At 45.3% G+C, this 473,307-nt stretch overlaps 8 protein-coding genes, 2 long non-coding RNA genes and 1 pseudogene across 19 annotated transcripts; 4 read left to right on the forward strand and 7 right to left on the reverse strand.

The window, feature by feature from the left end:
- Nucleotides 1–10,463: 10,463 nt before the first annotated feature.
- Nucleotides 10,464–25,109, reverse strand: LOC311604963 (uncharacterized protein). Its single transcript, XM_084795233.1, has 4 exons — nucleotides 24,969–25,109; nucleotides 13,476–13,602; nucleotides 13,211–13,274; nucleotides 10,464–12,689 (listed from the first exon to the last, which is right to left on the reverse strand). Exons 1-4 carry the CDS (start codon nucleotides 24,969–24,971, stop codon nucleotides 10,853–10,855), a joined length of 2,031 nt encoding a protein of 676 aa, XP_084651359.1. The 5' UTR covers nucleotides 24,972–25,109; the 3' UTR covers nucleotides 10,464–10,852.
- Nucleotides 25,110–30,937: 5,828 nt separating this feature from the next.
- Nucleotides 30,938–80,379, reverse strand: LOC311604962 (zinc finger protein 431-like). 4 transcript variants are annotated; one of them, XM_084795231.1, is made up of 4 exons: nucleotides 80,222–80,334; nucleotides 34,268–34,394; nucleotides 33,783–33,843; nucleotides 30,938–32,851 (listed from the first exon to the last, which is right to left on the reverse strand). In XM_084795231.1, exons 1-4 carry the CDS (start codon nucleotides 80,222–80,224, stop codon nucleotides 31,483–31,485), a joined length of 1,560 nt encoding a protein of 519 aa, XP_084651357.1. In that variant the 5' UTR covers nucleotides 80,225–80,334; the 3' UTR covers nucleotides 30,938–31,482. The 4 variants fall into 4 exon arrangements, with proteins under 4 accessions (XP_084651357.1, XP_084651356.1, XP_084651355.1 ...); XM_084795230.1 differs by lacking the exon at nucleotides 80,222–80,334 and adding an exon at nucleotides 39,936–40,032; XM_084795229.1 differs by lacking the exons at nucleotides 30,938–32,851; nucleotides 33,783–33,843; nucleotides 34,268–34,394 and adding exons at nucleotides 66,169–70,011; nucleotides 70,723–70,783; nucleotides 70,972–71,098 and having other exon boundaries at nucleotides 80,222–80,371.
- Nucleotides 80,380–89,013: 8,634 nt separating this feature from the next.
- Nucleotides 89,014–132,056, reverse strand: LOC311604965 (uncharacterized protein). 4 transcript variants are annotated; one of them, XM_084795240.1, is made up of 5 exons: nucleotides 108,446–108,514; nucleotides 93,068–93,226; nucleotides 91,965–92,091; nucleotides 91,716–91,776; nucleotides 89,015–90,986 (listed from the first exon to the last, which is right to left on the reverse strand). In XM_084795240.1, the coding sequence occupies exons 2-5, from the start codon at nucleotides 93,068–93,070 to the stop codon at nucleotides 89,522–89,524; spliced, it is 1,656 nt and encodes a 551-aa protein (XP_084651366.1). In that variant the 5' UTR covers nucleotides 93,071–93,226; nucleotides 108,446–108,514; the 3' UTR covers nucleotides 89,015–89,521. The 4 variants fall into 4 exon arrangements, with proteins under 4 accessions (XP_084651363.1, XP_084651366.1, XP_084651364.1 ...); XM_084795237.1 differs by lacking the exons at nucleotides 93,068–93,226; nucleotides 108,446–108,514 and adding an exon at nucleotides 104,925–104,988 and having other exon boundaries at nucleotides 89,014–90,986; XM_084795238.1 differs by lacking the exons at nucleotides 93,068–93,226; nucleotides 108,446–108,514 and adding an exon at nucleotides 132,019–132,056.
- Nucleotides 132,027–357,969, reverse strand: LOC311604974 (zinc finger protein 560-like). Its single transcript, XM_084795253.1, has 7 exons — nucleotides 357,909–357,969; nucleotides 356,848–356,974; nucleotides 260,777–260,850; nucleotides 158,708–158,887; nucleotides 134,219–134,345; nucleotides 133,971–134,031; nucleotides 132,027–132,198 (listed from the first exon to the last, which is right to left on the reverse strand). Exons 1-7 carry the CDS (start codon nucleotides 357,966–357,968, stop codon nucleotides 132,099–132,101), a joined length of 729 nt encoding a protein of 242 aa, XP_084651379.1. The 5' UTR covers nucleotide 357,969; the 3' UTR covers nucleotides 132,027–132,098.
- On the reverse strand, nucleotides 184,990–194,484 carry LOC311604979. Its single transcript, XR_014781766.1, has 3 exons — nucleotides 194,300–194,484; nucleotides 190,283–190,363; nucleotides 184,990–185,439 (listed from the first exon to the last, which is right to left on the reverse strand). It is a non-coding gene; the product is annotated as an uncharacterized lncRNA (long non-coding RNA).
- On the reverse strand, nucleotides 199,748–213,487 carry LOC311604978. The gene is made up of 3 exons (XR_014781765.1): nucleotides 213,300–213,487; nucleotides 203,891–203,958; nucleotides 199,748–199,869 (listed from the first exon to the last, which is right to left on the reverse strand). It is a non-coding gene; the product is annotated as an uncharacterized lncRNA (long non-coding RNA).
- Nucleotides 218,465–271,745, reverse strand: LOC311604975 (zinc finger protein 431-like; the record flags this gene model as incomplete). Its single annotated transcript, XM_084795254.1, has 7 exons — nucleotides 271,651–271,745; nucleotides 240,843–240,910; nucleotides 236,698–236,824; nucleotides 236,450–236,510; nucleotides 234,500–234,746; nucleotides 218,717–218,843; nucleotides 218,465–218,529 (listed from the first exon to the last, which is right to left on the reverse strand). The coding sequence occupies exons 5-7, from the start codon at nucleotides 234,503–234,505 to the stop codon at nucleotides 218,465–218,467; spliced, it is 198 nt and encodes a 65-aa protein (XP_084651380.1). The 5' UTR covers nucleotides 234,506–234,746; nucleotides 236,450–236,510; nucleotides 236,698–236,824; nucleotides 240,843–240,910; nucleotides 271,651–271,745.
- LOC311604972 (uncharacterized protein) lies at nucleotides 311,996–326,285 on the forward strand. Its single transcript, XM_084795247.1, has 6 exons — nucleotides 311,996–312,026; nucleotides 316,022–316,102; nucleotides 322,930–323,086; nucleotides 323,910–324,036; nucleotides 324,223–324,283; nucleotides 324,993–326,285. The coding sequence occupies exons 3-6, from the start codon at nucleotides 323,084–323,086 to the stop codon at nucleotides 325,966–325,968; spliced, it is 1,167 nt and encodes a 388-aa protein (XP_084651373.1). The 5' UTR covers nucleotides 311,996–312,026; nucleotides 316,022–316,102; nucleotides 322,930–323,083; the 3' UTR covers nucleotides 325,969–326,285.
- Nucleotides 357,970–368,596: 10,627 nt separating the features above from the next.
- LOC311605903 (methyl-CpG-binding protein 2-like) lies at nucleotides 368,597–370,007 on the forward strand (annotated as a pseudogene). Its single transcript has one exon. The product of its transcript is annotated as a methyl-CpG-binding protein 2-like (transcript).
- A 10,985-nt stretch (nucleotides 370,008–380,992) lies between these two features.
- On the forward strand, nucleotides 380,993–421,681 carry LOC311604967 (uncharacterized protein). Of its 2 annotated transcripts, none has more exons than XM_084795242.1 (4): nucleotides 380,993–381,094; nucleotides 396,200–396,326; nucleotides 419,413–419,470; nucleotides 420,029–421,681. In XM_084795242.1, exons 1-4 carry the CDS (start codon nucleotides 381,092–381,094, stop codon nucleotides 421,500–421,502), a joined length of 1,662 nt encoding a protein of 553 aa, XP_084651368.1. In that variant the 5' UTR covers nucleotides 380,993–381,091; the 3' UTR covers nucleotides 421,503–421,681. The 2 variants fall into 2 exon arrangements, with proteins under 2 accessions (XP_084651368.1, XP_084651367.1); XM_084795241.1 differs by lacking the exons at nucleotides 380,993–381,094; nucleotides 396,200–396,326 and adding exons at nucleotides 401,210–401,344; nucleotides 419,083–419,209.
- Nucleotides 421,682–430,499: 8,818 nt separating this feature from the next.
- Nucleotides 430,500–463,278, forward strand: LOC311604960 (uncharacterized protein). Of its 2 annotated transcripts, XM_084795213.1 has the most exons (5): nucleotides 430,500–430,648; nucleotides 435,777–436,116; nucleotides 459,444–459,570; nucleotides 459,762–459,822; nucleotides 461,379–463,278. In XM_084795213.1, exons 2-5 carry the CDS (start codon nucleotides 435,943–435,945, stop codon nucleotides 463,090–463,092), a joined length of 2,076 nt encoding a protein of 691 aa, XP_084651339.1. In that variant the 5' UTR covers nucleotides 430,500–430,648; nucleotides 435,777–435,942; the 3' UTR covers nucleotides 463,093–463,278. The 2 variants fall into 2 exon arrangements, with proteins under 2 accessions (XP_084651339.1, XP_084651340.1); XM_084795214.1 differs by lacking the exon at nucleotides 435,777–436,116.
- The last annotated feature ends 10,029 nt before the right edge of the window (nucleotides 463,279–473,307 follow it).

The raw sequence follows: 473,307 nt of genomic DNA on the forward strand, positions 1-473,307 counted from the left end.
AGAGATCCTTTATAATGTGTTTTACCTTATTGAAATACATGTCACACAACAGATCTATCTGCAGTGAGAGATGAATACCCCTCCCCGATAACAGAATTCACCAAAATAGATGAATCAAAAACAGCCAGTTCCACCTATGGTCCTGGGGAAAAGAACTATTAATAGATCAATGAATCATACATATCTGGATCGTGAAGCCCTTCTGTACCATTAGCTTAGCCATCAATAAAATGAGTATTTGCCTGTGGAATGGCAGAAGGTTGGACAAGTCTTTTGCCCATCCCACACTTGGGATCAAAACAAAAACATGTTTAAATCCACTACACTTAAGATCAGATTGATGATCAAGCTCCTTGCCCAATGCTTCAGGGATCTTCAGGCAGCGGAGGGTCCTGTCTAAGAGAAGCTACAGCAAGGGCGCTGAGGGAATTGTCATTCAGACAGAAGTTGGTTGTGCTGTTTTTACTTTTGATTTTACTTCAGCAAGAAAAACATTCTGTGTGTGTGTGTGTGTGTGTGTGTGTGTGTGTGTGTGTAGGGGGGCACTCTTTTACTAATTTTAAAGTTTGATTGTCCAGTTTTGATCCTTCAAGAATTCGTTATCTCTTTTTCATGACTAATGACCTCATTATATTCCCTATTTGAAAAACAGTCAGAATGAATGACCAAGTGACCCAAAATTGAATCGAGATATTTCACCTTAGTTCATCTTCCTTTTCAATATTCTCTTTGGACTCTCTTCCATTCTTTTTTATCTAAAGGCTTTCTTCTGGAAACCAGGGATTATAATCACAAATCCCTTGCAAGAACTCTAATAGATGTAATCTTAACTCTTATGTCTTTCTTTCTTTCAAAAATGATGCACAGACTAGGCGTAAGGCAAAGCCTTCCCCGTCTTTCCCGCTCACTGCTCTCACCTTCTGGAAGGGTCCGCGCTCTCTTACCTCATTCCTGACTTCCAGTCCCTATTCCAGTCCCTGTCACTGCTCCAGACACAAGGGGACCTGGGAGAATGGCACCAATGAAAGAGCTGCACTGACGTCTGTGCAATAGTTAACAAAGCCTGAGTAACTTTATACTCTGAGATCAAAGAAATGTCACCTGAATAACAGTCTCATGAATTCAAGTTGTGTACAATGACAAGAAGAAGCACATATGTGGCAAAGAACGCTTCCACATGGATGCATATAAAGCAAAGTTTGGATTTTTACTTGTATAAGAAAAGCAATCAATAATGGGTCATCTCACCCACTCGTATCTGCTACACCTGAAAGGACCTCAAAAACGTATTCCAAGAACAGTTTTGTGATTTGAAGAAACTGAGGTCACAGGACTCTTCTCTTGTTTGCTGGGAGTGTTCTCACAAGCATTCAGAATTCTCATATGACTCAATTCCAGGACTGTGTTCTAGCAATAAGCAGAAACTATTTTTATTTTCTAAAACAATAACATATGCATGAAGAAGATATATTTTACAATATGGAGGTGTGCGCGCGCGTGCGTGTGTGTGTGTGTGTGTGTGTGTGTGTGTGTGTGTGTGTACAATAATTGCATATCTGGTATGCAGGGAAGCCAGAAGAGTGCATAAGAACTTCTGTGCCTGTAATTAAAAGCAGGTCTCAGCCATTGGGAGTGAGTGTCAGGAAACACAATTGGGCACCTGACAGGAGCAGTACTACTAAGTCAGGTTACAAGAACCCAAATATGGGGCTGGAGAGATGGCTCAGTGGTTAAGAACACTGCCTGATCTTCCAAAGGTCCTGAGTTCAATCCCCAGCAACCACACGGTGGCTCATAACCATCTGTAATGAGATCTGATGCCCTCTGCTGGCCTACAGTGCATGTGCAGGCAGACATCGTGTACATAATAGTAAATAAATAAATTTTAAAAAGAGAACCCAAATATGACATTATAATGCAGAAGATAAAGATGTCCCATAACTCATTCTGTCTTCTATCACTTGCAGGTGATGAAAGCTTCTGGTACATGGTCATTGAAGGATTGAATGGATATCTATTCCTTTGTAAATGTACGCTGCATATTGTTTCTCAATGTCTGTTACAGTATTTTGTATCTGTTCCGCCTACAAAGTAAATAACTGACACAGGGAGACTGAAACGTACTTTAAAGCTGCCAGCACTTCACCGGGCAGAGTCTGAACTGATTCTAATCTACTCCTAAACTAAACAAACTACTCTAAACCTTATAACACACATATATTCCAAGCACTTGCCACTATGACCCCTGGGCCAGTCCTCGTCAAGTCCCCACCGTCCTCCTCCAACCATCAAAAACCTTTTCCCTCTCTAACCGTCCAACTTTTTCCCCCCTCCAGGAAGTCCCGCCTTCCACTTCTTGTCCTTCTGCCCAGCTGATTGGCTAAACAGCACTTTATTGATGGTTGATACATTCACTCTGCATTCTTCCACAAATGTCATTTTAACACATTTCTCTTGATGAGCCTGACAGCAGATTTAGTTGAGTAGAGATGGGTCTAGATGTAGCCAACATTTGTTATTTTGTGGGTTCCTCTTTCTTGCATCCTTCTCCATGCCCTTTTATTCCACAATTCCAACACCCTAACACCAGATAGAAGAGGAAAAAAAAAGGATGGGGGTGGAAGGGTCATCATTATCCTTAGACTACTTCCTGCTGATTATGGGCATCGAGTTCCTTGGGGCAAGTTGATCTTCACCATCAGGAAATCCAATGTCTTCTTTTCTCATTTCTTCGCACATGACTACTTAACGAACCACAAAAGACAGCATCCAGCCACTAATCAGCAACCCAAACCACTCTTAGGGCCTTAGCAATTATATACCCTCTAAAAAGTCCCCCAGAATTCCAGATGTCACACGACTGCAGAAACTGTCTGCCTCTGTAAAAATCACGCCTCTTCTAGAGTACAAGGCAAATCGTAGTCACCTACTATGAAGCAGCCCCATATTGCACACCTGGGATTAAAACCAAAAAAATTTCCACAATATTTCTAGGTGTCTCAAAGAAACCAAAATAACAAAATTCTCACTACATTTTCCCCTTTCTGTTTTAAGCCATTAATTATGCTGTGTGCTTATAAAAAAAAAAAAGAAAATCCCAACCATTCGATTTTATGAATAAAGACTCAGGAGCCAGATGCTGGGGTGAAAACCTATTCAGAGAGGCAGAGAAAGCCCCCAGCTGACCTTCCTATTTAGATCACATCCCAGAGGGGGGGGAAAAAAAAGAGTTCATACAGAAGGAAAACCAAAACCACTAAAAGCCAAAGAACTTGCTAGCTCAGAGCTCAAAAGCCCCTACTTCTTATCACGAGTCTTAAATACCCTTCAACCCAAAGTCCCTTCTACTTTTTTTGTTTTTTTTAAGACAGGGTTTCTCTGTGTAGCCTTGGCTGTCCCAGACTCACTTTGTAGACCAGGCCGGCCTCAAACTCATGGTAATCAACCTGCCTCTGCCTCCCAAGAGTTATGATTAGCTGCTTCTACCTTTTAATCCCTGTCAGCTCATTTCTTGCTCTGCCTTTTGATCTAGGGTTAACTTTATTAACTCCTGTGCATAAAAAGCTCTTGGATTAGACATGTATCCTTGGGCTTGCTGTACCACACAACCATCTATTTACAATAAACAGACAATTCTTGGATTTAAGGTGTATGTTAGGGCTCAGTCACACCAAACAAGAAATAGGGTTTTACAGTTCACAATGTCAGGATTCACAGTGGGATCCAATATCCTGCAACAGCTGTGTGGAGTGGGAAATTAGAAACAGAGACATTTTCAAGGAAATAAGTGCTTTCTGGATCAGTGGCCAATGTTTTCAGAAGACCTCTTCTGCTCAGTTCTAATCTCTATTAGTTTTGATGGTCTCAACAGCTTTTCATTTCTGGTGGAAATATAAACAAACCTGCATCCCCAACACAAAACTTTCATGGACTTCAATTCTTATGTTAACACGTTTTTATAGTATATAGGCTGATTAAATTCTACAACCCAGTGTCTCTCTGCTGCTGTTGTGCTTTTCTTATTAACATTCAGAACATTTAAAGTTAATAGCACTATTTAGTCTATGTCTGGTGCTCTTTGTTCCTTTTTGTTCTGTTTTGTTCCTTTTTCTTTCCTGGTACAATTAGATATTTATATTTATTTATATTTATATTTATACAACTGCTTGTCCTGTAGGATTGTGTGGAATACCTATAATGTGCTTAATATTATAATATACAAAGAATTGATCCATCTTACTGGAAACACATGTGGAGGTATTATCAGTCTTTGTTTGTGCAGGTATCCCCATAATAACCATTATTTCCAGTAAATGTGTAACTACAGCATCAGCATTTTCAGAAACCAAAGAAGTTGTCCATTGAAACCCTGATTATGTATCAATGGTATTTTGTACAAACTTTAGTTTTCCAAATTCTGAAAGATAAAAAACATCCATCTGCCAGGTTTATTTATTTTGGTACACTTAGGATTACTTCTAGCAGGCAATGGAGTTTGGTTATATAAAGAACAAGTCAGACATTTTCCTATAATTTCATTGGCTTGTTGTCAGGTGACAGAATTAATTTTTCTTTAAGCCTTTACTCATAAAATGCTGTTTTTCATGAAAACTTGAAACAACACATTTCCTATTAGTCACTGGTCAATTTTTTAATTTCCTTATGACAATGGACCTGGCAAGCTGGTATGACACCAAATATGGGTGATATATAATGAATAGTTTCTATATTGGACTGCCTGTTGCAATAATAAGGTTAATTCTGAATTATTGGGAATAAATTCAACAGTTTCTACAAGCAAAACACCTGTTTCTGCACATTGAGAGTCAGTAATTATATTAGAAGAGTCAGGAAAATCTAATAATGCCATAAGGAATGTATGCAGCCCTGATTTTTAAGTGAAATATATGGGCATTGAATTCCTTTGCTCATTTTCTCTCACGTACAGCCTGTCATTCCCAACTTACTTGCATCTGAATAGATTGTATATGCTTCTGGAATTGGCATTCTCTTTACAATACATGGGAGAATCCAATGAGTTCTTTTAGGATATTTGTTATTAATTTCTCCCAAATAGTTGCTACAAGGTCTTTGCCAATCTTATTGAGTGCCATAAATGATATAATATTGGCATTAGTAAAGGCTACTGTGATTTTTCACTGGATCCATTCCTGACAATTGATATAGTCTTACTCTGCGTTTTCTGATTTTCTATTTAAGTCTTTAATTTTTTCTTGTGTGTGTGTGTGTGTGTGTGTGTGTGTGTGTGTGTGTGTACTAAGAAAATCCATTACATAATACTATCTTCCCTTTGCATAATGAACCCACAGAGAGAATGAAATGAAGGCGAAATAAATAAAATCCAATCAACTATGGGATCTATGCAGTCCACATACACATTTTTGCCGCCTCGTGTAAGAGGATACTAAAAACGTGATCTCTGAAATAAATTACTACGATAAGCTATGACTTAGGTGATAAAGAACGTAAAGGAATTCCAGCCTGGAAGAGATCCATTGGCTGAACTACTCTATTCACTGCTCCATCCCCGCCCCCCCCCTTTTTTTTAAAATAACAAATACAGGAGAATTCCATTGGGGTGGTAGACATATAAAGATATGCTGAGCCTCCAGCTGCTCTTGTACCCTCTGCTCAAGTGCCTGTTATTTTTCCTTCATTATGGGCCACTAATCTACTGAAACAGGCTTGTTAGTCAACCATATTAAGGGGTAGGGACATTGGCACTTCAGCAGAGCCACCACACCCCTTATAAATTTGGAAACTCAATCCCTGGGATATACTGTGTTTAGATAACTGGCACAGCCTGGGTCTGCTTTTTATAACATATATCAACATGTTTCCTAGAAGCACCTACCAGTTCACCCCAAATTTCTCATGGGATGTCTCTGGAATTGCAGGGATATTAATCTGCATACCCTACTGTTGTAAAAGATCGCTTCCCCATGAACTTACAGGTATGTCAGCCACATAAGGTTTTAACTTTCCTATTCTAGCCACACGTTTATCTCCTTGCACACCATGTTTTATCTGAAGTAACTTTCCAATTCCTAGAAACTGTGCATAATCTTTTCAAGTGGCCATTCTGAATTCCAAGACTTTTGTGAAATGAGTTACATGAGCTCTTGCTATGACCAGACCTTCTATTTCAATACCACTTGCTTGCAGTTTCAGTTTTAGCCTCTGATGGTTAACATTGGTTTTCCAGAACACACATTTCCCAGTACGTCCAACCCCTCCTGTTCTTTCTACTGGAGCAGCTTTGCCTTTGCTGTAGGTAGGCAGTAGCAGCTGAGCAACAGGATCACCTGCATTAACTTGCATCTCTTTTTTTCCACAGGCCATAATTTTATTTCCATTCTGGAAGCCTCTATCTATAACTCATGGAGGCACAATGAATACTTGGAAAGTCGATCCACTCCTTCCCAAGATCACGTCTACTGTCCTTGTAGGCGAAGGACCCTAAACTCCAATAGATATTTTATAACATTGAGTTTTGGGGGATAAAGTAAGATGTTTATCTATTGCCAAGTCTACAGCAACACTGCCTTCAGTAGTGCGCATTAGATCTGCAATAATTAGCCAGGCTTTTCTGCCTGCTTCTGATTTTCTGGCTGGCAAGAGGCAAGAGGCAAGCCTGGCCCCTAAAGCTGTTTACCAATGATAAGAAATTGCTTTGGTTACCTCTCTTGGACCTACACTCATTAGTCCCATAGCAATCCATGCCACAATGCCTGCACACCCCTGGACGCCTAGGCAGTTTTCCTGGTTTATCTTCAGAAAACAACGTTTCCTTTAGAGATGACTTGGTCACTTTTCCAGTGCAAAGTACCATATTTCTTACAGTTAACACTCTGGGCCTTTAAGATCTGAGACCCTTAGGGGCTTGATCACAATGTCTTTGTATGATCATATTTCCTACAATTGAAGCACACGGCATTTTGATATCAGAGACCTCTAGCTGTAGCTTGACCTATGATATTAGCACAGTATACATTGGAACCAATTTCAATTGTATCATTTATACACTTACCCATGTGAGCTACCCACACATTTAATGCTCTAATAACTCTTTTATATTTAGTACTCATTTACATTTGCATTTTTGTATGTCAAGGTTTTATTTATCAGGGTCTGATATGGCTTTTTTCACAGCTGTGATGAATCTTTGTTTAAAAAAAAAAATCAGTGAAGGTTTCTTCAGAGCCTTGTATAATCTTAGTAAAGGAGTTATTTACAAAGGCTCAACTTTGTCCCAAGCTCTTAAAGCTGCTAAGGGACACTGTTCTATAGTAGAGCCATCACATTGAATCTGTTGAAGAAAAAGAAAAACAAGCAAAACACAACCAGGAAATCTCCTTTGGGAGGAAACCAGGAATTATCCCAGTAGTGGCAGTCACAGTACATATTTTTTGCTGGCATTGGGAAACAAAATATCTATTCCTTCTTCCTCTACAGCATTTGAAATCAAAATTTCCATTGTGCCTAGCCCTACATCTTGGTGCAACTTGTAGGTGTTTGCTACTTTGTGGGTTTACTTGTAAAATTAATGTATCTACTTTCTATAGCAATCGTAACCCTCTTCCCCTCCTCCCCCTTTCTAGCCCCTGTTCCTCAGATAAGGGGAGCCTCACGCCAACCCACCCAAGCTGATCAAGTTGCATCAGGATTAAGCACATCTGCTTACCCTGTGGCCTGCCCAGGTAGCCCCACCAGGGGAAAGTGATAAACAAACAAATGAACAAAAACAAAACCAAAACAGGTTGCTTGTTCCCTACCTCCACTAGAAGACCTGCCTAGTTAGAGGGTGTTCTCTCCAGTCTCCATAACCACTGCTAGAAGGAGTCTCAGTTACAGCCACCCCCATGTCCTTCTAGAAGCCTGTCCTGTTCTAGGCCTCCAGCTTTTCACAGAAGTGCCCCTACCCCTGGTTTGCCTTTCCTCTGCAGTCCCTTTGCCCTTGTTCTCCCCAGTTGCGGGTTCTCCTTTCTTCCACCCCTCTCCACCTCTTCTTCTTCCACCCTTCCTTCTTCTACCATTTAAGCCGCTTAACACTAGATATTAGGGGGGAAAAAAAGGATAAAGGGCAAAAAGGGCAACAGTGTCATTAAACCACTTCCTACTGACTAGGGGCATCGAGTTATCTGGGACAATTTTGATCTTCACCATCAGGATATAGAATTTCTTCATTTTCTTCTTATTTCTTTGTGCATGACTACTTAACAAACCCTAGTCAACATCCAACACTAGTCAGCAACATACAACACCTCTTAGGCCCTAGCATTTATACACCCTCTGAAAAGTCCCCAGAATCCCAAACATCACACAACTGCAGAAACTATCTGCCCCTGGCAAGAACAAACCTCTGCTAGAATATGAGACAATGCATAGTCACCTGCTGTGAAGCAGCCTCGTATCGCCACATCTGGCATTAAAACAAAAACGTATTTGTGTTTTCTAAAGGAACTAACATTGCATAATTCTCAGTAAACCCCTTAAAAATATTAGAAAAAGATCGCTAATAGAAGATATGGTTGTTTGGTTTGGGATGGTTTTTTGTTGTTTTGGGGTTGTTTGGTGTTTTGGGTTTTTTTTTTTTTTGAGACAGGATCTCTCTACATAGCTATGTCATCCTGGAACTCACTCTATGGCCTATAATTCAGAGAAATACACCTGCCTGTCTCCCAAGTGCTGTGAGTACAGGTATGCGCCATTTACCCAGGTGAGATTTTTTTTTAATGACCTATCTTTGAGTCATAGAATGAAAGGATAATATAAGATCTGAACAGGAACACTCATTCTTTTGACAAAAGAAACATTTCTTGGAATACTGCAATGTATTAATTAGTACTGGTAAATAATTTCGTATAGTTTCAATATTTGATTATTTTCTTTCCTTAATTTCGTGCTTAATAATTTTTATTTATTCTGGTTTTGCAAGATAGGGTTTCTCTGTGTAATAGCCCTGGCTGTTCTGGAACTCTTTTTGTAGCCCAGGCTGGCCTTGAACTTACAAGAGACCCTGCTGCCTCTGCTTCTGAAGTTCTGGGATTAAAGGTGTGCACTAGCACACCCAGCATCTTTAATACTTTATACCTGTGTGTATGTATCTGAGCTATAGTTTCCATGTGCCAGTCAAGTCCCTATTTCCTCTAGGTGTGTTCTTGAGATCAAACCCAAGTACTCAAGTTTTGGAGCAAGTGCTGTCAACTACTAAGGGAACTGGTTTGCCCTTATTTTAAAAAAATGTGTAGGTACGTGCTGTTGTGTATGTGTGCATATGTCATAGTCCAAGTGTAGAAATCAGAGAAAACCATCTATGTGTAATCTAGGTCTCCCAGAGAATTCAGGTCATCAGTCTTAGTAGCAACCACTTTCGCCCACTGAGACAATTCCCTGACATTCATTTGTGTTTCAGAGAAAGTGTTCAGAAAAAGTATATATTCCTTAGAATAAACTAACAGAATTATAAATTTTGTTTTTATTTCCTCAGATGAGGGAATGAGATGAGAGCCATACCCAAGATTTAGGCACACATGGCTTAGGCTGAGCCCAGAGCATTTCTGTCTGACTATCCCTAGGCCTAGGCCTGGAAGTTTCTAGCCTTCGTACAATCTAATTTTTTTTTTTGGTTTTTCGAGACAGGGTCTCTCTGTGTAACCTTGACTGTCCTGGATTCGCTTTGTAGACCAGGCTGGCCTCGAACTCACAGCGATCCGCCTGCCTCTGCCTCCTGAGTGCTGGGATTAAAGGCATGTGCCACCACGCCCGGCTACAATCTAATCTTTTAAGAGCTCATACCTTGAAGGTTTCAGCTTCCAGCCTCCTGTTTGCTAATCTAGGCCTAGAATCTTTTCAGACTCCAAGACTTACTGCTGAATAAACTCACCCTTTCCAGTTCTTTCTAAGTTCTGGGTGGCTGGCTCAATTTGCTGTTCTGGCTCAAAACTCCTCACCAAGCTGACTGATTCAGACTGGCTTCTCTCAGCTTCTCAATGAATTACTCTGCTACAAAACAACAACAACAAAAATTCCTCTGAACTCCATGAATAGAACTGAACTCAACCAAATTGCACCAAAGTGTACTGCAGTATTGCATGAACTCTACTGTATTCCTCTACAGTACTCTCCTCCTCTGTACTAAAATGTCTTCACGGACTCTTTGCTCTTCTCCTGCATTGCTCTTAGGTAGCTTCTCTTTCCTGTTTGTTTTGTAGGAGTTGGGTGTATCCTATCTCTTACTTATTCTGTCAAATCTTTCTGTGATTCATCACTTCGTCTGTCCCTCAATTAGACTTCATTGTTTGGGATTAAACATGTATCTGTATTCCAGCTGGTTCACACAGACCTATGTCTTTGATGTGATCCCTTGCAGAGCAGCCATGTTGATGGATTAAAATTCCTCTACACATAACCCATAAAAATGGATGACAGTATAATTATAATTTTCATTTACAAATGTTTTATTACTCAAGATATTCTGTGCTCTTCTACACTTGGATGGCAATTTGTATACAATCTGAAAAATAGAAAACATTTTAAGGATGAAGTGGTTCTACTAATCTTACATATGAGGACCAGTGACATGGTTTAATGGGGGAAAATGGGCTAGGTGTGTAAGGCTTTATTGCATTTATTAGATTCATCCATCTCTCTCCATTAGAAATTCTTTCATGCCCTTGAGAAAGACTGTAAAATGCAGAGGCACTTTCACATTGATTACATTTGCAGGGCTTCTGTCCAGCAGCACATCATTGATGTCTTTAAAGATTACACTGACATGCCAACGCTTTAATGCATCAAGATTACACTGATGTGCCGAAGCTTTACTGCATCAATTACATTTGTAATGTTTCTCTGCAGTATGACAGTTTTTGTGATTATGAAGACTACTCCAATACGCAAAGGCTTTACCACATTGATTACATTCATACGGCTTCTCTCCAGTATGACTTCTTTCATGTATACAAAGATTACTGCGACATGCAAAGGCTTTACCACACTGAGTACATTCATACGGTCTCTCTCCACTATGAGTTCTTTTGTGTATTTGAAGATAACTATGACTTGTAAAGAGTTTCCCACATTGACTACACTCATAGAGTTTCTTTCCAGTATGCTTTCTTTCATGTATTTGAAGATGACTGCGACGTACAAAGGCTTTATTGCACTGACTGCATTCATAAGATTTTTTAACAGTATTAGAGTTTTCAATAGTATGACGTTTTTCATGATTTCGAAGACTGCTACGACTTGCAAAGGCTTTACCACATTGTTTACACTCATAGGGTTTCTCTCCACTATGGCTTCTTTCATGTATTTGAAGATGACAGCGACGTGCAAAGGCTTTACCACATTGAATACATCCATAAGGTTTCTCTCCAGTGTGAGTTCTTTCATGAATTTGAAGACTACTACGTAGCAGAAATGCTTTTCCACATCGATTACACTCATGGGGTTTGTCTCCAGCATGACTTCTTTCATGTACATGAAGATTACTGCGACATGAAAAGGCTTTACCACACTGAGTGCATTCATATGCTTTCTCTCCAGTATGAGTTTTTTCATGTATATAAAGATTACTGCGATATGTGAAGGCTTTACCACATAGAGTACACTCATATGGTTTCTCAAGGGTATGATATTCTTCATGATTTCGAAGACTTCTACGACGTGCAAAGGCTTTACCACATTGATTACATACATAGGGTTTCTTCCCAGTATGAATTATTTCATGCCTGTGAAGATCACTGCTATATGCAAAGGCTTTTCCACAGTGATTACATTCATACGGTTTCTCTCCAGTATGAATTCTTTCATGCATTTGAAGACTACTACGACGTGCAAAGACTTTATCACAGTGACTACATCCATAAGGTTTCTCTCCAGTGTGAGTTCTTTCATGTATCTGAAGATGACTGCGGCATGCAAATGCTTTACCGCATTCATTGCAATCATAGGGTTTCTCTCCTGTGTGAGTTCTTTTGTGTATTTGAAGATTACTGCGACAAGCAAATGCTTTACCACATTCACTACAATCATAGGGTTTCTCTCCTGTATGAGTTCTTTTGTGTATTTGAAGAGAAATGCGACCTACAAAGGCTTTACCACAGAGATTACATTCATAGGGTTTTCCTCTAATATGATATTTTTCATGTTTTCGAAGAGTATTGAAATTTGCAAAGGTTTTATTGCATTGATTACACTCATAGGGTTTCTCCGTAGTATGACTTCTTTCATGTTTGTGAAGAATACTGCGACATGCAAATGCTTTACCACATTTAAAGCAATCATAGGGTTTCTCTCCTGTATGAGTTCTTTTGTGTATTTGAAGATTACCGCGATATGCAAATGTTTTACCACATTCATTGCAATCATGGGGTCTATCTCCCGTATGAACTCTTTTGTGTATTTGAAGAGAACTGTGACTTGCAAAGGCTTTACCACAGTGATTACATGCATAGGGCTTTTCTCTATTATGATTTTTTTCCTGTTTTTGAAGACTACTGAAATTTGCAATGGCTTTACTGCGTTGACTACACTCATAGGTTTTCTCTTCAGTAGGGACTCTTTCACATATTTGAAAAGAAACGCTACTTGCAAACGTACAATGCTTCTTTCTGTATCCCCTATGCTCACAATGCTTGTATCCACAGTGACAGACATTATACCTATTAAAGGAGAAATAACAAACATGTTTTCACAGTGCATTCACACAGGTTAACTTTTTGTTCCCTACGGACATGAGCTATAGGGATTAGGAATTTTCCACAACAACTTTGTTGCCTCCCATGAACTGTTCTTCTCACTAAACTGTAGAAAATCACTATAAGTATATGAGTAACACTAGCTTTACTATGAACTATATGTTTATAAAAGGCCATGTACATATATTGATCCCCTAATCAATGTGTATACTTTTCATGATGCTTGAATAGTGTGAAACTAAATGGACGGACAGTTGTCTTGGGGCTAAGGACTAAAACGATATCATGTGTTAAGATGTTTCCTTGTCTTGTTTCTTAGAGGAATGTGTTACAAACATAGGTCAGCTACTTGAAATTGAAGCACATGGTTTTGTGAGAATTTAATAATCATCAAGATACATAAAGCTGTGCTTTTCTTTAAAACTTCAAGGGACATTAAAACATTTTCACTGATGCATTTGTAACACCTTGCTCATGAAATTTACCTTCCAAGTCTTCTTCTAGCACCTTCACGGTGTTCTTGAATATACTGGTCTTGCAATTTGTAGCCTAAAATGTAGCATCAGAAAATTTATGATATATTATTAGATATCTGAAAATTTTAAGTTAGTACCAATGGTGAATCTGAGAATCACATCTGATTATTCACCATATTCTTCCTCTTTCACAACTGAAGTCAAAGAAGTGCACCAATAACCAAGAAATACTCGTCCACTTGTTTAGAGAGTGAAGGACATCTAACACTCTTACCTATCACAGTGAGGTTCCAGTAGGTTTCCAGCATCACATCTTTGTAGAGATTCTTCTGAGAAGGATCCAGCAAAGCCCACTCTTCCCGAGAGAAGTTCACATGTACATCCTCATAGGTCACTGCAGCCTAAAATATCCCATACATAGAAATGGTCAGACTTACTGCCTCATAAACGTACATTTCATTGAGAATATATTTAAATAAATCTGGGTGCTACACACGTTTATTTCATATCACAGAACTTCAAATGCAGTCACCAAGACATTTTAGAAGGAAAAAGAAAAGGAGAAACATGCCTCTCATTTCTGGGCCCATTGGCATTGCAAGAGAAATGACAACTAACAGATAATATAGAGAAAGACTCAAACAGATCAACAGTATTGAGGATATATTAGCAAGATTGCATCAAAATCCCTAACTTCAAAAAAAGGACGGACAAAATGGATGTTTTGTTGCACACCTTTAAACCCAGACCTCAGGAGACAGAGACAGGTGAATTTCTGTGATTTCTAGCCCAGGCTAGTTAATCTATGTAATGATTTCCATGACAGAGCTACATCATGAGACCCAGTCTAAAAACAAACAAAAACAAAAATGAAACAAACAAACAGAAAACACAAAAAGGATAGAAAGCACTCAGGGACTCACTCAAAATTCATCCAAAGAGTTAAATATTCACTCTAGTTCAGTATTAGTCTATCCAAAAATTTGCAGTGCCCATTTTAAACCATAGGAAGAATATAATATTCCTTCAAATGAATGCATTTTAATAAGTTACCGACAGATCAAATAGTTATCAAAAATGGTAGAAAACAAATAAATGGTAGAAAAATCAAAACTAAAACCAAAACCCCAAACATAAGGAAGAAGTGGGAAGGATTGTAAGCTTTGTCCCAGGTAAAAGCAGTCTTGGTGGGCTTTGCTCCTTGGAAACACCATGGATAGACTGAATGGAAGTGGGGGGGGGGTGGCCTCCAGTTGGGCTATTGTGTTTCTAATTGAACATCAATGGAGGCAGGGATCCTGACCCAGACTGGCCATTACAAGCCCGAGGGAGATGCAGGCGTAGGAGAGAGAAGAAGGCTATATCTTTTGGAGCAGGATTGCACGTGGATTTGGGAAGAGACCAGCTTACAAGCCCGACCAGCTGTAAGGCCAGAGACACCTGGGGATCCGTGCCGTGGAACAGACCCCAGAAGGTTTACTCTTGTTTCCCTTTAACCCTTTTTCCTTCTTGTATAGGACTGTTGGATTGTATAATAAAGTCCAATTGTTAAGAAACAGAGCCAACAGGAAGAAAGATGGGTCAACAGTTAAGATCACATGTTGCATGTGCAGAGGACCTGAATATATCCTAAACACTTATTTGGAGGCCCAAACCATTCATAACTCCAGATCAAGAGACTCCAACTCTCTCCTCTGTCTTCAGTGAACACCAAGCACACAAGTGGTACACATCCATATATATATATGTATGCTTGTGTATGAAAAATAAACATGCTCATTTTTTTTTTTTTTGAGACAGGGTTTCTCTGTGTAGCCTTGACTATCCTGGACTCGCTCTGTAGACCAGGCTGGCCTTGAACTCACAGCGATCCACCTGCCTGTGCCTCCCTAGTGCTGGGATTAAAGGCGTGCGTCACCACGCCCGGCGGGCATGCTCATTTTTTTAAATAAAAAAATATACAAAGGTAAGGAGAGTGTTCAAGATTTTCAATGCAGTGATTCTGATCACTCAGTATTTATGTCATGAATGCATGTCATCCTGGCGAAAAATTAATACCCCCTGGTAAAGTTCAAAAGTCAAGATGTGAGTAAAGCTCAGCATAAAAGTAAATGCTTGACATGTACAAAAATCTCATGCCAACAGCCAAAAATATAAGGGGAAAAAAAAAGGCTAGAAACATAGCATAACAGGGAAAAGCAGTTCCTTTTTTCCCTATATTATGGTTTTTAGGGATCAAGACTGTAATGGTGATAATAGTATGGGGTGCATGAGAAAGAAGTGGGTTGCTCAGTTTGAACCACAAGAAAACACACAAAGAAGACCAAGTGTGGTGAAGGTATAAACACTGAAAGTCCAGCTGCAGAGACTAACTTCCTCCAGAAGGGATCCTCCTCATAAAGGTTCCATACACACCCCCAATGAAAGCCACAGAAGTGAGACAAGTGTTCAAAGATATCATCCTACCTGGGACATTTTCCACTCAACCCATCCCATTTCTGTACTGGTTATGATAGGCTCTCAGTGAACCCATAATATGGGTTCTAAGATCTCCATATTATGTTACAGTCTCAACACTGTTCCAACGTTTATTTATTATGTATACATTGTTTTGCCTGCATGTACACATGCATGCCAGAAGAGGGCACCAGATCTCATTATAGATAGTTGTAAGCCACCATGTGGTTGCTGGGAATTGAACTCAGGACCTCGGGAAGAGCAGGTATAACCTCTAAGCCATCTATCTCTCCAGCCCTTAAGGCAAGATCTTGACTGTGGCATCATGTTAAAAAAAAAAAAATTCTTCCCAACACATGGCACAGAATACACATTTTCTTTTAAATAAAGTAAGAAAAGATTGGACTAAACAAGACAGAAAGCTCGCTGGGAAAAAGCCAAGTCCTACAGCTCTTTGTCAGACACCTGGGATTTCCATTTCAAAGGACTTACATGGCTCTTTCTCTCTGCAGCTTCTCATCTTTGCTCATGGTTTCATAAAACAGGGCAAATGCCATGTGACTTCCTGGCTACTGTAAGCACACGACATAAATCAAGTGGCAACACCTATATCCTTCCTGGTGTCACTGAGCCATAAGGAGATCACTCCATTAATACCAAGAAGGAGACGTCAGACTACCATGCTGTGTGTTTGCTTCACCTGATGTCTTTACTGGCTGCCCCAGCCTGAGGAGAAGTTCTCTTAGCCATGTGCCTCCAACCAATAGCCCCGTGCCAGAGGAAGCTCCTAATGCTCCACAATGCTTAGACTTCAAAGAGTCCCGTGAGTTTGCATCAGCCTAGAGAGCCAGCCTGGGGAAAGCGCACATCCCACAGGAACTAAAAGAACAGACTGCTGGATGGTAGACAAGCTGCGGCCAGTGAGTAGCTATGAAGGCTGGAGGCTGCAGATAAAAGGCTACATCTTGATGCCTGACCTGATGCCCCTGTTGGTAATCTATATGCCTGCTTTTCCCTAAGACATTCACGACTGCTCTGTCTCACCTGTGATGTCCTTGTGTCTGCACAAGCACGCCCTAAGAACCGGTAATTTTATTTTGATTTTCTCAGTTGCTCTGACATAAAAAGCTATGGAAAAGGAACATTCTAACATTGTTTCCTTCTCAATTATTTTAGATGTTTTCCGTATTCTCTAACCCATAGTCCTTCATGTGGGAGTGAGTACTTAATCCCAGATTGCATTGGTCAGGGTGGGGGTGAGGGGGTGGGAGTGGGAGAGAGAAAAGGGATCTCAGAGTCCCAATCCCCCCACAGGCTCTACCTGAGGACTGTCATGTAGTCCTTGGGGAAATTACAGGCCCAGTAGACTCTGTTCCGCAGGCACCTGGGATTCCTCCCTAGGTAAATGAGGTATCTCACAATTTCATATAACAGCTCATCATCAAAAACAGGAGAGGGCAGACACTCCAGCAAGGCAGGAACCTCGAAGAAGAACCTGATGAGAGGGCATTGGAAGAGTCTGCTTACCGTGCATTAGTCTGAGCACTCCAGTGTTGCCTAGGAGTGCATGAATCTGCTGTATCCAGCCCACGCAGCAAGCGCTTACGTGCTGGGACTGCAGAGGTCCTCCATCCTCAGGACTCACCCTTCCCAACCCTAATTACCGAGTCTCTCTATGCAGAAAGAGTTGCTTTGCATATAGAGATCGCTGAATTTGTTCCTGATTGCTTAGAATTAACTTTGTTCTTTATGCAATTGCAACAGGCCATCAGAAGACTAGACAGACAACACAAAAAAATACAGCTAGCTTTCCTGGGATTTGGCCAACATGCTAATTTTCATAGGGTACCCAAAAGATATCTTTGCTTCTAGACAAGTAATTTTAAGAGCATAACTGCCCCATTCTCAAAATGTGGGATGGATCTTTTGGTCCTCTGGTGTGTTATAGTTGTTCGTTATTGTCTAGGGTGGTTGGTTGTTATTGGGTATGGTCAGGGAGGAAACAAAACACAGCTTAACTCAGGGATCTCTCTCCTTTATGTTCCTTTTCTCTTATCTAATAAAGGGGGGGAAGGGAATAATATTACATTTTTAAAAATTTAATACAATGTATTAATGTATATTGGTAGAAATTTAAGGTTGTTTTGCTTAATTATTGTATCTTGATAGAAATATAAGGTTATTTTGACTATTGTTTGATATACTATATGCTGGGGACGGGCTATATAGCCAATGTTCAGCCATCTTGTCGGAGCCTAGGCCCCTATTTCTCCAGCAGTCTGCCATTTACCAGCTGACCCTGTCGTGGTTTGGCAGTTAGACTAAAGATAAGATTTAGACGGAGCCACCCTACTGTAGTTTAACAGTTAGATTAGATAAAGATAGCAAAATATTCAGTGTGGCAGGACGTTGTGACCTGCTTGGAATTCCTCACATCTTGAGATAGCCTAGTGTTGGGTTGCCATAGCAATATGCTTCCCTGCCCCTTGCCTTATAAAACTCTGTGAAATTTCTCAATAAACAGGGTTTGATCAGAATGCAGACTTGCCCCCTTCTTCGTGTCTTGTGCTCTGTCCCTATACAGGAAAAATTTCCTCCCGAGCGTTAGTCGAACCCCAGCAGGCCAGGGCAACTATACATAAGCAGCTTATTTAAAATGTGATGTAAAGTTCTAGTTTTATGGTTCACATAATCATTTCTATTATGTATAGAGAAAGAAAATTTTATAAAGTATTGTACCTATGTAATTCTTAAAACTGCAATGTTAATTTCTAGTTTCTTTTGAAAGTTGCTATCACAACTGTTTAGGATCATTAGAAATGTATATTAGCAGCTGACAATCAAACTCATGGTCTTGTTAGATACCAGTTAACTTAATTACAAAATATGTTTCCTAGGTTGACATTAAACAAATAGCTAGAAACAAACAATTCAGATAAGATAGACGGTCTTCAAAAATCTCTGAGATCTATAGAATATAGCACTTAAATTTTTAGTAATTTAAGGGTTTTATTGACATGAAATGGGTCTGTTCCTGGCAGCACCCCATTCTACTTCAAAGAGCATCAAAACCTTCATATGAGGCAAGCTAGCCACTGGGGTGGGGGTGGGGAGCTGGGGAAGGATGCCCTTCGGTGCAGGAAAGTCAACTACTGGGCTTTGCAAGGACAAGGTAGGCAAGTCATTTTTAATTCCTGCTGCACAGAAAAGTCTGTCAGATATTCTGAGCCAGAAGGCTGAAGATGATGCTCCAACATTATAGAGAAAATTTGGGAGATTGTCCAGGCCTCCAAATATCTCTCTCATTTCTATACTTTTGGAAGCTCTTTGCCTGTACTTGCTACATATTTAGGTAATATTTTTCCTTCTTAGGTCTCTGATGGGCTTGAAGACTAGACAGTTATAGTCTCACAATTAAACTTAAATTGCTTAAGATGACAGAAATTGATATATGGAAAATTAACCAAAGATACCAAAGATATAAACATAAATCTTAGCTGATAATTTTTGTAATTGTTATTCCTACATACTGTTTGCTACTGTAAGATAAAGAGCCTTTTGTCATACTAAAAGGGGGAAAATGATGGCATAAAGTCAATGTGTAATTCAAATGCTGATTTCTGTATCCCTCATACCTAGTTGCAAGCCTTGTTCTGAGAATCGCCTGCCTCAATGTCCTATAAAATCTGCTCCCCAATTGTACCTTGAATGCCAATAAAGCAGCTTAGCGTCAGTCGCTGAGCAGGGTCGGGCTTCCTGCCAGCCAGGGGAGAAGAAATTAGAGGAGGAAGCAGGAGATCCAGCCACAGGCAGAGGTGCAGGAGAGATGAAGAAGATTCAGCTGGAGGAAAGAACTAAAAAGCAAGAAATTTGGGGATTTTGGCAAAGATGGGGTCAGGATCACATAGCCGGTTAAGGACAGACTTAAAACTGCTCAAGATTGTGTTGTAAAGCTCTCTAAACAAATATAAAAGAGTCTCAATCATTTGTGCGATAGCCATGTTGAGAGAGAGAGAGAGTAGCAGTAACAAACACAGTTATAGAAAAATGACATCAACAACAACAACCAATGAGAGCGATCAGCAGACAGGCTAACGATGAGAATAAAACAGCAGCAGGACACGCCCAGTCAGTTGTGGGTCTCCACCCTGCACCTTGTGCTCTTCTTCCTGCGCTAAGATGCTGCAGCTCTGGGAGTAACAGTGACTCACGCGGTGGCGTGTTTCCTCAAAGGAAGGATGCATAGGCCTACCAGCACTTGTGTTTGCTAACGTCTCTAGTGATGAATGATGTAAGTCACCATTTCCCACAGAGCAAGAACAGCAACAACCTCTGTGTCTCCGGTTCGGCCTCACTTCAGCGCAGAAGGGACTTGGCTTCTCTTCATCTTCCACTTCTCCACTACCCACTTGCTCACTTCCTTTTCTCCCATCACTCCCCGGCCGACTTACTCACTTCCTGCCTTTGGGGACATGGGTGCAGTCCTGAGGTGTTGTCTCTGCTGTACCTGTTCTATCCCAGGCAAAGCCATCTTTAAAGGGGGACTATAGCCTGAGTTATTTCATGCTCCACTTGTATTTAGACTGAAGAATTTAACAGAGATTAATGGATTATAAATTTAGGGAAGACGGTCAAGGAAATGTTTAAACAAAATATTAGAAGTTTATCTATCCCCCAAGGGAGCTGAAACCCTCCCTAACTAACAGTCACTAAAAGTTTACTGATTTTACTGGTCAGTGTTGGCTCACATCTTCAATTCCAGCACTTGGGATCTCTGTGAGTTTGAGGCCAGACTAATCTACAGAGTGAGTTCCAAGAAAGCTAAGGCTACAGAGAAACCCTGTCTTGAAAAACCAGAACGGGGGAGGGTGAGGGGGTGAGGGTGGAGACTGGTCAAGAGATGGCCTAGCTATATGCCTAACATTCCAGTGAAGAAAGGTCACTGTACCCAGCAAGAAACTATCATAGCCAGGCGTGGTGGCGCACTCCTTTAATCCCAGCACTTAGGAGGCAGAGGCAGGAGGATCGCTGTTAGTTCGAGGCCAGCCTGGTCTATAAAGCGAGTCCAGGACAGCCAAGGCTACACAGAGAAACCCTGTCTCAAAAAACCAAAAAAATAAAAAATGAAAAAAAAAAAAAAAAGAAACTATCATATGAAGCAGAGAGACACACCTTAAATCATACTACTGCAATAGATGTAGTAATTGTTTTTTGTACTAGGGAACTGATACAGGATAATTAAATTAATTAATAGTACACAGGTACTCCCTTCCCACTGCAGTTTATTATTCCAACATAAGACAGGAAGCCAACATATTATTGAATGGTTTTTTTTTTTCAAAAGAGGGAAAAAGAAATATTTCCAAAAAAAAATCAAATGTGGGTCTCTTCCATTGAGTACAATTAAGGTCATTTTGTGAACAAGGAATTAAAATCTTTTTTCCTCTCCCCACCCAGTAATACCTTTGTCTACTCTAAGATCTCTGTTCTCCTTAGAGCAGTGCCTCTCTTCCCACTTCCTCCTTCATTTCCTATGCAGCAGTTCTTTTCAGAATACACAAATGAGTAAGATTGAAGACAGCCCATTACCAAAAAAAACAAAAAACAAAAAAAAACCAAAACCCAAACAAACAAAAAACCAAGGGAATATAGTCTCTTGATCAAAGTAAAGTTTGCCTTCTCCCGACACAACAGTTGGAGTGCTGGTCTCTTTCTTGGTCACCCTGAACTTACTTCTGACGTGCCCAAACAGAAAACAACCTTTAGGATAATTAACACCTGCCTCCTGCCACACAGGCTACTGCACACGAGGTGCAATCTGCCTGATCCACCTGCTCCACACCAGGGATTCCTGGGAAAGCAATGCAGCTCACATACTCAGATACATAGCAGTACAGGAGACTCACATGTTGGTCCTGGAGGAGAGAACCCTGGGGGGGGGGGGAACCCACCATCCTGCTGTTCACACGTCTTCCCAACGCAAGGCCAGCCCAGAGATCCTCTTTGGTAAGGGCCACCCAGCTACATAGGCCTCCCCTGCACTGTGGTCAGATATCCAGTGACTCACATTATACATTTTCCCAGCTCTGCCTTCCACCCCATGAACACACAGAGCCACTGTACTGCAAACTTGCACTGGAGTAGAAATTCTGTCAGTCTCCCAGAGGACTTCACATTTCTCCCTCAGTGTAGGGTCTCTAGCATGCACTAGAGCACGATGCCCAGTGCAGCCATTCCTTTACTGAACTAGGAAGTCCTGAAGCCAACCTGAGGTCAAATACAAGTAGGAACAATTAAAGCAAAAGGGAGCCATTAACTTGAAAGCAAGGAGGAGTACATAAAGGGACAGAAGAAGCCGGGTGTGGTGGCGCACGCCTTTAATCCCAGCACTCGGGAGGCAGAGGCGGGCGGATCGCTGTGGGTTCGAGGCCAGCCTGGTCTACAAAGTGAGTCCAGGACAGCCAAGGCTAACACAGAGAGACCCTGTCTCAAAAAACAAAACAAAACAAAAAATAAAATAAAAATAAAAATAAAGGGACAGAAGAAAGGGAAGGCCACAGGAAGTAACTGTGCTCTCAACAGATGACTTTAAAGCAGTGAAACAGGCCTCGTGATCCTGTGTGCTCAAGGGATTAACAATTCGCGTTGGAGCACACCAAGAATAACTCAAACCTTTTCCCCAGCCAGAAAACCAACAGGTCAGTTAGGCAGAGCCACACCAGTTTGTCCAACTCTTCTGTTCTGTGAACAGAACTGTAGGGAACTGTGGTGTAACTACAGTAGTTTGGCTTCTAGAAGGACATTCACTGTTTAGCCACATTCTTGTTTGCTCTGGTCTGTGGACCCTAAAAACAATATTTATCAGGACACTCATCGATCACCTAAAATTGATTACTTGATTACTATCTGATAATCCCAACTACAGGAAAAACTGGAAAACTTTCAACCTCGTTCCTGCCACCTCCCTTTCTCTGCTCTGATTACAAGACCTTACAAGTGGACAATGGACTCTGATTCAAAACTCACCATTAAAACCCTGGGCTCCCACAGGACACGCATTCCCTTGTCTCTTTTTCCTTTTTCACTGACTGGAATACTTGCATTCCCACCACTAAGTGGCAGAGGCAGTTTTAGGTGTTCAAAACGATTTTCAATGACACAGTGCAACTAAAGCCTTGCAAACCATGCTGAACAGTTTTGTGTCACCTTGACACAGGATGATGTCATCTGACAGGAGGGAACCTCAACTCAGAAAATGTCTCTACAAGATTAGGCTATAGGCAAGGCTGTAAGGCTTTTTTTTTTTTTTTTTTTTAAATTAGTGATTAATGGGGAGGAACTAGCCCACTATGAGTGGTGCCATCCCTGGGCTGGTGGCTCTGGGTTCTATAAGAAAGGCCTAGAGGGGGCTGGAGAGATGGCTCAGAGGTTAAGAGCACTATCTGCTCTTTCAGAGGTCCTGAGTTCAATTCCCAGCAACCACATGGTGGCTCACAACCATCTACAATGTGATCTGATACCACGTTTGGCCTGCAGGTGTACATGCAGGCAGAGCACTGTATACATAATAATTAATAAATAAATATTAAAAAAAAAGAAAAGAAAGGCCTAGAGAGCACTTCTCTAAGACCCTAGGGAGCAAACCAGTAAGCAGCACTCCTCCATGGCCTCGGCATCAGCTCCTGCCTCCAGGTCCCTGCCCTGTTTTAGTTCCTATCATGACTTCCATGCTGAACAGTGCTGTGAAAAGTGTAAGCCAAATAAATAAACCCTTTCCTCCCCAACACATTACTCTAAAAATGAATAAACGAATAACCACTTGAGGAAAACTGAATGAACTTCTTAATAACCGAGAAACATTGGAAAACAGAAGCAAGTAGAGATTAGAGCAGTGTTCTATATACAAAATGAAAATTTAAAATTGATACCAAACTAGTTTGAATGACATGACCTACATATTTGAGTGCCTGGTCATCAGGGCATGGCGCTGCTTAGGAGGTGTGGCCTTGTTGGAGGAAGGGTGGCCTTAGAGGAAGTGTGTGACTGGGGGCATAATTTGAATTTCACAGACCAAAGCCAGGCCCATTAACTTTCTCTGTTCACGCTGCCTGTCAATCTAGATGTGTAACTCTCAGCTACCTCTCCAGCTATGGAAACTCTTATTAATGAAAACACTTCATTGGGACTAGCTCACAGTCTGAGTTTCAGTCTGTGACCATCACAGGAGGAAGCATGGCAGCGTCCAGGCAGACATGGTGCTGGTGAGGGAGCTGGGCATTCTATATCACCATCCCCAAGCAGGAGAAGAGGGCAACTGTTGTTTTTAAATAAAATCTCAAATGTCTGATTTTACCAATAAAGACTCAGGGGCCAGATGCTGGGTTTGTAAAAGTCCCCTTTCCTTCTCTACGCGGTCATAAAAACCCTTCAAACTAAATGCCCCTCCTTTCTACTTCCTGTGTGTCTCTCTATTTGGCCTACAGACGTCCTGTCACTCTCTATGGCTTTTTCCCTGTGTTCATTCCCTGTCAACTGGCTGCTTCCTTGGACGCTGCTTGACCTATACTTAGTTGTACTTAATCCTGTTTACAAAAAGCTCCTGGATTAAAGCTGTGTGCTAAGGCTGAGACAAAAACGGGGTTTTCCAATACACAATCTGGGGGCTCACAGTGTGATCAAATATCCTATAATACAGGACTGTGTCACACTGGCCAGATTGAGCATACATAGGACCCAGAAGCCAGGCCCCACAACGACACACTTCATCCAACAAGGCCACGCCTACTTCAAGAAGGCCACACCTCCTAATAGTCCTACTCCCTACAAATCGAGCATTCAAATACATGACTCTATAGGGGACAAACCTATTCAAACCACCACCAAAGTCAGACGTAAAGCTTGGCTTTCGAAGATTAAAAATAGCCAAAAATAACAAAGTCTATTGACTTTAAAACAGAATGAGTTCTTTCCTGGTAGAAGGAATGTCCAGCGCAGAACTCCTAGAAGACACTAGAAGAACCAGGGCTCTGCCAGCCAGCAAATCTGCCTTCCCTGACAATGAAAGCTGCGCATGCGCGCGCCCTGCAGGACAAGAACAGCGTCCAGGCAGCAGCTCCCGCTCCCCGCGCTCTGCGCAGCGGCACCGAGGAGAACTAAGTCCCTGGGGGCCCCGCTTCCGCCCGGGAGCTGCGGGGGACAAACCGCGTCACTTCGGGCGCTGCAGTCGCCGCCGCCGGCTCCCGCACCCCGGGACGAGCCCCACGCGCGCTCCCGCGGCTCCTCCCCGCGTGGGGACGGCGGCCCCGCTCACCATGGCGCGGATCCCGAGCTCGCCCCGCTCTCCTCACAGCTCCCGGCCGCGGGTCACGGCGTGGCACACGGGACCCGAATGGCTCGGCCGACACGCACGTGACTCTGCGGCCTGGCGGACCGGAAGTGCCCGCCTCCATTCTGACTGACAGTCCTTTTCGAGGCCCTGATTGGCTAGTGAGGCCTGAGTGACAGGAGCAGCTCCCTTAGGGACAGAGTCACAGCACAGCGGTTCCCAGCCCTGGCTTCCTCCCCCTCAGGCACAGAGCTGTCCGGACCTGCGCAGTTGGGCATCGCGGTAGAACTTGCGCCTGGGCTGCAAAGTCGTCCTGCACTTTTCCTGCGCTCAGCAGGCGCTTCTCCTTGGTCTAGATATTTGCAGATCATTAAACAAGGCGCAGTGGAGCGATCCTTCTGCCTCGCAGCGGAAAGAGCCCCGAGTCTATGCAGGGCACATTTTAAACCACGTGATTGGCGTTCACCAGGCGTCAGCACCTAGGCACTGCTCACAGCTCTCTCAGCTGCACACTGTTAGCCAAACAGTACGCTTTCCCAGCCTTCTGCGGTGCCGCTGGTGTACCATGTCACCATCTGGGAGGTGGAGGCAGATTGGATTGGTTTCCAAAAGGTCCGCCTCTAACTAATCAAAAACGCTTAGGAAAATGGAAAATGGAAACAAAGGGATTACTGCACAGAAAGACAGGGCTTAGAAAGGAAGAGTTTGCAGACAAAATCCGCATAAAAAGGAATAAGAAAATATTAATGATACCAAAGCTGATTTTTTTGTTTTTGTTTTTTGTTTTTGTTTTTTTTGTTTTTTGTTTTTTGTTTTCAGAGACAGGGTCTCTCTGTGTAGCCCTGGCTGTCCTGGACTCGCTTTGTAGACCAGGCTGGCCTCGAACTCAGTGATCCGCCTGCCTCTGCCTCCCGAGTGCTGGGATTAAAGGCCTGTGCCACCATGCCCGGCAAAGCTGATTTTAATAACCATAATTGATGTGAAAGACTCCCGAAGGGAGACCCTCACTCAAGCCTCAGGATGGCACGCACCCAACGACACATACTGTCTTGCTGTAAACACATGAGGCAGTTTATTGGCGGAGCTCCGGGTTGACACGTATATCACATAGGAGACAGAGGGGTCGACCCAGAAGCCCAGGGGTTAGGGGTTTATATGGGCAAAGGTCGGGGGGAGCGGGAAGTTTTGGCGCGGCCACACACGATTGGTTGTTTCAAACATTTGAACATCAGCAAATTGCGTAGGCAGACCTAGGATAAGCTCAGACTTAATCACATGGGAACAGTCCTTGGTTCCTGTTTCTCTCGGAACCAGAGGGTGGATGTTTATCTGAGCTAACAAAACATCTGGTTAAACTCAAACCTGGAACATTGTGTGCGGGCCTCAAGGGGGGATTAGGCAAACACCATAAGATCAGATGAGGGGTCTTGGCTCATTACTCACTCGACCATGTCCGGTACCTGTTTCTCTCAAGAATTTGTCCTTGTGTATCCTCCCTATCTTTTATGGCCAGCCGGTCCCTGGAACACTCAATAGACCTTTGTCTCCTAGCTCAGCATTCTTTGTGACTTACCATCTGGGGCCTTGGGCTAGCATACCTGTCGACCTGCACTTATGAGTTAGAGCTCTGCTGTTCTGGTTGCTTTAATGCTAATTAAAAATTTTCCCTTTTAGATGCACTTTTACATATATTACTTTCTAAAAGAAGACAGACTCAAATTGCTATTTTCCCACCTGAGTTACAATCCGAGAGTGCTGGGGCTGTCCTGGAATCCCACCACGCGGGCGGCTGAGGCAGGTGCATCACGAGCTGAAGGCCTGGTGTGACCTACAGATTGAAATGACATTAAAAACTTGGGGAACTTAACCAGACTCTGCCTTAAAAATTCTTTTGTTTTTGTTGTTGTTCGAGGCTCAGTGGACAGAGGCTTGCCAAGCAGGGAAAGGTCGCTGGGATGAGTGCCTGGTATCCTCTCTCCAAAAGGAAAATAGCGCTGCTACAACCATAGGGTAGAACAGAAGGGGGTGGTGCTGTGAGAGAATGGCAAAGGCGTTTGCAACCAAGCCTGGCGGCCTGAGGTCAATACCCGGGAGAGAAGCCACTCCTGTCCTGTGATCTTCGCATGTGTGTTGTGACATGTTTGTTCACACACATTATCAATTGCCCAAACCCACAAGATTTAAAAAGAAAACAAAATGAAAAACAAAAAAAAGCACCAAAACTTTAATTAAAAAAAAAAATCCAGCGAAACAGTCGCACATGTGGTAGCATAAGCAGTGAACAAAATGGAAGTCCTTCGCCACACGGCCAGGATGACAACAGGAAGCAACGCAGTCACAGGTACCTTCCTGCCAAGTTCTCAAGTCATCTCTGCACGGCTGCTTTAGGCTGCCAAGGGAACAAATGAAGAGTTTTTCATGGAAATACCTATCTCCTAGGATTTTTTTTATTTCTTATTTATTTATTTATTTATTTTTGGTTTTTTGAGACAGAGTCTCTCTGTGTAGCCTTGGCTGTCCTGGACTCGCTTTGTAGACCAGGCTGGCCTCGAACTCACAGTAATCCACCTGCCTCTGCCTCCCGAGTGTTGGGATTAAAGGCGTGCGCCACCAGTGCCCGGCCATTTTTTTTTTTAATTAAACAATTAAGTCCACTCTGAGTTGGCAAAGAAAGACAGAAAGCAAAGAAATTTGTAAAAAAAAAAACAAAAACAAAAACAACAAATTCCTAATGCAACGAGGAAGAATCATGAATACAGAGTCTGTGCAGTCACACCCATAGCAGTGCACACCAAGGTCAGCCTCTGTGGCACGTGCTTTGCCTCAGGCCTGCCGAGACAGGGTTTCCCTGTGTAGCCTTGGCTGTCCTGGACTCTCTTTGTAGACCAGGCTGGCCTCGAACTCACATAGATCTACCTGCCTCTGCCTCCCGAGTGCTGGGATTAAAGGCGTGTGCCACCACGCCCGGCTATGGGGGATCTTTCTATGGTCCTCAGCTCTTTTGTGACAGGAGCCATTTATTGTGAGTCCTTCTCTCTTCTGAGGATGTGGGAGCTCACGAGGGGGCTGTTCACCCCACGGCTGGGCAGTGGCTCCCCCAGGGGCTAAGGTGCTGGACGCCTTGTATGAGTCCTCCACACGACTGTCCTGTGACACTCATGGTGCTGAGTACATGATGGCCATCCATGGCTGACCTTCTACTATGCTGTTGTAGAGATAGATGCAGGACAGGTACCACAGGGTTTGGCCACACTTGGCCTTCCATCTGACAGAGCGCATGCAACAGTCCTGAGATTCACCACGCAGTGCCGTCACCATGCTGTGCTGTCTTATAGCCTCCATAGCCTGGCCCTTTAAGTGCCCCCCAGGGCAGGGCACCCCTTCTTCTGGTTGTGTGCAATTGAGCAACTCGGGGATCTTCTTGCCTGGCAGGTCAAGTGAAAGCCTGCTCCTCTCCTGCCCTGATGCTGTGTCCCCAACGCCTGAAGCACTGACTACAGCAAGTCAGGCATGACTCAGTAATGGACCTCCCCCTCCCCCCTTCACTCTGAGGACCTGTCACCTTAGGAGGATGTCCCTGAACTAAGAGGTTTATCCAGTAGAACCAGAGGAAGTTTCTGGTCTGGCAAGGATAGCCATACCTCCAAGTCCCTTATAGCACATGACAGCCTACAGAGTGAAATGAGGTGGTTTTTTTTTTTCTTCCTCCAGTCTTACTCCCTCACAGTCCTTTTGAAGCAGGGTCTCACGTAGCCCAGGCTGACTTTAGCCAACTACGCAGCCAAGGATGACCTTTTTTTTTTTTAAAGATGTATTTATTATTTATTATTTATACAGTTGCCTGCCCACCACAAGAAGGCACCAGATCTCATTACAGATGATTGTGAGCCACCATGTGGTTGCTGGGATTTGAACTCGGGACCTTTGGAAGAACAGATGGTGCTCTTAACCTCTGAGCCGTCTCTCCAGTCTGCCAAGGATGATCTTGAACCCCTGATCCCTCTGCCTATCCCGCCTCTCCCCTCTGCCCATGGGAAGAGGCCTGGGAGTATGGCCCTGTACCACAGCCATCTCCTGTGTGCCTCAGGCAGGTCCTCTGCCTCCTTGATCAACCTGAGGGTGCCCACCAGACTGCATCATTACTCTGTCGCTGCCTGGGCCTCAGTTTCCTCTTCTGCTCTGGGACGTCCTTGTGGCTTTTCAGAGCATCCTTGTGCACTCCTCTACCTCATGAGCCATTGACTTCCTTGGTTTGAATACAGGGACTTACAGCAGGTGCGCCAGGGTGTGTCTCTCTGTCTCCTCCCTCCTCACTGCAGGGACAGGTGGGCAAGGACACACAGTGCATTCTCAGATCCTGCAGATGCAGCTGCTGCAGGCCCAGGGGTGCTGAGGACTCGGCTGAGATGTGCAGTATCCATCCTTCACCTGCACGAGCTGACCTCAGGGACCAGCCTCAGGGACCACCTTGCCCAGCCTGCATGGTCATGAACAGCACTCATCACGCACTGGAGGCCTGCCTGGGATCTTACCAACGATGTCTATGTGACCTCATCTCACCATGGCTCCCTATGCTCTGGTCCTCCGAGTCCCATCACTTCTCTGTTGGCCACGAAAAAAAAAAAAAGCCATCCAGTGTCTTCTTCCTTTAGAGACCCACTTCCTCACCTTACAGCCCCCCCTCACACATACACAAGCACACTCTCTCTCACACACACACAGACACACACACAGAACAATTCGTGTTAGAGTTGGGGCTCCCTGAGCATGAACCTAGTCCTCCAGCAGATACCCTCTCCACAAAGAGTACTTACAGGTGCCACAAAAAATGGTACGGGTGCCAACATTTCTAGAAACGCTTTGCTGATTTTTACCTACACAGGTTCTTCAGGACACACGATGGACAGTGCTTTACAATGCTATCTTCGATCTCTAAACTTACGCTCTGACTCACGATACGCAGTTCTGGAATGTCCTAGAAGGAGTGTGGATCACATCATCAGGCGCCTCTAGTCATGATTTACCACCGTTAATTCAACAGTAATGGCAGACTCAAGAGACTCCAGTTAATTTTGACCATATTAGGTCACGTGAGACTCTTCCAGAACCTTGGTCGGAAGGAACTGAAAGGCAGGTTTGCTTATAATGCTGCCTCTTTTCCTAGGAACTAGCAACCTGAAAGAAGCATAGGAATCTAACGCAAGCTTTCATCAAAATGGTTCTCACTACCCAAGATGCAAGCTCACTTGACAGTTAAGGAGTGCCCTTCATGTGTGAAACTTAGTACCATTCCTCTCCACTCTTGTGAATCACGCTGGATTACGGCCAACCCATATTTGGCACATGGCTGTTAGTCATGTGCCTGGTTTTGAGAGGCTGGAGGACGTTGATGTCATCATGAACACTCATTTTTGCTGCTCACCTATCAGGAGCCGTTAAGGAAGTTGTTACTTTTTTTTTTTTACTTCACACTTATTCTGTTCTCGGCCTCTGCGAGATATTAGAGGCTGACACTGCTTCTGCATACACTGCAAGCTTTTTCAGGCATCCCATATAACCCTCAGGTTCGGTCTTCAGTCGAAAGAACTAATAGACACATAAAACATTATTGGGGAAAAAAGGGGGGGGGGATAATATGGCTTCCTCGGTGTTTTATTTTCTATTTTATATACTTATTTTCTTTTTTGTTTTTTTTTTTTAATTTTAGGGAAGGATGGCCTCACTGATGCAGAACATTTTAGTGCCCATCTGCAAACATTGAAAGTCACAGTCCTTTGGATCTCCACCCCCTTTGCCAAAATCCTGAGATTACTTGCATGCTACGGCATCGTCCGTTCCAACTGCTCTCCTCACGTCTTCTGGATCTCTGCCTGTGGCTCAATCGCCACTACCTCGTTCTCTCTTCTCCCCTTGCCCGCAGGATGTCCATCCCAGCCCCTCCCCGGCTCAGTCACTGGCTGTTAAGTTGCTTTATTGGCACAGCAGGGGACAATTAAGGAACAAAGCTTAGACAGCAGATTCTCAGAACAAGGATTGCAACCAGATATGGAGGTACAGAAATCAGCATTTGGATCTTTACACAGTACACAATAACATTATGCATAACATAAACTGATATGAGCCAAAAAGTCATACACAGCAGCGAGGCCCAGCGGCGCCCACCTAGGACCCCAGGACCCGGGAGGCAAAGGCAGGTGGACCTCTGTGAGTCCAGCCTGATCTACAAAGCAAATCCAGGACAGCCAAGGCTACAAAGAAAAACTGTCTTGAAAAAACAATAAATAAATAATAAATGAGTAAAAAACATGGCAACATAAATGGCATTTTCATTTACATATAGATTTTATTATTTAAATTGTCCTGTTTTCCTGTATTTTTGGATGACAGTGTGTCTACAATTTGAAAAGGAGACAATACTCTACTGATGGATTGGTTCTACTAATCTGACTCAAGCACCAGGGAGAGAACTCAGTGTGGAAAATGAATGAGGTAGGCAAGTCTATACTTCATTTCTTAGATTCCTGGGGGATTTTTTGTCAGTATGAATTTTTTCATGCTTTTGAAGAGTGCTGAGACATGTAAAGGCTTTCCCACACTGACTACACTCAAAGGGTTTCTCTCCAGTGTGAATTCTTTCATGATTCTGAAGATAACTGCTCCGTGCAAAGGCTTTTCCACATTGATGACATTTATAAGGCTTCTCTCCAGTGTGAATTCTTTCATGTAATTGGAGATCACTGCTCTGTGCAAAGGCTTTACCACACTGATTGCACTGATAGGGTTTCTCTCCAGTGTGAGTTCTTTCGTGCTTTTGAAGATTGCTGCGACATGCAAAGGCTTTATCACACTGATTGCATTTATATGGTTTCTCTCCAGTATGAATTCTTTCATGCATTTGAAGATAACTGTTACACGCAAAGTCTTTACCACACTGATTGCATTTATATGGTTTCTCTCCAGCATGAATTCTTTCATGATTTTTAAGATTACTGCGAAAGGCAAAGGCTTTATCACACTGATTGCATTTATATGCTTTTTCTCCAGAGTGAATTTTTTCATGCATTTGAAGATAACGGTTATGCGCAAAGGCTTTACCACATTGGTTACATTTATAGGGCTTTTCTACATTATGAATTCTTTCGTGTATTTGCAGAGTACTGTGACATGTAAAGGCTTTGCCACACTGAGTGCATTCATAGGGTTTCTCTCCAGTTCCTTCATGTATTTGAAGATAACTAGGACATGAAAAGGCTTTACCACATTCATGATATTTATACTTTTCCTCTGTGGTATTAGTTCTACATACTTGAAGACAACTGTGACATCCAAAGACTTTATCAGCTTGATTATATTCATAGAATTTCATTTCCAAGTGACCTCTTGGGTGTAATTCCAAAGTGGCTTCGTCATATTGATTACATTCATAGAGATCCTTCTCCTCGTTGGTTGTCTTGTGGACTTCAAGATACCTGTGATGGGCAAAGCTTTTACTACTTGGCTCACATCTTTCACTTCCTTCTCCCATATGAGTTTTTTCACATTGTTGAAGGGACCTGGAAGAACTCAGAGGTTTACCACACTGGTTGCACTCGTAGCGATTTCTTAGGGTATGCGTCACACTACACGTGCAAAGCGAGCCAGGACAGACAGAAGACTCTCCGCACTCCTTGTACTCACGGGGCCTATTTCCAATGTCAACATTTTGATGAATTCCCACGAAAGCGGGAAAGGCGACGACCTGTAAGCCTGTATCCCATTCACCTCGTCGTCGTCTCGTAGCGGGGATGACTACATATCTTGTAATTGTTCTGGGAAAGCGAGAGGTGCACTGCGTCTTCCCGTACTCAGAAGGACAGTAGAAGTACCGACTAAAGGAAGAAAAACAAATAAGAGATGTTCACATTGCATTCACACAGTTTTTAAACTTCTGTTCTTTATAGACACGTGATACAGGGATGGAAGATTCTCCACCACATCCGGGCGGCGGTGGCGCACGCCTTTAATCCCAGCACTCAGGAGGTAGAGGCAGGAGGATCTCCACGAATTTGAGCCAGCCTGGTCTACAGAGTGATTTCCAGGGCAGCCAAGGCTGCACAGAAATATCCTGTTTTTTAAAAAAAAAAAAAAAAAAAGCTCTCCACCACAACAACCCTCTTGCCTCTCATAAACTGCCCCTCTCAGTAAACTATAGCAAGTCACTACAAGTATATGGGTAAAACTAGCTTTACGCATATGGACGATTTGCTGATAACAGGTCTTGAACATACACTTATTCCCTAGTCAATGTGTTTACCTCTTCTGGTACTTGAATGGTGTAAAACTAAGTGGATGGGCAGTTCACAACATGGTTCTCACGTGGATAAAAGTAAAATCAAAATCCATTAAGGCCTTGTTTCCTTTTCTTGTTTCTGAAAGGAATACTTTATAAACACTGATCCGTTGCCTGACACTGAGGCATTTTGTTTTGTCAGAATTGAATAAACCACAAGCCGGGCGTGATGGCACACGCCTTTAATCCCAGCACTCGGGAGGCAGAGGCTGGCAGATCGCTGTGAGTTCGAGGACAGCCTGGTCTACAAAGCGGGTCCAGGACAGCCAAGGCTAACACAGAGAGACCCTGTCTCGAAAAACCAAAACAAAAAACAAAACAAACAAACAAAAACAACAACAACAAAAAAAGAATTGAATAACCTCACATTGCTGTGCTTGCTTAAACTATTTTTTTTTTCATTAATACTTCTGGGTACATTAAAATTTCTTCAGAGGCACATAGGCATTAAGCTTGCACATGAAAATTACCTTCCATGTCTTCCAGAACCTTGACAGTGCTCTTCAATATTCTGGTCTTCCCATTTGTATCCTAAAACACAGTACCAGAAAATGTATGATAATATTACTGGAAATTATGCAAAACTTAAATTTATTATCTTTGTTGAACTTCAGAACAATGCCTGATTTATTCATCACATTATTTCTTTTTCAGAATCAAAATCAGAGAAGAGCACCATCTCTAAGAAAGGCTTGTCCTAGAGCCGGGCGTGGTGGCGCACGCCTTTAATCCCAGCACTTGGGAGGCAGAGGCAGGTGGATCGCTGTGAGTTCGAGGCCAGCCTGGTCTACAAAGGGAGTCCAGGACAGCCAAGGCTACACAGAGAAACCCTGTCTCAAAAAAAAACCAAAAAAACCCAAAAAAACAAAAACAACAACAACAAAAAAAGAAAGAAAGAAAGAAAGAAAGGCTTGTCTCCTTAAATTAAAGAGTGAAGGAAAATTTACATCATTACCTATCACAGTGAGGTTCCAGTAGGTTTCCAGCATCACATCTTTGTAGAGACTCTTCTGAGAAGGATCCAGCAAAGCCCACTCTTCCCGAGAGAAGTTCACATGCACGTCCTCATAGGTCACTGCAGCCTAAAGAATACCATATATAGTGTACATATGTAAATATTATAAAGTATACATACATGGGTAATAGAAGTGGTGAGACTGGCTGCGCTGTAAATGTACACTTTGTTTAAAACATGTTTACATATCAATTCCATGGGACAGAATTTCAAATGCATTCACCAACTCATTTTCAAAGCACGAACACATTCTGTGCACGGAAATGAGAGGCGTGATTCTCCTTTTCTGCGCACTCTGAATAGGATATGGCATTGCAGGAGAAATACCTACTAATGGGTCCAGCGACGTGCAAACAGAGCCACATAATTGAGGATCCATCATCAAAATCACTAACTTGAAAACAGAGGGAAAAGATGGGTGTGGTGATGCCCATCTTTTTTTTTTTGGGGGGGGGGTTTTCAAGACAGGGTCTCTCTGTGTTAGTGTTGGCCGTCCTGGACTCACTTTGTAGACCAGGCTGGCCTCGAACTCACAGCGATCCGCCTGCCTCTGCCTCCCGAGTGCTGGGATTAAAGGCGTGCGCCATGACGCCCGGCTGACGCCCATCTTTAACCTCAGACCTCAAGAGGCAGAGAGAGGTGAATCTCTATGATTTCCAGGTCAAGCTGGTCATTGCAGTGATAGAGGCTCACTCAGAATTCCTCCAAAGACTTAAATGTTTACTCCAGAAATGCACTTGTCTATCTGAAAACTGGAGTGACCCTGCATAAACTGTGAGGCTAATATACTATCCCTATGAAAAAACGTGCACTTTTAATGAGTTCAAACAGTTCTGAAAAAGATTAGTAACTGATGATCATAAGAATATAAAATATCAGCCGGGTGTGGTGGCGCACGACTTTAATCCCAGCACTCGGGAGGCAGAGGCAGGTGGATCTCTGTGAGTTTGAGGCCAGCCTGGTCTACAAAGTGAGTCCAGGACAGCCAAGGCTACACAGAGAAGCCCTGTCTCGAAAAACCAAAAAAAAAAAAAAAATATATATATATATATATAATATCACCAACAGCAACAAAAACCAATAGGCTATTTAAAGGGGATGCTCCGATGAAGACCACGTGTTGCCTTTGCAGGGGACGTGGACCAATCCACAGCCCTCACTTCAAGGCTCCCAACCATTCCAGACTCCAGGCCAAGAGAATCCAATGCTCTCTGCTGACCTCAGTGAACACCAGGCTTTCTCATGGTTCACCTCCATAAACATAGGCAAAATGGTCGTGCGTATATTTTAAAATTTTAAAGAAAACATATCAAAGGGTAAGGAGAGTGTCATAAATCAGCAATTCAGTAATTCTGGAGCTCAGTATGAATGTCATGTACGAATGCCACTCCTGGTGTAAAAATGTATAACCTCTGACAAAGTTCAAAAGTCAAGATGTGGGTAAAGCTCTCAGCACAGTAACAAATGCTAGACAATGTAGAAAACCCTAATTCCACAAGACAAAAATATAAACAACAAAGCATGAAGCCAAAAAAAATTGCTTCTTAAAGAAAAGCCATTGCTTTTATTTTTGCGGTCCGTTATTTATGAATGGGATCTGTCACAGTGGTGAGGGCGTGGCTGTATGAGAAGGGGGCTGCTCACTTTCAACCACACAGAGAAGATTAAGTGTGATAAGGTTGTTCACACTCAACGCCCAGCCCCAGAGACTAGCTTCCTCCAGAAAGGGTCCTCCTCCTAAAGGCACCATACGCACTCCCAGTGAAGACCACAAACCAGAGACAAGTGCTCAAATACATTACGATACCTGGGAGATTTTTTCATTTGACCCACCACAGTTTCACACAGGTCATGATCGGCTCACACTCAGCCCATCGTGAAATGGGCATTTAAGCCTAACTTCAAAATCCTCCACAGTATGTCACAGTCACAACACTTTTGAAATGTCCAAATTTTCTTCTAACAGCTCCAGGCAGTCTCTTGACTGTGCCATCTTGTAAAAAATCAAAACACAAGTTATATCTTCCCAATACACAGTGGCACTGGGTACACATTTTCTTCGCAAAGAAGGAACAATCGGAACAAGGCGACCCTGAAACCCTGCTGGGTGAACACCACATCCTGCAGCTCTGTGTCACATGCTGCGAGATCCCGGTTCCAAGGGCTTAGATGGCTCTTTCTGTCTGCAATTTCTCACACACCTCCTTCTTTGCCTATTTCCTCTCCCTACGTGCAGCATTCATGGCGAGTGTCTCAAAGCTTGGGTATCCGAACATCAAGCACTCTCAAAATGCAGCCCAGGCTTCATCAGCAGAGATTCATGCAATGAACTCAGTCTTCTCACTGGGGGGGTCAGATTCTACCAAACCTGTGTCTAAAATGGTGCTGAACACACAGAGGAAGAATCCATGACCCTTAAAATTTGAATCTTTCTTCTTTTTTTAAAAAAAATATTTTATTTAATTTTAGTTTATGTGAGTTGGTGTAGGAGTGTCAGATCTTGGAGTTACAGACAGTTGTGAGCTGCCATGTGGGTGCTGGGACTTGAACCCGGGTCCTTTGGAAGAGCAGGCAGTGCTATTAACCACTGAGCTATCTCTCCAGCCCCGAATCTTTCTTCTTTCAAGGAAAAGCAGCACATAGATGACACAACCGCAAGGACTTCCAGCTTTGGATGGGTCCCGTCCCACTGAAACCAAGCAGCAGCAGGTCCTGTATGGAGTTGTTTTCTGGGACGAGGAATCACCTTGTTTTTTCCTCCCACAGCTAAATGCTGTGCTGGGTGGTTCAGCTCCCTCACAGCACATTTTTCTATGTGTCCGAGAAGAGCAGGTGCCGTCTCTTTCATGGCCCTGACCTCCCTGACAATTGCTGCCTCTGTTTCAGTACCTGACTGCTTCTGAATTTACCTACAGCTCCTTTCTCCCCCTCCCCAAAAAACCATATAGGTTTCATTAATTTCTGGCTCTGTTGTTGGTTCTTTTCTCTACAGACCTGCAGGAGTCATGAGTAATAACCATGCCACAGACTGAAGGTTTTTGTCTAGAGATCAGTCCTTTACTCTTTCACGTAGCCTTACTTGATTTCACAGGACATGCGCAGAATAGACAGATAATATGACAAAATATTACACAAACAACCTGTCTCAGTGGCTGGTCTATTACTATGAAGACGTGCTATGACCAAGGCAACGGAATACTTTGGGGATTGGTCACAGTGACAGAGGGCTGGTTACTCCATTGTCATCCTGAAAGGAGGCAGCATGGTGGGCACACGTGGGCTGAGCGTCACCTCCTGACGCACAGGCAGGCAAGCAGAAAGGAGCACTTGGCCTACACTGGTCTTCTGAAACCTCAAAGCCCGCCTAGAGTGGCACACCTAAACAAGACAAAACCTGCTCCCACCAGGGCACACCTCTTAGTTTTACACAGTTAGTACTTACTACTAATTAAGGACCAAGCATTCAGAAACAGGAGTGTGAGGCTGTTGAGCTAATATGAACCATGACAGGAACAGAATCTAAGGAGAAAAGAGCTTAGGAAAAGAGTGAAAGATAGAATGGAAACAGGGAGCGAGAGAAAAAAAGAGAAGCCAAGACAGACAGACAGACAGACAGAAGGAAGAAAATATTGGCTTCCACAACAAAAACTGTGCCGTAAGACAGATGGATGGTCTTGGCGCTCTCTGCCTGAGACCATGGAAATCTTTCCTCTGTTTCTCAGCCAGGAGGGTCTATGTCCCCATCCATTGCTGTGGGCACCATCTTCTCCTACAGCCATGCCAACCTCACAGAAGAGTCTTTTTGTTCTGTTTTTGGAGACAGGGTTTCTCTGTGTAGCCCTGGCTGTCGTGGACTCGCTTTGTAGACCAGGCTGGCCTCGAACTCACAGAGATCCACCTGCCTCTGCCTCCCAGGTACTGGGATTAAAGGTGTGCACCACCACCACCTGGCCACAGAAGAGTCTTATTAAAGAAAAGCCTGTTACACTGTACATTTAACCTCTGAGAAGATGTGTGGGTGGTACTGGGGCTTATGCCCGATGGAAGATGGGCTCCCCTTAGCAGGGAGCTGAGCTAACCGCGAGTAGAAAGCAACCATATGGTCTGCTGACACCTTGGCGATTATGTCAATATTATATTACAACCACCCAGAACTTCAGCTATGGATTCAAAATTGTCCAATAAAGAGTGTAACAATTTATGCTACCAAGAACAGAAAACTGATGAGAAAAGGTAATTATGAATGAAAAATGAGCAATACACAAGACTGGATAAATACTAAACACACACTCGGGAGGCAGAGGCAGGTGGATCACTGTGAGTTCGAGGCCAGCCTGGTCTACAAAGTGAGTCCAGGACAGCCAAGGCTAACACAAAGAAACCTTGTCTCGAAAAAAACCAAAAAAAAAAAAAAAAAAAAACCAACCAACCAAACAAAAAAACCCTAAACACAGTGACATCCTCTGACGTCAAAACTTAAAAATAAAAGTGCAGTAAAGAAAGAAAATATAGAAAGTAAGAGAATAAGAGACAGAAAAAAAGGAAGAAACTATTTCCTTCAAATAGGGCAAGCCAACTCCTCTGGCTGGGTTACACGCTTCCTTAGTATAACCTTTCCTGTCTAAGAAGAGATTCAACAATTGGAGGCCTCCAAACTCACGTTTAATTATGCATCTTCAGCCAGGTGTGGTGGTGCATGCCTTTAATGCTAATGCTTGGGAGGCAGAGGCGGGCAGATCTCTGTGAGTTCGAAGATAGCCTGGTCTACAAAGCTAGTCCAGGACAGCCAGAAGTACACAGAAAACCCATAACCCAAAACCCAAAACTAGCCAAACAAACAAACAAAAATGATGTATCTTTTCTCTGAGTGCACTGTATTATCCCTAGTTTCCCTCCCCACCCAGTTCACTGGGGGAACCGGAAAAACCTGTCTGAACTGTACTGTCCGGCAAAGAATAAAGAGATCAGTAGAACATGAGAGCAAACTTAAAGACAGACAGACAAACAGAAAGAAAGACAGAAACAAAGAAACCCAACACACACACACACACACACACACACACACACACACACACACACACACACATACACACACACATTAAAAGGAAGCAAATGCTGACGAATGAGGCCAGGAAACGCAGGAAGCCTGTCTTACTAACACACTGGACCCCCGCGGCATCCACATGCAAATGTGTCAGTGACACAGACTTTCCACCTGCACAGAATTAACTGCACACGGATCCTGCACCTGAGTGTCCAGTGCCCAGCGCAGAACTCCTAGAAGACACCAGAGAAGCCAGGGCTCTGCGAGGCAGCGAGTCCGCCTTCCCGAGAGCGAGAGCAAAAAGCAGCTGAGGCGCTCACTGCTTGGTGACGATAGCAGCAAGAAAGTTTTCACACTGGGGAGGCGGCTTCCCAGACTCTGCAGATGCGCAGCCCGGGGAGCTACGTCATTCTGAGGTCCCGCTTCCCCCGCCCCCCCCCCCCCGGGAGGTGCAGGGGGCTCCTGGGACCTCACGGGACGCCGCCGCCGGCTCCCGCACCCCGGGACGAGCCCCACGCGCGCTCCCGCGGCTCCTCCCCGCGTGGGGACGGCGGCCCCGCTCACCATGGCGCGGATCCCGAGCTCGCCCCGCTCTCCTCACAGGTCACGGCGCGGCACAGGGACCATCAGAACCTTCTCCGGTACTTTAGGCGAGTAGGGCGGACCGGAAGTGCCCGCCCCATTCTGACTGGCGGGTCCGTCTGGAGGCCCTGATTGGCTAGTGAGGCCTGAGTGACAGGAGCATCTCGGTTTGGGACAGAGTGCGGTGAAATGTCACGGCCCAGTGATTCCCAGCCCTGACCTCCACTCCAGGCACAGAGCTGACCCCAACCTGCGGAGACGGGCATTGCAGTAAAACTTGAGCCTGTGAGTGTACAGATAATCCCAGTAACCTAATTTCCCGCGAGCTCCCTACACCTCCGGGTGGGAAGCGGGACCTCTGAATAACTTAGTTCCCCTGGCTGCGCGACCGCAGAGTCTGGGAAGCAGGATCCGTGGATGTGTGAAATGGCTCACGTCATCCTCTGCAGCCACAGCCAGGTGCCTCCGATGTGTTCTGCCAGATAAAAGTCCGCACCTGCTCCCCCAGCTGTCTCTCTGTTCCCTGTGCTCGACTCTGCTCTCTTACCCTCTCTGCCCTCGTGCGTCTGCTCCCCTTGTGGCTGACTCTCCACACGTTGAAGGTTGAGGCAGGAGCATCACCAGTTGAAGGCTTAGTATGGCTGCAGACCGAGCTGACAAGATACTTGGGCAACTTAACCACCCTGCTGCAAAATAACTTTTGTTTTAAGGTTCAGCGGACAGATGCTGGGCAAGCACGCAGGGGCTCTAGAACAAGTGTCCGGTGTTTTCCACTCCAAAAATAAAAACAGAGCTACTACAACCAATGTACTAAAATAGGCGAATTAGAAGAGAGTGCTGTCGGGAAGCAGAGGCAGGCGGATCGCTGTGAGTTCAAGGCCAGCCTGGTCTACAAAGGGAGTCCTGGACAGCCAAGGCTACACAGAGAAACCCTGTCTTGAAAAACCAAAAAGGAGGAGGGGGGAGGGGTTCTGTAACAGGACCGAACTGATTGGCTGTGTGAGTAAAGTCACTTCAAACCAAGTCTGAGGGCCTGAGGTCAGCACCCAGGAAAGGAGCCATGCCTCCACCTTGACCTCTGACCTTCACACGTGAACTGTAGCATGTGTCTCCATGGCACAAATTCTGAGTTTTAAAAAAGACGATTGAGAAGAATTTGAGAAACAAAACAATGCCAAAAGTCTAGAAAAACAGCTGGGTGTGTGTCGCGAGCACTGAGCACTCCGCACTCAGGATCCCGAAGAGACTCAGTCTGTGACACGTTAGTGATAGTGGAGCAAAGGCGTTTATTAAAACTTACTGGGTGTTCCAGTAAGAAAGCAATGCAAAAACAACACCACACTAAAGCTATGGTGGCCACTACTAGTGCAAACCACCAATACCATTCCATTTGTTACAATCTTCTATAATGTTTCCATAAAACCACAAGCAACCAAACTAATACCAGCATGATCTATATACTTAACACTATCTTAGTCCTAATAGGAGTGGCATCTAACATTTCATAGCATAAGGTATACGACCTGATCGAAGAGTCGTGTCCAGCTCGTCAGATTCGGAGCCGCGACGTCATTTGCTCAACCGCTCGGTGCTAGTCCGAAGTTATGTGGTTTCTGGCTTCCGGTTTCAGATCGTCAGAGGTTCGGTCCGCGTCTGCGTCGGTGGATCTCGTTCACGAACTGGCCGTGTTTAGGCAGTCATGGTGAAGGCGAGATAACTGACTGCTTCTTCTCAGGGTTTTTATACTTAACTTAACCTTATCATTTCTAATTCACACGTTTCTGTTAATCTAGCTTTCTACGTCACTCTTATCACGCTCGTTCAGCATATGGCTGACGTCATTATCTTATCTACTCTGGGCACCTGCTGGTGGCCCTTACAAGTTTATGACAGTGTGTGGGTAAAATTGCCCTGGCCCGCCAGGGTTCGACTAACGCTTGGGAGGAAAATTTTCCTGTATAGAGACAGAACACTAGACATGAGGAAGGAGGCAAGTCTGCATTCTGACCAAAGCCCGTTTATTGAGAATTTTTTACAGAGTCTATATAGGCACAGAGGCATGGGTATTTAGGTAAGCAAGGGTTGCTATGGATACCTAACTCTGGAATGCTCCAGCAGGTAGGTATCTACCTTTACAGCTGCTATAATTGCAGGAGAGAAATTCCAGGAAAGTCGTGAAGGATCTGGTTAGTCAGGAAAAAGCTCCTGGGACTGCTGCTCGCAGGCAGATGGCCTTAAATCTGATCTTATCAGTAGTCCCATCGGAAAAGGGGTCTGGAATGACCAGCCCCCACAATAAGCCATAACAGGTGTCTAACTGCCGACCTACGACAAGGTCAGCTGGTTTCTGGTGAATGGCAGACTTCTGGAGAAATAGGAACCTAGGCTCTGACAAGATGGCTGAACATTGGCCACGTAGCCCGGCCCCAACATCAAATCATAAACCAAACGGAAGTCCTTCGCCACACTGCCAGGAGGAGAGCGGGAAGCAAAGCTGTCACCGTTAACTTCCTGCCAAATTATCTCTGCTTCCTCCTCGGTACCCCACGGCCGTGGACGCCTCTGCAGACTCCTCACCCAGCAGAGCCGCGGTTTTCATCACCACTTACAGGTCAAAGAATAGAGAGGGTTCAGGGAAAAAGCAGGGAGTCAAGAGATTGCTGCGTCCAGATCCAGTCTGTGGTCGGAGACAGCCTGGCCCCCACGGAAGACTCTAAAACAACAGAGCTAATACGGGGTGTGGCTATTTTAAGAAGTTCCTCAGAATCCACAGCCCCAATGTCCCCCTATGCGTGTCACCCCCCCCATTGTCTGGGTCCCACTGTCACCTGTGGTTGCCTAGGGACCCACAAACAATCAGGTGCCTTTCGTGCCCCCCACACCCATGGTGCTTTCCAGCAGGCTGGGTGTGGCTGGCTGTCCTGCAGCGGAACTGGCCCTGCCTGCAGCCAAGCCCCAGGCCATCCGGAGCACCTTCCTCCACAGGTCCCTGTTCTCCCGGCGCCTGTGCACTAAATATCACCGCCATGCACGCTGCTGGTGCAAGCAGCAGCCTCTTATCCTTTTTTGCTTGTTTTTTTGTTTTTGGAGACAAGGTTTCTCTGTGTAGCCCTGGCTGTCCTGGACTCGCTTTGTAGACCAGGCTGGCCTCGAACTCACAGCGATCCACCTGCCTCTGCCTCCTGAGTGCTGGGATTAAAGGCGTGCGCCATCACGCCTGGCACTGCCTCTTGGTTGAGCGGCTCAGTTAGAGTCTTTCTCCCTGCCTCTCTCCACCTTCACACCCCGGTGGCCCCCCGAGTCCTGCCTGGTCCCTGCAGCTTTCGTCCTCCAGCCTCACGGGCTTCCTGTTGCTCCCCCCAACAACCTGCCACAGGGCCTTTGCACAGTTTTATTCCACACTGTTCTTAGGTCTCTGCTCAGGTGTCAGCTCCTCGGTGAGGCCGCCTCAGAAGCAGATTATTAAACATAAGTGACAGACATGGTTAAGAGAGGAGGAAAGCCAGGGGTGGTGTGCAGGCCTTTAATCCCACTGGCAGGTGGATCTCTCTGAGTTCACAGCCAGCCTGCCTGTTCTACAGATCCACGGTCACACTTCAGAGTGCTGATGAAGGCCAGTGAAAGGCACCATCTGACAACTCCACGCCTAGCTTCCTGCTCAGCAGAAATAAAAACGTTCATCCCGGGCGGTGGGGGTGCATGCCTTTAATCTCAGCACTTGGGAGGCAGAGGCAGGAGGATCTCTGTGAGTTCGAGGCCAGCCTGGTCTACAAAGTGAGTCCAGGATGGCCAAGGCTACACAGAGAGACCTTGTCTCGAAAAAAAAAAAAAAAAAAGAAAAGAAAAAAGAAGAAAGAAAGAAAGAGGCTCTGGCACCAACCAGTGTGCAGGGATCATGAGGACACGGAGCTCAGCGAGCAACCCAGACGCAAACCACGCAGTGTGGGCTGTAGGGTGGGAATCCAGACACGGGAGATCTGTGGGTGCTGAGGGTGGGGCCGGGGAGGGATAGGGAGATAGAGAGATGGCTTATGGGTGTAGGGCTTGTGTTGGCATGAAGGAGTGTTCTAGAAGCAGGCAGAGTGATGCTAACACTCCCTGCAGATGCCCTGCATGTCCTCCAGCACAGAGGCTTGTGCTATCAGAACGTGTCTCAGAAAAGCCCCTCAGCCCACTGGGGCCCTTGCACCCTGGAACTTTCTCTTTGCCTGTGTGAGCATCATGACTTCTGTCAGCAGTGATGAGGGTGATTCCGCAAATGCTTGTTCCTGGAGTAGATGGATGAGTGAGTGAGTGAATGGATACATAATTGACATAATGAGTGCACGATGAGTGCATGGATAACTTAATGAAAGAGTGAATTAATGTATAGCTGACATGAATGCTTAATGACCACAAGAATGACATGAGTGAGTGAGTGAATGAATGAATGACATGAGTGAATGAATGACGTGAGTGAGTGGATGAATGACATGAGTGAATGAATGACGTGAGTGAGTGAGTGAATGACATGAGTGAGTGAATGACATGAGTGAGTGAGTGAATGACATGAGTGAGTGAATGAATGACATGAGTGAATGAATGACATGAGTGATGAATGAATGACATGAGTGAGTGAATGACATGAGTGAGTGAGTGAATGACATGAGTGAGTGAATGACATGAGTGAGTGAATGAATGAATGACTTGAGTGAAGGAATGAATGACATGAGTGAGTGAATGAATGACATGAGTGAGTGAATGAATGACATGAGTGAGTGAATGACATGAGTGAGTGAATGAATGACATGAGTGAGTGAGTGAATGACATGAGTGAGTGAATGAATGACATGAGTGAGTGAATGACATGAGTGAGTGAATGAATGACATGAGTGAGTGAGTGAATGACATAAGTGAGTGAATGAATGAATGACATGAGTGAGTGAATGAATGACTTAATGAGTGAATGAATGAATGACTTGAGTGAAGGAATGAATGACATGAGTGAGTGAATGAATGAATGACTTAATGAGTGAAGGAATGAAGTGCTGCATGAACGATAGAGCGAGTGAGCAAATGATCTAATGACAGAAGAAACAAACGCCTGCATGATTTAATTAGCCGACGAGTGCGTGAGTCCACGAGTGAAAGCGAACGAGTTAATGGATCCAGGAACAGATCTGCACTTTAACCAAACACGAAATAAATGTTTCAGTGACGGAGGAAAGGAATGAGCCAGCGAAGGATTTAATGAACAGGTGAAGGAAAGAATGAGTGACTGATAGAGCAAATGAGTGAGTGGGCGTGTGAAGGTCAGAGCTGATGTGTGAATAGATGGGGGTCACAGTGAATGAAGGAAGCAGGAACCAGGGGACCTGCTCTGACCCAGCCCCCCCACTTAGACTCTGGGGCGGTTCTTCTACCCTGGCTAATTCCCAAATAAGACAGAGACCTCTTGGGTTTCTTTTTCTGGACTCGCTTTATAGACCAGGCTGGCCTCGAACTCACAGCGATTCCCAAGTGCTGGGATAAAAGGCGTGCGCCACCATGCCCGGCCCTCTTGGGTTTCTAAAAGCTTCAAAGCACAGGAGCTGGGCAGGTATCCAGCCTCTAAGCTGCCCGGTCACAGGATTCAGCAACTCGATTAACTTTATTTATTTTATTTTACTTATATGAATGTTCTATCTGCATGTACACCTGCACGCCAGAGGAGGGCATTAGTACAGGTGGCTGTGAGCCACCTTGTGGGTGCTGGGAATTGAACTCAGGACCTCTGGAAGAGTAGACAGTGCTCTTAACCGCTGAGCCATCTCTCCAGCCCAGAACTCTATTAACTTTAAATTAGGTAGAACAAAATTTACTTAACAATGGCAGGTGGACTTGAGAAAGTGCTTGCAGGGTAGGCGACCAGATCTCAGGGGGGGCGGGGGGAGGGTGAGGGAGGGTGGGGGTAGGGGGGTGCTGCAGTGGGGAGGGGAGGGAAGTGATTAGGATTAGAATACAGAGCACCAAACAAGCCTTTAACTTCCCTACTGAGGCCTGCAGCGCCTGCAGGTGCTCTGGCATCCCCCTGCCTCCTGGCCTGTCCTGGACATCTCCTTTCTTAAATACCAAGTCCTCTAGCAGGCTCATCAAACAAGATTTATATAGCACAAACTACTTGTTATTAATTAATCAAAAAAAATTTTTTTGGTGCTGGGAATTTAGCTACAATTGTCCTTAAGGTTTTATAAAGAAATGTGCATATTTTGTTATCCAATTTAAATCTGGCTAGACAAGGAGGCATATACATTGCCCCATGGTTTTTAATATAAATATTGGGTAACACAAGCACGATTTTTAACAGACACTGGATTTCTACTACTGCTGTAGTTAGCAAAAAGTTCTGACATGAACTGCAATAAAAAAAACAAGCAGGAGGAGCTGGAGAGATGGCTCATTGGTTAAGAGCACTGACTGCTCCTCCAGAGGTCGTGAGTTCAATTCCCAGCAACCACATGGTGGCTCACAACCATCTATAATGAGATCTGATGCCCTCTTCTGGCCTGCAGGTGTACATGCAGGCAGAGCTCTGTATATGTAATAATAGATAAATGAATCTTTAAACAAACAAACAAACAGGACCAACTACAGTACGATGCCATCACGTCCATCCATCTGGTGTCTGTCAGTTTTTAATGACAGCCTCCTCTGCTTACCAAGAATCCTGGGAGAGCGGGCTCCCTGGTGTTTAGGAGAGAGCCTGATGCCGAGCGTCTCTAACCCTCATCTTCTGCTTAGATGGACTGAGGCAGCGCTAGACAGTTTGGCTATCATCAGAACATCGCTGCTTCCACGTGTGTTGCACACTGCACACTCAATACACCCAATGAAAATGCACACTGCTCCTCTCCCACAGCCTGTTTTACCTGTATTCTTAAGACAGTGCCACCCCATAATAACCAGGGCCAGATAAATCACCCTCTTAGGTTCTATCTGATACTTTCTTCATACCCATCTTCTGAGGAGCTGGTTTAGGGAGCTGTCGTGTGTGCGTGCGTGTGTGTGTGTGTGTGTGTGTGTGTGTGTGTGTGTAAGACCAACTGTCCTGTTTCCTTCTTCCTTGAAAATGAGCCACACATAATGCCCCCCCCAAGAAAACCGGAAATGGATTCCCTCCTTCCCTTCCTGCACTCACCTCAGCTTCTACATCTCCCGGTGTCTACCCGGCTTCCCGTCTGCATGCATTACCTTCAGACTGCTGCTGCTATGTCTCGTCAGGTCCAACCTTTGGCTAGTCAATGAGACTACTTCCAGAACACTCCCTCTGCCTCCTCATACCCTGCATTTGCTGTTCCCTGCCTAGGACTCACTCTTTCCTTACAATGGCTTCCTCTGGAGGATTCTTGCTGCTCCTTCCAGATCTAGTGAGAAATTGTAAAATTATAAAATGTAAGATGCTTGCTTGCTCTGCCCAGAGGCTTCTCCCTGTTCTCGTTACTACTAGCCTCAGAGTTCCACCCTAGTTCCCAGAATAGCTACATGCGAGCTCCCTATATCAGAGGTCCCATATGGTTTCTAGTAACCACCCTAGGGACCCACACCCAAGTCCCCACAAGAAGTCTCCCACTGCCAATGTCCATATGGTTTAAGCTTGATAGGGAACCCCACGTGCTTTGTGGTTTTAACCTTTAAAAACTAGTGTGTAACAGCTACTCGGGGTCCTTCACCTCCCGAGGGCTGAGGGACCCTGGCGCGTCAGCAATAACAATAAACCTTTGCTTTTGCATCAGTGTGTTGTGCCTCGCGTGGTCTCTCACGGCGACCCCCTTCCCGAGTTGGGCGTGAGAGTCCAACACTAGCCAATTCCAAACCTCTGACCATCACCTCCTTTCACAGACTTCCAATTCCACGGCCCTCAACTCTTTGAAGACTGAGCTTGTTTTCGTTGTTTTTCATCAGTGTGCTGTATTGCTTGTGTATATGTGTGTGTGTGTGTGTGTGTGTGTGTGTGTAAAAGAGAATGTTTCCATTCAATGCCCACACTTTAGAGATGAAGAAACCGGCACCCCTGAGGTTCATGACTTGAAATGGCAGGTGAGAAATTGTAAAATTACAAAATGTAAGACGCTTGCTTGCCCTGCCTACCCAGAGGCTTCTCCCAGTTCTCGTTACTGCTAGCCTCAGGAGTTCCACCCTAGTTCCCAGAATAGCTACATGCGAGCTCCCAAATATCAGAGGTCCCATATGGTTTCCAGTAACCGCCCTAGGGACCCACACCCAAGTCCCCACAAGAGGTCTCCCACCGACAGATGTCCTAATGTCCATATGGTCTAACTTGATAAGCAACCCCACCTGCTTTGCAGTTCTAGCCTTTAAAACTAGCCTGTAACAGTCACTGGGGGGTCCTTAGCCTCTCGAGTGCTGAGGGACCCTGGCGCGTCAGCAATGAACCTTTGCTTTTGCATCAGTGCGTTGTGCCTCGTGTGGTCTCTCACGGCGACCCCCTTCCCGAGTTGGGCGTGAAGCTAAGAGCCTGGGCCAGAACACAAACCTCCAGGCGTTTAGCCAGTGATGATCAGCCCACACCAAAAAGCCGCTTTTGGAGTTAATTCTCATCTGTCACTACAGTATAACAACTGCAAGGGTGCGTCATTGCTTTGACATCCAAATCCCCCCTTCCCACATATTTCCTGAAGAACCAACATCCTCTGCTGCTGCCCAAGGCCAGCTCCAGCACCGGCCAACAGGAGAGAAGAACGCTGGATGCGCGGGAGGGAGACCTGAGCAGGCGGTGAGCGGCTGGTTAAGAGAAACCCGCTGTTGGTTGAACAACTAGCAGGAGGATCTAGTTGCTGAGGAGAGGTTGAAGATGGGTGGGGCTGGGGCAGGGGGCGGGGCAGGGGGGCGGGGCAGGGGTGGGGCTGGGGCAGGGGGGCAGTGCAGGGGGGGGAGGAGAGGGAAGAAATACTCGGAGACTCAGGCATATGTGGTACAAGCTGAAGGTCTGAAAGCCCGGGAAAACTTTTTTTCTGGCTCTCTATCTGTCCCCATCTCTGTCTCTCTTGCTGTTTGTCTGACTCCTTGCTCGCTTACTAGCTTCCTGTCTGTCTGTCTGTCTGTCTGTCTCTCTATCTATCTATCTTGCTTGCTTGCTGTTACCTATCTTTTATCTATTGCTGGCTGTTATCAATATTTGTATCTCATTGCTTGTCCCCCCCCATCTCTCTCTGTCTCTGTGTCTCTGTGTCTCTGCCTCTCTCTCTCTCTGTGTCTCTGTCTCTGTCTCTGTCTCTCTCTCTCCCTCTCTCTCTCTCTCTCTCTCTCTCTCTCTCTCTCTCTCTCTCTCTCGTCTGTCACTTGCCTTTTTTAGCCATTCCCCATCTACCCATCTCTCTTGGTGTTCCTCACGTCACTTTAGCTTACTCTCTCACGTCTGTTGTTTGTCCTCTCTCCTTGGGCCAACCCCAGTGTTTTGTTGAAACGAAGTTCAAATTTTTTTCTCATTGCACAAGACATCATGATTTTTTTTCCATCTTTACAGTCACTAGGGCAATCAAAGATCAACAGAGTAACAAGGAAATACCAAAAGTTCTGTCACCTACAACAAAGCATACAACAAAAATGAGTTAATTTCCAAACAGGGGTCAGCATAACCTGCTTGTTATCTTTTAAACAATATCCAGGAAAGTTAATCATAAATTTCCCTGGGGCTAAAGCCATGTGTTTACAAGATGGTCATAGCAACATAGCATGAGCTGAATGTTCTCTAAGGAAAAAAACTTGACCTACTTCTAATACCAGACCAACAAGTGCGCTATCCAAGCCTAGGCTAACTGCCAAGGGGTCCTCTATTGTAAAATATCTGTAAAGCATGACATTACAAGCCCACCTTCTATTGCTCTCAAAGCAGATTCTAAGGGAATGTTTCTACAGGTAACAGTATCTAGCCAGGTACTGTTACGTCAAGGTCTTAACTTTCTTTCATGCAGTTTCTGCTTGAGTGCTCACAGTCAGAGCAAAAAACTCTCTCATTGTCTCAAGCCTTTGGCCAGATGCCCTCTTTCAACATTCTCTGTGAGAAAGAGTTTTCCCTGTATGATTTTTCTTAGGGCTGAGAAATAAAGAGAAAAAACAGTTTTAGGAGAAATAGCAGATTTCTTTTCTTTTCTTTTCTTTTTTTTTTGTTTTTTTGTTTTTTTGAGACAGGGTTTCTCTGTGGAGCCTTGGCTGTCCTGGACTCGCTTTGTAGACCAGGCTGGCCTCGAGCGCCACCACGCCCGGCTGAAATAGCAGATTTCTAGACAACACTACACCTGGACCATACGTAATATTTGTGGGCAGTGGTGATCAGCCGGAGACCTTTGGAACTTTGTCAAGCAAAGCCTCAACAGCTGCTCTGGATGTTTAGAGATCATGCTGGGCAGTCGGAGGTCTCTGGGACTTTGTCAAGCAAAGCGTCTACGATGACGTATCTCATGTCTGTGACAACCCTCCCTTGGCATCCAGAGGTGACTAGAAGGTTCCTCTCCCTCTTTTATGGCCCAGAATAAAGGGTTGGAGATGTGGATCAGGAGGAACTCTGTCTGAAAGGCTTCTGCGCAGGATGGATCACTGATGGGTTGGTTTGTATTTCTGGGAACCTCAAGTGCCCAGCAGGATGTGAGCCTATTTTAGGGTTTTGAAGCACCTCAAACTTCTGGGCAGGGCAACATTCCAGGATGCACAGAGGCAGCTTTGAGAGGCAGGCTTGACCCGCTCTCCTGCACCACAGGACAAATAGAAGCACTTGTCACTGCCACTGACGGAGCAGACTGGACAGGTGCTCTGTGACACGATGCTTGTCCTCTCAGTGATCACTGGCCACCCTGGCAGAGGTCCTTACAGGGTGGGTACAGCTCGCAGCATTAGGAAGCCTTTGGGGGTTGAGGCGTTCAGACCACGCCCCTGGCTCTTGGCTGTAATAACAGACGTGAAATGTAATCCGATCTTTTTGCAGATAGGATCTCGGGAGTTTGATGTATTTTCCCCATGCCATCAGTCAGTTATTTGCTAGGTATTGCTGAAGTATTATCTGATAGAGATGTGTGGTGACTGTGACTCTGTGAGTGCAAAGGCAGCCTTCCTCTAGCTAGAAACAACGTGCTGGGAGGACCCTTTGCTTTGCTGAGGAAGCTGCTACACCTGAAAGTGTGAACTACCTCCTGCTGAGATGAGACAAAGGAACTTGGGCAGAGGGTCTCTCCAGGCTCTGCTCTCTCCCCAGCCCCGCCCCTCACCCCCACCTCTGCCCCGGAGGACTTGTAACAAGTTTCTGTCACAGGAGAGTTTAGCAAGAAGAATGCTTCCTTTATAGCCTGCCCCGAGGGCAAGGTAGGGTGGGGTATACAGGCAGGTGTCCTTTGTCTATATAAACCTTGCATTGTGCTTTAATAAACGGAGGTGTCCTCCGAGATCCTTGACCTGGCCTTCCTGTCTCCTGGCCTTCCTGTCTCCGTGTTCTCTGTTCTTCCCCCATCTGCATCCCTTCTTTCAGGGGAACCCTGATTTGAAGTTGTCCCATGGGACGGGACAGAGATTTCTATTTACTGTCGTGTGACATAAATTTATTGTAAGAAGGTATTATATTAGTTATGGTGGAGTGTGTGTGTGTGTGTGTGTGTGTGTGTGTGTGTGTGTGCGCGTGCGCGCACACACATGTGGGATGGCACTCTTTATGTATATGAGGCAAGCACTTTATCCCACCCTATAACTTATTAATATTTCTGGCCAAAATTAAAGTTGATTGTTTTTTCTTTTTCTTTTTCTTTTTTTTTTTTTTTTTTTTGGTTTTTCGAGACAGGGTTTCTCTGTGTAGCCTTGGCCATCCTGGACTCACTTTGTAGACCAGGCTGGCCTTGAACTCACAGCGATCCGCCTGCCTCTGTCTCCCGAGTGCTGGGATTAAAGGCGTGCGCCACCACACCTGGCCTTTAAAGTTGGTTGTTAAAAAAGTTTGGCTCAAAAAAAAAAACCAAAAAAACAAAACAAAACAAAAAACAAAACAAAAAAAAAACCACCAAAAACAAAAACAAAAAAACTTTGGCTCTGTTAAGAGTTCTTTTCAACTTTCTTCCCTTCCTCTGTCCTTCCCTTCTTTTCACGCTCCCTCTATTCTTTCCTCCTTCCCTTCCTTTCTTTTGACTGGTGATGTGTCGTGGTTTGAAGGAGAAAGCCCCCCTCGTATGTTTCAATATTTGGTTCCCAGTTGGTGGAACTGTTTGGGAAGGGTTAGGAGGTGTGGCCTTGTTGGAGGGGGTGTGTCACGGGGGTGGGGGGCAGGACAGCCATCTGGCTGCCACGGATGGTCACAGATTCACCCTCTGAAACTTCAAGTCCCAATAAACTCTTGCTCTCTTGCTTCTGTGAGGTGCCTTCGTCATCACAGCAACTAAAAAAAAAAGAGTAACTATTGCTTTGTAAACCCAGTTGGCCTCAAACTTGTGACAACCCTCCTGCCTTTGTCTTCAGAGTGCTGGGGTTACAGGTGTGTACCACCATGTCTAGAGGAGAGTTTTCACTTTTACCCAATTATATTTTAGTACATAGTATGAATGTCCCATAAGCTATTTGAGAAGTTGTCTGTTAATTGATAATTAAATATTTTTTCTCATATTTCCTTACTTTAGTTTAGTGTATATTTCTCTTGCAGTCTTTTCATTGAAGTGATGAATTTGAACAGATTTTAAACGTTTCTTTTTTGGGGGGCTGGGGGTGGGAGTAGTGGTTGGAGAGATGGCTCAGTGGTTAAGATCACGTACTGCTTGGGCAGAGGATCCAACTTCAGTTCCCAACATCCCTCTTGCATGGTAGCTCAAAACCTTCTATAACTAACTCCAGCTCCAGGGGATCAGGCCCCCTCTTCTGGCCCCTTGGGGACCTAAACTGACATGGACATACCTTGAGAAATTGTAAAATTATAAAATGTAAGACGCTTGCTTGCCCTGCCCAGAGGCTTCTCCCAGTTCTCGTTACTACTAGCCTCAGAGTTCCACCCTAGTTCCCAGAATAGCTACATGCGAGCTCCCTATATCAGAAGTCCCACATGGTTTCTAGTAACCGCCCTAGGGACCCACACCCAAGTCCCCACAAGAAGTCTCCCACTGCCAATGTCCATATGGTTTAAGCTTGATAAGGAACCCCACGTGCTTTGCGGTTTTTACCCTTAAAAACTAGTCTGTAACAGCTACTCGGGGTCCTTCACCTCCCGAGGGCTGAGGGACCCTGACACGTCAGCAATAACAATAAACCTTTGCTTTTGCATCAGTGTGTTGTGCCTCGAGTGGTCTCTCACGGCGACCCCCTTCCTGAGTTGGGTGTGAGAGTCCAACAACCTTTCTCAGCATTTACACAATTAAAAAAAAATTTTTTTTTTTTGTATCCCAAAACTAAACTGAAAATTCTAAGACGCAATTGGGTTGTCTAAATTCAATATCTGCCAAACAACGCAGGAGAAAATTCCAAACTCTCCAACAAAGGAACGATCTGTTTATTTTGTAAGTAATATGTGATGTTTTAGTAAGGAAACTGAAAAATCTATCTCCTGCTCCCTTGCAGTTCTGGAGACTACTAACACAAGACCTGCAGATGCTCACCGCCTTGCCCTCTCTGTCCCTGTCTCTTCTTGGTTCCCCTCTCATCTTTTCCCTCAGCTCTTTCTCTTAAATCTCTAGCCGCTGCCTTTTTGTTTTCCGTTTTCTTTCTTTTTTGTTTTTTTGTTTTTTGTTTTGGTTTTTTGAGACAGGGTTTCTCTGTGCAACCTTGGCTGTCCTGGACTCGCTTTGTAGACCAGGCTGGCCTCGAACTCACAGCGATCCACCTGCCTCTGCCTCCCGAGTGCTGAGATTAAAGGCGTGCGCCACCACGCCCGGCTCTCTTTTTTTGTTTTTTGTTTTCCGTTTTCTTCGCTAAACTCACTTCTAACTTACTTCTGTATTCCTTTATCCTCGGAGAGCTTTTTAAAACTATGAATGAGATCAGGTTGCCGCATTTAAAACTATTTAGCGGTTCCCATTGCATTTAGAGTGAAATCTCACTCTCTCATCACTGCCTGTGTGAGGTGTCAACGCTCTCTCATTATGCTCAGCCACTTCCTCTCCATCCTTCATCCACTGCCTTCTTTGAGTTCTTGGAATATGTCATACTTTCTTCATATGGAGCCTTTGTAAACAGCCAAACAAACAACAACAACAACAACAACAACAACAACAACAACAACAACAAATGCTGCTTTCTATGTACAGAACCCATCTTCCTTTCTTGGCTAAACTCTTACCATTCTTCAGATTTATTCTCCTCTTACAGAAAAACAATTTTTTTCATTCACTTTAAGTCCTATTGTGGGGGGGCTGGAGAGATGGCTCAGTGGTTAAGAGTGCTGCCGGCTCTTCCAAAGGTCCTGAGTTCAATTCCCAGCAACCACATGGTGGCTTACAGCCATCTACAGTGAGGTCTGGCGCCCTCTTCTGGTGGACAAGCATACATGAAGGTGAAACACTGTATACTTAAATAAATCTTAAAAAAAAAAAAGTCCTATTATGGTATGTCTGGTGCTTTGTATTCGATTGTTAATTATTTTGCTCGTCAAGGCCTGCTTGCTGCCTTTTACGAGCCGACTGTCACATACCTGAAATGACATTTGTGAACTTTACCTCCCAAATTATCCCTGATTGGCTAAAAAAACAGTTGCCTACATACCTGGGTTGGGCAGAAATGAGAGATGGAGCTAAGGTTCCCGGGCTTGGAGGACAGACGATCACAGGAGAGGATGGAGGAGACGGGGACAGGGGAGGAAAGCAGAGTTGCTATGGGTTAGCGTAAATAACCACGTGGCCGGGAGGAGATTGCTCTGAGGATCAGCGACGGAGAGAAACAACCCGGCTGAAAAGCATGTGCAAGTGTTTCTGGGAACGATGGGTGGGAAGCATCCCAGATAGGAATAATTAAAGTGAGAGCCATGGGGGCTGGAGAGATGGCTCAGAGGTTAAGAGCACTGTCTGCTCTTCCTAAAGGTCCCGAGTTCAATTCCCAGCAACCACATGGTGGCTCACAACCATCTACAGTGAGATCTGGTGCCTTCTTCTGGCACACATGTGGGCAGAATACTGTATCAATAAATAATAAATAAATAATGTTTTTTAAAAAAGTGAGAGCCATGAGATGAGGGGTTGGGAGGGGCTTAGTTTTTGCCCAATTTAGTGTATAGGTGTATTTAAAACTCTGACACGTGTTTGTGTTTTTTATTGATATCATTGCAGGTTAAATAAGAACCACTGTCATGATTATATGTAATTAATAATAGATATTAATAACCAGTTTTCTGCAACAAAGTCTAAAGTAAATTACTGTTATTTTTCTCTTGAGAGTTTGGCAGTAACACGGCCACTGTGTTTTTCTGAGTTATGGTGACTAGTTCAATAAAAAGATGTGTATAAATGCTTATTTGACACATGGATGTGTGTATCATCACACGGAACAGGCTATATCCTGAAATAAGAAATAAGGCTGAATGGACCCAGAAAGAGGGCTGAGTGGGACAAAGAATCTGGATTTAAAACACAAAGTTGTGGGCTGCGCACATGGCTCCGTGAGTAAGAGCACTTTGTGTAAGGACTTGAGATCTAATTCTCAGGACCTATGGAAAAGCAGGACTTGCCTGCACATGCTCATAACCCTGGCGTGGTGGGGTGGAGACACAAATCCTAGGAGCTCACCGGCCAGCCAGATACCTGCTGGAGAGCTCCCAGTTCAGTGAGGGGCAGTCTCAGGGCCGCAAGGCAGAGTGACAGGAGTAGACACCTGATAATATGCTGCAGCCTCTGCACGGGCATGTATGGGTCTGCTCCCCATAGACTCATGTGCACATGTACACAGATTACAAACGTGTGAAGACTTATTCTAGGAAAGAGAACCCTAAGTTGCATATTCTAACTTCAAGTTTTGTTTTTTGTTTTTTGTTTTTGGTTTTTCGAGACAGGGTTTCTCTGTGTAGCCCTGGCTGTCCTGGACTCGCTTTGTAGACCAGGCTGGCCTCGAACTCACAGCGATCCGCCTGCCTCTGCCTCCCAAGTGCTGGGATTAAAGGCGTGTGCCACCACGCCCGGCTCCTAACTTCAAGTTTTGATGTGGCTATATTATAATTTTTGTTTGTCTGTTTTCAAGACAGGGTTTCTCTGTGTAGCCTTGGCTGTCCTGGACTTGCTTTGTAGACCAGGCTGGCCATGAAACTCACAGAGATCTGCCTGCCTCTGCCTCCTGAGTGCTGGGATTAAAAGCATGGGCCATCATGCCTGGCTATGATTTTTATTTTCATTTACAACTATACATTTGTTAGCAAAAAGAAAAAAGTTTTCCAAGTTTCATTTAATGGTGTTTGGGTTCTGTCAGTCTCTCCTTATCTTTTTAATTCTGCAAACTTTGTTAAATGAAATAGAATTTTGTCCCATCATAGATTTCATAGTAAGTCACATGTGAAGTGGCCTTATGCCTGGTACTTTATATACGTCATCTCATTTTGTTTTTACAGCAGCCACCTGAGAGAGATGGCGGAACCCTGCTTTTCAGGTAAACTTTTAGGTTCTAGCATACCTGCACACCCATGCCTTCTTGTCTCTCCAGAATAGTACTTGCATCTCAGTGTAGATAACCATGCAGCCTGTGATCCCAGTACTTTTCTTTTTGTAAAAAGTAAATATAAGTTATGAATTAATATTGATTTAATTCTTTTTTTAACTTTGTTTTTTTTAAATTTTATTAATTTATTCATATTACATCTCAATGGTTATCCTCTCCCTTGTATCCTCCCATTCCTCCCTCCCATTTTCCCCTTACTCCCCTCCCCTATGACTGTGACTGAGGGGAACTTCCTCCCCCTGTATATGCTCATAGGGTATCAGGTCTCTTCTTGGTAACCTGCTGTCCTTTCTCTGAGTGCCACCAGGCCTCCCCATCCAGGGGACATGGTCAAATATGAGTCACCAGAGTATGTGTGAAAGTCACACCCCACTCTCCACTCAACTGTGGAGAATGTCCTGTCCATTGGCTAGATCTGGGTAGGGGTTTGAAGTTTACGGCTGGTATTGTCCTTGGCTGGTTTGATTTAATTATTTTTATGGTGGGAGGTTTTTTTTGTTTTTTGGAGACAGGGTCTCTCTGTGTAGCCTTGACTGTCCTGGACTCACTTTGTAGACCAGGCTGGCCTCAAACTCACAGCGATCCGCCGGCCTCTGCCTCCCGAGTGCTGGGATTAAAGGTGTGCGCCACCATGCCTGGCCGAGTTGTTTTTGTTTTTTTTTAACGCTACATTTTAGCGATAGGAATAGGAACATTTTTATTCAGAGTTTTCTTCTGCTAGATATTTGAAAGAATAAAAAATATTTGAAGGGTTAATGGGTCAACCTGGGGGAAATAAGTAGAAGTCACTGTAAAGTGAGTTACTTTAGATAAAGGAATAGTAAAAAGTTACATCGGAAACCTGTTTGCCTTTTTAAATATGATACCTGCCGGGTGGAGGTGGCACACGCCTTTAATTCCAGCACTTGGGAGGCAGAGGCAGGCGGATCGCTGTGAGTTCGAGGCCAGCCTGGTCTACAAAGTGAGTCCAGGACTGCCAAGGCTACACAGAGAAACCCTGTCTCGAAAAACCAAAAAAAAAAAAAAAAATGATACCCAGTAGTTTCAACTAACTAATGAATTGACTAATGAACTAATATGGTGGTGAATTACCTTGGGGTAAGAGAAGCTTCTTGGCACCATGGTAAGTAGAAGAAGAGGGGAGAGAAGCTGAGGCTTCTGGGAGAAAGGAGATGGCAAGTGTAGATGTCCACGTGGGTGTAGAGGTACCCAGATGGGTGTATCAGGACAAAGCCTGGAGATGTGAGAGGAGTGCCCAGGAGCATCCTCCTGGAGAGAGCAGAAGACATTCATGGAATAGAGGAAGTAGAGAGAAGAGGAGTTAAAATCTAGAATTTATAGCTGGCTGTGGTGGCGCACGCCTATAATCCCAGCACTCGGGAGGCAGAGGCAGGTGGGTCTCTGTGAGTTCGAGGCCAGCCTGGTCTACAAAGTGAGTCCGGGGTGGCCAAGGCTACACAGAGAAACCTTGTCTCGAAAAAACAAACAAACAAACAAAAAGAGAGAGAAAAACAAACAAACAAAAAGAGAGAGAAAACAAAAAACCAAAACAAAACAAAAACACAAGAAACAAAATCTAGAGTTTATAATCAAATCTTGTTGGTAGCAGAAAAAAATGCTGATTTGTTATGTTAATAGGCACCACAGGTAGCCACTTGCCAAAAATTTGAGATCCAACAGTCATAATCTAAATAGTTATTTTAAAACATTGATCCAAGCTCCGTGGCCCTGTGTGCTCAAGTACTTAACAATTTTTATTGACACACACTAAGGATTACTCTTACCTTTCTACTCTAGCTTGTTGGCATAATGCTCTTGTGGGCTGTGTACAGTTGGCCCTCGTCCACTCAGATGTTGACTTCTGCACCCCACTCTCTGCATCAATCTGGACATGACACTGTGATGTGTATTATAAATATCTCCTGTTTCAAGTTTGTTTAAACATGTCACCATTTGGGGCTGGAGAGATGGCTCAGAGGTTGAGATCACTGCCTGCTCTTCCAAAGGTCCCGAGTTCACTTCCCAACAACCAACGCGGAGGCTCACAACCATCTATAGTGAGATCTGGTGCCCTCTTCTGGCCTGCAGGTGTACATGCAGGCAGAATACTTACTGAACAAATAATAAATAAATAAATCTTAAAAAAAAAAAAGTCACTATTCGGCCGGGCATGGTGGCTTACGCCTTTAATCCCAGCACTCGGGAGGCAGAGGCAGGTGGATCGCTGTGAGTTCAAGGCCAGCCTGGTCTACAAAGTGAGTCCAGGACAGCCAAGGCTACACAGAGAGACCCTGTCTCAAAAAACCAAAAAACAAAACAAAACAAAACAAAAAACTGAGTAAGTTTTTTTTTTTTCTGGGAATGCCATTAATAAAGGACTGTATGACCTGCCCTGTGTAAAACGTTAGCTGCTGAGTGCTGTATGCTGACACAGAAGCCACAGCTAAACGCCCTGTGCCTCAGTCCTCTCACCAGACTGGAGTGAGCCAACCGGGTTTGCACTTAACCATATGAGAGTTGCCCAACTGGAAATTACATTGGCTCAGGTTAGCCTCCCCATATTGTATGCCCACTAACCTGGCTTGCCTTCATTTTTACGGTATGGATTAATGCATACTGGTAGAGTTCGCTGAAATGCATTCGCCTGCCACATCAGAACCTTCGTTATAATGGAGACCCTTGAAGCTCGCTGACTTAAACTAAGCAGTCTGTGGCCCGGCTACTGCCCAGCCTCTTTCCCCCTGCAGTGCGCACAGTAAACCGTTCCTTCCATTCTGGCCTCAAGGCAAAAGTCATCCTCCACACAGGATAATTCCCCTGTTACTGCAGCTGACAGCCCATTCCACGACTCAAACGGTTCCACTAGAACCGTGTGGTGTTATGAACCCGTAATCTTAGCCTTGAGGAGGTTGACCCAGGAGGACAGGGGCATTGCCCTATCCAGCCACACACTGGGACCAAGACAACATGACTCATCAAGAGAGACCCTGTCTCAAAATATTTTTTCTGGAAGCCTGGAGGTGACGCTGTCCTGAATTTAATGAGCCTCCTCAGTGAGGAACCGTGCCACAGACCCAGAGCTTCATCAAGGAAAAGGTCGTTAGTGAGAACAAGTCTCCAGGTCTGTATGATGTTCAGGAGGATCAGCCCAGGAACACAATTGCTAACTCAGCATACACCTGGGCTCTGCACTCTACAGTTCAGCCCTGCGGTCTCCCTGCACTAAGTAGCTACTTCCCCTTATTCCTCATGGAAACAGGGTCTCTGGCATGGACAGTGGATAACAGAGTGTGCGGTGGAGTTATGCCCCTGCCTCAGAGCAGAAAGGGTGCCCATCCCATCCAGGTCTAACTTAAACCACCCGACTGACATTCACCAGGCACCGGCAATTTCAGTAAGGCACACCTAGGATTGCTCACACCTCTCTCCGCTGCACGGTTGTTCCTTTATACCATGTGGTCATCTTAAGATGGTGAAGTTCGTGTGCGCATCCTCATAGGTCAGTCCATCCTAAAATATCCCATACATATATGTAATAAATATGGTGAGACTTGCTGAGCATCCCTGGCACGTGCCTTTAATCCCAACCCTTGGGAGGCTGAGGCAGGCAGATCTCTATAAGTTCAAGGCCAACACGGTCTACAGGGAGAGAGAGAGAGAGAGAGAGAGAGAGAGAGAGAGAGAGAGAGAGAGAGAGAGAGAGAGAGAGAGAGTTCCAGGAAAGCCGAGGCTTACACAGAGAAACCCTGTCTCAAAATAACCTACCAAAATGGCGAGACTGACTGCATAGCAAATGTACACTCTACTGAGAGCATAGTAACATAATTGTGTGCTTAACACATTTATTTTATAGCACAGAATTTCTAATGCAATCACTAAGCTATTTCACAAGGAAAGAGAAAAGGTGACAGTTCTCATTTCTGGGTCCACTAACTAGGATATGGCATTCTCTGCAGGTCTTCTGTTCTCCCAACCCCCCGGCCCCCCCCCCTATCTCCCGGCCCCTACCCCCCCCCCAGGTCTGATCTCCACCCTCGTTTCTCTCTGTGCTCGCTCTCTCTTACCTTGTTCCTTCTCCTCAACCACTACCTCTGTCTAGTCTATTTCCCCTTCTGAGTGAGATTTAAGCATCCTCCCTTGGGTCCTCCTCGTTACTTACCTTCTTTGGGTCTGTGAGTTGCAGTATGTTTATCCTGTCCTAAATGCTAAAATCCACTTATAAGCGAGTACATACCATGTGTGTGTTTCTGGGTCTGGGTTACTGTGGGCCCTTGTCCGCAGGCAGAGGAGAGGCTCCCTCCCGCTAAGCTTTGTGCTCCGACACAGGTGAGCAGACCCCCCTGCTGATAACAACCCACCAGACCCAAATGTGTTAAAAAGATAGTTCCTTTCAGATCCTAACCCACACAAAAGGTGTCAAAAGCTGGCTCTTTGAAGAAAAACATATCAAAGGTGCCCTGGAGACAAGCCCTGGGAAGTGTCCTGGGAGTGTCTCCTGCTATTCAAGTCCCTTAGTTTAAAAACCCAGAGGCTGGGAGGTTTGGGGCGCACTCCTCATTTCTCCCCCATAGCTCTCTGTCCTTGTCTTTCTTTTATAACTAAGCTTAGTGAATTAAAACCTAGTTCGTTGACCCTTGACTGTCTTTATTTTAATCAAGCGCGGTCTGGCCTTTCACAAGCCAGAGGCTCCCTTCCCCCTCTGGACAGGACGCAGATTTCTATTGTCTCAATCCGGCTGAGGGAAGCAAGGCTGCCCTGCGCTCCCTCCCTGCCCAGAAGGCCTTCTTCATGGCTGATTCTAAGGATGGAGCCTTCTTCAGCTAGCCTCCAGAAGGCTGAAGAAAACTCTGTGACCAGATTCTCAGTCCAGCCTCTTGGAGAAAGGAACCCACAGGCTACCTCACTCAGGATGAACTTTGCTACTTCCATCCACTTGCCTGCAAATTGCTTGATGTCTTTATTTTTAATAAAGCTGAGTGTAAATGCACCACATGTAAATAAAAATCCAGTCTTCAGTTGAGGGACATCTAGGTTGTTTCCAGATTCTGGCTATTATGAGTAAAGGTGCTATGAACATAGCTGAGCAATTGGTATGGTGGAGCATCTTTTTGGGTTGATAGCCAGGAGTGGTGTAGCTGGGTCTGGGGGGCGGAGCTATTTTGGGAGGGTATGAGGGGAACTCTAGCAGAGACTCCAAGTAGCAGGGGCCATGGAGACTGAAGAGGAAGATACCCTCTCACTAGACAAAACTCCTAGTAGAGGGAGGAGGGGAATAGCAACCCACGCATAAAAACTTTGACCCCAAATTTACCCTGCCTAGAAGATGTGCAGGGATAAAGACAGAGCAGATGGAGCAGAGACCGAGGGACTGTCCAACCAATGCCTGGCCCAGCCTGAGACCCACTCCATGGAGGAAAGCCAACCCCTGACGCTATTAAATATACTCTGCTATGCTTGCAGACAGGAGCCTAGCGGAGTTGCCCTCTGAGAAGCTCCACCTAGCAGAAGTTCAAAACACACTGAAAGTCACAACCAGATACTGGGTGATGTGTAGGGAGTCGCATAGCAAAGTGGGAGGAAGGAGGAAAGGACCTGGAGGTGACAGGCGATCCACCGGAACTCCAACAGAGCCAAATAACTAGGACCCAGAGGGGCTTCCTGAGACCGAAGCACCAACCAAGGACCATCCAAAGACTGGACCCAAGTCCTCTACAGAGACGTAGCAGCTGGGCAGCTCTGGCTTCACATGGGTCCTCTAGTAAGGGGAGTGGGGATGTCTCTGGCATGGACTCTGTTGCCAGTGTTTTCATCACCTCCTCCTGGTGAGACTGCCTTGCCAGGCCGCAGAGGAAGAGGACATGCTCAGCCCGGATGCCGTTTAATGAGTTGGGGTGGGTAGGAAGGGGGGAGGGGCTCCCCTTTTCTGAGAAATAGGGGATGGGGGATGGAGAGAGAGAGTGAGTGTTTGATAGGGAGGAAAAGAGGGAGGGGGCTAAGACCATGATATAAAGTGAATAACTGAACAAATGAATTAATAAAAAGGCAACCCTACTAACTACAATAATAATAATAATAATAATAATAATAATAATCATAATCATAATCATAATAATAATAATAAAATAATAATAAAAGAGTGGGTAAGGTGGGCATGACGGTGCACACTTTTAATCCCAGACCGCAGGAGGCAGTGACAGGTGAATCTCTATTGTTTCTAGGCCAACCTGCTGTTTAGAGAGTTCCAGGACAAGGAGAGCTACATAATAAGACCTTGTTTCAAACAAAAACAAAAACAGAAAGCAAAAGATAGGGTCCACTTGAAATTCCTCCGAAGAGTTAAACATTCACTTGAACTCTGTGCTTGTCTCTCAGAAACTGGGGTGACCTCATTTAAACTGTAAGGCTAATATGATATTCCTATGATGTACAGTACTTTTAACAAGTACTGACAAATCAAAGAGTTCTTAAAAACATTAGTAAATGCTGATCCTAAAACAAAGAAAAAAAAAAAGAAAGTCAAATCACAATAAAAATGATGGGTTTATATAAGGATGGGTCAACAGATAAGATCACTTGTTGCTTTTGCGAGGACATGGTTCAATCCCCAGAACTCACTTTGACTCTCACAAACATTTGTCAATTTTCTTTTCTGACTATAGTGAGCTCCAGGCACACATATGCGGTATCTATCTATCTACCTACCTACCCCAGAGCATTCTGGATAGTTTTATGTCAACTTGACACAAGCTAAAATTATCTAAGAGGAAAAAAAAAATCCAAAATTACAAAAATACCTCCAAGGTAGAAGTGGTGGCAAACACTTTAATCACAGCACTCTCGGGGCAGAGGAGGGGGAGAGGTGCTATTGAGAGAGGGAACACAGGAGAGAGACAGCTAGAATTAAGAAGCATTTGACGGATAATATGGAAACCTAATACAGTGTAAATTTCCTAAAAGATCTGAAGGTAATCCTAATGAGTTGACCTTGTATTGGGATACAGAGTCCCAACTGGCTTCCTGTACTGAAGCTGCACTGCATTCAACTGAGTTACGGGCCACCAGAGTGCTACGGAAGCCTCCAAGCAACTGAGGCTTTTATTTTGACAATGGGTTGCTCTCAGCAAACTGACAGTGGAGTCCCACTGCCAAGGACAACACCCACACAAAACATTGGACAGAAAGAAGTTAACCTGGTGCCCACGGTAAGCCTCCGCCTCTAAGTTCTAGTGTCTTTGGTTAAGGAAGATCTTCTGCAGGCTACTGAAAGAGAAACAAAAACAACAATCCAGCCACAAAACGTTACAACCTGTCCTGCTTGCAAGCTACATTAGGGAAATGATGGTACAGAACTTATGGGACCAACCCACCAATGTCTGAATTGACATGGAGTCCACACCGGACACCGCGTGGGTAACCAAGAAGCGGAGGCAAGATAGACCTGTTTTCAAACATGTTATACCATGTTCACTGTGCGCCACGAGGAAGAGGAGAGAATACACTAGAGGGCTTGGGAAACAGCAACATCTTTTATTATTCATACCACATAAGCAGAGCGGCTGATTGATCAGGGCCAACAGACAAGGAGTTGGGAGCCTTGTTTCCTCTGGCGTCTCCAAGGAGGGGCCAAAGCGCTGGGATTAAAGGCACGCACAACCACGCCTGGATGGGGCTCGGATTCTTACTCCGGGGCACTTTTTCTTCTGTTGGGTTGCCTCGCCCAGCCTTGGTGTGATGGTTCTTGCTATTCTGTACTGTTCTGTTTCATTGTTATCACTTAGATGGCTGTGCTGTTCTAATGAGACACAGAAAGGGAGAGATCCAGAGAGAGCAGGTGGGAGCGCCAGGGAGAAAGACCGGAAGCGGAAACTGGAATCTTGACATATTGTGTGAGAAAAACAATCTATTTTCTTTTTTCTTTTAGATTTTTCGAGACAGGGTTTCTCTGTGTAGCCTTGGCTGTCCTGGAGTCGCCTTGTAGACCAGGCTGGCCTTGAACTCACAGCGATCCGCTTGCCTCTGCCTCCTGAGGGCTGGGATTAAAGGCGTGGGCCACCATGCCCAGCCTTGTATTTTTAATAAAAGGAAAAAAAATAATGTGGAAAAGTTCTAGCTTTTGGCAAACATGTAGGGGTTTTCTTAGAGATTGGTGAGGGAGGGCCCACGTCATTGTGCGTGGTGCCGCCCTGAGCAGGCTGAGCAAGCCACGGGGAGCAAGCCAGTAAGCAGCACCTTCCATGGCCTCTGCAGCAGCTCCTGCCTCCAGCTTTTGGCCATGTTGAGTTCCCAGGAGATGCTTGGTAACTGCAGGTGTGGGGAACTGAACACCCTGTGTGAGAGCCATCCTTACGCTTCTGTGTTCTACAACTACTTCTAGCACCATCGTCCACGGCAGCCTCAGTTCTCTAGACTAACAAAATGCACAGAATGAATCTCTGTACGTACAGAAAGGGGATTCATCAGGGTGACTCAGGGCCTGTGGTTCAGCTAATCTAACAACGGCTGGACATGAACAGAGAAGCCCAAGAATCCAATAGTTGGACAGTCCACAAAGCTTGATGACTCAACTGGCCTTCCACACAGGCAGGAGGCATGAAAAAGTAGGGCTCTAATGCCAGTGAAGAAATGGGCATGGGCCCAGCACTCGGGAGGCAGAGGCAGGTGGATCGCTGTGAGTTCGAGGCCAGCCAGGTCTACAAAGCGACTCCAGGACAGCCAAGGCTACACAGAGAGACCCTGTCTCAGAAAAAAAGAATGGGGCTTATTACCAAGAAGAGGAAAAACAGGGAAAGAGTGACCACGTCCTTCTCCCATTCCCTTATTTAGATAGAAGGTATGGTCCGGATTAAAGGTGTCTTCCCACCTCAAGGTCCAGATTAAAGCATCTTCCTATCTCCAAGGTCCTGATTAGGAATGGGTTATCCAACCTCCTATTAGACAAACACTGGCCTCCATTTTGAAAATTTTTTAAATTTCCTGATATAGCCAAGGTTACAACCAAGGACGGCTATCGCAGGGAGGTAGGACATGCAGGAAAGCTAGGCCAGATCTATCTACTCAGCGCATTCAGTGTTGAGCTCACGGCCTATGATTTGTGCAGTAAGCGTGCTTACACCTGTGAACCGTCTCCCAGCTTCTGTTCTTTTCAGGGGTTATTTGCACAACACCCATCATTTCTGCTTTATCTTAAGGTAATATTTGACTTTCCAAGGCCATTTGTCTGTCCTTCTGCAGTTTCTTTTTTTTTTGGTTTTTCGAGACAGGGTCTCTCTGTGTAGCCTTGGCTGTCCTGGACTCACTTTGTAGACCAGGCTGGCCTCGAACTCACAGTGATCCGCCCGCCTCTGACTCCCAAGTGCTGGGATTAAAGGCGTGCGCCACCACGCCCGGCTGTCCTTCTGCAGTTTTAAATAAAATGGAGAGTGTATAATTAGGTATTCCTAAAGGATGACACAGCCTATTAATGTACCCTAATAATTTCTGAAACTTAAAAGTGTTTTTATATTGTCTAGTCCAGGGGACATTCTTTGTCATTTAATACTTGTTTTACTAAGCAGTCATCCAAACATAGTGTGCAGTATCTAGTCTTTTTACCTTTTCAGTGAAAGAACAAGCACATTTTTTGAAGCATTTCCTGAGTGACTTTTATTTCTAGAAGATCTACAAATATTGCTGCTGGAAGGAGTTAAAAGTGGGACATCATCAGATGACAACACTTCTGGACTCATTAGTGAACTTCAGTCTTCTTTCCCTGAGGAGGGAATGTCTGGATCCCAGGAGTTAGTCCTGGTTAGGAAGAGCAATTTGGGAAGAGTTAGATGTAGGGGACTCAGAAAACAATTCCTAGGGTTACTTTTCAGCTCTGGAAAAGAGTAATAGATAAAAAAATGGCAGTTAAAATGGAAAATTAAAGTGACGAGGAAAAAGCAAAGGCTGAAGATTCATTATGCAATGTCTCTCTCTCTCTGCGATGAGGCTGAGGACTGTTCCCCCAACTCCACTGCAGCTCCTGACAGCATGGAAACTTTTTTCATTGCTTCACTTCATCTCTTATGACTATTAAAGAGGTTTCTCATCCTCTGATAAGAGAATTAAGTTCTTGTAGGTCAGGGTACAAGTCTCCAATGCAACAGGCTCTGCAGCACGCCCAGGAGATGGGAGAAGACCCTAGTGAGTAAAACACTCAATCCCAATACACCAGGGCAATGAGGCAGAAACTATACACCCATGCGTTTAAGACTCTTGAGGATCTCAAACAGGCCTGTGCTCAATATGGACCAACTGCTCCTTTTAAGTCATCTCTCCTTGATTCTATTTACAGGGAAGTGTTTCCTCCCTGACTGCTGGATCTGAGCAAAACCTTGTCTTATTGGGGTGAATATTCACTGTGGAAGACTGATTTTTCAGAAAGACGCCAGGACCAACTGTTAGAAACCCTCAAAATAATGTGCCCATAGTTTTTGAAATGTTAGCAGGAGGAGACATCTATAGTGATGCTCAATAGAAATTACATATCCTCCTGAGGCTAATGGACAAATCAATGCTTTAGCTTTACAGGCATAGAATAAGTTCTGAATTCTGGAAAAAGACAACAGACACTTTCTAAAATTAGACAATGGCCCAATGAGCCATTTCAAGATTTTGTTCATCTCCTTTGCAGGCAGCCAATCACCTGGTAGTTGATGGGGACCCAGGAATGGTAACTGTTAAACACCTGGCATACAAGAATGCTAATGCTGGCTGCCATCCATCCTTTTAGAAAAAAAAAAAAGATACTGATTACATCTGCTTCTGTGCTGATATGGCCTTCATATAGTTAGGGCTCTCTCTGGCTACTGCCCTCCAAGGCTGAATGGTGCCTCAGTTATTATTGGCAGCCGTTCAACAAAAGGAAATGTAATGAAAAAAAATGGCAAAGGGTGTTTTAAATGTGGTCACCCTGAACATTTTAAAAGACAATGTCCACAAGGGAGACAGAGTGCTCCTCTGTTCATGGTGACTAGGATTCCGGGGTTACGCTATCACTGTAAATCAAGTATAGGGTAAATGAGTGTAGATCCCTGAGCACTGGTGAAGAATGGCCTTTGCCTCGGGAAGCTGGATGAAGGCTGATGCCAGGCCCCGCCATATCCAGGTGCATCTAGGAACAACTCAGACTTATTTAAGAAGCAGAATGTCAACCCTACAGCCAACACTCCCGTGCATCAAAACCTTCCAGGGCACACTCAGACAGTCCCAGCATGACCTCAGCGCCACATCCAGATTCATATTAACACCAGAGTGGGGGGGGGGTCCAGGCCTTACCTCCTGGCATATTTGGGCCTGTGCCACATTGATAACAGGCAGAACTAGTGTGACCAGGATAGGCTTGCAATTTTTTCCCCAGGAGTTACAGATTGAGATTAGAGTGGTGAGATTAAAGTTACGGCTTCTGCTCCTGCTGGATTCCAAACTTCAGGAAAAGGACAACATATTGTTGTTACCCTGATATTGATTCCAACGTCAGTGTTTAATTGGTTAATGCCTACTCATGAATGGAGCACAGATGTTGCTGGTTCATGGGGGATTTTTGTCAGTATGAATTTTTTCATGGTTTTGAAAAGTACTGAGACGTGCAAAGGCTTTACCACATTGCGTACATTCATATGGTTTCTCCCCAGTATGAATTCTTTCATGGTTATAAAGATTACTGTTGCTTACAAAGGCTTTACCACACTGGTTACATTTATACGGTTTCTCTCCAGTGTGAATTCTTTCATGTATTTGAAGAGTGCGGTTATGTGCGAAGGCTTTACCACACTGACTACATTCGTAAGGTTTTTCTCCAGTGTGACTTCGTCCATGGAGTTGAAGATTACTGCAGTACGCAAAGGTTCTGCCACATTGATTACATTTATAGGGTTTCTCTCCAGTGTGAGTTCGTTCGTGCATTTGAAGACTACTGCAATACGCAAAGGTTTTACCACACTGATTACATTTATAGGGTTTCTCCCCAGTATGAGTTCTTTCATGTATTTGAAGAGCACTGCGACATCTGAAGGCTTTACCGCATTGCTTACATGTGTAAGGTTTCTCTCTAGTATGGCTTCTTTCATGCATCTTAAGATGACTGTTACTTGCAAACACTTTTCCACACTGATTACATTCATAGGGCTTCTCTTCCGTGTGACTTTGTTCATGCATTTGACGGTAACTGTTATGTACGAAAGCTTTACCACATTGTTTACATTCATAGGGCTTCTCTCCAGCATGATGTCTTTCATGTTTGTAAAGACTACTTTTACTTGCAAAGGTTTTACCACACTGATTACATTTATGTGGTTTTTCTCCAGTATGAATTCTTTCATGGAGTTTTAGACTACTGCGATATGCAAAGGCTTTAGCACACTGAGTACACTCATAAGGTTTCTCTCCAGTATGAATTCTTTTATGTATATGAAGAGTGCAGTTACGTGCAAAGGTTTTACCACATTGATTACATTCATAAGGTTTCTCTCCAGTGTGATTTCGTTCATGCATTTGAAGACTTTTGCAATATGCAAAGGCTTTGCCACACTGAGTACATTCGTAGGGGTTCTCTCCAGTGTGAGTTCTTTCATGTACACGAAGAGCGCTGCGACATGTAAAGGTTTTACCACACTGCTCACATTCATAGAGTTTCTCCCCGGTGTGGGTTCTTTCGTGCCTTCGAAGAGTAGTGTTACATGAAAAAGCTTTGCCACATTGATTACATTTATAGGGTCTCTCTCCAGTACGGGCTCTTTCATGAATTTGAAAGTAACCTGGACATGCAAAGGATTTGCCATATTGAGGATATTCATACTTTTTCTCTCTGGTATTAGTTCTCACTACTTGATGGCTCTGACATTCAGTGGCTTTATCTTCTTGATGATATTCACAGAATTTCATTTTCAAATGTGCTCTTTGGTGTAGTCCTAAAGAGGCTTTTTCAGGCTGACTACATTCACACAGATCCTCTTTACTATGTGCTGCCTCATGTATCTGAAGATACCTGTGATGGTTAAAGCTTTTACTACTTGGCTCACATTTTTCACCTCCTTTTCCCACATGAGTTTTTTCATATCTTTGAAGAGAACTGGAAGAACTCAGAGTTTTCCCACACTGACTGCATTCAAAACATTTTCCTGAAGTGTGAGTCATACTGCATGTGCAAAGTGAACCCGGAGACACAGATGAGTTCCGAAGTTCCTTGTGCTCGTAGGGCTTTTCCCCACTGTCAGTCTTCTGATGTGATCCCACAGAAGCTGGGAAACCAATGCCTTGTAAGCTTGTATGCCATCCACCTCGTCGTCTCACAGTGGGGATGACTACGTGTCTCCTAAGGGCTCTGGGAAAGAGAGAGGTGCACTGCTTCCTCCCATAGCCCTGAGGATCACGTGGCACGTTTCTAGAGGGACAGTTGATGTACCTACTAAAGGAAGAAAAAACAAAGAAAAGGTGTTAACATAGTATTCACACGGCTTAATTTTTTACTCTTCATAAGCATATAGTATAGGGACTTAAGTTTCTCCACAGCAACAACTGTCTCAATTCTAGAAACCCGCTCCTCTCACCAAACCACGGCAAGTCACTACAAGTATATGAGTAAGACTAACTTTTCTTGGGCCGGGCATGGTGGCGCACGCCTTTAATCCCAGCACTCGGGAGGCAGAGCCAGGCGGATCACTGTGAGTTCAAGGCCAGCCTGGTCTACAAAGCGAGTCCAGGACAGCCAAGGCTACACAGAGAAACCCTGTTTCAAAAAAACCAAAACAACAACAACAAAAAGGACTAACTTTTCTATGGATGATTTACTTATAACATGTCTTGGACATACACTAATATGCTAATCAACATGTATGCTTTTCATGATACTTGAGTGATATAAAACTAAGTGCATGGAGAGTTCTCATGTGGCTCTGATTAAAATTGTGGTAGCTTTTATAAAGTCCCTGCTTCCTTTTCTTGTTTCTTAAAGGAACACTTTGCTAATCAGCAGCTTGATATTGAAGTATATGGGGTTGTGAACATTTAATAATCCTCATAAAGCTGTGCTTGCTTACACTATCTTTTCATCAAAACTTGAAGTTATATTAACATTTCTTCAGAGGCATACATGTACTGGCTTGCTCATGAAAATTACCTTCCATGTCTTCTAGAACTTTGACAGTGTTCTTCAATATTGTGGTCTTCCCACCTGTAGCCTAAAATATAGTACCAGAAATTGTATATTACTGGAATTGTGCAAAATGTAAACTATTATCTTCAATGAGCCTTAAAACAATGCCTGATATATTCACCACACTCTACCTCTTACACAACCAAAATCACAAATCTCTAAGGAAGAATTGTCTCCTTAAGTTAAAGAGTGAAGGAAAATTCACGTTATTACCTACAGCAGTGAGGTTCCAGTAGGTTTCCAGCATCACATCTTTGTAGAGACTCTTCTGAGAAGGATCCAGCAAAGCCCACTCTTCCCGAGAGAAGTTCATATGGACGTCCTCAAAGGTCACTGCATCCTAAAGGAGACCATATATATGTGTGAGTGTGTGTGTGTGCATCATACATGTGAATTGTATAACTTTCTATATTTACACATATAAATTACACACATATATGGTATATATATATAGAAGTTCTGAGACCAACTGCACTATAAATGTACACTTTATTGAGTCTATTTACCTAGTTCTGTGTGCTCATGCTCAACATATTAATCCCATGTCACAGAACTCCAAATGCAAACAGCAACTCAGTTTCAAAGGAAACAGAGAAGGAGAATCATGCCTCTCATTTCTACGCACGCTGCAACAGGATATGCCACTGCAGGAGAAATGTCTACTGACATACACAAAGAGACATGCAAACAGAGCGGCGTTACTGAGGATATATCAGCAACATTATATCAATATTACTAACTCGGAAAATGGATGGAGAAATGGGTGATGTTCACCTTTAGTCTCAGACCTCAGGAGGCAGAAAGAGGTGACTCTCTGAGATTTCCTGGCCAGCTTCTCCAAACAGTTAAATATTCACTCCAGATATGTCCTGAAGTATCAGAAAACTGGTGTGACCCTGTATTAACTGTAAGGATAATATGATATTCCTATGGAAAATTTATTTTTAATAAGTTATTGACAGGCCAAAGAGTTCTACGAAAGCTATTAAAAGATGATTGTCGTAAGAAAAGAAAAATCAGTACCACCAAGAAAACCAATAGGCTATTTAAAGGTGATGCTCCGATGAAGACCACGTGTTGCCTTTGCAGGGGACGTGGACCAATCCACAGCCCTCACTTCAAGGCTCCCAACCATTCCTGACTCCAGGCCAAGAGAATCCAATGCTCTCTGCTGACCTCAGTGAACACCAGGCTTTCACATGACTCACATCCCCCATAAATATATGCAAAAGACTCATATACATATTTTAAAAATTATAAACACATAAAGGGTATGGAGAATGTTACACATTTGCAATCCAATCAAAGATCAGTATAATATCATGCATGTATGCTACACTGGTGTAAAAAATTATACCATCTACTAAAGTTCGAAAGTCAAGATGTGAGTAAAGCTCAGTACAATAACAAATGCTCAACATGTAAAAACAAAACAAACCAACAAACAAAAACCCAAATTCCATAAGATAAGAATATAAAATATTAGGCTAGAGAAATCATTTCTCAAGAAAAGGCAATTGCCTGCATTTTACCTTTACATTATTTAGGGACAAAAATCTGAAATGTTGGGGAAGGTGTGGCTGCCGGAGAAGGAAGTGGGCTGCTCAGCTTCAGCCACACAAAGATGACAAGTGTAATGAGGGGGTAAGCACCCAACCCCATCCTCAGTGAATAACTCTGCTCCTAAAGGTGCCATCAGCACCCTCAATGAAAGCCACAGACCACAAATGCTCAAATACATCATCATAGGTGAGAGACTTTTCATTCACCTACCCACATTTTCATACAAGTGATGACAGACTCACAATCCATTAATGACTAACGCATTTATCCTAACTTCAAAGATCTCCATATTATGTCACAGTCCCAACACTGTGGAAATGTCCAAAGTTTCATTTAACACCCAAGGCAATCTCTTGACTGTGACATCTTGCAAAATCATAAACCAAATTATATCTCCTTAACACACACTGGCAGAGAACACACATTTCCTTTGCAAAGAAGGGGAAGGCAACCCTGAAAGCTGGCTGGGTAAACACCACATCCTGCAGCTCTGTGTCACACACCTGAGGACTGAGTTTCAAAGGGCTTTATTTCTTCCCGTGACTTCTCAAACACCTCGCTCTTTGCCTACTTTCATCCCCCACATGCTGATACTCAAGGCAGGTGTTTCATAGCTTGGGTATCTTAACATCATGTCTTCTCAAAACACAACCCAGGCGTCATCATCATGGAGTCCATGCAATGAACTCACAGTCTCCTCACTGGGCGACTATGCCAAACCTGTGGCTTAAAAGGTGCTGAACACAGGAAGAACATATGACCCTTAAATTTTGCATCTTTCTTTTTTTTCAAGGAAAAGTAGCACGCAGATGATACAACCACGAGGAATTCCAGCTTTGGATGGGCCCCGTCCCATGGGAACCAAGTAGCAGCAGGTTCTGTAAGGAGTTGCTTTCTGAGACTAGGAATTGCCTTGTCTTTTCCTTCCATAGCTAAATGCTTTGCTTGGAGCATCACTCTTACAACACAGGTTCTATACGTAAAAAGAGCAGGTGCCTTTTCTTTAATGGCTCTAACCTCCCTGATAATTCCGGCTTCTGAGTCAGCACATGAATGCCATCTGAATTTACCTATAGCTCTTCTCATTTGTAAACCACACAGGTTTCATTAATTTCTGTCCCTGTTGTTGCTCTTTTTCTCTGTGGACCTGCAGGAGTCATGAGTCATAACCATGCCACCTGCCCTGTCTAAGAAGAGATTAAAGAATTGGATATATATCACACGAGGGCTCCGCTGCGCAGGCCCTGAGCAGGTGCAGACAGGGAAAAGAAGTCATCCGAATGTCCCACTTCACCACGGGAGGTACAGGCACCTCAGGTGAACTAACTTAATCACAATGGACGCCAAGTCTCCAAACCAGTTATTGCTACCCCTGGAGGAACACCACACGAACTACCCTGGCTCCTCCCCCAGGGGTGGTGTGCAGGCCTTTATTCCCACAGGCAGGTGGATCTCTTGAGAGCTCAAAGCCAGACTGGTCTACAGGATGAGCTCAAGTCAAGTCAGGGTCATTCATGAGGGTCTCAAAAACAAAACAAAACAAAACAACAACAACAAAAAAACCCCAACCAACCAAACAAAAAAACCAAAACCAAAAAGAACAACAACAACAACAACAAAAAACAAAACCAAATACACACACACACACACACACACACACACAAACACACACACACACCCCAAAAACCAAAAAGCTGATGAAGGTCACTGAAAGGCTGTCCTGCCTTCAAGGGGATAAACATGGCATCTCCACAGGATCTGACTACTCCACGCCTAGCCATCTGCTCAAAAGAAATAAAAATGTCCATATCTCTACACATCCTTGGCAACCTTATTCACAGCATCCAGGAGCGGACAGCCCAGTGCCACAGGTTCTCCTTTGGGTCTACACAGAGGAGCATTACTCAGTCCTGAACAAGAATGAAACTCCGGGGCCAGGCAGTGTGCAGGGATCATGAGGACACGGAGCTCAGCGAGCAACCCAGACGCAAACCACGCAGTGTGGGCTGTAGGGTGGGAATCCAGAGACGGGAGATCTGTGGGTGCTGAGGGATAGAGAGATGGCTTATGGGTGTAGGGCTTGTGTTGGCATGAAGGAGTGTTCTAGAAGCAGGCAGAGTGATGCTAACACTCCCTGCAGATGCCCTGCATGTCCTCCAGCACAGAGGCTTGTGCTATCAGAATGTGTCTCAGAAAAGCCCCTCAGGCCACTGGGGCCCTTGCACCCTGGAACTTTGTCTTTGCCTGTGTGAGCATCATGACTTCTGTCAGCAGTGATGAGCATGAGTCCTCAAATGCTTGTTTCCTGAGCAGATGGATGAGTGAGTGAATGAACGAATGACATCGGTGACTGCATAATAAACACACAAACGACTCGAACCAAACAATAAATGTGTGAGTAAGCAACTGACTGAGAAAGGAATTAATTAGTGAAGGGCTTAATAAGTAGTTAAGGAAGGAAGCCATGGTATGAGTGGGTGATTAAATGACAGAACAAATGAATGAATGGGTGTCACAAATGAAGATGACGTTTGTGATGGATGAGCCAGTAGGGCTGCTCTTGACCCAGGACCCCGTTCTCCAGGCCAGCCCAGTGCCCTGGAAGGCACCCACCTGTGCAAAGCGGGGCAGCGCCTGCAGGTGCTCTGGCATCCCACCGTCTCCCGGTCCTTCCTGAACATCTTCTCGCTCAAGTCCATAGTTGTTGCTACTGGGGCCACAGAGCCTTTCACTTCTACCTGGGGAGGCTGGGGTCATGTTGTCTGAAAGATGCAGGGGGAGCCACGGGGAGCCAGAGGTGGATGCTGACTGAGACAGGGTCCCCCTGGATATTCTCCTGTGTCTGTCTCTCACCTTTCTGTGGGAACACTGAGAGGAGAGACGTGGCTCTGCAGCTGGCTTTCTATGCGTGCTGGGGATTCAAACTTAAATAAAGCAAGTGCTTTATTTAAGCAGCCAGCAGCTTCCCAGCTCCCCGAGCACGGTCCTCTCTCCCCACAAGGGGGACCCACTGAAGCCACAAACTTCACTCTCAGGGCAGCGCAGCCCCACACCAAGCACTGTGTCCAGGTGTCATGCCAGGACCTCGTAGACTATAGGAAACCAAGTGACTGCAGCCTCCCTGGACAAGCAGAGGTGGCACCCCAGAAGCCCACACCAGGGACTGGATCCTCGATATTAGACAGTGATGACATCTATACGAAGGTGGCTGGGTGGCTTTGCCTAGGTTCAAATCCTAACATCACATGTACCACGCTACTTGGACGTATAAGATAATCAAAATTTCTGGACCGCAATTCCAAACGTGTAGAGATGATTTTTCTCCTTCTATCAATGTGGGGTCTTGTGAAGTGTAAATGTGATTTAGCCAGAAGAAATAATTAAATAAGAATCATCATTACCATCATTTGTTTGTTTGTTTATTTTTTGAGACAAGGTTTCTCTGTGTAGTACTAACTGTCAAAGAACTAGCTCTGTAGACCAGGCTGGCCTCGAACTCACAGAGATGCGCCTGCCTTTGCCTCCCAAGTTCTGGGAATAAAGGCGTGTGCCACCACTGCCTGACAAAAATTACAATTAAAAACAAGATTACTCTTGTCTTTCTCAATTTTTAAAAAAGATTTATTTATTTATGTTCTGTCTTTCTGTATATCTGCATTACAGAAGAGGGCATCAGATCCTATTACAGATGGTTGTGAGCCACCATGTGGGTGCTGGGAATTGATCTCAGGGCCTCTGGAAGAGCAACCAGTGCTCTTAACCTCTGAGCCATCTCTCCAGCCCCCATCTTTCTCAATTTTTAAAATGTAAATATTTCAATTTTATTTTGAAACATGCCTATGGGGGCACATGCAATGCCCACCGAGTCCAGAGGAGGGCGCCAGAACCCCTGAAGCTGGAGTAACAGGTACACAGTGTGGGTGCTGGGTCTTCAGCTCGAAAGCCCTGTTTGTCCATCATGTCTAGAGTGAGTGACACTGTGGGTCGTCTGTGTTCATGTGCACACAACACACCTCAGGTGCTTACACCGCCAAGGCAGGTCGTCTCTCAGGCCCCAAACCAGGCCTTTATGAAGTTGATGTGGCTCAGTGGTCAGGAGCCTGTGAGGACACAGAATGGCGCTAGCTTCCAGAAGAAACTCCAGTGGGTATAGCGCCTAAAGCTGGAAGGGTGTGGGAGCATGTGGGTGGGGGAAACGGAGAAGAGGGAGCGAGGTGCAAGGCCCTGCCAACAGAAGTGGGGAGGAGAGCTACCAGTAGGTGAATGTTGGGGGACACACACACTACAGCACCTCTGTTTCCCCAGTTAAGAGCCCAACAGTATACAGCCCAGCTTTGTTGAAATGAGGACAAGGGGGAAAATATGGTGACAAGTTAACGCCAGTCTAGAGACCCTGTCTCAAAAAGGTTAGAATCCATGTGCCTTCCAGTTCCTGAGGGGGGGGGGTGGGGGGAGGGAGGCATTCTTTGTCAGGCAGTGAGGGTTCCAGGCTGCTTTGTGTCTCTCTGTATGTTCCCTCAGAAGTCAAGGAAGCCTGTGACTGACAGGACAGTTTGTCTTAGACACTAATCTTGCACAGCTGGCATTACTTGTAAACATATTTGAATCCTGACAACTACAGCACTGTTGCCATTATGTTCTGTTTCTGATAGAGGAATAAAAAGTCTGATTGCTCTCAATAAAATCACCACAGCTTCCGTCTTGTGTGGTGCCTCCAACTTGCCTGGTTTAATTCCTCACAGCCGTACGAGGTGACCTTGGCCCTGTGAGCTCCAGGGCTTACAGGTGGCACCACGCACAGGGACCTGAAAGGTGGGGATTTAAGAGGGGAGAGAAAGGGTCAGAGTCCCGGAACTCCAGGAATCATATGTGCACAACTATAAAAAGGCAGGAGCGTGACTGGAGGGACAAACTAAGGACAGGTGGGGTCGAGGGGGCAATGTTTGTTTGTAGCAGTCGGGACAACTTTATTGCTGGAGGAAGGAGGTTAAACTGGGACACTGGCAGCCGATGACGTTCCTGGAACTCAGTCTTCTCTCCCCGAGAAGGGAGGGAGCCTCTATGTCCCGGAAGTTGGTCCAGGTTAGGAAGAGCAACTTAGGGAGAATTAGACGCATGGGAACCAATGATGCTTTTTGGCTTTGAGAAGAAATAAAGACGGTAGTAGATAAAAATGACACAGTTAAAATTAAAACATTAAAACGATCAGAAAAAAAGCAGAGCACTGGAATAGAGGAATAATTAGAGGCTGAAGATGTGTATTCTTCAGAGAGGCTCACTCGAAACTCCTCCAAGGAGTTAAACGTTCACTCCAGGATGTACTTGTCTGTCAGAAAGCCGGCCTGAGCTTGTATAAACTGTGAGGCTAATATGACATTCCTATGGGGGAGGGGGATGTATTTTAATAAGACACTGACTGAAAGATTGAAAATTTCTCAAAAAGATTAGTAAGGTGAATGTTCAAAGCTCCTTCTAACGCGGAAGCAACCTCGTGACTGCGACATCTTGTAAAATCAAAACACAAATTATATCTTCTCAGAGCACAATGGCAGAGGACACACATTCCCTTGGCAAAGAAGGCAACTTTGAAAGCTGGCTGGGCAAACACCAACTCCTGCAGCTCTGTGTCACACACGTGGGGACTTGGGTTCAAAGGGCTAAGACGGGTCTTTCCCTCTGCAACTTCTCACACTCCTCGCTCTTTGCCTACTCCCACTGCCTACCTGCTGATATTCATGGCAAGTGTCTCAAAGCTTGGCTGTCTCAACGTGCTGGGGTCTCAAAATGAAACCCCAGCTTTCCTTATCATGGATTCATGCAATGAACTCTCCCGGTCTCCTCAGCGGGGACCAGACTCAGCCAGACATATGACTAAAACAGTGCTGAGCAGAGAGAGGAAGATTTCATGAGCCTTAAATTATGCTTATTCTTTCTTTCAAGGAAAAGCAGCACATGGATGAAAAAAACCACAAGGACTTCCAGCTTTGGATGGGCCCCGTCCCACTGGAACCAAGCAGCAGCAGGTCCTGTATGGAGTTGTTTTCTGGGACGAGGAATCACCTTGTTTTTTCCTCCCACAGCTAAATGCTGTGCTGGGTGGTGCAGCTCCCTCACAGCGCATTTTTCTATGTGTCCGAGAAGAGCAGGTGCCATCTCTTTCATGGCCCTGACCTCCCTGATAACTGCTGCCTCTGTTTCGGGACCTGACTGCTTCTGAATGTACCGATAGCTCTTTTTCTTCCCAAACTATACAGGTTTCATTAACGTCTGGCCCCATTGCTGGTCTTTTTCTCCTCGGACCTGCAGGAGTCATGAGCAATAACCATGCCACAGACTGAATGTTTAGTCTAGAGATCAGGCCATTACTCTTTCATTTAGCCTTACTTGAATTCACAAGACATGCACAGAATAGAGAGCTAAAATGTCAAAATCGATTCAACCATTTTAATAAGTTGAAATCTGAAACTCTTATTAAAGTCCAGCCAACATAGAGCATCAGAAATCTGTCTGAGCACAGACCATACACAACTGGGATAAAATGGGGCCAAGTAACATCTTGTGCCTGGAGACTGAGGAGAAGGTGAAACACGTGGATGACAACACAGTGGCTTCCTCAAAACAGTCTGTGTGGTAAGATATATGGGTGGACTGGACTGTCTCACCATGGAAATCTTATCTCTGTTCCTTAGCTGTCAACCTGCCTAGGCCATGCTATAAGCACCATCTCCTCCTACATCATGCTAACCTCGCAGAAGAGTCTTTTTAAATAAAAGGCTGCAACACTGCTCATTTAACCTTTGAGAAGTGTGGGTCCCTCTGCGACTTGTGCCTGATGGAAGATGGGCTCCCCTTAGCAATGGCTGAGCTAACCGTGAGTAGAAACCAACTATATGGTTTGCTGCCAACTTGGCTATTATGTCAATATTATCTTACAAGGATAAAGAATTTGAGCTAATAGATTCAACAAGTGTCCAATAAAAAAGTCCAATTTATTCTACCAACAACAGGAAACTGATGAGAAAAAGTAATCATGAATGAAAAACGGTCAGCGCACAAGATTGGATAAGCACTAAACACAGTGACATCATCTGACTTCAAAACTCTGAATAAAACTCCAAGAAAGTAGAGAGAAAATATAAAGAGGAAGAGAAAAAATAGAGACAGACAAAAGGAAGAAAATTTCCTCCAAACAGAGGGAGCCAATCCTCTGGCTGGGTTACAGGCTTCCTTAATATAATATTTCTTACCCTGTATAAGAAGAGATCAAGCAATTGGGGGCCTCTAAACTCAGGGTTGAGTCTGTGTCTTTTCTCTGAGTGCACGGTGTTTCCTTCCTCAACCAGTTGCTCAGGGAACAGGTCAAGCTTTTCTGCACCCTATTGTCTGGGAAAGAATAAAGAGATCAACAGAACCTGAGAGCAAACTTAGAAACAAAACAAAACAAAAAACACAACGAAAAGGGAGTAACTGTTGACAAATGAGGCCAGGAAACGCAGGAAGCCTGTCTTACTAACACACTGGACCCCCGCGGCATCCACATGCAAATGTGTTAGTGACACAGACTTTCCACCTGCACAGAATTAACTGCACACGGATCCTGCACCTGAGTGTCCAGTGCCCAGCGCAGAACTCCTAGAAGACACCAGAGAAGCCAGGGAGGCTCAGCGCCTTCCCTGAAAACAGTCAAAGAAGCCCAGGCGCTCGCTGCCTGGTGACGTCAGCAACAAGGAAGTTTTCACGCAAGGCGTGGGAAATTAAGTCATTCAGGGGTCACGCTTCCCCGGGGAGGTGAGGGAGCTCCCAGGGCGTAGAGTCCCTCCGCGGGTTCCCGCCCCCCCGGGACGAACCCCACGCGCGCTCCCGCGGCTCCTCCCCGCGTGGGGACGGCGGCCCCGCTCACCATGGCGCGGATCCCGAGCTCGCCCCGCTCTCCTCACAGCTCCCGGCCGCGGGTCACGGCGCGGCACACGGAACCCGAGAGCCTCCAGCAGGCACACGCAGCCGAGCCTGCAGCCTGGAGGACCGGAAGTGCCCGCCTCCATTCTGACCAGCGAGCCCGTTTCGAGGCCCTGATTGGCTAGTGCGACCTGAGTGACAGGAACATCTCTGCAAGCTCAAAAAGGTTCCCAGCGCAGGACCCCATTCCAGTAACAGAGTTGCCCCAAACCTGCAGAGATTGGCGCTCTAGTAAAATTTGCGCCTGCTGTCGGATAGGCGGTTCCTCTAGCCTAATCTCAGGGACCTAGGGGCGGATGACGTCAGCACCTGCCGCCGCTGCCGGGTGCTCCAGATGTGCTAGGTGTGCAAGGACCCGCCAGCCGCTATGGCTCATGCTCTGTTCCCAGTGCTCGGCGCATCCTCTCCCTCAGGGCTCTGCTCCCTGTCTGTCCGCCTGTCTACACGGCCACTTTTCTGCCTCCCTCCTTTTCCCAGGACCTCACTCCCCGTCCTCCCCCCAATAAGCGTCTTATTTTGTTTTTGTTTTGTTTTGTTTTGAGACAGGGTTTCTCTGTGTAGCCTTGGCTGTCCTGGACTCCCTTTTTAGACCAGGCTGGCCTCGAACTCACAGCGACCCCACCTGCCTCTGCCCCCCGAGTGCTGGGATTAAAGGCGTGCGCCACCACGGCCCGGCTCCAATAAGCATCTTTTATACCAGATGCATAATTAAAACTCTGGCGCAATTTCTCCGTGGCACAGCTCGCCTCCGCCTACAGAAAGGTACAGGCCACCCCCACCCCCGCCACTTTACATTTCGTGACAGCGCTTGGACTGCGAAGTCCTCCCGGCATCACTCATGCCGTCAGTAGGCCCAGCACAAGGACCCTTAGCATATGCAGATCATTAAACAATGTAGCGTGACCCACCTGCCTCACCGCGGACAAGGTGCCAGTTCAGATTTAAAACACCGGATTGATAGTCACCTGGCATTAACAATTAAAAAAAAAAAAGGTTCACTTAGATTGCTCACACCTCTCTCAGCTGAACGTTGGTAGCCAAAATATTAACAGGTTCCCAGCCTTCAGTGGTAGCGGTGTAGTCAGGACATCAAAGTTTAAACCAGGTCTATACAAAGAAACCCTGTCTCCACACAACTGTGGAGAACAGGAACTGAGTCTGACATGAACTCTGGTGACCCATATATATAACCACTTCCCCTTGGCGGGGAGGCGAGGCGGCACTCAGAGAAAGGATAAGCAGGCCTCCAGGATGAGACTTGATAGGCTGTGGCCATATGGTGGTGGTGGTGGGGAGGAGGTCCTCTTCTGTCACAGACCTAGGGGAGGGGAATAGGGTGAAAGAGGGAGGGAGGAACAGGAAAATACAAGTGAGGGGATAACAATGGAGATGTAATCCGAATAAATTAAATTTAAAAAAAGACAAAAGAAACCCTGTCTCTAAAAAGAAAAATTAAACACCCAAAGATGAAGTGACCAGGGTGAGGACCTGGGATGAAAAGACAGAGAAAATTTGGGATCAGAATGTCTTGCATAAACTGACGGCTCATGTTAAGCAAGTTTGTTAAGATGTCCAGCTCTGATACACTGTTTACACGTGGAGAATGAGACAGGCAGCAGAAAGCTAATTTAGCAATGTTGGGAGAACAACACAGGACACCTCAGAGTGAGCACACAGCGGCCATGAGACTGCTAACCACAGACTCTCAAGGCTGAAGAGCCTGGTTCCCTTGACTCTGTCAAGATGCTCACTCAAGCACCAGACCAGACCCTGTCAAGTCTGACCTTGGGCAGGACACATAAGTGCTCTTCCCTTGGGACTTTCATCAGGGCATCCGAAAAAGCCTTGGTTAGACATGGCTCCCAGAAGGCTCACCTCCAACCCAAACAAACATGGAAACAAAAGACCCAGTGCATGGAAAGACAGGGCTGAGAGAGAAAGGCAGGTAGAGATTGGAAACTCCATCCCCATAATAGGGAATGGGAACGTGTTAATGACACCAAAAGTTGATTTTTAAAATCCATACTTGAAACACCTTTAACTAAATAATGTTTTTGAAAAATATACAGACTCAAATTGCTAGTTTCCCATATGGATTTAGATCTGGAAGGTCGAGGGAGGAACATCACTAGTTTAAGGCCGGGTATGGCAACAGACTGAATTGACAAAGTACTTGGGCAACTTAACCAGACCCTGCCTCAAATTGACTTTTGTTTGAGGCTCAGCGGACAGATGCTGGGCAAGCACTCAGGGGCTCTAGAACGAGTGTCCAGAACATTCTACCCCCGAAATGAAAACAGAGCTAACACGACCAACGTACTGAAGTCAGTGAATTAGAAGGGAGTGCTGTGCGAGGAGCCAGCTAATGAGTGGCTAAGTGAGTAAAGGCAACCAAGGCTGAGGGCCTGATGCCTATGGGGGAGAAAAGCTTCCTTCAACTTGTCCGACTTCACACTCGTGCTATGGCATGTGTCTTCATACACATCTCCGTGGCACAAATTCAGAATGTTCAAATAGAAAACAACGTGAAAAAAAAAAAGGAGAGAGAAAAGAAAAATAAGTAAATAAATAAAAACAAAGTAAAAGAAAAATCCAGCATAACAGCTAGCTATGTGCTAGTACAACCATGGGCCAAACTAGAACTTCCTTCCCTGCACTGCCAGAATGACAATAGAAAGCAAAACATTCACAGTCAAATGTATACACACACACACACACACACACACACACACACACACACACACATATATAAACTTATTCATATTACATCTCAATGGTTATCCCATCCCTTGTATCCTCCCATTCCTCCCTCCCTCCCATTTTTTCCCCTTATCCCTCCCCTATGACTGTGACTGAAGGGGACAGTCAACTTTCTAAGACTAGTTATCAAGTGAGTAAGAATCAACTCCTTCCTGCACTCCTTTGTGACTGGAGGCATTTATTGTAGGTCCTTCTCACGTCTGAGGATCGGTGTCCTCAAGGAAGGACTGTTCAGCCCACGTCTGTGCAGTGACCCCCCCAACACTAAGGTACTGGATGTCACATCATGTACGAGCTCTTTACATGCCTGTCCCATGCCTATGACACGTGCAGATGCTACTGAGATCTCCACACATAGGTGCCAGGTGTATGACAACCCCCCACGGCCAACTTCCTACCTGCCTGCATGCCTTCCATCAAACAGATCCCACACTTGGTGGTGAAATCCACCACCCAGCAGCAGCAGCAGCAGCATGCTGCACAGTCTTACAGCCTCCATATTCTGGCTTTGTTAAAACCCAGGACCACCTGTTCCTGAGAGCTGTGCAGATTAAGTCACTCAGGAACCTTTCTTGCCTGGTGAGTAAAGTAATGCCCTTTCCCCCCACCCCCTGCTGTGCTTCTAGACCAGGTTTTTGTTTTTGTTTTTTTTAACATCTGGGAACAGAAAGTCGTGAGCAGGAGAGGCAGTCTTTATCACAGGTGCTTTGGCTGCATGTCAGTCTGTTTTCCAGGTCTGTGATGTGACCCTTGGAGGTCACAAGAGGCCCGCGCATTCCCTGGAGCTGGGAGTACTGATCGCTGATGGCCACCATGTGGGTGCTGGGAAGATCAACCAGCACTTCTAACTGTGGATCTATCTCTCCAGCCCTGGTAGAAGTTTTCAAACCAGCCCTCAGAGAAATGTTTTGGCCTAGGTTTGATTCCCAAGTTGCCCCTCAGCATAAAAATACAGGATTATGTGTCTTCATAAAGGGAGAGATGGCTCATTAGGTTCCGAGCACTGCCAAGGGACCCCTGGGAATCCTGTGTGCCAAGTTAAAAAAAAAAAGTGGAAATGTGCATTGGAGGTAAAAACTAGGGCCAGGCAGGGTCAAAGGAGCAACGTTTATTTCTAAAGGTTTTGCAAACTTTTGCTGAAGAGAGGAGTTGACGTGGGACATCAGCAGATGATAAATTTTCTGGAATTCATTAGTGAACTTCAGTCTTCTTTTCCTGAAAAGGGACTCTCTGGTACCCAGAACTTTGTCCACGTTGGTAAGATGAATTCAGGAATAATTAGAGGCAAGAGACCAGAAAACAATTCCTAGTGATGCTTTCCAACTTTGGGAAGAAATACAGACTGTAGTAGTTAAAATGACGCAGTCAAAATCAAAAAATTACAGTGATCAGGAAAAAGCATAACACTGGAGTAGAAGAGAAATTAGAAGCTAAAGATGTATCATCTACCGTCTCTGTGATGAGGTTGAGGATTTTTTTTTTCCTCTCTGTACTGACTTTGTTCCTGCACACGTCTTTAATCCCAGCACTCGGGAGGCAGAGGCAGGTGGATCACTGTGAGTTCAAGGCCAGCCTGGTCTACAGAGTGAGTCCAGGACAGCCAGGGCTACACAGAGAGACCCTGTCTCCAAAAAAAAGAAAAAAATAGCATGGACAATTTCCCCCCCCACCATTTCACATTGTTCTTAGGAGGTTATTAAAGAGGTTTCTCATCTTCCAATAAGAATATGAAGTTCTTTGGAGTCAGCATACAATTCTCTGATGCCACAGGCTCTGCTGTATGCCCAGGACACGGGAGAAGATGCCAGGGAGTAAAACACCCGATCCTCACAGCCTAGGGCACCGAGTGAGAAACTGCACACCCATTTCATTGAAGACTTTTGAGGATCGCAAACAGGCGTGTGCTCAGTATGGCCCAACTGCTCCTTTCACATTGCTTCTCCTTGATTCTGTTTCTGGAGAAGCTTCTGTTCCCTCTGACTGCAGGTTCTTAGCAAAAACTTGTCTTACTGGGGTGAATATTCAGTGTGGAAGACTGATTATTCAGAAAGATGCCAGGACCAAGGTATTAGACACCATCAAAATAATGTACCCACACTTTTTGAAATGTTAGGAGAAGGCATATATAGTGATGTTCAGTCAGAGATTACATATACCCCTGAGGCTTATGGACAAATCAATGCTTTAGCCTTATAGGCATGGCATAAGTTCTGGATTTTGGAAAAAAGACAGAGAAACTTGCTTAAATTAAATGGTGGCAAATCAATATTTTGTTTATTGCCCTTTGACGGAAGTTCATTGACTGGAAGTCAGGAATAGTGATTGTTAAACAACTGGCATATGAGAATGCCAATGCTGGCTGCATGCCAGATTGCCATCCATCCTTTAAAAAAAGAGAAAAAAATATTGATCCCATCCACTTCTGTGTGAATATTAGCCTTCATATACGTATTCTCTGCTCTCTATCCTCCAAGGCAGAATGGTGGCTCAATTATTTGCAGGCACGCAAAACCAACAATAACAACTTAATGAAATTACGATAATGGATGTTTTCAATGTGGAAAGTGGATTGCTCCTTAGGTCATGATGGCTAAATTTTCAGGTCTATGCTCTCACTGTAAACAAGGAAAGTATTGGGCAAATGAGTGTAGATCCCTAAGTGGTGGTGAATAGTGGCTTTTGCCTCAGGGAAACTGGATGAAGGCCAACCACAGGTCCTGCCAAATTTGGGGTGCATGCAAGAACCACCCAGTCTTATCAAAAAAGGTGAGTGTTAACCCAACAGCCCTTCTTAGTGTCCCGCACTCCCATTGCACCGGAGCTTTCTAGAGTAACGTCAGAGCATCCCAGACCTGACCTCAGTACCACATCCAGATTCATACTGGAAATGAGTGCCCACGGCATCCTTGTAGTATATTTAGGCCTTTGTCACAAAGAGTGGATGGACTAATAATAGGCAAAACTAGTGTAATCATGAAGGGTTTGCAGATTCTTCCAGAAATTATCAATTGCAATCATAGTGGTAAGATTAACGTTTTGGCTTCTGTTCTTGCTGGGATCCAACTTTTAGGAAAAGGACAATATATTGCTCAACAGTTATTCATTACAGTGTCAGCATTTAATTAGGTAACGTCTGCTCAGGAACAGGAACAGAATGTTTCAAGAGGGACCCATCATGCCTCTATGAATACTTGGTAAGGAACTTAAGGGACTGCTGGACACTGATGCCTTGTCCCTTCCACTGGCCTCTTCAAGGCACCCAGGCAGAACTCTGAAGAGCAGTAGATTCCCACGAGTTTCAACAAAGTGCAAAAAGTCTTAATTGGAACCTGATGAGGGTGAACCAGGGTCCTTCCATCCTCATGTGCTGCAGGAGCTGGCAGTTAATTTATGGGGAGAGATGTTCCTCAAAGCCCATGAACAGATCTCTTTGTGCCTAATAAACTCTGCTGAAAAGATGATGCTCTCATCTGAAAAAATATGGGCTGAGTGGGCTAAAGGGCCACGCTGCCTAGGCCCACGGGCTGCAGAAAAGGCTGGACACTCAGGGTCCTGTTGACCACCTCCTGCGGGTGGCACCAGGGCCTGTTCAGTCAGTACAGTGTGTGGGGCTTGTGGTCCCAGCATATCCTCAATGCCTGGGAAAAGAGCTTGGGGGGGGGGGGAGGCAGAACAGTTTAAAGGAAGCAGGAGACTCCCAGGAAAGCTTTCATCAAAATGCTTCAGAATTCAACAAATGGTTTTCAATAACAAAAAAAAAGAGCAGGCTCAGGCTCATTTGACAGTTAAACATTCATGTGTCAAATTTAATTATCATGTCTCTACCCTCTTGTGACTCACACTGGATTACTGCAATTCATACATGGAACATGGATGTTACTCATGGCCCTAGTTTTGGGAGGCTGAAACATTTCCACGTCATTGTAGATACTTCATTGTACATTTTTGCTCCTCCCCTATCAGGAGAAGTAGTTAAAGGCGTTCTTACCTTTTGACTCATAGCTTTTCCTGTCTTAGTCCCCTGAAAAATATTAAAAACCACCAATGCTCTTGCATACATTGACAAGCCTTTTCAGGAGTTTTGCCAACGGTTTGATATATCCCACACACCACAGGCATCCTAGTAAACCCTCAGGGTCATACTTTAGTGAAAAAGCTAATGGACAACTTAAACGTTAATAAAAAATAAAGGAAGAGAAGAGCAATGTGGCTTCCTCACAGTTTTATTTCCTCTATTACATATACTTTAATTTTTAAAATTTATACAAGGATGGCCTCGCTGCTGCAGAATGGGTCCCTTTGGAAAAAAACTCAAGGCACACTCCTTTGCAGAAATGTCAGGTCAAGGCAAAGACGCAGATCCAGCAATTTACTGGAGCCCAGGCTATGTTTGCATTTTTTTCCTCAGGGTACTAAAAAGCCTTCGTGGACACCTGAAATTCTGACTCCACCTATGGAAGATGGACAAAGAGCTTCTAAAGTGTCTGTAGAGGCCACACCTGAGGAAAAGAGAGCAAGGTGACGGAGTTGTTGATCCATGAAGAGATTACAGTTCTCACGGAGTCAAGGTATGGACAGTGATAAAACCAGGCACACGGTACAAAAACATATTTTTCCATAAAGGTATATAAAGATATAGTTTAATCACTTAATTGAGTAACAACATCAAATAATAATAATGAATATGAAATAACTCTCTCCTATCTGAAACACCTGAGAAGAAATAAAAAAAAAAGTACATTCTAAGAATACCTCTGTGTTTTAAGGACACTGAGGTCAGGAGAGTCTCGTTCTCTTGGAGTGTTCTCACAAGCACTTGGAACTCTTCACACATGACTCGATTCCAAAAACATGTTCCAATAATGCAGAAAAATTCATTTCATTAAAAAACACACACATCAAGAAAGCCCTTTTCAAAATATGGAGACACACACACACAGACACACACACACAGACACACAGACACACACACACACACACACACACACACACACACACACACACACACACATCCATTAAACCATTAGTGAACCTGGTGCCTAAGGAAGGCAGAAAATTTCATCACACCTCTTGGACCATGACCGAGAGGTATGTCTGAGCCATCTGATGTGGGTGCTGGGAACCAAACAGCAGCACTACTTTTGAGACCACACTCTAGCATCCAAAGATGTCATTATAAACCCAAAGATGAAGATGCCTCATTACTCCTTCTATCTTATATCACCTGAAAGTGATGAAAATCCCTGCTTCATGCTCTTTGAAGGATTGAAAGGATTTCTGTCATTCTGTTAATGGGCTCTGCACGCTGCGTCTCATTGTCAGCATTTACATAGTTCTTTTGATGTAGAACAGTGAAATACAAATATATTAGACATGGATCCAGATCATGTTAAGAGAAAGCTCCATAATGCAATATATGCTTTTGTAAAAGTGATTATTTTTATTTTTCATGCGCGGGTGCTTAGCCTGTATGACCTGTGAGGATGTTGAAGCCTACAGAACTAGAGCTACAGATAGTTCAAACCTTCTGTGTGAGAGCAGGTAATTGAACCCGGGCCTTCAGGAAGAATAGCCAATGCTCTTAATTTCTGAGCCATCTTTTCAGACACTTTGTTGTTGTGTTGTTGAGAGAGGATCTCTCTATACAGCTATGGCCATACTGGAACTCACTAAGTGTACTAGGCTGGCCTCAAACTCAGAGAGATCTACCTGCCTTTGTCTCCAAAGAGTTGGGGTTAAATGTGTGCACCACTTCACCCAGCTGTACTTTAAAAATGACCCATCTCTGAATCAGAGAGTAGAAAGATAACAAAAAATTAAAACAGGAAACATCATTGGTTTGAACAATAATACTTGTTGAAATTGTACAGTGTATCAATTATGACTGATTATGTTGTAATTACATAATCCTATGTTTTTAATATTTTGGTTAATTTCTGTGCTTTGTTAATTTCATCTCTTTAAAAGTTTTAAAGTGTGTATACACCTGTATCATGGTGTGCATGTGCTAAAACTCTCTGGCCCTTATTTTGGTTTCACAATATTTACATTATGTGCTGGTGTGTGGCTACACATACAACCCAGTGTAGGACTCAGAGAAAAACCTGCAGGAGTAATGTGGGTATCCAGGAGAATGAACTCAGACCATCAAGCTTAGCAATAGCAACTTTTATTCCCAGAGACAATTCTCTCACTTACATTTGTGTTTCTGAGAAAGTATGAAGAACAAAATTTAGCCATCAGAATAAGCTAATATAAACCAATAAATAAATAAATAAATAAATAAATAAATAAATAAGAACATAAATATAATTTTCATCTTCAAATAGATTTTAACATTCAAATGATCTGTATTCTTCAGTGCTTGGATGACAATAAGTTTATAATATGAGAAAGAGACAATATTTTAATGATGAAATGGTTCTACTAATCTTACTCTGCACCAGTGAGAGCCAAGTGGGGAAAAGGTATGTGTTACACACAGCTATTTATCATTTACTAGATTCCTGGGGGACTTTTTGTTACTATGAGTTTTTTCATGCTTTTGAAGAATACTGAGACGTGCAAAGGCTCTACCACATTGATTGCATTCATAGGGTTTCTCTCCAGTATGAGTTCTCTCATGGAGTTGAAGACTACCACGTTGTGTAAAGGCTTTACCACACTGAATACATTCATAGGGTTTTTCTCCCGTATGAGTTCTTTCATGTAGTTGAAGACTACTTCGATATGTAAAGGCTTTACCACACTGAATACACTCATAGGGTTTCACTCCAGTATGAATGCTTTCATGCAGTTGGAGAGTGCTGCGATATGCAAAGGCTTTGCCACATTTACTACATTCATAGGGTTTCTCTCCAGTGTGAGTTATTTGATGTCTTTGAAGATGAGTGTGATATGCATAGGCTTTTGCACATTGATTACATGTATAGGGTTTCTCTCCAGTATGAATTCTTTCATGCATCTTAAGATTACTGTTACTTTCAAAGACTTTACCACATTGGTTACACTCATAGTGTTTGTTTTCAGTGTGACTTTTTTCATGCAATTTAAGAAGACTGTTAAATGCAAAGGCTGTGCCACATTGACTACATTTATACAGTTTCTCTCTACTGTGACTTCTTTCATGGATTTGAACACTACGAGAATATGCAAAGGTTTTACCACATTGCTTACATGCATACGGTTTCTCTCCAGTATGAGTTCTTTCATGCCTTTTAAGATTACCTTTAGTTGAAAAGGCTTTACCACATTGACTACATTCATAGGGTTTCTCCCAAGTATCACTTTTTTCATGGGTTGGAAGAGAGATGGGACATGCAAAGGATTTATCACATTGAGGAAATAAATACTTTTCCTCTGTAGTATTAGGTCTACCTACTTGGTAACCACTGTGACATGAGGAGACTTTATTTTCTTGATGATATTCATAGGATTTCATTTCCAAATGAGTTTGTTGGTGTAATTCTAAAGAGGCGTTGGCACACTGATTACGCCCATAGAGATCCTTTTCATTATATGTTGTCTTGTGTACTTGAAGATGACTGTGATGGGTAAATGGATGGCGTTTACCACTTCCTTTTCCCATATGAGTTTTTTCATGTCTTTGAAGAGAACTGGAGGAACTCAGCACTTTCCCACACTGATGACACTCACAACGTTTTCCTACAGACTGAGTCACACTACATGTGCGAAGTGAACCCGGAGACACAGATGAGTTCCGAAGTTCCTTGTGCTCGTAGGGCTTTTCCCCACTGTCAGTCCTCTGATGTGATCCCACGGAAGCTGGGAAACCAGCGCCTTGTAAGCTTGTATGCCATCCACCTCGTCGTCTCACAGTGGGGATGACTACGTGTCTCCTAAGGGCTCTGGGAAAGAGAGAGGTGCACTGCTTCCTCCCATAGCCCTCAGGATCACATGGGATGTCTCCAGAAGGGCAGTTGAAATACCTATTAAAGGAAAAGTAACACATAAAAGATGTTCACACTGCATTCACACAGCTTAACTTGCTATTTTTTTCATAGAAATGTGGTACAGGGAGTCAAGTTTCTCCACAACAACATCCTTGTTGAATCCAGGAAACTGCTCCTCTCACTAAACTACAGCAAGTCACGACAAGTATATGAGTAACACTAACTTCTCTATGGGCGATTTACTTATAACATGTCCTGGATATAAACTAATATGCTAATCAACATGTATGCTTTTCATGACACCAGAGCAGTATAAAGCTAAGTGCATGCAGAGTTCCACAGCATGGTTCTCATGTGGCTATGATTAAAATGTACTAGCTGTTAAGGCCCTGTCTGCTTTTCTTGTTTCTTTCTTTTTGTTTGTGTTTTTGGTTTTTTTGAGACAGGCTTTCTCTGTGTATCCTTGGCTGTCTTGGACTCAGTTTGTAGACCAGGGTGACCTAGAACTCACAGAGATCTTCCTGCCTCTGCCTCCCCAAACACAAGAATTACAGGTGCAGCCTACAGTGCCTGTCTTTTCTTGTTTCTTAAAGGAATACTTTGTAAACACTAATCAGAAGCTTGACAGTGAGGTATATAAGGTTGTGAGCATTTAATAATCCTCACAAAGCTGTGCTTGTTTACACTATTGTTTTCATTAAAACATTGTTGAACGTTAAAATGTCTTCAGAGGCATGCATTTACTGGCTTGCACAAAAATATTACCTTCCATGTCTCCTAGAACTTTGACAATATTCTTCAATATTTTGGTCTTCCCACCTGTAGCCTAAAATATAGTGAGAGAAAATGTATGCTATTGGAAATTTTACAAAGTTTAAATTATTATCTTCAATGAGCAATGCTTGATTTATTCACTACATTTTACCTCTTTCAGAATCAAAATCACTGAAGAGTACCAATATCTAAGGCTTTTTTCCTTTAAGCTAAAAAATGAATAAAAATTCACATCATTACCTACACATGTGAGATTCCAGTAGGTTTCCAGCATCACATCTTTGTAGAGATTCTTCTGAGAAGGATCCAGCAAAGCCCACTCTTCCTGAGAGAAGTTCACATGCACATCCTCATAGGTAACTGCCTTCTAAAGTAAACCATATACATGTACAGATATATAGGGTATATGTAGGTAAACACATGAAGTATACATATGTAGGTAATAGAAGCAGTGAGATTCACTGCATTGTAAGTGTTCTTTATTGAATATATATTTACCTTATTACCTCTGTCAACATATTAGTCCCATTTCACAGAATTTCAAATGCAATCACCAAGTTGTTTTAGAAGGAAAGAGAAAAGGAGAATCACGCCTCTCATTTCTGTGCACACTGGATAGGATATGGCATTGTAGGAGACAAATACATATACACAGAGACACGCAAACAGAGCAGCATTGCTGAGCAGATATCAGTAAAATTACTAACTTTCATCTTCTCCAGGGCATTGCATGCACAATGTGCATATACACACACGTTAAAAAAACCCTATAAACATGAATAAAATTTAAATTCTTAAGAAACACAGGGTCACTCCTGGATGCTTGGTGAAGGGACACAGGTTCCCAACTAATTACAAAGCCTGCATGGGCTACAGAAGGAATTCTGGACATCTTCTCCCACTATGTTAAATTTTTGTTATCATGTTTGCCGCATAGGGGGCATGTCTATAGCATGGTGCTTGTCAAAAGACAACTTTGTGTAGTCTCTCCTCACAACTTTTGTTTTTGTTTTGAGACAGGGTTTCTCTGTGTGTGCCTGGCTGTTCTGGAATCAATCTGTAGACCAGGCTGTCCTCTAACTAACCAGAGATCCACCTGGCTCTACCTCCTGAGTGCTGGGATACAAGGTGTACGCCACTACTGCCTGGGTCTCCTCACAATTTTTAAGTGCGCTTTGGGGATTGAATTCAGGTGGTCCCATGCATAGTATACTGGAAAATACCCTTGCTCACAGAGCCATCTCCTTCGCCCAGCCTATCCAATCTAATGCACCCATTTTTGTTGTTTGGTTTTGCTATTGAGACAATAGCACACTATGTACTGTCACTGGCCTGAAACTCACCATTAGAGCAGGGTAGCCCAGAGCTCAGAGGAATCTGCCTGTCTCTGCCTCCAGAGTGCAGGAAAGAAGGAATGCTGCTAAAAAGTGCTGGTCAGGCTGCCTTAATGATGCTATCTTAGATCTGTCAGCACCAGAGGCAGGCACAGTTACTCAGCTGTCCTGCAGCATGGGAGCAGAGAGCAAGGGGCTATTTCCACACTCAGTGTTCAGAAGAGAGCGAGCACTAAGAATGGTTTAGAGCCTGACATTTAAAGCCCATAGTAACGTGGCACTACAGTTTGGTTTTGATGCTTTTGGACAGACCCCAAGGTCAGAACTCAAGGGCTCACCAATGCCTGCTTGGTCAGAATTTTAGCAAGATAGATGTTGGAAGCCAGAGAGGGAGGAAACTGGGATTCCTAGGGGACATTCATAAGGGTCAGGAAATACCCAGAATCTATCCAAACTTTTTCATCTTCCAGATCCAGAAGCCAGAAAGAATAAGGCTTACTTCTTGGCTGAGGAATAGAAGTGCAGATATAATTTAGGCCGTGGGCTTCAGGTATGGCCTCTGTAACCTTCCCGCCACCTGGATTACCACCCAAACAAGCTTTGGGCCCCTCTATACTTCTCATCATGGTAGCCCATGGACTAAATGAGGAAGCACATGCGTGTTGGCTGGTGTTTGATCATACTTCTAAGAATGCTGAGTTGAGGTTTCTGGTGCTGGCATTATGGTTGTAGGACCCTCTTAGACAGAATGTTTCCACCTTCCCAATTGCACATGGACTTAGAAGTGATAATTATGTAGGGAAGGGAAACTGGCTGTAGGCGCTGTATCACCTACTTGTTAAATGAACTTACTAAGTCTAAATCAAAGAAAAAACGATGTATCTTTTTTTGGCTCAGCCCTAGCACACACTTTTAACCCAAAAGCTTTCTGTATATATGTGTTAGATGAAGTCAACTCTATGTCAAGAGGCAGAGCAAGTAACCAGCAGAAAGGAGGGATATTGAGTTGAGGGTTTTTAGAGCATTGTGGAGAAGGAGAAAGCGCTCGTTCCTTCTGGGATATTGGTGTAGGAAGGTGAGGTAGGTGCTTTCTATGCTAATTTGACTTGGCAAGTTTTCATCCCAGCATCCGGTACCTGGGTCTTCTTTGGTCAATGCTAATGATGGGAATTTTCTTTATAAAACAACATTTTTTGTGCTCCACATTGGGCTATCACCCTTCAGACAGAGAGATCACTCCATCTGAGGAGGAATTGAGAAACCAACAGATTTGGTAAGTCTTCTGGGAATTTCTCAAGGACAGTGTTAAGGTATTAGGACCCTGTATAGTGCTATTCTATATGGGGAGGATGAGGAGGAGGAGCAAGAGAAGAAGAAGAAGGAGGAGGAGGAAGAGGAGGAGGAAGAGAAGGAGGAGGAAGAGGAAGAGAAGAAGAAAAAGAAGAAGAGGAAGGAGTACGGGGAGGAGGAGGAAGAGGAAGAGGAGTGGGCGAGGTGGAGGAAGAGGCAGAAAATGGAAAGCTGAATGGCTTAGCTGCAATTGTCCCACTAATAATTATAAATATTATCATTTGGGTATTTTACACTGTATTCTCCTTTTTCCTTTTCTTTTCTTTCTATCTTTTTTTGTTTTGCTTTTTTTTCTGACAGGCAATCTCTGTGTAGCCGCTGTAGCTGTCTTGGAAGTCACTCTGTAAATCAGGCTGGCTTTCAACTCACAGAGATCCTCCTGTCTTTGCCTCCCAAATTGTAGGATTAAAGGCATCCGCCAACACTGCCCAGCTTTATGCTTTAATCTTAATAGCCTTCAGAGCTTTCTCTTGTCACTCAAAGAAAAAGTGGATAGAAGCCTTAGAAGCAAATTAGAGAGACTTATAAATGAGAATAAAGATACTCAGACACACACCAAGGGATTTAGACAAGCCTTAGAAAAACTTATAAGTGAAAATAAGAAAAATGCTAAGACACACACAGAGGAATTTAGACAAACCTTAGACCTATAAATGAGAATGAAAAATGTTCTCAGACACAGACAGAGGATTTTAGACAAGAGCCTACCATGCCACTGAATAATGAAACTGAAAGGAGGTGGTGTAAGTTTGTTAGAAAACCAACCTTAATTTATCGAGTTACTATACAAGACCCACCAGAGATGACTGGTGACCCCAAGGTTATAATGAACAAATGGCTTCCTATAGACATGTTAGATTTGAGATTTCTTTATAAAGATTTTTTTATTTATTGTATATGAGTACATTGTCTTCATGCACACCAGAAGAGGGCACCAGATCATATTACAGATAGTAATGAGCCACTATGTGGTGGCTGGGATTGGAACTCAGGACCTCTGGAAGAGCAGCCAGTGTTCTTACCCTCTGAGCCATCTCTGCAGCCCCCAATTTGAGGATGTTTAAGGAAGTGTTGTCTCCTAGTGTATGTGTTCACCCTATGTGAAGCAGATTCTAATTTCAAGGGCAACTCTGAACAGGATTATCTCCCAAGACTGGAAAGATCTGGCAACAGCAATATTGTAACCTGGTCCTCAGTTACAATTCCAGTATAGGAGGAAAGAAGAAGTGAAGGCCAAAGATGAGCAAAATCAGGCCAGAACTATTGACTTTTCCCAGGATCAGTTGCTAGTTGAAGGTCGATATACTGATTTACAAAAGCAGGTGGAATTTGATGATTACACCTTGGCACTATGTCTTCTAACAGCTATAAACGTTTGAGTTATGTTTCAAGAATCAGAAGATAAGTCTGGGTCATGTACCAAAATTATACAAGGCCCCAAAGATCCTTCACTGATTTTTTGCAAAGACTGACTTCAGCTGTAAATAAAATAATATCAGTTTCAGAAGTCAGAAAAATCCTAATTGGATCTTTGGCTGTTGAAACTGTAAATTCAGAATACAAAAGTGTGAGTAGACCTTTAAAGGCAAGATCAACACCAATAGAGAAATAGTTTAGAGGTATGCCTGGTATTGGACCTCAGCTTATAAGGGTAATCTGATAAGATCATTTCTAGAAGTATTAGGAAAAATCAAAATGGGAGCTTTTTTATTTGGGTTAAGCAAGGTTGCTTTCAAAAGTATTCTAGGCAAGGCCTTCCTAGACACAATGGTTTTTTTCCCCCTCAAAATAATCCAAGAAGAAAGCTTCAGCCTTCTGGAGTATGCTAAAGGTGTGTTAAACTTTGACATTGGACAAATGATGGAAGATCAACCAGGGATAGCCAACATAACCTTATGCCAGTGGAAAATGCCCTGTAGCCCCTCTCATAGGCCCTGCCATCAAATTCCATTCAGTCTTTCCCTGTCAGCATAGGAGAAACCCATCCACAGAGCAATTAGAAGATTTAGTGCCTGCTGCTAAAAAACAACACTGCTCTGCGTGGAGCAAGGACAGAACAGTTTCAGCGCATAAAGCAGCTCAGGGGAGACCAGAAATTGACAATTTTGGCAAACTGCTATCAGTGACCAGAGACCTAAACTGAAAGTACAAATAAACAGCATTGAAATTCAAGGTTTAGTAGATACAAGAGCAGATGTAATAATAATTTCACCAAGAACTTGGAATCCAAAGTGGCATCTTTGGACGGTAAGTATTCAGCTTCTAGGGATTGGAACTTTATTCACATAAAACAAAATATAAGAAGGGCTATGTGAAAGGGCCAGAAGAAAAAAAATTAAAGCCCTATCTGGGGATGTGACATGTTTCAGCAATTGAAAAGGCTGATTAACATTCCTCCAATCTCAGAAACAAACCATAAAGTACAGAATTCTTCTGTTAAAAAAAAATAAAAGGTATTATCAAGACATTCAGAGAGTGTGCAAGTTGTCCATAAGTAGGACATGACAGGTGCTGGTCGTTTAAAGGTACCAACTGCCCTACCTTTGAAAATAATTAACTAGGCATGAAAAATAAAAACCATAGTATTTTCAAATGACAATTTATGAAAGACACATTTGCCTCATAGGCATGAGATGGAAACTGGGATTTCTTATACCACGTGTCTTAACTCTACTTTAGAACATGGAATAGACTGTGCGCTGCCTAATGGCCCATATGTCATGGATCTCAGCTTTTGAGATTTCTTCTTAAATAAACAGGATATTTTATTTTTTGGTATTAAAAACACATATAAGAGATTTAATATATAAATTCAAAGAGGTACAGTAGTTCAAACTTGTTTTCTAAATAGCTAATAAAAGAATGTGAGGCTAACATAAAATAATTCAGCAGGGTGATGGTGGCCCAGCTGGAGAGCAGAGACAAGCAACTCACTATTAAGTTAGTTGTTTTCTCAATTCTAGAGTTACAACGAATAGGGCACTGTACTATGTGACACACAGCAACTTCCTCTGGGATAATTTTTTGTCTTCTTTGGTTTTTATTTGTTTGTTTTTGTTTTTGTTTTTGTTTATGGAGTGTGTGCGAAAGAGCAGAAAGCAGATATGGAAAGACAGGGAGATGAGTGGGGTTGTGGTGCACATTAGAAAATTTGCAATGACCCAATAATACTTTCTTGAGAGCACAACGGGACTTTCCACTTGGTGCATGTCTCCAGCTAGTTAATTCTTCAGTGGTGCTACTCTCCCCCGGTGCAGCTAATCCTCATACACTCCTTCCCACTCTCCACCTAAGGACCTCCCGTCTCTCAGTCCTGAACCTCACGGTTGCCTTCTTCTCTATCCTCGGGGACACCGGGTCACAAAAAGTCTTTGCTTTCATCTGGACTGTATTACCACAGGGGTTCCAGGACAGCCCACACCTATTGACAAGGCTCTGGCTTCATATCTAGTCTCTTTGTCATTCCTGATAGAAACTTACACACAATGCAGATGGACTTCTCTGCAATCAGTGTTACACGTTAGCAAACTAACATCTCTACTCTTCTAAATTCATTGTGCGGCTGGGGCTACAGAGTCTCACTGTCTAAGGGTCAACTATCCACCCCTCAGATCATCTACTTGGGATTACCTACTACTCCAACCCACAAGTCCAACACCTTGGATAGAAAACACCTAATCCAGTCCCTCATGGTCCCATCTCCCAAACAGGAGATTTTAAAAATCATTCCTAGGAATGCCTGGGTTCTTACACAGGAAGATCCCCTCCTTTTCCCTCCTCGTCACCCTCTATATGACCCAGCCCTTGGACCCTCACATCAGCCCCTTCTCAAGCCCATGACCAACCTCTTTCAGAAGCCCCCAAAGGCCGTTCTTCAGTCAGGTCTACACCTCCCAGACCTAAGCCATTCCTTCACCCTCTGTGCCACCAAGAAGGAGGGATGCGCCCTTGGGATCCTAGGACTCTGACCTTTCTGTGGACCCAAGGTAAACCCGCCAAAGGTATAAGACCTGGTGACGAGCACCTAAATACATGATTTAGCAACTGCCAAGCTTCTTATTCACAATCCCCTCCCCCCAAAAACATTTTGGGTCACTATCTTCTCTTTGCAATTCTTGTCCCACCTATTGATATTTAAAGGCTTATAAGCTTTGTTCCCGTCTTTTGCTCTCCCTCCCTCCCTCCCCTCTCTCTCTCCCTCTCTCTCTCTCTCTCTCTCTCTCTCTCTCTCTCTCTCTCTCTCCAGGCAGCACTAGGTAGCAGGAGTCACCACTCTTACTTTCCAATCATCCAACCCCTCAACCTCTCAACAGTTCTTCCTGGACCAAACAGAAGCCACTCTTTATCTCGCTCTTGCACTGAGACCTTAGAGGAACTATGCCCCATCCCTCACACATACAGGAAGGTTCGTTACTCCAAGCCATCTGTACATTGCACAGACAGCAACTCATTTTTATACCTGCAGCCCACCCCTGAGGAATTGCATTTCCTAAGGGCTACCACTGCGTTTTGTTAAATCTGTCCATCATCAGATGCCCCATTTTCCTACTTGTGGGAAGCCGCACTCACATTCGCCATTACAAGATGGTGCTGACATCCTGTGTCCCATGCTGACAAACAACTAATCTGCGCATGTGCGAAGGGATTTTCCACTCGTTGTGCTCTGCCTCTCCCGTGGCGTCATCTCGCCCGATGAGCAACAGCCAATCAGGGACTGACACATCCTAAGCGGAGGACAGTTTCTTATATAAGGGATGGGTTTCTGCTGTTTGGTCTCTCTGTCTCCATTTTACTTGTTGTAAGCTTATGCTCTCCCTCTCAAGATACATTAAAGCTTTACTGCAGAAGGATCCTGTGTGTGTGTGCAGCGTCGTTCTTGCTGGCGAGACGGTAACGCTAGCCACATCTGGTGCCGAAACCCGGGAAGACCACACCATCGTCAGCACCTTCGGAGAGCCCCTGACTACAGGGAGGATTCAGAACTGCAGGGTTGGTAAGTTCAGAGAGGTATACATATTTCTAAAATTCTTGGACTGATTCTGACTGTAATATTTACTGCCGTAATTGTCAAGAGGGCAGTAAATGAAAGACAGGTCGCCCTAAAAAAAGTTCAGGATAACATGTCAAAAACCGAACGTAGTGAGAGGTTGGGTGCGCGCAGGAAAAAGGATGCCCATAAAAAAAAAAAAAAAGCTCAGGACCCTCCTGTAAAAGGAGTGCAACCCCCCTCAGGACCTAGTTCACCGCCAAGAGAAATATCACAAAGGTTTTATCCTTTAAAGGATCTTGAGGCATTGAATATTGATAGCTCTACAAGCTTTAATACCTCTGACAATGAGACTCCTGATTCGGAGAAAGAAGCCGAATTAGAGGAAGAGACAGTGAGGTATGAGGAAGAGAGATACCACCTAGACGAACGAGAGGGTAATAAAAAACCCTCCCTCAATTTATCTCGCAGGGTGGCACCCACTGCTCCTCCACCCTACGAACTACAGTCTGGATTTTCCTCTGGCCGGAAAAGATTCATAAAAAATTACATAATTTTTTTCCTGTGTTTGAAACAGAGAACGGGGGTCGAGTCCATGCTCCAGTGGAGTTCAATCTAATAAAGGACTTGGCTGAATCTGTTCGCAAATATGGGGTTAATGCAAATTTCACCCTGGTAATGTTAGAAAGAATTGGCACTGGTGCCCTAACTCCTTCTGATTGGCAGATGGTGGCCAAGGCCGCACTTCCAGATATGGGCCAATATATGGAATGGAGAGCCATGTGGTTCGAGGCCGCTCAAACACAGGCTCGGGCCAATGCCCTTGCACTTACCCCTGAACAGAGAGATTAGACCTTTGATTTGTTAACAGGTCAAGGTCAATTTACTACAAATCAGGTAAATTACCATTGGGGAGCTTATGCTCAGATTTCACAGACTACAATTAAAGTCTGAAAAGCACTCTCTAAAAAAGGGGAAGCTAATAGGTGACTCACAAAGATTATTCAGGGCCCTGAGGAGTCGTTCTCCGATTTTGTGGCCAGAATGACAGAAGCTGCAGGGCGCATTTTTGGAGATATTGAACAGGTTGAGACAAGTTTTTCAGTCCCCGGTAAAGCGGGGGACGTTCGGAGACCCTTTAAAAGTGGGAAACTCTTCGTCATGTCTGATCAGGGCGGCTCAAAAAGGGCTGCTGAAAACTAAAGACTTGACTCATGCTAAAAATGGAGTCGCTCACGCAGAAACAGCACGAGGAGGGTAGGAGGAGGAAGAAGGCGGAAGAGGCCGCGCCCAAACGAGATAATCCGCCATCTTGGCGTGCCTCGGAACTGGCACCGCCGCCTTATGCGGACACTTCACCTTTATCAGCACCACAGGGGAACTATCATTCTCTGTGCCCAGAGGTTTGGAAGCAGGCTCTTGCCACCTTCCCAGTGTCTGAGGATGCCAACACCAATGGCCATGACTAATGGAGGAGCATTTGGTAATGCTACTCTCAGCTAGAATACATCTGACCTTTTTGAAACTTCTAACAGGTGGTTCAGCTCAGATGCAAATGAAAATGTCAGGGTTATGCATTACATCTGTGCCATATAACAATTTTACATGAGCTGCTAATTTGTCTAAGAGTCTTTCAGCTTATCTCCAGGGGAACTGGTCCTCAGAGTTTGAACATACCCTAAGAGATCTGCGCCTCGCCATTGTCACTGTGAATTCCACTCCAGTGGACATTACCACCGCTGAAGGCCTTGCCTCCTGGATTCAACAAGCTATGTATCCTCTTAAGGAGTGGGGGGGGGGTATCGGGGCTTTAGCTATGGCCCTTCTGATTATCAGCTTCCTCTGCCTTGTGTTCCTTCAACGCTTGGTCATATCCCGAAACAGAGACCGTGCCCTAATTGCACAAGCCTTCTATGCTATTGAGGCTGGACAGTCCCCTCAGACTTGATTGGCGGCCTTTAAGTCCTGATCCTCGTCACGTTCGGGGTGCAAGGCAAAGCACTGCACAAGAGGTACATTGTTTGCAGTTAATGGCTTCCTGGAGAGCACGTCTGATTACATGTGGGCTGACACCCAAAATCCCACCTCCAGAAAAAGGTGTCGGTCGGGTCCAGAGCTAGGCTGGGGCCGAGCCCCTAGCTGAGTTCTGTTGTACATCAGTGGCCAAACTTCAGGGCGGGTTCCGCACATGATCAAGGTAAATAACCTGGGTTATGGGCAGTCATACATCAGTGCCCTCTGGAGACCAGACCTCTACTCTCACCTGTTTCGTCCTGCTCTTACAAAATAAAACAGGGGGGACTGTGGAGAGTTGCGATGTGCCGTGCCTTAACAAGGCGCAGGTTTCCGCCATCCCGAAGGCGAGCGCTCTCTAAGATAAACAAGTCCTTATGTGGCAAAAGGCTGTGCAAGGGTAACTGGTGATCTGATGACGCGCAGTCCTGCTCTGACGCGGACCTATGAGGAGGACACCTGGCATGAGCTGATTGGCCCTTGAGTTGTACTTAAGCTTGGCCCTTCCCTTCTTCGGGGCCATTCCCACTGAGCTTAATCCTGAGTAAAGATTTCGAGAAGAAGTCTGGTTGTTGGCGTCTTATTTCCACTGGACGGTCCGGCGCCGACAAGTGGTTTTAACTGGCCCAACTAGGCTGTGAACAAAAATTCCCTAGATTATGTGTTATCTCGGTTCAATATAAAAATTTCACTATAGCAGCTAATCTGTCAAAGAGTCTCTTTCAGTTTATTTTACAGAATTGGACAGCGGAGTTTGAACAGACCTTAAGAGAATTGCGGACTGCTATCATTCAAGTCAATTCCACACGGCTGGATCTGTCACTTACTGAGGGATTCTCGTCGTGGATATCCTTAGCCTTCTCCTTCTTTAAAGAATGGGTTGGGGTTGGATTGTTTGGAGCTGTAATCTGCTGTGGATTAGTGTTGACCCTATGGTTGGTCTGTAAACTCAGGGCTCAAACAAAAAGAGACAAGGTGGTTATCACCCAAGCACTTGCTGCTTTAGAGTCTGGGACCTCCCCTGATATATGGTTAACCATGCTTAAGCAATAAGTCGCTGGCTGCTCAGCTCTTGCACCCTCAGAGTCTCATCTCATTGCACGAGGTAGAGTGAGTAAGCTTCAACAGCCCTGGAGAGTTGCATAGCGAAGCATTGCAGTAGAATGGCTCTGCGGCATATATGAGCTAATTCTAGGGAGGCATGTCATCTTGCATGAAGGTTGCGTGCCCCAGTGTCCTTCCCCCAGAAAAAACGGCACAAGGCCAGGCTATGACCTCTCCGGGTGAAGAGCTTAGGGGAGAGTTGTGTATGCAGGCCTGATATTTTGTTTGGGGATTTGACCTCTGTCTCCACTCTCCTTGTTGGGTGTCTTATTGCTTCTTAATAATAAGAAAAGGGGGAGATGTGGGAAGCCGCGCTCACATTCGCCATTACAAGATGGCGCTGACATCCTGTGTCCCATGCTGACAAACAACTAATCTGCGCATGTGCGAAGGGATTTTCCACTCGTTGTGCTCTGCCTCTCCCGTGGCGTCATCTCGCCCGATGAGCAACAGCCAATCAGGGACTGACACATCCTAAGCGGAGGACAGTTTCCTATATAAGGGATGGGTTTCTGCTGTTTGGTCTCTCTGTCTCCATTTTACTTGTTGTAAGCTTATGCTCTCCCTCTCAAGATACATTAAAGCTTTACTGCAGAAGGATCCTGTGTGTGTGTGCAGCGTCGTTCTTGCTGGCGAGACAGTAACGCTAGCCACACCTACTAAACAGGCTAGAGGCTCTTTCCCACGACCTGTCTGGCAACTTAACTTTACCCATATGTCCAAAGTTAAACATCTTAGGTTCCTCCTGGTCTTGATGGACAGCTTCTCAGGGTGTGTGGAAGCACTGCAACCAGCAACTATAGGGCCCTAGACAGTCTCTGACCTTTTCCTGAGAGATGAATCCCCACCTCCCTCCAGTTAGAAAATGGCCCTAAATTCTCCTCCGAGATTGCTCAAACCCTATCGAAAGCCCCTGACTTCTCAAGTTCATACCATCCACAGTCCTTGGTAAAGCTAGAATGAACTAAGAGCTCCTGAAACTGTTTGTAGAACTCTTGTAAGAACTTCACGTCAATCGTGTTAAACTCCTACGGCTGGCGCTCCTCAGGCTAAGGGCTCTCCCCGAGTGACCTCTTTCCATCTCGCCGTTGAGCTCAGGTATGGACAATGGGTTCTGACCTGTGTTTCACCCAAACCTTCGACTTCCCTGATCGCTTACTCTTACTCCCTCCTGCACTCAGCCATATCTCCTCCCTCCTATGGCACCTGCTGCCCACTAGCTACCCGCTCTCAATCACACTCCTGTCCACGCCCAATCACGGCTAAGAATCAGGTCCTTCTCTCCCTCCAGAACAATGTCTCTCACCTCTTGATTCTACATGGAAGGGCTGGCCCAAGGCCATTTCTGTAACCCACACAGCTGCTAAGTCTGAGGGTCTCCCTCACCGGATTCATCTTTCCCTCATCAATCCCTTCACTCCTCTCCCTCAAGATAACTCCCTTCCTACATATCAAACCCCAACAGGGCCCTGCTCTCTTAACTTTCAGAGAACACAAAGATCAACCACCTTCTCCTCAGTTCCAGAAGGGTGAGGCTTCACCCCAGCAGCCACGCTGGACTCTACTGGGTTGCACATAGACTTTTCCTCCTCACCCTCTTGTCTGCTTCTGTCCAGAGTAACTGTGGAGATTTGAACTCAAGACCTGCATCACTTGTAACAAACGGTCTTTCCAAATAGGGCTAGGAAATAGAGCACAGCAGGCTGACAGGAGCTAATTACAATCCCATGTCCCCAATGTCCACATCACCTTCAGTTACTGACTGCACTGCCTACTTCCTCTATGAGAAGGCCTAAGACTTCTGTAAAGAGAGGACAGAGACACACGGAGGGCGCCCACACTGCTCTTAGCAATGCCATCTGTCACATGTCCATCCCCATTCTGATTCCCTCCACTAGGGACCAAATGAGCCCTTTACCATGACATGATGGAGCCATGGGGTCCTAGCTGGGAAATGGGTGCTGCTGATTAGCTCTACTATTTCCTCAACACCTGGTACCTGTAAATCATGATTAAAACCAAGAGAAAATATGTCACCAGTTAACCTAGGCCTGGAGATAGGGGAGGTAGAGGAGTTGATTCAACATCCTCCCAAGTCATAACCTCTTTAACATCTCCTCTCCTGAGTACACACATCCATCACTTTATCTCCTGCCTCAGGTTCTGACAAAAGCCCACAGGCTCCTTGACATCACCTAACCTGGTACTTTGGGGATGCTGGATGCTGTTCCTCCTGGTACCAGCTCACAACTGTGCTTACAGCCTTGAGCAGAACCTTGGCAATATTCTTACCTCACAATTGACCAACAGCACCATGTCCTGTTTCCAAAACTCGCGGCAATTTTTTTTATTGCCTTTTTGGCATAGCAAACTGCTGTAAAGCATCTAGGACACATTTTGTAGGGTACTTACATTTCTTAGACTGCAGTACAACCTTAGTCCTTGAAAACCCATGTCATCACCATCCTTAACACACTACGTTTTCTGTAGAACTCAAGTCTACCAGCTGCTACCTGCTGTTGGCCGGCTGTTTGCTCTCCTCACCAACATCGGGTTGATACATGGAGAACCACACATATTTTTTCCACTTGTGGACTCAATAGCCACCTAACATAATAAAAGGGCAGTTCAAATCTTGCTCCTTCGGCCTGTGACAGCAATATCTGTGGTGTCACCACTGGTACAGTTGACCTAACAACACCACTAATCTTGTATTATCCTTTTTCTTCCCAGTTCATTGAGGACTTCCAACAGTTGTCCCAAACCAGCTCAGCCTACAAGGACAAAATGACATCATGGCCACAGCAGCACTACACGACTGACCTGGAATTGAATCTTCTCATAGGCTCGTACTAACTGTATCTGCTTTATCACTTAGTTCACCATCATACTCCAATGGTAATTTCAAAACATATCTAATCAAACAATTAATTAGCTATAGTTATAGGACAGCCAATTGCTAGCAACTATTTTGACTGTAAAACTCCCCGAACCAGGAGCACCAGTCCTACCTGAGCAACCAGAGAACTCTCCTGAGGATTTAAGACTCATTCACTACCTCCCAATGACCCAGAGTCCAGGACACTGGTGGCTTACAAGAGATGACCAGGTAACTCTCCCAGGAAAATTGGCACATAAACTAATTGGGATGCAGGGGAAACCTGGGGTCTCCATGTCTATGAAAACTCTAGACTCGGCTTTAAAGATAAAGGGCTCCTGTTTAATATTTGTTTAACCAGAAAGATCTTAAAAGTTCAAGGAGAAGAAAGGCCTCTAGGTTCTAAATAAGTGCTCAAGTGCTGCCCCTCCCCCACCCACCCCAGTTTACCCCAGACCCTTAGGGCCATTATCACCCCAGCTGAAGCCACCACAGCAGGAACCACATGCAGCCCACATTTCACCCCAATTCAGGTCCACTGGAGCTTTGAGAGGCAACTTACCATGTCCTGAATCCCTCCAGACCAGACCTCAGGAATACTCGCTGGCTGTGTCTGACACCAGGCCCCTTATGATGAAGGTACTGCCATGTCAGGACACCTCTCACTAACAGCTGAGGTGCTAGTCTGCAGACGGCAGCAGTCAGGGAAAGGCAAAAGCACCTTACAGGAGACACCAGGAAGACTCCCCAGAGCTACTCTCCTTTCTGCTGCAGCCTTCAGGTCCTGGCCACCACCGGGGAGGTTGTTGCACCTGAGAACACCTGGTGAGCTTGTGTGTGGGGTGACTACTTGTGTTCAGCGCTGCTCTGAATGACCCTGATGAATCCTGTGTTTCAGCACCACGGGTCCCTAAAATAATTCACTGCCCCAAGAAAGAAATCTATTCTGAACTTGAGCCATCTATAGAAAGGGTAAAAAGAGAGGTTGTTACAGCCACCCTTTTGTCATTCCTCCTAGGATTAAAGGTAGCAGGAGCCATGGGAACTGGGACTTCAGCTCTCATATTACAAGATGAAAGTTGTAAGTTCTTAACGTCAGGCATAGATGCAGTATAGGACAGCTGGAAGAGTTACCGCTCATTTCCAGGAGGCTCTGACCTTCCTGGCTGAGGTAGTACTAAAAATAGAAGGGGCCTAGACCTCTTATTGCTACAACAAGGAGGGTCATGTGTGGTTTTGGGAAAAGAATGTGGCTTCTACGCTGACCACGCAGGGGTAGTTAAAGACTCTATAATTTCACTCAGAAAGAGGCTCTAAGTCAGGAAACTGGAACGCCAACAATCTCAGAGTTAGTGTGAGGCCATTTACAACTGGTCCCCAGTTGACAATGTGAGTCTGTGGTCTTGCAGGGCCACTTCTGATCTGGTTACTGCTGCTTACATCTGGTCCCTGCATAATCAACAGGTTAACACTGTTGTCAGGAAAAGAATCAACACAGTACAATTGATGGTCCTTAGGGCCCTGTATCAACACTAGACCCATCTAGAGAGACGCGCCTTAGTGTCCAGCCCTGTAAATCCGCCTGAAGTAGTTACAAGAAAAGGGGGATGTGGAAGCCTTGCCACGGCGACTCCATCTTGTCCACAGACTCCGCCTTAGGCCTGTCCCCTTGAAAGTTAAAAAACTATGTCTGGCATGGGGAAGAAAACGTTGTTGTTTCTATGTTAACTGATCCCGAGTAATTAAAAATATCTTACATTGGTTGAAGAAAAACTTGCTACTTGTCTCCTTACTCTTGGTCCCCTGGCTAACCACTCTGCTGTCAGCACCGTCTGGGTCTTTAATTTTCATCTGACTGGATTAACAGTGGGGCCCTGCATCTTAAACTAAAAAAGGATGAGTCCAGGATTTGACTCATTCACAAAGACCAGTGGGGAATGTACCATGGCCCCAGACCTTCTCAGACCTGACTCCATGATGGCAGAACCGTTCAGGCTGTAAATCTCAGCACACACAGCACCAACTGCCAACAATAAAAACAAAGGCTGAGTCGTCACAGTCCACAGTGCTGGGAGAGGTGCTGCTCGTCCTACCCTTGCTCCCTGGCTTTCATACTTCCCCCTGTGGCTTACTGATCTTGTTAGCGGAAGTTCGTCAACCCACAGCATGGCCTTTGCGCCTAAAGCTCGCACTGAAACAGGACCAGGGCTACACTGGGCTGGGATCCCCTTAGCAGTGGCTGAGCTAACCTGGGGTAGAAGGCAACCACGTGGTTCACTGCCATCTTGCCTATTGTGTCTATGTCATATTATGACAATACAGAACTTGACCTACAGATTCAGCCAGAGTCTAATCACGTTTGCCACAACAACGGAAAACTGATGAGAAAGGTAATGATGAGTAAGAAATGATCAACGCAAGACTGAACAAATACTAAACACAGTGACATCCTCTGACTTCAGACTTCAATTATAACTGCAAAAAAGAGTGTACTGTAGCTGGGTGGTGGTGGGCCAGGCCTCGAATCCCGGCCCTGGGAAGGTGGAGGCAGGGGGATTACTGTGAGTTCCAGGCCACCCTAGTTACACAGAAAAACTTAGTAACACAGGTGCCTGGACCCCCGCGGCATCCACATGCAAATGTGTTAGTGACACAGACTTTCCACCTGCACAGAATTAACTGCACACGGATCCTGCACCTGAGTGTCCAGTGCCCAGCCCAGAACTCCTAGAAGACACTAGAGAAGCCAGGGCTCTGCGAGGCAGCGAGTCCGCCTTCCCCTGTCACAGTAAAAAGCAGCAGGGAGACCACTGCACGGTCATGGCACAACAGGGATGTTCCACACAGGGCTCTGCTCCCCAGGCTCTGAGCGACCACAGCCAGAGCACCTAAGTCACCTCGAGGTCAGGCTTCCGCCTGGAGCTGCAGCGCCCTCTGGGGAACAGGAGGAATCACGCGGGCGGCCGATCTCGCCGCTGGTTCACGTGGCCCAGGCACTAAGTTCACACTGGCTCCCGCGGATCTTCCCTGCGTGGGGACAGCGATCCCAGCTCACCATGGCGGGGGTTCGTTGCTCTCCTCAGATCTCCCTGCAGAGGACCATAGCGTGGGAAGAACAACCACGTGCCTGTTTCTCCAACGGTCTTCGCCTGGAGAGCCGGAAGTGCCCTCCTCATTCTGACTGGTGGGTCCGTGTGGACGCCCTGATTGGCTAATGAGGCTTAACTGACAGGAGCTTCTCCCTTAGGGACCAAGTACTCTGAAGGGACAAAACACAGTGATTCAAAGTTCTGGCTTCTACTCCAGGAAAAAACAAAACAAAACAAAACAAAACAAAACAAAACTGTCTCAGACTCGCGGAGTTTCACATTGCTCCTGGGCTGCAACGTCATCCATGCACTGTTCTTACAGTCAGTGTTCACTTCTTGTAGGCATTAGGTGTCGAGTGTACAAATATCAATGTGCAGTGGAGTGATCCCCCTGCCTCAAAGCCAGCCAAACAACCAAAAACAACTTGGTCTATGACACCAAACACCAACAATTATAGCCCCCTATAGGGTAGTGACCAGGGTAAGCACCTGGAATGAGAAAACAGAAATAGAAAGTCTGGCCAGACGTGGTGGCAGACCCCTTTAATCCCAGCATCTAGGGAGGCAGAGGCAGGCAGATGGCTGTGAGTTCGAGGCCAGCCTGGTCTACAAAGCGAGTCCAGGACAGCCAAGGCTACACAGAGAAACCCTGTCTCGAAAGGTCAAAAAGATATATTATATATCATGTTAAGGAAGGTTATTAAGATGCACAGCTCTGATGCACTTTATAGGTGGAGAATGAGACAATTATCAGAAAGATGATTTAGCAATGTTGGCAGAAGAACACAGGACACCTCAGAATGTGCACAGAGCAGCTATGAGACTGCAAACCACAGATTCTCAGGCTGAAGAGCCTGGTTCCTTGACTTCCTCAAGAAGCTTGGTCAAGCATCACACCAGACCTCCCCAAGTCTCCCATAGACAGAAACCAAAAGTAATGTTCCCTTGGTGCTTTTATCAGGGCATTGAGAACGCCTTGGATAAATTTGGTTTCCAAAAGGCTCACTTCCAACCTAAATGTGTTTTTACATATGTCCCTTAACATGTGACAATGGAAACAAAAGTATCAATGCGTGGAAAGAGAGTTGACAAAGAGAGACAAGAAGAGATTAGAGCTGACATCTACCTAATAGAGAATAAAAAATTATTAATGACACCAAATGGGCATAGTAGAAACTCTGTGACCTAAATAACTTCTTCAAAGACGACAGACACTTGTTGCTAATTTCCCTAAAGCTAAGAGTGGTGGTCCAGTCCTGGAATCACCACAAGGAAGGCTGAGGCAGGAGCATGACAAGTTTAAGGCCTGCTATGACTACAGACTGTGTGGACAAAATATTTGGGGGACTTAACCAGACCCTGGCTCAAAATATGTTTTTGTTTCAAGCTCAGTAGGCAGATGCTGGCCAAGAATTACTGTCAGCTATTCTCTACCCCAAAAGGATTAAAGACACTACAGCCAATAGAGTGAAAATGGGTGGATTAGAAGGGAGAGCCATGGGAGGAGCCAGCTAGCTGGCTGAGTGAGTAGAGACACTTGCCTCCAAGTCTGAGGGCCTGAGATCTATAACCTGGAGAGATGCCGCACTTCCAACTAGTCCTCTACACCCACACGTGTGCTGTGGCATATGTCTTTACAAATGTCTCAATGGCACGAATCACAATGTTTAAAAATGTTTAAAGTAAAAACAATAGAAAAAAACAAAACTAGAACAACAACCGCAATAACAAAAACCCAGCAAAAACAGCCTGCTGTGTTAGTACAACCACTGACTAAGATAGAACTCCTTTCATCACACTGTCAGGATGATTATAGGAAGCAAAGCACTGTTAACTTCTGAAGGAGGGAGAAACATGGATTCTGTTTAGATCACAGATGGGGTATGAGAAAAAGACTTGTGAGAGGGCAGGTGATGTTTATCCCCTTAGGAGTCAAACCACGTGTGGGAGAGATTGGTTATTAACCATCTAAAAAACATCCTTGAACACATTCTAAGAAGAAGTATAAAAATGAGCCAAAAACAGGAGGCGGGGCCTTTGGAGACTTGGGACAGTTTTGGCTGTTCATTGCTCCACCTCAGGATGCTCCTAGAGAGAACCACTTGAGGGAAGGCTTCAGGGCTCTGGGCTCTGGATGAGGTTCCGAGTTCTGGTTGCTCCAGGTTCTAGCAGAAGAAACCCTGCTGATTATGCCAGGAGAATCGTTCCTCGGAACTGATATCCTTATGGTTTGATTATTGTATTCTTTAATCTCCTTTTCCTATTGTTGAGGTTAGTCTGCCCTTAAGTGAGGTACTCATGCTTAATAAGTTTGTAATAAAAATATATTTGGTAAGAAAATTGAGCCTACAACGTTCCCACTAAGTTATCAAGTTATTTCCTGGAAATACTTGTCTCCAGTGCTTTTCTGTGATTGGAACACCCTGCTTTACCCTGAATTGGCAAAGAAATGAAAAGAAAGGAATACAGAAAGCAAAAAAAAAAAAAAAAAAAAAAAAGAGTTATAAAATGAGTAATACTCATGGAGGATCTGTCTGATCACACCCTTGGCAGCATGCACCAAGGTCTGTCTCTGTGTTGTGAACTTCGCCTCAGGCCTGGTCAGGCAGTGTCTACACAGCATCTGTAGTGAAGACTGAGTCTCTTCTATGACCATCAGCATTTAAGTGAGTTTCTTTTTATCATAACAGTTTATTGTGGGTCCTTCTCACATCGCTGGATCTGGGAACTCAAGAGAGGGCTGTTTGCCACCCATCTGAGCAGTGACTCCCCAAGGAGCCAAGGTGCTGGGTGTCACGTATGATGAATCCTCCACGGTGATGTCCCGGGCCTGTGACACTTATGCATGATACCGGGATCTCCACCCTGGCAACCACCCATTACAACCCTTGTACTATGAATATGGCAGAGGCCCCGCGGTGCGTGCCCGCACGCCTTCCATCTGACAGACCCGCTCTTGGTGATCACATTCAACACCCAGCAGCAGCAGCATGCTGCACTGTCTCACAGCCGCCATATTCTGGACTTGCAAAACCCAGGACAGGCCACCCTTTCCTGAGGGCTGTGCACGTAAGTCACCCAGGGACTTTCTTGCCTGTCAGGTGAAGTGACACTTTGTTCCCTTTGTCCATGTCTTCTATGCTCCTAGGAGACAGGGAGTGGTATGAGGATGTCCTTTGGTGACCTTTATTACACAAACATGGATATTTACCTACATGTATGTCTGTCGTCATAGACTGTGAAGTGCACTTGCTGGTTAGAATAGGCTGATTGAATCCCCTGGGACTGGAATTACAGGAAGTTGGTGGCCATCATGTGCATGCTGGGATTGAACCCCAATCCTCTGGAGGAACAACTAATGTTTTCGACTGTTGCGACATCTCTACAGCCCTGGTGGAAGATCTCAAATCATCCTGCAGTGAAATGTTGTACCCTAACATTCTCTCTCATGTAGCTCCTGCTAATCAAAATACAACAGTAAGTGTCTGAATCAAGACAGAAGAGATGGTTCATCGGGTTTAGAGCACTGGCTGTTCTTGCTGGAGACCAAGTACCAATTCTTTGCAACCACATGGCAGCTCACAACACTCTGTAATTGCATCTCAGAGGACCTGAGACCCTCTTCAAGCCTTTTCAGGCCACTACATGCATGTGGTCCACCATGTACATGCAGTAAAAGACCTATAAAAATTAAAAATTAAAATCTTTTTAAATTTTTTCTAAAAATATTTTTATTTAGTTTTTAATTTATGTGCATTGGTGTGAGGGTGTCAGATCTTGGAGGTACAGACAGTTGTGAGCTGCCCTGTGGCTGTTGGGAATAATTGAACCCAGGACCTTTGGAAGAGCAGACAGTGTTCTTAACCACTGAGCCAACTCTGCAGACCCCAAAATTAATTATCTTAATAAAGACAGAATCACTTCTATATCTCTGGGGAGAGAAACATCCCAATTCATTACAAGGCCTTCTGAGTGGGAGAAGGAATTCTAGGCCAGGCTTGCCACTTTAAAAAAAAAACCATTGTGGCAGAGCTGGGCGTGTGAGTAGGATGGTGCCTGTGAGGGTCAAAGGCATCTTTGAGGAGTCTCTCCTTACAGATTTTTGGTAGGTTTTGAGGTTTGACTTCAGGATGCCATGTGCACCATGTGCTTGAAAGAACCTTTGCTCACTCAGCCTTGTTGTTGCTCAAGCACATCCAATACAACATACGTTTTTTTGTTTGTTGTTTGGTTGTGTTGTTGAGATAGTCCTACACTGTGTGTTCTTGACGGCCTCAAAATCAGCATTAGACCTGCCCGGCCCAGAACTCACACGAATCTGCGTGACTCTGCCTTCAGTGCGCTGGGATTAAAGGGCTGCTGTATAAAACACTGGGTTGTAAATAAATTAATTTATATGATATTCTGGACACTCTGGAATTCTTAGCCAAAAGTGACCCTGTGAGGGTAGGGTTAGATGCTGGTCCCCACTGCCTTGTTTACTTGTGAGGCAGCAGAAGCTATTTCAAGGTTGACATCTGGATGATGGGAGGATTAGATTTGTGTTTGGAGATCTCCAGCCCCATAGAATTGATCAGGAGTTGGTAAGGCCAAACTCTGGATAAAATGATTAAGGCAGATTTTAGTTAACTCTTGAGATGGGAAAAAGAATCCACTGAGACTGAACTTAGCCTGAATTTGTCGAGGTGACTGACAAGAAGAGTCCCTGGCATTGTGGGCAATGTGAGCCCAGTAAAGGCAGGAAACGCAAATGTGTGAAAAGATGCTTAAAGGATGATGGGCTTGGTGTCCTCAGGAGGATGGCCACCGGCCTCCTGATGGCCATGAACTCATTCTCATTTGATGGCTTCCTCTGTGTGTCCTTGGCTGTCTTAGACTCAGTTTGTAGACCAGGGTGACCTAGAACTCACAGGGATCTGCCTGCCTCTGCCTACTGAGCACAGGAATTACAGGTGCGACCTACAGTGCCTGCCTTTTCTTGTTTCTTTTTTTTCTTTTTCTGAGACTTTGAAACTTGACATTGAGGTATACGCGGCTGTGAGCATTTAATAATCCTCACAAAGCTGTGCTTGTTTATACTATTTTTTCATTAAAACACTGCGGTTACTTTAAAACATCTTCAGAGGCATGCATGCACTGGCTTACACATGAAAATTACCTTCCGTGTCTTCTAGAACTTTGACAATATTCTTCAATATTGTGGTCTTCCCATCTTTAGCCTAAAATATAGAAATTAAATGTATGCTTCTGAAATTTATGCAAAGTTTAAATTATTATCTCCCATAAACAATGCTTAATTTATTCATTACATTCTACGTCTGTCAGAATCAAAATACAGAAGAGTAACCATCTCTAAGGCTATTTTCCATTAAGCTAAAAAAGTGAAGGAAAATTCACATCATTACCTATGCAGGTGAGGTTCCAGTAGGTTTCCAGCATCAGATCTCTGTAGAGGCTCTTCTGGGAAGGATCCAGCAAAGCTCACTCTTCCCGAGAGAAGTTCACATGCATGTCCTCAAAGGTCACAGCTTGTTAACATATACCATAAGCATGTATGGACATATAGGGTATATTTGTGTAAATATATGCATTATACATAGGTAGTAACAGAAGGAGTAAGATTCACCCCATTGTAAATGTACTTTATTGAATATATATTGCCTGTGCTCAACATATTAATTCCATGTCACAGAATTTCAAATGCAATCACCAAGTTGTTTTAGAAGGGAAGAGAAAAGGAGAATCACGCCTCTCATTTCTGTGCACACTGGATAGGATACGGCATTGTAGGAGACAAATACATATACACAGAGACACGCACACAGGGCAGCACTACTGAGCACTATCAGTAAAATTCTATCAAAATTACTAACTTTTATCTTCTTCAAGGCATTGCATGCACAAAATGTGTATACGTACATGTTAAAAACCCTATAAACATAAATAAAATTTAAGTTCTTAAGAAGCACAAGGTCACTCCTGGAGGCCTGGCCCAGGACACAGGACACTCACTACAAGGCCTGCATGGGCTACATAAGGAATTCTGGACCTCTTTTCCCACTCTTCCAAATTTTTGTTATCATGTTTGTTGGGTAGGAGGGCATGGCCATTGCATGGTGCTTGTCAAAAGACAACTCTGTGGAGTCTCTCCTTACAACAATCGCTTTGGCGATTGAATTCAGGTGGTCCCATGCATAGTATACTGGAAAATACCTTTGCTCACAGAGCCATGTCCTTCGCCCAGCCTATCCAATCTAATGCACCCATTTTTGTTGTTTGGTTTTGCTATTGAGACAATAGCACACTATGTACTGTCACTGGCCTGAAAGTCACCATTAGAGCAGGGTAGCCCAGAGCTCAGAGGAATCTGCCTGTCTCTGCCTCCAGAGTGCAGGAAAGAAGGGATGCTGCTAAAAAGTGCTGGTCAGGCTGTCTTAATGATGCTATCCTAGATCTGTCAGCAGCAGAGGCAGGCACAATTACTCAGCTGTCCTGCAGCATGGGAGCAGAGAGCAAGGGGCTATTTCCACACTCAGCATCCAGAAGTGGGTGAGCACTAAGAATGGTTTAGAGCCTGACACTTAAAGCCCATGGTGAGGTGGCGCCATAGTTTGGTTTTGATGCTGCTGGAGAGACCCCAAGGTCAGAACTGAAGGGCTCACCAAATGCCTGCTTGGTCAGCATTTTAGCAAGATAGAGGTTGGAAGCCAGAGTGGGTTGAACCTGGGTTTTCTAGGAGGCATTCATAAGGGCCAGGAAATACCCAGAATCTATCCAAACTTTTTCATCTTCCAGATCCAGAAGCCAGAAAGAATAAGGCCTAGTTCTTGCCCCCCTGGCTGAGGAGTAGAAGTGCAGGTATAATTTAGGCCGTGGGCTTCATGTATGGCCTCTGTAACCTTCCCGCGACCTGGATTACCACCCAAACAAGCTTTGGGCCCCTCTATACTTCTCATCATGGTAGCCCAGGGACTAAATTAGGAAGCACATGCTTGTTGGCTGGTGTTTGATCATACTTCTAAGAATGCTGAGTTGAGGTTTCTGGTGCTGGCATTATGGGTGCAGGACTCTCTTAGACAGAATGTTTCCATCTTCTCAGTTGCACATGGACTTAGACTTAACACCTACTTTTTAAATGACCTTATTAAGACTAAATCAAAATGAAAAAATGATGTTTCATTTTGTTGGCTCAGCCCTAGCACACACCTTTAACCCAAGAACTTTCTGTATACATGGGCTACATGAAGTCAACTCCAGGTCAAGAGGCAGAGCAAGTAACCAGCAGAAAGGAGAGATATTGAGTTGAGGGTATTCAGCGCATTGTGGAGAAGGAGAAAGCGCTCGTTCCTCCTGGGATGATATTGGTGTAGGAAGGTCAGCTAGGTGCTTTCTCTGCCACTCTGACCTGTCAAGTTCTCACCCAGCATCTGGCACCCGAGTCTTCTTTTTTCAATTCTAATGATGGGAATTTTCTTTATAAACCAACATTTTCCTGCTCCACCTTGGGCCATGACCCTTCAGACAGAGAGATCACTCCATCTGAGGAGGAACTGAGAAACCAACAGGTCTAGTAAGTCTTCTTGGAGTTCCTCAAGGACAGTGTTAAGGCCTTAGGACCCTGTATAGTGGTACTCTATATGGGGATGAGGGGAAGGAGAAGGAGGAGGAGGAGGAGGAGGAAGAGGAGAAGATGGAGGAGGAGGAGGAGGCAGAAAATGAAAAGCTAAAGGGCTTAGCTGAAATTGTCCCACTAACAATTATGATTACCATTTGGGTATTTTATAGTGTATTGTCCTTTTCCTTTTTTCCTCTTTCTTTCTTTCTTTCTTTCTTTCTTTCTTTCTTTCTTTCTTTCTTTCCCTCCCGTGTTTCCAGTCAGGCGTTCTCTGTTTATCAGCTCTATCTGTCCTGGAAGTCACTCTGTAATCCCTCAGGCTGGACTTGAACTCACAGAGATCCTCCTGCCTTTGTCTCCCAAATGCTAGGATTAATTGCGTGCACCACCACCGCCCAGCTTCATGCTTTATTCTCCTCCCCCCATGCTTTATTCTTAATAGCCTTCATGGCTTTCTACTGTCACACACACACACACACACACACACACACACACACACACACACACACACAAAAGTGGATAGAAGCCTTAGAAGCAAATTAGAGAGACTTATAAATGAGAATAAAGATACTCAGACACAGACCAAGGGATTTAGACAAGCCTCAGAAAACACTTGTAAGAATAAGAAAAATGCTAAGACACACACACACAGGAATTTAGACAAACCTTAGACCTATAAATGTGAATGAAAAAATTTCTCAGAAGCAGAGGATTTTAGAAAAAAGCCTACCATGTCATTGCATAATGAAACTAAAAGGGGATGGTGGAAGTTTGTTAGAAAACCAACCTAATTAAATCTTGGGCTGTTGAAACTATAGATTCAGACTGCAAAAGGGTGAGCAGACCTTTAAAGGCAAGATCAACACCAATAGAGAAATGGTTTAGAGGTATGGCTGGTATTGGACCTCAAGCTTATAAGGGTAATCTGATAAGATCATTTCTAAAAGTATTAAGAAAAGTCAAAATGGGAGCTCTTTTAATTGGGTTAAGTAAGGTTGCTGGCAAAGGTAGTCTAGGCAAGGCCTTCCTAGACACAGTGGTTTTTTCTCAAAATAATCCAAGAAGAAAGCTTCAGCCTTCTGGAGTACGCTAAAAGTGTGGTAAACTCTGACACTGGACAAATGATTGAAGATCAACCAGGGATAGCAAACATAACCTAATGCCAGTGGAAAATGCCCTGTATTTCCATACATTTCAATAATACTTTCTTGAGAGCACAACGGGACTTTCCATTTGGTGCATGTCTCCAGCTAGTTAATTCTTCAGTGGCACCACTCTCCCCCGGTGCAGCTAATCCTCATACACTCCTTCCCACTCTCCACCTAAGAACCTCCCATCTCTCAGTCCTGAACCTCACGGTTGCCTTCTTCTCTATCCTCAGGGACACCGGGTCACAAAACGTCTTTGCTTTCATCTGGACTGTATTACCACAGGGGTTCCAGGACAGCCCACACCTATTGGACAGGCTCTGGCTTCATATCTAGTCTCTTTGTCATTCCTGATAGAAACTTACACACAATGCAGATGGACTTCTCTGCAATCAGTGTTACATGTTAGCAAACTAACATCTCTATTCTTCTAAATTCATTGTGCGGCTGGGTCTAGAGTCTCACTGTCTAATGGTCAACTATCCACCCCTCAGATCATCTACTTGGGATTACCTACTACTCCAACCCACAGGTCCAACACCTTAAATAGAAAACACCTAATCCAGTCCCTCATGGTCCCATCTCCCAAACAGGAGATTTTTTAAGTCAGTCCTAGCAATGCCTGGGTTCTTACACTGCAAGATCCCATCCTTTTCTCTCCTTGTCACCCTCTCTATGACCCAGCCCTTGGCCCCTCACATCAGCCCCTTCTCAAGCCCATGACCAACCTCTTTCAGAAGCCCCCAAAGGCTGTTCTGTCGATGCCGCTCCCGTCCAGCAGGAAAGACACCAACACCAGGAACTCTTCTTGCAGCAGTTTTTTATTCAGGATCCCTGACTACCGGAGTGACCTCGGGAAAAGCTCCCACAGAACCTTTATAGTGTGCCTGGTCCTATCAGAAACTGCCACGTCGTCACTCCTGGTTGGTGCATTTGGATCACGCTACCTCAAGTTATGTCTTGTTTGAATCACGACACCTTATATCATGCCTTCAGGCATGCACATAAGGGGCTTGCTCACTGCGCATGGGCACACGGTTTACTCACTGCGCATGCGCAAAAGGGGCGCACTGCACATGCGCAAAAGGGGGCGCACTGTGCATGCGCAAAAGGGGGCACATTGCGCTGGGGAAGCAGCAGGGGCACTGCTATCTGTGGCTCTCCACAGTTCCCCCGTATTCATTAAATTTTGAGCAAGTGGCACAGAGAATGCCTGGTAGGTTGTCCCCCCTGCACTGGAGAAATAGGCTGACAAGATGGTTGAACATTGGCCATATAGCCCATCCACAATTTTTTCTTCTTCAACATCTTCTTCTTCTCCTCCCTCTCTTTATTAGAAAAGGAGGTAGATGGATCCATCATATACAGGTGAGCTTGGGTCCCTGAAGGGAGCGGGCATTAACCAGAGGGGGGAAGCATTGACCTGATCCTCCTGGGGCCACATTGGCCTGTCAAGATGTCTTTTTGAGGAGGAGAGGGGGGTCCTGATCTGCTGTCTGTGGGCATCCCCAACATACATCGAACAAGACAGTTTCTGACATCAACCTCTATGCAATCAGGTTTACTTCTCGGGGGACTCAGAGTCGGACAATCGGGTCCTCCCCCTGCGGTACCTCGTCCTACACCCCTTGCAGGTGCCCATGCCTTACGGCAGGCAATATCTGAGTATATGCCATTCTCACCATGCCAAGGAAGGGGAAACAGAAGCACATTAATGTCATGGCCTTGGTCCGCCAAGTGCACGGAGGATCTATACCCGTCACTGACTACTTCTCTATCATGCCAAGCCACCTTTGAGGAGATTGCCCAGCCTCTAGTGCAGAAATAATAATCTGAAAACATAAGTTTCCTTTAAGGGGAAAGCCCATATTTTCTGTATCAGGTGAAATCTCTTGTTAACGAAACATTGGTGGTGAAGTTTCTTGGGAAAATTGCAGTTGTATGTTTTGGAAAACCCAACAAGGTTCCCCACCTATACTCAGGCTGTGTCATGGAGCCCAGAATGTTAGTAAGGCCTTGCAATGTAGTAGAACCACGGCCAATTAGTAGTCCCACTGTGTCTTTTGCTAGAGGGCCAGTGAAATCAGTGGCTACCAACTGAGGCCCCATTTGTGGGGTCAGTAGTGGAGTCTGATGGTGAAACAGAGGTCGAGGCCTGCGCTCCCTCTAGTAGCTCTCTGGGGCGTTGCCATTCTATGGGAGAACGCAGACTCAGCCACTGTTCTGGAGCTCTGGTCTCCTCCATCGCCCCATATATTTGAGGGCCCTGAGGATGAGGGCCCCGTGTCCCGTTTTTTGGCCGTGCTCCCCTAAATCCTGCTGCTAGTGGTTGACCATTAATGTCTTTTATTGACCGACATTCATTAGCCCAATGATTTCCTTTCCTGCATTTGGGACAGAGGCCAGGTGTACGTGGAGGAGGATTTTGACTATTCTGATTAATCCCCCTGGGACACTGGCATCTGAAATGTCCTTATTTGCCACACTTGAAGCAATTTTGAGGACCAGAAATTCCATTTCTATTCCCTCCTTGGGCTGCCTGCATCACGGCTGCAGCCAATCTTGCATTTGATAATGGTCCTCCTATCTCTCTGCAGATCTTTAACCACACATCTAAAGATTTATGTTTGTATGGATTTATAGCTTGTCTACACTCCTTGATACATTGCTCAAAAATAAGTTGTTTTATCAAATGCATTGCAGTATCTGGGTCGCCGAAGATTTTTCTAGCGGCATCAACTAATCTGGCCACAAAGTCGGCAAATATTTCATTGCCTCCTTGAATAATTTTTGTGAAATTTCCAGATACTTCCCCTCGTTTAGGAAGGGCTTTCCATGCTCTTGTGCCAATAAAATTAATTTGCTCAAAAACTTGCGCCGGATATCCTGTCTGTTGGTTAGCAAAACGTCCCTGCCCCATAAGCATATCCTGGTCCCATGCCGGTTGTTCGTTAGCTGCATTGGTAGTTGCCTGCTCAGCTGAGAACTCAATGTAATAAGCTTTCCAGTCTAAATAGGTGCCAGGTGAAAGGCAGGCTCGTGCTAAATTTTGCCAATCTGAGGGTGTCATGCAATATCTCCCTAGGGATTCCAACTGCGCTATAACAAAGGCTGCGGTCGTGCCATAAGCATGAACAGACTCAGCCAGTCTTTGGACAATTTTAAAATCCAAGGGTTCGTGATAACGATTCCCTTGTGCATTTTGAAAAACTGGGTAACAATGAGGGGCATTTTGCAAATGAAATTGCCTCCATACCTCAGGACAGGCAGACCTACCTCCCACTGGTATATTGGGCGGGGGTCTTATTCCGCCTGGAGATTTAGGTGGCTCTAGTTCAGGAGCTGACGGCTGCGTAATCTTGGTCTCCTTCTTTTTTGGTATAATAATGCTATCTAGCTGTTCAGCCAACTCCTCTAATTCTTCGTCCTCGGGGCCAGAATCGTCCCCTTCAAACTGTTCCTCTTTCACTTTCCCCAAAATATAATTCCCCATTTTGTCCGAGTCCCGGAACTTTATTGTCTCAAAGCCTGAGAATTTAACAGTTATGTCCCACTTACTGGGAACTTAATTCCCCATTTTGTCCGAGCCCCGGAACTTTATTGTCTCAAAGCCTGAGAACTTAACAATTATGTCCCACTGACCAGGAACTTACCAGCTAGCTGCCCTGGCTGCCGCAAGTTCTGAGATTCCCCGTACAGGCCACCAAAATGCTGATGCCACTCCCGTCCAGCAGGAAAGACACCAACACCAGGAACTCTTCTTGCAGCAGTTTTTATTCAGGATCCTGGAGTGACCCCGGGAAAAGCTCCCACAGAACCTTTATAGTGTGCCTGTCCTATCAGAAAGTGCCACGTTTTCACTCCTGGTTGGTGCATTCGGATCACACCACCTCACTCTATGTCTTGTTCGAATCACGCCACCTTACATCATGCCTTCAGGCATGCACATAAGGGGCTTACTGACTGTGCATGTGCATATGGTTAACTCACTGCGCATGCGCAAAAGGGGGCGTATTACGCCGGGGAAGCAGCAGGGGTGCTGCTATCTGGGGTCTCCACACTGTTCTTCAGTCTCAGGTCTACACCTCCCAGACCTAAGCCATTCCTTCACCTGCTGTGCATCCAAGAAGGAGGGATGCGCCCTTGGGATCCTAGGACTCTGACCTTTCTGTGGACCCAAGGTAAACCCGCCAAAGATATAAGACCTGGTGACGAGCACCTAAATACATGATTTAGCAACTGCCAAGCTTCTTATTCACAGTCCCCTCCCTCCCCAAAAAACTTTATGTCACCATCTTCTCCTTTCAATACATGTCCCACCTCTTGATATATAAAGGCTTATAAACTGTCCCCCCTCCGTGGCTCTCTCGCTCTCCAGGGAGCAGTAGGTAGCACAAATCACCACTCTTGCTTTCCTATCATGCCAACCCCCCAACATCTCAATAGTTCTTCCTCGACGACCCACAAACCACTCTCCGTCTCACTCTTGCATTGAAACCTTAAAATAATTGTGCCCCATCCCTCACACATACAGGAAGGCTCGCTGCCTCAGAACATCTACACCTTGTACATAGACAGGCCATCTAGACATCGCACACAGACAGTAACTCCTTTTTAAACCTCCAGCCCACCCCGAGGATTTGTGTTTCCTAAGGGCTACGACTGAGTCTTCTTAAATCTGTCAAGTAATAGATGCCCAAGTCAAAATCATAGCCCCCATTTGTCCAAAGTCAAATGGCTTAGGTTCCTTCTGGTCTTGGTGGACACCTTCTCAGGGTGTGTGGAAGCACTGCAACCAGCAACAATAAGGCTCGAGACAGTCTCCGACGTTTTCTCTGCGAGATCAATCCCCATCTCCCTCCAGTTGGAAAATGGCCCTAAATTCTCCTCCCATACTTCTCAGACCCTATGCAAAGCCTTCAATTTCCCTCGACATTTGGAGATTCCATACCATGCACGGCCCTTGGTGAACTTAGAAAGAACTAACAGCTCCTAATCAAAACTCTTTGTAGAACTCTCGTAAGAACTTCATGTCAATCGTGTTAAACTCCTACGGCTGGCGCTCCTCAGGCTAAGGGCTCTCCCCGAGTGACCTCTTTCCATCTCGCCATTGGAGCTCAGGTATGGACAATGGGTTCTGACCTGTGTTTCACCCAAACCTTCGACTTCCCTGATCGCTTACTCTTACTCCCTCCTGCACTCAGCCATATCTCCTCCCTCCTATGGCACCTGCTGCCCACTAGCTACCCGCTCTCAACCACACTCCTGTCCACGCCCAATCACGGCTAAGAATCAGGTCCTTCTCTCCCTCCAGAACAATGTCTCTCACCTCTTGATTCTACATGGAAGGGCTGGCCCAAGGCCATTTCTGTAACCCACACAGCTGCTAAGTCTGAGGGTCTCTCTCACCGGATTCATCTATCCATCATCAATCCCTTCACTCCTCTCCCTCAAGATAACTCCCTTCCTACATATCAAACCCCAACAGGGCCCTGCTCTCTTAACTTTTAGAGAACACAAAGATCAACCACATTCTCCTCAGTTCCACAAGGATGAGGTTTCACCCCAGCAGCCATGCTGGACTCTACTGGGTTGCACATAGACTTTTCCTCCTCACCCTCTTGTCTGCTTCTGTCCAGAGTAACTGTGGATATTTGAACTCAAGACCTGCACCACTTGTAACAAATGGTCTTTCCAAATAGGGCTAGGAAATAGAGCACAGCAGGCTGACAGGAGCTAATTACAGTCCCACGTCCCCAATGTCCACATCACCTTCAGTTACTGACTGCACTGCCTACTTCCTCTATGAGCAGGCCTAAGACTTCTGTAAAGAGAGGACAGAGACACACGGAGGGCGCCCACACTGCTCGACTTCATGGAGCCATGGGGTCCCAGTTGAAGATGATTGGCTAAGATAGAGGGGAGAGGAGCTTGGGACATTCCGGTTCCTGACCATTCCAGGAGAAACCAACATGGCAGGATAGTGTGGTTTTGTTTACGTGGAACCTAGAACATTCATTCAAGCAGAACATCCAGCAAGTATTGATTTGTAAGTAAAAGGCAAAGCCTAAGAACTTGAACTTAAATTAAGCTGAGGATAAAAAGAGACTTCAAAACACAATGGCTGTGGTGATGCTAAGCAGGAAGGCCTAGACATGTCTGGACATGGCTCAAAGTTGGTGTGCCTCAACACTCTCAGTGAGGACGGCCCACATCTCTTGGCAGTCTGTTCCTGGTGATTTCCTTGGCTTCTTCTATTCTCGGGGCTACAAGTTCAGCATGTTCTGCAGCCTCCTCCTTATTTCTATTCCTGTGCTGTTTCTTCAGGCTCTGTGTTGTTATTTGTGTTGCAGGACATGTGGAGTCAGCCAGATGCTGAATCTTGGGCACTTTGTTCCTGGGCTTCTTACCTTCTTCACTAAAGGGCTTTCTGACAGCCCATCAGTGAATTCCATCTTCCTTAGAGCTATGGAGGAGCTTTAGGGTTCTGCAGGCTCTTTGGACCCTAACTGCCAGAGCACAGTAGGATCTGCTGGTCCAGGACTAGCCTTCTCTCCCTCTCTCTGCACCATCATCGTTATCATCATGACCACCACCACCACCACCATCATCATTATTAGTTTTTGTTATTATTTGCAATAACCAAATTGAGAGCGCTCAGATTGGGATTCACTGTGTTGGGTTTGTTTGGTTTTTGTTTCTTTGTTTGAAACGAAATCTCAATCATTCTATTTACCAATGAAGACTCAAGAGCCAGATGCTGGGGTGAAAGCCTGCCAGCTCTGAGAGGCAGAGAAAGCACCCAGTTGACCTTCCTCCTCATCCAGTGTCCCTCCACAAAACTTCCCCTTCTCTACTCCATCTCAAAAACCCATAAAACTGAATGTCCCTCCCTCTTGCTTCCTGTGCAGCTCTCTATCCTGTCCTCCTGACTTCCTCTTACTCCCTATGGTTTCTCCCATGTTCACTCACTGTCAACTGGATGCTTGCTCCACCTGTTAATCTAAGGCTTACTTTATTTATTCCTATTTGGAATATTCATCAGAAAACTAGGATTAAAGGTGTGTGCCAAGGCTGACCACACCACAGCTAGACACAGGGTTTTTTTATTTGTGTTTTGCAGTAAATAACACAATCTCAGAATTCACAGAGTGATCTAATATCCTGCAACATGTCTCTTTCTTGTCTGAATAAAAAGGAAAGATTTTTTTAGCTTTGATACCATAAACAATGAAGAAGCTATTTCTGCCAAGCTTTCCACAATGTCCAGCTTGGTTGTATTTGGCAGTATTAGTATTAGTATTGTGCTTCTCTTGTGTGTCCTAGTGACGTCCCTATTCCTCCTGCGCAAGTTCTGATGGCCATAGTGCTTCCTGGGGCAGTTTGAATGCAGGTGTGCAGGGTACCAAGGCCTCTTCTAGAAAATCAACTAAGACAACCCCAGGTTCTACCAGGAGAGGGTGATGGTTTGGGGAGAGTGGACATTTTCTCACAGTAATGAAGAAGACAAGTATGTGTGCCCACACATTGCAATATACAACCCGTGTTCCATCCTGGAAAGCCAGCTAGAGCCACAGTGAAGCTGTGCAGGAGACAGCACATGCCGAGGCTCACGACATAGAAGCATCAACTCTTCACCTGCTGTAAAACCTGTCCTTCCACCAGGAACTCTACCTTCCCACAGTCTCTAAATTACACCAACAGAATCCTCATGTTCATGAGTCATGTTGCAAGGGAGGCTCCCTGAATGCAAACACACACACACACACACACACACACACACACACACACACACACAGTGTGACTATGTAAAATATTCTCTTGCCTGCAGCTGGACTTTCTGTCTCTGAAGACAGAACCAGACTAATTTAAATCGAGGTTTATAGCTTTTTACAATTCAACATGAAACTTTCCACCATTCTGGGCCACTCCATAGAATGCATGGTGGCACCACAGGCTGGGTGTGCAGCAATCCCCAGTGTTGGGTGACTGTCATGTTTTACATCTGCAGCCCCTTCATAAGAAAGAATGGAAACCCAGCGGTTGAGAGAAGGCAGCTGCAGCACAGGGCAAACATGGACTTGACAGAGTCTCTGGTCAGAGTAGGGCTGAGAAAGCCAGCCCAGCACTGCGAGACCTGCAAGCCCATGGAGACAGAGGCTCTGAGCAAATCTGGGCAGCATGGCCATTCACTCACACAGTTGCTCTGGTGAACGGTCCCCTGAGGACAGACACAAAAAGCAGATGCTCCCAAGAGTCTCTGCCCCAACACACTGGGCTCTGCCTTAAAAGAGATGGATTGCGACTTATCCACACTCTTCACCTAAAAGTTTTGAACTGTTGCCTCCAAAACGAAGGCATTGAAGGCAAGTCCTCAGCTAAAAACACAAGATACCAACCCAAGCTAAAGGATTCATGGTGCACAGAGGTGAGACAGGAGACAAGGTATAGTTAGTGTTGGAGCAGGCACAAGTGGCCCAGGATAGCAAGCTGCCCATTGTGATTCAGTGAGTGAGGTGAGGCCAGGCCTCTGTGACATCACAGGGTTAACCCCTGCTCCAGGAAGAGCAGCAGTCTTAGGCAGAGGACAACTGAGAGTCCACCAAGGAGGGCTGGGATTTCCAGCAGTCCCATGTGCCTGCCTACTTTAGGACTTCTGGGGTGAATCCTGAATAGGCATGCGCCCTAAGAAGAGGAGGTGTTGGCCTGGGCCAACCCCTAACCCTGAGAGGCCTGGGCCCTAAGAAGAGGATGTGTGGGCCTGGGCCTATCCCCAACCCTGAAGAGGCCTGGGCCCTAAGAAGAGGATGTGTGGGCCTGGGCCTATCCCAAATGATGAAGAGGCCTGGGCCCTAAGAAGAGGATGTGTGGGCCTGGGCCTATCCCCAACCCTGAAGAGGCCTGGGCCCTAAGAAGAGGATGTGTGGGCCTGGGCCTATCCCAAATGATGAAGAGGCCTGGGCCCTAAGAAGAGGATGTGTGGGCCTGGGCCTATCCCCAACCCTGAAGAGGCCTGGGCCCTAAGAAGAGGATGTGTGGGCCTGGGCCTATCCCCAACCCTGAAGAGGCCTGGGCCCTAAGAAGAGGATGTGTGGGCCTGGGCCTATCCCCAACCCTGAAGAGGCCTGGGCCCTAAGAAGAGGATGTGTGGGCCTGGGCCTATCCCCAACCCTGAAGAGGCCTGGGCCCTAAGAAGAGGATGTGTGGGCCTGGGCCTATCCCCAACCCTGAAGAGGCCTGGGCCCTGAGAAGAGCATGTGTGGGCCTAGGCCTGTCTCCACCCAGGAAGAGGCCTGGGACATATGAAAAGGAGGCATGGGTTCGGCCTGTCCCCAAGGCTGAAGAGGCCTGGGACCTAAGAAGAGAAGATATGGGGCCCAGGCCTATCCCCAACCCTGAATAGGCCTTGGCTCTAAGAAAATGGGGTATTAGACTGGGCCTTTCCACAACCCTGAAGAGGCCTAGGCGCAATGAACCTGAGGTGCTGGTTTCGGCCTATCACCAACTCTGAGGAGGCGCTATGATGTGGTGTTGGCATTGGCCTATCGGAATGCCTGACTGGGCTGAGGCCTGAGGAAGAATGATGGGCCTGGGACAAACTTGAATCATGATGAGGCTTTGACCAAAGACGTCTTGTGGACCTGGGCCAGTCCACAACTCTGAATAGGCTGGGGCCATAAGAAGTGTGAGCACTGGCCCATTGTGACCCATTAAGTGGCCTAGGCCAGAGGAAAAATAATATACTTGGGGATACTTCTAATTCTGATGAGGCCTGGGCCCAAAGGAAATCATGTGTTGATCTGGCTGTATCCCCAATCCTGAAGCGGCATGTGTCCAAAGAAGTCTGGGTCTACCCCTAATTCTGAAGAGGCGTCGGCCAAAGAAGAGGTGTGGGTCTCGGCCTATTGAAAATCAGGAAAAGGCCTGGACCTTAAGAAAAAGAGAGGTTGGTCTGTGCTAATACATTCCCTAAAGGGGCCTGAAGCAAAGAGTACAAATGTGAGCCTGAGCCATTCTCCTGCAAAAGAAAGGGGCCTCAGACAGTCAAAATGGTGTCTCCTGGAAAGCCTGGCCCTGAAGTGTTGATCTTAAACATCTGCATATGTGTGTGTGTGTGTGTGTGTGTGTGTGTGTGTGTGTGTGTGTGTATCTGTGTGTTTGTGTCTGTATCCATGCCCACTGACTAGACATCGATGCCTTGGAGTCCTTCTGTCCTTGCCAGAACCTACGGAGAAGGATCCCAGATCGCAAGAGCTTTTCTACGCAACTCTTAGAAGTCCTGAAATTTATCATCTTTCATTATCTTTCTGGTACACGGCTTGTCCTAGCTCTGTATGTAATTTTCAATAAATGAAGTCTCACTGGCTAACAGGATTATTCTGAAATGCTTAATTTCTCAGTGATCTCTTCCCTCTCTGACTAAGTCCTTAGGAACAGGCTGAGATGGTCACACACAACCAGCAAGTGGAGGAGGCTCCATGTGGAGACCAAGATCTGTGCTCAGAGCTCGGCCTCCAGAGCAGTGTGTCTCTGTCCATGGCTGGTATCTTTGCCCTTTGTTACAGTCTTAGAAATCAAACCAGATCAAATGACCCAAGTCCCCACAGAAGACAAGGATGTATCCTGAAGTCAAAGGTGCCCGAGAGAAACCTTCAAACACAAGGACCCTGACATGAGACACTGGCCTTTGAGTTGCTGGTCAGAGGAGCACAAAAGACCCCCAAACCTTAGAGATTGTCGCTGCCACCTTTGGTCACTTCTGTGATCTCACCAGCAAAGCCCTATTACTGAATACACCAAGGGCATGGGACATGGGATTCAGAGATGGGGGCTGGATGGGGCACTGAATCCTCCTCCGTGAGGACCAACTTTCCTAACCCTGCCAGATGCCATAGAGTCTACCAAGGGTGAGAACCGATCTTGCTCCTGTCAACCACAAAATAGTGTACTGTAGCTGGGCGGTGGTGGCCCAGGCCTTGAATCCTGGCCCTGGGAAGGTAGAGGCAGGGGGATTACTGTGAGTTCCAGGCCACCCTAGTTACACAGAAAGACTTAGTAACACAGGTGCCTGGACCCCTGCGGCATCCACATGCAAATGTGTTAGTGACACAGACTTTCCACCTGCACAGAATTAACTGCACACGGATCCTGCACCTGAGTGTCCAGTGCCCAGCGCAGAACTCCTAGAAGACACTGGAGAAGCCAGGGCTCTGCGAGGCAGCGAGTCCGCCTTCCCCTGTCACAGTAAAAAGCAGCAGGGAGACCACTGCACGGTCATGTCACAACAGGGATGTTCCACACAGGGCTCTGCTCCCCAGGCTCTGAGAGACCACAGCCAGAGCACCTAAGTCACCTCGAGGTCAGGCTTCCGCCTGGAGCTGCAGCGCCCTCTGGGGAACAGGAGGAATCACGCGGGCGGCCAAGTCTTGGCACTAAGTTCACACTGGCTCTAGTGGATCCTCCCTGCCTGGGGACAGCGATCCCAGCTCACCATGGCGGGGGTTCGTTGCTCTCCTCACATCTCCCTGCAGAGGACCACAGCGTGGGAAGGACACCATGTGCCTGTTTCTCCAACGGTCTTCGCCTGGAGGACCGGAAGTGCCCTTCCCATTCTGACTGGTGGGTCCATGTGGACGCCCTGATTGCCTAATGAGGCTTAACTGACAGGAGCTTCTCCCTTAGGGACCAAGTACTCTGAAGGGACAAAACACAATGATTAGAAGTTCTGGCTTCCACTCCAGGGAAAACAAAACAAAACAAAACAAAACAAAACAAAACAAAACAAAACTGTCTCACACTCGCGGAGTTTCGCATTGTTCCTGAACTGTAAAGTCATCCATGCACTGTTCTTGCACTCAGTGTTCACTTCTTGTAGGCATTAGGTGTCTAGTGTACAAAGATCAATGTGCAGTGAATTGATGCCCCTGCCTCAAAGCCAGCCAAACAACAAAAACAACTTGGTCTATGACACCAAACACCAACAATTATAGCCACTTTAGGGTAGTGACCAGGGTAAGCACTTGGAATGAGAAGACAGAAATAGAAAGTCTGGCCAGACGTGGTGCCAGACCCCTTTAATCCCAGCATCTGGGAGGCGGAGGCAGGCAGATGGCTGTGAGTTCGAGGCCAGCCTGGTCTACAAAGCGAGTCCAGGACAGCCAAGGCTACACAGAGCAACCCTGTCTCAAAAGGTCAAAAGGGTATATATATATATATATATATATATATATATATATATATATATATATATATATATATAATGTTAAGAAATGTTATTAAGATGCACAGCTCTGATGCACTTTTTGGTGGAGAATGAGACAGTTATCAGAAAGATAATTTAGCAATGTTAGCAGAAGAACACAGGACACCTCAGAATGAGCACAGAGTAGCCATGAGACTGCAAACCACAGACTCTCAGGGTGAAGAGCCTGGTTCCTTGACTTCCTCAAGAAGCTTGGTCAAGCATCACACCAGACCTCCCCAAGTCTCCCATAGACAGAAACCAAAAGTAATCTTCCCTTGGTGCTTTTATCAGGGCATTGAGAATGCCTTGGATAAATTTGGTTTCCAAAAGGCTCACTTCCAACCTAAATGTGTTTTTACATATGTCCCTTAACATGTGACAATGGAAACAAAAGTATCAATGCGTGGAAAGAGAGTTGACAAAGAGAGACCAGAAGAGATTAGAGCTGAAATCTACCTAATTAGAGAACAAGAAATTATTAATGACACCAAATGGGCATAGTAGAAACACTGTGACCTAAATAACTTCTTCAAAGAAGACAGACACTTGTTGCTAATTTCCCTAAAGGTAAGAGTGGTGGTCCAGTCCTGGAATCACCACAAGGAAGGCTGAGGCAGGAGCATGACAAGTTTAAGGCCTGCTATGACTACAGACTGTGTAGGCAAAATATTTGGGGGACGTAAACAGACCCTGGCTCAAAATATGTTTTTGTTTCAAGCTCAGTAGGCAGATGCTGGCCAACAATTACTGCCAGCTATTCTCTACCCCCAAAAGGATTAAAAAAACTACAGCCAATAGAGTGAAAATGGGTGGATTAGAAGGGAGAGCCATGGGAGGAGCCAGCTAGCTGGCTGAGTGAGTAGAGACACTTGCCTCCAAGTCTGAGGGCCTGAGATCTATAACCTGGAGAGATGCTGCACCTCCCACAGGTCCTCTACACCCACACATGTGTTGTGGCATATGTCTTTACAAATGTCTCAATGGCACGAATCACGATGTTTAAAAATGTTTAAACTAAAAACAATAGAAAAAAACAAAACTAGAACAACAACCGCAATAACAAAAACCCAGCAACAACAGCCTGCTGTGTTAGTACAACCACTGACTAAAATAGAACTCCTTTCACCACACTGTCAGGATGATTATAGGAAGCAAAGCACTGTTAACTTCTGAAGGAGAGAGAAACATGGATTCTGTTTAGATCACAGGTGGGGTATGAGAAAAAGACTTGTGAGAGGGCAGGAGATGTTTATCCCCTTAGAAGTCGAATCACCATGTGGGGAAAGATTGGTTATTAACCATCTAAAAAACATCCTTGAACAAATTCTGAGAGGAAGTATAAAAATGAGCCAAAAACAGGAGGCGGGGCCTTTGGAGACTTGGGACAGTTTTGGCTGTTCATTGCTCCACCTCAAGATGCCCTAGAGAGAACCGTGCGAGGGAAGGCTTCAGGGCTCTGGGCTCTGGTTGAGGTTCCGAGTTCTGGTTGCTCAAAGTTCCAGCAGAAAAACCCTGTTGATTATGCCAGGAGAATTGTTCCTTGCAACTGATATCCTTTCTGTGTCATTATTGTATTCTTTAATCTTATTTTCCTATTGTTGAGGTTAGTCTGCTCTTAAGTGAGGTACTCATGCTTAATAAGTTCGTAATAAAAATATATTTGCTAAGAAAATTGAGTCTACAAACTTCCCACTATGTTATCAAATAATCAAGTTATTTCCTGGAAATACTTATCTCCAGTGCATTTCTGTGGTTTGAACACCCAGCTCTACCCTGAATTGGCAAAGAAATGAAAACCAAAAAGAAAAAAAAAAGGAGGAGTAATACAATGAGTAATACTCATAGAGGATCTGTCTGATCACACCCTTAGCAGCATGCACCAAGGTCTGTCTCTGTGGTGTGAACTTTGCCTCAGGCCTGCTCAGGCGGTGACTACACAGCATCTGTAGTGAAGACTGAGTCTCTTCTATGACCATCAGCATTTAAGTGAGTTTCTTTTTACCATAACAGTTTATTGTGGGTCCTTCTCACATCGCTGGATCTGGGAACTGAAGAGACGGCTGTTTGCCACCCATCTGAGCAGTGACTCCCCAAGGAGCCAAGGTGCTGGGTGTCACGTATGATGAATCCTCCACGGTGCTGTCCTGGGCCTGTGACACTTATGCATGATACCGGGATCTCCACCCTGGCAACCACCCATTACAGCCCTTGTACTATGAATATGGCAGAGGCCCCGGGGTGCGTGCCCTCCCGCCTTCCATCTGACAGACCCGCTCTTGGTGATCACATTCAACACCCAGCAGCAGCAGCATGCTGTACTGTCTCACAGCCGCCATATTCTGGACTTGCAAAACCCAGGACAGGCCACCTTTTCCTGAGGGCTGTGCACGTAAGTCACCCGGGGACTTTCTTGCCTGTCAGGTGAAGTGACACTTCGTTCCCTTTGTCCATGTCTTCTGTGCTCCTAGGCGACAGGGAGTGGTATGAGGATGTCTTTTGGTGACCTTTATTACACACACATGGATATTTTACCTGCATGTATGTCTGTCGTCATAGACTGTGAAGTGCACTTTCTGGTTAGAATAGGCTGATTGAATCCCCTGGGACTGGAATTACAGGAAGTTGGTGGCCATCAAGTGGGTGCTGGGAATTGAACCCCAATCCTCTGGAGGAACAACTAATGTTTTCGACTGTTGCGACATCTCTTCAGCCCTGGTGGAAGAACTCAAATCAGCCTGCAGTGAAATGTTGTATCCTAACATTCCCTCTCATGTAGCTCCTGGGAATCAAAATACAACAGTAAGTGTCTGAATCAAGACAGAAGAGATGGTTCATCGGGTTTAGAGCACTGGCTGTTCTTGTTGGAGACCAAGTATCAATTCTTTGCAACAACATGGCAGCTCACAACACTCTGTAATTGCATCTCAGAGGACCTGAGACCCTCTTCAAGCCTTTTCAGGCCACTACATGCATGTGGTCCACCATGTCCATGCAGTAAAAGACCTATAAAAATTAAAAATTAAGATCTTTAAAAAAAATTTCTAAAAATATTTTTATTTAGTTTTTAATTTATGTGCATTGGTGTGAGGGTGTCAGATCTTGGAGGTACAGACAGTTGTGAGCTGCCCTATGGGTGTTGGGATTTGAACCCGGGACCTTTGGAAGAGCAGACAGTGTTCTTAACCACTGAACCAACTCTGCAGCCCCCAAAATTAATTATCTTAATAAAGACAGAATCACTTCTATATCTCTGGGGAGAGAAACATCCCAATTCATTACAAGGCCTCCTGAGTGGGAGATGGAATTCTAGGCCAGGCTTGCCACTTTAAAAAAAAAAACCATTGTGGCAGAGCTGGGCGTGTGAGTAGGATGGTGCCTGTGAGGGTCAAAGGCATCTTTGAGGAGTCTCTCCTTACAGATTTTTGGTGGGTTTTGAGGTTTGACTTCAGGATGCCATGTGCACCATGTGCCTGAAAGAACCTTTGTTCACTCAGCCTTGTTGTTGCTCAAGCACATCCAATACAACACACGTTTTTATTGTTTGTTGTTTGGTTGTGTTGTTGAGATAGTCCTACACTGTGTGTTCTCGACGGCCTCAAAATCAGCATTAGACCTGCCCAGCCCAGAACTCACACGAATCTGCGTGACTCTGCCTTCAGTGTGCTGGGATTAAAGGGCTGCTGTTTAAAACACTGGGTTGTACATAAATTAATTTATATGATATTCTGGACACTCTGGAATTCTTAACCAAAAGTGACCCTTGTGAGGGTAGGGTTAGATGCTGGTCCCCACTGCCTTGTTTACTTGGGAGGCAGCAGAAGCTATTTCAAGGTTGACATCTGGAAGATGGGAGGATTAGATTTGTGTTTGGAGAACTCCAGCCCCATACAATTGATCAGGAGTTGGTAAGGCCAAACTCTGGATAAAATGATTTAGGCAGATTTTAGTTAACTCTTGAGATGGGAAAAAGAATCCACTGAGACTGAACTTAGCCTGAATTTGTCGAGGTGACTGACGAGAAGAGTCCCTGGCATTGTGGGCAATGTGAGCCCAGTAAAGGCAGGAAACAGAACTGTGTGAAAAGATGCTTAAAGGATGATGGGCTTGGTGTCCTCAGGAGGATGGCCCACCGGCATCCTGATGGCTACGAACTCATTCTCATCTGATGGCTTCCTCTGTGTGTCCTTGGCTGTCTTAGACTCAGATTGTAGACCAGGGTGACCTAGAACTCACAGGGGTCTGCCTGCCTCTGCCTCCCTGAGCACAGGAATTACAGGTGCGACCTACAGCATTTGCCTTTTCTTCTTTCTTTTTTTTTTCTTTTTTCGAGACCTTGAAGCATGACATTGAGGTATACGCGGCTGTGAGCATTTAATAATACTCACAATGCTGTGCTTGTTTATACTATTTTTTCATTAAAACACTGCAGTTATGTTAAAACATTTTCAGAGGCATGCATGCACTGGCTTACACATGAAAATTACCTTCCGTGTCTTCTAGAACTTTGACAATATTCTTCAATATTCTGGTCTTCCCATCTGTAGCCTAAAATATAGTAAGATAAATGTATGCTTCTGAAATTTATGCAAAGTTTAAATTATTATCTTCCATAAACAATACTTAATTTATTCATTACATTCTACCTCTTTCAGAATCAAAATACAGAAGAGTAACCATCTCTAAGACTATTTTCCATTAAGCTAAAAAAGTGAAGGAAAATTTACATCATTACCTATAGAAGTGAGGTTCCAGTAGGTTTCCAGCATCAGATCTCTGTAGAGACTCTTCTGAGAAGGATCCAGCAAAGCCCACTCTTTCCTAGAGAAGTTCACATGCACGTCCTCATAGGTCACTGCATCCTAGCATATACCATAAGCATGTATGCATATATAGGGTATATTTGTGTAAATATATGAATTATACATAGGTAGGTAACAGAAGGAGTAAGATTCACCCCATTGTAAATGTACTTTATTGAATATATATTTACCTAATTGCCTGTGCTCAACATATTAATTCCATGTCACAGAATTTCAAATGCAATCACCAAGTTGTTTTAGAAGGGAAGAGAAAAGGAGAATCACGCCTCTCATTTCTGTGCACACTGGATAGGATACGGCATTGCAGGAGACAAATACATGTACACAGAGACACGCAAACAGGGCAGCACTACTGAGCACTATCAGTAAAATTCTATCAAAAGGGGGCTGGAGAGATGGCTCAGTGGTTAAGAGCACCACCTGCTCTTCCAAAAGCCCTGAGTTCAATTCCCAGCAACCACATGGTGGCTCATAACCATCTGTAATGTGATTGGTGCCCTCTTCTGGCTTACAGGAGTACATGCAAGCAGAGCACTATATACATAATAATAAATAAATAAATCTTTTTAAAAATTCTATCAAAATTACTAACTTTTATCTTCTTTAAGGCATTGCATGCACAAAATGTACATACATACATGTAAAAAAAAACCCTATAAAAATAAATAAAATTTAAGTTCTTAAGAAGCACAAGGTCACTCCTGGAGGCCTGGTCCAGGACACAGGACACTCATTACAAGGCCTGCATGGGCTACATTAGGGTCCCTCATGTCAAACTCAGGCCGTCAAGCGTGCATGCCAAGCCCTCTTCCCACTTAGGCATCTCACCAGCGCCGTTTGGTACAACTCTGACCTGAAACCATCCTACTGGCTCTGGCAGGTCACCCAGAAAAGCAAACAAACTAACAAACCAAACCAACTAAGCAAACAAACAAAAAGCAAGCCTGCCCCTATCGCGCAGTAGCAGGAGGAGCACTTGCTTGGTTTGTTGCTTGGCTCCTGTTCAGTCCCTTTTGGAGGTAGGGCGGGGCCAGGCCTGTCTTCCAGGCCACACTGTAGAGGGATTTTAATTTCTCATATGGCTTTTCTAACAGGAGACCCCACACAACGACCTTCTAGGTCTGTGGAATCCGGCTGGAATACAAACACTCCTTAGTCCAGGAGACAGAGGCAAGCCGACCTGAGTTCAAGGCCAGCCTGGCATAGTGCAAGTTTCAAACAAAGAAAAGCTTTGGTCCAGGAGTGGTAGTACGTGGCTGTAATCCCAAACAATGGAGGGGAATTTAGTTTGTAGAAGGAAGCACCCATGATTGAAAGGGATGTCTAATTGAGTGGCAGAAAACGTGGTGAATCAGAGAAGGGTGTGACAGAATAGGAAAAAAAAGGGAAGCTACTTAAGTGTGTAATGCAGAAAGAGAGGAGGTGGTTTTGCTGGGAGAATTTTACAGAGAGAAGTTTAATGAGAAAACACAATAGAACGAGCCAGAAAACGTGGAGTCAGAACATAGAGAAAATCTGGAGTTAGTTTCAGGCCAAGCAGAGCCTGAATGGCTGAGGTGAACCAGCTGGCCCAGAGCTCACTAAGAACAAGAAAGGCTGAGCTTATTAAGCAGTAAGTCTCAGAGGCTGGACATGTTCTAGGCCTAGTTTAGATTGTATGGAGCTAGAAGCTTCCAAAACTAAGCGCAGGTCAGCAAACAGGCAATAAGTCTGAGACAACTGTATCAGGTGAATAAAAGTCTCTTCTCTACCCCACCCATGCCAGCGAAGCGAACTGCACCCGGGCAGGGAAAACAGTTCCCCCAGGTGAATGTTCCCTCCGCTCCGTGTCTACGTTAAGCAGTCCTGGAAAAGGGAAATATAACCCTGGACTGAGCCCAAAGGAAAATTCAAAGTTCTACCTTCCCTTCTCATTCATAACATAGGTCTCTTTTCAACCAGTGATACATAAAACCACCATGCTCTGAGAAAAGTAAAAGCTCTGGCCTGGGCAAGGGATTGCCTCTAGACAACACAGCCAGGACAGAAGAGATGTTCCTTCTGCCCACAGGGACCAAGGAGAAGTTAAGCATTTAAAAAAATATATTTTATTAATTTATTCATATTCCATCTCAATTGTTATCCCATCCCTTGTATCCTCCCATTCCTCCCTCCCTCCTGTTTTCCCCTTGCTCCCCTCCCCTATATTTTACTATATTCTTTTTAGAAAGGGAACTGTTTAAAGACAGTGGCCAAAAAGGTTTCCTTTGCCACCTGACTGTCACCAGATATTAGAAAAGAGATTAAAGATTTAAAAAATATATATATTAAACACAAGACAAAATGGGTTCTAACTCAAACTTTGTGGCCCTAGAAATGCCCTGTAACATCAATTACTAAATGACTGGACCCTGTAGCCACAGGATAGCCCACAGGTCTAACGTGACTACAGCAAGTTTAATGGAAGAAAACAAACAAGATAACTCGGGCACAAGATGCTACACTCACAGTACCACATGACATGATTGAGGCCAACCTTTGAGAAGCAGCAGCACACTGCCTGTCTAATGCCTGTGTGACCTGGTACCGGGCCCTGCTCCTGGCCCATCCTCCAGTCTGGTGAGAGAAACTCACCTCCAACAACATGGCTTCTCTCTTGTCTGATGTTACAAGTGCTAGCCCATGATTGTCAGGTGATGCAACATAAAGTGAGATACACGGGAAGCTGCAGCAGTTGCTTTCACTGAAACAATCTGTCCCAAGCCAGGGACCTCAGGCCAGAGAGCAGGACTCAGTAATCTGACCCAAACTCTAGGGTGAGAAAAGTAAAGTTCACCATCACCAAATAAATGGACAGCCACTGTGCTTTTATTCATGACTAGGCATGTCCACAGAGTGATCTACAGAAAAAGGGCTTCTCAGCACTAGGTCAAAGGACACTAAAAAAAATCTAGGCCCTCCTAAAGACTATATGGTTTCCCCTACAAATTGTTGTCATCCATTGCTGGAATTCTGACCTGGCTGCCACACAAAGGACCCTGAAAGGACTAGGCTTTTGATATTCTGATGACATACAAGGACCCTTCCTGCCTGACCCTCCGTGGTAAAAAAGAAACGCACACCTAAAATCCACAGGTTGATGGTGGACACCTAAGGAGATGATCATTCTCCCAAAGACAACGGACACGACTGTTGGTACCTAACCTTCACCAGGCTGCTCCTCTGGGCTCCACAAAACTGCCTGATTTCACAGACCAAGGTATGTTATAACTAGACAGGACAGCCTGGCATGGATGTCTCAGAAAGCTGGCAGATGTGGTTCAAGTGAATCTAAAACAGGGAGCCCTTACCCAGGGAAGGTTCTAAATGAGAACGCAAGATTCCCTAAGAACTCTGGGAAAACTGACTTCACCAAGATCTGGCCTCATTAGGGAGGATAAAAGTACTTGCTAGTTTTCAGACATACCTTTTCCAGGTCAGTAACAGCGTTCTCCCAACTGAATTAAAACTACTGAAATAGTAGCTTAAAAACTCCAGAAACTGGTCCCCTGATCTGGCCTCCCCCTAGCAATGGGTCCAACAATGAATGACCTTGCTTTCATAGCCAAATTTCCTCAATTAATAGCTAAAGCTTTAGACATAGATTGAAAACACCACTGAGCATATAGATCCCACAGTTTGAACATGTAAAAAGAACAGGACACCGAGAAAACAAAACAAAACAACAACAAACAAACAAACAAACAAAAAACCAAAAGGACTTTAACATCCCTCATTAGAGTCTACCAAGGACTGGATAAGCCTCCTTCCCTTGTTTTGCTTTGGCAGCTGCGCCTTACATAGGGAGGGATGCACACCCTAGGAGACCATGTTTATAAAACCTTCTCCACTGTCTCACAGGCTGAGAGAGGAGAGCTGGCAGAACTCTCCAATGAGTCCTTTCTCACGACACTACAGGCACTCCAGTCCTGCATGAAGACTACTCATTGGACTATCTGACTGAGCCAGGTGACATCCACTCCTGTCCAGTGCTGGTCAAGTGAGTGGGCAAAGGGACAGTGTCAGTCACCTGCACAGAGCCCTAGAAGGTGGTTCTCTCCACTGCTGTGGCAGAGCAGCAACCCTGATGCCTTTCACCTTTCAATACAGATGCCCACTATAAATGTCTGGTTCAATAACAGAAAGGTCTGACATGGCAGTTTATCTATTGAGGTAGAAATAGACCCTTTACAATTTTATGCATGCCCTGCAGCCTAGCCCCCTGGTTTCCGGAAACAGGATAGTTTTCCACTAAAATAATGGGGTTTGTCACCCTGAGGCTTCCTGAAAATTTCCTTTAAAACGATTCTGGCCTTAGGGAAATGGGAAAACTTGGAGAATCACACTCTGTGAAAAGAAGGAACCTTGGGGATAGGGTTAAATATTATTAGCCAAAATTAGGCCACGATTGCTGGTCCCCTGCCCCACCCCTTCTGACTATATGCGGATAGGAACGAACCAGACTTTCAGCCCATTGACTGACAAAGCTCACTGTGTCTAGGCGCAGTCCAAATGAATGGCTTGCCCTATGGGTCAATTCAGCTGGAGAACAGCAATATTACTGTTTTTTTTTTTAATTTTGGAGTGGAAACAGTCTTTAGTTTTCATAATTTTATAGGATCCCAAAATCAGTACGTCTCTAGTGTGTGTGTGTGTGTGTGTGTGTGTGTGTGTGTGTGTGTGTGTGTGTGTGTGTGTGTGTGTGTTTAACAAAACTGTCTGAGCGGGATGTCATTTCTGTCCTTGCATTCACATGATGGATTTGTTTTCCTTTTCTTTTTTTCTTCTTTTTTAGTGATGTGGATCGACTCATTGTCTCACACTTGCTAGGATCCTAGGGAAGTATTCTACCACCCTGCTGTACCCCCAGTTTAAAGTGCAAGTTGTCTGGGACTCTTCTTGAGTGGGCTAGGAAGGATACAGAAATAGCATGGGCCAAATAGCACATGGAAGCCTGTATTTGGAGAGCATAGTGCCCTCTAGTGTACATTTTGAGAATGGACCTGGGAGCAGGTCAGAGGCCCATGTGGGCGCTCTGTAAATATTTGCTGAATGAGTTGATATGTACATTCACAAGGCCTTTGGTGTGCCCTGAAGAAGGGAATCATCAACACATAGTTGAGTGGTGAAACTTGCCCAGTGTGTGCAAAACCCTGGGTTCTGTCCCCACCCCTGTAATCTCAGCAATTGCGAGGTGACACAGAAGAGTCCCAAGCTCATGTCAACCTGATTGTCTCTAAGAGAAAAAGTGGATCTTGTGGCTAGGGTGTTGGAGAGAGGCCGTTACAGTTAGAAATTGGCTTCCTTTCTAGTTTCCAAAGGAATTAAGAGAAAGAAGGAGATGGGGACCCTGTCAACCGAGCAACAGAAAACCCAGTCACCAGTGTGTACTCATAAAAGCCCCCAAATATTTAGAAGCAAGAGATACAGCGCAGAGGCAGAGAACTTGCCTAGCACATGTGAGACACTGCGTTCAAGTCTCAGGATCTCAAGACAGACCGACAGACACACAGACATCTCATCCACAAAAACTGGAAAGAAAAAGAAACATTTTAAACATCTAGGTGGCTGTAGGATGAGATGATGCCCCAACTCCCGTGGCTCCCTCGGATGCCCTCAAAAGGTGAGAGCCTACGGGACGACCAGGGACGCCAATGACAAGCAGACACGTTGTAGTGGGCTGCCCTCATGGATAGGCAGTGTTGAGAATAGAGAAGTTATTGGGGAGTGTGGACACCATCTGCATTGTTTATGTTATGAGATTGATAATTTTTCTTAGTTATAAATCTGTTGTTCTTATGTTTTCATTCAGAATATGTACTGGGTAACATGGAAGATGCTTTGAAATTTTCCTGGTGTGGGTGACACTGGGGACAACACCATAATGTTTCAGTAGTTTGGGAGGTGACTGACCGGTGACTGGGGGGTCATTAGATCCTCTTTGATCCTGTCCCACCTTAGAGAATTTCCATTGTAAACTAAAGCATGTTTGTATGACCCACTTTTCCTTTTGAAAAACACCTCTTTAGTATTCTTGAAAAACAAAAAACTACAGGGAAGAAATGTTGGTTGATTTGAAGCTCTGATTTTAGGCCATTATCTTGGGCCTAAAAGACCAAGATGGCTAAAAGATGGAGGATAGGATAAGAAGGCCATTTTCTTATTTATATGTGGGGGATTATAAAATATTCTTTCTAAATCACTGATCCACATGATTGTCATGCTGACCTAGTAGAAGGGTGAGTCCACGTTTCTATGTTTACTGGAAAGTAGGAGAGGTTTTCCAAATGTCAGCAAAGATAGTTTTTATCAAAGGGTCTTTGGAGAGTTGAGGTGGAAACACTTTTTAAAAACAATCTTTCAATTTTTTTTTTAGCAATAGGGATGACAGCAAAGTTGAGAACCCTCTCCATTACAGCATTCCCCCCACCCCCGACAACCTGGTCCAAGAATCTTCATGGTCACACTGTTGCCACCAGAGATCTACAGCAGAGTTCACTCTTGGTGTGCATCTTCTATGGGCTTTGACAGAGCTACAATGTGCTCACCAGAAGGACAGGCCTGAAAATATTCAAGGTTTGATCATTTATTTCTTACTCTGGAAGACTTGTTTTTGGCTGGATTCAGACTCAGAAGAACAAAGAAGCTCTTTTGGGGTTCAAGAATACCCTGAACTGATCACTCAGACACCAGACTTAGAATGATGAAAGTTTATTGAACACTGACCAGTCAGGGACACAGTGGACTCAGCAGCCAAACTGTGACCCCCAGCCATTTCTTTGGTTGTTGTTGTTGTTGTTTTGGTTTTTTCAAGACAGGGTTTCTCTATGTAGCCTTGGCTGTCCGAGAGTCATTTTGTAGACCAGGCTGGGCTCAAATTCACAACGGACCGCCTTTCTTTGCCTCCCTCCAGAGTGCTGGGATTAAAGGCCTGGGCCACCAAGCCTGCCACACTGAGCCATTTCTAAGGCAGGCTTTTTCTAAGAAAAACTGTAACCAGGTTGCAACCAGATAAGCAGGTGTGGGAAGCAAGGGGAGGTCAGCGTTGCGCCATGTTGACTAGCTAAACAAAGCAGTTGAAGATGATTGGCTCAGATAGAGGGGAGAGGAGCTTGGGACATTCCGGTTCCTGACCATTCCAGGAGAAACGACCATGGCAGGATAGTGTGGTTTTGTTTAAGTGGAACCTAGAACATTCATTCAAGCAGAACATCCAGCAAGTATTGACTTGTAAGTAAAAGGCAAAGCTAAGAACTTGAACTTAATTTAAGCTGAGGATAAAAATGGAGACTTCAAAACACAATGGCTATGGTGATGCTAAGCAGGAAGGCCTAGACATGTCTGGACATGGCTCAAAGTTGGTGTGCCTCAGCGCGCTCAGTGAAGATGGCCCACATCTCTTGGCAGTCTGTTCCTGGTGATTTCCTTGGCTTCTTCCATTCTCGTGGCTACAAGTTCAGCATGTTCTGCAGCCTCCTCCTTATTTCTATTCCTGTGCTGTTTCTTCAGGCTCTGTGTTGTTATTTGTGTTGCAGGACATGTGGAGTCATCAGATGCTGAATCTTGGGCACTTTGTTCCTGGGCTTCTTACCTTCTTCACTAAAGGGCTTTCTGACAGCCCATCAGCGAATTACATCTTCCTAGGAGCTATGGAAGAGCTTAGGGTTCTGGACGCTCTTTGGACCCTAACTGCCAGAGCACAGTAGGATCTGCAGGTCCGGGAGAAGACTTCTCTCCCTCTCTCTGCACCATCATCGTTATCATCATGACCACCAACACCACCATCATCATCATTATTAGTTTTTGTTATTATTTGCAATAACCAAATTGAGAGTACTCAGCTTAGGATTCACTGTGTTGGGTTTGTTTGGTTTTTGTTTCTTTGTTTGAGACAAAATCTCAATCATTCTATTTACCAATGAAGACTCAGGAGCCAGATGCTGGCGTGAAAGGCTGCCAGCTCTGAGAGGCAGAGAAAGCACCCAGTTGACCTTCCTCCACATCCAGGGTCACACCCCCAAAACTTCCCCTTCTCTACTCCATCTCTAAAACCCATAAACCTGAATGTCCCTCCCTTTTGCTTCCTGTGCAGCTCTCTATCCTGTCCTCCTGACTTCCTCTTACTCCCTATGGTTTCTCCCATGTTCACTCACTGTCAACTGGATGCTTGCTCCACCTGTTAATCTAAGGCTTACGTTATTTAATCCTGTTGGAATAGTCATCAGAAAACTTTAGGATTAAAGGTGTGTGCCAAGGCTGACCACACCACAGCTAGACACAGGGTTTTTTTTACTTGTGTTTTGCAGTAAATAACACAATCTCAGAATTCACAGAGTGATCTAATATCCTGCAACATGTCTCTTTCTTGTCTGAATAAAAAGGAAAGATTTTTTAGCTTTGATACCATAAACAATGAAGAAGCCATGTCTGCCAAGCTTTCCACAATGTCCAGCTTGGTTGTATTGGGCAGTGTTAGTATTAGTATTGTGCTTCTCTTGTGTGTCCTAGTGACGTCCCTACTCCTCCTGCCCAAGTTCTGATGGCCACGGTGCTTCCTGGGGCAGTTTGAATGCAGGTGTGCAGGGTACCAAGGCCTCTTCTAGAAAATCAACTAAGACAACCCCGGGTTCTACCAGGAGAGGGTGATGGTTTGGGGAGAGTGGACATTTTCTCACAGTAATGAAGAAGACAAGTATGTGTGCCCACATATTGCAATATACAACCTGTGTTCCATCCTGGAAAGCCAGCTAGAGCCACAGTGAAGCTGTGCAGGAGACAGCACATGCCGAGGCTCACGACATAGAAGCATCAACTCTTCACCTGCTGTAAAACCTGTCCTTCCACCAGGAACTCTACCTTCCCACAGTCTCTAAATTACACCAACAGAATCCTCATGTTCATGAGTCATGTTGCAAGGGAGGCTCCCTGAATGCAAACACACAAACACACACACACACACACACACACACACACACACACACACTCACACACACAGTGTGACTATGTAAAATATTCTCTTGCCTGCAGCTGGACTTTCTGTCTCTGAAGACAGAACCAGACTAATTTAAATCGAGGTTTATAGCTTTTTACAATTCAACATGAAACTTTACACCATTCTGGGCCACTCCATAGAATGCATGGTGGCACCACAGGCTGGGTGTCCAGCAATCCCCAGTGTTGGGTGACTGTCATGGTTTACATCTGCAGCCCCTTCATGAGAAAGAATGGAAACCCAGAGGTTGAGAGAAGGCAGCTGCAGCACAGGGCAAACATGGACTTGACAGAGTCTCTGGTCAGAGTAGGGCTGAGAAAGCCAGGCCAGCACTGCGAGACCTGCAAGCCCATGGAGACGGAGGCTCTGAGCAAAGCTGGGCAGCATGGCCATTCACTCACACAGTTGCTCTGGTGAACGGTCCCCTGAGGACGGACACGAAAAGCAGATGCTCTCAGGAGTCTCTGCCCCTAACACACTGGGCTCTGCCTTAAAAGAGATGGATTGCTACTTATCCACACTCTTCACCTAAAAGTTTTGAACTGTTGCCTCCAAAACGAAGGCATTGAAGGCAAGTCCTCAGCTAAAAACAGAAAATACCAACTCAAGCTAAAGGATTCATGGTGCACAGAGGTGAGACAGGAGACAAGGTATAGTTAGTGTTGGAGCAGGCACAAGGGGTCCAGGATAGCAAGCTGCCCATTGTGATTCAGTGAGTGAGGTGAGGCCAGGCCTCTGTGACATCACAGGGTAAACCACTGCTTCAGGAAGAGCAGCAGTCTTAGGCAGAGGACAAGTCAGAGTCCACCAAGGAGGGCTGGGATTTCCAGCAGTCCCATGTGCCTGCCTACTTTAGGACTTCTGGGGTGAATCCTGAATAGGCATGTGCCCTAAGAAGAGGAGGTGTTGGCCTGGGCCTACCCCTAACCCTGAGAGGCCTGGGCCCGAAGAGGAGGATGTGTGGGCCTGGGCCTATCCCCAACCCTGAAGAGGCCTGGGCCCTAAGAAGAGGATGTGTGGGCCTGGGCCTATCCCCAACCCTGAAGAGGCCTGGGCCCTAAGAAGAGGATGTGTGGGCCTGGGCCTATCCCCAATGATGAAGAGGCCTGGGCCCTAAGAAGAGGATGTGTGGGCCTGGGCCTATCCCCAACCCTGAAGAGGCCTGGGCCCTAAGAAGAGGATGTGTGGGCCTGGGCCTATCCCCAACCCTGAAGAGGCCTGGGCCCTAAGAAGAGGATGTGTGGGCCTGGGCCTATCCCCAACCGAGAAGAGGCCTGGGCCCTAAGAAGAGGATGTGTGGGCCTGGGCCTATCCCCAACCCTGAAGAGGCCTGGGCCCTAAGAAGAGGATGTGTGGGCCTGGGCCTATCCCCAACCCTGAAGAGGCCTGGGCCCTAAGAAGAGGATGTGTGGGCCTGGGCCTATCCTCAACCCTGAAGAGGCCTGGGCCCTGACAAAAGGATGTGTGGGCCTGGGCCTATCCTCAACCCTGAAGAGGCCTGGGCCCTGAGAAAAGGATGTGTGGGTCTGGGCCTATCCCCAACCCTGAAGAGGCCTGGGCCCTAAGAAGAGGATGTGTGGGCCTGGGCCTATCCTCAACCCTGAAGAGGCCTGGGCCCTGAGAAAAGGATGTGTGGGTCTGGGCCTATCCCCAACCCTGAAGAGGCCTGGGCCCTGAGAAGAGGATGTGTGGGCCTAGGCCTGTCTCCACCCAGGAAGAGGCCTGGGACGGATGAAAAGGAGGTGTGGGCTCGCCCTGTCCCCAAGGCTGAAGAGGCTTGGGCCCCAAGAAGAGAAGGTATGGGGCCCAGGCCTATCCCCAACCCTGAATAGGCCTTGGCTCTAAGAAATGGGGTATTAGACTGGGCCTTTCCACAACCCTGAAGAGGCCTAGGCGCAATGAACTTGAGGTGCTGGTTTCAGCCTATCACCAACTCTGAGGAGGCGCTATGATGTGGTGTTGGCATTGGCCTATCTGAATGCCTGACTGGGCTGAGGCCTGAGGAAGAATGATGGGCCTGGGACAAACTTGAATCATGATGAGGCTTTGACTCAAAGAGGTCTTGTGGACCTGGGCCAGTCCACAACTCTGAATAGGCTGGGGCCATAAGAAGTGTGAGCCGTGGCCTATTGTGACCCATTAAGTGGCCTAGGCCAGAGGAAAAATAATATACCTGGGGCTACTTCTAATTCTGATGAGGCCTGGGCCCAAAGGAAATCATGTGTTGACCTGGCTGTATCCCCAACCCTGAAGCGGCATGTGTCCAAAGAAGTCTGGGTCTACCCCTAATTCTGAAGAGGCGTCGGCCAAAGAAGAGGTGTGGGTCTCGGCCTATTGAAAATCAGGAAAAGGCTTGGACATTAAGAAAAAGATGTTGGTCTGTGCTAATACATTCCCTAAAGGGGCCTGAAGCAAAGAGTACAAATGTGAGCCTGAGCCATTCTCCTGCAAAAGAAAGGGGCCTTAGACAGTCAAAATGGTGTCTCCTGTAAAGCCTGGCCCTGAAGTGTTGATCTTAAACATCTGTGTGTGTGTGTGTGTGTGTGTGTGTGTGTGCGCGCGCGCGTGTGTGTGTGTCTGTATCCATGCCCACTGACTAGACATCGATGCCTTGGAGTCCTTCTGTCCTTGCCAGAACCTATGGAGAAGGATCCCAGATTGCAAGAGCTTTTCTACGCAACTCTTAGAAGTCCTGAAATTTATCATCTTTCATTATCTTTCTGGTACACGGCTTGTCCTAGCTCTGTATGTAATTTTAAATAAATGAAGTCTCACTGGCTAACAGGATTATTCTGAAATGCTTAATTTCTCAGTGATCTCTTCCCTCTCTGACTAAGTCCTTAGGAATAGGCTGAGATGGTCACACACAACCAGCAAGTGGAGGAGGCTCCATGTGGAGACCAAGATCTGTGCTCAGAGCTCGTCCTCCAGAGCAGTGTGTCTCTGTCCATGGCTGGTATCTTTGCCCTTTGTTACAGTCTTAGAAATCAAACCAGATCAAATGACCCAAGTCCCCACAGAAGACAAGGATGTATCCTGAAATCAAAGGTGCCCGAGAGAAACCTTCAAACACAAGGAGCCTGAAATGAGACACTGGCCTTTGAGTTGCTGGTCAGAGGGACACAAAAGACCCCCAAACCTTAGAGATTGTCGCTGCCACCTTTGGTCACTTCTGTGATCTCACCAGCAAAGCCCTATTACTGAATACACCAAGGGCATGGGACATGGGATTCAGAGATGTAGGCTGGATGGGGCACTGAATCCTCCTCCGTGAGGACCAACTTTCCTAACCCTGCCAGATGCCATAGAGTCTACCAGGGGTGAGAACCGATCTTGCTCCTGTCAACCACAAAATAAAGAGTGCACTGTAGCTGGGCGGTGGTGGCCCAGGCCTTGAATCCTGGCCCTGGGAAGGTAGAGGCAGGGGGATTACTGTGAGTTCCAGGCCACCCCAGTTACACAGATAAACTTAGTAACTAGGTGCCTGGACCCCCGCGGCATCCACATTCAAATGTGTTAGTGACACAGACTTTCCACCTGCACAGAATTAACTGCACACGGATCCTGCACCTGAGTGTCTAGTGCCCAGCGCAGAACTCCTAGACGACACCAGAGAAGCCAGGGCTCTGCGAGGCAGCGAGTCTGCCTTCCCCTGTCACAGTAAAAAGCAGCAGGGAGACCACTGCACGGTCATGTCACAACAGGGATGTTCCACACAGGGCTCTGCTCCCCAGGCTCTGAGCGACCACAGCCAGAGCACCTAAGTCACCTCGAGGTCAGGCTTCCGCCCGGAGCTGCAGCGCCCTCTGGGGAACAGGAGGAATCACGCGGGCGGCCGAGTCTTGGCACTAAGTTCACACTGGCTCTCGTGGATCCTCCCTGCCTGGGGACAGCGATCCCAGCTCACCATGGCGGGGGTTCGTTGCTCTCCTCACATCTCCCTGCAGAGGACCACAGCGTGGGAAGGACACCATGTGCCTGTTTCTCCAACGGTCTTCGCCTGGAGGACCGGAAGTGCCCTTCCCATTCTGACTGGTGGGTCCGTGTGGACGCCCTGATTGGCTAATGAGGCTTAACTGACAGGAGCTTCTCCCTTAGGGACCAAGTACTCTGAAGGGACCAAACACAGTGATTCGAAATTCTGGCTTCCACTCCAGGAAAAACAAAACAAAACAAAACAAAACAAAACAAAACAAAACTGTCTCACACTCGCGGAGTTTTGCATTGCTCCTGAACTGTAAAGTCATCCATGCACTGTTCTTGCACTCAGTGTTCACTTCTTGTAGGCATTAGGTGTCTAGTGTACAAAGGTCAATGTGCAGTGGAGTGATCCCCCTGCCTCAAAGCCAGCCAAACAACCAAAACAACTTGGTCCATATGACACCAAACACCAACAATTACAGCCCCCTATAGGGTAGTGACCAGGGTAAGCATCTGGAATGAGAAAACAGAAATAGAAAGTCTGGCCAGACGTGGTGGTAGACCCCTTTAATTCCAGCATCTAGGGAGGCGGAGGCAGGCAGATGGCTGTGAGTTCGAGGCCAGCCTGGTCTACAAAGCGAGTCCAGGACAGCCACGGCTACACAGAGAAATCCTGTCTCAAAAGAAAGGTATGTATGTGTGTGTGTTTCATGTTAAGGAAGGTTATTAAGATGCACAGCTCTGATGCACTTTATAGGTGGAGAATGAGACAGTTATCAGAAAGATGATTTAGCAATGTTAACAGAAGAACACAGGACACCTCAGAGTGAGCACACAGTACCCATGAGACTGCTAACCACAGACTCTCGGGCTGAAGAGCCTGGTTCCTTGGCTCCTGCAAGAAGCTTGGTCAAGCATCAGACCAGACCTCCCCAAATCTCCCCATAGACAGAACCCAAAAGTAATGTTCCCTTGGTGCTTTTATCAGGGCATCTGAGAACGTCTTGGATAAATTTGGTTCCCAAAAGGCTCACCTCCAACCTAAATGTGTTTTTACATATGTCCCTTAATATGTGACAATGGAAACAAAATTATCAATGAGTGGAAAGAGAGTTGACAAAGAAAGACCAGAAGAGATTAGAGCTGAAATCTACCTAATAGAGAATAAGAAATTATTAATGACACCAAATGGGCATAGTGGAAACACTGTGACCTAAAATACTTCTTCAAAGACGACAGACACTTGTTGCTAATTTCCCTAAAGCTAAGAGTGGTGGTCCAGTCCTGGAATCACCACAAGGAAGGCTGAGGCAGGAGCATGACAAGTTTAAGGCCTGCTATGACTACAGACTGTGTGGGCAAAATATTTGGGAAAACTTAACCAGACCCTGGCTCAAAATATGTTTTTGTTTCAAGCTCAGTAGACAGATGCTGGCCAACAATTACTGCCAGCTATTCTCTACCCCAAAAGGATTAAAGACACTACAGCCAATAGAGTGAAAATGGGTGGATTAGAAGGGAGAGCCATGGGAGGAGCCAGCTAGCTGGCTGAGTGAGTAGAGACACTTGCCTCCAAGGGTGAGGGCCTGAGATCTATAACCGGGAGAGATGCTGCACCTCCAACAGGTTCTCTGACACTCACACGTGTGCTGTGGCTTATGTCTTTAGAAATATCTCAATGGCACGAATCACGATGTTTGAAAATGTTTAAAGTAAAAACAATAGAAAAAAACAAAACTAGAACAACAACCGCAATAACAAAAACCCAGCAAAAACAGCCTGCTGTGTTAGTACAACCACTGACTAAAATAGAACTCCTTTCACCACACTGTCAGGATGATTATAGGAAGCAAAGCACTGTTAACTTCTGAAGGAGGGAGAAACATGGATTCTGTTTAGATCACAGAGGGGGGATGAGAAAAAGTGCCAGGGACCAAAAGGCCTGAGGCCGACCCCCACCCATTCAGCATTTGCAGCAAACATCCTGCTGGGCCACTCATTAGGCATGCAAGGCATCTGGCTTAGTCCTGAGAAGACAGCGATCTGATCCTAAGATAACCACAGAGACATCCTGCTTTGTCTCACCTGGAAGACCCCTCCCCTTGCAAATGTTCCCGGGGCTCAACCCAGAAGATTTTGTACTTTTCCACTACTCTCCTTGCGTATCCCCGCCCTCACTAAAGCAGGTTTTAAAAAGCCTGCCATTACCTTCAATAAAGGGCTCTTGACAAGCAACTGTTAGCTTGAGCTCTACATCTCTCTCGCCCATGTCTTTACCTACAGGTTGCGACCCCCCTCGACCCCCCAATAACTGACCAGCTGGACTGGTTGGTGGACTAGTCACATGGACTAGTTATCGTTACATGGACTAGTTAAAAAAAGACTTGTGAGAGGGCAGGTGATGATTATCCCCTTAAAAGTCAAACCACCATGGGGGGAAGATTGGTTATTAAGCAGCTGAAAAACATCCTTGAACAAATTCTGAGAAGTATAAAAATGAGCCAAAAACAGGAGGCGGGGCCTTTGGAGACTTGGGACAGTTTTGGCTGTTCATCGCTCCACCTCAAGTTGCTCCTAGAGAGAACCACTTGAGGGAAGGCTTCAGGGCTCTGGGCTCTGGTTGATGTTCTGAGTTCTGGTTGCTCAAAGTTCCAGTAGAAGAAACCATGCTGATTATGCCAGGAGAATCGTTCCTCGCAACTGATATCCTTTCTGTTTCATTATTGTATTCTTTAATCTCATTTTCCTATTGTTGAGGTTAGTCTGCTCTTAAGTGAGGTACTCATGCTTAATAAGTTCGTAATAAAAATATATTTGCTAAGAAAATTGAGCCTACACACTTCCCACTATGTTATCAAGTTATCAAGTTATTTCCTGGAAATACTTATCTCCAGTGCATTTCTGTGGTTTGAACACCCAGCTCTACCCTCAATTGGCAAAGAAATGAAAACCAAAGAAAGGAATACAGAAAGAAAAAAAAAAAGGAGGAGTAATACAATGAGTAATACTCATAGAGGATCTGCCGGATCACACCCTTAGCAGCATGCACCAAGGTCTGTCTCTGTGGTGTGAACTTTGCCTCAGGCCTGCTCAGGCAGTGTCTACACAGCATCTGTAGTGAAGACTGAGTCTCTTCTATGACCATCAGCATTTAAGTGAATTTCTTTTTATCATAACAGTTTATTGTGGGTCCTTCTCACATCGCTGGATCTGGGAACTCAAGAGAGGGCTGTTTGCCACACATCTGAGCAGTGACTCCCCAAGGAGCCAAGGTGCTGGGTGTCACGTATGATGAATCCTCCACGGTGCTGTCCTGGGCCTGTGACACTTATGCATGATACCGGGATCTCCACCCTGGCAACCACCCATTACAACCCTTGTACTATGAATATGGCCCAGGCTCCGGGGTGCGTGCCCGCACGCCTTCCATCTGACAGACCCGCTCTTGGTGATCACATTCAACACCCAGCAGCAGCAGCATGCTGCACTGTCTCACAGCCGCCATATTCTGGACTTGCAAAACCCAATACAGGCCACCCTTTCCTGAGGGCTGTGCACGTAAGTCACCCGGGGACTTTCTTGCCTGTCAGGTGAAGTGACACTTCGTTCCCTTTGTCCATGACTTCTGTGCTCCTAGGCGACAGGGAGTGGTATGAGGATGTCCTTTGGTGACCTTTATTACACAAACATGGATATTTACCTACATGTATGCCTGTCGTCATAGACTGTGAAGTGCACTTGCTGGTTAGAATAGGCTGATTGAATCCCCTGGGACTGGAATTACAGGAAGTTGGTGGCCATCAAGTGGGTGCTGGGAATTGAACCCCAATCCTCTGGAGGAACAACTAATGTTTTCGACTGTTGCAACATCTCTTCAGCCCTGGTGGAAGATCTCAAATCATCCTGCAGTGAAATGTTGTACCCTAACATTCCCTCTCATGTAGCTCCTGGGAATCAAAATACAACAGTAAGTGTCTGAATCAAGACAGAAGAGATGGTTCATCGGGTTTAGAGCACTGGCTGTTCTTGCCAGAGACCAAGTACCAATTCTTTGCAACCACATGGCAGCCCACAACACTCTGTAATTGCATCTCCGAGGACCTGAGACCCTCTTCAAGCCTTTTCAGGCCACTACATGCATGTGGTCCACCATGTCCATGCAGTAAAAGACCTATAAAAATTAAAAATTAAGATCTTTAAAAAAAATTTCTAAAAATATTTTTATTTAGTTTTTAATTTATGTGCATTGGTGTGCGGGTGTCAGATCTTGGAGTTACAGACAGCTGTGAGCTGCCCTATGGGTGTTGGGATTTGAACCCGGGACCTTTGGAAGAGCAGACAGTGTTCTTAACCACGGAGCCAACTCTGCAGCTCCCAAAATTAATTATCTTAATAAAGACAGAATCACTTCTATATCTCTGGGGAGAGAAACATCCCAATTCATTACAAGGCCTCCTGAGTGGGAGAAGGAATTCTAGGCCAGGATTGCCACTTAAAAAAAAAAAACCATTGTGGCAGAGCTGGGCGTGTGAGTAGGATGGTGCCTGTGAGGGTCAAAGGCATCTTTGAGGAGTCTCTCCTTACAGATTTTTGGTGGGTTTTGAGGTTTGACTTCAGGATGCCATGTGCACCATGTGCCTGAAAGAACCTTTGCTCACTCAGCCTTGTTGTTGCTCAAGCACATCCAATACAACACACGTTTTTACTGTTTGTTGTTTGGTTGTGTTGTTGAGATAGTCCTACACTGTGTGTTCTCGACGGCCTCAAAATCAGCATTAGACCTGCCCAGCCCAGAACTCACACGAATCTGCGTGACTCTGCCTTCAGTGTGCTGGGATTAAAGGGCTGCTGGTTAAAACACTGGGTTGTAAATAAATTAATTTATATGATATTCTGGACACACTGGAATTCTTAACCAAAAGTGACCCTGTGAGGGTAGGGTTAGATGCTGGTCCCCACTGCCTTGTTTACTTGGGAGGCAGCAGAAGCTATTTCAAGGTTGACATCTGGAAGATGGGAGGATTAGATTTGTGTTTGGAGAACTCCAGCCCCATATAATTGATCAGGAGTTGGTAAGGCCAAACTCTGGATAAAATCATTAAGGCAGATTTTAGTTTACTCTTGAGATGGGAAAAAGAATCCACTGAGACTGAACTTAGCCTGAATTTGTCGAGGTGACTGACGAGAAGAGTCCCTGGCATTGTGGGCAATGTGAGCCCAGTAAAGGCAGGAAACAGAACTGTGTGAAAAGATGCTTAAAGGATGATGGGCTTGGTGTCCTCAGGTGGATGGCCCACCGGCATCCTGATGGCTACGAACTCATTCTCATTTGATGGCTTCCTCTGTGTGTCCTTGGCTGTCTTAGACTCAGTTTGTAGACCAGGGTGACCTAGAACTCACAGGGATCTGCCTGCCTCTGCCTTCCTGAGCACAGAAATCACAGGTGTGACCTACAGCACCTGCCTTTTCTTGTTTCTTTTGTTTCTTTTTTTGAGACTTTGAAACTTGACATTGTGGTATTGACATTGAGGCTGTGAGCATTTAATAATCCTCACAAAGCTGTGCTTGTTTATACTATTTTTTCATTAAAACACTGCGGTTCCGTTAAAACATCTTAAGAGGCATGCATGCACTGGGTTACACATGAAAATTGCCTTCCATGTCTTCTAGAACTTTGACAATATTCTTCAATATTCTGGTCTTCCCATCTGTAGCCTAAAATATAGTAAGATAAATGTATGCTTCTGAAATTTATGCAAAGTTTAAATTATTATCTCCCACAAACAATGCTTAATTTATTCATTACATTCTACCTCTTTCAGAATCAAAATACAGGAGAGTAACCATCTCTAAGGCTATTTTCCATTAAGCTAAAAAAGTGAAGGAAAATTCACATCATTACCTACAGTAGTGAGGTTCCAGTAGGTTTCCAGCATCACATCTTTGTAGAGACTCTTCTGAGAAGGATCCAGCAAAGCCCACTCTTCCCGAGAGAAGTTCACATGCACGTCCTCATAGGTCACAGCTTCCTAACATATACCATAAGCATGTATGGACATATAGGGTATATTTGTGTAAATATATGCATTATACATAGGTAGATAATAGAAGGAGTAAGATTCACCCCATTGTAAATGTACTTTATTGAATATATATTTACCTAATTGCCTGTGCTCACCATATTAATTCCATGTCACAGGATTTCAAATGCAATCACCAAGTTGTTTTAGAAGGGAAGAGAAAAGGAGAATCACGCCTCTCATTTCTGTGCACACTGGATAGGATACGGCATTGCAGCAGACAAATACATGTACACAGAGACACGCAAACAGGGCAGCACTATTGAGCACTATCAGTAAAATTCTATAAAATTACTAACTTTTATCTTCTTCAAGGCATTGCATGCACAAAATGTATATACATACATGTAAAAATCCCTATAAACATAAATAAAATTTAAGTTCTTAAGAAGCACAAGGTCACTCCTGGAGGCCTGGTCGAGGACACGGGACACTCACTACAAGGCCTGCATGGGCTACATTAGGAATTCTGGACCTCTTTTCCCACTCTTCCAAATTTTGGTATCATGTTTGTTGGGTAGGAGGGCATGGCCATAGCATGGTGCTTGTCAAAAGACAACTCTGTGGAGTCTCTCCTTACAACTTTTAAGCGGGCTTTGGGGATTGAATTCAGGTGGTCCCATGCATAGTATAGTGGAAAATACCTTTGCTCACAGAGCCATGTCCTTCGCCCAGCCTATCCAGTCTAATGCACCCATTTTTGTTGTTTGGTTTTGCTATTGAGACAATAGCACACTATGTACTGTCACTGGCCTGAAAGTCACCATTAGAGCAGGGTAGCCCAGAGCTCAGAGGAATCTGCCTGTCTCTGCCTCCAGAGTGCAGGAAAGAAGGGATGCTGCTAAAAAGTGCTGGTCAGACTGTCTTAATGATGCTATCCTAGATCTGTCAGCAGCAGAGGCAGCATGGGAGCAGAGAGCAAGGGGCTATTTCCACACTCAGCATCCAGAAGTGAGTGAGCACTAAGAATGGTTTAGAGCCTGACATTTAAAGCCCATGGTGAGGTGGCGCTATACTTTGGTTTTGATGCTGCTGGACAGACCCCAAGGTCAGAACTGAAGGGCTCACCAAATGCCTGCTTGGTCAGCATTTTAGCAAGATAGAGGTTGGAAACCAGAGTGGGTTGAACCTGGGTTTTCTAGGAGGCATTCATAAGGGCCAGGAAATACCCAGAATCTATCCAAACTTTTTCATCTTCCAGATCCAGAAGCCAGAAAGAATAAGGCCTAGTTCTTGCCCACCTGGCTGAGGAGTAGAAGTGCAGGTATAATTTAGGCCATGGGCTTCAGGTATGGCCTCTGTAACCTTCCTGTGACCTGGATTACCACCCAAACAAGCTTTGGGCCCCTCTATGTTTCTCATGGTAGCCAATGGACTAAATGAGGAAGCACATGTGTGTTGGCTGGTGTTTGATCATACTTCTAAGAATGTTGAGTTGAGGTTTCTGGTGCTGGCATTGTGGTTGCAGGACCCTCTTAGACAGAATGTTTCCATCTTCCCAATTGCACATGGATTTAGAAGTGATAATTATGTAGGGAAAGGAAACTGGCTGTAGGCACTATAACACTTACTTGTTAAATGAACATACTAAGCCCAAATCCAAAGAAAAATGATGTTTCTTTTTGTTGGCTCAGCCCTAGCACACACCTTTAACCCAAGAACTTTCTGTATACATGGGCTACATGAAGTCAACTCCAGGTCAAGAGGCAGAGCAAGTAACCAGCAGAAAGGAGAGATATTGAGTTGAGGATATTCAGCGCATTGTGGAGAAGGAGAAAGAGCTCGTTCCTCCTGGGATGATATTGGTGTAGGAAGGTCAGCTAGGTGCTTTCTCTGCCACTCTGACCTGTCAAGTTCTCACCTCAGCATCTGGCACCCGAGTCAATTCTAATGATGGGAATTTTCTTTATACACCAACATTTTCAAGTTCCACGTTGGGCCATGACCCTTCAGACAGAGAGATCACTCCATCTGAGGAGGAACTGGAAACCAACAGGTCTAGTAAGTCTTCTTGGAGTTCCTCAAGGACAGTGTTAAGACCTTAGGACCCTGTATAGTGGTACTCTATATGGGGATGAGGGGAAGGAGAAGGAGGAGGAGGAGGAGGAGGAGGAGGAGGAGGAGAGGAGAAGATGGAGGAGGAGGAGGAGGCAGAAAATGAAAAGCTAAAGGGCTTAGCTAAAATTGTCCCACTAACAATCATGATTACCATTTGGGTATTTTATACTGTATTGTCCTTTTCCTTTTTTTTTCTTTTTTCTTTCTTTCTTTCTTTCTTTCTTTCTTTCTTTCTTTCTTTCTTTCTTTCTTTCTCTTTCTTTCTTTATTTCCCTCCCGTGATTCGAGTCAGGCATTCTCTGTTTATCAGCTCTATCTGTCCTGGAAGTCACTCTGTAATCTCTCAGGATGGACTTGAACTCACAGAGATCCTCCTGCCTTTGTGTCCCTAATGCTAGGATTAAAGGCGTGCACCACCACCGCCCAGCTTCATGGTTTATTCTTAAAAGCCTTCATGGCTTTCTCCCATCACTCAAAAAAAAAAGTGTATAGAAGCCTTAGAAGCAAATTAGAGAGACGTATAAATGAGAATAAAGGTACTCAGACACAGACCAAGGGATTTAGACAAGCCTCAGAAAACACTTGTAAGAATAAGAAAAATGCTTAGACACACACACACAGGAATTTAGACAAACTTTAGACCTATAAATGAGAATGAAAAAATTTCTCAGACACAGAGGATTTTAGAAAAAAGCCTATCATGACATTGCATAATGAAACTAAAAGGGAATGGTGGAAGTTTGTTAGAAAACCAACCTAATTAAATCTTGGGCTGTTGAAACTATGGATTCAGACTGCAAAAGGGTGAGTAGACCTTTAAAGGCAAGATCAACACCAATAGAGAAATGGTTTAGAGGTATGGCTGGTATTGGACCTCAAGCTTATAAGGGTAATCTGATAAGGTTATTTCTAAAAGTATTAAGAAAAGTCAAAATGGGAGCTCTTTTAATTGGGTTAAGCAAGGTTGCTGGCAAAGGTAGTCTAGGCAAGGCCTTCCTAGACACAGTGGTTTTTTTCCTCAAAACAATCCAAGAAGAAAGCTTCAGCCTTCTGGAGTACGCTAAAAGTGTGGTAAACTCTGACACTGGGCAAATGATTGAAGATCAACCAGGGATAGCCAACATAACCTAATGCCAGTGGAAAATGCCCTGTAGCCCCAAAGTATTCAATAATACTTTCTTGAGTGCACAAGGGGACTTTCCACTTGGTGCAAACCTCCAGCTAGTTAATTCTTCAGTGGCACCACTCTCCCCTGGTGCAGCTAATCCTCATACACTCCTTCCCACTCTCCACCTAAGGACCTCCCGTTTCTCAGTCCTGAACCTCACGGTTGCCTTCTTCTCTAACCTCGGCGACACTGAGTCACTAAACGTCCTTGCTTTCATCTGGACTGTATTACCACAGGGGTTCCAGGACAGCCCACACCTATTGGACAGGCTCTGGCTTCATATCTAGTCTCTTTGTCATTCTCGATAGAAACTTATACACAATGCAGATGGACTTCTCTGCAATCAGTGTTACACGTTAGCAAACTAACATCTCTACTCTTCTAAATTTATTGTGCGGCTGGGTCTAGAGTCTCACTGTCTAAGGGTCAACTATCCGCCCCTCAGATCATCTACTTGGGATTACCTACTACTCCATCCCACAAGTCCAACACCTTGGATAGAAAACACCTAATCCAGTCCCATTTCCCTAACAGGAAATTTTTTAATTCAGTCCTGGCAATACCTGGGTTCTTACACTGTAAGATCTCCTCCTTTTCCCTCCTCGTCACCCTCTATATGACCCAGCCCTTGGCCCCTCACATCAACCCCTTCTCAAGCCCATGACCAACCTCTTTCAGAAGCCCCAAAAGGCCCTGCTTCAGCCTCAGGTCTACACCTCCCAGACCTAAGCCATTCCTTCACCCGCTGTGCCACCAGGAAGGAGGGATGCGCCCTTGGGATCCTAGGACTCTGACCTTTCTGTGGACCCAAGGTAAACCCGCCAAAGATATAAGACCTGGTGACGAGCACCTAAATACATGATTTAGCAACTGCCAAGCTTCTTATTCACAGTCCCCTCCCTCCCCAAAAAACTTTATGTCACCATCTTCTCCTTTCAATACATGTCCCACCTCTTGATATATAAAGGCTTATAAACTGTCCCCCCTCCGTGGCTCTCTCGCTCTCCAGGGAGCAGTAGGTAGCACAAATCACCACTCTTGCTTTCCTATCATGCCAACCCCCCAACATCTCAATAGTTCTTCCTCGACGACCCACAAACCACTCTCCGTCTCACTCTTGCATTGAAACCTTAAAATAATTGTGCCCCATCCCTCACACATACAGGAAGGCTCGCTGCCTCAGAACATCTACACCTTGTACATAGACAGGCCATCTAGACATCGCACACAGACAGTAACTCCTTTTTAAACCTCCAGCCCACCCCCGAGGATTTGTGTTTCCTAAGGGCTACGACTGAGTCTTCTTAAATCTGTCAAGTAATAGATGCCCAAGTCAAAATCATAGCCCCCATTTGTCCAAAGTCAAATGGCTTAGGTTCCTTCTGGTCTTGGTGGACACCTTCTCAGGGTGTGTGGAAGCACTGCAACCAGCAACAATAAGGCTCGAGACAGTCTCCGACCTCTTCCTCTGCGAGATCAATCCCCATCTCCCTCCAGTTGGAAAATGGCCCTAAATTCTCCTCCCAAACTTCTCAGACCCTATGCAAAGCCTTCAATTTCCCTTGACATTTGGACATCCCATACCATGCACGGCCCTTGGTGAACTTAGAAAGAACTAAGAACTCCTAATCTAAAATCTTTGTAGAACTCTTGTAAGAACTTCACGCCAATCGTGTTAAACTCCTACGGCTGGCGCTCCTCAGGCTAAGGGCTCTCCCCGAGTGACCTCTTTCCATCTCGCCATTGGAGCTCAGGTATGGACAATGGGTTCTGACCTGTGTTTCACCCAAACCTTCGACTTCCCTGATCGCTTACTCTTACTCCCTCCTGCACTCAGCCATATCTCCTCCCTCCTATGGCACCTGCTGCCCACTAGCTGCCCGCTCTCAACCACACTCCTGTCCACGCCCAATCACGGCTAAGAATCAGGTCCTTCTCTCCCTCCAGAACAATGTCTCTCACCTCTTGATTCTACATGGAAGGGCTGGCCCAAGGCCATTTCTGTAACCCACACAGCTGCTAAGTCTGAGGGTCTCTCTCACCGGATTCATCTATCCATCATCAATCCCTTCACTCCTCTCCCTCAAGATAACTCCCTTCCTACATGTCAAACCCCTACAGGGCCCTGCTCTCTTAACTTTTAGAGAACACAAAGATCACCCACCTTCTCCTCAGTTCCAGAAGGATGAGGTTTCACCCCAGCAGCCACGCTGGACTCTACTGGGTTGCACATAGACTTTTCCTCCTCACCCTCTTGTCTGCTTCTGTCCAGAGTAACTCTTACATGTGGAGATTTGAACTCAAGACATGCATCACTTGTAACCAACGGTCTTTCCAAATAGGGCTAGGAAATAGAGCACAGCAGGCTGACAGGAGCTAATTACAGTCCCATGTCCCCAATGTCCACATCACCTTCAGTTACTGACTGCACTGCCTACTTCCTCTATGAGCTGGCCTAAGACTTCTGTAAAGAGAGAACAGAGACACACGGAGGGCGCCCACACTGCTCTTAGCGATGCCATCTGTCACATGTCTTTCCTTATTCTGATTCCCTCCACTAGGGACAAAATGAGCCCTTTACCTCGACTTCATGGAGCCATGGGGTCCCAGTTGAAGATGATTGGCTAAGATAGAGGGGAGAGGAGCTTGGGACATTCTGGTTCCTGACCATTCCAGGAGAAACGAACATGGCAGGATAGTGTGGTTTTGTTTAAGTGGAACCTAGAACATTCATTCAAGCAGAACATCCAGCAAGTATTGATTTGTAAGTAAAAGGCAAAGCCTGAGAACTTGAACTTAAATTAAGCTGAGGATAAAAATAGAGACTTCAAAACACAATGGCTATGGTGATGCTAAGCAGGAAGGCCTAGACATGTCTGGACATGGCTCAAAGTTGGTGTGCCTCAACACTCTCAGTGAGGACGGCCCACATCTCTTGGCAGTGTGTTCCTGGTGATTTCCTTGGCTTCTTCTATTCTCGGGGCTACAAGTTCAGCATGTTCTGCAGCCTCCTCCTTATTTCTATTCCTGTGCTGTTTCTTCAGGCTCTGTGTTGTTATTTGTGTTGCAGGACATGTGGAGTCAGCCAGATGCTGAATCTTGGGCACTTTGTTCCTGGGCTTCTTACCTTCTTCACTAAAGGGCTTTCTGACAGCCCATCAGTGAATTCCATCTTCCTTAGAGCTATGGAAGAGCTTTAGGGTTCTGCAGGCTCTTTGGACCCTAACTGCCAGAGCACAGTAGGATCTGCTGGTCCAGGACTAGCCTTCTCTCCCTCTCTCTGCACCATCATCGTTATCATCATGACCACCACCACCACCATCATCATCATTATTAGTTTTTGTTATTATTTGCAATAACCAAATTGAGAGTGCTCAGATTGGGATTCACTGTGTTGGGTTTGTTTGGTTTTTGTTTCTTTGTTTGAGACAAAATCTCAATCATTCTATTTACCAATGAAGACTCAGGAGCCAGATGCTGGGGTGAAAGCCTGCCAGCTCTGAGAGGCAGAGAAAAGCACTCAGTTGACCGTCCTCCTCATCCAGGGTCCCTCCACAAAACTTCTCCTTCTCTACTCCATCTCAAAAACAAATAAAACTGAATGTCCCTCCCTTTTACTTCCTGTGCAGCTCTCTATCCTGTCCTCCTGACTTCCTCTTACTCCCTATGGTTTCTCCCATGTTCACTCACTGTCAACTGGATGCTTGCTCCACCTGTTAATCTAAGGCTTACTTTATTTATTCCTGTTTGGAATATTCATCAGAAAACTTTAGGATTAAAGGTGTGTGCCAAGGCTGACCACACCACAGCTAGACACAGGGTTTTTTTATTTGTGTTTTGCACTAAATAACACAATCTCAGAATTCACAGAGTGATCTAATATCCTGCTACATGTCCTCTTTCTCGTCTGAATAAAAAGGAAAGATTTTTTTAGCTTTGATACCATAAACCTCTTTACAATGAAGAAGCTATTTCTGCCAAGCTTTCCACAAAGTCCAGCTTGGTTGTATTTGGCAGTGTTAGTATTAGTATTGTGCTTCTCTTGTGTGTCCTAGTGACGTCCCTATTCCTCCTGTGCAAGTTCTGATGGCCACGGTGGTTCCTGGGGCAGTTTGAATGCAGGTGTGCAGAGTACCATGGCCTCTTCTAGAAAATCAACTAAGACAACCCCGGGTTCTACCAGGAGAGGATGAAGGTTTGGGGAGAGTGGACATTTTCTCACAGTAATGAAGACAAGTATGTGTGCCCAAATATTGCAATATACAACCTGTGTTCCATCCTGGAAAGCCAGCTAGAGCCACAGTGAAGCTGTGCAGGAGACAGCACATGCCGAGACTCACGACATAGAAGCATCAACCCTTCACCTGATGTAAAACCTGTCCTTCCACCAGGACCTGCAAGCCCATAAAGACGGAGGCTCTGAGCAAATCTGGGCAGCATGGCCATTCACTCACACAGTTGCTCTGGGGAACGGTCCCCTGAGGACAGACAAAAAAAGGAGATGCTCTCAGGAGTCTCTGCCCCTAACACACTGGGCTCTGGCTTAAAAGAGATGTATTGCGACTTATCCACACTCTTCACCTAAAAGTTTTGAACTGTTGCCTCCAAAATGAAGGTATTGAAGGCAAGTCCTCAGCTAAAAACACAAAATACCAACCCAAGCTAAAGTATTCATGGTGCACAGAGGTGAGACAGGAGACAAGGTATAGTTAGTGTTGGAGCAGGCACAAAGGGCCCAGGATAGCAAGCTGCCCATTGTGATTCAGTGAGTGAGGTGAGGCCAGGCCTCTGTGACATCACAGGGTTAACCCCTGCTCCAGGAAGAGCAGCAGTCTTAGGCAGAGGACAACTCAGAGTCCACCAAGGAGGGCTAGGATTTACAGCAGTCCCATGTGCCTGACTATTTTAGGGTGAACCCTGAATAGGCATGTGCCCTAAGAAGAGGAGGTGTTGGCCTGGGCCTATCCCCAACCCTGAAGAGGCCTGGGCCCTAAGAAGAGGATGTGTGGCCTGGGCCTATCCCCAACCCTGAAGAGGCCTGGGCCCTAAGAAGAGGATGTGTGGGCCTGGGCCTATCCCCAACCCTGAAGAGGCCTGGGCCCTAAGAAAAGGATGTGTGGGCCTGGGCCTATCCCCAACCCTGAAGAGGCCTGGGCCCTAGGAAGAGGATGTGTGGCCTGGGCCTATCCCCAACCCTGAAGAGGCCTGGGCCCTAAGAAGAGGATGTGTGGGCCTTGGCCTGTCTCCACCCAGGAAGAGGCCTGGGACATATGAAAAGGAGGTGTGGGCTCGGCCTGTCCCCAAGGCTGAAGAGGCCTGGGCCCTAAGAAGAGAAGGTATGGGGCCCAGGCCTATCCACAACCCTGAATAGGCCTTGGCTCTAAGAAAATGGGGTATTAGACTGGGCCTTTCCACAACCCTGAAGAGGCCTAGGCGCAATGAACTTGAGGTGCTGGTTTCGGCCTATCACCAACTCTGAGGAGGCGCTATGACGTGGTGTTGGCATTGGCCTATCGTAATGCCTGACTAGGCTGAGGCCTGAGGAAGAATGATGGGCCTGGGACAAACTTGAATCATGATGAGGCTTTGACCCAAAGACGTCTTGTGGACCTGGGCCAGTCCACAATCCTGAATAGGCTGGGGCCATAAGAAGTGTGAGCACTGGCCTATTGTGACCCATTAAGTGAACTAGACCTGAGGAAAAATAATATACCTGGGGCTACTTCTAATTCTGATGAGGCCTGGGCCCAAAGGAAATCATGTGTTGACCTGGCTGTATCCCCAACCCTGAAGTGGCATGTGTCCAAAGAAGTCTGGGTCTACCCCTAATTCTGAAGAGGCGTCGGCCAAAGAAGAGGTGTGGGTCTCGGCCTATTGAAAATCAGGAAAAGGCCTGGACCTTAAGAAAAAGAGAGGTTGGTGTGTGCTAATACATTCCCTAAAGGGGCCTGAAACAAAGAGTACAAATGTGAGCCTGAGCCATTCTCCTGCAAAAGAAAGGGGCCTTAGACAGTCAAAATGGTGTCTCCTGGAAAGCCTGGCCCTGAAGTGTTGAGTCTTAAACATCTGCCTGTGTGTGTGTGTGTGTGTGTGTGTGTGTGTGTGTGTGTGTATCCATGCCCACTGAATAGACATCGATGCCTTGGAGTCCTTCTGTCCTTGCCAGAACCTATGGCGAAGGATCCCAGATCGCAAGAGCTTTTCTACACAACTCTTAGAAGTCCTGAAATTTATCATCTTTCATTATCTTTCTGGTACTCGGCTTGTCCTAGCTCTGTATGTAATTTTCAATAAATGAAGTCTCACTGGCTAACAGGATTATTCTGAAATGCTTAATTTCTCAGTGATCTCTTCCCTCTCTGACTAAGTCCTTAGGAACAGGCTGAGATGGTCACACACAACCAGCAAGTGGAGGAGGCTCCATGTGGAGACCAAGATCTGTGCTCAGAGCTCGTCCTCCAGAGCAGTGTGTCTCTGTCCATGGCTGGTATCTTTGCCCTTTGTTACAGTCTTAGAAATCAAACCAGATCAAATGACCCAAGTCCCCACAGAAGACAAGGATGTATCCGGAAGTCAAAGGTGCCCGAGAGAAACCTTCAAACACAAGGACCCTGACATGAGACACTGGCCTTTGAGTTGCTGGTCAGAGGAGCACAAAAGACCCGCAAACATTAGAGATTGTCGCTGCCACCTTTGGTCACTTCTGTGATCTCACCAGCAAAGCCCTATTACTGAATACACCAAGGGCATGGGACATGGGATTCAGAGATGTGGCTGGATGGGGCACTGAATCCTCCTCCGTGAGGACTAGCTTTCCTAATCCTGCCAGATGCCATAGAGTCTACCAGGGTGAGAACCGATCTTGCTCCTGTCAACCACAAAATAAAGAGTGTACTGTAGCTGGGCGGTGGTGGCCCAGGCCTTGAATCCTGGCCCTGGGAAGGTAGAGGCAGGGGGATTACTGTGAGTTCCAGGCCACCCTAGTTACACAGAAAAACTTAGTAACACAGGTGCCTGGACCCCTGCGGCATCCACATGCAAATGTGTTAGTGACACAGACTTTCCACCTGCACAGAATTAACTGCACACGGATCCTGCACCTGAGTGTCCAGTGCCCAGCGCAGAACTCCTAGAAGACACCAGAGAAGCCAGGGCTCTGCGAGGCAGCGAGTCCGCCTTCCCCTGTCACAGAAAAAAGCAGCAGGGAGACCACTGCACGGTCATGGCACAACAGGGATGTTTCACACAGGGCTCTGCTCCCCAGGCTCTGAGCGACCACAGCCAGAGCACCTAAGTCATCCCGAGGTCAGGCTTCCGCCTGGAGCTGCAGCGCCTTCTGGGGAACAGGAGGAATCATGCGGGCGGCCGATCTCGCCGCTGGTTCATGTGGCCTGGGCACTAAGTTCACACCGGCTCCCGCGGATCCTCCCTGCGTGGGGACAGCGATCCCAGCTCACCATGGCGGGGGTTCGTTGCTCTCCTCAGATCTCCCTGCAGAGGACCACAGCGCGGGAAGAACAACCACGTGTCTGTTTCTCCAACGGTCTTCGCCTGGAGGACCGGAAGTGCCCTTCCCATTCTGACTGGTGGGTTCGTGTGGACGCCCTGATTGGCTAATGAGGCTTAACTGACAGGAGCTTCTCCCTTAGGGACCAAGTACTTTGAAGGGAGAAAACACAGTGATTCGAAGTTCTGGCTTCCACTCCAGGAAAAACAAAACAAAACAAAACTGTCTCATACTCGCGGAGTTTCGCATTGCTCCTGAACTGTAAAGTCATCCATGCACTGTTCTTGCACTCAGTGTTCACTTCTTGTAGGCATTAGGTGTCTAGTGTACAAAGATCAATGTGCAGTGGAGTGATCCCCCTGCACCAAAGCCAGCCAAACAACCAAAACAACTTGGTCTATGACACCAAACACCAACAATTACAGCCCCCTATAGGGTAGTGACCAGGGTAAGCATCTGGAATGAGAAAACAGAAATAGAAAGTCTGGCCAGACGTGGTGGTAGACCCCTTTAATTCCAGCATCTAGGGAGGCAGAGGCAGGCAGATGGCTGTGAGTTCGAGGCCAGCCTGGTCTACAAAGCGAGTCCAGGACAGCCACGGCTACACAGAGAAATCCTGTCTCAAAAGAAAGGTATGAATGTGTGTGTGTATGTGTGTGTTTCATGTTAAGGAAGGTTATTAAGATGCACAGCTCTGATGCACTTTATAGGTGGAGAATGAGACAGTTATCCGAAAGATGATTTAGCAATGTAAGCAGAAGAACACAGGACACCTCAGAGTGAGCACAGAGCAGCCATGAGACTGCTAACCACAGACTCTCGGGCTGAAGAGCCTGGTTCCTTGGCTCCTTCAAGAAGCTTGGTCAAGCATCAGACCAGACCTCCCCAAATCTCCCCATAGACAGAACCCAAAAGTAATGTTCCCTTGGTGCTTTTATCAGGGCATCTGAGAACGTCTTGGATAAATTTGGTTCCCAAAAGGCTCATTTCCAACCTAACTGTGTTTTTACATATGTCCCTTAACATGTGACAATGGAAACAAAATTACCAATGAGTGGAAAGAGAGTTGACAAAGAGAGACCAGAAGAGATTAGAGCTGAAATCTACCTAATAGAGAATAAGAAATTATTAATGACACCAAATGGGCATAGTGGAAACACTGTGACCTAAATAACTTCTTCAAAGAAGACAGACACTTGTTGCTAATTTCCCTAAAGCTAAGAGTGGTGGTCCAGTCCTGGAATCACCACAAGGAAGGCTGAGGCAGGAGCATGACAAGTTTAAGGCCTGCTATGACTACAGACTGTGTGGGCAAAATATTTGGGGGACTTAACCAGACCCTCGCTCAAAATATGTTTTTGTTTCAAGCTCGGTAGGCAGATGCTGGCCAACAATTACTGCCAGCTATTCTCTACCCCAAAAAGGATTAAAGACACTACAGCCAATAGAGTGAAAATGGGTGGATTAGAAGGGAGAGCCATGGGAGGAGCCAGCTAGCTGGCTGAGTGAGTAGAGACACTTGCCTCCAAGTCTGAGGGCCTGAGATCTATAACCTGGAGAGATGCTGCGCTTCCAACTAGTCCTCTGACACCCTCACGTGTGCTGTGGCATATGTCTTTACAAATATCTCAATGGCACAAATCACAATGTTCAAAGTAAAAACAATAGAAAAAACCAAAACTAGAACAACAACCGCAATACCAAAAACCCAGCAAAAACAGCCTGCTGTGTTAGTACAACCACTGACTAAAATAGAACTCCTTTCACCACACTGTCAGGATGATTATAGGAAGCAGAGCACTGTTAACTTCTGAAGGAGAGAGAAACATGGATTCCGTTTAGATCACAGATGGGGGATGAGAAAAAGACTTATGAGAGGGCAGGAGATGTTTATCCCCTTAGGAGTCAAACCACGTGTGGGAGAGTTGGTTATTAAGCAGCTGAAAAACATACTTGAACAAAATCTGAGAGGTATAAAAATGAGCCAAAAACAGGAGGCTGAGCCTTTGGAGACTTGGGACAGTTTTGGCTGTTCATTGCTCCTCCTCAAGATGCTCCTAGAGAGAACCACTTGAGGGAAGGCTTCGGGGCTCTGGGCTCTGGTTGAGCTTCTGGGTTTTGGTTGCTAAAAGTTCCAGGAGAAGAAACCATGCTGATTATGCCAGGAGAATCGTTCCTCGCAACTGATATCCTTTCTGTTTCATTATTGTATTCTGGACTTGCAAAACCCAGGACAGGCCACCCTTCCCTGAGGGCTGTGCACGTAAGTCACCCCGGGGACTTTCTTGCCTGTCAGGAGAGGTGACACTTCGTTCCCTTTGTCCATGTCTTCTGTGCTCCTAGGCGACAGGGAGTGGTATGAGGACGTCCTTTGGTGACCTTTATTACATAAACATGGATGTTTTACCTACATGTATGCCTGTCGTCATAGACTGTGAAGTGCACTTGCTGGTTAGAATAGGCTGATTGAATCCCCTGGGACTGGAATTACAGGAAGTTGGTGGCCATCAAGTGGGTGCTGGGAATTGAACCCCAATCCTCTGGAGGAACAACTAATGTTTTCGACTGTTGCGACATCTCTTCAGCCCTGGTGGAAGATCTCAAATCAGCCTACAGTGAAATGTTGTATCCTAACATTCCCTCTCATGTAGCTCCTGGGAATCAAAATACAACAGTAAGTGTCTGAATTAAGACTGAAGAGATGGTTCATCGGGTTTAGAGCACTGGCTGTTCTTGCCGGAGACCAAGTATCAATTCTTTGCAACCACATGGCAGCTCACAACACTCTGTAATTGCATCTCAGAGGACCTGAGACCCTCTTCAAGCCTTTTTGGGGCACTACATGCATGTGGTCCACCATGTACATGCAGTAAAAGACCTATAAAAATTAAAAATTAAGATCTTTTTAAACATTTTCTAAAAATATTTTTTATTTAGTTTTTAATTTATGTGCATTGGTGTGAGGGTGTCAGATCTTGGAGGTACAGACAGTTGTGAGCTGCCCTGTGGGTGTTGGGATTTGAACCCAGGACCTTTGGAAGAGCAGACAGTGTCCTTAACCACTGAGCCAACTCTGCAGCCCCCAAAATTAATTATCTTAATAAAGACAGAATCACTTCTATATCTCTGGGGAGAGAAACATCCCAATTCATTACAAGGCCTCCTGAGTGGGAGAAGGAATTCTAGGCCAGGCTTACCACTTAAAAAAAAAAAAAACATTGTGGCAGAGCTGGGCGTGTGAGTAGGATGGTGCCTGTGAGGGTCAAAGGCATCTTTGAGGAGTCTCTCCTTACAGATTTTTGGTAGGTTTTGAGGTTTGACTTTAGGATGCCATGTGCACCATGTGCCTAAAAGAACCTTTGCTCACTCAGCCTTGTTGTTGCTCAAGCGCATCCAATACAACACACATTTTATTGTTTATTGTTTGGTTGTGTTGTTGAGATAGTCCTACACTGTGTGTTCTCGACGGCCTCAAAATCAGCATTAGACCTGCCCGGCCCAGAACTCACACGAATCTGCGTGACTCTGCCTCCAGTGTGCTGGGATTAAAGGGCTGCTGTATAAAACACTGGGTTGTAAATAAATTAATTTATATGATATTCTGGACACTCTGGAATTCTTAAACAAAAGTGACCCTTGTGAGGGTAGGGTTAGATGCTGGTCCCCACTGCCTTGTTTACTTGGGAGGCAGCAGAAGCTATTTCAGGTTGACATCTGGAAGATGGGAGGATTAGATTTGTGTTTGGAGAACTCCAGCCCCATAGAATTGATCAGGAGTTGGTAAGGCCAAACTCTGGATAAAATGATTAAGGCAGATTTTAGTTTACTCTTGAGATGGGAAAAAGAATCCACTGAGACTGAACTTAGCCTGAATTTGTCGAGGTGACTGACGAGAAGAGTCCCTGGCATTGTGGGCAAGTGTGAGCCCAGTAAAGGCAGGAAACAGAACTGTGTGAAAAGATGCTTAAAGGATGATGGGCTTGGTGTCCTCAGGTGGATGGCCCACCGGCATCCTGATGGCCACGAACCCATTCTCATTTGATGGCTTCCGCTGTGTGTCCTTGGCTGTCTTAGACTCAGATTGTAGACCAGGGTGACCTAGAACTCACAGGGATCTGCCTGCCTCTGCCTCCCTGAGCACAGGAATTACAGGTGCGACCTACAGTGCCTGCCTTTTCTTGTTTCTTTTTTCAAGACTTTGAAGCTTGACACTGAGGTATACGCGGCTGTGAGCATTTAATAATCCTCACAAAGCTGTGCTTGTTTATACTATTTTTTCATTAAAACACTGCGGTTCCGTTAAAACATCTTAAGAGGCATGCATATACTGTCTTACACATGAAAATTGCCTTCCATGTCTTCTAGAACTTTGACAATATTCTTTAATATTGTGGTCTTCCCATCTGTAGCCTAAAATATAGTAAGATAAATGTATGCTACTGAAATTTATGCAAAGTTTAAATTATTATCTCCCATAAACAATGCTTGATTTATTCATTACATTCTACCTCTTTCAGAATCAAAATACAGAAGAGTAACCATCTCTAAGGCTTTTTTCCATTAAGCTAAAAAAGTGAAGGAAAATTCACATCATTACCTATAGAAGTGAGGTTCCCGTAGGTTTCCAGCATCAGATCTCTGTAGAGACTCTTCTGAGAAGGATCCAGCAAAGCCCACTCTTCCCGAGAGAAGTTCACCTGCACATCCTCATAGGTCACTGCATCCTAACATATACCATAAGCATGCATGGATATATAGGGTATATTTGTGTAAATATATAAATTATACATAGGTAGGTAACAGAAGGAGTAAGATTCACCCCATTGTAAATGTACTTTATTGAATATATATTTACCTAATTGCCTGTGCTCAGCATATTAATTCCATGTCACAGAATTTCAAATGCAATCGCTAAGTTGTTTTAGAAGGGAAGAGAAAAGGAGAATCACGCCTCTCATTTCTGTGCACACTGGATAGGATACGGCATTGTAGGAGACAAATACATATACACAGAGACATGCAAACAGGGCAGCACTACTGAGCACTATCAGTAAAATCCTATCAAAAGGGGGCTGGAGAGATGGCTCAGTGGTTAAGAGCACCACCTGCTCTTCCAAAAGCCCTGAGTTCAATTCCCAGCAAACACATGGTGGCTCATAACCATCTGTAATGTGATTGGCACCCTCTTCTGGCTTGCAGGAGTACATGCAAGCAGAGCACTATATACATAATAATAAATAGTTTTCTTTTTAAAAATTCTATCAAAATTAGTAACTTTTATCTTCTTCAAGGCATTGCATGCACAAAACGTATATACATACATGTAAAAAAAACCCTATAAACATAAATGAAATTTAAGTTCTTAAGAAGCACAAGGTCACTCATGGAGGCCTGGTCCAGGACACAGGACACTCATTACAAGATCTGCATGGGCTACATTAGGGTCCCTCATGTCAAACTCAGGCCATCAAGCGTGCATGCCAAGCACTCTTCCCACTGAGGCATCTCACCAGCGCCGTTTGGTACAATTCCAACCTGAATCCATCCTACTGGCTCTGGCAGGTCACCCAGAAAAGCAAACAAACTAACAAACCAAACCAATTAAGCAAACAAACAAAAAGCAAGCCTGCCCCTATCGCGCAGTAGCAGGAGGAGCACTTGCTTGGTTTGTTGCTTGGCTCCTGTTCAGGCCCTTTTGGAGGTAGTGCGGGGCCAGGCCTGTCTTCCAGGCCACACTGTAGAGGGATTTTAATTTCTCATATGGCTTTTCTAACAGGAGACCCCACACAACAACCACCTAGGTCTGTGGGATCCGGCTGGGATACAAACACTCCTTAGTCCAGGAGACAGAGGCAAGCCAACCTGAGTTCAAGGCCAGCCTGGCATAGTGCAAGTTTCAAACAAAGAAAAGCTTTGGTCCAGGAGTGGTAGTACGTGGCTGTAATCCCAAACAATGGAGGGAAATTTAGTTGTAGAAGGAAGCACCCATGATCAAAAGGGATGTCTAATTGAGTGGCAGAAAACGTGGTGAATCAGAGAAGGGTGTGACATAATAGGAAAAAAAAAAGGGAAGCTACTTAAATGTGTAATGCAGAAAGAGAGGAGGTGGTTTTGCTGGGAGAATTTTACAGAGAGAAGTTTAATGAGAAAACACAATAGAACGAGCCAGAAAACGTGGAGTCAGAACGTTAGAGAAAATCTGGAGTTAGTTTCAGGCCAAGCAGAGCCTGAATGGCTGAGGTGAACCAGCCGGCCCAGGGCTCACTAAGAACAAGAAAGGCTGAGCTTATTAAGCAGTAAGTCTCAGAGGCTGGACACGTTCTAGGCCTAGTTAGATTGTATGGAGCTAGAAGCTTCCAAAACTAAGCGCAGGTCAGCAAACAGGCAATAAGTCTGAGACAACTGTATCAGGTGAATAAAAGTCTCTTCTCTACCCCACCCATGCCAGCGAACTGAACAGCACCCGGGCAGGGAAAACAGTTCCCCCAGGGGAATGTTCCCTCCGCTCCGTGTCTACGTTAAGCAGTCCTGGAAAAGGGAAATTTAACCCTGGACTGAGCCCAAAGGAAAATTCAAAGTTCTACCTTCCCCTCTCTTTCATAACATAGGTCTCTTTTCAACAGTGATACATAAAACCACCATGTTCTGAGAAAAGTAAAAGCTCTGGGCCTGGCCTCTAGAAAACACAGCCAGGACAGAAGAGATGTTCCTTCTGTCCACAGGGACCAAGGAGAAGTTAAGCATTTTTAAAAATATATTTTATTAATTTATTCATATTACATCTCAATTGTTATCCCATCCCTTGTATTCCTTCCTCCCTCCCGTTTTCCCCTTACTCCCCTGCCATATATTTTACTATATTCTTTTTAGAAAGGGAACTTTTTAAAGACAGTGGCCAAAAAGGTTTCCTTTCCCACCTGACTGTCACCAGGTATTAGAAAAGAGATTAAAGAATTAAAAATATATATATTAAACACAAGACAAAATGGGTTCGAACTCAAACTTTGTGGCCCTAGAAATGCCCTGTAACATCAATTACTAAATGACTGGACCCTGTAGCCACAGGATAGCCCACTTGTCTAATGTGACTACAGCAAGTTTAATGAAAGAAAACAAACAAGATAACTCTGGCACAAGATGCTACACTCACAGGACCACATGACATGATTGAGGCCAACCTTTGAGAAGCAGCAGCACACTGCCTGTCTAATGCCTGTGTGACCTGGTACCGGGCCCTGCTCCTGGCCCATCCTCCAGTCTGGTGAGACTCACCTCCAACAACATGGCTTCCCTCTTGTCTGATGTTACAAGTGCTAGCCCATGATTGTCAGGTGATGCAACATAAGGCGAGATACAAGGGAAGCTGCAGCAGTTGCTTTCACTGAAACAATCTGTCCCAAGCCAGGGACCTCAGGCCAGAGAGCAGGACTCAGTAATCTGACCCAAACTCTAGGGTGAGAAAAGTAAAATTCACCATCACCAAATAAATGGACAGCCACTGTGCTTTTATGACCAGGCATGTCCACAGAGTGATCTACAGAAAAAGGGCTTCTCAACACTACGTCAAAGGACACTAAAAAAAAAAAAATCTTGGCCCTCCTAAAGACTATTTGGTTTCCCCTACAAATTGCTGTCTTCCATTGCTGGAATTCTGACCTGGCTGCCACACAAAGGGCCCTGAAAGGACTAGGCTATTGATATTCTGATGACATACAAGGACCCTTCCTGCCTGACCCTCCGTGGTAAAAAAGAAACGCACACCTAAAATCCGCAGGTTGATGGTGGACACCTAAGGAGTTGATCATTCTCCCAAAGACAACGGACAGGACTGTTGGTACCTAACCTTCACCAGGCTACTCCTCTGGGCTCCACAAAACTGCCTGATTTCACAGACCAAGGTATGTTATAACTAGACAGGACAGCCTGGCATGGATGTCTCAGAAAGCTGGCAGATGTGGTTCAAGTGAATCTAAAACAGGGAGCCCTTACCCAGGGAAGGTTCTAAATGACAACGCAAGATTCCCTAAGAACTCTGGGAAAACTGACTTCACCCAGATCTGGCCTCATTAGGGAGGATAAAAGTACTTGCCAGTTTTCAGACATACCTTTTCCAGGTCAGTAACAGCGTTCTCCCAACTGGATTAAAACTACTGAAATAGTAGCTTAAACACTCCAGAAACTGGTCCCCTGATCTGGCCTCCTCCTAGCAACGGGTCCAACAATGAATGATCTTGCTTTCATAGCCAAATTTCCTCAATTAAGAGCTAAAGCTTTAGACATAGATTGAAAACACCACTGTGCATATAGATCCCACAGTTTGAACATGTAAAAAGAACAGGACACCGAGAAAACAAAACAACAACAACAACAACAACAAAACCCAAAAGGACCTTAACATCCCTCATTAGAGTCTACCAAGGACTGGATAAGCCTACTTCCCTTGTTTTGCTTTTGCAGCTGCTCCCTATATAGGGAGGGATGCCCGCCCCTAGGAGACTATGTTTATAAAACCTTCTCCACTGTCTCACAGGCTGAGAGAAGAGAGCTGGCAGAACTCTCCATTTTAAACTAAAGCATGTTTATATGACCCACTTTTCCTTTTGAAAAATACCTCTTTACTATTCTTGAAAATAAAACTACAGGGAAGAAATTGTTGATTTGAAGTTCTGATTTTAGGCCATTATCTTGGGCCTAAAAGACCAAGATGGCTAAAAGATGGAGGATAGGAAAAGAAGGCCCCTTTCTTATTTATATGTGGGGGATTATAAATTATTCTTTCTAAATCACTGATCCTCGTGATTGTCATGCTGACCTAGTGGAATTGTGAGTCCACATTTCTATGTTTACTGGAAAGTAGGAGAGGTTTTCCAAATGTCAGCAAAGATAGTTTTTATCAAAGGGTCTTTGGAGAGTTGAGTAGGAAACACTTTTTAAAAACAATCTTTCAATTTTTTTTTTAGCAATTTAGGATGACAGCAAAGTTGAGAACCCTCTCCATTACAGCATCCCCCCGACAACCTGGTCCAAGAATCTTCATGGTCACACTGTTGCCACCAGAGATCGACAGCAGAGTTCACTCTTGGTGTGCATCTTCTGTGGGCTTTGACAGAGCTACAATGGGCTCACCAGAAGGACAGCCCTGAAAATATTCAAGGTTTGATCATTTATTTCTTACTCTCAAAGACTTGTTTTTGGCTGGATTCAGACTCAGAAGAAGAAAGCAGCTCTTTTGGGGTTCAAGAATACCCTGAACTGATCACTCAGACACCAGACTTATAATGTTGAAAGTTTATTAAACACTGACCAGTCAGGGACACAGTGGACTCAGGAGCCAAACTGTGACCCTGAGCCATTTCTTTGGTTGTTGTTGTTGTTTTGGTTTTTTCGAGACAGGGTTTCTCTATGTAGCCTTGGCTGTCCTAGACTTCTTTTGTAGACCAGGCTGGGCTCTGATTCACAGCGGACCGCCTTTCTTTGCCTCCCTCCAGAGTGCTGGGATTAAAGGCCTGGGCCACCAAGCCTGCCACACTGAGCCATTTCTAAGGCAGGCTTTTTCTAAGAAAAACTGTAACCAGGTTGCAACCAGATGAGCAGGTGTGGGAAGCAAGGGGAGGGCAGCGCTGGGCCATGTTGACTAGCTAAAAAAGCCATTGAAGATGATTGGCTAAGATCGAGGGGAGAGGAGCTTGGGACATTCCGGTTCCTGACCATTCCAGGAGAAACCAACATGGCAGGATAGTGTGGTTTTGTTTAAGTGGAACCTAGAACATTCATTCATGCAGAACATCCAGCAAGTATTGACTTGTAAGTAAAAGGCAAAGCCTAAGAACTTGAACTTAATTTAAGCTGAGGATAAAAATAGAGACTTCAAAACACAATGGCTGTGGTGATGCTAAGCACGAAGGCCTAGACTGGTCTGGACATGGCTCAAAGTTGGTGCGCCTCAACACTCTCAGTGAGGACGGCGCACAACTCTTGGCAGTCTGTTCCTGGTGAATTCCTTGGCTTCTTCCATTCTCGTGGCTACAAGTTCAGCATGTTCTGTAGCCTCCTCCTTATTTCTATTCCTGTGCTGTTTCTTCAGGCTCTGTGTTGTTATTTGTGTTGCAGGACATGTGGAGTCAGCCAGATGCTGAATCTTGGGCACTTTGTTCCTGGGCTTCTTACCTTCTTCACTAAAGGGCTTTCTGACAGCCCATCAGCGAATTACATCACCCTTGGAGCTATGGAAGAGCATAGGGTTCTGCAGGCTCTTTGGACGCTAACTGCCAGAGCACAGTAGGATCTGCTGGTCCGGGACTAGCCTTCTCTCCCTCTCTCTGCACCATCATCGTTATCATCATGACCACCACCACCATCATCATTATTAGTTTTTGTTATTATTTGCAATAACCAAATTGAGAGTACTCAGCTTAGGATTCACTGTGTTGGGTTTGTTTGGTTTTTCTTTGTTTGAAACGAAATCTCAATCATTCTATTTACCAATGAAGACTCAAGAGCCAGATGCTGGGGTGAAAGCCTGCCAGCTCTGAGAGGCAGAGAAAGCACCCAGTTGACCTTCCTCCTCATCCAGGGTCCCTCCCCAAAACTTCCCCTTCTCTACTCCATCTCAAAAACCCATAAAACTGAATGTCCCTCCCTTTTGCTTCCTGTGCAGCTCTCTATCCTGTCCTCCTGACTTCCTCTTACTCCTTATGGTTTCTCCCATGTTCACTCACTGTCAACTGGATGCTTGCTCCACCTGTTAATCTAAGGCTTACTTTATTTATTCCTGTTTGGAATAGTCATCAGAAAACTTTAGGATTAAAGATGTGTGCCAAGGCTGACCACACCACAGCTAGACACAGGCGATTTTTTTATTTGTGTTTTGCAGTAAATAACACAATCTCAGAATTCACAGTGATCTAATATCCTGCAACATGTCTCTTTCTTGTCTGAATAAAAAGGAAAGATTTTTTAGCTTTGATACCATAAACAATGAAGAAGGTATTTCTGCCAAGCTTTCCACAATGTCCAGCTTGGTTGTATTTGGCAGTGTTAGTATTAGTATTGTGCTTCTCTTGTGTGTCCTAGTGACGTCCCTACTCCTCCTGCCCAAGTTCTGATGGCCACGGTGCTTCCTGGGGCAGTTTGAATGCAGGTGTGCAGGGTACCAAGGCCTCTTCTAGAAAATCAACTAAGACAACCCTGGGTTCTACCAGGAGAGGGTGATGGTTTGGGGAGAGTGGACATTTTCTCACAGTAATGAAGAAGACAAGTATGTGTGCCCACATATTGCAATATACAACCCGTGTTCCATCCTGGAAAGCCAGCTAGAGCCACAGTGAAGCTGTGCAGGAGACAGCACATGCCGAGGCTCACGACATAGAAGCATCAACCCTTCACCTGCTGTAAAATCTGTCCTTCCACCAGAACTCTACCTTCCCACAGTCTCTAAATTACACCAACAGAATCCTCATGTTCATGAGTCATGTTGCAAGGGAGGCTCCCTGAATGCAAACACACACACACACACACACACACACACACACACACACACACACAGTGTGACTATGTAAAATATTCTCTTGCCTGCAGCTGGACTTTCTGTCTCTGAAGACAGAAGCAGACTAATTTAAATTGAGGTTTATAGCTTTTTACAATTCAACATGAAACTTTACACCATTCTGGGCCACTCCATAGAATGCATGGTGGCACCACAGGCTGGGTGTCCAGCAATGCCCAGTGTTGGGTGACTGTCATGTTTTACATCTGCAGCCCCTTCATGAGAAAGAATGGAAACCCAGTGGTTGAGAGAAGGCAGCTGCAGCACAGGGCAAACATGGACTTGACAGAGTCTCTGGTCAGAGTAGGGCTGAGAAAGCCAGCCCAGCACTGCGAGACCTGCAAGCCTATGGAGACGGAGGCTCTTAGCAAATCTGGGCAGAATGGCCATTCACTCGCACAGTTGCTCTGCTGAACGGTCCCCTGAGGACGGACACAAAAAGCAGATGCTCCCAGGAGTCTCTGCCCCTAACACACTGGGCTCTGCCTTAAAAGAGATGGATTGCGAATTATCCACACTCTTCACCTAAAAGATTTGAACTGTTGCCTCCAAAACGAAGGCATTGAAGGCAAGTCCTCAGCTAAAAACACAAAAAGCAACCCAAGCTAAAGGATTCATGGTGCACAGAGGTGAGACAGGAGACAAGGTATAGTTAGTGTTGCAGCAGGCACAAGGGGCCCAGGATAGCAAGCTGCCCATTGTGATTCAGTGAGTGAGGTGAGGCCAGGCCTCTGTGACATCACAGGGTTAACCCCTGCTCCAGGAAGAGCAGCAGTCTTAGGCAGAGGACAACTCAGAGTCCACCAAGGAGGGCTGGGATTTACAGCAGTCCCATGTGCCTGCCTACTTTAGGACTTCTGGGGTGAACCCTGAATAGGCATGTGCCCTAAGAAGAGGAGGTATTGGCCTGGGCCTACCCCTAACCCTGAGAGGCCTGGGCCCTAAGAAGAGGATGTGTGGGCCTGGGCCTATCCCCAACCCTGAAGAGGCCTGGGCCCTAAGAAGAGGATGTGTGGGCCTGGGCCTATCCCTAACCCTGAAGAGGCCTGGGCCCTAAGAAGAGGATGTGTGGGCCTGGGCCTATCCCAAATGATGAAGTGGCCTGGGCCCTAAGAAGAGGATGTGCGGGCCTGGGCCTATCCCAAATGATGAAGTGGCCTGGGCCCTAAGAAGAGGATGTGTGGGTCTGGGCCTATCCCCAACCCTGAATAGGCCTTGGCTTAAGAAAATGGGGTATTAGACTGGGCCTTTCCACAACCCTGAAGAGGCCTAGGCGCAATGAACTTGAGGTGCTGGTTTTGGCCTATCACCAACTCTGAGGAGGCGCTATGATGTGGTGTTGGCATTCGCCTATCGTAATGCCTGACTAGGCTGAGGCCTGAGGAAGAATGATGGGCCTGGACAAACTTGAATCATGATGAGGCTTTGACCCAAAGACGTCCTGTGGACCTGGGCCAGTCCACAACCCTGAATAGGCTGGGGCCATAAGAAGTGTGAGCACTGGCCTATTGTGACCCATTAAGTGAACTAGACCTGAGGAAAAATAATATACTTGGGGCTACTTCTAATTCTGATGAGGCCTGGGCCCAAAGGAAATCATGTGTTGACCTGGCTGTATCCCCAACCCTGAAGCGGCATGTGTCCAAAGAAGTCTGGGTCTACCCCTAATTCTGAAGAGGCGTCGGCCAAAGAAGAGGTGTGAGTCTCGGCCTATTGAAAATCAGGAAAAGGCCTGGACCTTAAGAAAAAGATGTTGGTCTGTGCTAATACATTCCCTAAAGGGGCCTGAAGCAAAGAGTACAAATGTGAGCCTGAGCCATTCTCCTGCAAAAGAAAGGGGCCTTAGACAATCAAAATGGTGTCTCCTGGAAAGCCTGGCCCTGAAGTGTTGATCTTAAACATCTGCATGTGTGTGTGTGTGTGTGTGTGTGTGTGTGTGTGTGTGTGTATCTCTGTATGTGTCTGTATCCATGCCCACTGACTAGACATCGATGCCTTGGAGTCCTTCTGTCCTTGCCAGAACCTACGGAGAAGGATCCCAGATCGCAAGAGCTTTTCTACGCAACTCTTAGAAGTCCTGAAATTTATCATCTTTCATTATCTTTCTGGTACACGGCTTGTCCTAGCTCTGTATGTAATTTTCAATAAATGAAGTCTCACTGGCTAACAGGATTATTCTGAAATGCTTAATTTCTCAGTGATCTCTTACCTCTCTGACTAAGTCCTTAGGAACAGGCTGAGATGGTCACACACAACCAGCAAGTGGAGGAGGCTCCATGTGGAGACCAAGATCTGTGCTCAGAGCTCGGCCTCCAGAGCAGTGTGTCTCTGTCCATGGCTGGTATCTTTGCCCTTTGTTACAGTCTTAGAAATCAAACCAGATCAAATGACCCAAGTCCCCACAGAAGACAAGGATGTATCCTGAAATCAAAGGTGCCCGAGAGAAACCTTCAAACACAAGGACCCTGACATGAGACACTGGCCTTTGAGTTGCTGGTCAGAGGAGCACAAAAGACCCCCAAACATTAGAGATTGTCGCTGCCACCTTTGGTCACTTCTGTGATCTCACCAGCAAAGCCCTATTACTGAATACACCAAGGGCATGGGACGTGGGATTCAGAGATGTGGGCTGAATGGGGCACTGAATCCTCCTCCGTGAGGAACAGCTTTCCTAACCCTGCCAGATGCCATAGAGTCTACCAGGGGTGAGAACCGATCTTGCTCCTGTCAACCACAAAATAAAGAGTGTACTGTAGCTGGGCGGTGGTGGCCCAGGCCTTGAATCCTGGCCCTGGGAAGGTAGAGGCAGGGGGATTACTGTGAGTTCCAGGCCACCCTAGTTACACAGAAAGACTTAGTAACACAGGTGCCTGGACCCCTGCGGCATCCACATGCAAATGTGTTAGTGACACAGACTTTCCACCTGCACAGAATTAACTGCACACGGATCCTGCACCTGAGTGTCCAGTGCCCAGCGCAGAACTCCTAGAAGACACTGGAGAAGCCAGGGCTCTGCGAGGCAGCGAGTCCGCCTTCCCCTGTCACAGTAAAAAGCAGCAGGGAGACCACTGCACGGTCATGGCACAACAGGGATGTTCCACACAGGGCTCTGCTCCCCAGGCTCTGAGCGACCACAGCCAGAGCACCTAAGTCATCCCGAGGTCAGGCTTCCGCCTGGAGCTGCAGCGCCCTCTGGGGAACAGGAGGAATCACGCGGGCGGCTGATCTCGCCGCTGGTTCATGTGGCCCGGGGACTAAGTTCACACTGGCTCCCGCGGATCCTCCCTGCTCCTCCCTGCGTGGGGACAGCGATCCCCGCTCACCATGGCGGGGGTTCGTTGCTCTCCTCAGATCTCCCTGCAGAGGACCATAGCGTGGGAAGAACAACCACGTGCCTGTTTCTCCAACGGTCTTCGCCTGGAGGACCGGAAGTGCCCTTCCCATTCTGACTGGTGGGTCCGTGTGGACGCCCTGATTGGCTAATGAGGCTTAACTGACAGGAGCTTCTCCCTTAGGGACCAAGTACTCTGAAGGGACAAAGCACAGTGATTCGAAGTTCTGGCTTCCACTCCAGGAAAAAACAAAACGAAACAAAACAAAACAAAACTGTCTCATACTCGCGGAGTTTCGCATTGCTCCTGAACTGTAAAGTCATCCATGCACTGTTCTTGCACTCAGTGTTCACTTCTTGTAGGCATTAGGTGTCTAGCGTACAAAGATCAATGTGCAGTGGAGTGATCCTCCTGCCTCAAAGCCAGCCAAACAACCAAAAACAACTTGGTCTATGACACCAAACACCAACAATTATAGCCCCCTATAGGGTAGTGACCAGGGTAAGCACCTGGAATGGGAAAGCAGGAATAGAAAGTCTGGCCAGACGTGGTGGCAGACCCCTTTAATTCCAGCATCTAGGGAGGCAGAGGCAGGTGGATCTCTGTGAGTTTGAGGCCAGCCTGGTCTACAAAGTGAGTCCAGGACAGCCAAGGCTACACAGAGAAACCCTGTCTCGAATGGTCAAAAAGATATATATCATGTTAAGGAAGGTTATTAAGATACACAGCTCTGATGTATTTTATAGGTGGAAAATGAGACAGTTATCAGAAAGATAATTTAGCAATGTTGGCAGAAGAACACAGGATACCTCAGAGTGAGCACACAGCAGCCATGAGACTGCAAACCACAGACTCTCAGGCTGAAGAGCCTGGTTCCTTGACTTCCTCAAGAAGCTTGGTCAAGCATCACACCAGACCTCCCCAAGTCTCCCATAGACAGAAACCAAAAGTAATCTTCCCTTGGTGCTTTTATCAGGGCATCTGAGAACGTCTTGGATAAATTTGGTTCCCAAAAGGCTCACCTCCAACCTAAATGTGTTTTTACATATGTCCCTTAACATGTGACAATGGAAACAAAAGTATCAATGCGTGGAAAGAGAGTTGACAAAGAGAGACCAGAAGAGATTAGAGCTGAAATCTACCTAATAGAGAACAAGAAATTATTAATGACACCAAATGGGCATAGTAGAAACTCTGTGACCTAAATAACTTCTTCAAAGACGACAGACACTGATTGCTAATTTCCCTAAAGCTAAGAGTGGTGGTCCAGTCCTGGAATCACCACAAGGAAGGCTGAGGCAGGAGCATGACAAGTTTAAGGCCTGCTATGACTACAGACTGTGTGGGCAAAATATTTGGAGGGCTTAACCAGACCCTGGCTCAAAATATGTTTTTGTTTCAAGCTCAGTAGACAGATGCTGGCCAACAATTACTGCCAGCTATTCTCTACCCCAAAAAGGATTAAAGACACTACAGCCAATAGAGTGAAAATGGGTGGATTAGAAGGGAGAGCCATGGGAGGAGCCAGCTAGCTGGCTGAGTGAGTAGAGACACTTGCCTCCAAGTCTGAGGGCCTGAGATCTATAACCTGGAGAGATGCCACACTTCCAACAGGTCCTCTGACACCCACACATGTGCTGTGACATATGTCTTTACAAATGTCTCAATGGCACTAATCACGATGTTTAAAAATGTTTAAAGTAAAAACAATAGGAAAAAACAAAACTAGAACAACCACCACAATAACAAAAACCCAGCAAAAACAGCCTGCTGTGTTAGTACAACCACTGACTAAAATAGAACTCCTTTCATCACACTGTCAGGACGATTATAGGAAGCAAAGCACTGTTAACTTCTGAAGGAGAGAGGAACATGGATTCTGTTTAGATCACAGGTGGGGTATGAGAAAAAGACTTGTGAGAGGGCAGGAGATGTTTATCCCCTTAGAAGTGGAATCATTGTGTGGGGAAAGATTGGTTATTAACCATCTAAAAAACATCCTTGAACAAATTCTGAGAGTAAGTATAAAAATGAGCCAAAAACAGGAGGCGGGGCCTTTGGAGACTTGGGAAAGTTTTGGCTGTTCATTGCTCCACCTCAAGATGATCCTAGAGAGAACCGCGCGAGGGAAGGCTTCAGGGCTCTGGGCTCTGGTTGAGGTTCTGAGTTCTGGTTGCTCAAAGTTCCAGCAGAAAAACCCTGCTGATTATGCCAGGAGAATCGTTCCTTGCAACTGATATCCTTTCCGTTTCATTATTGTATTCTTTAATCTTATTTTCCTATTGTTGAGGTTAGTCTGCTCTTAAGTGAGGTACTCATGCTTAATAAGTTCGTAATAAAAATTTATTTGCTAAGAAAATTGAGCCTACAAACTTCCCACTATGTTATCAAGTTATTTCCTGGAAATACTTATCTCCAGTGCATTTCTGTGGTTTGAACACCCAACTCTACCCTGAATTGGCAAAGAAATGAAAACCAAAAAGAAAAAAAAAAGGAGGAGTAATAAAATGATTAATACTAATAGAGGATCTGTCTGATCACACCCTTAGCAGCATGCACCAAGGTCTGTCTCTGTGGTGTGAACTTTGCCTCAGGCCTGCTCAGGCAGTGTTTACACAGCATCTGTAGTGAAGACTGAGTCTCCTCTATGACCATCAGCATTTAAGCGAGTTTCTTTTTACCATAACAGTTTATTGTGGGTCCTTCTCACATCGCTGGATCTGGGAACTCAAGAGAGGGCTGTTTGCCACACATCTGAGCAGTGACTCCCCAAGGAGCCAAGGTGCTGGGTGTCACGTATGATGAATCCTCCACGGTGCTGTCCTGGGCCTGTGACACTTATGCATGATACCGGGATCTCCACCCTGGCAACCACCCATTACAGCCCTTGTACTATGAATATGGCAGAGGCCCTGGGGTGCTTGCCCTCCCGCCTTCCATCTGACAGACCCGCTCTTGGTGATCACATTCAACACCCAGCAGCAGCAGCATGCTGCACTGTCTCACAGCCGCCATATTCTGGACTTGCAAAACCCAGGACAGGCCACCCTTTCCTGAGGGCTGTGCACGTAAGTCACCCAGGGACTTTCTTGCCTGTCAGGTGAAGTGACACTTCGTTCCCTTTGTCCATGTCTTCTGTGCTCCTAGGCGACAGGGAGTGGTATGAGGATGTCCTTTGGTGACCTTTATTACACAAACATGGATATTTACCTACATGTATGCCTGTCGTCATAGACTGTGAAGTGCACTTGCTGGTTAGAATAGGCTGATTGAATCCCCTGGGTCTGGAATTACAGTAAGTTGGTGGCCATCAAGTGGGTGCTGGGAATTGAACCCCAATCCTCTGGAGGAACAACTAGTGTTTTCGGCTGTTGCGACATCTCTTCAGCCCTGGTGGAAGATCTCAAATCAGCCTGCAGTGAAATGTTGTATCCTAACATTCCCTCTCATGTAGCTCCTGGGAATCAAAATACAACAGTAAGTGTCTGAATCAAGACAGAAGAGATGGTTCATTGGGTTTAAAGCACTGGCTGTTCTTGCCGGAGACCAAGTATCAATTCTTTGCAACCACATGGCAGCTCACAACACTCTGTAATTGCATCTCAGAGGACCTGAGACCCTCTTCAAGCCTTTTCAGGCCACTACATGCATGTGGTCCACCATGTCCATGCAGTAAAATACCTATAAAAATTAAAAATTAAGATCATTAAAAAAATTTACAAAAATATTTTTATTTAGTTTCTAATTTATGTGCATTGGTGTGAGGGTGTCAGATCTTGGAGGTACAGACAGTTGTGAGCTGCCCTATGGGTGTTGGGATTTGAACCCGGGACCTTGGAAGAGCAGACAGTGTTCTTAACCACTGAGCCCACTCTGCAGCCCCCAAAATTAATTATCTTAATAAAGACCGAATCACTTCTATATCTCTGGGGAGAGAAACATCCCAATTCATTACAAGGCCTCCTGAGTGGGAGATGGAATTCTAGGCCAGGCTTGCCACTTAAAAAAAAAAACAACATTGTGGCAGAGCTGGGCGTGTGAGTAGGATGGTGCCTGTGAGGGTCAAAGGCATCTTTGAGGAGTCTCTCCTTACAGATTTTTGGTGGGTTTTCAGGTTTGACTTCAGGATGTCATGTGCACCATGTGCCTGAAAGAACCTTTGTTCACTCAGCCTTGTTGTTGCTCAAGCGCATCCAATACAACACACGTTTTTATTGTTTGTTGTTTGGTTGTGCTGCTGAGATAGTCCTACACTGTGTGTTCTCGATGGCCTCAAAATCAGCATTAGACCTGCCCGGCCCAGAACTCACACGAATCTGCGTGACTCTGCCTTCAGTGTGCTGGGATTAAAGGGCTGCTGTTTAAAACACTGGGTTGTAAATAAATTAATTTATATGATATTCTGGACACACTGGAATTCTTAAACAAAAGTGACCCTTGTGAGGGTAGGGTTAGATGCTGGTCCCCACTGCCTTGTTTACTTGGGAGGCAGCAGAAGCTATTTCAAGGTTGACATGTTGAAGATGGGAGGATTAGATTTGTATTTGGAGAACTCCAGCCCCATAGAATTGATCAGGAGTTGGTAAGGCCAAACTCTGGATAAAATGATTAAGGCAGATTTTAGTTTACTCTTGAGATGGGAAAAAGAATCCACTGAGACTGAACTTAGCCTGAATTTGTCGAGGTGACTGACGAGAAGAGTCCCTGGCATTGTGGGCAAGTGTGAGCCCAGTAAAGGCAGGAAACAGAACTGTGTGAAAAGATGCTTAAAGGATGATGGGCTTGGTGTCCTCAGGTGAATGGCCCACCGGCATCCTGATGGCCATGAACTCATTCTCATTTGAGGGCTTCCTCTGTGTGTCCTTGGCTGTCTTAGACTCAGATTGTAGACCAGGGTGACCTAGAACTCACAGAGATCTGCCTGCCTCTGCCTCACTGAGCACAGGAATTACAGGTGTGACCTACAGAACCTGCCTTTTCTTGTTTCTTTTTTTTTCTTTTTTCGAGACCTTGAAGCTTGACATTGAGGTATACGCGGCTGTGAGCATTTAATAATCCTCACAAAGCTGTGCTTGTTTAAACTATTTTTTCATTGAAACACTACGGTTACGTTAAAACATCTTCAGAGGCATGCATGTACTGGCTTACACATGAAAATTACCTTCCATGTCTTCTAGAACTTTGACAATATTCTTCAATATTCTGGTCTTCCCATCTGTAGCCTAAAATATAGTAAGATAAATGTATGCTTCTGAAATTTATGCAAAGTTTAAATTATTATCTTCCATAAACAATACTTGATTTATTCATTACATTCTACCTCTTTCAGAATCAAAATACAGAAGAGTAACCATCTCTAAGGCTATTTTCCATTAAGCTAAAAAAGTGAAGGAAAATTTACATCATTACCTATAGAAGTGAGGTTCCAGTAGGTTTCCAGCATCAGATCTCTGTGGAGACTCTTCTGAGAAGGATCCAGCAAAGCCCACTCTTCCCGAGAGAAGTTCACATGCATGTCCTCATAGGTCACTACTTCCTAACATATACCATAAGTATGTATGGATATATAGGGTATATTTGTGTAAATATATGCATTATACATAGGTAGGTAACAGAAGGAGTAAGATTCACCCCATTGTAAATGTACTTTATTGAATATATATTTACCTAATTGCCTGTGCTCAACATATTAATTCCATGTCACAGAATTTCAAATGCAATCACCAAGTTGTTTTAGAAGGGAAGAGAAAAGGAGAATCACGCCTCTCATTTCTGTGCACACTGGATAGGATTCGGCATTGTAGGAGACAAGTACATATACACAGAGACACGCAAACAGGGCAGCACTATTGAGCACTATCAGTAAAATTCTATCAAAATTACTAACTTTTATCTTCTTCAAGGCATTGCATGCACAAAATGTATATACATACATGTAAAAAACTCTATAAACATAAATAAAATTTAAGTTCTTAAGAAGCACAAGGTCACTCCTGGAGGCCTGGTCGAGGACCCAGGACACTCACTACAAGGCCTGCATGGGCAACATTAGGAATTCTGGACCTCTTTTCCCACTCTTCCAAATTTTTGTTATCATGTTTGTTGGGTAGGAGGGCATGGCCACAGCATGGTGCTTGTCAAAAGACAACTCTGTGGAGTCTCTCCTTACAACTTTTAAGTGGGCTTTGGGGATTGAATTCAGGTGGTCCCATGCATAGTATACTGGAAAATACCTTTGCTCACAGAGCCATGTCCTTCGCCCAGCCTATCCAATCTAATGCACCCATTTTTGTTGTTTGGTTTTGCTATTGAGACAATAGCACACTATGTACTGTCACTGGCCTGAAACTCACCATTAGAGCAGGGTAGCCCAGAGCTCAGAGGAATCTGCCTGTCTCTGCCTCCAGAGTGCAGGAAAGAAAGGATGCTGCTAAAAAGTGCTGGTCAGGCTGCCTTAATGATGCTATCTTAGATCTGTCAGCACCAGAGGCAGGCACAGTTACTCAGCTGTCCTGCAGCATGGGAGCAGAGAGCAAGGGGCTATTTCCACACTCAGCATCCAGAAGTGGGTGAGCACTAAGAATGGTTTAGAGCCTGACATTTGAAGCCCATGGTGAGGTGGCGCCATAGTTTGGTTTTGATGCTGCTGGACAGACCCCAAGGTCAGAACTGAAGGGCTCACCAAATGCCTGCTTGGTCAGCATTTTAGCAAGATAGAGGTTGGAAACCAGAGAAGGGTTGAAACTGGGTGTTCTAGGAGGCATTCATAAGGGCCAGGAAATACCCAGAATCTATCCAAACTTTTTCATCTTCCAGATCCAGAAGCCAGAAAGAATAAGGCCTAGTTCTTGCCCACCTGGCTGAGGAGTAGAAGTGCAGATATAATTTAGGCCGTGGGCTTCAGGTATGGCCTCTGTAACCTTCCCGCGACCTGGATTACCACCCAAACAAGCTTTGGGCCCCTCTATACTTCTCATGGTAGCCCATGGACTAAATGAGGAAGCACATGCGTGTTGGCTGGTGTTTGATCATACTTCTAAGAATGTTGAGTGGAGGTTTCTGGTGCTGGCATTGTGGTTGCAGGACCTTCTTAGACAGAATGTTTCCATCTTCCCAATTGCACATGGACTTAGAAGTGATAATTATGTAGGGAAAGGAAACTGGCTATAGGCGCTATAACAATTACTTGTTAAATGAACATATTACGCCCAAATCCAAAGAAAAATGATGTTTCTTTTTGTTGGCTCAGCCCTAGCACACACCTTTAACCCAAGAACTTTCTGTATACATGGGCTACATGAAGTCAACTCCTGGTCAAGAGGCAGAGCAAGTAACCAGCAGAAAGGAGAGATATTGAGTTGAGGGTATTCAGTGCATTGTGGAGAAGGAGAAAGCGCTCGTTCCTCCTGGGATGATATTGGTGTAGGAAGGTCAGCTAGGTGCTTTCTCTGCCACTCTGACCTGTCAAGTTCTCACCCAGCATCTGGCACCCGAGTCTTCTTTTTTCAATTCTAATGATGGGAATTTTCTTTATAAACCAACATTTTCATGCTCCACCTTGGGCCATGACCCTTCAGACAGAGAGATCACTCCATCTGAGGAGGAACTGAGAAACCAACAGGTCTAGTAAGTCTTCTTGGAATTCCTCAAAGACAGTGTTAAGACCTTAGGACCCTGTATAGTGGTACTCTATATGAGGATGAGGGGAAGGAGAAGGAGGAAGAGGAGGAGATGGAGGAGAAAATGGAGGAGGAGGAGGAGGAGGCAGAAAATGAAAAGCTAAAGAGCTTAGCTGAAATTGTCCCACTAACAATTATGATTACCATTTGGGTATTTTTTAGTGTATTGTCCTTTTCCTTTTTTTCTTTCTTTCTTTCTTTCTTTCTTTCTTTCTTTCTTTCCTGTGTTTCGAGACAGGCGTTCTCTGTTTATCAGCTCTATCTGTCCTGGAAGTCACTCTGTAGTCCCTCAGGCTGGACTTGAACTCACAGAGATCCTCCTGCCTTTGTCTCCCAAGTGCTAGGATTAAAGGCGTGCACCACCACTGCCTAGCTTCATGCTTTATTCTTAATACCCTTCATGGCTTTCTCCCGTCACTCAAAAAAAAAAAAGTGGATAGAAGCCTTAGAAGCAAATTAGAGAGACTTATGAATGAGAATAAAATTACTCAGACACAAACCAAGGGATTTAGACAAGCCTCAGAAAACACTTGTAAGAATAAGAAAAATGCTAAGACACACACACACAGGAATTTAGACAAACCTTAGACCTATAAATGTGAACGAAAAAATTTCTCAGAAGCAGAGGATTTTAGAAAAAAGCCTACCATGTCATTGCACAATGAAACTGAAAGGGGATGGTGGAAGTTTGTTAGAAAACCAACCTAATTAAATCTTGGGCTGTTGAAACTATGGATTCAGACTGCAAAAGGGTGAGCAGACCTTTAAAGGCAAGATCAACACCAAGAGAGAAATGGTTTAGAGGTATGCCTGGTATTGGACCTGAAGCTTATAAGGGTAATCTGATAAGATCATTTCTAAAAGTATTCAGAAAAGTCAAAATGGGAGCTCTTTTAATTGGGTTAAGCAAGGTTGCTGGCAAAGGTAGTCTAGGCAAGGCCTTCCTAGACACAGTGGTTTTTTCTCAAAATAATCCAAGAAGAAAGCTTCAGCCTTCTGGAGTACACTAAAAGTGTGGTAAACTCTGACACTGGACAAATGATTGAAGACCAACCAGGGATAGCCAACATAACCTAATGCCAGTGGAAAATGCCCTGTAGCCCCAAAGTATTCAATAATACTTTCTTGAGAGCACAACGGGACTTTCCACTTGGTGTTTCTCCAGCTAGTTAATTCTTCAGTGGCACCACTCTCCCCTGGTGCAGCTAATCCTCATACACTCCTTCCCACTCTCCACCTAAGGACTTACCGTGTCTCAGTCCTGAACCTCACGGTTGCCTTCTTCTCTATCCTTGGGCACACTGAGTCGGAAAACGTCTTTGCTTTCATCTGGACTGTATTACCACAGGGGTTCCAGGACAGCCCACACCTATTGGACAGGCTCTGGCTTCATATCTAGTCTCTTTGTCATTCCTGATAGAAACTTACACACAATGCAGATGGACTTCTCTGCAATCAGTGTTACACGTTAGCAAACTAACATCTCTACTCTTCTAAATTTATTGTGCGGCTGGGTCTAGAGTCTCACTGTCTAAGGGCCAACTATCCACCCCTCAGATCATCTACTTGGGATTACCTACTACTCCAACCCACAAGTCCAACACCTTGGATAGAAAACACCTAATCCAGTCCCATCTCCCAAACAGGAGATTTTTTAAATCAGTCCTAGCAATGCCTGGGTTCTTACACTGCAAGATCCCCTCCTTTTCCCTCCTCGTCACCCTCTATATGACCCAGCCCTTGGCCCCTCACATCAGCCCCTTCTCAAGCCCATGACCAACCTCTTTCAGAAGCCCCCAAAGGCCGCCCTTCAGTCTCAGGTCTACACCTACCAGACCTAAGCCATTCCTTCACCCGCTGTGCAACCAGGAAGGAGGGATGCGCCCTTGGGATCCTAGGACTCTGACCTTTCTGTGGACCCAAGGTAAACCCGCCAAAGATATAAGACCTGGTGACGAGCACCTAAATACATGATTTAGCAACTGCCAAGCTTCTTAATCACAGTCCCCTCCCTCCCCAAAAAACGTTATGTCACCATCTTCTCCTTTCAATACATGTCCCAAGGCTTATAAACTGTCTCCCCTCCGTGGCTCTCTCGCTCTCCAGGGAGCAGTAGGTAGCACAAATCACCACTCTTGCTTTCCTATCATGCCAACCCCCCAACATCTCAATAGTTCTTCCTCGACGACCCACAAACCACTCTCCGTCTCGCTCTTGCATTGAAACATTAAATTATTGTGCCCCTTCCCTCACACATACAGGAAGGCTCGCTGCCTCAGAATGTCTACACCTTGTACATAGACAGGCCATCTAGACATCGCACACGGACAGTAACTCTTTTTTAAACCTCCAGCCCACCCCCGAGGATATGTGTTTCCTAAGGGCTACGACTGAGTCTTTTTAAATCTGTCAAGTAATAGATGCACAAGTCAAAAACATAGCCCCCATTTGTCCAAAGTCAAATGGCTTAGGTTCCTTCTGGTCTTGGTGGACACCTTCTCAGGGTGTGTGGAAGCACTGCAACCAGCAACAATAAGGCTCGAGACAGTCTCCGACCTTTTCCTCTGCGAGATCAATCCCCATCTCCCTCCAGTTGGAAAATGGCCCTAAGTTCTCCTCCCAAACTTCTCGGACCCTATGCAAAGCCTTCAATTTCCCTTGACATTTGGAGATTCCATACCATGCACGGCCCTTGGTGAACTTAGAAAGAACTAACAGCTCCTAATCAAAACTCTTTGTAGAACTCTCGTAAGAACTTCATGTCAATCGTGTTAAACTCCTACGGCTGGCGCTCCTCAGGCTAAGGGCTCTCCCCGAGTGACCTCTTTCCATCTCGCCATCTGAGCTCAGGTATGGACAATGGGTTCTGACCTGTGTTTCACCCAAACCTTCGACTTCCCTGATCGCTTACTCTTACTCCCTCCTGCACTCAGCCATATCTCCTCCCTCCTATGGCACCTGCTGCCCACTAGCTACCCGCTCTCAACCACACTCCTGTCCACGCCCAATCACGGCTAAGAATCAGGTCCTTCTCTCCCTCCAGAACAATGTCTCTCACCTCTTGATTCTACATGGAAGGGCTGGCCCAAGGCCATTTCTGTAACCCACACAGCTGCTAAGTCTGAGGGTCTCTCTCACCGGATTCATCTATCCATCATCAATCCCTTCACTCCTCTCCCTCAAGATAACTCCCTTCCTACATATCAAACCCCAACAGGGCCCTGCTCTCTTAACTTTCAGAGAGCACAAAGATCAACCACATTCTCCTCAGTTCCAGAAGGGTGAGGCTTCACCCCAGCAGCCATGCTGGACTCTACTGGGTTGCACATAGATTTTCCTCCTCACCCTCTTGTCTGCTTCTGTCCAGAGTAACTCTTACATGTGGAGATTTGAACTCAAGACCTGCACCACTTGTAACAAATGGTCTTTCCAAATAGGGCTAGGAAATAGAGCACAGCAGGCTGACAGGAGCTAATTACAGTCCCATGTCCCCAATGTCCACATCACCTTCAGTTACTGACTGCACTGCCTACTTCCTCTATGAGCAGGCCTAAGACTGCTGTAAAGAGAGGACAGAGACACATGGAGGACGCCCACACTGCTCTTAGTGATGCCATCTGTCACATGTCTTTCCTTATTCTGATTCCCTCCACTAGGGACCAAATGAGCCCTTTACCTCCACATGATGAAGCCATGGGGTCCCAGCTGGGAAATGGGTGCTGCTGATTATCTCCACCATTTCCTCAACACCTGGTACCTGTAAATCATGATTAAAACCAAGAGAAAATATGTCACCAATTAACCTAGGCCTGGAGATAGGGGAGTTAGAGGAGTTGATTCAACATCCTCCCAAGTCATAACCTCTTTAACATCTCCTCTCCTGAGTACACACATCCGTCATTTTACCTCCTGCCTCAGGTTCTGACAAAAGCCTACAGGCTCCTTGACATCACCTAACCTGGCTACTTTGGGGATGCTGGATGCTGTTCCTCCTGGTACCAGCTCACAACTGTGCTTACAGCCTTGAGGAGAACTTTGGCAATATCCTTACCTCACAATTGACCAGTAGCACCAAGTCCTGTTTCCAAAACTCCCGGCCCTTTTTTTTATTGCCTTTTTGGCATAGCAAACTGCTGTAAAGCATCTAGGACACATTTTGTAGGGTACTTACATTTCTTAGACTGCAATACAACCTTAGTCCTTGAAAACCCATCCCATCCCATCCCAGAAAACACACTATGTTTTCTGTAGAACTCAAGTCTACCAGCTGCTACCTGCTGGTTGGCCGGCTGTTTGCTCTCCTCACCAACATTGGGTTGATACATGGAGAACCACACATATTTTTTCCACTTGTGGACTGAAGAGCCACCTAACATAATAAAAGGGCAGTTCAAATCTTGCTCCTTCAGCCTGTGACAGCAATAACTGTGGTGTCACCACTGGTAAAATTGGACTAACAACACCACTAATCTTGTATTATCATTTTTCTTCCCAGTTCATTGAGGACTTCCGACAGTTGTCCCAAACCATGCTCAGCCTACAAGGACAAATGACATCTTGGCCACAGCAGCACAACACGACTGACCTGGAATTAAATCTTCTCACAGGCTCGTACTAACTGCACCCTGCTTTACCACTTAGTTCGCCACCATACTCCAATGGTAATTTCAAAACGTATCTAATCAAACAATTAATTAGCCATGGTTATAAGACGGCTAATTGCTAGCAACTATTTTGACTGTAAAACTCCCCGAACCAGGAGCACCAGTCCTACCTGAGCAACCAGAGAACTCTCCTGAGGATTTAAGACTCATTCACTACCTCCCAATGACCCAGAATCCAGGACACTGGTGGCTTACAAGAGATGACCAGGTAACTCTCCCAGGAGAATTGGCACACAAACTAATTGGGATGCAGGGGAAACCTGGGGTCTCCATGTCTATGAAAACTCTAGACTCGGCTTTAAAGATAAAGGCTCCTGTTTAATATTTGTTTAACCAGCAAGATCTTAAAAGTTCAAGGAGAAGAAAGGCCTCTAGGTTCTAAATAAGTGCTCAAGTGCTGCCCCTCCCCCACCCACCCCAGTTTACCCCAGACCCTTAGGGCCATTATCACCCCAGCTGAAGCCACCACAGCAGGAACCACATGCAGCCCACATTTCACCCCAATTCAGGTCCACTGGAGCTTTGAGAGGCAACTTACTATGTCCTGAATCCCTCCAGACCAGACCTCAGGAATACTCGCTGGCTGTGTCTGACACCAGGCCCCTTATGATGAAGGTATTGCCGTGTCAGGACACCTTTCACTAACAGCTGAGGTGCTAGTCTGCAGATGGCAGCAGTCAGGGAAAGGCAAAAGCACCTTACAGGAGACACCAGGAAGACTCCCCAGAGCTACTCTCCTGTCTGCTACAGCCTTCAGGTCCCGGCCACCACCGGGGAGGTTGTTGCACCTGAGAACACCTGGTGAGCTTGTGTGTGGGGTGACTACTTGTGTTCAGCGCTGCTCTGAATGACCCTGATGAATCCTGTGTTTCAGCACCACTGGTCCCTAAAACAATTCACTGCCCCGAGGAAGAAATCTATTCTGAACTCGAGGCATCTACAGAAAGGGTAAAAAGAGAGGTTGTTACAGCCACCCTTTTGTCATTCCTCCTAGGATTAAAAGTAGCAGGAGCCATGGGAACTGGGACTTCAGCTCTCATATTACAAGATGAAAGTTGTAAGTTCTTAACGTCAGGCATAGATGCAGTATAGGACAGCTGGAAGAGTTACCGCTCATTTCCAGGAGGCTCTGACCTTCCTGGCTGAGGTAGTACTAAGAATAGAAGGGGCCGAGACCTCTTATTGCTACAACAAGGAGGGTCGTGTGTGGTTTTGGAAAAAGAATGTGGCTTCTACGCTGACCACTCAGGGGTAGTTAAAGACTCTATAATTTCATTCAGAAAGAGGCTCTAAGACAGGAAACTGGAACACCAACAATCTCAGAGCTAGTGTGAGGCCATTTACAACTGGTCCCCAGTTGACAATGTGAGTCTGTGGTCTTGCAGGGCCACTCTGATTTGGTTCCTGCTGCTCACATCTGGTCCCTGCATAATCAACAGGTTAACACTGTTGCCAGGAAAAGAATCAACACAGTACAACTGATGGTCCTTAGGTCCCTGTATCAACACTAGACCCATCTAGAGAGACGCTCCTTAGTGACCAGCCCTGTAAATCCGCCTGAAGTAGTTACAAGAAAAGGGGGATGTGGAAGCCTCGCCACGGCGACTCCATCTTGTCCACAGACTCCACCTTAGGCCTGTCCCCTTGAAAGTTAAAAAACTATGTCTGGCTTGGGGAAGAAAACCTTGTTGTTTCTATGTTAATTGATCCCGAGTAATTAAAAATATCTTACATTGGTTGGAGAAAAACTTGCTACTTGTCTCCTTACTCTTGGTCCCCTGGCTAACCACTCTGCTGTCAGCACCGTCTGGGTCTTTAATTTTCATCTGACTGGATTAACAGTGGGGCCCTGCATCTTAAACTAAAATAGGATGAGTCCAGGATTTGACTCATTCACAAAGACCAGTGGGGAATGTAACATGGCCCCAGACCTTCTCAGACCTGACTCCATGATGGCAGAGCCGTTCAGGCTGTAAATCTCAGCACACACAGCACCAACTGCCAACAACAAAAACAAAGGCTGAGTCGTCACAGTCCACAGTGCTGGGAGAGGCGTGCTCGTCCTACCCTTGCTCCCTGGCTTTCATACTTCCACCTGTGGCTTACTGATCTTGTTAGCTGAAGTTCGTCAACCCACAGCATGGCCTTTGCGCCTAAAGCTCCCACTGAAACAGGCCCAGGGCTACACTGGGCTGGGATCCCCTTAGCAGTGGCTGAGCTAACCTGGGGTAGAAGGTAACCACGTGGTTCACTGCCATCTTGCCTATTGTGTCTGTGTCATATTATGACAATACAGAACTTGACCTACAGATTCAGCAAAAGTCTAATCACGTTTGCCACAACAACGGAAAACTGATGGGAAAGGTGATGATGAGTAAGAAATGATCAACACAAGACTGAACAAATACTAAACACAGTGACATCCTCTGACTTCAGACTTCAATTATAACTGCAAAAAAGAGTGTACTGTAGCTGGGTGGTGGTGGGCCAGGCCTCGAATCCCGGCCCTGGGAAGGTGGAGGCAGGGGGATTACTGTGAGTTTCAGGCCACCCTAGTTACACAGAAAAACTTAGTAACACAGGTGCCTGGACCCCCGCGGCATCCACATGCAAATGTGTTAGTGACACAGACTTTCCACCTGCACAGAATTAACTGCACACGGATCCTGCACCTGAGTGTCCAGTGCCCAGCGCAGAACTCCTAGAAGACACCAGAGAAGCCAGGGCTCTGCGAGGCAGCGAGTCCGCCTTCCCCTGTCACAGTAAAAAGCAGCAGGGAGACCACTGCACGGTCATGGCACAACAGGGATGTTCCACACAGGGCTCTGCTCCCCAGGCTCTGAGCGACCACAGCCAGAGCACCTAAGTCATCCCGAGGTCAGGCTTCCGCCTGGAGCTGCAGCGCCCTCTGGGGAACAGGAGGAATCACGCGGTCGGCCGATCTCGCCGCTGGTTCACGTGGCCCGGGCACTAAGTTCACACTGGCTCCCGCGGATCCTCCCTGCGTGGGGACAGCGATCCCAGCTCACCATGGCGGGGGTTCGTTGCTCTCCTCAGATCTCCCTGCAGAGGACCACAGCGTGGGAAGAACAACCACGTGCCTGTTTCTCCAACGGTCTTCGCCTGGAGGACCGGAAGTGCCCTTCCCATTCTGACTGGTGGGTCCGTGTGGACGCCCTGATTGGCTAATGAGGCTTAACTGACAGGAGCTTCTCCCTTAGGGACCAAGTACTCTGAAGGGACAAAACACAGTGATTCAAAGTTCTGGCTTCCACTCCAGGAAAAAACAAAACAAAACAAAACAAAACTGTCTCACCTCGCGGAGTTTCACATTGCTCCTGGGCTGCAACGTCATCCATGCACTATTCTTACACTCAGTGTTCACTTCTTGTAGGCATTAGGTGTCTAGTGTACAAAGATCAATGTGCAGTGAATTGATGCCCCTGCCTCAAAGCCAGCCAAACAACCAAAAACAACTTGGTCTATGACACCAAACACCAACAATTATACCCCCTATAGGGTAGTGACCAGGGTAAGCACCTGGAATGGGAAAGCAGAAATAGAAAGTCTGGCCAGACGTGGTGGCAGACACCTTTAATCCCAGCATCTAGGGAGGCAGAGGCAGGTGGATCTCTGTGAGTTTGAGGCCAGCCTGGTATACAAAGTGACTCCAGGACAGCCAAGGCTACACAGAGAAACCCTGTCTCGAAAGGTCAAAAAGATATATATCATGTTAAGGAAGGTTATTAAGATGCACAGCTCTGATGCACTTTATAGGTGGAGAATGAGACAATTATCAGAAAGATGATTTAGCAATGTTGGCAGAAGAACACAGGACACCTCAGAATGTGCACAGAGCAGCTATGAGACTGCAAACCACAGACTCTCAGGCTGAAGAGCCTGGTTCCTTGACTTCCTCAAGAAGCTTGGTCAAGCATCACACCAGACCTCCCCAAGTCTCCCATAGACAGAAACCAAAAGTAATCTTCCCTTGGTGCTTTTATCAGGGCATTGAGAATGCCTTGGATAAATTTGGTTCCCAAAAGGCTCACTTCCAACCTAAATGTGTTTTTACATATGTCCCTTAACATGTGACAATGGAAACAAAAGTATCAATGCGTGGAAAGAGAGTTGACAAAGAGAGACCAGAAGAGATTAGAGCTGAAATCTACCTAATAGAGAATAAGAAATATTAATGACACCAAATGGGCATAGTAGAAACTCTGTGACCTAAATAACTTCTTCAAAGACGACAGACACTTGTTGCTAATTTCCCTAAAGCTAAGAGTGGTGGTCCAGTCCTGGAATCACCACAAGGAAGGCTGAGGCAGGAGCATGACAAGTTTAAGGCCTGCTATGACTACAGACTGTGTGGACAAAATATTTGGGGGACTTAACCAGACCCTGGCTCAAAATATGTTTTTGTTTCAAGCTCAGTAGGCAGATGCTGGCCAAGAATTACTGTCAGCTATTCTCTACCCCAAAAGAATTAAAGACACCACAGCCAATAGAGTGAAAATGGGTGGATTAGAAGGGAGAGCCATGGGAGGAGCCAGCTAGCTGGCTGAGTGAGTAGAGACACTTGCCTCCAAGTCTGAGGGCCTGAGATCTATAACCTGGAGAGATGCCGCACCTCCAACTAGTCCTCTGACACCCACACGTGTGCTGTGGCATATGTCTTTACAAATGTCTCAATGGCACGAATCACGATGTTTAAAAATGTTTAAAGTAAAAACAATAGGAAAAAACAAAACTAGAACAACAACCGCAATAACAAAAACCCAGCAAAAACAGCCTGCTGTGTTAGTACAACCACTGACTAAAACAGAACTCCTTTCACCACACCGTCAGGATGATTATAGGAAGCAAAGCACTGTTAACTTCTGATGGAGGGAGAAACATGGATTCTGTTTAGATCACAGACGGGGGATGAGAAAAAGACTTGTGACAGGGCAGGTGATGTTTATCCCCTTAGAAGTGGAATCATCGTGTGGGGAAAAATTGGTTATTAACCATCTAAAAACCATCCTTGAACTAATTCTGAGAAGAAGTATAAAAATGAGCCAAAAATAGGAGGTGAGGCCTTTGGAGACTTAGGACAGTTTTGGCTGTTCATTGCTACACCTCAGGATGCTCCTGGAGAGCACCTCTTGAGGGAAGGCTTCAGGGCTCTGGGCTCTGGATGAGGTTCCGAGTTCTGGTTGCTCCAGGTTCTAGCAGAAGAAACCCTGCTGATTATGCCAGGAGAATCGTTCCTCGGAACTGATATCCTTATGGTTTGATTATTGTATTCTTTAATCTCCTTTTCCTATTGTTGAGGTTAGTCTGCTCTTAAGTGAGGTACTCATGCTTAATAAGTTCGTAATAAAAATATATTTGCTAAGAAAATTAAGCCTACAAACTTCCCACTAAGTTATCAAGTTATTTCCTGGGAATACTTGTCTCCAGTGCTTTTCTGTGGTTGGAACACCCTGCTCTACCCTCAATTGGCAAAGAAATGAAAAGAAAGGAATACAGAAAGCAAAAAAAAAAAAAAAAAAAAAAAAAAAAAAAAAAAGAGAGAGTAATAAAATGAGTAATACTCATAGAGGATCTGTCTGATCACACCCTTAGCAGCATGCATCAAGGTCTGTCCTGTGGTGTGAACTTTGCCTCAGGCCTGCTCAGGCAGTGTCTACACAGCATCTGTAGTGAAGACTGAGTCTCTTCTATGACCATCAGCATTTAAGTGAGTTTCTTTTTATCATAACAGTTTATTGTGGGTCCTTCTCACATCGCTGGATCTGGGAACTCAAGAGAGGGCTGTTTGCCACACATCTGAGCAGTGACTCCCCAAGGAGCCAAGGTGCTGGGTGTCACGTATGATGAATCCTCCATGGTGCTGTCCTGGGCCTGTGACACTTATGCATGATACCGGGATCTCCACCCTGGCAACCACCCATTACAACCCTTGTACTATGAATATGGCAGAGGCCCCGGGGTGCTTGCCCGCACGCCTTCCATCTGACAGACCCGCTCTTGGTGATCACATTCAACACCCAGCAGCAGCAGCATGCTGCACTGTCTCACAGCCGCCATATTCTGGACTTGCAAAACCCAGGACAGGCCACCCTTTCCTGAGGGCTGTGCACATAAGTCACCCGGGGACTTTCTTGCCTGTCAGGTGAAGTGAAACTTCGATCCCTTTGTCCATGTCTTCTGTGCTCCTAGGCGACAGGGAGTGGTATGAGGATGTCCTTTGGTGACCTTTATTACACACACATGGATATTTTACCTGCATGTATGCCTGTCGTCATAGACTGTGAAGTGCACTTGCTGGTTAGAATAGGCTGATTGAATCCCCTGGGACTGGAATTACAGGAAGTTGGTGGCTATCAAATGGGTGCTGGGAATTGAACCCCAATCCTCTGGAGGAAGAACTAGTGTTTTCGACTGTTGCGATATCTCTTCAGCCCTGGTAGAAGATCTCAAATCAGCCTGCAGTGAAATGTTGTACCCTAACATTCCCTCTCATGTAGCTCCTGGGAATCAAAATACAACAGTAAGTGTCTGAATCAACACAGAAGAGATGGTTCATTGGGTTTAGAGCACTGGCTGTTCTTGCCGGAGACCAAGTATCAATTCTTTGCAACCACATGGCAGCTCACAACACTCTGTAATTGCATCTCAGAGGACCTGAGACCGTCTTCAAGCCTTTTCGGGGCACTACATGCATGTGGTCCACCATGTACATGCAGTAAAAGACCTATAAAAATTAAAAATTAAGATCTTTAAAAAAAATTTCTAAAAATATTTTTATTTAGTTTTTAATTTATGTGCATTGGTGTGCGGGTGTCAGATCTTGGAGGTACAGACAGTTGTGAGTTTCCCTGTGGGAGTTGGGATTTGAACCCGGGACCTTTGGAAGAGCAGACAGTGTTCTTAACCACTGAGCCAACTCTCCAGTCCCCAAAGCTAATTATCTTAATAAAGACAGAATCACTTCTATATCTCTGGGGAGAGAAACATCCCAATTCATTACAAGGCCTCCTGAGTGGGAGATGGAATTCTAGGCTGGGCTTGCCACTTAAAAAAAAACAACATTGTGGCAGAGCTGGGCGTGTGAGTAGGATGGTGCGTGTGAGGGTCAAAGGCATCTTTGAGGAGTCTCTCCTTACAGATTTTTGGTGGGTTTTGAGGTTTGACTTCAGGATGCCATGTGCACCATGTGCCTGAAAGAACCTTTGCTCACTCAGCCTTGTTGTTGCTCAAGCACATCCAATACAACACACGTTTTTATTGTTTGTTGTTTGGTTGTGTTGTTGAGATAGTCTTACACTGTGTGTTCTTGATGGCCTCAAAATCAGCATTAGACCTGCCCGGCCCAGAACTCACACGAATCTGCGTGACTCTGCCTCCAGTGTGCTGGGATTAAAGGGCTGCTGTTTAAAACACTGGGTTGGAAATAAATTAATTTATATGATATTCTGGACACTCTGGAATTCTTAGCCAAGAGTGACCCTTGTGAGGGTAGGGTTAGATGCTGGTCTCCACTGCCTTGTTTACTTGGGAGGCAGCAGAAGCTATTTCAAGGTTGACATCTGGAAGATGGGAGGATTAGATTTGTGTTTGGAGAACTCCAGCCCCATAGAATTGATCAGGAGTTGGTAAGGCCAAACTCTGGATAAAATGATTAAGGCAGATTTTAGTTTACTCTTGAGATGGGAAAAAGAATCCACTGAGACTGAACTTAGCCTGAATTTGTCGAGGTGACTGACGAGAAGAGTCCCTGGCATTGTGGGCAATGTGAGCCCAGCAAAGGCAGGAAATAGAACTGTGTGAAAAGATGCTTAAAGGATGATGGGCTTGGTGTCCTCAGGTGGATGGCTCACCGGCATCCTGATGGCCACGAACTCATTCTCATTTGATGGCTTCCTCTGTGTGTCCTTGGCTGTCTTAGACTCAGATTGTAGACCAGGGTGACGTAGAACTCACAGGGATCCGCCTGCCTCTGCCTCACTGAGCACAGGAATTGCAGGTGCGACCTACAGTGCCTGCCTTTTCTTCCTTCTTTTTCTTTCTTTTTTTGAGACTTTGAAACTTGACATTGAGGTATACGCGGCTATGAGCATTTAATAATCCTCACAAAGCTGTGCTGGTTTATACTATTTTTTCATTAAAACACTGCAGTTATGTTAAAACATCTTCAGAGGCATGCATGCACTGGCTTACACATGAAAATTGCCTCCCATGTCTTCTAGAACTTTGACAATATTCTTCAATATTGTGGTCTTCCCATCTGCAGCTTAAAATATAGTAAGATAAATGTATGCTTCTGAAATTTATGCAAAGTTTAAATTATTATCTCCCATAAACAATGCTTGATTTATTCATTACATTCTACCTCTTTCAGAATCAAAATACAGAAGAGTAACCATCTCTAAGGCTTTTTTCCATTAAGCTAAAACAGTGAAGGAAAATTTACATCATTACCTATAGAAGTGAGGCTCCAGTGGGTTTCCAGCATCAGATCTCTGTAGAGACTCTTCTGAGAAGGATCCAGCAAAGCCCACTCTTCCCGAGAGAAGCTCACATGCACGTCCTCATAGGTCACAGCTTCCTAACATATACCATAAGCATGTATGGACATATAGGGTATATTTGTGTAAATATATGAATTATACATAGGTAGGTAACAGAAGGAGTAAGATTCACCCCATTGTAAATGTACTTTATTGAATATATATTTACATAATTACCTGTGCTCACCATATTAATTCCATGTCACAGAATTTCAAATGCAATCACCAAGTTGTTTTAGAAGGGAAGAGAAAAGGAGAATCACGCCTCTCATTTCTGTGCACACTGGATAGGATACGGCATTGTAGGAGACAAATACATGTACACAGAGACACGCAAACAGGGCAGCACTACTGAGCACTATCAGTAAAATTCTATCAAAAGGGGGCTGGAGAGATGGCTCAGTGGTTAAGAGCACCACCTGCTCTTCCAAAAGCCCTGAGTTCAATTCCCAGCAACCACATGGTGGCTCATAACCATTTGTAATATGATTGGCGCCCTCTTCTGGCTTGCAGGAGTACATGCAAGCAGAGCACTATATACATAATAATAAATAAATAAATCTTTTTAAAAATTCTATCAAAATTACTAACTTTTATCTTCTTCAAGGCATTGCATGCACAGAATGTATACACATACATGTAACAAAAACCCTATAAACATAAATAAAATTTAAGTTCTTAAGAAGCACAAGGTCACTCCTGGAGGCCTGGCCCAGGACACAGGACACTCATTACAAGGCCTGCATGGGCTACATTAGGGTCCCTCGTGTCAAACTCAGGCCATCAAGCGTGCATGCCAAGCCCTCTTCCCACTGAGGCATCTCACCAGCGCCGTTTGGTACAATTCCGACCTGAATCCATCCTACTGGCTCTGGCAGGTCACCGAGAAAAGCAAACAAACTAACAAACCAAACCAACTGAGCAAACAAACAAAAAGCAAGCCTGCCCCTATTGTGATCTAGCAGGAGGAGCACTTGCTTGGTTTGTTGCTTGGCTCCTGTTCAGTCCCTTTTGGAGGTAGGGCGGGGCCAGGCCTGTCTTCCAGGCCACACTGTAGAGGGATTTTAATTTCTCATATGGCTTTTCTAACAGGAGACCCCACACAACGACCTTCTAGGTCTGTGGGATCCTGCTGGAATACAAACACTCCTTAGTTCAGGAGACAGAGGCAAGCCGACCTGAGTTCAAGGCCAGCCTGGCATAGTGCAAGTTTCAAACAAAGAAAAGCTTTGGTTCAGGAGTGGTAGTACGTGGCTGTAATCCCAAACAATGGAGGGGAATTTAGTTGTAGAAGGAAGCACCCATGATTGAAAGGGATGTCTAATTGAGTGGCAGAAAACGTGGTGAATCAGAGAAGGGTGTGACAGAATAGGAAAAAAAAGAAAAGCTACTTAAGTGTGTAATGCAGAAAGAGAGGAGGTGGTTTTGCTGGGAGAATTTTACAGAGAGAAGTTTAATGAGAAAACACAATAGAACGAGCCAGAAAACGTGGAGTCAGAACGTTAGAGAAAATCTGGAGTTAGTTTCAGGCCAAGCAGAGCCTGAATGGCTGAGGTGAACCAGCCGGCCCAGAGCTCACTAAGAATAAGAAAGGCTGAGCTTATTAAGCAGTAAGTCTCAGAGGCTGGACACGTTCTAGGCCTAGTTAGATTGTATGGAGCTAGAAGCTTCCAAAACTAAGCGCAGGTCAGCATACAGGCAATAAGTCTGAGACAACTGTATCAGGTGAACAAAAGTCTCTTCTCTACCCCACCCATGCCAGCGAAGCGAACTGCACCCGGGCAGGGAAAACAGTTCCCCCAGGTGAGTGTTCCCTCCGCCCCGTGTCTACGTTAAGCAGTCCTGGAAAAGGGAAATATAACCCTGGACTGAGCCCAAAGGAAAATTCAAAGTTCTACCTTCCCTTCTCTTTCATAACATAGGTCTCTTTTCAACCAGTGATACAGAAAACCACCATGCTCTGAGAAAAGTAAAAGCTCTGGCCCTGGCCTGGGCAAGGGATTGCCTCTAGACAACACAGCCAGGATAGAAGAGATGTTCCTTCTGTCCACAGGGACCAAGGAGAAGTTAAGCATTTTTTAAAATATATTTTATTAATTTATTCATATTCCATCTCAATTGTTATCCCATCCCTTGTATCCTCCCATTCCTCCCTCCCTCCCATTTTCCCTTTACTCCCCTGCCCTATATTTTACTATATTCTTTTTAGAAAGGGAACTGTTTAAAGACAGTGGCCAAAAAGGTTTCCTTTGCCACCTGACTGTCACCAGATATTAGAAAAGAGATTAAAGATTTAAAAAAATATATATATATTAAATACAAGACAAAATGGGTTCTAACTCAAACTTTGTGGCCCTAGAAATGCCCTGTAATATCAATTACTAAATGACTGGACCCTTTAGCCACAGGATAGCCCACAGGTCTAATGTGACTACAGCAAGTTTAATGGAAGAAAACAAACAAGATAACTCTGGCACAAGATGCTACACTCACAGTACCACATGACATGATTGAGGCCAACCTTTGAGAAGCAGCAGCACACTGCCTGTCTAATGCCTGTGTGACCTGGTACCGGGCTCTGCTCCTGGCCCATCCTCCAGTCTGGTGAGAGAAACTCACCTCCAACAACATGGCTTCCCTCTTGTCTGATGTTACAAGTGGTAGCCCATGATTGTCAGGTGATGCACCATGAAGTGAGATACACAGGAAGCTGCAGCAGTTGCTTTCACTGAAACAATCTGTCCCAAGCCAGGGACCTCAGGCCAGAGAGCAGGACTCAGTAATCTGACCCAAACTCTAGGGTGAGAAAAGTAAAGTTCACCATCACCAAATAAATGGACAGCTACTGTGCTTTTATTCATGACCAGGCATGTCCACAGAGTGATCTACAGAAAAAGGGCTTCTCAACACTACGTCAAAGGACACTAAGAAAAATCTAGGCCCTCCTAAAGACTATATGGTTTCCCCTACAAATTGCTGTCTTCCATTGCTGGAATTCTGACCTGGCTGCCACACAAAGGGCCCTGAAAGGACTAGGCTATTGATATTCTGATGACATACAAGGATCCTTCCTGCCTGACCCTCCGTGGTAAAAAAGAAACGCACACCTAAAATCCACAGGTTGATGGTGGACACCTAAGGAGTTGATCATTCTCCCAAAGACAACAGACACGACTGTTGGTACCTAACCTTCACCAGGCTACTCCTCTGGGCTCCACAAAACTGCCTGATTTCACAGACCAAGGTATGTTGTAACTAGACAGGACAGCCTGGCATGGATGTCTCAGAAAGCTGGCAGATGCGGTTTAAGTGAATCTAAAACAGGGAGCCCTTACCCAGGGAAGGTTCTAAATGAGAACGCAAGATTCCCTAAGAACTCTGGGAAAACTGACTTCACCAAGATCTGGCCTCATTAGGGAGGATAAAAGTACTTGCTAGTTTTCAGACATACCTTTTCCAGGTCAGTAACAGCGTTCTCCCAACTGGATTAAAACTACTGAAATAGTAGCTTAAAAACTCCAGAAACTGGTGCCCTGATCTGGCCTCCCCCTAGTAATGGGTCCAACAATGAATGACTTTGCTTTCATAGCCAAATTTCCTCAATTAATAGCTAAAGCTTTAGACATAGATTGAAAACACCACTGAGCATATAGATCCCACAGTTTGAACATGTAAAAAGAACAGGACACCGAGAAAACAAAACAAAACAACAACAAACAAACAAACAAACAAACAAAAAACCAAAAGGACTTTAACATCCCTCATTAGAGTCTACCAAGGACTGGATAAGCCTCCTTCCCTTGTTTTGCTTTGGCAGCTGCGCCTTATATAGGGAGGGATGCCCGCCCCTAGGAGACCATGTTTATAAAACCTTCTCCACTGTCTCACAGGCTGGGAGAGGAGAGCTGGCAGAACTCTCCACTGAGTCCTTTCTCACGACACTACAGGCACTCCAGTCCTGCATGAAGACTACTCATTGGACTATCTGACTGAGCCAGGTGACATCCACTCCTGTCCAGTGCTGGTCAAGTGAGTGGGCAAAAAGACAGTGTCACTCACCTGCACAGAGCCCTAGAAGGTGGTTCTCTCCACTGCTGTGGCAGACCAGCAACCCTGATGCCTTTCACCTGCCAACACAGATGCCCACTATAAATGTCTGGTTCAATAACAGAAAGGTCTGACATGGCAGTTTATCTATTGAGGTAGAAATAGAGACTTTACATTTTATGCATGCCCTGCAGCCTAGCCCCCTGGTTTCCGGAAACAAGATAGTTTTCCACTAAAATAATGGGGTTTGTCACCCTGAGGCTTCCTGAAAATTTCCTTTAAAACGATTCTGGCCTTAGGGAAATGGGAAAACTTGGAGAATCACACTCTGTGAAAAGAAGGAACCTTGGGGATAGGGTTAAATATTATTAGCCAAAATTAGGCCACGATTGCTGGTCCCCTGCCCCACCCCTCCTGACTATATGCGGATAGGAAGGAACCAGACTTTCAGCCCATTGACTGACAAAGCTCACTGTGTCTAGGCGCAGTCCAAATGAATGGCTTGCCCTATGGGTCAATTCAGCTGGAGAACAGCAATATTACTGTTTTGTTTTTTTAAATTTTGGAGTGGAAACAGTCTTTAGTTTTCATAATTTTATAGGATCCCAACATCAGTACATTCTCGTGTGTGTGTGTGTGTGTGTGTGTGTGTGTGTGTGTGTGTGTATGTGTGTGTGTGTGTGTGTGTGTGTGTGTGTGTATGTGTGTGTGTGTGTGTGTGTGTGTGTGTGTGTGTGTGTGTGTGTTTTTAACAAAACTGTTTGAGCGGGATGTCATTTCTGTCCTTGCATTCACATGATGGATTTGTTTTCCTTTTCTTTTTTTCTTCTTTTTTAGTGATGTGGATCGACTCATTGTCTCACACTTGCTAGGATGCTAGGCAAGTATTCTACCACCCTGCTGTACCCCCAGTTTAAAGTGCAAGTTGTCTGGGACTCTTCTTGAGTGGGCTAGGAAGGATACAGAAATAGCATGGCCAAATAGCATATGGAAGCCGGTATTTCGAGAGCATAGTGCCCTCTAGTGTACATTTTGAGAATGGACCTGGGAGCAGGTCAGAGGCCCATGTGGGCGCTCTGTAAATATTTGCTGAATGAGTTGATATGTACATTCACAAGGCCTTTGGTGTGCCCTGAAGAAGGGAATCATCAACACATAGTTGAGTGGTGAAACTTGCCCAGTGTGTGCAAAACCCTGGGTTCTGTCCCCACCCCTGTAATCTCAGCAATTGCGAGATGACACAGAAGAGTCCCAAGCTCAAGATCAACCTGATTGTCTCTAAGAGAAAAAGTGGATCTTGTGGCTAGGGTGTTGGAGAGAGGCCGTTACAGTTAGAAATTGGCTTCCTTTCTAGTTTCCAAAGGAATTAAGAGAAAGAAGGAGATGGGGACCCTGTCAACCGAGCAACAGAAAACCCAGTCACCAGTGTGTACTCATAAAAGCCCCCAAATATTTAGAAGCAAGAGATACAGCGCAGAGGCAGAGAACTTGCCTAGCACATGTGAGGCACTGGGTTCAAGTCTCAGGATCTCAAGACAGACAGACAGACAGACAGACAGACAGACAGACAGACAGACATCTCATCCACAAAAACTGGAAAGAGAAAGAAACATTTTAAACATCTAGGTGGCTGTAGGATGAGATGATGCCCCAACTCCTGTGGCTCCCTCGGCTGCCCTCAAAAGGTGAGAGCCTACGGGACGACCAGGGACGCCAATGACAAGCAGACACGTTGTAGTGGGCTGCCCTCATGGATAGGCAGTGTTGAGAATAGAGAAGTTATTGGGGAGAGTGGACACCATCTGCATTGTTTATGTTATGAGATTAATAATTTTTCTTAGTTATAAATCTGTTGTTCTTATGTTTTCATTCAGAATATGTACTGGGTAACATGGAAGATGCTTTGAAATTTTCCTGGTGTGGGTGACACTGGGGACAACACCATAATGTTTCAGTAGTTTGGGAGGTGACTGACCGGTGACTGGGGGGTCATTAGATCCTCTTTGATCCTGTCCCACCTTAGAGAATTTCCATTGTAAACTAAAGCATGTTTGTATGACCCACTTTTCCTTTTGAAAAACACCTCTTTAATATTCTTGAAAAAAAACTACAGGGAAAAAATGTTGGTTGATTTGAAGTTCTGATTTTAGGCCACTATCTTGGGCCTAAAAGACCAAGATGGCTAAAAGATGGAGGATAGGATAAGAAGGCCCCTTTCTTATTTATATGTGGGGGATTATAAATTATTCTTTCTAAATCACTGATCCTCGTGATTGTCATGCTGACCTAGTGGAAGGGTGAGTCCACGTTTCTATGTTTACTGGAAAGTAGGAGAGGTTTTCCAAATGTCAGCAAAGAGAGTTTTTATCAAAGGGTCTTTGGAGAGTTAGGTAGGAAACACTTTTTAAAAACAATCTTTCAATTTTTTTTTTTTTTTAGCAATTTAGGATGACAGCAAAGTTGAGAACCCTCTCCATTACAGCATCCCCCCGACAACCTGGTCCAAGAATCTTCATGGTCACACTGTTGCCACCAGAGATCTACAGCATAGTTCACTCTTGGTGTGCATCTTCTGTGGGCTTTGACAGAGCTACAATGTGCTCACCAGAAAGACAGCCCTGAAAATATTCAAGGTTTGATCATTTATTTCTTACTCTCAAAGACTTGTTTTTGGCTGGATTCAGACTCAGAAGAAGAAAGAAGCTCTTTTGGGGTTCAAGATTACCCTGAACTGATCACTCAGACACCAGACTTAGAATGTTGAAAGTTTATTGAACACTGACCAGTCAGGGACACAAAGTGTACTCAGCAGCCAAACTGTGACCCCGAGCCATTTCTTTGGTTGTTGTTGTTGTTTTGGTTTTTTCGAGACAGGGTTTCTCTATGTAGCCTTGGCTGTCCTAGACTCGTTTTGTAGACAGGGCTGGGCTCAAATTCACAGCGGACCGCCTTTCTTTGCCTCCCTCCAGAGTGCTGGGATTAAAGGCCTGGGCCACCAAGCCTGCCACACTGAGCCATTTCTAAGGCAGGCTTTTTCTAAGAAAAACTGTAACCAGGTTGCAACCAGATAAGCAGGTGTGGGAAGCAAGGGGAGGGCAGCGCTGGGCAATGTTGACTAGCTAAACAAAGCAGTTGAAGATGATTGGCTAAGAACGAGGGGAGAGGAGCTTGGGACATTCCGGTTCCTGACCATTCCAGGAGAAACCAACATGGCAGGATAGTGTGGTTTTCTTTAAGTGGAACCTAGAATATTCATTCAAGCAGAACATCCAGCAAGTATTGACTTGTAAGTAAAAGGCAAAGCCTAAGAACTTGAACTTAATTTAAGCTGAGGATAAAAATGGAGACTTCAAAACACAATGGCTGTGGTGATGCTAAGCAGGAAGGCCTGGACATGTCTGGACATGGCTCAAAGTTGGTGTGCCTCAACACTCTCAGTGAGGACGGCCCACATCTCTTGGCAGTCTGTTCCTGGTGATTTCCTTGGCTTCTTCTATTCTCGTGGCTACAAGTTCAGCATGTTCTGCAGCCTCCTCCTTATTTCTATTCCTGTGCTGTTTCTTCAGGCTCTGTGTTGTTATTTGTGTTGCAGGACATGTGGAGTCACCAGATGCTGAATCTTGGGCACTTTGTTCCTGGGCTTCTTACCTTCTTCACTAAAGGGCTTTCTGACAGCCCATCAGTGAATTCCATCTTCCTTGGAGCTATGGAAGAGCTTAGGGTTCTGCAGGCTTTTTGGACGCTAACTGCCAGAGCACAGTAGGATCTGCTGGTCCAGAACGAGCCTTCTCTCCCTCTCTCTGCACCATCATCGTTATCATCATGACCACCACCACCACCACCATCATCATTATTAGATTTTGTTATTATTTGCAATAACCAAATTGAGAGTACTCAGTTTAGGATTCACTGTGTTGGGTTTGTTTGGTTTTTGTTTCTTTGTTTGAGACAAAGTCTCAATCATTCTATTTACCAATGAAGACTCAGGAGCCAGATGCTGGGGTGAAAGCCTGCCAGCTCTGAGAGGCAGAGAAAGCACCCAGTTGACCTTCCTCCTCATCCAGTGTCCCTCCCCAAAACTTCCCCTTCTCTACTCCATCTCAAAAACCCATAAAACTGAATGTCCCTCCCTTTTGCTTCCTGTGCAGCTCTCTATCCTGTCCTCCTGACTTCCTCTTACTCCCTATGGTTTCTCCCATGTTCACTCACTGTCAACTGGATGCTTGCTCCACCTGTTAATCTAAGGCTTACTTTCTTTATTCCTGTTTGGAATAGTCATCAGAAAACTTTAGGATTAAAGCTGTGTGCCAAGGCTGACCACACCACAGCTAGACACAGGGTTTTTTTTATTTGTGTTTTGCAGTAAATAACACAATCTCAGAATTCACAGAGTGATCTAATATCCTGCAACATGTCTCTTTCTTGTCTGAATAAAAAGGAAAGATTTTTTAGCTTGGATACCATAAACAATGAAGAAGCTGTTTCTGCCAAGCTTTCCACAATGTCCAGCTTGGTTGTATTGGGCAGTGTTAGTATTAGTATTGTGCTTCTCTTGTGTGTCCTAGTGACGAGCCTATTCCTCCTGTCCAACTTCTGATGGCCACGGTGCTTCCTGGGGCAGTTTGAATGCAGGTGTGCAGGGTACCAAGGCCTCTTCTAGAAAATCAACTAAGACAACCCCGGGTTCTACCAGGAGAGGGTGATGGTTTGGGGAGAGTGGACATTTTCTCACAGTAATGAAGAAGACAAGTATGTGTGCCCACATATTGCAATATACAACCCGTGTTCCATCCTGGAAAGCCAGCTAGAGCCACAGTGAAGCTGTGCAGGAGACAGCACATGCCGAGGCTCACGACATAGAAGCATCAACTCTTCACCTGCTGTAAAACCTGTCCTTCCACCAGGAACTCTACCTTCCCACAGTCTCTAAATTACACCAACAGAATCCTCATGTTCATGAGTCATGTTGCAAGGGAGGCTCCCCGAATGAAAACACACACACACACACACACACACAGTGTGACTATGTAAAATATTCTCTTTCCTGGAGCTGGACTCTCTGTCTCTGAAGACAGAACCAGACTAATTTAAATTGAGGTTTATAGCTTTTTACAATTCAACATGAAACTTTACACCATTCTGGGCCACTACATAGAATGCATGGTGGCACCACAGGCTGGGTGTCCAGCAATCCCCAGTGTTGGGTGACTGTCATGTTTTACATCTGCAGCCCCTTCATGAGAAAGAATGGAAACCCAGTGGTTGAGGGAAGGCAGCTGCAGCACAGGGCAAACATGGACTTGACAGAGTCTCTGGTCAGAGTAGGGCTGAGAAAGCCAGCCCAGCACTGCGAAACCTGCAAGCCCATGGAGACGGAGGCTCTGAGCAAATCTGGGCAGCATGGCCATTCACTCACACAGTTGCTCTGGTGAACGGTCCCCTGAGGACGGACACAAAAAGCAGATGCTCCCAAGAGTCTCTGCCCCAACACACTGGGCTCTGCCTTAAAAGAGATGGATTGCGACTTATCCACACTCTTCACCTAAAAGTTTTGAACTGTTGCCTCCAAAAGGAAGGCATTGAAGGCAAGTCCTCAGCTAAAAACACAAGATACCAACCCAAGCTAAAGGATTCATGGTGCACAGAGGTGAGACAGGAGACAAGGTATAGTTAGTGTTGGAGCAGGCACAAGTGGCCCAGGATAGCAAGCTGCCCATTGTGATTCAGTGAGTGAGGTGAGGCCAGGCCTCTGTGACATCACAGGGTTAACCCCTGCTCCAGGAAGAGCAGCAGTCTTAGGCAGAGGACAACTGAGAGTCCACCAAGGAGGGCTGGGATTTACAGCAGTCCCATGTGCCTGCCTACTTTAGGACTTCTGGGGTGAACCCTGAATAGGCATGTGCCCTACGAAGAGGAGGTGTTGGCCTGGGCCTACCCCTAACCCTGAGAGGCCTGGGCCCTAAGAAGAGGATGTGTGGGCCTGGGCCTATCCCCAACCCTGAAGAGGCCTGGGCCCTAAGAAGAGGATGTGTTGGCCTGGGCCTATCCCCAACCCTGAAGAGGCCTGGGCCCTAAGAAGAGGATGTGTGGGCCTGGGCCTATCCCCAACCCTGAAGAGGCCTGGGCCCAAAGAAGAGGATGTGTTGGCCTGGGCCTATCCCCAACCCTGAAGAGGCCTGGGCCCTAAGAAGAGGATGTGTGGGCCTGGGCCTATCCCCAACCCTGAAGAGGCCTGGGCCCTAAGAAGAGGATGTGTGGGCCTGGGCCTATCCCCAACCCTGAAGAGGCCTGGGCCCTAAGAAGAGGATGTGTTGGCCTGGGCCTATCCCCAACCCTGAAGAGGCCTGGGCCCTAAGAAGAGGATGTGTTGGCCTGGGCCTATCCCCAACCCTGAAGAGGCCTGGGCCCTAAGAAGAGGATGTGTGGCCTGGGCCTATCCCCAACCCTGAAGAGGCCTGGGCCCTAAGAAGAGGATGTGTGGGCCTGGGCCTATCCCCAACCCTGAAGAGGCCTGGGCCCTAAGAAGAGGAGGTGTGGCCTGGGCCTATCCCCAATGATGAAGAGGCCTGGGCCCTAAGAAGAGGATGTGTGGGCCTGGGCCTATCCCCAACCCTGAAGAGGCCTGGGCCCTAAGAAGAGGATGTGTGGGCCTGGGCCTATACCTAACCCTGAAGAGGCCTGGGCCCTAAGAAGAGGATGTGTGGCCTGGGCCTATCCCCAACCCTGAAGAGGCCTGGGCCCTAAGAAAAGGATGTGTGGGTCTGGGCCTATCCCCAACCCTGAAGAGGCCTGGGCCCTAAGAAAAGGATGTGTGGGTCTGGGCCTATCCCCAACCCTGAAGAGGCCTGGGCCCTAAGAAGAGGATGTGTGGGTCTGGGCCTATCCCCAACCCTGAAGAGGCCTGGGCCCTAAGAAAAGGATGTGTGGGTCTGGGCCTATCCCCAACCCTGGAAAGGCCTGGGCCCTAAGAAGAGGATGTGTGGGTCTGGGCCTATCCCCAACCCTGAAGAGGCCTGGGCCCTAAGAAAAGGATGTGTGGGCCTGGGCCTATCCCCAACCCTGAAGAGGCCTGGGCCCTAAGAAGAGGATGTGTGGGCCTGGGCCTATCCCCAACCCTGAAGAGGCCTGGGCCCTAAGAAGAGGATGTGTGGGCCTGGGCCTATCCCCAACCCTGAAGAGGCCTGGGCCCTGAGAAGAGCATGTGTGGGCCTAGGCCTGTCTCCACCCAGGAAGAGGCCTGGGACATATGAAAAGGAGGCATGGGCTCAGCCTGTCCCCAAGGCTGAAGAGGCCTGGGACCTAAGAAGAGAAGATATGGGGCCCAGGCCTATCCCCAACCCTGAATAGGCCTTGGCTCTAAGAAAATGGGGTATTAGACTGGGACTTTCCACAACCCTGAAGAGGCCTAGGCGCAATGAACCTGAGGTGCTGGATTCGGCCTATCACCAACTCTGAGGAGGCGCTATGATGTGCTGTTGGCATTGGTCTATCGGAATGCCTGACTAGGCTGAGGCCTGAGGAAGAATGATGGGCCTGGGACAAACTTGAATCATGATGAGGCTTTGACCCAAGGACGTCTTGTGGACCTGGGCCAGTCCACAACTCTGAATAGACTGGGGCCATAAGAAGTGTGAGCACTGGCCCATTGTGACCCATTAAGTGAACTAGGCCTGAGGAAAAATAATATACCTGGGGCTACTTCTAATTCTGATGAGGCCTGGGCCCAAAGGAAATCATGTGTTGACCTGGCTGTATCTCCAACCCTGAAGCGGCATGTGTCCAAAGAAGTCTGGGTCTACCCCTAATTCTGAAGAGGCGTCAGCCAAACAAGAGGTGTGAGTCTCGGCCTATTGAAAATCAGGAAAAGGCCTGGACCTTAAGAAAAAGAGAGGTTGGTCTGTGCTAATACATTCCCTAAAGGGGCCTGAAGCAAAGAGTACAAATGTGAGCCTGAGCCATTCTCCTGCAAAAGAAAGGTGCCTTAGACAATCAAAATGGTGTCTCCTGGAAAGCCTGGCCCTGAAGTGTTGATCTTAAACATCTGCATGTGTGTGTGTGTGTGTGTGTGTGTGTGTGTGTGTGTGTGTGTGTGTCTCTATCCATGCCCACTGACTAGACATCGATGCCTTGGAGTCCTTCTGTCCTTGCCAGAACCTACGGAGAAGAATCCCAGATCGCAAGAGCTTTTCTACACAACTCTTAGAAGTCCTGTAATTTATCATCTTTCATTATCTTTCTGGTACACGGCTTGTCCTAGCTCTGTATATAATTTTAAATAAATGAAGTCTCACTGGCTAACAGGATTATTCTGAAATGCTTAATTTCTCAGTGGTCTATTCCCTCTCTGACTAAGTCCTTAGGAACAGGCTGAGATGGTCACACACAACCAGCAAGTGGAGGAGGCTCCATGTGGAGACCAAGATCTGTGCTCAGAGCTCGGCCTCCAGAGCAGTGTGTTTGTCCATGGCTGGTATCTTTGCCCTTTGTTACAGTCTTAGAAATCAAACCAGATCAAATGAACCAAATCCCCACAGAAGACAAGGATGTATCCTGAAATCAAAGGTGCCCGAGAGAAACCTTCAAACACAAGGACCCTGACATGAGACACTGGCCTTTGAGTTGCTGGTCAGAGGAGCACAAAAGACCCCCAAACATTAGAGATTGTCGCTGCCACCTTTGGTCACTTCTGTGATCTCACCAGCAAAGCCCTATTACTGAATACACCAAGGGCATGGGACATGGGATTCAGAGATGTGGGCTGGATGGGGCACTGAATCCTCCTCCGTGAGGACTAGCTTTCCTAACCCTGCCAGATGCCATAGAGTCTACCAGGGGTGAGAACCGATCTTGCTCCTGTCAACCACAAAATAAAGAGTGTACTGTAGCTGGGCGGTGGTGGCCCAAGCCTTGAATCCTGGCCCTGGGAAAGTAGAGGCAGGGGGATTACTGTGAGTTCCAGGCCACCCTAGTTACACAGAAATACTTAGTAACTCAGGTGCCTGGACCCCCGCGGCATCCACATGCAAATGTGTCAGTGACACAGACTTTCCACCTGCACAGAATTAACTGCACACGGATCCTGCACCTGAGTGTCCAGTGCCCAGCGCAGAACTCCTAGAAGACACCAGAGAAGCCAGGGCTCTGCGAGGCAGCGAGTCCGCCTTCCCCTGTCACAGTAAAAAGCAGCAGGGAGACCACTGCACGGTCATGGCACAACAGGGATGTTCCACACAGGGCTCTGCTCCCCAGGCTCTGAGCGACCACAGCCAGAGCACCTAAGTCACCCCAGGTCAGGCTTCCGCCTGGAGCTGCAGCGCCCTCTGGTGAACAGGAGGAATCACGCGGTCGGCCGAGTCTTGGCACTAAGTTCACACTGGCTCTTGTGGATCCTCCCTGCGTGGGGACAGGGATCCCCGCTCACCATGGCGGGGGTTCGTTGCTCTCCTCAGATCTCCCTGCAGAGGACCACAGCGTGGGAAGGACACCATGTGCCTGTTTCTCCAACGGTCTTCGCCTGGAGGACCGGAAGTGCCCTTCCCATTCTGACTGGTGGGTCCGTCTGGACGCCCTGATTGGCTAATGAGGCTTAACTGACAGGAGCTTCTCCCTTAGGGACCAAGTACTCTGAAGGGACAAAACACAGTGATTCGAAGTTCTGGCTTCCACTCCAGGAAAAACAAAACAAAACTGTCTCACACTCGCGGAGTTTCGCATTGTTCCTGAACTGTAAAGTCACCCATGCACTGTTCTTGCACTCAGTGTTCACATCTTGTAGGCATTAGGTGTCTAGTGTACAAAGATCAATGTGCAGTGAATTGATGCCCCTGCCTCAAAGCCAGCCAAACAACAAAAACAACTTGGTCCTTGACACCAAACACCAACAATTATAGCCCCTATGGGGTAGTGACCAGGGTAAGCACTTGGAATGAGAAGACAGAAATAGAAAGTCTGGCCAGACGTGGTGCCAGACCCCTTTAATCCCAGGATCTGGGAGGCGGAGGCAGGCAGATGGCTGTGAGTTCGAGGCCAGCCTGGTCTACAAAGCGAGTCCAGGACAGCCAAGGCTACACAGAGAAACTCTGTCTCAAAAGGTCAAAAGGGTATATATATATATATATATATATATATATATATATATATATATATATAATGTTAAGAAAGGTTATTAAGATGCACAGCTCTGATGCACTTTTTGGTGGAGAATGAGACAGTTATCAGAAAGATAATTTAGCAATGTTAGCAGAAGAACACAGGACACCTCAGAATGAGCACAGAGTAGCCATGAGACTGCAAACCACAGACTCTCGGGCTGAAGAGCCTGGTTCCTTGACTTCCTAAAGAAGCTTGGTCAAGCATCACACCAGACCTCTCCAAGTCTCCCATAGACAGAAACCAAAAGTAATCTTCCCTTGGTGCTTTTATCAGGGCATTGAGAATGCCTTGGATAAATTTGGTTTCCAAAAGGCTCACTTCCAACCTAAATGTGTTTTTACATATGTCCCTTAACATGTGACAATGGAAACAAAAGTATCAATGCGTGGAAAGAGAGTTGACAAAGCGAGACCAGAAGAGATTAGAGCTGAAATCTACCTAATTAGAGAACAAGAAATTATTAATGACACCAAATGGGCATAGTAGAAACACTGTGACCTAAATAACTTCTTCAAAGACGACAGGCACTTGTTGCTAATTTCCCTAAAGCTAAGAGTGGTGGTCCAGTCCTGGAATCAATACAAGGAAGGCTGAGGCAGGAGCATGACAAGTTTAAGGCCTGCTATGACTACAGACTGTGTGGGCAAAATATTTGGGGGACGTAAACAGACCCTGGCTCAAAATATGTTTTTGTTTCAAGCTCAGTAGGCAGATGCTGGCCAAGAATTACTGCCAGCTATTCTCTACCCCAAAAGGATTAAAGACACTACAGCCAATAGAGTGAAAATGGGTGGATTAGAAGGGAGAGCCATGGGAGGAGCCAGCTAGCTGGCTGAGTGAGTAGAGACACTTGCCTCCAAGTCTGAGGCCCTGAGATCTATAACCTGGAGAGATGCTGCGCTTCCAACTAGTCCTCTACACCCACACATGTGTTGTGGCATATGTCTTTACAAATGTCTCAATGGCACGAATCACGATGTTTAAAAATGTTTAAACTAAAAACAATAGAATAAAACAAAACTAGAACAACAACCGCAATAACAAAAACCCAGCAAAAACAGCCTGTTGTGTTAGTACAACCACTGATTAAAATAGAATTACAGGAAGCAAAGCACTGTTAACTTCTGAAGGAGAGAGAAACATGGATTCTGTTTAGATCACAGGTGGGGGATGAGAAAAAGACTTGTGAGAGGGCAGGAGATGTTTATCCCCTTAGAAGTCGAATCACCGTGTGGGGAAAGATTGGTTATTAACCATCTAAAAAACATCCTTGAACAAATTCTGAGAGGAAGTATAAAAATGAGCCAAAAACTGGAGGCGGGGCCTTTGGAGACTTGGGACAGTTTTGGCTGTTCATTGCTCCACCTCAAGATGCTCCTAGAGAGAACCGCGCGAGGGAAGGCTTCAGGGCTCTGGGCTCTGGTTGAGGTTCCAAGTTCTGGTTGCTCAAAGTTCCAGCAGAAAAACCCTGCTGGTTATGCCAGAGGAATTGTTCCTTGCAACTGATATCCTTTCTGTTTCATTATTGTATTCTTTAATCTTATTTTCCTATTGTTGAGGTTAGTCTGCTCTTAAGTGAGGTACTCATGCTTAATAAGTTCGTAATAAAAATATATTTGCTAAGAAAATTGAGCCTACAAACTTCCCACTATGTTATCAAGTAATCAAGTTATTTCCTGGAAATACTTATCTCTAGTGCATTTCTGTGGTTTGAACACCCTGCTCTACCCTCAATTGGCAAAGAAATGAAAACCAAAAAGAAAAAAAAAAAAGGAGGAGTAATACAGTGAGTGATACTCATGGAGGATCTGTCTGATCACACCCTTAGCAGCATGCACCAAGGTCTGTCTCTGTGGTATGAACTTTGCCTCAGGCCTGCTCAGGCAATGTCTACACAGCATCTGTAGTGAAGACTGAGTCTCTTCTATGACCTTCAGCATTTAAGTGAGTTTCTTTTTACCATAACAGTTTATTGTGGGTCCTTCTCACATCGCTGGATCTGGGAACTCAAGAGAGGGCTTTTGCCACACATCTGAGCAGTGACTCCCCAAGGAGCCAAGGTGCTGGGTGTCACGTATGATGAATCCTCCACGGTGCTGTCCTGTGCCTGTGACACTTATGCATGATACCGGGATCTCCACCCTGGCAACCACCCATTACAGCCCTTGTACTATGAATATGGCAGAGGCCCCGGGGTGCTTGCCCGCACGCCTTCCATCTGACAGACCCGCTCTTGGTGATCACATTCAACACCCAGCAGCAGCAGCATGCTGCACTGTCTCACAGCCGCCATATTCTGGACTTGCAAAACCCAGGGCAGGCCACCCTTCCCTGAGGGCTGTGCACGTAAGTCACCCGGGGACTTTCTTGTCTGTCAGGTGAAGTGGCACTTCGTTCCCTTTGTCCATGTCTTCTGTGCTCCTAGGCGACAGGGAGTGGTATGAGGATGTCCTTTGGTGACCTTTATTACACACACATGGATATTTTACCTGCATGTATGCCTGTCGTCATAGACTGTGAAGTGCACTTGCTGGTTAGAATAGGCTGATTGAATCCCCTGGGACTGGAATTACAGGAAGTTGGTGGCCATCAAGTGGGTGCTGGGAATTGAACCCCAATCCTCTGGAGGAACAACTAGTGTTTTCGACTGTTGCGATATCTCTTCAGCCCTGGTGGAAGATCTCAAATCAGCCTGCAGTGAAATGTTGTATCCTAACATTCCCTCTCATGTAGCTCCTGGGAATCAAAATACAACAGTAAGTGTCTGAATCAAGACAGAAGAGATGGTTCATCGGGTTTAGAGCACTGGCTGTTCTTGCTGGAGACCAAGTATCAATTCTTTGCAACAACATGGCAGCCCACAACACTCTGTAATTGCATCTCAGAGGACCTGAGACCCTCTTCAAGCCTTTTCAGGCCACTACATGCATGTGGTCCACCATGTCCATGCAGTAAAATACCTATAAAAATTAAAAATTAAGATCTTTAAAAAAAATTTCTAAAAATATTTTTATTTAGTTTTTAATTTATGTGCATTGGTGTGAGGGTGTCAGATCTTGGAGGTACAGACAGTTATGAGCTGCCCTATGGGTGTTGGGATTTGAACCCGGGACCTTTGGAAGAGCAGACAGTGTTCTTAACCACTGAGCCAACTCTCCAGTCCCCAAAGCTAATTATCTTAATAAAGACAGAATCACTTCTATATCTCTGGGGAGAGAAACATCCCAATTCATTACAAGGCCTCCTGAGTGGGAGATGGAATTCTAGGCCAGGCTTGCCACTTAAAAAAAAACAACATTGTGGCAGAGCTGGGCGTGTGAGTAGGATGGTGCGTGTGAGGGTCAAAGGCATATTTGAGGAGTCTCTCCTTACAGATTTTTGGTGGGTTTTGAGGTTTGACTTCAGGATGCCATGTGCACCATGTGCCTGAAAGAACCTTTGCTCACTCAGCCTTGTTGTTGCTCAAGCACATCCAATACAACACACGTTTTTATTGTTTGTTGTTTGGTTGTGTTGTTGAGATAGTCCTACACTGTGTGTTCTCGACGGCCTCAAAATCAGCATTAGACCTGCCCGCCCAGAACTCACATGAATCTGCGTGACTCTGCCTTCAGTGTGCTGGGATTAAAGGGCTGCTGGTTAAAACACTGGGTTGTACATAAATTAATTTATATGATATTCTGGACACACTGGAATTCTTAAGCAAAAGTGACCCTGTGAGGGTAGGGTTAGATGCTGGTCCCCACTGCCTTGTTTACTTGGGAGGCAGCAGAAGCTATTTCAAGGTTGACATCTGGAAGATGGGAGGATTAGATTTGTGTTTGGAGATCTCCAGCCCCATAGAATTGATCAGGAGTTGGTAAGGCCAAACTCTGGATAAAATGATTTAGGCAGATTTTAGTTTACTCTTGAGATGGGAAAAAGAATCCACTGAGACTGAACTTAGCCTGAATTTGTCGAGGTGACTGACGAGAAGAGTCCCTGGCATTGTGGGCAATATGAGCCCAGTAAAGGCAGGAAACAGAACTGTGTGAAAAGATGCTTAAAGGATGATGGGCTTGGTGTCCTCAGGTGGATGGCCCACCGGCATCCTGATGGCCACGAACTCATTCTCATCTGATGGCTTCCTCTGCGTGTCCTTGGCTGTCTTAGACTCAGATTGTAGACCAGGGTGACCTAGAACTCACAGGGATCTGCCTGCCTCTGCCTCCCTGAGCACAGGAATTACAGGTGCGACCAACAGTGCCTGCCTTTTCTTCTTTCTTTTTTTTTTTCTTTTTTCGAGACCTTGAAGCATGACATTGAGGTATACGCGGCTGTGAGCATTTAATAATCCTCACAAAGCTGTGCTTGTTTATACTATTTTTTCATTAAAACACTGCGGTTACTTTAAAACATCTTCAGAGGCATGCAGGTACTGGCTTACCAAGAAAATTACCTTCCGTGTCTTCTAGAACTTTGACAATATTCTTCAATATTGTGGTCTTCCCATCTGTAGCCTAAAATATAGTAAGACAAATGTATGCTTCTGAAATTTATGCAAAGTTTAAATTATTATCTTCCATAAACAATACTTGATTTATTCATTACATTCTACCTCTTTCAGAATCAAAATACAGAAGAGTAACCATCTCTAAGTCTATTTTCCATTAAGCTAAAAAAGTGAAGGAAAATTTACATCATCACCTATGCAAGTGAGGTTCCAGTAGGTTTCCAGCATCACATCTTTGTAGAGACTCTTCTGAGAAGGATCCAGCAAAGCCCACTCTTCCCGAGAGAAGTTCACATGCACGTCCTCATAGGTCACAGCTTCCTTACATATACTATAAGCATGTATGGACATATAGGGTATATTTGTGTAAATATATGAATTATACATAGGTAGGTAACAGAAGGAGTAAGATTCACCCCATTGTAAATGTACTTTATTGAATATATATTTACATAATTACCTGTGCTCACCATATTAATTCCATGTCACAGAATTTCAAATGCAATCACCAAGTTGTTTTAGAAGGGAAGAGAAAAGGAGAATCACGCCTCTCATTTCTGTGCACACTGGATAGGATACGGCATTGTAGGAGACAAATACATGCAAGCAGGGCAGCACTATTGAGCACTATCTGTAAAATTCTATCAAAAGGGGGCTGGAGAGATGGCTCAGTGGTTAAGAGCACCACCTGCTCTTCCAAAAGCCCTGAGTTCAATTCCCAGCAACCACATGGTGGCTCATAACCATCTGTAATGTGATTGGCGCCCTCTTCTGGCTTGCAGGAGTACATGCAAGCAGAGCACTATATACATAATAATAAATAAATAAATCTTTTTAAAAATTCTATCAAAATTACTAACTTTTATCTTCTTTAAGGCATTGCATGCACCAAATGTATATACATACATGTAAAAAAAACCCTATAAAAATAAATAAAATTTAAGTTCTTAAGAAGCACAAGGTCACTCCTGGAGGCCTGGTCCAGGACACAGGACACTCATTACAAGGCCTTCATGGGCTACATTAGGGTCCCTCGTGTCAAACTCAGGCCATCAAGCGTGCATGCCAAGCCCTCTTCCCACTGAGGCATCTCACCAGCGCCGTTTGGTACAATTCCGACCTGAATCCATCCTACTGGCTCTGGCAGGTCACCCAGAAAAGCAAACAAACTAACAAACCAAACCAACTAAGCAAACAAACAAAAAGCAAGCCTGCCCCTATCGCGCAGTAGCAGGAGGAGCACTTGCTTGGTTTGTTGCTTGGCTCCTGTTCAGTCCCTTTTGGAGGTAGGGCGGGGCCAGCCCTGTCTTCCAGGCCACACTGTAGAGGGATTTTAATTTCTCATATGGCTTTTCTAACAGGAGACCCCACACAACGACCTTCTAGGTCTGTGGGATCCTGCTGGAATACAAACACTCCTTAGTTCAGGAGACAGAGGCAAGCCAACCTGAGTTCAAGGCCAGCCTGGCATAGTGCAAGTTTCAAACAAAGAAAAGCTTTGGTCCAGGAGTGGTAGTACGTGGCTGTAATCCCAAACAATGGAGAGGAATTTAGTTTGTAGAAGGAAGCACCCATGATTGAAAGGGATGTCTAATTGAGTGGCAGAAAACGTGGTGAATCAGAGAAGGTTATGACAGAATAGGAAAAAAAAGGGAAGCTACTTAAGTGTGTAATGCAGAAAGAGAGGAGGTGGTTTTGCTGGGAGAATTTTACAGAGAGAAGTTTAATGAGAAAACACAAAGAACGAGCCAGAAAACGTGGAGTCAGAACGTTAGAGAAAATCTGGAGTTAGTTTCAGGCCAAGCAGAGCCTGAATGGCTGAGGTGAACCAGCCGGCCCAGGGCTCACTAAGAACAAGAAAGGCTGAGCTTATTAAGCAGTAAGTCTCAGAGGCTGGACACGTTCTAGGTCTAGTTTAGATTGTATGGAGCTAGAAGCTTCCAAAACTAAGCGCAGGTCAGCAAACAGGCAATAAGTCTGAGACAACGGTATCAGGTGAATAAAAGTCTCTTCTCTACCCAACCCATGCCAGCGAAGGGAACTGCACCCGGGCAGGGAAAACAGTTCCCCCAGGGGAATGTTCCCTCCGCTCCGTGTCTACGTTAAGCAGTCCTGGAAAAGGGAAATATAACCCTGGACTGAGCCCAAAAAAAATTTCAAAGTTCTACCTTCCCTTCTCTTTCATAACATAGGTCTCTTTTCAACCAGTGATACAGAAAACCACCATACTCTGAGAAAAGTAAAAGCTCTGGCCCTGGCCTGGGCAAGGGATTGCCTCTAGACAACACAGCCAGGACAGGAGAGATGTTCCTTCTGTCCACAGGGACCAAGGAGAAGTTAAGCATTTTAAAAAATATATTTTATGAATTTATTCATATTCCATCTCAATTGTTATCCCATCCCTTGTATCCTCCCATTCCTCCCTCCCTCCCGTTTTCACCTTACTCCCCTCCCCTATATTTTACTATATTCCTTTTAGAAAGGGAACTTTTTAAAGACAGTGGCCAAAAAGGTTTCCTTTGCCACCTGACTGTCACCAGATATTAGAAAAGAGATTAAAGATTTTAAAAATATATATATTAAACACAAGACAAAATGGGTTCTAACTCAAACTTTGTGGCCCTAGAAACGCCCTGTAACATCAATTACTAAATGACTGGACCCTTTAGCCACAGGATGGCCCACAGGTCTAACGTGACTACAGCAAGTTTAATGAAAGAAAACAAACAAGATAACTCTGGCACAAGATGCTACACTCACAGTACCACATGACATGATTGAGGCCAACCTTTGAGAAGCAGCAGCACACTGCCTGTCTAATGCCTGTGTGACCTGATACCGGGCCCTGCTCCTGGCCCATCCTCCAGTCTGGTGAGAGAAACTCACCTCCAACAACATGGCTTCCCTCTTGTCTGATGTTACAAGTGGTAGCCCATGATTGTCAGGTGATGCTTCATGAAGTGAGATGCATGGGAAGCTGCAGCAGTTGCTTTCACTGAAACAATCTGTCCCAAGCCAGGGACCTCAGGCCAGAGAGCAGGACTCAGTAATCTGACCCAAACTCTAGGGTGAGAAAAGTAAAGTTCACCATCACCAAATAAATGGACAGCCACTGTGCTTTTATGACCAGGCATGTCCACAGAGTGATCTACAGAAAAAGGGCTTCTCAACACTACGTCAAAGGACACTAAAAAAAATCTAGGCCCTCCTAAAGACTATATGGTTTCCCCTACAAATTGCTGTCTTCCATTGCTGGAATTCTGACCTGGCTGCCACACAAAGGACCCTGAAAGGACTAGGCTATTGATATTCTGATGACATACAAGGACCCTTCCTGCCTGACCCTCCGTGGTAAAAAAGAAACGCACACCTAAAATCCGCAGGTTGATGGTGGACACCTAAGGAGATGATCATTCTCCCAAAGATAACGGACAGGACTGTTGGTACCTAACCTTCACCAGGCTGCTCCTCGGGGCTCCACAAAACTGCCTGATTTCACAGACCAAGGTATGTTATAACTAGATGGGACAGCCTGGCATGGATGTCTCAGAAAGCTGGCAGATGTGGTTTAAGTGAATCTAAAACAGGGAGCCCTTACCCAGGGAAGGTTCTAAATGAGAACGCAAGATTCCCTAAGAACTCTGGGAAAACTGACTTCACCAAGATCTGGCCTCATTAGGGAGGATAAAAGTACTTGCCAGTTTTCAGACATACCTTTTCCAGGTCAGTAACAGTGTTCTCCCAACTGGATTAAAACTACTGAAATAGTAGCTTAAAAACTCCAGAAACTGGTCCCCTGATCTGGCCTCCCCCTAGCAATAAGTTCAACAATGAATGACCTTGCTTTCATAGCAAAATTTCCTCAATTAATAGCTAAAGCTTTAGACATGGATTGAAAACACCACTGTGCATATAGATCCCACAGTTTGAACATGTAAAAAGAACAGGACACCGAGAAAACAAAACAAAACAACAACAACAAACAAACAAACAAAAAACCAAAAGGACTTTAACATCCCTCATTACAGTCTACCAAGGACTGGATAAGCCTCCTTCTCTTGTTTTGCTTTTGCAGCTCTGCCCTGTATACGGAGGGATGCCCGCCCCTAGGAGACCATGTTTATAAAACCTTCTCCACTGTCTCACAGGCTGAGAGAGGAGAGCTGGCAGAACTCTCCACTGAGTCCTTTCTCACGTCACTACAGGCACTCCAGTCCTGCATGAAGACTACTCATTGGACTATCTGACTGAGCCAGGTGACATCCACTCCTGTCCAGTGCTGGTCAAGTGAGTGGGCAAAGGGACAGTGTCACTCACCTGCACAGAGCCCTAGAAGGTGGTTCTCTCCACTGCTGTGGCAGACCAGCCACCCTGATGCCTTTCACCTGCCAACACAGATGCCCACTATAAATGTCTGGTTCAATAACAGAAAGGTCTGACATGGCAGTTTATCTATTGAGGTAGAAATAGAGACTTTACAATTTTATGCATGCCCTGCAGCCTAGCCCCCTGGTTTCCAGAAACAAGATAGTTTTCCACTAAAATAATGGGGTTTGTCACCCTGAGGCTTCCTGAAAATTTCCTTTAAAACAATTCTGACCTTAGGGAAATGGGAAAACTTGGAGAATCACACTCTGTGAAAAGAAGGAACCTTGGGGATAGGGTTAAATATTATTAGCCAAAATTAGGCCACGATTGCTGGTCCCCTGCCCCACCCCTCCTGACTATATGCGGATAGGAAGGAACCAGACTTTCAGCCCATTGACTGACAAAGCTCACTGTGTCTAGGCGCAGTCCAAATGAATCGCTTGCTCTATGGGTCAATTCAGCTGGAGAACAGCAATATTACTGGTTTTTTTTTTAATTTTGGAGTGGAAACAGTCTTTAGTTTTCATAATTTTATAGGATCCCAAAATCAGTACGTTCTCTGGTGTGTGTGTGTGTGTGTGTGTGTGTGTGTGTGTGTTTGTGTGTGTGTGTGTGTGTGTGTGTGTTTAACAGAACTGTTTGAGCGGGATGTCATTTCTGTCCTTGCATTCACATGATGGATTTGTTTTCCTTTTCTTTTTTTCTTCTTTTTTAGTGATGTGGATCGACTCATTGTCTCACACTTGCTAGGATGCAGGGCAAGTATTCTACCACCCTGCTGTACCCCCAGTTTAAAGGGCAAGTTGTCTGGGACTCTTCTTGAGTGGGCTAGGAAGGATACAGAAATAGCATGGGCCAAAGGGCACATGGAAGCCTGTATTTGGAGAGCATAGTGCCCTCTAGTGTACATTTTGAGAATGGACCTGGGAGCAGGTCAGAGGCCCATGTGGGCGCTCTGTAAATATTTGCCGAATGAGTTGATATGTACATTCACAAGGCCTTTGGTGTGCCCTGAAGAAGGGAATCATCAACACATAGTTGAGTTGGTGAAACTTGCCCAGTGTGTGCAAAACCCTGAGTTCTGTCCCCTCCCCTGTAATCTCAGCACTTGCGAGATGACGCAGAAGAGTCCCAAGCTCAAGATCAACCTGATTGTCTCTAAGAGAAAAAGTGGATCTTGTGGCTAGGGTGTTGGAGAGAGGCCGTTACAGTTAGAAATTGGCTTCCTTCTAGTTTCCAAAGGAATTAAGAGAAAGAAGGAGATGGGGACCCTGTCAACCGAGCAACAGAAAACCCAGTCACCAGTGTGTACTCATAAAAGCCCCCAAATATTTAGAAGCAAGAGATACAGCGCAGAGGCAGAGAACTTGCCTAGCACATGTGAGGCACTGGGTTCAAGTCTCAGGATCTCAAGACAGACAGACAGACAGACATCTCATCCACAAAAACTGGAAAGAAAAAGAAACATTTTAAACATCTAGGTGGCTGTAGGATGAGATGATGCCCCAACTCCCGTGGCTCCCTCGGCTGCCCTCAAAAGGTGAGAGCCTATGGGACGACCAGGGACGCCAATGACAAGCAGACACGTTGTAGTGGGCTGCCCTCATGGACAGGCAGTGTTGAGAATAGAGAAGTTATTGGGGAGTGTGGACACCATCTGCATTGTTTATGTTATGAGATTGATAATTTTTCTTAGTCATAAATCTGTTGTTCTTATGTTTTCATTCAGAATATGTACTGGGTAACATGGAAGATGCTTTGAAATTTTCCTGGTGTGGGTGACACTGGGGACAACACCATAATGTTTCAGTAGTTTGGGAGGTGACTGACCGGTGACTGGGGGGTCATTAGATCCTCTTTGATCCTGTCCCACCTTAGAGAATTTCCATTGTAAACTAAAGCATGTTTGTATGACCCACTTTTCCTTTTGAAAAACACCTCTTTAGTATTCTTGAAAAACAAAAAACTACAGGGAAGAAATGTTGGTTGATTTGAAGCTCTGATTTTAGGCCATTATCTTGGGCCTAAAAGACCAAGATGGCTAAAAGATGGAGGATAGGATAAGAAGGCCATTTTCTTATTTATATGTGGGGGATTATAAAATATTCTTTCTAAATCACTGATCCACATGATTGTCATGCTGACCTAGTAGAAGGGTGAGTCCACGTTTCTATGTTTACTGGAAAGTAGGAGAGGTTTTCCAAATGTCAGCAAAGATAGTTTTTATCAAAGGGTCTTTGGAGAGTTGAGTAGGAAACACTTTTTAAAAACAATCTTTCAATTTTTTTTTTAGCAATTTAGGATGACAGTAAAGTTGAGAACCCTCTCCATTACAGCATTCCCCCCCCCCCCCCCGACAACCTGGTCCAAGAATCTTCATGGTCACACTGTTGCCACCAGAGATCGACAGCAGAGTTCACTCTTGGTGTGCATCTTCTGTGGGCTTTGACAGAGCTACAATGGGCTCACCAGAAGGACAGCCCTGAAAATATTCAAGGTTTGATCATTTATTTCTTACTCTCGAACACTTGTTTTTGGCTGGATTCAGACTCAGAAGAAGAAAGAAGCTCTTTTGGGGTTCAAGAATACCCTGAACTGATCACTCAGACACCAGACTTAGAATGATGAAAGTTTATTGAACACTGACCAGTCAGGGACACAGTGGACTCAGCAGCCAAACTGTGAACCCGAGCCATTTCTTTGGTTGTTGTTGTTGTTGTTGTTGTTTTGGTTTTTTCAAGACAGGGTTTCTCTATGTAGCCCTGGCTGTCCTAGACTCATTTTGTAGACCAGGCTGGGCTCAAATTCACAGCGGACCGCCTTTCTTTGCCTCCCTCCAGAGTGCTGGGATTAAAGGCCTGGGCCACCAAGCCTGCCACACTGAGCCATTTCTAAGGCAGGCTTTTTCTAAGAAAAACTGTAACCAGGTTGCAACCAGATAAGCAGGTGTGGGAAGCAAGGGGAGGGCAGCGTTGGGCCATGTTGACTAGCTAAACAAAGCAGTTGAAGATGATTGGCTCAGATAGAGGGGAGAGGAGCTTGGGATATTCCGGTTCCTGACCATTCCAGGAGAAACCAACATGGCAGGATAGTGTGGTTTTGTTTAAGTGGAACCTAGAACATTCATTCAAGCAGAACATCCAGCAAGTATTGACTTGTAAGTAAAAGACAAAGCCTAAGAACTTGAACTTAATTTAAGCTGAGGATAAAAATGGAGACTTCAAAACACAATGGCTGTGGTGATGCTAAGCACGAAGGCCTAGACTGGTCTGGACATGGCTCAAAGTTGGTGTGCCTCAGCACGCTCAGTGAAGATGGCCCACATCTCTTGGCAGTCTGTTCCTGGCGATTTCCTTGGCTTCTTCCATTCTCGTGGCTACAAGTTCAGCATGTTCTGCAGCCTCCTCCTTATTTCTATTCCTGTGCTGTTTCTTCAGGCTCTGTGTTGTTATTTGTGTTGCAGGACATGTGGAGTCACCAGATGCTGAATCTTGGGCACTTTGTTCCTGGGCTTCTTACCTTCTGCACTAAAGGGCTTTCTGACAGCCCATCAGTGAATTCCATCTTCCTTGGAGCTATGGAAGAGCTTAGGGTTCTGCAGGCTCTTTGGACCCTAACTGCCAGAGCACAGTAGGATCTGCTGGTCCAGGACTAGCCTTCTCTCCCTCTCTCTGCACCATCATCGTTATCATCATGACCACCAACACCATCATCATTATTAGTTTTTGTTATTATTTGCAATAACCAAATTGAGAGTACTCAGCTTAGGATTCACTGTGTTGGGTTTGTTTGGTTTTTGTTTCTTTGTTTGAGACAAAATATCAATCATTCTATTTACCAATGAAGACTCAGGAGCCAGATGCTGGGGTGAAAGCCTGCCAGCTCTGAGAGGCAGAGAAAGCACCCAGTTGACCTTCCTCCTCATCCAGTGTCCCTCCCCAAAACTTCCCCTTCTCTACTCCATCTCAAAAACAAATAAAACTGAATGTCCCTCCCTTTTACTTCCTGTGCAGCTCTCTATCCTGTCCTCCTGACTTCCTCTTACTCCCTATGGTTTCTCCCATGTTCACTCACTGTCAACTGGATGCTTGCTCCACCTGTTAATCTAAGGCTTACTTTATTTAATCCTGTTTGGAATAGTCATCAGAAACTTTAGGATTAAAGCTGTGTGCCAAGGCTGACCACACCACAGCTAGACACAGGCGTTTTTTTATTTGTGTTTTGCAGTAAATAACACAATCTCAGAATTCACAGAGTGATCTAATATCCTGCAACATGTCTCTTTCTTGTCTGAATAAAAAGGAAAGATTTTTTAGCTTTGATACCATAAACAATGAAGAAGGTATTTCTGCCAAGCTTTCCACAATGTCCAGCTTGGTTGTATTTGGCAGTATTAGTATTAGTATTGTGCTTCTCTTTTGTGTCCTAGTGACGTCCCTATTCCTCCTGCCCAAGTTCTGATGGCCACGGTGCTTCCTGGGGCAGTTTGAATGCAGGTGTGCAGGGTACCAAGGCCTCTTCTAGAAAATCAACTAAGACAACCCAGGGTTCTACCAGGAGAAGGTGATGGTTTGGGGAGAGTGGACATTTTCTCACAGTAATGAAGAAGACAAGTATGTGTGCCCACATATTCCAATATACAACCGGTGTTCCATCTAGGAATGCCAGCTAGAGCCACAGTGAAGCTGTGCAGGAGACAGCACATGCCGAGGCTCACGACATAGAAGCATTAACCCTTCACCTGCTATAAAACCTGTCCTTCCACCAGGAACTCTACCTTCCCACAGTCTCTAAATTACACCAACAGAATCCTCATGTTCATGAGTCATGTTGCAAGGGAGGCTCCCTGAATGCAAACACACACACACACACACACACACACACACACACACACACACACACAGTGTGACTATGTAAAATATTCTCTTGCCTGCAGCTGGACTTTCCTGTCTCTGAAGACAGAACCAGACTAATTTAAATTGAGGTTTATAGCTTTTACAATTCAACATGAAACTTTCCACCATTCTGGGCCACTACATAGAATGCATGGTGGCACCACAGGCTGGGTGTCCAGCAATCCCCAGTGTTGGGTGACTGTCATGTTTTACATCTGCAGCCCCTTCATGAGAAAGAGTGGAAACCCAGTGGTTGAGGGAAGGCAGCTGCAGCACAGGGCAAACATGGACTTGACAGAGTCTCTGGTCAGAGTAGGGCTGAGAAAGCCAGGCCAGCACTGCGAGACCTGCAAGCCCATGGAGACGGAGGCTCTGAGCAAATCTGGGCAGCATGGCCATTCACTCGCACAGTTGCTCTGGTGAACGGTCCCCTGAGGACGGACACAAAAAGCAGATGCTTTCAGGAGTCTCTGCCCCAACACACTGGGCTCTGCCTTAAAAGAGATGGATTGCGACTTATCCACACTCTTCACCTAAAAGTTTTGAACTGTTGCCTCCAAAACGAAGGCATTGAAGGCAAGTCCTCAGCTAAAAACACAAGATACCAACCCAAGCTAAAGGATTCATGGTGCACAGAGGTGAGACAGGAGACAAGGTATAGTTAGTGTTGGAGCAGGCACAAGGGGCCCAGGATAGCAAGCTGCCCATTGTGATTCAGTGAGTGAGGTGAGGCCAGGCCTCTGTGACATCACAGAGTTAAGCCCTGCTCCAGGAAGAGCAGCAGTCTTAGGTAGAGGACAACTGAGAGTCCACCAAGGAGGGCTGGGATTTACAGCAGTCCCATGTGCCTGCCTACTTTAGGACTTCTGGGGTAAACCCTGAATAGGCATGTGCCCTAAGAAGAGGAGGCGTTGGCCTGGGCCTACCCCTAACCCTGAGAGGCCTGGGCCCTAAGAAGAGGAGGTGTGGGCCTGGGCCTATCCCAAATGATGAAGAGGCCTGGGCCCTAAGAAGAGGATGTGTGGGCCTGGGCCTATCCCCAACCCTGAAGAGGCCTGGGCCCTAAGAAGAGGATGTGTGGGTCTGGGCCTATCCCCAACCCTGAAGAGGCCTGGGCCCTAAGAAGAGGATGTGTGGGCCTGGGCCTATCCCCAACCCTGAAGAGGCCTGGGCCCTGAGAAGAGCATGTGTGGGCCTAGGCCTGTCTCCACCCAGGAAGAGGCCTGGGACATATGAAAAGGAGGCGTGGGCTCAGCCTGTCCCTAAGGCTGAAGAGGCCTGGGACCTAAGAAGAGAAGGTATAGGGCCCAGGCCTATCCCCAACCCTGAATAGGCCTTGGGTCTAAGAAAATGGGGTATTAGACTGGGCCTTTCCACAACCCTGAAGAGGCCTAGGCACAATGAACCTGAGGTGCTGGTTTCGGCCTATCACCAACTCTGAGGAGGCGCTATGATGTGGTGTTGGCATTGGCCTATCGGAATGCCTGACTAGGCTGAGGCCTGAGGAAGAATGATGGGCCTGGGACAAACTTGAATCATGATGAGGCTTTGACCCAAAGACGTCTTGTGGACCTGGGCCAGTCCACAACTCTGAATAGACTGGGGCCATAAGGAGTGTGAGCACTGGCCTACTGTGACCCATTAAGTGGCCTAGGCCTGAGGAAAAATAATATACCTGGGGCTACTTCTAATTCTGATGAGGCCTGGGCCCAAAGGAAATCATGTGTTCACCTGGCTGTATCCCCAACCCTGAAGCGGCATGTGTCCAGAGAAGTCTGGGTCTACCCCTAATTCTGAAGAGGCGTCGGCCAAACAAGAGGTGTGAGTCTCGGCCTATTGAAAATCAGGAAAAGGCCTGGACCTTAAGAAAAATAGAGGTTGGTGTGTGCTAATACATTCCCTAAAGGGGCCTGAAGCAAAGAGTACAAATGTGAGCCTGACCCATTCTCCTGCAAAAGAAAGGGGCCTTAGACAATCAAAATGGTGTCTCCTGGAAAGCCTGGCTCTGAAGTGTTGATCTTAAACATCTGCGTGTGTGTGTGTGTGTGTGTGTGTGTGTGTGTGTGTGTGTGTGTGTGTGTGTGTGTATCTCTGTGTGTATGTGTCTGTATCCATGCCCACTGACTAGACATCGATGCCTTGGAGTCCTTCTGTCCTTGCCAGAACCTACGGAGAAGGATCCCAGATTGCAAGAGCTTTTCTACGCAACTCTTAGAAGTCCTGTAATTTATCATCTTTCATTATCTTTCTGGTACACGGCTTGTCCTAGCTCTGTATGTAATTTTCAATAAATGAAGTCTCACTGGCTAACAGGATTATTCTGAAATGCTTAATTTCTCAGTGGTCTCTTCCCTCTCTGACTAAGTCCTTAGGAACAGGCTGAGATGGTCACACACAACCAGCAAGTGGAGGAGGCTCCATGTGGAGACCAAGATCTGTGCTCAGAGCTCGTCCTCCAGAGCAGTGTGTCTCTGTCCATGGCTGGCATCTTTGCCCTTTGTTACAGTCTTAGAAATCAAACCAGATCAAATGAACCAAGTCCCCACAGAAGACAAGGATGTATCCTGAAATCAAAGGTGCCCGAGAGAAACCTTCAAACACAAGAACCCTGACATGAGACACTGGCCTTTGAGTTGCTGGTCAGAGGAGCACAAAAGACCCCCAAACCTTAGAGATTGTCGCTGCCACCTTTGGTCACTTCTGTGATCTCACCAGCAAAGCCCTATTACTGAATACACCAAGGGCATGGGACATGGGATTCAGAGATGTGGGCTGGATGGGGCACTGAATCCTCCTCCGTGAGGACTAGCTTTCCTAACCCTGCCAGATGCCATAGAGTCTACCAGGGTGAGAACCGATCTTGCTCCTGTCAACCACAAAATAAAGAGTGTACTGTAGCTGTGCAGTGGTGGCCCAGGCCTTGAATCCTGGCCCTGGGAAAGTAGAGGCAGGGGGATTACTGTGAGTTCCAGGCCACCCTAGTTACACAGAAAAACTTAGTAACACAGGTGCCTGGACCCCTGCGGCATCCACATGCAAATGTGTTAGTGACACAGACTTTCCACCTGCACAGAATTAACTGCACACGGATCCTGCACCTGAGTGTCCAGTGCCCAGCGCAGAACTCCTAGAAGACACTAGAGAAGCCAGGGCTCTGCGAGGCAGCGAGTCCGCCTTCCCCTGTCACAGTAAAAAGCAGCAGGGAGACCACTGCACGGTCATGGCACAACAGGGATGTTCCACACAGGGCTCTGCTCCCCAGGCTCTGAGCGACCACAGCCAGAGCACCTAAGTCATCCCGAGGTCAGGCTTCCGCCTGGAGCTGCAGCGCCCTCTGGGGAACAGGAGGCATCACGCGGGCGGCCGAGTCTTGGCACTAAGTTCACACTGGCTCTCGTGGATCCTCCCTGCGTGGGGCCAGCGATCCCAGCTCACCATGGCGGGGGTTCGTTGCTCTGCTCAGATCTCCCTGCAGAGGACCACAGCGTGGGAAGGACACCATGTGCCTGTTTCTCCAACGGTCTTCGCCTGGAGGACCGGAAGTGCCCTTCCCATTCTGACTGGTGGGTCCGTCTGGACGCCCTGATTGGCTAATGAGGCTTAACTGACAGGAGCTTCTCCCTTAGGGACCAAGTACTCTGAAGGGACAAAACACAGTGATTCGAAGTTCTGGCTTCCACTCCAGGAAAAACAAAACAAAACAAAACAAAACTGTCTCACACTCGCGGAGTTTCGCATTGTTCCTGAACTGTAAAGTCACCCATGCACTGTTCTTGCACTCAGTGTTCACATCTTGTAGGCATTAGGTGTCTAGTGTACAAAGATCAATGTGCAGTGAATTGATGCCCCTGCCTCAAAGCCAGCCAAACAACCAAAACAACTTGGTCCTTGACACCAAACACCAACAAGTATAGCCCCTATAGGGTAGTGACCAGGGTAAGCACTTGGAATGAGAAGACAGAAATAGAAAGTCTGGCCAGACATGGTGCCAGACCCCTTTAATGCCAGCATCTGGGAGGCAGAAGCAGGCAGATGGCTGTGAGTTCGAGGCCAGCCTGGTCTACAAAGTGAGTCCAGGATGGCCAAGGCTACACAGAGAAACCCTGTCTCAAAAGGTCAAAAGGGTGTATATATATATATATATGTATATATATATATATATATATATATATATATATATACATATATATATATATATAATGTTAAGAAAGGTTATTAAGATGCACAGCTCTGATGCACTTTTTGGTGGAGAATGAGACAGTTATCAGAAAGGTAATTTAGCAATGTTAGCAGAAGAACACAGGACACCTCAGAATGAGCACAGAGTAGCCATGAGACTGCAAACCACAGACTCTCAGGCTGAAGAGCCTGGTTCCTTGACTTCCTCAAGAAGCTTGGTCAAGCATCACACCAGACCTCCCCAAGTCTCCCATAGACAGAAACCAAAAGTAATCTTCCCTTGGTGCTTTTATCAGGGCATTGAGAATGCCTTGGATAAATTTGGTTTCCAAAAGACTCACCTCCAACCTAAATGTGTTTTTACATATGTCCCTTAACATGTGACAATGGAAACAAAAGTATCAATGAGTGGAAAGAGAGTTGACAAAGAGAGACCAGAAGAGATTAGAGCTGAAATCTACCTAATTAGAGAACAAGAAATTATTAATGACACCAAATGGGCATAGTAGAAACACTGTGACCTAAATAACTTCTTCAAAGAAGACAGACACTGGTTGCTAATTTCCCTAAAGGTAAGAGTGGTGGTCCAGTCCTGGAATCAACACAAGGAAGGCTGAGGCAGGAGCATGACAAGTTTAAGGCCTGCTATGACTACAGACTGTGTAGGCAAAATATTTGGGGGACGTAAACAGACCCTGGCTCAAAATATGTTTTTGTTTCAAGCTCAGTAGGCAGATGCTGGCCAAGAATTACTGCCAGCTATTCTCTACCCCAAAAGGATTAAAGACACTACAGCCAATAGAGTGAAAATGGGTGGATTAGAAGGGAGAGCCATGGGAGGAGCCAGCTAGCTGGCTGAGTGAGTAGAGACACTTGCCTCCAAGTCTGAGGGCCTGAGATCTATAACCTGGAGAGATGCTGCACTTCCAACAGGTCCTCTGACACCCACACGTGTGCTGTGGCATATGTCTTTACAAATGTCTCAATGGCACGAATCACGATGTTTAAAAATGTTTAAAGTAAAAACAATAGAAAAAAACAAAACTAGAACAACAACCGCAATAACAAAAACCCAGCAAAAACAGCCTGTTGTGTTAGTACAACCACTGACTAAAATAGAACTCCTTTCACCACACCGTCAGGACGATTATAGGAAGAAAAGCACTGTTAACTTCTGAAGGAGAGAGAAACATGGATTCTGTTTAGATCACAGGTGGGGGATGAGAAAAAGACTTGTGAGAGGGCAGGTGATGTTTATCCCCTTAGAAGTCGAATCACCGTGTGGGGAAAGATTGGTTATTAACCATCTAAAAAACATCCTTGAACAAATTCTGAGAGGAAGTATAAAAATGAGCCAAAAACAGGAGGCGGGGCCTTTGGAGACTTGGGACAGTTTTGGCTGTTCATTGCTCCACCTCAAGATGCTCCTAGAGAGAACCGCGCGAGGGAAGGCTTCAGGGCTCTGGGCTCTGGTTGAGGTTCCGAGTTCTGGTTGCTCAAAGTTCCAGCAGAAAAACCCTGCTGGTTATGCCAGAGGAATTGTTCCTTGCAACTGATATCCTTTCTGTTTCATTATTGTATTCTTTAATCTTATTTTCCTATTGTTGAGGTTAGTCTGCTCTTAAGTGAGGTACTCATGCTTAATAAGTTCGTAATAAAAATATATTTGCTAAGAAAATTGAGCCTACAAACTTCCCACTATGTTATCAAGTTATCAAGTTATTTCCTGGAAATACTTATCTCCAGTGCATTTCTGTGGTATGAACACCCAGCTCTACCCTGAATTGGCAAAGAAATGAAAACCAAAAAGAAAAAAAAAGGAGGAGTAATAAAATGAGTAATACTAATAGAGGATCTGTCTGATCACACCCTTAGCAGCATGCACCAAGGTCTGTCTCTGTGGTGTGAACTTTGCCTCAGGCCTGCTCAGGCAATGTCTACACAGCATCTGTAGTGAAGACTGAGTCTCTTCTATGACCTTCAGCATTTAAGTGAGTTTCTTTTTATCATAACAGTTTATTGTGGGTCCTTCTCACATCGCTGGATCTGGGAACTCAAGAGAGGGCTTTTGCCACACATCTGAGCAGTGACTCCCCAAGGAGCCAAGGTGCTGGGTGTCACGTATGATGAATCCTCCATGGTGCTGTCCTGGGCCTGTGACACTTATGCATGATACCGGGATCTCGACCCTGGCAACCACCCATTACAACCCTTGTACGATGAATATGGCAGAGGCCCCGGGGTGCTTGCCCGCACGCCTTCCATCTGACAGGCCCGCTCTTGGTGATCACATTCAACACCCAGCAGCAGCAGCATGCTGCACTGTCTCACAGCCGCCATATTCTGGACTTGCAAAACCCAGGACACGCCACCCTTTCCTGAGGGCTGTGCACGTAAGTCACCCGGGGACTTTCTTGCCTGTCAGGTGAAGTGAAACTTCGATCCCTTTGTCCATGTCTTCTGTGCTCCTAGGCGACAGGGAGTGGTATGAGGATGTCCTTTGGTGACCTTTATTACACAAACATGGATATTTACCTGCATGTATGCCTGTCGTCATAGACTGTGAAGTGCACTTGCTGGTTAGAATAGGCTGATTGAATCCCCTGGGACTGGAATTACAGGAAGTTGGTGGCCATCAAGTGGGTGCTGGGAATTGAACCCCAATCCTCTGGAGGAACAACTAGTGTTTTCGACTGTTGGGACATCTCTTCAGCCCTGGTGGAAGATCTCAAATCAGCCTGCAGTGAAATGTTGTACCCTAACATTCCCTCTCATGTAGCTCCTGGGAATCAAAATACAACAGTAAGTGTCTGAATCAAGACAGAAGAGATGGTTCATCGGGTTTAGAGCACTGGCTGTTCTTGCCGGAGACCAAGTATCAATTCTTTGCAACAACATGGCAGCCCACAACACTCTGTAATTGCATCTCAGAGGACCTGAGACCCTCTTCAAGCCTTTTCAGGCCACTACATGCATGTGGTCCACCATGTACATGCAGTAAAAGACCTATAAAAATTAAAAATTAAGATCTTTAAAAAAATTTCTAAAAATATTTTTTATTTAGTTTTTAATTTATGTGCATTGGTGTGAGGGTGTCAGATCTTGGAGGTACAGACAGTTGTGAGCTGCCCTATGGGTGTTGGGATTTGAACCCGGGACCTTTGGAAGAGCAGACAGTGTTCTTAACCACTGAGCCAACTCTGCAGCCCCCAAAATTAATTATCTTAATAAAGACAGAATCACTTCTATATCTCTGGGGAGAGAAACATCCCAATTCATTACAAGGCCTCCTGAGTGGGAGAATTCTAGGCCAGGCTTGCCACTTAAAAAAAAAAAAAAAAACATTGTGGCAGAGCTGGGCATGTGAGTAGGATGGTGCGTGTGAGGGTCAAAGGCATATTTGAGGAGTCTCTCCTTACAGATTTTTGGTGGGTTTTGAGGTTTGACTTCAGGATGCCATGTGCACCATGTGCCTGAAAGAACCTTTGCTCACTCAGCCTTGTTGTTGCTCAAGCACATCCAATACAACACACGTTTTTATTGTTTGTTGTTTGGTTGTGTTGTTGAGATAGTCCTACACTGTGTGTTCTCGACGGCCTCAAAATCAGCATTAGACCTGCCCAGCCCAGAACTCACAGGAATCTGCGTGACTCTGCCTTCAGTGTGCTGGGATTAAAGGGCTGCTGGTTAAAACACTGGGTTGTACATAAATTAATTTATATGATATTCTGGACACTCTGGAATTCTTAACCAAAAGTGACCCTGTGAGGGTAGGGTTAGATGCTGGTCCCCACTGCCTTGTTTACTTGGGAGGCAGCAGAAGCTATTTCAAGGTTGACATCTGGAAGATGGGAGGATTAGATTTGTGTTTGGAGAACTCCAGCCCCATACAATTGATCAGGAGTTGGTAAGGCCAAACTCTGGATAAAATGATTTAGGCAGATTTTAGTTTACTCTTGAGATGGGAAAAAGAATCCACTGAGACTGAACTTAGCCTGAATTTGTCGAGGTGACTGACGAGAAGAGTCCCTGGCATTGTGGGCAATGTGAGCCCAGTAAAGGCAGGAAACAGAACTGTGTGAAAAGATGCTTAAAGGATGATGGGCTTGGTGTCCTCAGGTGGATGGCCCACCGGCATCCTGATGGCCACGAACTCATTCTCATCTGTTGGCTTCCTCTGTGTGTCCTTGGCTGTCTTAGACTCAGATTGTAGACCAGGGTGACCTAGAACTCATAGGGATCTGCCTGCCTCTGCCTCCCTGAGCACAGGAATTACAGGTGTGACCTACAGCACCTGCCTTTTCTTCTTTCTTTTTTTTTCTTTTTTTGAGACCTTGAAGCATGACATTGAGGTATATGCGGCTGTGAGCATTTAATAATCCTCACAAAGCTGTGCTTGTTTATACTATTTTTTCATTAAAACACTGCAGTTACGTTAAAACATCTTCAGAGGCATGCATGTACTGGCTTACACATGAAAATTACCTTCCGTGTCTTCTAGAACTTTGACAATATTCTTCAATATTCTCGTCTTCCCATCTGTAGCCTAAAATATAGTAAGATAAATGTATGCTACTGAAATTTATGCAAAGTTTAAATTATTATCTTCCATAAACAATACTTGATTTATTCATTACATTCTACCTCTTTCAGAATCAAAATACAGAAGAGTAACCATCTCTAAGGCTATTTTCCATTAAGCTAAAAAAGTGAAGGAAAATTCACATCATTACCTATGTAAGTGAGGTTCCAGTAGGTTTCCAGCATCACATCTCTGTAGAGACTCTTCTGAGAAGGATCCAGCAAAGCCCACTCTTCCCGAGAGAAGTTCACATGCACGTCCTCATAGGTCACTGCATCCTAGCATATACCATAAGCATGTATGCATATATAGGGTATATTTGTGTAAATATATGAATTATACATAGGTAGGTAACAGAAGGAGTAAGATTCACCCCATTGTAAATGTACTTTATTGAATATATATTTACCTAATTGCCTGTGCTCAACATATTAATTCCATGTCACAGAATTTCAAATGCAATCACCAAGTTGTTTTAGAAGGGAAGAGAAAAGGAGAATCACGCCTCTCATTTCTGTGCACACTGGATAGGATACGGCATTGCAGCAGACAAATACATATACACAGAGACACGCAAAGAGAGCAGCACTACTGAGCACTATCAGTAAAATTCTATCAAAAGGGGGCTGGAGAGATGGCTCAGTGGTTAAGAGCACCATCTGCTCTTCCAAAAGCCCTGAGTTCAATTCCCAGCAACCACATGGTGGCTCATAACCATCTGTAATGTGATTGGCGCCCTCTTTTGGCTTCCAGGAGTACATGCAAGCAGAGCACTCTATACATAACAATAAATAAATAAATCTTTTAAAAAATTCTATCAAAATTACTAACTTTCATCTTCTTCAAGGCATTGCATGCACAAAATGTATATACATACATGTAAAAAAAACCCTATAAACATAAATACAATTTAAGTTCTTAAGAAGCACAAGGTCACTCCTGGAGGCCTGGTCCAGGACACAGGACACTCATTACAAGGCCTGCATGGGCTACATTAGGGTCCCTCATGTCAAACTCAGGCCATCAAGCGTGCATGCAAAGCCCTCTTCCAACTGAGGCATCTCACCAGCGCCGTTTGGTACAATTCCAACCTGAATCCATCCTACTGGCTCTGGCAGGTCACCCAGAAAAGCAAACAAACTAACAAACCAAACCAACTAAGCAAACAAACAAAAAGCAAGCCTGCCCCTATCGCGCAGTAGCAGGAGGAGCACTTGCTTGGTTTGTTGCTTGGCTCCTGTTCAGTCCCTTTTGGAGGTAGGGCGGGGCCAGCCCTGTCTTCCAGGCTACACTGTAGAGGGATTTTAATTTCTCATGTGCCTTTTCTAACAGGAGACCCCACACAACGACCTTCTAGGTCTGTGGGATCCGGCTGGAATACAAATACTCCTTAGTCCAGGAGACAGAGGCAAGCCGACCTGAGTTCAAGGCCAGCCTGGCATAGTGCAAGTTTCAAACAAAGAAAAGCTTTGGTCCAGGAGTGGTAGTACGTGGCTGTAATCCCAAACAATGGAGGGGAATTTAGTTGTAGAAGGAAGCACCCATGATTGAAAGGGATGTCTAATAGAGTAGCAGAAAACATGGTGAATCAGAGAAGGGTATGACAGAATAGGAAAAAAAGGGAAGCTACTTAAGTGTGTAATGCAGAAAGAGAGGAGGTGGTTTTGCTGGGAGAATTTTACAGAGAGAAGTTTAATGACAAAACACAATAGAATGAGCCAGAAAACGGGGAGTCAGAACGTTAGAGAAAATCTGGAGTTAGTTTCAGGCCAAGCAGAGCCTGAATGGCTGAGGTGAACCAGCCGGCCCAGAGCTCACTAAGAACAAGAAAGGCTGAGCTTATTAAGCAGTAAGTCTCAGAGGCTGGACATGTTCTAGGCCTAGTTAGATTGTATGGAGCTAGAAGCTTCCAAAACTAAGCGCAGGTCAGCAAACAGGCAATAAGTCTGAGACAACTGTATCAGGTGAATAAAAGTCTCTTCTCTACCCCACCCATGCCAGCGAAGCGAACTGCACCTGGGCAGGGAAAACAGTTCCCCCAGGTGAATGTTCCCTCTGCTCCGTGTCTACGTTAAGCAGTCCTGGAAAAGGGAAATATAACCCTGGACTGAGCCCAAAGGAAAATTCAAAGTTCTACCTTCCCCTCTCTTTCATAACATAGGTCTCTTTTCAACCAGTATTAGAGAAAACTATCATGCTCTGAGAAAAGTAAAAGCTCTGGCCCTGGCCTGGGCAAGGGATTGCCTCTAGACAACACAGCCAGGACAGAAGAGATGTTCCTTTTGTCCACAGGCACCAAGGAGAAGTTAAGCAATTTTAAAAATATATTTTATTAATTTATTCATATTACATCTCAATTGTTATCCCATCCCTTGTATCCTCCTTTTCCTCCCTCCCTCCCGTTTTCCCCTTGCTCCCCTCCCCTATATTTTACTATATTTTTTTTAGAAAGGGAACTTTTTAAGGACAGTGGCCCAAAAGGTTTCCTTTGCCATCCGACTGTCACCAGATATTAGAAAAGAGATTAAAGAATTAAAAAATATATATATATATTAAACACAAGACAAAATGGGTTCTAACTCAAACTTTGTGGCCCTAGACATGCCCTGTAACATCAATTACTAAATGACTGGACCCTGTAGCCACAGGAAAGCCCACAGGTCTAACGTGACTACAGCAAGTTTAATGAAAGAAAACAAACAAGATAACTCTGGCACAAGATGCTACACTCACAGTACCACATGACATGATTGAGGCCAACCTTTGAGAAGCAGCAGCACACTGCCTGTCTAATGCCTGTGTGACCTGATACCGGGCCCTGCTCCTGGCCCATCTTCCAGTCTGGTGAGAGAAACTCACCTCCAACAACATGGCTTCCCTCTTGTCTGATGTTACAAGTGGTAGCCCATGATTGTCAGGTGATGCAACATGAAGTGAGATACACGGGAAGCTGCAGCAGTTGCTTTCACTGAAACAATCTGTCCCAAGCCAGGGACCTCAGGCCAGAGAGCAGGACTCAGTAATCTGACCCAAACTCTAGGGTGAGAAAAGTAAAGTTCACCATCACCAAATAAATGTACAGCCAATGTGCTTTTATGACCAGGCATGTCCACAGAGTGATCTACAGAAAAAGGGCTTCTCAACACTACGTCAAAGGACACTAAAAAAAAATCTAGGTCCTCCTAAAGAATATATGATTTCCCCTACAAATTGCTGTCTTCCATTGCTGGAATTCTGACCTGGCTGCCACACAAAGGGCCCTGAAAGGACTAGGCTATTGGTATTCTGATGACATACAAGGACCCTTCCTGCCTGACCCTCCGTGGTAAAAAAGAAACGCACACCTAAAATCCACAGGTTGATGGTGGACACCTAAGGAGATGATCATTCTCCCAAAGACAACGGACAGGACTGTTGGTACCTAACCTTCACCAGGCTGCTCCTCTGGGCTCCACAAAACTGCCTGATTTCACAGACCAAGGTATGTTATAACTAGACAGGACAGCCTGGCATGGATGTCTCAGAAAGCTGGCAGATGTGGTTCAAGTGAATCTAAAACAGGGAGCCCTTACCCAGGGAAGGTTCTAAATGAGAATGCAAGATTCCCTAAGAACTCTGGGAAAACTGACTTCACCAAGATCTGGCCTCATTAGGGAGGATAAAAGTACTTGCTAGTTTTCAGACATACCTTTTCCAGGTCAGTAACAGCGTTCTCCCAGCTGGATTAAAACTACTGAAATAGTAGCTTAAAATCTCCAGAAACTGGTCCCTGATCTGGCCTCCCCCTAGCAATGGGTCCAACAATGAATGACCTTGCTTTCATAGCCAAATTTCCTCAATTAATAGCTAAAGCTTTAGACATAGATTGAAAACACCACTGTGCATATAGATCCCACAGTTTGATCATGTAAAAAGAACAGGACACCGAGAAAACAAAACAAAACAAAACAACAACAACAAACAAACAAACAAACAAAACCAAAAGGACTTTAACATCCCTCATTACAGTCTACCAAGGACTGGATAAGCCTCCTTCCTTTGTTTTGCTTTGGCAGCTGCGCCCTATATAGGGAGGGATGCCCGCCCTAGGAGACCATGTTTATAAAACCTTCTCCACTGTCTCACAGGCTGGGAGAGGAGAGCTGGCAGAACTCTCCACTGAGTCCTTTCTCACGACACTACAGGCACTCCAGTCCTGCATGAAGACTACTCATTGGACTATCTGACTGAGCCAGGTGACATCCACTCCTGTCCAGTGCTGGTCAAGTGAGTGGGCAAAGGGACAGTGTCACTCACCTGCACAGAGCCCTAGAAGGTGGTTCTCTCCACTGCTGTGGCAGACCAGCAACCCTGATGCCTTTCACCTTCCAACACAGATGCCCACTATAAATGTCTGGTTCAGTAACAGAAAGGTATGACATGGCAGTTTATCTATTGAGGTAGAAATAGAGACTTTACAATTTTATGCATGCCCTGCAGCCTAGCCCCCTGGTTTCCAGAAACAAGATAGTTTTCCACTAAAATAATGGGGTTTGTCACCCTGAGGCTTCCTGAAAATTTCCTTTAAAACGATTCTGGCCTTAGGGAAATGGGAAAACTTGGAGAATCAGACACTCTGTGAAAAGAAGGAACCTTGGGGATAGAGTTAAATATTATTAGCCAAAATTAGGCCACGATTGCTGGTTATCCTCAGATAACTGCCCCCTGTCCAGGTCCCCTGCCCCACCCCTCCTGACTATTTGCAGATAGGAACGAACCAGACTTTCAGCCTATTGATTGACAAAGCTCACTGTGTCTAGGCGCAGTCCAAATGAATGGCTTGCTCTATGGGTCAATTCAGCTGGAGAACAGCAATATTACTGGTTTTTTATTTTAAATTTTGGAGTGGAAACAGTCTTTAGTTTTCATAATTTTATAGGATCCCAAAATCAGTATGTTCTCTTGTGTGTGTGTGTGTGTGTGTGTGTGTGTGTGTGTGTGTGTGTGTGTGTTTAACAGAACTGTTTGAGCGGGATGTCATTTCTGTCCTTGCATTCACATGATGGATTTGTTTTCCTTTTCTTTTTTTCTTCTTTTTTAGTGATGTGGATCGACTCATTGTCTCACACTTGCTAGGATGCAGGGCAAGTATTCTACCACCCTGCTGTACCCCCAGTTTAAAGTGCAAGTTGTCTGGGACTCTTCTTGAGTGGGCTAGGAAGGATACAGAAATGGCATGGGCCAGTAGCACAGAGAGGCCTGTATTTGGAGAGCATAGTGCCCTCTAGTGTACATTTTGAGAATGGACCTGGGAGCAGGTCAGAGGCCCATGTGGGCGCTCTGTAAATATTTGCTGAATGAGTTGATATGTACATTCACAAGGCCTTTGGTGTGCCCTGAAGAAGGGAATCATCAACACATAGTTGAGTTAGTGAAACTTGCCCAGTGTGTGAAAAACCCTGCGTTCTGTCCCCACCCCTGTAATCTCAGCACTTGCGACATGACACAGAAGAGTCCCAAGCTCAAGATCCACATGATTGTCATGCTGTCCTAGTGGCAGGGTGAGTCCACATTTCTATGTTTACTGGAAAGTAGGAGAGGTTTTCCAAATGTCAACAATGATAGTTTTTATCAAAGGGTCTTTGGAGAGTTGAGTAGGAAACACTTTTAAACAACAATCTTTCAATTTTTTTAAAAGCTACTTAGAATGACAGCAAAGTTGAGAACCCTCTCCATTACAGCATCCCCCCGACAACCTGGTCCAAGAATCTTCATGGTCACACTGTTGCCACCAGAGATCTACAGCATAGTTCACTCTTGGTGTGCATCTTCTGTGGGCTTTGACAGAGCTACAATGTGCTCACCAGAAGGACAGCCCTGAAAATATTCAAGGTTTGATCATTTATTTCTTACTCTGGAAGACTTGTTTTTGGCTGGATTCAGACTCAGAAGAAGAAAGAAGCTCTTTTGGGGTTCAAGAATACCCTGAACTGATCACTCAGACACCAGACTTAGAATGTTGAAAGTTTATTGAACACTGACCAGTCAGGGACACAGTGGACTCAGGAGCCAAACTGTGACCCAGAGCCATTTCTTTGGTTTTTGTTGTTTTTGTTGTTGTTTTGGTTTTTTCAGGACAGGGTTTCTCTATGTAGCCTTGGCTGTCCTAGACTCATTTTGTAGACCAGGCTGGGCTCAAATTCACAGCGGACCGCCTTTCTTTGCCTCCCTCTAGAGTGCTGGGATTAAAGGCCTGGGCCACCAAGCCTGCCACACTGAGCCATTTCTAAGGCAGGCTTTTTCTAAGAAAAACTGTAACCAGGTTGCAACCAGATAAGCAGGTGTGGGAAGCAAGGGGAGGGCAGCGTTGGGCCATGTTGACTAGCTAAACAAAGCCGTTGAAGATGATTGGCTAAGATCGAGGGGAGAGGAGCTTGGGACATTCCGGTTCCTGACCATTCCAGGAGAAACCAACATGGCAGGATAGTGTGGTTTTGTTTAAGTGGAACCTAGAACATTCATTCAAGCAGAACATCCAGCAAGTATTGACTTGTAAGTAAAAGACAAAGCCTAAGAACTTGAACTTAATTTAAGCTGAGGATAAAAATGGAGACTTCAAAACACAATGGCTGTGGTGATGCTAAGCACGAAGGCCTAGACTGGTCTGGACATGGCTCAAAGTTGGTGTGCCTCAACACTCTCAGTGAGGACGGCCCACATCTCTTGGCAGTCTGTTCCTGGTGATTTCCTTGGCTTCTTCCATTCTCGTGGCTACAAGTTCAGCATGTTCTGCAGCCTCCTCCTTATTTCTATTCCTGTGCTGTTTCTTCAGGCTCTGTGTTGTTATTTGTGTTGCAGGACATGTGGAGTCAGCCAGATGCTGAATCTTGGGCACTTTGTTCCTGGGCTTCTTACCTTCTTCACTAAAGGGCTTTCTGACAGCCCATCAGTGAATTACATCTTCCTTGGAGCTATGGAAGAGCTTAGGGTTCTGCAGGCTCTTTGGACCCTAACTGCCAGAGCACAGTAGGATCTGCTGGTCCAGGACTAGCCTTCTCTCCCTTTCTCTGCACCATCATCGTTATCATCATGACCACCACCACCACCACCATCATCATCATTATTAGTTTTTGTTATTATTTGCAATAACCAAATTGAGAGTACTCAGCTTGGGATTCACTGTGTTGGGTTTGTTTGATTTTTGCTTCTTTGTTTGAAACAAAATCTCAATCATTCTATTTACCAATGAAGACTCAGGAGCCAGATGCTGGGGTGAAAGCCTGCCAGCTCTGAGAGGCAGAGAAAGCACCCAGTTGACCTTCCTCCTCATCCAGTCACTCCCCAAAACTTCCCATTCTCTACTCCATCTCAAAAACCCATAAAACTGAATGTCCCTCCCTTTTGCTTCCTGTGCAGCTCTCTATCCTGTCCTCCTGACTTCCTCTTACTCCCTATGGTTTCTCCCATGTTCACTCACTGTCAACTGGATGCTTGCTCCACCTGTTAATCTAAGGCTTACTTTATTTAATGCTGTTTGGAATAGTCATCAGAAAACTTTAGGATTAAAGCTGTGTGCCAAGGCTGACCACAACACAGCTAGACACAGGGTTTTTTTTAATTTGTGTTTTGCAGTAAATAACACAATCTCAGAATTCACAGAGTGATCTAATATCCTGCAACATGTCCTCTTTCTTGTCTGAATAAAAAGGAAAGATATTTTTAGCGTTGATACCGTCAATCTCTTTACAATGAAGAAGCAATTTCAGCCAAGCTTTCCACAATGTCCAGCTTGGTTGTATTTGGCAGTATTAGTATTAGTATTGTGCTTCTCTTGTGTGTCCTAGTGACGAGCCTTTTCCCTCTGTGCAAGTTCTGATGGCCATGGTGCTTCCTGGGGCAGTTTGAATGCAGGTGTGCAGAGTACCATGGCCTCTTCTAGAAAATCAACTAAGACAACCCAGGGTTCTACCAGGAGAGGATGATGGTTTGGGGAGAGTGGACTTTTTCTCACAGTAATGAAGAAGACAAGTATGTGTGCCCACATATTGCAATATACAACCTGTGTTCCATCCTGGAAAGCCAGCTAGAGCCACAGTGAAGCTGTGCAGGAGACAGCACATGCCGAGGCTCACGACATAGAAGCATCAACTCTTCACCTGCTGTAAAACCTGTCCTTCCACCAGGAACTCTACCTTCCCACAGTCTCTAAATTACACCAACAGAATCCTCATGTTCATGAGTCATGTTGCCAGGGATGCTCCCTGAATGCAAACACACACACACACACACACACACACACACACAGTGTGACTATGTAAAATATTCTCTTGCCTGCAGCTGGACTTTCTGTCTCTGAAGACAGAACCAGACTAATTTAAATTGAGGTTTATAGCTTTTTACAATTTAACATGAAACTTTCCACCATTCTGGGCCACTACATAGAATGCATGGTGGCACCACAGGCTGGGTGTCCAGCAATCCCCAGTGTTGGGTGACTGTCATGTTTTACATCTGCAGCCCCTTCATGAGAAAGAATGGAAACCCAGTGGTTGAGGGAAGGCAGCTGCAGCACAGGGCAAACATGGACTTGACAGAGTCTCTGGTCAGAGCAGGGCTGAGAAAGCCAGCCCAGCACTGCGAGACCTGCAAGCCCATGGAGACGGAGGCTCTGAGCAAATCTGGGCAGCATGGCCATTCACTCACACAGTTGCTCTGGTGAACGGTCCCCTGAGGACAGACAAAAAAAGCAGATGCTCCCAGGAGTCTCTGTCCCTAAAACACTGGGCTCTGCCTTAAAAGAGATGTATTGCGACTTATCCACACTCTTCACCTAAAAGTTTTGAACTGTTGCCTCCAAAACGAAGGCATTGAAGGCAAGTCCTCAGCTAAAAACACAAAATACCAACCCAAGCTAAAGGATTCATGGTGCACAGAAGTGAGACAGGAGACAAGGTATAGTTAGTGTTGGAGCAGGCACAAGGGGCCCAGGATAGGAAGCTGCCCATTGTGATTCAGTGAGAGAGGTGAGGCCAGGCCTCTGTGACATCACAGGGTTAACCCCTGCTCCAGGAAGAGCAGCAGTCTTAGGCAGAGGACAACTGAGAGTCCACCAAGGAGGGCTGGGATTTACAGCAGTCCCATGTGCCGGCCTACTTTAGGACTTATGGGGTGAACCCTGAATAGACATGTGCCCTAAGAAGAGGAGGTGTTGGACTGGGCCTACCCCTAACCCTGAAGAGGCCTGGGCCCTAAGAAGAGGATGTGTGGGCCTGGGCCTATCCCCAACCGTGAAGAGGCCTGGGCCCTAAGAAGAGGATGTGTGGCCTGGGCCTATCCCCAACCCTGAAGAGGCCTGGGCCCTAGGAAGAGGATGTGTGGGCCTGGGCCTATCCCCAACCCTGAAGAGGCCTGGGCCCTAGGAAGAGGATGTGTGGGCCTGGGCCTATCCCCAACCCTGAGGAGGCCTGGGCCCTAGGAAGAGGATGTGTGGGCCTGGGCCTATCCCCAACCCTGAAGAGGCCTGGGCCCTAAGAAGAGGATGTGTGGGCCTAGGCCTATGCCCAACCCTGAAGAGGCCTGGGCCCTGAGAAGAGGATGTGGGGGCCTAGGCCTGTCTCCACCCAGGAAGAGGCCTGGGACATATGAAAAGGAGGTGTGGGCTGAGCCTGTCCCCTAGGCTGAAGAGGCCTGGGCCCTAAGAAGAGAAGATATGGGGCCCAGGCCTATCCCCAACCCTGAATTGGCCTTGGCTCTAAGAAAATGGGGTATTAGACTGGGCCTTTCCACAACCCTGAAGAGGCCTAGGCGCAATGAACCTGAGGTGCTGGTTGCGGCCTATCACCAACTCTGAGGAGGCGCTATGATGTGGTGTTGGCATTGGCCTATCGGAATGCCTGACTAGGCTGAGGCCTGAGGAAGAATGATGGGCCTGGGACAAACTTGAATCATGGTGAGGCTTTGACCCAAAGACGTCTTGTGGACCTGGGCCAGTCCACAACTCTGAATAGGCTGGGGCCATAAGAAGTGTGAGCACTGGCCTATTGTGACCCATTAAGTGAACTAGGCCTGAGGAAAAATAATATACCTGGGGCTACTTCTAATTCTGATGAGGCCTGGGCCCAAAGGAAATCATGTGTTGACCTGGCTGTATCCCCAACCCTGAAGCGGCATGTGTCCAAAGAACTCTGGGTCTACCCCTGATTCTGAAGAGGCGTCGGCCAAAGAAGAGGTGTGGGTCTCGGCCTATTGAAAATCAGTAAAAGGCCTGGACCTTAAGAAAAAGAGGATGGTCTGTGCTAATACATTCCCTAAAGGGGCCTGAAGCAAAGAGTACAAATGTGAGCCTGAGCCATTCTCCTGCAAAAGAAAGGGGCCTTAGACAATCAAAATGGTGTCTCCTGGAAAGCCTGGCCCTGAAGTGTTGATCTTAAACATCTGCCTGTGTGTGTGTGTGTGTGTGTGTGTGTGTGTGTGTGTGTGTGTATCTCTGTGTGTATGTGTCTGTATCCATGCCCACTGACTAGACATCGATGCCTTGGAGTCCTTCTGTCCTTGCCAGAACCTACGGAGAAGAATCCCAGATCGCAAGAGCTTTTATGCGCAACTCTTAGAAGTCCTGAAATTTATCATCTTTCATTATCTTTCTGGTACACGGCTTGTCCTAGCTCTGTATGTAATTTTAAATAAATGAAGTCTCACTGGCTAACAGGATTATTCTGAAATGCTTAATTTCTCAGTGATCTCTTCCCTCTCTGACTAAGTCCTTAGGAACAGGCTGAGATGGTCACACACAACCAGCAAGTGGAGGAGGCTCCATGTGGAGACCAAGATCTGTGCTCAGAGCTCGGCCTCCAGAGCAGTGTGTCTCTGTCCATGGCTGGTATCTTTGCCCTTTGTTACAGTCTTAGAAATCAAACCAGATCAAATGAACCAAGTCCCCACAGAAGACAAGGATGTATCCTGAAATCAAAGGTGCCCGAGAGAAACCCTCAAACACAAGGACCCTGACATGAGACACTGGCCTTTGAGTTGCTGGTCAGAGGAGCACAAAAGACCCCCAGACATTAGAGATTGTCGCTGCCACCTTTGGTCACTTCTGTGATCTCACCAGCAAAGCCCTATTACTGAATACACCAAGGGCATGGGACATGGGATTCAGAGATGTGGGCTGGATGGGGCACTGAATCCTCCTCCGAGAGGACTAGCTTTCCTAATCCTGCCAGATGCCATAGAGTCTACCAGGGGTGAGAACCGATCTTGCTCCTGTCAACCACAAAATAAAGAGTGTACTGTAGCTGTGCAGTGGTGGCCCAGGCCTTGAATCCTGTCCCTGGGAAGGTAGAGGCAGGGGGATTACTGTGAGTTCCAGGCCACCCTAGTTACACAGAAAGACTTAGTAACACAGGTGCCTGGACCCCTGCGGCATCCACATGCAAATGTGTTAGTGACACAGACTTTCCACCTGCACAGAATTAACTGCACACGGATCCTGCACCTGAGTGTCCAGTGCCCAGTGCAGAACTCCTAGAAGACACCAGAGAAGCCAGGGCTCTGCGAGGCAGCGAGTCCGCCTTCCCCTGTCACAGTAAAAAGCAGCAGGGAGACCACTGCACGGTCATGGCACAACAGGGATGTTCCACACAGGGCTCTGCTCCCCAGGCTCTGAGCGACCACAGCCAGAGCACCTAAGTCATCCCGAGGTCAGGCTTCCGCCTGGAGCTGCAGCGCCCTCTGGGGAACAGGAGGAATCACGCGGTCGGCCGAGTCTTGGCACTAAGTTCACACTGGCTCTCGTGGATCCTCCCTGCGTGGGGCCAGCGATCCCAGCTCACCATGGCTTGGGTTCGTTGCTCTGCTCAGATCTCCCTGCAGAGGACCACAGCGCGGGAAGGACAACCACGTGCCTGTTTCTCCAATGGTCTTCGCCTGGAGGACCAGAAGTGCCCTCCCCATATTGACTGGTGGGTCCGTCTGGACTCCCTGATTGGCTAATGAGGCTTAACGGACAGGAGCTTCTCCCAAGTACTCTGAAGGGACAAAGCACAGTGATTCGAAGTTCTGGCTTCCACTCCAGGAAAAAACAAAACAAAACAAAACAAAACAAAACAAAACAAAACAAAACTATCTCAGACTCGCGGAGTTTCGCATTGCTCCTGAACTGTAAAGTCACCCATGCACTATTCTTGCACTCAGTGTTCACTTCTTGTAGGCATTAGGTGTCTAGCGTACAAAGATCAATGTGCAGTGGAGTGATCCCCCTGCCTCAAAGGCAGCCAAACAACCAAAAACAACTTGGTCTATGACACCAAACACCAACAATTATGGCCCCCTATAGGGCAGTGACCAGGGTAAGCACCTGGAATGGGAAAACAGAAATAGAAAGTCTGGCCAGACGTGGTGCCAGACCCCTTTAATTCCAGCATCTAGGGAGGCAGAGGCAGGTGGATCTCTGTGAGTTTGAGGCCAGCCTGGTCTACAAAGTGAGTCCAGGACAGCCAAGGCTACACAGAGAAACCCTGTCTCCAATGGTCAAAAAGATATATATCATGTTAAGGAAGGTTATTAAGATGCACAGCTCTGATGTATTTTATAGGTGGAAAATGAGACAGTTATCAGAAAGATAATTTAGCAATGTTGGCAGAAGAACACAGGATACCTCAGTGTGAGCACATAGCAGCCATGAGACTGCAAACCACAGACTCTCAGGCTGAAGAGCCTCGTTCCTTGACTTCCTCAAGAAGCTTGGTCAAGCATCACACCCGACCTCCCCAAGTCTCCCATAGACAGAAACCAAAAGTAATGTTCCCTTGGTGCTTTTATCAGGGCATTGAGAACGCCTTGGATAAATTTGGTTCCCAAAACACTCACCTCCAATCTAAATGTGTTTTTACATATGTCCCTTAACATGTGACAATGGAAACAAAATTATCAATGAGTGAAAAGAGAGTTGACAAAGAAAGACCAGAAGAGATTAGAGCTGAAATCTACCTAATTAGAGAACAAGAAATTATTAATGACACCAAATGGGCATAGTAGAAACTCTGTGACCTAAATAACTTCTTCAAAGACGACAGACACTGGTTACTAATTTCCCTAAAGCTAAGAGTGGTGGTCCAGTCCTGGAATCACCACAAGGAAGGCTGAGGCAGGAGCATGACAAGTTTAAGGCCTGCTATGACTACAGACTGTGTGGACAAAATATTTGGGGGACTTAACCAGACCCTGACTCAAAATAAGTTTTTGTTTCAAGCTCAGTAGGCAGATGCTGGCCAAGAATTACTGCCAGCTATTCTCTACCCCAAAAGGATTAAAGACACTACAGCCAATAGAGTGAAAATGGGTGGATTAGAAGGAAGAGCCATGGGAGGAGCCAGCTAGCTGGCTGAGTGAGTAGAGACACTTGCCTCCAAGTCTGAGGGCCTGAGATCTATAACCTGGAGAGATGCTGCACTTCCAACTAGTCCTCTCTCTACACCCACACGTGTGCTGTGGCATATGTCTTTACAAATGTCTCAATGGCACGAATCACGATGTTTAAAAATGTTTAAAGTAAAAACAATAGGAAAAAACAAAACTAGAACAACAACCGCAATAACAAAAACCCAGCAAAAACAGCCTGCTGTGTTAGTACAACCACTGACTAAAATAGAACTCCTTTCACCACACCGTCAGGACGATTATAGGAAGCAAAGCACTGTTAACTTCTGAAGGAGAGAGAAACATGGATTCTGTTTAGATAACAGATGGGGGATGAGAAAAGGATTTGTGAGAGGGCAGGTGATGTTTATCCCCTTAGAAGTCGAATCACCGTGTGGGGAAAGATTGGTTATTAACCATCTAAAAAACATCCTTGAACAAATTCTGAGAGGAAGTAGAAAAACAAGCCAAAAACAGAAGGCGGGGCCTTTGGAGACTTGGGACAGTTTTGGCTGTTCATTGCTCCACCTCAAGATGCTCCTAGAGAGAACCTCGCGAGGGAAGGCTTCAGGGCTCTGGGCTCTGGTTGAGGTTCCGAGTTCTGGTTGCTCAAAGTTCCAGCAGAAAACCCTTGCTGATTATGCCAGGAGAATCGTTCCTTGCAACTGATATCCTTTCTGTTTCATTATTATATTCTTTAATCTTATTTTCCTATTGTTGAGGTTAGTCTGCTCTTAAGTGAGGTACTCATGCTTAATAAGTTCGTAATAAAAATATGTTTGCTAAGAAAATTGAGCCTACAAACTTCCCACTATGTTATCAAGTTATCAAGTTATTTCCTGGAAATACTTATCTCCAGTGCATTTCTGTGGTTTGAACACCCAGCTCTACCCTGAATTGGCAAAGAAATGAAAACCAAAGAAAGGAACACAGAAAGCAAAAAAAAAAAAAAAAAAAAAAAAAAAAAAAAAAAAAAAAGGAGTAATACAATGAGTAATACTCATAGAGGATCTGTCTGATCACACCCTTAGCAGCATGCACCAAGGTCTGTCTCTGTGGTGTGAACTTTGCCTCAGGCCTGCTCAGGCAGTGTCTACACAGCATCTGTAGTGAAGACTGAGTCTCTTCTATGACCATCAGCATTTAAGTGAGTTTCTTTTTATCATAACAGTTTCTTGTGGGTCCTTCTCACATCGATGGATCTGGGAACTCAAGAGAGGGCTGTTTGCCACACATCTGAGCAGTGACTCCCCAAGGAGCCCAGGTGCTGGGTGTCACGTATGATGAATCCTCCACAGTGCTGTCCTGGGCCTGTGACACTTATGCATGATACCGGGATCTCCACCCTGGCAACCACCCATTACAACCCTTGTACTATGAATATGGCCCTGGCCCCAGGGTGCGTGCCCGCACGCCTTCCATCTGACAGACCTGCTCTTGGTGATCACATTCAACACCCAGCAGCAGCAGCATGCTGCACTGTCTCACAGCCGCCATATTCTGGACTTGCAAAACCCAGGACAGGCCACCCTTTCCTGAGGGCTGTGCACGTAAGTCACCCGGGGACTTTCTTGACTGTCAGGTGAAGTGATACTTTGATTCCTTTGTCCATGACTTCTGTGCTGCTAGGCGACAGGGAGTGGTATGAGGATGTCCTTTGGTGACCTTTATTACACACACATGGATGTTTTACCTACATGTATGCCTGTCGTCATAGACTGTGAAGTGCACTTGCTGGTTAGAATAGGCTGATTGAATCCCCTGGGACTGGAATTACAGGAAGTTGGTGGCCATCAAGTGGGTGCTAAGAATTGAACCCCAATCCTCTGGAGGAACAACTAATGTTTTTGACTGTTTCAACATCTCTTCAGCCCTGGTAGAAGATCTCAAATGATCCTGCAGTGAAATGTTGTACCCTAACATTCCCTCTCATGTAGCTCCTGAGAATCAAAATACAACAGTAAGTGTCTGAATTAAGACAGAAGAGATGGTTCATTGGGGTTAGAGCACTGTAAGGAGCCAGCCAGGAGCGTGCCAGCCACATTCAATAATGGCGCTGGTCTGTGTGCTGCTACCTGTAAACAATAGCCAGTACGCATGCTTTTGCTAGAGCTATCTCTAGTCACCCCTCCTGTCTGGGGGATTATGCTAATTGTAATTACGCTTGTGTAAGCTGTTGACCTATCTGCATTCATATGTTAATTAGGCATTCTGCCTGAACCTGTGAGGTGTTAACAGGCCGCTTTAGATGGTATTTAAGTTCAAGCTCTAGGGGAGTTCGGGGTCTTTCCCTTCAGCGTCAAGGGCGCTCCCAATAAAGCGTGATTGGGAAGGATCCTGTGTCGAGCGTCTTTCCTGCTGGCAGGGGGTCGCGTCAGCTGGTGCCGAAACCAGGGAATTTTGATAAGAACAGTGCACGCACCACTGGACACCTGCCGGGACCCCCGAGGTTAAAAACTTGGGAGGATTCAGAACTCATCACGTGGAGCGGTGGTACCAGGTAAAGTCCTCTTCAAGGGCATGCCCTAATTGGCATAAACCCCCTTCTGGCTGCAAGGCTGATTTGTTGTTTGCTGTGCTGATATTGTTGTGCTGCTTCCTCTTAAATTGCCATCGACTCAGGGAAGAGTGCATCTACTGAATTGAAGCCAAAACAAAAGCCGTAGGACCGAGGTAAATTACTCGGAGGGCCCCTTTCTTTATGTCAGCCGCTTGTAAATAAAAGTGCAAGTATGGAAAGCTAACAGTTTGCTACTTTTTTAAACCATTAAAAGAGAGTCTAAAACAATGTGAACTAAGAATAGACCATTCTGGGATTTTTTGCAACAAATCAATCAAATCGGTCCCTGGTTTAAGGATCTTTAACTCTTGCCAGCTGGGATAAACTCGGGAGAGAGAGAGAGAGATAAAGCAGCGGGAGATCAAAAGCTGCGGGCAGGGACGAAACTGTTGTGGGGTTTAGCTCACGCTTGTCTTGAAGATTTATGATGTAGAGATGCCTTTAAATGCAGTCAGCAAATACTAGCCAGCCATCAGGACAGCATGTCAGAAACAGAAGGAATTTACAGGAAAAAGGGGAGGAATAGCAAGATAAAAATAAATATATAGTCGAGCTCAGACAACAGTAAGGGAAAAACAGAGGAAAAAAAAACCTAATAATAAGTTGTACCCGGTACTTGATGAATTCACTAGTTTGCATTTAAGCAGTGAATCAGAGTCCGAGAATTATGGTAAACAGGAGGAGTTAAGTGTTGAAGAAGAACAAATCCTAAAGGAGGTAACAGCTCCATATGAGCAGGAAAGGAATGGGCCAATCAGGGTGACTCCTTTAGTGCCCCCTCCTTACAATCCAGTGTATCTGGATAAACACAAAGTTAATAAGGGGAAGGCTTTTCGATCTAGTTTTGCAGAACCTAATACTTGGAAAAGAATAGCTGCTGCCTTTCCTGTCTTTGAGGACCAAAACACCCAGGCCCGATATCATGAGCCAGTTGGATATAAGCAGATTAAAGATTTAGCAGAAGCAGTCCGCACCTATGGGGTTAATGTGGCTTTCACCCAAGCTCTGCTTGAGAGATTTGCTTACGCAGCCATGACGCCAGCGGATTGGATGAGCATGGCCAAGGCTTGCTTAACTATGGGACAATATCTAGACTGGAAGTCAATATATACAGATGCAGCCCAAGTACAGACTAGGGCTAATACAGCGGCAGGACAGCCACTCTGGAATATGGACATGTTTTTAGGACAGGGACAATGGACTGCAAATCAAACAGCCTATCCTGTTGATGTGTATACTCAAATTAACACCATGGCTATATAAGCCTGGAAGACCCTGCCCAATAAAGGGGAGGTTACAGGCAACTTAACAAAAATCATACAAGGATCCACAGAGCCATTTTCTGATTTTGTGGCTCGTATGATGGATGCTGCAGGAAAAATATTTGGGGATCATGAGAGAGCCATGCCATTAATTGAACAGTTAATTTATGAACATGTACTCAGGACTGTCGAAGAGCTATTACTCCCTAGAAAGCCAAGGGGCTTCAAGCCTGGATGAAGGCATGTAGAGAGATAGGTGGACCATTATCTAATGCAGGCCTAGCAGCAGCAGTCTTGGCAGCCTCCAAGGACAGAGGGCTTAAAGGAGCCTGTTTCAAATGTGGAAAACAAGGACATATAAAGAGACAGTGTCCTTCGGCACAGAACAATACCCGGTCTGTTCAACAGAAGAGTACTAAACGCCCAGGCCTCTGCCCTCGCTGTAAAAAAGGAAAGCATTGGGCTAATGAGTGTAGATCCATAAGGGATATTAATGGAACACCTTTATAAAAGGCAGAGCCAAAAAACAGGAGACAGGGCCCTTGGCCACAGGGCCCACAAATATATGGGGCCATGCAAACACCATCCCTGCGCCCTCCGACAGCCCAAGGAGAGCCACTACGGGTTCAGCCGGGTTGGACATCTGTGCCACCACCAGATGTGTATTGACTCCCCAAATGGGGGTCCAGCCAATTGACACTGACTTTAAAGGTCCATTACCTCCAAACATGGTTGGGCTATTGTTGGGTCGATCCTCATCTGCTATAAAAGGGCTGTCTGTAACTCCAGGTGTAATAGATGAGGATTATACCGGAACAATTAAAGCCTTGTGTGCCTCACCTAGGGGAATTACAGCAATATCCCCTGGGGACAGAATAGCTCAATTATTAGTATTACCCAGCCTACACAAACAGTTTCCCTCTAAGTCTAAGGAACGAGGGGATAAGGGCCTTGGGTCCACAGGGATAGATATTGGATATTTATCTTTATCATTAGAACAGAGACCTACACTGTGCCTATCTATAGAGGGGAAGATTTTTAAAGGCTTGCTGGACACAGGAGCCGATCATAGCATTGTAGCAACCAAGGATTGGCCAAAAAATTGGCCCACTCAAGTTTCCTCACAAACTTTACAGGGATTGGGTTATGCTGATACTCCAGCTATCATTGCCAAAGAGTTGACTTGGAGAGATTCTGAAGGACGTAAAGGAAAGTTTACTCCTTATGTTATGCCATTGCCAATTTGTCTCTGGGGAAGGGATGTCATGGAACAATTAGGACTGATGCTCACTAATGAGTTAAAAGCTAATTACTCACCTCAAAATGTCAAACTAATGCGAGGTATGGGTTATACCCCGGGTCAGGGATTGGGAAAATATTTACAAGGAATTTCAACACTGTTACTAGCCAAAGGCCAATCCTCTACTAAGGGCCTGGGTTTTTCCTAAGGGCCACTGAGGATGCTATTCCCATACCTTGGAAAACAGAGGAACCAGTATGGGGTCCTCAGTGGCCTCTTTCCTCTGAGAAATTGACAGCCGCTCATGCCTTGGTAAAAGAGCAATTACAGGCTGGTCATTTAGAATCTTCGCAGTCTCCATGGAATACTCCTATATTTGTTATTAAAAAGAAATCTGGAAAATGGAGATTATTACATGATTTGAGAGCTGTAAATGAACAAATGCAAGTAATGGGGCCTATTCAGAAGGGCCTTCCTTACTGTCAAGCTTGCCTAGGGAATGGCCAATTATTATTATTGATATAAAAGACTGTTTCTTTTCTATCCCTTTGGCAAGCCAGGACTGCCCACGATTTGCATTTACCTTGCCTAGCATTAATCACGAATAACCTGATAATAGATTTCAATGGTGAGTACTCCCTCAGGGCATGGCTAATAGCCCTACTATGTATCAGCTGTTTGTAGCTCAGGTACTTGCACCTATTAGAGAAATTTACCCTAAGATGCGCATGTGCCATTATATGGATGATATACTCCTGGCTGCACCAAACTGTCAGATGCTGGACTCAGCTTACATTCAGACAGTACAAAAATTAGAAAGCAAAGGGTTATTTATAGCCACAGAAAAGGTGCAAAAGGGAAATATTGGTTCATTTTTAGGTGCTGTCATTTCTGACAGTTATGTTAAACCTCAAAAGTTACAGATACGTAAAGATAACCTAAGAACTTTGAACGATTTCCAAAAACTTTTACCCTTGTTTCAAATTTTAGAAGGAGATGCCCATATTTCTTCACCCAGGGCATTGATGCCTCAAGCAAGGGAAGCCCTTCTTAAGGTAGAGCAAGCCATAGAAAAAACTCAACTCACCCGTGTAACCCCTGGTGAGCCTATTTTCTTGTGCATTTTGGCTACTCCTTGTAGTCCTACAGCAATATTATGGCAAAAGGGCATTTTGCTTTGGATTCATTGCCACTCATCTCCTAGTAAAACGGTGGAACATTATCCATCGAGTATTGCTGTGTTGGCTCAACAAGGTTTGAAATCTTGTTTAACCCATTTTGGGCAATATCCTGATGTTATTGTTACCCCCTATAATGCCCAACAATTACAGGTGTTATATGCCACAATTGACGACTGGGCAATTTTGAGAACTATCTTTCCTGGGAAAATTGATAACCATCTCCCTAAAGATCCTTTATTGCATTTTGGATCCTATTATCCTCATCCTATTATCTTTCCTAAGGTGACAGCTACAGAGCCTATTTCAAATGCTATTGACATTTTTACAGATGGGTCCAAGACAGGGTTAGGAGCTTATATGGTATCAGGACAGGAGCCCGTTCAATTACACTTTACTCCTGATACACCACAGTTGGTGGAATGCCAGACTGTTCTTACAGTGTTTCAGCATTTTGCTGAACCATTCAATTTGATTTCTGACTCCTGCTATGTTAACGCTGTACGCATGCTGGAGGTAGCAGGAAATATTTGTCCTCGTAGCCCGGTGACACATATTTTAAAAGATCTTCAAAAGATTATATGGTCTCGGCATCATCCATTTTTTATTCAGCATATCAGAGCTCATTCATTACTGCCTGGCCCTATGACTGACAGGAATTAATCCCCGGGGCTTATGCCCTGGAGATCTATGGCAAATGGATGTAACGCATGTTCCCCAGTTTGGAAAACTCAAATATATGCATGTGTCCGTTGACACCTGCTCAGGGGTAATCTTTGCATCTTTACATACTGGAGAAAAAATAGCACATACTATTACCCATTGCCTTGAAGCTTGGGCAGCCTGGGGCAAACCCAGAGAATTAAAAACGGATAATGGTCCTGCTTATAGTTCTAAAGGTTTCCATTCATTCTGTGGCACTATGCAAGTCAAGCATGTCACTGGATTGCCATATAATCCTCAAGGACAAGGTGTCATGGAACACGCTAATCGGACCATAAAAGAATTGCAGCAAAAACAAAAAGGGGAAATAAGCCATGGGCTCACCCCCAAGAATCAACTATCTTTAGCATTATTTACTTTAAATTTTTTAGCAATTGATTCTGCTGATTGCACGGCAGCGGAGCGTCATAGTGATGTCTCCTTTACCAAATTCCCTTCTGTAAAATGGAAGGATGTATTGATAAAACAATGGAGAGGCCCGGATCTGGTAATAGCTAGATCCAGGGGAGCTGTTTGTGTTTTTCCACAGGAGCAGAGTGATCCAGTGTGGGTCCCCGAGAGGCTGACACGGATTGTTCAAGAAGAAAGGCAAGATGAACAGCAAGAAGAGAACCAGGGACAGAACTCCATGGAAGACGAGCCTGTTGTTCCCGACTCTTCTGACGTTCGTGCTTTTCCGGATAGTGCCCAAGCCTTAAAACTCTGGGCAGTTACTAGGACATGGCCATTTCCCATGCCAGTACATGCTAATTCAACTGTGCTACCCCATTTTTTCTCCACCTCCTGTGAAGGAGAGATTTCCTGTGCCTCTGCTTTTGGGGAAGACCCTAAACCATTTAATCAATCTAATTTTCATTTGCTTGGTACTCTTTGCTTTTCATTTCATGGCTTCATGCCATGTATTCGACTTCAACATATCAACTTAAGTGCCTGGCTGGAACCACAGCAAATTGTTAGCCCTAAGATTGATCTTGGTACGGGGGTTTCTGCTGCTGCTGTTCCTTTACAGTCTATTTCCGTTAGTTTGGATGGAAAACAACATGTACCAAATATAACAGCTGAGACTATTGATCAGGTTGTTAGCAAAACAACCACTGCCCTATTAAATCAAGAAAGGTATAATGCGCATTTTTCTTCAAGGCCTCCGATTGGCAAATCAGCGCACGGACCTGATTCAAGAACAGGGGGAAGAACTATATAAGATGGTTCAGACCGGATGCATTTCGCATCATGGTCAAGTTTGCATCACTCCAATACAGTATGACTTTACAGCTTCTTTTAATCAAAGTAAATTGTTATCAGAATATCTTGCAGGAAATTGGACGCTGGAGGCTGAAGAGCTTTCCCGACAGCTGTTGGTCAATATTGCATACCTGAATGGAACCTGAATGAAACCCGTTACTCTGGAAGAATTCACCTCTTGGCTGCATTCTGCATTTTCTTATTTTAAGGAATGGGTGGGGGTGGGAATTTTTGGAGCTTTTACCATCTGCAGTCTCCTGTTATGCCTCTGGGTTATATGCAAAATGAAAAATAAGCATACTCGTGATAAGATGCTTATGGTCCAAGCTTTATTGGCAATTGAGCAGGGCGCTTCCCCCCAAGTGTGGCTTGCAAGCCTTAAGAAATGAGCTTCCCTTGATCATATGGCCTTTGCACCTGACTGGCCTCGTTGCCGTTGCACGTCAGAAGGCATGTGTTTCCCTTCTCAATACAGGACGGCCATTGCACCCTGCTGGGACTCTACCCATTGCACACAGGATGGTGTCTTGTATTAACATCAATTTAACCCTCGATTGGCTGGTACACAAAGTTGTGCCATGCCTTGATCAGAGTATTTCCCCACTGCTCATCTTCTTATTTAACAGAAAAGGGGGAAGTGTAAGGAACCAGCCACGATCGTGCCAGCCGCACCCAATAATGGCTCTGGTCTGTGTGCTGCTACCTGTAAACAATTGCCAGTACGCATGCTTTTGCTAGAGCTATCTCTGGTCGCCCCTCCTGTCTGGAGGATTATGCTAATTGTAATTACGCTTGTGTAAGCTGTTGACCTATCTGCATTCATATGTTAATTAGGCATTCTGCCTGAACCTGTGAGGTGTTAACAGGCCGCTTTAGATGGTATTTAAGTTCAAGCTCTAGGGGAGTTCGGGGTCTTTCCCTTCAGCGTCAAGGGCGCTCCCAATAAAGCGTGATTGGGAAGGATCCTGTGTCGAGCGTCTTTCCTGCTGGCAGGGGGTCGCGTCAGAGCACTGGCTGTTCTTGCCAGAGACCAAGTATCAATTCTTTGCAACCACATGGCAGCTCACAACACTCTGTAATTGCATCTCAGAGGACCTGAGACCCTCTTCAAGCCTTTTCAGGCCACTACATGCATGTGGTCCACCATGTCCATGCAGTAAAAGACCTATAAAAATTAAAAATTAAGATCTTTTAAATTTTTTTCTAAAAATATTTTTATTTACTTTTTAATTTATGTGCATTGGTGTGCGGGTGTCAGATCTTGGAGGTACAGACAGTTGTGAGCTGCCATGTGGCTGTTGGGAATAATTGAACCCAGGACCTTTGGAAGAGCAGACAGTGCTCTTAACCACTGAGCCAACTCTGCAGCCCCCAAAATTAATTATCTTAATAAAGACAGAATCACTTCTATATCTCTGGGGAGAGAAACATCCCAATTCATTACAAGGCCTCCTGAGTGGGAGAAGGAATTCTAGGCCAGGCTTGCCACTTAAAAAAAAAACATTGTGGCAGAGCTGGGCATGTGAGTAGGATGGTGCCTGTGAGGGTCAAAGGCATCTTTGAGGAGTCTCTCCTTACAGATTTTTGGTGGGTTTTGAGGTTTGACTTCAGGATGCCATGTGCACCATGTGCCTGAAAGAACCTTTGTTCACTCAGCCTTGTTGTTGCTCAAGCACATCCAATACAACACACGCTTTTATTGTTTGTTGTTTGGTTGTGTTGTTGAGATAGTCCTACACTGTGTGTTCTTGACGGCCTTAAAATCAGCATTAGACCTGCCCGGCCCAGAACTCACACAAATCTGCGTGACTCTGACTTCAGTGCGCTGGGATTAAAGGGCTGCTGTTTAAAACACTGGGTTGTAAATAAATTAATTTATATGATATTCTGGACACACTGGAATTCTTAACCAAAAGTGACCCTTGTGAGGGTAGGGTTAGATGCTGGTCCCCACTGCCTTGTTTACTTGGGAGGCAGCAGAAGCTATTTCAAGGTTGACATCTGGAAGATGGGAGGTTTAGATTTGTGTTTGGAGAACTGCAGCCCCATACAATTGATCAGGAGTTGGTAAGGCCAAACTCTGGGTAAAATGATTTAGGCAGATTTTAGTTACTCTTGAGATGGGAAAAAGAATCCACTGAGACTGAACTTAGCATGAATTTGTCGAGGTGACTGACGAGAAAAGTCACTGGCATTGCGGGCAGTGTGAGCACAGTAAAGGCAGGAAACAGAACTGTGTGAAAAGATGCTTAAAGGATGATGGGCTTGGTGTCCTCAGGTGGATGGCCCACCGGCATCCTGATGGCCATGAACTCATTCTCATTTGATGGCTTCCTCTGTGTGTCCTTGGCTGTCTTAGACTCAGATTGTAGACCAGGGTGACCTAGAACTCACAGGGATCTGCCTGCCTCTGCCTCACTCAGCACAGGAATTACAGGTGCGACCTACAGTGCCTGCCTTTTCTTCTTTCTTTTTCTTTCTTTTTGTGAGACTTTGAAGCTTGACATTGAGGTATACGCGGCTGTGAGCATTTAATAATCCTCACAAAGCTGTGATTGTTTATACTATTTTTTCATTAAAACACTACAGTTATGTTAAAAATCTTCAGAGGCATGCATGCACTGGCTTACACATGAAAATTGCCTCCCGTGTCTTCTAGAACTTTGACAATATTCTTCAATATTCTGGTCTTCCCATCTGTAGCCTAAAATATAGTAAAATAAATGTATGCTTCTGAAATTTATGCAAAGTTTAAATTATTATCTCCCATAAACAATGCTTAATTCATTCATTACATTCTACCTCTTTCAGAATCAAAATACAGAAGAGTAACTATCTCTAAGGCTTTGTTCCATTAAGCTAAAATAGAGAAGAAAAATTTACAACCTCACCTATACCAGTGAGGTTCCAGTAGGTTTCCAGCATCAGATCTCTGTAGAGACTCTTCTGAGAAGGATCCATCAAAGCCCACTCTTCCTGAGTGAAGTTCACATGATAATCCTCAAAGGTCACTGCATCGTAACCTATACCATAAGCATGTATGCATATATAGGGTATATTTGTGTAAATATATGCATTATACATAGGTAGGTAACAGAAGGAGTAAGATTCACCCCATTGTAAATGTACTTTATTGAATATATATTTACCTAATTGCCTGTGCTCAACATATTAATTCCATGTCACAGAATTTCAAATGCAATCACCAAGTTGTTTTAGAAGGGAAGAGAAAAGGAGAATCACGCCTCTCATTTCTGTGCACACTGGATAGGATACGGCATTGCAGGAGACAAATACATATACACAGAGCCACACAAACAGAGCAGCACTACTGAGCACTATCAGTAAAATTCTATCAAAAGGGGGCTGGAGAGATGGCTCAGTGGTTAAGAGCACCACCTGCTCTTCCAAAGGCCATGAGTTCAATTCCGTGCAACCACATGGTGGCTCATAACCATCTGTAATGTGATTGGCGCCCTCTTCTGGCTTGCAGGAGTACATGCAAGCAGAGCACTACATACATAATAATAAATAAATAAATCTTTAAAGAATTCTATCAAAATTACTAAATTTATCTTCTTCAAGGCATTGCATGCACCAAATGTATATACATACATGTAAAAAAAAAACCCTATAAACATAAATAAATATTTAAGTTCTTAAGAAACACAAGGTCACTCCTGGAGGCCTGGTCCAGGACACAGGACACTCATTACAAGGCCTGCATGGGCTACATTAGGGTCCCTCATGTCAAACTCAGGCCATCAAGCGTGCATGCCAAGCCCTCTTCCAACTGAGGCATCTCACCAGCGCCGTTTGGTACAATTCCGACCTGAATCCATCCTACTGGCTCTGACAGGTCACCGAGAAAAGCAAACAAACTAACAAACCAAACCAACTGAGCAAACAAACAAAAAGCAAGCCTGCCCCTATTGTGATCTAGCAGGAGGAGCACTTGCTTGGTTTGTTGCTTGGCTCCTGTTCAGTCCCTTTTGGAGGTAGGGCGGGGCCAGGCCTGTCTTCCAGGCCACACTGTAGAGGGATTTTAATTTCTCATATGGCTTTTCTAACAGGAGACCCCGCACAATGACCTTCTAGGTCTGTGGGATCCGGCTGGAATACCAACACTCCTTACTCCAGGAGACAGAGGCAAGCCAACCTGAGTTCAAGGCCAGCCTGGCATAGTGCAAGTTTCAAACAAGAAAAAGTTTGGTCCAGGAGTGGTAGTACGTGGCTGTAATCCCAAACAATGGAGGGGAATTTAGTTTGTAGAAGGAAGCACACATGATTGAAAGGGATGTCTAATTGAGTGGCAGAAAACGTGGTGAATCAGAGAAGGGAGTGACAGAATAGGAAAAAAAGGGAAGCTACTTAATTGTGTAATGCAGAAAGAGAGGAGGTGGTTTTGCTGGGAGAATTTTACAGAGAGAAGTTTAATGAGAAAACACAAAGAACGAGCCAGAAAACGTGGAGTCAGAACGTTAGAGAAAATCTGGAGTTAGTTTCAGGCCAAGCAGAGCCTGAATGGCTGAGGTGAACCAGCCGGCCCAGAGCTCACTAAGAACAAGAAAGGCTGAGCTTATTAAGCAGTAAGTCTCAGAGGCTGGACACGTTCTAGGCCTAGTTTAGATTGTATGGAGCTAGAAGCTTCCAAAACTAAGCGCAGGTCAGCAAACAGGCAATAAGTCTGAGACAACTGTATCAGGTGAATAAAAGTCTCTTCTCTACCCCACCCATGCCAGCGAAGCGAACTGCACCCGGGCAGGGAAAACAGTTCCCCCAGGGGAATGTTGCCTCCGCTCCGTGTCTACGTTAAGCAGTCCTGGAAAAGGGAAATATAACCCTGGACTGAGCCCAAAGGAAAATTCAAAGTTCTACCTTCCCTTCCCTTTCATAACATAGGTCTCTTTTCAACCAGTGATACATAAAACCACCATGCTCTGAGAAAAGTAAAAGCTCTGGCCCTGGCCTGGGCAAGGGATTGCCTCTAGACAACACAGCCAGGACAGAAAAGATGTTCCTTCTGTCCACAGGAACCAAGGACAAGTTAAGCATTTTAAAAAATATATTTTATTAATTTATTCATATTCCATCTCAATTGTTATCCCATCCCTTGTATCCTCCCATTCCTCCCTCCCTCCCGTTTTACCCTTAGTTCCCTGCCCTATATTTTACTATATTCTTTTTAGAAAGGGAACTTTTTAAAGACAGTGGCCAAAAAGGTTTTCTTTGCCACCCAACTGTCACCAGATATTAGAAAAGAGATTAAATAATTAAAAAAATATATATATTAAACACAAGACAAAATGGGTTCGAACTCTAACTTTGTGGCCCTAGAAATGCCCTGTAACATCAATTACTAAATGACTGGACCCTGTAGCCACAGGATAGCCCACAGGTCTAACGTGACTACAGCAAGTTTAATGAAAGAAAACAAACAAGATAACTCTGGCACAAGATGCTACACTCACAGTACCACATGACATGATTGAGGCCAACCTTTGAGAAGCAGCAGCACACTGCCTGTCTAATGCCTGTGTGATCTGGTACCGGGCCCTGCTCCTGGCCCATCCTCCAGTCTGGTGAGAGAAACTCACCTCCAACAACATGGCTTCCCTCTTCTCTGATGTTACCAGTGCAAGCCCATGATTGTCAGGTGATGCAACATGAACTGAGATACACGGGAAGCTGCAGCAGTTGCTTTCACTGAAACAATCTGTCCCAAGCCAGGGACCTCAGGCCAGAGAGCAGGACTCAGTAATCTGACCCAAACTCTAGGGTGAGAAAAGTAAAGTGCACCATCACCAAATAAATGGACAGCCACTGTGCTTTTATTTATGACCAGGCATGTCCACAGAGTGATCTACAGAAAAAGGGCTTCTCAACACTAGGTCAAAGGACACTAAAAAAAAATCTTGGCCCTCCTAAAGATTATTTGGTTTCCCCTACAAATTGCTCTCTTCCATTGCTGGAATTCTGACCTGGCTGCCACACAAAGGGCCCTGAAAGGACTAGGCTATTGGTATTCTGATGACATACAAGAACCCTTCCTGCCTGACCCTCCGTGGTAAAAAAGAAATGCACACCTAAAATCCGCATGTTGATGGTGGACACCTAAGGAGATGATCATTCTCCCAAAGACAACGGACAGGACTGTTGGTACCTAACCTTCACCAGGCTACTCCTCTGGGCTCCACAAAACTGCCTGATTTCACAGACCAAGGTATGTTATAACTAGACAGGACAGCCTGGCATGGATGTCTCAGAAAGCTGGCAGATGTGGTTCAAGTGAATCTAAAACAGGGAGCCCTTACCCAGGGAAGGTTCTAAATGAGAACACAAGATTCCCTAAGAACTCTGAGAAAACTGACTTCACCAAAATCTATCCTCATTAGGGAGGATAAAAGTACTTGCTAGTTTTCAGATATACCTTTTCCAGGTCAGTAACAGCGTTCTCCCAAATGGATTAAAACTACTGAAATAGTAGCTTAAAAACTCCAGAAACTGGTCACCTGATCTGGCCTCCCCCTAGCAATGGGTCCAACAATGAATGACCTTGCTTTCATAGCCAAATTTCCTCAATTAATAGCTAAAGCTTTAGACATAGATTGAAAACACCACTGTGCATATAGATCCCACAGTTTGAACATGTAAAAAGAACAGGACAACGAGAAAACAAAACAACAACAAAAACAACAACAAAACCAAAAGGACTTTAACATCCCTCATTAGAGTCTACCAAGGACTGGATAAGCCTCTTTCCTTTGTTTTGCTTTGGCTGCTGCTCCCTATATAGGGAGGGATGCCCGCCCCTAGGAGACCATGTTTATAAAACCTTCTCCACTGTCTCACAGGCTGAGAGAAGAGAGCTGGCAGAACTCTCCATTTTAAACTAAAGCATGTTTGTATGACCCCCTTTTCCTTTTGAAAAACACCTCTTTAATATTCTTGAAAAAAAAAACTACAGGGAAGAAATGGTTGATTTGAAGTTCTGATTTTAGGCCATTATCTTGGGCCTAAAAGACCAAGATGGCTAAAAGATGGAGGATAGGATAAGAAGGCCCCTTTCTTATTTATATGTGGGGGTTATAAAATATTCTTTCTAAATCACTGATCCATGTGATTGTCATGCTGACCTAGTAGAAGGGTGAGTCCACGTTTCTATGTTTACTGGAAAGTAGGAGAGGTTTTCCAAATGTCAGCAAAGAGAGTTTTTATCAAAGGGTCTTTGGAGAGTTGAGTAGGAAACACTTTTTTAAAACAATCTTTCAATTTTTTTTTAGCAATTTAGGATGACAGCAAAGTTGAGAACCCTCTCCATTACAGCATCCGACCGACAACCTGGTCCAAGAATCTTCATGGTCACACTGTTGCCACCAGAGATCGACAGCAGAGTTCACTCTTGGTGTGCATCTTCTGTGGGCTTTGACAGAGCTACAATGTGCTCACCAGAAGGACAGCCCTGAAAATATTCAAGGTTTGATCATTTATTTCTTACTCTGGAAGACTTGTTTTTGGCTGGATTCAGACTCAGAAGAAGAAAGAAGCTCTTTTGGGGTTCAAGAATACCCTGAACTGATCACTCAGACACCAGACTTAGAATGATGAAAGTTTATTGAACACTGACCAGTCAGGGACACAGTGGACTCAGGAGCCAAACTGTGACCCCGAGCCATTTCTTTGGTTGTTGTTGTTGTTGTTGTTGTTGTTTTGGTTTTTTCGAGACAGGGTTTCTCTATGTAGCCTTGGCTGTCCTAGACTCGTTTTGTAGACCAGGCTGGGCTCAAATTCACAGCGGACCGCCTTTCTTTGCCTCCCTCCAGAGTGCTGGGATTAAAGGCCTGGGCCACCAAGCCTGCCACACTGAGCCATTTCTAAGGCAGGCTTTTTCTAAGAGAAACTGTAACCAGGTTGCAACCAGATAAGCAGGTGTGGGAAGCAAGGGGAGGGCAGCGTTGCGCCATGTTGACTAGCTAAACAAAGCAGTTGAAGATGATTGGCTAAGATAGAGGGGAGAGGAGCTTGGGACATTCCGGTTCCTGACCATTCCAGGAGAAACCAACATGGCAGGATAGTGTGGTTTTGTTTAAGTGGAACCTAGAACATTCATTCAAGCAGAACATCCAGCAAGTATTGACTTGTAAGTAAAAGGCAAAGCCTAAGAACTTGAACTTAATTTAAGCTGAGGATAAAAATGGAGACTTCAAAACACAATGGCTGTGGTGATGCTAAGCAGGAAGGCCTGGACATGTCTGGACATGGCTCAAAGTTGGTGCGCCTCAACACTCTCAGTGAGGACGGCCCACATCTCTTGGCAGTCTGTTCCTGGTGATTTCCTTGGCTTCTTCCATTCTCGTGGCTACAAGTTCAGCATGTTCTGCAGCCTCCTCCTTATTTCTATTCCTGTGCTGTTTCTTCAGGCTCTGTGTTGTTATTTGTGTTGCAGGACATGTGGAGTCAGCCAGATGCTGAATCTTGGGCACTTTGTTCCTGGGCTTCTTACCTTCTTCACTAAAGGGCTTTCTGACAGCCCATCAGTGAATGCCATCTTCCTTAGAGCTATGGAAGAGCTTTAGGTTTCTGAAGGCTCTTTGGACTCTAACTGCCAGAGCACAGTAGGATCTGCTGGTCCAGGACTAGCCTTCTCTCCCTCTCTCTGCACCATCATCGTTATCATCATGACCACCACCACCACCATCATCATCATTATTAGTTTTTGTTATTATTTGCAATAACCAAATTGAGAGTACTCAGCTTGGGATTCACTGTGTTGGGTCTGTTTGATTTTTGCTTCTTTGTTTGAAACAAAATCTCAATCATTCTATTTACCAATGAAGACTCAGGAGCCAGATGCTGGGGTGAAAGCCTGCCAGCTCTGAGAGGCAGAGAAAGCACCCAGTTGACCTTCCTCCACATCCAGTGTCCCTCCCCAAAACTTCCCCTTCTCTACTCCATCTCAAAAACCCATAAAACTGAATGTCCCTCCCTTTTGCTTCCTGTGCAGCTCTCTATCCTGTCCTCCTGACTTCCTCTTACTCCCTATGGTTTCTCCCATGTTCACTCACTGTCAACTGGATGCTTGCTCCACCTGTTAATCTAAGGCTTACTTTATTTAACCTGTTTGGAATAGTCATCAGAAAACTTTAAGATTAAAGCTGTGTGCCAAGGCTGACCACAACACAGCTAGACACAGGGTTTTTTAAATTTGTGTTTTGCAGTAAATAACACAATCTCAGAATTCACAGAGTGATCTAATATCCTGCAACATCTCTTTCTTGTCTGAATAAAAAGGAAAGATTTTTTAGCCTTGATACCGTAAACCTCTTTACAATGAAGAAGCTATTTCTGCCAAGCTTTCCACAATGTCCAGCTTGGTTGTATTTGGCAGTATTAGTATTAGTATTGTGCTTCTCTTGTGTGTCCTAGTGACGAGCCTATTCCTCCTGCCCAAGTTCTGATGGCCACGGTGCTTCCTGGGGCAGTTTGAATGCAGGTGTGCAGGGTACCAAGGCCTCTTCTAGAAAATCAACTAAGACAACCCCGGGTTCTACCAGGAGAGGGTGATGGTTTGGGGAGAGTGGACATTTTCTCACAGTAATGAAGAAGACAAGTATGTGTGCCCACATATTCCAATATACAACCCGTGTTCCATCCTGGAAAGCCAGCTAGAGCCACAGTGAAGCTGTGCAGGACACAGCACATGCCGAGGCTCACGACATAGAAGCATCAACCCTTCACCTGCTGTAAAACCTGTCCTTCCACCAGGAACTCTACCCTCCCACAGTCTCTAAATTACATCAACAGAATCCTCATGTTCATGAGTCATGATGCAAGGGAGGCTCCCTGAATGCAAACACACACACACACACACACACACACACACACACACACACACACACAGTGTGACTATGTAAAATATTCTCTTGCCCGCAGCTGGACTTTCTGTCTCTGAAGACAGAACCAGACTAATTTAAATTGAGGTTTATAGCTTTTACAATTCAACATGAAACTTTCCACCATTCTGGGCCACTACATAGAATGCATGGTGGCACCACAGGCTGGGTGTGCAGCAATCCCCAGTGTTGGGTGACTGTCATGTTTTACATCTGCAGCCCCTTCATGAGAAAGAATGGAAACCCAGTGGTTGAGAGAAGGCAGCTGCAGCACAGGGCAAACATGGACTTGACAGAGTCTCTGGTCAGAGTAGGGCTGAGAAAGCCAGCCCAGCACTGCGAGACCTGCAAGCCCATGGAGACGGAGGCTCTGAGCAAATCTGGGCAGCATGGCCATTCACTCGCACAGTTGCTCTGGTGAACGGTCCCCTGAGGACAGACACACAAAGCAGATGCTCCCAGGAGTCTCTGCCCCTAACACACTGGGCTCTGCCTTAAAAGAGATGGATTGCGACTTATCCACACTCTTCACCTAAAAGTTTTGAACTGTTGCCTCCAAAACGAAGGCATTGAAGGCAAGTCCTCAGCTAAAAACACAAAATACCAACCCAAGCTAAAGGATTCATGGTGCACAGAGGTGAGACAGGAGACAAGGTATAGTTAGTGTTGGAGCAGGCACAAGTGGCCCAGGATAGCAAGCTGCCCATTGTGATTCAGTGAGTGAGGTGAGGCCAGGCCTCTGTGACATCACAGAGTTAACTCCTGCTCCAGGAAGAGCAGCAGTCTTAGGCAGAGGACAACTCAGAGTCCACCAAGGAGGGCTGAAATTTACAGCAGTCCCATGTGCCTGCCTACTTTAGGACTTCTGGGGTGAACCCTGAATAGGCATGTGCCCTAAGAAGAGGAGGTGTTGGCCTGGGCCTACCCCTAACCGTGAGAGGCCTGGGCCCTAAGAAGAGGATGTGTGGGCCTGGGCCTATCCCCAACCCTGAAGAGGCTTGGGCCCTAAGAAAAGGATGTGTAGGGCCTGGGCCTATCCCCAACCCTGAAGAGGCCTGGGCCCTAAGAAAAGGATGTGTAGGGCCTGGGCCTATCCCCAACCCTGAAGAGGCCTGGGCCCTAAGAAGAGGATGTGTGGGCCTGGGCCTATCCCTAACCCTGAAGAGGCCTGGGCCCTAAGAAGAGGATGTGTGGCCTGGGCCTATCCCCAACCCTGAAGAGGCCTGGTCCCTAAGAAGAGGATGTGTGGGCCTGGGCCTATCTCCAACCCTGAGGAGGCCTGGGCCCTAGGAAGAGGATGTGTGGGCCTGGGCCTATCCCCAACCCTGAAAGGCCTGGGCCCTAAGAAGAGGATGTGTGGGCCTGGGCCTATCCCCAACTTTGAAGAGGCCTGGGCCCTAAGAAGAGGATGTGTGGGCCTGGGCCTATCCCCAACCCTGAAGAGGCCTACGCCCTAAGAAGAGAAGGTATGGGGCTCAGGCCTATCCCCAACCCTGAATAGGCCTTGGGTCTAAGAAAATGGGGTCTTAGACTGGGCCTTTCCACAACCCTGAAGAGGCCTAGGCGCAATGAACCTGAGGTGCTGGATTCGGCCTATCACCAACTCTGAGGAGGCGCTATGATGTGGTGTTGGCATTGGCCTATTGGAATGCCTGACTAGGCTGAGGCCTGAGGAAGAATGATGGGCCTGGGACAAACTTGAATCATGATGAGGCTTTGACCCAAAGACGTCTTGTGGACCTGGGCCAGTCCACAACCCTGAATAGGCTGGGGCCATAAGAAGTGTGAGCACTGGCCTATTGTGACCCATTAAGTGGCCTAGGCCAGAGGAAAAATAATATACCTGGGGATACTTCTAATTCTGATGAGGCCTGGGCCCAAAGGAAATCATGTGTTGACCTGGCTGTATCCCCAACCCTGAAGCGGCATGTGTCCAAAGAAGTCTGGGTCTACCCCTAATTCTGAAGAGGCGTCGGCCAAAGAAGAGGTGTGGGTCTCGGCCTATTGAAAATCAGGAAAAGGCCTGGACCTTAAGAAAAGATGTTGGTCTGTGCTAATACATTCCCTAAAGGGGCCTGAAGCAAAGAGTACAAATGTGAGCCTGAGCCATTCTCCTGCAAAAGAAAGGGGCCTTAGACAATCAAAATGGGGTCTTCTGGAAAGCCTGGCCCTGAAGTGTTGATCTTAAACATCTGCATGTGTGTGTGTGTGTGTGTGTGTGTGTGTGTGTGTGTGTGTGTGTGTGTGTATCTCTGTGTGTATGTGTCTGTATCCATGCCCACTGACTAGACATCGATGCCTTGGAGTCCTTCTGTCCTTGCCAGAACCTACGGAGAAGGATCCCAGATCGCAAGAGCTTTTCTACGCAACTCTTAGAAGTCCTGAAATTTATCATCTTTCATTATCTTTCTGGTACACGGCTTGTCCTAGCTCTGTATGTAATTTTAAATAAATGAAGTCTCACTGGCTAACAGGATTATTCTGAAATGCTTAATTTCTCAGTGATCTCTTCCCTCTCTGGCTGAAGTCCTTAGGAACAGGCTGAGATGGTCACACACAACCAGCAAGTGGAGGAGGCTCCATGTGGAGACCAAGATCTGTGCTCAGAGCTCGGCCTCCAGAGCAGTGTGTCTCTGTCCATGGCTGGTATCTTTGCCCTTTGTTACAGTCTTAGAAATCAAACCAGATCAAATGACCCAAGTCCCCACAGAAGACAAGGATGTATCCTGAAATCAAAGGTGCCCGAGAGAAACCCTCAAACACAAGGACCCTGACATGAGACACTGGCCTTTGAGTTGCTGGTCAGAGGAGCACAAAAGACCCCCAAACATTAGAGATTGTCGCTGCCACCTTTGGTCACTTCTGTGATCTCACCAGCAAAGCCCTATTACTGAATACACCAAGGGCATGGGACATGGGATTCAGAGATGTGGGCTGAATGGGGCACTGAATCCTCCTCCGTGAGGACTAGCTTTCCTAACCCTGCCAGATGCCATAGAGTCTACCAGGGTGAGAACCGATCTTGCTCCTGTCAACCACAAAATAAAGAGTATACTGTAGCTGGGCGGTTGATGGCCAGGATTCAAGGCCTGGGAAGGTAGAGGCAGGGGGATTACTGTGAGTTCCAGGCCACCCTAGTTACACAGAAAGACTTAGTAACACAGGTGCCTGGACCCCCGCGGCATCCACATGCAAATGTGTTAGTGACACAGACTTTCCACCTGCACAGAATTAACTGCACACGGATCCTGCACCTGAGTGTCCAGTGCCCAGCGCAGAACTCCTAGAAGACACCAGAGAAGCCAGGGCTCTGCGAGGCAGCGAGTCCGCCTTCCCCTGTCACAGTAAAAAGCAGCAGGGAGACCACTGCACGGTCATGGCACAACAGGGATGTTCCACACAGGGCTCTGCTCCCCAGGCTCTGAGCGACCACAGCCAGAGCACCTAAGTCATCCCGAGGTCAGGCTTCCGCCTGGAGCTGCAGCGCCCTCTGGGGAACAGGAGGAATCACGCGGGCGGCCGATCTTGCCGCTGGTTCACGTGGCCCGGGCACTAAGTTCACACTGGCTCCCGCGGATCCTCCCTGCGTGGGGACAGCGATCCCAGCTCACCATGGCGGGGGTTCGTTGCTCTCCTCAGATCTCCCTGCAGAGGACCACAGCGCCGGAAGGACAACCACGTGCCTGTTTCTCCAACGGTCTTCGCCTGGAGGGCCGGAAGTGCCCTCCTCATATTGACTGGTGGGTCCGTCTGGACGCTCTGATTGGCTAATGAGGCTTAACTGACAGGAGCTTCTCCCTTAGGGACCAAGTACTCTGAAGGGACAAAGCACAGTGATTCAGGCTTCCACTCCAGGAAAAACAAAACAAAACAAAACTGTCTCATACTCGCGGAGTTTCGCATTGCTCCTGAACTGTAAAGTCATCCATGCACTATTCTTGCACTCAGTGTTCACTTCTTGTAGGCATTAGGTGTCTAGTGTACAAAGATCAATGTGCAGTGAATTGATGCCCCTGCCTCAAAGCCAGCCAAACAACCAAAACAACTTGGTCCTTGACACCAAACACTAACAATTATAGCCCCTATAGGGTAGTGACCTGGGTAAGCACTTGGAATGAGAAGACAGAAATAGAAAGTCTGGCCAGACATGGTGCCAGACCCCTTTAATCCCAGCATCTGGGAGGCGGAGGCAGTCAGATGGCTGTGAGTTCGAGGCCAGCCTGGTCTACAAAGTGAGTCCAGGATGGCCAAGGCTACACAGAGAAACCCTGTCTCAAAAGGTCAAAAGGATATATATAATGTCAAGAAAGGTTATTAAGATGCACAGCTCTCTGATGCACTTTTTGGTGGAGAATGAGACAGTTATCAGAAAGATAATTTAGCAATGTTAGCAGAAGAACACAGGACACCTCAGAGTGAGCACAGAGCAGCCATGAGACTGCAAACCACAGACTCTCAGGCTGAAGAGCCTGGTTCCTTGACTTCCTCAAGAAGCTTGGTCAAGCATCAAACCAGACCTCCCCAAGTCTCCCATAGATAGAAACCAAAAGTAATGTTCCCTTGGTGCTTTTATCAGGGCATTGAGAACATCTTGGATAAATTTGGTTCCCAAAAGGCTCACCTCCAACCTAAATATGTTTTTACATATGTCCCTTAACATGTGACAATGGAAACAAAAGTATCAATGCGTGGAAAGAGAGTTGACAAAGAGAGACCAGAAGAGACTAGAGCTGAAATCTACCTAATAGAGAACAAGAAATATTAATGACACCAAATGGACATAGTAGAAACACTGTGACCTAAATAACTTCTTCAAAGACAACAGACACTGGTTGCTAATTTCCCTAAAGCTAAGAGTGGTGGTCCAGTCCTGGAATCACCACAAGGAAGGCTGAGGCAGGAGCATGACAAGTTTAAGGCCTGCTATGACTACAGACTGTGTGGGCAAAATATTTGGAGGACTTAACCAGACCCTGGCTCAAAATATGTTTTTGTTTCAAGCTCAGTAGGCAGATGCTGGCCAACAATTACTGCCAGCTATTCTCTACCCCAAAAGGATTAAAGACACTACAGCCAATAGAGTGAAAATGGGTGGGTTAGAAGGGAGAGCCATGGGAGGAGCCAGCTAGCTGGCTGAGTGAGTAGAGACACTTGCCTCCAAGTCTGAAGGCCTGAGTTCTATAACCTGGAGAGATGCTGCACTTCCAACTAGTCCTCTGACACCCACACGTGTCCTGTGGCTTATGTCTTTACAAATATCTCAGTGGCACAAATCACGATGATAAAAAACCACGTGAGGGGCTGAGGGTGTGGTTAGCAGCAGAGCCCTGTCAGTGCTCCATAGGTGGTGGGACAAGGGAGCTGACATTTGAGGTGGCCTAACCGTGTTTAGAGCACCAGGCAACATATAATCTGGTGGCTAAGAAAGGTCACATGAGTAAAGTTCTCTTAAGTACCAGCTATATATAATCACAAGCACAAGCTACACATGATAAAAACATGGCGTTCCCAGAGCCATGATTATGTGTTTGAATGAAAGCATCAAACAACAATAAGTAATTTGAAAAAAACTCTCTCCTCTCCACTATACTTTGGAGGAGCACAAAACCCACCGTAAGAACAACTCTGCGTTTTGTGGAAGCTGAGGACACATATGGAATGGCTTGTTTCTCACAAGCGCTCAGAATTTCCAGAACATTAACTATATCCCTGGACCACGTTCTGACAAGTATGAGCCATCAATGTTTGAAACACCTACCGATCCCCAGCTTTCTGTCTTTACCCTCTCATACTAAACCCTCCTCTTGGAACTCCCCACCCCCTTGGAGACCCTAATTGCTGGTGTTTTGTGCCATAGACCAGGCTGGCTTAAACTTTTAATATTCTTCTTCCTCCTCCTCAATGCTGGTGTGATATGCCAGTGCCACCACAGGAAGCATGGAAGTGTTAGTGTTTTTGGCTATCAGTGTGCAGCTGAGAGAAGTGTGAGCAATCCCAGGTGTCCCTCATTGGATTTGCTGATGCCTGGTGATTATTAATGTGATGATTTAAATTTGACCTGGGGGCTGGAGAGATGGCTCAGTGGTTAAGAGCACTGACTGCTCTTCTGAAGGTCCTGCGTTCAATTCCCAGAAACCACATGGTGGCTCACAATCATCTATACTGTGATCTGATGCCCTCTTCTGGCCTGCAAGGATACAAGCAGGCAGAGCACTGTATTCATACTAAATAAATAAATAAATAAATCTTTAAAAAATAAAATTGAGCTGGATGGGCTGGGCACCCTTTCTGCTCTGAGGCAGGGGCATAACTCCACCTCACATTCTGTTATCCGCTGTCCATGCCAGAGACCCTGTTTCCATGAGGAATAAGGGGAAGTAGCTACTTAGTGCAGGGAGACCGCAGGGCTGAACCGTAGAGTGCAGAGCCCTGGTGTATGCTGAGTTAGCAATTGTGTTTCTGGGCTGATCCTCCTGAGCATCATACAGACCTGGAGACTTGTTCTCACTACCGACATTTTCCTTGATAAAGCTCTGAGTCTGTGGCACGGTTCCTCACTGAGGAGGCTCATTAAATTCAGGACAGCGTCACCTCCAGGCTTCCAGAAAAAATATTTTGAGACAGGGTCTCTCTTGATGAGTCATGTTGTCTTGGTCCCAGTGTGTGGCTGGATAGGGCAATGCCCCTGTCCTCCTGGGTCAACCTCCTCAAGGCTAAGATTACGGGTTCATAACACCACACGGTTCTAGTGGAACCGTTTGAGTCGTGGAATGGGCTGTCAGCTGCAGTAACAGGGGAATTATCCTGTGTGGAGGATGACTTTTGCCTTGAAGCCAGAATGGAAGGAACGGTTTACTGTGCGCACTGCAGGGGGAAAGAGGCTGGGCAGTAGCCGGGCCACAGACTGCTTAGTTTAAGTCAGCGAGCTTCAAGGGTCTCCATTATAACGAAGGTTCTGATGTGGCAGGCGAATGCATTTCAGTGAACTCTACCAGTATGCATTAATCCATACCGTAAAAATGAAGGCAAGCCAGACTAGTGGGCATACAATATGGGGAGGCTAACCTGAGCCAATGTAGTTTCCAGTTGGGCAACTCTCTCATATGGTTAAGTGCAAACCCGGTTGGCTCACTCCAGTCTGGTGAGAGGACGGAGACACAGGGCGTTTGGCTCTGGCTTCTGTGTCGGCATACAGCACTCAGCAGCTAACGTTTTACACAGGGCAGGTCCACACAATGAATAGTCACCAGGATCGCAGTAACTCTTATAAAGAGAAGCGTATAACGGAGGCTTGCTCACAGCTGTAGAAGTCTAGTCCGTTGTCATCATGATGCAGAGCCTGGTGGTCCCCAGGCAGACATGGCTGCTTAGAAGTCAATATGCTTACCAACCAATAGCAGGAAGACTTAAGGGTTCTAGACATGGCTTGGGTCCTTGAAACCTTACAGCCCACTCCCAGTGTCACACCTCCTCAACAAGACCACACCTACTCCTACAGGACCACACCCCAAATCCCTCCAAAGGAGCGCTATTCCCTGATGAGTAAGCATCCAGACACATTGGCCTACGGGATCCACTGTACAACAAAGAACATTCTTGCAGCATACGACATCCCCGAATATACATTACCATCCCAAGGAGGAGGAATGGAAGCACAGTAAGGAGATGCAGGAACAAAGCAACTGGGCGAAGGGCAAACTTTGCAGCTACACATCTGATGTCAGAATTGCTCTTCAGATCTCCAGCGCCACTCACCTTTCCTGACTGTCACACTCTTCTCTCTCTTGGGCTGGTTCCACATCCTGTCAGTGCGCCTCCTCAGAAGGCATCCCATGACTCTGGCATGTTCAGGACAACCCAGGCTTCGCCTTCACAGCTTCACTCAGTGGTTTCTCTGGGATTTTATGCAGGGACACCCTGTGACCCAGGCCTGTCCTCAGTCCCAAAGTAACATCACGCAACCTCTTTTTGTGTCTCCTTGAATTTTAAGCCAGAACCAAGTAGCAGAACGCGCTGAGTTCTGCGCTTGCTGGGGCTGCACTTGGCCTCTTCCTCCAGTCGCGTTTGTACCGTCTTCCTGTTGGTGACGGCTTCCTTCACTGCCCAAGCTTTCCTTAACATACTTAGCACAAGTTGGAGCCTGAGCTGGTGGGGGTCTTGCTGTGATGTCACCCCTCCCGTTAGTCATCTGTCGTCAGGCTTTTCATTAAACTTCTTACCTCCACTTTGCACAGCCTGGTTCTCCTGCTCTCCTCAGATATAAATTTTGTATTTTTCTTTCCTCAGGTTGCTCCTTTTCACTATAAACCTGCATAAGGGTGAGCACTAATAAGCACACACCAGAATCAATACTAGGTTGTATTCAAATCTCTTCTGCTGATGCCATCAATATGCACCTCTTTAATTTAGCCTCCTTCAGCAAGCAGGCAAGAAAGCAGCCACATTGTTCACCAAAATATCACAGGAACCATGTCTCCCTTACTAATACTCTCTATGGCCTCTTGAGCCAGGCCATCATAATCTATAACTTTCTCAGCACCACTGTCTTCCACAATCCTTCTAGAATGGTCCCGTAAGTGCCACTTACGTCAGTCAATCACTTTCTTTATCCAAAGTCCCAAAGTCCACATTCCACCAACAATCAGCATGCTCAGGCGTGTCACAGCAGTGCCCTGTCCCCTGGTGCCAACTTCTGTCCTAGTCAGTGTTGTATTGATGTGATGACACACCATGACCACAACAACTCTTTTTTTTTTTTTTACATGAAAGGTGATGGCAGTCAGAATGATATTTTTTGTGACCCAGACATACAGTTTCAGTTTAATAAATTAAATTGTGAAATAATATCTGTAGCCCCGTTTTATAAATGGTGTATTTAAACGGAAGGGTTAACTGGTTTGTCAAAATCATTCCTACTGATATGACCAAGTTAGCCCAGATCCTAGAGTACAAATAAATTTCACAGGAAAATTTTCTCCCCTGCTATGAAATAAATTCAGTCATGCAAAATAAACTTATTATTTATAGACAGTAGTTCTGAAGATATACATCCTTAAAGAAATATTAGTGAAAAACAATATACTTTCCAATTTTTTTTTCACTTACTAACTGGTGCTCAGGCTGGGCTATGCCTCCTCTGGTCAAAGTCAGTGTGGAAGAGCACGAACCATTCCCAGGTTCTTAGTCATGTTGTAGAGTTTAATGCTACCTTGCCAGGCCACGCCCTGAGCTCCCCAAGACCTGCACAGCGCTGTGTTGGGACTGAGACCCACACCTGCACGGGCTACTTATTTCTGAGGTGACGTCATCGTCTGTGACGATGCAGCTAATGCAGCAGAAGTCTGACAGACTGGGATTCTGTGTCTTCTGTGCTCTCAGGATGCTCCAGGGTTTCTTCCACCTGCACTTCTAGGGATGGAGGTTATTCAGATCTTCCTATTCTTAGATGTCATGAGGCCAACTCTGAGATCCTACTCACAGTGAATGGAGTCCTTTATGCTCTCTGCTTCCTGATGCTGGGAGAGTGTCTGTGAGGGAAACTCTTGGTCACACATGTGGAGAGCCACAGATAGCAGCGCCCCCTGCTGCTTCCCCGGCGCAATGCGCCCCTTATGCGCATGCGCAATGCACCTTTGAGCGAGCCCCTTATGCGCATGCCTGAAGGCATAGCGTGAGGTGGCGTGATCCGAACGCACCAACCAAGAGTGACAACGTGGCAGTTTCTGATAGGACCAGGCACAGTTATAAAGGTTCTGTGGGAGCTTTTCCCAGGGTCACTCTGGTAGTCAAAGTTCCTGAATAAACTGCTGCAAGAAGAGTTCCCGGTGTTGGTGTCTTTCCTGCTGGTAGGGGGCGGCGTCGACACACACAGGCTGATGCTTGGCTGGCCATGTCTTAGTCATAACCTCAAGGGTTTGTCCAGGCTCAGGTGCAATGGGGCCACACAGGAGCTGGCAGTAATGCAGACTGAGATGTCGTCCCCACTGGGGTACAGGACTCTTTGGGGTGTAAGAACTGTTCCAGATTCCTATTCACCATCCTTGGCCTGGTAATGACCCTTCAACTAAAAGGTGCAGGACAGTTGGTGGGGATGGTCCCTTAGCCTCCCAGACTAACGCTAAGCTAGTTGGCAGCTGAGTTTCATGGCTGCAAGGGCCACAAAGCAGGAAGGCTGGTGTGCCCTGGCTTACACAAGGTTAAGATAATGCAAGTAAATCCTTAATTTATCTACTACTGTACAGATTCTACTTGGTTTTGAGGTTGGTTGTCTTACTTCCTTTTTTGGCTGTAATAACCCTTTCTCTCTTGCGTACCAAATATCAGGGTGTGCTATTTGGGTTTGCAGATTGAGGATGCAGTGTATTGTGAAGGAGATGTCACAGTAGCAGGAGACTGATGCTGTCAGGTCAAACTGCATTCGTGATTTGCGATGAGGAAGAAATGAATGTTGATGCTCAGCTCCCTCTCTCCTTTCTGCAGCCTAGGAACCCTACCCAAGATGGTGCAGTCCACCTTGAGGAGAACCAGAATGGGCTCTGCTTCCCACCTCAGTTCATTCCTCAAGACAATTCCCACACAGCCTTGCTCAGTGGCTCTTCTTGCAGGAGATGCTAGGTCTCTTCAGATGACAACTGAAATTAGGCATCACATTGGTCAACAGTATATGGTTACTGGCTTTGACCTGTGTCTGTGGTCTTTGCTTGCTGTTGGTTACTGGTCTCTGCGTGGTGAGCCTGGCACTGTGTTCTTACGACACCACCCTGTTCTGGTTCTTATGCCCTGCTCTTCAGTGGATGGAGTTTTACTCCTGGTTAGAGGAGGCTAACACAGTTCTGGTAGCCCAGGCCATAGGGACTGACCCAAGTAGATAGGACGGTTTTCAAAAACTGTGTTTAACCCTGATGGCCTTGATGATGGGTTTCAGTTTTAAATTCTTCTCATGATTTTCCTTCCCCAAGCAGTAGGGTCTGGGGAGGGGCAGTGCTGCTGGCAACTCCTTTCCTCTGCGTTCCTGAGTATACCTTCCCATTTTCTTACACTAAAGCAAGAATTACGCTTTCTTCAGTCCTTGCGAAGGTATCAGGATATGTGAGTAGGTTGATGTCTCTGTGGGAAGATGGTCACTGAAGGATGTTACTCATCCACATATCTCCACACATCTCCTCTAATTAAAATGTACAAGATGAGTAGCAATGCTAAAGGCACAGGCCAGAGTCCTTATAGGAGAAAAAGCAAAGAGCACTGAATGGAGAAACACTCTGCTGTGTTTGCATAAAATGCAAGGCGGGGGTCAATAGTAGGGAAGAATTTTATATAAAATTAAAATGCTTATAACTAACTTCTTAGGAGGAAAGACTGAATCACTGAAGAACGTTAAGCAGCGTTGTCTCCCTCAAAACCTTTTTATTTCTACTACCAGGACAGAGCGACTAAATGAGGGAAGAGACGGTGGAAGCACGCTGTGGGGAAATGGAAATGGAGGTGAAGCCTTTGGGGGGTGTTTATCGGGCGAGTATCAGCCATGCTCTGGATGTGGTGACCGAATGCAGCAGAGCAGAGCAGGTCAGAAGCTTCCACCTGCCTGTCCTGGGATCCCGTCTTCCGTTCTGCCTTCTTAATAGGTCTCAACTGTTGTGCTTGGTCTGGTGTTATACACCCAACTCTTAATGACTGGCCCCAAGATCTGGTTATAGCCCAGAGGAGGACACTCTGACATACACCAAGGCTGTTGTGTAAAGTTTGCTAGCCGTTAGTCTTGTTCAGTTAAATAAAGTCGGTGTCAATCTATAGCTGGGCAGAAGAGAAGTAGGCGGGGCTTAGGTTCTGGTGCTTGATGTCTCAGAGGAACCATGAGGAAGCAGAAGTCTAGGAGGAGAAGAAGGAGAGGAAAGAAGCCGCCAGGGGGCAGCATAGAGCAGGAACATGTGCACATGAGGGCTGTCAGGATGGAACAGAAGCAGCACAGGCAGGAACAGCTGTGCCAGATAATACTGAGGTACAAGGCTGGGAAAGAGCAAAACAGCTTAAAGGGCTGATAGCTGCACAGCTCTGGTGCTTTACACCTTACTATAAATCTTTTATTTTGGAACAAAGCAGTATTAAGTGGAGTAGAAACACCTAATGATTATTTACAAGCAAAGGAGGTCATAGGAAACCCCTTGAAAAATGATTATCCATACACTCAAAACTTGACTCGGAGCAGCAAAGCACTTAGATTTTCTGTTTTATCTCTGATTAATATAGGAGGTTCGGCTGAGTTCATACTCCTCGTCGTAGAAGGCGTTGATATCTGGGAGAGAAACTCTTGCCTTCCCTGCGTCCTCGCTGCCTAAAACATAGCGTGATATCTAGAATTTGAGCATATGCTTGGTATCCTGAGGGAACCATGAATTAAGAGGGTGAAATGAGGCCAGGAATGGTGGCTCACGCCTTTAATCCCAGCACTCTGGAGGCACAGGCAGGTGGATCTTTGTGAGTTCAAGGCCAACCTGGTCTAAAAGGGAGTGCAGGCTACACAGAGAAACCCTATCTCAAAAAAAAAAAAGATGCTAAAATGAAAGTTGGGGTGCATGTCTATAAACATTCATCACCTTTTGTTCTAGTCTGTTTTCTTTTCCTTTCCTTCTTCTTTCCCCCGCCTCTCTCTCCCCTCCCCCTCCTCCTCCTTTGTCTTCTTTTGAGGTACTAAATCCCACATTATAGTGGGGTTCATGCAGCAGCAACCTCAGGGTCCACGTGCAACATGATGCAATGGAGAATCTTGGCGGGACTTGAGACCTACTGAGTCAGCGTCCCTGGGGAGCGAGTCCAGCTTCTGTGTTAACGAGGCCTTTAAATCAAGCTGATGAAAACCAAAGGACACAGGTGGAGGCAGAGTACAGCACACGGTAGTGAATAGCTCTAAGTTAAGGCTAGGACTTCTTGTGTCTCTGCCACTGTGCGGTTGCTGTACATAACGTACTGGTCATTTTCTTTAAAGGTTTACTCCTGGTTTGCTTTATGTTGCTTTGAGAAAGGATAGATGAAAACCAGCCTAGGTGTGGAGCAGAGGCAGGAGCCTCGGAGGAAAGCTGCCTACTGGCTTGCTCAGCTTGCTTCTTTATATAACCCAGGGCCGTTTACCAGCTTAGGCTCCACCCCCCCACCCCCCACCCCCGTGTATTGGGCCCTCCCACATCAATAACCAGCTAAGAAAATATTGCCACAGGCATGTCTACAGGCATTGTGGTAATTTCTCAATTAAAGACCTTTCTTCCCAGATAATTCGAAGGTTGTATTGATTAAAACTATCCTGTACTTGTTTAGGGAGCATTTTGAATGGTTGACTATAAAGAAGTGATGAGCTTTTGAGGAGATACATTTACATTTGAACATTATATATTATGTTTTTTTAGGGCATAAATTTATATGTATATACACATACATACATACATACATACATACATACATACATACATACATACATACATATAAATTTACTTTACATTCCAAGTACACCTTCCCCTCTCTCCTTCCACTAACTCTCTCTCAGCTCCGCGCAACCCCATCCTTCCATCCTCCCTTTCTCCTCAGACAAGGTGAGGCCTCCCATGGCAATCAACCTGCCTTGTCTATCAAGTTACAGCAGGACTTCTCCTATTGTGGCTGGACAAAGCATCTCAGTTAAGGAAGAGAGAGCCAAAGGCAGGTGATAGAGTCAGAAACAGCCCCTACTCTTACTGTTAGAGGTACAACTTGAAGACCAAGCTGCACGACTGTTACCCATGTGCAGAGGTCTACCCCACACATGCTCTGTTTGGCTGTTCAGGCTCTGTGGGCCTCTATATACCCAGGTCAGTAGATTCTGTAGGTTTCCTTGTGGTGTCCTTGACCCCTCTGTCTCCTTTAATCCTTCCTGGCCCACTTCCAAAGGATTCCCCAGGATCCACCTAATGTTTGCCTTTGCAACTTTGTATCTGTTTTTCCATCAGTTGCTGGGTAAAGTTTCTCAAAAAACAACTATGCTAGGCACCTGTCAAAAATATAGCAGAATATCATTGATTAATACTGTCAGGGGTGGGCTCTCTCTGGTGGCATGGGTCCCAAGATGGGCCAGTCACTGGTTGGCCATTCCCTTGGTTTGTGTTCCTGTACATCTTATAAGCAGGACACACTGTGGGTTGAAGGTTTGTGGCTGGGTTGGTTCCCCCATCCCTTTCTTGGAAGTCTTTCTGGTTAAAGTAGATGGCCATCTCAGGTTCCATAGCCCCCAATGCTAGGGTCTCAGCTAGGGTTACCCTCCTAATTCCTGGGAATTCCCATGGTCCTAGGTTTCTAGCTTGTCCCATAGATGTGCCCTGCCCAGATTCCAGGGCTCTTACCCTGTACTCTTTCCCTCTGTCCTACCCCAACTTGATACCTCCTGCTCTCTTCCCCAACCCTCCACTACCAAGTCTCCTCCCTTTATTCACCCCGATATCTATTCTATTTCCTCGCCTGAGTAAGACGGAGATGGGTCTAGAGGTTAAGAGCACTGGCTGCTCTTACAGAGGACCTGGGGGTTCAATTCCCAGCCCCCACATGGCAGCTCACAACTGTCTGTAACTCCAAGATCTGACACCCTCATACAGACATACATGCAAGCAAAACACAAATGCACATAAAATAAAATAAAATTAAAAAAAACCAGGCAAGCTTCCCACATTGGGTGTCCTGTATTTTTATGGCTAAATCTACTTAGAAGTGAGTATCTACCAGGTTTGTGCTTATGGGTCTGGGTTACCTCACTCAGGATGGTCTTTTCTTCTTCCATCCATTTGTCTGCAAATTTCATGATGTCCTTGTTCCTAATAGCTGAGTGGTTTTCCATTGTGTGAATGGACCAGGATCTTTATCCATTCTTCCACTGAGGGTCATGTAGGTTGTCTCCAGTTTCTGGCTATTACTGATAATGCTGCTATGAACATGGCCTAGCAAGTGTCTTTACAGTTTGGTGGAGAATCCTTTGAGCATATGGCCAGCACCTCTGGGTATTAAAGTAGAAGTCTTCTCAATTCTGAGGAACAACTAGATTGATTTCCTAAGTGCTTATGTGAGTTTGGACTCCCAGCAGCAATGGAGAAGTGTTCCACTTTCTCCACATCCTTGCCAGCATGTGCTGTAGCTTGAGTTCTCTTGTTTAATTATCTATTCTCCTCACGTACTGATTATAGTCCCCTCCCTCCTCTCCTTCTGGTCCCTACCTCCCACCCTCTTCCCCTTCCCCCTTCACTTGTCCTCAGAAAAGGGAATCCCCCTCCCACCCCCCTACCCCAGCACGTTAAACTGAATAAGGATTTATCTTCTCCTCATCCACTGAGGCCAGGCAAGGAACCTCGGTGTGGGTGAAGTAATCTAAAACAGGCAACAGAGTCCATGTCACAGACAGCGCCTTATAACTTTCTAGGGGATCCACATGAAGATCACACTGCCCATGGGGTACACATGTGTAGGAGGCCTAGGTCCAGTCTGTGCATGCTCCTTGGTTGGTGCTTCTGTCTCTGTATTTCCCCATGGGACTAAGTTGGTTGACTCTGTTTGTCTTCTTTAGGGTTCTTGTTCACCCTGTTCCTTCTATCCTTCCCTTGTCCTCTTCCACAGGATTTGTCCAGCTCTGCCTGATGCTTGGCTGTGAGTCTCAGCATCTGATTTGATCAGCTTCTGTGTGTGGCCTCTCAGAGAATTGTTACATTAGGCCACTGTCTGTAAACATGGCAGAGTATTGTTAATGGTGCAAGGGGTTGGCTCTCTCCTATGGGGTGGGTCTCAAGTTGGGCCAAATATCGGCTGATCATTTCCTCAGTCTCTGTTTCGTCTTTTGCCCTGCACATCTTGTAGTTCTTGATCTTAGCCATTCTAAAGGGTTTAAGATGAATCTCGGTCATTTAGTTTTGCGTTTCCTGGATGACTAAGGATGTTGAACATTTCCTTAAAAGCTTCTAGGCCATTAGAGATTCCTCTGTTGAGAATTTTCTATTTATATTTGTACACCATTCTTAATTGCTTTATTTGGTTTGTTGAGGTTTAGTTTCTTAAGTTCTTTATGTATTATGGATATCAGACATCTGTGGGATGTACAGTATATAATGCATTCTAATGTCAAGAAAGATGACCATAAATATTTAAAGGTTTTATGTGTGAGTCAAAAATAGCTAAAAGGCCAGGCGTGGTGGCACATGCCTTTAATCCCAGCACTTGGGAGGCCTAGGCAGGTGGATCGACCTGAGTTTGAGGCCAGCCTGGTCTACATAGTGAGTCCAGGACAGGGAAGGCTACACAGAAAAACTCTATCTCAAAAAACAAACAAACAAAAAATAGCTAACAGATATATAGGCACATATTCAAGCTATTTATACATGGACTGTTTCTATGTAGTGGAGCTAAGTTTAGTGGATTTGCAACTGAAGGTACAGGAGAAGGGCGTAAAGCAAAGTTGATAATTCATGGAACAAGAGCATGGCATTTAATTAATCTGTCCTCATTACTTAAAGAATTGGACCAGCATTTCTGCAGTATGTTTTGTTGAATACTAGTGACTTGGATTGCACAGAACAGAAACATTTATTTAAATGTGCAATAATGAGGCTAATTTGAGTATGAGCATCCAAAAGAGAAGGTTGTTCCACAGGAGAGAGGCTTGTTTAATTTGATGTAGCTCAGGCTTGTCCAGAACGTGAATTTCCCCACATCCTTTTAGCCACTCACTTCTCTGAAATCATGATGTAGAACAATTTTATGTGATACGAGATGTAGTCCTTAATGTTATGTTTTCAAATGCAGTATTAGTGAATAGTGAAAATTAATCTCCTTTTGAAGTGATCTGTTTGTCTCTGGACTGTTACTGTAAGGGACACAGATGCCTTTGCTGTCAGGAGGGCAGCCTGTGAGTAGTGTAGCATGCAACACACATCAGTAAGGTCACTGGGAGCGGAGGCATGGAAAAGTGCCCAGGAAGTTGCAGAAAGACACCGTAGAAGCACAGTAAAATTCTGCTCACTTGAAGCTGGAAGAAAGAGAGAGCATTGCAGGATAAAGAGAAAAGAAAGCTCAGTGTGAGAATTTATTAAAGTCACTGATGATTGTTCTCTGGTTGAGGTTCGGGTTTTGAAACTGAAAGGACTAAGATTGAAAACATCTCTGAATGTGTCAACGGGAAACCTCCGGTCCACTGCATAGTGTCATCACTGAGTCATCTTAGCTGCGTTTTAATGCAGACATTTGTTCCATTTCATTATTATACTTATTTTAATAGTGTTGAGGATTAAATAGAGGCCTCATGCATGCCAGATAAGCGTCTACACCTGAAATACATCTCCAAGTTGTATTTAAACATTTCACTAGTGCATGTGATATGCACGTGGTGTACGTCACACGTGTGTGCACGTGAGTGTAAGGTTTCTATTGTGTTGAGGTGTAGTCCTTTATCCCTAACATCCATGGGACTTTTATCCTGAAGGGGTGTTGCATTTGCCAAAGGCCTTTTTAGCATCTGAAGGAATGAGATGCTAATGTGCTTTTCTCTTCTCAGTTTGCTAAGGTGGTGAAGTGCACTTACTGATTTTCATAGATTGAACCATCCCCACACCTCTGGGATAAAGCCGACCTGATGTCTGTGGATGATAATTTTTATCGTCTCTTTAATGTGGTTGACGAGCATTATGCTGAGTGTTTTGCACCTCTGTTCATAAGGGAAATCGTTTTGTAATTAACTCCGTTTGTTGGGTTTTCAGGGGTGTAGATACATGGATAACATGGCCTCATAGACTGGATGGACCAATGCTCCTTCTGTTTCTATTTTCTGAGATAAATTGTGGAGGATTGACATTATCACTTTTAAAGTATGGTAGACTTCTGTGCCCAAATAACGTTTTCTGGGTTTTGTTGGTTTGTTGGTTTGGGTGGTTGGTTGGTTTTGATTTTGTTCTCTGTGTGGTTCAGAGTCTTTTCATGACTGTTTCTACTTCCTTCCAGTTTAACGGTCTGTTTTAATTCCTTATCTGATGTTGATTTTACTTTGGAGAGTGGTATGTATCCCAAAAATGGTTGATCTTCCAATTTTGTGGAAAGGTTTTAAACGTATGTCTTAGGAATCTCTGGGTTTCCAAGGTGTCTGCTATTATGTACCCATTTTCTTTCCTCATTTGTTTTTTATTTTTATTTTTTTTTTTAGCTTTGCAAACTGCCTTTTACAATAACCACAACAGCAATTCAGGAAGCAATCCAGCAACCAGTCCAGGGTGGGAAAGCAGCAGCTTCCTGGCCACCAAGCTGCTCTCTCACCCCTCCCACTCCAAGGAGGCCTCTATTCCCCCACCTCCTTCCTGGATCTGAGACTCTGCTGCACTGGGCTACTGACAGGTGGTAGGCTCATGGCCCTATCCTCTTGGGTACAGAGACTCCCCACCTTACAAAAGGGGCAAGCTCAGGCACACGCAGTGCAGAGCCCTGCAGGGGTGGGAGGTGTGGGGAGGGGAACCTTGCACAGGCTAGGGGGGGCTGCAACCAATGCACTGTGCAGACCCCATGCCCCAGGGGACAGGGGGCAGCAGGCAGCACCACAGCAGAGAACCGCTGCCCTGGGTCTAGGTGCTCATTTTCATCTCCTATTTTGTTAGTTTGGACTTCTTTCTCTCTCTCCCTTAATGAAATTGGCTGAACAGTTTGTCAATCATACTGATTTTCTCAAACAACCAACTCCTATAGCCCAGGGATCTATGGGAGATTATATTCTATCTTCCACTGAATCTCAGAGACCATCTGCGAGAGGGTGCAAAGGTTTTAAGATCCAGGGGTTGGTCAGGGTGTTTGGAATAAAGTGTCTCCTGGACATGCCTGTCTTGCTGCACCTAGTCTCACTTGAGAGAGGGAGGCTGTGAGTGTTCTGGCCTGGAAGGGACAGGGACCCCTGCCCCCACCCCATCTGAGAGGCTGTTGGCAGTTGGGGACTCTAGAGGAGGAAGAGGAGGAGTCAGATTTCCTTGTGTTGCTCATGCCTGGCAGATTGAGTAAAACTTGGTGGATGGCTCTACACACATGAGAATTTGGACATGAAATGTTTGTGAGGTAGGTGATTAAAAAAGAGGACACCATGTTGTGTCCGTGGAGTGTGAGATCAGTGAGCATTTCAGAGAAATAAATGAGAATATGATCAAAATTCAATATATTTGTGTGTGAAATTGTTAAATGGGTAAAATGTGTCATTTAAAAGTTCTGTGTTTAATGCTGTTCAAATTCTTACGAAAACTTCTTTTAAAGAAAGGTTTGAGCAAAACAACCCTAACTGAATTCAGCTGTATGTGCATTGACTTAGAAGATTTTGGCTACAAAGGCAGATGATGGGTGGGACTCAGTTAATTCACTTATGTTTTGCAAGCATTCTCTTTTTCTTCAGGAAATGTGAATATTGCCCTGTGGTATGAAATTAGGCTTTTGACAACTATTTTTTATCATCTTTGTGAAAAAGATAGTCTTAATTGCCATTTCATTTTCTTTCTGTGCTTGGGAGTAAATACCTTTTATATGAAGTACCCTGGGTAAGACTGAGACCTCCAGAGAGATCTCTAGTTTATACCCGGAGTCCCCAGAGAGAGACGGAGTCCAATGTCGACGCAATACACACAGGAATTTTATTGAGTCGATGCGCATCGAGGTCTGACAAGCTCTTTCAAACTGCCGACCCCCGAAAGCAGGCGCAAGTGCTTTTTATATCTTTTTGTAAAAACAGAATTTAGCAGGCTAACTAGGAGGGGTAAGTACATTCCAGGGGTAGGGGTAGTGGAATATTTTTAGATACAGCTGGACCCTCAACACAGGCTGGCTGGCCTTGAGTCAAGCTGGACCCTCATTATTTTTATACAGCTGGACCCTCAGCATAGGTTGGCTGGCCTTGAGTCAAGCTGGACCCTACAAGGGGGCCAAACAGCTACAGAACGCACATAATGATTTGATATTGATACCTTGCTTCAATATCAATATTGCTTCCTGGCCCCTCCACCTGAAGCCTACATGAACCATGAGGGAAAAAAAAAAAAAGAAAGTCATGTGACTCAGTTCTTTAATTTTTTACAAGGCTCAATTTGGCTTCTCTGCACCCTGTTGGCCTTAAAAGACTACATAGCACTACATTCCATCACTAATGTGTGATGTTCACACCTGTACTAGTGTACGTGAGACATCTAGTTGGCTCAATGAGAGGAGAGAGCCAACACAGGCCAGTCTTATTAATAAGCCAATCATATGCCTTTGCCAGTGAGATCTGCAAAATGACAAATAGAGGCCTCCCTTCCTTTTAGAATCAGTATAGCTATTGAAAATACAGGTAAAAGGATCAGTTTTATAGAATGAATTATGAGCTGTTATCTAGATCAGGCATAACCTTAGAAGCTACTAATTTGTATTGGCTGTTGTTGGCACTGAGTCCTTGTGTAATTCAAATGCTGATGTCTGTACCCACCCTCCTCCATTTCTGCTTGCAAGCCTTGTTCTGATAATTTCCTGTCTAAATGTTCTGTATACTCTGGTCCCCAACTGTCTGCCTGATATGTCAATAAAGCAGCTTCCAGCCAATCGATGAGCAGGGAAGAGAATAGGGCCAGACTTCCTGCCAGCCAGGGGAGGAGGAGTCGGAAGAGGAAGTAGGCTATTCAGCATGAGATTCAGCCCCAGGCAGAGGTGCAGGAGAGGTGAAGATTCAGCTGGAGCAGAGAAAGAACTAAAAAGCAAGTAACTTGGGGATTGAGGCAGAGATGGAATCAGGATAATATAGAGAGTTAAGAACACACTTAAGCCGGGCGTGGTGGCGCACGCCTTTAATCCCAGCACTCAGGAGGCAGAGGCAGTGGAATCACTGTGAGTTCGAGGCCAGCCTGGTCTACAAAGTGAGTCCAGGGCAGCCAAGGCTACCCAGAGAGACCCTGTCTCGAAAAATACCAAAAAAAAAAAAAAATTTTAAATTAAATAGCTCAAGATTGTCTTGTGAAGCTCGTTTCTAAACAAATATAAAAAGAGTCTCAATTATTTGTGTGGAAGCTGGGATAAGACAGAAACCAAGAAAAACAAACACCATTTTATAAAAAATAGCTGTGGCAGGCTGTTATATGGAATTTTAGTGACTATTGTTGTTTGACCATTCTTGTCTTCAGTGTCCAGCACAAGTATCATTTCCCAGTGTGATGCTTAGGGAGATGGGCAGAAACCCTTGGCTCCTGATGCACATCCTACTTATTCCTGATACCCCTTGTCATCACAGAATGTTCCAGCAGCCTCCGCATTGAGGTCAAGTGTCAAGAACAGACGCTCTGTGTGTTAATGTGCTTCCACCTGAAGAAGTAGCTCTCTTTGTAGCTTTTAGGAATAGAGCCAGCTGTGGTGGTCCCTGCATCTCATCACTTGGGCTACACAGACAAGAGGAGGGATGTGGGTTCAAGGCCAGGACTGCCTGTGTAGCAATACTGGGTCACGTAGTCAAAGCAAATGTTAGAAAAGGACAAAATAGAGATTGAAGTATTGGAAGGGTTGCATATTAAAACCTCACGTTAAAAAGTCTCTTCTGATTCTGCCCTCCAGGATCTAGTTGGCATCTATCATGAAGCAGTATAGACGAATTCTTGATGAAGCCAGCGCTGCTCTTTTCTTTGGTTTCTCCTCAGTGAATGACATATATTTCAATAGATTTTTTCCTGACATGGACCAATTAACTGCATGATTTGCAGAAAACTTGAAAATGATTTAATATGGCTGTATAGTCCAAAAATATTGTGCGTATATAAGGTGTGGGAAAATAGTTCCGTAGGTCATTGAAATGGGAATTTTAAGATATTTGTAAGATAATCCCTGGTTTTCTGGAGTCTGACGGACTCAATGCCCTGTTATAATGTGAAACAAAGGCAGACATGGGTTCTGTGGATCCAGGAAGAGGCTGAGCGTGCCTGTCATCTGCTCCTCTGTGAAGGCAGCACAGTGGGGTGTAGTTTAGAATAGGGATGGGGCTTGAGGTAATGTGTGGGTGCCGTGGGGGTTGTAGAGAGGGTAGAGCAGTAAACCCTGGGATGTCAGCTGATTTAGTGTGAAGGTAGCTCTGCCTGTCACCAGAGAACTGTCAGGTACAGCATGATGATGTGATGTTTTTATCATGACTCCTTGTGAGAAGAGAGGTGTAGGGGTGGAGGCAAGCGTGTCCAAAATAAAAACAGGAAAGTTCGCTACATCAGTATCACAGTCCTCAGTATCTGACCCAGCCAAAGACTTTCATTAAATAGTCTCTAAAATCTTGTTTACAATTTTTTTAAAACGAAAATAAATCAGATCATTTTCACTCTCCTCCTTTAGGCTTTATTTTTCTCATTTATCTTCACCCTCCTTCAAATTCATGCATATTTTTATTGATACACATTTATAGATAGCCACATAAGTTTCTATCTGCAATGTTATGCTTACAGGTATAGGTTTTCAGGTCTCTACTGTAGGTATTGGGTAACCAGCTATGGGATCATGTGTGGGGACAACGAACTCTCTCTCTCTCAGCAGTGCTTGGTTGCTTATATCTTTGTCCCAGGATGAGTCCCTTTGAGGTTCCCCAGCTACACAGGATTGTCCCTGTCTCAGGATGAGTCCGCATCATGTTTCCCCAACCACACTAGCATTTCCCTTGCTGTTGTCCTTGTCTAACTTAGACAGCCATGTTGTTGTGGTTGCTTAAGTCAGCTTCCATGTTGTTTGTAGGAAACAGTTGACCCTGTGTATATTAGAATAAATATGGAAAAGCTTGGTCTGTAAATTGTCAGTAGTAGGTTCTGCCATAAGGTCCATGAATCAGGGGCCAGGGATATTTGGCTAGGGTTCTGGCACCAGGCAGGATTTTGCTCCTGTTGAAAAAGCTATAAACACGTCCCATGACATAGACCATCTATCACCAGGTAAGAGTGCCACTTGTGCCACCTTTAAGACACCCTGCCAGGTCGATTGATGATTTTGTGGTTGACAGGAGCAAGATCGGTTCTCACCCTTGGTAGACTCTGTGGCATCTGGCAGGATTAGGAAAGCTAGTCCTCATGGAGGAGAGCAACGAACCCCGGCCATGGTGAGCTGGGATCGCTGTCCCCACGCAGGGAGGATCCGCGGGAGCCAGTGTGAACTTAGTGCCCGGGCCACGTGAACCAGCGGCGAGATCGGCCGCCCGCGTGATTCCTCCTGTTCCCCAGAGGGCGCTGCAGCTCCAGGCGGAAGCCTGACCTCGGGATGACTTAGGTGCTCTGGCTGTGGTCGCTCAGAGCCTGGGGAGCAGAGCCCTGTGTGGAACATCCCTGTTGTGCCATGACCGTGCAGTGGTCTCCCTGCTGCTTTTTTCTGTGACAGGGGAAGGCGGACTCACTGCCTCGCAGAGCCCTGGCTTCTCTGGTGTCTTCTAGGAGTTCTGCACTGGGCACTGGACACTCAGGTGCAGGATCCGTGTGCAGTTAATTCTGTGCAGGTGGAAAGTCTGTGTCACTAACACATTTGCATGTGGATGCCGCAGGGGTCCAGGCACCTGTGTTACTAAGTCTTTCTGTGTAACTAGGGTGGCCTGGAACTCACAGTAATCCCCCTGCCTCTACCTTCCCAGGGCCAGGATTCGAGGCCTGGGCCACCACTGCCCAGCTACAGTACACTCTTTATTTTGTGGTTGACAGGAGCAAGATCGGTTCTCACCCCTGGTAGACTCTATGGCATCTGGCAGGGTTAGGAAAGCTGGTCCTCACGGAGGAGGATTCAGTGCCCCATCCAGCCCACATCTCTGAATCCCATGTCCCATGCCCTTGGTGTATTCAGTAATAGGGCTTTGCTGGTGACATCACAGAAGTGACCAAAGGTGGCAGCGACAATCTCTAATGTTTGGGGGTCTTTTGTGCTCCTCTGACCAGCAACTCAAAGGCCAGTGTCTCATGTCAGGGTCCTTGTGTTTGAAGGTTTCTCTCGGGCACCTTTGATTTCAGGATACATCCTTGTCTTCTGTGGGGACTTGGGTCATTTGATCTGGTTTGATTTCTAAGACTGTAACAAAGGGCAAAGATACCAGCCATGGACAGAGACACACTGCTCTGGAGGCCGAGCTCTGAGCACAGATCTTGGTCTCCACATGGAGCCTCCTCCACTTGCTGGTTGTGTGTGACCATCTCAGCCTGTTCCTAAGGACTTAGTCAGAGAGGGAAGAGATCACTGAGAAATTAAGCATTTCAGAATAATCCTGTTAGCCAGTGAGACTTCATTTATTTAAAATTACATACAGAGCTAGGACAAGCCGTGTACCAGAAAGATAATGAAAGATGATAAATTTCAGGACTTCTAAGAGTTGCGTAGAAAAGCTCTTGCGATCTGGGATCCTTCTCCGTAGGTTCTGGCAAGGACAGAAGGACTCCAAGGCATCGATGTCTAGTCAGTGGGCATGGATACAGACACACACACACACACACACACACACACACACACACGCAGATGTTTAAGATCAACACTTCAGGGCCAGGCTTTCCAGGAGACACCATTTTGACTGTCTGAGGCCCCTTTCTTTTGCAGGAGAATGGCTCAGGCTCACATTTGTACTCTTTGCTTCAGGCCCCTTTAGGGAATGTATTAACACAGGTCAACCTCTCTTTTTCTTAAGGTCCAGGCCTTTTCCTGATTTTCAATAGGCTGAGACCCACACCTCTTCTTTGGCCGACGCCTCTTCAGAATTAGGGGTAGACCCAGACTTCTTTGGACACATGCCGCTTCAGGATTGGGGATACAGCCAGATCAACACATGATTTCCTTTGGGCCCAGGCCTCATCAGAATTAGAAGTATCCCCAAGTATATTATTTTTCCTCTGGCCTAGGCCACTTAATGGGTCACAATGAGCCAGTGCTCACACTTCTTATGGCCCCAGCCTATTCAGAGTTGTGGACTGGCCCAGGTCCACAAGACGTCTTTGGGTCAAAGCCTCATCATGATTCAAGTTTGTCCCAGGCCCATCATTCTTCCTCAGGCCTCAGCCTAGTCAGGCATTCCGATAGACCAATGCCAACAGCACATCATAGCGCCTCCTCAGAGTTGGTGATAGGCCGCAACCAGCACCTCAGGTTCATTGCGCCTAGGCCTCTTCAGGGTTGTGGAAAGGCCCAGTCTAAGACCCCATTTTCTTAGAGCCAAGGCCTATTCAGGGTTGGGGATAGGCCTGGGCCCCATATCTTCTCTTCTTAGGTCCCAGGCCTCTTCAGCCTTGGGGACCGGGCGAGCCCACACCTCCTTTTCATACGTCCCAGGCCTCTTCCTGGGTGGAGACAGGCCTAGGCCCACACATGCTCTTCTCAGGGCCCAGGCCTCTTCAGGGTTGGGGATAGGCCCAGGCCCACACATCCTCTTCTTAGGGCCCAGGCCTCTTCAGGGTTGGGGATAGGCCCAGACCCACACATCCTCTTCTTAGGGCCCAGGCCTCTTCATCATTGGGGATAGGCCCAGGCCCACACATCCTCTTCTTAGGGCCCAGGCCTCTTCAGGGTTGGGGATAGGCCCAGGCCCACACATCCTCTTCTTAGGGCCCAGGCCTCTTCATCATTGGGGATAGGCCCAGGCCCACACATCCTCTTCTTAGGGCCCAGGCCTCTTCAGGGTTGGGGATAGGCCCAGGCCCACACATCCTCTTCTTAGGGCCCAGGCCTCTTCAGGGTTGGGGATAGGCCCAGGCCCACACATCCTCTTCTTAGGGCCCAGGCCTCTTCAGGGTTGGGGATAGGCCCAGGCCCACACATCCTCTTCTTAGGGCCCAGGCCTCTTCAGGGTTAGGGATAGGCCCAGACCCACACATCCTCTTCTTAGGGCCCAGGCCTCTTCAGGGTTGGGGATAGGCCCAGGCCCACACATCCTCTTCTTAGGGCCCAGGCCTCTTCAGGGTTAGGGATAGGCCCAGACCCACACATCCTCTTCTTAGGGCCCAGGCCTCTTCAGGGTTGGGATAGGCCCAGGCCCACACATCCTCTTCTTAGGGCCCAGGCCTCTTCAGGGTTGGGGATAGGCCCAGGCCCACACATCCTCTTCTTAGGGCCCAGGCCTCTTCAGGGTTGGGGATAGGCCCAGGCCCACACATCCTCTTCTTAGGGCCCAGGCCTCTTCATCATTTGGGATAGGCCCAGGCCCACACATCCTCTTCTTAGGGCCCAGGCCTCTTCAGGGTTGGGGATAGGCCCAGGCCCACACATCCTCTTCTTAGGGCCCAGGCCTCTTCATCATTTGGGATAGGCCCAGGCCCACACATCCTCTTCTTAGGGCCCAGGCCTCTTCAGGGTTGGGGATAGGCCCAGGCCCACACATCCTCTTTAGGGCCCAGGCCTCTCAGGGTTAGGGGTAGGCCCAGGCCAACACCTCCTCTTCTTAGGGCACATGCCTATTCAGGGTTCACCCCAGAAGTCCTAAAGTAGGCAGGCACATGGGACTGCTGTAAATCCCAGCCCTCCTTGGTGGACTCTCAGTTGTCCTCTGCCTAAGACTGCTGCTCTTCCTGGAGCAGGGGTTAACCCTGTGATGTCACAGAGGCCTGGCCTCACCTCACTCACTGAGTCACAATGGGCAGCTTGCTATCCTGGGCCACTTGTGCCTGCTCCAACACTAACTATACCTTGTCTCCTGTCTCACCTCTGTGCACCATGAATCCTTTAGCTTGCGTTGGTATCTTGTGTTTTTAGCTGAGGACTTGCCTTCAATGCCTTCCTTTTGGAGGCAACAGTTCAAAACTTTTAGGTGAAGAGTGTGGATAAGTCGCAATCCATCTCTTTTAAGGCAGAGCCCAGTGTGTTGGGGCAGAGACTCTTGGGAGCATCTGCTTTTTGTGTCTGTCCTCAGGGGACCGTTCACCAGAGCAACTGTGTGAGTGAATGGCCATGCTGCCCAGATTTGCTCAGAGCCTCTGTCTCCATGGGCTTGCAGGTCTCGCAGTGCTGGGCTGGCTTTCTCAGCCCTACTCTGACCAGAGACTCTGTCAAGTCCATGTTTGCCCTGTGCTGCAGCTGCCTTCTCTCAACCACTGGGTTTCCATTCTTTCTCATGAAGGGGCTGCAGATGTAAAACATGACAGTCACCCAACACTGGGGATTGCTGCACACCCAACCTGTGGTGCCACCATGCATTCTATGGAGTGGCCCAGAATGGTGGAAAGTTTCATGTTGAATTGTAAAAAGCTATAAACCTCAATTTAAATTAGTCTGGTTCTGTCTTCAGAGACAGGAAAGTCCAGCTGCAGGCAAGAGAATATTTTACATAGTCACACTGTGTGTGTGTGTGTGTGTGTGTGTGTATGTGTGTGTGTGTGTGTGTGTGTGTGTGTGTGTGTGTGTGTGTTTGTGTGTGTGTTTGCATTCAGGGAGCCTCCCTTGCAACATGACTCATGAACATGAGGATTCTGTTGGTGTAATTTAGAGACTGTGGGAAGGTAGAGTTCCTGGTGGAAGGACAGGTTTTACAGCAGGTGAAGAGTTGATGCTTCTATGTCGTGAGCCTCGACATGTGCTGTCTCCTGCACAGCTTCACTGTGGCTCTAGCTGGCTTTCCAAGATGGAACACGGGTTTGTATATTGCAATATGTGGGCACACATACTTGTCTTCTCCATTACTGTGAGAAAATGTCCACTCTCCCCAAACCATCACCCTCTCCTGGTAGAACCCGGGGTTGTCTTAGTTGATTTTCTAGAAGAGGCCTTGGTACCCTGCACACCTGTATTCAAACTGCCCCAGGAAGCACCGTGGCCATCAGAACTTGCGCAGGAGGAATAGGGACGTCACTAGGACACAAAAGAGAAGCACAATACTAATACTAATACTGCCAAATACAACCAAGCTGGACATTGTGGAAAGCTTGGCAGAAATAGCTTCTTCATTGTTTATGGTATCAAAGCTAAAAAATCTTTCCTTTTTATTCAGACAAGAAAGAGACATGTTGCAGGATATTAGATCACTCTGTGAATTCTGAGATTGTGTTATTTACTGCAAAACACAAATAAAAAAACCCTGTGTCTAGCTGTGGTGTGGTCAGCCTTGGCACACACCTTTAATCCTAAAGTTTTCTGATGAATATTCCAAACAGGAATAAATAAAGTAAGCCTTAGATTAACAGGTGGAGCAAGCATCCAGTTGACAGTGAGTGAACATGGGAGAAACCATAGGGAGTAAGAGGAAGTCAGGAGGACAGGATAGAGAGCTGCACAGGAAGCAAAAGGGAGGGACATTCAGTTTTATGGGTTTTTGAGATGGAGTAGAGAAGGGGAAGTTTTGTGGAGGGACACTGGATGAGGAGGAAGGTCAACTGGGTGCTTTCTCTGCCTCTCAGAGCTGGCAGGCTTTCACCCCAGCATCTGGCTCTTGAGTCTTCATTGGTAAATAGAATGATTGAGATTTCGTTTCAAACAAAGAAACAAAAACCAAACAAACCCAACACAGTGAATCCCAATCTGAGCGCTCTCAATTTGGTTATTGCAAATAATAACAAAAACTAATAATGATGATGGTGGTGGTGGTGGTGGTCATGATGATAACGATGATGGTGCAGAGAGAGGGAGAGAAGGCTAGTCCTGGACCAGCAGATCCTACTGTGCTCTGGCAGTTAGGGTCCAAAGAGCCTGCAGAACCCTAAGCTCTTCCATAGCTCTAAGGAAGATGGAATTCACTGATGGGCTGTCAGAAAGCCCTTTAGTGAAGAAGGTAAGAAGCCCAGGAACAAAGTGCCCAAGATTCAGCATCTGGCTGACTCCACATGTCCTGAACACAAATAACAACACAGAGCCTGAAGAAACAGCACAGGAATAGAAATAAGGAGGAGGCTGCAGAACATGCTGAACTTGTAGCCCCGAGAATAGAAGAAGCCAAGGAAATCACCAGGAACAGACTGCCAAGAGATGTGGGCCGTCCTCACTGAGAGTGTTGAGGCACACCAACTTTGAGCCATGTCCAGACATGTCTAGGCCTTCGTGCTTAGCATCACCATAGCCATTGTGTTTTGAAGTCTCTTTTTATCCTCAGTTTAATTTAAGTTCAAGTTCTTAGGCTTTGCCTTTTACTTACAAATCAATACTTGCTGGATGTTCTGCTTGAATAAATGTTCTAGGTTCCACTTAAACAAAACCACACTATCCTGCCATGTTGGTTTCTCCTGGAATGGTCAGGAACCGGAATGTCCCAAGCTCCTCTCCCCTCTATCTTAGCCAATCATCTTCAACTGGGACCCCATGGCTCCATGAAGTCGAGCAGTGTGGGCGCCCTCCGTGTGTCTCTGTTCTCTCTTTACAGCAGTCTTAGGCCTGCTCATAGAGGAAGTAGGCAGTGCAGTCAGTAACTGAAGGTGATGTGGACATTGGGGACGTGGGACTGTAATTAGCTCCTGTCAGCCTGCTGTGCTCTATTTCCTAGCCCTATTTGGAAAGACCATTTGTTACAAGTGGTGCAGGTCTTGAGTTCAAATCTCCACATGTAAGAGTTACTCTGGACAGAAGCAGACAAGAGGGTGAGGAGGAAAATCTATGTGCAACCCAGTAGAGTCCAGCATGGCTGCTGGGGTGAAACCTCATCCTTGTGGAACTGAGGAGAAGGTGGGTGATCTTTGTGTTCTCTGAAAGTTAAGAGAGCAGGGCCCTGTTGGGGTTTGATATGTAGGAAGGGAGTTATCTTGAGGGAGAGGAGTGAAGGGATTGATGATGGATAGATGAATCCGGTGAGAGAGACCCTCAGACTTAGCAGCTGTGTGGGTTACAGAAATGGCCTTGGGCCAGCCCTTCCATGTAGAATCAAGAGGTGAGAGACATTGTTCTGGAGGGAGAGAAGGACCTGATTCTTAGCCGTGATTGGGCGTGGACAGGAGTGTGGTTGAGAGCGGGTAGCTAGTGGGCAGCAGGTGCCATAGGAGGGAGGAGATATGGCTGAGTGCAGGAGGGAGTAAGAGTAAGCGATCAGGGAAGTCGAAGGTTTGGGTGAAACACAGGTCAGAACCCATTGTCCATACCTGAGCTCAGATGGCGAGATGGAAGGAGGTCACTCGGGGAGAGCCCTTAGCCTGAGGAGCGCCAGCCGTAGGAGTTTAACACGATTGGCGTGAAGTTCTTACAAGAGTTCTACAAAGATTTTAGATTAGGAGGTGTTAGTTCTTTCTAAGTTCACCAAGGGCCGTGCATGGTATGGGATGTCCAAATGTCGAGGGAAATTGAAGGCTTTGCATAGGGTCTGAGAAGTATGGGAGGAGAATTTAGGGCCATTTTCCAACTGGAGGGAGATGGGGATTGATCTCGCAGAGGAAAAGGTCGGAGACTGTCTCGAGCCTTATTGTTGCTGGTTGCAGTGCTTCCACACACCCTGAGAAGCTGTCCACCAAGACCAGAAGGAACCTAAGCCATTTTACTTTGGACAAATGGGGGCTATGATTTTGACTTGGGCATCTATTACTTGACAGATTTAAGAAGACTCAGTCGTAGCCCTTAGGAAACACAAATCCTCGGGGGTGGGCTGGAGGTTTAAAAAGGAGTTACTGTCTGTGTGCGATGTCTAGATGGCCTGTCTATGTACAAGGTGTAGACGTTCTGAGGCAGCGAGCCTTCCTGTATGTGTGAGGGATGGGGCACAGTTATTTTAAGGTTTCAATGCAAGAGCGAGACGGAGAGTGGTTTGTGGGTCGTCGAGGAAGAACTATTGAGATGTTGGGGGGTTGGCATGATAGAAAAGCAAGAGTGGTGATTTGTGCTACCTACTGCTCCCTGGAGAGCGAGAGAGCCACGGAGGGGAGACAGTTTATAAGCCTTCATATATCAAGAGGTGGGACATGTATTGAAAGGAGAAGATGGTGACATAACGTTTTTTGGGGAGGGAGGGGACTGTGAATAAGAAGCTTGGCAGTTGCTAAATCATGTATTTAGGTGCTCGTCACCAGGTCTTATACCTTTGGCGGGTTTACCTTGGGTCCACAGAAAGGTCAGAGTCCTAGGATCCCAAGGGCGCATCCCTCCTTCTTGGATGCACAGCGGGTGAAGGAATGGCTTAGGTCTGGGAGGTGTAGACCTGAGGCTGAAGAACAGTGTGGAAAGCCCAGATAGCAGCGCCCCTGCTGCTTCCCCGGCGTAATACGCCCCCTTTTGCGCATGCGCAGTGAGTAAACCATATGCACATGCACAGTCAGTAAGCCCCTTATGTGCATGCCTGAAGGCATGATGTAAGGTGGCGTGATTCGAACAAGACAGAGCGTGAGGTGGCATGATCCGAATGCACCAACCAGGAGTGAAAACGTGGCACTTTCTGATAGGACCAGGTACACTATAAAGGTTCTGTGGGAGCTTTTCCCGGGGTCACTCCGGTAGTCAAGGATCCTGAAAAAAAACTGCTGCAAGAAGAGTTCCTGGTGTTGGTGTCTTTCCTGCTGGACGGGAGTGGCATCGGCATTTTGGTGGCCTGTACGGGGAATCTCAGAACTTGCGGCAGCCAGGGCAGCTAGCTGGTAAGTTCCCGGTCAGTGGGACATAATTGTTAAGTTCTCAGGCTTTGAGACAATAAAGTTCCGGGGCTCGGACAAAATGGGGAATTAAGTTCCCAGTAAGTGGGACATAACTGTTAAATTCTCAGGCTTTGAGACAATAAAGTTCCGGGACAAAATGGGGACTTATATTTTGGGGAAAGTGAAAGAGGAACAGTTTGAAGGGGACGATTCTGGCCCCGAGGATGAAGAATTAGAGGAGTTGGCTGAACAGCTAGATAGCATTATTATACCAAAAAAGAAGGAGACCAAGATTACGCAGCCGTCAGCTCCTGAACTAGAGCCACCTAAATCTCCAGGCGGAATAAGACCCCCGCCCAATATACCAGGGGGAGGTAGGTCTGCCTGTCCTGAGGTATGGAGGCAATTTCATTTGCAAAATGCCCCTCATTGTTACCCAGTTTTTCAAAATGCACAAGGGAATCGTTATCACGAACCCTTGGATTTTAAAATTGTCCAAAGACTGGCTGAGTCTGTTCATGCTTATGGCACGACCGCAGCCTTTGTTATAGCGCAGTTGGAATCCCTAGGGAGATATTGCATGACACCCTCAGATTGGCAAAATTTAGCACGAGCCTGCCTTTCACCTGGCACCTATTTAGACTGGAAAGCTTATTACATTGAGTTCTCAGCTGAGCAGGCAACTACCAATGCAGCTAACGGACAACCGGCATGGGACCAGGATATGCTTATGGGGCAGGGACGTTTCGCTAACCAACAGACAGGATGTCCGGCGCAAGTTTTTGAGCAAATTAATTTTATTGGCACAAGGGCATGGAAAGCCCTTCCTAAACGAGGGGAAGTATCTGGAAATTTCACAAAAATTATTCAAGGAGGCAATGAAATATTTGCCGACTTTGTGGCCAGATTAGTTGATGCCGCTAGAAAAATCTTCGGCGACCCAGATACTGCAATGCATTTGATAAAACAACTTATTTTTGAGCAATGTATCAAGGAGTGTAGACAAGCTATAAATCCATACAAACATAAATCTTTAGATGTGTGGTTAAAGATCTGCAGAGAGATAGGAGGACCATTATCAAATGCAAGATTGGCTGCAGCCGTGATGCAGGCAGCCCAAGGAGGGAATAGAAATGGAATTTCTGGTCCTCAAAATTGCTTCAAGTGTGGCAAATAAGGACATTTCAGATGCCAGTGTCCCAGGGGGATTAATCAGAATAGTCAAAATCCTCCTCCACGTACACCTGGCCTCTGTCCCAAATGCAGGAAAGGAAATCATTGGGCTAATGAATGTCGGTCAATAAAAGACATTAATGGTCAACCACTAGCAGCAGGATTTAGGGGAGCACGGCCAAAAAACGGGACACGGGGCCCTCATCCTCAGGGCCCTCAAATATATGGGGCGATGGAGGAGACCAGAGCTCCAGAACAGTGGCTGAGTCTGCGTTCTCCCATAGAATGGCAACGCCCCAGAGAGCTACTAGAGGGAGCGCAGGCCTCGACCTCTGTTTCACCATCAGACTCCACTACTGACCCCACAAATGGGGCCTCAGTTGGTAGCCACTGATTTCACTGGCCCTCTAGCAAAAGACACAGTGGGACTACTAATTGGCCGTGGTTCTACTACATTGCAAGGCCTTACTAACATTCTGGGCTCCATGACACAGCCTGAGTATAGGTGGGGAACCTTGTTGGGTTTTCCAAAACATACAACTGCAATTTTCCCAAGAAACTTCACCACCAATGTTTCGTTAACAAGAGATTTCACCTGATACAGAAAATATGGGCTTTCCCCTTAAGGGAAACTTATGTTTTCAGATTATTATTTCTGCACTAGAGGCTGGGCAATCTCCTCAAAGGTGGCTTGGCATGATAGAGAAGTAGTCAGTGACGGGTATAGATCCTCCGTGCACTTGGCGGACCAAGGCCATGACATTAATGTGCTTCTGTTTCCCCTTCCTTGGCATGGTGAGAATGGCATATACTCAGATATTGCCTGCCGTAAGGCATGGGCACCTGCAAGGGGTGTAGGACGAGGTACCGCAGGGGGAGGACCCGATTGTCCGACTCTGAGTCCCCCGAGAAGTAAACCTGATTGCATAGAGGTTGATGTCGGAAACTGTCTTGTTCGATGTATGTTGGGGATGCCCACAGACAGCAGATCAGGACCCCCCTCTCCTCCTCAAAAAGACATCTTGACAGGCCAATGTGGCCCCAGGAGGATCAGGTCAATGCTTCCCCCCTCTGGTTAATGCCCGCTCCCTTCAGGGACCCAAGCTCACCTGTATATGATGGATCCATCTACCTCCTTTTCTAATAAAGAGAGGGAGGAGAAGAAGAAGATGTTGAAGAAGAAAAAATTGTGGATGGGCTATATGGCCAATGTTCAACCATCTTGTCAGCCTATTTCTCCAGTGCAGGGGGGACAACCTACCAGGCATTCTCTGTGCCACTTGCTCAAAATTTAATGAACAAGGGGGAACTGTGGAGAGCCACAGATAGCAGTGCCCCTGCTGCTTCTCCACCACAATACGCCCCCTTTTGTGCATGCGCAGTGCGCCCCCTTTTGCGCATGTGCAGTGCGCCCCTTTTGCGCATGCGCAGTGAGTAAACCGTGTGCCCATGCGCAGTGAGCAAGCCCCTTATGTACATGCCTGAAGGCATGATATAAGGTGTCGTGATTCAAACAAGACATAACTTGAGGTAGCGTGATCCAAATGCACCAACCAGGAGTGACGACGTGGCAGTTTCTGATAGGACAGGCACACTATAAAGGTTCTGTGGGAGCTTTTCCCGGGGTCACTCCGATAGTCAGGGATCCTGAATAAAAAACTGCTGCAAGAAGAGTTCCCAGTGTTGGTGTCTTTCCTGCTGGACGGGAGCGGCATCGACAGAATAGCCTTTGGGGGCTTCTGAAAGAGGTTGGTCATGGGCTTGAGAAGGGGTTGAATGTGGGGCCAAGGGCTGGGTCATAGAGAGGGTGACAAGGAGGGAAAAGGAGGGGACCTTCCAGTGTAAGAACCCAGGCATTGCTAGGAATGATTTTTAAAATCTCCTGTTTGGGAGATGGGACCATGAGGGACTGGATTAGGTGTTTTCTATTTAAGGTGTTGGACTTGTGGGTTGGAGTAGTAGGTAATCCCAAGTAGATGATCTGAGGGGTGGATAGTTGACCTTAGACAGTGAGACTCTAGACCCAGCCGCACAATGAATTTAGAAGAGTAGAGATGTTAGTTTGCTAACGTGTAACACTGATTGCAGAGAAGTCCATCTGCATTGTGTGTAAGTTTCTATCAGGAATGACAAAGAGACTAGATATGAAGCCAGAGCCTGTCCAATAGGTGTGGGCTGTCCTGGAACCCCTGTGGTAATACAGTCCAGATGAAAGCAAAGACGTTTTGTGACCCGGTGTCCCCGAGGATAGAGAAGAAGGCAACCGTGAGGTTCAGGACTGAGAGATGGGAGGTCCTTAGGTGAAGAGTGGGAAGGAGTGTATGAGGATTAGCTGCCACAGGGGAGAGTAGCACCACTGAAGAATTAACTAGCTGGAGACATGCACCAAGTGGAAAGTCCCGTTGTGCTCTCAAGAAAGTATTATTGAAATGTATGGAAATACAGGGCATTTTCCACTGGCATTAGGTTATGTTTGCTATCCCTGGTTGATCTTCAATCATTTGTCCAGTGTCAGAGTTTACAACACTTTTAGCGTACTCCAGAAGGCTGAAGCTTTCTTCTTGGATTATTTTGAGAAAAAAACCACTGTGTCTAAGAAGGCCTTGCCCAGACTACCTTTGCAAGCAACCTTACTTAACCCAATTAAAAGAGCTCCCATTTTGACTTTTCTGAATACTTTTAGAAATGATCTTATCAGATTACCCTTATAAGCTTCAGGTCCAATACCAGGCATACCTCTAAACCATTTCTCTATTGGTGTTGATCTTGCCTTTAAAGGTCTGCTCACCCTTTTGCAGTCTGAATCTATAGTTTCAACAGCCCAAGATTTAATTAGGTTGGTTTTCTAACAAACTTCCACCATCCCCTTTTAGTTTCATTATGCAATGACATGGTAGGCTTTTTTCTAAAATCCTCTGCTTCTGAGAAATTTTTTCATTCACATTTATAGGTCTAAGGTTTGTCTAAATTCCTGTGTGTGTGTGTCTTAGCATTTTTCTTATTCTTACAAGTGTTTTCTGAGGCTTGTCTAAATCCCTTGGTCTGTGTCTGAGTATCTTTATTCTCATTTATAAGTCTCTCTAATTTGCTTCTAAGGCTTCTATCCACTTTTTTTTTTGTGTGTGTGTGTGTGTGTGTGTGTGTGTGTGTGTGTGTGTGTGACGGTAGAAAGCCATGTAGGCTATTAAGAATAAAGCATGGGGGGAGGAGAATAAAGCATGAAGCTGGGCGGTGGTGGTGCACGCAATTAATCCTAGCATTTGGGAGACAAAGGCAGGAGGATCTCTGTGAGTTCAAGTCCAGCCTGAGGGATTACAGAGTGACTTCCAGGACAGATAGAGCTGATAAACAGAGAACGCCTGACTCGAAACACGGGAGGGAAAGAAAGAAAGAAAGAAAGAAAGAAAGAAAGAAAGAAAGAAAGAAAGAAAGAAAGAAAGAGGAAAAAAGGAAAAGGACAATACACTATAAAATACCCAAATGGTAATCATAATTGTCAGTGGGACAATTTCAGCTAAGCCCCTTAGCTTTTCATTTTCTGCCTCCTCCTCCTCCTCCATCTTCTCCTCCATCTTCTCCTCTTCCTCCTCCTCCTCCTCCTTCTCCTTCCCCTCATCCCCATATAGAGTACCACTATACAGGGTCCTAAGGCCTTAACACTGTCCTTGAGGAATTCCAAGAAGACTTACTAGACCTGTTGGTTTCTCAGTTCCTCCTCAGATGGAGTGATCTCTCTGTCTGAAGGGTCATGGCCCAAGGTGGAGCATGAAAATGTTGGTTTATAAAGAAAATTCCCATCATTAGAATTGAAAAAAGAAGACTCGGGTGCCAGAGGCTGGGGTGAGAACTTGACAGGTGAGAGTGGCAGAGAAAGCACCTAGCTGACCTTCCTACACCAATATCATCCCAGGAGGAACGAGCTCTTTCTCCTTCTCCACAATGCACTGAATACCCTCAACTCAATATCTCTCCTTTCTGCTGGTTACTTGCTCTGCCTCTTGACCTGGAGTTGACTTCATGTAGCCCATGTATACAGAAAGTTCTTGGGTTAAAGGTGTGTGCTAGGGCTGAGCCAACAAAAAGAAACATCATTTTTCTTTGGATTTGGGCTTAATAAGGTCATTTAAAAAGTAGGTGTTAAGTCTAAGTCCATGTGCAACTGAGAAGATGGAAACATTCTGTCTAAGAAGGTCCTGCAACCACAATGCCAGCACCAGAAACCTCAACTCAACATTCTTAGAAGTATGATCAAACACCAGCCAACAAGCATGTGCTTCCTAATTTAGTCCGTGGGCTACCATGATGAGAAGTATAGAGGGGCCCAAAGCTTGTTTGGGTGGTAATCCAGGTCGCAGGAAGGTTACAGAGGCCATACCTGAAGCCCATGGCCTAAATTATATCTGCACTTCTACTCCTCAGCCAGGTGGGCAAGAACTAGGCCTTATTCTTTCTGGCTTCTGGATCTGGAAGATGAAAAAGTTTGGATAGATTCTGGGTATTTCCTGGCCCTTATGAATGCCTCCTAGAAAACCCAGGTTCAACCCACTCTGGTTTCCAACCTCTATCTTGCTAAAATGCTGACCAAGCAGGCATTTGGTGAGCCCTTCAGTTCTGACCTTGGGGTCTCTCCAGCAGCATCAAAACCAAACTATGGCGCCACCTCACCATGGGCTTTAAATGTCAGGCTCTAAACCATTCTTAGTGCTCACTCACTTCTGAACACTGAGTGTGGAAATAGCCCCTTGCTCTCTGCTCCCATGCTGCAGGACAGCTGAGTAACTGTGCCTGCCTCTGGTGCTGACAGATCTAGGATAGCATCATTAAGGCAGCCTGACCAGCACTTTAACAGCATCCCTTCATCCCTGCACTCTGGAGGCAGAGACAGGCAGATTCCTCTGAGCTCTGGGCTACCCTGCTCTAATGGTGACTTTCAGGCCAGTGACAGTACATAGTGTGCTATTGTCTCAATAGCAAAACCAAACAACAAAAATGGGTGCATTAGACTGGATAGGCTGGGCGAAGGACATGGCTCTGTGAGCAAAGGTATTTTCCAGTATACTATGCATGGGACCACCTGAAATCAATCCCCAAAGCCCGCTTAAAAGTTGTAAGGAGAGACTCCACAGAGTTGTCTTTTGACAAGCACCATGCAATGGCCATGCCCTCCTACCCAACAAACATGATAACAAAAATTTGGAAGAGTGGGAAAAGAGGTCCAGAATTCCTAATGTAGCCCATGCAGGCCTTGTAGTGAGTGTCCTGTGTCCTGGGCCAGGCCTCCAGGAGTGACCTTGTGCTTCTTAAGAACTTAAATTTTATTTATGTTTATAGGGATTTTTACATGTATGTATATACATTTTGTGCATGCAATGCCTTGAAGAAGATAAAAGTTAGTAATTTTATAGAATTTTACTGATAGTGCTCAATAGTGCTGCCCTGTTTGCGTGGCTCTGTGTACATGTATTTGTCTGCTGCAATGCCGTATCCTATCCAGTGTGCACAGAAATGAGAGGCGTGATTCTCCTTTTCTCTTCCCTTCTAAAACAACTTGGTGATTGCATTTGAAATTCTGTGACATGGAATTAATATGGTGAGCACAGGCAATTATGTAAATATATATTCAATAAAGTACATTTACAATGGGGTGAATCTTACTCCTTCTATTATCTACCTATGTATAATGCATATATTTACACAAATATACCCTATATGTCCATACATGCTTATGGTATATGTTAGGAAGCTGTGACCTATGAGGACGTGCATGTGAACTTCTCTCGGGAAGAGTGGGCTTTGCTGGATCCTTCTCAGAAGAGTCTCTACAAAGATCTGAGGCTGGAAACCTACTGGAACCGTACTTCTATAGGTAATGATGTAAATTTTCCTTCACTTTTTTAGCTTAATGGAAAAAAGCCTTAAAGATGGTTACTCTTCTGTATGTTGATTCTGAAAGAGGTAGAATGTAATGAATAAATTAAGCATTGTTTGTGGGAGATAATAATTTAAACTTTGCATAAATTTCAGTAGCATACATTTATCTTACTATATTTTAGGCTACAGATGGGAAGACCAGAATATTGAAGAATATTGTCAAAGTTCTAGAAGACATGGAAGGCAATTTTCATGTGTAACCCAGTGCATGCATGCCTCTTAAGATGTTTTAACGGAACCGCAGTGTTTTAATGAAAAAATAGTATAAACAAGCACAGCTTTGTGAGGATTATTAAATGCTCACAGCCTCAATGTCAATACCACAATGTCAAGTTTCAAAGTCTCAAAAAAAGAAAAAAAAGAAAGAAGAAAAGGCAAATGCTGTAGGTCGCACCTGTAATTCCTGTGCTCAGTGAGGCAGAGGCAGGCAGATCCCTGTGAGTTCTAGGTCACCCTGGTCTACAAACAATCTGAGTCTAAGACAGCCAAGGACACACAGAGGAAGCCATCAGATGAGAATGAGTTCGTGGCCATCAGGATGCCGGTGGCCATCCTCCTGAGGACACCAAGCCCATCATCCTTTAAGCATCTTTTCACACAGTTCTGTTTCCTGCCTTCACTGGGCTCACATTGCCCACAATGCCAGGGACTCTTCTCGTCAGTCACCTCGACAAATTCAGGCTAAGGTCAGTCTCAGTGGATTCTTTTTCCCATCTCAGGAGTAAACTAAAATCTGCCTTAATCATTTTATCCAGAGTTTGGCCTTACCAACTCCTGATCAATTGTATGGGGCTGGAGTTCTCGAAACACAAATCTAATCCTCCCATCTTCCAGATGTCAACCTTGAAATAGCTTCTGCTGCCTCCCAAGTAAACAAGGCAGTGGGGACCAGCATCCAACCCTACCCTCACAAGGGTCACTTTTGGCTAAGAATTCCAGAGTGTCCAGAATATCATATAAATTAATTTATGTACAACCCAGTGTTTTAAACAGCAGCCCTTTAATCCCAGCGCACTGAAGGCAGAGTCACGCAGATTCGTGTGAGTTCTGGGCTGGGCAGGTCTAATGCTGATTTTGAGGCCGTCGAGAACACACAGTGTAGGACTATCTCAACAACACAACCAAACAACAAACAATAAAAACGTGTGTTGTATTGGATGTGCTTGAGCAACAACAAGGCTGAGAGAGCAAAGGTTCTTTCAGGCACATGGTGCACATGGCATCCTGAAGTCAAACCTCAAAACCTACCAAAAATCTGTAAGGAGAGACTGCTCAAAGATGCCTTTGACCCTCACAGGCACCATCCTACTCACACGCCCAGCTCTGCCACAATGGTTGTTTTTTAAGTGGCAAGCCTGGCCTAGAATTCCATCTCCCTCTCAGGAGGCCTTGTAATGAATTGGGATGTTTCTCTCCCCAGAGATATAGAAGTGATTCTTTCTTTATTAAGATAATTAACTTTGGGGACTGGAGAGTTGGCTCAGTGGTTAAGAACACTGTCTGCTCTTCCAAAGGTCCCGGGTTCAAATCCCAACAGCCACATGGCAGCTCACAACTGTCTGTAACTCCAAGATCTGACACCCGCACACCAATGCACATAAATTAAAAACTAAATAAAAAATATTTTTAGAAATTTTTTAAAAAGATCTTAATTTTTAATTTTTATAGGTCTTTTACTGCATGGACATGGTGGACCACATGCATGTAGTGGCCTGAAAAGGCTTGAAGAGGGTCTCAGGTCCTCTGAGATGCAATTACAGAGTGTTGTGAGCTGCCATGTGGTTGCAAAGAATTGGTACTTGGTCTCTGGCAAGAACAGCCAGTGCTCTAAACCCGATGAACCATCTCTTCTGTCTTGATTCAGACACTTACTGTTGTATTTTGATTCCCAGGAGCTACATGAGAGGGAATGTTAGGGTACAACATTTCACTGCAGGCTGATTTGAGATCTTCCACCAGGGCTGAAGAGATGTTGCAACAGTCGAAAACATTAGTTGTTCCTCCAGAGGATTGGGGTTCAATTCCCAGCACCCACTTGATGGCCACCAACTTCCTGTAATTCCAGTCCCAGGGGATTCAATCAGCCTATTCTAACCAGCAAGTGCACTTCACAGTCTATGACGACAGGCTTACATGCAGGCAAAATATCCATGTTTGTGTAATAAAGGTCACCAAAGGACATCCTCATACCACTCCCTGTCGCCTAGGAGCACAGAAGTCATGGACAAAGGGAACGAAGTGTCACTTCACCTGACAGGCAAGAAAGTCCCCAGGGTGATTTACGTGCATAGCCCTCAGGAAAGGGTGGCCTGTCCTGGGTTTTGCAAGTCCAGAATATGGCGGCTGTGAGACAGTGCAGCATGCTGCTGCTGCTGGGTGTTGAATGTGATCACCAAGAGCGGGTCTGTCAGATGGAAGGCGTGCGGGCAAGCACCCCGGGGCCTGGGCCATATTCATAGTACAAGGGTTGTAATGGCTGGTTGCCAGGGTGGAGATCCCAGTATCATGCATAAGTGTCACAGGCCCAGGACAGCACTGTGGAGGATTCATCATACGTGACACCCAGCACCTTGGCTCCTTGGGGAGTCACTGCTCAGATGTGTGGCAAACAGCCCTCTCTTGAGTTCCCAGATCCAGCGATGTGAGAAGGACCCACAATAAACTGTTATGATAAAAAGAAACTCGCTTAAATGCTGATGGTCATAGAAGAGACTCAGTCTTCACTACAGATGCTGTGTAGACATTGCCTGAGCAGGCCTGAGGCAAAGTTCACACCACAGAGACAGACCTTGGTGCATGCTGCTAAGGGTGTGATCAGACAGATCCTCCATGAGTATCACTCATTGTGTTACTCTCTTTTTTTTTTTTTTTTTTTTTTGCTTTCTGTATTCCTTTCTTTGGTTTTCACTTCTTTGCCAATTGAGGGTAGAGCAGGGTGTTCCAACCACAGAAAAGCACTGGAGACAAGTATTTCCAGGAAATAACTTGATAACTTAGTGGGAAGTTTGTAGGCTCAATTTTCTTAGCAAACATATTTTTATTACGAACTTATTAAGCATGAGTACCTCACTTAAGAGCAGACTAACCTCAACAATAGGAAAATGAGATTAAAGAATACAGTAATGAAACGGAAAGGATATCAGTTCCGAGGAACGATTCTCCTGGCATAATCAGCATGGTTTCTTCTGCTGGAACTTTGAGCAACCAGAACTCGGAACCTCAACCAGAGCCCAGAGCCCTGAAGCCTTCCCTTTCTCGGTTCTCTCTAGGAGCATCTTGAGGTGGAGCAATGAACAGCCAAAACTGTCCTAAATTTCCAAAGGCCCCGCCTCCTGTTTTTGGCTCATTTTTATACTTCTTCTCAGAATTTGTTCAAGGATGTTTTTCAGCTGCTTAATAACCAATCTCTCCCACACGTGGTTTGACTCCTAAGGGGATAAACATCACCTGCTCTCTCACAAGTCTTTTTCTCGTCCCGCATCTGTGATCTAAACAGAATCCATGTTTCTCTCTCCTTCAGAAGTTAACAGTTCTTTGCTTCCTATAATCATCCTGACAGTGTGGTGAAAGTTCTATTTTAGTCAGTGGTTGTACTAACACAGCAGGCTGTCTTTGCTGGGTTTTTGTTATTGTGGTTGTTGTTCTAGTTTTGGTTTTTTCTATTGTTTTTACTTTGAACATTGTGATTCGTGCCATTGAGACATTTGTAAAGACATATGCCACAGCACACATGTGGGTGTCAGAGGACTAGTTGGAAGTGCGGCATCTCTCCCGGTTATAGATCTCAGGGCCTCAGACTTGGAGGAAAGTGTCTCTACTCACTCAGCCAGCTAGCTGGCTCCTCCCATGGCTCTCCCTTCTAATCCACCCATTTTCACTCTATTGGCTGTAGTGTCTTTAATCCTTTTTGGGGTAGAGAATAGCTGGCAGTAATTGTTGGCCAGCATCTGCCTACTGAGCTTGAAACAAAAACATATTTTGAGCCAGGGTCTGGTTAAGTCCCCCAAATATTTTGCCCACACAGTCTGTAGTCATAGCAGGCCTTAAACTTGTCATGCTCCTGCCTCAGCCTTCCTTGTGGTGATTCCAGGACTGGACCACCACTCTTAGCTTTAGGGAAATTAGCAACAAGTGTCTGTTGTCTTTGAAGAAGTTATTTAGGTCACAGTGTTTCCACTATGCCCATTTGGTGTCATTAATAATTTCTTATTCTCTATTAGGTAGATTTCAGCTCTAATCTCTTCTGGTCTCTCTTTGTCAACTCTCTTTCCACTCATTGATAATTTTGTTTCCATTGTCACATGTTAAGGGACATATGTAAAAACACATTTAGGTTGGAGGTGAGCCTTTTGGGAACCAAATTTATCCAAGACGTTCTCAGATGCCCTGATAAAAGCACCAAGGGAACATTACTTTTGGGTTCTGTCTATGGGGAGATTTGGGGAGGTCTGGTCTGATGCTTGACCAAGCTTCTTGAAGGAGCCAAGGAACCAGGCTCTTCAGCCCGAGAGTCTGTGGTTAGCAGTCTCATGGGTGCTGTGTGCTCACTCTGAGGTTCTTCTGAGGTTCACTCTGTGTTCTTCTGCTAACATTGCTAAATCATCTTTCTGATAACTGTCTCATTCTCCACCTATAAAGTGCATCAGAGCTGTGCATCTTAATAACCTTTCTTAACATTATATATATATATATATATATATGTATCTTTTGACCTTTTGAGACAGGGTTTCTCTGTGTAGCCTTGGCTGTCCTGGAGTCACTTTGTAGACCAGGCTGGCTTTGAACTCACAGCCATCTGCCTGCCTCTGCCTCCTTAGATGTTGGCATTAAAGGGGTCTGCCACCACGTCTGGCCAGACATTTTATTTCTGTTTTCCCATTCCACGTGCTTACCCTGGTCACTACCCTATAATTGTTGGTGTTTGGTGTCATAGACCAAGTTGTTTTTGTTGTTTGGCTGGCTTTGAGGCAGGGGGATCACTCCAGTGCACATTGATCTTTGTACACTAGACACCTAATGCCTACAAGAAGTGAACACTGAGTGCAAGAATAGTGCATGGATGACGTTGCAGGCCAGGAGCAATGCAAAACTCCGCGAGTGTGAGACAGTTTTGTTTTGTTTTATTTTGTTTTGTTTTGTTTTGTTTTTCCTGGAGTGGAAGCCAGAACTTGAATCACTGTGTTTTGTCCCTTCAGAGTACTTGGTCCCTAAGGGAGAAGCTCCTGTCAGTTAAGCCTCATTAGCCAATCAGGGCGTCCACACGGACCCACCAGTCAGAATGGGAAGGGCACTTCCGGTCCTCCAGGCGAAGACCGTTGGAGAAACAGGCACGTGGTTGTTCTTCCCGCGCTGTGGTCCTCTGCAGGGAGATCTGAGGAGAGCCACGAACCCCCGCCATGGTGAGCTGGGATCGCTGTCCCCACGCAGGGAGGATCCGCGGGAGCCGGTGTGAACTTAGTGCCCGGGCCACGTGAACCAGCGGCGAGATCGGCCGCCCACATGATTCCTCCTGTTCCCCAGAGGGCGCTGCAGCTCCAGGCGGAAGCCTGACCTCGAGGTGACTTAGGTGCTCTGGCTGTGGTCGCTCAGAGCCTGGGGAGCAGAGCCCTGTGTGGAACATCCCTGTTGTGCCATGACCGTGCAGTGGTCTCCCTGCTGCTTTTTACTGTGACAGGGGAAGGCGGACTCGCTGCCTCGCAGAGCCCTGGCTTCTCTAGTGTCTTCTAGGAGTTCTGCGCTGGGCACTGGACACTCAGGTGCAGGATCCGTGTGCAGTTAATTCTGTGCAGGTGGAAAGTCTGTGTCACTAACACATTTGCATGTGGATGCCGCGGGGGTCCAGGCACCTGTGTTACTAAGTTTTTCTGTGTAACAAGGGTGGCCTGGAACTCACAGTAATCCCCCTGCCTCTACCTTCCCAGGGCCGGGATTCGAGGCCTGGGCCACCACTGCCCAGCTACAGTACACTCTCTATTGCCGTTATAATTGAAGTCTGAAGTCAGAGGATGTCACTGTGTTTAGTATTTGTTCAATCTTGCCTACACTGAGAAACCCTGTCTCGAAAAACTAACAAAACAAAACAAAACAATCTTGCGTTGATCATTTCTTATTCATCATCACCTTTCTCATCAGTTTTCCGTTGTTGTGGCAAACGTGATTAGACTTTTGCTGAATCTGTAGGTCAAGTTCTGTATTGTCATAATATGACATAGACACAATAGGCAAGATGGCAGTGAACCACGTGGTTACCTTCTACCCCAGGTTAGCTCAGCCACTGCTAAGGGGATCCCAGCCCAGTGTAGCCCTGGGCCTGTTTCAGTGCGAGCTTTAGGCGCAAAGGCCATGCTGTGGGTTGACGAACTTCCGCTAACAAGATCAGTAAGCCACAGGGGGAAGTATGAAAGCCAGGGAGCAAGGGTAGAACGAGCAGCACCTCTCCCAGCACTGTGGACTGTGACGACTCAGCCTTTGTTTTTATTGTTGGCAGTTGGTGCTGTGTGTGCTGAGATTTACAGCCTGAACGGTTCTGCCATCATGGAGTCAGGTCTGAGAAGGTCTGGGGCCATGTTACATTCCCCACTGGTCTTTGTGAATGAGTCAAATCCTGGACTCATCCTTTTTTAGTTTAAGATGCAGGGCCCCACTGTTAATCCAGTCAGATGAAAATTAAAGACCCAGACGGTGCTGACAGCAGAGTGGTTAGCCAGGGGACCAAGAGTAAGGAGACAAGTAGCAAGTTTTTCTCCAACCAATGTAAGATATTTTTAATTACTCAGGATCAATTAACATAGAAACAACAAGGTTTTCTTCCCCAAGCCAGACATAGTTTTTTAAATTTCAAGTGGACAGGCCTAAGGTGGAGTCTGTGGACAAGATGGAGTCGCCATGGCGAGGCTTCCACATCCCCCTTTTCTTGTAACTACTTCAGGCGGATTTACAGGGCTGGACACTAAGGAGCGTCTCTCTAGATGGGTCTAGTGTTGATACAGGGACCTAAGGACCATCAGTTGTACTGTGTTGATTCTTTTCCTGACAACAGTGTTAACCTGTTGATTATGCAGGGACCAGATGTGAGCAGCAGTAACCAAATCAGAAGTGGCCCTGCAAGACCACAGACTCACATTGTCAACTGGGGACCAGTTGTAAATGGCCTCACACTAGCTCTGAGATTGTTGGCGTTCCAATTTCCTGTCTTAGAGCCTCTTGATGAATGAAATTATAGAGTCTTTAACTACCCCTGAGTGGTCAACGTAGAAGCCACATTCTTTTCCCAAAACCACACACGACCCTCCTTGTTGTAGCAATAAGAGGTCTCGGCCCCTTCTATTTTTAGTACTACCTCAGCCAGGAAGGTCAGAGCCTCCTGGAAATGAGCGGTAACTCTTCCAGCTGTCCTATACTGCATCTATGCCTGACGTTAAGAACTTACAACTTTCATCTTGTAATATGAGAGCTGAAGTCCCAGTTCCCATGGCTCCTGCTACTTTTAATCCTAGGAGGAATGACAAAAGGGTGGCTGTAACAACCTCTCTTTTTACCCTTTCTGTAGATGGCTCGAGTTCAGAATAGATTTCTTCCTCGGGGCAGTGAATTGTTTTAGGGACCAGTGGTGCTGAAACACAGGATTCATCAGGGTCATTCAGAGCAGCGCTGAACACAAGTAGTCACCCCACACACAAGCTCACCAGGTGTTCTCAGGTGCAACAACCTCCCCGGTGGTGGCCGGGACCTGAAGGCTGTGGCAGACAGGAGAGTAGCTCTGGGGAGTCTTCCTGGTGTCTCCTGTAAGGTGCTTTTGCCTTTCCCTGACTGCTGCCGTCTGCAGACTAGCACCTCAGCTGTTAGTGAAAGGTGTCCTGACACGGCAATACCTTCATCATAAGGGGCCTGGTGTCCAGACACAGCCAGCGAGTATCCCTGAGGTCTGGTCTGGAGGGATTCAGGACATGGTAAGTTGCCTCTCAAAGCTCCAGTGGACCTGAATTGGGGTGAAATGTGGGCTGCATGTGGTTCCTGCTGTGGTGGCTTCAGCTGGGGTGATAATGGCCCTAAGGGTCTGGGGTAAACTGGGGTGGGTGGGGGAGGGGCAGCACTTGAGCACTTATTTAGAACCTAGAGGCCTTTCTTCTCCTTGAACTTTTAAGATCTTGCTGGTTAAACAAATATTAAACAGGAGCCCTTTATCTTTAAAGCCGAGTCTAGAGTTTTCATAGACATGGAGACCCCAGGTTTTCCCTGCATCCCAATTAGTTTGTGTGCCAATTCTCCTGGGAGAGTTACCTGGTCATCTCTTGTAAGCCACCAGTGTCCTGGATTCTGGGTCATTGGGAGGTAGTGAATGAGTCTTAAATCCTCAGGAGAGTTCTCTGGTTGCTCAGGTAGGACTGGTGCTCCTGGTTCGGGGAGTTTTACAGTCAAAATAGTTGCTAGCAATTGGCCGTCTTATAACTATGGCTAATTAATTGTTTGATTAGATACGTTTTGAAATTACCATTGGAGTATGGTGGCGAACTAAGTGGTAAAGCAGGGTGCAGTTAGTACGAGCCTGTGAGAAGATTTAATTCCAGGTCAGTCGTGTCGTGCTGCTGTGGCCAAGATGTCATTTGTCCTTGTAGGCTGAGCATGGTTTGGGACAACTGTCGGAAGTCCTCAATGAACTGGGAAGAAAAATGATAATACAAGATTAGTGGTGTTGTTAGTCCAACTGTACCAGTGGTGACACCACAGTTATTGCTGTCACAGGCCGAAGGAGCAAGATTTGAACTGCCCTTTTATTATGTTAGGTGGCTCTTCAGTCCACAAGTGGAAAAAATATGTGTGGTTCTCCATGTATCAACCCAATGTTGGTGAGGAGAGCAAACAGCCGGCCAACCAGCAGGTAGCAGCTGGTAGACTTGAGTTCTACAGAAAACATAGTGTGTTTTCTGGGATGGGATGGGATGGGTTTTCAAGGACTAAGGTTGTATTGCAGTCTAAGAAATGTAAGTACCCTACAAAATGTGTCCTAGATGCTTTACAGCAGTTTGCTATGCCAAAAAGGCAATAAAAAAAAGGGCCGGGAGTTTTGGAAACAGGACATGGTGCTGTTGGTCAATTGTGAGGTAAGAATATTGCCAAGGTTCTGCTCAAGGCTGTAAGCACAGTTGTGAGCTGGTACCAGGAGCCACAGCATCCAGCATCCCTAAAGTAGCCAGGTTAGGTGATGTCATGAACATCTAGGCTTTTGTCAGAACCTGAGGCAGGAGATAAAGTGATGGATGTGTGTACTCAGGAGAGGAGACGTTAAAGAGGTTATGACTTGGGAGGATGTTGAATCAACTCCTCTACCTCCCCTATCTCCAGACATTGAGTATTTCAGGAAATATTTTCTCTTGGTTTTACTCATGCTTTAAAGGTACCAGGTGTTGAGGAAATGGTGGAGCTATTCAGCAACACCCATTTCCCAGCTGGGACCCCATGGCTTCATCATGTGGAGGTAAAGGGCTCATTTGGTCCCTAGTGGAGGGAATCAGAATGGGGATGGACATGTGACAGATGGCATCGCTAAGAGCAGTGTGGGCGCCCTCCATGTGTCTCTGTCCTCTCTTTACAGCAGTCTTAGGCCTGCTCATAGAGGAAGTAGGCAGTGCAGTCAGTAACTGAAGGTGATGTGGACATTGGGGACATGGGACTGTAATTAGCTCCTGTCAGCCTGCTGTGCTCTATTTCCTAGCCCTATTTGGAAAGACCATTTGTTACAAGTGGTGCAGGTCTTGAGTTCAAATCTCCACATGTAAGAGTTACTCTGGACAGAAGCAGACAAGAGGGTGAGGAGGAAAATCTATGTGCAATCCACTAGAGTCCAGCATGGCTGCTGGGGTGAAGCCTCACCCTTCTGGAACTGAGGAGAAGGTGGGTGATCTTTGTGCTCTCTGAAAGTTAAGAGAGCAGGGCCCTGTTGGGGTTTGACATGTAGGAAGGGAGTTATCTTGAGGGAGAGGAGTGAAGGGATTGATGATGGATAGATGAATCCGGTGAGAGAGACCCTCAGACTTAGCAGCTGTGTGGGTTACAGAAATAGCCTTGGGCCAGCCCTTCCATGTAGAATCAAGAGGTGAGAGACATTGTTCTGGAGGGAGAGAAGGACCTGATTCTTAGCCGTGATTGGGCGTGGACAGGAGTGTGATTGAGAGCGGGTAGCTAGTGGGCAGCAGGTGCCATAGGAGGGAGGAGATATGGCTGAGTGCAGGAGGGAGTAAGAGTAAGCGATCAGGGAAGTCGAAGGTTTGGGTGAAACACAGGTCAGAGCCCATTGTCCATACCTGAGCTCAGATGGCGAGATGGAAAGAGGTCACTCGGGGAGAGCCCTTAGCCTGAGGAGCGCCAGCCGTAGGAGTTTAACACGATTGACGTGAAGTTCTTACGAGAGTTCTACAAAGAGTTTCAGGAGCTCTTAGTTCATTCTAGCTTTACCAAGGACTGTGGATGGTATGAACTTGAGAAGTCAGGGGCTTTCGATAGGGTTTGAGCAATCTCGGAGGAGAATTTAGGGCCATTTTCTAACTGGAGGGAGGTGGGGATTCGTCTCTCAGGAAAAGGTCAGAGACTGTCTAGGGCCCTATAGTTGCTGGTTGCAGTGCTTCCCCCCACCCTGAGAAGCTGTCCATCAAGACCAGGAGGAACCTAAGATGCTTAACTTTGGACATATGGGTAAAGCTAAGTTGCCAGACAGGTCGTGGGAAAGAGCCTCTAGCCTGTTTAGTAGGAAAATGGGGCATCTGATGATGGACAGATTTAACAAAACGCAGTGGTAGCCCTTAGGAAATGCAAATCCTCAGGGGTGGGCTGCAGGTTTAAAAATGAGTTGCTGTCTGTGCAATGTACAGATGGCTTGGAGTAACGAACCTTCCTGTATGTGTGAGGGATGGGGCATAGTTCCTCTAAGGTCTCAGTGCAAGAGCGAGATAAAGAGTGGTTTCTGTTTGGTCCAGGAAGAACTGTTGAGAGGTTGAGGGGTTGGATGATTGGAAAGTAAGAGTGGTGACTCCTGCTACCTAGTGCTGCCTGGAGAGAGAGAGAGAGAGAGAGAGAGAGAGAGAGAGAGAGAGAGAGAGAGAGAGAGAGGGAGGGAGGGAGCGCAAAAGACGGGAACAACGCTTATAAGCCTTTAAATATCAATAGGTGGGACAAGAATTGCAAAGAGAAGATAGTGACCCAAAATGTTTTTGGGGGGAGGGGATTGTGAATAAGAAGCTTGGCAGTTGCTAAATCATGTATTTAGAGTGCTCGTCACCAGGTCTTATACCTTTGGCGGGTTTACCTTGGGTCCACAGAAAGGTCAGAGTCCTAGGATCCCAAGGGCGCATCCCTCCTTCTTGGTTGCATAGAGGGTGAAAGAATGGCTTAGGTCTGGGAGGTGTAGACCTGACTGAAGAACGGCCTTTGGGGGCTTCTGAAAGAGGTTGGTCATGGGCTTGAGAAGGGGCTGATGTGAGGGGCCAAGGGCTGGGTCATATAGAGGGTGATGAGGAGGGAAAAGGAGGGGATCTTGCAGTGTAAGAACCCAGGCATTCTTAGGACTGACTTAAAAAATCTCCTGTTTGGGAGATAGGACTGGATTAGGTGTTTTCTATCCAAGGTGTTGGACTTGTGGGTTGGAGTAGTAGGTAATCCCAAGTAGATGATCTGAGGGGTGGATAGTTGACCCTTAGACAGTGAGACTCTGTAGCCCCAGCCGGACAATAAATTTAGAAGAATAGAGATGTTAGTTTGCTAACATGTAACACTGATTGCAGAGAAGTCCATCTGCATTGTGTGTAAGTTTCTATCAGGAATGACAAAGAGACTAGATATGAAGCCAGAGCCTGTCCAATAGGTGTGGGCTGTCCTGGAACCCCTGTGGTAATACAGTCCAGATGAAAGGAAAGACATTTTGTGACTCAGTGTCCCCGAGGATAGAGAAGAAGGCAACCGTGAGGTTCAGGACTGAGAGACGGGAGGTCCTTAGGTGGAGAGTGGGAAGGAGTGTATGAGGATTAGCTGCACTGGGGGAGAGTGGTGCCACTGAAGAATTAACTAGCTGGAGGTTTGCACCAAGTGGAAAGTCCCGTTGTGCTCTCAAGAAAGTATTATTGGGTCATTGTGATTTTCTAATGTGCACCACAACCTCACTCATCTCCCTGTCTTTCCATATCTGCTTTCTGCCCTTTCGCACACACTCCATAAACAAAAACAAAAACAAACAAATAAAAACCAAAGAAGACAAAAAATTATCTCAGAGGAAGCTGCTGTGTGCCACATAGTACAGTGCCCTATTCGTTGTAACTCTAGAATTGAGAAAACAACTAACTTAATAGTGAGTTGCTTGTCTCTGCTTTCCAGCATGGGCCACCACCATTCTGCTGAATTGTTTTATATTAGCCTCAAATTCTTTTATTAGCTATTTAGAAAACAAGTTTGAACTATTGTACCTCTTTGAATTTATATTTTAAATCTCTTTATATGTGTTTTTTAATACCAAAAAATAAAATATCCTGTTTATTTAAGAAGAAATCTCAAAAGCTGAGATCCATGACATATGGGCCATTAGGCAGTGCGCAGTCTATTCCATGTTCTAAAGTAGAGTTAAGACACGTGGTATAAGAAATCCCAGTTTCCATCTCATGCCTATGAGGCAACTGTGCCTTTCATAAATTGTCATTTGAAAATACTATGGTTTTTATTTTTCATGCCTAGTTAATTATTTTCAAAGGTAGGGCAGTTGGTACCTTTGAACGACCAGCACCTGTCATGTCCTACCTATGGACAACTTGCACACTCTCTGACTGTCTTGATAATACCTTTTATTTTTTTTAACAGAAGAATTCTGTACTTTATGATTTGTTTCTGAGATTGGAAGAATGTTAATCAGCCTTTTCAATTGCTGAAACATGTCACATCCCCAGATAGGGCTTTAATTTTCCTATTTTTCTTCTGGCCCTGTACACATAGCCCTTCTTATATTTTGTTTTATGTGAATAAAGTTCCAATCCCTAGAAGCTGAATACATACCGCCCAAAGATGCCACTTTGGATTCCAAGTTCTTGGTGAAATTATTATTACATCTGCTCTTGTATCTACTAAACCTTGAATTTCAATGCTGTTTATTTGTACTTTCAGTTTAGGTCTCTGGTCACTGATAGCAGTTTGCCAAAATTGTTAATTTCTGGTCTCCCCTGAGCTGCTTTATGCGCTGAAACTGTTCTGCCCTTGTTCCATGCAGAGCAGTGTTGTTTTTAGCAGCAGGCACTAAATCTTCTAATTGCTCTGTGGATGAGTTTCTCCTATGCTGACAGGGAAAGACTGGATGGAATTTGATGTCAGGGCCTGTGAGAGGGGCTACAGAGCATTTTCCACTGGCATAAGGTTATGTTGGCTATCCCTGGTTGATCTTAATCATTTGTCCAATGTCAGAGGTTACCACACTTATAGCGTACTCCAGAAGGCTGAAACTTTCTTATTGGATTATTTTGAGGGGAAAAAAATCATTGTGTCTAGGAAGGCCTTGCCTAGAATACCTTTGCAAGCAACCTTGCTTAACCCAATTAAAAGAGCTCCCATTTTGATTTTTCCTAATATTTTTAGAAATTGTCTTATCATATTACCCTTAGAGCTTGAGGTCCAATTCCAGGCATACCTCTAAACCATTTCTCTATTGGTGTTGATCTTGCCTTTAAAGGTCTACTCAAACTTTTGCATTCCGAATTCACAGTTTCAACAGCCAAAGATCCAATTAGTGTTTTTCTGACTCCCGAAACTGGTATTATTTTATTTACAGCTGAAGTCAGTCTTTGCAAAAAATCAGTGAAGGCTTCTTTGGGGCCTTGTATAATTTTAGTATATGACCCAGACTTATTTTCCGATTCTTGAACCATATCTCAAACGTTTAAAGCTGTTAGAAGACATAGTGCCAAGGTGTAATCATCAAATTCCACCTGCCTTTGTAAATCAGTATATCGACCTTCGGCTAGCAACTGATCCTGGGAAAAGTCAATAGTTCTGGCCTGATTTTGCTCATCTTTGGCCTTCACTTCTTCTTTCCTCCTATATTGGAATTGTAACTGAGGACCAGGTTACAATATTGCTGTTGCCAGATCTTTCCAGTCTTGGGAGATAATTCTGTTCAGAGTTGCCCTTGAAATTAGAATCTGCTTCACATAGGGTGAACACACACACTAGGAGACAACCACTTCCTTAAACATCCTCAAATTGGGGGCTGCAGAGATGGCTCAGAGGGTAAGAACACTGGCTGCTCTTCCAGAGGTCCTGAGTTCCAATCCCAGCCACCACATAGTGGCTCATTACTATCTGTAATATGATCTGGTGCCCTCTTCTGGTGTGCATGAAGACAATGTACTCATATACAATAAATAAAAAAATCTTTATAAAGAAATCTCAAATCTAACATGTCTATAGGAAGCCATTTGTTCATTATAACCTTGGGGTCACCAGTCATCTCTGGTGGGTCTTGTATAGTAACTCGATAAATTAAGGTTGGTTTTCTAACAAACTTACACCACCTCCTTTCAGTTTCATTATTCAGTGGCATGGTAGGCTCTTGTCTAAAATCCTCTGTCTGTGTCTGAGAAAATGTTTCATTCTCATTTATAGGTCTAAGATTTGTCTAAATTACTCTGTGTGTATCTTAGCATTTTTCTTATTTTCACATATAAGTTTTTCTAAGGCTTGTCTAAATCCCTTGGTGTGTGTCTGAGTATCTTTATTCTCATTTATAAGTCTCTCTAATTTGCTTCTAATGCTTCTATCCACTTTTTCTTTGAGTGACAAGAGAAAGCTCTGAAGGCTATTAAGATTAAAGCATAAAGCTGGGCAGTGTTGGCGCATGCCTTTAATCCTACCATTTGGGAGGCAAAGACAGGAGGATCTCTGTGAGTTGAAGGCCAGCCTGATTTACACAGTGACTTCCAAGACAGCTAGAGCTGTTACACAGAGAATGCCTATCAGAAAAAGCAAAACAAAAAAAGATAGAAAGAAAAGAAAAGGAAAAAGGAGAATACAGTATAAAATACCCAAATGATAATATTTATAACTGTTACTGGGACAATTGCAGCTAAACCATTCAGGTTTCATTTTCTGCCTCCTCTTCCCCCTCCTCTTTCTCCTCCTCCTCCTCTTCCTCTACATCTTGTGTAGCACTATACAGGGTCCTAAGGCCTTAACACTGTCCTTGAGGAATTCCAAGAAGACTTACCAAATCTGTTGGCTTCTCAGTTTCTTCTCAGATGGAATGATCTCTGTCTAAAGGGCCATGGCTCAATAGAGCACAAAAAAATGTTTTATAAAGAAAATTCCAATCATTAGAATTGACCAAACAAGACTCAGGTGCCAGATGCTGGGGTGAAAACGTGCCAGGTCAGATTGGCAGAGAAAGCACCTAGCTGACCTTCATACACCAATATCATCCCAGAAGGAACGAGCTCTTTCTCCTTCTCCACAATGCGCTAAATACCTCAAGTCAGTATCCCTCCTTTCTGCTGGTTACTCTCTCTGCCTCTTGACCTAGAGTTGACTTCATGTAGCTCATGTATACAGAAAGATCTTGGGTTAAAGGTGTGTGCTAGGGCTGAGCCAACAAAATGAAACATCATTTTTTCATTTTGATTTAGTCTTAATAAGGTCATTTAAAAAGTAGGTGTTAAGTCTAAGTCCATGTGCAACTGAGAAGATGGAAACATTCTGTCTAAGAGAGTCCTGCAACCATAATGCCAGCACCAGAAACCTCAACTCAACATTCTTAGAAGTATGATCAAACACCAGCCAACAAGCATGTGCTTCCTAATTTAGTCCGTGGGCTACCATGATGAGAAGTATAGAGGGGCCCAAAGCTTGTTTGGGTGGTAATCCAGGTCGCAGGAAGGTTACAGAGGCCATACCTGAAGCCCATGGCCTAAATTATACCTGCACTTCTACTCCTCCGCCAGGTGGGCAAGAACTAGGCCTTATTCTTTCTGGCTTCTGGATCTGGAAGATGAAAAAGTTTGGATAGATTCCTTGTATTTCCTGACCCTTATGAATGCCGCCTAGGAATCCCAGTTTCCTCCCTCTCTGGCTTCCAACCTCTATCTTGCTAAAATGCTGACCAAGCAGGCATTTGGTGAGCCCTTCAGTTCTGACCTTGGGGTCTGTCCAACACCATCAAAACCAAACTGTAGTGCCACCTCACCATGCGCTTTAAATGTCAGGCTCTAAACCATTCTTAGTGCTCACCCACTTCTGAACACTGAGTGTGGAAATAGCCCCTTGCTCTCTGCTCCCATGCTGCAGGACAGCTGAGTAACTGTGCCTGCCTCTGGTGCTGACAGATCTAGGATAGCATCATTAAGGCAGCCTGACCAGCACTTTAACAGCATCCCTTCATCCCTGCACTCTGGAGGCAGAGACAGGCAGATTCCTCTGAGCTCTGGGCTACCCTGCTCTAATGGTGACTTTCAGGCCAGTGACAGTACATAGTGTGCTATTGTCTCAATAGCAAAACCAAACAACAAAAATGGGTGCATTAGATTGGATAAGCTAGATGAAGGACATGGCTCTGTGAGCAAAGGTATTTTCCAGTATACTATGCATGGGACCACCTGAAATCAATCCCCAAAGCCCGCTTAAAAGTTGTAAGGAGAGACTCCACAGAGTTGTCTTTTGACAAGCACCATGCAATGGCCATGCCCTCCTACCCAACAAACATGATACCAAAATTTGGAAGAGTGGGAGAAGATGTCCAGAATTCCTAATGTAGTCCATGCAGGCCTTGTAGTGAGTTGGGAATCTGTGTCCCTTCACCAGGCCTCCAGGAGTGACCTTGTGTTTCTTAAGAACTTAAATTTTGTTCATGTTTACAGGTTTTTTTTTACATGTATGCATATATACATTGTGCATGCAGTGCCCTGGAACAGATGAAAGTTAGTAATTTTGCTACAGTTTTACTGATATCTGCTCAGCAATGCTGCTCTGTTTGCGTGGCTCTGTGTATATGTATTTGTCTCCTGCAATGCCGTATCCTATCCAGTGTGCACAGAAATGAGAGGCGTGATTCTCCTTTTCTCTTCCCTTCTAAAATGAGTTAGTGATTGCATTTGAAGTTCTGTGACCTGGGATTAATATGTTGACACAGGTAATTAGGTAAATATATATTCAATAAAGTACATTTACAATGCAGTGAATCTCACCACTTCTATTGCCTACATATGTCTACTTCATGGATTTCTATACATATGCCCTATATATCTATACATGCATATGGTATTCTTTAGGATGCAGTGACTTTTGAGGATGTGCATGTGAACTTCTCTCAGGAAGAGTGGGCTTTGCTGGATCCTTCTCAGAAGAATCTCTACAAAGATCTGATGCTGGAAACCTACTGGAACCTCACTTGCATAGGTAATGATGTAAATTTTCCTTCACTTTATAGCTTAAGGGAAAAAACCTTAGAGATTGTTACTCTTCTGTAATTTTGATTCTGACAGAGGTAGAATGTAGTGAATAAATTAAGCATTGTTTATGGAAGATAATAATTTAAACTTTGCATAAATTTCAGTAGCATACATTTTACCTTGCTGTATTTAGGCTACAGATGGGAAGACCAGAATATTGAAGAATATTGTCAAAGTTCTAGAAGACATGGAAGGTAATTTTCATGTGCAACGCCTCTGAAGACGTTTTAATGTACAACAATGTTTTAATGAAAAAATAGTGTAAACAAGCCCAGCTTTGTAAGGATTATTAAATGCTCACAACCCCATATATCTCAATGTCAGCCTTCTGATTAGTGTTTACAAAGTATTCCTTTAAGAAACAAGAAAAAGCCGGTGCTGTAGGATGCACCTGTAATTCCTGTGCTCAGTGAGGCAGAGGCAGGCAGATCTCTGTGAGTTCTAGGTCACCCTGGTCTACAAATTCAGTCCAAGACAGCCAAGGATACACAGAGAAAGCCTGTCTCAAAAAAGAAAGTAAGCAAAAAGAAAGAAACAAGAAAAGCAGACAGGGCCTTAACAGCTAGTACATTTTAACCATGGCCACATGAGAACCATGCTGTAGAACTCTGCATGCACTTAGTTTTATACTGCTCTGATGTCATGAAAAGCATACATGTTGATTAGCATATTAGTTTATATCCAGGACATGTTATAAGTAAATCGCCCATAGAGAAGTTAGTGTTACTCATATACTTGTCGTGACTTGCTGTAGTTTAGTGAGAGGAGCAGTTTCCTGGATTCAACAAGGATGTTGTTGTGGAGAAACTTGACTCCCTGTACCACATTTCTATGAAAAAATAGCAAGTTAAGCTGTGTGAATGCAGTGTGAACATCTTTTATGTGTTACTTTTCCTTTAATAGGTATTTCAACTGTCCTTCTGGAAACATCCCACGTGATCCTCAGGGCTATGGGAGGAAGCAGTGCACCTCTCTCTTTCCCAGAGCCCTTAGGAGACACGTAGTTATCCCCACTGTGAGACGACGAGGTGGATGGCATACAAGCTTACAAGGCGCTGGTTTCCCAGCTTCCGTGGGATCACGTCAGAGGACTGACAGTGGGGAAAAGCTCTACAAACACAAGGAACTTTGGAACTCATCTGCGTCTCCGGGTTCACTTCGCACATGTAGTGTGACTCAGTCTGTAGGAAAACGTTGTGAGTGTCATCAGTGTGGGAAAGTGCTGAGTTCCTCCAGTTCTCTTCAAAGACATGAAAGAACCAATGCTTGCGAGAAACCCTATGAATGTAGTCAATGCCTTAAAGCTTTTTCAACTAAAGGTAATCTTAAAAGGCATGAAAAAATTCATATGGGAGAGAAACCCTATACATGTAATCAATGTGGTAAAGCTTTTTCAACTAACGGTCATCTTAAAAGACATGAAAAAACTCATACTGGAGAGAAACCCTATGAATGTAATCAGTGTGGTAAAGTCTTTGCGCGAAAGGGTTATCTTCAAATACATGAAAAAAGTCATACTGGAGAGAGACCCTATATATGTAATCAATGTGCAAAAGCCTATGCATGTCTCACTCATCTTCAAAGGCATAAAATAACTCACACTGGAGAGAAACCCTATGAATGTAGTAAATGTGGCAAATTCTTTGCATATCGCAGCACTCTCCAACGGCATGAAAGAGCTCACACTGGAGAGAAACCCTATGAATGTATTCAGTGTGGTAAAGCCTTTACGCAACGCATTAGTCTCCAACTTCATGAAAGAACTCATACTGGAGAGAAACCCTATGAATGTAATCAGTGTGGTAGAGCCTTTGCACGTCTCAGTATTCTTCATAGTCATGAAAAAGTTCATACTGACAAAAACTCCCCCAGGAACTAGTAAGTGATGTATGGCCGTGTGTAACACATTCCTTTCCCCCACTTGGCTCTCATTGGTGCAGAGTAAGATTAGTAGAACCATTCCCTCATTAAAATAGTGTCTTCTTTTCATATTGTCATCCAAGCATTGAGGAATACAGATCATTTGAGTGATAAAATCTATTTGAAGATGAAAATGATATTTATGTTCTCATCCATTTTTGGTTTATTTTAGCTTATTCTGATGACTAAATTTTGTTCTCACACCTTCTCAGAAACACAAATGTAAGCGAGAGAATTGTCTCTGGGAATAAAAGTTGCTGAAGTTGCTGTCGCTAAGCTTGATGGTCTGAGTTCATTCTCCTGGATACCCACATTACTCCTGCAGGTTTTTCTCTGAGTCCTACACTGGGTTGTATATGCACCCACACACCAGCACATAATGTAAACATTGTGAAACCAAAATAAAGAGAGTTTTGGCACATGCACACCATAGTACAGGTGTAAACACACTTTAAAACTTTTAAAGTCATGAAATTAACAAAGCACAGAAGTTAACCAAAATATTGAGACCATAGGGCACAATTTACCAGTTATTTAATCACAACATAACCAGTTGTAAGTGCACATTGTATGTATATATGTCTTCCCCTGACAGCCCTGTCAATGATTTATTCCTAGCAAACTGTCTAGGATCTGAGGGTACCAATATCCCTCTTTCTTTCAATTCCACTTCTGCTTGTACCCTTCCCTTTAGTAAACAACTGCTTTGAGATGGACCTTACTTTGTTAAAGGAATACTTGCACCCCCTTCATGTAGGTTTTACACTTTAAGCCAGTTTTGTTCAGCAAATCTCTGCAGTTAATCAATAGAATTGAAAGAGTTCTTCATGAGAATTGTGACCTTTTTTGCACTCACTTGGTCCTGCAACCAATATAGGGATGCCAGGTCTTTTATTGCCTATTCAAGGACCTAATCCTTGAAGATAAAGAGAATCCTGAAATACAAAGAGAAGCCTTAAAAGTGGCCTCTGTGATTAGTAAAACCACAAATATTATACTGAAAATATTATCAGAAGTTAATCTACAAATGGGTGGGTTGAGGACCATAGTATTACAAAATATAGCTACCATAGAATGTTTGCTGCTCAAGCAGCATTATATTTTTAAAAAATATTTTATGTATGTGTTTTATCTGCATACACACCTGCATGGCATAATGGGCATCAGATCACATTATAGATGGTTGTGAGCCACCATGTGGTTGCTGGGAATTGAACTCAGGACCCCTTCAAGAGCAGCCAGTGCTCTTAACCGCTGAGCTAGCTCTCCAGCCCAGCTCAAGCATTATCTTGATTGCCAACAATTTCCTGGCATGGGTTTTTCCTTTTTTTTTTTTTTAAGATTTGTTTATTACTATGTATACAGTGCTCTGCCCACATGTACAGCTGCAGGCCAGAAGAGGGCACCAGATCTCATTATAGATGGCTGTGAGACACCATGTGGTTGCCAGGAGTTGAATTCGGGACATTTAGAAGAGAAGACAGTGCTCTTAACCACTGAGCCATTTCTCCAGCCCATGGCATAGGTTGTTTTAATGTCAGATTTTCCCATCCTACTGATGGTCAAGTGACCTTTGAATAGCTATCCTGGTCAAGATGTCTTTCTAATTTCCTTGGTCCTCTATTAGCTTTTTTTTTTAATTCTTTTATGCTTTCCAATATAATTAGACTAGCCATGGAGGCAATATATTCTCCCATGGCCTCTATTGCATTTACTATTATTTCTTTTAGAATTTAGGAATGTGGAGATGTGGAGGCCACAAAGGTCTTGTACTCACAGACAAGCACTAATGGTTACCAGGAAAGTTAACAGCACAAGAGTGGAGGAGGCAAAATCAAATACTTACATTCCAACCAGAAAGCTGAAAATGTATTTAGTTAATGACCACAGATAGTTTTTGCTATCTGTGGAGGCAGACGTCACCTGTAGTGGCAGAAATCACCCAAATTCCCCAGAATCATTATTTTGGATTCTTCCCCCCGCCCTTAGACTCATCCATAGGGGAGATGTCACATGTACTTTATGCCCTGCTGACCTCTGTGCTATCTCAGTCAGAAACCACATTATATTCAGGGCTTTTAGCTGTACAACACCCTCCACCCCCAAATGCCCACATGGTCACACGGCTGTGAGAGAGTTTCTATGTAGTCACACCTTAAGGTTTACTGTGCACCTGGGATTTGAATGACTCCCAGATGTTGGTGTTTGAAGACCCTTGGCCAAATTCTATGTTTAAATATGCCTACAATAAACAGCCTGGTATTACGCTCCCCAAAGGCTGTTCCAGTTCGATGGATTCAATTTCCGCCTTGTTTTCATTCTCATCCCTTTGCACAATTCACTTCTCTGCAGGGACACCCTCACCAATTTGTAATGTTTGTGTTTTTACTGGACAAAGAGTAGATTTTTATATGTCACTAATTGAACTTTTATCCCAGAAGATAATTGTGACAAGCATGACACATGGCCAAGGAAGTACTCGGTGCAGTGTAATGGCAGTATCCTGTCAGAACTCTGCAGACATACTCTTGTTTTTCAGGGTCATCTGGAAAGTACATTGTCCTGGCCCGACAAGAGGTCAGCAAATTTGTATCATTCCCCCTTTTTGTTTGTCCAAATTTTGTAACATAATGTTGAATACAGCTGGTCTATATTGAGTTATTTGTTGATATTGGGAGATTTTTTTCCAGACTAGTAAAAATAGAAAAAGGAGGCAAACAGTCAGCATAGACAGTGCAGCATAGGTGGAGCTTGTAAACTGAAATTGATTGAACGGATTTAATTTCCCCAAGCCAGCAGCGTTGCCTTCCAATAACCCGTAGCCAGGTAGTCCATGCAACTGTGGTGCACATGTGTAATTAATAGCAAAATGTTATTTCAATATTAGCTGAACAATATTAACATGGTTAGAAAATGTTTATTCACCTTATCCAAAGGCACCAAGGTCTCATTCCAATGCACAGGAGTAACAAATAATTGAGTCACATTCCAATCACATCTTTTTTTGTTTTGTTTTGTTTTGTTTTTTGAGACAGGGTTTCTCTGTGTAGCCTTGGCTGTCCTGGACTCACTTTGTAGACCAGGCTGGCCTCGAACTCACAGTGATCCGCCTGCCTCTGCCTCTCAAGTGCTGGGATTAAAGGCGTGCGCCACCGAATAGTTGGTTTTGTCAACTAACAAATTTACTACCTAACATATCCACAGCCAATTCGAAGTCAGCGATTTCATCTTGGAGGATACTTTCTGTATGTCTTTGAATTTTCTATAATGTTTCTAAGCCAGAATGCCATCTTTCCATGTACATTCTGCATGCTTTAACAGGGGGGATATTCCTGAAGCTGCAGCAGACACAGTCATGGTAATAATTCCTAACAAGGGACTAATTAGTTCACTTGCTCTTTTAATCTCCTCCATCCACATGAGGAAAAGTAGTGAACATTTTGCCTCCATGTCATACTAACCCCTCAGAATGGGTGGTGATGGGTATCATCATCATCATCATCATCATCCCTATGCTCAATTTTCTTAACCAATATATTTTATTAACAATTTAGTGACCAAGCATACATCACTTATAACCCGACTAACCAAAACAATAGGAAATGAGGATTAATGGACACAATAACAAAACCGTTAGGATATCAGTTCCAAGGAACGATTCTCCTGGCACAATCTGCAGGATTTCTTCTGCTGGAACCTGGAGTAACCAGAACCCAGAACCTCAGCAGGAGCCAGAGCCCCGAAGCCTTCCCTCGAGCAGTTCTCTCTAGGAGCATCCTGAAGTGCAGCGATGAACAACCAAAACTATCCCAAGTCTCCAAAAAGCCCAGCCTCCAGTTCTGGCTCTTTTATATTTCTCCTCCCAGAGACTGTTCACGGGATCTTTTCAGCTGGCAACAATCAAGCTCCCGCACAAGGTGGTTGGTCTTCTAGTGGATTAACCTCACCTGTTCTCTCACAAGACCGTTCCAATCCCTCACTTGGAATCTTTAAAAAAAAACAGGTTTATCTCTCCTTCAAGCATCCTTATCATCACCGTTGAACGATCTTAATTCTTTGCCTTCCCATTTGATGTGAGCAGGTCCTACAGGGCTGCAGTCCGTGACGCTGCCATGGGAAGTGTCAAGGACAACTCTGACCTCTGGCCTTCTGCATTGTTCTCACTTGACCCCGAGTCAACAGGAGTGCGGCAAGAGGAAAGTGAGGGGTAATGAAAAGGCCACTAGTAATACGTCCTTTAAACACTTTAGCTACTAAGACGGACAGGTTCTTCTTCCTTTCATTTATTATTCCATTATGAATAATAGAAAACTATCCCCTAGATATAACTTTTAAACAATAAGTTTCATATCCAATGCAAATAGGAAGTCCATCCACTCCCTTATCTTGGGATGAATTTACATGTAAACCCTCTTCATGGGGAATAAAGGACCTCTACTGTCATAGGGTCCTGGAAGAATCCAATTAGAGTCATTACTATAAATTTGAATAGTGGGAAGGTTATGAATATAAGCCCAGTAAGAAAAACTTTTGTGCTCACCTACTTGAACATCAGTGATCACTAATATGGGCCCCACATAAGGAACCTTGTTTTCTCTTCATTGGCTAATTTTGTTGTTGTTGTTGTCCCAAGGTTCAAAAGTTACAGTTCATTGCAGAACGTAATGGGTAGGCAACTGTTTTGGAAGTTTGACACAAATTCAGATGAGATATTTGTTCAGTACGCAAAACACGGTTGTACCCTGGTAGCTTGCTCATCTCTCAACTACAGAAGTCTTCCTGGGAACCAACAGTCACTTACTTGTATGTGTGGACACATAAGCATAGCCTTGCCCTGTTTACAACAGTTCCTTTTTTTTTTTAATTCTAAACAATCTTTCTCTTTGTACCAAAGAGGTTGCAGTACAAAACCATCAATATTTTCTCCAAATACGGAATGCCAATAAATTTAAGTTGGTGTGAGATCATTATCTTTTATAATTCAAAAAATTAAAGTAAATGATGATTCTACTATGATGTTCCTAGGATTAAGGGTGGTCTTTTCCACGTCAGTTTAATTAAGATAATTAATTAAGATGAATGTGATGTTTTGTTAGATCCTTCAATGGTTTACTACTGTCCTTGAGGATTATAAGGGGCAGATATAATAAGCTTAATATTTCAATGTTGTAAAAATTCTCAAGGGTTCTGGGAAGTATAAATTAGAATGCTATCCATTTAATTTACTGAGAAGTACCTGTGTTGCTAAGATTTTTTAAAAATGCACTATAACTGATGAAGCTTTTTTTATTACTCGATGCATTGGGCCACGGCAATGTTGAAAATGTGTCAATACAATGATGTACATATTGCAACCTGCTTTAAAAAACTTTTTCAAGACAGCATTTTTTTTGTTTTGTGTAGTAATAAAATTCAAGCTATAGATGATGGCTGCCTTGACATTGCTCTACCTCAGTAGTGCTGAGATTAAAGGCATGTGTCACTACTTCACAGCTACCAACATTTTTAATGTCCATTGCATCAATTTTCCATATCATATTCAATATGGTAGCTCTAGAATAGTTACTAGGAGACAATCGAGACCTCAGAAAAAGTTGACAATTTTCATAATGTGAGGTTATATTTTTTGAGTTAAAGAAAATTTTCTTTTTAAGGTTCTCCAGTTAGCATGTATATCTGTAAAAAAAAAAAACCTTAATAACCACTTTATGTTAAAAGGTACAAGAACATAATTAATATACACTGAATAAAGAATCTATGAAATTATTATCACTGACCATTGTACCATAACAAAGGCCATCTGCTGCCATGTGTGCATTGATAGCCTCATGGAGGTGGGCAGTGCCCAGGACATGGGGCCAGAGGCTAGAGACAGGACCAAAGGCTGAATCCTTTGAATCCTTTGCGGTTGAATCCTTTGAATAAGAAAGAAGTATGGGAGCCGGGCGTGGTGGCGCACGCCTGTAATCCCAGCACTCGGGAGGCAGAGGCAGGCGGATCGCTGTGAGTTCGAGGCCAGCCTGGTCTACAAAGTGAGTCCAGGACAGCCAAGGCTAACACAGAGAAACCCTGTCTCAAAAAACCAAAAAAAAAAAAAGTATGGGAGAAAGATCGGGGTGGAAAGGCACATTGAGGAGAAGGTGCCATCATGAAGGTGGATGTAGCCAGGATAAGGGGTGAGGAGAGGTAAGGGTGGACAGGGACACAGCATAGAAGAGTCAGCAGCAGGCAGTGCAGGGGCTGGGCCAGAGGAAGCAATGGGATGGACCAGGGCACAGGTAAGTAAGCTAAAGATAGGTTGGCTGGGTTTGTAAGTGGATCAGCATCTCCACTTGACATAGTTTTGGGCAGGCACCCTGGTACGTTACAGTGCCTGTGCCACACTCAACTCCCACAAAACCATGCACTGTTAAAGACTTCTACACACACACACACAAACATTCGCACGCAATCAAGCACACACGTGCGCGAGCACACGTGCAAAGAAAGCAGCCACACTGACACCTGTCCCACACATACAAATCTACCAGTCACACAAAGGCTCTGCACCGCAAACACACATGCACATATGTCTGAAAATGTATAATTAGAGTCAGTGAGATGGACCAGCTGACAAGATCACTTGCTGACAACCATAAGGACAAGAGTTTGCTCCCCACATGAATAGAATTAATTCTACAGCTGTCCTCTGGCTGTCATGAAATTAATTCTACAGCTGTCCTCTGGCTGTCATGAACGAACTGTGCCTGAAGATGACAAAAAGAATGCCATCCGAAAGTGTTTACAAGTGTTTACATATTTGCCCAGCTGGTGTTCTTTCATTTCTAGGCATGGGGGTAAAAGTCAACAATCGGGTCCTACCACAGTGATGGGTTGGGAGTACCGTAAGGTGTGGCGACCCTACCTGGTGTCTCTCGGTGAGGATGGGTATGTGGCTCCAGGGAGGAGCCCTGTCACTCATGTAGAGGCAGCGGGACCAGGAAGAATGGAGCTGATAAATGAAGTAGACTGAAGTCTGATCAATAGACAGTGTTATTCAGAGTCTCAGACAATATACACTCTGAGGATGATGTAAATGTCACAATGTGAGCAATATTCTCATGAGTTAAAATTATACACAATGAGAAGGAGTTGCACATGGTGAAATCAAAGATTTACCTAGCGGCATAAACATTTTATTTAAAACATCATCATCAAGCAATAGGAAACCTGAAGCAAACTCACTCCACTCATGTGGGAAACACGAAAACACAGTCCAAGAACCATTCTACATTGTGAAGAAACTGAGGTCACACGAATCTTGTTTTCTTGGGGTGTTCTCACAGGCACTCAGGATTCTCACACAAGTGCAATCCTGGGCTGTGCCTCACCATCTCCACCCCCCTTCTTGCTCTATAAATGCAGGCTATGGAGAGTGGTTTGTTGTGAGATGTTCTAGGAGGGAAAATTGCCGCTTGACTCATGGATAACCCATAAGCAAAGAAGTTATAAGTGTAATGAATATTTGAACAGTGAGAGCACTGTGTGAAATAATATGCCATCAGGAGGAGGGAACCCAAGTGATGACCAGGATGATTGGTTCCATTATTATATTTGTCAGCGAAACATAGAAAATAGTTTGAAAAAAGGCCCGTAGGATAAGAAGTTCTGGTTCCTCACAGACCATGAGTCCATATTTGCTTTCAATATGAATATGAACGTTATGATGTCCTATGCAAGTGGGAAAAGATTCAAATGCCAAGGAAAAATTAAATGCAATAACACCTTCAAATGAATGAGTAGGTAAATTATAGTCTCAAGGTCAGCCATAAACAGAGTCATTGGATAGCATAACAGGAGCTGGATAGATGTACTCAGAAGCACTCACTCTAGATGCATAGGTCAAAGCAGATAGCATCAGCCGAAATGCCTTCCGCAGTGACATAGGGCTCGGTGTATTTTATAGAAGGCTTTCCTTGGCATATGGGCCGTAAATAGCCCACATGGGCACACATGAACCTGATGGTATGGTTGATATTTCCTTTTGCTCTATAGCTAGAGGTTTGGTATCTTTCTGGTGATTTCTACTGTCTCCTCACATCCTTCCATTGTCCTTGGTACCTGGAGCCAGAGGACTCTATGAAAAGGAATTCATAGAGTCTCAGTGGATCAATCTGCAATGTCAGATGAATATTCCTCCCCAATATTTTTCATCTAACTGGGTTTCCATGTCTCAAATTGTTTATGCCAGCCATGCCTATGTGAAAGCAGTTCAGACTGCTCTGTAGAGAAATGTTGCTGATGTCTTGAACATATGATCTTCAGGCAAATTTTCAAAAGTTGAGAGTAAATAAGGAAAGCGGAAGAGTTACCCTCGGTATTCTCCCATTTGTTGGCTCAGTTTATTAACAATTAAACTTTATTATATAACCCAACTAACACACACAAGAAGGAAAAAAAGGTTAAAGGGATAGAAGAATAAACCTCCTGGAATCCTTTGGCAGGACGGGTCCTTAGGTGTCTCTGTCCCACGAGCTGGTCCAGTCCCTTCCTCTCTCTCTGCGCCTCCTCCTTCTCCCCTTCTACCTCTTGTTTTTCTCTCCCCCACCTTCCCAGTCATATGTAAAGGGCGGTCCCTTCTCCCTTCGAGGGTCAATTAGGAAAACAATAGCCATGGTGGGGTTCCTAGGTAGGCCCATTTTTTAAAATAATTGTTATTTTAATGTCCCCTGCGCTCTTTAAATTGTGCCCTGGCGTATAATATGATTGACATTCCAGTCTATAATTAAGTTCTCATTTTTAAAAAACTGTTCACCATCAGTTTTTATAGAAATAGGCACCCCCCGCCATTGCAATAAAAGTTTGTATTCTAGAGGATCATATTGCAGAAGCATTCTCTGAGGATTAAAGTATAGCCCAAAGAAATTAAGAATGCACATCACGATACAGATATATGGGCATAGCATTTCAAGCAAAAGAGCAAAGCTAGTGATAACCATTTGGCACAATTCAGTAGTATCTTTGCCTTTAAAGTTAACTCTGGCCATATGACTATGATGGGACTATCAATAGCACATTCGTATAAGTTTGTCTCATGCGTCTAAGTGGGATGTGGTATTATACATGAAGTAAATAGCATTAGTGTATAGGAGTTGATGTTTTAGAGAAGTGAAAATGAGGCAAGCTGATGCTTCAGATTGCTTATTTTCTTCTGAAACTAAACCGGAAAGGTTAGAGTGCACACAAGTATGACTAATAAGCAAAAGATACGCACAGGATCTAAGCACTTGTTACAGTCATTATAGTGATGGGGACATAACAGAAAACGAAGGCAAAGTTGAAGCAACTTGTGCTGCTGAAAACAGTCCTGTAACATAAGCAGAATCTGAAATGACGTATAAGGGTGTATGAGATAACCATAGCAGATGGATCAAAGCAGCAAGGTCTACCTGTAGAGTGGACAGAAAAGAAGTATTAATGAACTGATGAATAATGAATATCTGGACCATGAGTCTCTGCTTTAACCTTAGATGAACCACCAGCAAAAATATGTGTCTGCCTGTAGAATGGGAGAAGTTTGGACAACTTTTGTAATCACAAATTCAGTTTGCGTGAGAGAACACAATAGCTTGCCAACCGGGTATCCTTCCACAGTATACTACAAAGGAAATCCAAAAAAGTCCATAAAGTTCAATGATGTTCTTAAAGGTTTTTCTTTTCATGTGATAACATTAGTCTATTTTTAGTAATAAAATTTGGCAGCTATATGAAACAAAAAAAGTAGAAAAATATTTTTAGATCAGAAGTATTTGTGCATTTATCTATGGAAAGAGAATTCAGAAGTAAAATGGGTGATGGTAAGTGACAATTATTGGCATGTTTTTGTTTTCCAAAGTCAAGAAGTCCTATAAACTATCTGGCTTTCCTTATGAAATAAATATCATATAATTATAAATATGAAAACTGAAGAAGTGTTGAATTGTTGTGAAGGCGAGACAGTATTTAAAACAGTGGTCAACTCAGGAAAAGGACACAGTAAAGAGTCTGGGGTCGGGATGCCTGTCAATCAGTTAGGATTAGGTGTCAGGACACACCTATTCTCCCTTTTAATTTCACTTACTGCCTAAAATGTTCTTAAAGTCTTATTGTTACTCAGGGGGTCATATAATGTAGCACCAGTCAAGTCCAAATAACTCTTGACTTGAGATCCTTCCCTGATTTACAAGTTGACCAAGAAGTGTATGATACACATTAAGTATTTTATGACCTTATGGTATAAATAAATCCTTATTTATCCTCTGTGCTGTCATATATTAATGAGACAATTAATGGGGAAATAAGTTTAATAACGATAAAGGAGAAACATGATACACAAATACCTCTTTTAGTCTGAATTCAAATACCTATTCCTTTCTTGCCTGTTGAGATAATATGTAAAAATGATACACTTAGCCAGACGCGGTGGCACATGCCTGTAATCCCAGCACTCGGGAGGCAGAGGCAGGTGGATCGCTGTGAGTTCAAGGCCAACCTGGTCTACAAAGCGAGTCCAGGACAGCCAAGGCTACACAGAGAGACTTTGTCTCAAAAAAACAAAAACAAAACAACAAGAAAAAGATACACTTCCGTCACTCCTTCTAGAGTTTTCAATACAATGGTTAATGCATAAGTATATATTTTCAAAGCAGGAAACAGCAAATTAATACTTCCTAATTATTTCTAAAAGCTGTTTAAAGTTTTCAAATGCCTTGTCTAATACTCATTTTATTTTGCGTTCTCACAATTATTCTTGCAACTAGTTGCCCCAAGTATTACAGAATGTCTGCACTTTGAATACCCCAAGGTACAAAAGTCCCATAATAAGCCCATTATAAGTAGCATAAACAGAGTCACGCCATAGACTCAGATCGTGCCATGGACTGCAATTCTTTTTCATGGGGGGTGGCTAATGGAATATCATCCATATAATAATCCTTAGGGAAATCCTGGCTCACAGGAGCTAAAATCTTTCCAACATAGTGTTAACACATAGGGGGCAAGTTTGTTGTGCCTTGTGGCAGCACCATCTATTGCTATCAGAGCCAAGGGTTTTTATAACTGGGTTAGGAAACAGGAAATCCAAAAGGTACCTTATCATTAGGATGAACATACATAGTGTAAAAGCGTATCTTTTAAATCCAAAACTACAAAAGGTCAATTTTTTTTTTTGAGTGAGTGTGGATGTAGGTAAACCAGGCTGTAGGCCTCAGTTGGCACGTGTTGACATTAGGGTGCTGGAAACCAGCCAACAATCTCATTTGCCAGATCTAATTTTAACTACAAGAGCAGAAGTATTCTGCGGAGAAAAGGGGGTTCTATGTGCTCACTCTGCAACTCTCCTGGGAAAATCTGGTGAACACACGTAACTTGTCTTTAGGAGGGGGCCATTGAGGTGTTCACTCAGGCTGATTAGAGTTCCAAATCATTCTGATCGGTGGGCTGACTTCAGTGGTCCATGGGGGAAAACACAACGTTGATGATCTTGTCATTGTGAAAATATAGCCTCAAAAATCCTCTGCAATACTTTATCTAGTTCCTTTCCTTTCGGATGTACCATACTCATTCAACAGGCCTTCGTTATCCTGAACCATTGTGCTTTGAGGAGTAGTTAGAACCACAGGAGGAAACACAGTTCTTTGGGTTATTTTTGTTCTAGAAAGCCTCATCCCCAAAGATTGATGGCACCATGACTGACATAAGGCAGTAGGACTGCCACTATGACTTACGCATGTATGCATTATAATTTTGTTAGTACTTAGATCAGTCTCCTTAGAGTGAATAGTTGCCAGCCCTCTCAGGATTGCATTTGCCTGTATAACTGACCAGTCTTCAATGGTTACAACGGTTATGTGCTTATGTGGATATATGAGAGACATCAGTTCCTGTGGGGAGTGACATGATGAGCCTTTAGAGGCCCACAGAGAATGGTGAGTGAGGGATCAGCGGCTTCTATCTCAAATATCTTGACCCACTGCACACAGTGTTGCTCTCCTAGGGACTCCTGGCAGACTAGTGAAGTCTCAAAACGGATCCCAGGCTAGGGCAGTGACTGCTTTATCCTTCTTCAGTGACGTCTCCTGCAGTGATCTTGCCCCCTGCATTTCCTTATAGTTACATGAACATGAATGGTTTTTATTGATGCTTGAGGCTAGCATGAGGCGGTCCAATTGGCCCTTCAATCATATAAAGGTTTATACACACTGCACAATAAAGTCAGATCTGCACCTTGAGCCTGATCTCTGGAGTCTGATTCCTGGGGTTCTGTGTGGGCTCCTTCACCACTCATCCCCCCTGCACCCCCAGTTCCTGATCCGCACCAGTTCCAGTTCATTTAAGCTTGTAAAATGTTTTTCTCTCATATTTAAAATAGTGTTTTATCATTCTCCTTCAACAAATAGCTTGAAGCTATGGTTTTATATGTATTTCCACATCCTCCCTCATGCAGGGAACTACGGTCTTTTTTCTTGGAAGGGACAGCATAAGGTAATAATAATAATAATAATAATAATAATAATAATAATAATAATAATAATAATAATAACAACTGCATTTTTCTCCTGAGTTAAATTTTCAATTCGTGGGCACTGTGACCCTGACTGCAATTTTTTCACTTGGATAATCTTCATCAATTCCTCCTGTTTGACCTATGATTCCTTTTGTGGATATAGTACAATCAAAGTCCAACTATTGCAGGCAGAATCTGTCCCCAATATGCTGTGTGTAACTTAAGAGAATATTGAAGTGGCAAACGGCGACAGCTTTAGGGGGAAGGAATATCGATCACAGTGCTCCCATGAACAGCAACTTGCGATGAAAAGGTCAATGACAACCTGAAGCCAGTAAGAACATGATCATTTTTACATTTGACCCCTTTAATTTTTTTTTGGGGGGGGGGGTCATGAGGAAGATTCTTCAACTCACGTCTCTCTCCTTGGTTGGCCTTCCAATAGTTGCTAGGCAACTGCATAGGCATCTACGTCTTATTTCTTGCATTTAGGGCATAAGCCAGGAGCTTGTTGGTTCCGAGCACTGATTTGTTGTAAGGAAAGTTTGCATTGTTTCTTCACGGGCCAGGCTTACAGCTGTCTTTTGTTTCTTGGTGGGCTCTTCTCTCATTCACCTTTCCCCACCCTTATTCCACCTTTTTCAACTGCGTGACACTAGGTAGAAGGGAAAGAAGGATAGAGGGAAGAGAATGGGAAAGAAATCCCTGAATTTACTTTCTCCCCCTTCATTTCTTTTTGACCACAACCACTATCAATTGGCACCCAATCCTCCCAAACGACCAACCCTTCCTCTCAGGGCCTGAGCCTTTCTATGCCCTTCGAAAAGTTCCAACAGTTCCAAATGCCACACAATCACAGAAACTACCTACAACTAGTGAACCCATGCCCTTGCTAGAGCACGAGGCAAATCATAATTGCTGAGGAGTCTGAAGCGTCCCCGTATCTCCACACCTGGGATTAAAATTAAAATACGTTCTTACAATATTCCTGTGTTTTTTTAAAAAAAGAAAACAAGAATCCCAAAATTCTCACTACCCAGGTTGTCAGCAATTCAGGCACTTTGCTGACATCTGTCTTTGAGCAGCATAGACTTTTAGAAAAATATTTACGTAGTTTTCCTTTCATGTATGAGTGCTCTGTCTACATATATACCTGCTGCCAAGAGAGCATCCCATCCTTTTACAGATGGTCATGGGCCACTATACGGTGCCTGGGAATTGAACTTAGGACCTCTCAAAGACCTCTCATTCTTAGCCACTAAGCCATCTCAGAAGCCCCAAGCATAGACTTCTAAAGCAGTTCACGCCTTTAATCCCAGCACTCGGGAGGCAGAGGCAGGCGGATCGCTGTGAGTTTGAGGTCAGCCTGGTCTACAAAGTGAGTCCAGGACAGCCAAGGCTATACAGAGAAACCCTGTCTCAAAAAATCAAAAAAAAAAAAAAAGAAGAAGAAGAAGAAGAAGAAGAAACAGCTCTCCAAAAGGTACTTTTAAATTGGTATACGATTTTACATAATTTCTTATAATGTCTCTTTGATCAGACATAATTTTAAATCCTTTTTATTTAAGGTGGAGTCCGGAACTGTGGTTGATTAATGAGGCTCCTCCATGCATTTGTGTGAGAGAATTTTTCTTGCTGGCAGTCAAACCTTGTAACATCGAAACAATAATACACTTGGAATTGATTTTAGAGATTGTTTACACTGTTAAAATTTGGTTTTGTCTTAAAATGGTTACGCTCTGTAACTTCACTCTTTAAAAGGTTATTTATTTTGATATTGCAAAACCAAGTTTTAAAAATATCCAAATTTATAACTATGAAACATTTTAACACTTATTAGGTATTTGATTATGATGTCTTTATTAAATATATAATCTTAATAAATAGATAAATAAATCTATTGCTGAAGCATATTTGGCTTATGTGCCTGATCTTCCTGTGCTTTACTTTGTTAACTGGGAAGAGAATAATATTCCTATTCATGTTAATGAATTTTAGGACTTGGATGTCCCCATTTATGATTATATTATACAAAGACAGCCCCACAACAATTTGACTACTGATGTTCAGGCCTTGCATGATAAAATATTAATCTTTTAGCATTCAAAGTCAGATGAATCACTCTTGGTCACTATTTTTTCTGTTTCTAATTGGACTTCTAAACTATGGTCCAGGGAAAGGTCTGTGAGAATTTTGTTATTGGCTACACTGAAAAGCATACCATCCTTAAAAATAACTTGCTACTCCATATATGCTTTGAAGATTAACCTGTATGCCCTGAAAATAAAAAAGTTAAATAAATAGGGAAACTATAAGGGAATCATGGAATTGGCCCAGTCTAGCTGCCTTGAGAAACTTATGTTGTAGTTGTTTGGAGTTTGAGTCCATGGATCCTGCAGCACCGCTCAGACATTGACACAGTCTGGCTCCCTTGTGCTTCTCCATGTTCCCTAAAGGTCAATGAAATAGACAAAAGCTTGACAGGACAATTGGTCTTAGACGTTCATCTTGTGTACCCTATATAGCTTGGAAACCTCCCTAAATCCTGTCAACTACCACAACAGCAGAAAGATGTATATTAAAAATTTACATTATAAGAAAAATAAAAAAATCACTGGCCCATGGGGTCTATTCAGGGCAAAAGAGACAAATTTAAGAATGTGTATGTTTGGCCTCCTTGATTTTACTAACATTATTAAAAGAGACTTTAAAAAATTAACTGAGGTCTGGAGAGATGGCTCAGAGGTTAAGAGCACTGACTGCTCTTCCAAAGGTCATGAGTTCAATCCCCAGCAACCACATGGTGGCTCACAACCATCTATAACGAGATTTGTATACATAATAAATAAATAAATCTTTAAAGAAATGAACTGAGTCGTGAAAGGAGCTGCTATGGCCTATGGTATGTTATGGTCTAAGGATGCTCTGAGTCTGTATAGTTAGGGATCTGGACGCTGCATGAGCCTCAGTCCAATGGTTGTCATTGTACAACATACAGGCTGTTAAAGGTGACTGAGACACGCAGGTTGATTTCCAGTTGCATCACAAATGATTGCATTCTTTGGAAAATTTGAGACTCTGCTTATGGTCATAGTCGATGGGCTTTATTTGGCCTTCTACATTTCTTTTCAAAATTAAGCAACAATAAATAGTTAAATTATTACAGATTGTTGGGGATAATTGGGAAACGCAAGTTGACACCCAGCCACCTTATGGATGGTCAAATCCGTTAGTATTATCAAAAATATGTCTATAATAAAGTTATGCTAAAAATCGATAGTTATGTATAACATTAAGCTTTATGTAATCTCTTGTTTTGTTTTCATGGTTAAGCGTAAGATGAGTAGCTAAAAGCAGTTTGTTTGGCTCAGCTGTACTTAATATACATATGGTCCCCAAACCCTTCAGAGATCTGCTGAATATAACATTTAAATGGTTGATTAAAAAAAAAATCTTACCATGACAGAGACCCCATCTCCTAGCAGTGATCCTAAGGTTTCCCAAAATATAGATGGGGCTCCTCTGTCAACACCATTCCTCTTCTGTTAATAGCAGATGCCATTTTGTTTTTAAGTCTCCATTCAGGTCCTCAGGCTCTACCTGCCTGGGAGCTCGAGTGGCCTTTTACTTACAATCAATACCTGCCAAGTGTTCTACTTACACAATCCCACAGCACACAACTACGCTCCTTTCTCCTGGACAGTGGGGACCTGGAAAGTCCCCGTGTTTGTCTAATTACCTGGATGTACTGTGGTTGGACCAAAATCAACTCTTGTTGTATTTAGCCAGTAAAAATGAGAATTAAAGAATTATGTAAGATTTAATCACGAACAAACAAACAATGAACAATGTATTGATTTTAATGGGTAAGACATTTCCTATGTTCTCAATATTTTGGTCATACTCTTTGCTTTGCTAATTTCATCTTTTTCAACAGTTTTAAGAGTGCGCTTACACCTGCGCCATGGTGAGCATGTGGCTGTCAGAAGACGATGTACAGGTGTCTTTCCCTTTCTTGGCACCCGATATGTGAGTACTACAGATAAAACTGAGGTAGTCAGGTTTGGCAACAACTGCCCAACTGGTGAACAGCATCAGTCGCCACCATTTTGGTTTTTAAAATATTTATGTATGTGTTTGTGTGTGGGATATGAAACATCACAAGGGAAGTAACTAGAGGAAATTTTGTATGAGTAATGTGGGTCTCCTAGGAAACATGTCCATCGGGCTTACCAGCAACCACCTTCACCCACTGAGACAATCTGCTGATATTCACTTGTGTCCCTCAGAGAGTGGTAAGAACAAGTTTTAAGTCCTCAGGAAAAAAAAACCACATAATCCTCCACAAAATCAATGGCAGTAGAGATAAAAATTTTCATTTGTAAATTGTCTTGTATGCCTTTATCCTGTGATGACAATATGTTTACAATTTCCAAATGAGACAATATTTGACTGATGGGATGGGTCTAATCTTACTTAAGTACCAAAGAGATAGTTCAGGGTTAAAAAAAAAATGAGTGTTCTGTGAAAGAATTTACTATATTTATGGAGCATCTTTCCAGTATAAGTTCTTTCATGCCTTTGAGGAGACAATGACGTTCAAAGGCTTTACCACATGGATTACATATGATTACATACATATATCTCCATATGGTTCTTCCCTTTATTTCAAGATTACACTGACATGCAATTTGACTGCATCAAATACATTAATTTGGGTCTTCTCCAGTATGATTTCTTTCATGATTCCAAAGACTACTGCAATGTACAAAGAGACCAGAGACTAGGGGAAGGAAGGCCCAGCCATGTCCATGGGCTGAAGATGTCAAGGTAAGGGGGCAGAGTATACCAGGTACTGGTGACGCAGAGAAAGACTGGCAACCAGCATCTCCTTTGATATGGTAATATGTGCATCAGTTACTAATTAGTCACAAGTGTGGAAACTAAGAATTATAATTTTAAAATTATTTTAAAGCATGGAACAGAATATCATGGCCCCATGTGCTCCAGGGACTAAAAATCTTTATTGGAGCACATCAAGAATTATATGATCCCTCTGTGGCCAAATATTTACAGCCAGAAAAATAAAATAACAGTTGGTCAGAGCCATGCAGATTACTCCACCTCTTCCGTTCTGTTTGAAGTAGTACAACTACAGTTATTTGGTTTCTAGAAGGAAATTCACTTGCTTATCCAAATTCTTGATTTACCTGGTCTGCATACTACCCCAAAATACTTTCAGGACAGTTTCATCTCCTAGAATTGAATACCTGAACAATCGCTGAAAACCCCAAGTACAGACATGATAGGCTCATCAGCATGCTTCTTGCCACCTCCCTGTCTCCACTGTGACTATAACAAGTTTGCAAGTGAACCATGGATTCTGATTCTTACAGATTTGCAACTCCCTCCAAAAAAACCAAGGGATCCACCAGGACAGGTTCCCTTGTCTTTTTTTTTCTTCTTGGTGAAATGCATAGTTGTATACCCAGCACCAGGCAATGTTAGGTGTTCAAAGCATTTCTCCATGACATAGTACAAGCCAAGTCCAGCCAACGTGCTGGATTGTGCGGTGTTAACCTGATACAGGCCAAGTTGTCTAAAAAGAGGAACTTCAATTAAGGAAACGTCACTAAATAATCAGAGAGCAAACTGGGTTATAAGGCACTTTCTTAATTGTTGACTGATAGAGAAGGACCCAGACCCTGGAGCCATCCCAGAGCCAGTGGTCCTGGGTTCTACATGAAAGCAGACTGGGCATGCCATGGGGAGCAGTCTAGCACCCCTCCACTGCCTCTGCATCAGCTCCTTCATCCAGGTTCCTTCCCTGTTTCATTGTTGCTCTGACTTCCTTCAACAGTATACAGTGATATGGAAGTGTAAGTATGTGTGTGTGTGTGTGTGTGTGTGTGTGTGTGTGTGTGTGTGTGTGTTTACTCTCCATCCTATATTTGATCATGGTGTTTCATCACATCAATAGAAACCAAACTAACACACCTACAGGACATCTTGCATTAAAAATAAGTAAATAAATAAGTAAACAAGTAATAAGCAAACATGTTGGAAGTATGTGATCTCTTGCAGAGGATGCTCCAGAGGACAATATATCTGAACGCTTAATCATCGTGGAATAGCACTCCTCTGGAGGGATAGGAGATGTGTCGTGTAGGTAAAGGTTTGCTTTAGGGTTTTGTTTTGTTTTGTATTGTTTTTGCAGATAGTATAGCACTGTGGGTGGGCTCTTCGTTTTCAAGGCTGAAGTCAGACTCAGCGCCTTTCTCTGTACCTGCTGCCTCTGGGCAGGGATATAGAACTCAGCTACTATGTCTGCCCATGAGCCTCCACGTCCCTTGCCACAATGACAGTGGACTAAGCCTCCAAAGCTGCAAACCATCCCCAGTTAAATGTTTTTCATTGTAGCTGGGCATGGTGGTACACACCCTTAACCTCAGCATTCATGGAGGCAGACAGAGCAGGTGGACCTGTGAGTTCAAGAGCCCAGCCTGGTCTACAAAGCAAATCCAGGACAGCCAAGGCTACACAGGGAAACCCTGTAACCCTGCCTGGAAAAAAACCAAAAAAATCAAAAACCAAAACAAAACAGAAAAAAAGGAAAGAGAAAAAGAAAAAAACTATTTTCCATTATAAGCGTTGCTGTAGTCACTGTCACTATTCACAGCAATCGAACACTAAGGCACACGTCAATACTTGTCTTCTAAAAGAGATAAAAAAAAATAACTGAAAGAAACCTTTGAAATAGAGGAGGCTCTTTCATAGTAGTAAGAGTTAGTATGGCACTTCCCTGTGTAAAGTCAGCTGTGGCGTGCTTTACACTGACACACAAGCCACAGCTGAACGCCCTGTGTCGGTCCAAGTGCGCCATGTTCTACATGCTTTCCACCTGGAGAAACGCCACCTACTGGCCGCCAGCTATCATGGGTTGCTCAGTGTGTTTTCTTACACAATTCTGGGACACCTGCCCACCCTGGCACTACCCACGATGTAACAGAATTTATTACATCAGTCATCAGCCAAGAAAATACCCTATAGATTTGCCTGCATGTCAGGCTCTCTCTAGGTGCATCGAGGTGAACAAATCTAACAAGCATACATGCTGAGTCATCTTTAGTCAAGCAGGGATTTCTAAGCACCCCCAACTCTCTTAATACTCATTTTTTTTTCAGCATCTCCATGTATGCACACCAAACAGATTTTGATAATCTGTCAAGTTGAGGACTAAAGAGATGGCTCAAGTGTTAAGGACACTTACTGCTCTTGTAGAAGACATGGGCTTTGTTCCAAGCTCCAATATGGTGGCACACAATCATCCCTACATCCTGTTGTGGGAGACCTGATACCAAACACCCAGATGGTCAACATATACACATAGAAACAAAACACTCATAAAACTGAAGTGACAGGCTGGAGAGATGGCTCAGAGGTTAAGAGCACTGGCTGCTCTTCCAGAGGTCCTGAGCTCAATTCCCAGCAAACACATGGTGGCTCACAACCATCTATAATGTGATCTAATGCCCTCTTCTGGCCTTCAGGTATACATGCAGGCAGAGCACTGTATACATAATAAATAAATAAATCTTTTTTAAAACTGAAGTGACATTAATAAATACAGTAAATTGAAAACACACTTCCCCATATCTCTTATATGCCACCACGGAAAACAATCAGAAGGAGAAATTTGACAAATATCTGCTGCCAAAACTATAAATCTATAATTAAATGAATCAAGGAATAAGATAAAATAATAAAATTCCATGATTGTACATAGAAAGCCTCAACACTATGTCAGTACAGGTTTGCACTATAGATTCAACAAAAGTCCAATAAAAAGTCTAACCATTAATGCTATCAACAACAGAAATCTGATTTTAAAAAGATCAACTATGCAACAAAAGATGATCAACACAAGATTGGATAACTATCATGCACAGTGACAGCATCCAATTTCAATATTTCCTAGGCTAGCACAATAAAGACTGTGATCTTTAGGAAAGAATAGAAATCAACAAAACACCAGAGAAAAGTTAGAAATAAAATCACAATTAAAATATAGTCAGAAAAAATATATATAGTTAGGCAGGTATGCTGGCTTACACTTTTAGTCCCAGCACCCTATGAGGTAGAGGCAGGCAGAACACTGTGAGTGCGAGGCCAGGTTGGTCTACAAAATGAGTTCAGACCAGCCAAAGCTACACAGAAAAACCCTGTCTTGAGATACAAAAAAAAAAACCTGTAAGTTATGATAAAATGTATAATGTTTATTTTACACACACACACACACACACACACACACACACACACACACACACACACACACACGTGTGTGTGTGTTGGAAGATAAGGCCAGGAAACCCACACCACAGGACTTCACATTACACCAAGGGAACTTGCAAGAACTCATTGGACATCACTTGACCTTAAAGAACCTGACCACCGTGGGATCTCACTAGACATCATGGGTCCTCACACCAATCTCAGGATGTTGACACTGCCTGCTACTTCAAATCAGCCATGCTGTCTTCCTTCCTGTGTGGGGACTCTGGGGCCCTCCTTGTGACTGGTGGCTTCTGAGCTTGCTGGGCCCTATCTTTACAACTCCCCCAGCCTGAGAGCCCAGCCCGCAGCATTCAACTGGGCACTGCCAACAAGTGATCTTAGGGTCAGGTTAGGTAGCTGACACTCTCAATAAGCACACAAACACAGACACACAATTTCTTTTAACAATAATGTTGGGTTTGCAGGTTTCTGTCATTTGTTTTTTGAGCCAGGATCTCAGTCTGTGACTGTGCACCACCAAGTCGGCTACATCAATGGTTTCAGCCAAGATATGTCTCATTGGGTAGAGCACAAGCCCAGCATGCACCAGGCCTCTGTATATTGGCCACAGTGGGTGAAAACTCTCATCCCAGTAATCAGGAGGTGGAAACAGGAAGGTTATGATTACCATGTCAACCTGCATTTCATAAGCAAGGTTTACAAACAAAACCTCAAAAACAATGATTAGTAAAAAAAAAAAAAGATCAGGGCTCAGTGGGAAAATTGCTTGCAGCCAGGCCAATGTATATGGTTTTGTCCTTAGGACACACGTGGTGCAAGAGAGTACAGGCTCCCACAAGCTACCATGTGCCTTTTGAATCATACTATGCAACTGCATGCACATAAAAGAACAATTAATTAAATATTAAAAGAAATAAAAAGCAATGGAGAAATGGCTCAATGGCATAGTATGTCTCGCACAAAACCTGGTTCCCTTTCCAGCACCCACGTGGCAGCTCACAACTTTAAGCTCCAAAGTTCCATGCGATCCAACCAACCACGTCTTCTTGCCTAAGGAACATTGACCTTGTACACAGGCAGATTCTTATGTTCGTGTGGAGATAAACTTTATGGAGAACTTAGTGGAAGGCCTTACTCTGCTTTCTTATGCCTGGTCCCCAGCTCCATCAGCTACCTCTGCATCCAGGTCATGTGACCTTGCAGGGTAACCAGCCCCAACACTATACAACCTTCTTGTGAAGTAAGGTATGATCATTTGCATTTGACAATATATTGCTGCCTTCCGTATCCTAATGTATGACTTGATAACACCCAGCACATTACGGGCAGGCAGTTCAGGTTGCATAGTCCCTTGGTGGCCCATTATCCAATGTTCAGTTTTCCACTAAGGCCCAACAGGAGGCCAAGACCTGTCTCCAAAAAGGAAAATACTTTTCTACACATGGTGGTAGAGCCTTGCTCAAAGATCTCAAAGGTTTCTTCTTTCATTGAACTGCAGGGGGCAACTATATAGAGGGCCACTATCTGCCACTGACACTTTGAATAAGACCAGATTTTCTTGATCATAGGTTCTAAGTTGTAGAGCAGCCTGCACAGCAACCTGGACCTGCGGAAGAGACTTCTCCTGCTCCAGCGTCAATACAAAGCTACTACCTTTTCATCTCACTGGGCATATGCACCAGTTTAACACAGCCAAGAGAAGAATGGGCCTGCTCCAGAATCCAAATAATCCTACTGAAATTGATGCTCCTTTCTTGGCGTTGGGAGTGGCCAGGTACAGTACCCCACCCTTCACCTTAGAGGGAATGTATCTGAATGCCCCACACTATTGGATTCCTACAAATTTCAATGATGAAAATGGCCATTGAATTATGGTTTTATTTCACTGGTAGGCATTATGTGCTACCAATGAGTTCAAAGCAGTTGGTACCTACTGCTCACATGTTCCAATAAACATAATATCAACAAAATTGTTCACCCATGTGATATTTTGTGAATGAGAGAGATGAATGAGATTGCTTCTAACTAAGGTGTGACAAAGGGCTGAAATGTGTCATTGATGTACGTCTGGAAAGATATACTTCTGGCACTTCCAACTGAAAATAAATTCTTTTCTAGTGGACCTTTTGGAAAGATACTAAGCAAAAGGCATTTGCCACATCAATGGCTGCATAGCATGAAGCAGAATGTGAGTTAATCCGCTAAAGAAAAACACCATATCTGGTACAGTAGCTCCAATCAGAGTCACTATTTTACTGTCCTTCTCCACAATCCATGTGTTCTCTACACTGGACAGACAAAAGAGTTAAAGGGATTTGTGTTGGGAACGACCAGTTATTCATCTTTCCAGTCCTTGATAGTGGCACTAATTTTTGCAATTCCTAAGGATGCAATATTGGGTTTGATTTATCTTGGCAGGGGCAACTCAAAAAGCTTATTCCATATAGCCATTCCAATTCGAATAGCCCTTACTCCACTGGTTAGGGAACCAATGTGAATATTCAGACATGTATACATTCCTTTTGTACATTTTAGGACTCGGTAAGTAAGAACAGGATGAGTTCTTGGACCCACTGGACCTACTGTGAGTCAAACTCCATTACATGGAGGTTACCATGTACACAATGATGAGTAATAAACAAAGGACACTTGTGGCTTTCATCCAGATGTTTCAAAGCATTATAGTGTTTAGAGCATTATAATATGTGAAGATGACATTAAAGCGAATCCTATTGCTGGGAATATTCCTACAACAGAAGCTGAACCTGACAGAAAATTTAACAGTTCATGTATTAACCATAATACATAAGGCAAAACAGTCTGTGAAACTTTTTTTTGAGCTGAGGAATAAAAAGTATTAATAAATTGATGACTATCTGGACAATGAATCCCTCCTTACTCATTAGATGAGCCATCAATAAAGTCAGTATCTGCCTGTGGAATGGGAGAAGGCAGCATAATTTCTGTAACCTCAGATTGAGGTCATATGACAAAATGCCATAGCCTGAAAGCTGGATAATGATTTCCTATCTGTCATTAGTAACCCACAAATGATTTGAAGTCTATCAAGTTCTTTAATGCTCTTAAACCCGGTTTGTTAGTTGAGGGTAATATAATACAGTCAGGAAAAAAAGCCCCTGTAATTGTTGACATGACCCTGATTCACTAACTGAGCACAAAGAGTAAGGAAAGCAGTTAGTGGTTTCTCATGTTATCGTGTAAATAAATCCACTCCAGAGGTGCATCCTCTTGCACTATAGTGCCTGCTGGAGACAGTTTAGTAAGGAAAATAAGTAAAGGCAGCAAAGAACCCACATTCTACACAAATGCCTCTTCCAGTCTGGATTTAAATAACTGTAGTTCTTCCTTTGCCTCTGGAGGGAATATTCAAGGAAAATCCAATGCTGTCTGTCTTCTACAGTTCCAACCAAAATGGCTAGTGAATAAGTAGATAATTTTTAAAGAATGACATCTCCAATTAATATACTCTATTATTTTCTGGAAGTCATAACTGTTTAACCTCTCTTGTCTAATGGATATTTGGTGTGGCTTAGCAGTTGTTCTAATAACGAGATGTCCTTATATTTAGCTTTTAGTGCAATGAGCAGCTCATTTTCTGTAGCACATCCTGAGCCATGGCGTGTATGGGTTGTAGCTCTTTGGGCGTGGCCAACAGGATATGACATATATAATAAATGATGAAGCCTGAGGGAAAGCCTCAAGGCCCCTAAAACCTCTCCAGTGTAGCGCTTAAATGTATTTAGGTAAATTTTTCAAGCCTTGAAAAATAAAGTCCTCTGATAGTGCAGCTGAGATAATTTATAATTGAATGAAGGATCAGAAAAGTCGAAACAAACCTTATCCTTAGGATAGTCATCTGTATAGTATAAAATCAATCTTTCTCATTAAAAACCTATTAAAGTATAAATTTTAGGAGTGACTGTGGGCTTAGGTAAACCAGGATGTAAAGCTTCCATTGTCCCATTAGGATATTTTGGCTTTTATAGTGTAAATAAAAACATTCCAAAAGTATATCCTCTTGGGCTGTAATATCCGTAGGAAATAATTGATTGAGAAAATAAGTTTAAAGGCAGTGATGAATCCATAAAGGCCTCTTTTGGTGAATGAAAATATGTATAGCTATTTTTTTTTTTTTTACTCTAGAAGTAATATGTGAGGACTGTCTAATGCCATCTTCTATAGACTGGTTAGTACAAAATTTGATGTCAAATACTTGTTTTACTGAAATGGCACTGGAAATACCAAATTCAGTTCTTGAGGCCATGAAGGACTTGGCAAATGAAGTTAGCTTTTCCACAGGCTCTCCAGAGCTGTCTCAAAACTGAAAGAATTTAAGATTTGATTGATTAGTAAAGTCTTGACATATGCACTCTTCAGGGTCTTCTTCAGAAAATAGAAGGCGTGTACCTACAGAAGCTCCAGGAGGAGCCAAGGGAGCAGAACTGAGGGAGCCAACACATGAATAGAAGGCACTGGTGAGATTGTTACTTCTGATTTTGCTTTAATGAAAAATTCACATTTATTGTTTCTTTTTACCAATTTTAAGGTTTGATCATAAAATCTATATTCATTCAAGGAAGTCACTATTACATATTCACGATTACTATCCTCCTTATCTTTCTTAATTATTTTGATAACAGTACAAATTGATGACTGAACACTGAGCAGGGATCATCCCCTCTAATCTATATGCCTTTTCAATATGTGTTCGGACTCGATCTCATACGCTTGAATCTAAAGTTTCACCTTCAGGAAAACAGGAGTTATAATTTGCAAGCAAACTACTAATTGTGGTTTTAATCTGTTTGTTTGGGGTTGTTTTTTTTTTTTTCCTGAGACAGGGTGTCTCTGTGTAATAGCCCTAGCTGTCCTGGAAGTCGCTTCGTAAAACAGGCTAGCCTCAAACTCACAGCAATCTGCCTGCCTCTGCTCCCCCAGGGATGGCATTAAAGGTGTGCACTGCCATGCCTGCCTTGGCTTTACTTCGATAGTTCTACATAAGGCAAAGCCTTCCATGGTTTATGTCCCACTATCCTCACTCGCCTCCCTCTCTTATGTTCTAGCTGAATTCTGCTCCCTGTTCAAGAGCCGCTTATCATTGTTAGAGATGATGGGACCTGGGAGAATGTACCTGACAAATCAGGAAGACTAAGTCTCACGCAGTAGTCAAGTTTGTTCAGCAGCCCAGACAACTTATACTTTGATGTTTAACAAAAGTCACCTCCAGCACTCAGGAGGCAGAGGCAGGTGGATTATTGTGAGTTCAAGGCCAACCTGATCTACAAAGTGAGTCCACGACAGCCAAGGCTATGTAGGGAAACCCTGTCTTGAAAGACAAGAAGAAACAAAGAAAGAAAGATCCAGCGGGTCCTGGAAAACTACAGGCGAGTCTGGGCCCTGGGGTCCTCCACAAACTATGGCAACAGCCAAGGAAAAAACAGGCAGTAAACCTCGAACCCCTACCCAGACTTGCCGATGGACAGGACATTCTCCACTGGTGAGTGGAGAAGGAGATCTGACTTTCACACAAACTCTGGTGCCCCATATTTGAACATGTCCCTTGGATGGAGATGCCTGGTGGCACTCAGAGGAAAGATAATAGGTCACCAAGGAGAGACTTGATAACCTATGAGCATATACAGGGGGAGGAGGTCCCCCTCAGACACAGACATAGGGGAGGGGAGGGGAGTAGGGGGGAAGTGGGAGGAAGGGAGGAATGGGAGGATACATGGGATGGGCTAACAACTGAGATGTAATATGAATAAATTAATTAAAAAATAAAAATTTAAAGAAAGAAAGAAAGAAAGAAAGAAAGAAAGAAAGAAAGAAAGTTTATGTGTTCAAGCTAGATAAAATTACGAAAACAAGTAACATGGGACAAAGGCATGTTTCTCCACAGAAGTATATAAAGGATGGTATAAAATTGTAATCAGATAACATCAAATGTAATGAATAATTGGAAGCAAACTTAAGTCCTAATTGGTAAATTGGGAGAAACACAGAAACACATTTCAAGAAAAATATGAGGGCTGGAGAGATGGCTCAGAGGTTAAGAGCACTATCTGCTCTCCCACAGGTCCTGAGTTCAAGTCCCAACAGCCACATGGTGGCTCACAACCATCTATAATGGGATCTGATGCCCTCTTCTGGCCTGCAGAGGTCCACGTATACATAATAAATAATAAATAACTCTTTTTTTAAAATTCTACATGTTGGAGAAATCCAGGTCACTATAGTCTTGTCTTGTTTTCTTTGAGTGTTCACACAAGCACTCAGAACTCCCCTCACATGAGTATTCCAAAGATGTAATTATAATGTAGAAAATGAAGACACCTCTACTCATTCTGCCTTCTGTCACTTGTAGGCGATTATAGTCCTTGCTATTGGGCACTGAAAGATTGAACACATTTCAATCCATTCATGATCAGACACTGTACATTGGCTATTATGGTAATTGTTAACACAGTTCTCTAGATGTGAACAAAGACAAAGAAAGATTTAGTTATGTAGAGTCCAGATTATGTTAGGATAAGTCCCATAATGTGACATATGCTTTTAAAAAACAGTGAGTTTTACTTTATATGTACAGCAGTTTGTCTGCATGTATATCTGTGGGAGGGCGTTGGATACCCTGAAACAGAACTTAGAGAAGTTGTGAGCTTCCATGTAGGTTCTGGGAATTGAAACTTACTACCCTGGAAAAGAAACCAACTTCCCAAACCCCTTGTTTAGATGTTTTGAAACAGGATCTCTGTCATGTTATTACGTCCATCCTAACACTCACTGTGTGTGCCAGGTTGGCCTGACTCAGTCTCACGAATTCTAGGATTAGAAGCATGCAACACTATAACTAGGTTAGATACATTTCCTCAATGACCTATCTTTGAATCAGACAATGAAAGGGTAATGTAAGATTTAAACAGGAACCATCCTTGTTTTGATGAACAGTAGTACTGCTTTTACTTTTTCAATGTATTAATTTATACTGGTAAATCACTTCCTATGTTTCTGTATTCTTGGATACAATGTGTTTGCAATTTGAAACACAGGCAGGTATTTTGAAGATGGAACGTTTCTTTTAATTTTACTGAAGCCCGAGTGAGATAGCTCAGTTGGAAAAATGTACGCGAAGGGCAAGGCTGTACCTCATTTATTAGGTTCATGGGTTTCTTTTCATCAGTGTGAATTCTCAGATGCTTTTAAAGATTGCTACAACATTTATTTACAACATTGATTATATTCATATGGTTTTGGTTCAGTATGATGACATTCATTGGGTTTCTCTGGACTATGATTCAGTTCGTGGTTGTGACGATTACATTTGTATGCAGCAGCTTTAGCACAATAATGATATTCTTGGGGATTCATTCCTGTGTGAGTTCTTTCAAGCCTCTGGAGAAGTCAGTTCTCTGCAAAGACTTTATACCATATTAATTATATTCATAGGGTTTCTATCTACTATGACTTTTTTCATGGCTGTGAAGTTTATGTTTATATGCAAAGGCTTCACCACATTGATTACATTCATAGGGTTTCTCCCCGGTGTGAATCCTTTCATGAACCTGAAGATTACTGTTCCGTGTAAAGGCTTTACCACATTGATTACATTCATAGGGTTTCTCCCCGGTGTGAATCTTTTCATGACTCCGAAGATTACTGTTCCATGTAAAAGCTTTACCACATTGATTACATTCATAGGGTTTCTCCCCAGTATGAATCCTTTTATGAACATGAAGATGGCTGTTCCGTGTAAAGGATTTACCACATTGATTACATTCATAGGGCTTCTCTCCAGTATGAGTCCTTTCATGAATTTTAACATAACTGTTTCGTTTAAAGGCTTTACCACATCGACTACATGCGTAGGGTTTCTCTCCAGTGTGAGTTCTTTCATGGCTTTGAAGATGACTGTTCCGTGTAAAGGCTTTACCACATCGATTACATGCATAGGATTTCTCTCCAGTGTGAGTTCTTTCATGGCTTTGAAGAAGATTCTTCTGAGCAAAAGCTTTACCACATTGATCATATAGCTTCTCTCGAGTGTGAGGCCTTTCATGAATTTGAAGATGACTGTCCCATGTAAAAGTTTTATCATATTTATTACATGCATTGATTTTCTCTCCAGTGTGAGTTCTTTTATGCCTCTGAAGGTCACTGTTACATGCAAAAGCTTTGCCAAGTTGATAACACTCATAGGGTTCATCTCCACTATTAACTCTTTCATTTATTTGAAGATAACTGGGACACGTAAAGACTCTACCACACTGATATCCATAACTTTTCTCTCTACTATGACATCTAGATACTTGATGAAGACTCTGACATGCAAAGGCTTTACCACTTTCATTATATTCAAAGGTTTTTATTTCCACAGGAGTTCTTCGGTGTGACTGTAAAGAGGAATCATATCTAGAGGCTTTATCATGTTGATTACACTCACAGAGATCCTCTTCATTAGTGGCTGTGTTGAGTGTCTGAAGATGCCTCTGACAGTTAAAGCCTTTTGTACACGGCTCATAGGCATCGCTTTCTTTCTCCATACGAGTTTCCTCACATCCTTGAAGAGACGTGAAAGGACTCAGAGCTTTACCACACTGATTACTTGCACAACCTTTTCCTACAGTGTGAGTCACATTACATGTGCAAAGTGAACTAGGGCAGGCGGATGAATCTCTGTATTCCTTATATTCGTGAGTTTTTTCTCCAATGTGAGTTTGTTGATGTATTCCCACAAAATTTGGAAAACAAATTAATTGAAAACTTGTATCACGGTCATCATGTCCAATCAAAGAGAGAACAATCACATGTCTTCTAACTGTTCTGGGAGAGACAGAAATACATTGCTTCTTTCCATATCTCTTCTGCTCACATGGCTTGTATGCTGAGTGACAAATCATACTCCTAATAAACAAAGAATTACAAATAAAATGTTTTCACATTGTATTTACAAAGTCTAACCATGTATGTCTCACAGATATGTGATATAGGGGTCAGGTCTCTCCATCACAACAGCCTTCTTTTCTTTCATAAGCAAGGTAAGTCACCATAAGTTTGTAAGGGACACTAGCTTTAATATGTATGGATTGCTTATTAAGGTTTAGTAAATATACTAATCACTTTATCAATTTATATGCTTTTTAGGATAATTAGGTAGCAAGAAACTAAATGGACGGCCAGTCCTATAACATGGCTTTCAGGTGGCTATGATTAAAACTGCAACAGCTGTTAAAGCAGTATTTCCTCATCTTATTTTATTCGATCATTTTAGGAGGAGAGGGTTGGTTTTGTTTCTGTGTTTTTTAAGACACAGTTTCTCTACTTAGCCGTGGCTTTCCTGGGATGCATTCTGTAGACTAGGCTAGCCGCAAACTCTTAGAGATGTACCTGCCTCTCCCTCCCGCATGCTGGAATAAAGGTCATGTCGCTCCAATGCCCGGCTTTTTGTCTTGTATATAAAGGAATGCTCTGAAAAAAAGTGATTTGGTACCTGGCATTGAGACACATGCTATTGTGAGAATTCAATAATCATCACTAAGCTGTCCTTATTTACGCTGCTGCTTTTCATTAAAACTTCAGGGAAAGCTGGGCAGTGGTGGCGCACACCTTTAATCCCAGCACTCGGGAGGCAGAGGCAGGTGGATCGCTGTGAGTTCAAGGCCAGCCTGGTCTACCAAGTGAGTCCCTATCGAGAAACCCTATCTCAGAAAAAAAATTCAGGGAAACTTGGACATGAAAATTACCTTCTTTGTCTTCTAAAACTTTGACAATGTTCAATATTGTGGTCTTCCCATTTGTAGCCTAAAATACAGCACCAAAAAAATGTGTTATATATTACTGCAAATTATGCAAAATTGAAATTACAATCTTTAGTTAACCTTCAGAATGTTTGATTTATTCACCACACACTTCCTCTTTGATATTCAAATCACAGAAGAGGCCTACTTTAAAAAATGTTTGTCCTCTTAAGTAAAAAAGTGAAGCAACAATTTGCAGTCTTACCTACATAAGTGAGGTTCCAGCAGGTCTCCAGCATCACATCTTTGTAGAGACTCTTCTGGGAGGGATCCAGCAAAGCCCATTCATCATGAGTGAAGCTTACATGGACATCCTCATAGGTCACTGCAGCCTAAAATGTTCCATACATGCACATAATGCAAATGGTGTGTCTGATTACATTGCAAAAGTACATTCATTGAGAATATATTCATTGAGAATATATTTAAAGGCCGGGTGTGGTGGCGCACGCCTTTAATCCCAGCACTCGGGAGGCAGAGGCAGGCGGATCGAGGCCTGAGTTCGAGGCCAGCCTGGTCTACAAAGTGAGTCCAGGATGGCCAAGGCTACATAGAGAAACCCTGTCTCAAAAAACAAAACAACAAAAAAAGAGAATATATTTAAATAATTCTGTGTGCTCAAGACATTAGTTCTGTTATAGAATTTCAAATGCACTCACCAGCTCATTTAAGAATGAAAAAGAAAATGAATAATACCATCCATTTCTGTGCCAACTGATAAGAGTATAGCATTGTAGGAAAAATGCATAGTAACAGATACATAGAAACATACAAACAGAGAAACACTATTTAATAATATCAGGAAAACTGTTTCAAAATTACTACCTTTAAAAAGTGAAGGTGCATGGTGACACACACCTTTAACCCCAAACTTCAGAAGGAAGAAGCATGTGAAACTCTATGGTTTACAGGCCAGCCTGTTTGATGTAGATTTACAGAGCTGCCAATGTGATACAGTTAGATCATGTCTCAAACAAGCAAAGCAAAGCAAATACATTCACTCCAATTCCGCACTTGTCTATCAGAAAACTGGAGTGACCCCTTCTAAGCTGTATAGCTAATGTGATATTATTAATAAGTTACTCACTAACAGATCAAAGAGCTCTCCAAAACATTCGTAAACCAGATGTGGACTCTAAACCAATAAAACAACAACAACAAAGGTGGGCACATAAAGATGAGACAGCAAATCAGAATACATGTTACCGTTGAAGAGGATCTGGGTCAATCCCCAGCATTCACCTAAAGGCGTCCAACCACTCCTACCTCCAGAGAAAGACAATCCAATGCTTTCTTCTGGCTCCAGTAAACATGATGCACACACATGTACACAAATATGCAAAATATTCATGCACATATTTTTTAAAGTAAAAAAAAAACCACAAATGTAGGGAGGATGTTATACACCTGAACACTAGTAGGTTCAGGAGATCAGTAATAATGTTATGAATGTATGCTATCTTGGTCTGAAAAGTGATACCCTCTGCCAAAGTTCAAAAGTCATGACGTGGGAAAAGCTCATCACAGAGGAAATGCTTGATGTGTACAAAAATGTAATTTGGTCAGCAAAAAATTATAAACATAAAAATATCAGGCCAGGAAAATGGCTTAGCAAGGAAAGGAACTGTTTGTTTTGCTGACTGTGTTTCACCACATGATTACCATCTAGATTTACCTAGTGCTGTTTTTGTTTCAAAGCCACACAGTTGCTACTAATTTCTGCCCTTATCATTGCTTTTTCTCTATGGGCCTACATAAGTATGAATCATCAGTAACAACCATCCCATAGACTGAGTGTTTTATCAGTCACTACACTTTTATTCAGTCTCGTTCAATTTCACAGGAAGTAGGTTGAATACAGAGAAATAAATGGCCCAAATATTACACAAGCATCCTAACTTAGTGACTGTTTTCTTCCTGTTAAGAAGCACTATCACCAAGGTGATGCCTATAAAGGAATAATCTTAACTTTGGGATTGTTTATAATAACAGAGAGTTAATTCATTATCAACTTGAAAGGTAGCATCACCTTAGCCAAACATGGAGCTGAGGGTTATATATATATATATATGTATATATGTATATATACACACAGACAAGCATGCAGAAATATTAGCCTTGTACTGGTATTTTGAAACTTCAAAGATCACCTACAGTGATATACTTTAACAAACAAGACATATACTCCCACTAGGGCAAACCTCCTAATTCACACAATTAGTTCCACTCATTGGGGAATAAGCATTCAAAGTTAAAATCCTAATGGTTTTGACAAAATATAACCCATGGCAGGTATATAACTTAAGTAGAAAGACCTCCAAATAAAGAGTGCAATTTTTGAAAGAGAGGAAGAAGGAGGAAGAGGAGAAGAGGAGGAAGAGGAGGAGGAGGAGGAGGAGGAGGAGGAGGAGGAGGAGGAGGAGGAGGAGGAGGAGAAAGCTAAAATATTTCCTCCAAAGGGGGAGAGCCAGATCCTCTGGCTTGGTTATAGGCTTAATACAAAATTCCCTACTCTATTTAAGAAGAGATTAAATAAACTCAGGTTTAAGTCTGTATCTCTTCTCTGAGCACATGGCACTAACCCTTGTCTCTGTCCCTAGCCAGTTCCCACACAGAACCTAAGAAGCCTTGGATCTGGTCTGCTGTAAGCAGTGAAGACAGTCTCTTAGTCTAATTACGTGTGACTTCTGAAGATCATATAAAATGGCAGCTGCCTTCTGACTGGGTAGAATGCCTCACAAACTAGGAAAATTTTATATTCAAGTTGGACTCTGAAGGTCTTAAATCCATCTAACACAGAGAGTCACAGATCTGTCTGATCTCAGCCAACAACACACCCAACTGTGATTAGATAGGGCCAAACAAACTCCTGGGGAAGAAGACTGAGGAGAAGGCAGAAGAGCCAGACTGCATGATGACCAAGGCAACTCTTATCATGGGGGTTTTAATTTGGGGATTGATTACTCCATGATCATCTTCCAAGGAAGCATCATGGTGAGCAGGGGAGGGACTGAGTGTGACCTCCTGATGCACAGGCAGGCTGGACTCAGTGTGACCTCCTGATGCACAGGCAGGCTGGACTAAGTGTGACCTCCTGATGCACAGGCAGGCTGGACTCAGTGTGACTTCCTGATGCACAGGCAGGCTGGACTAAGTGTGACCTCCTGATGCACAGGCAGGCTGAACTAAGTGTGTCCTCCTGATGCACAGGCAGGCTGGATGGAGTGTGACCACCTGATGCATGGGCAGGCTAGACTAGGTGTGACCTCCTGACTCACAGGCAGGCTGGACAGAGTGTGACCTCCTGATGCACAGGCATGCTGGACTGAGTGTGACCTCCTGATGCACAGGCAGGCTGGCAGAAGCAAACACTTGCCTTGCACTGGTCTTTTGAAATCTCAAAGACAACCATGGTGCCACAAATGAGACAAACCTACTCCACAGGGGCACACCTCCTAATTTTACACAATTAGTTACACAAAATTGGGGTACAAGCATTCAATGATGCAGACTGAGATTGTTATATAAATATAAACCACGACAGGAAAACAACTTAAATACAAAGTAGTGAAAGATATTTAAAAAACAAAGACAATAAAAGAGACATCAAGAGAAAGATAAAAGGAAAAAAATATTTCCTCCAAATATGAGGGAGCCAAATCCTCTTCCTGGGTCATAGGCTTCCTTAAATAACCTTCGCTATCCCATCTAAGAAGTAATGAAAGATTTGGAGGCCTACAGGTATAAGATTAAGTCCATATTCTTTCTCTGAGTGTGTAGCTTTGTCCCTCATTCCCCTCCTGACCAGGGTCACTCAGGAAACCTGGGAAACCTTCCATCGGGTCTGGTGGAAGCAATGAAAGGAGTTTCTTGCTGTGTTTAAGCATAACTGTTGAAGATGATGCCATCTGCATTTCTCACCGGGCAGAAGTGCAACACAAGGCTAGTAAAGTTTTAAATTTGATTTAACTATTTTAGCAAGTTGACCATACTCAAGCAAGATCTTGTGTCTGGGGCTTGAGGAGAAGGTGAAGACCTGTATTAAAACATTTGCCTTCCACAATTATAATCTACGTGGTAAGACATATGGATGGACTCTACTGTATCTACCTTAGAGCACAGAATGCTTTCCTCTGTTCCTTGGCTGTGAGAGTCCCACCTGGCTAGGACACAGGTACCATCTCCTCCTATGCTGACCTAGGTCATGCTGACCTAACTGAAGTGTCCTTTAAAGAAAAGGGGATTTGGGGCTGGAGAGATAGCTCAGAGGTTAAGAGCATTGACTGCTCCTCCAGAGGTCATGAGTTCAATTCCCAGCAACCACATGGTGGCTCACAACCATCTATAGTGTGATCTGGTGCCCTCCTCTGGACTGCAGGTGTACATGCACGCAAAGCACTATATACATAATAATAAATAAAATCTAGGAAAAAAAAAAAAGAAAGAAAAGGGATTTAGCCTTTGGGAAGTGTGGACCCCACTGGACATGTGCCTAATGGAGGATGGGCTCCACTAAACAGGGAGCTGAGCTGAGAAGGAATCAACCACGTGGTTCGCTGCCATCTTGGCTACTATGGCAATACTTTATTTCAAGAATACAGAATTTGAGTTATAGATTCGGCAAAAGTACAATTAAAAAGCCTAACAATTTTTGCTATCAACAACAGAAAAGTGATGAAAAAACTTAATCATGAATAAAAATTGATCAATGCAAGATTGAATACATAACGCTCACAGTGACATCCTCTGGCATGAAACTTGGAATAAAACTGCCATAAAAAGTGTACTGTTAGCCAGGCGTGGTGGCGCACGCCTTTAATCCCAGAGGCAGGTGGATCGCTGTGAGTTCGAGGCCAGCCTGGTCTACAAAGCGAGTCCAGGACAGCCAAGGCTACACAGAGAAACCCTGTCTCGAAAAACCAAAAAACAAAAAAACGAAAAACAAAACAAAACCAGGAAAACACAGGTTCTTTTGCCAGACATGGTGGCGCACACCTTTAGTCCCAGCACTTGGGAGGCAGAGACAGGCGGATCTCTGAGTTCGAGGCCAGCCTGGTCTACAAAGTGAGTCTAGGACAGCCAGGGCTACACAGTGAAAACCTGCCTGAAGAAACTAAAAAAAAAAAAAAGGTGCTGTTGTTAGGCCATGGTGGCCCAAGATTTTAGTCCAATCCTAGGGAGGTAGAGTCAGGCAGATCTCAGTAAGTTCCAGGACAGCCTAGTAAACAGAGAGAAATCCTGCCTCAAAAACAAAACAAAACAAACAAACAACAAACAAATGATCAAGATTAACAAAACATTTGAGTGAAGGAATTTTTTTTTTAAAGATTAAAACAAAGCCAATTTTGACATACGAGACCAGGAGACCCAGGAGACCCTAACTGACACACATGAAAGGATTTACACGCAAATAATTTAATAACACAGACTTACCACCGTGTACACAACCAACTCCAGGTGACTCCTACACCTGGATGCCAAATTACAAGTGCATACCTTCTAGAAACATTAGAGAAACAAGAGCTCTGTGGGAGAGCACATTTGCATTCCCTGGAGGCCATCAAAGCTGAGGCTCGCACACCCCATGGTGACACGAACAAAAAGCTGTTTCCACACAAGGGCTCCTGCTCCCCAAATCCTGTGCAGACAGAGCCTGCAGAACCGAGACATTCCCAGGAACAACTTCCGCCTGGGAGGGGAGGGGCCCTTGGGGGGGGTAAAATGGAATCACACGCGCAGGCGCCAAGTCTGGCCGCCGCTTCCCATGAACCACCTCACGCGGGCTCCCGAGGGTCCTCACCACGCGGGGATGGCGGCCCCTGCTCACCATCGTGTGGGTCCCTCGTTGCCTAGGTCTCCTCACAGCTCCCGGCAGCGGGTCACAGCGCAGCACACAGAACCCACGGGACCTCTCTCAGGCTCACAGCCCCGCAAGCAGCCTCGCAGGACAGGAAGTGCCCGCCCCATTCTGATTGGCATGTCCGTCCGGAGGCTCTGATTGGCTAAGTGAGGCCCCAGAGACCGGAACAGCTCCCTTAGGAACAGAGTGCGGGGAAGTGACACAGCACAGAGGGTCCCAGCCCCTGGCTTCGGAATCCGGAACAAAACTATTCCCAGCGCTGGGGAGATTGGCTTTGCAGTAGGATTTGCGCCTGGACTGTGATTCCTGCACTACTCCTTCGTCTAGGTGTCTAAGTACGAAGTCGCTGCTCAGAGACCGCCAGTCACCTATGCAATCGCCGAGTGTTTTTATTTTGAGAAAGCAAGAATGCTGCACGCAGGGGTCAGGCACTTTTCAAAACGTCCACCCTCGATGTCGGCTCGCAGCCCTTTTTATGGGTAAAGAGACGAATTCCAGCAAGAGTTTGGTCATTTGTAGCCGGGCGGTGGTGGCGCAGGCCTCTAATCCCAGCACTTGGGAGGCAGAGGCAGGCGGATCTCTGTGAGTTCGAAGCGAGTCCAGGACAGCCAAGGATACACAGAGAAACACTGTCTCGAAAAACAAAAGCAAAACAGAACAAAAAAGTGATTTGTGAGCAGAAAGACACTTAGGTGGGTCAATTTTTGATTGGCCTGTGTCCAGGTGGCCAACAGACTATTCATGAACTTTCTTTTTTTTTTTTAAGATTTATTTAGTAATTACATATACAGTGTTCTGCCTGCTTGTACACCTGCAGGCCAGAAAAGGGCACCAGATTCCATTGTAGATGGTTGTGAGCCACCATGTGGTTTCTGGGAATTGAACTCAGGACCTTTGGAAGAGCAGACAGTGCTCTTAACTTCTGAGCCGTCTCTCCAGGCCGGCATTCATGAACGTTTAAGCACGGAATGAGATGCCGAAACCATGTGAAAATGTCGAGCACAGATGACCAGTATTGAGATAAGATTTCTCCACATTCCTGTTTTTCTCTCTGGCCTGAGCTTCGGGTGCCGGATTTTTATGATCTGTTCCTGGAACTCATGGGGATTTTTATGGTCTGTTCCGGGAACTGATGATCTCTCTGGGTCAGGCGTAGGTCAGACCTGGTCCTATAATGGCAACCAAACAAAAATTGGAGTTAATGTCTTTTTTCATACGCATACAAAGATCGTTAAACAATGTACAGTGAAGAGATTCACCTCTCTCCCAGCTGAAAGGGCCCCATTTTATTCCAGGTCTCGGGTAAACAACTTGACTGATACTCACCAGGCCAAAGCAGTTTTAACAAGGCTTACCTAGGATTGCTCACACACCCCTCAGCTGAACACTGGGGGTCAAAACAATAACCCTTCCCAGCCTTATGCCTTGTCATGCCAGTAGTTGGAGGTGAAGACAAAATATCAAAATTAAGTCTGGTCTACATAGTTCCAGGAATCTAAAAATTGTATGTGTGTGTGTATACATATGTGTATATATTATATATAAGTGTGTGTGTGTGTGTGTATCACAAAGGTAGCCAAGAATATGCCTGTTTCTGCCTCCAGGATGCTAGGATTAAAGTGATGCTGTTAAAAAAAAAATACTGCATCTTAGCCAGGCGTAATGGCACACGCCTTTAATCCCAGCACTTGGGAGGCAGAGGCAGGTGGATCTCTGTGAGTTCGAGGCCAGCCTGCTCTACAAAGTGAGTCTAGGACAGCCAGGGCTGTTACACAGAGAGACCCTGTCTTGAAAAACAAAAATGCTGGACCTTGAGGATGTTCTAGATTTGTCAGCACCACATACAGAGCTTTGCAGCTCAGCTGAGCCTTCAGCAGTAGAGCAAAGAGCAAGTGGCTATTTCCATACTCAATGTTCCGGAAGGAATGAGCACTAAAAATGGTTTAGAGCCTGCTGTTCCCTGAGCCATGGTTTTGATGCTGTTGGGCAGACCCCAAGGTCAGGGTTGCATGGTCAGCATTAAGCAAGGGGGAACGTAGACACTGGGAGTGTAGAGACTGGGTTTTGCAGGAAGAATTCAGACAGGCCAGGAAAAGAAATGGATCAATTCATCCTTTTTCATGTACCAGATCCAAGAAGGATAGAGCCTGACTCTTGGCCACACGGCTGATCATGGCAGGTGCAGATATGATTTTAGGCAACAGGACTCTGGTGTGGCTTCTGAAACCTCATCAGGGATCTTGGGAATCTCCCAAACCAGTTTTGGCCAGCTCCCTACTTGTCCTCTTGGTAGCCCACATCCTAAACTAAGAATCACATTTGGGTTGGCTTGAACTTGACTGTTGAAGTGAGGTCTGTGACAGGTGGGGGGCCCTTTGAGACTCAGCATTTCCATCTGCAGACCCAACTGCAGATGGCCTTATAAATGGTAATTATGTAGGAGAGGGAAACTGACTGTAGTACTGTGACACAAATAAACCTGTTGGTTCTAAAACAAAACAAAAGCAAAAAAAAAATGCTGGGCTTTAAGGAAAAAACACTTTGCACAATGAACTCAAGGCACTGGTATTCATAATGAAAAGTGGTCACAAGTAAAAGCTGAGCTAAGAGGATGTAACAGACCAAAGTAACTCCATTTTGTGTGTGTGTGTGTGTCTGTGTGTGTGTGTGTGTGTTTTAGACAGGGTCTCTCTGTGTTAGCCTTGGAGTGATCCGCCTGCCTCTGCCTCCCGAGTGCACCACCACGCCTGGCTTAGGCTCAGTTTTCTTAACCAATATATTTTAGTATGAATTTATTAACCAAGCTTATGTCACTTATAACCTGGCTAACCAAAACAATATGAAAAGAGGATTAAAGAACACAATAACAAAACCATAAGGATGTCAGTTCTGAGGAACAATTCTCCTGGTGTAATCAGCAGTATTTCTTCTGCTGGAACCTGGAGCAACCAGAACCCGGAACCTCAGCAGGAGCCAGAGCCCCCAAAGCCTTCCCTCCAGCAGTTCTCTCTAGGAGCATCTCGAAGTGGAGCAATGAACAGCCAAAACTATCCCAAGTCTCCAAAGGCCCCGCCTCCAGTTTTGGGCTCATTTATATATCTCCTCCCAGAGTCTGTTCACGGGATCTTTTCAGCTAGCAACAATCAAGCTCCTACATGAGGGTAGTTTGGCTTCTAGTGGATTAACCTCACCTTTCTCTCATGAGACCACACTTGGGATCATAACAAAAGTAGGTTTATCTCTCCTTCAAAAGCACATTCCCAAAAGTTTTCTGTGTGTTTAAGAAATAAGGTGACAGTTGGGCATGGTGGCACATGCCTTTAATCCCAGCACTTGGGAAGCAGAGGCAGGCAGATCACTGTGAGTTCAAGGCTAACCTGGTCTACAAAGTAAATCCAGGAGAGCCAGAGTGACACAGAGAAACCCTGCTCCCTCCCCCCCCAATAAAAAGGAAAAAAAGAAAAAAGAAGAAGAAGAAGGTGACAAGACAGGGGCATTTTCTTGGAGTGTTACCATAAACACTCAAAATTCTTCTCACACTATTTCATTCCTTGACCTTGTTCTAATACATCTTAGTTGAATTAATGTTACTTTTAAAAGAAAATACTATGTACTGGGAAAAATCATTTTAAATAATATGAGTCACACAAATAATAATATGAAGTCACAGAAACATACAGAGACAGAGACAGAGAGAGACAGAGAGAGCGCGCTTTATTTCAACAAGGAAGTATAGGAAGTTATGAGCCATCTGATATGGGTTTCAGGATCCAAACTTGAGCACGCAGAAGGAGCAGTACTACAGAGGCAGAAGATGAAGATTCCACTTTACCCTTACTGTTTCCTGTCCCTTGGAGGTGATGAAAACTCCTGTTTCATGATCATCGAAAGATTCCATAGATTTCTATGCATCTCTGAATAGACACATTGCTTATTACAGTTATTATTTGTTGTTATAAATACCATTATTTTGATAGGTGTGACAACAATGGAAGGTTTGCTTGAGTAGAGATGAGTCCAGATTATATTAGGACAAGTGCCATAATAGGAAATATGTCCTTTTGTGAGGCAGGGTCCCCGCATAGCATGGTAGTCCTTAAATTCACTCTGTAGACCAGGCTGACCTAAACTCACAGAGATCTGCCTGTCTCTTTTTACTAAGTGCTGGAATTACAGGCGTTCACCACTCTGCCAAGCTGAGATATTTCTTTGAGATGTGTTTATTTTAATGACTGTCCTTGATCCATACAGTTAAGCCCCCCCCCCCTTTCTCTACTGTGACTACGCCAGCTTGCAAGAGGAAAGGGGACTCTGATTCTTGCACTTTTACTGCTGCGTTTGCAGATCCTCAGTAAGATCCAAGGCTCCATGAAGACACTTATTACCTTGACCTTTTCTCCTCTGCTGGTTTGCATATTCGGATTCTCATCACTGTGGTACCAAAGGGTTTTAGATGATGTATTGCCAGGTAAGTCATACCTGATGGATTTAGGCTGAAGTCATCTAAAAAAAAAAAATGGAACTTCTGTTGAGAAAATGCCTCTATGTAATCAGGTTGTAAGCTGGATTGTAAGCATTATCTTAAATTAGTGACTAAGGATTTAGGTCCTGGCATATTGTAAGTGGGTCTACTCTAGGACCAGTGGTTCTGGGTTGTATGTGAAAACAGGCTGGGCAGCCACGGGAAGTAAGAGAGTAGGCAGCACCCCTGCGTGGTCTCTGCGTTAGCAGCACCCCCGCATGGTCTCTGCGTTAGCAATGCCCCTGCATGGTCTGTGTTAGCAGCACCACCGCATGGTCTCTGCGTTAGCAATGCCCCTGCATGGTCTGTGTTAGCAGCACCACCGCATGGTCTCTGTGTCAGCAGCACCCCCGCATGGTCTCTGCATCAGCAGCACCTCCGCTTGGCCTCTGCGTCAGCAGCACCCCCGCATGGTCTCTGCATCAGCAGCACCTCCGCTTGGCCTCTGCGTCAGCAGCACCCCCGCATGGTCTCTGTGTTAGCAGCACCCCTGCATGGTCTCTGCGTTAGCAGCACCCCTGCATGGTCTCTGGGTTAGTAGCACCCCTGCATGGTCTCTGCATTAGCAGCTCTCCCTCATGGTCTCTGCATTAGCAGCACCCCTGCATGGTCTCTGGGTTAGTAGCACCCCTGCATGGTCTCTGCATTAGCAGCACCCCCGCATGGTCTCTGTGTTAGCAGCACCCCTGCATGGTCTCTGCGTTAGCAGCACCCCTGCATGGTCTCTGGGTTAGTAGCACCCCTGCATGGTCTCTGCGTTAGCAGCTCTCCCTCATGGTCTCTGTGTTAGCAGCACCCCTGCATGGTCTCTGCATTAGCAGCACCCCCGCATGGTCTCTGCGTTAGCAGCACCTCTGCATGGGCTCTGCATTAGCAGCTCTCCCTCATGGTCTCTGTGTTAGCAGCACCCCTGCATGGTCTCTGCATTAGCAGCACCCCTGCATGGTCTCTGCATTAGCAGCACCCCTGCATGGTCTCTGCATTAGCAGCACCCCTGCATGGTCTCTGCGTTAGCAGCACCCCTGCATGGTCTCTGTGTTAGCTTCTACTTGAGGATCATGTGTTGTTTGAGCTTACGTTATGATATCCTTTGATGACGCATAGTGTGGAAGCATAAGCTAAATGAACCATTTCTTCCACACCTTGTTTTTGGTCATAGGTTTTCATTGTGGTAATAGAAGCACCAACTAAAATATTAACATGATACCCTGATGTAAAAATAAACAAAGATTCAGGTGATGACGGCTCATGCCCTTAATCCCAGCACTTGGAAAGCAGAGGCAAACTGACCTCTGTGAATTACAGGACAGCCTGGTCTACTTAGTGAGCTCCAGGGCAGCCAAGGCTACACAGAGAAACATTCTCTAAAAACAAACAAACAAACAAAAAAGAAAGAAAGAATACCCATTTCTGAAAACAATTTAATAAAGTTCATAATAACTGGGATACATTGGGAAATAGAAGAAATGCAGATTAAAGTCGTGATCTATTTGCAAAAGTGAAATTAAAAAGTGATAATATGGCGCCCTCCCTCCTCTCGGAGAGAGGGCTGTGGTAAAAGCCGACCGGAAAATGGCCGCTGCCGCCGCTGCTGCCGCTGCTGCCACCACTACCACACCGAGTGGAGGAGGAGGAGGAGGTGAGGAGGAGGAGGGGGAGGAGGAGGGGGGAGGAGGAGAAGGAGGAGGAGAGACTGGAGGAAAAATCAGAGGACCAGGATCTTCAGGCCCTCAAAGACAAGCCTCTGAAATGTAAGAAGGTGAAGAAAGACAAGAAGGAAGACAAAGAGGGCAAACATGAGCTACTTCAGCCTTTCAGCCCGCCATTCTGCAGAGGCAGCAGAGGCAGGCAAAGCAGAGCCAGCAGAAAGCTCAAGCTCTGCCCCAGCAGTGCCAGAAGCCTCTGCTTCCCCCCAAACAGCGACGTTCCATCATCCGTGACCGGGGACCTATGTATGATGGCCCCATCTTGCCTGAAGGTTGGACACGAAAGCTTAAGCAAAGGAAATCTGGCCGCTCTGATGGAAAATAGGATGTACATTTGATTAGCCCCCAGGGAAAAGCCTTTCGCTCTAAAGTGGAATTGATCGCGACGCTTCCTTGGACCCTAATGATTTTGACTTCATGGTAACTGGGAGAGAGCAGACACCAACTAAGAAGCCCAAATCTCCCAAAGCTCCAGGAACTGGCAGGGGTCAGGGATGCCCCAAAGGGTGCAGCGCTGGGAGAACAGAGGCAGGAGCATCAGAAGGTGTTCAGATGAAAAGGGTCGTGGAGAAACTTGTCAAGATGCCTTTCCAAGCATCGCCTGGGTTGTAAGGGTGAGGAAGATGCCTTACACATCTGCCCAGGTCATGGTGATCAAACGCCCTGGCAGAAAGCGAAAAGCAGAAGCAGATCCCCAGGCCAATTCCTAAGAAACGGGGCAGAAAGCCTGGGAGTGTGGTGGCAGCTGCTGCCACTGAGGCCAAAGAGAAAAGCCATGAAGGAGTCTTTCATACGGTTTGTGCACGAGACTGTGCTCCCAATCAAGATGCGCAAGACCCGGGAGACAGACAGCACTGAGGTCAAGGAAGTGGTGAAGCCCCTGCTGGTGTCCACTCTTGGTGAGAAGAGTGGGAAGGGGCTGAAATCCTGCAAGAGCCCTGGGCGAAAAAGCAAGGAGAGCAGCCCCAAGGGGCGCAGCAGACCCCCTAAGAAGGAGCACCATCATCACCACCATCACTCAGAGTCCCCAACGGCCCCCATGCCACTGCTCCCACCCCCACCCGCGTCTGAGCCCGAGAGCTCTGAGGACCCCATCAGCACCCCTGAGCCCCATGCCTTGAGCAGCAGCATCTGCAAAGGGGAGAAGATGTCCCGAGGAGGCTGGCTGGAGAGCGATGGCTGCCCCAAGGAGCCAGCTAAGACTCAGCCCCATGGTTGTGACCACCGCCACAGTTGCAGAAAAGTACAAACACCGAGGGGAGGGAGAGCGCCCGTGACCGACGAGAGAGTTAGCTGACTTTACACAGAGTGGACTGCAAAGCAAACCAACAAGAATGAAGGCAGCTGTTGCCTCTTCTCCTTATGGGTAGGGATCTGACAAAGCTTCCCGATTAACTGAAAGAAAAATATTTTTTTCTTTCAGTTAAAAAAAAAGTGATAATACGGTGTTTTGAATGAAAATGTCCCTCACAGGCCCATATGTTGGAATTCTTAGGCATCAGGGAGTGACAACGGTAAGGAAGGATTAGAAGGTGTGGCCTCCTTGAAGCATTTGTGGGTTTTGTTTTGTTTTGGGGGGGGTCGGTTTGGTTTTTCTTTTTCTTTTTCTTTTTCTTTTTTTTTTTTTTTTTTTTTGGGTTTTTCGAGACAGGGTTTCTCTGTGTAGCCTTGGCCATCCTGGACTCACTTTGTAGACCAAGCTGGCCTCGAACTCACAGTGATCTGCCTGCCTCTGCCTCCCGAGTGCTGGGATTAAAGGCGTGCGCCACCACGCCCGGCTTAAAATATTTTTTATTTAATTTTAATTTATGTGCATTGGTGTGACTGTGTCACTTGGCCAAGAATAAGTAGATCGGAAGAACATTAGAGAAATCCTAGAAATAAAACCACAAAGTGTTGACGATGAGGCTTAGCAACCCACCACGCATGACCTCACACATGAACCTGAAAGGCCTCGCCAGACATCACTGGACCCCACAGGAGTTGAAGGAACTTCCACAGACCTCATGAACAAGTCACAGATGATCACCAGAACTCACAAGCTCTCAGGGGACCACAGGCACAGCAGTGGGGGTATTGAGTCTGCCTGATGCATCCAATTAGCCATGGTTGCACATCTACACTGGTTCCCAGAGCTCTTTCTACTTTGGGGACTATGTCCACTTCCACATCATGGGGTGGCTTCTGAGCTTCCTGACACTATCTTTAAAGCTCCCTGCAGTCTGGTCACAGTCCTGTTCATGGAACCCACCTTACGGCCAGATCCCAGTCTGCAACAGGGCAGACCAAAATAACTTTTCCATATTCTGACTGGCAGGTCTCCCTGGAGGCCCTGATTGGCTAGTGAAGGCTGAGTGACAGGAACAGCTCTCCTAGGGACAGGGTGCTGTGAAGAGGTGCCGCATAGAGGGTCCCAGCCCTGGATTTGACCCAAGGCACAGACTCTCCCAGAGCTTAAGTGATTCCATTGCCCTAGGACTTGCACCTGGTGTCCAAAATTCAGCCCTAATATCTTCCTGCACCCAGTAGCCACTTCCTGTCTTCCTCTGGGCACAGGGTAACACGCACGTCCAAATCAGTACACAGTGTGCAGTAGAGTTGTCTTTCTGCCTCACAACAGGAAGGAGACCTCCCTATCCAAGGACAAATTTAACCACCTGATTGATAGTTATGAGGCATCAACAATTTCAACAAGGCCACACCTACTATTGCTCGACACATTGGTAGCTGTGGTGGGTACACTTCTGTGGTGGCACTGGGTGTAAAATGTCAGCACTGGGGAGGTTGAGGTAGAACATCAAAAGTTTATACCACTTTGGTCTATGACCTAAAGCATGAGCAATTAGTGTCCCCAAAGAGGAGGTTTCATGAAGGGGAGATGAACCTGTTTCTGTTTTGATCCCAAGTGTGGGACGGAGAAGAGGACAGGATGTTTACCACTTAGATGTGAGAAAAGTCGAACTACTTCATGGGGGAGCTTGGTGAAAAACACCCTTGAGCAGACTGAGAGGAGATACACACACACACACACACACACACACACACACACACACACACACACACACACGCCCAAAACAGGAGAGGAGGCTTTTGGTTGGGACTTGGTTTTTGCCTGTTCATCTCTGCACGTCAAGAAGCTCTTAAAGAGACCTGCTCCAGGGAAAGCTTCAAGGCTTTGGACTCCAGCCGAGGCTTGAGGTTCCAGCTGCTGTCCCGGTTCCAGCAGCAGCTTTGGTGGAATTGCTGCTCTGTTGAAACCCTGCTGACTACGCCAGGGGCGGACATCCTTAAGGTTTCATTGTAGTGTTCTTTAATATCCTTTTCTAATTCTTTGGGTTAGTTAGGTTGTGAGGGAGTTAGGCTCATTTAATATGTTCATAATAAACTATAATTAATAAGAAAATTGAGCCTACAGTTTCAGGGTGAGGAGATGGGCTGAGGGATTAAAAAAAAAAAGGTTGGAATCAGTACGTCTTGCATAAGCTAAAAGCTAGAGCCTCTCAGAACACCATCCTGGAATGGAGGTATGTGATGAAAACCCTTTTTGGTTGTGAGAACACTCCAAGAAAACAATCTTTTGACCTCAGTTTCTTCAAAATACTGATTTTTTTCCTTGAAATATGTTTTCCTACTTCTCCTAGATATGCTGGATAGGAGTGAGGTTTTTCAAATTATGTAGTATTGCTTGCAGCTGTTATGCAAACAAATGTTTATGCCTCTATGGAAAACCCTGTCTGCCATGTGTGCCTTGTCCATATGATTGTATACAGCTTGAACTCATGAGAGCTTTACTCGTGTGACATTTTGTTTTGGTTTGTTTTGGTTCGGTTTTGGTTTTTCAAGACAGGGTTGCTCTGTGTAGTCTTGGCTGTCCTGGACTCACTTTGTAGACCAGGCTGGCCTTGAACTCACAAAGACTTGATTACCTCTTCCTCCCCTCATGCTGAGATTACAGGCATGAGCACTGTTACCAGCTTTATGTGACATTTCTTTCTTTTTTTTTTTCAAGATTTATTTATTCATTATCATGTATACAGTGCTCTGCCTACAGGTATACCTATAGGCCAGAAGAGGGCACCAGATCACATTATAAATGGTTGTGAACCACAATGTGGTTGCTGGGAATTGAACTCAGGACCTCTGGAAAAGCAGGCGGTGCTCTTAACCACTGAGCCATCTCTCCAGCCCATGTGATATTTCTTAACCCTCAGAATATATATCAGCTGGTGATCTGAATGAAGCTGCCTACTGCGTGACACTTTCGTCCACCTAAAATGTCAGCCCCACTGTCCCAGGTACCACTCTCTCTAGGATGTAGACAGGGCTCCGTCCTGGACCGTATCCCTAACTGCTGATTGGATGGTTCTACACAGGGCTCAGCACAGGGCACACACCTTATTGGATATTCAAGGCAGAGGCTTCCCTCCTAGGACGCGCCCCTAGCTCCTCACCCTGGTTTTCTAGGCAGGGGGCTCCACCTATGAGACACAACTCCATTTCCTGGTTTCTTTAAATATTGCATTGCATTCTTATTTATGTTCATAACCGAGTGTTGTTCATTTGGGCTTCTATAGGAAAAGGGGTCTCTGTTGGCAAAACCTGGAGATGCCTGGGCATGCCAAGGAACCCATGAAGTCAACTTGGATTTTCATCTCACATATAATGTGTGTGTGTGTGTGTGTGTGTGTGTGTGTGTGTGTGTGTGTGTGTGTAGTGGCTTATCCCTTAATGGGAAGCATATTCAAAGTGACTTTCAAGGTCACTTTTAGCCCGGCGGTGGTGGCGCACGCCTTTAATCCCAGCACTCGGGAGGCAGAGGCAGGCGGATCGCTGCAAGTTCGAGGCCAGCCTTGTCTACAGAGTGAATCCAGGACAGCCAAGGCTACACAGAGAAACCCTGTCTCCAAAAACCAAAAAAAAAAAAAAAAATCAAGATCACTTTTATGGTGGCGTGACTCACGTGGACCTTTGGTACTGCCTAGCTAATCAATCACAGTGTTTCCATCCATGAAATAAATTAGAAACCTACTATTATTTTCATTTGATCAGTATAAATAGAAAAATTCTCAAACAAATGCAAGATAGTCTACATTGAGTCATAGTGAAAGGGAGTCTCAGCATGGGAACAAGTTTCCAGATTCGAGCCAGTTTGTAGACCCAGAACACACGAATGAAGCAACCACCAGACTCCCTTGATAAAATATCAGAAAGTTTTACTGATAACATTTCTCCAGATACTCTCCCAGAGAGACCTTCAGGCTTTTAAAAGGGATACTTGTATTCTGGGGCGGGGGCAGGGGAATATAAAAGAGCCACACATTCTGTATCTAGTGGATACAGCTTCTGAATTGATGGTGAGTCCAAGAGACCTCAAGATACACCATGCCTCCTCCTCACCCCCCAATTAAAGTAGGCACTTACAGAGAAGACAAAACAGTGGAGCTTTGTGGGAAGTCTGACTCATCGAGTGGGTTTGAGAACTGGGGTTATTTCTCCAATGCCCCCAAAAAATGCATCATTGGGATCAATACACTTAGAAGTTGGCTAGATTCTCACATTGGTTCTCTGACCTGTGGTGCACAGTCTCCTGCAATTGGAAAGGCTAAATGGAAGCCTTTCAACTTGATTCTGCCAAGGAAAATAGTAAATCAAAACCAGTACGGCATCCCTGAAAGTGTTGCAGAAATTAGTGACACTATCAAGGACCCGAAAGATGCTGGGGTGGTGGTTCCACCACATGTTCCTTTAACTTTTGTAAAAAATGTTTTTTTATTTAATTTTAATTTATGTGCATTGGTGTGAGGGTGTCAGATCTTGGAGTTACAGACAGTTGTGAGTTGCCATGTGGGTGCTGGGAGTTGAACCCGGGTCCTTTCGAAAGCAGGCAGTGAGTGCTCTTAACCACTGAGCCATCTCTCCAGCCCTTCCTTTAACTCTTTTGTCCATCCAGTGTAGAAGACAGATAGATCATGGAGAATGACAGTAAAGTAGTGATTCTGACTGCTGCTGCTATACCAGATGTGATGTTTTTACTTAGACATGGTAACGCGTCCCCTGATTCACGATTTGCAGTTACTGATAACAAGTGGCCTTTTTCTCAGTATCTGTTCATAGGACCACCAGAAGCAGTTTAATTTCAGATGGCGATGCTAGCTGTATGTCCTTGCAGTTTTATATCAATGATATAATGCCTCTCTATGTCTGTGTCATAACGTAGTTAGAAGGGATAAACCACACATGTCTGTCACAAAATAACACAACAATGAACTGTTTTTGATGACATTATACTAATTAGACCATGTGAGCAAGAGATACCAACCACTTTGACCTCATTGGTAACGTGTATGGCCATCAGAGGATGAGATATAAATCCAACGAATATTCAAGGGATGTCTACCTCACTGAAGTTGTTAGGAATCCAGTGTCATGTAGAGATAGTTCTTCGAAGATGAAGGACAAGCTAGTGCACCTAGCCCCTCGCACCACCAAGAAAGTAGCACAACTTTTAGTGGGTCAGCTTGGGTTCCGGAGGCAGCCCACTCCTTTCTTGGGTGTGTTAATCTGGCCCATATACCAGATGACTTAGAAAGCTGCTAGCTTTGTGTGGGTCTTGGAACAGAAGAAGGCTCTTCACTAGGTCCATGCTGCTGTGTGGGCTTCTAAATCTCTTGAACCCTATGATCCCACAGAGCCAATTGTGTTTTTAAGTGGCAGTGGCAGATAGGGGTGCTCTTAGGAGTCTTCCTGCCCCCTTATAATTGAATAAAAAAATAGAGCTTCGGAATGAGCCTCTACCTCTATCTTCAGACAACTATTCTCCTTTTTCAAAACAGCTCTTGAACTACTATTGGGCCTTACTGGAAACTGTACACTTGACGATGGGCCAGCGAGTTACCGTGCAAACTCAGCTGCCTGCTCTCCATAAGCTGGGCAGCAATCTATTTATTTTATTTTTTTATTTTTGGTTTTTTTTGGAGACAGGGTCTCTCTGTGTAGCCTTGGCTGTCCTAGACTCACTTTGTAGACCAGGCTGACCTCAAACTCACAGCGATCCACCTGCCTCTGCCTCCCAAGTGCTGGGATTAAAGGCGTGTGCCACCACTGCCTGGCTAGCAATCTATTAGCAAACGGAAGGGTTGAGCAGTTCCTAAAGGCACAAGCAACGGGAAGAAGTTGCCCAAATGCCTATAGTCTCCCCTCCCTTTGCCATGCCATCTGATGCAAAGTATTTACCTATAGAGTCATGGATGTTCATGGGACCCAAGAGTGTTGGGTACAGAGGGAGCGCCAGGGAGATGGGACGCCATTGGGAATGCAGAGACAGGGGTTGGGCGTGGTGACATCAGGGGCTGGGAGTGGGAAGAGAGGCTGGATGGGGCCGGAGACTTGGACTGGGGTTAAAGACTAAGAAAAGTTTGGGGAGGATTGGGACACAGTCAGGCAGGGCGTTCATCAAAGTGGCTGGGGCCAGAGCTCTCAGGGGAAGGGTGAGCGTGCCACATCCTAGGAAAGTCCAGCAGTGGGTAGAACACAGGTTGGGAAAGAAAAAAAAAAGCAGAAATTCCAAGTGCAGGGGTGGGCGGAGCCAAGGTGCATTATATTTGATAAGTTTGGTCAAGTCTCCGTTAGTGCCGGGCCAACCACGACATGGCAGAGGTTCACACAAACAACATGGAGCATTCATAATTCCCCTACCACACTGGACTCCCATAAGCCCACAAATCCACGAAGACTTCTCCAAACATACACACATGTAAAGATCCAGCCATGCGGACACACATCACACATGCCCTACATTTGTAAGTATAACAGTCCTACTCAGATACATGCCACAAACATACACTCCCAGTTTCTCAAAATGTATAGTTAGAGTCAGCAGGATCGAACGGCAGATGATGTGGCCTGCTGCAAACCCTACTGGCCTCTGCTTCCTCTCTGCATGATGGAAGGAGAGAACCAACTCATACGTTGGCCTCTGATTGCCACCTATGTACTGGGGCATGTGTGCACCCCCTGAAGACACACACAGAAGAAATGAAGTGTGAGGGAATATCCTTACAAGCACATAATGACAGCCACATCCACAGAGAGGAGAATCTATTTGGGAGGTGGTGGAATTCAAACCCAGAGCCTTCATCATACTGTGGAAATGTCACTCGGTGAGTGCTTGCCTAGCACGGGGCAAAGGCTCTGGTCCATCACAACATCTCAGTAAAAGGTGGAAGGATGCTGTTTGCCTCTGAGGTCCAGGCCACTGAGATCAGCTTCACAGGGGATTGTAGGGGACGGGCTATATAGCCAATGCTCAGCCATCTTGTCGGAGCCTAGGTTCCTATCTCTCCAGCAGTCTGCCATTTACCAGACACCAGCTGACCCTGTCGTGGTTCGGCAGTTAGACTAAAGATAAGATTTGGACGGAGCCACCCTGATGTAGTTTAACAATTAGATTAGATAAAGACAGCAAAATATTCGGTGTGGCAAGATGTTGTGACCAGCTTGGAATTCCTCGCATCTTGAGATAGCCTGCTGCTGGGTTGCCATAGCAATATGCTTCCCTGCCCCCTGCCTTATAAAAACTCTGTGAAATTTCTCAATAAACGGGGTTTGATCAGAATGCAGACTTGCCCCCTTCTTTGTGTCTTGTGTTCTGTCCCTATACAGGAAAAATTTCCTCCCGAGTGTTAGTCGAACCCCGGCGGGCCGGGGCAAAGGATACAACCAGTGAGGGCTAGAGCACATGGCTTCAGCACCTGGCCAGATCATATGATCTATCTGCAAGCACAGTTGGTGGAACTCGGGTCCAGGAATACGGGGACAAGCCATGGGGGATCCCACGTTAACTGCTCCTTCCACGAAACTGTCTTTACAGTATATTTCTGAGAGAGAATGGCTGTCTGTCTGCCTGAACCTATGCTCATAAGGACCCTGTTCCCTAGGCAAGAAGAGGTGGTTGAAACCCATGGAAATTTAGAGTTATAGATGTGAGCTGCCACGTGGGTCTTAGACTATGTACCAGGTTTTCTGGAAGTGGTAGCAAACCCCTCCCCTCTCTCCACACTTTTATGTCTCTTTAAGGATTTAATTTATTATTCTTGCCTCTGTGCATGCACATGCATGGTATAGCTCAAAAGCCAGACGACAGCCTGTGTGACCCAATCCTCTCCTGATACCTTGTACACCCTAAGGAGAAAACCACACCCATCGGGCTTGGCTGTAAGCACCTATCCTAGGCCCTCGCCGCGCCATCCCCTAAGCCCTGATATTATTTGTTAATCATTGACTTAGAGGTTTTGTTTTTAAAACAAGCCTCATGACTTCAGGCTCTCTACTCAATCATGACCTTCCTGCCTCTGCCACCCAATTACCAAGAATGATAGGTCTGAATATCATGCCCTGTTTATGCAGAATCCTGGTGCGTGCTTGGCTAGTGCTCTACTCACTGAGACTCACCTGAGCGGACAACACTGACATAGCGGACTTGGCGATGTTCTTCAGGCAGTGTCTCAAGAACAAGAACAAAACCAAAGACCACACACAGACACCAATTTTTTTTAAAAAGAGATTTTGTCTTTCTGTGTTTTGAGACAGAGTCTCTTATCAGTTGGGCTTGAATTCTCCTTATCCTCACACAGAAAAAGTCAAGTGAGCCAGTGTAGGTGTACAATAGTATAGGTGTGCAACAGTGTAGGTGTACAACAGCATAGGTGTGTATTAGTGTAGGTGTGTGACAGTGTAGGTGTGCAACAGTGTAGATGTGTGATAGTGTAGGTGTGCAACAGTGTAGATGTGTGATAGTGTAGGTGTGCAACAGTATAGGTGTGCAACAGTGTAGATGTGTGATAGTGTAGGTGTGCGACAGTGTAGATGTGTGATAGTGTAGGTGTGCAACAGTGTAGATGTGTGATAGTGTAGGTGTGCAACAGTGTAGATGTGTGATAGTGTAGGTGTGCAACAGTGTAGATGTGTGATAGCGTAGGTGTGCAACAGTGTAGGTGTGTGATAGTGTAGGTGTGCAACAGTATAGATGTGTGATAGTGTAGGTGTGCAACAGTGTAGGTGTGCAATGATGGCAAATCGGAAGCAGCAGGCCGACTCAATATCCCATGATGTTGCCCGTGTTTCCCTGAGACATGTGAGGTCTGGTGAGGTTTTGTGAGGGTCCATGAAGTCCCTGGAAGTTTCTTCAGTTCTCATGAGATTTAGTGATGCCTGGGGAGGTCTTCTGGGCTCCTATGTGGTCACATGAAGTCATCTGAGGTTGGTTTCCTGGCATCATTTGTCAACACTGACTATGTGGGTTTTTTGTATTTTTACCTGTTTTCACCAATGTTCTGTTGATCTTTGTATATGTTCCCAAACGGTGCGGTCTTCATTTCAGGTTCATGAGAAGGTTTGAATTCCAGTGTTGTCACTGTTTTTGCCCTTTATTCAATCCTGCGTTAGTAATTTTTTTCTTTCATCGTGATTTGCTGGGGACGGGCTAGATAGCCAATGTGCAGCCATCTTGTCAGAACCTAGGTTCCTACTTCTCCAGCAGTTTGCCATTTACCAGACACCAGCTGACCCTGTCGTGGTTCAGCAGTTAGGCTAAAGATAAGATTTAGACGGAGCCACCCTGCTGTAGTTTAACAGTTAGATTAGATAAAGACAGCAAAATATTCGGTGTGGCAAGATGTTGTGACCAGCTTGGAATTCCTCGCATCTTGAGATAGCCTGCTGCTGGGTTGCCATAGCAATATGCTTCCCTGTCCTCTGCCTTATAAAAACTCTGTGAAATTTCTCTATAAACAAGGTTTGATCAGAATCCACACTTGCCCCCTTCTTTGTGACTTGTGTTCTGTCCCTATACAGGAAAATTTTCCTCCCGAGCGTTAGTCGAACCGGGGCAGTGATTTTTAGTCATCACTTTTCTATTGTTGGTAGCATTGATTGGTGGACTATTTATTGGACTTTTGCTGATTATATAGCTCGAATCTGTGCCAACACGCTCCCGAGGCACGCTGCCAGCAATCATGAATTCTATCCATTTATCCAGTTCCTTGACTTTTTTTTTTTTTTTGAGACAGGGTTTCTCTGTGTAGCCCTGGCTGTCCTGGAACTTGCTCTATAGACCCAGCTAGCCTTGATCTTAGAGACCTGCTCTCCCTGCCTCCTGAGTGCTGGGATTAAAGGCATGCTTCCCCAGTATCCAATATTTCTTGATTCTTTTTTTTTTTAAAGATTTATTTATTTTATGTATATGAGTACAGGGCATCAGATCTCATTATAGATGGTTGTGAGCCACCATGTGGTTGCTGGGAACTGAACTCAGGACCTCTGGAAGAGCAGACAGTGCTCTTAACCGCTGAGCCATCTCTCCAGCCCCTTCTTGATTCTTTTAATTACAGATTTAAAGTCTTGGATATGTATTAAAGCCACATTTCTACGTGTATCTGTATGTCTAATCAATGATAACATTTAAGAGATATGCAGAAGTGTTAATTTACTATACTCATTTATTTTATTTCAATTGTGTGAATATTTTGTTTGCATGTATATGTGTTTACCATGTGTGTGTTTGGTGGCCACAGAATACAGAAGAGAGAACCGGATCCCCTGAAAAAGAATGTAGGGATGAGGATGGTGGTGGTGAACCACCATGTTAGATCTGGAAACAAAACCTGTATTTTATACACAAACAATAAGTGGCCTTTAACTTCTGAACTGGTCTTTTTTTTTTAAAGATTTATTTATTTATTGTGTATACAGAGTTGGAGAGATGACTCAGCCGTTAAAGGCTGGGCTCACAACCAAAAATATGTTGTGTATACTGTTTCACCTGCATGTACACCTGCAGGCCAGAAGAGGGCATCAGATCACATTACAGATGGTTGTGACCCACCATGTAGTCGCTGGGAATTGAACTCAGGACCTCTGAGAATGGGGCCTTTCAGCTGTGCGGCAGGTGGATTTCTCTCCACTGCAGACTGTTTAATGACCTTTGCGTGCCTAGACGAAGAAGAAGTGCCTACTGCGTGCAGGAATGACTTTGCAGTCCAGCTGCAATTTCTATCGCAATGCCAGTGTCTCCAGGTCCCGGGAAGTTTTGCTCCTGCTATGGAAGCAGCTTTGGGACCCACTGGGCTGAGTCACTTCACAGCACTCTGTTCCTGAGAGAGCCGCTCCTGTCACTCAGGCCTCACCAGCCAATCAGAGCCTCCAGAGGGAGCCGCCAGTCAGGATGGGGGCGGGCACTTCCTGTCAGCCATGCTGCGTGCTGGCTGGGGATGTCGGCCTCCGGAAGTGCTTCGTTTGGGTTCTGTGCGCAGTGCTGTGCTTTGGTCGGCTGCCGGGATTGTGAGGGGAGCTAGACAATTACACAATGGTGAGCGAGGGGAACCCGTCTCGGGAGCTTGGGTGGCTGGGGCTCACCCTGGGTGTGCCACACTTGGCCCCCCGCTGTGATCCCCTCTGGTCCCCAGGCAGAAGTGGTACTGACTTAGTTCCGCAGGCCGAGCCCACACAGAATACGGGGAGCAGGAGCCCTTGTGTGGCAACATCTTCATTGTTTTGTGTGTCGCCATGTGGTGTGGGAGCCTCGGCTGCTTGTATTGTCTCCAGGGAAGGCAGGTTTGCCTTTTTTAAAAAATGAATTTATTCTTGTTACATCTCAATGGTTATCCCATCCCTTGTATCCTCCCATTCCTCCCTCCCTCCCATTTCCCCCTTACTCCCCTCCCCTATGACTGACTGAGGAGGTCTTCCTCCTCCTTTATATGCTCATAGGGTATCAAGTCTCTTCTTGGTAACCTGCTATCCTTCCTCTGAGTGCCACCAGGTCTCCCCATCCAGGGTACGTGGTCAAATATGGAGCACCAGAGTTCGTGTGAAAGTCAGACCCCACTCTCCACTCAACTGTGGAGAATGTAAAAAAAAAAAAAATGTTATGGGCCAAATAACATAACTTTTTTTTTTTTTTTTTTTTTTGGTAGAGCTCTTGTTTTTCTAGTGTCTGCTAGAAGTTTCGCACGTTAACATTCCGGGGTAGAATTCACCCGGAGTTAACTATGTACTTGGTGTGACGTCTGTGTCATTAAAACATTTCCTTGTAGATTCCAAAGCGGTCCCTTCACGTGTGTTAGTAATGTCATACTTAACTGTGTGTCCTGGTCTCATAGGTCAATATCGACTTTATTTTTAACCTTATTTTTTGCCCTTCGCTCAAATGTTCTGTTAATCTTTATTTATTTTTATTTTTATTTTATTTTATTTTATTTTTTGAGGCAAGATTTCTCTTTGTAGACTAGGTTGGGCTGGAACTTACTTAGATCGGCCTTGCCTCTACCTCCCCAAGGTGGGACTAAAAACCTGGGCCGCCGTGGCTAGCAATAGTACAGTCTTTGTGTCAGTTTTATTCCAGGTTTGACGTGAGAGGATGTCACCGTGTGTGTCCTATGTATTCAGTCTTGCGTTGATCAGTTTTCATTCATGATTAAAGGTTAGCATCAGTTTTCTACTGGGTAGCAAAAATTGTTAGACTTTTTTATTGTACTTTTTGCAAAATCTATAGCTCAAATTTGATATTGTTGTAATATAATAATGACCTAATAGCCAAGTTGTTTTCTATTCAAGGTTAGCTCAGCTCCCTGATTAGTTGAAATTGTCCTTCATCAGGCACATGGCCCAGTGCGACCCACATTTCTCAAAGATTAAATGCGCACTGTTGCCTTCTCCTTAAAAGGACACTTCAGTTAGGTCAGCATGACTATAGGAGGAGATGGTACCTGTGTCCTAGCCAGGTGGGGCCCTCACAGCCAAGGAACAGAGGGAAGCATCCTGTGCTTTAAAGCAGACACAGTAGAGTCCATCCATATGTCTTATCACATAGATTGTAGTTGCGGAAACCAAAGACTGTAATGTAAGTGGTTCACTTTCTCCTCAGTCCCCGGACACACGATCTTCCTTGGCCCCATTTTATCCTAGTTGAGTGTGGTCAACTTGTTAAAATAGTTCAATCAGATTTAACATCTTACTAGCCTTGTGTTGCACTTCTACCCAGCGAGAAATGCAGATGGCATCATCTTCAACAGTAATACTTAAGCACACCAAGAAACTCCTTTCATTGCTACTGCCAGACTCGGTCCAAGGTTTTCCAGGTTTCCTGGGTAAACAAGCGATAACACTATGCACTCAGAAAATTTAACATAATTTTCAAGGCCTCGACCTGTTTAATATTCTCTTAGACGGGATAGCCAAGATTATAGTAAGGAAGCCTGTGACGCAGGAAGAAGATTTGGCTCTTCCATATGTGGAGGAAATATATTCGTCCTTTTATCTTTCTCTGGGTGTCTCTTTGTCTCCTTCTTCCCTCTTTATTTGTCTTTGTTTCTTTTATTATCTTTCACTCCTTTGTACTTAGGTTGTATTCCTGCCATGGTTTATATTTACATAACAGTCACAGCCTGCTATCTTCGAAGGCTTAAACCCCAGTTAGTAGAAATAATTGTGTAAAATTAGGAAGTGAGCCCCTGTAGAGTAGGTTTGTCTCATTTGTGGCACCATGGTTGGCTTTGAGGTTTCAAAAGACCAGTGCAAGGCAAGTGTTTGTTTCTACCAGCCTGCCTGTGCATCAGGAGGTCACACTTAGTCCAGCCTGCCTGTATATCAGGAGGTCACACTCAGTCCAGCCTGCCTGTGCATCATGGGGTCACATTGAGTCCCTTCCCTGCTCACCATGGCACCTCTTTTCAAGATGATAATGGAGTAATCAGTCTCCAAATTAAACCACCGACAATAATAGTTGCTTTGGTCATAATGCATCTTCACTGCAGTACAGCTGTCCCTTTTCCAGTTTGCTCGTTTGATATTTTGGCATGTTATCCTCTTGTATTCTGTGCTGTGAAATCACGTAAGGCTGGATGAAAGCCTAATGGACGGATTTCTTGACAAAGCATTCAATCTATAGTATGGTTATCTCTAAAAAGTTTTTAGTGGTTTTTTTTTTCCTTTTGTGGCCCATTTTTCATTCATTAGAGAGGTATTAATGCTCTGTGAATTTGTAGCTTCCCCGTGATTCAAGTAGATGTTTCAGTTATCTTGTATCTGTTGAGACTTGGTATGTGTCCCAGTTATGTGGTCAGTTTTGGAGAAAGTTCCATGAGGTGGGTGTTATGGGTTACTTACCAGAGAAGACTGCTAGGACATGGCTTTTAGCCATAAGAACTCTGTCTTAGCTGTCTGGTGGCTACACTGCATGTCTGAGATCTCAGTGTTACCCTAAGCCTTTTGCAGAATGAGCTGTTAAGCACACAAACATGTTCTAGATTTACTTACTTCAGTTAACAAGAACAGTTAGAGCCAGAAATGGAATTATACAAGCAAAAAAGCAAGGTTAGGACATGCAGAGACTGTTCTGTAATTATGGAGTTTGATGGAGTAAGTCTTTGTTTTTTTATTTTTTGAAGGTGGTGTTTTCTAGTGCCTGAGGGACACTTCCATCATGGAGTATGTTGTGTTACAGTTTTGACCCTGTTACATTGCCGAGGTTTATTGTTTTGTGTTTAGGTGAAGTGTTATCTAAATTCCTGTGGTCTATTTAGTTTATAATGTCTGTTATCTCAGGCGTGGTGGCGCATGCCTTTAATCCCAGCACTTGGGAGGCAGAGGCAGGTGGATCTCTTGTGAGTTCGAGCCAGCCTGGTCTACAAAGAGAGTTCTAGGACAGCCAGGGCTATTACAGAGAAACCCTGATAATAATAATAATAATAATAATAATAATAATAATAATAATAATAATAATAATAATATCCTCTGTCATCTTCAGTATTTCTCTGTTTAGTTTTGTCTGGATGACCTGTTCATGGGTGAGCATAGGGTATCGAAATCGCCCACTGTCAGTGTGTGTTAATATCTGATTTAAGCTTCTGAAGTGTTTCTTTTATGAATGTGGGTACCATATTTGAGGGATAGATGTTAGAAATTGAAATGTCTTGGTGGATTTGATGGATATGTGGTGTTGTTCCCTGTCTCTTTTGATCCATTTTGGTTTGAAGAGCCTCACATGCGTTTTATTTTATTTATTTATTTATTTATTTATTGGTTTTTTGAGACAGGGTTTCTCTGTGTAGCCTTGGCTGTCCTGGACTCGATTTGTAGACCAGGCTGGCCTCGGACTCACAGCGATCCGCCTGCCTCTGCCTCCCGAGTGCTGGGATTACAGGCGTGCGCCACCACGCCCGGCTCTCACATGCATTTTAAATGCTTATGGGCATCCTACATGAGTGAGGAGGCTCCGTCGGTTGTTTTGTTTTTTCCAGGGCTGGGAATCAACCCAAGCATCTCGCATGTGATGGGTAAATAAATAGTCTACCGCTGAGTGAGCTTGTATACAGAAGCTCCTCGGTCATTCCTGGTTACTTGCACCTGTAATCCGGGCACTTGAACAGCCGAGGCAGGAGACTCCCCACCAGCTTGACAGACCACAACACAGAATGAGACCTTGCTCCAAGAACACAAAATGATTTCCTCAGTAGAAGACCATGATCTCACCAGGGTGTAAGCTATCCAAGTTCTACTGTGCACCGTTGAGAAATAAAGCTCAGCGTTTTCCTAGGCAAAGAGGAAACCAAGCGTTGACACCTGCTGTGTAATTAGACTTCATTGGCAAGAGTTACGAGATTTAAAAACTAATCTGTCACTTTATTTTTGCCATATTATATTTTGATTTAATTAATATGTTTCGTTAGCTGTGCATGGGGGCCCACACCTGTCATCCTAGCAATTTGGACGGAGACTCAGGAAGTTCAAGACTAACGTGGTCGAAATACTGAGTTCTAGGCCAGCTAGAGCTACAAAGAGATCCTGTCTCCAAAAATCACACAGAAAATTAAGAATGTGACTAAGTATCAGAATAAAACTGTCTATGGGTCAGAATTCACACAGATAGTGCTAGTTAGCTGGCTCAGTAGGAAAAGTGCTTGCTATGCAAGCCTGCTGACCTAAGTGTGATAGCAGGGATCCTTTGTGGAAAGGAAAACCAACTCCTGAGCATCGTCCACTGATCTCCAAATGCTGAGAATGGTACTGCTGTGCCTGTCCTGCCACACACATCCCCACAAAAGTCACACACATACACAACACAGATTTTTAATGATCTATATAGGAAGAAAAGAATACATTTTGGTGTGGGTTATAATTAACCATTGTGATGGGATTAAAATGTCAAGTCAACCTATGTATAGGCATTATTAAGTAAATAATGCTTGCAATAAAAATGAAAAATTTTTTGTTTGGTTTGGTTTGGTTTTGGTTTTGGTTTTTTGAGACAGGGTTTCTGTGTAGCCTTGGCTGTCATAGACTCACTTTGTAGACCAGGCTGGCCTCGAACTCACAGCGATCCACCTGCCTCTGCCTCCTGAATGCTGGGATTAAAGGCCCCATGCCTTTTTTATATAAAGATTTCCTCCCATTAATAAATTGTGTGTCACCTTAGAGAAACTTTTGCTTTTAAAGATAGGAGTCGTGCGGCTAAAACTGGCCTTGATTTCCCCGTTCTCTTTCTTCCACCTCCCAGTTGGTGAGATCGTGGGTGTTAGTTAGAGTTTTGCTCAGAAAGGAAGGGGGCCGAGTTGGATTGGATCCATGGAACACCACAGAGTCATGCCGTGCAACAGGCCTCATGGGAGGTGTGAACTGGGGGCTGTATAAGCAAGCTGACGCTGTCTGGGGGCGGAAGTGAAGAGAGAGTGGACCATAGAGGGGCTAGTGCATGTGCACAGGGAAAATAAGCCACTTGTGACAGTGAAAACGCGTTGCGTTTTGGTGGCTGTGGCCACTGTCGGTGGGTTACTGAAGGTGGCCATGGCGAGAGGGAGTTTGAACTTCTCTTCTTCTGAGTTATTATAAAAGGTGAGGAAATATGTAGGCACAATTCATGAGGCAGGAATGGGGATGCTGTGCGGTTGTTTTTTGTTTTTTTGTTTTTTACAGTCTGATCCCAGCCACTTCTTCCTGTCCTCCCTGCCCCACTCTCATGCCCCCCCATCCCCCCTTTCTCCTTCTCTCAGAGACGGTGAGACCCCTAAGTAGTACCAACCCGCCCCGGCACCTCAAGTCACAGCAAGACTAAGAAGAACATCTCCCACGGAGGCTGACAAAGCTGCCCAGCTAGGGGGAGGGGCTCCAGAGGCAGGCAGCAGCGTCAGAGACAGCCCCTACTCCCATCGTGAGGGGACCCACGTGATGACCATGCTGCACATCTGCCACATATGTGTAGGGGGCCTAGGTCCAGTCCACACATGCTCTTTGCTTGGTGGTTCAGTCTCTGTGAGCCCCCATGGGCCCAGGTCGGGCGACTCTGTAGGTCTCTGTGCTGTCCCTGACCCCTCTGGCGCCCTCACTCCTTCCTCCCACTCTTCTACAAAACTTCCCAGACTCGGCCTGTTGTTTGGCTGCAGGTCTCTGTGTCTGCTTCCATCAGCTGCTGGATGAAGCGTCTCAGAAGGCAATTATGCTAGGCTCCTGTCTGCAGGCAAAGCAGAGGATCGTTACTAGAATCAGGGCTTGGCTCTCTCCCGTGGGGTGGGTCTCAGTTTGGGCCAGTCATGGTTTGTCATTTCCTCAATCTCTGCTCCATCTTTATCTCTAAACTTCTTGGAGGCAAGACAGATTTTGGGTTGAAAGTGTTATGGGTGGATTGGTGTTGCCTTGCCTCCGCTGGAAGGGGGTGTCAACTTCAGGCTCAGGGTCCCCTCTGTTAGGGGTCCCAGCTAAGGCCAGCCCCATAGACTCCCAGAGATGCCCTCCCACCGGTTTCTGTTCCCCCTGGAGCCCCCTACCTCCCACTGAGGCTACACTCCCCACTTCCTCTCCCCCGTTGCTTCCTCCCTTCATCTATTTCAGGCGTCTATTTTATTTCCTGTTCTGCTTGAAAATCAAGCACCCTCTCTTGGGCCCTCCTTGGCCTCTTTGGGTCTGTGGATTGTAGCATGGAATACATACCATCTGTGTCTTTCTGGGTCCGGTTACCTGACTTTGGATGATCTTTTTTTTTTGTTGTTGTTGTTGTTGTTTTGTTTTGTTTTGTTTTGTTTTTCGAGACAGGGTCTCTCTGTGTAGCCTGGGCTGTCCTGGACTCACTTTGTAGACCAGGCTGGCCTCAAACTCACAGCGATCCGCCTGCCTCTGCCTCCCGAGTGCTGGAATTAAAGGCGCGCGCCACCACGCCCGGCGTGGATGATCTTTTCTAGTCCCTTCCATTCGCCTGCAAGTTGCACATTTCTTTGATTTTTAATAGGTGAGTAGTATGTCATTGTGTAAATATACCACATTTTCCCTATCCATTCTTTGTCTGAGGGACATCTAGCTGGTTTCCAGTTTCTGGCTATTACAAATAAAGTTGCTATGAACATAGTTGAGCAGGTGTCCTTGTTGTATGGCGGAGCGGCTTTGGGGTGTGTGCACAGGAGTGGTACAGCTCGGTCTCAGTTTTCTAAGAAACCTTGAGGTTGATTTCCAAAGTGGTTGTATAAGTTTGCCCCCCCCACCACCAGTGGAGCAGTGTTCCCCTTGCTACACAGCCTCGACAGCACGTGCTGTCACCTGAGTTTTTGATCTTAGCCATTCTGACAGGTGTAAGGTGGAATCTTGGAGTCGTCTTGATTTCCATTTCCATGATGACTAAGGGAGATGAACATTTAAGTGCATCTCTGCCATTAGAGATTCCTCTGTGGAGAATTCAGTTTAGCCCTGTACCCCATTTTTAATTGGGTTATTTGGTTTGTTGGTGTTTAATTTATTGAGTTCTTCGTGTATTTTTGGATATTAGTCCACTTTTGGATGTAGGGTTGGTAAAGAGCTTTCCCCATTCTGTCGGTTGCTGTTTTGTCCTTTTGACAGTATTCTTTAGCCTTACTGAAGTTTTTCAGTTTTATGAGGTCCTATTTATTAATTTTGATCTAAGAGCCTGAGCTGTTAGTGTTCTGTCTCCTGTTCAAGATGAGTTCACGGCTGTTCTTCACTTTCTCTTCTAGTAGATTTTTATCTGTTTTATGTTGAGGCCTTTGATCCACATGGACTTGAGTTTTGTGTAGGGTGATAGGTATGGATCTATTTGCATTCTTTTTTAAAAAAAAAGGTTTATTTATTTATCTAGTATACAGTGTACTGCCTGCACATACTGCTGCAGGCCAGAAGAGGGCACCAGATCTCATTACACATAGTTGTGAGCCACCATGCGGTTGCTGGGAACTGAACTCAGGACCTCTGGAAGAGCAGACAGTGCTCTTAACCTCTGAGCCACCTCTCCAGCCCCCATATTTGCATTCTTTTACATACAGATATCCCATCACACCGGAACCATTTGCCGAAGATGCTTACTTTTTTTTCCATTGTATGGGTTTGGCTTCTTTATCAAAAATCAAGCGTCCGTAAGTGTGTGGGCTTTTTCTGGGCCTTCACTTCAAGTCCAGCGATCATGCGTTCCTTTTTTATGCCAATATCATGTGGTAGAATTTTGGGGTCACTTCTATATACTATCGCATCATCTCCGAAGAGCAGTACTTTCCTTTTCAGCATGTATCCTCTTGATCGCCTTTAGCTGTCTTATATCTCTGGCTAGCACGTTAAGTACTCTAGCGAATAAGTACGGATGTTTGCCGTCCGTTGCAGTGAGTCGTTGCTCTGGGTGACTCCTCTGGCTTGTGCTGTTCCCGCCTGACCTCTTCTTCCAAACCCTAGGTCTGGGCATGAACGGTAGCTGCGTGACAGCTCTCCCATCCTCAAGACGGTGGGCACCAAAGTCCTGACACTGCCTACGCAGCTCAGGTGTTCTTGTGGCCACTTCTGGTTACGAACACCAGCATACAACCAGGCATGGTAGGGCAGCACTTATTTCCAGCACTTGAGGAGGAGGAATCTCTGAGTTCGAGGCCAGCTTGGTCTACAAAGTGAGTCAAGGACAACCAAGGTTATACAGGGAAACCTTGTCTCAAAAAAAAAAAAAGCACACAAAACAAAAGAGAACACCAGAGTGTAGCACTCATTGGGTAAAATATTTTATTATATTTATCCCAGTAGTTTTAACCGTATCTGTTTAATTCTAGGACTGTGGAAGCAGACACATATAGTGCCTGTGAGTTCTGGGCAGCTTAGTTCTAACGGCCAGGATCAGCCCAGCAAGAGTATATATTGTAGTACTTGCAACAACACAACCAAAAAACAAACAGAGAAGGTTGTATTAATTTTGATAGGCTGAGACAAGATGTCTCAATGAGCAAAGGTCTTGAGGGCATAAGATGCATTTGACCATATGATTTCAATATCCTGGTCCCACCAAAAACCTATAAGGAGTCTCCACAGAGGTTTTTTTATTTGTTTGACTCCCACAGGCAATATATGCGTTTGCCGCGTCCTCACCCCCACCCATTTGCACACTGCATGGAAATATGATGGCAGAGTGGTTTTTAAGGAGTGGAGAAGCCAGATAGTGTTTGTGCCCCTTAACCCAGCCTTGCGAGGTGTGGATGCTCATGGATAGCTGTGAGTTCCAAATTCACCTGGTCTACAGGGCAACTTTTAGGATAGCCAGGGCTCACACAGAGAAACCTTGTCTTGAAAAACAAACAGGAGGAGGAGGAGGAGGAAGAGGAGGAAGAGAAATAAAGAAACAGTGGGTCAGGGTGGCAGTAAGAATTTCCATGGAGCCAGGCACAGTAGTGCACACCTGTAGTCTCAGCACTCAGAGAGACAGAGGCAGGTGGATCGCTGTGAGTTTGAGGCCAGCCTGGTCTACAGAGTAAATCCAGGGCATCTCAGGCTACACAGAGAAACCCTGTCTCCAAAAACAAAAACAAAAACAAAAACAAAAACAAAAACAAAAGAAACAAACAGAATTTCCATGAAAATCTCTTCACTTGTTCCTGTGTTACTTAAGGAATCAGTACAAAGATAATTTGATATAATTTGATAACTTAGTAGAAAGTTAACAGTTAGTGATTTGCTTCCTAATTCATCCTAGCAGTGTAGAGAAAGAAGTTCTATTTTGGTCAAGAATTCTACTACCACATAGCTAGCTAACTTTTTTTTTTTTTTTGAATTTTAGTTCTGTTGATTTTTTTTGTTTTTCTTCTTTTGAGTTTTCTTTTTAAAATGCTGAATTTGGGCTATTGAAATGTATGCGAACACACGTGTGCCACAGCACATGTGTGAAGGTCAAGGGCACGATGGCGGAATCGGTTCTCTCCTGAGTACTGACCTCCGGATGTCAGACTTGGTTGCAAGTGCTTTCCTCAGTCAGCCAACTAGCTGGCTCCCCAAGCATCACTGCCGTCTACTCTCCTGTTTCAGTATATGAGGTGTACATCCTGACTCTACGGTCTGTGCCCTAGGCTGCTCAGGCAGTCCTGACCCACGCGGCATTCAGACTGGACACTGAGTCTGCTCTGTGATTGTCAGCTCATTTCTCAGCTCTTGTGACAGAAGTTTACTGTGGCTCCTTCTCGCCTCTGAGGATCTGGGACCTCAAGAGAGGGCGTTTCACCTAACGTGTGCAGCTCCATGCTCATTCTAGAAGGAGAGTGCTGAATACTCACACTCCGTGGTAAGCACTTGCCCACGGAGCCTTAATTAAGATGTTTTTTATTAAGGCAGGCCCTGCTTCCACACCCACTTTGTCCTCCGTCTGTGGTATCCCTGGCTTTTTTTTGCCAATGTTGCTTGATTACCTTTCTGCTGACTCTGTCCAATTCTCCCTCTACAACTAGTGTTTAAGAGGTTGCACCTCTTAATAACTTTGCTTAGCATAAGCCGTCCATTTGTGGAGAAAGTACTGATGCCCAATTTGCTTTCCTTATTCCAGTTCCTTACCTGGTCACCTCCCCTTTGGGGACTTTATTGTTAGTGTTGTGCCTCATAGACCAAGCTCACTTAGACTTTCGATGCTGCCTCCCATGTGCTGACAGGATAGGCGTGCCACCGTAGGAGGCTGGGAGAATATTCGTTCATGTTTTGGCTGACACAGTGCAGCTGAGAGAGGCCATGAGAGTCCTAAGTTTGCCTTGTTAAAATTGCTAATACTGGGCTGGAGAGATGGCTCAGTGGTTAAGAGCACGGTTGCTCTTTCCAAGGCCCCCGGTTCAATTCCCAGCACCCACATGGCAGCTCACAACTGTCTGTAACTCCAAGATCTGACACCCTCACACCAATGCACATAAATTACAAATTAATTAAAATATTTTTTTAAATATTGCTAATACACGGTCAATATCCATCATGTGGTTTAAATTTGAGCCGAATGAGCCGGCTACGTTTTCTGCTGTGAGGCAGGGGCATTGCTCCACTGCAGAGTGCATGATGTTCTGGGTATGCTAAAGATTATAGTCCAAAGAGGAAGAAGATGAAGTGCCTTGCTGAGCGCAGGAAGAACAAGCACAGTTTCCACTGCAGTGGCAGTCGCTGCAGCGCTTGGACAGTTGTGCTCCTTTGTTGGAAGGCGGCTCTGTGACTCACTCTGCTGGGTCACGCCACAGGACCTTGTACTTAACAGAGCTTCTCCTGGCCAAATAGGGCCTTCAGGGAGGTGGACACCTGTCGGCCTTGTTGGGCTCATCCCTGGGGATGAGGGATGGTCTAGGGGTTGGTTCCCTGCTGCACTGTGCCCCCTGGTGGGAGCTGTGAGAATAGCAGGAGCTGGTTGAGAAGGCGCAGCACGGTGAGTAGCCACAGTTTCGGTGTGGGGAGGAGCCACAGGAAACAATAGGGGTTCTAGTCGGTGGCTGGTGGACACTGATGGCCCAGACTGCATCCATGCGGTCCTGTGAGGTCCTCCGAGTTCCCTTGAGGTCTCAGGCAGTGCCTGGAGTTCCGCTGCGGCTCTGTCAGGGGTTGCTGCAACTCCCAGGCAGGACCTTTTAATGACTTGGCTCTGTGTCTGTGTCTTAGAGCCTGGGCGAGCGGGAGCCCTTGTGTGGAGCCATCTTTGTTGCTGACGTCACCAAGCAACGGGCGTGCCGCAGCGCCTTTAGTTTTTCCTATGACAGTTTACTAACTCCGAGAGCTGTACTTTCTCGAGTATCTTATCGAAGTTTCCCCCTTGCACTAAACATTCAGGTGTAGAATTAATGTCATCCAGGGTGTAATGGCTCTGTCATTAATACATTTGCATGTAAGTGTCACACTGGTCCACTCACAAGTGCTAGTAAGGCCAGACTTACTCGGATTCCTGGCCTATTTTGTCAACACTTACCCTTTTAAAATTCTACTTTCATTTCTTTCTTTCTTTCCTTTGCGGGGGAGAGGGGCATTTTTTTTTCTTTTCTTTCTTTTTTTTTTTTGTTTTGTTTTTGTTTATTTGGGGGTTTTTGTTTTGTTTTGTTTTGTTTTTTGGAGACAGGATTTCTCTGTGTAGCCCTGGCTGTCCTGGACTCGCTTTGTAGACCAGATCCGCCCGCCTCTGCCTCCAGAGTGCTGGGATTCGAGGTGTGCGCCACCACGCCCAGCCTTAAAATTCTATTTTCATTTCTATGTTTTCTCCTATGTTCTGTTGGTCTCTTTGTTCTTTCCCAGAAAGTACAATTTTACTTCAATGATATTCAAAGTTTGGAAGTCAGAGGATTTCAATATGTGTACTATTTATTCCTTCTTATGTTGGTCATATTTTTCATTCCTTATGACCATTTGTAATCATTTTTCTCTTGTGTGTAAATTGTTAGTTATTTTATTGGAACTTTTAAAATTAATACCTCAAATACCTCCATTTCTTTTTTTTTTTCTTCCTTTTTCTTTCTTTCTTTTTGAGACTGGGTTTCTCTGTGTAGCTTCAGCTGTCCTGGACTTACTTTGTAAATTTAGTACTTTGTAGGCTGACTGAGAACTCACAGATAATCACCTGCCTCTGCCTCCTGGCGAGCCACTACACCTGAATAGCTTAATTTCTATATTGTTGTAATACAATATTAGCATAAAACCCCATATAGAATCAAACTGCATGGTTGCTTTTTGCTGAAGGTTAGCGCAGTTCCCTGCTAAGATGATCTAGCCCTCCATCAGGCGCATGTCCCAGTGGGAGTCATACTCCTGAAAGGTTAATGTGCACCGTTGCATCCTCTTTAAAAATACACTTTAGTTAGGTTAGCCTGAGCATAGGCAGGGATTGGCCTGTGGCCTACGTAAGTCAGGTACAGAGGAGAAAATCCTGTGGTTTCAAGGAGAGACAGTGAGTCCATCCCTACATCTTACCACAGAGATTGTCACTGAGGAAGCCTAACACTGCAGTCCGGCTCTTCTGCCTTCTCCTCAGTCTCCTTCCCCAGGAGTTTGTTTGGCCCTATCTAATCACAGTGGGGTGTGTTGTTGGCTGAGATCAGACAGATCTGTGACTCTCTGTGTTAGATGGATTTCAGACCTTCAGAGTCCAACTTGAATATAAAATGTTCCTAGCTTGTGAGGCATTTTACCCAGTCAGGAGGCAGCTGCCATTTTATATGATCTTCAGAAGTCACACGTAATTAGACTAAGAGACTGTCTTCACTGCTTACAGCAGACCAGATCCTAGGCTTCTTAGGTTCTGTGTGGGAACTGGCTAGGGACAGAGACAAGGGTTAGTGCCATGTGCTCAGAGAAGAGATACAGACTTAAACCTGAGTTTATTTAATCTCTTCTTAAATAGAGTAGGGAATTTTGTATTAAGCCTGTAACCAAGCCAGAGGATCTGGCTCTCCGCTTTTTGGAGGAAATATTTTTGTCCCCTTCCTCTCTTTATTCCTCCCTCCCGCCTCTTCTCTCTCCCCCTCCCTCTTTCTCTTGCTGTGTTTCCATAAAAAAGCTCACTCTTTATTTACAGCTCTTTCTACTTAAGCCCAATGCCTGTTATAGGTCATATTTTCTCAGCACCATGAGGATTTTTATCTTCAAATGCTTCTTCCCCATTGAAACAGTCTGGCCTGGATCATAGAGTTTCACATCTTTCTCTTTCCTGAAGTTTGGGGTTAAAGGTGTATACCACCACAACCGGTTTCTCTATTCTTTTCAGGTGTTAATGATTTTGAGACAATTTTGATGATAGTACTGCATAGTTGCTCTGTTTGTGTGCCTCTGTGTGTATGTTGTTACGCATTTCTGCGATGTTGTACTCTTTTCAGGTGGCACAGAAATGGGCGGCATTATTCATTTTCTCTTTCCTCCTTTTTTTTCAGGCTTTTTGTTTTTGTTTGTTTGTTTTGGTTTTTGAGACAGGGTTTCCCTGTGTAGCCTTGGCTGTCCAGGACTCACTTTGTAGACCAGGCTGGCCTCGAACTCACAGTGATCCTCCTGCCTTTGCCTCCTGAGTGCTGCCATTAAAGGCGTGCGCCACCACGCCCGGCTTTTTTTTTTTTTTTTTTGAGGTTTATTCTATATTTACAAGTCAATAAAGAAAGAAGTGTAAACTCTGAGACAGGAAAAGCAATCTAAAGACATGATTCTTGGCTCCACAGTGGCTTGTGAGGGGAGGTCATGTCACTGTTTCTTTAAACAATAAAGCTGGACACGGTGGAGCACACCTGCAATCCCACAAGTTAGAGGGCAGCCTGGTCTACAGAGTGAGTTCTAGGTTAGCCATGGCTATGTAATAAGACTGTTCGAAAAAGCAAGGCAAAGCAAAATACGTAATGAATGGTTTTGTTTAAAAAAAAAAAAATCCCATGCTTTCTTCATGTTTTCATACATGAACAACCACTTTTCAGTTTGGCACTCTGGTCAGATGTGTGAGGTGACCAGGTGACAGCCCTTGCTCTCCAGAACAGCAGTCTCTCAGCAGGGAACTCAGTAGTCATCCGGGCTATCTGCTCGCGCACTGGCAAGGCCCTGATCTCTGAGGGTTTCTCTGCCTCTAGCCCAGCCTGCTGTTCTGCCCTCTGTTTTTCAAGGATCTCTTTAACACACTCTTGCCAGAGGCGTGTGTCACTCTCCTTTTCCAAGTATATTTCTCCCAGTAGAACCATATCTTCACCTCTGACCACAAAAATCCCTTGAGGAAATGTCACCGTACTTTTTGCCCACATGAACGCGCTCCACAGTCCGATGAAACACTAAGTTGGCAAACTGATCAGGGCTTCTTAAAAAACCTACAAGTGTCCTTCCATCTCAAGGTAGGGCCAGGTGCTTTTGGTCACTGCCCTCGATGAGGCTTGTGGTGCCCGGCATGTAGTTCCTTTTGACCTCTCGCAAGGCTGCACAGGACAGCTGAGAGGGCGTCAGCCAGGTCACCTGTCAGCAGGACACAGAAGGGAAGCCACAGCTCACCTGCACCTCAGTCACCGCTGCTCGCCGGAAGAGCTTTCGGGTTACACCACATTCTCTTTCCTTCTTAAATGAGCTGGTGAATACATTTGAAATTTTCTGACATAAAATTAATGTATTGAGCACATACAATTATGAAATATATTCTAAATGGCGTGCACATTTACAACGAAGTCTCACACACCATTTCTATTATGTTATGTGTGGAACATTTTAGGATGCAGTGACCCTTGAGGATGTGCATGTGACCTTCTCTCGGGAAGAGTGGGCTTTGCTGGATCCTTCTCAGAAGAGTCTCTACAAAGATGTGATGCTGGAAACCTACTGGAACCTCACTTATGTAGGTAAGAGTGCAAATTTTTTCTTCAATTTTTTACTTAAGAGGACAAACTTTTTTTTCTTGGAAAGTGGTCTTCTGTTGTTTGAATGTCAAGGAGGAAGCAGGTGGTGAATAAATCAAGCATTGCTGAGGTTCGCTGAAGAGTAATTTTAGTTTTGCATAATTTCCAGTAATATACATTTTTGGTATTGTATTTTAGGCTATAAATGGAAAGATGTCAATATTGAACAATGTCAAGGTTCTAGAAGACACAGAAGGTAATTTTCTTCTTCTTTGTGCCTCTGAAGAAACTCCAGTGTTCCCTGAAGCCTTCATGAAACGCAGCAGCGTAAATAAGAACAGCTTTGTGATGATTATTGAATTGTCACAATAGCATGTGTCTCAATGCCAGGTAGCTAAGCATTGTTTGCAGAGCATTCCTTTATATACAAGACAAAAAACCAGGCATTGGAGGGACATGCCCTTTATCCCAGCACTCAGGAGGCAGAGACAGGAAAACCCCCAAGAGTCTGAAGCTAGTGTAGTCTACAGAGTGAGTTCCACAACAGACACGGCTATGCAGAGCAACCCGGTGCCTGAAAAACACAAAACCCAAACCTCATGTCCTTCCCACACGAAGAAGAGATGCAATGAAATGAGACAAGGACGTGATTCCTTAGCAGACGTCACGATTGACAGCCAGCGCAGTTGTGCGTACTGTAATCCCAGCACTTCAGGAGGCAGAGGCAGGAGGATCTCTGTCAGTTGGAGACCAGTGTGGTCCACAGAGTGAGGCCAGGACAGCCAGGGCTACACAGAGACGCTCTGTCTTGAAAAAAAAAAACACAAATAAACGAAACAAAACAAAAAATCGACAAGTCACAATTTTGATCATAGCCACATTGTGGGCAGGCTTTAGACCTGCCCATGCACATAATGTCTCAGCGCCTAACTAGCATAAAAAGCATACAATTTGATGAGATCAGTGTACATACAAGAAGTTTTATAAGCAAACCATCCATGTTAAAGGGAGCATCCCCCATTATACTTGCAGTTACTTACCCTACTTTAGTGAGAACAGCAGTTTATGAAAGAAAAGAAGGTGGGTGTGGTGGAGAACCCTGAACCCCTACAGCACATCACTGTGAGCACAAATGCTTAGACTATGTGACTGCAACGTGAAAACCCTTTATTTGTGATTCTTTGTTTACTAGGCAAATGATCTGCCACTCTGGATTCAAGCCATGTGAGCAGAAGAGACATGTAAAGAAGCCACGTCCCTCTGCCTCGCCCACAATGATTAAAAGAAGTATAGGAGTCCCCACTCTGATAGGACATAGTGACTGCGATACAAGTCAACAATTAAATGGTTTTCCAACATTAGTGGGAATACATCAACAAACTCACCCTGGAGAAAAGACTCCCAAGCATAAGGAGTACAGAGATTCATCCGCCTGCCCTAGTTCACTTTGCACATGTAATGTGACTCACACTGTAGGAAAAGGTTGTGCAAGTAATCAGTGTGGTAAAGCTCTGAGTCCTTTCACGTCTCTTCAAGGATGTGAGGAAACTCGTATGGAGAAAGAAAGCGATGCCTATGAGCCATGTACAAAAGGCTTTAACTGTCAGAGGCATCTTCAGACACTCAACACAGCCACTAATGAAGAGGATCTCTGTGAGTGTAATCAACATGATAAAGCCTCTAGATATGATTCCTCTTTACAGTCACACCGGAGAACTCCTGTGGAAATAAAAACCTTTGAATATAATGAAAGTGGTAAAGCCTTTGCATGTCAGAGTCTTCATCAAGTATCTAGATGTCATAGTAGAGAGAAAAGTTATGGATATCAGTGTGGTAGAGTCTTTACGTGTCCCAGTTATCTTCAAATAAATGAAAGAGTTAATACCAGAGAGAAATCCTTTGAATGTAACCAACTTCATAAAGCCTTGGCAAATAACAACAATCTTCAAATGCATGAAAAAAGTCACACTGGAGAAAAATCCTACGCATGTAATCAGTGTGGTGAAGCCTTTGCACAAAACAGTGATCTTCAGAATCATGAAGGAACACACAGTGGAGAGAGACCCTGTGCATGTGATCAATGTGATAAAACCTTTGTAAGTAACAGTCATCTCCAAATGCATGAAAGAACTCACACTGGAAAAAAACCCTATGCATGTAATCATTGTGGTAAAGCCTTTACACGGAACAGTCATCTTCAAATTCATGAAAGAACTCACACTGGAGAGAAACCCTATGAATGTAATCAGTGTGGTAAAGTGTTTACACATAAGAGTAATCTTAAAATTCATGAAAGAATGCATACTGGAGAGAAACCCTATAAATGTAAGCATTGTGGTAAAGCCTTTGCACATAAACATAATCTTCGCTACCATAAAAGAATTCACACTGGAGAGAGGCCCTATGCATGTAATCAGTGTGGGAAAGCCTTTGCATGGAGCTGTGCTCTTCAGAAGCACGAAAGAACTCACTGGATAGAAACCCAGTGAATGTGATCAGGGTGGTAGAACCTTGGAATGGACCAGTCGTCTTCAGAGGCGTGAAAGAGTTCACACTGGAGAGAACCCTATGGATGTAATTAATGTGGTAAACGCTTTTCACAGAAGAATTTTCTGTCATGAAAGAAATCATACTGGACAAAGGCCATGTGAACACAACCAATGCCATGAATGCTTGTTGTAGAAAACTTTAAAAGCACGAGAGAATTCACAGTGGTGGCTGGGCGTGGTGGCGCACGCCTTTAATCCTAGCACTTGGGAGGCCGAGGCTGGTGGATCGCTGTGAGTTCAAGGCCAGCCTGGACTACAAAGTGAATCTAGGCCAGCTAAGGCTACACAGAGAAACCCTGTCTTGAAAAAACAAAAAACAAAAAAACAAAACAAAACAAAAAAGAATTCACAGTGGTTAAAAAAAAAAAAACAACCCATGACCCTAATAAAGGAGGTACAGCCTTGTACTCTGCATATATTTTTCCCACTGAGCTGTCTCACAGGAGCTTCAGTAAGTTAATTAAAACACTCCATTATTAAAATATTGTCTCCTGTTTAAACTGTAAACATGTATCCAAGAGTCCAGAAACATAATAATTTACCTGTTCAAATTAAATCTTTAAAAAATTCCAAGAAGTACTACTATTGTTCATCAAAACAGTGATGGTTCCTGTTTAAATCTTACATTACTCTTTCATTGTCTGATTCAAAGATAGGTCATTTATAAAACATATCTCACCTGGTGATGGTGTGGCATGTTTGTAGTCTTAGAATTTATGAGACAGTCAGAAAGATGTCTCTCCAATTTCAGGACAACCTGGTGCAAATAGTGAGTTTTAGCATGGCCATAATTATTTACTGAAGTCCTGTCTCAAAAAAAAAAAATACAAAAAAGGGTTTTGGAAGATGATTTCTTTTCCAGAATAGTACAGTTCAATTCCCAGCACCCACACTGAAGCTGGCAATGGTCTATAAGTCCAGTTTCAGGGCACCCAACACCTTCCCACAGACGTATGTTCAGGCAAGACTCTGCTATGCATGTAAAATAAAAATACCCATTTTTAAAAGCATATGTGACATTATGGAACTTTCATTGTTCATATCTGGAAAATCGTGTTAACAATTACCATAAGAGCCAATATGCAGTGTCTGTGAGTGGATTGAAATGTGTTCAGTCTTTCAACACCCAATAGCAAGGACTTTGACCACCTACAAGTGACAGAAGGCAGAAGGAGTAGTGGCATCTTCATTTTCTGCATTATAATTACAATTTTAGGAGCTGGAGAATTTAGTCAGTGGTAATGCTGTTCTTTGGTATCAAATTTGATTCCTACAGCTACATAAGCTGGCACAGAACTACCAGCAAATATTGGTCCATGATAGCTGATGAACTTTGGGGTCTTACTTGGGCACCATGTGTTCTTTTGGGGGGGAGGGGCATTGAGACAGGGTTTCTCTGCGTAGCCTTACCTGTACTGTACTCGCTTTGTAGACCAGGCTGGCCTCGAACTCACAGCGATCCGCCTGCCTCTGTTTCCCGAGTGCTGGGATTAAAGGCGTGCACTACCACCACCTGGTGACACTATGTATTCTTATGATTCTGGAACAGTGCCCTGGAATAGTCATGTGAGTAGAGTTCTGAGTGCTTGAGTGAACTCTCAAAGAAAGACTTGTGACTTAGATTTTTTTTTTTAACATTTATTTAAGTATGCAGTGTTTCACCTTCATATATGCCGGCAGGCCAGAAGAGGGCGTCAGATCTCACTATAGATGGCTGCGAGCCGCCCTGTGGTTGCTGGGAATTGAACTCAGGACCTTTGCAAGAGCAGGCAGTGCTCTTACCCTCTGAGCCATCTCTCCAGCCCGTGACTTTGATTTTTTTTCAAAACACAGTATTGCACTTGAAATGTGTTTGCATGTAACTCCCAATATACCAGCTAAGACTGAGTTTACGTGCTATTACTCATTATTATTTGTTTTTATTCAATTATATTTTAAAATTCTCCTTTATATACTTCTGTGGAAAAAGATGCCTTCTTCCTATGTGACTTATTTTTGTAATTTTATCCAGCTTGAACATGTAAAACCTCCAGTCATATGACTTTTCTTAAACATCAAAGTACACAGTGTTTAGTGATTTTAATATCCAAGAGACTCTTTGCGTACACGAAGGAGAAGCGCCTACTGAGTGCAGGAAAAGTGCAGGGCGACTGCAGTCCAGGCGCAAGTTGTTCTGAAATGCAGGTCTGTGCAGGTCTGGGACAGCTCTGTGCCTGGGGTGGAAGCCAGGGCTGGGAAGCACTGCAGTGTCTGCACAGCCCCTAAGGGAGCAGCCCCTGTCACTCAGGTCTCATTAACCAATCAGAGCCTCCGGACGGACCTGCCAGTCAAAACGGCAAGGGCACTTCCGGTCCGCCATGCTCCAGGATCGGCTGAGATACAGGAGAAGTCTCTCCGGGTTCCGTGTGCCGCGCCGTGACCCGCTGCCGGGAGCTGTGAGGAGAGCGGGGCGAGCTCGGGATCCGCGCCATGGTGAGCGGGGCCGCCGTCCCCACGCGGGGAGGAGCCGCGGGAGCGCGCGTGGGGTTCGTCCCGGGGTGCGGGAGCCGGCGGCGGCGGCGGGACTAGGTGTCTGGTGTGTTGCCTCCTGGGGTCCCTGCACCTCCCAGGCGGCTGTGTGACCCCTGGATGACTTAGTTCCCCTCGCGGCGCCTGTGGAGAGCATAGGGCGGGGGACCCTAGTGTGAAAACTTCCTTGTTGCTCGCGTCACCGTGCGGTGAGCGCACTGCAGCTGCTTTCACTGCCAGGGAAGGCGGACTCGCTGCCTCGCAGAGCCCTGGCTTCTCTGGTGTCTTCTAGGAGTTCTGCGCTGGGCACTGGACACTCAGGTGCAGGATCCGTGTGCAGTTCATTCTGTGCAGGTGGAAAGTCTGTGTCACTAACACATTGGCATGTGGATGCCGCGGGGGTCCAGTCACCTGTGTCAGATGCTTTTCTGGTCTCATGTGCAAAATTGACTGTGTGTGTGTGTGTGTGTGTGTGTGTTTCTTCTAAGTTTGTTCTTATGTTCTGTCTATATCTGTATTATTTTCCAGGCAGTACAGTGTTTGTTTGTTTTTGGTCTTTTGAAGCAGGGTTTTGAAGGCGTGGATAAGCACTGCCCAGCGATAGTACAGTCTTTATTGCAGTTGGATTTGAAATTTGAAGTCAGAGGACGTCGTTGTGTGTACTATTTCTTCAATCTTACCTTGATCATTTTTTTTTCATTCATATTTTCTGCTGTTGGTCACATAAAGTGTCAGACTTTTTATTGGACTTTTGCTGAGTCTATATCTCATTCTGTATTGTCGCAATATGGAATTGACATATGGTGTTGCCATAATAGGCAGGATGGCAGTGACTCAGATGGTTGCCTTCTACTCCAGGTTAGCTCAGCCACTGCTAAGGGGAGCCCAGCCCAGTGTAGCCCTGGGCTTTTTTTTTTTTTTTTTTTTTTTTTTTTAAGGACAGTAAGCCACAAGCAAAACCAAAGAAGCCAGAGAGCAAGGTTGGTACCTGCAGTGACTCTCCTGTGACTGTGGACTTTGATGGATTAGGCCTTTGTTTTTGTTTTTGGCAGTTGGTGCTGTGTGTGTGCTGAGTGTTACAGCCTGAATGGTTCTGCCATCATGGAGTCAGTTGTGCTAAGGTGTGGGGCCATGTTACATTCCTCACTGTTCTTAGTGAGTCAAGTCATGAACTCATCCTATTTAAGATGCAGGGCCCCATCATTAATCCAGTCATAATGAAAAATTAAAGACCCAGTCAGGGCTGACAGCAGAGTAGTTAGCCAGGGGACCAAGAGTACAGAGACTCCATATCAATTATTTCCCCAGCCATAGCAAGGTTGATTGTTTTTTAAAAACTACTCCAATCAATTAGCCTAGGAACAATGTTTTCTTTTCTCCCCGAAGCCAGACATAGTTTTATTTATCTCATGAGAAGTCTAAGCCTTTTCAGTTTTGTAGGATCATTTTTGTAATGTTTGTTTCTTTGTTTCTTAATTCACAAACAGAAACTTTGAGTAGCATCAGGTTCCGGTCAACCTGTCAGCAAAAGAGGCGCAGGTAGTCAAACTGTTACTGTTTGCCCACAAAGTCGTCTCTGAGTCATGGGAATATTGTTCTTCTCCAGGTGAATCAGCCTGCAGAGCAGAATGTTTGCCCCCGTGACAGTGAGTTTTGTCTGTCAGTGGGCTGAAACTCTGGTTAGTTCCCATCCATATATAGTATGATGGGGCCCAGGTGTCTGAGCATACCCTGAAATCTTGGCCAAATTCTGGCTGGGAATGTTTAACTCCATCCCCAGGGTCTTTTCATGGGGCATAGAGTTTGCTTCTCAACATATTTCTTATTTTCCCAAGGCCGGAATCTTTTTAAAGGAATGTTTTCAGGAAGCCTCAGTTTCACAAACTCCATTTTTGTAATTGAAATTCTCTTGTTTCTGGCACCGGGCGTCTCAGCTGAGGGCATGCATAGACTTGTAAAATCTGTATTTCTTTTTTTTTTTTTTTTAATTTATTTTTTGTAAAGTCTGTATTTCCACCGTAATAGATAAAGCTCCTTATCTTTCCCTTCTGTACCACAACCAGACATTTAAAATGGGCATCAGTGAGCAAAGGTCAAAGTGCATATGGGTTGCTTGCCTGTAATACCTTCTGTGCTTCTGTCTTTCTTAGTTCCCTGTCCAGGCTTGAGTGCAGTAGGGGTTGAACCATGACCATATATTCATAACCAAACAGAAGACAGAGGAGGAAGTAGAGGGGCGGGGCATGGAAGGGCCTGAAGACCCACGGAAACCTTAATTTTTAATGGGCCCATCATCCGGAGAGAGCAATTCAGCAGCATTCATGGGTTTCCACTTTTTTTTTTGTCAGGGTGTGATGGATCCATGGTACAATGCCAGCTGCCCTCCCCATCATAGAAGTGAAGGAGAGTCACCTTTTAGCGTCCTTTCTGGGTTAGTTTCAGGGGCCCTGTGGCTGCTCACGTGACCCAGACAGCATCATCGTTGAGCTGGAACAAGGGCAAACTGGCGGTGGACTCAGAGGTTGGCTGGTTCTTTTAGGTAGTGCAATGAAAATGCTTTATTAAGGACTGGACTGCCTGAGTGACGTGAGAGGGACGTGCATCCCTCCCTATATAGGGCGCAGCTGGTCGAAGTCAAGCAGAGGAAGGAAGGAAAGAGGCTTCTCCATTCCTTGGTAGACTCTAATGAGAGTTTTGTTAAGGGTTTTTTTTTTTTTTGGCTTGGTTTTGTTTGTTTGTGTGTTTTGTTTTGTTTTGTTATGTCCTGTTTTTTTTTTTTTTTTGTTTTTAGCCTGGCCAGACAGTGAGGTCCATATGCACAATGAACTTTTCAATCTATGTCTAAAGCTTTAGGTATTATTTGGGAAATCTGGGCTATGAAAGCAAGGTCACTGTGGGACATTGCTAGGGGGAGGACAGATCAGGGGACCAGTTCCTGGGGGAGTGCTTTGAGGTACCATCCGAGTAGTTTTAGTAGGGGAGGGGAACGCTTTTACCACATGGAAAAGCTATGTATAAAAAACAAGCAAGTACCTTGATAGTCCCTTGCCAGGGTGGGTCTCGGTGATGTCACTTTTCCCAGAGTTCTTGGGGCTCTAACTCTGTCCTTTGGACCCTTCCCTGGGTCCACATTGGCACACAGGCAATTTCACTAGCCTCCTCTCAGGGACCCAGATCAATGGCTAAATGAATCATCACCTGCTGCCTTCACCTGCAGCTGCTGCCTGGTGTGTTCTGCATATGAAAGGACTGCCTACCACCCAGCCCCACCCCACCCCCCTTTGCTCTCTTCCCCCTTCTAGCCTTGGAGCCCTGTTCTCCCCCCCCCCCTTTGCCCCCATGGCTCCTCTCCTGTCTGCCTGCCTGCCCTCTCCCCTTCCTCCAGCTGCCCCTCCCCCCTCCCCCAGTAAACCCCTTTATAGGAGAATTGTGACATTGTGTAATTACTCAGTGACTACCTTAACATGGGCCTAACAAAGGTACCCGCTAGCCGCATATCTTATAATACTGGGGAAGGGCTCCATTTCGGATTCCCGTGAGCACAGGTGTGTGGCATGAGACATCCCATGCAAGGCTGTCCAGTCTGGGTATAACACACCTTGCTCTGAGCATCTCACAAAATGCCTGGTAAAGGTCAGTTACCAACAGTCCTGTTACCTGTTCTTTTTTGGAAGAACAATCTTTTCCTCTGGTGTCCTCCATCAACCTGTGCTGTGGCTTTGAGCCACATGTGCTATTTCTTTACCATGGAGTCTCAGGCAGGAAGGTGTCCTGGCATGTCATCAGAATATCAATAGGCCCGTTATTCTTAGGGCCCATTGTCTGAGAGCCTGGTCCTAGCTCAGCACTGGAAGACAGCAATTTGTAGGGGAAGCCAATAGCCTCTAGGAGAGCCAAGATTTTAAAATTTTTTTAATTTTTTAATTTTTTAAAATTTTTTTTTTGTTTTTTTTCCGAGACAGGGTTTCTCTGTGTAGCCTTGGCTGTCCTGGACCTGCTTTGTAGACCAGGCTGGCCTCGAACTCACAGCGATCCACCTGCCTCTGCCTCCCGAGTGCTGGGATATAGGCGTGCGCCACCACGCCCGGCTGATTTTTTAATTTTTTAATGCCCCTTTTTCTTGGTGGTAAGAAGCCCTGTTTCTCTGTAGATCATTCTGTGGACATGCCTGGTATTAAAAGCGTAGTGGCTGTCTGTGTATATGGTGGTGGGCTTTCCTTTCCCACCTGAGAGCGTGGGTCAGCTTGATCAGTCCTGCTTTCTGGGCTCAGGTACCTGGCTTGAGCCCAGATTGTTTCAGTTAAAGTACCTGCTGCCGTTCCCATGTACCGGGTTCCATCTTTCGTCTCCTGACAGTCATGGGCTAGCTAGCATCTGTGTCATCAGACAACCAGGTAGTGGCATTGTTGACGGTGGGTTTCTCAAAGTGGACTGTGGAGTGAGCCAGGAGTTGGGCCTGGTACTGGGTGGGTCACGCAGGCATTAGACAGCCAGTGTTGTGGTGCTTCTCAGAGGATGTCCTCAACCATGTTATGTGGTGCTGTGAGTATAAGACATTGAATCAAAGCCGGGCGTGGTGGCGCACACCTTTAATCCCATCACTCGGGAGGCAGAGGCAGGTGGATCGATGTGAGTTCGAGGCCAGCCTGGTCTAGGTCAGCCAAGGCTACACAGAGAAACCCTGTCTGTTACCTTGTTTGTTTTCTTTCATTAAATTTGCAGTAGCTGCTATAGACAGGTAGGCAATCCTGTGGCTACAGGGTCCAGTCATTTGGACAGGTGTGTCCCGGGGCATTTCTGTGTCCCAAAAGCTTCAGTTGAAATTCATTTTGTCATGTTTTATGAACAAGCAAATGACAAGGTTTTGAGACATCTTGAAGCGCTAAGGCTGAATCAGAAGTCAGAGCTGATTTTATAGCCTCCAGTGCCTTTGCTTTAGTCTCAGTCTCCATGAATGGCTCAGTGGTCTGAACGCACAGGATGTGCTGGTGCTCAAAGGCAGCAGTGTGCAGTTGTGCTGTGCTCAGGCACTCTTGAACCTGTCTCTCTGTCTTTGGATTTGGGATCTGAGCAAGGCAGCAATCGTGCTGGAACAGGCTCCCTTTGCCTCCCTCGGTCTTCTGGTGAAGATAGGTAGAAACTGGGCTTTCTTAGCAGACACTCTGTAGCCCAAGGTCTGGAATTCCTGTAGAGTCCCTCAGTGCTGCGTTTGTCATCTGCTTTTCCAGGAAACCTGTGAAGGAAGGGCAGCAACTCTGTATTTAAGTGTCTTTAAATCCTAGGGCAACCTGGTCCAGATACCCACTGTCTCCATTTGTGGTCTCTGGGATCTCAGTGGGACCTCTAGAAATGTGGAGTGGTCATCAGACAACACTGCTGGAATGTGGGTTTAAGCCAATAGAAAGTCTTTCTTAACCCATCCATGTTTGGGATTCCAGTGTATCCCCAAGCCTGCCTCAGGGTGAGCTTTTAAGCACACACGCACGCACACAAAACATGTTCTTGGTTGACGTACTCCCACTGAGGGGCAGGATCACCTGTACAGCTGTCGGACATCAACATGGCCTCATTTGACAGTCCAGACCAGGACTTCTGTGTGGCCTTTGGTGGTAACAGGCCCCTTTCCCCACTGCCCCCCACCCCTCCCCCCACTGGTCTGCAGACTCAAAGATCATCCTTGGTGACAGCGCGCTGGCCAGGATATCATCATGACCTCAGGTGGCATCTTTAACTACTGGGGATTGTAGGTATAAATTTATTATGTAGTTTAAATTCTGATGTCCTGTCTAAATGTTGTGTAAACTGTGCTCCCCAATTTGTGTGTCCCCTGTTATGTCAATGAAGCAGCTTCCAGCCAATCAATGAGCAGGCGAGCGACTAGGACTGGACTTCCTGCCAGCCAGGGGAAGAGGAGTTAGGAGAGGAACTATAAAATTCAGCCACAAAGAGAGGTCCCAGGAAAATCAGGAGAAAGGAGCTGGAGCCGAGGAAAGCTACAAATTGCAGATATCGCTGGGATGTTTTGCTGGGGGTTAGACAAAATAGCACAGAGGGCTAAGAACAGACTTAAGCTGCTCAGATCGGGTTGTGAAATCTTATATTAGCTGGGCGTGGTGGCGCACGCCTTTAATCCCAGCGCTCGGGAGGCAGAGGCAGGAGGATCGCTGAGAGTTCGAGGCCAGCCTGGTCTACAAAGGGAGTCCAGGACAGCCAAGGCTACACAAAGAAACCCTGTCTCACAAAATAAAAAAAAAAGGAAAAAAGAAATCTTGTATTATAAAAGAGTCTCAATTATTTGTGTGATAAGAAATAAGCTAAAAGCCGCGCGTGGTGGCGCACACCTTTAATCCCAGCATTCAGGAGGCAGAGGCAGGAGGATCACTGTGAGTTCTAGGCCAGCCTGGTCTACACAGCGAGACTAGGACAGCTAAGGCTAAACAGAGAGACCCTGTCTCAAAAAACAAAACAAAACAACAACAACAAAAAAAAAAAAAGAAAAGAAAGAAAGAAGCTAAGAGAAACAAACACTGTTTTATAAAAATACCTGCAACAGAGGACGGTATCCAGGGTGTGGTCCTTTGGCTTCTCTTCTCCTTCGGGGTCCTGGGACGCTTGCTCCCGCGGCTGCTCTGGACCAGGTGTGCGGTACAGAGGAGTGGGAGAGGTGGGCCACAGGGGTGGGTGTGAGCGAGCCTTACAGCGTGAGAGGCTGTAACAAAGCGTGGTGGCGTCTGCTCTCCTGGGGGCGGAGCAGGAAAATCCATGCGCCCTGGGGCAGGGAGAATCCTGGTGCTCGCGGCTCTCTGCGGGAAGGTGCCCCCTAACCCCGCCCCCCACGTCTCTTAAGCAGGAAGAAACCCTGAGGCGTGGGGAGTGCAGAGGGAGCTAAAATCATAAACGAAAAGGAGGCAGCCAAAAAGCAAGGAACCAAACTTCAGTGTCGCGCACATTCTATGTGGTGGTGGGGTGTTGGTCAAGACCGGAAGAGATAAAGAAATCAAAAGGCAGGGCGGGAGAAAGGTAGGAGGCCCAAATCTCCAGAGGGAAGGAGGCAAAAAAAAAAAAAAAAAAAAAGTGACCAGGACCAGGAAAGCGGCCAAGAAAGCAACTCTCACTCGAGAGCCTGGGAGTTTTAAGCCCTGAGCTGTAAAAGAGAAGGGCGGTCCCGGGATATGGTTTCTGTTGCCAGTGTATCCTGAGAGCGCATCTCTTGAACAGGAACGGCAGCCTTGAAGTCTCTTATCAAAGCAGAACCAGGTCTGTGACACTTCCCACCAAATAGGATTTATGGCCCGTTGAGATCAGAGGGGAGTCACCCCCCTTTTCCCGAGGGCAGTCATTCCCCTTCCTCCCCCCCCCCCCCGCCCCGCCTCCCCACCCACGAGCGCAGATAGACTGGCTTTCCAGAAGGGAAGTGGACCTCTATCTACCTCAGTCCAGCAATGACCCACACCAGGGCCACACGTATGCTAAGTAAGAACTCTACAAGCTGTTTCCGTAGTCCGTGTGGTGGTTGGTTTGTTGGTTTTATTTTTTGTTTCTTCAAGACAAGGTCTCATTATGTAGCTCTGATTGTCTTGAAACTCACTCTGTAGACCAGGCTGGCCTTGAACTCACAGAGATCAACCTGTTTCTGCCTCCCGAGTGCTGGGATTAAACTCATGAACCACTGAGCTCAGTTTGGGCCTTTTGACAAAGTTTCATATTGTATCCAAGAAAGACAAGGGATTCTGCATGTATGCAGACATCCTAGGCTTACCTTGAACTTGAAGAAATGTTTCTTTCAGCCTCCCAAGTGCTAGGCTTTTATCCCTGTAGCCCTGGGTGGTGCTTTGGTTTTAAGGATGATAGAGATGAAATCCTGAGCTGTGCTCGGGCTAAGCAGGAGTTACACTGAAGATGGCGTTGCTTCCCAACCGCCAGCCACGTCATGGAATCAGGCAAATGAAGGAAGTTTGCTCTAACCTTTTACCCTTCTCTTCTTCTCTTTCTAAGGAAACTTTGATATTCGTTTTCCATACTTGTTTCTCTAAACGTGCCACAGAATGTCTTATAAACTAAAAGCCCAAAAGGTGAATAAAAATACCCCCCTTCAGAGTGTGGTCAGGCACCCCTTTAATCTTAGGGAGCGAAGGAGGCAAATCCCATCCTATTCTAGGGCGCCGCTAGCTACACAGCTCAAGTTCAGGCCAGCATTGTATCAGTCCCTGGCTGAGAACACAGTCCTCCTCAGAAGGTGGAGGTGCCACGCCTGGTAACCTGAGCTCAGTCCCAGGGACCCTCATTTTGTCCTGACACTGGCACGCCCACATCATGACACGTGTGTACAGCGTGCACATACACATGCATAACAAATATGTGTAAATAAAAATGTAAGAAACAGACCAAACAAACCTACAAAAACTTTTTTTTAACTTATTTTCCTTTTTCTTTTTTTTAATTTTAGACAGAATCCCACAGACTCTTGCTTACTTGCCTGGAACTTGCTATGTAGACCAGGTTGGCCTCCGCCTCCCCAGTACTGATAGAAAAGTGTTTATCACAGTATCCAGTGTATCACAATGTCATGACCTGGAAGATGTAACTTGGTAGGGGAAAAAAAATACAAGGCTAACCTTGGCTATTTACTAATTGAGGCCTGTTGTGAAAGGTTTGATTTACATGAAAACGTGTTTTCATTTTAAGCCCAGGTGTGGGGTATGGGGGCTGCTCCAGTTTGTCCACAGCCGATAACTGCCTTGTGACAGAGCCCGTGATGTTTGTCAGCTGTGAACTGCCTCATGTGGGGACATGGTCTTTGCCAGAGAGAGATTGGGGTACCTGAGAAGGAAGGCTGCTAGTGGTCCCCCTTGCTGTTCGACAGGAAGTTGGGTAATCCTGAAAGGAGGACTGGACTTGCCCCTGGGAACCCCACAACCGTAAACAGCAGGAAGTAGCTAAGGAAAACTATGCCACTTCTCCCCCACTAACCTCTTTTCTGGTGTTGGGTGTTGGAAGGGGTTGAGGTGGAGAAGAGAGAAAGAGGTATAAGAAACCAAAATAAAGATAGATTTTTAAAATATGCCTATAGAGGCCAACCTGGATTAGTGGAGATCCTCTCCCCCCAAAACAAAACCCAGCTGTGTGTGGTGTGTACAAACGTATTCTCAGGACTCAGGAGCCAGAGGCAGAAACATCTAAGCAAGTTCACCACGTAGCGCTCCAGACCAGTCACGCCTACATAAGGAGACCTTGTCCCTGGCATCAAAACAAAAAGTGTCATAAGCCATTAAAAACAAATATTGAGCATTGAGTAAGGTACTTCTTGAGTTTAACCCCTAGGACCCACATAATGACAAAGGAAGAAAAACCCTCACAAGCTGTTCTCTGACTTGAACATGTGTACGATATTTAACTCACCACGTATGAAAACTGTGGTGTGAAGATATAGGTCACGGGGAGAGCACTTAGCGTGGCATGTACAAAACTCTGGGTCCCGTTGTAGCACCTCAAAAAACATCTTGTAGGTAGGCGTGGTGGCACACACCTGTAATCTCAGCACTCGGGAGGCAGAGGCAGGCGGATCACTGTGAGTTCGAGGCCAGCCTGGTCTACAAATCAAGTCCAGGACAGCCAAGGCTGCACAGAGAGACCTTGTCTCAAAACAGAAAACAAAACAACAAATTTCATATGATACAGGATCCTTTTATGTTACCACTGACCCTGGACCTCCCTGTGTAGCCCAGGCTTGTCTGTATGCTGGGTTAACAGGCAGGTGCCAGCTACTCAGCTTGATATATTGTTTAAAAATCTGAAAAATCCAAGTAAAGGCATCCTAATCAAACAGAAGTGCTAACAGCAGGATGCATCTACACTCCTCTTGCCCCAGGAGTTAACATCCGGCAGGACAGAGGCTCTGGCAGCTCCTTCCCGTTCTCCCCCACCGCAGACAACACTCGTCCATTTAATCCAAATTAAGGTGAGTCACCAGTGTCCAGCTAGTTTTATGTGAACTTGACAGAAACTGGAGCCCTCTGCGAGAAGGGAGCCTCACTTGAGAAAATGCCTCCATAAAATGAGTCTGCAGGCAAGTCAGTAGGGTATTTTCTTTTCCTTTTTTTTTTTCTCTTAAGATTTATTTATTATGTATACAATGTTGTGCCTGCATGTACAACCGCCGGCCGGAAGAGGGCGCCAGATATCATTACAGGTGGTCGTGAGCCACCATGTGGTTGCTGGGAATTGAACTCAGGACCTTTGGAAGAGCAGACAGTGCTCTTAACCTCGGAGCCATCTCTCCAGTCCCAGTAGGGTATTTTCTTAATTAGTGATTGTGGGGGGCCAGGGACAGGGGGTGGGGCTAGCCCATTATGGATGGTGCTCTTCCTAGGTTGGTGGTTGGTCCTGGGTTGTGTAAGCAAGCAGGCTGAACAAAGCATGGGGAGCAAGCCAGTAAGCTGCACTTTGCATCGCACATGCATCGGCTCCCGTCTCCAGGGCCGTGCCCTGCTTGAGTTCCTGTCCTGACTTCCTACAACGATCAACAACGATGTGGAAGTGTAAGCCAAAGAACCACTTTCTTACCCAAGCTGCTTTGGGGCATGGTGTTTATTGCAGCCATAGATACCGTAAGATAATCAGATACCTCTCTCGTGCAACAGATATCCATCTTTGCTGTTCAGATCTGTTTGTCACTAACTATCCAAAGCAGTAGCAACATTTCCCATCTCACAGTCAGACTTACAAGCAGTCCATTCAAAGCCTGATTTCTGGTAGGCATGAGTTGAGCATTTCGTGTCATGGCACTGTCACACAGGCCTGAAATCCCAATATTTGGCAGAGTGTTCAAGAGCTTAAAGCTCCCAACGGATCTAAACCACCGTCTCGGTATATAGGTTGTATCAGCTCTGCTTTCATTCTGTGGTATAGACTACTGTGTACTTATTCTTGAGGTACCGCGCTGCTTGGCCAGCATCTGTCCACTGATATTTAAAGAATAATTTATTTTGAGGCAGGGTCTGGCTTAGTTCCTCACTGTTTTTTTTTTTTTTTTCAACACAGCCTGTAGTCACACCAGTCCTTAAACTCATGATGTTCGGCCTCAACCTTCCGTGTGGTGGGACTCCAAGCCTGGAACCACCCTCAGCCCTAAGCTCATATGGCAAATATGAGTCTGTCTTCTCTTTAGAAGTCATTTAACCTTTAAGTGTTTCAATTATGGTTTTTTAAAATGCACTGTTGGAGCCAGGCGTGGTGGTGCTCACCTTTAATCCCAGCACTCAGGAGGCAGAGGCAGGAGGATCGCTGTGAGTTTGAGGACAGCCAAGGCTACACAGAGAAACCCTGTCTCAAAAAACCAAACCAACCAAACAAACAAATGCACTATTGGACTCAATTCCCAGCAACCACATGGTGGCTCACAACCATCTATAGTGAGATCTGGTGCCCTCTTCTGGCCTGCGGGTGTACGTGCAGGCAGAATTCTGTATACATAAAAAATAAATAAATCTTTTTATAATGCACTGTTGGTTCCACTAATACTTTCTTAATCTCTGTTATGTGGATCTAAAACTTCTACTAAGCCCTAAGTTTCTGCACCATGCACAATACTTTTCTTTCTTTCTTCTTCTTCTTCTTCTTCTTCTTCTTCTTCTTCTTCTTCTTCTTCTTCTTCTGTTGGGCAGGCCTTTCTTAGCAAGGCCTGTGGCGGGTTCTCTCACACGTCCTGATGAAACCACCAAGAGAACATCACTTTAGTGTCCTGCCCAAGGGCACATGTGGGAAGATCTGGTCATTTACTTGACTGATCATTCTGAAGGCGTAAAGGGTCGTGATCTTTGGCCTGAAAGGCTGTGGTTAGTGTGTGCTCACGCTGAGGTGTCCTGTGTTCTTCTAGCCAACATGGCTACATTGTCTTTCTGCTCACAGTCTCATCCTCTACCTATAAGTAGTGTTATCAGAGCTGGACATGGTAATAAACTTGCTTAACATCAGCCATCGGGTTATGCAAGACATACAAATGCCCAAGTTTCTATCATCTCAGTCTTCTCATCCAAGGTCCTCCCCTGTGGAACCCTGCTATTAGGGTCGACCTCTGGCGTTTCTGAGCCCTTTCTCAGTGGGGTTCCCTCTTTGTCTGATCTGGAGAACCCCAGATCCCTTAAGGAGTGTCACATAGCCCTTGGGGAAGATCACAGGCCAACCCTTTCCTGCTAAGAACCCTCTTCAGCAAGTACCGGGGATTCCTGGAGACACCCACCCTATGCTAATAAGATGCCTTGGCTTCCAACCAGTGACCTTGAACTGTACCTGGAAATTCTCCTCTTATAATATAATTTTATAACGTCCCCCTCTTACAATAGGGCTGTTTTGTTACATGTAGATTAAGCATCCCTGACATCCATAGCCCCAGCAAACCAAACACATTCACACTGGAAACTGCTGCTCCCTAGCAGGAGATGACCTGAGGCTCGCCAGACCTGCCCTCTGGGCAGTTTCAGGCTTTCACCTGCAACCCTGCCTTTACGACATGGGCTTAACCGAAGGGCTATAACACTGCAGCCACATCACAGGCTTTTGGAGCACCCAAATTTCCACTGCCGTCTGGTACTAGGACTCTCATTTTAAAAGAGCTACTTGTAACATCCTGAGTGCTCTAAGCAGCTTCTGGGAGAGAAACAGAACCTTTCATCTCAAGGTTCCTCTGTTCCTGCCCAGAAGCAAACAGTGCCTGGACAGGCAGACCAGACCAGAACAACACTCACCCTGGTCACCTTCACTTATGGGGGCCCTAATTGTTGGTATTTGGTGTCATAGACCAAGCTGGTTTATACTCGTTTGTTTGTTTTTTGAGACAGGGTTTCTGTAGCTCTGGCTGTCCTGGAAATCACTCATTAAATCACAACATTAAACTTTTAATGTTCTGCCTCCACCCCCACCCCCACCTCCGAATGCAGGCAGAAAGATGGGAAAGTGTTAAGAATGTGCCCTGAGCCAGGTGTGGTGGCGCACGCCTTTAATCTCAGCACTTGGGAGGCAGAGGCAGGAGGATCACTGAGTTTGAGGCCAGCCTGGTCTATAAAACGAGTCCAGGACAGCCAAGGCTACACAGAGAAACCCTGTCTCAAAAAACAAAATAAAAACAAAAACAACAAAAAAAGAATGTGCCCTGGCCCGCGGGGTCTTCAAACGGAACCTGAGAGGGACACGAAGAAATGGGGGCAAGTCTGGATTCTGATCAAACCCCGTTTATTGAAATTTTTCACAGTGTTTTTATAGGGTCTCAGAGAGGCAAGCAAGGGCAGGGTTGCTATGGAAACCTAATGGCAGCTATTCTGCTCTCTAGCCCGGTAGTAAAAACTTTAAGATAAGGGAGTAAACTTTGAGAGAATGTAGCTGATAAGCAAGCGGGTTCCTAGGAGCTAATGAGGATGTTCTGCTATATACCTCAGTAGTAAAAACTTCAAGGATAGGAAGGTAAGTTCTGAGGAACGCAGCTGCAGAGGTAAGGTAAACAAGTGGTTTCTCGGGACAGGGACTGAGTGGTGTGGCCTCGGGCTGACCCTCAGCTTGCTACGCGCCAAACAGAGGTGTAGAAAATGGAGCCTTACAGGCAAGGTGGAATTGCCTATGTTTTAGGCCAAGAGCCACTAAGGTTGGCCCCTTACAGAATGCTGGCAGAAAAATGGGAAAGTATTAAAAGTTTTGGCTACCAGTGTTCAGCTGAGAGAGAAGAGAGGTGTCAGCAATCTAGGTGAGCCTTGCTGATGCCTGGAGAATATCAATCACGTGGTTTAAGTTAATCCTGGATAGACGGGGAGCTCTTTCGGCTGTGAGGCAGGTGGACCACGCCACACTGTTTCACGATCGGCGTACACTATAGGCCCTATGCCTAGATAAGGTGACGGGTCTACCGAGCTCAGGTACCGCGCAGGGATAACTTAAAGTCCAGGCGCAAGTTCCCCTGCGGTGCCCAGCTCTGGATGTCTGCCGCAGTTCTGCGCCTGCCATGGAGACTAGGAACCACTTTGCTGTGTCTCTTAACAGCATTTTGTCTCCGAAGGAGGCGCTCCTGTCACTCAGGCCTCACTAGCCAATCAGGGCCACCCGACCGAGCAGCCAGGGGTTGGTCCTTCCAGGCCGTCTCGCTGCAGGCTGGGATAAAGGGTTGCGGATGGCTCTCCTGGTCTCATTCCAAGAGCTTTGAGGAGAGTGGGGCAAGCTTGGAATTCGAAAGGGGAGCACTCCTTCCCCTCCCGCGCGAGCCCTTATGGGGTTCCTTTTGTGATCCCTTTGTCCACCTGAGGTCGCTGCACCTTTCAGGTGGAACAGGACCTCTGAATGACTCAGGTCCCTTGGCTGCGCCTGCGTGGAGCATAGGTTAGTGCGAGCCCTCGTGTGAAACATCCCTGTTGCTGATGTCACCATGTAATGAGTGCACAGCAGCTGCTTTTACAGTGGCCAGGGAAGACAGGCTTTCCTGACTCCCACAACGCTAGTTTCTCTAGTGTCTTCTAGAAGTTCTGCGTTTGGCACTTGGCATTCGGGTGTAGGATTCATCTGGAATTAATTCTATGCCTGTGTTATGAATAGATTTGCATGGAGATACCACGATGAGCCAGTCACATATGTTAGGAAGGCCTGAGTCCCTGGGTTTCCTGGCCTCATTCCTCGACGTTAACTCTATTTTAATTGTGTGGGTTTTTTTTTCTTTTAACTAAGTTTGCTCTCGTGGTCTCTTGATTGCTTTATTCTTTGCCGCACCATACAGACGTTCTTGCAGTTGTGTTTGAAGTCAGAGGATGTCTCTGTATTTACTATTTATCCACCATGGTTGGTTCATCCTTTCTTCTTGATTTTTGATTACCTTTTCCTCTTCAGGTGTGTTAATGTTCATCTGGGCTCTGGGGAGGTCCAGGGTGGGGTCTCTGGGGCTGGATGCGGATTCCCTTCCAGTTCCCTTCATCTCTTGGGTCGCCAGAGCTGATGGCTCAGGCGACTGGTCAGGATTGAAAGAAGAAAAAGTAAAAAGGGAGCCCAGGGTTTCTTCTCTAGGGACTGGCTGTACCGCCCACCATGCTGCCTCCTTTCAGGATGACAATGGAGTAACCAACCCTCTGTCACTGTGACCAATCCCCAAAGTATTCCACCATGAGTTGCCTTGGTTATAGCACTTCTTCATAGTAATAGACCAGACACCGAGACAGGCTGTCTGTGTAATTTGGCATATTATCTCTTTGTTTTGCATGTCCTGTGAAATCAAGTAAGAGTAAATGAAAGAGTAACGGGCTGATCTCTAGACTAACCATTCAGTCTGTGGCATAGCTATTGCTCATGACTAATATAGGTCCACAGAGGAAAAGAGCAGGAACGGGGCAGATATAAATGAAACCTGTGTGGTTTGGAAAGAAAAACACCTCCAGGTAAATTCACATGGCAGTCATGTGCTGAAACAGGCAGCAATTGTTAGAGAGATTAGGGACATTAAAGAGAAGGCATAGTCTCTTCTTTGGACGTATAGAAAATGTGTTGTAAGGGTACCGCATCACCCAGCTCGGCATCTAACTATGGAAGAAAAAGGCAAGGTCATCACGAGTCCCAGAAAACAACTCCTTGCATAGGCTGCTGATACTTTGTTGCCGTGCGGTTGGGCCCATCCAAAGCTACAATTGCTCACAGTGTTTCTTTTCCTTGAAAGAAGAAAGAAGCAAATTTTAACAGCCATGGGATCTTCCTCTGTGTCTTCAGCGCTGTTTCAGTGAGGAGACTTGGAGAGTTCATTGCATGAAGCCTGGGCTGCATTTTGAGAGCACAAGATTTTGAGCTGCCCAGGCTTTGAGACAGCTTGTCATGAGTGTCTGCGTGTAGGCAGTGGAAGTAGGCAAAGAGCAAGGTGTATGAGAAGTTGCAGAGATAAACAGCCGGCTAAGCCCTTGGAAACTGAGTCCCCGGGTGTCAGACACAGAGCTGCAGGATGTGGTGTTTGCTCAGCAGGATTTCCGGGTTGCCTTGGTCCAATCTTTGCTTATTTGCAAGGGAAATGTGCATTCTCTGCCATTGTGTGTTGGGAAGATATCATTTGTGGTTTGATTTTATATAAGAGTCAAAGTCAGAGATTGCCTTGTGTGTTAAAAGAAACTTTGGATATTTCAAGTGTTGAGACTGTAACATAATCTTTGAAGTTAGAATAAACGCATTTTGCATTATGGGTTGAGTGTGAGCCTGTCGTGATCTGTGTGAATATGTAGTGGGTTGAACTAGAAATCTCCCAGGCATGGTGATGTATCTGAGCATTTGTCTTGGCTTTGTGTTCTTCATTATGTTGCTTATGGTACCTTTCGGAGGGGGAGCCTTTCTAGAAGATACTTTCTGGTGACAGGGTTTGCGTGTTTATACCCTCATCATGGTTGTCGTCTTTGTGTGGTTAACTGAGCAGCCCCCTTCTACAGTCACACCGTCATCCACATTGTTGAGTCTACCCCAAAACAATGTATGGCAAAGTAGGAGCAATTGTTTTTCTTTGAGAAGCCATTTTTCTAGCATGATATTTTTTATGTTTCTATTTTTGTCTTGTGGGATACATTTCTCTACATGTCCAGCATCTAGACTTTTGAACTTTGGCAGAGGGTATAATCTTTTATACGAGGATGGCACGTGTGCATAACATTAACACCGATCTCCAGAATGGTTGGATTGCAGCTGTGGAACATTCTCCCTCCTTTTATGTATGCCTTTAAAAATATGTGTGTGAGTCTCCTGCCTGTGTTTATGAGTGTGAACCGTGCGATAGCCTGGTGTTCACTGAAGTCAGAAAAGAACATTGGGCTTTCTTGGCCTAGAGTTAGCAGTGGTTGGAAGCCTCACAGTGAGGACTGGGGATTGGTCCAGGCCCCCTGCAACATCTGCAGAAGGAGCAGGTGACCTTCACGGTAGCGTCGTCTTTATATAGCTTGTTGCTATTTTGTTGTGGTGTTAGTTTTTATTTTCCAGGATCGTCATTTGTTTTAATAATCTTTTTGAGAACTCTTTAATCTGTCAGTGACTTATTAAAATGCATTCTCACAGGACTATCATATTAGCCTTGGATTATCATATTAGTGTTATCCATGGTCACTCCAGTTTTCTGATAGACAAGTATATTGCTGGTGTAAATGTTTAACTCTTTGGAGGAATATTGAGTGAGCCCCTGTGTGCTTTCTTTTTGTTTGTTTTTTGTTTTGTTTTTTTTTGTTGAGACATGCTCTCTTTATGTGCCTTTGGCTGTCCTCAAAATCACTATATAGACTAGATTGTTCTGGAAATCATAGAGACTCACCTCTCTCTGCCTCCCGAGGTCTGGGATTAAAAGTGAGTGCCACCACACCCATCTTTTGCATAAATATTCGAAGTTAGAATTGTGATCAACTTTGCTGACGCGCCCTCTAATGCTGCTCTGTTGCTTGGCTCTTTGTGTGTGGTCTCAGGCATTTCTCCTGCAACGCCGTGTCCTGCTAAATGTGCAGAGACAAGAGGCGTGCTTCTCTTTGTCTGTTCCTTTCTAGAATGAATTGGTGACTGATTTTGAATTCTGTGACATTAGTATGTTGAGTGCACAGAATAATGTAAAATGTTTTCACTGATATGTATGTTTATATTGCTGTCACCCTCTCCTTTTCTTATGCATATATGATATACTTTATATAGTTACATACATATACCATATATATATATTTGGTATTCTTTAGGATGCAGTGACCTATGAGGACGTGCATGTGAACTTCTCTCAGGAAGAGTGGGCTTTGCTGGATCCTTCCCAGAAGAATCTCTACAAAGATGTGATGCTGGAAACCTACTGGAACCTCACTTGTACAGGTAATAACATGAATTTTCCTTCACTTTTTAACTTAAGGGGACAAGCCTTTCTTAGAGATTGGTACTCTTCTGTGACTTAGATTGTGAAAGAATAGAAATATGGGGAATAAAGCAGGTATTGTTCTAAGGTCACCAAAGATACTAATTTAAATTTTGCATAATTTTTAATAACATATCATACTTTTTCTGGTACTGTATTTTAGGCTACAAATGGAAAGACAATACTGAAGAATATTCTCAAAGTTCTAGGAGATGTGGAAGGTAATTTTCATCTGTAATCTGATACATATGTACTGCTGAAGAAAATTTAATGTACTCTGATAATTTTCATGAACAAAACAGTATAAACAAATACAGCTTTGTGGGGATTATTAAATTGTTACAGCACCATATATTTCAGTGTCAGATAGCTGATAGCTGATCAGTGTTTGCAAAGTATTCCTCTAAGAAACAGGAAAAGAAACAAGGCCTTAACAGGTGTCACAGTTTTAACCATGGCCACATGGGAACCATGCTGTAGAACTCTCCATGCACTTAGTTTTATACTGCTCTAGTGTCATGAAAAGCATACATGTTGATTAGCATAGTAGTGTATGTCCAGGACATGTTATAAGTAAATCGCCCATAGAGAAGTTAGTGTTACTCATATACTTGTCGTGACTTGCTGTAATTTAGTGTGCGGTGCCATTTATGAGAGTCAAGAAGGTTGTTGTGGTGGAGAAACATGAATCCCTGTACCACATGTGTATGAGGAACAGAAAGTTTAAAATCTGTAAATGTAATATGAACATCTTGTATTTGTTGTTCCTCCTTTAATAGGTATTTCAACTGCCCTTCTGGAGACATCCCACGTGATCCTCAGGGCTATGGGAGGAAGCAGTGCACCTCTCTCTTTCCCAGAGCCCTTAGTAGACACGCAGTCATCCCCACTGTGAGACGACGAGGTGGATGGCATACAAGCTTACAAGGCGTTGGTTTCCCAGCTTCCATGGGATCACATCAGAGGACTGACAGTGGGGAAAAGCTCTACAAACACAAGGAACTTCAGAACTCATCTGTGTCTCCGGGTTCACTTCGCACATGTAGTATGACTCAGTCTGTAGGAGAAGGTTGTGAGTGTCATCAGTGTGGGAAAGCGCTGAGTTCTTCCAGTTCTCTTCAGAGACATGAAAAAACTCATATGGGAAAGGGAAGTGATAAATCTGGGACATGTAGTACAGATTTTAACCAACACAGGTATTTTCACATATACAAGGCAGCCTATAATGAAGAGGATTTCTATGAAGGTAATCAGTGTGATAAAAGCTCTTTGCAATTATACCAAAGAACTCACTTGGAAATAAAACCCTATGAATATAATCAAGGAGATAAAACCTTTGTGTGTCCCACTTATCTTCAAATACATGAAAGAATTTATACTGTAAAGAAACCCTATAAATGTAATCAGTGTGGTAAAGCCTTTGCATATAAAAGTCATTTTCACAAGCATGAAAGAATTCACACTGGAGAGAAACCCTATGAATGTAGTCACTGTGGTAAAGCCTTTTCATGTAATGGTAATCTACAAATACATGGGCGAATTCACACTGGAGAGAAGCCCTATGAATGTAGTCAGTGTGGTAAAGCCTTTGCATATCGCAGTAGTCTCCACAAACATGAAAGAACTCACACTGGAGAGAAACCCTATGAGTGCACTCAGTGTGGCAAAGCCTTCACATGTCACAGTACTCTGCAAATACACGAAAGAATTCATACTGGAGAGAAACCCTATAAATGCAATCAGTGTGCTAAAGCCTTTGCACGTAATAGTCATCTTCAAATGCATGAGAGAATTCATACTGGGGAGAAACCCTATACATGTAATCAGTGTGGCAAAGCCTTTACATATCGCAGTCATCTTCAAAGACATGAAAGAATCCACACCGGGGAGAAACCCTACGTGTGTAACCAGTGTGGTAAAGCCTTTGCGTATCGCAGTAGTCTTCGACTGCATGAAACAAGTCACACTGGAGAGAAACCTTATGAATGTAACCAATGTGGCAAAGCCTTTGCCTGTCCCAGTTATCTTCAAATCCATGAACGAATTCACACTGGAGAGAAACCCTTTGAGTGTAATCAATGTTGTAAAACCTATGCATATCGTAGTAGTCTGCATATGCATGAGAGAAATCATACTGCAAAGAAGCCCTTTGAATGCAATCAGTGTGGTAAAGCCTTTGCCTGTCTTAGTACTTTTCAAAAGCATGAAAAACATCATATGGACAAAAATATCCCCCAGGAACCTAATCAGTGAGGGTTTGCCTTTCATATCACAGTCATTTTCCCCAGAGTTCGCTCACCGTTGGCTTGCGTAAGATTAGCAGAACCATTCTATCATCAAAATACTGCCTCCTTTTAAAATATGGACATATTGTCATCCAGGAATACAGGAACACAGGACAATCTGAATAATAAAACATTTGCAAGTGAAAATGATACTTACGTTGTCATTTGTTATTGGGGGTTATATTAATTTATGCTAGGGACAAAATACTTGTTCTTAGCAATTATACCCAAAACACAAGTGAATGCCAGAGAATTGTCTTAGGGAGTAAAGTGGTGGCTGCTAAGCTTGATGCCCTGAGTTCATTCTCCTGGAACCCACATCACTTACGCAAGTTTCTCCCTGAATAATACTCTGTGGCTGTATGCACACCCACATAGCAGCACATAACAAATATTGTTGAAACCAAAATAAAGGCCAGTGGGCTCACACACCAGTCTAGGGCACTTGCTGGCAGATCGAATAGCTTGGTTTGATCTCCAGTACTCATATAGAGGAAATAGAGAAGACAGCAGTGAGTTGTCCTCAAACTGGCACATGCACCCCATGGCACAGGTATATACACACAGTTAAAAAGTTTAAAAGGTACATAATATTGAGAACATAGGACACAACTTTACAAGTTTCAACTAATACAGTGTAAAACTCAAGAAGTCTTGCTGGCCGGGCGTGGTGGCGTACACCTTCAATCCCAGCACTCAGAAGGCAGAGGCAGGCGGATCACTATGAGTTCGAGGCCAGCCTGGTCTACAAAGTGAGTCCAGGACAGCCAAGGCTATACAGAGAAACCCTGTCTCGAAGAAAAAAAAAAGTATTGCTGTTAATTATAATAAGGGTTCCTGATTAAATCTTGCATTATTATTTCCATTGCTGGTTCATAGATAGGTCATTGTAAAGACAAAGCTCATCTGGGTGGAGTGGTACATGCACATAATCTCAGCACTTGGGAGACAGGCAGGTGCATCTCTGAATTTGAGGCCAGCCTAGTTCACATAGTGAGTTCCAGGATGGCCATAGCTATGTATGGAGATCCTGTCTCAAAACAATAAAGGGGTCTGGAAAAATGGCTCAGTTTAAGAGCTCTGCCTGTTCTTCCAGAGGACCCAGGTTCAATTCTCCATCCCCACATGGAAGCTTAGAACCGTCTGTAACTCCAGTTCCAGGGGCTCCAACATCCTCACACAGAGATCCATGCCTGCAAAAGACCTATGCACATAAAATTAAAATAATCAGTTATAAAAGGCATATATCACATTATGGAAATTTTCCTAACATAATCTGGGCCCATCTCTACATAAATAAGTCTGTCTTCGTCTTTATCACATCGAGAGAACTGTAAACACTGATCATGAAAAGCAATGTGCAGAGTCCATTCAGAGTCACAGAAATTCATTCAATCTTTCGGTGGTAGAAGACGTGTGGAGGCCAGGTGTGGTGGCGCACACCTTTAATCCCAGCACTCAGGAGGCAGAGGCAGGCGGATCTCTGTGAGTTCGAGGCCAGCCTGGTCTACAAGGCAAGTCCAGGACAGCCATGGCTAACAGAGAAACTCTGTCTCAAAAAAAAAAAAAAAAACCAAAAACAAAAACAAAAACAAAAAAATAAAAGAAGAAAACAGATGGAGTAATGGAGACCTTCATCTACATATGACAGATTTGGGGACTGGAGTGTAGACTCAGTGGTACTGCTGCTGTTAGGTTCCTAGCACTCACAGTACATGGCTCAGACATCCCTGTTAACCCTGGTGGTCCAAGAGGTCTGATGAGCTTGTCTGCCTTCTTTAAGTACCAGGTACACTAATGGCATAAGGGCGTGTGTGTGTGTGTGTGTGTGTGTGTGTGTGTGTGTGTGTGTGTGTGTATGATATATCTGTATCATACACACACACACACATACATACATAGAGAGAGACTCTGAAGGAGAGAAACCTGTTCTTTAGAATCCCAAGTGTGGGATCGGAACGGTCTCGTGAGAGAACAGGTGATGTTAATTCACTAGAAGAGCAACCACCTCGTGCAGGAGCTTAATTGCTACCAAATGAAAAAGATCCCGTGAAGAGACTCTGGGAGGAGATATATAAATGATCCCAGAACTGGCGGCTGGGGGGTTGGAGACTTGGGATAGATTTGGTGCTGCCCTTCAAGATGCTCCTAGAGAAAAGGCTTCAGAGCTCCGACTCCTGCTGAGGCTCTGGGGTCTGGTTACCCCAGATTCCAGTGGAAGAAATCCTGCGGCTCCCAACCGGAGAATTGTTCCTGGGAACTGATATCCTTAAGGTTTTGTTATTGTGTCCATTAATCCTCATTTCCTACAGTTTTGATTAATCGGGTTATAATTGATGTAGGCTCGGTCACTAAGTTGTTAATAAAGTATTTTGGTTAAGAAAATTGAGTCTACAAGACTCCATATGTTTAAAGGGGCTTTCTTCATGTCTGTTTTTATGGCATCGTTGGAACATGGCCTTGTAATTTAGTCATGTGAGGAGCCTTCTCTGTGCTTGGGAGAACACTCCAAGAAAACAAAACAGGAGTCTTTTGACTTCAGTGTCTTCAAAACACAGATTTATTCTTGGGATGTATTTTTGTGGTTTTCTCGGGTGTTGCAGATAGGAGTGACTTTACTTCATATTGCTTGTTGTTTGATGTTATTATTCAATTAAGCGTTTATACGCCTGTATGGAAAAACCTGTTTGGGGGGGCCATATGGCTTGGTTTTGTCACTCCATGTACCGTGACACATCTGAACTCTACTGTTGTCTTCATGGCTCACAGCCCTGTCGCCACACTCTCTTCCTTAGCTGTGGCCTCTGCAGATACTACCAAGCTCGGTGTTCATCTTCCATCGGTAGAGGCAGTCTTTCAAGTATCCACAAAGGCTTTTTAGCATCCTGAGGAAAGACACAAACATAGCCTGGGTCCCGGTGACTTACTGCATCCGAGTCATTCCATTGATCTGACATCTCTCCGAAGGACCATGATGATTTTTTTTTTTGAGAGCCCCAAACCGTCCTGCAGCAGTGAGTCCATCCTTGCCCAAATTTAAAATATAAATAATAGAGGATAAAATGCTGTGAAGAAGCCATATTACTCCGTACCCCATCCTTTATTTTTTTCAGTAGTGTTTAAGTTGCCCACTCGCTCTTTCCGCTAAAGATTTAGCCTGAGAATCATATGGGATGCCTTGATTTGCTGTATATCAAACTGCTGGCAAATTTTCAGAAAAGGGTTTGCAATGTATACAGGAGCCTTTTCAGCTTTTAATATTTTACAAGGAGCCTGAAACAGCAAAAGCTCTGAGTAAAAAGGTTAAAAAAAAAAAAAAACCTTCTTAACTGCTTCCCTTAATAAGGGAGCAGCAAAAAATGAACATTGAAATGTCCAACAATGACATGAGCATATTTCAGCCACCCAAACCTAGGGACATGAGTAACATCCATACGTGCCACATATGATTTGGGCATGATCCTTGCTGAGTCATAAGAGGCATGATATGAAATTGTACGCATGAAGAGCATTCCTTAATTGTCAAGGGAGCCTGCTTTTTTTTTTTTTTTTTTTTTTTTGTTAGTGAAAACTATGTGTTCAGGGCTGCAGCATTTTAAAGAAAGCTTGCACAAGACTCTGATGTTTCCTCTAGTTGTTAGCTCCTAGGGAGAGAGACAATGTTACAAGGGGACCTGCCTTTGCGGATTCTTCAGACAAAGGTCCTGGAAGATTACACTGTGGCCTAATACGGCCAATATAAACCAGATTCTCCTCAGTCTGCATTTCCCGTAGCGTTAATGGTAGTCAATCATGAAGAGAGGCCGGTGCGCTGCCGTTGACTGCCGTTGACTGCGTGTTGTAAATCAGAATATAAGTTCGGGGAGTGAAGATGACACTGTAACACATGTGTAATCCCAACTGCTGAACTGAAGAGCCTGCTTAGATAAAAACCAGCAAAGCACCTCTAGAAACCAGGACGCCCATAACCGTCTTTTGTGGCACGGATAAGTACTGCTTGTGCAGAGGGTAACTGCTGAAGCCTGTACTTTTAGGGAAACAGAGTAGCTTGTTCTGATGCAAAAAGCAGTAAGTTTACTGGAAGAAAGCTGACTATCAATCTGAACCGCATATGCAGGGAAAGCCAGGGCTAAGTCCTCTGAAGTCTTCATTAAAGAGTCCAACTGTTTTTATCATAAGGAATACAAATCTGTAGAGTCCTGCCTAGAATTACCAATTCAGAAACCATGAGCCAATATGGAGTGATGACCTTTTTTGGAGGCCTGTTATCCCAGAACAATTCCGTAGGGATGCCAGGAGGAAGAATAACTAACAGCGCAGAGACAGTGTAGGACGTGAGAGAAGCGGAAGTTGAGCATCCCTAAGTACGTTTCCCCCTGCTGTAATGCTACATATGCATCATGAATGAAGGATCAGGACTCCCTTTAAGAACATCAAGTGAATGTAATATGATTAAATTAATAAAAAAAAAAAAAAGAACATCAAGTAAAGGTTTCAGTCATGGGAATTTTTAGTATAGGTCTAATCCCAATTCAAGTCCCCTAGCAGTTTATGGAAGTCGTTTTGAGGGTTTTGTTGTTGTTGTTGTTTGTTTGTTTGTTTGTTTCTGAGACAGGGTTTCTCTGTGTAGCCTTGACTGTACTGGACTCGCTTTGCCGATCAGGCTGGCCTCAAACTCACAGAGATCCACCTGCCTCTGCCTCCCGAGTGCTGGGATTAAAGGTGTGCTTCTGTGTTAAAAAATTGGAAAACACAGCTGGGCATGGTGGCACATGCCTTTAATCCCAGCACTCGGGAGGCAGAGGCAGGAGGATCGCTGTGAGTACAGCCTGGTCTACAAAGTGAGTCCAGGACAGCCAAGGCTACACAGAGAAACCCTGTCTTGAAAAAAAAAAAATCGGAAAACACGATGGCAGAGGAACTTGGGCCTCATCTAATTTTGTTTCAATTATCAGAATTGAAATAATTATATGTTCAGTAATGATTCCAATTTTATAAATTGCATAAATCCTAATAAAGATTCTTCAAGAAGAAATCCAATCTGAAGCCTACAGTGCCACTTTATAATGAGATTATGGCAACCCATAGAGATGCTAGAAATAAGGACATTTAAAGAGATTCCAGCTGTGAAACAGTGTAATCGGACCAGATATATTTATATTGTCAATGATCAGTTGCTAGAGTTTAGCCCACAGACTCTGTTTGGTGATGTCACCTTAGAACAACGTCACAAAACAGCTGATGTGCTTTATTATTCAGAGTCTGGAAGAGTAAAGTCTGTATTTGTGCTGATACATCACATAACAGCCAACTACTCAGGATTTCAATGGGCCGTGAGCTCTGAAAAGGCGGATTCTGTAGCTGCACATTTATTAGAAGTGATGGCTATCTTAGGGACACCTTTACAGAGTAAAACTGATAATGCTGTGGCTTATGTATCCAGTAAAATGCAACAATTCCTTAAATATTATACCATAAAATGTGTTACTGGGTATATACCTTACAATCCTAGAAGTCAAGCAATTGTAGAAGGTCTAACTGCACTTTAAAGGAAGTGCTCAAAAACATCAGGGGGGCAGATATGGGATCTCCCAGAGATAGTTTTTTTTTTTTTTTCGAGACAGGGTCTCTCTGTGTAGCCTTGGCTGTCCTGGACCCGCTTTGTAGACCAGGCTGGCCTCGAACTCACAGCGATCCACCTGCCTCTGCTTCCCGAGTGCTGGGATTAAAGGCGTGCGCCACCACACCCGGCTCAGAGATAGATTAAATAATACTTCGTTGACTTTACATTTTCTTAAATGTCAGTGAGACCGGAAGCACAGCTGCTGAAAAACACTAGATTTTTAGAATGGACTGCTGAATTGAATCAACCCATATATTACAAGAATGTAATATTCCCTTGTGCATTCTGAAAAACTGGGTAGCAATGAGGGGCATTTTACAAATGAAATTGCCTCCATACCTCAGGACAGGCAGACCTACCTCCCCCTGGTATATGGGGCGGGGGTCTTATTTCGCCTGGAGGTTTAGGTGCCTCTAGTTCAGGAGCTGACGGCTGCATAATCTTGGTCTCCTTCTTTTTTGGTACAATAATGCTATCTAGCTGTTCAGCCAACTCCTCTAATTCTTCGTCCTCGGGGCCAGAATCGTCCCCTTCAAACTGTTCCTCTTTCACTTTCCCCAAAATATAATTCCCCATTTTGTCCGAGCCCCGGAACTTTATTGTCTCAAAGCCTGAGAACTTAACAATTATGTCCCACTGACCGGGAACTTACCAGCTAGCTGCCCTGGCTGCCACAAGTTCTGAGATTCCCCGTACGGGCCACCAAAATGCCGATGCCGCTCCCGTCCAGCAGGAAAGACACCAACACAGGGAACTCTTCTTGTAGCAGTTTTTATTTAGGATCCTGGAGTGACCCCGGGAAAAGCTCCCACAGAACCTTTATAGTGTGCCTGTCCTACCAGAAACTGCCACGTCGTCACTCCTGGTTGGTGCATTCGGATCACACCACCTCACGCCATGCCTTGTCAGATCACACCACCTGACGCTATGACTTGTTTGAATCACGCCACCTCATGCCATGCCTTCAGGCATGCGCATAAGGGGCTTGCTCACTGCGCACACGCATAAGGATTACTCACTGTGCACGCGCAAAGGTTTTCTCACTGCGCATGCGCAAAAGGGGGCGCATTGCGCCGGGGAAGCAGCAGGGGGCGCTGCTATCTGTGGCTCTCCACAGTCCTGCAGCTGTCATCCTTAAGGCTCTTCTTTAAATCTGACGTCAGACCACAGGAGAGGCAGCCGTTCTGGGGGGCACATTCCTTCCCAGGGCTGCAGGCTCTGAACCACAGTATGCGTTACTCCTCTCAAAGTTCCATGACACAATCTCCATAGAAATCTGGGATCAACTAAGAAAAGCAGCAAAATGGCAAAGAAATAAGGTAAGATTCTTCAGGGAAAAGGAAAAAGAAAAAGAAAAGAAAAGACCTGTCAAAAGGTTGTTGCTCTGCTTTTATTTTGGGGGTAGAAAATAACAGGCACTCATTCTAGCACCCCCACCCCTCCCCTGCCCCTCCCCCACCCCTCCCCACTCTTCCCCTGCCCCTCCCCCACTCTCTCCCTGCCCCTCCCCCACCCCTCCCCCACCCCTCCCCCTCCCCCCGCTTGGCCAGCACCTGTACACAGAGCCTTAAATAAAAGTTGTTTTGAGGCAGGGTCTGGTAAAGTTGCCCAAATGTTTTGTCAACACGGTCTGCAGTCATAGCAGGCCTTAAACTAGTGATGCTCCTGCCTCAGCCTTCCATGTGGTGGGATTCCAGGACTGGACCATCCCCTCTCAGCTCTGAATTCATGTGGTGAATAGCAATCTGAGTCTGTCTTCTTTAAAGATGTTAAGTTAACTAAAGTTGTTTCAATTATGCATTTTATTTTATTTTGGTTTTTTGAGACAGGGTTTCTCTGTGTAGCCTTGGCTGTTCTGGACTCACTTTGTAGACCAGGCTGGCCTTGAACTCACAGCGATCCACCTGGCTCTGCCTCCTGAGTGCTGAGATTACAGGCATATGCCACCACTGCCTGGAATTAATTATGGGTTTTAAAAAATCAGTGTTTGGTGTCATTAACACGTTCCCAATCCCTATTATGTGGATGGAGTCTCCAATGTCTACCGGCCTTTCTCTCTCAGCCCTGTCTTTCCATGCACTGGGTCTTTTGTTTCCATGTTTGTTCGGGTTGGAGGTGAGCCTTCTGGGAGCCATGTCTAACCAAGGCTTTCTCAGATGCCCTGATGAAAGTCCCAAGGGAAGAGTACTTATGTGTCCTGCCCAAGGTCAGACTTGACAGGGTCTGGTCTGGTGCTTGAGTGAGCTTCTTGAAGGAGTCAAGGGAACCAGCCTGAGAGTCTGTGGTCAGCAGTCTCATGGCCGCTGTGTGCTCACTCTGAGGTGTCCTGTGTTGTTCTCCCAACATTGCTAAATTAGCTTTCTGCCGCCTGTCTCATTCTCCACCTGTAAACAGTGTATCAGAGCTGGACATCTTAATGAACCTATACTTGAACCATCAGGCTAAACAAGACAATACCGATCCCAAATTTTCTATCTTTGTCTTCTAATTCCAGGTCCTCACCTTGGTCACCTCCTCTTGGGGGAGGGGAGGGCCCCTAAATATTGGTGTTTGGTGTCATAGACCAAGTTTTGTTTTTTGCTTTTCTGTTTGTTTGTTTTTGTTTGTTTGGCTTTTTTTTTCTCTCCTGAAATTCAGTCTGTATACCAGGCCTAAACTCGATGTTCTGCTTTCCCCTCCCAAATGCTGACATGACAGAAAGTGCTGGGAAAGTGGGAAAGTTTTGGTTACCAATGTGCAGGTGGGAGAGCTGTGAGCAGTCCTAGGTGTGCCTTACTGGAATTGCTGATGCCTGGTGAATGTCAATCAGGTGGTTTAAATCTGGGCTGGAGAGACGGCTCAGTGGTTAAGAGCACTGACTGTTCTTCCAGAGGTCCTGAGTTCAATTCCCAGCAACCACATGGTGGCTCACAACCATCTATAATGAGATCTGGTGCCCTCTTCTGGCCTGCAGGTGTACATGCAGGCAGAGCACTGTATACATAATAATAAATAAATAAAATCTTTAAAAAAATTTTTTTGACCTGGGTGCCCTTTCAGCTGTGAGGCAGGGGGATCACTCCGTGACACATCATTTAATGATCTTTGTATCGCTAGAGACCCTGTGCCTACATGGAGAAATGCCTTCTGAGTGCAGGAAAACCGAGGGAATGACACTGAAGTCCAGGCGCAAGTTCTAACGCAATGACAGACTCCGCAGGGCTGGGACAGCTCTGTGCCTGAAGGGGAGGCCAGGGCTGGGAACCTGTGTGCTGTGACGCTTCACTGCCCTCTGTCCCTAAGAGAGCCGCTCCTGTCACTCAGGCCTCACTAGCCAATCAGAGCCTCGAGGCGGACCCGGCAGTCAGAATGGGGCTTGAACTTCCGGTTCGCCGCCGCGCTGCCGGCTGGTCGGATGCTGGGATGAGAAAGGGTCTCCCGTGCTGTGCCGCGCTGTGACCCGCTGCCGGGAGCTGTGAGGAGAGCGGGGCGAGCTCGGGATCCGCGCCATGGTGAGCGGGGCCGCCGTCCCCACGCGGGGAGGAGCCGCGGGAGCGCGCGTGGGGTTCGTCCCGGGGTGCGGGAGCCGGCGGCGGCGGCGGCGAAACTGTCATCCGGTGTGATTGCATTTGCTCACCTGAGGTACCTGCACTTCCCAGGCGGAAGCGGGACCTCTGACTTAATTCCTCCCGGGCAGCACAGCCCTTGTGTGAAAACATCCTTGTTGCTGACATCACCACGCACTGCGCTTCCCTGCTGCTTTTACTGTGACAGGGGAAGGCGGACTCGCTGCCTCGCAGAGCCCTGGCTTCTCTAGTGTCTTCTAGGAGTTCTGCGCTGGGCACTGGACACTCAGGTGCAGGATCCGTGTGCAGTTAATTCTGTGCAGGTGGAAAGTCTGTGTCACTAACACATTTGCATGTGGATGCCGCGGGGGTCCAGTCGCCTGGGTTAATAAGGTCATACTGAGTTTTTGTTCTCCTGTGTCAAAACTGACCATTTGAATTGCGTATTTTTATTTAAATTCTCAGTTTGTTCTCATGGTCTGCCAGGCCCTTTATTCTCTCCCAGAAAGTAGTCCGTTTTGTTTCGTTTTTGTTTTTGAATCAGGGTATCTCAGTGTTGACTAGTTTGGCTTAGCACTCACAGAAGTCCGCTTGCCTCTCCTTCCCCAGGCCTGGGATTACAGGCGTGGGCCACCACTGCCCAGCTGCAGAACAGTCTTTATTGCGGTTTTATTAGAAGTGTGAAGTCAGAGGGTGTCACTGTGTGTACTAGTTATCCAGTCTTCTGTTGGTCGTTTTCCATTCTTGTAAAGTGCTCAGGTCTGGGACACTGTTAAATTCCCAGTGGCCCCAGTGAACGAGTCAAGACATGGGCTTAATCCTGATTTAGTTTAGGATTTAGGGCCTCACTGTTAATCCAATCAGAAGGAAAATGACAGGCCACCCAGTGCTAATAACAGAGTAGTTAGCCAGGAAACCAAGAGAACAGAGGCTAGGGTCAGTTATTTCTCCAAACATAGCAAGATTAAAAAAAAAATTTTACTCCTGATCACTTAGCATGGAAACAACGGGTTTATTATTTTTTTCAAAGCCAGATAATAGTTTCTTTTAGGAGAAGTAAGTCTAAGCCTTTTCAACTTGGTAGGACCATTTTTTTTATGATGGACTCTACCGTTGTTTTCATTCGGAAACAAAACCTTTTAATACCGTTAGGTCTCGATCAACCTGTCTTGTTTGCTTTGCAAAGCAGCAGAAGAGGTGCAGTTAGTCAAACCGTTCCTGTTTGCCCACAAAGTTGTCTCCGGAGTCGGTAATATTGTTCCTCTCCAGGCGAATTAAACCTGTAAAGCAGAGCCTGGATGCGGGCTGCCCCTAGGCGCTGCGAGCTTCGTCAGCCAACGGACTGAAGGGCAGCTTAGTTCCTACCCACGTACAGTCGGACGGGAGCCAGGTGTCTGAGCATAACCAGCAATGTGGGCAGAATTCTCTTTGTTTGTTTGTTTGTTTTCTGAGACAGGGTTTCTCTGTGTAGCCTTGGCTGTCCTGGACTCACTTTGTAGACCAGGCTGGCCTCGAACTCACAGTGATCCGCCTGCCTCTGCCTCCCGAGTGCCGGGATCAAAGGCGTGCGCTGGCTGGGAATGTTTAACTTCATCCCAGGGTCCCCTCCTGTGGCATAGAGTCTGAGTCTCCAGGTTTTGCATGTTTCTCCAAGGCCAAAATAGTTTTAAAGGGATTTTCAGGAAGCCTGGGTTTCACACCACTATTATTTTTGAAATGGGAACTCCCTAGTTTCTGGGTAGCCTGGTGAAGGGCAGTTATCAAAAGTCCCATCAATTGGGAGGATGATCTTTTCCAGTGGTGTCCTCCATCAGCCTGTGGGCTGTTCATTTGTTGTTGATCGTGGAGTCGCAGGCAGGAGAGGACCCTGGCATGTCATCAGAATGTCATTGTGCCTCATTGAGCTTAGGGCCCTTTGTCTGCAGCCAGGTCAGAAGCCCAGCACTGGAGGACCGAGGTTTGTAGGGGAAGCCAAATGGTCTCTAGGAGGGCCAAGATTTATTAATGTCCTTTTTCCCCAGTGGTGAGAAGCCCTCCTTCCCTGTACATCATACTGTGGACATGCCTGGTATTAAAAGCATAGTGTGACTGTCTTGTGTATTTGGTTGTAGGCTTTCCTTTTCCCACCTGAGATCCTGGGTCTGATTGGTCAGTCCTGCTTTCTGGGCCCAAATTGTTTGAGATAAAGTAACTGCTGCCCTTCCCATGTACTTGGTTTCATCTTTCATCTCCTGACAGTCATGGGCTAGCATCTGTGTCATCAGACAAGAAGATAGTGGCATTGTTGACAGTGGGTGTCTCAAATCGGACTGGAGGGTGGGCCAGGAGTAGGGCCTGGTACTGGGTCACACAGGCATTAGACAGCCAGTGTTGTGGTGCTTCTCCCAGGAGGGTCTCAACCATGTCATATGATGCTGTGTACAAGATCTAGACGTAGGGTTTTCCATTAAACTTGCAATAGTTGCTATAGACAGGTGGGCGACAGGGTCCAGTCATTTGGACAGGTATGTCGCGGGGCATTCCCATGGCCTCAAAGTTTACGTTAACCCCCCCCCCCTTTTTTTTCTTTTGTTTTACGGACAAACAGATGACAAGGTTTTGACACATCTGGAGATGTCAGGGCTGAATCAGAAGTCAGAGCTGATTTTATAGCCTCCAGTGCCTTTGCTTTAGTCTCAGTCTCCATGAATGGCTCAGTGGTCTGAACGCACAGGATGTGCTGGTGCTCAGAGACAGCAGTGTGCAGTTGTGCTGTGCTCAGGCACTCTTGAACCTGTCTCTCTGTCTTTGGATTTGGGCTCTGAGCAAGGCAGCAATTGTACTGAAACAGGCTCCCTTTGCCTCCCTCTGTCTTCTGGTGAAGATAGGTAGAAATTGGGCTTTCTTAGCGGACACTCTGTAGCCCAAGGTCTGGAATTCCTGTAGAGTCCCTCAGTACTGCTTTTGTCATCTGCTTTTCCAGGAAACCTGTGAGGGAAGGGCAGCAACTCTGTATTTAAGTGTCTTTAAATCCTAGGGCAACCTGGTCCAGGTGTGTTGCCCACTGTAACCTCCCACTGGGTCTATTCACTTAAAAGCAAAGATGCGTTGACTCGACTCTGCCAGTGGGAGGGTGAATACGATGTACACCTGTTTCTCTGGAAGAATCAGGTTCGTGAGACTCAGAGACACCAGGTTTCTTCATAGGCAGGAGCAGCGTATCCCAGAGACTGACAGGGACCCAGGACCTCTGTCTCTTCAAGCCAGGCAGGAAGGACTGCACTTTCCCCTCTTGTTTCCAGGGTCATTGGCTATTGTTTGTCTTTTGATTAAAGGCAGAACTTTCAGCTAGGAGATACGCTTCTGGTAGAGGGTAAGATAGCAAAATTTTGCTGGGTTTCTGTAAATCTAACTGTGTTTTATTATCGGAGAAGGTAACAGTGGTTTTAAGTTTCTGCAAAAGGTCTTGTCCTCATAATCGTTTTTTTTTTTTTAAACACCTTTTGAGCTACCTCCAGCTCCCGGGAACTACTTCAATCTTTTTTTTAAACTATTTATTTATTTATTTATTTTCTAGTACTTGGGGCCAGCTGGGTGGGTGACAAGGGAAATCTTTTTAGCCGCTGTCTTTAACCTTCCTAAAAAGTACGTAGTAAAATTGCTTAGCTTCTCCTTGGCCCCTGTGGACAGAAGGAACACCTCTTCTGTCCTGGCTGAGCTGCCTGGAAGCAATTCCTTGTCGCGCCAGGGCCAGAGCTTTTATTTTTTTCCTAGCATGGTGGATTCTATGGATCACTGGTTGGAAAAGAGACCTACGTTATGAAGGAGAAAGGAGTGGAAGAACGGTCTGTTTCCTTTGGGCTCAGCCCGGGAGGAGCATTTCCCCAACCCCAGGACTGCTTAGAGCAGACGGGGCGGGGAGGGGCGGGGCAGGGTTGGAGAATACTCAACTGGTAGAACAGGTTTTCCCTCCGTGTGCGCGGGCTCGTGGCGGGCTCAGCAAAGGGTGGGGCCTGCGCCAGAGGCCTGGCCCCTCCCACTTCACTGGGACCAGCCCTGTCTGTGAGCTGGAGTCCAAGGGAACAAGCAAGCACTCCTGCGCTCAGAGTGGGACAGGTGGAGGCTTGCTTTCTCTCTCTCCTGCCCTTCCTCCTCCTTTCTTCTCTTGTTGTTCGTTCCTCCCTTCGTTTCTCTCGGTGACCTGGCAGAGCCAAAAGGACTCAGGTCCCCAACAGGAGGAAGCATAGATCTCAAACCAGGTGGGGGCTTTCATACCAGTGAAAGCCACAAAACTGATAGAAACACAGAAAAACATATAGAGACAAATATACACAGAGGGACACACACACGTCAAACTACACAAGCTAAAAAGTGAGGTTAGCACATGAAGTGACTATCCCATGACTATAGACTTTGGTGGGTTAGGTTGTTTGTATTTTTGGTAGATGGTGTTGTCTATGAACTGAGTTTGTTTGTTTGTTTGTTTGTTTTTGGTTTTTCAAGACAGGGTTTCGTTGTGCAGCCTTGGCTGTCCTGGACTCACTTTGTGGACCAGGCTGTCCTCGAACTCTCAGTGGTCCAGCTGCCTCTGCCTCTGCCTCTGCCTCCCGAGTGCTGGGATTAAACGCGCACGCCACCACCCCCGGCTATGAACTGGGTTTTACAGCCTGAATGACACTCTTCCATCATGGAGTCGGTGGCCCTAAGGTCTGAGGTCCTGTTACAAGGCTGAAAAGAAGGTGTATTCTCTTGTATTTGGGTGAAATACTCTGTAAAATCTGAGGTCTGTTAGCTCCAATCTTTTTCTGTTTAGTTTTTTCTGCATGGCCTGTGTGCATGGGTGACGGTGAGGTCTGTCTAGCACTGTCATTGTGTGAGGGCCAATACGTGATTTAAGCTGTACGAATATGGGTGCCGTTTTTTGAGAGAACAGATGTTAGAAATTGAAACGTTGCCTTGGTAGGGGTTTTCCTTTGACTACGTCATTCCTTCCGCATTCCCTTTGATTAATTTGGTTTGGATAGCCTCACGCGCGTTTCATATGCATCCTGGATGAGAGTGAGGCCACGGTGGTTGTTTTTGTTTGTTTTTCCAGGATTTAACTTACACGTGACAGGCAGATAAACGGCCTACCACCAAGTGAGCTTTTTTACAGAGTTTCTCACAGCTGATCATGACAGCTTGCATTTGGGATTCCAGCATGGGAAAAGCTGAAGCAGGAGGATGTCCACCACTAGCTTGAGGCCAGACCCGACCACAGAATGAGACCTCTTTCCAAGAACATAAGACCATTTCCTCAATACAAGACCGAGCTATCACCAGGCCTAAGCTGTGCAAATTCTACAGTGTGTCACCGAGAAATAAAAATACAAAGTTTTCCTAGGCCAGTAGGAAATCAAGTGGCAACACCTGTTACAGGCTTAGACTTTCCAGTGGTAAGAGTTTAAAGACTTTTAAACTAATCTGTTGCTTTCAGTTTATTTTTGCCATATATTATACTTTGATTTTTTTTTTTTCCTGAGACAGGGTTTCTCTGTGTAGCCCTGGCTGTCCGGGACTCACTTTGTAGACCAGGCTGGCTTTAAACTTGCAGTGACCTGCCTGCCTCTGCCTCTCAAGTGCTAGGATTAAAAGCGTGCGCCACCACGCCTGGCTTATGCTTGCATTTAACTAATACGTTTAATTAGCTGAGCATGGGGCTCACACCTGTCATTCTGGTCTAAATACTGAGTTCCAGGACAGATAGAGCTACAAACAGATCCTTTTTCAACAATCACACACAAAAAGAAGACTGTCTTATGTGAAGGAATGAGACCTTCTGTGGGTCAGAACTCGATCCAATAGAGCTGGAGCTGGCTCAGTAGGAAAGGTGCTTGGAATGCAAGCCTGACGGAGCCCAGGAAGCCTCAGCGGGAAGGAGAACTCAGCTCCTGAACATTGCCCGCTGATCTTCATACTCTCAATATGGCACTCTTGTCCCTGCCCTGACACACAGTGTTGTCCACATCCACCACACAGGTACACACAATGCGACATTTAAAAATTGTCTGAATAGAAAAAAAAAAAGAATGCTTTTTGATCTCGGATTATACTTAAGCATTTTGATAGGATTAAAATGTCATGTCAACTTACTCATAAGCATTATATAGATAATTCTTGCAGTGAAAATGAAAGGTTTTTATCTGGCACCGGTTTCTCCATTTGCCCTAGAACTCCTTTTTAATCAATTGGCACCTTTAGGTGTCACTTTAGAGAGATCTTGTTTTGTTTTTTGAGAGAGGATCTCATATGGCTAAGGCTGGCCTTGAACTCCCAGTTCCCTTGCTTTTGCTGAGGAAGGAAGGGTGCCTGGATGGAGTGGAGCCAAGGAACGCCACTAAGTTGCACCGTGCAGCAGGCCTCAAGGGGTTTATTGGGGCTTGTATTCTGGGCGTGTCTCTGAGTTAGGATAGAGGGGGAAGAGAGGGTGGGCCCTGAAAGCATTGGCTGCTAACAGAGGCGAAGCACATGAGCGGAAGTCGCTACTTGTGCTGTCAGTGCAGATGTGTTGCATTTCAGTAGCTGGTGAGAGCCTGCTGTGGGTGGGTAACTGAAGGTGGACTTGGAGGGGCCAGATTTCCAACATTCCTCCTCCTTATTTACTATAAAATGTGAGGAAACATTTAGGTGTGACTTGTGAAACAGGAATGGTGGTGCTGTGCTCTTTAGACTGCTTCCTGCTTTCTGGGAGAGGCAGCATCTTAGGGGCACCGTTGATCCCCATCACCAGGGCACATTTGTCTCCCGCTTGGTGGCTAGCAGTTGGTGGTCCTGTAATAGTAACTGATCAATTGTTTGATTGGAGAGTTTCTTTGAACCTGTCATTGAGAGGATATGCACAACGCAGGGTGCAATTAGTAAAAGCAGGAAGCAGAGAAGAAGGGGGACAGGAAGGGAAGTGTCCACTTCCATATTGGGTTCTTAAAGGCCCAGGGCCTGGATGCATTGAATTGCTCCTCACACTTTTATAGGTCTGCAGTTGTTGGATTTTGTTCTTTAACTATATCCAGTTGGTTGACATTAAAGCAGCATTCCTGTTGGAGGAAAAGGCAAAGGCCACCCTTTTCAGCTGTTAGAAGGTCTAGTCTTGGTTGGTTTTGGAGTACCGCCACAGCCAAGGAGTTAATTCGTTCTCGAAGGAGACACCTGTTGGAGGTCCCGGATGAACTGGGAAGAAAACTGATGATACAAGGCCAGGGATGTGGTCAGTCCTGCTGTCCCAGTGCTGACACTCACAGTTACTCCTGCCACAGCCAGAACGCACAAGATTTGAACCATTGTTTTATTATGTTGGGCAGCTGTTGAGTCCACAGCTGGAATCAGTAGGGGCTTTTCTCCATGGACCACCGGGGGGGGGGGGGGATTAGTGGTGCGCAAAATCCTGACCAAAGAGCAGGAAGGTGATGGCAGACTTGAGTACCATGAAGAACTGAGGTGTTCTGGGTGGTAGGCACTGCGGAGCAGGTGGGTGGTTAAGGGTTCGGGTTTTGTTGCACTCTAAGAAATTTGACACCCATACAAATGTGTCCCTTAAAGCAGTTTGCCATGCCAAATAGGATGATGTGAAAAATGTTGGGAGTTGCAGCAACACCACACTTGGGGCAGTTGGCGAATGGTGAGGTAAAGTTATTTGTCAAGGCTATGAAAGACGCTGTCAGCAGCAGTTGTGAGCTGGTACCAGGAGGGACACACAGCCAGCACTCCCCAATTAGGCCAAGTTGGGCGACATTAATGATCCGGTAGGCAGGGGTCAGAGTCTGAAGCAGGAGACAAAATGAAAGGTTGGTATTGTGTAGACAAGGAGATGCTAAAGAGGTTATGACCTTGGGGGATGCTGAGTTACCTCCTCTAACTCTCTTATCTCTAAGGCTTGAATACTTGGGGACACATTTTCTCTTGATTTTAATTAGGCCAGAGGTTGAGGAAATGGTAGAGCTTGTTGACAACACTGGTTTCCTGTGTGGGGTCCCATGGGTCCCTGCTACAGAGGTCGTTGGTCCCGTTTCAGTGATGGTGGAGGGCGTCAGAACTAGGGGGCACATATGGTGAATGGTATTGGCAGCTCCCATGTCTGCCTGTTTACTATTTACAGTCCTCTTCTGTCTCGTCATAGAGGAGGTTTGCAAAAAGGTCACTAAATGAAGGAGAAAGGGTGGATGGGGTGATGGAAATGGTAATTGGCTGCTAACGGCCTGCTACAGGGCAGTTTCCTACCGTACTTGGAGGGACTGTTTGTTACAAGTGAGCGTTTCCTGAACCTCGAATCTCTGTATGTAAGAGTTGCTCTAGACGGAAGTGAACAAGAGCAGGTGAGGAGGAAAAGTCTACGTCATTAGAGTCCAGCACGGCTGCTGTCGTGAAGGCTCATTCTTCTGGAACTTGGACAAGGTGGTTGATCTCAGTGTCCTCCAACACTTAGCGGAGCAGGGCCCTGTTGGGGTTGGTATGTAGGGAGGGAAGTTATCTTGAAGTGGAGGAGTGAAGGGTTTGAGGTGGGATATGTGAGTCCAGTGACAGAAGCTGTCAAGCTTAGCAGCTGTGGGGGAGTCAGAAGAATTACCTTGGAGGGGTCCTGCCATTTAGGATAAAGGGGTGAGGGACATTGGTCCCCAGTGTTGCTATGGACTGGAAAGGAGTTAGTGTGCGGCTGGGGTAGGTAGCGGTCAGTAAAGTTCCATAGGAGGAGCAGAGATGGCAGGGTAAGGAGGTGAGAAGGTGATCAAAGATTGGCGAAGGTCTGGGAAAGACAGGGTCAGAACTAGTCATCCATCCATGAGCTCAAATGGTGGTCCCCTGGGGAGAGCTCTTAGCCCGAGAAGGGCCAGCGGCAGGAGTTTCACCCAAGTGAGGTGAAGTTCTTGTGAGACGTTTACAAAGATGTCTTACACGGAGTGGCTAGTTCGTTCTGTTTTTGGTGTTTAACATTGAAATGTCAAGGGATGTTGAGGGTTTGGGAAGTCTGAGAGCTGAGCTTAGGGCCGTTATCCAGCTGGAGGGAGCCAGGCTTGACCTCAGAGGAGAAGGGCAGAGACGGCCTTGTCTTGTCCCCTTTTGTTGGGGGTGACAGTGCCTCTACCCACTCCGAGAAGGTGTTCATCAAGAGCAGGAGGTACCTACCACATTTAACTGAGCACGTGGGCAAAGTCAAGTTGCCAGTCAGTTCCTGGGAGAGAGCCTCTGTCCTAATGGGTAGGGAAAAGGGGGGCTACAATAATGAATTGGGGTCTGACATTTGACAGATTTTACAAGAGGCAGTAAAAGCCCTGAAGAAATGCAAGTTCAGCCAGGCGTGGTGGTGCAGGCCTTTAATCCCAGCACTTGGGAGGCAGAGGCGGGTGGATCGCTGTGAGTTCGAGGCCAGCCTGGTCTACAAAGTGAGCCCAGGACAGCCAAGACTACACAGAGAAACACTGTCTCGAAAAACAGAAGAAGAAGAAGAAGAAGAAGAAGAGGAGGAGGAGGAGGAGGAGGAGGAGGAGGAGGAGGAAGAGGAAGAGGAAGAAGAAGAAGAAGAAAAAGAAGAAGAAGAAGAAGAAAGAAAGAAAAAAGAAGAAGAAGAAGAAATGCAAATGTAGGTGGGGCTTAGTGAAGAGACAAGAGTTGGCTGTTAGGATGAAAGAGCTGTGTAGATGGGACAGAATTTGTCAGGTGTCAAGGGGTGGTAGAGGGGATGGGAGTAGTAATGTGAGGATGCCCTGCAGTGGGTGAGACGGGTGTGGGCCTCCAAGGGCTGCAGCTCTAGCCTCCTGCTCAGTTTGAGTATTTCCCTTCGAGGTGATGGAATCATCCGTCTGGTGGAACCGGCAGTGGACAGTTCCTAGAGTCACGGGGAGATGGGTGGCTTTTAGCATGGCCATGATTTGGTCTGAGTTGACCATTGATTCTTCTTTCATTGTAAGTCGTTCACAGTCTTTCCAGATGGCAGTGTGGGGTGAGGCCTTTTAGTTCAGCCTGTTGATTAGTGGTGCGGGCAGGGAGAGCCTGTATTTCAACCACTTCAGTATCTGACACACAGCACCGCCAGCTTCTGGGCCCCTTGTGTACAAAGGAGCTGCCGACCGTGCACTAGGCATAGATGGCCTGAGGCGAGGTGCTGCTGCTGTCTGTGTGAGGCATGGAGCACTGGATTCTCTGCGGTTTCAGTGCAGGAATGAGATGGGGAATGGTTTGTGTTTGGCAGGGGAAGATGTGGCGTGAGCATGATTAGAAAGTGAGTGTGGCATCTGCTGCCGCTGCTGCCTGGAGAGAGAGAGGGCCTAGAAGCAAGGTAGAGTTCATAAACCCATATATGTTAAAGACGTAAGATATCGGTAGGTGACCCAAAAGTTGGTGTTTTGGACTTGTGAATAAGGAGCTTGGCAGTTGCCACTGAGCTTATACAGGATGCCCATCTCGAGGTGGTGAAGTCTGATTTCTTTGATAAGTATACCATGGGTGCTAAGGGAGGTCCCAGTTGGTGGCCCAGGACCCCAAAGGTGTATCTCTTCTTACACAGAGGGGGAAATGGTGGGTTAGGTTTCAGGGGTTTAGGCCCTGCGCCTGAAGAACGGCCTGCCGGGGCTTCTGAAAGGGCTTGGTAATGGCTGTGAGAAAGGGGTTCATGTGAGGGACAAAGGGCTGTGTTACATAGAGTGTGAGCAAGTAGGGAAATGGGGTGCAGCAGCTTAAGACGCCAGCTGCTCCTAAGAAAGATGAAGTCTCCTTTTTGGTGGAGGGGACCACGAGGGACTGAACTATGTCTGTTCTATCCAAGGTGGTGGCTTTGTGGATTGGGGTCATAGTTAGCCCCAAGTAGGTGACCTGAGGTGTGGACACTTGGACCTTAGACAGTGAGCCTCTAGCCCCAGCTGGACAAGAAATTTAGAAGAACAGAGGTGTTAGTTTGGCTACTTTGTAGAGACAGAGTGCAGAGGAAAAGGTCATCTACATTTTGTATAAGTTTAGATTGGGGAGAGACAAAGAGACCGGATCTGAGGCCAGTGTCCAGCCAAATAGGTGTGGGTTGTCCTAGAACCCCCGGGGTACGACAGTCCAGGTGAGTTTGGTAGAGATGTGGGTGTCAGCATCAGTCCAGCAAAGACGTTTGGTGACTTGATGTCTATGGGGATAGAGAGTAAGGTGTCCCTGAGACTCAGGACTGAGAAATGGGAAGTCCTTGGGGGAGTAGTGAGAAGGAGTGTGTAAGGACACACAACACGGTGGAGGGGACCACTGCAGAATTGACAAGCTGGAGATCTTGAACCGGGCAGGAAGTCCCATTGGGCTTTTCCCCCCTAACTTTTTATTGGTTCTTTGTGAATTTTACATCACGCACCCGGCATCACACAGCCTGCCCCAAAAGAAAACAAACAAACAAACAAAAACCTTTGCTGTGGACGTGGCAGTGTGTCCTGGTGTGTTACACTCTTTTGTCCCTTTGCTGTGGATGTGGCAGTGTGCCCTGGTGTGTTACACTCTTTTGTCCCTTTGCTGTGGACGTGGCAGTGTGCCCTGGTGTGTTACACTCTTTTGTCCCTTTGCTGTGGACGTGGCAGTGTGCCCTGGTGTGTTACACTCTTTTGTCCCTTTGCTGTGGACGTGGCAGTGTGTCCTGGTGTGTTACACTCTTTTGTCCAAGCAGCTTTCCCTGCAGATGATCAGTGCAGTGAGCCATTGTCTGGTTCGAGGCCTCTGGCTGCTGCTGCACTGTCAAACCTGGCTCCTCCCTGGGACTCCTGTAGGCTGTGCTGTGGTTGCCCTGTGTCCTGGGGATCGTGCACCTTTGGTTTTGTTGAACTAGCCCCATAGATGGGGTAGATGTCGGGGCCAGATCAAAGCCCCGGATCTGGGCCTGGGTGGTGGCTGAGTTGCTCTACCTGACAGCTCTCCCATGCTCATGTCATCAAGGCCAGCTCTCTGGCCCCTGTGCGGCTTTGGCCAGCTTCCCAGCACTGCCCAGGCAAGGGCAGGGCCTGCTGCAGGAGGCAAGGGGTCCAGGTAGAGAGAGGATGGCATCTCTTCTGAGACCCCCTTGCTCATGGACCAGCATTCTTGTGCTTCCTGGAAAACACAACCTGCTCACCTAAGTACTGCCGCTGCGGGGCCTGCTCTGCACAGCCCTCAGCAGTCCAGGTCACAGACGTCTGCATGGCCTTTGGTGGGAACAGACCAACAGACCCCCGCTGCTTCAGGGCCACAGACTCAGACAGGGCCCTAAGAAGCAACACTGGCCAGGCCCTCACCGTGGCCTCAGGCGGCATCACCAGCTACTCACACCAGACTGTTACTCAGGAGTTCTGTTAGGGATGGATGCCAGGGCCCATGCATGCTAAGCAAGTACCCTACAAACAGCTGTGCCCCTAGCCTCTGTGTGGGCTGGTTGGTTGGTTTTATTTTGTTTTGTTTTTTTCAAGACAGGGTTTCATTATGTCCTCTGATTGTCTTGAAACTCACTCTGTAGACCAGGCCAGTCTTGAACTCACAGAGATCCGCCTGTCTCTGCCTCCCTAGTGCTAGGATTAAAGTCATGAACCACTAAGCTGAGTTTGGACCTTTCTGACAGTTTCATACTGCAGCCAAGGATGGCCTGGGACTACCCACATATATTGACAGCCCAGGCTTGCCTTGAACTTGAAGCAATGTTATGTTTTGTTTTTCCAGCCTCCTAAGTGCTGTGATGATATCCATGTAGCACTGGGAGGGGCTTAAGGATGATAGAGATGGAATCCTGAGCCTTGCTTGGGCTAAGCAGAAGTGATGTCAGAATGGAGCTGCATCCCAACCGCCAGCCAGATTAGGAATCAGGCAAATGAGGATGACCCTGCTGTAACCTTTCGCCTTTCTCTCCTTCTTTCTACAGAAGCTTCACACAAAATTTGATTTTCATTTTTCGTGTTTGTTTCTTTATGATTAAATGTGCCACTGAATACCTTATAAACTAAAAACCCAGAAGACAGATAACCCCTAAAACACAAATAAAAATGCCCTCCCTTCAGGGTGTGGTCAGGCATTCATTTAATCCTGGGTAGAGATGGAGGCAAAAGACAGCCTATTCAAGGACATCTTTAGCGACACAGCTCAATTTCAGGCCAGCCAGGATTATATCAGCCGCTATCTGAGAACACAAACCTGCTCAGAGGGTAACGCCTGATGATGTGAATTCAATCCCCGGGCCCCTCATTTTGTCCAGAGACGGACACATTCACATTGTGGTAGATAACAAGTGTCCACAGACACATGCATGGCCAATAAATGTAAATAAAAATGTAAGAAACAGAACAAACAAGACTACAAAAATATTTTCAGTGTTTATTTTCTTTTCCATTTCAGACAGAGTCTCACAGACTCTTGCTTGTTTTCCTGGAACTTGCTATATAAGCCAGGTTGGCCTCCGCTTCCCCAGTAGTGACATAAAAGTGTTTGTCATTGCGCCCAGCCTCAGGGTTTACTATTAAAATGTCACTACCTAGAAAATGTTGTTTGGTAAGGGGAAAAAAAAATACAAGGCTAACCTCAGCTACTTACTCAACTTGAGGCCAACCTGGACTACTTGAGACCATGTCCCTCCCAAAACAAGTGTGTGTGGTGGTGGTGCGCAAGTGTGGTGCCAGGAGGCGGGAGGCCACGGCAGAAGGGTGGAAGGAAGTTCAACCTAGTCTCCTCATAGAGTTCTCGGCCAATTGAGCCTACCTGAGGAGACCTTACCCCACCACCAGAAGATCAAAGAGGTCATACCCCCTAAAACCGAATACCTACAAGTGGGTACAGTGCCTGCTTCTGAGGCTGGTGGCTTCAGTTCAATCCGTAGGACACACACAATGGGGGGGAAAAAACCAAAAAGCCAAACCAAACAAAATAAAACCCCAAAACATCTCTTACAAGTTGTTCTCTGACTTGAATATGAATGGACCTTTTAAGCCACCAAAGATGGAAACCAGGGAGCCGGGGATGTAGGTCAGGGCTAGAGCGTGTAGCCTAGCATACACAATGCTCTGGGTCCCACGGTAGCACCTCACAGAACATGAGCTAGAACCCTTCCATGTTGCCCCTGACCCTGCACCTCCCTGTGTGGCCCGGGCTTGTCTGTGTGCTGGGGTGAGAATCAGCTGTCTGCTTGATACACTGTTGAGAAATCTCCTGGGGCCTCAGGGTAAAGCTGTCCTGATGGAGCGTAAGTACTGACGGGAGAATGAATCACACCCCTCTCCCCCAGGAGTTACGTCCAGCAGGTCATAGGCCCTGATGACTCCTTCCCATCCTCCCCCACTGCAGAAGACACTCATCCAATTTAAGGTGAGTCACCAGTGGTCCAGCTAGTCTATGTGAACTGGGTGCAAGTTAGAGTCATCCGAGAGGAGGGAGCCACAGTTGAGAAAATGCCTCAGTAAGGTCAGGTTGCAGGCAAGTCTGTAGTGTGTTTTCTTGATTAGTGACTGGTGGGGTGGTCCCAGCCCATTATGGGTAATGCTGTTCCTGGGTTGGTGGTTGGTCCTGGGTAAGAAAGGAAGTTGAGCCAGCTACGTGGAGCAAGCCGGTAAGCAGCACCCTCCATGACCTCTACATCAGCTCCTGCCTCCAGGCTCCTGCCCATTTGAGTTGCTTTCCTAACTTCCGTGATGAACAGTGACGTATAAGCCAAAAAAACGCCTTCTTACTCAAGTTTATTATAGCCATAGCAACCCTACAGTGATCAGACACCCCCTTTTGAAAGAAAAAGAAATCACCCTCTTTCCTGTTCAGATCTGCTTCTTTACTAACTATCCAAACAGGAGTGGCATATCCTGTCTCACGGTCAGATTCATAAGCATCCATCCTAAGCCTGGCTTCTGGTAGACACTAGTTAAATGTTTCTTGTCGTGGCATTGTCACACAGGCCTGAAATCCCGGTGCGTGGCAGGCTGAGTCAGGGCGATCGGGAGCTTGTGCAGAGCTCACTCTGTGGCTGAGTCAGGGCGATCGGGAGCTTGTGCAGAGCTCGCTCTGTGGCTGAGTCAGGGCGATCGGGAGCTTGTGCAGAGCTCGGCTCTGTGGCTGAGTCAGGGCGATCGGGAGCTTGTGCAGAGCTCGGCTCTGTGGCTGAGTCAGGGCGATCGCGAGCTTGTGCAGAGCTCGGCTCTGTGGCTGAGTCAGGGCGATCGGGAGCTTGTGCAGAGCTCGGCTCTGTGGCTGAGTCAGGGCGATCGCGAGCTTGTGCAGAGCTCGGCTCTGTGGCTGAGTCAGGGCGATCGGGAGCTTGTGCAGAGCTCGGCTCTCTGGCTGAGTCAGGGCGATCGCGAGCTTGTGCAGAGCTCGCTCTGTGGCTGAGTCAGGGCGATCGGGAGCTTGTGCAGAGCTCGGCTCTCTGGCTGAGTCAGGGCGATCGCGAGCTTGTGCAGAGCTCGGCTCTGTGGCGAAGGATAACCTCAATATAGTAAGTGGTGAATACATAGTTCTTGCGTTCGACCTTTGGTGAATTTAGCTGTTGGCGTCCTGTGGGTGGTATGACCTCTTTCTTGATGACCAGGACAGTTTACACTCAAGGGGATGAAGAATTAAGGATGTTCAGGTGTTGTGTTGGCACCATTGAAGGATGCCGATCACCGCCACCCCTACCACTGTCTCTTCTCCCTTCTTTGAACAGAAACCGTGCCTCAGTGTAACATCCTGGAAGAGGGTCCAGCCTGGCCTCACAGTCCTGTTTAATGCTGTTGCCACACACAGTCATTAGACCTCCCTGACTCCTGAGGGTGTTTTAAGCAAGCATTGAGGTGTCCAAAAACCATGGCAAATGGCATAAGATTCAAATCGGCAGATCTCAGAGATGACGGGGTGAGTTTTCTTCTCTGAGTTCTTAACAGCCTGGTGTAGCCTAGGTACTGTGTTCTCCCCATCCCAGTGCCTGAGATTATAGTCAGGTTTACTCAGTGACACTGTGGGCTTCTCATACAGCACAAGCTACCAGGCAAGCCCTTCACCAACCAGGCTAGGTAATCCACTGAAAGACCATATAAGTGTTCTGTGTCTTTAATCCCAGCACTCAGGAGGCAGAGTAGGAGGTGGAGCCATGAGTTTGAGGCCAGCCTGCGGAGTTCCAGGACCGACAGGGCTACACAGAGAAACCTTGTCTCAAAAAGTGGTAGACAGGCAGACAGACAGACAGGCAAGTTGTATAAGCTAGGCATGGCGACCCAGTCTTTTATTCCCAACCCTCAGGAGACAGAGACACGGAGACTTCTGTGAGTTCAAGGCTTCAACCCATCTGAGTGGCATAGTGAGACCCTCTCTCAGAAACAGACAGGAAATGTCAGTGACAGTAGTAAAGCCAGTGTTTGGAAGCTGCTTTTGTAGAGACACTCATCCTCCCTGGAGTGCACGAGCTGGTTAAAGAAGGAAACAGGGCTGCTGTCTCTACATTCCCTTCGTATCTGCATGTCTCTTTTCTTTGGTTCCAGGTAGAACAAACCATCCAGTGACAGAGACCCTCACACCCCCACCCAACTATTACACACAGCAGATGAGAAGAGTTACCTTCCGTGATGGTGAGGCTGCACCCTGGAGCTTGAGTCATCACCTTCCAAGAACCAGATTGATCCCATCAAGAGTGACAGTGATGAGGGCATGTGACCACATTCCAGAAGCAAGAGATGAGATGACCAACCAGACGTCCCTCAATTGGAACCAGTTAATTATGCGTTCCCGTGGTCCACCCCAGTTCTTTCTTTACTGAACCCCAGAGCTCACACCAGTAGCTCTGGAGTCCCTGCATGATGAGCTAGTGCTTTGCCAACTCAGTTACATGCCCAGACCTATGCAATTAAATTAACTCATCAAGTCTGCAGCAGAGGGATGACCTTCATGTCTGGATTCTCCTTTTCTAGGCGCTGGGCTTAGCGCTTTGAGGTACCACACTAGGGCTCAATCTCAGTCCCTTTTCTTCACCTTTCCTGGTCTCTTGCATTTATATGTAGTGGATACTTAGTGGAATCCAGCCTGCTGGACCTACCTAGGTCAGGCTTTTCTTCCAAAAGCCTTGGTAACAACGTCTAGACGTTTCTCTCTAGCTGGGTTGTTTCCCAGCAGACTGTTCACCACTGTGTACTGGGGGTGTCTTGTTTGTCTCTGTGGCTGACATGTCCACATTCACAATTGCAAAAACTAAATCAAGGTTTTGCTTCAAGTCGCAGTGTTCAAGATTGCACCTGCTTTCCCCCCACCCCACTCCACCCGTGTTCTTCCCCCCAATTGATCCGTATCTATTTGTTCCTCCCAAGTGGGTCTCATTTTAGTCAGTGAAGCAGCCCTGGCTTCTTTGCTCTAGCACCATTCCTTAGCTGTAAAGCATCTCATCTTTCCCTCATCCCTTTACCTGGCTGTCCAGTGGGCCCGTCCACACTGTGCTCTTCTGTAAGGACAGGTGGGATGCCCGGCCTGTGTTGTCTGACCCCATGTGCTGGGCATCAGAGTCAGAATCCTGCCCATCAGAAAGATCTGCTCCAAGGACACCGAGCCCGTCATCCTTTATTCACTTGTGCGTACATTTTTCCGTTTCTTGGCTTTACTGGGTCCTCACAGCCTTAATGCCATTAGCTCTTCTAGTCAGTCACTCTACGGATTCAGGCGCAGTGGATTCTTTCTCCCATTTTTAATAGGATACTAAGATCCATCTTAATCTTTTAGCTGTAGTCTGGCTTTATTTTTGACATTCTCCACTTGATAAATTCTATAGGGTTGTGGTGTTCTAAACACAAATCTGATCTTCACGTTTTCCAGGTATCAACCTTGAAATAACTTCTCATGACTCTAAGATACTAAGATAGTGGGTACCAGCATCTTGACACCACCCTCACAGTTCAGGTTTTACTTGGGGCCACTTTTGGTTAAGAATACCAGTGTGTACCCTATGAGCATATAGAGGGGGAGGTAATCCCCCTCAGGAACAGTCATAGGGGAGGGGAATAAGGGGAAATTGGGAGGGAGGGAAGAATGGGAGGATTCAAGGGATGGGATAACCATTGAGATGTAACAAGAATAAATTAATAAAGGAGGAAAAAAAAAAGAAATCTTTTAGAACTTAAAAAAAAAAAAAAAAAAAAAGAATACCAGTGTGAGCTGGGTGCCAAGTCCCTGCACTTGGGAGCAGAGGCAGGTGGACCGCTGTGAGTTCGAGGCCAGCCTGGTCTACAAAGCAAGTCCAGGACAGCCAGGACTACACAGAGAGACCCTCTCTTGAAAATCAACAAACAAACAAACAAACAAACAAAAAGGAATACCAGTGTGTTGAGTTCATTGTATAAATATCTTTTCCCCCCACTAATTTATTTAATCACTTTTCAGCCTTGTTGCAGCTCCTCTCCTCCCATTCCCACCCTCTCACACACACACACACCCATCCCTCTTTCCCAGTCTCAGAGAAGGGACGCCCCACCCCCACCCCCCAGCGCACCACCCCACCCTGGCACCTCAAGTCACAGCAGGACTAAGCACGTCCTCTTCCACTGAGGCCAGACAGAGCAGCCCAGCTGCGGGAAAGGGATGCAGAGGCAGCAACAGCAGAGACAGCCCCTGCTCCTATTGTTAGGGGAGCCACGTGAAGGGTTGCGTATCTGCTGCCTATGTGTAGGGGGCTTAGGTCCAGCTGGGGTTCAGTCTCTGGGAAGCCCCCACAGGCCCAGGCTAGTTGACTTTGTAGGTCTTGTGGTGTCCTTCCTCCCGCCCTTCCACAGGGCTCCGTAAACTCTGTCTACTGTTTGGCTGTGCGTCTCTGCCTCCGTTTCCATCAGCGGCTCAGTGGTTTTGGGTTTTTTGTTTGTTGGTTGGTTGGTTTTTCAAGACTGGGTCTCTCTGTGTAGCCTTGGCTGTGCTGGACTCACTTTGTAGACCAGGCTGGCCTCGAACTCACAGTGATCCGCCTGCCTCTGCCTCCTGAGTGCTGGGATTAAAGGCGTGCACCACCACGCCCGGCCTTAACAGCTCAGTAGTTTTAACAGCATCCCTTCAATCCCAAAACTTTGGAGGCAGAGACAGGTAGATTCCTGTGAGTTCTGGGCCAGCCTGGTGTAATGGTTCCAGGCCAGCGAGAACACATAGTGCAGTACTGTCTCAGCAACACAACCAAACAACAAACAGACGAAAACAGAGTATGTTAATTTTGATAGGCTAGGCCAAAAGGATGTCTCAATGAGCAGAAGTGTTTGAGGGCTTGAGATACACATGACCATGTGAATTAAATCTCCCGATACACCTAAAGCCTCTAGGGAGAGACTCCATGGAGTTGGGTTTTTTGTTGTTGTTGTTGTTGTTGTTGTTTTTAGTTCCAGAAGCAATGTATGCATTGTCCCGCCCCACCCCCACCCCTCTGCACACTGCATAGAAACATGATAATAAAGTCTCGTCTCTACTTTTTTCTTTTCTATGTTCTGACTGCAGTTTCCTGTTCTAGCCCTTCACCTCCACCTCAGCCCCATGCATTTCTCCTTGTGAAAGGGGAGGCCTCCCATGGATAAAAACCAGCCGTGGCATATTAAGTTGTCGTGATACTAGGTGTTTCTTCTCCTGTTGAGGCTAGACAAAACAGCCCAGTAGGGGGCAAGGGTCCCGCTGTTAGGAATCCCACAAGAAGACCATGCTACACAAGTGTCGCACATGTGCCGAGGGCCTGAGTCTGTCCCGTGTCTGCTCTCTGGTTGGCAGGCCAGCCTCTGTGAGCACCTGGGGGCCAGGTTAGTTGGTTCCGTAGGTTTTCTTGTGCCCTTCTTTACCCTAGGACATCTTGCAGGCAGTTGAAGGTGTTGTGGGTGGGTTGGTGTCCCAATCCTGTCACTGAAAGTCTTGCCTGGTTACAGGAGATGGCCTGTTTGGGCTCCACATCCCCCACTGTCAGCAGTCTTAGCTAGGGTCACTGTCATGGATTCCTGCGGGGGTTGTTGCCCTGGGTTTCTAGCTCGTCCCTGGCTCCAGCTGCCTCCCCCTGTACTCCTATCTCTGTCCTCCCACCGCCGGATTCCCCCTGTCCTCAACCCCCATCATCATTATCACCCACCCCACCCACCAACAACGTCTACTCCATTTGCCTTCTCAGTGAGATGCAGGGGGCTCCCCCTTTGACCCCTCCTGGTTCCTTAGTTTCTCTGAGTTTGTGGATTGTAGCACGGTTTTCCTTTATGGCTGATATCTACTTACAAGTGAGTACATACCATGTTTGTCTTTCTGGGTCTGAGTTACCTCACTCAGGATGATCTTTTTAGTTCCATCCATTTGCCTGCAAATTTCATGATGTCTTTGTTTGTAATAGCTGAGCATTGTGTAAATTTACCCCATTTTCTGGATCCATTCTTTGGCTGAGGGAGAAGTAGGTTGTTTCCAGTGTCTGGCTGTTATGAATAAAGCTGCTCTGAGCAGAGTTGTGCAAGTGTCCTTGTGGTATGGTGGAACAGGCTTTTGCTATAGGCCCAAGCATGGTATAGCTGGGTCTTGAGGTAGAGCTATTCCCAAATTTCTGAGAAAGCACCAGATTGATTTCCACAGTGGTTGTACAAGTTTGCACTCCCACCAGCCATGGAGGCATGTTCCCCTTGCTCCACATCCTCACCAGCATAAACTGTTACTTAACTTTTTGGTCTTAGCCATTTTGATGGGAATAAGATGGAATTTCAGAATCTTTTTGGTTTGCATTTCCCAGATAGCTAAGGATGTTGAACATTTTTTTTTCTTGGCCATAAGAGATTCCTTTGTTGAGAGTCTGCTTTGATCTGTACCCATTTTTTAATTGGGTTATTTGGTTTGTTGATATCTTGTTTCTTGAGTTCTTTCTATAATTTGGATATCAGCCCTCTGTTATATGTAGGGTTGGTTAAGAATTTTTCCCATTCTGTTTTGTTTTGTTTTTGTGAGACAGGGTTTCTCTGTGTAACAGTTCTGGCTGTCCTAGAACTTGCTGTGTTGACCAGGCTGGCCTTGAACTCACAGAGCTCCATCTGCCTCTGCCTCTCAAGTGCTGGGATTAAAGGTGTGAGCCACCACCACCTGGCATATTTTTCCCATTCTGTAAGCTGTTTTTCAGTTTCACAAAATCCCATTTATTATTTGTTGATCTTAGTGTTGGCCTGATTGGTGTTCTGCTCTGAAAGTTGTCTCTTGTGCCAATGTGTTCATCCTCATTTGCTCTTTATCAGGTTTAATGAATCTGGTTTTATGTTGAGATCTTTGATCTCCTTGGACTTGAGTTTTATGCGGAGTGAAAGATATGGATCTGTTGGCATCCTTCTACGTGCAGGCATTCAGTTAGACCAGCACCATTTGGTGAAGATGCTTTCTTTTTACCATTGTATGATTTTGTGTCCATAGGTGTGTGGATTTAATTATGGGCCTTCGATTTGATCCTATTGGCCAACCTGTTTGTTTTTATGCCAGTAACTTGTGGTTTTATTACTATTGCTCTGTAGTGCATCGTGAGATCAGGGATGCTGACACCTCCAGAAGTTCTTGTCTTGTTCAGGGTTGTTTTAGCTATTCTGCATTTTTTTTTTCATTTTCGTATGAAGTTGAGTATTGTTCTTTCAAGGTCTGTAAAGAATTGTGTTGGAATTTTGAGAGGGCTTGCATTGTATCTGGAGTGTGCTTTTGATAAGATGGCCATTTTTCTCTGCTAATCATACCAATCCATGAGCATGTATCTTTCCATCTTCATGTATCCTATTCAGTTTATTTCCTCGAAGACTTGATGTTTTTGTCATACCGGCCTTTCGCTTGCCTGGTTAGAGTTACAGGAAGATACTATTTGTGGCTATTGTGAAGAGTGTAGTTTCCCTAGTTTCTTTCTCAACCTGTTTATCGTTTGTATATTGGAAGGCTACTGGTTTGGTTTTGTTTTGTTTTGTTTTGTTTGAGTTACTATTGTTCAGCCACATTACTGAAGTTGTCTATCAGCTGTAGGAGTGCCCTGGTAGAATGTTTGGGCTCACTTGTGTATACTGTCATTTTGTCCACAAATAATGATGCTTTGACTTCTTCCTTTCTAATTTGTATCCCTCTTGCTCTCTTTCGGTTGTCTTACTGCTCTAGCTAAAGCTTCAGGTACTGTATTGAGTAGCTATGGAGAGAGTGGGCAGCCCTGTCCTGTCCCTGGTTTCAGTGGAGTCGCTTCACGTTCCTCTCCATTTATTGGCTTGCTGTACACAGCCTTTATGATATCTAGGTATGTGCCTTGTATCCCTGACCACTCCACGACTTTTTTGTTTGTTTGTTTTTTGTTTTTTCGAGACAGGGTTTTCTCTATATAACAGCTCTGGCTGTCCTGGAACTCACTCTGTAGTACAGGCTGGCCTCGAACTCACAGAGATCCACCTGCCTCTGCCTCCCAAGTGCTGGGATTAAAGGCGTGCGCCACCACGCCCGGCTTGACTTTTTTTGTTGTTGTTTTTGTTTTTTGAGACAGGGTTTCTCTGTGTTAGCCCTGGCTGTCCTATACTCGCTTTGTAGACCAGGCTGGCCTCGAACTCACAGTGGTCCACCTGCCTCTGCCTCCCGAGTGCTGGGATTAAAGGCGTTGCGCCACCTCACCCGGCCACACTCTAAGACTTTTTTCATGAAGGAGTATTGTATTTTGTTAAAGGTTTTTCAGGATCTAATTAGATGATCATGTGTTTTATTTTGTTTTTTGTTTATATGATGGTTTACATTTATTGAATTTTGTATGTTGAACCATCCCTGCATCTCTGGGATGAAGCCTGCTTGATCATGGTGGATGATCTTTTTAATGTGTTCTTGGATTCAATTTGCAAGTATTTTATTTAGTAGTTTTACACCTATGCTCATAACTGAAATTGGTCTGTAATTCTGTTTCTTTGTGTGTTTTGGGTATAATGGTTTCTGTGGCTTCATAAAATAAATTTGGCAATTTTTTTTTGGTTTTGTTTTTTGTTTCTATTGTTAGCTCTTCTTGAAACTCTGGTAGAATTCTGCATAAAAATCATCTGGCCCTGGGTATTTTTTTAGGTTGGGAGACTTTTAATGACTGCTTCTCTTTGCCTTCAGTGTTGTAGGTCCCTTTCAGTTGTTCATCTGATCTTGCCTTAACATCAGTAAGTTTTATCTGTAAAGAAAATTGTTATTTTCTTTTAGATTTACTAATTTTGTGGAGTACAGATTTTTAAAGTATGATTCTTTGGATTTCCTCAGTGTCTGTTGTTATGTCCCCAGTTTGCTTTTATAATTGAGTCAGGAGCCACATGGTGATGGTGCATGCCTTTAATTCCAGCGCTCAGGAGGCAGAGGCAGGCAGATCTCGGTGAGTTCGAGGCCAGCCTCGTCTACAGAGCAATTTCCAAGACAGCCAGAGCTACACAGAGATACCTTGTTTTGAAAAACCGAAAGAAAAAAAAAATGGGGGCGCTGGGGGGTGGTGACAAGCTGGCCTAATGTTCCTTCTGTACCTCATTCAGGCCTGTGATGAGTTGGGGTGTCTGTCCCTGCACCGTGGATGCAGAAGTAATCCTGTGTTTCTTTTCTTAAGATCCTGAATATTATGTATGCGTTTGGGTGTTTTTCCTTCATGTATGTATGTGCACCACGCGTGTGCAGTACCCTAACAAAGCCAGCTCTCTGAACATGATAAACTCCTCCCCAGCCCTTCACTCAGATATCAATTAATACTGTGTTTTCATTCCCAGGGGAATTTGAGAGTCAAAGTCAGAAAACATTTCATTGCAGGCAGGTTTGAAAGCTTAGTTCTACTGGGCCTGGAGAGATGGCTCTGCGGTTGAGAACACTGGAGGTTCTGTCAGGGGAAGAGGCCGCCCAGCCTCTTCTGCCCATCAAGGACACTTCACAGATGTGGCGAACAGACACAGGTGCAGGCAAAGCACCCATACATGTAAAAACAAAACAACACTTCCTTCTCCCACTCACTACTTCTGGTTCCTACTCTTCCAACTTGCCCTCTAACCATCATGCATGTGCTCCTGGGACATTTATTGTATGTGTCTCTTGCCTCTGAGAACCTGAAACCTCAAGAGTGGGCAGGTCATCTAGTGTGTTTAGTGCTATTTTCACTTGGGGGCGCAGAATACCAGGTAACCCTTTCTGTGGCAAGCATCCATCCGCTGAGCCTTAATTAAAAAGTTATTTTAAGGCGGAGTCTGCTTATGTGCTCAAGAATTCTGTCAGCTCGGTTTGTAGCCACACTAGAGCTTACACTTGTGATGCTCCTACCTCAGCTTTCCAGGGCCAGATCACTGCTCTCAGCTCTGAAGTCATGTATAAAGCAAGCTGTTTTTAACGTCTTCTTTGTAAATCAATATAGCTAAAAGTATATTGATTATGATGTTTTGAAATCAACTTTTGGTACCATTAATATTTTCTTGTTCTTCACTGTGTGGATAGAATCTCAATTTCTACTAGTCTTTTTAAACTCTGTCTTTCAAGGCATCAATCCTTCTGTTTCCGTTTCCATGGGGTTTTGTTTCTGTAGTTTGGGCATGTGCCTCTGGGGAGCCTGTCCACGTCACTGCAACCCGAGAGGCCCTTGATAAATGCACCAGAGAGAGCGAGCTCTGTGTTCCTGCAGAAGGGTGACTTGGCATGCTCTGGTCTGGTGCTTGAACCAGCATTTTGAAGGAGCTGAGGGAATCAGGTTCTTTGCCTTAATGGCTGTGGTTAGGAGCGTCGGGGCCACTTTGTCCTCCATCTGTGGTATCCCTGTTCTTTCTGCCAACATTGGTTAATTGTCGTTTTGTCGACTCAGCCCTGTTCCCTCCCTACAAATAGCGCATCAGAGCCGAGCTTCTTAATAACATTTGCTCTGTGTGAGCCCTCGGGTTATCAGATCCCAGGTCCTACCTTTGGCCACTTCCCCTCTGGGGACCTTATTGCTAGTGTTTTGGGTTAGACTAAGCTTGCTCAAACTTTGATGCCCTGCCCCCACCTCCCTGGGTGCTGGCATGGAGGCTGTGCCACCACAGAAGGCTGGGAATGAATTAATGCTTTGGCTTAAAATGTGCAGATGAGACGTGGTTACGGTCCTAAGTTTGCCTTATTTAACTCGCTGATGCCTGGTGAAAATCAGTCACGTGGTTTAAATTTGACCTGGATGAGCTGGGTACATTTTCTGCTGTGAGGCAGGAGGATCGCTCTGCTGCAGAGTGCATGATGTAAGGGGAGTGCCTACTGGGTGCGGGAAGACTGCGGGGGGCCAAGTTCTGCGGGCTCAGGCACAAGTTCAGGGGCAACGCTAATCTGCAGCTCGGGAGTCAGTCTGTGCCTTTGGTGGAAGCCAGGGCTGTGAATCGCTCTGCTGAACCCCTTCCCAGCGCTGCGTGTGTCTCACAGCTGCCAAGCAGGGTCTCCAGGTAGGCCTGTCAAAATAGGGGGGCTTACATTCGGCCACGCTACAGGCTCATCTCTGGCACAGAGGGACTGTCTAGTTGTTCCGTGGACTGCACTGTGCCCTGCCAGTGTGAGCTGTGAGGATAGCGGGGCTGTTTCAGAAGCTGCACCCTGGTGAATGAGGAGCCAGTCTCCACATGGGAAGAAGCCACATGGGATCCTCCTGGGGGCTAGTAGGAAGAGGTGGCCATACTGCATCCCAGGCTGTCCTGTGAGGCCCCATGAGGTTCCCCGAGTTCACATCAGTCTCAGGCAGTGCTTTGAGGTCTGCTGGGGTCCTGTGAGAGGTCCCTGAAACTCCCAGGCAGAAGCGGGGCCTGTGAGTGACTTTGCACAGCTGCCTGTGTCTGTGCACACAGTAGAGAGCAGGATCCCGTGTGTGGAAACATCCTCATTGCTGGCGTCACCACGCAGTGAGCGTGCCTCAGCTCCTCTCATTGTCCCCATGGAAGTTAGTTTCTCTAGTATCTTCTAGAAGTTTTGAACCATGTGCTAACATTCAGGTGTAGGGTCCCTGTGGAGTTAGTTTTGTGCAGGGTGCAAAGCCTGGGTTATTAGTACGTTTGCATATAAATGCCACAGTGGGGGCTGGAGAGATGGCTCAGTGGTTAAGAACGCTGCCTGCTCTTCCAGAGGTCCTCAGTTCAATTCCCAGCAACCACATGGTGGCTCACGACCATCTGTTATGTGATCTGATGCCCTCTTCTGCAGATAAAGTACTCGTATACAATAAATAAATAGATTTAAAAACACCACAGTGGTCCAGTCACATGTTAGTAAGGCCAGACTTACTGGGCTTCCTGGACTCATTCGTCAACATTTACCCTATTTTAATTCTATTTTCATTTCTATGTTTTCTCCTATGTTGTAGTGATCTCTTTATTCTTTCCCAGAAAGTACAATTTGTACTGTAGTTATATTCGAAGGTTTAAAGTCAGAGGATGTCCATTTATGTGCTTTTTATTCAGCCCAAAGTTGATTGATTATTTTTTTCATTCCTTATGACCTTTTATTATCAGGTTTCTGTTTTTGGTAGCATAAATTGTTAGACATTTTATTAGATTTCGTTGTATCAATAGCTCAATTTCTTTTTTTTTTTTTCTTTTTTCTTTTTTTGGTTTTTCGAGACAGGGTTTCTCTGTGTAGCGCTGGCTGTCCTGGAACTCTCTTTGTAGACCAGGCTGGCCTCGAACCCCCAGAGATCTGCCTGCCTCTGCCTCCCGAGTGCTGGGATTAAAGGCGTGTGCCACCATGCCTGGCTCAATAGCTCAATTTCTATATTTTTGTAATATAATTTTGACATAATAGCCAAGATGGCAGCAAACCACATGGTTGCTTTTTGCTCAGGGTTAGCTCAGCTCCCTACTAAGGCGAGCCAATCTATCGGGATCTACAGTTCTCAAAGGTTATATGCACAGTGTTCCACTCATTTCTTTTTCTTTTTTTTTTTTTTTTTAACTTCCACTCATTTCTTTTAATACACATTTTAGCTAGGTTAGCATGACTGTAGATGGGGACAGTGCCCATGGCCTGGGCAGGTAGGGCCTACACAGCTAGGGGACAGAGGACAGCCTTCTGTGGCCTCAGGCTTTGAGACACCTGCCACGAACAGTTGCATATATGAAGTAGAAGGAGCCAAAAAGGGAGATATAGGAGAAATTGCAGAGAGAAAGGGCCATGTAAGCCCTTTGAAACCGACGCCCCAGGTGTCTGAGATACACCTGCAGGATTTGGTGTTTGCCGAGCAGGATTTCAGTCTTGCCTTGGTCTATCTAACATTTTCTTACAGCTTTTTAAATGTGTATTCTATTTCTTTCTGTGAAGGGTAGTTTTAAATTTTTATTTTTATTTTACAAGATGCCACAAACAAAAGATTACCTTGAGCATCAGAAGAAACTTGGGCCTTCGAATACTGTTGGACTGTGACATACCATGCAGTCTTTGAAGTTAGATTAAATGCATTTTGCATCACGGGTTGACTCTGATCCTGTCAGGACTATGTCAAAATGTGGGTTGAATGAAAACTCTCCCAGGTTCGATGATGTAGTTGAGCATTTGTCTCTCGTTTGTGGCCTTCATTGTGGTGCTTAGGGGACCCTAGGGAGGAGGAGCATTTCTGGAGAAAGTTTGTTCCTAGGAAAGGGCCCTGGTATTTATACCCTCACCACACTTTTCTTTGTGTGCTTGAAACTGAGCTAGTCCTTCCCTTCCCGCTCAGCCACACTAGCATCATCACTACAGACCAGGTCCCTAAATAATGTAGGGTGAAACAGAAACAATTGCTCTTCCTTGATTATTTTTATATTTATTTTTTGGCCTACCAAATTGAAAATTTGAATATGTCAAGTATTTGCTCTTGTGCTGAGCTTTACCCACATCGTGACTTTTGACCTTTAGCAGACGGAATTATTTTTCAGACCATGATAGCACGCATTCATAATATTAATACTGGTCTCCCAAATCATTGGCTTGCAGGTGTGTAACATTCTACCTGCATTTGAGCATATTTTTGCTTCTTTGTACTTTTTGAAATGTGTGCGTGACACTGTTGCATATATCTGTATATGGCTTTGTACTACTTGTGTGCCTGGTGCTCACTGAAGTCTGAGGAGATTGGATTCTTGACCGTTGGGAGCCTCCAAGGGCGGGCAGGAGATTGATCAAGGTCCTCTTCAAAAGCAACAGGTGATCTTTATTTTTGTTGTAGCTCCATTTGTTTAGGACCCACATTTACTGATGTTTTTGAGAACTTTTAAATCTCTTACTCAGAAACATATTAAAAATGCATTCCTTTGTAGGAATATCAGATTAGCTTTACGGTTTAAAAGGGAAAAGAATTGAAGTGAAAGTTTAAATCACTGAAGGAAATTCGAATGATCCCTTTAGTGGTCTCTTACCTTTTTTGCTTTCTTTCTTTCAGGCAGGGCCTCTCTATGTACCTTTGGCTGTCCTGGAAATCTCTACATAGATCAGGCTGTCCTGGCAATCACAGTTTTTCCTCTTTCTTTCTCCTACAGTTTGGGATTAAAAGCATGCACAACTGAGCTCATATTGTCGTTCCCCCTGCATTTTTTATGTTAGTAATTTTGATACAGTTTTGCTGATATATACTAGTGTTGCCCTGTTTTTATGTCTGTATGTGTGTGTTACTACACATTTCTCCTGCAGTGCTGTTAAGCTCTGCTTAGTGGGCTCAGAAATGGACAGCATCACCCTCAGTTTCTACTTCCTTCTTAAATGAGTTAGTGACTGCATCTGAAATTCTATTGTATGGAATTGATGTATCGAATACACAGAATTATGTAAATATATTCTCAATGAAGTGTACCTTTACAACGCAGTAAGAAACTCCATTCCTATTATGTGCATGTGTGGGACATTTTAGGATGCAGTGACCTATGAGGACGTGCATGTGAACTTCACTCAGGAAGAGTGGGCTTTGCTGGATCCTTCTCAGAAGAATCTCTACAAAGATGTGATGCTGGAAACCTACTGGAACCTCACTGCTGTAGGTAAGAAGTAGGGTTTTCCTCCACTTTTTACCTTAAGGGGCAAGCCTTTCTTGGAGATTGGTTCTGCTCTGTTGCTTTCACTGTGAAAGAGGAAGAATGTGGCATTGTTCTAAGGTTCATTAAAGATAGTAATTTCAGTTTTGCATAATTTCTAGTAATATATCAGACATTTTCTGGTACTGTTATTTTAGGGTACAAATGGGAAGACCACGATATTGAAGAACGTTGTCCAGGTTCTGGAGGACATGGAAGGTAATCTTCGTGATCGAGCTGACGCATATGTGCCTCTGAAGACATTTGAACGTATCCTGAAGTTCTTATAGAAAGCAGCAGTGTAAATGAGCACAGCTTTGTAGTGATTATTAAATCTCACCTCAGCATGCATCTCAGTATCAGGTAGCTGATCATTGCAGAACATTCTGTTTGAGAAACTGTGGAGGTCTGAATAGGGCTGGCCCCATAGACTCATGCGTTTGAATGCTTGGCCCATAGGGAGGGAGGGGCCCTATTAGGAGGCGTGGCCTTGTTGGAGAGAGTGTGTCACTGTGGAGGCAGCCTTTGAGGTCTCCTATGCCCAACTATTTCCAGTGACACACTCTCTCCTTCTTCTGCCTGAGGATCAAGGTGTAAAACTCTTAGCTCTGTCTCCAGCTCGTGCTGCCTGCGTGGCACCATGTTGTCCACCATGATAATAATGGACTAAACTTCTGACACGTAAGCCAGCCCCAGTTAGATGCTTTCTTTTATAAGAGTTACTGTGGTCAGAGTGTCTTTTCACAGCAGTGGAAACCCTAACTAAGGCAACAAGACAAAACAAGAATCCGGGAATTAGTGGCACATACCTGTAATCCCAGCACTCAGGAGGCAGAGGCAGGTAGATCTCTCAAGAACTGAAAAGTAGCCTGGACTACAGAGTGAACTCCAGGACAGCCAGGGCTATGGAGAGGAAAAGCTAGCTCCCCCTCCCCCACCAAAGAATGAAATAAGACAAGGAAACAATACTTAACAAATCTTTTCTTTTTCTTCTTCTTCTTCTCCTTCTCCTCCTCCTCCTCCTTCTTCTTTTTGTTTGTTTTGGTTTTGGTTTTTTGTTTTGGTGTTTAGAGACAGGGTTTCTCTGTAGCCTTAGCAATCCTGGACTTGCCTTCTAGACTAGGCTGGCCTTGAATTCATAGAGATCCACCTGCCTCTTTCTCCTCCAAGTGCTGGGACTATAGGCGTGTGCTACCATGCCTTTCAAAATGTCACGGTTTTAATCGTATACATGGGAGACCATTCTGTAGAACTGTTCATCCACTTAATTTCTTGCCACCTAAATACCGTAAGAGGAATACACATTGATAAGGAGATTGGGGTATGTTCAAGATTTTTTATAAGCAAGTCAACCATATTAAAGTTACTGTCCCTTATATACCTGTAGTGACTTTCCCTAGTTTAATGAGAGGAACTGTTTATGAAAGAAAAGAAGGTTGTGGGGGCAGGAGAGATGGCTCAGAGGTTAAGAACACTGGCTGTTCTTCCAAAGGTCCTGAGTTCAATTCCCAGCAACCACATGGTGGCTCACAACCATCTATGGTGAGATCTGGTGCCCTCTTTTGGCGCAAGGTGTACATGCAGGCAGAAGGCCGTATATGTAATAAATCTTAAAAAAAAAAAAAAAGAAGAAGAAAAAAGTTGTTGTGATGGAAAAACCTGAATCCCTATATCACATATTTATGAGCTACAAATGACTATACTATATGGTTATGCTAAGTGATTAGACTGTATGAATGAAATGTGAAAACCTTTTTCTATCTTTCATTTAATAGGTATTTCGTCTGTCACTCTGGATACAAGCCATGTGAGCATAAGGGATCTAGAAATAAACAGTATACTTCTGTCTCTCCCAGAACAATTAGAAGAGATTTAGTAGTACCCACTATGAGAAGACATGGTGACTGTGATAAAAGTTTACAATTAATTGGTTTTCCAACTTTAGTGGGAGTACACCAGCAAACCCACACTGGAGAGACCCCGCACGAGTACAAGGGATATGGAGATCCATCCTTCTGTACTGCTTCACGTTGCACATGTCGTGTGACTCACTGCATAGGAAAATGTTGTGCATGTAATCACTGTGGTGAAACTCCGAGTTCTTCCACTTCTCTTCTAAAATGTGAGAAAACTCATATGGGAGAAGAAAGTGATCAATCTGAGCCGTGTACTAACGGCTTTAACCATCACAGGCATCTTGAAACACACAAAAGAACCAGCAATGTAGAGGATCTTTATGAGTGTAATCAACATGACAAAGCCTTTAAATCTAATTCCTCTTTACAGTCACAACAAGGAAATCATTTGGAAATAAAACCCTATGAAGATAATCAAAGTGATAAAGCCTTTGTATGTCACAGTCTTCATCAGATACCTAGATTTCATACGAGAGAGGAAAGGTATGGGTGTCATCAGTGCGGCAAAGCCTTTGAATGTCCCAGTTATCTTCAAAGACATGAAAGGATCAATACTGCAGAGAAACCCTTTGAATGTAATCAATGCAGTAAAGCCTTTGCATATAAAAGTCATCTTCACAGGCATGAAAAGATTCATACTGGAGAGAAACCCTATGAATGTAATAAATGTGGTAAAGCCTTTGCATGTAACAGTTATCTTCAAATGCATGAAAGAAGTCATACTGGAGAGAAACCCTATGAATGTAATAAATGCGGTAAAGCCTTTGCACGTAACAGTCATCTTCACAGACATGAGAGAAGTCATACTAGAGAGAAACCCTATGAATGTAATCACTGTGGTAAAGCCTTTGGGTGTAACAGTAATCTTCAAAGGCATGAAAGAAGTCATATTGGAGAAAAGCCATGTGGACATAAACAATATGACAAAGCCTTTGCACAGAACAGTAGTCTTCACAGTCAGGAAAGAAGTCATAGTGGAGAAAAACCATATGGACATAAACAGTGTGACAAAGCCTTTGCACAGAACAGTAGTCTTCACAGTCAGGAAAGAAGTCTTACTGGACAAGAACCCTATGAATATAATCAAAGTGGTAAATCCTTTGCACATAATAGTCATCCTTTCTGTCATGAAAGAAGTCATACTAGAGAAAAATCCTATAGATGTAGGCAATGTGGCAAAGCCTTTGGACGTAACAGTAATCTTCAAAGGCATGAAAGAAGTCATACAGGAGTGAAACCTTATGAATGTAATCTATGTGGTAAAGCCTTTTCACAGAACAGTCATCTTCACAGGCATGAAAGAATTCATACTGGGGAGAAACCCTATGAATGTAGTCAGTGTTATAAGGCCTTTGCATGTAAAAGTGATCTTCAAAGGCATGAAAGAAGACACACTGGAGAGAAACAGTATGGGTGTAATCTATGTGGTAAAGCCTTTTTACAGAACAGCCATCTTCAGAGGCATGAACGAAGTCATAGTGGACAAAAACACAACAAATATAACCAGTGTGATAAGCCTTGTTGTAGTAGCCTTCAAAAGCATGACAGAATCCGCACTGGTGAAAATTCCTAATGAATGAGGTAAAGCCTTGCATTCCACGTCCATTTTCTCACTGAGCTATCTGCCTGGGGTTTGCGTAAGATTAGTAGAATCTGTCCGTCATTAAAGTATTGTCTACTTGACAAATTGTAAACATGTTGTCATCCAGGGATACAGTAACAGAATAATTTGAATAATAAAATTTATTTCCAAGTTGTTTATGTTGTCATCCATTATTTGTTGTATTATGTTAGTTTATTCTGATGACTAATACTTGTTCTTAGCATTCTCTCAGAAACACAGATGAATGCCAGAGAATTGTTTCGGGAAGTAAAGGAAGGCTGCTCCTAAGGTCGATGACCTTAGTCCATTCTCTGGGAGACAAACATTACTCATTCCAGGTTTTCTCTAGTTACTAAGCTTGGATTGTGTGTATACCAACACACCAGCATTTACATAAATAATTTTGAAATGGAAATAAGGGCCCGTGAGTTCACTGCATGGTTTAGGACACTTGCTGCCGAACTTGACTAGCTTGCTTTTGTTTTGTTTTGCTTTGTTTTGTTTTAAGTACTCACATAGAGAAACTATATAATAGACAACTGTAAATTGCCCTCTCACACTGGCACATGCATACGTAGCACATGTGTTTACACACAGTTTAAAAAGGGTTTTGTCTTTTGGTTTTTTGAGACAGGGTTTCTCTGGGTAGCCTTGCCTGTCCTGGACTCACTTTGTAGTCCTGGCTGGCTTCGAATTCAGAAATCCACCAACCTCTGCCTCCTAAGTCCTGGAATTAAAGGTGTGTGCCACCGCTGCTGCTGCCTGGCCAGTTACAATTTTGCCACCCAGCCACTTAAAAATTTTTTAAAGAAGCAAAAATTTTTGTTGTTGTTGTTGTTTTGTTTTTGTTTTTTTTGTTTTTTGTTTTTTTGTTTTTTGGTTTTTTGAGACAAGGTCTCTCTGTGTTAGCCTTGGCTGTCCTGGACTCTCTTTGTAGACCAGGCTGGCCTCGAACTCACAGCGATCCACCTGCCTCTGCCTCCCGAGTGCTGGGATTACAGGCGTGTGCCACCACGCCCGGCCTTAAAGAGGCAAAATTTACAAAGCAGTTAACCAAAGTATTGAGACCATAGGAAATGATTTACCAGTTGAAATTAATACATTGAAAAATTCCAAGAAGTATTACTGTTCATCAAAACATGACGGTTCTTGTTTTAATCTTACTAATATTATCCTTTCATTGTCTGATTCAAAGATAGGTCATTAAAATAACACTTCCCCTGGTCATACTGTTGCGTACTTGTGAGACAGAGGCAGGCGGATGAATCTGAGTTTGAGGCCAACCTGGCTCACAGTGTATTTTTGGATGGCCATAACTATGAAGAGAGATCTTGTGTCAAAAAGTCCAAAAAGGGAATTTAGAAAGATGTTTGCTTTTTCAAAGAACCAAGGTTTGGTTCGCAGCCCACACATGGAAATTCACAACTGCCTGTAAACCAAGTTTCAGGGTATCCAACACCCTCACATGGATATACATGCAGGCAAAACATATAAAATAAAAATAATTTGTAAAAGCATACATCATCTTATAGAACTTTAACATAATCTGGACTCATTTCTATATAAGTAAAAGTCTTTGTTCACATCTGGAGAACTGTGTTAACAGTTACAATAAGGACCAATGTGCAGTGTCCGTCCACAGTCCCATTCAATCCCTCAGTGCCCAAACAGCAAGGACTTTCATCACCTACAGGTGATAGAAGGCAGAATGAATAAAGCGGCATCTTCATTTTCTGCATTATAACGACATCTTTGGGAGCTGGAGAATTGACTCCACAGTTCTGCTGCTTTTGGGTAGCCAAGTTTGGTTCTTAGCACCCACATCAGATGGCACAGGACTACCTGTAAATCCTAGTCTAGGACGTCTATTGGACTTTTCTGCCTTCCTTGGAAACCTGGTATTCTCACGGTGTAAAAACATATATGTGTGTGTGTGTGCGTGTGCGTGTGTGTGTGTGTGTGTGTGTGTGTGTTTATAGTACTCTATATTTTAAAATGACTTTCCTTGTGTATATTTTTGTTGAGTTTTAGTTAAAATTAAATGTAATTATATTGTTGGAACACTGTCCTGGAATGAGCCATGTGAGGAGAGTTCTGAGTGCTTGTGTGAACACTCAAAGAAAACAAAACTATCATGACCTAGATTTCTTCAAAACACAGTATTGTTCTTGGAACATGGTTTGGAGTTCTTCCCAATGTACCAGTTAGTGTTAAGGCCCGGCTGCAGCTCTGGGGAGGTCCAGGGCGGGGTCTCTGGGGCTGGATGTGGATTCCCTTCCAGTTCGCTTCATCTCCTGGGTCGCCAGAGCTGATGGCTCAGGCGACTGACCAGGACTGAAAGAAGAAAGAGGGAAGGGAGCCCAGGATTCCTTCTCTAGGGACTGGCTGTACTGCGGCCAAGGAGGAAAACTTAAACTGACCACAGTTTTCCTAAAGCCGAGGCTGTAAAAGCGGCTTCTAGCTAGAAACGGCAGGGAGATCGTAAAAGGAGGCTCTTTCATCTGTAGATAGGCCTCTTTGCGGAGATCTCCAGTAAGCAAATGTAAACTTTGGCCTGTTAGCCCTACAAGGCTGATGGTAAAGCCCTGAGTCTGCTAACTTATTTGCGAATCTACAGGGAAATAAATAAGAGAGAAAATAAATCACTCACACACACACATACATTCAGCTTCCCAATTTCAACACCGTTTGTTGTTGGTCACCGTACTTATACTTCTGAGAAAGGGGAATTACCTCATAGTAAAAAAAAAAAAAAAAAGCAATCACAAAAACAGAGTAGCCTTGGCTGTCTTAGACTTTCACTGTAGACCAGGCTGGCCTTGAACTCACAACAATCCGCCTGCCTCTACCTCCCAAGTGCTGGGATTAAAGGTGTGTGCCACCACGTCCGGCTTCAGGTTACATGTTTTTGTTTTTGTTGTTTTGTTTTGTTTTGTTTTTCCAAGACAGGGTTTCTCTATGTAGCCTTGGCTGTCCTGGAACTTGCTCTGTAGTCTATGCTGGCCTCGAACTCACGGAGATCCGCCTGGGATTATAGGCATGCGCCACAACCACCCAGCCAGGTTCCATGTTTTAAAGCTAAACATTTCCTATCTATGTATCCATTACATGAATTCATAGTTCAGAGTGACAGAAGTTGACAAGGCCTAAAGGTTAACAGGTTCCAAAACTTACAGGAATATGTGACTTTTCAGTTAGGACTGACCTATGTACACATTGTCCAGCTATTCAGGACAATAATTTTATCTGCCTTTTATTCTAAAACAGTAAATTTAAAATGACAACATATGATGCCACAAAGTGACAAGGTTTAAGAAATTATAGCAGAACAGTTTGTACATTAAGGTTCGTGCTTAACTTAGACATTTCTAGGTAGCCTCATTATATCTTGGGTTTATGGAAAGTTTAAACCAACTTGCATATATTTATGGCACCATCTGGATAGAAGGCCTATCTGAGGCCACAAATCTGTTCCAACACTATCCCCTAGTGAGGCATCTGGAGGTCCACAAAGGTATTTATTGCAGCCATAAACTCTAAAGTTGTTATAGAAAATCTGAAACAATTTAACTTTTTAAACTATTTGAATCAAATCAGGAATTCCATAATCAGGGATTAATTTATCTGAACAACAATACATCCTCAACAAGATCCTGTAGGAAGTTTGCTTGATCAGGGCTGGTCAATACCCAGAAAGTGACAGCTCACGCCAACGCCAGATATTTTTTCTTTTTGGTTTTTCGAGACAGGGTTTCTCTGTATAACCTTGGCTGTCCTGGACTTGTTTTATAGACCAAGCTGGCCTTAGACTCACAGCGATCCACCTGCCTCTGCCTCCCAAGTGCTGGGATTAAAGGTGTGCGCCACCACACCTAGCTCTACTGTCAGATTTTATAGAGCTGCAGCAGTGCACAATTGATGGGGCTGTCAGGGTTGGAAGCAATTCTGGGGTGCATCATGGTACAGACCTTGCTAAATACAAGATCCCTTCCAGAGATCTCTCATGCCTACTGAACTTCTCCAGATCAATGTCTCTTGACATTGTGTCAGAGGCTGGAAGCAGTTCTGGAGGTGCATCATGGCACAGACCTTGCAAAATACCGTATCACCTCCTAGAAAGCCCACGTGCCTAATGAGCTCCTTTAACAGGATGGCTCTTGGCAAGTTAGGAGTGAGTTTACTTTCTTATTACTCATTATTGTTTGCTGTTATTCAATTAAAATTTTAAACTATCCTTTATATACTTCTGTGGAAAAACATTTTTGTCTCATGTGACTTGTTTCTGTGATTGTATCCAGCCCGAGCACATAAGAACTTTACTCAGGGGCTGGAGAGACGGCTCAGAGGTTAAAGGCACTGGCTGCTCTTCCAGAGGTCCTGAGTTCAATTCCCAGCAACCACGTGGTGGCTCACAGCCATCTGTTTTGTGATCTGGTGCCCTCTTCTGGCCTGTAGGCGTACATGCAGGCAGAACACTATGCATAATAAATAAATCTTTTTAAAAAACGTTGTTCACGTGACCTTTCTTAAACATCAAAGTATAAATTGTGTGGGCCTCTGAATAAAGTTGGCTATTGCTTGAGACTTTAGTCTTCCTAACTTATCAGCTCCATTGCCCCAGGTCCCACCATCTGGGACAGTGACGTGTGGTTCTTGAGCAGGGACCGGAAGTCGGCTAGAACATAAGACAGGACCCTGAGGGCTGGAGAGATGGCTCAGAGGTTAAGGGCACTGACTGCTCTTCCAGAGTCCTGAGTTCAATCCCCAGCAACCACATGGTGGCTCACAGCCGTCTGTAATGAGATCTGATGCCCTCTTCTGGCCTGCAGGTGTACATGCAGGCAGAACACTGTATGCATAATAATAAATAAATCTAAAAAAAAAAAAAAAAAGAAGACAGGACCCTGAGAGAGGCTGGGACCAACCCAGGGAGGCTCTGCCGTGTGTGGAGCTAGTGCATCACTTGTGGAAGTCAGGAGGAGCACGATATTAAAACCACAGGGCTGGAGAGATGGCTCAGTGGTTAAGAGCCCTGGCTGCTCTCCCAGAGATCCTGAGTTCAATTCCCAGCAACCACGTGGTGGCTCATAACCATCTATAATGTGATCTGGTGCCCTCTTCTGGTATATGTAATAAATAAATAAACCTTTTAAAAAATATATTAAAACCACAACTACAAGGTTACTTACAAATGGTTTATAGATGCTGGTTTCCAGGAGATGGAACTTCAGGTCAAGAAGTGTAGGACAGAGCCCAGAAGGATATTGAAAAGGTGTATGCATTAAAGGGAAAGATTCCTGTTCAATTCTGGATCACTTGGTCATCAACTCGGACTGTTCTCAGAGTAACTAAGGAAGTTAAGGAGCATATTAATCATGAAGAAGTAATGGTGAATTCCTTGAATGAATGTAACTTTTATAGTCAAACTTTAAAATTATCAAGAGAAGTGGAAAAGATGAATTTCCTCATTCAGGCAAAATCTATTCATGCGATGGCTGCCTCAGCTCCCTGACTGGAACTTCCGTTTTCTGAAAAAGACCCTGTACATGTATGTGTCAATATTTTACTAATCAGTCTAATTTCAATTATCTCCTGACCCGGCCTGCTGGGGTTCGACTAACGCTCGGGAGGAGAATTCTCCTGTATAGGGACAGAACACAAGACACGAAGAAGGAGAGCAAGTCTTTGATCAAGCTCTCAAATTTTATTTTTCAGGTAGAAGGTTTTATAAGGCAGAGGGCAGGGAAGCATATTGCTATGGCAACCCAGCTGCAGGCTATCTCAAGATGCGAGGAATTCCAAGCAGGTCACAACGTCCTGCCACACCGAATATTTTGCTATCTTTATCTAATCTAACTGTTAAACTACAGCAGGGTGGCTCCGTCTAAATCTGATCTTTAGTCTAACTGCCGAACCACGACAGGGTCAGCTGGTTTCTGGTAAATGACAGACTGCTGGAGAGATAGAAACCTAGGATCTGACAAGATGGCTGAACATTGGCCACATGGCCTGTCCCCAACAATCTCCAGTCTTGGTAGGTCTGGGCAGTTCTGTGAGTAGTTGGCAGCCGTGGCTGGGAACCATTGTGCATTGTCAATTCAGAGCCCTGTGTCCCTAAGGGACAGTCCTGTCATTCAGAGCCACCTAGTCAATCATGACATCAGTAGCTAGGAGGGCACTTCCAGTCCACTGCGCTCCAGCCTCTGCTCAGGGACTAGTGTCTCACGTGTTTCATAAGGACCCGCTGCCAGGAGCTGGGAGAAAGAATGTGCGTGGGCTCGGCAGCCATACCATAATGAGCAAGGAACCAGTGTGTCCACACGGGGAGGAGCATGTACATGCAGGAATGCAAGTGTTGCGGGGAGTTGAAGTTTGCTTTAAAAATCTGTCTTTGAGGGCTGGGGCTGACTTGGTAGGTATTCTGGTTAGATTTGTTCAGTTTGTCAGAAACTAGAGTCAGCTTGACCTACAGGCAAATCTATAGGGGTTATTTTCTTGATTAATCATCTATGTCTTTTTTTAAAAATATATTTTATTTAAATTTTAATTTATGTGTATTGGTGTGAGGGTGTCAGATCTTGGGAGTTACAGACAATTGTGAGCTGCCATGTGGGTGCTGGGAATTGAACCCGGGTCCTTTGGAAGAGCAGGCAGTGCTCTTAAGCACTGAGCCATCTCTCCAGCCCAATTATTTATGTCTTAAGACCCATCCCACTGTAGATGGTGCCACTCTGGGCAGGTGGCTCTGACTTTTTGTTTTGTTTTGTTTTTCGAGACAGGGTTTCTCTGTGTAGCCTTGGCTGTCCTGGACTCGCTTTGTAGACCAGGCTGGCCTCGAACTCACAGCGATCCACCTGCCTCTGCCTCCCGAGTGCTGGGATTAAAGGCGTGCGCCACCACGCCCGGCCCCCTGACTTGTTTTAAAAGGCAACCTGTGCAAGCCATGAGAACTATGTGAAATGCATCCGCCCACAGTGCATGTAAGTTAGCAAAATAGATTCCTAGCTCTCTCCTCTGTGAGTGTTAGACAGAGCTGGAGGCTTGCTACTACTAAAGAGATTTTTCTTTATTACTCTCTAAGTGTGTGGTGTGATTTCATTTTGGGAAGGCACATTAATTTCAGCCCTCCAGAAAAATATTTTGGGCCTCTTGTGTTGATTCAGGTTTGCCTTGGCCCTAAGGTTTGAGCCCACCAGGTATTAACCCTGCTCGCCTCCTGACTCAACCTTCTCAGTTCTTAAAGATTTGTAGTATCGTACAGTTCTTAAACTATCCATTTGAGTCCTGGAGTGGGATGTCTCTTACAGTAGCAGGAAAAGTATTTGTGTGGAGCATGGCCTCTTCCTTGAGGCCTGAATAGAATTAATCTTTCTTTGTGTTCAATGAAAGGGGAGCCCTGCTGGGCAATAGCTAGATTAGAGATTAAGTTTAAGCCAGTGAGCTGCAGGTGTCCCTGTTGTAAGGAAGATCTGACACGGCAGGGCGAGGGCCTTTCTGTGTGTTTTCCCAGCATGCATAACTCATGCCGTACGAATGAAGACAGACCAAATTGGTGGGTGTACAATTTAGGGAGCTTAGCTTGAAGTTCTAAAATTCAAATTGGGCATCTCTCTCACGTCAGCAAGTGCAAACTTGGTCTGGTGAGAGGATTGAGGCAGGCGGCCTCTGGCTGTGCCGTGGGTGTGTAAGTGTAAGTGTACGGCACTCAGCAGCTAACAGGGCTGTGCCGTGGGTGTGTAGGTGTAAATGTACGGCACTCAGCAGCTAACAGGGCTGTGCCGTGGGTGTGTAAGTGTAAGTGTACGGCACTCAGCAGCTAACAGGGCTGTGCCGTGGGTGTGTAAGTGTAAGTGTACAGCACTCAGCAGCTAACAGGGCTGTGCCGTGGGTGTGTAGGTGTAAATGTACGGCACTCAGCAGCTAACAGGGCTGTGCCGTGGGTGTGTAAGTGTAAGTGTACAGCACTCAGCAGCTAACAGGGCTGTGCCGTGGGTGTGTAGGTGTAAATGTACGGCACTCAGCAGCTAACAGGGCTGTGCCGTGGGTGTGTAAGTGTAAGTGTACGGCACTCAGCAGCTAACAGGGTCCGTGGAGCAGGTCATACGGCGGCATCCTATACACGCAGACCTGAGTTCTGTACAGAAAGAGGAGTGTAGATCCATTTGCGTTCTTCTACATGCAGACGTACAGTTTGACCAGCAGGGTTTGTTAAGGATGCTGGCTTTTTTCTGTGTGTATTTCTGGCTTCTTTACTTAAAAAACAAAACAAAACAAAAATCAGGTGTTCATAGGTCTGTGGGTTTATGACAGGATCTTCAACTTGATTCCATTGATCAACTTGTCAGTTTTTATGTCAATACCATGTGGTTTCTATTGCTGTGGCTCTGTAGTACAGCTTGAAACAGGGAATAGTGAGACCTCTAATAGTTCTTTTATTGCTCAGGACTGTTTTGGCTATCCTAAGTTTTTTTGTTTTTTTTTTTTAATTGGTTTCGTGTGTGTGTGTCTGTGTGTGTGTGTGTGTGTGTGTGTGTGTGTGTGTGTGAATGAAATTGAGAATTATCCTTTCAAGATCTGTAAAAAAAAAACTGTGTTGGGATTTTGATGGGGATACCTTGAATCTGTGGGTCACGTCATGATGTCTAACACAGTGTAGTGTTCCAATGGACATACATGCTGATGCAGCATCACCCCCATTTGCAAAGGCGTCTGTACGACAGTCACCACCTCTAGCAAATGTGTGTAACCTTATGTTCATTATCTCCAAAATTTAAGGCAAAATCCCTTTAGAATTCTGAATATGAGCCTATTTCTCTTCTCCAAACTCTACACAATAGAACACATAAGCTACTGAGTGAGGTGGCACATGCCTTTAATCCCAGCACGCAGGAGACAGAGGCAGGCGGATCACTGTGAGTTCGAGGCCAGCCTGGTCTACAAAGTGAGTCCAGGACAGCCAAGGCTACACAGAGAAACCCTGTCTTGAAAACAAACAAACAAACAAAACAGAACACAGAAGCCACTGTGTGACCTTCTTCCAGGGCAGCACCGAACAGGCTCTGCATTCTACTTGAGCGAAGAGACTTCATCCAGTGATTGAACCTTGACAATGCACACAGAATGTTCAGTCTGACCATGTTACCCTAGAGCCAAAGCCTTTCCCTCCAGCATCTCAATGGGCTGCCATCTTTAGGTTTTTTCTTTCTTTCTTTCTTTCTTTCTTTCTTTCTTTCTTTCTTTCTTTCTTTCTTTCCAGCTTCCCTTCTAGCCCTGGCCAGTTCAGATGCTTTGAGGCTTCTGGCTCTGGCTCCTGCTTTTACGGAGAAGCTTTTTTTTTTTCCCCCTGCATCCTTCACTGGATCCTGACTCCTCTCCCACTCTAGGAAGTTACTGGGTCCACAAATGTTTGCTACTCTGTCCTGCATGAGTCAGGACAGCAAGAGCCCCTTCCTCAAAGGGGTTTAGCTTCCTGCCTTGCTTCAGAAAGTCTGGCTTTGAGAAGCTTGCTTGTGTTAAAGAGCCCTCCCCCTCCCCCATTCTCTCCCCCCCCCCCCCCCCCCCGCTCCCACCACCACCACCACCACCATCAGGGTCTCTGTGTTGCTTCTCTGGGGTTTATATCAGTTTTTGTTTCTCAGTAGCTGGCAGAGGCCTTGCTGCTCTGCAGGGGTCTGGCTAATCCGGAAGCTGTGAGCTCCTGTCTTAGAAACTGCATTTGCTCTCTTAAATGAACTAACAAACTGCTTTCTGTTTACGTTTAGATTCTGCATACGTTCTGGCTAGATTTGTGGAAGTTGTGCCCCAACCTGCTAATGCCAGAATGTTCAAGTTATTTGTATAAAACTGTGTTTGTTTCTCAGTTGCTCTCTTAACCCGGCTATCACACAAAGGCCTGAGATTCTCTTGTATTTGTTCAATAATAAGCTTCACGGCACAATAACCAAGCAGTTATTACTCTCTTCTTAACTCTCTAAACTAATCTGGCTTCCTCCCAGCGTACATCCCAGAGATACTGACACTTGCACTGTGTAGATTTCCTTGCTGAACTCTCTCTTTCTACCCCCCTCTCCCTCTCTCTCTCTCTCCCCTCTCCCTCTCTCTCTCTTCCTCTCTCTCCCTCTCCCTCTCTCTCTCCCTCTCCCCCCTCTCTCTCTCTCCTCTCCTCTCTCTCTCTCCCTCTCTCTC

Source organism: Acomys minous, assembly GCF_964271855.1.
Source record: "Acomys minous genome assembly, chromosome: 9".
Classification (NCBI taxonomy): Eukaryota; Metazoa; Chordata; class Mammalia; order Rodentia; family Muridae; genus Acomys; species Acomys minous.

Excerpts from the sequence above, each read along its gene's own strand:
- LOC311604974 (XM_084795253.1), bottom strand. The coding sequence starts at position 357,968 with ATGTGTGTGCATCATGTTTACTGGAGCCAGAAGAAAGCATTGGATTGT. Across the intron at positions 356,975-357,908 it reads TGGATTGTCTTTCTCTGGAG|GCTGCAGTGACCTATGAGGA; the intron begins GTAGGAGTGGTT and ends GGAACATTTTAG. Across the intron at positions 260,851-356,847 it reads CTGGAACCTCACTTATGTAG|GCTACAGATGGGAAGACCAG; the intron begins GTAAGACTGCAA and ends ACTATATTTTAG.
- LOC311604962 (XM_084795229.1), bottom strand. Across the intron at positions 70,784-70,971 it reads CTGGAACCTCACTGCTGTAG|GCTACAGGTGGGAAGACCAC; the intron begins GTAATAACGTGA and ends ACTATATTTTAG. Across the intron at positions 70,012-70,722 it reads AGTTCTAGAAGACATGGAAG|TAGGTACATCAACTGTCCCT; the intron begins GTAATTTTCATG and ends TTCTTCCTTTAG.
- LOC311604960 (XM_084795213.1), top strand. The coding sequence starts at position 435,943 with ATGAGACCTCTTTCCAAGAACATAAGACCATTTCCTCAATACAAGACC. Across the intron at positions 436,117-459,443 it reads CAGGCTTAGACTTTCCAGTG|GATGCAGTGACCTATGAGGA; the intron begins GTAAGAGTTTAA and ends GGGACATTTTAG. Across the intron at positions 459,571-459,761 it reads CTGGAACCTCACTGCTGTAG|GGTACAAATGGGAAGACCAC; the intron begins GTAAGAAGTAGG and ends CTGTTATTTTAG.
- LOC311604972 (XM_084795247.1), top strand. Across the intron at positions 324,037-324,222 it reads CTGGAACCTCACTTGCATAG|GCTACAGATGGGAAGACCAG; the intron begins GTAATGATGTAA and ends TGCTGTATTTAG. Across the intron at positions 324,284-324,992 it reads AGTTCTAGAAGACATGGAAG|GTATTTCAACTGTCCTTCTG; the intron begins GTAATTTTCATG and ends TTCCTTTAATAG.
- LOC311604965 (XM_084795237.1), bottom strand. The coding sequence starts at position 104,966 with ATGGGTTTTCAAGGACTAAGGTTGTACTGCAGTCTAAGAAAT. Across the intron at positions 92,092-104,924 it reads TGTACTGCAGTCTAAGAAAT|AAGGCAGTTACCTATGAGGA; the intron begins GTAAGTACCCTA and ends GGTTTACTTTAG. Across the intron at positions 90,987-91,715 it reads AGTTCTAGGAGACATGGAAG|GTATTTCAACTGCCCTTCTG; the intron begins GTAATATTTTTG and ends TTCCTTTAATAG.
- LOC311604967 (XM_084795242.1), top strand. Across the intron at positions 396,327-419,412 it reads CTGGAACCTCACTTATGTAG|GCTACAAATGGAAAGACAAT; the intron begins GTAAGAGTGCAA and ends ACTGTATTTTAG. Across the intron at positions 419,471-420,028 it reads AGTTCTAGGAGATGTGGAAG|GTATTTCAACTGCCCTTCTG; the intron begins GTAATTTTCATC and ends CTCCTTTAATAG.
- LOC311604963 (XM_084795233.1), bottom strand. Across the intron at positions 13,275-13,475 it reads CTGGAACCTCACTGTGATAG|GCTACAAATTGCAAGACCAG; the intron begins GTAAGAGTGTTA and ends GCTACATTTTAG. Across the intron at positions 12,690-13,210 it reads GCTAGAAGAAGACTTGGAAG|GTATAATGTCTGTCACTGTG; the intron begins GTAAATTTCATG and ends CTCCTTTAATAG.